A 532,884-nucleotide genomic window follows, 5' to 3' on the forward strand; every position below is an offset into this window, starting at 1 on the left:
GTTTACCTACGTACGTGAAAGAAATGTTAAAACGTATCGATCATAACAATTTTTATATACAAACTTCCTTTAAATAAATCGATTAGCAATTTTTAGGTTCGAAAGAATTAAAATTAAACCAACTAAAATTCTTGTTCCCTTCATCACAATTACATATTATAATAATAGATAATTCGAAATAATCGAAATTTCGAAATTAAGAAATCACACCTGAAATTCTTCCTCCCCCTTTCGATCGAAAAGAATTCCACCTGTCCCTCCAAAATGATATTGGAAAATGAAAAAGAAGAAAAATGTTAAACACTCACCCAAGGATGGTCCCATAGCGACGCACCACCAAGCGTTCGAAGAGCCAACCGATCAACCACCTTTTCTTCCTCGCCCCTTTTCTTCAATTCTCCCCGAACATTGTGGTACACGAATTGTGGTACACCAAAAAGAGAAAAAAGTGGCGTTTCTTTTCGTCCACGCACGTTGATCCGCGGAAGAGGATCGCGACGGAAGTTGGCGGCGTTGAACAAAATTGCTGCCGTTTTCCGGTACCCACTGCTCTTCTGGCGCTCCCGCGGCGCGGACGATCGACTCCTCCGCCGTACGAGCGAGCGGATTCTCGAAATCGCGCGCGCGAGAACGAGCGACGACGAGCGAGGGTCGTCGCCGTTTGGCCGGGAACAGGCGGCCACCCCGCCGTATATCTTCCCTTTGAAGCCACGTGCTGGATTCAACGGGCGAAACACGGGCGGGGAGGAGGAGAGGGCGAGAGGAGCACGTCGGCGCGAGGCGTCGCGACGCCTACACCGACGCGCGCAGTGTGTAAACGTTCGAGCGTGGAGGATGAAGCCGAGGGAAGGTTTTGATCGCGCGCGGATCGAGGATCGATTTTTCTTGAGGTCACGTTTTCTTGGGGATATTCTTATTTCTTACTGGAAGGGTTCGAGTGGATATTTTGGGATAACGCTCGTCTTTTTGTGTGTGTGTGTGTATCTTATTGCTCTTTTTCGTTTCTTATTTTTCCTGCAATATTTATGTTGTTATGAGATGGAAATAATTAATAATTGTAGTTTTTGGAAATTTATTCATTGAAGAGCGTTGAAAGTGACGTGATCGATGTTTACTTTTTTAATGTGAAAGAAAAAGGTGTTAATGCGAATTAAGTGTTTTTTTTTTTTTTATGGAACAGTTTGGAACGATTTGTTATTGAGTAGATCAATTATATTAGATGAGTTTCGTTAGTTTTTGGTATATGGTTTAATTATGAACGTTGGGGATACGTGATTTACGAATTTCGTCGATGGGGCGACGATAAGCTTGAAAAATATGGAAGTAAACGAAAAAACAGTGGCATCGAGATCGTGATAACTGAATTTAGCTTTGCTAAATTCTTCTATTGTAAAGAAACATTTTCCAATATAAAATTATCATTTTTTTTTTTATAATGTCGAATATTGATATAAAAATAAAAATTAAAAATCATGCGTTTATAATGATAATGGTGCAGCAAGTTATTCGAAGAAATCTTCATTTATAACGAATTGTATATAATATATTATTCGTTGACTCGAATTCTAGATTCGCTGAAAATTTATGAAATACTTTTTCACTTTTCCATATTCCATATAAAAAGCCATTCTTTCATTCATTTTCATTATGCATATACACGTTTCTTCCAATGAACTTTGCGATAAACCCTATCGCATTATCTGTAAACGCAAGTTGATCATTCTATTTAACGTATGAAGTATAGTAATATATTACTTTTAATATATTATAATAAAATATTGTAATTTAATATATTTTAAATAGAGAAAATACGTATACAGAACTGTAGTTATGTCGTGTGATTGAAATATAAATGAAATCGTTCCAATAAAATTTATGTGTATGTAACTTTCAATGAAATTTATCACGTCAGAATATATAAATTAATAAATTTCATGAGATATTTATATTGCATACCGATATGCATTTATTCAATCAAGATTTCCACTTTTATATAGAAAAAATTGTAAAATTTAAAAATCGGTATTTTTTAAAAAAAAAATCCAAAAACCAGTAAAATGATGACTTAAACCACCCCTAATTTCACGCATACCGCGTCATTTTATATTTTCGACCTTTATCCCGCGTTTCTTTTATTAATAACAAATTTTTTTAGATCCGAGAAAAATTTAAAATTTCTCCGTTTGTTAAAATCCAGACATCACCAAGAAATGAAACATCTTCCGGAAGCATTGTTTGCATACTTCAAGAAAAATATACGTTTAAGCTTCTAAATTGAAATTGAAATTTCTAGATCAAACAAAAAAGAATTTATCTCTTTTGAAAGAATTTTTGTTTATCTCGTTTAGAACAAAACTCTACTCGATTCGTTCGGCAAATTGAATTCCGACTTGGAAGGCGGATGGTTACGAGCGTAACAGGGCCGATTAATTCGAACAATAGTTTGGAGGCACAATAGGCCTCCGATATCCAGCCATCGCAACATGGAAGTTTAAAATGCTTTGACTCCATTAAAGTGTAACTCGATCGTGGCGTAAACTTTGTCCGTCTACCATTAACTAATTGTTTTCGCAATGGTTTCCAAGGCGGGGGAAAGTTATAGAAATGAACCTGGGTCGTGTATCAAATATCCGAGCGATTCGATTTTCTGCGTCTTCGAATTCCCTCGTCCTTGTCCCCTGCCAACGACGAATGCAAGAAAGAACCAGGAGGGGAGGATCTGCATTTCTAATGCGGACCACCCGTCGACGGTACAATTTGAAATTTACGGTTTCAGAATGGAGAAGGAATTACCAACCACTTCCTGCACTTTTTTTTCTTTTTTTCGGAAAATTCACGAAGCGTTTTTGACGAAGACGAAGAGATTAAAATTGCAATAGAGGGGAAAAAAGAAAAAAAAAAAAAAAAAAAAAGAATTGAAAAATGTTAAGATATTGTTAAAAGTGTTGACTAACTTATTTTTTGTTTACTTTAGTTAACTAATTTACTTTAGATGTCGGATGAGTTAAGTATATTTAAAAAGATAAAAATGCATAAAAAGCAATATGTATGTAAATTATCGGTACAATGCTTGTGCTTATATGTGTATTAGGGCGTTTTTATCGATCTATTTATTGATCATTAGAACGCACTCCCTTTACTATTGATGTTTGTTTTATTTCAGAAATTCTTTTAATTGTTACTGTATTCGAATAGATTTAATATTGAAAATATTTCTATTGTAAAAAAGTTATTATTATTGAATGTTGCAACAATAATTATTATTGCTTTTTAAGATGCTAAAAAAAAAAAATTTATTTAAATTAAATTTAAATTAAAAACACTTTTTATACGTTTTATATGTTGTCTGTTTAGAAAATTTATATTGAATTCATTAGTATTTAAAATATATCTAATAAAAGTCTAAAAACACTGATTCTCTGCGTGAAAGATATAAATTTCGTATTCACTACATTATACACCATTATACATCAATAAGACACGCCGATAAACATTGAAAAATATAGCTCTTCGAAGAATGTTTAAAAAAGAAAAACTTAGAAAACTCGTGTTGACACTATTATAAATCGATTGAGGATAAATAAAAAATTCACTAATATCTTTCTCTCTCGATACCGCAGGCCGTATTAAAAACGAGAAAATGACAGTTTTAACGGAAACCCAATATTCTTGTCAGCTGTTTTAACTACGCAGATCCTTTTACCGTTTCCATTTATATTTCGCTGAAAGAAAGGATCGTTTCGTGGATAATTAATTTTGGAAGAAATCGACTCTGGATATTTGTAAAATCACTATTAAATAACACTGAACGAAATCCAAACGAGAAATGAAAAAGGAAATTGTCCATGGTCTAACGAAGTAATTGCAGCCTGATCTAGGATATATATATCGCGAAAAGATAATGCTAAATGAAAATGCAAATGAAAATGTTCAATATGTAGATATTGAAAATGTTATTGAGGTCTTCTTTTTCATATTTCTAAGTATCAATTTTTTGGTATTGTTTTAAAATAAAAATTCTGTAAAAAAAACAAAAATGTTACGTTTCACAAAAAATAATAACAAATTGACGTTAAATCGTTTTAAAAGAAAAATAATGTTCTCCCGTCGTCGGTACAAAAAGAAATGCTCGATAAGTATTATCAAAAGTATGATGGATAAAATTCAACATAAAAAAAAATCAATAAAATAAAATGAATTTATAAGACGCGAAAGAAATATTGATGAATTTCTTATCGTATAAACAACCACGTATAAACAATTATAAAAATGAAATTTCAAACATACAGCAACATGACTAATATATGTTTAAAAATTTCGAAAAATATCGATGTATGAAATTCCGATATCATCCACAGTCACAGTATATATGCATATAAACGTTGCATATCATTTGTTTAATAATTCAATGATAGCGCAAGTTTGGAATTTAATAATCACATTATCGTGCAGTTGAAAATAAATCATTGTGTTCAATCAATAAGCATTTCATTATTAATTACTGTGTATATATTATTAATTTTATGTAAATTTTATGTGTTATTAATTTTAAACAGGAACAGACATTTGTCGTTTTTAGTTATGAATCTAATTTTTCATAAGTAATTATTCAATAATACCATAGTAAATGAAGCTCCAACGTATAATTATGATGTACAAAATAATGAATGGAAAATTGGCCAATCAATTGCTGAATATAAATAATTATGATGAATTTTTTCAGTAATATCGAGTATTTAATATGACTGATGAGAGCATTTCGATATCATAGATGTCTTAATTGAGTTAAATTGTGCACAAAATGCTAGTTGTAAAATCTTCTAACGATTTAGTATTTCCAAGTAATATTGATTTGCCTTCTGAGCTTATCGAATACGTAATCTCTAGATTAAATCGTTTGCAAAATCATGACTCTTTTTCAAGATCAAAATCAAATTCTTTCAATAAGCTCTATTATATTATTTTATCAAGAATTCGATTGTAATTTATTATTTTTAATTTCATTTAATTTTTTCTAAAAAATTTATCGAATTTTGCAACTATCTTGAAATTTAAACAGACGATAAGAGATGTTTTTCTATATATTTCTTTTTTTCTTCAATTATTAGAAATTTACCATTTGAAAAATTGTAAATTTCATCAATTGAAAAATAAAAATCCAATCATTGTTTTAGATTGAAAATTATTATCGATAAAAACCAGCTGAAAACAAAAAGATTTAAAATCAAATCGTAATTAAAACTGCCTTTGGCATTAATTATTAAAATATTATAGATCATTTTGTACGCGAATTTCGATCGTCTTTATAAAAAATATTTGTATAGTAAATTTATTTTGTATTTCAAGGTGGTCGTACGTGAGAGTAATAATCAAATAACATTGGAGTATGATAGTTGCATGATAGTAAAAGTGAATTATTTTTTGCATGTATAAGTAGGCAGAAGGGAGAGAAGAGGGTAAGTAATGGCATAACAGAAAAAGATGCAACGACAACAGAGTTGTCGTCATTATTATTATATGAATAAACATCACGACGATGTCTTTGATGTTGTGGTTGAAATGTGTAACAATGCTTCGAATGTGGGTCCTTATAAGTGTTCTCGTGGCGAACGCTCGCACTGGAAGTACGACATGCAGCCAGACATACTTGAAAGCGATCTAAATTACGAAGACGCTTTTTCACCACATCTTGGTCTCTATGAGATTTATGATTGTCTCTAAGTAAACCTAACAGTACATCCTTTCTTCCTTTTATTTGCTGCTAATAATAAGTTCTCATTAATATTTTTGTTATATGATTTAAAACGAAAGAAAATAAAAAAAATAAAAAACCACCTTGCCAGGATGTAGACAGCAGGAAACACAATATTCATAGATAGCACAACATCCTTGAGCGTTACATGTTTTACAACTATATCTCTCTCTCCTAGGTATAGTTGATGTATCCTCATTTTTTATAGGACCCTTTTGTTCCATACTACAACAGCCATTTGGCAAAATTTCTTGTCTAGAGCATACAATACCACGCTCATCTACTATTAGAACTTTACCCTATTAAAATAACAAGAAGTTAACAAAGTCATTTTCATTCAATTTAATATCTTTTACCATCATCTTAGAATTTGATATACCTGAATAGAATTACGACAAGGACGAACAATATCAGTATCATTTAAATTTGATATTGCTTCTATATTTAATGCATTCTCATTTGCTCCTTGATCAACAATTGCCATCTGCCACAGTGGTGGTTTACCAGATGCTCTCAATTGTTCCGATATTGTATCATCATCAGAGATTAAGTCATCATTGTTGTCATTAATTATCATAGAATCCATATCATCAAGATCATTATCCAAAGCTAATGTCTTTCTCTAGGGATCAGATAATATTCTGTTCTAAATTTCAAATTAAAATTCACGTGTTTGATCATGCAAACTTTCCTTTATTTATATGTAATATATAATTTTTTCAACATTATTTTTATTTATTTACCTCGTTACGAAAGAGCGAAAAGGCACAATAAGTAAGTGACAAAGCAAAGATGAGTCCAAGTACAAGACGCCGTCTAATGATTCTGAATAGACTGCCACAACTCGGCATTCTTCTCACTTTTTGCAATTTATCCTTATGCTTTCATTTGACATTAAATTTCCAGTTTCTTATTCCAGTTCATGATCGCAACACGACTGAGAGCACAAAATTATTTTATTAAACTATTTACTTTTTTAAAAATTCTACAGATGATTAAAAATACATTTAGTAGTTGCATGAAAAATATTAAATTTTAATATAAATTAAAATTTGATGTGAAAAACAGAAAAAGAAAAAGAATGAAAGACAGAGAGAGAGAGAGAGAGAGAGAGAGAAGAGAGAGAGAGAGAGAGGTTATGTTGTTTTTCTTACAATCTTGAAAACGTTTTTTGAAGCGCTTACCAATCTTCGAGCGCGAATAGTTTAATTGTTATGACATGAATTCCTTATCGGTCAATTATATAATCAATAAGACAGACCGATATTTCGTTATAAAATTTATCAGATTTTTCTCACCGAATTTAAAACAATGCTACAAGTGCATTGGCCTGTTCAATATGGTTGAACAGCAATAAAGTTTATCACATATCACATTAGATGTCACTACTTATTGAATTAACAATTTAATATCGACATATATTTCATAATTTATAAATATTAAAAAAAAACTATTTTATTAAAATATTATAAAAAAATATTTATCTATCTATAAAAATTTATATATTTATCTATTTATATAAAAATATTTCATTATATTATAATTTTTTTATTATATAATAGATAGTATAAAAATATAATGAATATATGTATATAAATAGTTACAAAAAATAAAAGAATCAAATGAAGTAATATTTAAAAACAAAAATATTAATTAGATTTAATTTTAAGATTTTTCTTTTTTTTTTTGAGATTAATTTTATGAAAAGAATGTTATCATGATAAAAAGATAACTCATATAATTCGTAATAAAATTTATTTGTATTAAATGGGTTTAATATACAATATTGTAAAAATTAGTACAATTTGAAAAATAGAGTTATAAAGAAATATTATCTTGACTTACATATAATATATTCTAAAAAATACAGATTTTTATATGTATGAGGATAATTTTTGGATATAAGGATTTGTTAATCCTTAGAATTTATAAAAACAGATTTATAATGAAAATATTCCTTCTATAAAACTTTTCATAATTATTTTCAATATAAATTAATAAGCATTCCCTATATATATATATATATGAATCAATAACTAATGATTTCTTATCTAAGGATGGCATAGTTCGATCAACAAAAAAGAGCAGTATTATTCCGTTGCAGCAAAATCAGGCAGGCTGGTTAACATGTAATCCTTAAAACAATTGAAATATTTTATATAATAAATGTTTTCATATATAATATATGTAATAACAAAAATAATATATATATCGCAAATAAAAATTATATATAATGAATTTTGGTGTGTTACAGTGGATAGCATCATTAACAATTTTATGCATAGTTTTAAGCGTTATTATTTTTTCTGTTATTCAAATTGGTAAGCGAGATCATGAATTAATAAAAACTACTACTACAACAACGACACGTAGACCACGACCAACTAGACCACGTAGAACTACTAATGTATGTTAAATGACTTTTTATTTCACATTTAAATATAATTGATAATATTAAAAGTTAATTAGAATGAAAATATAAATAATGTATTAAATAAAAATTACTGCACTACAATGCTACAATATTATATATATATATATATATATAATTTGAAATTTAAATATACAAGTAATATTTATAAAAGTAATTAGATTTTAGAAATATTTCATTCTTTGTCAATTTAATAACAATATTTAATAATATTATTTATTTTTCAGATTTCATCTATCAATGAAAATATTTTGATTAACGTAATTGACTAACAATAATTGACTAATAAGTTTATTTATGAAATTAAATTATGAAGATTTCATCCTTACTAGTATTATGTTCGAACAAGTAATTACATTATTTATTGTAGTATTATTAGTATATCATCTTATAAAGATGCAAATTAATCAAGTAAACAACGATGATTAATTTTGTGATATAAATAATAAAAATGTTTAAACTATATGATTAATTCTTCTTTTTTTAATGATTTTTACACTTTTAAATTTTCGAAAATTTAAATTGATTATTTATACTTTTATTATTTTATTAACATTATTGATTAAAGAGATGTGACAAACTTGCAAAAAAAAACAACTTATTAAATTATAAAAATTTACACAGATAAATATTGAATCTTTTCGAATTTTTCAAAACTTTTAGCATGTAATGTTTCCAGACATAAGTGAATCCTTTTAGATATAACTCATTTTAGATATAAATAGAATTGTTATTTTTCATTTTCTAACATACAGTTATTTTTATATATAAAATTTAAATATTTTAACAAAAATATATAAAAATGTTATAAAATATTTAAAAAATTTCAATTTCAATAATTTAATTATCCATTTATTCCAAAAATTTATATTTACACAATACTATACAAAATAACATCAATTCTTATTTATTATATATCAATTCTAATTAAAATCACTAAAAAAAAATTTATACAAATAAAATATTTAAATTAGTAAATATTAAAAGATGATTTTAATGTGATAATGTTTTGACATGTTATTACATATAATCTTTCATATTTTTTAATTTTCAATTTTTAAGAAGAAAATTTCTTTTAATTTTTAAAGGAAAAAAATCTTAGAATTTAGGAAAAATCTTCTAATATGAAACAAATAAATAAAATTTTCAAAACTTACTTTTTCTACAATTTTCGAAAAGAATTGTTATTAAAGGTTAGATATCCATTTTCCAGACAGTGTGAGAAAGATTTTAATATAACATATTAAATTTATAATATTTTGAAGAATTCATAAATGAATATATAATAAATATAATTAAATATTATTATTAAACAGAAATACGAGATATTTATTTAGTAAGCAATTTTAGATAAATGATTACATGTAAAAAATGCACGGATATTTATTTCTTTAAATTTCAGTTTGAGATTTTAGGTTGTGACTAACGTGACCAATTAGAAGCTAGAATTCAAGTAATACCCCGCATCCCCACCAAATATAAGGACATAAGGACTAAACAAACTAGTCAGTATACAACAAGACTCGAGAATAGTATGTCAGGTACTTTTTGTAACACGTCTGAGAATATAGTTCAACGTAATAAAATATATCATAACGTGAACATAAGGATAAGAAAGGCATGCCTCGATTGCAAGTTCAGTAATTCAAGACAGGCATGCTTTGGTTGCAATTTAAGTAATCCGAATAAAAGAATCATAGTGTGGTTGAAATACAATTTATCATGGATTCAGAGAAAAATTCCACTACAAACATTATACTGTAGAAGATGCAAATATGTGCTATGCAAGGTATTCCTTTTAATTGAGAAATCAAAATTTTTTAAAATTTGATTAATTTAAAATCTCAATTCTTTAAATACATTAAATGTATTTTTGTGTGCTGTATATACAGTGAAATATATTTGACAGAATAATGTGAATAATTTGTGTCGATAAAAAATTCGAAATATTTCAGAAGATTTGTTAAAGAAAAATTATTTTATTTTTATAATGTAATAATATTACAATAATAGAAAAATCAGTAGAGATTTTTAAGAAATATGTTTTAAGAAATGTTTTTAAGAAATATAATTAATATAGTGATAGTGATATTTGTGATCGGTATTTATTTTTTCTATGAATCTATCGTAATCATCCGTGATCGATCATTAAATTTTTTAAATTAATTACGTGAATAGTTGATTTATTTAAAAAAAGAATAGAACTTGTAACCAGTACATTCGTTACTTTGTTTTGTGATTGTTTTGTGTTATGTTTTAAAATTCAATTTATTTAATTTTTATATTAGATATGAATAATGTAATATTGCTATAAACTTTAATGACAATTCAACATCTTTTTAGTATTTATAGCAAAATTGCATGATCGTGTGCACTGCATCATTAAAAACATGAACCTATCATCACCGCAACGGGATTATAATGATAAAAAAACGCTTGTCTGCATTATTTGAGTAACGTATTTGGTTAAAAAAGTTGATAGTTGAGTCAAATATTTTCATTTCTAAAATAAAATATTTCAATATATTATAATATATTAATATACTAATATATTATAGAAATACAAATAATAATGTGACAATTGTAAATTATTAATTGCACAATAGCAAAAAAAAAAATTGGAAAATATATATGCGAATTTTTGTTATTTTTCTTATTTAATCAATTTTTATATATAAATTTATATATAAAATTCTTATACAATTTATGTAACAAACATTTTGTTTTTGTATATTATACAATTTATGTAACATTAATTTTGTTAATATTATTATTTAAGAAAAGACAAATTGAGAAAGTAAATAGTAAGTAAATAGTGCCACAAATGTCGAACAAATATTTACATATTGAAATAATATTATTTCGCTTACTATAAATATGATTCTATTTTAAATATGATTATTATATATTAAAATATTATATATTAAAAATTTTTGTTTTTCAAGATACAGTTCTCTTCAGCAAATAATGATTATATCTGAACAATTGATATTTTTTATGTAGATTTTTTCTTATTATTCTATTATTTCTACTATCTTAAATATTTAATATTTCAAAATTAGATTAATATAATTTTTTAATTATATATTACAAATTAAAAATACATAGAAATTTGCAATTATTTATTTAAGTGCTTTATTTAGAATACATTAATTTATCTTTCATTGCTGATGAAATACTTATATTTTTTGTTACAAACTAAACAAAAATTATTTAAATTTCTTAATTTAATTATTTATAATGATAAGTACAATAATTATTTAAATTTCTTAATTTAATTATTTATAATGATAAGTACAATAATTTTTAATTTAAACTTGAAAAAATTCATTTTGTTTTTGCAAAAGAATCACTTTTAACTTATTTAATATAATATAATAAAAATTATTATATAAATTGTTATATAAATAGTATTATTTATAATCATATTTTAATCGAATTTCATGTTTATATTTAAACTTTAATTATACTTTTGCTAATTGTCTATTAGAAAATACTTTGTCAATTTTAATGATCTTAAAATATGTTTATCAAAATTAACATTCTATATAATTTTTTTTATATATGTAACTCGATTTCAATTTTTGAGATATAAAAATTTTTAGATATTGTATTAAATTCTGTCTGCATTTGCGCAGATGTATTAAATTACGCAATCATCTTTTATTGTACTGTAAATGCATTCTTTTACGTTGTTATATTAAAAATGAAACAGAATCTTAAATTAGATCATCTCTTAATAAATTAATGTTGATTGTTGTTAGATAAGAATGCAATTATCGTGAGATTACTATCTATATTAGTCAGAATCGAATAAAAAAACTTGATAATTTATTGTACATACATTCATTTTATATTCTTAATATTAATATAATTTCTATAACATATAAAAATGATATATATATTATACATTATACATTATTATGAAATGTATAGACAAAATTCAATAGTATAGAACCAAAAGTTTTTTTGTAAATATATCAGAAACTAAAACTGATTACATAGAGTATAATAAATAATTATTCATAATACTAATCTTGACAACAAGTTTAAATGTTATCAAAATTAGTGATATATTAATGACATAAATATTTTATATTTATATATCTATTTTAGATAATTATCCAATTTTTTTTTTATACATGTTATTTAATAATTTTGATTGCAAAATTTTCTTCGATATTTTAAACTGCAGTTACATTCATATCTCAATATATCTTTAAATGATATCTCTAGTTTTAGATATTTGTATTGATACTTAAAAATTTGGCATGTTATATTTATCCTAATCATGGCGTGAAATATTTTAAATGTTTGCAATTTAATGATGTTTTCATTGAAAATAATTGTAAGTAAGAATTTTACAATAAAAAATTATTATTTTTTGTTAAAGAAGTTGTAAATTTTCCAAAATAAACATTAATTTAAAAATATAACGACACAAATATATATTTCTATATACATGAATTTATGATAATTTTTTATGATAAAATAAAATTTCACAAATAAAATATTTTAATAATATATTATAAACTATATTGTTAAGATTTTAATTTTATATGTTTTCAATTAAAAGATATTTTTTTAGTTTATTTCTATGAATTACATACATCAAACTTCGAAATCATCTATCTTCAAGCGTAATGTGATACTCGTGATGATGGATTATCCTTTCAAAACAAACATTATATTTTGTCACTATTGCTTTTCAAAGTTGGTTTTCTAAAAAATATGAACTATAATTATTCTAAAATATTTTTACACAACTACCTATCGTGAATTTATTTTTTTTTGATAAAAATGTGTAAAGAAATATTTTTTTGCATATTTCATTGATTTTATTACAAAGAATTATTACTCAACAAAACTTTTTTTTTTAAATAATTTAAAAATAATGCACAAAGGAAACAAAGTTATTGATTAAAATTATTGCATTAAAATTCAAATTAAAATTGATAGTACATTGGTTGTAACAATAACTTAAATAATTGTAGTTGATCTCGAATGAATATCAAGATTTTAAAGATTAAAAAAGTAGAAGAGATAAATAAAGTTAAATTTGAGAAGTATTATGCTATTGTTAGTAAAGATGATGTGATACTGAATAGTTGGATATAACGCATGTACTATGTTTCTTGCTATTTGCCTATATATGAATATATATGTGTATATGATGATATATAATTTATTCAAATTATTATTATGAAATATTATTATAGAATATTGGAAAATCGATCAAACATTTATAATCAACATCTATAATATATCTATATATTTGAATAAGAGATAAAAGATAAACTTAAAACTTCAATTTGTACTTTGTTTAATACTTATTTACGTATTCCTTGTTATTCAAGTTCTATAGATTAGATATAATTAATTTAATTTTTTTAATTAATCCTTCAAGTTATTTTATATGATTTTCTTTATTTCATTTTTACAAATTTCTGATACAAGTTCGATATGTTAAAAGATAACTGATTATATCAGACTAATTCATATCTTTTTTAACAGTTATGTTTATATTGGAAAATATGGGTGAGATATGTGTCTTGGGTCCTGATATCGGAAGAAAGAAAAAACGATTGATAAGGAAACTTCGATAAGAACTTCAGAAAAGTTTTCGGTAAGCATTCAGAAAGAAATTAAATTTTGAAATTTGATTTTGGAAATGATTTTTTTAGCGAGCAATCTTTCATAATCAGCAAATATATATAAAAAAAAAAAATAAATTAAAATAGAAAAAAAAATAAAGTTCCGAAGATCATGAGACCAAAACATTTTAGATAAATTTAATTGTTATTAAGAAATATGATTCTAATGGAACTAGAATTTTAATTTCATGAAAAGTATATAATATTTTAATAATTTATCATTTAATGAATCAATATTGTTCTCTTCCTGTGAAGATTAAAAATAAGAAATTAATTGATAATAATTAAGTTGATAATTATGATTATTAAAAAGTATCAATTATAATATTAATCGAAATAATTAGTAATAATTAAGAATTAAGAATTAATCACTTGCTTGTTAAAAAATCGTTCAATAATCACATGATATCTACATATCAAATCTTGTAAGAAGCAAAATCATACTGTACATTTTGCTATATCAACTGTTTTTCTTAGATTACTGAATCAGTTTCGTATTATGCATGATAAACAGTTGGCATTAATTTTAAGTACTCTAATATACTAATTTTATCGTACGCTTAAAAACTTGACTAAATAATTTAAAATTGCTTCTTTTTTTGCTTTTATATTTTGCTTTATTATTTTGTCTAACAATAATTATTATCCCTTGCATAATATTATTTCCATAATTTATACGTTTGTATAGTTTTCTGAAGATAAAAAAACAATATCTCAAAATAGAATCTCTTGTAAAAATTATTATTTTTGTGTAATAAATTTTTATTTTTCTTTTTTGACAAAAGTTTAGAAAGTCTTGATGATAATATTAAGTTACCCGTTTTAAATTTCTTGTAATTCCTATTATTTTTAAAAATTTTTTCAAAAGATTAATTTCCAAAAATTTTCTTTATTTTTACTTTTAAGAATTATTCGTATTATAACGTATCTACTATATTGTTTTCATTGTTTGCGTTCACATGATATAGTGAATATATAGAACTATTTTGCTTATACATTTAATTATAGTGTTTATTAACTCTATATTTCGATGCAATGTCACAGTCTTTGACATAAAATTGTGCATTACCTTATATATTATCTTATTTATTACCAATCATCAAGTACAGTCAAATGATTTACGTTGTGATATTACGTTATCTTTTATAAATGACCAAAGTTCGAGAAGTACTTGCACAGAGAAGCACGAAAGAAGTCTATTGGTGTAAAGTAGATAAAATTTCTGTTCGGTTAAGTTCGTCATAATGATTACGTAGTATCTTCGTATAAATAAATAGAAGAGAGAGCTCGTAGAATTCAGTTTAAACTTCTGGATGAATGTGGTGAAAGTTTATTTAATATTTATTTATCATCGAGAAGTTTCTTATTAATTGTTTATAATTATTATTATTAATTATTATTAAGTGATATCTTTTTATTAAATAAAAGTCGCTATTTTGACAATATAAAGAAATATTTTTGTGAAATATTCTTAATAAAAATGTTACATGCAGTGCAATCTTTATGTGTATTTTGAATTAAAATACAAATACTTAAATGTTATTGTACATTACAAAAAGAAAAAAAGAAATACAAAAGAAATTTATAATTTTATATACATAATATACAGAATGTATGAAGATAAAAAAATAAATTATATATTTATAGTTCAAAATAAGAAATTAGAAAAGTTTATCAACTGCACAATGAACATAATCTTCAAAAGTGTCCTAATTGAAGCAGTTCCTTACGATAATATTATTTATCAAATCTCATTTTCTTATAGAACATATATGTATATACACATATATGATTGAAATAAATACTATTTTTATGATTATATATGCTTCAAAATTTTAAAAAATATATTTTCCATTCAACAATTATTTAAGAAATAATTCGCACATCTTGTAAGTAAAATATTTCATTCAAATAAAGGCATTCTTTATCTCATTGAATATTTTCTCTTCTCAACTGTAAATTTCAAACAAAAGACGATTAGTGAAGAGGGGGTTGATGAGTTTATATCAAAACCAATCATCTTCGCCGTAACGTACAGATAGGCATGGTGATCGTGAAACAAACATTGATATTTTCTTTGGCTGGTTGATTATGTTGAATTTGTCAAATCGTGTTGAATTTTTGGCCAAGACATAATAAGCATAATATACATGTGTATTAAACAATATTCTCTGACCAGCCAAGATAGCCGATATATTTAATGCACAGGAGAACAACAAAGACGTGTCTGCTGCGGTGATGCCAGAAAACGCGCAAACGGAATCCGTTGTGCCAATGATGTTCGACAACTTCGTGTTGAAACGGTGGCTTCGTTCCATCGGACCAGTTCGCCGTTCTGAAGTGCTAAAAAAGGTGCGATTCATTTTCATGATCGAGCTTTCTGGCAAATTAGAAACGGATTTTTGCGTTGTTTAATAAATGGCATTGCCTTGTATTATCATAGTATCGTATTACGCCTAGGGGTATGGCGTCGTCCAAATGAAACAAATAAACGCGATGTAAACATCAATATGAGACGTTTGTCTTCTTTTTTTATATCCTTCAAATTTTTTTTCTACATGTTTTCAAAATAGAATTCCGTTGACGATGTTACGAGAATCTAACCATAAAAATCGGTGGCGATTGTTTCAGTTGAAAACGGATCTGGAAAATCTAGGCTTATCACGTAAACAGGTACATCAAGGATTGATGCAATTAGCAACAAAACCACATGTGGTCCTTACACGCCAATCACTCTACAGGAAATGTGGGTAAGTTTACAACTATTGACTAATAAGAATTGGTAATAAGAATATTACTGTCTGTTGATTTTTTCTCAAGAATCGAAATATATTTTCATAAATTTTCTTCTAATTTTTTAAATAATTATTACGAATTGAATTATTCTTATATTGATATGATACATACTAGATTTTTTATTAAAAGACTGTTTAATTGTCTAAATGTGTTCATTTATTCATCTTGTTTGCATTGATATAAGACATATGAATCATATACATTCATTATTTAACTAATTATTGAGAAATAATTTACATGCAATTTCAATGAAAACAAAATTATAACAAAATTATAATTAGTTAATTCTTACATTATGCAAATTCTATTACACATTCATTTTTTTATTTATAGTATATTTTCGTCTTTTATTGATTATTTATATGTATTGTGTATTTCGTAAAGAATACAATTGTTATCTTCTTTATTTTATATTTTATTGAAATATATGAACTACATTCATCAAACGAGAAATAAAAATATATTAGACATTTTTTATGGAATATAACAAAAAATAATGAAAATTAAAAAAATATATATGTATGTGTATATTTCTAAATTATATTTATATTTTATAAATTATATATTTTTTATAATATTTATAATTTATAAATGATATTTATTAAGGTTATAAAGATGTTTTCTTAGTCCATTTATAGAATCATAAATCAAAATACAGTTTTTCTAAATAGTCTTTATTTTTTGGTATATATTCATATACTTGTTTATATATGTATGAATAGTAAAAGAAATATAATGAATTGTAAAATGAATAGTTACATATGTGCATAATAAAGTCAACTATTATGCGATAAATAGCATATTTAATTTATTAGATATCTTTGGAATATTGAAGGCATATAAAAAGCCTGCTTTACTATGCAATATTAATAATTAACAAAAAACAACATTAGTTAGGAAAAACATGATTGAACGAAATGAAAAATATTCAAAACGAAATGTTATCGAATTTATATAGAACTTATATAGAAATAATATCGTCTCACATGCAATATTTCATTAAACTTTTTTACTCTATTATAATTATAAACATTTAATGTACAAAATTGATATTTCATAGAAACATAAAACAAATTTTAATTAAGGAATAAAATTTTATAAAATGAGACAAAATGATTCATTTTTTTGATATATTGAGATTGAGTCTTTCTGTTATGTATGAGTTCCGAATATTTTTGATCTTGAAATTATAAAATTTAAAAAAGAAAAAATAAAAATAAGTAATTAACAATTTAAATGTAATATATATATGTAAAGTAATAATGTAAAGAATAATTGAAAAAAATTATTTTCAGAATTCGATAACAATACCGATCATTATATATAATTTTTTAAATTCAAATCAATTTTATAATAAATTTTTATTTTGACATAATAATATTAAATATTATATAAAACCTTTATAAAACATGTTGATTTAATTCTAAATCAATACTTTTGTTATTTTTGTTCCAGGTTAAAAAATTTAGAAAATGAGAGAGAAAACAAAATTGTTGACAATTGTAGAATGATCGATGTACAAAAATTAAACAATATCGAATGGATTGTTGAAGGAAGGAATAAACATATCAAAAAAACGAATAGCGTAAAAGTATATGAAGATTCATTAATAAAAAATAATCGAGAATTCTTCATACATGGTTGTAAGGTAGAAATTCCACTAACAGCATTCCATTCCTTTGATAAAGCTTTAGAACAATTTGACAAACTTGTTTCTTCAAAAATGAACATGCACGAAAAGTTGTCTAATAGACGAGCTTCTGTTATTGTATCGACGGATTCTATAATTAAGTCACAAAACAACACATTTTCGAGTAAAAAATATAATAAAAATGAAAATCACCTTACATATATTGAAGATAAAAATTCTCGAATACAAAAAATTTCTAATTTAATATCTGATAAAATAGATAGAGTATCTGCTACTAAAAAAATTGATATAAAATTAAATTTAAAATCTTCTTCTGATAAAAAAGAAAATAATTGTGTAAAATCAGAATCATATAAAGTATTAAACACTTATTATATAAAATCGCATATTAATAAAAAATTATGTAATGATAAGAAGATTATGGATGTTAAATTAAATAATACATCAAGCAAAAATAATTATTCGAAAAAAGAAACGATAGATTATAAAATCGAAGAAAATGCAAAAAAAAGAACAGTTTATGAACCAGTAACCTCAGATTTTACACAACGGAAAAAAATTCGTACATCAATTGATGAACATAAAGAAATCAATAGAAAAAAGAGAAAAAAATTAAAAAAGTTTCGAGCATATTTCGGAGATTGTATAACTATTAGTGAAGATGAACAGGAACAAATTATTTTACAAAACAGATTTGAAAGAAAAAGAAAAAAAGATTCTGCTGATTCTAGTGATTCTGGTGTGTATATTACTGATAAAAGTATGCCTCTACAAATTATAAAAGATATTCAGAAAACTATATCTAATTCAATAATTTGTGGAAAATTTAACGAAAATCTATCTGGAGAAACTATTGTAAATGCCAATATAGACTATGAATCAAAAGTTATTAATAATGAAGATATTAAAACAATTGATTCAATTGAAAATAAAAAAGTATCAAAGATCAAACAAGATATATATGGAAAAATCATTGCAAATGTTAATACAAGTAATGAATCAAAAGAAATTATTGACAAAGAAAATACTAAAATTATTGATTCATTCGAAGATAGAATATCAAAGGTCAAGCAAGATGTATCTGGAAAAACCATTGCAAATGTCAATATAGATGAATTAAAAAAAATTATTGATAATGAAAGTATTAAAATTGTTGACTTAGTTGAAGACAAAAAAGAATTGAAAGGGAGGCAAGTCATATTTGCAGAAACCATTGCAAATGCCAATACAAATAATAAATCAAAAGAAATTATTGATAATGACAAAAATATTAAAACTATTGATTTAATTGAAGATAGAAAAGGATTAAAGTTCAGACAAAATGTATTTACAGAAACTATTGCAAATATCAATACAGATAATGAATCAAAAGAACTTATTAATAATGAAAGTATCAAAATTATTGATTCAATTGAAGATAAAAACGGATTGAAATTCGGACAAAATGTATTTGAAGAAACTATTAGAAATGTCAATACAAATAATGAATCAAAAGAAATTATTGACAATAAAAGTACTAAAACTATTGATTCAGTATTGAAGATCAAGCAAGATGTATCTGAATCAATACATCTTGCCATTGCAAATGTCAATATAAATAATGAATTAAAAGAAGTTTCTGGCAATGAAACTATTGATTCAATTGAAAGTCTAATAAATATGGAAATTGAAAACAATGAATTACAAATTATTCAAACAAAGAAAAACAATATATCTCAAGAAAAATTAATTAATACTGATAAGGACAATGTTATACTAAACAAACATAGACTAAGTGTTATACAAAGCAAAGATAGATCAAACAAAGATATACCTCAAATAACTAAAGAAATAGAAGGTAGTGCTTCTTTAAAAAAAGTAGAAATAAAAACTGGTAATACAACATTATCTTCTGATATTTTTTGTTCCACAAATGATACAATAAATGTAACTGAAGATTTTTCAGAACTTCAAAATTATAATTTAGATATAAAAGATTTTAATGATCTTCTTTATATGGATATTACTGAAACTTGTCAAATCACATCAAATGGAAATGTTCTTAGCATTCAAGAAACTATTGAAGAAGTTATAAATAAAAATATTGATGAAAATTCAAATTTAAAAAATTTATCCGAAACACAAATAGATTGTAACCAAGATATTAAAAAAACAAAATCAAATTGTATTGAAGAAAATAATAAAGATTTAAATAAAATGCAATCTTCTGATACAATGATAGAGACAAATACAAATGATAGAATTATTTCTATAAATAATATGAATAATGTATCAAAGAAGGAAAATGAATTACCAGTGGCAGAATTCAAATTAAATATTTTAGAAAAGAAAAACATTCAATCCAATAATCTATCTCAGAGTAGATTAAGAGTTTTATCAAGTGCAGAATTAGGTTCTAGATGGTGTCCTACACCTATAAACACTGTTATGTCTAGTGTTCCTCAATTTTCACATTCTACTCCTCATTTCACAAATACAGCAACTTTATCAAATGTTAATTTGGATAATACTATTGTTGTTTCGACATCAATGGCTCAAATAGTACCTACAACAATATCTTTAATTACTACATCAGCACCTACAGCAATTAATGAAACAACAATTTCTGAAAATATGAGAAAAAATAATATAGATCACAAATTTTCAAAATCTGTTTATATTATTTTCGTGAACATACGTGACTTAATTCAAAAAAGACGAAATACTAATTTGAATATTAATTATGATAAGTTATTATTTACAGAATTCGAAAATCTAAGAAAAATATTGAATATAGAAGATTATATTGATTTAATTGATGGAGTTTTAAGTATACTTAACAAAGAGATGTTAGTTATGCCATTATTATCTTTAGGAGAATTGTTTCATTATACGCCACTAATCGAATCTTTTTATATTTGTTCGTCAAATAAACGTAAGACTGTAGTAAATAATTCTAATGAATGTCAAATTATAACACCTGTAATTGTTTCAAGTCAAATAACATCAAATCAAAATAGATATTCTAATCCACAAGTATCACAGAATGTATGTGTTACATCTATGCATTCTACATTACAACATGTAGTTCCTGTTAATCAAAATCAAACATCTACAAATGTTACTTTAAAACAATCTTATCAGAATTCTCAAGGAAAAGTCATTTTGCAATCACAAAACAATTCATTTCAAAATAATATGCCAATAAATTCTACTGCTATTAATAATCATAACATACATCAACATAATTATAACATGCAAATGCACAAAATTGTTACTCAACAAAAAGTTCCAAATTCTTATTTTGTTCAACAGAAACCAGCTACAAATATATATACTATGCAAAATCTTCCTGTACAACATTCCTCATTTTCTTTTAATATTAATCAATTAGGAGACCGACAAATTTCTTTATCAAATCCACAGTTTATAAATCAAAAATATGTTCCACAAAATGTTTTTACATCACAAAAAAATACATTTTATAATGTAAATCCAAGTTATCCTATACAACAAAATATAAATTCAACACATTTACAGAATATAGTTATGCCTCCTGTAACTCAGCAATATCAAAATCCAACACATCAACAAAATGTTTATAGTATATCACAAGATATTCAGTTACAAACTATTCCACAACATATACCATTAAATTATAATATACGACAATCTGTACAGCCTATATTTGCAATGAATGTATCATATAATGAACTTAAACATCGAAAAATACCACAAAAAATATCAATGGAAGCTTTACAAAATCATGTATCTGAACAAGTATCGTCATCTCAGAAACAGCACAAGAAAACGAAATCTATTTCAAAGAAGAAAAATCTGCAAATTTCATTAGAATCGACAACAAAATTATTCAATGTATTAAAATATATTTCTGATATTCAAAAAATTGTATTATTGAAACAAATAGATTTCTGCTTTAGTTGTACTACATGGTTACAACAACAATTTACGTCAGAACAATGGCAAAAAATTAATTCACAAAGATCTTTATTACTTAATTTTCGAACACGTTTAAAACATCTGATAGAAAAAACTGTAAAAGATTTTCTACCAGATAAATCTCAAGGAAATATGTTCGAAAAAAATATACTCAAAAATATTAAAATTGATGTTCCAAAAATGGTGCAAATTGTAGTAAACGAAAATGAAGGAATGTATTGTCAGGAAGTAACTAAAGCTTACCAAGAACAGAATAAAATAATGAATGTTAAACAAAATTGTGTGACACATCAAGAAAATTTAACACAAAATCAATATGAAAAAGAACACGAAGCAACTAATAATTCACAAAATAAGGAAGTTTCAAATGAAAAACAAAAATTAGAAATATCAAATAAAGAAGTACAAAACAAAACATTTGGAAAAAGAATTCTGATACAGAAAGATAATTCTCCAGTTAAGTCAAGTTTACAAATATGTGAAACATCAGAAATTGTTGTTCATCAAGAGAATAAAATCGAAGAAGAATCAAATAATTCCAAAGATACATACAATTTAAATATTAAGGAACAAAATTTAGGAGTACCAGGAAAAATAATCGAAAATATTTCTCAAATAATTGAAGAAAAAACATCAGTATTATCAAATATGAAACTGCCTAACAATGATATTCTGCAATTAAATCAACATTTAGTTACTGTTGAAATATCTTCTAATAATGATCAAGTAACTGTTATTGATACTAATGCTAGTAATGAAACTAAATCAAAGAATGAAGAATCTACAGAAGAACTTCAAAAAAAACTTCAAAAAGAACTTCATATTTCATCATCATCTTTAGAAAATACAAGTTACAATATATTAACAATATCTTCACCAAAAATTGCAAATAATGTGAAAGATTTTGATAATGAAGATTTGAATAACTCTTCATTGGAAGAAACTATTACATCTCACATTGAAGATATTAGAAGTATTTCATTAGAAACATTTGAAAAGATGGAAGAAACTAATAATATTATAAGTACAACAGATGGAAATATTGAAGAGGAAGAAATTAAAATATGCTTATTTTGTGGAAAACCTAGTACTGTAGCATGTTCTATTTGTTTAGAAGCTAAGTATTGTTCTAAAGAATGTTTTGAACGACATTGGCAAGATCATTATAAAGAGTGTACACCTGTAAAAAAAAGAGTATATAATTAAAATTTAAAATAATTATTTTTTTTTGTTATTTTATTCATCTTTTATAACAAAAAATATTTAAACTATAACTTTGTTATAGTTGAAACAAAATATAACATATAAATATAAAACAAATATAAAACAAAATATATTGTTAATGTTTTATATTAGACAATAAATATATTAATATATTTTCTTTTTTATCAAATAATGTGATAAATTGTTATTGTAAGAAAAAAAAACTAATTTTGTATTTAAAATAAATATATAAAATAAATATGTATTTCAAATGATATGTGAATCATTTTTAATACGTAATTATATATGACTACGATATATGATCTTTTGATGTAAATATAAAAAAAAATTCTATTTATTTATTTATTTTATTGCCAAGCATTACAAATTAAATACATGTAGATACTAAATATTAATTCTTCTAATGTTGTTCTTCATAACCAATTCCAGGTATGTAATTTATTCTAGGATTATGAAAGAGTGAATGTTTACCATCTCCCCATGGAAAAGGCTATACAAAAAATATTAAATTATAACTAAACTGATTTTTATTAGAATTTTATTTTAATGCTTCTAGTTAAAATTTATTTATTTTACCTTATTCATGATTTTTAAATAAGGATAATGAATAAATTCTGGGGGCGGTTTTGAATGTTCTTCTTGATGTTTCAAATAACAATTAACCATCGCAAGTCCAATTAGAGGAAAAGCAACAAAGAAAGTAACACCTTTCCATAATTTTATAGTACCTAAAATTATGTGGGATAATAAGTTTCGCTTACATAACATATATTTCTATCTTTTATTAATATTATACATGTTTGTATTTATATTAATAAAAATACATGATCGAAAGATATTTTTTTTAACAATTATAGTTATAGTGAAATGCTTTAGAAACGACAAAATAAAGTAATAAATAAAAATTGTAGAAAGTATAAGCAAGTACATATTAGATTTTTTGTATATTAAGATTCAATATGAATAAAATTTTTTATAATTTACCTTCTGAAACGCGATGAGTACGTTGTTCTACTGTCTTTACATATTCTTCCATACCTCGCGTGAAAGTATGACCAAATTGGCCTACCTTTAATATCTTCGCCATTTTATGAGTATAACAGTTACTGCACTACTGACTTTTGTTCATTCGATACTCGCATTACTTTGTACGATTATATAATCGCAATTGTCAAATGTAAATATTTTATGTTTCTAAAGAGAGATGTCGTTCAATGTTACTATGTGAATAAGATCAATCTTATTTATAGTTGATAAGTCAATATTGTTATGTACAGAATAGATTAAATTTCAATATAAAAATATAAATAAAAAAATTAGAACAAATATTGGTTACAGAATATCTTATTATTAATAATATGAAATATGCATTTTATAGAAAAATCATAAATTCCAGAATTGAATATTTATATTTTTAATATTAAAGATTAAAATATATAGATAAAAAGAACAAATAATATAAAAATAATATAAGAAAAAAATAAAGTAAGAATTGACTCCTAGTGTCATCTCTTGAATAAATTTTTTAATTTTCAAAATAGAATAGAATAAGAATTAAGAATTAATACCATCTTTTAAGTATCTTTAAAAAATAATTTTTTAAAAAGATGTTTTTGAAATTCAAAAGGTGGCATTGAAGATCAATTCTTAACCTATGTTTATCTTTCTTCTATTATTTGTTGTTTTTTCTACATATATTTCATTTGTATCATTCTGAAGATGGCGCTGATTTTTATACTTTATCTTTTTCTTATTATTTGCTTTCTTTGTTTACTGATCTATAGAACATTTATATGCTCGAGAAATGACACCGATATCTTATTAACTTTATTGTCTTCTTTGCTTAATCTATTAATTAAAAATCTTAACAGAATCTGATCCAATTTTTATATATTATATATATGATTTAAATATTAATTTAATATATTAAAATACTTTTCATGAATATAGATTGTTTACATTATATGCTATAGTTTTATATACAAAAGATATATATAATAGATATATAATAGATCCATTGTGTCATCCATTAAGTCACGTGATATTTTATCCGTTATTTTAATTTCTAATAATTTTAACCGTATATTACTACCGAATAGAATGATATTTCCTTTATCTTTTTTTTTTATCTTTTTTCTTATGTAAATAAAAAAATTAATTTGTCATTACGATATGTTTTATTAATAATACAAGTATTATTATGTAAAATTATGATAAAATAAATTAAATTATTTATAACTAAATTCTTTTAATATTTTTTCTGCTTTAATGAAATTTATAGTTTAAAAATAATTAATATATATTTTAATATGGATAATAATTTAATATAGATAATAATAATTAGTAAATAATGCAATATAATATTATTTCATTAAAATATTGTTAAAACATTATTTATTTTTGGATTAAACTAATCATTTATATGCCGAGTACATATATACATATATATAATAATTTATCTTAATTATTTTCCGAAGTAATAATATATAATTCTAAATTATATTAATATAATTAAATATCAAACTTATTCTACACGCTAAATGAGATGTGATGCGTTTTATAACACATTTTATTGTAAATAAATGAACGCGGAAAAAATTATTATTTATTATGTACTCATTTAATTAATTAAACAAAATATTAAATGTAATTTAATATCTTTCAGTTCGAATGGGTAATTCTACCTCAAAAAATAATTATCACAATAATCAAAAGTATACTAGTCAGGTATATATCATTTAAAATTGTTATAACCTATGTAATTTAAATAATGTATTTAATAAGATAAGTTATTATTAATATGCCATTGTATTTTAATTGATAAAAATCAATAAATATTATTATAATATATATATATATTATTTCTACAGTACAGTCTTAGTGATATAATTGGTGGAAGTTGCATTGGATCAACACAGTCTTCACAGAAAGAAATTAAATCATGGTCTCGTGCTTCTTGCAGAAGGTAACTTTATTATTTTATCATATATGTAGGTTTAATAAAATTTATGTGTATCTTTTTAATTTTAGCTGGAGCGAAGGCACATTAACTGACCCATTGGGTAGTTCAAAGACATCATGGCCTGTATCACGTACTCAAGCTATGTTTCTTCCAGAATTTCAAATAAAACAAATACCTTTACAACATGCTTATACATTTGTAAGCATAATAGCCAAAGGAGCTTATGGAAAAGTATATAAAATTCAAAAACAAGATACTGGACAATTTTTTGCTTTAAAAATAATTAATAAAGCAAAAGTAGTTGCCGAAAATGGTATAACACAAGCTAAACAAGAAGTATATATATTTTAATTCAAGAAATATTTTCTTATTTTGAGCAATGATTAAATTTAAATTTATATTTAATGTTATAGGTATCTATACAGAGATTGGTTGGTCACCATCCATTTATATTAGATTGTTCTCATAGATGGCAAGGAAGAAAAACACTGTATATATGTAAGTCTATTGTCATATATATTATTAAATATATATTAATAATATAAAAATATAATTATTATTAAATTTTTTAATATTTAATGTTTATTTATTTCAGTAACTAATTATATTGGAGGAGGAGAATTATTTTCATTAGTCGAACAATGTGGCTCTTTGCCAGAAAATATAGTTAGAATATATGTAGCAGAAATTGCTTTGGCAATTGGTAAATAAACATTGTTTTTAATGGTAATTAAATCTAGAATAAAATGTGTAATTTTCTTTTTTATTATTTTGTTAAAGATTTTTTGCACAATGCTGGTGTAGTACATAGAGATATAAAAGCTACAAATGTTTTATTAGATGAAGAAGGTCATGCTGTAATTATTGACTTTGGTCTTGCAAAATGGTTAAATCACACAGAAAGAACACATACGCTTTGTGGAACACCAGAATATATGGGTAAGTATTAAAATATATGTAGTATTATAAATATTAAATTATCAATATTTTTTCATTTTGTGTATTTAATTATAGCACCAGAAATATTCAATAGACAATATTATGGTCAAGAAGTTGATTGGTGGTCATTGGGAGTATTGACTTGTTTTATGTTTACATATCAGGTATGAATAACATATATATATATTTTTAAATTAAAACAATTTTTATATTATATACTTATATACTTATATACTATAGATATACTTTGGAATTAATGCGAATACAAAAAATAATAGAAAGAGTTATGAAACATAACAATATATATTTACGAATTTAAGTTTAAGTTTTTTAATCTTTTTTTTTTTTTCTATCTTTCAAAGCAATAATTTTTAATATAATATATATATTGTATTTAAAAGTATTAGTATTTGCTATTTATAACTATTCGAAAGAAAGAGCCAATCAGTGGACTCCGTGGCGCAACGGTAGCGCGTCTGACTCCAGATCAGAAGGTTGCGTGTTCAAATCACGTCGGGGTCAAGAAAATTTTCTTTAGTTTTTTTTTTCAATGTTTAAATAAAATAGAAAAAATTTTTATAGATTTATCAGTCTAATAAATATACAATTTTTTTTTATTTTGTTATATATTTTATTTTTAATTTTTCAATATATTATAAAGAAATAATTATTAATATTATTAATAATTTTTACGTAATTTAAACAGAAATTTTAATAATGAATATTTTTAAATAGAAATCAAATAGATCTTTTATTTGAGAGACATATTTAAAAAATTTGAGTAAATTTTTAAAAAATTAATTTTTTTTAAATTTTTAGCAATTTTTTTTATTTAAAATAAATCTTTTAATTATTTAAATTATTTAAAACATATTAATATATATCTATTTTTGTTTTTAATAATATCTTTTAAAAAAAATTACAATATAAATAATATTTTAAGAATTATCTTTATGGATATAATAATAATAAATATTTAATTATATTAACAATAACATGAATAAAAATTTAATTTTTATTTGAAGTGAAAAAATAATTCCGCCCCCGGGTGGGCTCGAACCACCAACCTTTCGGTTAACAGCCGAACGCGCTAGCCGATTGCGCCACGGAGGCATTTGTTGATTCATTTCTTTTCGATTCCTTTTTAGCCATTTTATATTTTTTTTTTTTACATATGATTTTGTTACATGATTTTATTTTGTAATTTTTATCTTTTTGATATTTTTGTCTCGTTATCGTACATTTTGCAAGAAAAATTATTTTTAATTTTTCGCATATCAGAGTATATATTTAAAAGTTATTTTTTCTTATTTCTTTTTGAGTTGAAAACTGTTTTATAATATTCAAAATTATTTTCCTACAAATATTTGAAAGACAATGAAAATTTATTATTCATATATTAGAAAATGTTTTAGAAATTATTTAGCAGATTTTTTTTTGTCATTTTGAAATTTCTTTATTTCTTAATTTCTTTATATTAATATCAATTATTAAAAACAACATGCATACCCGCTATATGAGATATTTATACTTATAATTTCATCGAATTAAAATATTATCCGCAACATCGTCGTACAATAATTCCATATGGAAGCTATTTAAATATGATAATAATTGTTATTATATGTATATTTATAATTTTTACGTTACATATTTTAAGTATATTATCTTTATTTTATTGTATTATCTAGAATAGATCTCAAGAAAATGAACGATTTAAAATAGAGATACAATTACTTTCCTATGAACGGTGTCCTGCACGCTTTTCATCGATGCTTCTTGCGTAAAAGTATGCAACTGGGACTCGGAAAGAAGAAAGCAAACGAGCGTGTCTCTCGTTGCAAAATCTTTCGTGCCTTGACATTTTCATCGGGTCCACTCACCTCGCGTATCCTCACTGTTTACAAAGCTTATTCTCGGACAAGATAAAATAACTTTTCATACGGCCTTTTGATGAATCGACATCCACTGTGTCACAGAGAAATGTCGATGTGTTTAGCGCGGTCGTAAGATCATTCGTTAGCCATGACACGGTCAATCACGTGAATGCCTGGTTTTTGTGCATTCATATTCTTAAAGATTTTTTTTTTTTAAAATCAACAATAACATTATCGTTTAACGTAATAACGAAGATTTTATTTCAAAAGATGATTTATTTTTATCAAACAATTTGATTCGAGATTTTTATTTTATTGAATCGAGGGATAAGATCTTATTCTATTGGGTTTCAACTGAATGGAATGTGGAAGTTTATGTTTCAGAGTAGTATGTCGATTTCAGTAGGCGTTTTAATAACGTGTGTTATTACTCGAGTTATATATAACACGTTTTAAAAATGGTGGACAATACCTTGAAGCGAAGTCGACGCGATAATCTATTTTGGAATAGTTATACGAAAGATTTAAAAAAACGTGCTCGTAATAATTATAATTCCTAAGCGCATTTGTAATAAAATATTTCGAACGATGGAATCGAAGTATATTTCTTCGACAAAAAAAAGTTTAAAAAGTTTTCTTCATTTTCTAGATTTTTGATTTTTCTAACAAAGGAGGGAAAAGATAATTTATCGATGAGATGCATGCAAGGATCAATCAATTGTCAAAAACTCATTGTCCACAGTAATAATAATAATTATTATTATAACGATGATAGCAATAATACAAATAATAATATTAATAATAATAGCGGTACTGGTACTAAATCGTAATAATAATAATAATATTAATAATAATAATGACACGTATCTCTAAAAAAAAAAAAAAAGAAGACAGAGTCGAGCTACACACTAGTTTTATTGGGATGAGGTTGTGGTTGTGGTTCGTGTGTCGTTTTTTTGAGGGGGAGGGGAAGGGGGGAGGGAATAAAGAAAAAGAGATTCTGGTGGAGAAGGGAGGGGTGGAGGGGGAATTTGGGATAAGGATATACTAAAATATTAGGGGGCCGATTTCGTCCCCGCGGACAGATCGCGGTGTCCACCGGGACGAAGGAGAGGATGATCCCTGGCGTGCACCAAGTCAGATCCCAAAGGGTGACCACGTGTTCCTGAGATGTAGATGTTTTCGTTTTTCCGTTCCGTATTCGATCCAAGTTTCCATTTTCATCGTGATCATCATCATCATCGTCGTTATCGTTGTTTTCAGAGTCTTGTTCCAACCTGATCTCCTCTAAGTTTCATCCCTCACAGCCAGGTGGCCACGTGGTCATCCTGCCCCGAGTCGATGTGAATCTTCTCTCGGAATCGTAGCGCGCCGGGGGAAGTTTTGGACCCTGCCACAGAATTTGATCGCGCAATCTCTCTCTCCCATTCACACCGATATACACTCTCACTCCGTCTCGTTCTCTCTCTCTCTCTCCCGCTCGCTGCTTTTCTCTACCCGGGGCCGAACAATTCGCGCATTCTTGTTCATCTTTTTTTTTTTTACGTTTATTAATTTTTTTTTTTTGTCTTTTTAAATGTTTTTTTTTTTTCGTTTTCCCATTTTCGTCTGGTGATTCTGAACGCAGTGGTCTGGACGAGTGGCGAGTCAGTGTCCGCTGCTCCGTTCGAGATGTTTTGCTTGAGAATTTTTCAATCGAGGTTATCGTTCTCTCTTCTCCTTCTCCCGCCTCTCGCTGCGACCGTTACCCTCGCTCCTATCGTTCACTTACACTTTCAGTTCTTGAGGTTTGGGCAGAAGTTCGGGCTTGGATTCCTCGCCAGCCTTGGACTCCTGCTTGGACTCCTCGGAGGACGAGGACTTCTCCTCCTCGCTGCCCTTGCTCTCCTTCTTCTCGTCTGATTTCTCCTCGGAGGAATCATCCGAGCGCTCCTTCGCTTCCTTCGCGGCGGCTTCCTGCAGTTTCTGCCCTTCCTCCTTCTTTTCCTCGGCCTGCTCGGATTTCGCCTCGGGCTGAGCCTCCGCGGTCTCGCGTTTAGCTTGGCTGGCTTCAGCGGGTTTGGCCGCCGATTGCTCCGAGGATTCTTGAGCGGAACCGGCACCTACCTCGGCGCTCTTCGCTTCCTTTTCCAGTTGAGGAGCAGCGGCAGCGGCTGCAGCGGCGGCAGCGGCAGCGGCCTCGGTCTTCTCCTCACTCTTGGACGACGATTCCTCGGAACTGAGAGCTGGCTGCTCGACGCCCGGTTGCTGACCCTTCTCGCTCTCCACAGCCGGCTTGTTCTCCTCCGCTGCCTTGGCCTGATCCTGTTGCACGGCTGGCTGCTGTTCCGCTTTCTTCTCCTCGGGGGCAGCTTCCTCGGCGTCGCGGGTCACACGGTCGGGCTTCTCCTCGGCCTTCTTCTCCTGTTGCTCCTCCTGTGCCTTCTCGGCCTTCTTCTCCTCGGCGGCCGGCTGAGCCTTCTCCTCCGACTCTGAGCTCGACTTGGCTTCGTCCTCCTTCCTCACGCTCGGTTTCGCTTCTTCCTTACTCTCCTCCTTCGCTTCCTCTTTGCCAACCTCCGCGCTCTTCTCGACGGAGTCTACCTGCTCGGAGCTCTTTCCCTCCGCCACGGCTGCTTTCTGTAACACGAACACGAACGCTTACGAGAAATCGAACTTACGAGCAATTATTAATAAGTTGACGAAAAATTTCGAAAACGTACACCAACGGGTTGTTCCGCCGGTACCTCTGGGACGGGTGCCGCCTGAGGAACGGCTTGCACCACGGTCTCGTGGGACTCGGAGGCGGCTTGCTTCAAACTCTCCTCTTCCTTCTTCTCTTCCTGAGAGGAGGCCTGCTCCTGCGGCTTCTGCTCTTGCGCGGCCTGCTGTTCACCCTCCTGCTGCGGTTGCTGCTCTTGTTGTTGCGGCTGTTGTTGCTGCTGCTCGCCCGCCTTCTCCTGGCCGCCTTCCTCCTTCTTCTCCTCGGGCTTCGCTTGTTGCTCAACCTCCTCCTTCTTCTCCTCCAGGGCCTTCTCGCCCTGTTGAGGGTTCTCGGCGGCCTCGCTCCTCACGCTCGGTTTCTCGGCCTCGGCCGATTTCGCCTCGGCCGGCGCCGCCTCCGCCGCCTCCTGGCTCGCTGCTGGCGCGGCCTCGGGGCTGATCGGGGCATCGGGCTTGCTCGCCGATTTCTCGAGCGGAACCACTTGGAGGGGCTCCTGGTTCTCGGCCACCGGCATCGAGAGCACCGCCTTCTGGCTCAACAGGCACACCATCGCCAATACGAGTAGCTTCGTCATCTTGATATCTGCGAGAGAAAGCAGGAGGGGAAATACGTGTAATAATACCGATGATAAGATATAAGAACGATGTCGAGACGAATCTTATCGCGTCGTGTCTCACGAGAAACAGTGAGGAAGAGGCGCGTAGAGGAGAGGAAACGTTTCTCGTAATCTTCCAGTTAGAGGAGCGGACGTGAGTGAGCAGCTTCATGAATGGAGAACGTGAATGGGCCACCGATGGACGAAAAGCAGGAGCTTTTAGAATGGAAGCGGAGAGAGAGACGAGCGGAATTGGAGGATGGAGGAACCGGCAGGAAGGAGAGGGACGGAGGTGACATTGAACCGAATGCATTGAACAAGGCGAGCGTTATGGAACTAATGACAGGATGCGTGCCCCTCGTTACGCGTACGCGCCAACCACGGACGCGCGTCTCGTTCTTCGTTCCTCGTCACGTTTTCCTCGCGAATCCGTGACGACAATCGGTGGACGCGTGTCGCGTTCATCGCCTTGCTGCCACCGGATGCTGACAATACCCGACAGATTTAATCGTGGCCAGCAGCAGGTGGAGATCGTCGTTGCATCTTTTTCACAGATCGCTCAATGCGATCTATCGTATCCATATTCTTTCCTTATACGTTGATTAATTTTTGAAACAAAAGTGAAATTAGGTTAGGCGTCAATCGAACGAACGTAACGTGCTGCGCGCGCAACGGAAAGTGAAACATGGGTGGAACTTCCGCAATAGGCGGAAACGGATGAAGAGAGGACATTGTTCGGAAATTGGATGGAAATCGGAGTCGTTGCGACGATCAAGATATTATTAGGGAAAAAAAAAAAAAAAAAAAGGAAGAAAAATAATTAATCGCGACGAGAACAATAAATGGAAGGCGGCAAAAATCTATGACGATCGAACTTGTTGATTTTTTGGCGCAGCTACTTTTTTGTTTTATCCCTGAAAACAAGGGGACGTGCGATGGGCGAGCACGAATAACGGAACCGATTCTATTCTAATTATAAAACGTCGCGTCCATTATTACGAAGCTTGGTCGTCGCGTAAATCGATTCCGCTGCGCACATCGGTATCGTATGCGCGTTACGTTCCCTCTTGGCATCGAGGTAATACACGTGAGAGCGGGCAAAGTCTTGAAACCGGAGACAATCGTCGCGGTGTCGCATGCGACGATTTTCTTTGCGACAGAGCAGAGCGTTAATCCACGCATGTTATGGCGTGGTGCAAAAATATTCAACGACGATGCAACGATACTTTTCGTTCGGATCAATAAATCCACACTCTCGTCCCTCTTTCTCGCACCGAATTTCAACTGTCATTTCAACCTTCTTTTCTTTTTTTTTTTTCTCTCCCGATCGAGCGAAACGAGCTGACGAAATTGACACACGCGTGCGTATACCGGTCTGAAACTGGTTCGTGAAAGAGAGAGAGAGAGAGAGAGAGAAAAAAGAAAAAGAAAAGAAAAATAAAAATCACAGTATATCGACATTCTTTCGATTTCACGCGGCACCGTCGCACGACCTTCCGTTCGGAGCTTGCGGCCAATCAAGCGGGTAATTTATACAGAGAGGAAGCTGTTCCCGTTGCGCGTACGTCGAAGAGAGAGACGAACGCGGTTCGCGAACGTTCCATCGTAAAAATCGAAACTGGTTGAAAGGATGGAAGATGGGCCAAAGAGAATCGGGTTCCTTCTGGAGGAGCGTCGAAGAGGGAGGGGGAGGGAGGATTTTAACGAGGAGGAAAAAGTGGAATGGGCCGCGAACGGATATCTGGAAACGACACGCCTTCTGGAGGAGAGCGTGGAATGCACATCGAGAAGGTGAACGGTTCGGAGAGGGAAAATGGCGAGGGATAAAGAGGGAAAAACTGGGCGACAGCCTGGTGATCGGGCGAGGAAAGAGGAAAGAGGTTGAAACGGTCCAGTTTTTACGATGGAATGGGCTCGCGTTCGCCAATTGGACGAACGGGAGGTGAACCGTTCCTCGTTACGCTTGCCTCCGTGTAACTTTGTATACATCGACCGATCTTTGCCCGAATTCTCGAAGTTAACGAAATTTCCTGTATGCGTAAATGACACGCGATCGAATAAATAATCAATCTTCGTAAACGATTTTAAAGAGATATTAAAAAAAGAAGAAGAAAAAACACGTTTTGGAACTCGTAAATAATAAAGATAATGATAAATTTTTACTGGAGAAAGATGCGAGATTGGAGGAGGAGGACGACACGAGGTGAACGTTCGACGGGTTCCCCTGTTGAAGACTGAGAAGAAACGAAATTAAGGGACAAGTATACATTAGCGAGTCGTATAATCGACATTAATAACAATCGTCCAGGCCTGATCGTGTTGCAAGCGGACGTAATGGGCCGCAATAAAGTTAATTGCAAATTACTTTGCGAGTCACGAGCGTGTAGGTAACCGTCCCCGCGTATACACGCGTGTGTATACGTAGCGCACGCGTATATATAACCTCTGGAATCGCGTTGTTGCGCGTTTTGGTTAATTGCAACGTTGGTCAACCTCGAAACCCTGCACGGCAAGACGTGTAATACGGGGAGGAGGATGATTGCAGAGGGAAGGGAGGATCCGCGGAAGGGCCGTAAGAAAATTAAAACGACGATATATCCCTCTGTTTGCGAGGGATAGGAACGAACACCGGAGGAGAGGAAATGCCTGTGAAAGATGGATGATGGACACCCATTACCTTATCAAGATCATCAGAGATGTAATAATGGTACACCACCGCTTACAAAAGAAGACGCTGCCACCGTCCATTCAAGTGGTTCACCGCTTCAATGCTTTCTGCTCCCTTCTCTCTTTCTCTCGCTCTCTCCCCCGTTCTTTCTCTCTCTCTCTCTCTCTTCCTCTCTCTCTCTCTCTCTCTCTCAAGCGTCCACTCTGCGTCCACTCAGACATTTATTATTATTATCGGCTCTATCCTTTTCGCGCATCTAATCTGCGCGCATTGAATCTCAACTCGGGGAACATATAGAATGCTTCGCAGTTAACGCGATCGACCAGGAATGCCGATTGTTGCCGCTAATCGGCTTTGAAAAGAGGGGTCCCGCTGCCATTTCTCGTCTGTCGTTCCAATTATCATTTTATTTTATCGTTCTAATCTCGTTAACTCGTCCACCGACTCTCCGCACCATCGTCGCGGCTTCTTCTTATGAAAACAACCTCGCGATTCAACGAGAGGAAAATGCTTCGATCGATGGATAATCCCGCGACTTTTTCATGCAATCGTACAAAAAAAAAAAAAAAAAATGAAAAATTTAACATTTCGCGAAAATCCAGAGTGGGTCGGAAAGAATTGGAATTTTTTTTCTCGAAAGAAGATTTAGAATCCGAGATTGCGAAAGATCGACACTTTTTCTTTTACTACTACGCGTTTTTCCAACGATTCTAAAAAAAAAAAAGAAAGAAAATAAAAGGAAGAACAACAAACTCGAAAAAAATTAAATTATATAAACGTTGACTGGTTACTGGGAACGTTCCTTTCTATGTACTTTCGACATACGCGGCACGAAAGGATATCTACATATGTATATATGTATACAAATATATACATATATATATATATTTATATATATATATATATATACACATATATACGAGGCTGTAAAAAAATTTTCACACGGTTGAATCGATTAGAGACGGGCGAAAGAGGGGGAGAGGAGACGAGACGGGACGGGATGCTCGATCGAAAAAGAAAGAAGATCCGTATGAAAACGAGGAGGATACTCGAGGTTGGCTCGAGGTTGTGTCGCAGTCTCTGTCCGCTTAGATTGAAGCGGATTAGCGACGAGTTAATTAACGGCGAGGAAATGTTGGCGTTGTGTTAAGGGGGAATGGAAAAATAAAAAAGGATACACGGTTGCGAGAGGAGGAGAAGAAAGAGAAATTACGCAAACCCGCGGTCATTGCGAAATATACGCAAATTGTACGTTCCGACGATTATTCCATTTAACGTTTTCCTCGGTTTAATCACCGACGACGCGGGTTCGAAGACAGCCATTTCGCGATCCACGTAATCGAGCTCGGCTACCTGTGCGTGCACCACGATCGTTGACATTCCGAATCTCTCGAGCATCTCTCTCGAAATCTCACCGATTGAAAAGGGTGAAAAAAAAACAAAAAAAAAAAAAAAAGAAAATTGAAAAATTTCCCTTCCAATCGTTTTTCCCGTCTCGTTTATTTGAAATTTCGAATTTCTTTCAAAGCTTCGGGATATTTGTTCGTTCGCCTGGAGTTCTATGGGATAAGAGGAGGAAAGGAAAATAAATAAAAGAATACACACGCGACTACGGCCCATTTACCGACCTATTTACCGAAAAATTTCGAGAAAAAGGATGGCGAAAATCGGGGGGAGAGGAGGGGGGGGGGGGGAGGGAAATTGTACGCCGGACGAGAGACAGAGTTACAACTACGGATATTGCGTATTACGATTCTACTCACGTCTTTTTCTCTCCTCCGTGGAACTGGTCGGAACGGCTTCCGTCTCTTGGTCGTCGTCGACTTGGCTCGTCCTGTTTAGACTCTTCCTCGATGCTTCTTCTCCGTGGAGGCGGGGCAGGAATTTACTCTCTCACCGATCAAACTGTCGCTCGGAGATTATTGATAAAAAAAAAAAAAAGGAGACCGGTTTTCGCCGTTCAGAGAACTCTTGAACTCGCACCTCTTGTAGCTTCGCGTAGCCGAAATGGATTGGATTCAAAGCTAAAACGCTCTGAACAGGGCAGATTGAAAAGAGGATGCTCGTGTGTATCGAGACAAACGAGAGATGCCGCGAGAAGTAAGTTGCCCTCCTCTCTCTCTCTCTCTCTCTCTCTCTCTCTCTCTTTCTCTCTCTCTCTCTCTCTCTCTCTCTCTTTCTCTTCTTTTTTCGCGCGCGTGCGATTACGCTCGTTCGCTCGAGAGGAAACCGTTCGGTGATATCGGGATGAAGGTTGGGTCGTGTGTCGAGATGGAATCGTCGGGGCCCCGCTTATATACCCATTTACCCACCAGCGGCACCACGGCCAGGATCGTATAAGGGGGCCCCCGACCCTCTTCACCCGCCCTCCTACCACGGGCCCCTCTTTTACTCTTCTCTTCTCTTCCCTCTTCCGTCGTTTCTTCTTTCCTCCACACACCTCCCCCGTCCACCTCCCTTCCTCTTCTCTCCTCTCCACCACCTCGCCCCTTCTCCATCCTTAGCCACCTTGGTCTCTCTCTCTCTCTCTCTCTCTCTCTCTCTCTCTCTCTCTCTCTCTCTCTCTCTCTCTCTCTCTCTCTCTCTCTCTCTCTCTCTCTTTCCCTCCGCTCCATCGGACGTGATTCGAGACGCGTGCTCTCGATCCTTGTCCCTCGACCTGGGCCACGATCAACCGGGACGCTGCGCGCCGATATATTCTCTCTCTGCACAACCCGCAGAGTCCCGGGCTCCACGAGCAAAACGAAGGAGGGGGAGGAGAAGGAGGCCGCGATTCTCGCCGACAGATTTTCAAGTATCGAATCGGTTAGGTGGCTCGCGGTGGCTCTCTCGAGACCCGCGGCTGATGACAACGCCTCGAACAAGAGAAGAATCCGCGCATCGATCATTCGATCGCTTTTCGGCGATCATTCGGACGTTCTTTTTTCCTTTTCTCTCTTTCTTTCTTTTTTCTTTTCTCTTTTTATTTTCATCACGTTTCGATATCTCGTCGAGGTTCGCGAGCGAGCTCTGCGTGTACGGGAATTTGTGATACGAGGATACGAGAAGGAGTGGATAAAATGATTATTCGAGGGAGTGTATGTTTGATTTTTTAGGGGATGGACGATGGAGGGTGGACGATGATCGTGTTTGGAAATTGGAAAGGAAAAAAAAAAATAAATAAACGAAAAAAAGGAAAAGGTTTCGAGGAAAAAACGTCTCGAGGCGAGATTGTATTATAACGTGTGCATGTTGGAACTCTGGCGAGTGGGCGAAACGTGTTAACTCGTCTTTTGTGAGATACGTTCGCGGAGTGAACGTTCGTTCGTTCGTTCGTATGTACCTTTGTCGGGCCACGACACGTTTTCGTTTCGCGAGGCCGTTCGTGTTTCTCGCTCGAGTATATTGGTGGTATATTGCTCCTCGTTTCGAGTTTCGTTTCTTTCAACGGGCTCTTCAATTGGTTGGTTCGGGGAAAAAAAGAAGGAAAAAAAAAAAAAAAAAAGAAAAAGAAAAGGATCCTTTAAAAAAAAAAGAAGTAATAATTTGTCATTTAAGAATCATTCCAACTCGTCGTATATTTTTTTTTTATTGGCTAGTCCGAAGAAAATAATTGTCATTTACAATGATCGTTTTGTCTTTTTTTCTCCTTTATACGATTATATTGGTTAAAAGAGAAGAAGAAGAAACGTTTACGACACTTACTACATACGAGAATTTCATTATAAATGATAATTCGAAAAATGATAGCAATTTTGATTCGCTCACACGTTTCATTAGAAATTAATTAAATTCCACGGTTTATCTTTTCCATGTATCTTCTTTTCCATCGATCGAAAAATATTAATTTCGCAATTTAACATCGGGGAGGGGAGAACAATTTATATCTTTTATCTCGAAAATATAAAAAATTATAATATCGTATAATGATTTTCGTATAATTTTCATATAATAATAATTTTAATTCCCGATCAATTATCCACGAATCTTGTTTTGCGATAACGGCGATTAATCTTCCTTCCCTTCCTCTTTCATCGCGCGCGCTATCAATCTCTGTCCAACCGTTTACGTCGAATCTCGACCGATTTGAATTTCTGCGTTGACATTCGTCGCAGTGTTCCGTGACGCACCTGAACGTTTCGTCGCGGCTCATTTTTCCGTTGTCGCGCGACAGGACGATGTTTTAAAAGCAATTCGTTCGGCGTGATTCAGTATCGGGCGGAAGTGCAGCGGTGGAACGGTGGCTGCCTCTTGATAAACGTGAAAAGGACCTTGATGTTTGACCGCGATAGAAATATTAGGACGCGTTGATTAGCTCGTGGAACGATCTTTTTCACTTCCTCTTTCGTCGCCACTGTGTTTCAATATATATATATATATATATGTGTACTTATAATTTGTATTTTCAATAATTTTCTCTGTACATTTTTCATTTATCGATTTATTAATCGTTTTTGTTACATATTGTGAGAATAGAATAATAATGAGGAATTGTGATTAATTGGTTAACTTGATGGATAATGGATTAATCGTGTCAACGATCTCTTTTTTACGCAATTAATCGATAAATATAATTTATCTCGCGGATACTTCTTTCGAAATGAAATTCGAAAGTCGATTTAAATTTCTGTTCGCACGTATGATATAAATACTGTTTAAAGAATGTCGGAAGTTTCTTAATCCTTCGTTTAAATTTGATCAATTATTGTTTCGATTCTCGATCGTGGAGGATAAGAAGAAGAAAAGGACGAAGAGAAAGATATAAAATAGGTGGGCAGAAACGTCCGGTGTCAAAATGAATAATGCTTCGTTGGGCAAAAACAAGATCTTTTGTAGTTCTCGATCAGCCTTTACGTTACTCCGTTACGTAAAATCCTTTTATCGTATTATCTCTGAACGAAGAATTATCGTTGACCCGACACCTAAGAGCGCGCCCATTGAATCCACGAAATTTCCGAGGGGGGGGAAACGAGTTTCGCGTGTTTTTCACTCGCACACGAGAATCCTCTCATCTCTCAATGAGCGCAAACGAATTCGAGTGGACGAGAAGCACAACTTTCTTGGAGCTTGTTTGCTCGAAGGAAGTACGTGCGGAATTTGTAACAGACCTTAACTAATCCTAATTTGTCCGGGTTGGCGTCGAGTTATGGACGCAAGAAGTGTTAAAAAATGTAGCTGTAGCTGATTCATCCCTATGACGAAGAGAAACAAGCTCTATAATATATATTAAAAGAAAAATTATGGAAAATTATGGAACAATTTTAACCTTTTGCCCAAACAGTTGAATCTGTTTCCAATTTTGATACAAAGTATGAATTCCAAGAGATATATCACGCGTGTACATTTACAATGTCTCGGATAAAAGTGGTATTCAGTTTCGTAATTCTTAATTTGTTTTGCAATTTTTAATAGTTTGTTATCAGGATGGACGGGAGAGATTAACTGGAAGCGTTCAGGATTGACTTGGAAATGTAGATAGATTTCAGTGATAATGTCTAACGAGTCGTTTACAGAGCGTAAGCGTGAGAATTTCTATTCGTATCCTCATTGTTTGTTCCTCGAAACAATTTTGCTCGATGAAAATTGTCGTCGCATTCTCGATTCATTCTTCAAAAATCCACTATCCTTAAAACGAAATACCTTCTCACTTAAAATTTGAAGGATGCATAAAACTTGGAAAATTCTTGTAATCAACGTTTCATCCATCAATTCGCCTCGATCTTTCGCTTCCTTCTCTCGAAGATTGGGGGCTGCCGCCCCCATTATGCAAAGGACGCGGGGAAAAGTCGGCGCTGCGACCAATCCATCGCGATTTTCCATCGCGAATCGGATTGGACACGCGCGGGCCTCATCTCGGACAATGTATCGTTTGCGGAGGCCAAAGAGCGACGCATCAGACCGGTTCTTCGTTCAGGGCGAAGGTCGCCAGCTGATGTGAGGTCGTCGATACGAACGAACGCCTCGAGATTTTTGCCTTGCCTTTGCGCGTGCCACGCCTGATCGATGACACGATCGATGCGCGAGATTTCGGATCGATCGAGGATGCTTTCTTCGTTCTTTTTTCTTTCCCTCCCCCCCCGCTTACCTTTCGATTAATCGTTGCTGTTGGTATCATTGGTCGTGTTGTTAGTTTTAGGTGAAGATAGATAAGATAAAGTGATTTTGAAATTAAAATTTGCGAGGAATTTAGAATATTTGTTTGCTTCGATTGGTTTCGAGGTGATAAGATGATAAGAATCGAAGTTAATAAGCGGATTGAATCGTGGAGAATGGATTAACAGATTTCCTCGCGGCGACGCAATGATTAAGATCTTGTGCCATTCCCATAAATATCCGTGCTGATCACCGCGCAAATTTATTCCGTAGAAGTTTGCATTATTCGATGATAAAGGAAAAATGCTGGAATGAACTTGTTATTAGTAATACTTGCTCGCAACAGGAGCCAGAAACTCGATTATTCATCTGGCGCCTTTAGCCAACGGCGTCGTCATAGTTGTTTTCTTGCAATAAAAAAACTGTCGAGAGATGTTCTCAACTTGTTCTCCCGATAAGAAAGTTAACCGCGTTTCTTCTTCTTCTTTTTTCTTTTAATTTTTCAGAATTAAAAGAAACAATAAAATTGCATTTGCGAATCAATCGTAGTATAAAACATAATCTAATTTATTATCGGTCAAAAAGTTCGTGCAATTTTATTAACCATCGACGTCATCATCAATCTTTGATCTTACTAATTTTTAACACCAATTACAAATTTGACGCAACTTTGGAAGACAGATAATTCTAAAATATATTATACGATCGTTCTAAACTGCACAGATTTGAATTAAAAAAAAAAAAAAGAAAAAAAAAGAAAAAAAAGGAAAGAGAGGCGTAAAAAATACGAAGCATCGTATACACAGATATGAATTTAAGAAACACCTACCTACACAACAGAAATAGATTTTAATGAATACAAATTTTGCATATAAAACACAGATAAAATATATTGTCAACTATAAAAGTTGCATACGATCGTTGCGCAGGGGCAATAAAAACGACGTAAGTAAGAGGACACGACGCGAGTCACGAGACGCAAGTCGTGCGTATTATTTATTTCTCGAGTTCAAATATTATCGAAAAGAGAGGAAAAAAAAAAAAAAAAAAAAAAAAGAAAAAAATCATTTTCCCTACACTTCGATCTTCGTAAAAATATCCGTTTATACGCGTTATCCTCGGCGAGGGTGAAAAATCAGGCAGAAGGCTGAGAAGTATCGGGAATAAAAGCTCGAAGCAAAATGCGTAACGACGTTTCAAACGCGTTATAAACGGGGCCGTTCTTGCTTCGTATCGTGGAGCATCCACGCTCTTCCTGGATCCTCGTGCTAGTTGCCGAGGAAACGAGCACCTTACAACCGGCGATTCCCAACCGTTACGTACCGTTAGGAGCGATCGTCTATGTCGCCGCTCCTGAAAAATCGGCTTTTTTGCCGAGCCGCCTGAAACGGTCCGATAATTTTACTTATTCGCGCTCTTAAAATAGACGACGCAATTCCTATGCGCCGCCACGAACAGAGTCCATCATTTTCCTGTCAAAAGAGATGGATACTTTTGGTACGCGTGGCTTCCTCGAGGTTTATTCGAGTTTAATCGGTGGTTCATCATTTTCTTGTCAAATGCACTTAGATGTTTGGTTTCTTTATTCAAACTCGGATGGATATTTGTGGTCGATATGTCGGCCCTCGAAGAATTATAGGATATATAATTTTTTTTGTCGAACGCGAACAGATTCGCAAGGTTGAGTTTATTCAAGCTCTTGGGTTTATTCTTATTTACAACCGTGTGTAATTAATTATTCTTGCGCGGTAATCGTGGAGTAAAAAATTGGATATCGAATCGAGTTTATTTTTGATAATATTTGAATTAAATATTATTATTGGTCGATCAGAGATAATGGGTCAAAAGCGAGATATCGCTTGGGTGAGCAAGGATTAATATAGTTTTGATTATACTATATAGAATTTATTATATACACGCGAAGCGAAATAATAATCGGTTTTTAATAATGGAGTGGAATACTCGAAGTAATTTCGTTTCTAATGATGTTCCGCGATCCTTGTAAAGGTTGTTGCTCTATTATTAGGAAACGTTAAGATAATTTATTTAAAGTCAGACTCTTATGTATAGGAGATAAGAAGAAGTATCGAATCGCATGCGATTAATATAGGAATTTGTGAGAAAGAAAAATTTTAAATTAAGCTTAAATCTCTTCGAATTTATCGAGGTCGGAGAAGGATTATTTTTTTTATTTATTCGAAGAAATGAATAAATTGCTTCTTTTTTTTTTTTATCATCCCATCGTTAAATATTTATGATATGATTTCAGGTATTTATTTGTACCTGGTTTGGAATTAAATTAAAACTAGGTAGGAAAAATTAATAGGTTTCACGATAATTTGATCGATATTGTAATAAGATGACATGACGATGTGATGAAACTCGAGACGATATGAATATTCGAACAGCTTTCGATGTTCGGAATGCTTAATGGATCGTTTCCGTAATGAGAATTTTTTTTCTTCGACGCGTGAAAATGAACAAGAATTCCTCGGTCGATTCATCGATAACAATGGGCTGTTATTTGATATGCAGGATAACATGTGCAGAAATTTTCAATTTTATTACGATCCCAAGTGATATTTCTCCTCCGTGGGAATATCCTTCGTTTCAGAGGTAACGAAGGACGATGCTTAGTTTCTTCACGAGGTTACGAGTTATTTCGTTTTTTCAGAAAGCGTGGAAGGACGATATTATCATTCGTCATATACGATCAAAAACTTTAACAAGAGTACAATTGTATTCAACTTGAAGCAAATAAGTTTCCCAACAATCTCTTGACAACGGTAAATATAACATTTTTAATAGAAAATTCTCAAATTGAAAGAGAAAAAATTGAAATTCGTTAAAGATCTCGAAACTTTGAAAAAAAAAAAAAAATTTCTTTCCTCGTCCATAACATAAGTTCGTCCTTTCAACTCTTCGTAATACGCGTAATACTTCAAATCCCGTATTTCACGCTCTGCACTTCAAATTCTGGCGAGTTTCTGAGAAATAACGATGCTCGATGTTTCCTCGAGGAATTCAAATCGCGTCCGAAATTCCAGATTCGACGCTCGTACGCCGAAATTATAAATTATCGCATTTGGAGGAACGCACAACCTTTTGCTTCGCCCATTTTCGAGGCTTCTTCCTGGTGATGATACTGAAACGTGAGTCACGAATTGACGGGCCTCGAAAGTAATGCTCGCTTCGTTTTCCTCTAACTAACGTTGCGCAACGTTAGGAATGGCGTCGGGATTTTATTTTGTAACGGGTTTTAGAATCGCCGATTTCCGAGTTTTTTTTTTACGCTCGTTCTGCGTTTGCTTGCAGGAATATCTATGCTTCTTTCGTTTCTTTTTTGCTTTCTTTCTTTTTTATCCTCCCCTCCCCCCCCCCGTTTAATCGTTAATCGAATTTGGAGAAGAAATCGCAGTTGCGAAATTGGTGGCAGGATCGAAAGAAATCTAGAGAGATGATTCATCTTACTTTACGTTCGGGGAGACAGAGAGTAATGTATTTCCGGTTTTTCATAGTTTTTTGCCATCTTCGCAATGATGATTAGTTGGCACTTTTTTGTCTGTTTGCTCGTTAAGTCTTGGTATTTTTTTTATAAAGTTCCTCGTAAGAAGAATTTACGAAATATTCCCTTATATCCTTTTCGCTTATAAATACCTTTAAATGTAAAAATGTTCGAGTTGGAACAGAAATGTTGTGCATCTCGGTTACGGTGGCTATCACAATGGCGATTTTTCACAGCCGACGTGTACGCGTACCAAGGACACGTCGCGGAGACATCATTAGGAAGAATGAGAGAGAGAGAGAAAAAAAAAGTAGATGGAAGGAGTTATTTGCAGTTATTCGCAAATTCTTAGGGAATTGTTGGCGATTGTAAAATTTTTCTTTTATCGGGACAAAAATAAACGCAAGGTTTATTCGCAAAAATTTGTAACGATAATTATATTTACGCACAATTCGACTCCCCGTATTAATTCGTGAAACGATGTAACGATGTAACTCTTAATTACAAATTTTTCGAAATTTTATACACGTCGAACTGTCATCGCTCTTTATATACGAGTGAAAAAAATCCAGTCAACGAAGGCAGGAGTCTCGCGCAGGAAGACTCTTACGTACGTACGTAAGAAGAATATTGTTACGAAAAATGACGTATCAACTCGTAACCGTAATCGTGGAACGGGACCCACCATCCAAAATCAATCATCGGCCGGTCGTAAATCAAGCTAAAGGAAACAACGCCTATCAAAACGCCTGCAGCGCGTACTTTCGCAACACGAGGTGTATAAACGTTGCGGTGTACCCTTTGGCGAATGGGTTAAACGGCGCTGGAGACGAAACGAAAAGTGGTGGCGCGAGTTGCGAGAGAGCGGCGATTCCGCAACGAAAAAAATAGCGTGACATTTGAAATGAGATATCGTGGAACTTGGCTTGGAACCACGATCTGTCGCGGGATCATCGAAGAAGGATGAGTAAACGTATGACATATCCTCGTTTTCCTCTTGATGGTAAAAAAGAAAATAAAAAAAAAAAAATAAAAAAATAAAAAGAGAAAAAAATAAACGATACTTTATATAGTCGCGCATAGTCGACGTCTCATTGTGCGACGTCGAGTGGGTGATTACGTTCCATTGCGATTTGGATGACGAGGGGGATTCGAATGGAAGGACGAATCGTTTCGCCATTGTGCCTCGCCAATGTAGCGATATCGAATAGCGTGGCCATTAAATTGTCGCGTGCCTTCCGATTTCTTGCGATTCAATCGAGATATTTTGGTGATTTTGGTACTTTCACGATAATCGTGTCTTCTTAATGGAAACGGATTTATCGTTTAAGAAGAGAAAGATAATTGTCTTTTGTTTTTTTTTTTTTTTTTTTTTAATGTGATTGTTAATTTTTCGTGAAAGGATTTCGTGTCAAGAATATTTGTCAATAAGTTTGATTCACTTCTTTATGCTCTTTTGAAGAATATTTAATTCTCGAGAATAATGCATATCGATTCTTCTGTTCGATCTTTCAACGTAATTCGTTGTAACAGTATAATATAACCAACTGCATGGTTATTACCGCTCATTAACACCAGTATCATTGATCTCGAACGACCTTCGCGCACGCAACAACGTAATCTTGCTTGATTAATGCGTGATTTACACTCATCTCATGAGAAATGCCTGGCTCCTTTCTTTCTTGCGTATGCAAGAAAGCTGTTACCCTTGCTTCTCTCGCAAGAGTTGCGTCGAACAAAGATGTAATTAACTCTAACAGAAAAAAGAAAGAAAGAAAGAAAGAAAGAAAAAAGGACTCGATGATATTAAACCGCGATTATCTCGATTGCTTTATAATAAATTGATTATAAACAATATAAGTAATAACATTATCTCTCTTCTCGATCGATCAAGATGAGAATAATTAATTTCATACAAAAGTAATTCGATCTCGAAAATTTATCGAATCGAATATATATTTTCGATCGATTCATAGATGCAGCAGTTGATCTCTTCTCGAGAAAATATTACATTCACAGGATATATTGAAAAGTATCGATTTAAAAAAAAATACGATTAAAATTCAATCGGAGTTATGTATTCCGATGACTGAAAATTTTTACAGACATCTATGCAGTACAGAGATAGTAATATCACATGTATTATAATAATAGCTATGAAAAATTCGCTTCAACGCGAGGTGCACACTTTCAGTGACGAGCCATAGCGTTTAAGGGGTTAACCGGCCATCCTCGACCTTGACTCTGCTTGACTTCTAATTTTATCCCAAACTCGAGCCGGTTTCGGACACCGGTCGTGCACGTTTCTCGTATCTCACAATAGGGTTGCGGTCGAATCAACCGATTATTAATTGGACCATTAAAAATCTTATTTGAATTTTATTTCAAAACTAGTTTGGAATATGATTGCTACGATCTTATTATACTCTTTCTTTTTCAATAATATACGAAATACATAGAATTTTTCAAACGATCCTTTTTTTCTCTAAAAAAATATCACTTATTTCTCGAGCGATTCTTTATTTATTCATGAACAAGGATTTTTCCTTCGAACGAGGGAGAATTTAAGATGAGAATAATTTTACGATAAATTGTCTTTAGATAGATTAACGTATGGAAATTTATGTTCCATTGGTTAACCATTAATGTAAACGATAGTGATAGAACGTTTGATATTCATGAAATGATATTTTATCGCGATTATCGAGCCATTAACTCATTAAATATTTCATCTTATATTACAGTCTTCGCGTCACGTGAAATAAGAATCAGTTGATTCCACCTCGTTTTGTTGCTGCACACTGATTTCCACTTCCTCGCGCTTACCTACTTATCGCAAAATTTCATATTCCTCTTGATCGAAACCACGTTATTTATATACACGAACGAAACGAACGATTAAACGGAAAGGAGATTCAATTAAGCGTGATCGCATTTTTCCGCTTCGTTTTATTTCCCTCCCCGAAATAGAATAGCGGGAAACCTGTTATGAAATCGTGGCTAACGTGTCCAACTCTGGCATTATCAAGGTTAGATTACAATGCAAAAAAAAAAGAAGAAGAAGAAGAAGAAGAGGAGGAAAAAAAAAAGCAGAATATTTTAAGAAGAACCTGTATTAGCTCGTTGACTTCGATTTCAAGAAGCCAAACAACGCAGTATCGTGCGTTGCGGAAGTATTAATATTCCCGGTCGATTTTTTCAACGTTATATATAATTACATAGTCGAACATATTAATTGTACGTTAAATTAAAAATAAAAATAAATAGATAAATAAATTTATCTAATACATAATGTTATAGAGAATATTAAAAATTAGAGATAACATTAAATTGCAATAAATTTGATTATTTGGCCGCGTTTTTAAACCGCACGATATATAATTTATAGGACGCGCCACGATGGAAATGTTTCACATCGCAATATCGTTCGTGTCTCACAACACGAATGATATCTCGCGAGTTTGTTTATTAAACGTAGTGTCGAGGTTTACTGTTGGCCCGATAAATCGACATTCAGTTTCGCAAGATATCTTGTTCGTATCGTATCTCTTTCGATTAATCAATCCTTTTTTAAATATAAATTGATACACGCAAATTTTAATATTCCACCTTCGATATTCTTATATTTTATGTGTTCATACAGTTTATAGTAAATACGGCAAAAAGGAAGCGAAAAAAAAAAAGAAAAAATAATCGATCCCTTTCCGATCCAAAAACCGTGGGCTTTCGAATATAATTACGAAATGACGAGTCCGCGGTGCAAATGACAGGTCTCTGATCACATCCTGACGGCTCCTTTTTCTTTCGTTTCCTCTTCTCAAGATGGCCCCCTTTTCGTATCCACGTCAAAGCATCCTTTTCCGCGACAGGCAATTACGCTTTTGCCACGGAGGTGTCGCTCTAATTTCGGTCTATCGGTCGGTCATGATGAAGAAGAAATGAGAGAGAAGGAGAGAGAGAGGGAATAAGAGAATAAGAATAAAGAAAAAATTGGAGAGAGAGAGAGAGAGATGGGGTTCTCGCGAACGTCTGGGGTCCTAGTTTTAGACGAAACCGCGTAAATGGTTTGTCGAGCTCGTGCAATGCGCGTCGTGTGGTAGACATTATACGATATTATGGCGCGGATCGTGTAACATTATGATTATCTCGCAAGGAGCCCAAGGTCTGTCCTCTTCTTGTCCTCTCCCGCCATAATGTAATTGTTCTTTCGTTTAACACTGGTGCACTCTTCGCGTTGTTTTCTTTTTTCCTCGTTTCTCTCTTCTCTTTCTTTATTTTTGCCAGATTTCATTAGCACGGTTAAAGGATTTCTCGCGTTATTGGGAGGAAGCGAGGGGATACAAGGAAAGTATCGCGAAGGGGAATACGATACGTCTATAAATACGGTTTACTTCGATTCTTGTACGAATTTAAAAGTGATATCTCTTTTTTATTTTTTTATTTTTTTTGGGAATTTTCGATTTAATCGAAAAAGAGAGGTCAGTAGTGATGTAAATTTAAAATAACGTAGGCGTGGAAAGTACTTCTTATGACGTTTCAAAGATACGCAAGATACGGGGAAATGAATTTGATGGTTGGTCGATATCTCTCTTTTTATTATTATTATTTTTACTTTCTTTCGGAATTCTTCGGAATAAATAAATAAATAAATAATCGAGAGATCGGGAGTGGAGAGAAGTGGTACAAGTCAAAAATAAGATAAACACAGGAAGATCCTTATTTACTCGAGGAGGATTTTTTTTCTTACGAATATCAAAGTTTCTTTGTATGAAATGTCACGAAGATTATTGAAATAATTAATCAAGATTGCAGTAAGAACGAAGGAGCACGCGAAGAGAAGTTTCACGAGAGGATGTGATTAATTTAAGAGTAGTTTGTAAATTTGCAATTCTTATTCGCGGTTACAGGGATTTTTCATTTTTTTCGAATATCTCGAATAACTTGAATATACATTAAGATTTTTCCTTATCCGAGCGAAGAAAAAAAGAGAGAGAGAGAGAGAGAGAGAGAGAGAGAAAGATACATGAATGAGTATCCTCCTCAAATACAGTGTTGCCACTGTTGTGAATTCCTTCTCTCATTTTCCATGGTACAAATCAGAAAAGGCAATACAGAGACATAAATTACCATACGGATTCTCGTATCTCTATCGGGCTTGCTGTCTATCGTTAACTCGCTTTTATGCTTATCTCGCCATTTAAATCACATTTCTACAATTTTGTCATTTCAATTTACAACTTCGACAATAACCATAAACGCAACTTACTTTATCAATACGAAACCTTTATTTATTCCTTCCCCAAAAAAGAAAATGCTACTATTGCGATAAAAATAATAACAAATTCCGGATAAATGATCGAAATATCATTTCGAAATCGATTCAATCGATCGATCAAAATAATAATAACAACCGTCGAAAATCCGTCGAATCCTCAATCCTCGACCGTGTCCCCCTCCTCCCGCCCAATTAGCATTCGAAATCCCCCTTGCATCCACGATACCGTACAACGTTCCTTCTTCTCGTGGTGGAAACGGGGAGGAAAGGGAGGGGGAGGGGGCAAGCGAGAAAACGTTAAAGCCGCGGTGGAAGGAGAACGAAGGAGCGAGCGAGTAGGAGAGAATCGAGCGAGGGGGTGGGCAGCAGGGGTGGAAGGAAGGGAGGGAGAAGGAGGAGGAGGATTGGAGCGGAGCGGAGTCGAAGATACATCGGCTAAGGCTAAGTTAGGATGAGGATAGCGGCGATTATCTTAACGATCCCTTGCAGCAAAACCTGAACGGCAACTCCTCTCCACTCCACTCGTGGCTGGAGATGCACCGCGTGCACCGGTCCCACCACCGATCGGTCCGCCTTTCCTGTTGCGCTCGGCTGCGGCCGCTCCATCCTGCCTTCTTCCATCGCGCGCCCCCTCGTTGCTGCTCCTCCGGCTACCAAAGAAATACCCCGCCGCCGAGGTTAAAAAAAGAAACGAAACCGTCGTTGGACGTCAGCTGAAAATAGCACGGCGTTGTTGCCCACGGCGAAAGAAGCGGTGCCCCTCGACAGCCGCAAGAATCCGCGGTCACCATTTTCTTCCCTTCCTTCCTATTTTCTCTATCCTTCTTTTTTTTTCCCCTTTCCACCATTTCGATCATCTCCCTCCGTCGTGCGGATAGGACTGGTTTTTTTTAGGATAGGCGCACGCAGGACAGTTGCCGTAATCACGATGCTATAGTAATATTGTCGCAACACAGTAAGGCGATTCTCAACATGAGAAAGCGAGGATACCACGAGGATCTTGATTCTTTCTTTCTCGTGATTCACGAAGAAGAAGGGAGTGCAAGTTTCTTTGTTTCTTTATTAAAATTTAGGGAGGATGAGATGGATGTGGTATAATTTAAAAATTGGCCAAGAACGAAAATCGTAATTAAATTGGAATTGGAAATCTCGCCTGGCACTTGAACGATAATTCGACAACTCGGAAGCCAAGGCGAGGCTGGCCAGCTGGCGCGTTGCGGCAGGAGTAGCCTTCGATTCGTTCAGTGACTCCGAATCTCCAGCGAGCTCGAGATACATCCACGAACGGCGCACACAAGCGTTGTATCAGCTCGGCCTTTCTGCTCTTTCAACAGGGGATCGCGGGATAGAAGCGTTCTCAACGTAGCACATATACCGTTGTAACACTGCCGATTCTAAAATCCTGACCTCCTCGAAACCTGCGCCTTCCCAAGCGGTACACTAGCACCACCGTATCTTTGAAATATTCATGGTCGATCTCGAATGTCGTCATTGGCACACTTAGCCCGAGCAAGGTTCTGGGACCTCTCTCTCTCTCTTTTTCTCTCTCTTTCCTGAATTCTGCATAGAAGCCACACGCGTGTCGCACAGCGAGGACATCGTACGGTTGGCCAGGAATCCAGGAGGAGGGTATAAATGAGCCCGCGCATCGGCGTAGAACTCGAGGAAAGAAAGTTGGTGTCTCGAGGTAGACTCGAGCGGGTAATCGATTAACAATGATAAACGACTTGAGCAGCATCGTTGCTCGTCACATTTAAAGGGGAATAGCAAAACGACGAAGACGCGAAAGACCCTTTCTCTCTTTCTTTCCCCTCCTCTCCCTCCCTCCCTCCCTCCTTCCTATCTCACTTCCACGAACAGAAGCCGCACGCGTGTCACGCAACAAGGACATCGCGCATACAGGGACCCATTAATCCTGAGGAGGGCATAAATCAGCCCGTGCATCGGCGTAGAACACGAGGGAAGAATCTCGGCGTGGTTGGAATGGCATCGGCCTAATCGGCGCGAAGCTGGCAGCACGCTGTCATGGCTGTCGTGTTCGTAAGAAAGTCGCGGAACGGCAAGGACGAGGAGGTGGCGACCGGTTGACGGGCTGTTGGAAGCCGGTCTACGCTGGTGTGTAATGCGTTACACAGGTATTACAGGTATTATCCGTATTACACGTATTACGAGTATTATACGGACGTACGTGCGACCTCGAGAGAGCAGGGGCCCGGTGAAGAACGGCTTCTTCTTCTTCTTCTTTTTCTTCTTCTTCTTCTTCTACTTCTTCTTCTACTTCTTCTTCTTCTTCTTCTTCTTCTTCTTCTTCTTCTTCTTCTACTTCTTCTTTCTCCAAGAAGTCCCCTCTCTTTCGTTGCTGCGCTCCCCTCCGTTCTCTGCATCCCTCGTGTCTGCTCCCTTCTCCTCCTTTCTCTCTCCTCTACATCTTCTCTTTTTCTTCTCTGGCCACGATACACCGAAGCTCCTCTACATCGTCGTCCTCGTTTCTCGTATTCTCTTCTCCTCTCCGCATCGCGATTCTGCCTCTCCTCTCTTTACCTATTCTCTCCTTCTTCTCGTCGTTTTACCCTGCGGTCCCACGAGCGGGCGGTTTAACGTCCGCGACTTTTTCCTCCTCCTCACCACACCACGTCCCCCTGTTCTCCACACTCTGGCTCGCCTCCACCCCCTCTCTCGCCTTCTGCCGCGTGTCCTCTGCTCGGCCTCTGTCCGGCTTCGGCCTCCTCTTCGACGCTCGCTCTAGGCCTCTCTCTTTCTCTCTCTTTCTCTCGCGCGCATATCCATCTTCTCGGCCGCTCTACTTGCTTTATTTCGTTTCTTTTTCTTTTTTTTTTTTTGATTTCGAAGCAGAAGCAGAGCCTCGAAGGATTATCTCGAACTCGCTACTACCCTCTTCTGTACGCGCGTGATTCGGCGTGCCGCTCCTCTTTGGAATTTTGGAGGGGGGGTTCAACGTCGTTGTACGCGTTGGGGACGTGATTGCCGGGTGTACTGCTGGACCGATTATCTTTTATTTTGGAAGAGTCGATATCCTTTTTTTTCTTTTTTTCTTTTTGGCGAATTATTTTGTTGCAGTTTTGACACAGCGAAGACGCGTGGTTCTGTTTGACAAGTTGATTGCCCCTCCCTTGTAGAGCGACATTAGATTTAATGCCGGTGTTGCAGGTGATTGACGATGCTGGAATTAGATTCATAATAATTCCTCCGTAAATATGTGACGGAATAAATTTGTTTTTAACTAACCAATTAACTGTGGCTATAAATAATGCGTCCGCGTATATTTTCACGGATGAAGTGATCGTAAAGTATGGAAAATCACGCAAAGCGTGCAAAATTCATGCGGAAGTGAACGCGTTAAAATGTATTCGAACAATACGAGATAGAATATTCTCACGTGTATTTTCGTCGATATGCAAATTACCGCCTCGAAAATGATCGCGGAACGTTGTATACGCGTAAGTACGTGTGCTAATGGTTTCTCATGGACATGAGAAAGGAAGAAGAAAAGAGAAAAAAAATAGTTATTTCTTATTTACCATGAATTCTCCTCCAATATCTCGCGGATATTAAAGTTTCATTACATCTATCGTATTATTGATCTTAATTGGATGAAAGGTAATTAATCTCTTATAGAGATTATATATTGTATCTTAGATTAGCTTTCTCAACACAGCATTTTAAACGACTTATCGAAGCCCTAATATTCTATTAATCATTTCCCTCCCTTTTTTTTTTTTTAAAAAAGGATTATTATTTCGTTCGTTTTATGATAGAAATGAAATTCATGTTTTTTTTTTTCAAAATTTTAAACGTAAGCGCCATTATAAATCTAGTATTTCCCTTCTCCCGTATACGAACAATTTTCAAATGTTGCGCGCGTCGAAATCCATCAATGATTCAACGTATCCAACCAATCTCCTTGAAAATCTTCGCCTGCAAAGTCCCAAGAAACTTCTCTTCCTCTTCAATCGTTCAACCGGTAAACCTCGAGAAATTACCAATCTCAAACTTCCAGCATGCGTAATGATACCTTTCAACGCGCTTCTAATCGCGTCTAAACGTAGAAACCGAGAGATCCGCGAAACTTTCTTGCCCTCTGACCTCCTCGTTGTATTCCTCTCGGTCGCCAGAGAGCACGAGTCGTCAAGAGTGTAGAGAAAGAATGCGAGAAAATGATTGAAAATTGTTAAATCGTGTGATCGGAGGCAGAGTTCTAAATTGTTCAATTTTTTAATAATCAATTTGAGCGAATAGAATACGGAGAGTCAGTCGTATTCTGTAATATTTATATCGACCTTTCATTAAAATAATTATTTTATTACTCAATTAAGTGTATTGCGTTAATTAAGCTAAAGTTCACGTTGATCGAATATCGGTAGAAATTTCGTTCCAATAAGTGGATTTCATGCATACAGCTTTTATTCTTCGGCATAAATGCGTTACATCAGTTCATTTATTTATTACGTACATACCGTCATCCATTAGTGTCATCAAATCTCGGAGATGCGATGCAACAATACTCAATCATCTTCATATAATGAGAGTCTATCCATCCATTATCCTCATTATTTTTACACTCCTCGTTCAGATAAGTGAATTTAATACATGCGTATTTATACATTGCTATATATTATACATTATTTCAGTTCACCTTTACAAATTAACGCAATAATATCCCATAAGAGTCCATTACACTCTTCAACTTATTCGATCTCCAAACTCTTTCAATCTCCAAACCTCTTCAACCTGTTCAACATTCACGTTATCAAATCTCAAAGAGTCTCAACAGTGCAACGATACTCATCGTTTCAACAATTGTAGAGACGCAATATCATATTACACTCTTCAACTCATCCAACTTACTATTACATCAATCTACCTAAAATTTATTCGATCGACATACATGTTTCCATTACGTTATCAAATCTCGAAGAATCTCAATGGTGCAACTCATCATTCCAACAATTATACATGCGTTGGATATAATATTTTTACAAATTATAGACGCAATATCATATAAGAGTTCTATTTCCAAATCTATTCAACATTCACCTTATCAAATCTCAAAGATACTCGCAACGATACTCATCTTTCCAACAATTGTACGTTACATGTCTATGCACTGGATGCAATGTTTTTACAGAGATGCAATAATATCATATAAGAGTCTATTACACTCTTCAACTTACTCAACTTTCTATATCAATCTATCTAAAATTTATTCGATCGACATACGCGTTCCCATTACGTTATCAAATCTCAAAGAGTTTCAATGGTGCAACGATACTCATCATTCCAACAATTGTACATTATACATGCATTGGATATAATGTTTTTACAAATTTACATAGACGCAATACTATCATATAAGAGTCCATTACATTCTTCAACTTATTCAACTTTCTATATCAATCTACCTAAAATTTATTCGATCGTCTACTTCCAACCTCCAAATCTCTTATCCATTCAACATTCACGTTATCAAATCTCAAAGATACTCGCAACGATACTCATCATTCCAACAATTGTACATTATACATGCATTGGATATAATGTTTTTGCAAATTTACATAGACGCAATACTATCATATAAGAGTCCATTACATTCTTCAACTTACATATCAATCTACCTAAAATTTACCTTTTTTTCGATTGTTTCCAACCTCCAAATCTCTTATCTATTCAACATTACGTTATCAAACCTCAAAGATACTCGCAACGATACTCATCTTTCCAACAATTATACGTGTCTATGCACTGGATAGGCTCTCTCTTTCTCGAGAGAAGCGAGGCAAAGATCGCGGAGAAGAAAACGACCTCGGTGTAATGTTCGACCTTTCCGAACCGGTCCCTCACCACGAATGCATTTGCACGCGGGTGCACAGGTGCATCGCGCCTCGCTCGCTCCGCGATTCCGCGATGCGCATCCACGCCAGCTGACTGGCCTCGCAGAAGGGATTTCGCGGGGAGAGGGGAGGTCCCTCCGCGTTGCAGATGATTCTTCGCGAAGACACGTCGGCGGCGTGAATTGTGTCCGATCGCAGGTTCATTGAGTGTGGAGTATAACGGAGGAGAGCGTTTGAGACGGCGGCCAAGGGAAGCCGTCTATTATGCGTGCCTATTATAAATGCAAAGTCCAGTGGTACCAGGGTACACGGAGCGGTCTCGTTACATAGTGCACGACCTTAGAGAACCGGTCGCGGAGAATCGATTTGCATGGCCGGCGATCAATTACGTAGCGCTCACTTCTAAGCCTTCTTACGTGGACGATGGAATCACTAGGAAACACTGGTGTCCTACAGGGTGTCTTTGGAACGTAGTATTTAATTTTGAGGATTTTTTTTAATGAAATGGAATCTTTAATAGAGAAAGTAGATTTTTTTTTTTTTCGAAATCGAGAAAAAATTTTGGAATAGAAGGATTTAGAATTTTTATTTTGGTAAGAGAAGATGTATGATGGAATCGTGGAAACGCCATATGGTATCTTATTGGATATCTAATATTCAATTTTGAGGATGTGGAAATAATGGATTTTTAATAGAGAAAGTAGATGATTCTCTAGACGATTTCATTTTTCGTTGAAATCGAGAAAAAAACAGAAAGATTTATTTTTAATATACGTTGAGTTTTGGTAAGAATGTATCATGGAATTGTGAAAACACCGTATAGTGTCGTATAGTCGAGGGAAAATTTTGGGATAGAAAGATGGAGGAAAGATTTAGAATTTTTATTTTGAATAATTGTTAAGTTTTGACAAGAGACGATCCTCTGAATCATTTTATTTTTTCCTTATACCGTTGAATGAATCTTATTTAAATTTTTCGAAGTTTGGAAGATTGAGAAAGAGGTTGAAATATATACTCGTAACAATTATTCTTCTTAATTTCATGATGATTGTTCTCCATTCGGGTGGTTGAAAATGGAGTTAGTACGCGTTCTGCAAACTTGTTTTCCTTCGTCCACGAGGAATTTGCCCTATCGAATCGTTAGTCACGCGAATAATTACAAAATAATCCGCAATAAGCATAATTTATTTTGCTAAGAAGCATCATAGCCATGCGTCGTTAATACATGGATATTAGGCATGGGACAGATAAAGACTCGGAAAATAAAGAGAAATGCGATCCGCACACACGGATGAAATTTGAATCTGACATTAGACGAATGAATCGGTGAATGAAAGGAACAATATGCTGTACGTTAGCTTCTTCAGAATTCATACTCCTTTCACTCATTCTTAACACAATATTGCCCTTTCCTCAGCAACAGCCACTTTCCCATTCCCTCCTCTCATCGCATCTTTTCTTCTTGTACTCGTATGACGTTTTACTCGTTGAAATTTCCGAAACGTGTCTAAAAGCCATTCGCGTTTGGATGTCCGGATTACCGCTTCCACATTGTGCGCCTCGAGTCTTCTAACTACGTAACTTGTTTCTCTGCTCGATCATGCATCCTTGATTTCTCAATTGACAGATTAGAATCTTGGATTCGAAATTGCAGGAACAATTGTTCGGGAATGACGTTCGTTAAAAGTGATACGTAAACAAATTTTAAAAATAATTATTGTGAACGGCATAATTTTTAAAATTATACTCGAGATTCGAAGGAACACGCGATAGTTCTACTATAATAACAAGTTGATAAAATAAAAAATAATTCGTGTACATAACCAATATATATGTCGCGAATTAAATTAGTGTTGCGTTAGCCTATATTAAAAAAAACATATCCAAGTAAATATGTACGTTGCAGTAATAATACGCACTTAACTTTCTCTATGTGTGTATTGTCCACGTATACATAGAACAGGGTTAAATTATAGAAAAGTTGCCTTATCAAAATAATCAATTTTACATCTTGTACCAATTCTCAAAAATTATAATTCGAAACAATAAAAATACTCTTCGCATCTCTCCCTCCCTCTTCCTCGATCCCTAATCTTCAAACGCACCATTCCTAATCTTCGAGATCCAGCGCCTCGTTGAGAGAAAAGGAACGAGAAGAAAAAGAGAGAGAGAGATAGAGAGAGAAAGGAAAACTCGAGGGAAAAGATGGAAAAAAACGGCAAATGCTCGTCACGCGCTCGACGAGGTGCACGCGGCCGTGGCGAGGATGGAGCCTCGATATGCTCATTCATACCTCGCCGTCAGCTGACGTCCACCGATCGCCGATGAATTACAATGCGTGAGTTGGCGCGACGCATGTGCGCCCCCAATCTCTCTCTCTCTCTCTCTCTCTCGTCTCTTTCTCTCCTCTTGCGTTTCCACGCGATCCTTCCTCTATCCTTCTCCCTTCAACCTCTTCCTTTCCGTGTTTCGCGAGGAAATGGAAATCCGAGCGACACCGGCTCTCATCGATCCACGTTCGAGGCGCGCCCGTGTCGTAATCGGCGTCGTTTTGTTGCGCGATCACGAAATCCGAGCCGACCGCGAACTTGCCTTCCTCCTCCTCGTTTGCATTCAGGGTCATCGCGGATTCAATGACGTAGCTTAATACGCGATCGTTGCCACGGTTGCATTTTGATTTTTGCCGCGGCGTGGGATGCGTTTCTTTGCGGGGCGGGAGGAGGGGCTTGGCAGGCTTTTGTTGCCGGCCGCGCTCGAATCGAATTTCGGTATTTGGTTTGAGGAGGTTGGTTGAGAGAAAATGTGATTTTTCTTTTTTTTTTCTTTTTTTTTTTCTCTCGAAGTCGGCGGTTGATGGCGGTTCGAGGAGATTTGCCGTGAGTTCGACGTGGTTTGGAAAGGTTTGAGGAGGGGGAAAGTGATTTTTCTTTTTCTAGATTATTGTTGTATCTTGATGGAATTCGTTTGACGGTGGTTCGAGGAAGCTTGTAGGGGAAGGGAAGCTTTTTCTTTTTGTAGATTGTTGTTGTATCTGCATGGAGTTCGTTTGATAGTGGTTTGAGAAAGTTTGGAGAGGAAAAAAGTTAACTTTTCTCTTTGCGAATGAAGTTGTATTTAATTTTTACAATATTGTGAATGTAAGCTCAATTTCAAGTAGAATTATTAATATTAGGATATATTATTGATTGGAAGCAGAATTATTGTATTCTTCGCGATATAACACAGTCACAGCAATTTGTTCGTTGTTAATTGAGAACTCAAACAATTTCGTGGACAATATTAATATTTAACGAATTTTCATGTATAGTTGTTTTTTTCGAGCTGTCTGAGCTCTTCGGTGTGAGACAATCGGCTGGATCGGTAAAATCAATTGGCTATTTCGTCTAAATAGAACGATTTACGATTTCCTTATTCTTCGTCGTATTTTACGTTTCCTGTACCACTTTCGATTTCATTAAGGGAATGGCCATCTTGTTTCACACGTGGTGAACCGTTGCGAAATTATATTTACACGATTGTATCCTTGAAATTAATTAGAATTATCTAGAAAAAAACTTCAATTAATTGCTTTCAATTTTAATAATAAAATTTTCCTTTATTATTTGCTCTTTCTTTTTTTTTTTTTTTCCATCGTCTAGAATTATAGACGAACACGTATCACTTTTTTCTTCGTCCCTTTCACCGTTACTTGATCTTCCACAAGGAAACAAATATCATTATCGTGAAAAGAAAATCTCCAATTACTACAAAGGAACGGTTAATTGATCGTGAAACGAAGATCGTCGGTCAAAGATCTTGGTATTCTTCCATCCTCCGTGTCGTTTTAGCTCATTCTTTCGGTAATTCTCCTCTGCTTTTCTGCCAGGCCTTGATATCCGGCCGATATTATTCCATTGACGGTTATGGAACCTTACCAACGAAGTTAAGACCTCGACGATAATCTTCGCTGGCGTTCATAATCAGCCGTGACACTCTCGAGAGGCTGTCGAGGCTGGTGACGAGGCAAAAGGGCCCCTTATCTTTCGAAGGACGGCGTCGATTAGGGTCATATTAAACGGCAGGCCTTCGTGTTCAATTCACAATTGGAATTGCGATGAAAGCTTGCCTGGGCTGATTGCTGCTCAAGTACTTATTATTATTGCCGGTGAAACCGATACAGCAAAGTTGTGGAGCGTGATTCAGAAACCGAAGCTCCAAACTTTCGAGATAGATAAGAGATTCTGAGAAATTTTCAAGAAACCTTGCTCCTGGTCTTCGCAATATCGATTAGAACTCGTTTCTTAAAATCGTAGAGTAAATGTTTTGCTTGAGAGAGTCAAAGTGTTGAAAGGGAACATCGATGAACGACGTACAAGTGAAAATTTGCAGAATTGTTTATTAGACCAGAATCTAAGAATTTTTCTTAAGAAACTATCCGTTTCACATGCGATGAATATATATATGCAACCGATGATGAGATCCATTGGAAAATAGTGACGAAAAGACGATCAGCACCTGCGTACACACACTGCTTGGATGTTTAATTCATACGCGTTTCTCGAAAATACCGGGAAGCGTGATTCATGCGATGGCCCAAGGACCCTGATATTTCTCATAAATACCCAGGTCGCGATATTTACACTTCCTCTCTGGTTTATTCCTTTCTCTGCGGACATCAATGAGATTTTATTCTCGTCATAAAATCAGAAGACAGGAATTCCTCCGATTACTTTTCGTTCCCTCGACAAGTTCATTTCTTTCTTCGACAAGTTCGTTTCTTTTTCTTTCTATTTCGAAGCGAAAGCTCGGCACAAACTCGATGATATCGAATGAAAAAAAATGGCTCGTCCGAGTTTCAAGTTTCAACGCAATTGAATTCATTCCATTCCATCTTCTTCTCCACGGCTCGAGTTCAGGTCGATGGTGTGCAAAGACCCGCCCTTCCCAGAACCAAATCATTTTCGCGATACTTATCGATCTAAACGACATTCAGGGCGCGATTTCACGTCGCGACACTGCCAACAGAATCCAGGGAATTCTAATCGTGGATGAAATCCGTCACGTTGCCGCTTCTCAAATTTTTTGCTGCGCTGCATTCGATTAGCAGCACCGCCTTGGAGAACTGTCGTGCTATTTGCTACGAGCTGATTGTATTCTTTTCTTTTCTTTTTTTTTTTTATTATGTTACTCTTTATTTTATTATGCAGTCGTTTCGAATATAGAGATAAATTAGCAAATTACGAAACCTTCGATGATCGCGTGTCACGGGCAATCGGAAAAGCGAAATGCAAAGAAGATGGAAAAACAAAATGTCAAACTGAGTCGCATCGTCCACGTAACCGGTGACTTCAGCCGGTGAGTTTAATATTTGCAAAATAAACAACGCAGGAAAATGAATCACAAGGCCGGTGCTGGGCAGTGGTGCTCATCCGATTTCCATCCCAAATTTCGTATCCTTTATTTTTCGGAAATTTATCAATTTGCAATTGATGACTTTTTGATCCTTCGCGGACGAGTATTCTCTCGAATATTTGATTCTACGTGATAGATCGAGGATATTTTCTGAAAACTAGATTACATAAATCTGAATGATCTGAATTTCAGTCAGGCTGGTGAAGTAATTAAAATTTCTGATAAAATTACTTCAAATAATAGTTTCATTTAAAATGCTCGAGGAATGCTGCACAATTATCTGCAATTATTCGATGCAATTTGAACAATAAGTTGTTGAAATAACTTGTTGAACTTGAATATTATAGGGATAAGAAAAAATACATATTGTTTCGATATATTGAATATAAAACAATGCAGATTTAATTTACATATTCCGCAAATTTTCTAATAATAATTTACAACGTAAAAAGGAAAATTCTTATTCAACAATTTAGAGACGTCTTCGTTTCTGTTCCTGCGACTCGTCATTGATTCGTCACTTGTGAAAAAAAAAAGAGAAAAAAAATAAAACGCCTACTTCCGATCTTCACGTTAAAACGCCCAACTTTCTTGGAACTCTTAAGCGCCGAGACGATACGTGATCCGCGTGAAAATAAACACTAAAACGGTATCCGATTTTTCGCATTAAAAAACGGTATACCCCGTTCCCTTTACCGATCATCCGAGGAAGAATCGAATCGGTTTACGAATCGAATACGAAACGAACGAGGATCCTCGAACTCCACGTTGCTCGATGGAACGAACTCGGTAAATCGATAGATGAAAACTCGAGTGTTCCCTATATCCCCCTTTCGTTCAACCTTGGACGATGTCAATTAGGAGATGCACACTAATTGCATAACGCGTGTTCGAAACGTCGAAGAAGAAGCTCGAAAGATGAAAGATTGAAAATAGCCAGGCGTTAATTTCGCTCCAAGGAAAGGGCAAAGACGGTGAACACGTTGCCTTTCCACGATATCTAAGATAATATTGATCTTTTTGCAACGTTGGAGAACTCGGTTGGGCAACACGGTTTGTTTAGAGAATAATGTTGGCTAACATCGATCGTCCAATATTTACCGTGTCTTTGGTAGACAGTTGGATATTAGTAGTTGCTTTTAAAGGTTTATTATGCAAATTGATTTGTTGGAAAATATTGAGACAGACGCCTTTTATCTATTGTGATTGGCCTGATCTGATCGATTTAGATTTAATCATTATAAAACAACTATTATTTTAACGAGCAGTCGATTCTGTCTATAGACACGAAATAGAAGATATCCTTGGCCATTACTAATACAAGTATCGTACGCTTTAATTCACACTTCATCCCCGCTTGTACGTGTAAATAAATGTTCAAGTAAATGACAAACTTTTCACGCTCATGATTCACGTACCATTGTTAAGATGTAATATAATTGATATGGAACTATCAAACGAAGTCGAATTGACTGGTTGTAGATGATTTTCTTGTTCGTGATTATACGAAAAGGACAAATACTTTTGATAACATTGATACTTCGTTTAGACAGAAGCATGATTACATCAATCTTCGTCTATATATAATTCCTTTCACAATTTTCAAAATATGCTTCTCGAAACGCAATTATAACATTACATTGAATTTGGAAAATTAGTCAGTTAATCTTCGTTATTGAAAAGAATAATAATAATAATCAATTTCGATGGTACGCTTGATTTCTCGCATTATTAATCGATTCATTGAATAACGAATCGAACGGTATCTATTTTTTCCTCTTCCTTTCGAATCACACTTATCCCGTGTTATCTTCTCCCGTTATCCCCTCGCGATAACTGTAAATCCGATCTCTTGTCCCGTCCATCACTTCGGTTTTGCACGTCCTTTTCTCCATTTCTACTCAATCGACTCCCTCTGTCCGTCAACTCTCTTCCCGACTCTCTTCTTTTTAACTCGATCCCAAGTCGCTCGCCGATCCATCATTCCGGTGCAGCAGGATGTTAACCATCACCATGTTGCCTCCTTCCTTCTCCTCCCTCTCTCTTTCTCACTTCGAGACATCGTGATAGAGTCGATTTTTCTCGTGCGATTTTCGAGGTTGGGCGAAACGATGTATCGTTTTTAGAAGGAAACGATGATCGATGGGAAATTAATCGAGAGAAGGATGCTTTTATTCAGCGTTTATATTTCGCGTGGGGATATAAATTGGATGAGGTCTCGATCGGAATTTCTTCTTCGACGGGATTAATAATGGCGTAGGTGCAGTTAAAATTCCCTATTATATTCGTTTGAATGGACGAGTAACAGAATCGATTCGTTCGATATTTTTCGAAAGATAAGAAATTGAGATTAATTGGAGTGAACGAATAAAAGTTTAAGATTCAGAAATTTAAGTTTTTTTATTCATTTAAAAGAACGAATCGTGAAATAGGAAACTTTTGAACAACGAATACGATTGAATCTTTGAAATATCTGAATTTTTTATATATATATACATATAAATAAATAAAATTTAAGATTTAGAAAGTTAAATTTTTCATTCAGAAAAAGAATGAATCGTGCAATAAGAAATTTTTGAACGAGATATCGATTTTCTCTCTTACAAAAAGAGTTATTAGATCTTTTAAATTCGTATCTTTATAAATGCAATTACAGAAACTTTTATAAAAATTTCTTACCAAATATTGTTACCAAATGTAATTTTCTACGAAATATTCAAGTCTAATTTTCACCTATATACATATAATAGATAAATAAGGATTCTTCTCTTTTCCTTGTTCTTCATCTAGAATACTTCTCGACCTGCTGTTAATTCCATTAAGGCGACAGCAATAACGAACCCCACGCATCGATCGCGGTTAAAATAAAAACGCGTTATTAAAAAGATGGTTTCGTTCACAATTCGACTCGATGCTACTCCGATTATTATTATTCGAGAACGTGTTTATTATTATTCTCTGAATATGCGGAGATAACGAACGATTAGCTGGAATTTAAGGAAATTAACGTATTATGATTTATCCGTGATGTAACGTGTTTTCAATTTTTCACGTGTTATTAAAGAAACATATATTCTGATGCAATCGCAGATGCAACGCGGCGCCTCTTTCCTCCCCTCGAACGACATTGAGCCCGAATATCTTAAGCGTCAAGACTCTCGGCGGCGAGTCGCCATTGTAAATGAGATTGATCGACGAATAAGTTTGCGCGGTTGAGGAAACGAGAATATTGATGCCCGTCCGATGATTAATTTGAAACGTGATCAAGCGGAAAAATCGCGGATTTTATGCATAATTTTTTTTGAGAAATTTGAATTCCTCGCAGACGATTCTCCCGACGATTTAATCTATCGTCGTAGAGAAATTTCTCGCGATCTCTCGAAATTTCGCAAGAGAGGATTTTTTTGAAGCGTGCAAAAATTTTTAAATTTTAATTTTACAGAAATATTAATTCTGATCGTTGAAAAATTTCGATCGTCACAGAAAGTTCATTCAGTTAAGACGAAATATTTATTTACGTTTTTTAAAAAAAAAATTTTTTTCAAAAATTCACGATTTTCTCGTTTTCCAAAGAAACAAAAAAAAAAAAAATAAATAAAATCGAAGGCAATAAAAAATTTTCGCAAAAAATGTTCGTAAAGGGGGCTAAAGGTTCGCGGTGTCAACGATCTCCGAGTTATCGCCAGTTTCCAGGATCGATGTTGGCCGTCATAGAAGTCGAGTGACGTTAATCAGAAGAGGATCGTTTCGAAAATGTTTCACGTAAAGCGGTTCGATTCGAACGCATTGACTCACGGCGCAGTTACGAGTGATGCAAGTTGAAAGACCATTTGCTCGTTCGAATAACATTGTCGGAAGAGAACGAAGAAACTTGTAAAAAAAAAAAAAAAAAAAAGGAAAAGAAAAAATTGCGATAATTGGTTAATTATCACAAACATTTATTGATATTACCGAGAAGAATTCGTTTTATTTTCTAATGTAATTATGTAATTAGGTTTCGCATCATTTAATTCTTAACTGGAAAAATGTTTCCTTCGAAAATAATTGATATCGATAAAATCGAGTGGAAATTTAAAATTTTTCCAATCGTTTTTTTTTTTAATTCTAAATTCTGCGAATTTTTGTCTATTTTTTTTTTCTTGCATATTTTCTCTTTGTTTCTCGATGCGCTCGTCTCTCTCTCTCTCTCTTTTTTTTCTTTACCTTTTTTTAATCGGCGAGAAGATTATACGCGATTGAAAATCAAATTACCATTTTATTGGATTCGTATTGTTCGAAATCTTGGTAACCTGTTCGTATAATTGCACATATAATAACCATTCATTCAAATCAGATTTATGAATGAATGACTGCGAATCGACAATGAGGATGGTAATTGGCAATCAATCGCGTTATATCTTTCCAAGGAATCAATTTTTCTCGAGGTGAACATAATTGCTCGGCTATCGTTTCTGTCATTTTTCTTATGCCAATCGGTATTGGCGTTAATTTTATTCAAAAACATTCAACCGTTCAATGAAATTGTCAAACGAAAACCGATTATTAATTAAAAACTGACTTCGACAATGGAACAAATTAAATTTCAGATGAAAACTTCATTCAATCGGCATAAGATTCCTTTCCAATTTGTGAAATTCGAAGTGATAAACGGTCGAGCATATAACTCGATTGTCTCAACTTCACTTTCGTAATTTTACACAAACAATAAACCTCAGCAATCGAGTGAAACTTTAAATAAAAATCCTACATTTAATTACTCATTTCGTATCGCAACTACTTTTCTAATATTATTTATATTTCCCACGTTTTCTCATACGTTATTCACATATTTTCATTAATAACGCGTAATAATAATACTGTTACGGATACGATTCTCATATCGCATCCATTCCACATCGTTCGTCGTCCAAAACAAATAAATCGAACGAAAAGAAAAAAATTTTCATCCAGAAAATCTGATCCACATTTTTTATTAACATTCCTTAACAACACGCGAAGAATGGGAAGGAAAAGAGGCGACAAAAATTATTACTCAAAATATAACGAGTAGATGGCATCGTCAAATACCAAATCTCTCGTACAGAAATATCCTTTGCCCCACTGAAACTCTGAAAAATTCGCTCCTCCAAATATAGGCTCCCTATAAAGGGATAGGAGAAGAAGCCCACGTATTTCGTGTTTAGCAGTCCGGGTGCGAAGTGCCAGGCACAATGGACGTTTCTTGACGATCTCAATGTCAGTAGTCGGTGCGAGCTAACACACACACACACACACACGCACACATGCATGTACACGCGTGCACACACCGGCCGGAAAAGGGAAAAAAAAGGAGAAGAATCGACGGAGGAATACACGCCTCTCCTCCCTCCTTGTACCGATGCTACGTGACGGGACTACGCCGCTTGGAATTAACGACGATTCCTCCTCCTTTGTCGCGGCGCGGGAGCGTGAATTCAACGAAATTAACGCGGCGGACGGGCGACGACGAAGCCGACAGCACAGGGCTCGATCGCGAATACAACACCAGATGCGCGCGTATTCGATCGATCGCGATCGCGGGGAGTCCTCCCCTTATTTCGATCGACAGCGGAATATTTTCGTTTCCGGATGACGTCGATCGATATCGAGGCGAGTATCGGCCTCGAAAGGAGTCGGATGATGATAACGATTTAGCAACCTCCTCGGCTCGAGGGATTTTATCAGGGCAGCAGAGGGAGGGAATGATTGTTGGAGTATTGGAAACGAAGGAGGATAGATTTTGAATGTGAAGAGAACGTAGGATATGGATTAGAATCGTATGTGGATTGGGATTGTGAAATATCGGAGGAAAGATAAAAAATTTTTGGGAATAAAAGTTGAGTAGGTTCTTTAGTTATATGTACGATTTGTGTACGGCACACATAACAGTTGACGATGTATCGTTTCTTCGCGTGTCTCTTTCTCGCTTGATTTATTTCCCCATTTAAAATTGCAAGTGTCTATCACTCACGAATCCATTTAGAAATCCATTTAGAAATATTGAGTGTTACCGGTAAATATGATAAATGTTCGTCGGGCACAAAAGCGATTGAATATAAAAAAGATCAAGGAGACGAATATCGCATATACTTTGAATAATTTATTGCCGCTTTTTTCATTTCTCTTATATTATATATTCTCTTATATTCCACCCATCGAAAACTTTTCGACGTGTTGGTCCACAAATAACCTTGATTTATTTTACGCACGACACCTTAATGGCCGGTTGGTGAATACAGAAGTTTCTTGCCCGCAGATAGTTACAACGGGGAAGAGTTTTATTTATGAGTTTCAAAAGGGATATATAATCTTCGGCCACAAGCCCTAACCTGCAAACTGAAATTTGATTACTCCATTTGTTTGCAACCCGAACTTTTAAGGCTGGGACGTGTATAATTTTCTACCTCGAAAATTCTTTTAAAATATCGAACTTCGATGAATAGTTTAATCTTTAAATAAATAAAAAAAAAAATGGAATATTTTATGAAGAATGTAAATTCAAAATGATACTTTTCGAATTAATCACATACATACGTTTCCAGTGTTTTCATCGAAATTTATAACGAATCGAAATTTCTTTCGAGTAAAGATTAGAGCTGTAATTTCAACAATTTTCGTAAAGTTCTATCGAATCTAATTTCTAAACTTACACGGATCGATCGACGAAGATTTATCTTTGTTTGTGCAAATATGTTTATCGTACCTTTTTATTAATTGTGATACACATTTATCGTCGCTGAAATACGTGTCATTGAAACAATAGATCCAATCTTTCCTGTTACGAATGTTTCTGCAATTTAAAAAAAAAAAAAAAAAAATGATTCATCGTTGTACGTTATAATTGTTCTCTCTGATTCATACGACCGTCAGAGTCTAGTCAGTTTTTTTTTTTTCGGTAAGTTTGCTTTACCTAGTTCTCGTGGATCAATTAATTTTTTTATTTGCGTTTCTTATTCCAGTAATTGCCGCGTTTCCTTGAGAGATTCAGAATTAGCGTTACGAATATTTCTATATTCGTATGAATATTCGATTAATTATCCATTAATTGCTCTCGATATTCGAAAGAATTAATCATGGAGAATAATTCTTAAACGGTATTACAACTTGTTTTGAAATGTATCTCTGAAGCATTAACTCAATGCAACAATTAATCATTTTTTCGATTTGCATTTAAGAGTAATTTACAATCCTTCTTATCTAAATCTTAACCTTAATCTTGATCTTGAATTGAATTAAATTAATCAAAGGCGTTTTTACTGATTTCATACGAATTCCTTAATATTCCATTACTATTGTCAAATAACAAAAAAAATTTTCCCTTCTTCTTGAGATGCTTCTAAAATTCCTAAACATTTTCCATTTCCAGTCAAAAAAAAAAAAAAAGACACAACATCAAAGAAGATCAAAGAAGGATCTTGCAAATTACTCGATTAATCAAAGCTACTTTACGCTACATAATTTCAGATTCCTTAAATTCCTTCATCCGCAACAACATTATTAAATTCTTCCTGAAAATTACCCCCAATTCTTCCTCGATCCAATTCAATCTCAACTCCGTAACGAAAGAAATTTAGATTTTTGACGAATCTCCGAGTAATCTCCGACACACGGACAACAAGAAAATATTTAACGCGCATCCATCAAAGTGGAAGAAGAAGAAGAAGAAGAAGAAGAAGAAGAAGAATCACGCACGTATCGAGCGGAAATAATGGGATCGGGGGAGGGGTGGAGGAGGTTGATCGTCTCGAAACTTCTTTCACGCTCGTATCACTCTCTCGACACTCTGGAGCGACGCGTTGAATAACGGCGATAAAGGCGAATGCCGCGGGAATATCACGATAATCGCTCGAATGATGGATAATGATCGGGGCGGCTGCCTTTCGCGCCCCTTCCCTTCGCCGTTCACCAACGACCATTATTCAATTGAATTCAATGCTACGCCGACCATTACGGAATTGACTTCGAGAACTTTCTTTCGGGGCATCCGTCTCGTCGGACAGACGCCACTTCCGCCGAGAGACCTTACGAGAAACGGGCTGTAAACCAATGGATTTCCAATTCGATTTCCAATCGATTCCCCCTCCTTTTTTTTTTCTTCCCTCCTCTTCCTTTCGAAATCAGATTCATCTTCCTTCCGTTCAAACATCGAATATTTCGCGTGTTCGTTCCCTTGTTTCGATGTGTTTTGGGTCAAGGAATTGTGGTACTCGATAAAATTTATCCATTATCCAAACGTTAAAGCGATCAGAATCGGAGAACACTCTTAACTCGATCGAACTTGGATCGGCGAACGAAAAGATATCCAAGCTGGTTGCCGCGCGATCGAGAGGGTTGCGACTCGAGCGAAGGCAAAATTCGATCGAGCTCGATCTCTCCCGCGGTCGAAATCTACCGTTAAAGATCGCCACGCTCCATTAAATCCTTCCCTCGGCTAATTACCGATTCCTCGGCGGCCGTTCCTCGGTATGGGCTGCGCGTTTGCGCTCGATCGCGACGCATATGGTATCGGGACGGCTCCGCCCGTGTCCGATTCCACGGCCATTCTTCGCCATTCTTCGTCTCTTCTCCTGTATGCGTGTGTCCAATCGCCCGTTCCAATCGATCCCCCGCCAATCTAAATATAACCGGTGCGACATCAGTGGCCTGAATCCGATCGAAAGCAAACACGGAAGATTCAGCAGCGAGTTGCACGGGGGCCCCTTCCCTTCGGGGTAATTGCACGGTTCCGTGCGTTGACTCGAGTCAACCTGCTCGAGGCTGGCTGCCCGTACACGTACACCCATCCAGAACTTATTTCACCTCTCGTCCTGCGTTTCCAATGTCTCGTCTCCTTTCTCTTCTCTTTCTTTCTTTCTTTCTTTCTTTCTTTCTTCGAAGAGATTTATTTCCCTGGATGAAATCGTCGAAAAAGGAAATTGGAAATCGTGACGGCGATTTTTTTTAATCTTGGTACATACTTTTTCGCGTTTGATAAATTCTTGGAAGAAAATTTGGAATACGAGTGATAAGGCGTGATTTAATGAGTTTATTTTGACGGAGGCGATTTAGTTTATTGCAGTTTTCTACGAGATTCAAATTAATTGATTTAAGAATAATCGACTCCTTTCCGTTGCTCTTCTTTATTAAGGATAATTCATTTCATTCTCGGGGGAAAAAAAAAAATATTATTCCGGATTTTTGTTGATGATTATCGTTTACGTCATCGCATCGTTCATCATCGTATTTACTCGGAATCGATCGATCTCTGAGCGAATAGCAATTATTAGATCTCTTAATAACTATTATCTTTATTCAAAGCGGAACATTATTCGCGATTATTAAATTGTTTCTTGACGTTTCATCGCCAGGATTAAGCGAATACAACATTTCACAAGATCTCGCGAAAAATTACTCGTAATTATTAAAACACGTTCCAAGATCCACATCTCGAACTCACCTCACTTCTAATATTATCTATCGTTTCTTCGATTTACCAGAATCCTTAACGATATATCAACAACGTGACAATAAAACAACGAAGAGAAAAAAATATATACAAATATAAAAAATATAGACGAACATAATTCCAAAGTCGTATCATTTTACAAGATCTCGTAAAAAATTACTCCTATTATAATTATTAAAACACGTTCCAAGATCCATATCTCGAACGATCTCACTTCTAATATTAATCGCTTCTTCGCCTTACCAGAATCCTTAATCAACAACGTGACAATAAAATAACGAGAAAAAAAAAATATAGACGAAATTAATAATTGCAAAGTCGCATACATGGGGGTTGAATCGAGAGACGGTTGGAGGGACGAAGAAAACTCGTCAGTCTGTCGTAGAAATTGCGAGCAACACGAGGTGGGAACTGGGTGTGCCGGCGCGTAGCTCGATCGAAAGAGACACGGGAATAAAAATAAGCGGCCGTAGGATTAACGGGTGTTCTCTCGGACGAGGAACCTGGCGCCAGCCACTAAATTAGCTACTTGGTCGACGTGCCGGGACGGCTCACCGTGATATCCCATTCCCGCCTCGTTGCTCGTCACTCCTCCTTTTCCTTCTTCCACGTCTTCTACTTTCCGCGTGCCGATTCTAAACCGCGATTTCAATCGATCTCACCCGAACGTTCACGCTCTCTCTCTCCGAAAGGAAACTCTCGATTCGTGATAAAGTTCGAAAGATTTTTTTTAACGTGCGACCAGAATTTTGAGATGTTTCTGAGATGTCCGATTTCTTTGTTCGCTCGAATTTTTTCCTTTTTCTTTTTTTTTTTTTCAATTTATCGAGATTTGGATGGTGTACCATTCAGAGATGATTATTCAGACTATTGTCGAGACTTTCCCTGTTCCTTTCGAATAAAAATTCTAACGTTTCGCAAGCATTGCGTTTGATTCTTGATGATGAAGTGATCAACCGAGAAAGAGAAAAAGAAAGAAGAAACCTTTTCTGCATTCTCCTAAATCAAATTCTCCATTAGATTTTTAAAAAAAAACCTCTTTCGAATAACCGTATATAATCTACATGTACACGATCTACACAAGGAAAAAGCTTAAAGTCGCCAAAGAGAAGGAATCTATCCGCAAAGAAAGAAGAAAAGAGCCTTCGCGATCGAAAAAAAAATCACAATCTACAAAAAAAAACAAACAGAGAGATACTCCACGAGAGTTTATAAAGAGAGGTGAAAATCGTCATCGTGAAAGATCACGATTCAAATCAAAAACTGTCCACGATCCAAAAAAAAAAAAAAAAAAGAAAAGAAAAGAGAATCGCAAAATCGGCACGATCGAAAAGGAGAATCGGTTTAGCATCGCATCAAGAGCATCTCGTCTGAAATAATCGGTCCCTGTCCCAACCCAAGGAGGAGAAAGAAGGGCGTCGATCGTCTTTGGTAGGAGGCGGAGGGTTGCAAGAGAGGAGGAGGAGGGACAGGATGGAAAAAAGAGGAGGAGGATGCACGCACACACGGTGGGGGAGCAGGTTTAGCTTTTTGCCGCGGCGGTTTCAGCGAGCGGATCCCCGTATACGGGTACGATGGACGGTGGACGAGTAAAAGGGGGGAGAGGATCGGTGGAGGAAGGTGGGCGAAGGGCACACAGGGATACACCGACAGGAGTAAAAAGAGACGGAGACCTGAGAAGGGAGAGGAAGAAAAAGAGTCACCCTCCGTGGCGCCTGAAGGCGATGGAGCAACCAACGACCGGTCGCTAAGGGACGCTCAACGTTGGATCACCGGCTTCGACGAGACTTCGGCCTTCGAGGTTTTGCCGCGTTCGCCATAGGTTCACCAACCTTTTCACGGATCATTCTGTTCATTATTGAATAACGCCGCGCCTCTTATTGCAGCGCGGGATCGAACCATTTCGATTCCTCCGCAACCCAAGTCCACGCGAATCTCATCCGGATCGTTCCCTCTTGCGTTTCCACGGAGCGGTTACACGCGGGCTTTTTCGAACGATTTTTTTTTTTCCCCATTTCCTTTTTATTTTTTCTGGACTCGTTCGTTTCGCCACTAGGTGTGACGATGTGTAATAGCTTGAGTTCTCGAGGGAAGTTGATCCTTTCCCTTTTTTTTTTTTTTTCCAAATCGTGGAGCGGACTGATTATTTCGTTTTGCCGTTCGCGAAGTTGGATTCGAGAAGTGAAGTTATAGGATTTTTGAAAAAAATTTTTTTTCCTCGACTCGTGATTATTTTGCGATTTGGCGATTAAAAATCGATTGGTATAATTTTCATTCTTCGAGGAGTTAAGTTTGGGGGATGGGTTAATTATTTTTTAAAAATTTATTAAAAATTTCAATGTTTCATTTAAAATGCATAATACAAAGAATGATCGATTACATTTTTGTTGTTTTATTTTATTTATTTCATATTGCTCATTTTTCAATTCACCACGAGTCTAAGAGATTTATTATCTACCCATGTTATTTTTATCTTCCATTCTTTCACCCCACGATTTTTAACACTTTAATCGTTCGGAATCTACCCTCCTCTCCCTCCTCGCCTCTGACGAGCTCAACAACTCTCACCTTCAACGTTAAAAAACCATTTTTCGTCCCCCCATCCCCATCTCCTTCGCCTTCACTCCTGCTCCTCTTTTATTTTTATCTCTCACCTCTATACAAAAGTCGGTCTGCGAGCTTAACGAGTTTTTTCGGGGCCCGCACACCCATGCCCTGCAAGATTCATCCGCGCAGGACGAATTCTTAAAGCGGCAATAATTTCCAGCTGTCCGATGGGTCATGATATACAACTGGCCAAGGGTATACCGCGTTATTGCCGGGCCCACGAAAAATACGATGCTGCACCCCGCGAGATCCTCTATGCAGATTAACCGTCCACCTCGAGGCCCGGCCGGCCTGTGCATCTTAGATCTCGATCTTCGATACTTTCAATCGAGAGAGATGAATTCGAGAAGAAGGGGGTGTAATAACCGTGAATCGAACATCCTTTGCTCTTCCATTTAACATCGTGTTTCTCGTGTTTTTTTCGTATATTTTAGATTTATTTTAGATTTAGCCGAATATTCAATATGCTTTAGAAAGAACAAATTTTTGAAATATTTTTTTTTTTCGAATCGATATATTATTTTTTCCATTCGGAAGAAGTTAAGTACTACTGAAATTCTAAATAATTAAATAATACTGAAATTTTCTAAAATATTTTTCTTTCAGATTGCGGATGTCACGTATAATCTGTTCTCAGATTTGAAAAAAGTTAAAATTTTTAGGTACTTAATTAATCAGTATTTGGTACTTTTAAATTTACCTCATCGTTCATTTCACTTTTTCTCGCGGATATTTTGATATGCCGCGAATAAAATTAAGGTTTAATTTAAACGTGGAATGATTATTCGCTCGCTCGCTCGGTGGTCTTGAAATTCGACGATAAAATTTCAAGGCACGTTGAATCGTTTCGCTCCAACTCCTAATTATCTCGTCCGTTAATCCACAAAGTACTCGTTTAGACACTTTGAACAAGGCATGGGACAAGTTAACCAACAACGACGGCCGGGATTCAATTGACGCCAATCCAACCACCCAAGTCCCCTCCGTATCTGTTCATCTCCGTTTCCACGAATCGTTGATGGCTGCGATGATGCATCGATCGAAGACGACCGATTCTTCGTTCTTCTTCCTTTTTTTTATAATTTTTTTACACCGTATTTTTACGGTCCATGCGTGTCTTTCATGGTAATACGGTAGCGAGAAGGACACGAGGGGGAATGAAGCGAGTGTGATCATATATGATCAACGCAAAAGTATAGCTTCAAGGTAGTATAGCTTTAAGAAACATATCGTAACTAACAGTATAATTTTTTTCCACTCTCGATCAAAATGGCCAGTCGAAACGAGAAAGGAAAAAAAGTTACGATGCTCTGTGTTTTTTCTTTTGTAGATTTGTATTGCATTATAAAATTTGTTCATTTCAACTTTAATTTTTCGAATTATTGACAAATGGGGAATAAAAGATCGAACTCGTTCGATTCGATCAAATTCTTGTAGTTGATTTTTTGAAATTTTTCGAACAATCTTTTCCAAGTATCGCATTCCCCTTTATTTTTATATTATATGCACTCCAAAGGGACCATTTAGAGTACCATATTCACGGTCTTGTCCATACCGTACATTAAACTTGGCGTGGATTGTATTTGCGGAGTTAAAGACGGTCCTTTTATTGCCACTCTATGCCCTCTTTACGATCCTACCTGTCGACAATCTCATTCTCGTTTTGATCACGCTCTCGCTTTGTTATTTTATCATCGTCCGGCAAAGAAGTCTCATCTGTCTCGTTAAATATTACGAAGAAAATGATAAAGTTTCGCGATATTTTTTCCCCTCTTCTTCTCTGGTAAAAGATCACAATTCTATCGATTCTTGTCGAAACCTTTCGACAATTTTTAATTTAATTAAAACCTCGATTAACAATTAATACGAATTATCCCTAACTCTATCTCGATTCTCGATTCAAATCGCATAGTCGATCGCATCTCCCCATCCACATCCATCGACTTGGTTGGAAATCAGGTTCCATGGAAGCCGAGCAAGCTTCTTGCCATCTCCAAATCGTTTCTCTCATCCGAGAATCTCGCGTTTGTCGCTATGTTTAGCTCGTTGGATACGGACAAAAAGCTGTCACGAATGGCAGCTTCTGCGCGATCGCTCGACAGGGCGGCCGCCGAGGACTAGCCTCTAACGTAGTCTCGAGGACCGTAAGAAAACCTTCGCAAGGTAAACCGGCTTCCACGTTCCCTTATTCTCTGCCTTTCGTTCGCTCCGCGGGAGGCAAAAGTGTTGGGCGGGGAAAAAATATCGTCAAAGATCGGTGGCGCCCGAGGAACTTGCATCGAAAACAATGCGCGCTTTCTGCTCCTTTTCTGCGACTGACTACCGCGTGGAATGGAAAACAGACACTTTTTCCACCACTTGGAAAGGAAATAATAATCTTTGGCAATAATTTCGCACGCATGGAAATTAGCCTTGACGCGGGCTTAATTATATATATTTAGGCCACTAGATGGTGATACCATCGACTTTGTTGTGATGGAGACTCGCTCTTGACAAAATGATCCAACGAAACCATTTTTTTTCCTGAACTATATTCAACTATACTTTGGATATTTCGCCCTTTTTTCCATATTATACTTGTTCTTCGAATTTTACGTAAACATTATCGATTTATTAATCGAATCATTCCAACGTGCAGAAATATATGGAATATACAATATATCGTTGAGCAATCTTGACGAAATTTACCTCACGTCCAATCATCCGTCGTATTTCACAAATCCTAACCAATTCATTCAAATTTACATTTTCAATCTTTGCCCAATTAACTTCGTGAAAAAGATCGAACCAATCTTGCCAACCATCGATATTCGCAAATGAAAATCAACGTGTCATCGCGAGAGGTTATCTTCCATAACGCGATCCAATATGGCAGAGGCCGCTAGGCGTAAATCAGCCTTAACGTTCCTCCACGACACTGCCATCGTAAACTATATTCACCATCTCTCGTTTCGAGCGGTACACAGGCTTTGAAACGCTCGTAACAAGCTTCGCTGGCCGTGTAAACACAATCGTAGCACGATCGTCGATGGGACCATCATTCGCCCTTGAATCGATCGCCCACCTTTCATAGAAACTGTGACGAAATAGAAGAACGGTAATTTGGATATCAAAATTTTCTACTTTTGTTGGAAATGTTGTTTGAGAATTTTCTAGATTCTTAGACCTATTGGCTGCATTTTTTGAACAATTTTTTTTTTGTAGAAGTTTTGTATTTTGTAGGAAGCTTTAATTTTTTTTTTTTCAGGGGAAAAAGAGGATAATTCTTTAACAAGAGGATATTTTCTAGAGGTAAAGATTTATTAGATCTCCATAGATTGATCCATTGTAAAATACGTATGCATTGACTATTATCTCTTGCTTCAAGGCTAAATATATTAGTAGAAGACCGGCCACCGTTCAGACTTTAACAATCTAACAATCTTCGCTCTTATTAACTTTTAGTAATGGTGTACAGCTTCTCAAGTATCAAATGATCACTTGCTAAAATTGTTTACTATCATTTATATACAATGCACTACAATTAATCAATTATTTGAATGTACGAATGTACAATCGAAAACTCTCGGTTGTAGAACCAAAGAAGATTTGAATTTTAGTTAGGTTAGGTTGAATCTACTAACTTTTTCTAATTTTTTGATACACATACATAATAATAATACTTTTCTGAGTAATAATTTTCTACATTATTTGCCATCATATTCGAATACATACAGATCACGATCGAAAATTTGATGACAAAAGAAAATTTGGATTTTGATCAAGTTCGGATTAACTCGAACAGGTGGCGTTACGATTTGATCCAAGCGTGCAACTTTTACACGCGAAAAGTGCCTAGAATCGCGAATGGGCAAGTCGTAGGACGCAAGAAAACCTTCGCAAGGCAAACCAGATTTGTCCCGCTCTGTCCTCTTCGCTCCCCCTTTCGCGGATAAAAATCTGCCTGCGGTTTCCAGTGCTGCGACACCGGACTGCATCAAAGATGCACCGCACAAAAGTGCATCTTTCCGAGATCGTCGGGGACGCCATCTCGTTACGCTACTTCTTTTCTCGAGACGAACAGAAGCTAGCCTACCTGCATCCAATGCAGAGACCTTTTGATACAGTAGCGTAGAATAAACCGTTCTTAAGCGAAGATTTCTTAGCCTGTTAAACGGTCTTTTAAATAATTATTTTGTCAACGATTAGATACTGATCGATATAATAATCAATCTATGATACTATGGAAATATTTAATCAAAAGATTAAATAAGGCATTCAGATTGATCTGATTAAAATTAATTTTTCATTGTTGTTTTTTTTATTCTATTGAAAATATGCTTGGATTATCGATGTATTTTCTCGTAAGTAAAAAACGCTGTTGAAACAAGGATAAAACGAAGTGCAAGTTTTAGATCTTGCAAGAGGATTGTTATATAAAATCGATACAGATACAAGTAGACTATTGCCGTTACATAATGTATTACTGTTGCAAGTAATGCAATCAAGTATAAAACAACGAATGGTTTATATTTTATATCTCGACATACTTTTTATTCGCGCAATGCGAAGAAAAACCGAGCGATTGTGTTAAAATTACAACATAAATATCATGCCTAGTATTTGGAAAAATATATAGATCTTAGAATATAATAATCCTAACATCAACTACTCCGTGCGTATAAATAAAAATTAAGATCAAATTACCTTGATTTCTTTTTCCAACATCTGCAACATCAAATAAATCCTTTCGATCGAGAACAAAGTTTTCATAAACTCTGCTCCGACTCAATTTCCATAAATTGAGCCAGCCAATCTCAAATAATATCATTTCACTTCCAACCGATTTCCCTCGAACACGTTCTCCGCTCCGCAGATTCCTCGAAACAAACGTGTCTCGTTCATCCCCAATAATTACGTGGAATTAAGTTGTTCAACGTTAAAACCCTGGCGGGTATCGGAGAGTACGTTGGTCCCGCGAAAAAAGCATGCTCCTTAGGTTTACGATGCTCTGGCGCCTATGCCGAAGAAGGCATCCGAGCCGAACCAGTCGATCCTTCCTTTCTTCTCCTCCTCCTTTTTTTTTTCTTTTCCTTTTTTTTCCTCCTCCTCCTCCCCCGCTCCCTCTTTATTCTTTTCTATCCACAGGAGGAAAAGACAGCTCGCGTGCAGCGCGTGCACCTCCCCTTTCGAGATGCCTACTGCACCCTCGACGACGCTATTTATAGATCTTGGGCATTACCTGGGCCCAAGATGCGCGTTGCGCTCGCGTGCGTGCCTCCACCAACGAATGCGATGCACGTCTCATTTCACGCGATCCCGTGTTACGGATTTTCGAAACGAACGGTGGTCTCGTTCGTTTCATCCTCGCGCGGATCAAGGCTGATAGGATGCTCAACTTTCCTCTCTTTTGAACATTTCCGGAGGAGGACCGTATTTTTATCGAATATTTTATATCAAATTTGACTTAACGGAGGAATTTGGATTTTTTTTTTTTTTTTTTAGGATTAGTGGAAGAACATTGGTCATTATTGTTTTGGGACGAATTGAAATTCAGAGAGTTCGGTAAGAAGGAAAGATTACGTTTCGGTCGATCGAAATTTTTATTCTTAACGATCCACGCCAAGCCACCAACTTTCGAACGTTTCTCTCTCCTCGCCGCCCATTTTCCCTCGATAGCGTCACGTAGAAGGAAGATTGATTGAAATAATTGCATAATTCATCCACGAGGAGGAGGCAAACAGAACCTGCTACAGTACACCTCTTCCAGTGGAATACCAGTCGAGCAAGGACGGGTCGTGCGTATCTCTTCTCTTCTTCATCCCCAGATCGCTATTTATAGATCCTAAATATCAGCTAGAATCAAGGTTGCGTCGCTCTCTCGAACTGGTACTCGTTACGTTTCTTCGGCATATACACGTTGGAACGCGAATACGCCTCTATCATTCAGCTTCTTCCCTCGATAATTATCAGGTCCGGTTGGCAATTCCCTCGTCATCTCTTCTTTCTCTCTCTCTCTCTCTCTCCTCCTTCCTCCTCCTCCTCCTCCTCTGCCCACGAAATCGCGCCTCGTCCACGGCTATTTATAAATCCTAGATCGGTTGGATCGGCGCGCGCGATCGTACGTGAGGAAATGTTGGCCACCGACCAGTCCAACCAGGACGAGGAGGAGGAGGAATATTACGGTTCTCTTCTTTCCCTCTTCCCTCTTCTCCTATATCTCTCTCTCTCTCTCTCTCTCTATCTTCATCTCTTCATCCACCTCGTTGACTAATCGATTTTCAACGAAAATTACCTATTACTCCGGCCAAAAGGAAGGCACTCGTGCGCCTTTTCCCCATCCCCTTTGCAGAGGAATGAATCGCGATTAGGCGAGTCGAGGTGTCACGCAACGAGTCGAGGTGCCTCGATTCAAGCCTTCCGGCGGCACTTTGTCAGAACGCCCCCTGTGGAATTGCCTCGAACGTAATGAATTCGATCCTCTCCTTTTTGCCGCAACTTCTTTCTTTCTTTCTTTCTTTTTTTTTTTTTTTTTGCGTCTTCAATCATTCCCTCTTTTTTGCGGCGCGCGAGTTACGGTCGGATGGCGGTGGTCTCTTCGAGTCCCCGTCGTTTTGTTAAATAACTTAACTGGCATTAAGTTACAGGGGATTATTCCTTTTTTTTTTTTTTTTTTTTTGGAATATCGTTGGATTTGGTGTTTTTGTTATTTCGTTTTTTTTTCATACAATGTTATTCAATCTTCCGTGGATCGCTCCAAATTTCCTTGCCTTTATTTTTATTATTATTTACACCAAAGTTTCCAACCAATTTCCTTCTTATTAATTTTCCCTTCGAAATGCACAACTTTTATCACGCTATCCCAACACTCGTTCAAGTTTACCACCTTTTTCATCGATTTAAAAATACAGACGCCATATTTCCAATCAAGCTTGCAAACCGTCGTGGAAATCGAAACGAGGGATGGAAAAACTATAATATTTCAATTTTTACTTCCTCCACTTAAAAAATAGAATTCCTCTCCGCCCCCTCCCCCCCCGCCCATTCTAAGCGAGCGCGCGTCCAAGGACGAGGAATCGTGGAAATGGGGAGGGGGGAAACGCGCAATCCTATCTCGAATAGCCGCCGAAAGGGGATTTTATCGCGGGTTTATTCACGAGGAGTCCGGCCGCGGTACCGGGGCAGGTTTATAAATAGCCTTGAAGAGAGTCGTATGCTGCACGGATTGCACGGGGCGCCTAGTGCCTGATGCCGATTACTCCTGGCGCCAGCGCCGCGTCCTGCCTCCTCCTTGCTCCTTTAATGGCCGACAGTTAATGGCAAGTTAATGTCCGACGCCGTGTTAAGTACGCGACCGGTCCTTCTTCCCCTTACCACGCTTTCCTCCTTTCTTTTCTCCTATCCCTCCCTCTCCCTCTCCTTCCACGCTTTTTCCTCGCGAGAAATGAAATTTTCCTTTTCCTTTGTCCTCCTTTGTTTCCATTTAGCGGTGGTCCACAGATTTTATGTAGTCGAGTTATTTCAAGCGAGGATGAACAGGAATGAAGCTGTTGCGGTCGTTAGAGCGGTCTGGTATTCGGCGTATAATGCGTACTGTCGGGTTTAAGAGAGGCGATACTTGAGGTTATATCGAGTATATATGTATATATATTTTACCACTGTGAAGCTGTTTCTTTAGCGGGAAAAGATCGTTTCTGATGCGTATATATTCAATGATGATTCGATCGCTCGAGGATCAATGAGGAGTTAAATATTCGAGAGTTTAGATTGGATCGATTTGACGTAGAATCGTTTCAATTCTGGTTAAGTTGCTTCGATAAGATAACAATCGCAAATAATGGTTGTGCGGATCGACTAGCTGATAGCTACGAATAAATATTATTCAATTTTAATAAGTAATCATTTTGAAGCAACTTTGTTCGAAATTTTTAATTATTTTACTTTTCCAACTGGTTAACGCCCTATTCTGCGTAATACAAATATCGAAATGTCAGTAAAATATATTCGAAGAGGAATTTGACGATTTAATTGCAGATTTTCAGAAAGAGAAAAATTTATCCAACAATCTTATATCTTATACGGGTATAATAAATATATAAATGGACAATAATATACGTAGAAATTTCTACTTCATAAAAATTTCCTATCATTTTCTCCAGTGCAATAACCTCTCTCCCTTGAACTATTCCCTGAAATCTCGGCACCCTCCCCTCTCCGTATCGTGGAAGGATTTCTATTTTCTCTATTATCCGTTTGACCGACAAGAAATGCCGCGGCACAGGAATTCCTGACAAGGACTCCACCTCAGGCGGCCGACGCCGATGATGGATTCGTAATCACCAGTTTCTATTTGCAGTTTCTGTCGTGAGAACACCGTCATCGTGCCTGGAATAGAACCGGCCCCGTGGTCGATGCACCTTCGCGGGAAACGAGCTCGTTGCACCTCGTAATGTCGATCGAATCCACTCTGTCTGGATCTCTCTCTCTCTCTCTCTCTCTTCGAACGAATCATCGACGGTTCTTCTCGTTTCGTTCAAAGGTGGAAAATCGGCGATTTCACGATCGGCTCGATCATCGATAAAACGACGTGAATTCTCGATGAGCGCATCGGGTTTCTCGCGTTGCTTATTTTTATTCTCTTCCCCTCTCCTTTTTTCTTCTCGGATCTTCTCGGAGTTGATGTTTCATTATCGATCGTGGAGAATAATCGTACGTGTTCTTGACATCGTTCTTGACCAACCGGTTGTTGATATTCATTCGCGAAGAAGTTTTCGTTCGCGCGGCGGAATAATCTTCCCGATAATTGTTTCCATGAAACCGATACTTCTATCACTCCCTCAGCGAGATTTTCTGCCGATTTTTTTTCCTTTTTTTTTTCTTTTTATAGAAATAACTTGCTTAGCTCCATCTTGTTTAAAAGTCTAAAGAGAAGGATCGTTAGGAGATCTATGGATCGCGTATTCTCGATTTCTGTTTTCGTTGTCAAGTTTCACTTGGAATCACTTTTGGGAATTCATATTTGTCTGTGTGATATTCATCAGATATAAAGTCAGAAATCGATTTGGCACTTTTAGAAGAAATAAGGAGAGAAATTTTTTCAATCGTTATTTCGTATTATTGATTTATGATAATAATAATAATTCGATAATCAGCTTCTATAATGAATTAAGATTGGATCGACTTGAGAGTTAATGTCTCGTACACACGATCGATCCTCGTTCGTACAGCAGAGGTATATTCACGGATAGCTAAGGGCAATGTGGAAGAAAGCATACGAGCGCGAAAATACGAGAACATTGCGATTGCAGACATAAGACACGTGCTCGGAGTCTATCCTCGGGTTTCCTCTTCGTTTCGTGACATCCGCTCGTCGCATATTCGATGCATCGTTACGCATCCCGCCGATGCGCGTGCAGCTTCGAGACAAATGTCTGCTGTTAATCGAGACTTAATGATCAGATTCTTAAATCCAATCTTCCATATTCTCGAGCGTCATGAAGGGAGAAATCATTTTTCATACGGATATGCACGAGGCAAGAAGCGCTCTCTCACTTTTTCAATTTGACGAACTCGTCTGAATTTTCGTTTCTTTCTTTCAATTTTTCAAGCCTATTTTAACCTTAGAGGATCCTAAAGATGCATCTAATGGCAACTCGTAAAAACGTGTTTTACGAGTTGTGCCACATTTATAACGAGGGTGCCTTCTCATTTTTCACGATCTTTTCGTTTCGAGTTGTTCAGAAATGTGACCAAAAATATCAACGTTCCCTTTTTTTTTTTTTTATAATTTCTTTTGACAAAAGAAGAACATACCATCGCCATAAAAATTTAGGAATCACGATCGTGTTCAAAGAATCAAAAAAAAAAAAAAAAAAAAGCAATATTAGCGAAGGAAAATAATTTCTCTCTGAGTCCTATCAATCAATCCTATCAATCGATTACTTTCACACGAGATCGAATAATATGTGAAAATGTCTTTTAAATGCCTTGTAACGAGTCCATAAAATAATTCTCTTCCAAATATTCTAAATTTTAACAAACAATTCTTACTAAAGGCGGGATCGCGTCAGTGAAAATGTCCATTCCTTCGACCAGTTTAAAAAAACAGGTCGAGTGGAAGAGCTTGGGAGGGTTTCATTAAGGAGTAACCATCCCTCTACTACACGCGTGTTTGCACCAAGTTAATCATAAAACATGCGTGATCCCACAGGAAACGCTGTCCCTTCAAACGTTGCGATTATGGCAAACGTTAACGAACTGAACGTCAACTCGCGTGCCGCAGGAAATGGCGTATTAGTTTTGTATGTGCAGTCCAGAAATCACGCGTTTCCTCTTTCCGCGCGAAAATCTTCCCACGATTGTTCGCTAATGGTTACCGCGTATATATTCTCCGGGGATCTTCTCGTTCCTCCACTTCTTTTCGTTATGGTGTTCCATTGTTCGCGTAAGAATTCCTTCTTCCTTTTTTTTTCTTTCTTTTCTTTCTTTGCGATTTAATTATCGTGCGATGAGCGATGGCGATTGGGATTGTAATTAGGAATGATAAATTGTTAGAAATTGTAGTTGTTCTTTCTTGCTCTTTTTCATCGTTCGAAGATGATTATTTCATATGGTTTAATTGGTGTCTGTTATAATCTTCTTAATTGGATTATATCTTTTAATTGGAGTATAATTTTTTTTTATAATTTATTAATTTTCTTTACATTTGAAGAGATGTTACATATATGTATTACATGTTACATGTATTTTATACGTTTTTATTGGTTTTTATAAATGGACAAAGAACAAATATAAAAATCAATTTTCTCTCTTAAATAGAATCATCTAATCTAATCTAATTCAATTCAACTTGTTCACTATCTCTATAAGAATATATTAAATTATCATAATTAAACAAAAGACAACGAAATATCTCGTAATATTTACTCTTCTATAAAACGATTCACTATTTTTCACCTAACAACTAGAATATCAACTATATAACAACTAGAATATCAAACATAACCTAACTCGATCTAATTTGTTCACGTTCTAATCTCCACGAGAATATATCAAACTATGAAAATTAAACGAAGGCAATGAAATATACCTCGCAATATTTCCTCTTCTGTAAAAACGACCCACCACTTACTTTTCACTTCATCATATAACAGATTATGAACAACTAAAATATGTACCCGCTAAAAAGCGAAGGAATCGAAGCTGTGGAGAAGAAAGAGAGAGAGGAGAGGCTTCATTTACCACGCACCTGAGAAGCACTGCCCTCTACCTACCCGCAACTTCAACTCTGCGCAAACAAACTTCCTTCTCAATGAACAACGTTTCCTGCAATCCCGATGAATCCTTCGCGCAGACGAAAGAACTAGTAACTTGAACACGGGTCTCGAGGAGTGCTAACGAACGTATCCACGTCGGCGAATCCCAGCCGAGGTTTGCTCAGCAATTAGCTAAGCCTCTATCCGGTTGGAATTCAAACGGTGAAACGTATGGCGTAGCTCACGTATATAGTTGCACGGGCTTGGCAACTTTGCTCTTTTTTGCGGCGGGGAAAGAAATAGGAAAAAAGAAAAGGGGGGAAAAAAGAGTTGAAAGTCGTTTCGAGTGAGAAGCGCCGCCAGGTTCAACGTCCCCGGATTTTTCGATGTCTCGAGATGACTTCTCTTCGACGAAAGAGAGAGAGAGATGATGGCTGCCGATACCACGGAGGTGGCCGCGAACACGCGGAAGTCGAGAACAGATTCTGTTTGTTGACACTGCGTTCGACCGCGGAGAAGATTGAGCCCTGCCCCGGTGTATATTCAATTGGTGAAGGCGATTTAGGAAGTTTCGCGTTACAGCGGATGGAGCAAGATTTGATAATGGTGGATCGGTATTTTAAATGCCTTCGAGGACGATCCGTGAATGGATGCTTGATCGTGTTTGGGACTAAAGGTTGGCGACTTGGAGAGACTCGATATGTTTTAACTCTTCCTTTCCTGTACCGTGTAAGGTAAACGCATGTATTATAATTGTTGTTTTTGAAATTCGAAAGAAATATCTAAGCCTTATTTTTATTTTTCGAAATTTGAAAGTAAAAGTTAGGCAAGCATCGAAAACCCGTTTTCCAAATTTTCCCTTACCCCATAAATTCGAACGTAGATTTTGTCCTTATTTGATTTTCTTCGATTTAAAAATAAAAATCTTCTCTCATGATATTGCAAATAAGTTCGAGCCTATATTTTATTCGAATTTGTTTATTTCTCGCCTTTCTACCACGCGTATATTCGTACGCGAAAAGAAGAAAAAAGAAAACTCCATTTCGCAACTTCGTATTACCTCTTCTACCATCGATCCTTCATATCTGGATCGAGCTAATCGGTAATCAATAATCGCCTTTCATCGCGTGTTTACCGACGTGCTGTTACGCATCAAGAATCATCGAGCCGAAGATCACGGTACTCGGTGCTTGTTATATCCGTCCGAATCAAACGGAGCGGAACCGTTGGATCGTTTCGCCGATCTATGCATAAACGAGCAGGAACGTTTAAAAGCGCCTCATCTATCTACGATCTCAGTAATGATCGTTACTGTACCGTTACTCTCGGTCAAGGTTCCTGTCGAGATCGAATTGGAATATCACGTCCGCTCACGGTCACCGATCTTGCGCCTCTTTCCACCACCCCTCTCTTTCTCTCTTGCTTCCCCATGCTTGTAAACAACAATTTGGAAACACCAATTACGAAATACGCACTCTTCTGCCTCGGTGATTTATTTCACGAATAAGCAAATTAATAAATCGATAAATTTTTTCATTTGGATTTGGATTCAGAGGATACATACAGAGGATTTTACTTTTTTGGAAGTTTTTCGTAGATTTATCGTAACTGGTGCGAGAAGTGGCAATGCCATATTTATGCCAGGAATCAATTGAATGTATTGGATTTGTAAAAAAATTATATATTTTAAATAAAAAGAAAAGAAACGACAATTCCTAATTCTATTTGGAAATGGATTGAGTATGTTGATAATGAAGCTTTTGGAGATTATTTGAATTTTTTAATATATCTTTAAGCGTGAATATCTCGACTTTTTAAATATTCATATACGGATATTGATATTTCTTGGGCAAACCACAGAGATATAACGTTGTACGATTATTATAGTATGAGAGGATCGTAGGAATTTATGTTACGATTGGGTAATATAAATGTAACAACTTTTTAATTACTTATCATATTTTTATTTTTCAATTAAATGGATTCTATTGTATTACTCGTAATGGCAAATTAATTACGGATGAATATAGTTATCGAACGATGTAATGATATATTATTAAATTAAAATAGATGGTTATTGATCGTTTTATACGAAGGATTTCATGTTGAAAAGTAGATTTGTGGGATGAATTATTTTTCGTGTCACAGTTTATTGGTTTTATTCGGTCGGAATTATGTGCGAGAACCTCGGTACTTGAAGAGGTTCTCGTGTAACCACGGTGTGTAAAATAGTATAATAAGACCGATTCCTGTTCTGTCTGACGCAATATCTTGATAAATTGCAGCGCAAGGAGTCGATTAAGATCTTGTCGATAATAAAGTGCCACGTTTAAATATATAATTAACAAACAAACTCGTTCTTTTAACTTTGGATCTTTCCTTTTTCATCTCTCGTGTGAAAGTACCGTTCACCAACTTCACATTGTACCACTTTGAAGAATACCGAAATATCAATGTTTTATGCAATAGTCTGTTAAGAAAAATATTTGCATAATCGATATTTTTAATTATATATAATTATAATATAATTAATTATAATATATGATAAATATATCTAAATCCAAAATTCGAACCTTCAAAATCCTGATTATCAACGTCCTCTCCAGCAATATCGTATTTTATGTTATCTCAAATCTTCAATAAAATCACCTATCCTTTCCCAAATCAATTCCTCTTCTCTCATCTATCTCATTATCTTCAAATTAAAGAAAACCATCGTTCCCATTGATCCATCGATTCACGTTCCTCTATTCTATATCGGGTGTCTTAAGTTTATCACCAAGAAAATCTTGTTTGTTTTTGAAAATATTAAAAATTTTTTGGATAAAAATTGAATGATTTCGAGTGGGGGTATAAGATGATGTGAATAATTTCATAGACGATACAAAGATCTTGAAATATAACTTTTATCCGAAACATTTTTTAATATTATTAAAAACAAGCGACATATTGCAAATAATAAAGTATATGAGACATATTCTATATCCTTTAGAATTAAGAAAAATGTTTGAAAATGATAAAAAAATACCTTGACAACAGGTAAGTACATAACAGGTAAGTATATAAAAGATAAGTAAAAAAAATAGGTAAGTACATTAAATTTCATAAAAATTCCACGTGCCACTTCTTCTTAAATTATATCCTCCTGATACAAAATCGAAAAATTTGCCAAAATACTATCAAAAATTTCGATTTTGTATTAGGAGAATATAATTCGCCAGGAGGTGCCACGTGAAATTTTTCTAAAAATCTCAAATTCTTTAAATTTTTGCCAAAATTTCGACTTTGTATTAGGAGAATATAATTCGCCAGGAGGTGGCACGTGAAATTTTTCTAAAAATCTCAAATTTTTTAAATTTTTTCCAAAATTTCGATTTTGTATTAGGAGAATATAATTCGAAAGGAGGTGGCACGTGAAATTTTTCTAAAAATCTTAAATTTTAAAAATTTTTGCCAAAATTACGACTTTGTATTAGGAGAATATAATTCGACAGGAGGTGGCACGTGAAATTTTTCTAAAAATCTCAAATTTTAAAAATTTTTGCCAAAATTTCGACTTTGTATTAGGAGAATATAATTCGACAGGAGGTGGCACGTGCAATTTTTCTAAAGATCTCAAATTTTAACTATTTTTGCCAAAATTTCGACTTTGTATTAGGAGAATATAATTCGAAAGGAGGTGGCACGTGAAATTTTTCTAGAAATCTCAAATTTTAAAAATTTTTGCCAAAATTTCGACTTTGTATTAGGAGAATATAATTCGACAGGAGGTGGCACGTGAAATTTTTCTAAAGATCTCAAATTTTAACAATTTTTGCCAAAATTTCGACTTTGTATTAGGAGAATATAATTCGACAGGAGGTGGCACGTGAAATTTTTCTAAAAATCTCAAATTTTAGAAATTTTTGCCAAAATTTCGACTTTGTATTAGGAGAATATAATTCGACAGGAGGTGGCACGTGAAATTTTTCTAAAGATCTCAAATTTTAACAATTTTTGCCAAAATTTCGACTTTGTATTAGGAGAATATAATTCGACAGGAGGTGGCACGTGAAATTTTTCTAAAGATCTCAAATTTTAACAATTTTTGCCAAAATTTCGACTTTGTATTAGGAGAATATAATTCGACAGGAGGTGGCACGTGCAATTTTTGTAAAAATCTCAAATTTTTTAAATTTTTGCCAAAATTTCGACTTTGTATTAGGAAAATATAATTCGACAGGAGGTGGCACGTGAAATTTTTCTAAAGATCTCAAATTTTAACAATTTTTGCCAAAATTACGACTTTGTATTAGGAGAATATAATTCGACAGGAGGTGGCACGTGAAATTTTTCTAAAAATCTCAAATTTTAAAAATTTTTGCCAAAATTACGACTTTGTATTAGGAGAATATAATTCGACAGGAGGTGGCACGTGCAATTTTTCTAAAGATCTCAAATTTTAACTATTTTTGCCAAAATTTCGACTTTGTATTAGGAGAATATAATTCGAAAGGAGGTGGCACGTGAAATTTTTCTAGAAATCTCAAATTTTAAAAATTTTTGCCAAAATTTCGACTTTGTATTAGGAGAATATAATTCGACAGGAGGTGGCACGTGAAATTTTTCTAAAGATCTCAAATTTTAACAATTTTTGCCAAAATTTCGACTTTGTATTAGGAGAATATAATTCGACAGGAGGTGGCACGTGAAATTTTTCTAAAAATCTCAAATTTTAGAAATTTTTGCCAAAATTTCGACTTTGTATTAGGAGAATATAATTCGACAGGAGGTGGCACGTGCAATTTTTCTAAAGATCTCAAATTTTAACAATTTTTGCCAAAATTTCGACTTTGTATTAGGAGAATATAATTCGACAGGAGGTGGCACGTGAAATTTTTCTAAAGATCTCAAATTTTAACAATTTTTGCCAAAATTTCGACTTTGTATTAGGAGAATATAATTCGACAGGAGGTGGCACGTGCAATTTTTGTAAAAATCTCAAATTTTTTAAATTTTTGCCAAAATTTCGACTTTGTATTAGGAAAATATAATTCGACAGGAGGTGGCACGTGAAATTTTTCTAAAGATCTCAAATTTTAACAATTTTTGCCAAAATTACGACTTTGTATTAGGAGAATATAATTCGACAGGAGGTGGCACGTGAAATTTTTCTAAAAATCTCAAATTTTAAAAATTTTTGCCAAAATTACGACTTTGTATTAGGAGAATATAATTCGACAGGAGGTGGCACGTGAAATTTTTCTAAAGATCTCAAATTTTAACAATTTTTGCCAAAATTTCGACTCTGTATTAGGAGAATATAATTCGACAAGAGGTGGCACGTGAAATTTTTCTAAAGATCTCAAATTTTAACAATTTTTGCCAAAATTTCGACTTTGTATTAGGAGAATATAATTCGACAGGAGGTGGCACGTGAAATTTTTCTAAAGATCTCAAATTTTAACAATTTTTGCCAAAATTTCGACTTTGTATTAGGAGAATATAATTCGACAGGAGGTGGCACGTGAAATTTTTCTAAAGATCTCAAATTTTAACAATTTTTGCCAAAATTTCGACTTTGTATTAGGAGAATATAATTCGACAGGAGGTGGCACGTGAAATTTTTCTAAAAATCTCAAATTTTTAAAATTTTTGCCAAAATTTCGTCTTTGTATTAGGAGAATATAATTCGAAAGGAGGTGGCACGTGAAATTTTTCTAAAAATCTCAAATTTTAAATATTTTTGCCAAAATTACGACTTTGTATTAGGAGAATATAATTCGACAGGAGGTGGCACGTGAAATTTTTCTAAAGATCTTAAATTTTAACAATTTTTGCCAAAATTACGACTTTGTATTAGGAGAATATAATTCGACAGGAGGTGGCACGTGAAATTTTTCTAAAAATCTCAAATTTTAAAAATTTTTGCCAAAATTACGACTTTGTATTAGGAGAATATAATTCGACAGGAGGTGGCACGTGAAATTTTTCTAAAGATCTCAAATTTTAACAATTTTTGCCAAAATTTCGACTTTGTATTAGGAGAATATAATTCGACAGGAGGTGGCACGTGAAATTTTTCTAAAAATCTCAAATTTTAACAATTTTTGCTAGAATTTCGACTTTGTATTAGGAGAATATAATTCGACAGGAGGTGGCACGTGAAATTTTTCTAAAAATCTCAAATTTTAACAATTTTTGCCAAAATTTCGACTTTGTATTAGGAGAATATAATTCGACAGGAGGTGGCACGTGAAATTTTTCTAAAAATCTCAAATTTTAAAAATTTTTGCCAAAATTACGACTTTTTATTAGGAGAATATAATTCGACAGGAGGTGGCACGTGAAATTTTTCTAAAGATCTCAAATTTTAACAATTTTTGCCAAAATTTCGACTTTGTATTAGGAGAATATAATTCGACAGGAGGTGGCACGTGAAATTTTTCTAAAAATCTCAAATTTTAACAATTTTTGCTAGAATTTCGACTTTGTATTAGGAGAATATAATTCGACAGGAGGTGGCACGTGCAATTTTTCTAAAAATCTCAAATTTTGAAACTTTTTGCCAAAATTTCGACTTTGTATTAGGAGAATATAATTCGACAGGAGGTGGCACGTGAAATTTTTCTAAAGATGTCAAATTTTAACAATTTTTGCCAAAATTTCGACTTTGTATTAGGAGAATATAATTCGACAGGAGGTGGCACGTGAAATTTTTCTAAAGATCTCAAATTTTAACAATTTTTGCCAAAATTTCGACTTTGTATTAGGAGAATATAATTCGACAGGAGGTGGCACGTGAAATTTTTCTAAAGATTTCAAATTTTAACAATTTTTGCCAAAATTTCGACTTTGTATTAGGAGAATATAATTCGACAGGAGGTGGCACGTGCAATTTTTCTAAAAATCTCAAATTTTAAAAATTTTTGCCAAAATTTCGACTTTGTATTAGGAGAATATAATTCGACAGGAGGTGGCACGTGAAATTTTTCTAAAGATCTCAAATTTTAACAATTCTTGCCAAAATTTCGACTTTGTATTAGGAGAATATAATTCGACAGGAGGTGGCACGTGAAATTTTTCTAAAAATCTCAAATTTTAAAAATTTTTGCCAAAATTACGACTTTGTATTAGGAGAATATAATTCGACAGGAGGTGGCACGTGAAATTTTCCTAAAAATCTCAAATTTTTAAAATTTTTGCCAAAATTACGACTTTGTATTAGGAGAATATAATTCGACAGGAGGTGGCACGTGAAATTTTTCTAAAAATCTCAAATTTTAACAATTTTTGCCAAAATTTCGACTTTGTATTAGGAGAATATAATTCGACAGGAGGTGGCACGTGCAATTTTTGTAAAAATCTCAAATTTTTTAAATTTTTGCCAAAATTTCGACTTTGTATTAGGAAAATATAATTCGACAAGAGGTGGCACGTGAAATTTTTCTAAAGATCTCAAATTTTAACAATTTTTGCCAAAATTACGACTTTGTATTAGCAGAATATAATTCGACAGGAGGTGGCACGTGAAATTTTTCTAAAAATCTCAAATTTTAGAAATTTTTGCCAAAATTTCGACTTTGTATTAGGAGAATATAATTCGACAGGAGGTGGCACGTGAAATTTTTCTAAAGATCTCAAATTTTAAAAATTTTTGCCAAAATTTCGACTTTGTATTAGGAGAATATAATTCAACAGGAGGTGGCACGTGAAATTTTTCTAAAAATCTCAAATTTTAAAAATTTTTGCCAAAATTTCGATTTTATATTAGGAGAATATAATTCGAAAGGAGGTGGCACGTGAAATTTTTCTAAAAATCTCAAATTTTAAAAATTTTTGCCAAAATTACGACTTTGTATTAGGAGAATATAATTCGACAGGAGGTGGTACGTGAAATTTTTCTAAAAATCTCAAATTTTAACAATTTTTGCCAAAATTTCGACTTTGTATTAGGAGAATATAATTCGACAGGAGGTGGCACGTGCAATTTTTCTAAAGATCTCAAATTTTAACTATTTTTGCCAAAATTTCGACTTTGTATTAGGAGAATATAATTCGAAAGGAGGTGGCACGTGAAATTTTTCTAGAAATCTCAAATTTTAAAAATTTTTGCCAAAATTTCGACTTTGTATTAGGAGAATATAATTCGAAAGGAGGTGGCACGTGAAATTTTTCTAGAAATCTCAAATTTTAAAAATTTTTGCCAAAATTTCGACTTTGTATTAGGAGAATATAATTCGACAGGAGGTGGCACGTGAAATTTTTCTAAAGATCTCAAATTTTAACAATTTTTTCCAAAATTTCGACTTTGTATTAGGAGAATATAATTCGACAGGAGGTGGCACGTGAAATTTTTCTAAAGATCTCAAATTTTAACAATTTTTGCCAAAATTTCGACTTTGTATTAGGAGAATATAATTCGACAGGAGGTGGCACGTGCAATTTTTCTAAAGATCTCAAATTTTAACTATTTTTGCCAAAATTTCGACTTTGTATTAGGAGAATATAATTCGAAAGGAGGTGGCACGTGAAATTTTTCTAGAAATCTCAAATTTTAAAAATTTTTGCCAAAATTTCGACTTTGTATTAGGAGAATATAATTCGACAGGAGGTGGCACGTGAAATTTTTCTAAAGATCTCAAATTTTAACAATTTTTGCCAAAATTTCGACTTTGTATTAGGAGAATATAATTCGACAGGAGGTGGCACGTGAAATTTTTCTAAAAATCTCAAATTTTAGAAATTTTTGCCAAAATTTCGACTTTGTATTAGGAGAATATAATTCGACAGGAGGTGGCACGTGCAATTTTTCTAAAGATCTCAAATTTTAACAATTTTTGCCAAAATTTTGACTTTGTATTAGGAGAATATAATTCGACAGGAGGTGGCACGTGAAATTTTTCTAAAGATCTCAAATTTTAACAATTTTTGCCAAAATTTCGACTTTGTATTAGGAGAATATAATTCGACAGGAGGTGGCACGTGAAATTTTTCAAAAGATCTCAAATTTTAACAATTTTTGCCAAAATTTCGTCTTTGTATTAGGAGAATATAATTCGACAGGAGGTGGCACGTGAAATTTTTCTAAAGATCTCAAATTTTAACAATTTTTGCCAAAATTTCGACTTTGTATTAGGAGAATATAATTCGACAGGAGGTGGCACGTGAAATTTTTCTAAAGATCTTAAATTTTAACAATTTTTGCCAAAATTTCGACTTTGTATTAGGAGAATATAATTCGACAGGAGGTGGCACGTGAAATTTTTCTAAAAATCTCAAATTTTAAAAATTTTTGCCAAAATTACGACTTTGTATTAGGAGAATATAATTCGACAGGAGGTGGCACGTGAAATTTTTCTAAAAATCTCAAATTTTAAAAATTTTTGCCAAAATTACGACTTTGTATTAGGAGAATATAATTCGACAGGAGGTGGCACGTGAAATTTTCCTAAAAATCTCAAATTTTAAAAATTTTTGCCAAAATTACGACTTTGTATTAGGAGAATATAATTCGACAGGAGGTGGCACGTGAAATTTTTCTAGAAATCTCAAATTTTAAAAATTTTTGCCAAAATTTCGACTTTGTATTAGGAGAATTTAATTCGACAGGAGGTGGCACGTGAAATTTTTCTAAAGATCTCAAATTTTAACAATTTTTGCCAAAATTTCGACTTTGTATTAGGAGAATATAATTCGACAGGAGGTGGCACGTGCAATTTTTGTAAAAATCTCAAATTTTTTAAATTTTTGCCAAAATTTCGACTTTGTATTAGGAAAATATAATTCGACAGGAGGTGGCACGTGAAATTTTTCTAAAAATCTCAAATTTTAAAAATTTTTGCCAAAATTTCGACTTTGTATTAGGAGAATATAATTCGACAGGAGGTGGCACGTGAAATTTTTCTAAAAATCTCAAATTTTAAAAATTTTTGCCAAAATTACGACTTTGTATTAGGAGAATTTAATTCGACAGGAGGTGGCACGTGAAATTTTCCTAAAAATCTCAAATTTTAAAAATTTTTGCCAAAATTACGACTTTCTATTAGGAGAATATAATTCGACAGGAGGTGGCACGTGAAATTTTTCTAAAAATCTCAAATTTTAAAAATTTTTGCCAAAATTACGACTTTGTATTAGGAGAATATAATTCGACAGGAGGTGGCACGTGAAATTTTTCTAAAGATCTCAAATTTTAACAATTTTTGCCAAAATTTCGACTTTGTATTAGGAGAATATAATTCGACAGGAGGTGGCACGTGAAATTTTTCTAAAGATCTCAAATTTTAACAATTTTTGCCAAAATTTCGACTTTGTATTAGGAGAATATAATTCGACAGGAGGTGGCACGTGCAATTTTTCTAAAGATCTCAAATTTTAACTATTTTTGCCAAAATTTCGACTTTGTATTAGGAGAATATAATTCGAAAGGAGGTGGCACGTGAAATTTTTCTAGAAATCTCAAATTTTAAAAATTTTTGCCAAAATTTCGACTTTGTATTAGGAGAATATAATTCGACAGGAGGTGGCACGTGAAATTTTTCTAAAGATCTCAAATTTTAACAATTTTTGCCAAAATTTCGACTTTGTATTAGGAGAATATAATTCGACAGGAGGTGGCACGTGAAATTTTTCTAAAAATCTCAAATTTTAGAAATTTTTGCCAAAATTTCGACTTTGTATTAGGATAATATAATTCGACAGGAGGTGGCACGTGCAATTTTTCTAAAGATCTCAAATTTTAACAATTTTTGCCAAAATTTCGACTTTGTATTAGGAGAATATAATTCGACAGGAGGTGGCACGTGAAATTTTTCTAAAGATCTCAAATTTTAACAATTTTTGCCAAAATTTCGACTTTGTATTAGGAGAATATAATTCGACAGGAGGTGGCACGTGAAATTTTTCTAAAAATCTCAAATTTTAGAAATTTTTGCCAAAATTTCGACTTTGTATTAGGATAATATAATTCGACAGGAGGTGGCACGTGAAATTTTTCTAAAGATCTCAAATTTTAACAATTTTTGCCAAAATTTCGACTTTGTATTAGGAGAATATAATTCGACAGGAGGTGGCACGTGAAATTTTTCTAAGGATCTCAAATTTTAACAATTTTTGCCAAAATTTCGACTTTGTATTAGGAGAATATAATTCGACAGGAGGTGGCACGTGCAATTTTTGTAAAAATCTCAAATTTTTTAAATTTTTGCCAAAATTTCGACTTTGTATTAGGAGAATATAATTCGACAGGAGGTGGCACGTGAAATTTTCCTAAAAATCTCAAATTTTAAAAATTTTTGTCAAAATTACGACTTTGTATTAGGAGAATATAATTCGACAGGAGGTGGCACGTGAAATTTTTCTAAAAATCTCAAATTTTAAAAATTTTTGCCAAAATTACGACTTTGTATTAGGAGAATATAATTCGACAGGAGGTGGCACGTGAAATTTTTCTAAAGATCTCAAATTTTAACAATTTTTGCCAAAATTTCGACTCTGTATTAGGAGAATATAATTCGACAGGAGGTGGCACATGAAATTTTTCTAAAGATCTCAAATTTTAACAATTTTTTCCAAAATTTCGACTTTGTATTAGGAGAATATAATTCGACAGGAGGTGGCACGTGCAATTTTTCTAAAGATCTCAAATTTTAACTATTTTTGCCAAAATTTCGACTTTGTATTAGGAGAATATAATTCGAAAGGAGGTGGCACGTGAAATTTTTCTAAAAATCTCAAATTTTAAAAATTTTTGCCAAAATTACGACTTTGTATTAGGAGAATATAATTCGACAGGAGGTGGCACGGAAATTTTTCTAAAGATCTCAAATTTTAACAATTTTTGCCAAAATTTCGACTTTGTATTAGGAGAATATAATTCGACAGGAGGTGGCACGTGCAATTTTTCTAAAGATCTCAAATTTTAACTATTTTTGCCAAAATTTCGACTTTGTATTAGGAGAATATAATTCGAAAGGAGGTGGCACGTGAAATTTTTCTAGAAATCTCAAATTTTAAAAATTTTTGCGAAAATTTCGTCTTTGTATTAGGAGAATATAATTCGACAGGAGGTGGCACGTGCAATTTTTCTAAAAATCTCAAATTTTAAAAATTTTTGCCAAAATTTCGACTTTGTATTAGGAAAATATAATTCGACAGGAGGTGGCACGTGAAATTTTTCTAAAAATCTCAAATTTTAAAAATTTTTGCCAAAATTTCGACTTTGTATTAGGAGAATATAATTCGAAAGGAGGTGGCACGTGAAATTTTTCTAAAAATCTCAAATTTTAAAAATTTTTGCCAAAATTTCGATTTTATATTTGGAGAATATAATTCGAAAGGAGGTGGCACGTGAAATTTTTCTAAAAATCTCAAATTTTAAAAATTTTTGCCAAAATTACGACTTTGTATTAGCAGAATATAATTCGACAGGAGGTGGCACGTGAAATTTTTCTAAAAATCTCAAATTTTAGAAATTTTTGCCAAAATTTCGACTTTGTATTAGGAGAATATAATTCGACAGGAGGTGGCACGTGAAATTTTTCTAAAGATCTCAAATTTTAACAATTTTTGCCAAAATTTCGACTTTGTATTAGGAGAATATAATTCGACAGGAGGTGGCACGTGCAACTTTTGTAAAAATCTCAAATTTTTTAAATTTTTGCCAAAATTTCGACTTTGTATTAGGAAAATATAATTCGACAGGAGGTGGCACGTGAAATTTTTCTAAAAATCTCAAATTTTAAAAATTTTTGCCAAAATTTCGATTTTATATTAGAAGAATATAATTCGAAAGGAGGTGGCACGTGAAATTTTTCTAAAAATCTCAAATTTTAAAAATTTTTGCCAAAATTACGACTTTGTATTAGGAGAATATAATTCGACAGGAGGTGGCACGTGAAATTTTTCTAAAAATCTCAAATTTTAAAAATTTTTGCCAAAATTACGACTTTGTATTAGGAGAATATAATTCGACAGGAGGTGGCACGTGAAATTTTTCTAAAAATCTCAAATTTTAAAAATTTTTGCCAAAATTACGACTTTGTATTAGGAGAATATAATTCGACAGGAGGTGGCACGTGAAATTTTCCTAAAAATCTCAAATTTTAAAAATTTTTGCCAAAATTACGACTTTGTATTAGGAGAATATAATTCGACAGGAGGTGGCACGTGAAATTTTTCTAAAAATCTCAAATTTTAAAAATTTTTGCCAAAATTACGACTTTGTATTAGCAGAATATAATTCGACAGGAGGTGGCACGTGAAATTTTTCTAAAGATCTCAAATTTTAACAATTTTTGCCAAAATTTCGACTTTGTATTAGGAGAATATAATTCGACAGGAGGTGGCACGTGCAATTTTTCTAAAAATCTCAAATTTTAAAAATTTTTGCCAAAATTTCGACTTTGTATTAGGAAAATATAATTCGACAGGAGGTGGCACGTGAAATTTTTCTAAAAATCTCAAATTTTAAAAATTTTTGCCAAAATTTCGACTTTGTATTAGGAGAATATAATTCGAAAGGAGGTGGCACGTGAAATTTTTCTAAAAATCTCAAATTTTAAAAATTTTTGCCAAAATTTCGATTTTATATTTGGAGAATATAATTCGAAAGGAGGTGGCACGTGAAATTTTTCTAAAAATCTCAAATTTTAAAAATTTTTGCCAAAATTACGACTTTGTATTAGCAGAATATAATTCGACAGGAGGTGGCACGTGAAATTTTTCTAAAAATCTCAAATTTTAGAAATTTTTGCCAAAATTTCGACTTTGTATTAGGAGAATATAATTCGACAGGAGGTGGCACGTGAAATTTTTCTAAAGATCTCAAATTTTAAAAATTTTTGCCAAAATTTCGACTTTGTATTAGGAGAATATAATTCAACAGGAGGTGGCACGTGAAATTTTTCTAAAGATTTCAAATTTTAACAATTTTTGCCAAAATTTCGACTTTGTATTAGGAGAATATAATTCGACAGGAGGTGGCACGTGAAATTTTCCTAAAAATCTCAAATTTTAAAAATTTTTGCCAAAATTTCGACTTTGTATTAGGAGAATATAATTCAACAGGAGGTGGCACGTGAAATTTTTCTAAAAATCTCAAATTTTAACAATTTTTGCCAAAATTTCGACTTTGTATTAGGAGAATATAATTCGACAGGAGGTGGCACGTGAAATTTTTCTAAAAATCTCAAATTTTAAAAATTTTTGCCAAAATTACGACTTTGTATTAGGAGAATATAATTCGACAGGAGGTGGCATGTGAAATTTTTCTAAAGATCTCAAATTTTAACAATTCTTGCCAAAATTTCGACTTTGTATTAGGAGAATATAATTCGACAGGAGGTGGCACGTGAAATTTTTCTAAAAATCTCAAATTTTAAAAATTTTTGCCAAAATTACGACTTTGTATTAGGAGAATATAATTCGACAGGAGGTGGCACGTGAAATTTTCCTAAAAATCTCAAATTTTAAAAATTTTTGCCAAAATTACGACTTTGTATTAGGAGAATATAATTCGACAGGAGGTGGCACGTGAAATTTTTCTAAAAATCTCAGATTTTAAAAATTTTTGCCAAAATTACGACTTTGTATTAGGAGAATATAATTCGACAGGAGGTGGCACGTGAAATTTTTCTAAAGATCTCAAATTTTAACAATTTTTGCCAAAATTTCGACTTTGTATTAGGAGAATATAATTCGACAGGAGGTGGCACGTGAAATTTTTCTAAAGATTTCAAATTTTAACAATTTTTGCCAAAATTTCGACTTTGTATTAGGAGAATATAATTCGACAGGAGGTGGCACGTGAAATTTTCCTAAAAATCTCAAATTTTAAAAATTTTTGCCAAAATTTCGACTTTGTATTAGGAGAATATAATTCAACAGGAGGTGGCACGTGAAATTTTTCTAAAAATCTCAAATTTTAACAATTTTTGCCAAAATTTCGACTTTGTATTAGGAGAATATAATTCGACAGGAGGTGGCACGTGAAATTTTTCTAAAAATCTCAAATTTTAAAAATTTTTGCCAAAATTACGACTTTGTATTAGGAGAATATAATTCGACAGGAGGTGGCATGTGAAATTTTTCTAAAGATCTCAAATTTTAACAATTTTTGCCAAAATTTCGACTTTGTATTAGGAGAATATAATTCGACAGGTGGTGGCACGTGAAATTTTCCTAAAAATCTCAAATTTTTTAAATTTTTGCCAAAATTTCGACTTTGTATTAGGAGAATATAATTCGACAGGAGGTGGCACGTGAAATTTTTCTAAAGATTTCAAATTTTAACAATTTTTGCCAAAATTTCGACTTTGTATTAGGAGAATATAATTCGACAGGAGCTGGCACGTGCAGTTTTTCTAAAAATCTCAAATTTTAAAAATTTTTGCCAAAATTTCGGCTTTGTATTAGGAGAATATAATTCGACAGGAGGTGGCACGTGAAATTTTTCTAAAGATTTCAAATTATAACAATTTTTGCCAAAATTTCGACTTTGTATTAGGAGAATATAATTCGACAGGAGGTGGCACGTGAAATTTTTCTAAAGATCTCAAATTTTAACAATTTTTGCCAAAATTTCGACTTTGTATTAGGGAATATAATTCGACAGGAGGTGGCACGTGAAATTTTTCTAAAGATCTCAAATTTTAACAATTTTTGCCAAAATTTCGACTTTGTATTAGGAGAATATAATTCGACAGGAGGTGGCACGTGAAATTTTTCTAAAGATCTCAAATTTTAACAATTTTTGCCAAAATTTCGACTTTGTATTAGGAGAATATAATTCGACAGGAGGTGGCACGTGCAATTTTTGTAAAAATCTCAAATTTTTTAAATTTTTGCCAAAATTTCGACTTTGTATTAGGAAAATATAATTCGACAGGAGGTGGCACGTGAAATTTTTCTAAAAATCTCAAATTTTAAAAATTTTTGCCAAAATTTCGACTTTGTATTAGTAGAATATAATTCGAAAGGAGGTGGCACGTGAAATTTTTCTAAAAATCTCAAATTTTAAAAATTTTTGCCAAAATTTCGATTTTATATTAGGAGAATATAATTCGACAGGAGGTGGCACGTGAAATTTTTCTAAAAATCTCAAATTTTAAAAATTTTTGCCAAAATTTCGACTTTGTATTAGGAGAATATAATTCGACAGGAGGTGGCACGTGAAATTTTTCTAAAAATTCAAATTTTTTAAATTTTTTCCAAAATTTCGACTTTGTGTTAGGAGAATATAATTCGACAGGAGGTGGCACGTGCAATTTTTCTAAAAATCTCAAATTTTTTAAATTTTTTCCAAAATTTCGACTTTGTGTTAGGAGAATATAATTCGACAGGAGGTGGCACGTGAAATTTTTCTAAAGATCTCAAATTTTAAAAATTTTTGCCAAAATTTCGACTTTGTATTAGGAGAATATAATTCGACAGGAGGTGGCACGTGAAATTTTTCTAAAGATCTCAAATTTTAACAATTTTTGCCAAAATTTCGACTTTGTATTAGGAGAATATAATTCGAAAGGAGGTGGCACGTGAAATTTTTCTAAAAATCTCAAATTTTAAAAATTTTTGCCAAAATTTCGACTTTGTATTAGGAGAATATAATTCGACAGGAGGTGGCACGTGAAATTTTTCTAAAAATTCAAATTTTTTAAATTTTTTCCAAAATTTCGACTTTGTGTTAGGAGAATATAATTCGACAGGAGGTGGCACATGCAATTTTTCTAAAAATCTCAAATTTTTTAAATTTTTTCCAAAATTTCGACTTTGTGTTAGGAGAATATAATTCGACAGGAGGTGGCACGTGAAATTTTTCTAAAGATCTCAAATTTTAAAAATTTTTGCCAAAATTTCGACTTTGTATTAGGAGAATATAATTCGACAGGAGGTGGCACGTGAAATTTTTCTAAAGATCTCAAATTTTAACAATTTTTGCCAAAATTTCGACTTTGTATTAGGAGAATATAATTCGACAGGAGGTGGCACGTGCAATTTTTGTAAAAATCTCAAATTTTTTAAATTTTTGCCAAAATTTCGACTTTGTATTAGGAAAATATAATTCGACAGGAGGTGGCACGTGAAATTTTTCTAAATATCTCAAATTTTAACAATTTTTGCCAAAATTTCGACTTTGTATTAGGAGAATATAATTCGACAGGAGGTGGCACGTGCAATTTTTCTAAAGATCTCAAATTTTAACAATTTTTGCCAAAATTTCGACTTTGTATTAGGAGAATATAATTCGAAAGGAGGTGGCACGTGAAATTTTTCTAAAAATCTCAAATTTTAAAAATTTTTGCCAAAATTTCGACTTTGTATTAGGAGAATATAATTCGATAGGAGGTGGCACGTGCAAGTTTTGTAAAAATCTCAAATTTTTTAAATTTTTGCCAAAATTTCGACTTTGTATTAGGAGAATATAATTCGACAGGAGGTGGCACGTGCAATTTTTCTAAAGATCTCAAATTTTAACAATTTTTGCCAAAATTTCGACTTTGTATTAGGAGAATATAATTCGAAAGGAGGTGGCACGTGAAATTTTTCTAGAAATCTCAAATTTTAAAAATTTTTGCCAAAATTTCGACTTTGTATTAGGAGAATATAATTCGAAAGGAGGTGGCACGTGAAATTTTTCTAAAAATCTCAAATTTTAAAAATTTTTGCCAAAATTACGACTTTGTATTAGGAGAATATAATTCGACAGGAGGTGGCACGGAAATTTTTCTAAAGATCTCAAATTTTAACAATTTTTGCCAAAATTTCGACTTTGTATTAGGAGAATATAATTCGACAGGAGGTGGCACGTGCAATTTTTCTAAAAATCTCAAATTTTAAAAATTTTTGCCAAAATTTCGACTTTGTATTAGGAGAATATAATTCGAAAGGAGGTGGCACGTGAAATTTTTCTAATATCTCAAATTTTAACAATTTTTGCCAAAATTTCGACCTTGTATTAGGAGAATATAATTCGACAGGAGGTGGCACGTGAAATTTTTCTAAATATCTCAAATTTTAACAATTTTTGCCAAAATTTCGACCTTGTATTAGGAGAATATAATTCGACAGGAGGTGGCACGTGAAATTTTTCTAAAAATCTCAAATTTTAAAAATTTTTGCCAAAATTTCGATTTTGTATTAGAAGAATATAATTTGAAGGTGGCACGTGAAATTTTTCTAAAAATTACAAGTCAAAATTTTTTGGCGAATTTTCTAACTTTGTATCAGGAGAATATAATCTTGGAAAAAGTGGCACATGAAAATTTTCTAATATTATTGAAAAAAAGAATTTTTATGAAATTTTATATACTTACCTGGATACTTACCTTTATACTGTTGTAGCTGCTATTTTTTTTCTTAGGTGTTTGTCTCATTTTTTAAACAGTTTACTTAATTCTAAAGATATTTATCTTTTGTGATAAAAATTCAATTTTATATCTGGAATATTTCATTTATTTTTCATAAAAAATGATAAATAATTTAGATAAAAATTGTATGGTTTCAAACTATAGTAATAACTTTGATAGTAATAAGTTTTTTATAGGTAATCGCATAAAGAATTAATGAAAATTAACTTTATTTTTAAATGGAATTATATGTTTTTTAATTCATGAAATGAGTTTTGACATTTTTTACAAAAAAATATTGGCGATATATGTTGAGAAATAATTAGTTTACGAAATATTTATTAATAATTAAATTTCTATGACTAATTACTCTTTGTTATAAATGGTTAAGTATCTGCATCTGCTTATGCATTAAAAAAACAAAATTAATCTTCATATGATTTTTATATATCCGTCTATAAAATTAATCATCTTATACACCATTCGAAACCATCCAATTTTTATCTGAAAAATTTTTTAATATTTCCAAAAATAAGCGAAACATTTGAGAAGATAAAGTTACGTGGAACACCCAGTATACAATACAGTTTAATATTTCCAATCCAAAAGCTAAATCTAACCCAAATCGAAACTCAATTTCGCGAGTGTCAATCAAACTTCGATACTTATGCAACACAAAATGGAGAACGATCAATCTAATTCGATTCGTAAAAAAAAAAAAAAAAAGAAAAAGAAAGAGAAAGATTGCGAGCAAAAGATGGCGAATAAAAGACAAAGAAATCCGCGTGGAGAGACGATCGTGGCGCGAGGTCGTGGCACACGCTCGAGGGATATGAACGAGCGAATAGGTTGAGGGTCGTGAGTGGCCGTTGACCCTGCGTGTGTACCTGCGCGAAGCGGAGTGGCGAGTGTTCGTACCGACCACCTAGACAGGCTAGAGTCCACATTGGTAATAGCTTCTCTAGACTACCGACCTTCCACTCGTAAAAACAAATATTTATGGACACCGCACCGGCCGGTGAAGAACGTCGCCCGAGCCCTTGAGCGCTCGAACGTTTCATGCGGTCGGGACAGGTGTGGATTGTTAATTGGTCGCTAAACCAAAGTTTATTTTGGGACATTGCCAAACTGTGGTTAGTGGAGAAAAATAATATTTAAGAAGAAACATAGTGGATTAGAGAAGCTAATTTTAGGAGATTAGTAGTTCTAAAAGAAGATTTGACATATGAAGTTTATAGGTTATGTCTTAGAATATCTCTTAATCTTTCCAATATTATTTTTCGATATTTCGACGCGAAAGAGATTATATCGTAAATCAAAATTGATTACCAATGATCAATCCGTGATCACAAATTTCCTAGAACATGTAATTCATGCTATCCAATCAAACGATCGGTGTTTAATGAGCCTCTATGTACCGATCGAGGCAAACTTAATCGCATGTTTATGTCTCGATAAAACTACCACGATTTTTGAAGCCTTGAATTAATCCTTGATTATCTACGATTATTTCTTTCTGATCGACCATCGACACTCTTCTACACGGATCTCTAGCGTCTATGATCTATTGTTGTATCTCGAAGCAACGATCTTTCGCTAATTATATCACTTGTCCGTATTTTTGTTGCAGTACCCGGCCAGTGCATCCAGTGAACTTTTGCCAGAGAACAGAACTAATACTAGTTTCGAACCACCTGGTACTCTACCAGCGAATGCGGAAAATATTTCACCAGCTGCGAAGGATCTATTGAAACGACTGCTACAACCGGATCCTTGCTTGAGGTTGAGGTCTCTGTTAAGTCTGCAGAGGATTGCTTTCTACATGGGTTACAATTTGCACAGTTATATGCAAAAGAAGGTATGAAAATTGGATTTTATTGAATCTTGTGTAATTTAATGAAATTTGAACCTATGTTTTCTTAGTTCTAAAAAGCTTTTCAAATTTTTGATTAACGTGACGTATTGTAATGAACAATGATTTTGTTTTATGTTTCAACAAATTAATTTGCATAATTTTTGACGCAAAATGAAAGAGGTTAAAAAATTTTTCGAATAATTTATTTTTCATATTTTTATACAGGAATCTCCGTTCCGTCTGCTAGGACGAAAAGTCGAAATTGAGCAGGAAAGAAGGATCAAAGAATTTTCCACGTTCAATTCCTCTTTGGCAGACAGTATATCTCGTGGCGAAGATCGATAATCTCGTCAATGTGATTGTTATTAGCAACATTGTGTTTAGTCACTTAGCTAATGCCATATTGATTTTGGACAAAAAGATGTTCCCTAGTTATTTTTTTATTTTATTTTTTTTTTTATTACGTTAGCTTGTTGCTCGTCGTAGACTTATTATATAGAGCAACGTCGTCGATGCCATCCATTACTTTTTAAGCGAATCAATTTAACATGGATTTTTAAACTCTATTTTATATAACTCGTTGTAAAATATGAATCTCTTTATCCTCTGGTGCTATTTTTTGATGAAAATTGTCGCGAAGAATTCAGAGGTTTTTTTTATCGTATATTTTTAAGAATAAATTGCGAAGCTTTTGTACCGTGAAAGAAAAATGTTTAATACGTCAATGTGCGATTGTAGCTTCTGTGTGCAGGTTGTACTGCTTTATACCCCATTGGTGGTGATAACGCATCGTGTGAAAATAAAAATAAACATATGAAAGTAAAATGTATCCAATTATGATATAAAAATAAAATGTCTTTATGAATGTGCAATTTCTCGAGTTTTTATCTTTTATATCCCTACCTTTTACACCAGAAAGCTGCTCGACAACTTAATGAATCCTTGTTGGAATTATGTTTCAGGAGTATATCGTGAGAAATTCGCGGTTGGTCTCAGTTTACAAAAGTTTTAATTTTTTTAAGAATAGTTAACAGTATTTTTGTTACAGTATTTCATCGATAATACAATAAATTGCGATAAATCGTAGTGCGTACAAACTAACAACAAAAAACAAAACGAATCTGGATCGAAAAACGCAGCGTCTTTTTCTTTTTTTCTCATCTTCTTCATCTTATTCGTTTCTTCATTTTGAAATCAATCATTTTGAGAACAGTTTCTTTTTCTTTTTCTTTTTTTTTTTTTTAAATCTTTCTTTTTGAAGATTTGTTGCTTCGTCTTCGTTCATTTTCGTGCGTTTCAATTTTTCAATTTTTTCGCTTTTTGTTCCTTCTTCATAGACGTTGGGGGCGGGAGACAGTTCCTTTTCCCCGGAGTGCAATCAATCGAAGTTTTTATGGTATAATAATAATTATATATACATTATTATTCTTACACTTAGAGGGTTTCTCGATATATAATACAACGCATTCCTTCATATTACGTCCCGAATGACGCGTCGGCAAGCGATCACTGGTCGAATGTTTCTTTCTCACGCTTGAATAAAACACAAATAAAAAAAAAAAGGTTATTAAAAACGTTATTAAAAAAAAAAATAATAAATCATCGACAAAAACATCCCTCAAAAATAATACAATTCATTGTAATTCGAAGGATCACAAGAAATCTCTGTTCAAATAACACTTTTAAAAGAAACAATTTAAAAAAAAAAATAAGACTCGTCTCTTAAAATATAAAATTTAAAGAAAATGTACCACGCTTTTTATCATTCATCCGATTCACACGATGAACTTGTTTTAAACAATAATAAATATAGGTAATTTTATCAACAGCCAATACACGTATATAAATATATAGACAAGTCGATTAAAAGAAGCTCAATGTTCGATGAATTAAAAGGAGATAAGATATATATAAAATTAAAATGTTTCGTGCTTAAAATCAACGAGATCGTAGAAATTTTTCGACGTGCCAGAGATCGTTCGCGGGACGCGTCCGCGTTTTACAAAATTCGTCACCCACCCGCGAAAAGCCGACGAAAACACACGTTTCTCGCCATATTATTTATTTTCCTCGACATAAAACCGAGCCCTCGAGGAGGCCACGGTTAATCGCCGGCTGGGCGCGCATTCGACTTCGTTTACAAAATCGAAACGAAATTCAATAATTACGTCTATTTTTTTTTTCTTTTTTTTTTTATATAACTGCTTCCACTCCGCGAATCGCGGAGTCGTTTTGGTAAAAATCCTTTGGGCTAGCCGCAGACACTGGTCTCGCGCCATTTTGTTCTCTTTTGTTTCGCCTCTTCGCTATGTTTCTTCTCCTCTAACTCTATTTTCCACTACAAAAGTGGGAGGAGACCATTTCAGGTTCTCCTCGTTTTTTGCTATTTTTTTTTTTTCTTTTTTAAATCGTTCGAAAATCCGTCCGGTGAATATTGTTGTTTCGTTGGAGAGATCAAGCAGATTGAGCAGAAGTAAGGAAAATCGCGAGACCAGCGACTGAAAGCCGTGAAAAGCCCGTTCGTAGCTACGAGGGTGCTTCTCTTAGCGATCACAATCGATCACTAAATCGGTTTGCTCGTCGCACGAGATTAATTGGCATACATACGTTCTTCCGCTCGCATTCTCTCTCGCTCTTTCATTCCGCTTCACGCTCCCTTAAATTACGAGTTATCTTATTGTTGTTACTGTTTTCTTCGTTATTGTTTAATTATAGCGCACTATCGTAAGAGATTATGATACAAGTAGAATCGGCCGTGTTTGGCACGGCCACCGCGACAATTTCTTTTTACAGCCTCACTTCATTTCCCCCTCTTTTAGTTCCACCTTCTCTCTCGCTGTGTAGATGGCGCCCTCGAGTTAACACGCTCCGCGCAGATTCTCTTAAGTTTTTGTATTCTTTTGGCAAACAACGCTTTTGGATAGTTGTCGATTCGAAATTAATATTTAATTTAGATACTTATTTTTTTATTCCTTCTCAATCGGGATATAATTGTCAAATGAGAAATTTAAAGCGACATAGTTAAAGATTTGCTCTTTAAAATTCTTTGAAAAGATTGACGAATAATTTATAAATTTATAAATTTTAAAATAGACACCAATACTATCTCTTATAATTCTTCCTCTTTTCCAATATTTTTTTTTTATCGTACATTTATTTTTTAAAATAAAAGAAATAGAATCGTCAAATAGTTTTTCACAAATACAAATACTTTCACTGGCAAATCGATGGCAAAGCTTAAACGTTCAAAGCGTTAATTGCCAATTATTAATTTACACACACACGCACACATACACACACACGCACGCATACACAAACGTACATACGTTGTTACACGTATTATTATTAGAACAGATTATCGCAAATATTCGCGGAGCGTGTAGAAATCGAGGACACTTGTAAAAGAGCAAATCGAAATTGCACAAATGGCAAAGATGGCGGAGAGCAAAAAAGTTAATGGCGAATTTCGATGGATTCGATCGATCGATCGATCGATCGTGGCAGAGACATTCGTTAATATGAGAAGAGGATATTCGTTGCGAGAGGGGAATAATCTGCATTTTCGGTTTGCTCTGAAAACGTCTGGGAAACGTCCTCTGGTTCGATCATCGTGAACGATCGACACGAAAAGTGACGCTTGTCAGCGCTGACAAATTATCTTTTCATCGCGCCTCTCCTACGCAAATCATGCTACATAATAATAATAATAATAATATTAATAATGATAGAATAATAATTAGAGAATCATAATAATTCGAATATAATAATGATATAATAATAAAAAATAATAATAATAATCACGCAGACTGGACAGGGCGCGGCGAAAATATCCAACAATTGTTCATCCGGTTCGCTTTTAACGCAAAAAATTTTTTCTCCCTTCTTCTTTTTCTTCTTCTTCTCGTTTCTTGTTTCTTTCTTATTTTTTCTTTTTTTTTTGTACACAAAATACCAACTATCTGTGCTGGAAAACGCACATACTGCTTGTACGCCTCGATATAATAATATATATATATGTATATATATATATATCTATGTATATATGTATAATATTTATATATGTATATGGTGTGTATCGCTCGCGTTTAGGGCGTCATTTTTCTTCATCATCTTTTTTTTTCTTATCCTCGTTTATCTAATATCAAATATTTATAATTATATTCACTCGTTCTGCCATGCGTAATATCGTTTAGCGTGTAGCGTGGATCACTACTGCGATGTGTTTTACAATGCGCTCTCTTTTTTATCTTTGAATCTTTTTTCCTTTTTTTTTTTTTTTCCTAATCATTCGTCACGCCTAAAAAATCGCCTCGTCTCTTCTCTCCGTTCAATTATTTACAATCGTTTATATTTATTTAAATCGTTATATGTTTCGCTTTTCGTGTTTTGTACACGTCGCTCCTAAAATCATCCGTCCTCGAGAGTGGCTCCTCTATGACGAAAATGGTGGAAAAATTATTCGGGGAAAGAAAGAAAAAAATACATATATATATAAAAAAATAAAAAACAAAAAAAAAAGAAGAAATAGAAGAAAAAAGTAAAGAAAGGAAAATGAGAAAACGTCGTCGAGTAGAATTTCACATTTGTTCCATGCTCTCTCCTCGACTTTTTTCCCCATTTTCACTCTCATCCTCCTTCTCCTCCTCCTCCTCCTCCTCAAAAAAAAAAAGAAATTTCGTTTTCAATTCTTCTCTAAAATACTATCGATCTTCAACGACCTGCTCTCTCGCTCGTTCTTTACCCTCGTGCATTTTCTCTACTCTCTCGAATATAATTAAAACACTCTCACGCATACGGTGTCAACACATGCATACAACACGCATCAGGCAACCCGGAAATTAATGGATATATTTGTTCGACTACACGGTAGCCACAGCGCTCGACCAATGGAACGAGAGAGACGCTTCATCTCCCTACCTTACATTGTTCCTTTAATCACCTGCGTCTCCGTGGTTCTAGCTTAAAGAAAGTTTTCGTATTTCACCCTATTTCCCTCCTACTTTCTCCTGAACCGTCGTCCTCTCCATTCTGCCCGACACCTTCTCGATCGCGAAGTTGAAAAATTCTTTTTTATTTTTTTACTCCATTTTTCTTTTTTTTTCTTGTTTTTTTTTCTTTTTTTTCTTTTTCTCTTTTAAATTTTCTTTGCTTCTTTGCTTATAGTATCGAACAACTGAGTTCACCTACGGGTTTACGAGAGAGATCGACCATCCGATCCTCTCACCCCATTGGACGATCGTTAAAACTAAGTTACTATTTTAGAAGGAAAATCGACACGCCGTCACGACTTACGTCCGCAGCGGAAAACTCGCACAATTAAATTATCCTGATATCGATGGAGATTCGTAGGATCGAGTTCCAAACGTTAAATTAAAATTCTTGAAAATTTTCTTGACCGGAAAAATTGGATATAACTATTTTACTGATATTTTCTTTTATTAATTCTTTTGTCGCATCGCGACTTTAATATCTTCTTATCTTCAAATTATTTTAAAAGAAAAGTATAAAATAGAAATGATACGAGTATAAAATAGAATAGATACGAGTTTCAATATATTTTACCAATAAATTACAATTAAAAAATCGTTATCTTAGTAATTTCGCTTTCGATATATCTCAGCTCAGACTTCGATTCTTTCTTTTTGTCATTTCTCGATCACACGAAGTTCATCGAAACAGAGGATAGGTTCGACGAGTTCCCCCAAAATTTTCGATTTGGTTTCGACGCGAATTCACGCGAGCTTTATATCGATCACATGCTGCAAAGACAGGAAGCTTCGAGGGGAGGGGCATTAAGCGTGCAAGACATCGAAACACGTTTCGATTCTCTCGATTTTTTCCTTTTTTTTTTTTTTTTTCTCTCCTCTTTCGTAAGAAAACGCTTTTCTCTTTTGATCTAATCCGATTAAATTACAATGTCTACGTGTTTAACTAATCAAATCACCGATTCTCTCTCTACTCTACTCGATCAATTTTTAGAAGAACTATCTGATATTCGTAGACAAATATTTATATTTATATATATATATATATATTTATATATATATTTTTTTTTCTTTTTTGTTTCAAGATCGATGCTTCCACGATCGAAACGCGTGATCGAAAATCAACGAGGATCGCAGTGATGATAATAACAATAATAATAACTACTAAAATACGCGCTATGTATATTATTTCTGTACAAAGTATGTGTACGTGTATGTGTAAAATTGCACAATTGCATTTTTCTTCCTTTCTCCAATACTTTTTCTTTTTCTCTCTCTCTCATCGTGTCGTCGAGAACAGAGAGAGGGAGAGAGAAGAGAGAGAAGAGAGAGAGAGAGAGAGAAAATGAGGTTTTATATTTTATTATCTCTCCACGTCACTTCTTTTTCTCTTTCTTCTTCTTTTCTTCGCTGTTTCTATCTGTGTGTCTGTGTCTGTGTATGTGTGTGTGTGTGTATTATAGTATATGTCAATAAGCGTTTGCTCCTCAAGGCAGCTCCGCAAATAGAAATAGTGATACCTGGCAGTAAAAAGGAAAAATAGTTTGTCTTGTCAATTCGAACAAGATTGTCATAGATATTATTCGCACACTGTTTCGATTTCAATATTAACACGCCTCTGTCCGCGCATAAAAATGGAACAATGCTTAATTATAATTAAACTACGTAACGGGTTAGCGATTTAAAAATGTCGATTAAAATCACGGTCCGTGGAATTATATATCGATAAATCACATAATAGCCGCCATTATACCGCACAAGCTTGCGTTATATTCTCTAATGTCTGTGTATTATTTTCTCTTAAGTATTTTTTCCCTTAATTTTTGTTCGTAAATATATTTTTCGTCGATAAAAAAAGAAGACAACGAAGTGTTTCTCGCTTATATTTCGTTGAAAAAACTCTTCCCTTCATGATAATAATAATTCTCTATTTTTTCCCCCCTCTTTCTTTCTTTCTTTTTTTTTTTTTTTTTTTTTTTTTTTTTACTTTAAACGTCAACATATAAAAATATCTCAAACACTAACGCATTTTTAAACAACTAAATCGAAAGCTAAATCAATCTTCCTTATCGACGACGTTCTTCCTCGTTTTTCTTTCTTTTCCTTTTTCTTCTTTTTTCTTTAATCCATTTATCGTGATACACACATATGTCACGTTTCTCACGTCGAATTTGAGTATTTTGCAAACTATCCGCAAAGATATTATCACACACGAGCGCTAAAGTGAGGGTGACTAAAACATTTCTTCTTAGGAATCGTTTTTTTTCTTTTTTTTTTCTTTTTTTCACGTATACGCGTTTCATGCCAGGTGACACTGACGAGCTAGCTTGATGGCAAAAAGAGAATTTTTTTATGGTGTTTTACAATCTATGGAAAGATTCGTTCACACGAGAGCTCACGCCATAATGTTATTTATTCCTTTTTTTTCTTCTTCTTCTTTTTTTTTGTTTTTCGCCAAAGAAATTTTCTCGACGAAGAAGAATCATTTAAAGAATTCTCCTCATAGATCATCGCTACCTTTCTATCGTTTGTCATCGATCTAGCTACATCCAATGTGTTACATATGTTTAATTCGCATATTATCTTAAAATTTATCCGAAAGTTTTACATACTCAAACATACTTCTCTCTCTCTCTCTTTGTCTCTTTCTTTTTTTTCTCGATTAAATATATCTCGATAAAAGTGTAATTAACGATAAACTATTGAGAGAGTTGACTTCGGCAAAGTTTCGCTGACGAGAAGGAGCGTCAACGTCGAGTGTAACGAGAGCGATCAACCCCTCTCCCTCCCACCCTTTTGTTCTTGAACGAAGCGAACTTCGCTCGTACAAAATACGTGTCTTATTCATTATACAAGTAGAACAACGCTTTTTTTGATTCTCTATAAATTGCGAAATATCTAACCTTTTTTTCTATATTTTTCAAATAATACTATTCCACTCTTTTCCCCCTTTTTATCCTTATTATTTTTTTTTTTTATCTCTATTTTTACTTTTGGCATCGAAAGAATGCAAAATTGCTCGAAAAGATATTCATGCTGGACAATGTACGGTTCTCCGATATACGATAAAAGGACGAACTTTTATTATTTATGGAATAAGCTCAGGTGTGAACGAGCCTTTTTTTAAGAAATCAGCGAGTGACCCGACGCGACTTCCCTCGTTCGTTCATTTTTATTCATTCATTCGTCTATTTTTTCCTTCCTTTCCTCTCCCTTATACTTTTCCCCCTTTCGTTTTAATTAAACTCGATGGGACGGGCCACCCTATATCACAAATCTTCGTCGACGTCGTGGAGAAGACGTTCGTCGTCAGGGCGGATGGCGGATGACCCGAATGATGGTGGAGGATGATGAGAAGACGCGATGCATGGGCACGATGACGACGAGAGGAGGGCAACGACGACGAACGACGACGACGACGACGACGACGACGACGACGACGAATGAAAACACGACGTCGACAGCAACTTTTTCATAAAAAAGAAACCACCGTCGCCCGATTTATCGTAAAACGGGTAGTATAAGTGTTGTAACCGAACCCCTCCCCCCCCCCCTCCCCGGGCACGTGAAACTACCCCTCGGTAGCCACGATCAACCGAGGGGGCGGTTTTTTCTTTTTTTTTTAAATTTTTCTTTTTTATCCAGCCTCGACGCGAGGCCACCACACTGCACCTTCACCTATACCCGCACCACACTGTAGCACCTCAACACATTGCAATTGTCATGGCCTATGGAACCTGAAACCGAGGAGAATACAGATATTCTAAGGGATGTCGAGTATATATCCTATAGTTGGTGTTGGAATTTCGTTGGCGTGTGGTCGATCGTGATTGAAAAGATTTGTGAAATAAATTTCCATCCCCATCATGGAATGAAAATGAAAATCTTTTTCATTTATTTCGTTTCACAACACTTGGTTCATCCTTTTCATAGTTTATTTTATTTTAAAAGTTTCATTCGTCGAAGTTCTCACTCCAAGAGGTGAATAAATTTATTTCGAGGTTGGAAAGTAAACGAGGGAAAGGTAGAAATCGAATCACGATCTCGCAGGCATACCTGGTGAGGTGTCGGCTGTCCTCATGAACGGCCATCTCCGAACTCTTAAACTCGTTCAACTCCTTCCTAATGGCTGCCTTGTCCTTAGGAGTTAACCGCGTCCAAGGCTTGTCGGCCCTTCTGTCGTAGTCGTGAGCCTGCGTCACTTCGATGTAGTCGTTGAACCTGATAATCTGATTCGGGGAAAGAAAAATCCAAGTTTTCGTTCTGTGTTTCCTTCAAATATTTTTATTCCTTAAAAAAAAAAAAAAAATAAAAAGCAAAAGATATACCTTCTTCTCCTTGAGCTCCTCAACCGTCGGTCGAAAGCTGAGCTTTCGAAGCAGATACCGCTTCTTCTCCTCTTTTTGCTTCTTCTCCTCTGCAGGACTTTGCTCTGCAAATAGATTTACCTTACATCGTATTTTATATCCCCGGTATTTTTATCGCGCGCTCGAGAAAATTGAAAATTTCCAAAAACATCGGAGAAATCTCATGTGTATCGCGCTTATGTGTAGACACGTCGATATTCGATTTCAGTCGATCGAGAAGGAAAGATTGTTTTTCGAAGAATAACTCGTTGGAGAGCTTACTTTTCAAAATGTTTCGTTCCTCCAGTTCCTCCTGGGTCGGTCGCATGCTCAGCCGCCTGAAACAAGAACGCCACGCGAAATCAGTTCAACTCTATAATACGCTCGTAAGCCGATTTTCTCTCGATATCGGTTCAAAGGGGAAGGGAGGGTCGAGGGGGAGTGTAAAATCCACGCGAACGATTCGCAAATATGCGAATGGTCAACTGTCTGCCCGTGATCCGATGTAATCTCCTCCTGGTGACAGCTGTCTCTCCACGGATTCTACGAGTATTACTTGCTTCTCAGACGTCAACATAACATTGAACAGATGCTTTTGTTAGAGAAAGAATTTGAAGAGGAAGCCAGCTTAGAGAAGCTTAGAGAAGGCTTAAGGAAATTATTATTATTATTATACGTAAAAACTTTTTTTCAAGAGTATTAAAAACCTATTGGATAGGAAAGAAATTTATTTCTCAAATAGATTATACATCTAATTTTTCTTTCTTTCTTTTCTTTGATCCCTTAAAAAAGATAAATTCCCCTAAATAAAATGATGATATCCAAGATATCCAAAAATGAGATTTTTTAAATAGAAATCGTGAAAGATTCGCGCGATCCAAAAAGCACAACAACAAACACGTGTACGCGAAAAATCCGCCAATCTTCCAAACAAATTCTCCAGACAAAATATATAGCGCGTGATCTAAATTTATCTCCACTTCTAATAACACAGACGGAAGGCCTTCGATAACAACAACTATTGCGTCAAGCACTGGCTATGCTGTGCCACTTCCTCGCGCATATAATAAAGTGAAAACGCGAATAATTGCAATTTCGTTTTACATCTTTCTCTCTCTCTTTGATCGGTTCAACAAACAAATCGAACACTCGTGTTACGTGTTCTTCCATCAACATCGGGCCGCCAACGTAGAACCCATTTTAATCCACCCGTATGAATGATTAAACCCCCCTCTTCGAAGGAAAATCAATAGGATGGACGTGTGTGCGTTCAAGGACGTTCGAAATTACGCGCACACGCGTTGTTTGATATCCTCCATTCAGAGAACCGTGAGTCACGATCGGTGGAATTCACGACCTCTTCGACCTGGTCGCACGCACAACGCGATCGAGGAAACAAATCCTCCCGCGTTCCTGGTTAATTTCTAAATTTAGGAAAGCAAGACAGTTCAGGCTTTGGCTTTTCTACGCGTGGAGACGTCGATTATTCCACGAGGTAGATGATCAGAATTCCAGGATCGCGTTTGTTCCGCATTATTGTCTTTTTATTTATTTTAAACGATTTAACGATGTCTAATCTTTGATTAAGTTTTCTTTCGAAAAAAAAAATAATAATCTGGAAATAATGCGGATGATCGCTCTTCGTTATCTTTCAATTATCTTTTTTTTTTTTTTATTTATCTTAGACAAAGCGAAGAGATAGGGTTTATCGAAGGTTTCAACGATCTTCGATGGAAGATTTCATGATTTATTTCAACGTGTGATTTTTTAATAATCAAAGAAGGTTTCTTCTTTTGAAATTTCCAAGAAAGTAAAATCTCCAAGTATGATCGATAAATCGTATTCGAATAATCGTGCTTTTTCTTCGTCACCTTTTAATCATCCTTTTTTTATTCATTTTAAACGAAACAAAAACAAATTACGATTTAACGAGATATTTTTAAGGTATATCATGATATCTAATTTTTTAATAATTATTCAAGTTACAAAGTTCAAGTTAATTTAATTCATTTCTAAAAAATAATTCCCTTGTCAAGACAATTTAATTAACTTACGAACTTACCCTTTTATTTAACCAGACTTTATAGAGCTTCCTCCTTTTTCTTACAACCAAACTTTCGAACGCCCTTTAATTTTTTAACGAAACCTTTTACCTCGCCTACACGTCCCTCCTATTTAACCTTGCTTATATCCTATTAAGATCTTTAAATTTCAGATGAAGATACGAACACCACGATTCTCTACTTTCTTTCCATTTTCCCATTGGTGTCATATTCAGATATGATTTCGATCAATATTTTTAACGATTCGTATATTTCAAATAAAAAAGAAAAGAAAGAAAGAAAGAGAGAAAGAATATTTCTTCACCTGATGAGCTTGGCACCAATTGCCTCCTTCGTTTCCTGCCTCTCATTGTCCGTCTGCAGCTGAAGGATGTTCCTGTTGATGAGCTCCTGCCTGTCTGGCCTGAGGGCGAGTTTCAGGGACAGCGACTCCTTGCGCGCAATCTTTGCTGCCAACCGGCCTGCAATTAAACAAACGATTAGTCTTTTAATTCAAACATTATTTTATATATATATATATATATAAGACGCACGCTATTCTCGAGGCGGTATTCACGTTATAATCATATTAGAACAATCATCATAAAAATTAACATTGGATATTTTTAACCACCGTCAAATGACTTCTTAATAAGAGTTCTTCTTCCTTTCTAATTAACCAACCGAAAGGATCGATATTTTCATAACGATATACGATACAAATACAATTCTGGTAAAATAAATAATCGTAAGAGTAACAAGAGACAAAAATATTTGTTGGGAAATCGGCAAATTCTCTTATTGAAAATCGTTTCAATCTTTTATTTTTAACAATCACTTTTCCCTAAAATCGTTTAGGGATCCTCGAAAGGCAACCACTGTTCCTGGCGTAATCGAAATTCGATCACAATTATCGTGAATAAATAAATAATCGCAAATAAAAGATCGTAAGAGTAACAAGAGACAAGAATATTTCAATCATTCTTGTTGGGAAATCGGCAAATTGTCTTATTGAAAATCGTTTCAATCTTTTATTTTTAACAATCACTTTTCCCTAAAATCGTTTAGGGATTCTCGAAAGGTTGGCAACCACTGTTCCTGGTGTAATCGAAATTCGATCACAATTTACCGTCGACGAGGGAAGAACAGCTAAGACAGCGTCGCATAGAAGGCTTGAACTTGAAGGGCTCGCCGCAGGCAATCGACAGTGTCGACGCGGTCCAGATCGACAGCATCGTGTCATCGCTCCGCTCGCTTCTTGATCCACTTCCTAATTCCTCCTCCGATCCTCCACCCGACAACTACGATTCCCCTCCAAGTTAATCTTCCTCCACAACCAATCTCGACCCGATCCGACAAGCCTTATATAAATCAATCGAGACACTGATCCTTCCCGAACTGCTGCTTCCACTTTTATTCAATTTCTGAATCTGGATTCTCCGATCGAATCAATCACCGATTCTTCTTCAAAATTTCCTCAGAGATGAAGATCTTGAAGATGGAGACTTGATTGCAAATTTTTCTCCAGGAATAATTGTTTTGAGAAAGAATTCGAATGCGAATTCGAATTCCTCCTTGCTGAGAGCAAGATGGTGGCGGGCAAACTTAAGACAAAACAACGGCCAGAAACACACTGAACCGCTTGCCAGCGATGTTCGGGGATTAATATAACCCTCGAGGCGTTTGCGTGATCACGCGTTCGTCTATGTGAATAAACGTATCGCGCCGGGGGTATAATTAGTACGGACCACGAATGCTGATTTCGTGTGTTTGGCAATCGAGCTATCGTCTTTTTACAGCCCTTTTACAGCGTCTCGTATTTTTTCATTGTCGAGAAAGAAGAAAAAAAGAAATCATCTTTGTCATCGTTCCATCGTTAATTCTCCATTTTTCACGATGTTTATCAAGGGAGAGGATTATTTTTTTTTTTTAGAAGTTTTAACGGATCGTTGTTACAAAATTTATATATATATATATATTTATATATATATTTATATATATATTTTATATATATATATATATATATATATATGTATAAAGGAACGATAAATAAGGTAGATAAGATGATTTTGCAGAAAGTGACTCGAGCAAACGAACTTAACGAACTCGATCTTGCGAGCGCTTAACGCTTGAGAGGCGCGAGTGGTTTGGTTGTTGAGTTGTTGAACGAAGCACCGGTGTCTAATTGGATACACGAAGTGGAATTAGTCCAAGATCGAAAGCGATGTTTGTTACGCGACGCTTTTATAGAAAATATTTTCTCCTATATCTCGCGTAATTCTCGTTCTATTCTGTGACGTTGCCAATATTTATTTATTTATTTATTTTTTTTGATTTTTTTCATTTTCAGGCTAGGCAGAAAGGTGTTTCGTTGAATGACGAGTCGAATTCGTTACTTGATCAATTTAGATTCATTCATTTTCATCATTCACCGTAATAACAAGCAACGTAAATTGATATAATGATAATTTTCGTAGCTTGAAATGTTGGAAAAAATTTCTCTTTCCACGCAAGAAAAAAAAAGTTTTATTGTCTCGCTAAAAAATGCATTGAAAGCTCCAACAAGCTTGGTAGAAAATGGGGGTAACGAGAGGGGGTGGAAAAGTGGAAAGATCGTTAACGAGTCGTTTAATTGTCTTGGATTAATTGCCAAACGATCCACGTTTCTGGCGAAGGTAGAAATGGAAGAAATTTCAATTAGGAACGATGACCGTTGCAGCTGTATCGTTTATGTAATTCGTTCCTTCGAATAAGAAGAAAAGAAAGAAAGGAAAAAGAGAGGGAGGGGGAGAAAAAAGGAATCAGAAGCAGAAAGGGTTGTATCGTGTATCATTTTCTCGTTGAAATCGAACGATTTCTTCTTTTTGAGAAAACAACCTTTCACCCTTTTCTCATCTTTTCTCACCCTAAGAAATTATTAAAAAATAGTATATGGTCCCTTAAAAGAAATTTGTATTGGAAGTCTTGTTAACTGCCAAGATGAATCGTCGTCGTTTCAAATCTCGTTGAACGACTTATCGAAGCCATTGGCCGCACACATTATTCCGTATTTTTAATAACGTCGAGGGGAGGAAAAAAAATTGGAAGAGAAGTTGTTAATGAAAGGTAACGGGAGCCTCGAGGATATTAAAAATTTACGATGAAACTTTTTCGCGTGGAGGATAATGAAATTTAGCCCTAGTTCGATAATCCATTAATTAATTTCCAATTGAAAAATCGATGGTTCTGTGTGCTTGTTTAATAAAAAAAAAAAAAAAGAAGAAAAAAGACGAGGATTAATTTCTATTAAATTCGCGTCCCTTTTTGGCACGTTCGAACTTCTTCTTCTGATATTTTGTATTTAATAGGGATGATTTGGTTTTCGAGATTTTTTTATCAATTATATTATCTAACTTTCGTAGTTTAATGTTGAATGAAGTTTAGATATAGTTAAGTTTTAACAATCGATTGGTCGATTATATAAAGTTCTCTATGTTTTTGTGACTAAAAATAGTATGTTATTAATGGTACGCATTGTGCTAAATATAGAATGAAATTTTACTATAGAAATTTCACAATTTCGATATTAGATATGATTACGTATTTATTTATTCATTGATCGATTCTTTCCTCTTATATAACAGTTTTATTTAATTTAAATATCTCTTGAAATCATGCTAAAAATATTTCTCTAACTCTTTTAAACTTTCAACTCTGAACCTCTACATCTTATTCTCTCTAAACTTTTCACTATACCCATTTTTAAACGTTTCCTCTAATTTCTTTTCAACTCTTTCGTTTCTTCCACCACTTTCAAACTTTCAACGTTCAACTTTCTCCACCACTCGCCAATTTTTTCTTTAGATTTATTCATAAAGTTTCGTTCAACCTCCTGAACTTTACATTATCCCTTCTCCTTTGTAATCTCCTTTCACTGTTTAGTCCGGCATTCAGTTTATTACGCTTTACGTTCAACCTGGCTCAACTTGCTCGCTTCATTTGTCTTCAAATTTATGAAAAATAATAAATCTATCTTCTCTCTCGAAATCAATTTAATAAAATCAATTTTCCAACTAAAACCAAATTCTCCTTTCTCCACGCTATTTAAACCAACCGAGAAACAGAAGAGGATGACCTCGACTGTTCGACTTCGATCTTTTTTTAACAATCATCAGACAATAAAGAATACGATAAGTATAAGAGAACGATCACGTCTCGAATATCAAGTAATTGAATCGTCAAGTAAAATGTAAATAATTTTTAAATTTCAATATACACTCGCTAACTATCATCGCAGAAACGAAGTGACGAGAACAACCAAGTTAAAGTCTCAAAAATGAAAAATTCACTTTACTCACTTTTCTCATCGTCGTACTCGTCCCTGTAGAGCACCTGGCCGTCCCCTGAATCACCATCCGCGTCCTCCCTTATCACGTACGGCCTCGCGTTCTCCTTGTTCTCGAGGGTGCATGGAAGAGCAAGGCCGAATCTAACCGGTCGACTGCTGGAATAATCGGCAAGAAACACACGATCAACCGGTTATTATCGCCCTTCATTTCGTGTAAAAAAGTAACGCTGAAGTTGACGCTACTCGAACCAATGTTCTACTCTACCACGCTTCCAAATTTACGAATATATGCGGAATATATGGGATGAAAACAACGATATACGGGTTGGAGGGAAGTGTATATATGCACATTATATATATACATACATATATATATATATTATATGTATATACATATACATATGTGACACGTCGATGAAGATAACAGAAGCAAGTTGCGGATTTTTTACGTGACTCGATTCTTGCCCGTCACGAAATAGGTTATCAACGACGTCGACGCAGATAACGCCGTTTCCTTCCCGACACGGATGCAATATTTTTCTTTTTTCTTTCTTTTTTTTATCTTGAAGAGCGTTCGAAATAGTCGCGCGAACGAGGAAACGAGGTAAGATAGTCGAGTTTCCTTCTTCGTCTCTATTCTTTTCTCTGTTGTTATTTTTAATCAGAAGAGAATTCGATTCGAGAATTTGTTTCTATTACCATTTTTGGTTTAGGGGAAAGGTTCGGTTTTTTTTTCTTTGCTACAAAAATACAATACAAGGTACTGTTATTATGGAAAAGAAAAAAATCAGAGCAGGTAGATATACATATATACGAAATTTGGACTTTGTACATTTGGAGAAATTTTGAAAGGGGGGAAATTCAAGAAGCAGAGTATAATTTCTTTGAATCACGCATCTTAATCCTTCGCGCTTTTTTTGTTTGAAGCGTTGATATTTCGAAAATATTTCAAGAATCGTGTTACGATCTTCTCTTGAAAGAAGAATTAAAAATTGCGCGAGGGATTGAGACGACACGGGGGTAAACAGTAACAAAATATAGTAACAGAAACGAACATTTAAAAAAGATTTCGGATCAGATACAAACTTCAATTGTTTAAACAGCTGTTTATCATCGAGAGAGAGTGAGAGAGAGAGAGAGAGAGAGAGAGGGGCTTGATAACCTCGAGGTTATTAACCTGTGTCAGCTGTGCAAACATTGAAACGTCAAATGATCCAATTAACCCTTCCGTGATTACGAATCGCACTTTCATTGTACAACCAAATATTCCAAGATATTACGTTATTTATCCAATACTAATATCACACAAACGTGCCGGATGTTCTGTAACGTTTCAAAAGATTTCAACATCTCACGGAAGGATTAAAACTCTTCGAAAACGAATTCGTGCACTCGAGAAAAGCAATCGACCTGTCATCATTCCTCGTCGAAAAAAGCGCAAAAGGGTCGAGACAAACGCGATCCATCTTCGATACTCTCGGTCGTGAAAGCGAACGAGCGTAAAAAGCGTCGAAGCCGCTCGGAGCGCAAAAGGACAAGAAACACGCGCGAAGCGAAGAAACGTCACCAGGAAAAGCGCCAGGTGACGTTTCTTAATCCATTATCAGCCGACAGACGAATCGAGCGCTTTTTAAAAAGAAAAAAAAAAAAAAAAGGAAAGAAAGGAAAGAAAAGAAAGAGAAGGAGAAACAGAAAAAGAAAGCAAGCTCGACTCGTCCTGGACGCAACGCAATAAAATATATCTCGAGATCCTCGTTCTCGTCGATCGATGGTTTCGAGGTTCTCTTCGAGCCGCATGAGACGCAAAGATAATGGAACGTGTGAAGCGTGGGCGACAGTTTTCATGGGTTTTCCCTAGGGTTTTCTCATGCTTAAGGTCGTACGTTTACCATGCTCACGGCGCTCCTGATGCTGACACAGAGAGAAAGATGAAAGAAAAATAGAGAAGAAGATACAGAAAGACAGAGAGAGAGAGAAAGATAAAGATAAAGAGTGAGTATGGCGACCGGATATTGTTATAGATCTGTCCGAGAAAATGTACGGTTGAAAAGAAATTGTGGAAAAAATTTCTTCACCGTATCACTCTATAGTAGTATCGTTGAATTTATTCATTTCTCTTTTTCGTTGAAAAAGCTTACTTCTGACTTTTCTTTGGATAAGTTTATTAAAATCAAGAGGTAGAGTTGCATTGCAAAAGAGCAAGATGCAACATTTACGGGAAAAGTAACAGTACAATAAAGACTGTTACTTATTCAGGAAAATTTTTCTCTACAATTCGCATCTACTTTCACCTGGAACAGAGTTGTACTATTCTAACGCGGTTATCATACTCACCCCTGTTCAAATATTTAAACAAGAGAATAAAAATTAGAAGAGAAACGAAGGAATACGGGGAATAATAGGAAAAGTTTAAATACAAAAGGAATGAAAGATGATAAAAATAGAAAAATAGAGAGAGATAGAAAGAGAGAGAGAGAGAGACTAGAACATTGTTTGATTCTCTGCGATCAACCGCCGTGGATAATATAATATACAAATATTTATATACATATATATTTAGATATATATATACCATATCGGTTCGCGCATGCTTAGTTAGACCAATGCCCAATTACCATATTCTCATCCTAGGCCTCAACGGTGGCCTTCTGGTTAAGCATAAGAAAAATACCACACTTTTAACTAGTGACTGACATATAATGTTGAGATTTTTTTGTTTTTTTTTTTTTTTTTTTTTTTTTTTAAATGGATGAATGCGCGAAGCTACCCCCTTCGTGGGATTCGCCTCACACAGGAGCATCGTTCTCGATCCCTTCGATTCAACTTTCGAATCGAACGATTGCTTTACAGAATGATCGAAAGGGAACACTCTTCTCTTATTTATGGATTTAGTGGCTTCGACTTGTTATCGAGCGATACGTTGCCTCGTAAAGGGATTTGTGTTTACGAATGAATATCTATTTACAGTGTTCTTTTATTGATACGCTATATATAAGAATATAAGTTAGAGATTTTTAGTTCAAATGTTTGAGATAATGAATTATTTTGATTATCTTAATTTGTAGAAATATTTGTAGACAACGTAAAATAGTTTTTTTTTTCTTGGTTTAAATGCAGTGTATTTAAACAAATTCATCGAGATAAGTTTCCTATTATTTCGCACTTTTGAAAACGATACGATATATCGAATTTACTGATAATTTGGAAAAAAAAAATTATATAAAACCATAAACAATTTAAGAAAGTATCTGTTCCTTCTGAATAATTTTATATAGAATAGTTCTCTTCTAAAGTAAAGATTTAAATTTCTCAAAAAAGGGACGAACGAAAGAAAAATGAGAGATCGAATGCGAAACGCCAAAAATCGAATCGAAATTACGAGAAACGTGGTAATTTGATAAATTAAAAGGAGCACGTGCGTCCATCTTTGGACGACGAATGAAAAGGATGGGAGAAAGAGGGAGAAGAATATGCAGGGTGCGCGTGAGAGAGATGACAAGGGTGGAAGAACGGTGAAGAACGATGTTCCAAGACGAGCTTTCTCCACCGGTCTCAAGGCGCTTTTTCATTAAAATCCACCTCGTTCTAATTAACAATCCTCGAACAATCCTCCAATTCCAGTCGAACCTTTCATCCCCTCGAAGAGACCGTCCCCTTGAATACCTTTCGAGGTATCCGCCCCCAACGAGATATCACAATTGAAAGGAAGACATTTTATTATCGACGCCTTGCAACCTCTACGAAGAAGGCTCGTTTCTCTTCGCGACGAAGAGACTCTTCTCGCGCTTGAACGAGAGAAAGACTCGTGGACTCGTCGAATCGTTTCAACAAATTACAATTTTTTTCTTACAGTCTTTCGATTTCGATTGAAATTAAGATTTCTTTTTCTTTTATTCCCCCCTCCTTCCCCCCTTCCCCCCCTCCAACGAGTCTTTCGAGAAGAAAAGACGCGATGCGCGAAAGAAAGTTGGTCGTGGCTCGTCGAAGAAATCGGTTGTTTGATCGCGAACTAACTTGAAGGAGGCGTGCAGCTCCTGACGAAGGGTCAACGGCCTGTTCTCCTGCGTGGGCGTGTTCTGGGGCGTGCCAGGCCCACTTCCGGAACCCCTCTTCTTCAGAACGCTCTTCAAAGGGACCGCGTGAAACTTAGGCTCCTTCGCGGGGATCTCCTCCACCCTGGACGTGTCGATGCTCGGATCAGGCTGCGACATCCTCGGCACGTACATGTTGTCCTCCTCCTCCACGTCGAAGTCCTCTTCGTCTTCTGAGAGGCAGAGAGGAGAAAGAATAGGAAAATTGAAATATTTTAACGAGACGAGAAATGAATTGTAAAATATTCGAAGTATAATTTTTCAATAATAATCGATAAGAAAATTTCGAATCGATCAAATCTCCAAATCCTTTTCTCTCTTCTATGAAAGAAGGAATAATCGCGAGAAATTATTTTTATTTTGACCAACGGAACAAAGTGTATTTAAAAAAAATATTTACAATTTTGATCAAAACCTCGAAATTCTATAAGATATAGATTAAAAAAAAAAGATTGTAGAAAAATTTGAAAAAAAGATACCATAAAGAGATAAGCAAACTTCGAATCGGCATCGTAAATTAAACGTTTCAAATTGCTGGTAGTTTCGACTCTCGAAATACTACAAATAGACCTCGGTACACGATCGATTTTACGACATCCGAGTATTGCTTTTACATGTGCGTTTATAGGTGGTCGAATCGGGTCGATTTTTCAGAATCGTTGCAGGAACAGGCAAGATTTAATTTAATTTAAAGTTTCTCCATATCGAAGTTTTGAGCGTTTATTACAAAAAGATTAGAAGGATCGAAACGATGGATCGAATAGATTCAACAGAAGTATTCGACGAATTGACGCACCTTCGTCCTCGTAGTCGGACGACAAAGGGTTTCTTATTTGCCGTTGCTTGGCCAACAAGAGGGTTGGACTCGAGGAGCTGAACATCGGAGGGGGTGGAATCGGGCCGATCTCGCTGAGCGGAATCGGCGGTTCCGGAAGTTCCGACAGCATCAACGTGTTCTGAGGCGGAAGAGGGTAACACCTCTCGATCACCTGCTGGTTCTCGCTGCTTTGGTCTAGGACCCCCTTCTCCACTGGAAAAGAAAAGAAAAAGAAAAGAGAAATGTATTTGTCGGTTATATAAATCGGTTATAAATATTGCGAAATAGTTACTTTAAAGTGGATTTATTAATAAGAAAGTATGGAATCTAACCATTCTCTCGCATATTCTATACGACTGAATTTCAATGCTTCTGATTGAATTCGTATATATAGAACGCCCTAGTTCTCAAAGATGGATCGAGACGAACATCCTGTGATATCAGAATCATTCGGATCGTTCCATTTTTCTTTATAGGAGTTCTTTATAGGAGAAATGTAAAAATTATTTAAATTTTGTATTACAATGATTATTTAATTAATAAATAATGTATCCATGGTGTATTTAAAAAAAAAAAAATAATAAAATTTCAAACGTGCAATGAAATGTATTCTATCAAAAAGCGAGTTTATTTATTTGACACTTTTTTTGAAATTATTTAACAATTGCAAAAAGAAAATCGAGAAAAAAATTGTCATTGGACGACCTAATAATCCAGTTTCCCGATAAAACATCCCTGTGAACAAGTTATCCAATGACAGGGGCAAATGGAAATCGATTATATCGTAGCGCGGTTCACGGTCATCTGAACGTTGATACAAGAAAATTGAAATTATATCATCTATCCAAAATAATTTAAAATCCGAGGATAGTTGATCTGTCCAAGTTCAAGATTATTTGGAGGATCGTCACATAAATTAAAGTCATAAATTAAAGTCACATAAATCACATCGTTATTAGATTTCAGTCTAAAATTTACATTGGCTATACGTAATGGTATGATTACGTATCATTCGAGATATATTATTACGAATTTCAAAGACCAAGAATAATTATCAAGGATCAAGATAGAGAATCGTAATCATTCGAAGATTAAAAGTCGTTATTGAAGTTGGATATCGTTATTAGAAAATCATGTCAACATTCATGATTTGATCCATAAAGACACATCATGGAAACATATTTCAAGTTTACATTGGCCACAGAATAATTACCATTCAGGATTATTTAAAGAATCATACAAGAGATCACGAAATAGAAATCATTGAACTTTAATTGAACTTATCGATAAAACTATGTCAACATTCATGATTTGATCCACAAAGACGTATTATAGAATAATTCTCAAATTTAACCACCAGAGTGATTACCATTCAAGATCATTCGAAGACAAAGAATCATTCAATAAAACTACGTCAACATTCATGATTTGATCCACAAAGACATGTATCATAGAATAATTTTCAAATTTACAATGGCCTCAGAATAATTACCATTCAAGATCATTCAAAGATTCATCCTCGAGATCACGAAATAGAAATCATTGGAAGATCTAATTGAACTTATTAATATGAAATTATCAACTATGTCAACATTCATGATTTGATCCACAAAGACAACGTATCATAGAATAATTTTCAAATTTACAGTAACCACAGAGTGATTACCATTCAAGATCATTCAAAGATCATCATTCAATAAGACTATGTCAACATTCATGATTTGATCCACAAAGACAACGTATCATAGAATAATTTTCAAATTTACAATGGCCTCAGAATAATTACCATTCGAGATCATTCAAAGACAAAGAATCATCCACGAGATAGAAATCATTGGAAGATCAAAGATTCTAATCGAACTTGTATCATCACTATGAAACAACATCAATATTAGTAGTAACTTGATCCTTACATATACGCACACCCACAATCCCGTCAAAGATACATCATTACTCGTCAAATTTACTCGCCAAACTTCCAATCCCGTGTAACAGCCCTTTCAATAATTCCTCAACGATCCGTCTACCAATCTATCTATACACCAATCGACCTAATCAATCCCGACAATCTGGCCCCGATCAATCAGGACGACAATTTTACTTCCCTCCCCCCTCCATTACACGCCGTCGTCGTGCAACGCCTCGCCTCGATCGAAATGGGAAATAGGTTGGAAACGAGGATGTGTGTGTACGTCACAATCGCGTGGACCAACGATTATTCACAGCTCCGCTTGCCTCCACGACGAAGGAGAAGAGGGCGGAACACGTGGCAATCCTTTCGGGAGCGTACGATTCATCCGGGGGGAGGAGGAGGGGTATAGATCCGGCGGAAAGGTTGGCAAGTATGCATTGCTCTTTCGAATGACAAATGGCGAAATTCCGCCCTCCAGAGTTCTTCTTCTCGCCGATTCCCTCGCGACGTTGCATATTTTTCCCTTCTTTATTTCCCTCGCCTTCATCTTTCCTCCTCGTCTTCGGTCGCGCTCGTTTCCTTTTCTTTCTTTTTTTTTTCTTTTTTAATAACATTCCGCCTGTATCGTTGGCGGAATCATTCGATTCATTTGTCACGGGAAATTCTCTCCGTGATAAATGAACGGAGGGAAAAATCTTTTGCCGGGATTGAAATTCTTTTCTTCTTCTGTCGCCGTATTTGCAATTTTTCGTTTAACTCTTCCTCTTTCTTCTTCTTTTTCTTTTTGAAAGAGGGATTCGTTTTGGCGATTAAGGGTTATTAATCGAAACGATCGAGTTATTGTTATCTTCTACATCGAATTAAAAGTTACATCATACACTGTGTTTCTTTGTAGTAATTTTGAATTATCCGTGTTAATTATTTTCTTTTTCGAAAAAAAAAAGACGGTCGTCGGGTGAACTAAATTCCAACGTTCGCTGGTTACCGGGACATTTTATAAAAGAAACTCGGGTAACATTCATTAAGACTTTATTAAAAAACTTTTCTTTGGCGCGTTAGACATGTCTCGTTAGACTCGTTAAAAAAGAAAATTTACGTTTCAAATAGAGAGAGAGAAAAAAAAATATTTGAAACATAAAATATAGCCGAGACTCCGATCAAATTTATTTCGAACAGAATTTGTGAGAGACGACGACGTGAAACGAATGACAAATACAATTTTTTTTTTTTTAAATTGTGAAAGCGTAAGGAGACAGTGATAAAATCCGAATCGCTAGAATTTTAAAAAGACACTTTTCGCTTAAAGCAGAGTAAAATAATTCAATCTTTTCACAAAAAAAATGTATACATAATTTCATAAAAATTCTCTGAGAATTCGAAAGACGCGAGAAGAATAAAATTAATAAAAATTCCAGTCACTCAGAATTACCTAAAAGACACTTTCCTCTCCATCCATCGAGCCAGAGATAAAACAAGTCCAAAAAGAAAATTCCAAAGAAATTAAATTCTCTCGCTTTCGAACCTCTCTTTCTCTTTTTGTCAACATCGAACAAATATGAACACGAGAGCGCGTAAATAACTTTCTTGACCCGTTCTTGACTCGATGTAAATTTCCAAGTTTACAAGCTGTTTCTGAAAGAAAATACCAGGCAACGGGTAGGGCGGTGAGCTATAAATTTCCCATGCGTTCGTAGCAAAAATATTAAATAACTTTGTAGTCATCCAGCCGCAAGCCAGCGACCGAAATTTCGGCGGGATCCAACTTCGGCCCATAGTTTCGTCGGATCGTTCGAATTCCCCGGATTCCCCATCCGGAAGTCGATGGACGAGCAATGGCGGGCTCAACCAACTCCTTCGATTCGTTATATGAAAAAACGATGTTTAATCTTGCTCCTCGATCGTTCGGTTTTAACGTCTATAAATAACAGTTTATGTTTCGCGGAGAATTTAGAGATACTTGGGTTGAATTTATTAGGTAATAATAATGGCGGGCCGTGGAATTTTAATGCCAAGAGTTTTGGAGGAAATCGCGTGCCGTGGATTTAACTCGACTTTGATGAAGAGAGTGGAAAGGTTAATACAGTTCTTTTTTTTTTTTTTTTATGTTTGAATTTGTAAATAAATCCGCGAATTCGTTCTTTTGAGTCGTAAATTTGAGCGTTATAAAGCATCGAGCGCTCTTCATTATAGATCAATAAATTCTACTGCTCTTGCGAATATAAATGATTTCAGATATACGTGGAAAATACGTATCTATTTTTCCTTCCTTATTTTTATCATACAACGAAAATACTATTGTTCCAGAAATAAAGTACTTCGTTGAAACTTCTTCTTGAACGAAATTTCTCATAATACGAATGAAAATTTCCTTTAAAGATCTACCTTTCTTCGATTTTTATCACGTAACGAAAGCTTAAATTTTATAAAAATATCCCAAGAATTAAATTCTTCACGAGACACTGAGGAAATTTACTCTTAAACGAAATAAAAAAAAAAAAAAAAAAAATTGAAACGCACGGCTTCCCTTTAAAATTTGCGGAGGAACGCTTTCCAAGATCGCATTTCTCGATAACTGTGTACCAATGGAAGATTTCGTCGTAAAGTGAATTCGACAAGGGAACGGGGATAAAGGTGGCGGGGACGAGTCGAAGATAAAAGCGAACTTTGAAGTTTCGAAGGTAAACGAGAGTTTTAAAGACGATTTGCGGGGCGGAAGCCGACGGCACACGAAAGTTTATCGTTTCGCCGGCAGCTTGACAGGGAAAATTCGAACCGACGAAAACTTCCGTATCCGTTCGAAAATCTAGATTTCCGTCTTTTTATTTATTTATTTATTTTTTTTTGATTTTTATTTTACTAAAAAGTTCGTCCAAAATCTCGTCGAGGATTTCTTTGCTTTGTTTCGATATTTTGCTTTTCTCATCATATAAAAAAAAAAAAATACAAGGTTGATATTTTAATCCTTGGTGTGGATCATTAGAGACGAAATTTTTATTGCAAGAACATTTGACTTAAATTGTCATTTGTTTATTAAATTAGGGATTATAATAAGTATTTTAGAATTTGTTCAAATTTTTATAAAATTGAAAATAATAAGAAATTAAACTAGGAAATGAGAAATCGTGTTAAATATGAAAGTATATTTCTATAAAAATTAAATTAAAAAAAATTGTTGTTTAAGAGAATATTAATGGTAAATATTTACTTACATTTGTCTTATTTGAGTATACAGAAAAATCTTTTGTAAGAGAAAAGTTTTTAAAATATCTTCCCTCTTAGGTACTTAGAAAAAATAATATTATTACAACGAGATGATCCCATAAGTGGTATAGTTTCTTTGAGAGTAGCGTTTAAATCAATGAAAATTTTCTATACTAGTAGGTAAATTTTATAAAAGGAAAGCAAGGAACTTAATAAAAACGCATAAATAATTAAAAAGAATAAAATTAAAAAATTATTGCAATAAATTTTTTTAATAAATAATTTCTTTATCACAAATTATTTATTAAAAAAAAAAAAAACAAATATTATTTATGAAACGATCTGTGATGGAATTTACAAGCGAATTCATGTACATATTTCTCATAATCTTGCGAGTCAAGTCTGACTATAAACATATTACTTCTACTTGCACCCTGTTTCCCTCGTTTCAATGTTTTACTACTTGTTCCTGGCTTATGTAAATTCGCGTACACGTGCTATCTCGGATTTTGGATTTATCCATTGTTTTATATTATCTCATTTATTTATTCTTATTTATCATCTGTTTTATTATATCTGTTCAAATCAGTAAAGTAGAAGATTTCTTAAAAAAAGAAATAAATAAGTAAATAAATTATTATTGGAAATATTAAATCACGATCGATAATTAATTTCGCATCGTTCTACAAAAATAAATCTCGGAAAAAATAGGAAAAATATAAAAAGAGGAACGACAGGGGATTAAACCGGAAAAAATTCTATTTTTCTTCATTTTTATCGCGACATACGATCCACTGGCGACAGTGTTTAAATATTCAACGAATGTAGTCGAAATTAAACATCACGACGAAGAAATATTTTGAGAATAAATTGTACGGATCCTCCTCCATCCGAACTGGCTATAAATAGTTAGAAACTGTGATTATAAATATTTGAAATAATAGTTAGCTTTAGAGGCTTTATAAATATTTCGAAGAAAAAATTCTTTTTTCCCGAAAATTCATTATTATCTGCGATGACACATAGACGATGACGAAAGTTAATAAGCATGCAATGGATTTTCGATCGTATAATATTATTGAAATTTAATAGCTCATCGTAGAAAAAAAAAGAAAAAAAAAAAGAGCATCACGATATTAAATTGACCGGAAGTTTGCTGATAGCACTAAAAAATTTTCATCCCTCTATCATTCAACTTTTCTCTCTACTCCTTCTTTGTTTTAATCGTGGGATGATTAACTACGTGTGATTATAATAGTATGAAAGTTGATTATATTTCTTTTTGTCGTATTTTCCATATTTATTCGAGAGATTATAAATTAATCGTGGACGAATAAATAAAAGTGATGAATTTTTTATTTAAGAAAATTATAAGTATTTTTATATTTTACGAGATTTTTTTCTAAAAATGCTTTGACGTAAATTTGAATTTTTATTCCAAATTTTGTTAAACGTTTTCAAAATTAAAAAAAATTGAAAAAAATATTTCAATTTGCTTCATATCGAAAACAAACAAAATTAATTACATCGACTACGATTCCTATTAATTATTTCGCTTCGTTTTTAAGGGGTTGATTTTTCAGTATTTTCCAGTATTTCCTATTTTCCTATTTTAGATCAACTTTTTCAACTCGATATTCACACCACTTCCTGTTAACGTGGCTGTCATACATAACTCGCCAGTATTATTAAAATTATCTTGTTTTATGTTTCGCAAGGCACGTGTGATCACGTACTCGATTCTCTGAAGTTTCCCATTTTATCGTCGGCCGATTACGTAATGGAAAAAGTTTCTTCTCGGCCATTTCACGGGTGAAATTAATGAAAAATGCACGCCCCAAGTAGAAATGCGCGCTGGAGTGTTGGCACGATGGTAGGATGGAACGTTCTCGAAACGCGTATAAAGCACGTTGGGAATAATTAACGAATGTAACACAATTTGACGTAGGCGTGCAATCAAGCGATGAACAGAGAATAATTAATAACACTGTTAAAAATTCAGGGATCAGAATTTTTCTTTTTTCTTTTTTTTTTTTTAAATGAAAATTAAAAACTTTTTAATCATAATAAAATGAATATTAATACGAAACTAAATTAATCCTCGCTGTTTACATTTTGTTCCTCTTGAAAGTTTTAAATTATCATTGTTCCTAAATTTTAGGAAATTAAAATTATGCATTCGAAAAGAATTCTTTCACGGTGCAATCACAAAATTTCTATCAAAATATGTTTCTTTTATTCTTTAATTCAAAATTCATTCAAAGTTATCGAAAGTGAAGTAGATGCAATTTTTGTATCCAAGATATAACGTGAAGTTTCTCACCCTCAACATTAATGTAATAATGTGCCATTTTGCATTTCCACTCCGTCGATAACTAACTAATAATCGTCTCAAAGTATCCCTACTCCAGTCTATTCATGAATATTCGCTGTGAGAAGGTGATGGAAACTTCCCTTACTCGACTTGTGACTATTAGTATAACTTCTTGGTTCCTTGTTAATGCCATTACACGCTAAATACGCGAACGCAACGTAGCACGTTAAACGTACAGCAATGTTGTAAATTACCTTATCACGGACCATCCTCATTAATCCCTGTTAATATCATAATTTTCTTCGAATTCTTAAATAAAATTAACCCTTTGCGCTCGGAAACCAACAACTCACAGATTGAATTTTGTTACAGCTAATATAAAATAATTTCACAACGCACAAATTAAAACGCATAAAACTTTCAACGCATATAAAATATGATTCCATGTAACAAGAATTCCTTTGATAGTTTCAAAATATTCTTAACCATCCATCCAACGAAGCATATCAAGGCGATACAATTTTTAATTCTTATTTATATATAAAACCTTAAGAATTTATTCACAAAGCGATACTCCAATAACTAACCTAAATCCTAAAGAAATCACAAATGAATATCGTCACCGCATCAATCCAAGTGATGATCACCTCTCGAGTGCAAATGATTAAAAAACCTCTCTTTCTCTTTTAAATTAAAATATTTTCAATTCTAACGAATTCTTAATCATTTCCTCCCCTCGTTAAACAATAAAATAGTACAGTGTTAAGAAAGAGCTCAACTACCTAGAGAGAGCAATCGAACAAAGATGAAATCAGGTTGATGGTTATTATCAGACACGATATTCTGGTGTACTCACTGTCGAACAAGATCAGTCTCCTGGCCACCACCCTGGCTTCCAGGGTGTTCGGCCTGCTCGGCTTTTGCTGGTCCCCTGAATTGGGGGGCGCGGCCGAGATCGGCAAGCTACCGGTCGTAGCCGTGCCCTGATTCGGTTGCGGCTCACCGCTCGGCGATACCGCGCCATTTGCACTCTGTTCAGTCTTTTCCTTCTTCGGCTCTGCAACAGAAAAAAAAAATTCCAGACCGGTCAGAGCGGGACAGAGACAGTAGACGGGGATCGCGCGAGCGGTTGCCCTTTTTTTTTTTATTTTATTCTTTCGTGCGTCTTCGCGCCCTCCTCCTCCGATCTTCACAGCCAGAGGATTCGCAATAGTGTTCCATTCCTTTCTGTGCTTACTTCTTTTTCCTTCTTTTGGGTCGCACAGCATTCTTTTTATTCTTTGTGAGCCAAGAATGAAACGAGGAAGAGAAATGGCACGCACGAGCGGTTGCCCTTCGTTCCTTCGTATCTTCGCATCCCCCTTCAGTCAGAGGATTCACAGTATTTCTCTCTCTTTTTTATTTGAATTTTAAGCTTCTATACATTTCTGGAGGATTACAGCAGGAGACCTTCACATTTTTTGAAAGCCAAAATCCTGAAATCGGTGTAGAATTATGCGGCGAAGAAGAATGATTCTTTAATGTAATCGAGAGAAGAAAACGATTCCAAAGAAAGCGAACACATTATAACAACAGGGAAGGCTTGTACACATCCATGGAATACTCTAATTATTCGAATTACGCGATAAAAAGCGCGCTTTGTCATCGTTAAATCTATCATCGAGAACTGCGTTGGGAAGATTGAATTAAAAATCGCAGTGTTCTCTTCAATGTTCTACCATTGGAAACGGGTCTGTTTTATCGGACGAAAGATGAAGGTGGTGGAGACAGGTAGGCATTAAATCGTCGAAACTCGATCCCGCCGTTTCCTGGCGTCTTTTCATTATTTCGTTCGTTGCTCCGTTTCACCACCTCCAAGAGTCACGTTCGGCCAACTCGGGAAATATTGCCGCGAGCTGTGCCGCCAAATTGCATGATCCTCCTCCACCAACCCCCTCTGTATCCACACCCGTGATAATAAGCTCGTGCGTTTAAAAATTTTCTCCTCCAAAATGCACATCCCTTTTTTTTTCTTTTTCGTTTTTGAAAGTGAAAATAAGAACAATTTTTCTTTTACAGTTATTCTTTGTACTTTCATGGCATTGCTCGTGGAGAGGAAACGAGAGATATAGAAGACAAATTTTTGTTAGTTAGATCGTATTAGCTAATACTTTAGAAATAATGAGAGTGAATGAAAAATATATAAACTTAATTTTAAATTTAATTAACAGAGGGTAAATGTTTAGAGAAGCGAGAAACGTTCTAATCGATTTACTTAATCATTTTAATCCTTGAGTCCGAGATGAATGAAATTTCGTCGTCGTCAATGAAATCGATTTTCAATTCTCTCTCAAATTTATTTGAAATCGTAGGTAACGATAATAAACGTTTGACGATCATTTCTCGCAAAGAGATTAATTAACCGGCAGCCTGTTTTCTAATGAATTAATCCTTCCATGTAATTGTTATTATCTAATTGATAACACCGCAGCATGATGCATCAATATTTATTAATTTATCACGTCAATATTGTATTAAATATAATCCAGTGCATTCGAAGATAAACAAAAAAGTAAATGGCAAGGCGAAATTAATGTCGAATTTCGATAATAAAATTTTAAACAGATCAAGAAACTTTCTTCGGATCAGGAATAAACCGAGATGCAGATCTCTCCATCAAATCGAAACCAATTTCCCTCTTTTTTATTCCAATACCTAGCTTGATGTTCGAAAATGATAAATAAACTCTCTAAATTATCCCTAATCTCCCTCCATTCTCTCGTTCTATAAGACCTCGATCGAGAAATAAAACAATCGTATTCTCGAATAAATTAAATTAAAATCATTTTTAATCTAAATCAGAAAAATCTACGATCCCTAATTCTCCTGGTCCAAGATTCCCTTGTGTCAAAATCACAAAAGTTCATTGTTCTAAAACTACTCGTCAATCCTTTCCTCATAAATCTAATTGCTCTCCAAAAATCCTCCAAAAATCCACAAAATCTCTCGCTTTTAAAATTTCCAATATTTTAGCATAAATTCCACGCCTAAAGCTTCTCGAAATATGAAAAAAGAAAAAAAAAAAAGGAAAAAATCGAGCAATATCGGCGATTACTCGACCCGGAAATCGCGTGCAACTGGCGGAAACAGCGTGGGCGTCGTAATTAAAGGCCGCGAACTACGCGCGCGTGAATCGCGAGAGGATGAAATCATTCGAAACCAGATTTTCGTCGCGACCCTCCTCTCCCTCCTCGGGATTTTCCGCAAAGCATTTTGGCGCCTGGCCAATGGAACTTCGAAAGGGAAGATCTTGCTCGACGACTGACGTCGCTAATAACGTCAACATCAACGTGTAACGCGAATCAGCGTGGGACGAAGGTCGGCGGATGTGACGAGGAAATGGAGTGTTGTTCTAACCGTGCTATGCGGAAGAATATTTGGATCTTCTGGTTTTAGAGTTGTTGCTTTTCTTCCATCTCTTGGAAAGATAAATATTTTGGAATTCGTATCTCTTGGATCTTTTTCTTTCCCTTTCCTCTGTCTGCCTAAGCAAGATGTGGCGTTGGAGAGAAATTGTGATCGATCGAAGAATATTCCATATTCTTTTTTTTTTTTTTTCGTTTGAGAAGAAATTTCCGAAGTTGATTTTTTAATTGGAAGATATGGAAGATAGAAGATGATTGAATGTTTAAATAGCGGTCTTTCTACAAATACAAATCAGGTTGTATCGATTGTACAAGTTTAAAACTCACCCCCTTTAAAAGACTGATCTATCTCCAACTTTAAACTATGCTCAGCCTCGCGCAAACATTTGCGATCCTACCATCGACTTGTTTCAGCACGTGCTGAAAATATGCTGAAAGGCCAAATTACGGGATTTTAACCCGTTAATCACAATTATTGCTCTTCGATCGTGAGGTAAAATTTGCAAACGAGAGATCACGAAGCAAATGATTTTTTCGCACGTGATCGAGCGTCGTTCCGCATAGTGTGCACGCCCGAGAAAGACTGTTAGTAACTAGAAACCTACCTACGGCTCGAAATAGATTAGAAACGTCGAGCGGATTGCGCGACGAAACGCGCGCGACCTTCTCGACGAGCGTGCCTCGTCGTTACCCCAGATTCCTTATGGTTGGGGGAGACAATCGAGAAATTATAGCGAAACACATGTGTTAACATCTTTCGTATATCAACACCAATGTATCTATTGATTTTCGAAACGAGAAAAATTTTGCTCGAATTACACTTTCGATATTAATTTTAATGTTATTATTTCGTTACGTTATTTCTACACCTATAAATTCTGTACGTTTAAATGAGGGGATGTGAATGTAGACATTCGTAAAGGATAAAAGCGAAATTTGTCAGTGGAATATGAGAGGAATAAGAGTTTATTTAATTTTTATTTTTATGCATAGGTGCATGTACGACGTTGCGCCATTTAGAGATTATGTAAGTAATCGTGGTTAAAATATACAATAAATAAACAAGTGATAATAAGTAAGAAATGTTATAATAGTAAAGAGTTATAAAGATTCGATATTTTCTTTACACTTCTGTCATATTCAATTTTCATAATATTCTTCACAACATTGAATAATGCTTGACATCATCGTTCAAAATAAAATCTTCGCGTTGTTTGACAATGCGATACAATAATTTTCAAGGAAGCATTCAGAGAAGTTAAAATATCTCCAAGCTTTATTCCTCGAAGTTTTATTGCTGTTAATTTATTTCCTCTTAATTATTTAAATATTCTATTCAAATTGTTATTTGTTTTTTTTTTTTAATTATTTTACACTTTTAATCGCAACGAATATTTTTCTCTTGAAAATTTTTTCTTATTCGTTATCTCGTACTTTTATAATTAAAACAAATTTCTTTTTTCGCATTTAAAATTTTTTATCGTCAATCTCAAATATTTTCGATTTCTCCTCGTTCACAACTTTTCTTCGATATTTCTCGATAATTTTACCCGAATTCTACCACTTGTTATGTAAACAGTTGCCTCGAAAACAGGGGAAGATTTATCGATTCGAGTTCAATGTCTCGAAGGAACGAGATTGGAATCAGAACGACACGAGCGATTTACCCGCTGCCAATTACATCTGTAAATCTGTCCTGCACTCTGAGGAGAGCCACGACCAAAATAATTCACGAACCGTGGCAAAACGGGCTCGACAACTTTCTTGCTCGACAACTTTAAATCGAGCCAACTTTGACTCATGCAGTTGTCCCTCGAAATTCCATCTGTGTTTTCTATGCCAAGTGCAGGAATCCGCGCGAATCATCGAGCGGGCATCTTCTTAGCTGCACGAAAATTACGTAAATACGGTTCTGGTAAAATTGTAAATGTTTATTAAACGAACAATCGCGATCGATTTTTTTTTACATATTTTATATACTTTATAATATCGAAGTGATCGTTTCGTTGTGCAAGAGAAAATGATAACGAGCAAAAAAGTCGGTTAAAGACTTATCTCTAATCACCGATTTATTTCTCAATTCAATTATAATCATTTACTTTACCGATAAATTTATCGAGAATCTTGTCAAAGATAAAACCGAACGGTTTAGCGTGAAACGTACGATTCGTTATTGAAAACAGGAGAGTGGAGAACAGGAGCGCGGATCATCCACCGTAATTTATTTCTCAATTTATGATTTTTATTTTATTTAATTAGTCTTTATTACGAGTAAAATTGAAAATGTTATCGAATGATAAAGTGGAAATTACATTGATTGCGGGAGGGAGGGTAAATCGATACGAGACGGCCCATTTTATACTTCATTAAAGATGCAAATGAAAAAAATTAACAATATAAATCGGAGAATCTCCATAAAATACATCCAACATTCGATAATTTATTTCACTTTGAATTTCATTGCTTCACCAATAACTTTATCTATATAACAAAATTAAGAGTATCGCGTGTACGAATAACGATGATATTGAATTCTATTTAGTCAAGTGTGAAAGCGAAATAAACCCACTTTCGACGACTTATTCATCCCATCGTCCATCGTTGATTTTATCGTTTACGTTTACAAAGATCAAGAATATTTACAACAGAATATTCACAAATTGCGCTACTTCCGCTCATCTAAGTGGAAATCAGTATCATAAATCGGACACTCGACGGAAAAATTTCAACAACCGTTTTCACTGATTTCTCGAACCATCGACGAAAGAGAGAGAGAGAGAAAACACCGCTACACAAATCACAAAAGAGCACTTCGTTCGTCGGAAAGGTAAAACGTTTTAAAAACTTCTCCGAAAGAAGAAATACGTACCACCACGACATGCAACCTTCACGTTTTCTTTCCGTCCACGTAGAATCGATATAACGAACGTGTTTACCGCATAAACCAACTCTGTCCAACACGTCTCTTTTGCCATCCTTTTTCTCTTTTTACGAGGGAAATCGTCGCGGAGCAGGATTACACGACGGGCACAATAGACGGAAGGAAACGGCGTAATAATAAGCGAGGCCGTTTAACACTGTTTACAACGCGCGAATACACGACACGAATTATCTGTGAATTATTTCTAGTGACAACAGAAGGAAGAGAGAGAGAGAGAGAGAGGAAAAACACGGGAGTAAAACCGAGTGTGGAAATTATGGATAGGACGCGGAAACTCTCGCGGCCGCGAATTTCTATAAATAATTTCGCACGCGTCTTCGCGCCGCGAAAATCCCCCTTAATATTTCATCGTCTCTGTGGTGTGGACCGTGCTCCTCGAAACGTATTAAGCGCCCTGTTTCCAGAAAAAAAAAACGAGAGTTTGAATTTCGTTCGTCGTTCGTTCCGTGGTTATGCGGTGCGGTTGGAGAGGATTTGCGCCGGATGGAAAAATGATATTTTAAGGATTGTGGAATATGAATTTAAACGTTTGGAAACGGCTGATATTTTTCTGGACGAATTTTGATGCAACATAAGTGAAAATTGATCGATTCGATATACGTCAGACATTCTGTAAAGATCTTAATTGAGAATTTCAGTGAATTGGAAATTCTAGGGATGGAATATGAATTCAAGTTTTTGGAAACGCGATATTTTTCTGGTTGAATTTTAAAATATAAGTGAAAATTAATTGATTATATGTCAGATATTCTGTAAAGAAGTCTTAATTCGGGGAAGCTTTGGTGAATTGAAAATTTTAGGAATGGAATACGAACTTAAGCGTTGATATTGAATTCTGATTGAATTTTAAAATGTAAGTGAAAATTAATTGATTACATGTCAGACACTCTGTAAAGATATTAATTCGAAGAAGTTATTGAGAGTTTCGATGAATTGGAAATTTTAATAACGATGTATTATTTTGTTTTAGCAGGTTTTATATAATGGTGTATCTTGCAAATTGTTTTTCAATTTCGTCGAAGTTTAAAGAAATTTCGAGAAATATATCGAGATTTCGAGTAATACGAGAAAGTTAATAAGCTTCCAAGAATTGATATATTTACTCAGTTCTATCTCATCACTTGTAGCATCTATTCCACTTCTTCTTAAGAACGGATTTTAAAACGAAGCAAATAAAATTGAAGCGAGTTAAAGAGAACATATAATAAGAAGTAATTAATAATTTATTCTAAAGATTATGCTTTAACCTTTTTTTTTTTATTCTATTTTATGTAATACCATTTACTTAATTAATCTTGTAATTTTATAATACATGAAGTATCTTTCATGTATTATTCATTGCGAGTATATCGAAAAATATGTATTATTTCATTGTTGGTAATTAAAAATTTTTAATTTTCTCGAGGAAACGAGAGATTTTCGTTGCGTTTCCTTGAGAATTTTCATTTAATTTTTCTAGGACAGTATGACACGAGCGAGCAGATCACGTCAGCTTCGCCTCCTTTTTCCTGGATAAAGTTAAAATGATGGCGCAACACAGCTGACGTAATTGAAGAAAAGTGATGCGTGAAGATGTGTTTCAGTACATCAAGAAAGATTGTATTATCGGTGAACTGGAAGAATGTGAGACAGGAAATTACTTTTATATAAAAGTAGAACAAGCTATCTTTAAGCGTAAAATATTTTACTTCTTCGAATTTTCTTTTATACTTCGCCTTTAAAGAACCCAGATAAAATTCTCATTCGTTTCACTCCTTTTTCTTTCTTCCTTTTTTTCTTTTTTTTTTTCTCTTAAAGTTTCACATTCGAAATAAAACCACCCCTTACACAAAATTTCCATTTCTACCGAATTCACATCCATTCTTTCCTCATCGAATTATCGAATCCTAATTTCACAAAATTTTCACACTCACTTTACTCGTCTCGATCATTCCTTTCCTTTTCAAAGCTCGAAAATCTAATCGTCAAACAAAATCTCCAGAAAATCTTTTTCCGTAACAAGTCCTTCAAAATTAATTTCAAATCGTCGAGTCGACAAAACCACCCCCCATACAGATCACTGCATCCCACAAAATTCCAATTTTCTCTTCATCTATATTCGATCGACTTCTTTTACCGACCCTCTCGGATTAATTTCAAATCGGCCATTAACAAAACCACCCCTTCGCAATATTCCAATTTCCACTCGGAAAAAAACCACATCTCGCGAAAAACGTGTTCTCCGCACGAAAACACGGCGACGGTTCGAGTATCGCGCGTGTATCGATCGTCGACGAGGAAAAAGAGAGAAAGAGTGAGAGAGAGTTCCATGAGGAACCATAATGCTAAACTGCAGATTCGCGTCGTTGGACCGCGTGCAATAAAGGGAAACGTTATCTGAGAGTAGCATTGTTTACGGTTCGCTCGAGTTTCGAGGGTGCTTCCACCATCTCGCCCCTTTCTCTTCCCCCTCCGTTGCTCCAACGTTGCAGCAACTTCGGGGGGCCGTTTATCGGGCGGTCCACTCGAAAAAAAAATAAAACGGCAACTCGACGGGATAATTGCGTTCAGAGAAAGAAACGGGACCTCTATTTCGATCTCTTCCGCCCGATCTTATCTCGTTCGTGATGATATTCCACCTTTTGTTATTAAACAGATATATATATTTATTACTTGAACGAGGAGATTCAATTCTTCAGGCAAAGGGGTAGGTTGGAAATCGAGCCTCGTTATTTGATTAAATCCTCCTGACGGGATTCCGATTGATTAAATTGAGAGACAAATCGAGAAGAAATATTTGACAATGGCGATAGAGATGTATTTTTTAAACAACTATAAAATTAGCACGTGTCCTTTACAATAATCGTGAATTTATTATAAAGTGTTTATAAATTATAACGTTTTAAAATATAACGAGTGATATTTGTTGACCGATCAATAATTATTTCATCGAAACAATTAAGGGATATTTAATTCATATTGAAACGTATCGACACAATCGATATTGATTCGTTAATTTCACAAATGATTCCAACCTCGATCCTTTTTCCCTTCCAAAAAAAAAAAAAAAAAAAAAAAAGAATTCAAGCTGATGAAATTCTATTTCACGACCGAGCTACGTCCAATTGTTTCTGACAAATAACTAAACAGTTGTTGGTGAAACGAAATTTTTTGAAAATCTCTCTCTTTCTCTCTCTATCTTTCGAAATCCGCTCATGATCCTTTTTCAAGAATGAACCACGAAACAATGGAATCGGTTAATAGCGGGTCGAGAGAAAATTTTCATTCTTGCTCTCAAGGAAGAAGGAGGTGAGATTCATTACGAATCCATTTACGAGCGAAATAACGCGGGGAGAAGCGTCACGAGTTCTCGATGTGCTCGATGAAGAAACATGTTTCTCGTTCGATTCTCGCCGATTTATGACAGCAGCGCTCGTCCGTTTCTCCGATACATCGTTCATTGTGTCGTGCATCATCGAAAATCGATGGGCCATTTGCGGATTTCTTGTGTGTGTGTCGGGGGGGAGAAATGATAAACACGAGAGGGATTTTCTAAGATTTCTTCTTTTCGAAGAAAATTTTTATGCGGAAGAGATAGGAGGAATGATGGAATTTCATTATGATCTGAAGAACGATTAACGATTTTCGAAGTTAAAGAGAGAAGGTAAGTAAGAAATTTATGAAAATTTTTGAAGGAAAAAAAAAGAGAAACGAAAATGTGGTTATTCAGTAGATTTCTCAAGCGGAGGAAAAGAGAAGAAATTTTGAGAAAACATTTTCTTCGAAGAAAACTTTCAAATTTTCAAAGCAAAGTTTTTAAAGGTTGAAGAGTAATAATATTCTTTAATCTTAGAAAACCATCGATATTCCACTTTTTAGTAAGTTAAAATGATTCTAAGAAAAATTCAGAAAATTTTCTTTATGAAAATTTTCGAAAGAAAAAAAAGAAATAAAAGTGTAACACTCTTACCTTAAAATGTCGCGCAAATACCTTTTTAAAGAACGTTCAGTACGATGAATTTTTTATAAAATTGAACCTTGATTCGCTGTTCCAAATGCATAAAAGCATTTTTCACGAGAGTTATTCGTGAAAAATTAACTATGATTTAATGCCTCGAAAATTACACGAATCGGTGCAATAAGATGCAAATGTAAAAGTGCAGAGAAAAGTGCAATGGTCCAAATTGGTAAATAAATTGAATTGTTCGATGGAACTTTAGTTAGAATTTCGCACTCCATTAATTCGCGCAATAATCTAAACGTAAAACACGAACGACAGCTTATCAAGAACTCAACGTCGCAACGAGTTCTTAAAGTTCAGACCGAATTTCTACATCGAACTTGAAGAAAAATATCTTTTCACCGTGAATTTCCATGAATATTATAATTCAATTATGAAATTTAAACAACAATGTAACGTTGTAAGCAAATAAGACTTGAATAACATTTTCATTCGTCACACATCTTAGTAATATCTTCTCAAAGTTCAAAATTTCGTGATTTCCTTCACGAAAATGATATATCTTACAATTTCATTTAATTCTAAAAACATCGCGCTTTTAAAATTAAAATTCGTTAGATATTTCAAACCTTTTTGCCGATGAAATCATAAAACACTGCATGGAGAGTCAATTACTAAGTCACATTTTCTAAAAATGACACAGTTTAAAAACTTCTTTATCGTTGAAATTCCCAATTGACTCAATATCATACTATTGAAATAGTCACTTAATTGATTTGAAGAATAAAGAGAGATTACACATCTCCTAATTTCTTATTAAAAGAAAATTTGTCGAAGATATATATGTATCTTTTCACTGTATCGAAACGTAATAAAACCCATAAGATCGTGCGCGAAACCATAATCAATCAAGCGGATCGGAAAACCTCGAGCACGGATCATTTGCCTGGAATCGCATCAGAGTTGATCGCTGCTCGGTTGGAGGAAAGTCGAAGCAGAAAAGGAGTGGATAAGGAGTGGAAAAGCCCAGGGGGAGGAAACATCGAAGAATAATCAAGGATGGCGAGATAACCGCGTGATCCACGCGGAATGATTCCAAGCTTTCATCTTGGCTCCTGGTAATCTTCGAGGCGCGAGAGAAGAGGAGGCGAAGGTGTTTAACGTTCCGTTAAACGTCGGAACACCCGGGAATAAGAATGGATCGATAAAAATTTGTGACCCATCTCCTTCTCTTTCTTTATCTCCCCCTCTTTTTTTTTTTCAAAGTTTCTTAGTTTTAAAGGAGATAAGGGAAAGGATCGTTTCGAACTTTGAAATTACTTGGAATCGATCGAATTAACGAGGATCGAAATCGAAGTTGCGAGATTTTGAAATGACGTTGTGGACAAAGTGGTGATAAAAATTAGATGGAAGGAATCCATTTCTATTTAAATCGAGAGACTGACTATCTAAGTGTAAGATAATTCACTTCTTTATTTAGAGGAATATGTCTGATCCAATGATGGGGAAAATTTAATAGTTGAAGTTACGAATAAAGTTGTTTCAATAATTATAATGTCAAACGGCCGAGGTTATATACGAAAAACGGATCAATTGTAACAATTACGAACAAATGTTATTCAAGCATTTTAATATAATTACTTAGGGTAACTTTATTCGAAATTTTTAAACTTTAGCTACTTGTTCGAGTAACGAGTCAATGTCCAACTCTGGTCTGATCACAGACGATCCATTTCTATTTAAACTTCGATGTTTATTAACCGTTTGCGCTCGAAGCCTTTTTCCTTACAGCTAACTCGAAATGATTTCTTGACGCACAAACTAACACGAGTATAAAACCTTTCGTATCTTAATATTTTATATACGTATATTTTTACGTATATAAAGAAAGAAAATTTGTTAAATATCGAACCGTATATTGTTGTTTCGCGTGATATTTTATGAAAGCAATCGTCAAGATGCATCCTCGATCTGTCAGGGCAAGTAAAATGTCTTTCTTATTTCATCGAGAGCAAACATTATAATCCTTCTTAACTCCTGTTAACATAACAACGTGCTTTTTCACATTCACCGTCTATTATTCTTATTTTTCGCTATTTTATTTCATCTCTGCCTTTCATCACTCGCTTTCCCTCTCTCTATCGTCAATTTCTTTACGAATAAAAGTTCGTTTTCAATAACTCATTTTCGTTCGAACTAATCATTATCACATTCTACCCTCGAAAACTTTGAAAATAATATTTCTATTGCCACGATCTAGTCACGACGAGATGCAGTGTGATCACGATCTAATTTAAGAAAATAAGAAAATCTATTCGGCAATATATCATTCTTCGTAAGCGATATTTTAAAAAATCAATCATAAATAAATATTGTCATTCCAAGTGGTAGGTGAGAGTCAGCATTGAGAGTTAATATTTCTTTTCGATCGAAAATTTATTTCACGCGCGAAGAAAGAAGCCAAAGAAAAAAAAAAGGAAAATAAATAGAAGCGTAATCAGGCGATTACTTCAGATTTCGTCTATTCAGCAAAGGATGACGCACAACATTGAGTCGACGAATTACTTAAATCGGACGAAACCTCGCAAAAATGTGGTATCAGCATGATCGATGGAACTATGGATGGAATTATCGCGTGACGCGTTTAATGCAACTGCAACGTTACCATTTGGCGCACGCAGCGAGCCGCATCTTGTTTGCACTTTGATCGGTTTTACGTAATAAGGAACTCGTCGCACGTTCCGAGGTATCGATGAGCAAGTGGAGGAACACGGAGGAACGTGGCTGGAATTGCTCGCCAATATCGTGGAAAGAGGTGATAACTACGTTGTAATTTGGAAACAGCAAAATTGACTTCTGGTGATTGTTGAATTACGAATTACAATTCTGACGAATCTTTTCATCCTTTTAAAATTCGTTAGGAATCGATAATTTGAAATTTTGGAATTAATTATGAAAATTACTGGACGGATTTTCTATTATAAAAAAACTTTCGACTTGTTCAATTTTTTTCTAAATTTCCGTAAAGTTACGTTAAAAATGGAAGAAATTTAAGTTATCGAAAAGTAGTTTCAACTCGAAGCGAAGAAGTATCTCGATACTTCTTTATCAATTGTTCGATATATATATATATATAATAGAAACGAAAAAGAAACGGTTTCTGACATGTAATTACAAACACGAATTTCTTTTCTTGGCTGCAAGTTTCATGACGGCATAGCCATTACCCACCTTCTTAAACCGCGTTTCTCGTTATCGATTATCGATTCAATTACGGTTATATCTCGCGGTTGAATTGCATCCGCACGTTGCTCGCAACTATATATATATATATATCTTCTTACGAAAAATATCTCACATCTTACGTAAAAATATTACGAACCGAATGAAAAATAATCCAAAGTGCTTTCCAAAAAAGAAAAAAAAAAATCTACGATCTATATTTTTGATCCATCGCCTTTAAAATATCCAATCTCATCTCCCTCGAAGTTTAGAAAATCTTGTATTCCAAAATATTCCATTTTCCTCGATTTCCAGACAAAAGTACGCGATAACAAAAAACCAGCCCACCTTAATTAGCGCGCTAATTACCGGTTTAAATATTAACATTTTTCCAGCCAACACCCGGCCCGAATTTTCCCCACCAATTAACGCTCGAACGGGTCGACGAAAACACGGAACCGCCCTCGGTTATAATCGTCCCCAATTTCCATCGGTTTTCGAATCTTCACGAATCCGCCAGATATACACATATATCGGACTGTTTGACTCGACAGTGGTGCAGGTCGGTCTGAGGTCAGACGTGTCGCGATGCGGCTTCCACCGAGCTCCCCGTGATTAAATCAGACACCTCCGTTTCCCGCTCCAGACGAGGTGAAACATTCACCGAAATTCTGATCCACCGCCTCACCAATTAACGAAATTGCGCTTCGTTCCGCGACGTTGCTTCATTATCTCGTTCGAACGGCTTTGGAATTTTGAAGGATCGTTAATCGCGCGTTTTAATTTTGATCGATCGAAAGAGATTTTGAATAACGATTAATATAGTTTTTAGTTGGATAGATATTAAATAGATTGTAAAAATAGAATTGTGGAAATAGGTTTTATTTAATATCTTTATTTGGACGAAAGATCGAATTTAACGAGGTAAAACATATCGAAATGAGCGTCAAAGTTAATCTTAGTAAAAGTAATAATAAAATTCTTGTTGTTCTCGATGCATCGAAAAGATCTTAACGATAATAAACGTGAGTCGAATTGCGTCGAATAACGAACGGAAGATTATATAAGTTAAAAATAAGAAAAAAAAAAAAAAAGAAAAGGGGAAAAAAGAATTTGCATTCGCGATAAATCTTTTTCCACCGACGTGGAGGAAAACAGAAAATCCGCAGTTCACCCTTGGAAACTATACGGTTCGCGAGCCAATAAATCGAACCACCGACTCGAATCTTTTAATAGCTGTGCAAGCTACCCGCCTACGAGATCTATTTTATCACTCGTCAACGAAACAAAGGGTTCGAGTTAAACTGTGAGCCTTTCCATTTTACCACCGGCTTTTATCGATATAAATAGTTAACCCTGTCACCAGCGTTGCGCTGAAATCTCTTTCAGATTGTCGTATAAAACCGATACCATTGAAAATTTTAACTTTAAAACGTTTTTACGGTTTTTAGTTAGTTTCATCTTCTCCGATTCAGTCACTCTTTCACTCTGGTAAACTTTATTACTCCCTAAGATTCGTAATCTTCTAAATAATACTTCAACAATCAAATTTCACGATTTCGCAAATTCTTTATAAATTTTATAATCATCCTATCGTATTTCGAAGATCTCCTGCATCTCTATCATCTTCAACTTTTCCAATTTCATAATTATCAAATTTATAATCTTCTTCAACCTCCTTTGCGCTATATTTCGTTATCTCCGATTAATAAAGTTGTTTGTTAATAACTTGTTTCTTTATCACGAAGTGTATAAAAAATCATTTTAAAACACTCGTCACACATCGAAGCAAAACCACCTCGAGTTTCGCTACCTTTTCGAAATCTTTCAAATTCAATAACAATTCTTTCCATCATCCAGCCTCGATCGATCTCACGTAAGATTACGATAATCCATCGCGAACGAACGAATTAGCGTAATCGTCTCGATTCCAAATCCTCCCAGATCAACTCGACGAATTCCACCTGAAATTACTCTCGCTGCAAGAAGAGGGACGCGAGCCGACAAAACAAGCCCGGTTCAATTACCGGCCAGGCCACTGCAAAACCCTTCCCCTCGTCGAACCTCGGCTCAAAGGAAGAAAAACTCGACGAACCCTTCCGAATCTCGACAACAAAACGAACGAGACACGATTCGGGGGAATCGGTGTGCGCCTCGTGGGGGTTGTGTGCGTGGAGGTCGTCGACACCGGCGCGTTTTCCTCCTCCTGGCATCGATCCGCGCTTCCTTTTCGCGGAAGGGGATGAGAAAGTAACCCGGCCACCAGCCAGGCAGCGTAACGCGCCCCGCCACGCTAATCTTTCACAGGCGAATCTTTCCACCCTCCGTCGTTCGTTCTAATTAATTATCCTTGTCCCCCGTTTCGGCCGATATTAGTGATGAACAAGGGGGATGCATATACTGGGTGTGTATTTTCGCTGTAGGAAATCTGTAGGCATTTTGATGGATTTCTTGGCTTTCTTCAGGATTTGGAGGCTAAGTTCTTTTCTTTGTACGATCGTACTTTTGACCGAATTCGAATCACTTTGCATTTGTATTTTCTTTAGAGAAGTATTAAAAGTATTGGAATATTGGAAAGGTGGTCTTAAAAATAGGTAGTCAAAAGGCTTTGTCGATGACGGTAAAAAAGTTGTGGGATCGTAAAAAATAATTCGATAGATTCTTCTCCTTTTTTTCTATGATCGTAATTCGAATCGCTTCGATGTATTTTCTCTTCTAGAAAAGTATTAAAAATATTCTGAAATATTGAGAAATTTACAAGACAGTTGCATATTTGAAAATCAATGTGTAACGTGACCATTATATCGTGTATACAATCAGATGATACCGGAGAAATTGAATTTAGTTCATGTGCATGAATCGATCAGAGTAATGAGGATTAACGATGAGGTTCAACAACGATATCGAATTAACGAGCGGATGAATATCATTACAGATGCAAATTGGTGTGTTCAACATGTGATACAAATTTTTCCGTGAAACGTTCGTTAAAAGACACGATGTATCTTAATCTGGAGAGTAACGCGATAAAGTGAACAAAATTGACGACAAAAGTGTCAGAGAGAGATCGTGCATTGGAAATTAGAGGGTTGGCTCTCGTTCGTTAAATCAGAGAAACAGAAACGGTGCATTTAACTTCGTTTAAATCCCGTGATGCTGTTTCCTTGAAATCCGACGTTAAATTAAATAGAATTTATCTTTGTCCACGGAGCTTGACGCGTTAATTATGCGTGGAATCCTTATGTTTTGAATGATGCAAGAGACCAACTCGAGTTTAATTGATTGTATTTACATTTTCTCGTTTATCCTTCTCGTTGAATCAAATAATTACGTAAACGTGATTATCGTGTATCTCTCGTTCTAATTGCGTTAATATCCTTAATATCCCCGAAAAATGATTTTAAAAATAAAATATCATCTCACTCTGAATCGAATTACTTATCAAAAATAATTGTAAAGAATATTCTCCAAAACAAATTCTAAAAAATCATTAATCACGTTCTCAAAATCTCATTAAAATACACAATAATCCCCATAATTCGATTATTATATCGACTCGAGCTTTACTTTTTGCAGCGAGGCGAGAGAGATCGAACGTGTCCCCCTGTTTCTGAGAATATCACCATCCCTCCCTTAAACAAAATAATAAAAATAATACTATTCTCCAAAACAAAGTCTAAAATCAATCATCAAACAATTAATTTTAGCTTTACTTTTGCAGCAAATTTCAGCGAGGCGAGAGAGATCGAACGTGTCCCCCTATTTCTGGAAATATCCCTCCATCATCCCTCCCTTCGTTGGGATTTCGGTGTATTTATTTATCATTCATCGACGATTCCATAAACGAGCTGTGGGACGAGGTGGTGGAATGCAATTTGTTCGCGACCTTGCATTACCGCGATCACCGCGGGTATGATCGTTGGAACAGGTTCGTACCACCGTTGGAACCAACTCTCGTTCGAAAATCGGGACACCGTGAAATTACGTGGACCGGCAGGATCCATTATTTGCGGATAGATGGAAACCGGCCACGATGAAAGAAGAAATAGATTTCTAGATAGATTATTTCTATCCGGTGGTAAACAATTGGATTGGCCGCTTATCGCGACTGCATTGCGCATTTTCCTTCGATTGGCCTTCGAGTGCCCCGATTCGAGGTATCGATGAAATATTGCAACACGTGGCAAGAATATTGGGAGTATTTCGACATTCTGTTCCTTCGAGCTTTTAAATTTCTTGTAATTTTATTGTTAAGGGTAATAGTTAAGGGTTGGATTGGAACGTTCACGATGCTAAAAACGTCTAATTTCGTGGATGAAACGTGGATAGGTGTATCTCTCGTCTTGGCGAGTTCGGGGAAGAAAGTAACGTTTCGGATAGATTGTTGCAAGATGAGATGAGAAATGGATCGTGTTAGGGGATGTTAGTGTGTCGTCGACGGTTGTCGAGTCTTGGACGGTAATAAAATTCCCTTCGGTGGTAGAACGAGCTGGAGTAAGCTCATAAATCACCTTCCAAATTGTCAAGTCTGCCTTGCCATCCGTGAGGGTATCCACCTATAGTTCATCTTTGGTGGAGTGGGTGCAGTAGCTTCGGAACCAATCACGATATTACGTTCTCGCTTCTAGCAAATAACGAAACTTCTATGATAATGATAAATGAAGAAGAAATAAAATAAGAGTAAATATAGAATCTTGTTCAAAGATCGACACTCTCTGTAATCGAATAGATTTAAAACAGTCTTAATCGATCGAATGAAACTGTGTTCTCAACTTTTACGAGTAGATACGAACATTTTCACAAAAATTTTTCCTTCTTTCTTCTTCTTCCTCTCAGTCCTTCCTGTATTTTCTTTCTTTCCTTGTTTAAATTTTAAAGTATCGTATCGGTTCGTTGAACAATAACGTTCCACTTTCACGAGGGAACGACACTGCATTTATGAATTTCATAAGAAGAACCTATTACGAAACGTCCATCGAATGGCATACTTCGCGGTTCAATTAAGATCGCTGAACGCTGTTCTTTTGTTGGCAGCTTGTTCACCTCAAAAAGCTCGGCTGGGAAACGAGCTGAATGGCATTTTCCCAGGTCGAGAAGGTTCGTTGATAAGTCGTCGTGAAGAAACGAGACTACGTAAATCGACTGATGTGAACGTCGATACTGCCGATATTACGCAGAGAACCTGTTTCGATACTTTCAGACAGAATTTCAAATTTTATTTTCGCCTCTGTCGCAAGTTTAATCTCACCGGTATTGGAAATATAATTCAAAACGAATTTTATCAAGATTGCGAACGTAACGCGGCTAAAAATACGACCCTTGGCAAAATATTCGATCCTTCGAAATGGAATAACTTTCTTAAAATTGGACCAAAACCATCTTGATTTTTCTTTTTCTTTTTTTTTTTTGAAAAATTTTAAAAGAATTAGTTCACTATTTTGTAAATTAATCGGAAATGTCGAGCAACACGTTTTACGAGCGAAATCGTGTCTAAAAATCCACAGATTTTAAACAATAAACAACATCCTTGCAACCTTGCAAAGCGGAGAAGAATCGAGCCGAAAATACGATGTACACGTGCTTCGCTTTACTTCTCGTTACTCGAGAAAGAAAGAAAAGAGAGGGAACGAAATCGAACAACGGATACATCATCCGTGTCCCTGTTTTTTCACTCCAGCAATGAAAACCCGATCTCGACCGACACGAAAAAGTGGATAAAACTAAGAGAGAGAGAGAGAGAGAGAGAGAGTGTGGCACGATTGCAACAACACAGGGAAAATTGGGTCAATACTGGGCCCTCGCAAAATCTGCAGGATCGTAAAAAAAAAAGAAAAAAACCCACACAAGCCGATCAAACCGAGACTTTTCGCCTCCTCCTTGTCTTTGCTCGAAAGCTTAACCTCTGATTAATGGCCAGTGGGCTTTTTCCCCTCCCCCTGGTGATCCCCTCCCCCGAGATTACAGAGCAACCGTGTGAAAGGGACACGTTTGTATCGCGTTTTACGAGCGGATCGTGCGATTTTCGGCGACTCTCTCGAAATACGGTGTGGTCGGACACACGGGCTCGAGCGTGTCAACGGATCGCTGACTCAGCTTTATCCTTAATCTCTCCGTCGATTTCGAAGCGTCGAGATAGGCAGAAGTTTTTGCCACACAGCTCGTGGATTCGTGTTTTTTTTCCCAATTCGGGCTGTTAAACGCTTTGAGAAGTGGCGTTAATCCGAATTTGGAAGGGAGTTGGGAATGCGATTAAAGTTAATCAAAGTTCTTTCCTCGGGTATCTGGTAAGTTTGAACGGGAACGAGTGAAAGAACTAATTTTCTCTCTCTTCTGTTAAGAGATATAAATTGGATTCGATTTTAGATGCTTGTAGCATTTAAATAATAGTTTTCTAAGCACGCTTAGTAGAGCTTCAGGGCATTTCGATTCATCCTGACGAAAAGGGGAAGAATTGAGAATATTTATGTTGTATTTTTTAAGGATTTTTTCAATTGTTAAAACTAAAAATCTTTGAAGCGTGGAATTGTCGGGAAAAGATTTTATTAGAGATTTAGTACAAAATTTATTAAACGATTCAATTAAATGTTGGAATATTACGGTACTCGCGTTAATATTTCGTAAAAAAAGAACGTTTTCCTTTTCGATAAATTCTACGACCCGAGCATTGAAATTATAATTAGTTTCAAGTTATAACTAAAATACGCCGGAGCACAGCTGCCAAAATTACAAAATATATATCGTCCCCCGATAATCGTTTTACCGCTCGCATTAGTCTCAAATGGATTCAGCACAGTTGAAAATTCATAGTTTATGGCCGACTGTTTATTATGTTAATAGTTGAGTTTCCCTTAAGTTATCGTTGTTATAATATATTCCTTCCAAAAAAAAAGCTCGATGACAGTAAGCGCTACGTACACACGTTATTTATCGTTTTATTCGGGAATCGTTCGTTCGCTACAAAAACTGCAACCGATCTAAACTTTCCCCGTAATAATATAATACTTGGCGATATTCACCTCGATCGATCCGCCGTGCCCTATCATCATCGAACAAACTTGGCAATCCTTTGAAAAACCCAAACTCAAATTTAACGTCGAACCGAAATTTAATTAACTTGTTGTTGAATAACAACGCAACAACGAAAACAGCGAGTATAATTTATTCGATAATTTCCTGTCGAATCAAATCCCTGTTTTGACACTCTTTCCAGACACTTGTCGGTCAGATGGCTCAATTAACAGTTCCTCGAACGAAAGAAACCACAGAGAGGACAACGAACTTTGCCCGAGTTTTATTGTTCTGTTTTAAAAATATAAGCTGTATCGACTTTACAGAAAAATTTTCTTTTCTTAATTGAAATCTTTACTTTATTATTTTTAAATGACGTATAATTTTTATAAAAAAACATTCACTCCACGTCAAATCGATGTTCTCTCCAGCCAATAATCGAGATAATGGTCGTCGTTGTCGAGCCGCAGATGGTCAGTTTCGTCGTACAATAGTTTCACAATTAATAATTAATAATTACCCGTATTTTCGGTGTTATCGTGCACCGTGTTTAATTATCCAGTAATAGACGGCCATTTTACTCCAGGTAAACTATAATCGAGATATCACGTTCGACGTATTGCGGTCTTTTATGATCGAAAATGTCGCAGGCAGTGTACGCGTGCAGACTCGATCCTTCTCTACTGTTTGAAGAACACGAATTCTCCACGCGTGGGCTTTAAAAATTATTTTCCAACCTATACGCGTTCCGTATATCGAATTCAATTAGCCAGTTTAATTAATTTTACCTGTGCGTTTGATTAATTGCGATGGAAATATCTTTGTATACGAGTAATCAAATACGAGTCTGTGGAGGATAGAAGAAGAAATTTTTGAGAAATAATTTTAAGAGACGTTTGTTGCGAGTTTTGTATTTTCTAAATTTTAGTCTAATTTTTCTTTTTTATATTTTATATTTATATAGGAGGAAAGATATTTTTGAGATCTCTATGGTCGATCAGACAAAATGACAATAAAATCGTAAAAATATGATCACGTGGAATATTTAATATCTGACGAAATTTTTCTCGAATCGAGATCACGAACACGATCGAATCGAATGATTGGCCCGCAATTCTGTTAATGCGGCAAAAGACGATACTTTTTATCAGTTCGGTGGAAACAGCTGGGAGTCACAGGTGCAGCTGCAGATCGGCAAAACATTTAATACGATTTGTGACCGCGAGATTTCGGTGGAAAAAGAGCAAATGAACGATATATAACCGTTCCATCATCGATTTTCCCGGCGAAATTATGTTTCTCTTGACTTCTATCTGTTTCATATTTCATATTACATTACGCGATTAATACGACAATTTGAATCAAATTGTTCAATATTTCGAATTTAGGTTACCTAAAGTGTACAACAGAAGAATTTTTTTTTTAAACATATTAAATTCTAACAAATACAAAGTTGAAAATTTTAAAAATACCGCGTGATTATAAGGCGCGAATTTTAAACGAGTCGTTTCCATTCGACCGAGTATTCCGCGTTTTATCATGGAAGTTAGCATCATACGCGACAGTAATTGGCTGTCAATAGGAATGATCCCGGTTGGCTGTCGTTAACTGACTGATAATTGACCACAATTTCAATTTCGTGAAATGATTCCGTGCTGGGAAATATCGGTGGTGCTTGCATCATTGATAACATCGGATAATGATTTGGAAACTTGATAATTTTAATGTCGATGGATACGATGAATATTAATATTTCAATCATTTAAGAAGATATTATTATATGATAATGATAATTTAATATTGAAGGTGAATCGATATACATTTATTTTATTTTATTATTAACTGATTACGTTTATATATAGACGCCTATAAATAATTACTTGTTTTATCGTTGGTATTAATATATATATATATATATATTATATTTATAATATTCGAATATTTTATTATTAACGCGTTTAATGTACGAATTAATATATCACCAGAATATATCGATAATCAAACACCGCAACTATCCAATAGTTCAAATACCTTAAGAGATACTCCTCCGTTGCTTTAATAATTAGATACCGTGAAATCCTAATATTTTGGTATTCCAAATTTCCAATACCGAATTTCTTAGAACCCTTAGAACCTTAGACTTTACAAACTTTAAAATATCAATACTACTTTAATATCCATAATAATATCATTCAAATAATTCAAACATTTACAATTTCAACATATCTTATATATAACTCAACTTCCTAATTATCCAAATATTCCCAATACACCGATCTTTCCCCGCTCTTAAACTTTTAACCAATTAACCCATTAACCAAACAAATCCAAATATTCCCAATGTACACTTGCGAATCTACAAAAACGAAAGGAATGAGAGTATTACATTCGTCCACATTCGATAATCGAAACGTCACGAAGAATAATGGCCCCCAATATCTTCGCCTAGAAATTCTCCATTCCGTTCATTACACCCGGAAGACACAGAACATCGAACACGAGCACTCGACGATACACTTCTCTTCTCTTTCTTCCACCCTTCGTCTCGTTTTCACTCGTTGGGAATCGGATGTTTCGCATAATGCACAACAATGCAACGACACTGTGACGAGTGTCGCCTGTTGACGACTGAAAGCATCCCTTTCCTCCCCTTTCGATGAAGGGGTCGGTCGCGCCTCGATCTTTTACGCCAGCATTCCGTCAAATTGCAAACTCGCTTTGCGAGACACGCGAAATCTCGTAGCATGGCTCCCGCTCGACAGACAATTTTCCATCCAGCGGATGCGCCGACCACCACTTGTGTAATTGTAGTAAATGGAGGGAAAGAATGTGGAGGGGAGGAAGGAAATGATTTGGTGGATGGGTGTGTCGATGGAATATAAACGATTTGGGAAAAAGATATTGGGATATTGGAGTGTAATTAGCGGGGAAATTAAAGGATTAGGAAAATAATGAGAGGAAAAATTGGGATATTTGATTCAACTCTTTCGCTATGGGCGAATATTTCGCTTGCTTTGACGGTGTTTATTGGAAAAAAAAAATTGATGATAAGAACAAAATATCGATGCTACATTTCTAGAAGAGAAAGATACTCGAATCGCTCGTTATATCGTATACGCGACATCTTATGCAAAGCGACTAGTAGCGAAAGGGTTAATAAGGAGAATAATTTGGGATGGAGGATGTTAGGTAGGCGTAAAAGTAGAGTAGAGAAAGATTGGTTTAATAAGAATAGGAAAATCAAGTCAAGTGGAGGAGCATTGAAAAGGAGGACAAAAAGGATATTGAAATGTTGGAGTTTGATTAATGTAATAGGAAATTTTTGTTTTTAATAATAAAATTTGCAATGATTCTGAAATAAATAAAATAAATATCGAATAAGAATTATTCTTTTCTGTAAGATTTCTATTATTGATTTAAATTTACGTTCGGTTGAAGTGAAGAAGTGAGATGTGTTGGAAACATATTTTTAACAAAAGTTTAACAATAATTCTTTTTCAATATCGATTAAGCAATCATTCTTTTCTAACAATAAGAAAATTGCAGCAACGTTCCTTCAATTTTTGTGGGTTTTCCATCTCATCGGCAATGTACACGTTGAATTGTTTCTGCAACGTCGATTAGCAATGTGATCGATAGGGCACATAAAGGGAGCGAGATCACCTGTGCAACAAAAGCCAAATGCAAAAACGAGTTGAATCGACGAATGATGTATGGTACCAATATTTTTTCACGCGGTTATTGTTTTACCAGGTGATTAATAAGAACAGATTAGATAATTTTTATCAACGAGCTTCTCATTTTATCAAGTGATAAAGTAAATTCTTTATGTTAATTTTTGATTCTTGTTAAAATATTTCTTGACACGTTATATTCATTTATTTCTTTTAGATAAATGTGGTATTTGTGATTTTAATATCGTTTTTTCTTTTCGTTTAATCCTTGTTTACAATAGTTCTTTCTTTTTTTTATACACGAGTATCTTACATTTGTATCATAATCACACTGATACAAGGTAACACACGAACCATCCGTTTCCTAGAACTAAGCTCATATTTTCCTTTATCGTTGCTCATTTAACTTCTTGCAATGCTATATTTTGCAGAAATGGCACTATATTTCTTCGTTCATTTTCATTCAGGCCATTTCCCTGGCCGTGACGTAGAAAAATCCTGAAAAATTTAATGAAAATCCTCCACGCCGATTCGCAGCGATTCATCGAGTTAAATATAAAAAGCTTCGAAGAACCTTTTCCTTCGAGTGATTCCAGTCCTAAGTTAAGTTAAACTCTCATTTTTACACAGTTACAGCGCCGTCAAGATTCTCTCTTTAAACTTGTGATTTGTTAAAAATGTTATATATTCACGGAAAAATATTTATTTTTAATATTTGAAACATTTATATTTATACATAAATAATATCAAATTGAAACTTCGTATTAAATTACCGTATTAAATAATCATATAATTCGATTTTGTTACATTCTATAACCTCCCACGTATCACGAAACATTTTATCAACAATACGATGCTACGCAAATAATTCGTAACTACGAAACAATGAAACAAAATCAACAAATGATTTTCGGCGCAAAATTATTTATCATCAAATTTATAACGCATGTAATAAAATATCGCGAATTTTTATCAATTATAAAAGTTAAAAAATATAAAAAGAAATTTTGGCAACGTTGCTCTAACGAACGCCATCTTGCCAAAACCAAATTATTTCCAAACTAAATAATCATCACTGTCTAAAAATTATCCTTTCAAATCTTCAAAAACAAATTCCTAAAAAAAAAAAAAAAATCGATAAATCTCAAATCTTCTTCTCAAATTGAAAACTTTGCTGTCATGGAAGCGTGCAACGCTTCGATCGATCCTGCGTTGAATCATTCCCAAGCGTTGTTTCGCGAGTTTTTCCGCTCGACGGATAGCCGTACGTTCGGTTAAAGACGCCGTGAAAGACCGTAATAAAATGGCAAATGGCCACGGCGGTGAAGATTATTATAAAACGGCGAGAGCGGAAAAGAAAGAACGCCTACGCGATTTTGCGATCCACGTCACACCATCGTGTCGAGTGCTTTCGCACGCTCCCTTGGGTTTCATTAACGTGCGTCATAACTCTGCGATGTATATATATATATATATATATACTTTTTTTTTCTCTTCGTGCGCTATAAATCGCCGTGGAAGAATATTTTTCCATTATTCTCCTCTTCTTGCATTCCAGAGGATTGTTATTGCTAATCGGTTGATCATTGCCCCCTCACAGGGGCGAACACGTGTATGCATGCAAGACTCTTTATCATATTTTCTCTTTCACATTGTTATTTTGTTTTCTTATTTTCTTTTTCTTTTTTGTTTTCGTTTCGAAATGGATGGAATATTAAATTTAGTATTCGCAGTCAGCGAAGTTTTCCTTTTTCTTTTTTTTCTTTTTTTTTTAAATAGAAGTTACGAAGCTTTTAAATTAAAAGAACATTTGGATTACGCTTTTTTTTGGCAATTTTGTCGGGAGAGGTTTTTTTCAAGAGAAACATCTGTTCTCAATAGCAATGCGAAACTAAGCGTTGGGAAACTAAATTGGAAAATTATTAATCTCCTTCCTCGTTAACAATAATATACAGAATTCAAAAAACTTTTATCAATCTTATCAATTAGAGAAAAAGGATTATCTTAAATTACAAAAATAACCAATTCTCTTTCTTTAAGAAAAATACAAAATACTCGAAACGAACTCTCGAAATTTCTCAAAAAAAAAATTCCCCCCAAATTCTATCTCTTTTATTCACCAGCCCGTAGAAGAAGGGCCCAGTATTCCACCTCATCGCGATCACCAATTACCGGAAATCCAGCATATAAACGTTCTCGAATACCGGAAACGACGATCGCGCGGAAGGAAACACGATCTTCGAAGTCAGAAATTAATAATAAGATAACGCCCTGTTATTCGTAATTACGGGTATTCGCGATCGATACCATCCGTATCCGTATCCCTCGTGTGCCTCGGGATAATTGGAGCTTTAATTACGGGGGGGGAGGAGGAGGAGGAGGAGGGGAGGTAACACTTCCACCTCGGGCGCGTAATCGTTCAGGCGCGATTGAAACAGAGACGCGAAATTCCACCCACGCGCGAAACCGTCCAATGCAACACGTATAATATTTTCCTCGAGACGCCAGCCCGCGCTCTTGGATATCGAGCAATTATCTTCCAACGCGCGACCCAGACAGGGTCTTTAATTATCCCGTCGAGCGTTTCGTTAATTTTCACGTTTGGATGAGAGGAACGAGGGGAGGAGGAAATTTCCTTCTCGTTCTCGTTCTCGTCTAATTGTGATTGTTGGATCAAGGATTAATGGCTCGTGTATTCCTCGAATGGATAAAATATTTATTATGGAGGAGGAAGGGAGGAGGAGGATTATGGGATGAGAAGGGATTAAGGGGTTGATTTTTCTTAATTTATTTAAGGACTGGTGGTGAGAATTGGTGGGGTGAGGAGGGTTCCCTTCTCCTCTCTTCTCTCTCTTTCTGAGAGTGTTTTATTTTATCTTTTTTTTTTTTTGAAGATATTTTTAATTTTGTTTCAAGGACAGAGACAGATATCGAGCTAAAAATCTGAGGTCTTCTCTTCTTTAATGGTTAATTGTAATTCTGTTAATCTGTGAAGGAATTTTTACAATCTCATCTCTTATTTAAAAGTAAAAGTAAAAAGTATTTCTTTTTATGAAATATTTGAAAGGAGAATCTTTGACTCCCTAACATGACGATATAAAATTCTCATATACGATACGAGAAGTAGCTTCTCGAGTCCCAAATGATTCAAGAAAACTTCAATTCGTAATGCCGTGAGAGAGAATGTCATAGTGGCATTACATTTATCATATTTATTTTAACTTAGAGGGAGAAGAGTTGTTTCTTTCTATTCTTTTTTTATACTTTGTAAATTGTGAATAGGGAAGAAGAAAAAAGTGTATATACATTCGAATATTATGAAGAAATAATCTTCTCTTTAATGCTTGGAAATATCCACTATTAATTTTTAAAATATAATGTTTTTAAATAATCGATTCGAATAATTGGAATTATTTTCCTGCAATTCAATTAAAACATTTTATACAATAAAAGGATACATAGATTGTCACCGAAAAAACTAAAAGGACAAAGTTCACGTGAAATTGTTTAATTAAAATGCCGTACATGATGGAAAAATATTTTCCAAAATAACAAAATCGAGCCAAACTTTGAATTTCTCATTGAGTTGTAATAATCGATCGCAGAATAAATGCGATCAAGTTATTTCTTCAAAAATAACATTCACGAAGATTGTTCGCAAAATAATGATTGGAACAATGGTTAAAAAAAAAAAAAAAATCATCGTACCATCGATTCATCCATTTTTCGAATGCTATACACTCCTCGTTTGGCTAATTCGATTTTTCGTGCAACTCAATAATTGCACTTTACAAGCGTTCTTTCATCCCCATGTACACGAGGGATGAAACGCGAGCGTAATAAAATTCGAAATCGTATCATTTTCAATCTGAAATTTTTGAACCGATATAAATTTTTCGCGAATATTTGTCATCTATTCGTTTATTTTTCACAGCGGCGAGAAAACTTCTCTTTTTTTCACATAGTACAATGTGATATACAAAGACGTAAAGAATACGATGAATTTTAATATGAACATGATGTGGAAAAATACATACGTATTTTATTTTATTTTTAATCCAAGCTTTTTAATATTTAAAATTATTTTACTCGAAACGAATATTATTCGAAATTTTTTGGTTTTTGATACGCATGTATCTCGGCCGGTTTAGCGCAAACAAAGTCATTCCTTTTTCGCGTGAATTTTATTTTTAGCGATTCTTTCGCCACGCGCTTCGTGGCTGACAGAAATCTGTGAAAAATTTCTTCTCTCGAAAACGCGAATCTACGCGTCATCGCTTACACAGTCGTAGCTTTTAAACGAGAAATATGTACTGCGGACAGTGGCGGTACGTGTTAACAAAGTGAATTATCGTAGAATGAAACTCGTGAAACTTAGAGCATAATCATAATAATATCAGAGATTCCAATAATAAAATTTTCGACTTGAAAACAAGATAATAATTGCAATTACTTATTTCTCAATCCTATCATTCAATATATAGCAACGATGTTTAATTAATCGTTATATATACATCCAGAACGATTACGATAAAAGTTAATAAATGTAACGAGCATATGTTACATATTCTCTCAATTCCATCTAAATCAATCTCTGAAATATTCCACAAACATGGAACACACGTCTATCGTAATTAACAAAATTTCAGAAATGAAATACAAAACGTTCCGAATTTCGTCTTAATTATAATAAGCGATACAATACTATCAATCATTACCAATTATTGTTCCACCATATTTTGCAATCTAAAAAATACTCGTTTGCTCGTCTCTTACTTACAACAGCTCAACCGTTTCTCATCAGAAAAGCAAACAATTGGTAAAAATATTTCATAATCTAAAAATATCCGAACAAAGGCCGAGCGAAAATCAAGAAATACAATGGAAAAAAAAAAAAAAATCAAGAAATGGAGCACGCTCGAAAATTTTTCGAAAAAAAAAAAAAAGCTTCATGAATGGAATGACGCATCGACTCGAACTTCGAAGCTAGCAGCACGTATCTTCGTGGATAATATTAATACACTGCGAAAAGTTTAAATTCGTTTGAGAATCGAGGTTCACGGATCTGGAACGTTGCCAGTCACGATGCCTTCTAACGATTTTTCCACGGCCTTCGTAATTGCCCCCGGAACGCGCGGGGGTGGTACACGCTTTCGCGTCCGGAACACGGAAGTTTAAATATCATTTAAACGTAAACTCGAAGATAGATGTACATACAAAAGAGTTATCGATCAAATGAATCCGCATATCGATGGATAGAGTGTCTTGTAACAACAGTTGATGGCCAAATGAGGAGCGGATCGACGCGATAGCGTGATGACACGATACAAAAAAATGGCTGAATTGTTACGAGGTGTTAATATATTCGTGGAAGGAGGTTTGATGAATCGATTCTAAAGGTTAAAATAAAATGGAAAAGTTGGTATAAAATTGATCGAAGTTTTCACAGCGATGGAGATAGAGCTAGTAAGCTCTTTAATGAACTTTGAACGATAATTTTTGTACGCCAATTTCTGTGTTTATTTTCACCTTCTTTAAAGGTGTTTCGAACGTATTAGTAGCCTGGTGATAAAAATTTTATCCAAGAATAAATTGTGAGAATACATTGATGTGATATTCGATGTCTACGTGAATGGAGGAAAATGAAAATTAGAAATGACAAAATTTATAATGTAATAAATGTCTCGATATTGTCCTGAATTTTATGTTTCTCTTTTATCTCAAATCGATTAGAGAAATTTTTACTCGTTTCTCTCTCGCCGATAGAAAATTCACTGTTTTCACGAAATAAATAAATTCGAGATTATTATTATTAAAAAAAAAAAAAAAAAGAAGAAGAAGAAGCCATTTCTGGCTTACGCATATTCTAAGCAACATTCGATGTAACAAATTCGAAAATTCGGGATATTATCCGTTGAAAAATATGGAATAAAAATAGAGAGAGGGGAAAAAAGGGGGGGAGAGGATGATTCCTTCTCGCGGGAAGAAGACACACAACAGATGGCGGATTTATCATCGGCAATGCAGATGTTGTATCTCTGGTAGAAAATATCAAGCGAAGAAGAGAACTGGGACGAACGAGCAGCGGGTCTCGAAAATTCGTGGACGGCGCCTCGTGATTCATCAATGAAAAATTCGACCCAGTTGTCACAGAGCGGCCGGCATTAATAAGCTCCGAAAATCCGGCGAGGAACTCGAAGAACTCGAACTCGACCTCGACCCGATCGCGAAAACTGCCAAACACCCATCCTCGTCACCCATCCGCCTCGTTTTCGCCTCCCATCATTCCTACACCTATTATTCCAAAAAGAAAAGTCCCTCCTTTGTTTTTCGACTTCGACGAAAGGAAAGCGACGAGAAATTTTATTAAAATCCTCGACGAATCTCGAGGAATTTCGCTCTAAGCGCTACTACCATCGATCCTCGCCAATCACGTGCCAATATTACGAAACCATTTTCAACGCGGTGTGAAATTTTCTCAGAATCGTAAATTTGTTACACCGAATTATAATTAGTGATCGCTGCAGTGTTTCGAAAATTTATCAGAATTTTGGCAGAAATGTCCCGGCTGATTAATTTTACCTGCTGCATCCTTAAAACGAGGCGAGAAGACGAATATTATTATTCACTTTATTATATGGAAACGATACAATTCTTCGTCTGAAAAATCGATTCTAAAAGCCGCACGATAATTCTTCTTCCCTAATCAATTCGACAACGATCAAAGGATTTTTAGAGTTCAGTAGTATTTCCATCATCCACGAATGGAAATTAATCCGCTCGAAACAGAGGAATAATTTTTTAGAGAGATATAATTTTTTAGCTTATTTATCATCATCGCGATTTTAATAATCGGCAATTTATTACGCTTTCGGACGGAACTTTATCACTGGACGGAGGAAATTTTTACGAGACTAGTCTCGAGAAGGAACTTTTTTACACGAGATTCGCACGATCTTTCGAAAGAGAGACGGAATTAATTCAACTCCCCTTTAACAAAAAGACGGAGCCGCGCCCTTCGAAGTTTCTTCGAACACCTTTTTCTTCCCTCCGGGAAGACGAGCGCGCAACGATGAATTGTCGTTTCTTAAATCGATGCCCGATAAATTAAAGCCAACCAACGATCAGAAATCCCCTTCCCAGAGGATTCCTCCGGTTAAATGTTACGATTTCTTCCCCGAATAACGGACCAGAAATTCACTTCCCTTCTATTTTTATTTGAAATTTTATTTGATCTATTACGACGGAGGTGAAGTTGGAGAATGGAAATTTCGTCGAATCAAATTATTCTATATTTAACTTCCTTTCTATCGCGAATTAAAATATTCTCGAGAAAATGTTTTTTTTTTTCTCTTCGATATTGAAATTATCACCTACTTTAGATTCTTTGTAGCCATTGAAAATATACTAATGTTTCTATTTTCAACTAAAATAATTAATATTGAAATAAATTTACACAGATCTGAACAATTATCAAAATTTTTATCAAGCTTTCGATCGAAGAGAGCGAATAAGAAAAGTAGGATATTCGAAAAGAAGAAAATGCAATTCCTTATGAAACATGATAAATTAATCGTGGCGAGAAGATAAAAAAAAAAAGGAAAACAAAATTTGTCAACATCGCTTTAAATAAAAAAAAAAAAAATTCACACCGGTAAAAAGTTACTCGAATAAACAAAAGGTATCGAGTTGAACAAAACACGAACAAGCAACTTGTTTTAAAAAAAAAAAAAAACAAAATCATTTTTTTTTTTTTTTTAAATAGCAATCGCACGGCCCACGGGTCAAAAGGTGAACACGTCAAACGGTTCATCTCCCAACATTTGAGCGGGGAATGGGATCGAGGGTGTGGAGAAAGATTCGATTTTCAATTGCATTCCTCAATTTCGCGATGAAATTCGATTGGAAATTTTACGGGCGGACGAACCGATGACTCGTTCGAAGAGGGGGAGAAACACGAGTTTGACGTGACAACAAGCTGTTCGTTCCCTTTAACGAAGCTTGATGGAAGGTTCAAGTTCACGAGGCCACGAATTTTCCGTGCCAGCATTTCGATCATCCTTGTTTGATCGATAATGAAACTGCTCGGCCATCCTTTGCAACGAGAGAAATTTCGGACGGGATGGAACGAATCTCTGTGTCTCGCATGTAACGAGAGAAAGCGAAACCGGATTTGAATCGTTCGGGATTTACCACGTTTGCTTTTCGATTAATGGAAATGGAAATGGGACAGTAAGGAGAATAATTTGGGGACGTGTTAATTCAATACGAAACACATTGTTTGATGGGGAATAATTTTGAAATAGGAAAGAATTTAGAGTCGAAAGATTATTCGAAAATTTTACAATTCTTGGAAATTTGGAAAAATTTTGTTTCCACATTTTAAATAATTTTTTTTTATACATATAAAAGTAAAAATTAAATTAAAAATGAATACGAGTACAAAATAATTCTGAATAAATTCGTGTATTCTTGTCAGGTTTTTTTCTTTTTATTTTAATTTTCCATTAATAGTTCGTCTACGCGCATTGATAATTCAACATTGTCATTTGAAACGAAAAAAATTGATTAATTTTCAATTTCGCATTCGTAACACGATTTGGATTCGTGAATCCATTCGATTCCAACGATAATTGAACCGGCAATTATCAAATAAAACGGTTTTCGAAAAACGAGAAAATCCGTTTAAAAGAACGGGATATTTAAATCCAACGCCAATCACGTTTCACTTAATTCATATTCCGCGAGGATCGAATCCGTCTTCACCGATTCTTTTTCTTTGGAAAAGAAATCCATCGGACAATTTTCTTGAGAAAAACAGAAGGAAATTGGCATGTCGATTATAAGGAGGGAAAGCTTGATCAATTGCATAAATAAATTTCTTTTCCGGTGAAATAATGAAAAAACATCCGTTTTGAGAAGATATCAATATTTGTTTCGCGATTTCAAAACGATTTTATTCTCTTTCATCGATCACGGTCTCGTTATAAATATACAATACAGCGTATACGATACAGCAAATTGAACGCTTTCTTTTTTTCATTTTTCCTCTTTTTCCTTTTCGTTTTGAAATTTTTGCTTTTGAATTTTTCTTCCTCTCTTTCGTTTCATCGCATCAATTTTATTTTATTTTTTTTTCTTTCTTTTGAAAAAAAAAAAAAAAGAAACGAGAAATAAAGAAGTGAGAATAGAGAGTAAGTAATGAACTACGAAAGAGTTGTATACGGGGATAAAAATGCAGTTGGCGCACGCAAAAGCGCAGTAGTTGTTTTAATGGAGATAAACGATCAGGGTCAGTGATATTGTTCAAGGAAATTGAAAGACACCGCGCGAGCACGAGAGATATTCAAGCGAGGGAAGGGAAAAACAGGAGCAAAACGTACGATTAACTGTTTGTCGAGTGTTACCTGGGGGATCGTTAAATTTGCTCGCAATAACGTTCGTTTGTTTAACATTTTCTCGAAAGTTGGAACGCATAAATTAAACGGAACTTGATTGCTCGAGTAAGTATTCCATTCGAACATGGAATTATCTTGATGAAATTACAATGTTTTGAAATTTCTTTAATTCATTTCCACTTTTTTTTAAAGATTTCGAATCGAAGATATCGAATGAATATTGTAGATAATTAAATTTTAAATAAGACGTTCAAATCATTTTATACAACATCCGTCAACGACAAAATCTTCTTAATCGCTCTTCGTTGAAATTCTAAAAAAACTCTTAATTTCCAACATCTTCAACCGAGAAATTTAATTCTCATGGAATTTTTTTCTATTTCTTTTCAAAATGATTGTCTGTAACTTTCAATTCTATAATAAAAATTTAAACCAAGACATCTAAATCTTCTCACAACATCGCTAACCAAATATAAAAATCTCTTATTTTTAGAAACCTTTTCTTCAAACGAGATACCTTCATTGTTAATCACCTATCTCGTCCAAATCTTTCCACAACACGAATCAAATTCAAAAATTCCTTCTACCTATAACAATATCTAGAATACATTTATAACTTTCAATTCCACTATGAAAGGACTCAACCAAAGCATCCAAATCTTCTCATAATATATATATATCAATCTAAAGATCAGTTCACCTGGAAATTCTCCATTATGGAAGAGCCAAATCTTGCTCCGCTACCACTTCTCATCAAGCAAAGGCAAAGATCAGCTCACCTGGAAACCCTTTCTTGTATCCAGGTGGAAGGAAAGCAGCCGGTGGCGTGATAGGCGGCGCAGCGTCCCAGCAAGGCACCACATCCGGTTGCATCGCGTATCCCGGCGGAAGTTCCAGCACCTTCTGCTGCTTCTCGCATCGTCTACGTCGGCGGCCACCCGGCGTGAACGTTTTCACGGCCGCCAGGAAACCGACTCCGCTCATCTCCTCCTTTTGGGATTTCGTGTTTGCACGCTCCACTCGTCGCTCCGATATTATATCTATTCGCTCGATTATCTCGTCGTCGATTCCGTTTCACGATCGATCGTGGCGGTCAACGTAGAGAGAAGATTCGGACAGGAAACGTCGAGTCCTCGTCTCGAAACTTGGACTCTCCACGAGATCGATGGGCAACCGGAGAGATCGGTCGATGGGCGACGAGCAGATTTCTGAAACTTGGGCTCTGATGACTTGTGTTCACGATTCACTGCCGGATTTGATGATTTCGATGATGTCTGTGCGGTTCATGGCGGATGATTCAGCGTGCCGACTGTTGAGAACGATCACGAAGGTCGTGTTACGAAGAACCACCACTGCGCGGCCTCTCCTTTGCTCTCGATTTTTCTTTTACTCTTTCGAGTCGATACACAATCGATTTGTAGATTAATTCGTGGAATCGCGAATTTTATTGGATTAATTCGATATTTTTGCTCAGAGGAATTTCTTTGGATTAATTGGATTCACGTGCTCTGCCTTTGGACTTTCTTTTCCTCTCGCTTTGGTCGAGTGCAAAGGATTTTGATAGAGGCTCGGTATGAAGAGGAGAAGAGAGACACTGCGATGAGGTGATTTTTTTTTTTTGCGAAGGCATGCTATTACGCGTGGAAATATTCGATTATTGATTCATCTTCTGGTCGTTCAATGCTGGACTTTGGTAGTAATTCGTATTATACGTCATGAATAAAATTATACAAATATATATATAAATGTCTTTTTTCATCCGTTCTATAATTTTGACAAATTTCCAACATCAAACCCATGTTTAACCCATTCGCAAGAAGCAACATCGAGAATGAATTCGTGGATCGAGATAAATTACATCATGTAGCTGACCAGTGAAAGTAAAAGTGAACCAATACGAATTTTTCTATTTGTCAAAAACGGTTTTTTGCTAAATTTTTTGAAAGTTAAAACTAACACGGAAGATTTATTAAAGTTTGTGTATAAAAAGCAAAGGGATCAAAAATAAAAGATATCCTTTTTAAACCAATATTTTACAACTTCATCGCTTCATAAACAAACCGCAATTCATTTTTATCTCTTTTGAATATCGCGATAAAAGAGTTCTTCAATCCCAATAATTTAAAAAAAAAATTCACTCGCTTCTCTATATTTACTTTTTATCAAGAGATCAGATTTTTATTATACGCAAATTAATACCTCGCCTCGTTTAAACAACTAAAGCCAGTATCGTAAAATATGAAATATATATATATTAAAAGAAGAAGAAAAAGAAAAAGAAAACTTTCCAAAATAAAAAAGAGAATTCCTTTTCAGTCATCAAAGTTATAAAAAAGGTTCACTTTTACCTTCTCTCTCTCTCTCTCTCTCTCTCTCTCTCTCTCTCTCTCTCTCTCTCTCTCTCGAGCTTTCCTCAACGGATCAAAGCGACGACATGCGAACAGATTGACAAGCCATCGTTTCGTTCAAACAAGAATCATCAAAAATCGAAAACCACGAGAAACATTTTTCGACAATAATGTTTTCGTCGTGCAACGACTGGGTGTCCCTCGTGTGACACTACGAATCGACGGTATCCACCACGTTCAATTCATTCGAGAATATCTCTCGACCATCGAAATTTCACGATTTCGACACCAGTTGCGCCCGTATTGAAACCTTTTTAATTTTTTCCTTTTTTTTTTTTTTTTTCTTTTTTTTGTTATCGATAAATCGCTCCTTCCTCGGGATAAACTTGATAAAAGATTTCTACGATAAACGAAACGACGTGGATCGATTGAAAACGAGATCGAAAATAAAGAATTTCCTCGAGGGAACGATATTTTATGTTTGAATCGTTGATTTCTTTTTTTTTTTTTTTTTTTTCTTTTTTTTAGATATTATTTGTGCTTCTTGTAATCGGATTATGCATTTCTTTTTATTCATTTTAACTTGAATTTTGACTCGAAGATTTGATATTTGAAGGTTGAAGGTTAAAGGTTGAACGTTGAATTGTTAAAGATGAACGAAATTGTTCGCTGCATTTTAGAATAATATTGTTATTCTGAATAATTATGATTTCTCTAATTCTGTAATTATTTGGAGGAGAATTTTCGCTTGGGGAATATTCATGAAGAATTGGAAATTTTATTTGGCATTATAATTTAATGTATACAAAGTAATTACTTCATTCGGTAAAGAAACAAAGAATGAAAAAGGAAGGAAAACTATTATTAAATCGTGACTTAATAGACAGACTTTCGTTCGGTATGTTTAGTGACGTTAAAGTTAAATCCGTTGGTCGAATATTATGAAAGTTTGGGCAATGAAATCTCGAACGACTCTGACGTTTCACTTTCGGTTTCATTGTTGTCTATTAACAAGTTAGAAAATCTAATATTTTTGAAATTTTCAAACGATGAAAATAAAAATATTTATTCACATTTAATTCTCCTATTTTTACAAGTAATTCAATATTTTTCACCAAATATTCAATGTTCGTTTATAAATTTGACGTTTCAATATACCATAAATATTTCCTATTTATGATTTTTTTTGATTTTTCATAGAATTTGTAAATACGATTTGTACGGTTTCCGATACAAACCTGAACGAAATATTAGTACTCTGAATAGATTTCTCATGTACATCAACGTACTACGTTCATCGATGATAAAAAAAAAAAAAATGGAATATTACGGGTAAAGCTCGACAAAAGGTGTCAATATTTTCATGTTTGATAAATAAGTTTCGATGTAAAATGTTCATACCACAAAGATGTTTAAAAAAAAAAAAAAAATGATACGCGTATAACAAGAAACATGTTGTATGTATACCAATTTTTCAAATATGGAAAACAGCTACAGCTACACGAATTAAATAAATGTGAAATTCGCGATTTCAGTGTACACTTCGTCGTGCATTTCTATCGAAATTAAATTAACAATACGCCAAAATTCATACAACTGTTACATTGATTGCAAAAAACTTAACAACGATTTAATCTCGAAATTCAATTAAAAAAATCTTTGTCTCGATGAAAAATTCTCTCGAAAAACGAAATAAAAAAAAAATCCTTTCCAATTCAAAACAAAAATCACTTAAAAACCTACAACAAAACTATTCATTCCTCGCCTCAAACAATGCACGGACTATCTACGACAAATCCATCTCGATCTACGACCGACCATTAAACCTCTTAAATTCCCTTAAATTGCGCGAAAATTCGTATATGAATAAAAATAAAGAGTAGGGTGAAAAGAAAAAAAAAAAAACCTCTTTTTACCGCCGAGACGAACACGCGGACACCCAATCGCCGTAGGCAACATGCACCTACACGATATTTTCGCTATCACCGTATGACCTTGACAGATCTCGCAGAGTTCGGAGGAGGCCGACCGGTGGCGGAAGTGCGAATCGATCACCAGTTGCGCGCGTGCACGACGGAAGCGAGTACAATCCACACTCCACTCAAGGTGCGCTCCGCGTAAGAGCGTCCACCGTACTGAGCGGTCTGCCGCTCTTCGTCTTTCTTTGCCGCGGGCCGGCCGAGCGCGGCCGAAGATCGCCGAACGCGCAGCCGAGGAGCGGCGGGCCGATCGCCGCGAAGGCTGCGCACGCAGCCCGAGGGAGATCACAACGAGGCCGCGATCGTGCCTCGAAGACGCGTGGGCGTCCGGCTGCTTGTGGAAGCTGCAAAGAGGATGCGGGGGCTTCATCGAGGGTTGAATTGCAGGGGCGGATATCTCGATGGACGATTAAGGGCACTTGTAAAAGTTGTGAGATCGAAGTTTTTTTTTTTTTTTTTTTTTTTTTTTTAATCAGATTCGTAATTTTCATGTCGCGAATTTTTTGTTTTAGAAAATTTCATCCCGTAGTGGATGATTTCCATAGTGGGATTTATAACGAAATGTGAAATGAAATGAGTTTGAGATTTTCTTGAACATGATTGAAGAAAATATAAATATAAGGAAGATTGTTCTGTATTCTGTATTATTTGGATATTGAAATATACAAGAAGGATAAAATTTAAAATAATTTCACACTTTGATATATATCAAAGGAAGATTTTCTGTTGAAATTCTCTCGTTTTTATATACATCGTAATATTTTCGTAACACGATGCGTGAAAACGTTTTTTATTACCTTCTTCGCTATATTGAGTACTAAGGTATACGAGATGTTTTTTCCAAAGGATGACAAGGGTATTGCTGAAGGCGTCAGAATTGAATTTATCGAATAAAGAAATTCTTAAGAAAATGATTTATTCTCGAAAGCTATGTAAAAACATGCAATTTAAATTAGGAAATTCGAAACTACCTCATTATTTAGTCTCAGTTGAATTTAACTTTTGTTTTAATTTAAGTATTGAAAAACGAACATAACAATATACATATTTATAAAAATATTCAATTAATATTTGTATATATAAATTCCAAATACTCTTTCATTTCCATCATGAACATCTGTATCATAAATATCTCATACTTCTACCGACAACAAAAAAATTAATTTCATCAAATCTTTTCGATATACTTGAGAAAAAATACCAATACCTCCTCTGATTAAATCCAACAAAGCCAACATATCGAACCAGAACTCCTCGCCTCATATAAAAGGTTAAACTAACAAAAGCTATCCTTGAAACCATTCCTCGATAATTCCCTCATAAAACATTCTAGAATAAAGCAAAGAAGAAAGAGAGAGAAAAAAAGGAAAAAAAAAAAAAAATAAACGAGAATAAAAAAATTCGCTCTCCATCTTCCATCGAATTTCCATCGAATCACCGTTAATCCACTCGAAATCCCAAGCTCCAAAAACCAAAAGAGAGAGAGAGAGAGAGAGAGAGAAAGAAAAAATACACTGGAAAAAAAAATCAAATCCTCCTCCTCAACCCCTTACGATCCTCCCCGAATTTCCGAAAATTCCGCGCGATTACTTTCACCGCGACCGCAACCGCGAAAAATCAGCCCGCGCCAGCCACCCCCCTCCTCTCCACCGACCAACTTTCTCCTCGCGAAACCACCTCGCACGGGCCTCCTCCCCGACGCGGTCGAATCGAGCGCGCGTTTCCGCGGGGGTGCCGCGCCACGCCGATCCGAGCCTGAGGAACGAAAAGGTAGGGTTGGTTGGGCAGGGAGGAGGGCCAGGAGACGAGGGCAGAGGGGCGACGCGTTATCCGTACCCCGGGCAAGGGAACCGATCGTTACTCGGAAAACTCGGCGCGGCGGTGGAGGAGGGGCCTTTTCATTTTCCAAAGGGGGCGCGCACAGTTTGCTGCCTCTCTCTCGCCAACGCACGTACGTCGGAGAGAGGCCGGTGGCGGCACAGCAGCTGGCTGGATGGGAGGAAGGAGAGAGCGGAAGACACGAAATTCGCCCTTCTACGGGGCGTCGAGACACGCGCGACGTTAACACGACCCGGCTACGGAGGAGGAGAAAAGAGGAGAGAAGAGACGAGAGCGCAGCCGTCTCCGATCGGGAGAGATCCGTTGTATCAGCAGTATCGATCATTACTCCATGGACTGTCTTTCCGGTCTGAACGGTTTTAAGCTGCGTATGAAGTTACGGATACGATTGTACCCGACTGCCGTTTCGACGACTTTCGTTTCGGGCCGCGTCTCGAATAATAATAGGACGGTATGCACCTCTGTTTCTCCAATAAAGTAGAATTATTTATGGAGAAGTTATTTTTTGCTTCGTTATTATTTGGAGATTCAACGAGAAGAATTTTAATTTTTATGGGTGATTCTTTTTTCTTTTTATTTTTTTTTTATCGATGATTTCAGTGAAATATTTTATTGGATTTTATATATATATATATTTTTTTATTACTTTATGAATTGCATTGCTATCGTTTTGCATCGACGAAGTTGCAACATGTTTTGTAAGCCAACCCATTATTCTAAAAATATAGAAATCGACGATTGTCAATCGAGGCACCTTCTTCTGCATCCGACAGTAGAATTATAGTTCATCGTTTTTTGTTAATTTTGTTAAAGAAAATAATTTTAAGCTTTATGCTTTATTCATCAGTTCGAATATCATTTATTATAAGGCGACGAAGAATAATTTTGGAATCATCGTTTTTTTAATAAAATATCGTAAATCACATCAGACAAAATATGTTTTATTCAATTTATTACAAATATTTAAGCACGTAATTTCAACGTTTTATGCAAAAATATACAAAACTCCATCCGAGAAGCGAGAAAAAATTCTCAGCCGCAAAGAATTAATACAAAAGCATATACATTGAAATATCCATGGTATATTACTCTATATATATGTGTGTGTGTTAACCAACACAAACCAGCCGACTTTCAGAATTATGCCTGGAAAGTCGTCGGTGATATTTGCAACTCATGCCTCAGAGTCAGCGTCGACGCCGGCTCTAGCCAGTCGGTGCACCCTCTCTGCCTATATCGGTGTGTTTGGCTCTGGAATCGAGGCCTGTCGACCTTGGGATCCGTCGCGGAAAAGGAAGGCGAGACGCTGACGAGACGAGTTGCGAGAGAGGGAGGGTCGTTGCAGAGGAGGGGGGGGGGGGTGTAGAGTGTACCGGTGTGGGGTGGCTAATGGATATTGTTTGAAACGGTGGAGGATGGACCATGGTTGCGTTGGTTTCCCGAGAAAAATGGCTCCTTTTCCCCCCTCCCCCTTCTTTTCCAACTTTTTGCGGTGAAATTAAGGGGATGAGATGGATGGTCTCTGTGGCGGTACTTTTTCGGGTTAAGTTGGTGGAAATGTTTCCTTTGAAACACGTGTTTCATATCTGTTTGGATGTTATTCATCATTTAAATATCGGATAAATAATAGCAAGTAATAGAAGTTGAACGAAATTTTTAAATTTCTCTTCGATTTTATACATTTAGATTGTATATTGTAATTTATTATATATGTTTCTTTTTTTTCAATTAAGTTTGTTCAATGGAATTTTAATTATAATATCTTGATTAATAGAAAGAACGAAGAGAACTATATTTTTTATTAATTAATCTTTCGTTTTGAAAAAGAGGATGAAACAAATGGTTTGAACTTGGTTTCTCTCTCTATTTTCCCCTCCTCTTTTTCCTTTTTTTTTTTACGTTTTATTATATCGTTATAAAATAATTGATGGATAAAGATGACAGGAAATGGTTATGGAGATTGCAGTCGATATAACTGTCAATATTTTTTGGAACGCTCATTCTTGGAACGAGAATGATTTTACATATTTTGTTGACTGTTCGTTGTTTTACAGAATGTTTTTGCGGGTGAGTATGAAATTTTTCCAGACAACATCTGTCGATCGCAGAGAACTGCGAGCGTTTGACGCAACAAAGAACGATACGTTTGCAACGAAAAAAAATTTTGACACGAAAAAGATCCGACATTGCTCTTTTCCCATGGAGAAGGATCCACCAATTCTCTATCGAGGAAATTTTAAAAATATCTATATCGAGTTTGTATTTCGAAAACACGCGCGATTGCCTTATCAAAAAATGTTGAAAATATATAAAATGTTTTAAATATATTTCTGGCGCGAAGAAGAAGATTGGGATAAAATTGGAAAATTTCATTTATAGAATATAGGATACTTTTACTTTGTTTAATTTGTACATATTTGTAATGATATTGGATTTCTGTTTATATTGAAACGAACGTTTTCAATAAAATCACATGTATTAATATCACAGATCACAGAGGGTATAACGCAGGATGACATTTTCACTTCATGGTTCAGTTCGTGTTTCGTTCGTGCAACATCCCATGAGTTTCATTGCTTCTCTCCGAGTTTATAAGGTATTTCCATGCAAACGAATCACTTAAGTGTATTCCAACATCCGAGAATTCGCTATGCGAGCATTCGATTTTTCGATATATTCCCTGGCGACATCGATGAAATGCAAATTCTCGACAATATCGTCCTACTATAGGAGATCCTCCATTCTTTGTATCTTTCCATCTAACTTCTCAATCGTTACAGAAGGAATGCAATAAATTTTTGTATCGTAGAACGAAAAATTGCAGATACTTTCTCTTTGGATAAAAAAAAAAAAAAAAAAGAAGATCAAAATTCATTTCCGAGAATAGAAGAAGAATCGTTCGATTCAAATCACGTAATTAAGTTACGAAAAAGAGATGTTCGTAATAGAAGAATTAAATATACTTTTTAAAATTATTTAATCGTTGCACAACAATGCATTATCAATAATTTTTATTAATAATCAAGAGACTCTAGAATATTCATCGAAAAATTCCGTGTTTCGGGATATCGCAATATTTTGCAACGAGAAGAAATATATCCGTGGCGACACGATACCCGTAATCATCCTGTACGGTCACGTACACACGTGTACACACATACGAGTAAACGACGCATATACGTGTGTACAAACACGATACATCCACGGAATCTCAATTGCTATGATTTCACGGAAACAGGGCCGAATAAAGGAGTAATAGGTGACGCGTTGTACTTCAATCTCGGGGAAACATTTCGGAAAGCCTTGCGGAAAGATAAAACTCACCATTCCCTCAAACGTTTGGGGTTCAGAGTTCGAGCATTTTGTGGCCTCGCCCGTTTCATTTCCCATTTTATGACCAAGATAAACCTGATTTCTTTACGCCTACTTTCACCAGCAACTTTTCCTCTCCATCCCCCTTTTTTGGGAAGGGAAAAAAGCTAAGCACGTACACCGACGTACATCGTTCGTCCGTCAATGATAGAAAAAACGTTCATTTATTAATTTACCCGTGGAAATTGAAATTGAAATCTCTCGAATTTGCCTCTTTCTCATCTTTTCTTCCCTTTTTTTTTTTTTTTTTTTTTTTATATTTTTAACTCTTTGCGCGACGCGTACATCGAAAAGCGAATGAAATGCGTGTTAAAGAACGTTTCATATTGTTTCGATGATTGTACATGAATATTAAAATAATTACGAAAGTCGATTATTAATAATAATATTTCCAGTGAAAATTGAACGCTAAAAATACAACGGAAACTCCCTCTTACTCTACATTAAAAACAGATGATTATATTTGCTGCAATTAATATTATCTTTTACACGTGTATAATTTAACTATTAAATATTCCCAGTGAAATTTAATAGGAGCTAGATACACCAGAAATGCACAAGATACGACAATTCTGTACGATGGAGTAAGTAATTGAACGAGTCGACAGACGAGGATCAAAAGGGAAGAAAAGCGGAAAGGATGGGAAAATGGGAGGAGAGCAAACGAAAATTCGCTCGTACGGAGAAATTCGAGCCGCGTCGCGTAAGCTTTTCGTGAATGGGTCATTCAGAGAGGCACCCCCGTCTGGGGCCAGGCATTCTAATTGAAGGGTGCTTCCGTGCAAGCCTCCTTGGCCTCGCTTTTTCGTCGATCCATCCTCTTCCTCGCGATCTCTTTTTCTCTCTCTCCCCTCTCCCTATTTTCATTGTGAGATAACTTGTCGATGAAAATTCGTTCGACGAAAACGCGTTATTTTACATCCGCTAATCCATGAGAGAAGAATTCGTTGCCTGGCTACTTCGAGATCCTTTGAGTTGTTGGAAGGGGATGATTTACACGAATGATTATTTAACGTGTGAAGGCAAATTTTATTAGGTTATTTAAAAAATTTATTTTAATATTGGATTCATAAAATTTTATATATTTTAAAAAGAATATTGAGTATTTATGATACGATCGTTCCTGGAAATTATTTATCATCGTGGTAAAATTTCCATCGTTTCTTGTCATTTTAAAATGGTCGCTTTATTCCTCGTATAAAAATTTGAATCGAAAGAATCTGTAGATACGCTCGTTCGACGACGAAACACGATTCGAATCAGCTCGTCCGAGCTCGAACTCGATACCATCCTTCCAGAATCGATTCTTCGATCCTCGACGAGCAATAAAGACGAGGGCGTCGAGTTTGTTACAAATCGTAATACGTTGCCAGACGTGGCTCGATCAATCAACAGTGCTGTATCAAGCTTGCTTCGAATCGAACCATCGTGAAGAAGAAGAAGAAGAAGAAGAAGTCGGTTCTTCAGAGTGAAACGGGGATGAAAAGTGATCGCGGCAGGGAAGTATTTTCGATTGAAACGATAGTTTCGAACAACGAATAACGATCGCTTAGCGGAGAAATAATCGTAGAAATTATTTCGTTTCCGCGATATCGTTTTCGAAGAAAACGACGATAGAAGTACTTAATTTCGATTTTAAAAATAAATAGAATAGAGATAATAAGCATTTGGCATTCTTCAATTTAAATTTTTGCAAGATTTGTATTTTTTTTCTTGTTAACTTTATAAAAGATAAAAATGCGATACAAAGCGGTGGTTATTAACGAGATTTTTCGTGTAAAATTTGTGTAGAGCGATGAAAACGTGATAAAAAAGAAAATATACGAAAAAAGGGGAAACGTAAGCATTTTATATGAAATACGTGAGAATTAAATTTTTGTGTATTATTTGGTGATAAAAACATCTCGTTTCAACGCATGTAACATCATTTTTATGCCCGGATTTAAATTAATCAAATTTCTTTTTTTTTTTTTTTATTTCGAAGCAAAAATTCGTTACACAATAAAAGATTATTAAAACAGAGTTCCTTTTAAAACAAACTAATCCATAACCTTTTGCACATCGAGGCTCTCCTTGATTTTCAAGGATTGAAATTCCCTGAATGTCGAAATAGGATTTCGACGCCGTTCGTTAACGACGTTCCCGATATTTTCCAGGCTTTTAGCGGTGGAAACGCGGCCAACCCCTCGAATCGACCGCACCCTCTAGGCGGGCCGTAATTTTTCAATCATGTAAATTAACACACCGCCGACGTGGATTCGCGTGTCACACGGAACCACGACGGCTCGTCGCCGACTCGTGACTTCGTTCATGAATGTCACTCACGTCAGACAATAAACCGGCGCGCCCGGTTACCAGTTTTAAAATGAATTTTCTGCACGACAGTTGACGAACGTCGCGTAAGCGCAATGAACCGATGATAGCCGGGAGAATTGAATATTATTCGTGATGTGAAAAAAATATGACGATTCGTCGAAAAGAAAAATTTTGGATTAATTTCATCAGCATTAAATAATATTGTTATTGATCAATCTTATTAAAATTACAAAATGTTTATATTTGACGTTTATATTTGATTTTTTTTTTTTTGCTATGTGTATTACATGGTTTCTTTTTTAAATTAACTTTGTACAAGTTTGATACCGAAGGAGTTAGTCCGTTAATTGCAAGTCGAGTTAAAAAAGTTAAAAATGAAATTGCTCTTCGATTTTTTGAAAAGAAAGTAAAGTATCGTAAGATTGTGGTTCGGTCGAGAGAGATTCTTAATACGATGAGCAAAGAGGATTACCAAAGGAGACGTTATCCTTTTTATGATCTTTCGAAGAGAATAATATTTATTTTTCGAAAGCTTAATTTTTAATCTTACTATCCGAAAGGAAGTAACTTCCCGATAAGGAATTTTATTTATGAAAATCGAGAATCGAGATTCAAAAATCTAAAAAAACCATTTAAAATTTTTTAATCGCGTATTACTTTTCTGCAGAAAATAAATGCAAAATTTCCAAAATATGGAAGAGAAAATGGTGAGAAATCGAGATTTCTCAACCGCAACTCGCACGTGAAAATTCGTCAAAACACGAGTACAAAAGACTTTCCCATTTTCCATTTAAAAGGAGCCCTCGACGACACAACGTTCAGAGAATTTTGATTCTCTGGATGAAGAGAGTCAAAGAATTTCACGCTTCTCGAACCACTCGTCGCGCTTTCTGGTGACAATGAGACAAAGGTGGAGGGTAAAAGACAAAGAAAAATAATCGAGTTAGGTGGAAAAATGGTGGAGAAAATTGCTCGCTTGTTTATGATATTTTATATTACGATATTCACGAGCCCACGTTTTTGCCGAACGTCTCGCTTAAGAATGAATGAAATGGTGAGGATCGTAGGCATGATCCAATCCAATATCGTTTTCCACGTTCTCTTCCATACCAATCTGATCCTTTAGATTGATCCAGAGAACGGCCAGCCGAATTTTCTTCGTCTAACCAATGTCGAGACCGATGCCACTATTTTTACTTAATCGTGTGGCGTTTGCTGTCAAATTTATATACAACGAGAAAAAAAAAAAAAAAAAAGGAAAAAAATCAAAAGAAGAGAGAGTAATTTTCAATGTTACAAAATTTAAAAATAGAATGGAACAACACGATACATTTTACACCGTAATCCTATTGTATATTCCATTTCGCATCCTCAAAAATTCTTCTTCGTAACACCTTCACCTTCAACCTCCATGCATATCTCATGAAGAAAAATTATCCTTTAAATTTTCCCACCTACAATGAGAAAGATTCACGAAAATTCTCATCTTCCACGACACGCTTTCATCCACCACGAACGCTTATCGTCCAAACCTTCGAATCAAGAATCTTCGAACTCTTTCGAGTTTAATTTTAAAATTTTATCAACCTTGTTTCCTTCCTTTTGCTTCTCGAAAAAGCTTAAATTTCTCGTGTTTTATTCCACACATTCCGATCACGTAAATTCCCAACCCAAACGTTTCAACAATCGACAAACTCTGTACTGCTTTATTACAACAGAATTCCTCTTTCTCGTTCCAAAGATTGTCCCTCTAAGGCGTTAGGCCACTTAGATCGCCGCTTGAAAAGAAGAAAAAAAAAAAAAAGCATCATGGCGTCACCCGAACCAAGGGTGAAAATCTGGTCAGGGTCAATATGCTTCGCATCGCCATATTTATAAGCTTTGATGCCCGGCCACGTTGTGCTCGTTCGTTCGCTTCACTAACTGTCTTTTAACACCTCCCCCCCTCCCCCTTCTCCCACCCCTCTTGAGTCGAAACTCGGTCAGGGTTGTTTCCTGGTTTCGTCGTTCTTTTTTTTTTTTTTTTTTGAAAGTGTCTATCGGCTTCCACGAAATTTAACGAAATTTTATCCATCACTCACTCCTCTTTTTACTTCCTTTTTCGAGTTTTCGAGTTCGTTGGACGTCATTCGTCGATACGATAGTTTCTCAGTTGTGGTGGAGATCAAACGTTCGATCGAGTTTTGATTTTTCCAGAGATATTTTTTTCGCGATTCGTTTCGTAGCAAAAATGATTATTTAAATTTAAAAAAAATTCTTTTTTCTCGAAGTTTCAATTGGAATTAATTAGAATTTGTATATCGATTATTACTCTTAATGTAACTCTTAATTTATCCTTTTTTTTTTTTTAACGATACGATTCATGCAAATTCGTATCGTTTCGACAAACAAAGATCGATTTAAAAAAAATTTAAAAAAGGAAAAAAAAAAGAAGTTTCTAAATCTTCCATTAATCAAGATAAAATCTATCGAGCGACCTCACCCGCTGCTACTTTTACCACCTTCTCTAGCTCTTCATCCAAGAAACCCACACATCATTATGGCGGTATCTCGGTTCTTTTCAAGACCTTGACCGACTCTCCAACATCCATCGAACATCGGTGCAAAATCCGTCGAGATTCTCGACGAGAACATTTTTATCCATGTCCATTCGTTCCGTTTCACCGCGCGATATTTCCAAATCTTTTCTTTTCGCGTGTTGGACGACAACGCAAGTTATCGCGGTTGAAAAGAATCCAATCCCATCCAATTCTTTGCGAAATTCTATAGGAAAGGAAACATTTAAGAAAGAAAGAAAGAAAGAGAGAAAAAAAGAGTACACGCGAACTTTAGCAAGAAAATTTGTTCTTTCTTCGACTCGACCCGCTTGTCCTTGACACGTTGCATTGTGAATCGCGTGGAAAGGGGATCAAAGGAGAAATTTATAAAAATGGTCGTTGGAAGAAGCACTCTTGCGAGGAGGGGGAAAGAAGAAGAAGAAGGAATACAAGAAATTCTAGGGGAAGAAAATTTGTGAATTGTTTATAGATTTCGCGTAGTTGAAAAATTTGTATCAAAGATTTTCTAACGATTTACGTTAGATATTCTGTAATTAATTTAGAGTAGATTAATTTATAATTGTAATTAATGTAATCACTTTATGGAAAGCGTTGTTATTAACTTGTTCGCGATTGTTGATGTTAATCTAAAATTTCATCCAGAATAATTGGAAAAAAATTTTTATTGTATAGAGACCGTTTCATTGAAAATGAATATCGGATAACGAAAGTCAGATAATGTGAAAAACTCCAGGATTTTGATTTTTCCATCCTTCTCGTAATTCGATTAATTTAATTTCCTAGGCGCGCATAAAATTGAAATATTAATTAATGCGCCATTTTATACGCAGAAGTGTTATCAACGTTTTATCCGAAAAATTTTATCTGGAACAAGTATGTCCTAGATATTGAACAAAAGAATCCAATAACACAAGAAAAAATCAAATTTGGTTGGTATATTACGTTCGAGCAGTTAGAAATGGCCATTTATATTTATAGTTTGAAATTACGAGCATACAAATTGATTGCTTTTGGTCCCATATCGATACGTTTTCTCTTCATATCGCGAACAATATTGCGACATTTGATTTGTTTTTCCCGGGTACACATAAACTATTAACAAACTGCGCGATGACTCGACGATTGACATTTGTTTATCGTGATTTCCACATCCGCGTCCACTATATTTTTCGGTGTAATGGCTTCCTGTTATAAATAACCTGTTTCGATCAGTCTGTTTACGCGTGGCACACGTATCGCACACGTAATCTCTGATCGAAAATCTCCACCAATCCTTCTATTTTCATTCTTTCCTCATTTTTATCACGTCTTGTTTCCCAATCGAAAAAGAAATTTCGTTCGTTGGTAAAAATAACGACGACGAAGGGCAAACACGTAATTTCACATAATATTTCTTCCTCCTTCCCTGATTAAACACACGATGAGAGAATTCCTCTCACGATCGTATTAAATTCTACTAAATTAACGCGATTAAAATTCTTCCTGTGCCGCGTATTACAAATGCGTAATAGAATCACTTTGTACGATAATATATGCAAAAAGTGAGAAAGTACTTTTCGAAAGTACTATCATTGAGACGATAAGGAAGAAAAGCTTTTGAAAAAAAAGAAGAAGAAGAAGAAGAAAAGAACTCTACGCCAGTTTTTAATTTTAAATTAAACGGAACAATTTGAATAATAATAAAATCGCGATGCATCCTTTCATAAAACGTATGTATAAATCCGCCGTGGGCGGTCAACACCCGATCATTCCTTACACGTCGAATTAAAAACCACCCACACACACACAAACACACACACACTCCGCGATTAAATTAACAAGCAGACAAACATAATTTACACGATGCGGAACTTGGTACTAAAACTTGCATACTGGAAACTGGAACGTCAATAGACTCCCACTCAGGCTAAACCGAATAAAGTTTGGTAAACTTGTCAAATGATGACGTTTTCGTTTTTCGTCCTAGCGTGAACAATTTTTAATTTAAAATTTTCAATGCTAAATTTAATTTTTTCATCCTTTCTCCTTCGAGGTTCACGGGTTGAAGATAAATAAATAATCGTATTTAAATGGAATAGAGAGGAGGAATGGAGAAAAAAGCAAAAATCATAAATATTTAATAAACTTGCCACCAACTTTCGTTTCATGAAAAATTTCTATTGACTTTCTGTTAGTTTTGTAGTAAAAATAAAACGTGTTTATAAAGCGAGCGATTAAATAGACTGTGGATGATGTTTATGCATTTGGAAAAAATTTGTAAAAAATGTATATGATATAAATATGATATGCAAAAGAAAGCAAAAAATATTCATAGCACATTGTGTGTGTATTTGAAAAATAAGACGTATCTTTATTTAAACTTCACTCTCTTCTTTGCTCACCATTCATAAAAATTTTATTTTATTTTATATACATTCGCAGTTTAATAATAAATAATTAATAGTATTACTTGTCGTCTCGAATTTATTATTAAATTTCTACCGATATTCGTTTTTACTCTTCGTTTCATAAAAATAATTGTATTGGGAATAATGAAGACAAGAAAAGAAAAAGAAATAATAAACGAGCAACAAGAGAGTACGTACGTGAAAAGAGGGAAGAAGGGGGGAAAGAAAAAAGAAAAAAAAAAAAGGAAAAAAATATGAAAGGAACGTTATTGGGCTCGAAATTCTACCGATATAAAATAGGCTAAGGTGGATGCAAACATTCCTCGAGGGAGGATCGTGGGTCCTGAAGGTTCCCATCAAGCCTTGACCCCGTTTTTGGACTCGACACGTTTTGCTTTTGGGGCGTTCTCGCGGATGGCCCCTGCATCGATCTTTGTGGATAGAACCGCACCCTTATTCGTGTCTGTTGGAGACCAAATGACGAAAGGAAACAGGATCTCTCTCTCCGGTTGCCAGCCAACGTTTCGTAGGTATATCGAATGTTCGTTAATTATCCATTGTAATCTATTGTTACTTTGGGAATAGCTATTGTTCAATGTTATTTCTATTACAATGAGATAATTACTTGTGGAATTCTTTTGCAAGATTTCATATTCGTTTAAAAATATTCAGGTAATAAGATGAAATATAAATAAATGATATTTTATCCAATATACAAGAGATATCATGCCAATTATCGATGTATCAGGTTGAACTATTCCCCATTTATGCCCCAATTCACGCTCTCTATATCCTTGTTTCAAGACAGAGAATCTAATAGCGAATTCTCTTTAACGAGGCTCTCCGCGACATCAATCGAAAGTGAAATTCATCTCGTAAGAAATAAAATTTGTCAAACCGAATCTTGATCTCTTTGACATTGAAATAATATCGATATTCCATTCTCTTTCGGAAATGGAAGATATTTTTACTGTTCGAAAATTTAGAATTTTCATCTAAAAGTTCTTTTATATTCGCAACGATCGTAAATACAAGTTTTTTTATTTGCTAAGCAAAATTTATGAAATGATTCATAAAAGGAAATTTTCCAAATTTATAGATTGGTACGCTTCTATCAATGTCTCTATCGTAACAGTTTATCGTAAAATTGTCTGATAACTGTTGTATCCTGATGTGAAATTTTCTATATTTTCGCGTAAAACAATTCTGAAGTAGGAAGAATGGAAAGAAGAATACGAGTCATTAAAAATCCTTACAACTGCAAAAAAGAGTAGGATTTAATACTACAACACGTAAAATAATAAAATTTACAAGATTTGTTGGAATATCGGTATCAGAGTTCAGTGGAATGGTCAAGAAACATGATATTATCTTTTTAGGAGAGTGGTTGGTTTCCAGAATTTTTTTAAGATACATATATTATGCAAATTTAATGTAATCAACAATTAATATATTAATATTTATATTTTATTATTTATAAAATTATATGTATTATTATATAACGACTTTAATTAGTTTAAAAGTTTAATAACAGTTAAAATTAATTTTTCAAATTCTAAAACTACCTGTTGCATGTTTTTAACAATAATAATTTTATTATTTAATTAATATGTAAGAAATTTGAAATTTTATCTCTCGAAGAAACAAGGGCTATGTATTTTATATATCAGTCCTTGATTTTTCTTTGTATGTATCTCTTTCGAAGTACGAGCAGTATTTTATATTTCCAAGATTTTTTTCAATGTCGAATATTAATTAAACTCTTCAACAATGATTTATCCATAATTGAAGATTTCTGTTCGAAAATCCTTAATAGGAAAATTACGATCGACTCGCATCATTTCTTGGGAGACCTCGTTGGCAATTATTTTTCTGATATTTTTACCATCAGAGAAAAATTCGATTTTGTTGAAAACTTTTTTTGTTAAAATATCAATTTCTTCTTTGAATTTCTTTTACCTTCGAATATTATCTAATTAAAAATAATTTTTAAATTTCGAATCAATCGTGTTTAGAAAGTATCTAAAGATATTATTAAATATGAATATTACATAATGAACATAAAAATAAAAAATTGGTTCTCTTTCTTGTGAAGAAAATTATGATATATACTCTTATATATATTTACTATATATTTACTCTTTTCTCTTTCTTCCCCTTTCTCAAAGAAAATTCTTCGACTGCATATTTTTCAACAAATCTTTGTGTTTGAATACACAAAGTGATCACAAAGTGTAACTACGGCATTCTATGAAAAGAAAAAAAATTCATCTAAGGCACAAGTGGTTGCGTGGGCAGCACGTTCAGCTTATTAAACTTGGGAAACCAAGTGTTATCTCACGAGCAAAATGGCCACTATAAATGGGGGATGTTTATTCTGCGGCCGGTTGACCCGCAAACTTCTTCAGATATGCCTAATTCAACCTGTTTTTTCGAGTTTTAACGTTCTCGAAGATGTTTTAAACGGATTAGGCGATTAAATTAATTACAACAATCGTTCGATATCTTGATTCCTTACATACCACTTTAGATCAAACTACTGTAAAACTACTTTTCAAAGATTGAAAATTCCTCTTCGAAGATTTTAATATGTTAAACAAAAAAAAATTTAATCGAAAATTTAAAAATTCAAATCGACAGGCTAATAAAAATTACGAAAATTCACATTGAAATTAATTTCAATCGAGTGAGAAGTAAATCTTGGAAAAATTTGATGAAATCAAAACTCAGATCGAAAGATCGTAATAAATTATGAAAATCCATTAAAATTAATATCGATTAACAGGCAAGGAAAGATTTTCGAAAATATAGCATTAGAAAAAAAGAGGATGATATCCACGATTTTTATTCCGAATCACTTCGTTTCACCGGTTGTTCGCGAAAATTATTCATATTTATGGCCAGAATATCCATGAAAAGCTCCGCTATGAAAATGGCCCGCGTTCTCTTTTGCATATACGAAAAGCTTTCGCCGATGTTCGCGCGCGGAATTTGCATACGTCCATCGATTTATTCCTGCTCATCTGGCCTAATCTTGGCCAAATCTTCTCGAAATTTGAATCTCGGAAGCGAAGTAAGTAACAAAGTTGTGTCGTAAAGAAACGAGGAGAAATTTTCAAAGTTCCAACGATTTTCTATTTTATATCGAACATGATCGCGATTGAAGTATATATCACATACTGTTAATCGCGACCGATAAATCGATTCTTCGATTAAATCATTAATTTATTAATTCAAAATTTTTCATTGCAAATTTCGTAATCGAAATTAATTTACAAGGTCAAAAAGAATTCTTAAACTACTCCTCTCTTACTTCCTCGGATCTGTCAACACCCTTACAACCTCCGCCGCATTCAAATTCCAATTAATCTCGCAATAAAATCGTCGTCCATCTGAACCCTGTTGACCCTTGTAGCCAGACGTCTGAACTTATAAATAGCACCGGTCTCCATTGATTCGGGACGAGCTCGTGTGTGTTTTCCATTGATCGGAATTTTTCAAACCAGAGAAACGGATCGAGGAGATCCGGAACTGGGGGGGTTTCCGACGAGGAACGATTTTCGAGGGCAGGAATTCGTGGGGATACAAGGGGGTAAAAGACACGAGGCTGAGGTCGATTCGTAGGAGGGTTCAAGGCACTCGTAAAACGCTTGGGTAGCCATGGCAACCCTGTTTTACGGTTGAAACCACCGACATCTCCCGAGGGCGCATCCACGAATCAAGAAATAAATTTCAGACGTGTACGCGGATACACGCCGGTTCATGGACCAACGTTTACGATCACCCAGACGGAATATTTTTCCACGCGTCGACTGATTCACGAGACGTCTCTGGAACGCGATAAACAGTATCGATTCGACGAACGGGTGCAAAAGAGTTTGAAAGTAAACCCGGATCCATCTTTCCCATCTTTTTTTCCTACTTTTATTACTTCTACTTTCTACTTTCTTTTTCTTTCTTTTTTTTTTTCTTTTTCGTGCATTTTGAGAAGATTTTGAAGTTTGTAGAAGTTTTATCTCGTTATTGATCGTTATCGGATTGATTGTTACACGCTTAATACGTTTTTTAATTTTTGACGCATCTTGCACGGTTGTTGTATAATTTCTGTGATTACAGAATTTCTAGAGAGTTACGTTACAATTACATACATCTTAACTTACACAGTTTCGTCGAATATTCTTACAAATTTGTCGACTCTTACCTGAAACAAAAAGAATATACGAATATATTAGAAAAAATATTCTAATTTTTTGAAAATTGAATATTGAATATTGAGTATTGAAGAGTATTCAATAATAATTTCAAGCACAGAGACAAAATCATAAACCAACAGAACGACATTACTCTTCCATTTATTTCCCTACATTCATCACTGTTCGTTACAGGGCCATCGATCAATACGATATTTCCATTTCTCGAGCCTATTTCTCGTAACGTTCCTGTTCCAAAACCAGCGAAAAGGACAAGTGGACGCCTGTATATCGAATTAACCCTTGGACAGGAGAGCGAAAGAACAAAGGCATCCGACTTCCGGAAACGTGATCGAACGCGTCGCGCACTAGCTCGATCGTCGAGAGGAAAAACTCGCTTCCACTCCATCGTCCTCGAAGGAAACATCGGCCTCGACATTCACGAGCGTACGCTTTCAGAGCGCTGCACGTGACGTTGAGGGAACAACTTTTCCTTCTCCGTAGGTGGAGAAAGATTGTCCGAGATACAACGCATGGAAAAATGTTTGGTCTTATATATCAGATTTCCAATGTGGAATTTATCGTGGAATTTCTCGTGTATTTTAAAGAAAATTTATTTTACATTTTATAGTGCTATCTGTCTTTCGAAACATGATTTTTCTATACTGTTTCTGTTCAATGTAACGATATCTTGCTTCAAATCTTTTTGTTCCATTTAAAAATGTATTTAAAAATTCAATTTGCAGAAAATGTTTCAGATGTTATTATATAGAAAACGTATTGCGAAATTACGTATATTTTAATTCTACGTAACAATAGACCATTACGTTCGCTCAAAATTACAATGAAATTTTTGATTTTTCGTATAAAAAATACAAACGAAAAAACTGAAAATTTTATCGTCAAAATCCACTCGATATATAGAGGAAGTTATACCATTGAAGTCACTTTTTGTTTTATCTCAATATCTCAATCCGTTACCGAGATATAAATACTTAAAGTTTCCATGGTGCTTAAGACGGCGTAAAAATTATGAATGGCCCGCGACCCACTGACCCACATATTTTTCCTCGAAATGCGTACTATATCTTTTTCCAGGAATCGCGTCTGTCACTTGTCTGAAGTTTGGCATAGGTTAGTGAGACGAGGTGCGAGCGAGAGATCCGAATGAGTAACAAGGACGAAGATAATAAACGATTAAAAATTACCTTTTTCTTTACACGACGATATCTCGGCAACCGGAAGTCGTATCGAGATAAACGAAAAAGCGTTTTAAAGAGCAAGCTTCCGCGCTTCTAACGATCGGTCATCGATTAACCGGAAGTCAATATCTTCGGAGTTATAGCGGTTCAAAGTTTTTCTAATTTTAATAGGGTTAAGATAATTGATTAAAAATTACGTTTTCTTTATACAATGATATCTCGGCAACCGGAAGTCGTATCGAGATGAACGAAAAAGCGTTTTAAAGAGCAAGCTTCCGCGCTTCTAACGATCGGTCATCGATTAACCGGAAGTCAATATCTTCGGAGTTATAGCGGTTCAAAGTTTTACTAATTTTAATAGGGTTAAGGTAATTGATTAAAAATTACGTTTTCTTTACACAGTGATATTTTGGGAACCGGAAATCATATTTGAATAAATGAAAAAGCATTTGAAAGAGCAAAGTTCCGCGTTTTTAACAATCTGTTGACCGAGAATTATTATCTTCGGATTTATAAAAGTTCGAAGTTTTCCTAATTTTAAAATAGTTTGATCGAATTTTAGAACAAATTACGTGATAAATATATTTATTGTTCTGGAAGAATAATTCTTGTAACAATCTTATTAATAATATACCATGGTTGTTACATTGATTTAAAAAATCCTGTGGACGAAGTAAATTGGATCTTTTTATTCAATCGATTGATTTCGATTTAATTGCATTGATTAATCGAACGAATTTAATGGAATATTCTGTAATTTTTTTATAGACACATATCTTCTTTTTACGTTTTTTTTTTTTTTTTTTACCGAAATTATCGAATTATACCATTTTATATCGAGATCCAACGAATACTTTATAAAATTTAACGAACGAAGATAATTACGAATATATTAAAATATTAAAAACGAGTGAAAAACAGAAAAACGAAAAAAAAAGAAAGGATCGTAATATTATATAAAATTCACACGCGTGAAATCGAACAAAGTATCGGACAAAGCAGTTATTTTTTCTTTAATACCGATACACGATGAAATCGTTTGCCGACACGGTCGGACATGCGGGCATGTTTCGATTTACTAATCGTTTCGAAAGCAAACAGACCGATAAATGCGACGTATATGCGGGCGATCCCCGCAACGGTTAGCGGGGACACCGATTTTCCATCGCTTTTCCAAAGATAACTTTCAACACGAATCGGCGAGCCTTTTTTTTACGCGATCCCTTGATTTATGACTTCGAATGCGGTGAAAATGGAGGTGTATTGTGTATTATACGTTATTCCTTCGCAATCGAGAGCAAAGAAAATCACTTATCCTTTCTTTTTTTATTTTTAAACGCTTTTCTCGGTTCAGAATAAATATACTGAAATGCACATCTCTCCGTGAAATCTATTCTAAATTATCCACATCTCGTCAAATTCTAGAATTTAATAGGATATTACAAATCATCGAAAGATTCAGAGATTTCCTCGTTCCAATTTATAATTTCGAAACACCGAGAGAAAAGGAAGGAAGAGAAAGAAAGGCCTCGTTTGGAAAAATCATTAGCTGTAACGGTGCCCTCTGTAATTGGACGAATACCGACCGACCTATATTATTGAAACTATGTTGCCTCGCGACGAGGGACCAAATTAAGCGCCATCCAGCCGCGGGATAGCCGCAATTTCGTTCAAATTTAAGGGGGACGAATGTAAATGTTTCGCGTGAGGAATCAGCCGAGCACAGGCGGCAGTTACGTAAATCACTGTACCCCGACCGCAGCATCTCCTCCCCTCTGTGCAATTAATTGGCACCGATCCACTTGCTCGAGTTTGCGCCCAGATGCGTGCCGACCATGGACAATCTCCGTTTCGATCCGATGAATGCGAGCAATGATTGATTTCTCTTATCCCTCTCCCGCTATCGAAATCATCTTTCGTTCAACACGGAACGAGCACGATTTAGTTTTATAAAGATCCCGGTATAAGCGATCCGAATCGATTTACCCTCTTTTCGGTCTCTGATGATGAATTATTTCTCTTTCACTTTTTTTCCTCTTCTTTTTTCTGCAGTTCCTGGAGAATGGAGCGGTTGTTGAATATATTTTTTTGAAGATTGCGTCGAGTTAGTTCGAAATGATTCGTTAAGACTTTTTGTAGGCGTGGTAAAAGTTAGTTTATTACATTCGATTTGGATCGATTTTAGAAATTTCTACGAGGGAGATTCAGAAATTTTTCCACAAAGTAAAGTATTTTTATTTGTTAACATATAATCGTTTCGTCATTTGTGGCTGAATTAAAATGATAAAAATTGGGAAGCATTGTGGGAAAGAAGATTGTGGGACAGCATTAGCGTTTATAATATTCGCCGCACGGTGAATGGATGTCAACGTGAATCAAACACGAGAACAGCGCGAATGGAGGAATTTTTAGAGGTGCAACGAATAACGGTGCAACCGTCGAAATAACGCAATTTCAACGTTGAAATAATTGTATACAATAAATCAAAGCTAGCTCAGTCACGCGGTAAAATTCTCAAAAGTGTGTTCGGTTTCCTAGCGAATTTTTCTGTTACTGTTTCCGCGATCAGTAAACTCGATCAGTTTGCAAGAAAATTGAAAGTCTGTTCAGTCGAAAAATTGATCTCGTCTAAACTTCTAACCGAAAGAAAAAAAAAATTTAACGAAATAAAAACATCGAAACAATTTTTTTTCTACGTAAAAGTAATATTTAAAGAAATTTTTACAGATTGAAAATATTCTGAAACCGATTTGCTGCAATCTTGCAAAAACTATCGAAAATTTACGCAATGATTCTACAATAAATTGATAGATTTTATAAATAAATATGTATGTATCGATTACGTATCGATCAATTATTCATACTTCACATATTTTCGATCCAAGATTCGCCAGAAAGCTATCCTTCAATCGAAAGAAGAAATCAAGGATGAAAAGAACGTTCTCCATTCCGCCTAGAGTCTCATTTAACTTCGACCAAGTTGTAATAGAGCTAAGTAGGTTTAGTCCCGCCATCTAACTCTCTAATTAACTCCGTTAATCATGGCGTCGCCACCGCTTGGAAAACTTTTCTCCAAATATTCCATCTTCTTCGCGACAAATTAATTCGAATGATCTAATATGTAGTTTCAGCGAGTGGCAAGATTAAAATGCTTAACCGACTAATTCGATTAATGTAAAATGGATTTGGCCTGTAAGACAGTTTGGTGGTGAACTTTGAGGTTAGATCTTGGCTCGGTGGGGATACTTGAGATTTGGATCGAGTTGGTGATAGATTGGCGTTTAATTTGGTAGTTTAACTGAGAGCTATGCTAATTGCTTTACCGGAACTTGAATTATAACGCATATGGCAAGATGTAAATTTAAAATGTAGAAAAATAAAAAAAATTTAAATATGCACAGAATTAAATTGCAATAAATATTCAAGAATTCATCTAAATTTCATTCATAATTCATTATAACGTGTTATTATCATAACATATCACAAAAAAACTAAACTTGGTGGTTTATTCATGCGTGTCTGTATAGTATAAATCATCATTGAAACGATAATACAATTATTACGAATGGAAAAAATTTATATTGATTTAGTCCAAACTTCAAATTTCATATTCTCAAGTATCTTCCATTTACCGATACAATTCACTTTTTTCCCTACGAAGATATCTTACTCAACCAATCATCGAAAATTCTCCAAAAAAAACATTTTCTCAAAAGAATCTTTTTTTATGGAAAACTCTCAATAAATATCCCGACAAGAGGGATTATCCGATCAAGGGAACAATCGAGCGTATCTTCCATTCTCGATCAGAGGACTCCTTAAAAAGGATCGCGAAAAAAGTTGTCTCAACCCTCTTCCCTCGATATTATTCCCTGAACGAACGATTCGAGAACGTTACAGAAGAATTAAAAAAAAAAAAAGAAAAAAAAAAACGAGGCGTTACATCTTTGGAATGGAAATCTCTGGTATGCATCGAGAAAACTGATGCTGACATCGGCTGCAACGACGCAGAAAAGCTCCGTTGCAACAACCCCTTTGCGATCGTTCTTCCCTCTTTCGATCACCCTTTGCAGTCATGGCGCGCGTTTCGTGAAATCATCCCTACTTTCAGAGATAAAATAATTCTTTCGAAGGGAGGAAAAGACTCGAAACATTCCTTCGACTCTGCTCTCCTCTTTCTCCCTTTTAACGGATACCCGTTTGACCTTTCGAGCGATGCCATAGCTTTCTTGTTAGTCGAATCTTTGGTAAGTAGATTTAAGGGAAAAAAGTGCTTTAAAAGAAACAGGGTATACTTTCGACGAGTATACTTTCTACTAAGATACTTTTTTACTACGAGGAGACTTTTGTTTCCGATCTCTGTACTTTTCTTTTTTTCTTTTTTTTTTTTTTTTTTTACTTCGGTAAATGGAATGGATTAAAGTGAATGCGTTTGGGATACGATTCAGGGATGAATGTGAAAAGGATGGCAAGGGAAATTTTCGAGAGTGTTTTAAGGAAACATTAATAACGAAGTACCCGATTTTCTATCGCAAGTGTATTTTTAGTTTCACCAAGACCAATTTCGTCGGATTAACTTTTGCTTATCGAATAATATTTTATTATAAAAATAAATATAATTTAGGGGCGATTGTAGGACAATGCAGAGAAGAAATTACATTATCTTCCTCGTTAGAAATTAAACGAGTCCTCTGAGAGAGATACGGATTAATGCTTCGAAAATAAATTGCATTTTTTCTTCTTCTACACATAATTTTCCTTAAAAAGATCGTAATCTTTTCTGCAACTTAAACTTCGTCATAAAAAAAAAAAACGAGGTACGAGTTATTGATCAAATTATTGAAACAAAGGAATAAAATAAAATAGTAACAAGAGTTCACACCGGTTAACGAGGGCAGAATTAAAATCCTTGCTTATTCATTAAAATTTCCCACAACTCTCTTTCATCATCGAACATTTGTAATCACATTGGACGAGTTTCAAATTAAAAATCCGTCCACACCGAAACACACCTAGATAACACTCGTCTCGCTTGATTAATAATCGTGGAAAATCACCCTTCCTCCCCCAATACCAATTTTTAAATATTCATTCGATGGAGCACAATCGAAAGGAGCCCTTCGCCGCGGTTCGTCGAAAATGGGTTATGCGACGGCCCAGACCTTGACCTTGCTCCGTCGGGAGCTAAATTTGCATCGCGTCTAAAATTATCGACATCGAAGCTATCGATACGTATATATATATATATCCTCCCCCTCACCTACATCGTCACCACCAGTTTCCCCTTCAATGAAAAATTTTTCAATGCTCGCGTACTCGGTGACGCGACGCGACGACACGTTTCGAGGCGAGTGAATAAAAACACAAATAAAAAAAGAAAAGAAATCCCTAAGAATTAACGAGAAAAAGAAAAACCGGGGAGCGAATTAATCGAGGAATTAAAAAGCGAGTGACCCTGCTGCGCCCGAATTTTCCAACGTCCCTGGACGCAGCTTGGATATGAATACAACGTCACAGTGACCGCCATGTTCCACGGAATGATGGCCGTTTTCCAACCGTTTCCTTTCCAGGTTTAACCGCGTTAACGAGCTCCACGAATGCGTTTCGCGAGAATGCACACGAATGGCGGGCGCGAACATCGTTTATTATAAGGCTGACAGATGAGGTCGCGCGGCATCCCTTCGATTCCCCGAATATGGGGGATCTGTGACGTTTTTCGTTAAATGTCCATTGGATCGCGTGTGCACAGGGCTCGCGTGTATTTTATAAGGGCTACGAGAGGGGATACGAGGGAGGATAGGGGAATCTCTTTAATTCGGGGTTAATCGGGAGTTACGGGGGACAGGTTGGTTAAATATCCATTTGGACGGCCTCGATCGCATGCGGCCAGGGGATTTACGTAGGTGAGGAGAGGCCGTGGCACGTGGTGTCGCGTGCACGCGCCTCGAAAAAGGACGCGGAAGCTGCGTCCTTGGACCCGGCTCGGCCCTGACACCCCTGGGTTCCAAACGAGCCCATCGAGGAAGGGAAAGAGAGAAAGGGAAGGAGTTATAATGAGAGCGGTTCGAAGCGAGAAAGAGGAGGAATTAACTTTCTTTGACGAGAGGGATTGCGTTGGGGAGAAAATTGCGTTGCCAGGGGAAGAGGTTCGTATTGACTCGCCAGACAATTTTTTTGGTTTTTTTTTTTTTCCTCTTTGTCTCTTTCTTTCTTTTTTTTCGATCTGATGGAACGAAAGGGGAAATGAGAAAGGGTTGATATTATTTGGAAAGAGATATTGGAATTTTGTTCGGTTTGTAGATTTTTGATCGAGGAGATATATGTAAATATATCCGATTTTTTTTTTGTACTTTGTCGTTTGAGAACGGAGACGGGGATGATTTGGAACGATTTGTGGTGAGAAAGGAGAGCAAGGGATCGATATTATCGTTCCATTTGTCCAAGTTGAAAACGAAATATAATTTGATCCCGGGCAATATGGATTTATATGGAGAAGTTGGAATTTAATCGTGCGTTTAAAACTTAATAATATACATTTTTTTGGCGTTGCAATTAACCAAGTTGTGGAAGAATGAAAAGTTTCATTATTAATCACTTTTTCGAAGAGTAATTAAGCCCGAAACTTTATGAATTTTACATTAAGTATAATAAAAGTAGTTTTCCAATAACGAGCTTAATTTGCAATTAAATTAATTTTAAGAAGACGATCATCGTCGTCATTCCTCTTCTCGATCAAATTTCTTCCAAAACAATATCCAAATATTCGAATATTTCGTTCTAAATCAAAAATTTTCTTCGGACATTTTCAACAATATGTTTATCTCAATTTTCCATCCTTAAAAAAAAAAAAAAAAAAAAACAAGGCACGAGAAGTGCTCGTTTTCATTTCCAAACGATCGAAATCAATTCTATCGATCAATTACAGATGTCGAGCAGTGGTTCGGATAAATTCAACTTTCACTTCTCGTTTTTTTCTTCCTCGCGCCGCCAGATTTCGAGACTTTCTCGGCTTTCGTTCCTCGTTCACATTCAATCATTTCGAGCAGCAGTCTGCTCACCCTTGTAGAGATTTTTATTCGGCCAGGAAATTAAAGATCCGGCTTCCTACTTCTCTCGACGATCTCTTTGCGCGAAAGAGTGTTATTGTAAAACCTGCGCCCCTCAACTTCTTATTTGCTTTCATCCCTTGCTAGAAAACCCTTACTTACTTCACGCGGATTCTTCTTTCTACACGACATTTATCCTCTCTCCTTTAAAATTTATCCCTTCTTTTTTTTACATTTGTAATTTTACATTTGTTAATTTATTAAATGGAAACGAGTTGTAGTTCTTCAAATTCTATAATAATAAATATGATAAAAAAAGCGAAGGAATGATAAAACTGAAGGATAAAGAGAGAGATAAAAGATAATTGTAATGTTAGAAACAAAAGGGTTTAAGCAAGGGAGAGAAAGGTAAAAACGGAGGACGAAAATTCGCTTCGAAAAAATTTGGTATGCGAAAAATTCCACCAGATGGTTGAATATTCCAAGGGAAATTTCCCTCTCTCGCATACTTCTCCGTACCACGTCATGAAAATATAACAAGAAAAGTAACTTCCATCATCAGCCGACCTTTCATCCAGGACGAGCAACGACACCGCCGCCCTAGCTTCCGCTTCCGAAACTCAAAAATTCTAACTTAAACCCGCGGAAAGTCAATTTTCTCTTCTCGATGGCAGGCAAAGAGAGAAAGAGAGAGAAAAAAAGAAAATTCTCTCTCTCTCTCTCTCTCTCTCTCGCTCGTGAAATGAGAAATTCCCGAGTGTCGGCTCGTGTTCTCTCTCCCCCGCAACTTTCGAAAAAAAAAACCTCTTGTTCAACTTCCATCCCCCCTCAACCTTCACTCCCCTTCTTTCAACGAAGCTGAAGAACGGTTTAAAATTAAAAGCGAGCCCAACGGCGCTATTATGGAACTTCGTGGATAAACGAAGCGATTTTGGCCCCGATGATAATAAGAAGTTTTTTTGCAGGAAGAGCGATTTCTTTCTTCTTTTTTCGATGTACAGTGGACGATACGAGATTGTTACGCAACGTGAATTCGAACGTGGTCTGGCTTCTGGGTCGGATTTCTGTTAATCGAATCGAACAGCGGGGGATGTTTATTCGTGCTTCGCCTGATAAATTCGCGCCATCGAGCTCAATTTCGTTATCTACTCGGCTCCAAGTGAAAATATAAGGTTCGTTTCTCCCGTGTTTCCCGGGGGATTCAGCGTCGCCGACATTACGCTGTTATCTGTGCTGAGAGGCATGCATCTGGCCACGGAGAGATCCCTGCATACAGGGTGGTGATTTGCATAAATTCGTTTAACTTGGAATATTAGATTATTATTTACGGCGCGTTTATGAAAATTATAATAAATACACGCGCCGTTGTAAAATTGTTGTTGTCGAAGGATCTGTATATGTATGTACGAATGTAGAGATATTACGGATGGGTTTATTAAATTTTAAAAAACCGAGGAGTAGAACGTTTGTAAATTTTACGTTTGAATAAGAATCATGTATTTAAATATTGATATTTATTAGCGTAAATTGTCGAATCGTTTTCGACCAACAGAGGATATTTGATCGAATTTTAATGGAGCACCCTGTACTCACGAATACTCTCCCTGGTGGCAGACTGTTACTTCGATTAACACAGCAGAGATCACGCTGGGGATTCAATATCTCCGATTTCACAATGAAATCTCGTCGCCTAGATCATGTATTTCATTTCCGATATTTATTCGCGCGACAACAAAATTAGTTCTTCGAAATCCGTGAAAAAACCTAAAAAGTTTACCAACAAATTTTTCCAATTCAATTAGAAATAATTCGCAAATCGAAATCTTGACCGAAAATTTATAAAATCAATTGAAATCGCGCATGTTTCTACAAAATCGAATCGTTTATCGATTCAAAAAAAAAAAAAAAAAAAAAAATAGATTCTTACAAAACGAAAGAAAGAAAGAAAAAAAAGCAGAGGACTCGAAGTAAAATTGTTCGAATCGGTACAAGTTTCGAGCGCAGAGTGTCAAAGAGAAAGTTCGTAGGAGCCGCGAATATAATCGAAAGTGTGGAAACGCTTTCGAGAAACTCCGCTCTCCGGTTGCGGAAAGTCAGACGAAACTCGTATATTAAGCGAGGTCTATAGAGATAACCTGGAATCCACATATTCCTGCCGGCCGTGCCGCATCCTTTGCCCTGGTGAACTCGACTTTTGGAGGCGCGGATATAATGAAAGGCACCCCGAAAGCGTTTCGAATTCGGGCCAACGATTTCTTTCTCAGCCGCCCTTAATAGACGCTCGCCGGAAACAAACGCGAGACAAAGCCAGATTTTTTTCTCTTCTCGAAGCGTGTTTAAATTGATTACAAAAGAAGCGTGGAGAAGATCCAACCCTTTCCTTTCTTTTTACGGATGGAGGATGACTATGGGAAATTTTTGAATATACAGCTTTGGATTTTGAAAAATTTTGATCGAAACGAACGATAGTTTCGAATCGATAATATTGAAGTTAGAATAAGGGGTTGGTCTGGATTACGGTATTTAAATATTCTAAATATGCGAAACGAATAATGATTGCACGAAGGGATTGGATACTTGAAACGTTTAACTTTTGAAGAATAGTTACAGAAACGAACGTGTAATTATTCCTTTGTTGTTATCCCTATAACGTTAACACGTTAGACACGTTAAACATTTAAACATTCCAAATACGTAACGTACGAATTTCATATCAATAGCCACCGCCGATTTCGATGTCACGCAATTATCCATGTCCCTCTGTTAGCATTGAATACCTAAACACCGTCACGTTTCAAATTTGTAACACACAAATTTCGCGAAATTAACGCGAGTCATTATTACTACCTACGATTAAATCTCTTTCACTATGCAAGCGACGATAATAATTTCTGATTTTAATTAATCGAAGAACAAAATTTCAAACACTTTTTTTTTTCTTTTTTCGAATCAATTCTTTTTACATCAGAATCAAATAGATTCGATTTCTCGAAAAATATTAACGAGAATAATTAATAATTTCTTCCGAGTCGACAAAAGTGAATAATAATTTTTCTATTTAATTAAGTGAGAAAAAGAATTTTCAAAATTCGTCCAATCTTCTTCATATTTTCACATGTTTCTATCGTGAAAATTCATCCATCTTCGCTCAACCCTTTAGCTGCATCCACATGCGCGTCATCGAGTACTAAGTTAAACACGGTTATACTATCCATGTTCTGCAACGTCGTAATTCAGTCAAGTCTAACGATATCCTCCTTGTCTCGGTTCTCATTGGACCAAATAACGTGTCTTGGACAATGTGCTTAATTTGACACTGGCGTCTTAACGAGCCATTTAACCAATTTATGCATAAATTTCTTCTTCTATCAATTTCTAACCTATTAAGTTAAGAAAAGTTTGACTGAAGAACATTTTTCTTTTCCTTCTTTATGTACGTGGAATCGATGTTTAAAAGAGTAATAATTAATTACGTAAGCGATATGAAAATTCTTAACTGGTTAGCGAAATCGAGATATCATTATCTTTATATTTAAAATTGTCTCACGATTATTAATATTATAATTTCCTCGCGAGATTAATGTCGATGTGATATTTCGATATAAACGATAAGAATCGAGTAGAAAGTCGTAATCGAAGTTAAAAGAATTCGCTTCAATTTTCTTCCAACGTTCGATCCTTTCTCTCGAAACGATTCATCCCTCTTTAATCAAGAACGGGCAACAATCTTCACGATGAAATTTCCACGACGCTCTTTGTAGTCCACAGTTACAGCTTGGAAAGTTGTAATCAGATTTTTAACACGAGATTAACCGTTTCACCGTGACCTGTGCACATGTTTCACAGGGGTTGTGCGAGAACCGGATTAAGCGCGAATTTCCATTGCATTAAAATTCGCGCAAGTGGGTTAATAATCGCCCTTCGCTTCGTAAATCGAACCGGGTTGCACCGGGTGGAACTTGGCCGAATTCTCTTCAGTGTGTGTATCGCGACAGGAAATTGCTACCACGGCTCTTCAACACTCTGACTTAACGGGATTCGTGTCGATTAACAATTAACCTTGGCATAAATCCTTTCCACGATGGCTGGTTACACGTCCATTGATGCTATTGGCGTGTCTCACGTTCGATGCAGGATAGGATGTAGAAAATAGATAATAATTTTAACGAATTTTTTTAGATTTGGGGGAAGGGAGGAGGAGAAGAAGTTTGAGTTTTATTGGAAAATGGAAGGAAGAAATAAAGAATATATATATATTTTTTTTTTTATGTTTAGATATTTGTTGATTTTTGAGAAAAAGGCTTGAATGTCGAGAACGAGTGAGGAAATTTAAATTTAAATTTAGATGCTTCTATTATCTGTATTTCGAGCCAAACGTTTGAATACCTTGAATCGAGACATGAAACGAAGAATCTTAAAATCTGAATTTAACTTATTGCTATATATATTCTTATATATTTTTTATTTTTCAAGGGATATATTCATTATGGGTGTAATTTTTTTTTTTCATGGTCAGATAAAAGAAGAAGAAATATGCGGAAGATTAAGAGAAATCCAAGATACGAGCGAAATAATAACAATAATATTGGAAATCGAAGGGAATGAAATTCTGGTCTATAAAGGGTTACAGAAGGTGAAAGGGCGAGCATAGATCAAACATTGGTATAATATTGAAGATTGGAGAAGAGCATGAGCATAATAAAAACTTTAATCGAAAGCTTCACAAAGAGAAAATTAAATTGGCAGCTGGATATTGAAAAACGATATGAAAGAGAATATAGAATCAACGGGCAACTTCTACAAATATTTTAAAACAAGGGATAAAAAAAAAAATTAATAATTTAACGAGAAATAAAGAAGAATTCGAAAAACTTGACATGAAAATTAAAGAAGAAAAAAAAGAACAGAAAGAAACGAACGTAACACGATATTTCATGCAAAAAAATATCAATCAACAAAAGACTTTCAAACTTTCAAATGATATTAAAATAGACAATAAAATAACAGTAGAACTTGGTTTATTTTAAATCTCTCTGAAAACAATTTAGTTCTTATAACCAAATCGTTCCTATAATAAAAATCCATCTTCTGTTCATCATCAATGATCGATACAAAAGTCAATTGGGTATAAGTTACGTTCTCTGAAAATAACTTACGTAATATACAAATTTTCTTCGTTGTTTTAATTTTCAATCAATCAACTGCTTCAATAATTAATATCGACTCGACCAGTTTGTCGAATGATTTTCTATCGGTTGAAAATTTAAACGTCAAACGTATTTTAAATACATAAATCGTTTCCAAAGAGCGTGAACTTGGAAATTTCACAAAATTGTACAACATTTACAATTCTGATACAAATCTTATACGTTCATATAATAAATAGGAGCAACATTCACGAAACAAAATCTCCTATTTCTAAAGTTTTCAATGATACAAATGAACTTTTACCTCTTATTTTACTTCTTATAATACACGCGCAAAAACGAGCATTAAGACGCGCAACAAGAAATGATCAAGGCGCGAATAAAAGCCGACGACAAGCAACAAAAGGAAGAGTTCCACGAGAAGCCACGAGTAAAAAAAAGAAACGACAAAAACGAAAAATGGAAAACAAGAACCTCTACTTACACTCCCTATTCACAAGAGAAAGAGAGAGAGAGAGAGAGAGGGAACAAAGGGAAAAAGAGGGACATCCGATTTTCCAGGATCACGAGTCGCGGTTACAAGGACACTCCTGAGCTACGGTTAGATTACAATTTTCGTTGATTGCGCGGATCCTGGGGGATTGTTAAAGTTCTCGAGACAAAGGGAAGAAAACGGGAATCGCAAGGACAACGTGGAAAGAGAGAGGCGAAATTTCGGAGACATTTCGCGAGGGGAAAAATGAGGAGGAAGAAGGATCGTTCATCGTCGAATTTCTCTCTCCCTTCTTTAAATGGTCCAAGAAAGGCGGTGAAAAGAGAGGCGCGGTGTCTTTGTGCATGGAGGAGGTGAGAATGGAGGAAGGGAAGCTTCGAGCGACTCATGGCCGCGAGAGAATCGAATTAACGAGAAATTCTGTCTTAAGGCCGATCTGTCTAACCAGTTCGTTCTAACCGATGTCGATTAAATCGAAGGATTTCCATTGGAAACTTCCTCCCCATCCATGGATTCGATTATCGATGGCGCGTTGGGTGTGATTCGATTTTGAACAGTTCATTTCGAAAGTTTGAATCGATCTATAATCGTTCGGTTATATATCTGAAAATTGTGCATACTACGATTAGAATTAATTTAGTGGGATATAGAATGTATTTCTATGGAGATATTTAGTTTATTACTGTCCGAGTTGGGAGAAATGGTATTAATTTCTTTTATTGTTGATACATCGGATAATTATATTGCGTGAAAATGAACGAATGGCGAGAGAGATTTTTAAGTTTAGAATTTTAATTGGAGTTTTAACCATCAGATTATTCTTATCTTAGATTTAGGTACAATTTAAAGTCTGTTCATTCTATCTTGGAGCTTGGAATCTTATGAGAATGAATATTAAATGTGCGAAAGATAAAGTCTGAGTATGCATATAGGTTCGTACGAATGGATTGTATTTCAAGTGGATTCAACGTACGAAAGAAGAGATTTTGATTAGAAGACTTTGATTTATTACACGCTCTTACAGATTCTTGCAACTGTCGATTCTATTAAGATGAATAGCGAGTTGAAAGATTGACACGTGGGACACGTCTTCAACAAAGGATTTAATTTCGATTTCATTCTGATTCGATAGAGCTTTGGAAATAAGTGTCGATTAAGATGACGAAGGTATTAGTTAAAAAAGAATAGATTAGAATAAAATTTTTATCTATTTTGGTTAAATATTTTTTATATTTTATAATTAAGCTTCTGCGTAGTAAATTTTTTCTGGCCACCAATTTTCCACGAAAACAGTATCAAAGAAACCTTCGAGTTTCCATATCGCGAAAATATTGTTTATCAAGATTGAATATTCATTTTTCTTCTGCTTACATAACAAAATATAATAGCTTCTAGCAACATTGTAAAACTTGCCTGCTCAACGTAAATGGAAAGTTTTCAAGAGAAAGATCACTTTAAATTTTTTCCAAATATAATGTGTTCACACGATGTAATGTCTTGCGCGAAAAAACGCTATAAATTAAATTCAATGAACGTATTTGCTTTGTCATATTTGCAAATTATAATTGAATTACTTTTTGTCAAACCGAAATTCTATCGCACAATAATAGACTTCCGAGACTCGAGCAACTCGGTATTATGTAAATATCGAGAGAGCAAGTTCTTTGTGCAAATATTTCCTTCTATCTATATTACGTACTATAAAAATAAAGGATAAACAAAACCAAATATCCGCTGATTGCTGACTAATTTTCGTCCTCGAATCAAAACCTAATTTTCTAACCTAAATCTCTATTCATCCCTGTTTTCCTTACAAACACTCTCTTATCATTTGTATCTTTCATTCCGTCATAAATCCAATTTCAATTTCTCTACATAAAAATTTCATAGACAACAAATCATATTGTTAAACTTAATTCGTAATCACAATTTTCTTATCCCTATCTCATATAGATAAACACTAAGTCCTATCATCAATCCTTGTTCTTAAATAGACAGAGAGATTATAATTAATTTGTATCACAATTTTATCTACCTCTTATCATCATTATCAACAAAATAAACAACAAATTATTAAATCACAATTTCAATAAGTCTAAAAACTACTTTATAATTACGTTCCATCACAATTTTCTCATCTGAACGATGAAAATCGCAATGGACATGTCTCTATCGCATTTTATTCATTAATAAAGACAAAATTGATATTGACAATGTGAAAAATAAAAGAAAGAGACAGAGAGAAAGATCCAATTATGAAGCGAAATAAAGTTTAATCGAAATGAGCAAAGAGGAAATGACGCTCATGACGCCCATTTACGAGTCCAAATTAATTAGTCGTACCATTTAGTCCGAATCGAAGAAGGTCTTTAGCAGAGATACGGCTCGTTAAACTCGTAGACGTGCAATGAACATCGAAACGGTATCTTGCGCTGACACTTTCCACCGTATTCGAAAATCAATGCTATCGTCATCGAATCGACGACACGATTAATGTTAATATTTCTTATTTTACGTTTTCTGAATATGAACAAAGGTTGAACGAAATTTACATATATATTTTTGAAATTGACATAGTTTGATTAGTGCCTTGAGATAGTTAAAGATGCAAGTAGTGAAAATTTTACGTGCCGGAACGTAGAATTTATGGGATCATTGGAGATGCATAACTCGGGAAACGAGTTTCCATTTTACCACGAATTTCTTGCGAGCTAATACCTCGCAATGTAATAAACTGGGATGATATACTTGTAGTTTTATTGTGAAGGAAACTTCGTACTTTGTAGAGATGTACTAGATTTTATTGCGCGATACAGTTGTGCACACTTCTGACAAGTTTCACAGCATTTTTAAACGAGACTGTACAATCTCTGGCTCTGTTTAAAATTTTTTAACAATCAATAGAGAAACAATTCATTTTGTATAAATTCTTAAATAAGACTTGCGATACTTTAATTTACTTAAGAATTAAATCAAAGATCCAAGTAACGCGATCCAATACCTATCCAATAGCTATAATAACATAATTGATTGAATATTTGAAATGGAAAAAAAAAAAAGAAAAAAAAAGCAAAAGAAATTTCTCAAACATTTGCGAATAAATATTGATTACAAATTTTCCGGAAATTCGTAAAGTAAAGCAAAGTTCGCTTTTCAATTTGAAATAAAATCCTTCGATTCGAAGATCGAGTCGAGTTCGATTCGCAGGAAGAGGCAAACTATTTCACTTTTCTCGTTATTTAACAAGATCGTTCGATTTGCTCGGGCGAAACTGGATGCTCGATTTAAACAAGAGGTAGCAGGGATTCCATCAATATCTTTCCGCTGCGAGGCGCGAGGAACGTGCAGTCGTACAATATCTCGTCCTGGAATTCTCACCAACTCAACTCCGCGACCTCGATACTCCATTTTCCCGCGGAAATTGCGAAAAAAGCGGAGAAGGTTCTTCCCTACTTGTAACCAGAAAATATTACGTTAGATTGAACGTGGCGCGCGATGGATCGACGTTTGAAAAATTCTCGATGGCGAAACGAAGCCTGAGAAAATAGTCACTTAGTCTTTTTCCTCCTAGTCTATCAACTTGTGGCTCTGAATTTCAATGAAGATTGAAGTGAAGAAAGAGAGAGAAAGAAAGAGAGAGAGAGAGAAAAGATTTTAATATAACTAAATTTTTTAATATAACGTGTAATAATAATATTGTATTGTATCCTTAAAAATTTCTCTTTCGTTTTTTTCACTTGAAAAAAAGTTTCGTTTGAAGAAATTGAAATTATTCGTTATTTTTTTTTTTTTTTTATATTATTTTTCTTACGTATAATTTCCATTTCACGTTTAATTATTATGAACCAAGACCGTCCAAGTTTTTGGAAACGAAAATCTATAAAGTTCTCAAGTGATGATGAAAAAATATCCAAAATAATTTATGAAAGGATGAGAATCATATATGCATACAAATAATTTCACGTTATTTTAAATTAATCGAATACAAATTGAAAATAAATAGAAGAAAGTTATTTTTAAAATAATGTTAATTTCTCAAAATAATTTCCATATGCCACCTCACTCTCATATTTCTTCCATATTTAAAGGATGAAGAAGGATCTCCATTTCACTTCCATTTCTGTATTCATAAAAATTTCAATTTGCATAAACATCCACACAATCCATATTTTACAAATGTAAGCTATATAAAGATATGCTCATCAAATAATCTTTCTCTACCGGTAATTCTTCCATTTTCCCCATTTCTCTAAGATTTAAAGGCGAAAGGATCTTCCATCAATGATAATATTAGACTAACTCATATATCTAATAACGAATAAACGAAAAATATAGGTTCATCAATCCAATTCAAAATTCTCCACCATCTTTATTTACGAAACCGATAAAGAAACACTTAGGCAAAGGAACGTGAATTATGAGTCTCGACTTTACGACATCTATTTCGCATTTACATTCGACCGTGAAGGCCGTCTACGAGACTCCTGGAAATTATCTTCGACGAGCAAGGTCGCAAGTACAATATTTCTCCGCCCCTTCACGCGCGTAAAACCGCGGTTGCACGTGTATTTCCTTTTGTTTCTTTCCTTTCTCCCCTCCCCAGATTCCTTCCCTTTGAGAAACCAAGTCCCTGAACGAGAGAAGAACCGAATGGAGAACCAGTGCAATGAGGCGAAATCTTTTGAACGAAGCATCTGTGGAAAAAACGCCGTCCATTCTTTCTCTCGTGGCGAGAAATAATTTCTTACGAAATCGCAGAAAGTTTGGGTTCGAGATAGAAGTTTCTTTTTTTTTTTTTTTTTCTTTCTTCGTTTATCGAAACGAGGATGTGGATGCGTATATAGCGATAAAAAAAAAAAAAGAAGGGAAAAATATGATCACATATACGATCCGCAATTTCATTACGCCATTGATCGATGAATTGGCTTGGAGTGCAAGGATAAAGTGCTTCTATTCGCCTACTCGGACTCTCGTGTCTGCCAATTTTTCATCTCCAAATTTCTATGCTTCAAAGGATTGAACGACTCTCTTCCCTCTAATTAACTGGATTTTACAGTGTTCTCGGTACGAAGGTACGATATTTTTAACGGTCGGATTGATATATATATATATATATGTTCGAATGGAATTAAAAATTGTAAAAGAAATTGGGATTGAATCGAGAAGAAATGGAAATAATTCGTGTTCGAAACAAAAATGTTTAGTGAACGTTATTAGAAGGGGAAATTATAGTGTAATTTATCCGCACGTATCAAGCGGAATTATTATTATTATTATTATTATTATTATTATTATTATTATTATTATTATTATTATTATTATTCATGCCTCGTATCACCCTCATACGTTATGGTAATTCGAACTATTTTCGATTGAATTCATTAGCGAAGCCGTGTCAGATCGTTCGAAGCATTGCCAGCTTTAATGACGATGAATTATTCCTAGGCTAGCAAAATCTCGTTCGAAATTACATTTCCGATAATCGTAAAAATTAACACGCTCGTAACGCTTGTAACGCAAAGAATAGGTTCAAATTGACGAAGTCGTTGGAAAGATTCAGTGAATTATCGTTCATATTCGTATGCACAACGATATTCGAATACGAAATTATAATTTAAATAATCGAACAGAAAAATGGGACAACGTCCAACAACACTTTCGAGCGAAACTCTTAACCGCAACTCCCCTCCTTATCACGATTTCGCGACGAAATATCTCTCGTGGAATACACGGTATCGTTTATTATGCATCCGTAATAAGTATCGTTACCTCATCAGCTGTTGACGTAATTCTATTGCATCCTCTCGTATGCACGACATAATGTGCACAGCGATAGCCGCTCAACGGCCGCCATAATGGGCATCGGTGCTCGAAGATAAGGCCGCCATTATGGTTCCAACGCGGCGGAAACCGACGTTTCCACCCATTTTTCCTTTAAACGCAATATTTTACACCCGCGACGAATCGAAACCTGCTAGCTTTTCAATTTCTACCATCGCGGCGGTAAAAAATTTCTGAAAGGGGGGTCAAGGACAGCTCGATGAAGGAAGAGGAGGAGGAGAAGGAAGAAAAAAAAAGGAATGGAAAAGGAAGAAAAGGGACGTCGTCGAACAATTTGCGAGCAAGCATCCGCCGCTCTCCTTTTCCTTCTTCTTTCTTTCCCCTTTCTCGTTTCCTTCTTTCCCTTCACCCCTTTCTTTCCACGCTTCCATTCACTTTCCCCCGCTTTGTCCGCAGCGTGTTCTTCGAAACGACATTTCTCTTACGGGCGAAATTCAATTTGCCTTTTCCACCCCCGTGAAATAGAGAATCGAAACACCCGTGAACAATGCAAAAACGAGGATACCTCTGCCCCTCCTCGATGATTATCTGTGTTCGATCTGCCTTATTTCGCACCGCCTAATTTCACATCTTGGCCGATCTTCGTTCGTCCAAATTTTGACTTTTCTCTAGGAGGAATGATTTGGAAACTCGTTGATTTAAAAATTTCATCTAAGAAGAAGAAAATTCGTTCGAACAGGTGTAAACTCATCGTCGATGCTCGTTTAATTAGGAAAGCGACGGCAAAGGCTTCGTTCCTTGGATTTTCTTTGGAAATACCGATTTCTTCGGTTGTAACGCGGTTATTATTATTATTTCAAAGAAAAACAATATTGTTAGGAGAGCAAATTTTCGTTTGATGTTCTGCTGGATTTCCTTTGAAAATAGCGATTTCTTCGGTTTAACGCGGTTATTGTTAATATTTATATTGAAGAACAATTTGTTAGGAGAGCGAATCTTCGTTTGATGTTCTTTGAAAATAGTTCTCTTTTCTTTGAAAATTCAGCCATTTCCTCGCGAACAATTTGTGTTAAACAAGTAAACGTATCATAGATATTTATAGCGTTATAACGGGAAAAATGATTTCAAACTTTTCAATCTACTCGATATTCCTTGGATTTAACTTGATTTCTTCCGATTGTTTTTTTTGAACGCGATTCATGGACTCTTTTTGTGCGCCTTGTTTCGATGTATAACGTACAAAAATACTACACTTCTTTGCTCTCTTTAAAACGGGAATTTTGATTCTTCGTTCGATCTTGTTATTTGTTGCCATCACGTTATATTTCATCACGTTTCTATATATTTCGTTTGAACGGGCCGATTTCTCGAAATTATTTATCATTGAAACGGTTGATATTTTACTTGCATTGCTGGTGCGGTCGCTTCTCGTGCAATTTGAACGAAATCAACGTTACTTAATCAGCTAAATGTTTCCAAATGACCCGGCCGACAACGAGCGAACGCAAGTCCATTTAAATTATTCCCAGGCTTTAAGCAACGCGAAAGCAATGCTTCTGGCGAGCGAAATCATCTGATTATTTCACCAGTTTTCCATTATATCGCGCGGAGCCTCGATCAACGATCCGCGGTTTCATCATTGGCAAACGATGCGAAAACTTTCTGTTTAATTTACGTCCCAATTTTCGTTTCGAAATCGAACCTTTAATTTCATTGTCGATCGCCACGCCACCAACAAACCCTTCTTTTTCCATTCACGCCCCAATTTGCGCGAGCGGAAAAATTTAATAAACATACAAAATACTTCTCCCGTGGCGAGAGATAATTAAAAGGATAACGTTTACAATGTAACGTGAATAAAGGGATGGAAATAAATATCGAGGCGAGATGTGTTTTGAATTTACATTCGGGTGACGATTTCTCAAATGTTTATATTGTTTATCGATTTCCACTTTTTCAAATCCTTCATGCCGATGTCAATTACAACGATAAAAGATACTTTTGAATTTTCTCAAGGAGAGAAATTTTTCCGAATATTTTTCAAGACAATTTTTCAAGATATTTAAACTATCGATTTTCTTTCTTAATAAGGGATGAAAGAAAAAGTTTCTGAACGATACGGCAATGTAATGGAATTAAGAAACGAAACTTCGTCTTTCGAAATCTTTCGAATATATTCGAAGAAAATTTCCAAATACTTCCAAATCCAATTTCCAACAATCGAATTTAATAATATACTGTAAAAGAGAAAGATTTTGAATAATACACTATCAAGGAGCGAAATTTCGTTCAAAATTGGGAACGTTTCCAAATACTTAATCTACCGAATTCCGATTTTAAAAATCTTTCATCGAATCAATAACTACAAAAATTTCGAGTAACGCAAGCTACAAAAGGAAAAAAAATTACAAGCGAAACTCGATTACTTAAAATTTCAACTTTTTTCACAGAATCGAATCTCGATTTTTTTCGAAAATTAAAAATGTGTTGTGCTCGTTAACGGTAGTTCTCGCATCTGTCCAACTAGAAGAAAATAATTAAACGATACGATATGAAAAGCCGCTGGAAACGAGCCTCGATTTTCCTTCTACTTTTCTCCCGCTGCTAAAAAGCGAGCCTGAATTGTTCGACGAAAACCACTCCAACGATAAACATTTTACTCCCGACGGAGTACAATGACGGAGCGATACGTACGTTTCGAGAGAGTTTAACGAGAGAGATAAAAATACACGGATGTACTGCACTGATTGATGCAACGTTTCTTCCTTTCTTTTTTCTTTTCGTTTCGTATCGATTTGACAATTTAAAAAACTCGGCAAGCTTGGAAAATGGAAGAAATTCTTTGACGCAAAAAAAAAAAACAAAAAAAAAAATCAAAAAGTGAGTGGTTTCGTTGCGATTTAGAATTTGGATGCACAATTTAAGTCGTTTGATGCATAAAGAATTGTGGAATTAAACGTTTATCGAATTATTATTTTTTTGCCCATAAAAGTAAGTGGAAGATTCTTTGATATAGAATAAGATTGTAGAATGTAGATTGAAGACTTTTGTTAATTTTTTTTTTTTCTTGAAAGAGAAAATAGAAAAATAGATTTTTTTCGTTAATTGTTAACGATGAAATGGTTGAAGTACAACGTTACGCAATATTGGATATAAATAAATATCCAATAAGAGTGATAATAAATTTGTATTATTAAACGTAACACGGAAATGAAATATTAATTAGCAATTACGAGAAACAATAACGATAATTTCGTCAACTTTTCATTTTATTATTTTATCCGGACGTTAAAATTATACATGCAGCTTACATTTGCCGTTAAATCCATAATCTTTTAATTATAAATATTATCGAAAATATTGGATATCTGACTCATATAACGGAATATTTTCAGAAACAGAGTGAACATTTTAATCAAGAGAATCTTCACAAAAAGAAAAAAAAAAAAAAGAAATCTCCATTAAGAAATTAATAAAATTCAATCGAATATTCTCATAAAAATTCTTCTTTCTCCTTCTTCGTCATTTCGAAGAATTTAATTTTAAAACTCGAACTTTTTCAAATTCGTACAAAAATCCATAAAAATTCTTCTTTCTTTTAAAATCCTTCCTCCCTTATTCCTTCATCATTGACGAATCATCACTATTAAACGCGAGTTTCCATTATTCAAATTTTTGTCGAAAATCGATGAAGAAAGAAAAGTTAAAAAAAAAAAAAAGAAGAAGAAGAAAAATCACGTTCCAGTGGCAAACTTGATCACATCGGGTTTCATAGAAACCCGTGTACGAGCATCCCGACGTGCTGCGGCGGATTTAATAATGAGCACAAAGGCTGCGGTCGGTTGCAGCAGCATCGCCATATTGATTTCGCGCGGGATACCAGTTTGGGGTTTTAAGCAGAAACGCACGAACAACTCCGCCTCCGCGTCATCCACTCGGACGTTGAATATTAATGTTTGAAATCGTGCAGGAAATTATGTTACCACGGCCTTACCGCTGACCGATTTCAATCTAGTGACGATTCTCGCTCAATTTCTAATTGTTCGATGAATCGATCGAAGGGTATGACCTTCGTACAAATGATCGAACGATGACGACAGTATTAAATGTACAGCGGATAAACGAAGATGTGGAAAATATCTTTGTCAATGAAATAAAGGTGAAGAGAATCTAGTGACGATTCTCACTCAATTTTTAATTATTCTCTGCATCGAAGGATAAACGGATGTGGAAAATATCTTTGTCAATGAAATAAAGGTGAAGAGAATCTAGTGACGATTCTCACTCAATTTTTAATTATTCTCTGCATCGAAGGATAATGACACTATAAAATATACAACGGATAAGATGTAGAAAATATTTTTGTCGATGAAATAAAGATGAAGAATCGTCTAGTGACGATTCTCATTCGATTTTTAATTATTCTTCGCATCAATGATCGAAGGATGACAATATAAAATGGATAAACGAAGATGTGGAAAATAACAATGAAATAAGGATGAAGAGAATGTGTTGGATAAGGGAAAAATATGAAGTCTACGTCCTGTGTGACCTTGTTAATGGCGAGGACGATGAAGAGAATGGATGGATAAATGAATAAATGAAAAGCTCGAGGTGTACGTATACGATCTTGTCAACGACGAAGTATAAGTAAAGAGGTATTTAAAATTATCAATAATTGCATTTAAATCTCCGTATCCATGAAAGAGGGATATTACAACGAATTTAAGGGTTTTTTAAATTTATGCATACGAATTTTAGGATTTTCGAGTATTAATCATCACTACTTCACTTTCAGAAAAATAGGAAGATTTTGTTTGTCATAACGTTTAGATTTCCATGCGATGTTTGATATAATTATGTAGGACAATTAGGAAGGTAAATCCACATGAGCTCGATTCTTAAAGCGATTAACACTTCGACATCGATTCAATACAAATTTGATAAATTAATATGGGATCAACATTTTCGATAAATTTCTCTCTTTATAAAATATATTATATTTTCGTGTTTGATCATTGTTTCGAAGCGAATTGTCATTCATATGCTTTTAGTCTTCTTCTGAAAAGTATGTTTCAATTTAAAAAAAAAAAAAAAATAAAACGAATTTTAAATACAGTTAAATATTTCTACATTTTGACTATCTACAATATACTTGCAAAAATCGTACAAACAATTTCATAATTTTAAAATTTAAAATTGTCCAATCCATAAAAAAAGAGCAATAAATATTCCAAAATTAATAGAAACGATCCTCTCTATTAAATCCATTATAAATCAAAAACAAAATTTTGCCACGGAATCAAGTGGTTCCTATTTTCCATAATTCTAGTAATTTTCAAAGCGTTCCAGCCGAATTATCACTCGTTGTCAAGCGTTTCACCATCCTCAAAGGGGAAACCAATAAAACACCAAATCCCGAACTATAGGCAACGTGCGAGCATCGCAGAAATAAAAAAAAAAAAAAAAAAAAAAACACAATTGCGTACACGAGCACCGTACAAGAGCGACCGAAGTTTTAATCCCTGCATGCTTCTCTCTCGATTCTCTTTTTTCACTCGTGAAATTATTTAATGATTCAACTGCGTTACATCGAGTCCATTTCTCTCTCTGGAACATGATTTCCCTTTTTTTTTTCTATTTTTTTTTTTTTCCATTTCACGGCACGTGATTCGTTCGTTTCGAAAATTCAGAGAGAGAGAGAGAGATTTAAATCGAAATTCGTGATGACAGATGGAAATTTTGAATTGTTAACGAATAATTGGGTGGAAGTTTTTCGTCAGTTTTTGATTTTCATCGGATTTTTAACAATCGAATAAATTTATATATTATTTTGCGCGAAAGAATGTATGAAGATGTTAATGAGAATGATTCGTGGTTGCCTTTAATCTCAGTCTTTTCTGGGCTGGCCGAGGAGATACGTCACGTTTTCGAGGAAAGGCCTTCGGATCCGCCCTTGGAAACCACTGATAGACGGTAACGAAGCGTTGCTTTTGGGTTGCTTTTGGTCACGGTCTTCTGGACCACGATCCTTTAAATTTCGCACCGACTTTGTTAAATAGCGGCGTGAAGTTAAATATGTGTTGGACCGTGTGCGCGCCTCGTCTAATATTTCACCGGGTCCGCGCAAGTTAAACAGAATGCTGAGCAAGAGTGACAAATTTTCTGTAATAATTTGCCTCTGGAATATTTCATCTTTGCAATTGTTATTTTAATTGTGATTTAATTTTAATAAAATTTAATTACGATTATTTAAACAAATTTCCTCCCTCTAATTTAACATCTTTGTTTAGCTGTAAAATTATAACAATCATTTTTAATTTTTTGGTTTTTCAAGCTCTTCAGAATCCCCTCCTCTTGAATTCCTTCTAAGATAAAATTCTTATTTCAAGACTTCGTAAAAGAAAAATATCGAGTAAGATTAAAATTAGATCGATATCTCGTAAAAGGGAATTCGAGTAGAAATATCGTTTTCTTTTTTTATCGGTTATTCTTTCGTTCTCCGTAATTAGCATCATAAAAATAAAACGAAGAAAATAAGAAATGCGAGTATTCGAATCACGATCGTTTAAGGACTCTGGAAGGAAATCGAGGAAAGTTTCGAAAACACAGATAGTAGTGTATTTCAAGAATAAGAAAGAAAAAAAAAAAAAAAATTGCAGAATCGATCGGAACACAAAAATTCGTATATAGAAGAAGGTTGAAATCCTTATGAATAAAGTATGAATTCTCGATTTCTTTCGAACGCAAAGGCTACAGATACGCGGAACAGAACCATATCATTCTACATTTTACATTTCAATTTGAGAGAGAGAGAGAGAGAGAAAAAAAAATCGATCGAAATTGAAATAAATTTCAAACAACTTCTAAACACCTACTTACATTCCTCCGAGTTTAAAATATTCCAAGTGGTCGAAACATTTTCACGACGAAAAATCTATTTTTCAACGGCGGAATAAAGGAGAAATTCCAGAAGTAGCGAGTACAAGTAGTATAAGTGCAGTTTTCATCGGACCTGCTCAACAACTTTCAAACATCGAGCCTTCCCAACTGTTTTACATTAAAAAATCGTTCCAGCTTCAAACTTTACACCGAGGAATGTTGTTGAATTATCAAAGTTCACACTTACTATCGTTTACCAACCATAAATATTACTTTGAAAAACAACAAAAACTTCGGATTCGATATTTATAAAAGGGTAAATTTTTTTCTTTTTTTTTTTTCTTCCTCCTCCTCGTCGAACCTCGAATTACGAACCGATAGCGTAATGAACGGTGAAAAACAAGTTTCGAATCGATCATAACGATACCATCCCTTTAACGAAACTTTCCTGACTCTCGAACCGACAAAACTCGAAACATCGGAGAAAGCTTTCTAGCTTGATTCTCCTTCGTGGCTTTATGAAAGTAAAACGAAAAACATTGATCCAATCATCGATACGATATTTTTCACAAAGAGTCTATGTAAAATGGATATTTTTATCGTTTTTGATCGACGAAATACAATTTAGTCAATTTTTCGATGGAATATTTTAACGATTCTTTTTTTTTTTTATTGGAAATTATTTCTGTTTGGAGGCAATTAAGAATGGTTTTAAGAATTATTTTAAAAATCACTTGGGATTTTCGATTTTTATATGTATTTGTACGATGCGTAATATCGAAGGAACTTTGGGCTAATTTTTTTATAAATTTCAATTTTTTAAAATGGCGAAAAACAGATAGTAAACAGATTTTTGAATCTAGATAATATATTATACATCAATTCCTCGAAATTACAGATATTAATCCTTCTCCTTAATCCTAACTACGACTCTTGATAACTTCTTTGAAAAGAATATGATACTTGAACTTAATCAGGTTAAAGAAGGAAACACATCGTCCCTCTTATATTTATCTTGCCTCTTATCCTCATTTGCATAATATTAATACTCCAACAGTCTACCAAACGTGGATCGTACCGAAAATCCCCCCAATTTATTCTACAAATTATCCATCATCCGTATCCTCTACAGGAATAATTTATCTCTAGGGTCACCCTTTATCCAATTCGAATATTCACTTCATTTAACAAAAATTATATATAAATTATAGCGAGTATACAATCTTAAAGTATCGAAAAAAAAAATTTCATCTTATCAATCAAAAGTTATCTTATCAAAAGGTTTCAAAATTATTCTATAAATTATTCATCATTCGTAAGAATAATTCACTCGACGATTTATTCAAAATTTATTCGACGAGAAATCTCAAATTTCCATCCCCCTCTCCTAACAAATATCCCCTAATTTATTCTATAAATTCGTATCCATTCGTACTGTCTATATAAATAATTCAATTTAAGCAAAATTATCCCTTAATCCAAAATTAAATATTCATTTTATTTAACAATTATTCCATCTCAAAGTGTAGAAGATAATCCAATGAAAAAGAAATTCTCATAATTTCATCCCCGTAACACAAAGACCTTTATAATCATTTCATGAATTATCTGCCCTATCCCACGAAATATAATACAATATAATCTTTGCAAAATCCACCATTAATCCACCATTAAATATTCACTCTATTTAACTCTATTTAATTATCCCATTCCGAAATGTCGAAGAAAACTCACATTGAAAAAGAAATTCTCATAATCTCATAAGCGTTTCACTCCCTTTTCTACGAATCATCCGCCAGAGATAAAAATCCACCACATTATCCATATAATCCAACTCGGAATATTCGCTTTATTTCAACAATTATTGTTAACTAAAAAAATATATTCGAATTCCCATTGAAAAAAAAAAAAAAAAAAAAAAAAGGTAATTCTCACGATCTCAACGAATTTCATCCCTCGTTAAATCACCATCCCCCCTCCCTCCCTCCGTTACACGAAGAAAAATCACGTAACAGATCCAGGGACCATAATCACCCACCTAAAATTCCACCTCGTAACCGTGGATTAATTAAAGAACAAGCACAAGTGTCACCGTGGCCGGGATTACCCCGTTTAATATTCAAACGATCCACCCCCTATCCTCCCTTATAAGAACCGGCTCTAACCTAATTCCACGGCGAGATCCGCGAGGAAGGATTGTAGAAAAAAGGGAATCCAATGTGTTCATCCTCGAATCAACCATCCTCCTTCCACCCCCTCGATCGAGATACAAAAAGTGTACTTTCTCTTCGGTTTGATGACTGCCGGGTGGCAGTCGATCGAATGGAATTGAATTCTCGATTAAAAAAAAAAAAAGGAAGAAACGTAAAAGGATGTTGGGTGCTTCTCGATCGAGATGGGTAGAGAGATCGGGGAGTGGTGAACCGGAAATTGGCGGTCAGCCGGAACGACGGTTTCCAGGAAGCGTAGGGAGCGTTGTTTCATCCGGAATGGTTCTTGTCGTGATTACGTATGGCAAAGGATGATCGGATTCTACGATTTTTTAGGGTTCGACGAAAGATTTCGTTCGGCATTCGATCGAAAATAAACGTATATCATAGTGTTATAGCTTTTGGGTTTTCGATGTGTTTCGAGGAAGGAAAATTTGGATTTTTGATATCGCGTTTTTTGACATTGATCGAAAATATGTATATTATCGTAGCTTTGTTGAACTGACTGAGTTTTTGAGGATGATTCAGGAGGACGATTGTATTCTTTGAAGATTAAAAAATTTCGTTGGATCGAAAATATAATTCTTTTATACTTTTGGTTCTCGTTCTGTTTCAATTGACCTCTTCGATGCGTTTTTCGAAATTTTGAAATTGCTTGGTTCGAAGATATTTTTTATGAATCATTAGATTGTGATTTATTTTAGTATATTTTTGCGGTTTAATGTTTTATTGCAATCAAATATTATATATTTACGAATTTCATTTTAATCAAATATACGGATAAATATATAATAAATATTTGTTTTCATAACGTTGTTTTCTTTATTTAAGAGCGATAAATCCTGGGTTATGGAAATAACTTCTCGTTATTCTGTTCACCTAGAGGTGAATGAGATAATAATTGTATAATTGTATTGAACTTAACAAAGGATTGTTATTGAACATAACAGAATCTTTGATAATATGGTAATACATCAATTATGATCATCGTCGAATTTACTGTTAAAATTAACCTGCTGATAGACGAATGGTGATTAAACCCCAGGATTGAATTCGATCTGCGAATATATACGAATAGTTTCAACACAAGATGCATTCAAAACTCGATACAATCGAGTAAAACGGGGAATTTGAATTTATAAATCTAAAAAGTTCAGAAAAATCAAAAGGATATCTTTTTATTGATAAAAACTGTAACACATTGGTTACAGAATAGAAAACTTGTAAAGTTTTAAAAGATTGAGAAAGAAATCAAAAGAATTGAAAATTTTCCTGTTAACAAAAAACTATATAAGATCGTCGTTGAAATTAGTCGAAGTTTACAGAATAGAAAATTAGAATACAAAGTCGTGATTTCTAATACACCGAGGTTGATCTGCATGCAGAATATCCACGATACCTTTACCCAGCCCAGCATTTTCAGGAATTCACTTAACAGGAATGCCTGAGTTAGCCTTCAAGATAAAAGGATCGATGAATGTTTGCACGCCTCAAAGGATCAAACAGCTGTGCCTTAAGCGACTCGGCTTCAGGTATTAGACGTGCAGGGTCAGGTTGAATGGTAGAGGGATTCTACTGTATAGCACGTTGTATTAGCTGGGCATTATTAGGATTTACGGTGCATTCGAAACGGATCATCCACCGAGACGCGGTTAAGATCGATAACTCGAGATTAGATCGATATATGATTTTGATTTTTTTCTCTTTGTAATATCATCATAGTTGAGTAATGCGACATAATTTATGTAAGATTTACAGCAAATCCATGGAGATAACATATATTTTCTCTGCGTTGAATGTAATTGAAGTCTTTCAGATGATACATATTGTAATATCGGTGTTGAGACATTGAATACAGACATGGTGAGTGCAAGATGATCTTTGCGGGGACAATGCTGTTTTTGAGAGAATTTAATTTGGAAGATCCTTCGCATTGTAAAATTGTTAAAAACGATTCGAAGTAACTGGAATGTCAACGTGACATCTTGGGACTTGAGACGATATTTTCTATGCCAGTCTCAACGGCGATCAACATCACTTTACTTAAGAAGAATTATTGTAAAATACTCCTCAATTTCCTGGGAACATTCTGTGGGTGACGTAGCTCCTCAGTCTTATTCTAGAAATTTTCTTTAGATCTTTTTGAGGGTATCGCTCAAACAGGAGCCTTTAGAGGGTATAAGTGTTTTGAGAAAACTTTTTGATTTCAAAACTGTTTGAATCTTGGAACTCTTTCAATTCCAGAACTGTTTGAACCTTGGAACTTTTTCAAAATCAGAACTGCTTGAACGCTGCAACTTTTTCAAAATCATAACTGTTTGAACCTTGGAACTCTTTCAACTGCAGAATCTTGTTTGAACCTTGAAACTCTTTCAAAATCAGAATTTTAGAATCTTGTGAATTTAGTGATAAACATAAATCTTTATTAGTATATGAATTTTGCTTTTGATCATTTTAGAATAGAATTTGTAAACAACCAACATTACAATGAATCAATTTTATTACCATATATATCTTTAAGAATGAGCTAACAATTGGTACAATGAAAAATTTTAAAGAATAAAAATGTAGTTATCTGTATAAAAGAAACAATGATTTTTAGATATAGAAAGAGTCTGTAAATGCGAAAAAGCTGAAACAAAATAGAAATCTTCACTCTTCTAGAAAATAAATGGTATTATTTATTTAAATTTATTCATATTCCTTCGATTATGATAATCATAACTACTATCGTCGATCCTTGCTTACTCCACTTACTTATTACAAGGACATTTAAAAATTCTATCCAACCATCTCCCCTTCCTTCAAATCTCATAAAAATTCATCACCATAAATTTCCCAATACCGATTCTTATTATTCACCATCCAACCGACGTAAATATTCCACCTTTCTTCCTCAAACTCCACTTCCCCAATCATTTATTCATTCCTTCGAACCACCACCTTTCGCGCTTCGTACACGCTAGATCCTCGAATCGAACGTTCCAATCCGATTAAGCTCTCTTCTTCCCGTAATGATAATCTTTCAACACTGAAAGACTTATTCGATCGGAACAGCGACGCGTTTAAGAACGCGAATAGCGTCTCGAGACGAGGTGTGATAAGCACGTTTGTATCAACCAGAGAGCAACGGGTCATTTGTTCTTGTCATCCAATGCTAATCTATCGACATTATGAATTTTATGGCGGAACACTTTGTTACACTCCTTTCAATTCGATTTGCCTCCTCCTCTTCGTCGATTCTTTGTATTTAGCTCTATCGAGAGACGAGATGATGGAGAGTCGAGTCTTGGTGTCTCTGACTCGAATCGATTGAAAAATTATTCGAACGTAGCTCGTTTAATTTTATCACTCGTTAAATAAAATTATCTCTCTGTAATCGAAACTTTTTGGGTCACTGTTTTTACAGTATTTTAATTGAAATTATATATATATATGTATATACTACGTTTTTACTAATATTTTATAAACGTCGTACGATGAAAATCGAGAGATATAATAACTTGTAAAGATAAATTATTTAATAAACAAGTTCGTATGCGCAATTTGTTGTTTCGCGTTTCCAACAATAAACGCGACATATTGCGATTCCAATAAACCGGCCTCCTCCGCATATACTTTCTCTTCCATTAATTTAAACTTGTTCGGTTCAACTTACAAAATGGGTTGCTGGATTGAACTTACTCAAAACTTTGATAATCAATCTCATCCTATCTTATGCACACTCCCATTCTAAAAATATTCTAAATTTCATAATACCACCATACTCGAATAAAAACTACTTCTAAACGCTCTACTTCTAACAGACTAAAATATTTTACACATAAAATAATAATAATAAAAAAAAAAAAAACCACTTCCAATCTTCTTAAATACTCTCTTCTCAAAAGTTGATAGACCCAAAAATATTTTAAAATGCTCGACGATATAACACACAATTATAAAACGACACAAAAAGAAAGTGTATTAAAACTCACCCAAATTCGCATACGAACAATGCAATCTCATTCAACCAGGGCTGATTAGAAGCGGGGAAATCCACTGTTTGAAGCCCAGTTCGTTTCACGTCGATCGGATCGCGCGTTCCCGAGATATCGTCGTTTAAACCGGATCGTAATTTTTAATGCTCCTCTCTGTCTCGCTTCCGCGCTCGGACAGTCTCTCGCTCTCACTCATCGTCACTGACCCATCTCAAATATGCGCTGACACTCGTCGTTTTTTTTTTTTTTTTTTTTTCACTATTACTACGCGCCACATACTCGTTTCAAGAGAAAGGAAATAGGCCAAACCGCTTGGTGGTAGAATTCGTGGAATATGCGAAGTTATAAATTTTTATAAATATTGGAGAGTGATCGAGGCATTGAGACGAAACGAAGTAGTTGCATTGAATTATTTTGGTAAATGATGATTAGAATTTGAGTGTCATTGATGCGGATTTTTATATGAATTTATATATGAAGTTTTGCGAATTGGGAATTGCAATTGAAATAATATAAAGTGGACATTGTTTCTGATATCTTTGGAGAGTGTTTGAATTGTATTGGACTTTTTGCGTGGTTTTTATTGTTTCGTGATTAAGATGGATGAGGTTTTAGAATGATTTTGATTGATAAGGGCATTTAGTTGGAATCTGTGTGTACAGCAAGTTGTAACTCGATGGAAAATATTTTGGTTGTGCTCGTGAAGGATGTCCGAGGAATTGGGTTATTTCGTGCGGAATTTGGAATTCTGGATCAAGTTGTTTCGCAATGAAATCTAAGCAAATTAGATTCTTGTCAAATTATTTTTCAAAAAAGATTCATTTTTATTTTTTTTTGCTCGCAATCTTATTTTTATTTCCAACACTAATCACAAGATGTCCAAGGCATAACAGCGACTTTTTGCCTCGTTCCAACATTTCTCTAAGCTAAATTATTGCGCGATCCCACGTGTTCCAAAAGAAACTTCATAAATCGCGGACGATTTCTCTCGACTCCCTGAGCCATTCGTTTCATCGAGCCGAGGAAAAACGAGGGAAACAAACGCACGAAAGAGGATACGAAAGAGGAACGAGATAATGCTTTGGGTTGAGAAAGGAATGGTAAACGAAATCCATAGTGGTTAATAATTTCCAACCATCAACTCTCATCTACGATTCGAGGTAAAAGAAACGTTCAGAATAATATAGCTACGATGGAATAGAGCTGCTACGAAAAAATAAGGGATAATAAAGAGGGAGAGAAAAAGTGAATAGATACGCAATAAGGGAAATGGCCAAGGAGAGAAAAAAGGATATAATCACGCATAAAAACCGTGTCTCTGTTGCGTGTACGCACGTTTTCCCCAACTTTTATGACCGTTTTCACTTTTCTTCGTATTGTCGGGCGAACAAACCGTGAAAATAAAGTTCACGAACGCGTGGCGACAACAAGATGCAAAAATTAAAGGAGAAAATATCTTTTCGAAACACCGGTGATTTCATTCGTTTTGGGTTGTAAACGATTGTTTACTTATTGTTGTTATTCCCTTACATCCTCGAACGGAGAAAGGGGGAAAATTCAAAAGTTGAGAAATGCTTTTGATCAATCGTGGTTATTTTACGTAAAGGGAAATAGGATTATCGTGGAACGATATTTCCAAGTCGTAATGGCAATGAAATTCAATTTCGTTTGGGAATGGTGAAGTAACTTTCGTCTAAGGTATCCCTTCCTTTCACGATTTAAAGAATTTTGAAATTGTTGTCGTAAGAGGAGGAAACTTTTTAAGTTAATTTCCCTTCCTGTGTATAGGAGTACGCTTGTTCAGCGTCCAATATGAACCAACTTAGTTCATTTAATAAATTCAAATTTCAAAGTCCTTGAAAAAGATGAAGGTTTAACTAACGAAGAAAGAATTCTTTCTTATGATATTGTAAAAAAAATTGTCAATTAATTATTAACGACGAAATTATGTCGTATTAAAATCAGTCTAATGAATTTCTCAAGTTCGTAAAAAAGTGTTTACACGGTGAATCGAGAATCACAGAGGATCACGAATCATGGAAATTTTGAGAAATTAATTTCAGATATAACTTAAAATAACATAAAATTATACGATAATTCCATTTTTTATCGATTAAACTTACACTATTATGATTCTCAAGCATTTGTGTGTAAAAACAATGACAAAGCGACTTTGAATTTCGAAAATGAGAATTTCTCATATAAAAAAAAAAAAAAAAAAGAAAGAAAAATAGAAACCAAAAACTTTGCATTAAAAACAACTTATTCAAACAATTTGTTATTGTTAAGGAAGGAGCGCGACAAAGATTTTTTGCAAAATTCAACGATTTGGAAACCGAATTTCGCAATATTTCGTAAGCCAATCTCCCTCGAACAAACATCGATGGTCAACAGACGATGAAACGAGTTCCTCAAATATCCCCACAGGGATGTCCTTCTTTCTTCTCGTTTCGAAACGATCTTCCAGCCGTGATCTCTTTCTTTCGTCACGTACGTAGCCTCGAATCGAGGGAAGGTCCAGAGGATCAGAGGAGCCGAATATGAGGATATTTTAATTTCGAAACGACCTTGCCACTTCTTTCTTCGAGAGGACGATAATCTCGGCGTGAAAACTCGAGATACGATCGACAGTCGAGTCTTTCATCGTTCTCGGCTTATCACGAGCCCCTGTCCGGCCGAGTGTCCGCACTCGAGGGACGTTTTTTCGATAGGATGGAAGCAGATCGGTCGTGAAATCATATTATTTGAGTTATGATATATCGAAGAGGCCAAGACCAAATTTCCTCCGCTCGTGGCTCGTGGCACACAGCTCGCCGGGCTGACAAATGATAATGTGTGGCTTGTCGACTTCACTCTTGCCGGCCAATAGCCGGGTAAATTGTCCGGCTGAATTTGACGTTCCATTAAATTTTGTCCTCTTCGAATCTTTTTTTTTTTTTTTTTTTTCCCACAAATCGGAAATTTATCTTACAAACGAAGATTTCTATTCTTTGGTATCGTTTGTTAGAATACCGATTATTAAGAAAATTTTGAACAATATCATTATGCTTGCGTGGAATGTGTTTCTTAGAATTCGTATCGAGTGCACCAGAAACTTGAATTACAGATTTTCATCATTCCTTAACTCAATTTACATTAGTAAACGTAATTACATATAATATAATATAATATTCTAGAAGGCTCTTCTTACTTGATTGATAACCTTCTTAAATATAAATACAAGTGTAAAATCTTATTTTTCTTGAACAAGAGAGCGTCATCTATATATGGGTGTCGTGGCGACGAACGTGTTAAATTGTAAGTGACAGAATATAGATTGTAACTTTTGAATCTTATCCTCGTGAAGACACTACGATGATTATCCAAAACGTTCTCTTCCATCGTTGCAAAAAGTACTCGCGAAATCTCTCAAATGCTTCTACCCGTATCATCCACCTAATCTCCTCACATTACTCACCATTAAGTAACACCACACCCTTTTCCTCAACCCTTCAACGATTATCCACGTGAAACCAAAAATTCTAGGACTTCCTAAGTTTGAATACACGGAATTACTTTAATCCATTCCATGACCCTCCTTCCCTTCGAGGGGAATGTGATTATAAACCCGGCTTCCCTGTTTCGGCGCGAATCCCGAACGATTCCCTCCACCGACCATAATCCCCCTATTATTTGCCTCTCGTGCGAAAACGTGTCGGCCTTGCCCTGATAAAATTACACACAGAGACAGGGAAAAAAGGAAAAATATACAGAAACGGCAGAGCTAACCAATTGTTTCGAGATACGAGAGTAAAGGTCGAACGAAATCGATTTCAATTTTGCGCCACGGTCCACGGTACACCCTCTCTCTTTTCCATCTCGCAATTATGAGAAAATGGACGATTTCGCTTTCGATTCTCTCTCGTGTTGCGTGTACATCGATCGGGGAGTAGATTGATGGATATCGATTTGGTGAAAAGGAATGACACGGGGGATTGGAGAATGGAAACTGGTTTGTATCGCGATTGTTATATACGGTTTGTATCGCGTTATTGTTTCGCGAGCAGATGAATTTAGTCGCGATTCGAGGCTTGGCGGTAACAGGATTTGTAACAGGGAATTGGAGATTTTGAGAGCAATCGTGGGTGAAGTATTTATGCTGCGGGATTTGATTCGATTTAATTTTATGTATCGAGTGAATTAAATTGCGCGAGTGAATTATAGAATTTGTTAAAATATTTCTGCCGGTCAGAATTTGTTACAATTAATATAGTGATTTGAAAACTTTTCGATTAGAAAAAGTCATGATAGATACAATTTTTTCTCGTTACTTGAAAAAAAGGGACGTCTATGGGGTTAAAAATGAAAAATTTTTTAAGTACAACGCAATTTAACAATTGTGCATATTTCTTATCAAAAACGTTCGATGAAAATTTATCACTCGAACGAGCAAGTACGAGGATTAAGCGGTGCAGAGAAATTTTTTTACAGGCGACAGAACTAGCTGGCAAAAGTTTTCCATGGGCGAAGTTGCGGCCTGGCGAGATAGCCGAGTCAATTGCATGCAAGCCACTTGGTGAAATAGTGAATTCGAGAGATGAGTCATAGAAAAAGTTCATCGTTCAACGTCAACGGGATATAGTGCCATTCTTTACCACGCACCAGAGATCTCGACAAAAGTTCCAATAGAAATTCGTGATCTCGTTTTCGATTGATAAGTTGCCATCGCGATACGAGACAACGATAAGAGACGTTGACGCGAGATTATCGTGTAAATGTGTTGATAACGTGACATTTTGGAATATATTTTTGAAATTATTTGTTTTCGAAACATTTTATACACTTTAATTAAACTAAAAGTATTTCAATAAATTTATAAAGAAGGAAATGAAATTTGAAAAAAATAAAAATAATCCGTGATACTTTGAATAATAAAATTGGTTTCTCTGGGACCGATGAAAGAAACAGATGAATCGAACAAAAGCAGAGAACCGTAATCCATGTACAACGAAATTAAAATATATTTGTACAACGCGTGCAACTTTTATATGATTTCATATAACACGGTTAGACTCATTCGTTCGTGCTTCAATTTTTTGAAAAAGGCCAAGCCACTTTCCACTTTTCTACATTGCAAATTTCTACGTATCTGATTTAGTTGAACAAAATGGAACCGTTTTCCATATAGATTAAAGAATATACTCAAAAAAATACCTTTTTTTTTTTTTTAACGTCACAGAACTCTTCTTTTCCTTGAAAATAATTTGAAACAAAAAATTACATCATGAAAAATTGCAATTAAAACAATTGATTGGAGAGAAATTTAATGATTATTATATATATATAGAAACGAAATTTGCGCCAAGCGTGTAATATTTTCTCCGATTTATATCAAGTTTAGATACAACGAGGATGAAGCAATCCGACCCAAAAGAATATTCCCATTCCCAGCAACTTTTCATTCCATCTTATATCCCTTGGCTGGCCAAAGGATCGTTCGAATTTTCATTTTAAAATTTTCAATCAGCTGTAAACAAGTCGAGAGAAGAAATGTATTAGTACCGCTTCGATTCCGCCCGAATTAGCTATACAGGTAATAGAAACACGGTAATAGATACGAAAGAAATCGAAAGAGGGAGGGAAACATCGATATCGGAAAAATGGCGACCACCATACGCGCGTCTCGAGCGCAATAATCGTTTGGTGGAAGAAATAAGGACACGCCACCAACGACGTGTTATTAAATTGGAAAACAATTAAACGGCTGATGTAAAACGGTACCCAACACCGGAAACCGGTCAATGGTAATAAACGCTTCCGCCGAAGTCAATAAATTCACTTGTAACTGTAAGAGTTTCTATTTCTCTCTCCTTTTTTTGTCTATGCGCGTGTGTTTAATTGCACCGTGCAAAACTCTTCCATGTATCCTTGAACTTGTTCATTTATCGTTATTTTTTTTTTTTTTCGTGATAAATAATCTTCATTTTTTTTATTTTAGAAAATTCTTCAAATTCGAAAATATTTAAGTAAGTTTCCGTGAGTTTTGGATTAAGGGAAATACGTGTACGTATGATAATATTTTTACGTGTCGATTAAACAGATGGATTCTTGATGGAAGATTTTAGGGCATTTTATGTACAATCTACGCGAATATTTTTTTTATATATAGGTCCTCGATCGAGAGTTTTGGAATATTTATATTTTGTGGAAAATTATGGGTAATAATTTTATTAAAAACTACGCACTTTATTAAAAATTTATATTGAAAATATAGAACGTGTTCCTATATTTTTGAACGAATAACGAAGAGACAATACGAGAAAAAAAAAAAACGAGTGCTCTTCGTTATTTTTCGATGATCATTCAAAGTAAGGATTAAAACAGTAGTGGAAGTAAACTTGTTAACGAGAGAATTTCTATTAATTTGTTTAATTGAAGGATAACTCGATGAGATCACGAAAGATGTTTTTAAATGGGCATGTTCGTTTGTTGTTATTCGTGTTTAACCAAGCCTGGAATTTACACACAGTGAAAGTTCCATTTTTCCGGGATTTCAGTTTAAAAATGGTAACAAGTAGTTAATTTTCGACTTTTCTCGTGCTTGACGTTTAATTTTAGAGGTACGGATGAAATACAGATGTTTTATAAAGGTATAACAGAACGACCTAATTAGAATAAAAACCTGGTTATACGAAGCAGATATTCCCTAATAAAAACTTCTCGTGCCATTTAAATCCTCTAGTATCTTTTATCAGGAAAATTATACAAATTATTATTACGTTCAACAGATTCTATTTCATTTGAAAAAATTAATTACCATTTTACAGAAGTTAATCATTGATAATAACTTATTATTAACTTCAAGTGTTAACGCGATTTCATATAATTTTTCAAAAATTAATAAATTTACCGATGAAAAGAAATTTCAAATTTTTCTTTTTTTACCAGTCTTCCATTAATCATTACTTGAAATTGTTCAAAAATATACATAATACATTTCTCTCTCACATTCATCCAATATTGTGCTCAGAGATAGATTAGACGAAACCTTATCTCAAAAATCTTATCTCAAAAATTTCGCAATTTCAATTCACGCTCTTCGAACCCCTTTAAATTTTTAAAACTATCCCTTCCCCGAACAAAAAAATAACGAAAAACAGCTCTCTCCACCGAAAACAAGATACGCAATCTCATCGATCATTATCCCTTCCTTAGCCATTATCTGCCCAGTTATCTCCTGTTTCCAGCCACCCTTCCAACCGTATCCTCGGCGTCCAGCGGCCCGGTTGATGGCGGGCGAACGTAAAACCCTCGAAAAATCCGGAATCGCATAGAGGGCGAATGGCAAGGGGCCAGGGTCGCGTTGGAACGTGGCAACGATACGGCCAACTATCGCGTTTCTTGCCTCTCGCCACGTGCCAATCCGACATCGAGCTATCGATCCGCCGACGCGGCACCTTCGCTCCACTTTCCCAAGTCTGCGTGTTTCGCGCTTTTCCGCTCGTTCAGCCATCAACAGAGTCGGCCGCTAAAAAATTACTTTAAGCGACAATTCGAAACCTATCGAACAACAATTCGTTGTTGAACTTTGTTGAATAATAAATTATTGAAATAACTTTATCGTTATTAACTTTTTGAATTTTCTCCATCTTTTGAGTGGCAATCGAGGGATTACGTAGCAGTGACTTTAACGGTGCGTTAAGAATATTAGAGGCATAGAAGAGAGGATGGATTAATTAGGAAAAGGAATCTAGTTTTTAATAAGGATGTGTAATGATATTGGATTTGATTCATTCTTGTTATTGATAAATCGATTAAAATTTTGAACGTTATAAGAATGAAAAATTATAATTGTTTGAAGAAGTTGAGGATGAGTTTGAGAAGGAAATCTCTTGATTAATCCTGAATCAACCCAATAATTTAATGTTAAATGATTTTTTTATGCTTTTTTAAAAATTTTAATACAAAAAAAAAAGTTGTAGGTAACGAGTTTTTCCTGGGAAATTTTCATCAATTTTTCAAAGAATATTTTCTTCCCTTTGAAAAATATCTTGACCAACAGTGTACACCGATGACCTACGTAACATGTTAACAAGATGAAGCCTTTGAAATTGTAAATGAACGTTGGCGCTTTTAATTTGTGGCTTAAGTTCTGCTGATTAAATGAACGTTCTCGAGAGTCGGATATTAGAAGAGTATACTTCGTGTTATCCTTGCTGGGCAAAGTTCAAGGTCAAAGGGTACCTTTTCAAGCGAGAATTTTTTTTTTTTTTTTTTCAAATAAAATTCTTGGTTTTTTTACGAATTTTGTGAACAATGTGACCACGTTGATTCAACAGTTTAATAAATGCATGTTCCCAGGACGAACATCGGTAAAATGATATTCCGTTCGTAAATCGCGCGTGTCACTTCCAAAAAAAAGTTCAAGGATGAAAGAACGACATGAAATTTTATTTCGTATCTCTTTACAAAAAAAAAAAAAAAAAAAAAAACAACAAAATATTCTTAAAGTGTAAAATTTAATAACAAAGATAAGTGAAATTAACACATGGAAAAAATTAGATATGTATTTTTTAATTTATAGTTTACACGTATTATAATTTGGAAATATCACCAAATATAAAAAAAAAATAACACAGAATAGTCGCAAAATTTGAGATACATTTTATACAAGTAAATATAAATTTCCCTCGAATGTTCTCGAAATAACGTCAAGTCAAGAGATACCTCTCTTCAAAATCTACCAAGGAAATCAATTTATCTCGATCAAACCGAATCCTCGAACAAAGGATACCATAAATTAGAAATCGCGGTGTACAGCCACGAAATTCCGCCGTTTGATCGAGATATTCACCACGGGATCTCGCCACGTGCCCACCGTTCAGATTAAACCGCCCCACGAAATTATGAATCGATAAACCGTTCTAAAATTCGCCGCACGCCTCGCGAAACTTCGTTTCGGGAATCATAACACCTCGATACACCTTGCGATGGTATTAATTTAGTATTGATTCAACAACTCAACGAGGATCGTTGTTGCGAACAAAAGATGACGTTTGAAACTTGAAAATTTCACGGTTACACTACTCCCCCTCCGATTGGGAGGAGTAGGATCTACGAACGTCCATTTTCTTCGCAAATACGAACCGACAAAAGGTGGAAACTCGTAATAAACTGCAAATATTTAGAGACAGCCTTGGGCGTGAAGAGTGGACGCGACGGCACTTCTTCTTCTTCTTTTCTCTCTCTTTTTTTAAGTGCCATTTCCTCGCGAACCTGTATCCGGAAATTGTATCCGTGGATGGACAGGAAAATGGATGGAAGAAGAGAAACGTTGGAGCGCGAGAAACTTTTTTATCGAGAAACGAGCGTTGAGGAGAGATGAGGGACAAGGAGAGCGATGAGATGAAAATTATAAGTAGGATAGCATTTTGGAAAGCGTTGCAAGTTCAAGGTTTCTGTGCGAGTATCATCTTGAAACAAAAATTAGGGTATCTTTGGAGATTTTTGGAATAGAAACAAATGTTATAAATGAAATGAAATCATCCAAAATTATTTCAACGAGTTCCAAACTCAAAATCGAATCCTCGATAATTCATGCAGCAATGAAATTATCTAGCTGTAGCTAGAGAAAAGAGAAAGAGAGAGAGAGAGAGAGAGAGAGAGAAAAAGAGCGAGAAAATTTCATCAAGTCCGGCAAAACTAATTCTTTTCTCCAGCGACAAACGAATGGGAAGAGCAGGTTATTGTCAGAAACTATTTGTAACGGTGAACGGGCCTTTTGTTCCTCGTTCGATGGCGCAAAATGAATACGAAATAAGGGACTCGTCTCTGCTCCCAGGAACAGTGGTACGTGGATCTAAATTAAATTTCGCCCGTCTACAAAGCCTTCCCCACCGGAAAAACATTCGTTTGGCCGAGCTCCGGGAGATCCGGAAGTGCTGGACGACCTTGACATTTTGCGCGCAACGCTTCCTCGAGCGCGCATCGATTCCACCCTAACCATTCCTTCGCACCCCTTTTTCTTTGCTATTTATCTTTCCGTCACGTGCCCCAACAACTTTTCTCCACTTTTCTTTTTTTCTTCCTTCCTTCTTCCTTTCTTCTTCTTCTTCTTCTCCTTCTTTTTTTTTCTTCCTTTTTCTTTTTTTTTTTTTTTTGGTAAGAAAAAAGTAGGGTGGATACGATAATCTAACGCCCCTCTGAATTTATGGATACAGGTAGGTTTTTGTGAATTTTGTACACGAATGTTATCGTATATAGGTATACTGTTTAGACTAGTATTTTTGGAAATTTGAATGTAGAAGTTTGAACATAGAATATAAATTTTTTATCATCTCTCAGGTGGGTGTATTTTTCAGGTGATATTTTTAAAAATTTAGATGAATATAAATTATGAATTACGTATCGTTTATCGTGGCCGTTCTTTCAAAGGATATTTCTGATTTGAATATGACACACATATGTATTTGCATTTGTTTATATAAATTTTTAAGCACAAGTGCGCCCATCAAATTCAATAACTCTTCAAAAAGCGATCATCGAATGTTTAAACAATATTGCTCACGCCTTCGTATTTCGTTCGCAAGTTCGTAAAAAAAATATCACAATAAAAATCCATCTGCTCTTCTCTCCCATTTAAAAGATAAAATTAAAAACACAGCTATTAAAATGAACTATAGAGTTGTAAAAACGAGCGATCATTTCTTCCTTAACACGCACCTATTGAACTATTGAAACAACGTTAACATTTCATAATTCGTTCGTTATAATACGCGTACTGCAATAATATTTAAAATTAAAAAAAAAAAAAAAAAAAAAAAGGGATTATAATCAAAAAAATCAATAAAAGACACACACATATACGCGAAAGAGGATTACAAAGTTGCAAGGAAGAAGGATTTTGAAAAAAAAAACCTTTCTTTTTTAACGCGATAATACCATGCTAGAATTTCCATCGTCGACAGACGCAAGCTCGTTCGACAATATCGATGATGGCAGAAGGGTGGCACGCGAGTTGCGCGAGGGTGCATTCTACTAGCTGCATCCCTTGCAATTGGTTCCCGGGGATGCTGCGCGACTTCGCTGTAGCAGGACAAATTGCATCGTCGTTACAACTAACAACCCCCTTTCCACCCCCACATTTTTTTTTTTCGAACGAGAGAAAATTCGTTCGACCGAATCTTCGTCGCGGATCGATCGCAGTGGTTGAAGAGAGTTGGATGAAGAAAGGGGGGAGGAAGGAAAGAGAAAACGTACTAATTAACGAGAGAAAATAATCTTTCGCGTTTTATTGCTGTTAATAGAAGTGATGGATGGTCGATATAAAGTCGGATTTTCTTTTAATCGAGAAGGGAATTCTGATGAATTCCTGATGAATCGTGGAAATTATTTGTGTGCATTTTGATTACAACTCGAAGTAACTTAATTTTGAAATTTTCTACGATAAATTCGATAAGATCGATAAATCGAGGTGGAAAATATCAATTAATTATCTTTATACAAGGAATTTAATTTATAGAGTAAAATCGATGAAGCTTTCCTCTTTGATCAGTAATTTTCGAAAATAGCTCGATAAATCTTTTAAACCTTCCTTTTACGCGCAAAAAGCAAGAGGTGGGATCCCACTTCTAACCTATCGATAAAATTGCACGATCGGAATTTGAATTCTCCGGCCCTCCTCGAATCTCCATCCCATCCAATCGAGCCAATTCAACCCATTGACAAATTCCTCCTCTTTTCGAGTCTAATCTTCGGAAATGGCCACTGCTTATTTTCCTTTCCGGTAAAATCGAGATTCCGCGTGATACAGGAACTATTGCTAGGCTCAATTGCTAGATTCGAAAGCGATCCGGCTTGTGAGAATTTAACCGATTCTATCTGAATCGTTTTTCTAAATCAATATAATATTTTATGTTTCGCATTGGCTTGTGCAAATCTTCATCTCATTCTCTTTCGTTCAAATACAAATATCCTTTCGCTCGTTACAAAAAATATTACGCTTGACAAATTTATAAACAAATATAATACTCTTCTCCCTCCCCCTTGTTATTAATATTTTTATGAAAATAAAAAATAAAATGACCCTCAAATTTAACATCAATTATAATAATCGAATCATCGAATTTTGAAAAAAAATGTAATCAATAATCCTTACAAATTTTTTCTCGAAGCGATTCGAGAGAAATTCCAATTACAATACAAGAATCATAGAACAATCAATTCTCTCGGAGAGATTTATCAAAGATCATTGTTTTTTTTTTTTTTTTTTTTCGATGAAGGATAGTTTTCTATCGATATCCAATTCAACCTCGCGGTTTCATTAAGGCCGATTTATCCCGTTACGATCTTAATTGAATCTTTTTGAAAGCATCTCTCTCGCGTGAATTTTCACCCCTTCGCGAGATTATCGCCTCCTATCGATCCTTGCAAGCGTCTATAGTCGTGCAGAAAAATCGACAACCGGATAAAATCGCGGATTACAGAGTTCGTTGATCGGTTGGATGGAATCGAAGAAAGGAAATTGTAGATTACCAATTTTCAATTTGTATCGTGGTATTTTCTCGGGGTTGAAATACGATCGAGATAAAAATCTCTCGGTTAAAGTAGATATTCGAGGGTGTCTCTTTAGCCGAGCAAATTTTATGGAAATATTAATACGCATGGTTGAGAAACTCGATTTCGGGCAAGTGGATATATTCGAGGTGATGATTAATCGAAGACTTGTTACGAATAAATTTAATATTGATAATGTAAACGAGGGAGAAACGTTGTTAACATTGGTCCACGAGCAGCCTGAATATTTTTTACGAAATAAAAATTAAAATGTAAAATTTTTAATCAAATGAAAAGTATGGTAGAGAAATCGAATGATCGAATAATCAGATAAATTCGTTTCATTAATAGACATTTATTTCGTGAAGTTAATTTTTCACGTGGAAAATTAAATTTTCAGATGAAATTTTTTTTATTCCATTCGGGATAATAATGTTTGTAACGTGTATATAATTTTTCAATGAATCGTTGCTTGCTCGAAAACAATAAGGGTAATAAAATTTTAAAAATGTCAGGAAACAGGAGGAATTACGTTTCAATATTTATATCAATATAGCGGAGGCTCACAAGTTGTCCGTTCTTGCGAGCATTATTTACAACGATAATTCTGGTTTAGCTTGAAAACGGATATCCGGGATTATCGAAGAGATTTCACTGTATCAAAAATTAAAGATTCATAAATCGAATGTAGATATAATAATGAAACTATTAAAGGATTCAGAGAATTCAGAGAATTCAACGAAATCAATCGAATCGTTTAATTAGCGTGAAAAAGCATAAGATTTGTATAATAAATTGTTCGTTAGATCAGATATAAAATTATAAAAAAATAAAGGAAGAATAAAAATACAAAAGTTCATTGGAAAAATTGTTAACTGAAATTGCGATATTTTTATTAGCACGTTGAACAATTAACCGGATTGAAATATTTCAACGATAACCAAATATTCTAAATAAAATTATTACATCGTTGAAAAATTATTATTGTCTATATAAAGCAATAATTTCACTTTGCAGAAATCAAATACGTAGAATTTTTTTTGGACTGCTCGAATCGAAAAATCCATCGAACCGATCATAAATTACTCAACCGAGCGGATACTTCGTACATCGAAGCAAGATCATATATCAAATGATGACAAATCTATTTCGCCCATCCCCGAGTACCTAAAAAAATCTACTCATCCAATCATTTTATAATTTCAAAAAGTGAAAAGAAAAAAAAATCTCCAAAATGCAATTAACAATTACAACATGAATAAAACTAAATTACAAAAATTGTGTATTTAAAACTAATTAAAATTATATTAATCATCGAAAAATTTTCCATCCAAATAGGAGCAATCAATCGTCGAAGAAAACAAGTTACTCGAAATCCGATTTAATAATTTCAAGTTTACGAAAAGAAACAAGATATAATTTACAATCAAATAATTATAAATTTTGCGTTATTAAAAACTTGTCGAGATACGTGACTAGGAATTAACTAGAATCGAAATTTTCTCCAAAAGAAAGGAAATAAAAAACCAAGGAAAACAACAATACCGGATCCGAGAATATCGGATTCGATTTACGGTGAATTCGCGCGGTTTCAATTGGCAATTGAAACGTTGGCCGTTTAATAAGCTTGCCGTGATGAGAAGCTAATTATTTTCTATCCCCGCATGGCAATTTTCAGCCAGCTTCGAATACGTATACATCGAAACGCTCGACACAACTAATCCAAAAGCTATCCTATGCTCATCTTTGTATCCCATCGGATATCGAGCGGTGATACAACGCTCTTTATCGATTATCGCGCGATCTCGAGAACAGAATGCAAATTGGAAGATTATGGGATTATCGATAAGATGCGATCGTTTTTTTTTTTAAACGCGAATTGGCGTTTAATTCTTTGATCGTGATTGAAGTTGGTTCGAATGCGTAAGCATCGTATTTTTAACGAGATTAAAGATAGTACAGTAGGAATTTATCGTGTTTAATTTTTTTGATTTAGATGATATTAAGTTGTATAGGAATATACGATTTGTATTTTCAACAAATTAGATGGAAAGTAAGAATTTTTTACTAGGTAGTATTAGGGTTGGATAACGTTCGTTGTAGTTGGACAAAAAGAAAAAAAGAGAGAAGGATATTCTACTTCGTAACAGAGAATTATTCATCCCTTTACGTGAAAAACTAGATACACCGTGACTACTGCACGCGACACGAATTTCTATTCTACATGTTTTACGGCCGTTTTTATGCTTATTCTCGACGAGATACTACAAATCTTTACCATCTCTCTACGTGATATAAAAAAATGTATTATAAATTTTAGAAGATATCAAGAATTTATACACGGTTAACTATCATAAGTTAGTATAAAGAAAAAAATAAATTACGAACGAATGATATACAGCTTGCTTAAAATATTAAAGAGTATAAGGAAGAGTAATAAGGGATGAATGTATATCGATAAATCATCGATCTAATTTTTTCTTTTTTTTTTTTTGATATAAATTCAGGGAAAAATCGTCTGTTCTTCAGCTGAAATTACGATAGTAAAATTTCGATGCGCATGATTCGAATCGAAATGGAAACTTTATGAATCCAGGCAAGTTACTCTAATTTAAGTTACTCTCATCATAAAATTCGATTGCAAAGATCTATTAAATATTCTTGAATTTAATTCTTTTTTGTTCTTTCAATATATGTTATTGGAACTCATCGTTCAAGGTCTCATCGATCGTTCGTCAATCGATAACTCCGCTATTGATTTCACACCCGGAGACAAGAAGAATTTTGCTTGCATCGGGGCGACCCGGTTGCTTTATTCAAAGAAAAATAGCAAAGAAAGCCGTTGCAAAGAGAAATCGAATCATCCTGTATCATTTAACCTTATACGGGACTTGAAAGTTATATGCTTGTATTCTCGAAATTCCATTTTATTTCTCTTGTTACGTTCCTTCTCTCTTGTTGTAAACTATACGTTTCTTTCTCTTATTACCAATAATACCATCGAATAGAAAAAGAAGAAAAAAAAAAAATTATTCGATCGAACAAAATCTTCTTTTAATTGATAGATCGTTTTCAGTGATAAAGCATAATGCTTCTCCAAATATTACGCACACAATATTTAAATATTTTACAAACAACTATAAAGTTTCCTCGAATTCTTTGAAACGACTTTTATCTCTGCAAAATTTTCACGCAACTTTCAAAATCCTCTTTACAAAAATATATATTTCCGAAAAAGATCGAAAGAAATTTCATTGGAGAAAAGCTTCCTCGAAATAACATCCAACGATTCTATTTTCCAAAACAAAACAAAAAAAGAAGAAGAAGAATTACTCGAATTTTCAATCCCAGACGAAACGAGCAAAGACCTCACAAAAGGGTCAATACCGACCCTCTTTCCATCCACCACTATATACATACATATATACACCCCAAGGATTAAATCGTATCCATTACGAGCGATTTTTTAGCTTAACAATATGACCGGTGGCCAGACAAATGGAGAGAAAGAGGGCGAGCGGAGTCCATAGGGTTGAGAGGTGGAAACAAAGAGTGACGGGGGTTGAAATGCGCGCGGCAGGATCCCTGCGTGAGATCCGTGGCGATGAATGGATCGGGGTCACGAATACACGGACCCTGTCCAGCGCAGATGTCGTACCAACTGAATCGTATTCGGGCCGAGAACTCGCCCGCGGCGAGAGAAGCAAGCAAAAAGCCGTGGAGCAGTCACGCTGCTGCTTTTTACGCTTTGCCACCGCATTTCTCTCTCCCCTATCTTTTATTCCCTTCTTTTCGCCTTTCGCTTCCTCCACGAGCGTGGTGAATTTTGATTCGATCTTGAGATTGATCCGTGCTTCGGATTTTTTATGCGAAGGAAATATTTGGAACCGAGCTTGAATTAATTTTTGATACGTCGTATATGTTGACTAGGATGTGTGTCGAATATATGTGGGTGTGAATATATATTTGGAAAAAATTTTAATTAATTTTGAGAGTGGGACGAGGAGAACGATTGAATTTCGATTTGATTTTGATTCGTTCCTTGAACATATCGTGAAATGTGTTATTTGGAAGAAAATGTGAAAGAGAGATCTTGATTTTATATTGTGAATAATTGAATAGTATAGAAGATTGATCGAATTATAAAAATGTGCTTAGCTCAACTTAATTCTAAAGTGTGATGTATTTTTTTTTAGAAATGTAATAAAAGATCTTAGATCACGGGTAGAAAGGAAATTACATTTTATAAAATTTCTGATAACGTTTCCATTTATCAATTAGCATTACACCGAATCGTTCGACGATATATTTATAACAATCTTGCCTTTTCTTTCTCATCGCCCGATGAATAAATGGACAACGTACTCCGATACCGAACTCAACACCCTATACTTGGCCTGTCATCGTGAAAAATCGCCTCAACGTATCCCCCAAAGTTCCATATCACATCTTTTCACGTCACGTTGCGTTAGAAGGTAACCAAGATAAATCGGTCTTGCGTATAAATAAATAAATATATATATATATATATAGTCGGACAGTGGCTCCTTCTAATTTTTCTTATTCCTAGAAATCGTTGAGACGTTTCGTGTTCCTTCCATTCCCCCGTTGAACCCACAATTCGATAATTATTTCGATGCGAATATGCAAATATGTGGCAATTTTTCAACGGAAAACTGCGCAATGAAAGATTCACGTTAATTCATATCTGTTTTTAATTTACTTCGAGACAAGTGAGATGGAGATGGCTCTCCTGAGATTTACGAAAGGGAATATTTGTTATATTGCTCGTTACAAGCTGCGTGAATTTTTAATTCGATTATTCACGCATGTTTAGGTTAAAGGGAGGAAGGAAAATTTATTTTTTCGAGAATTGAAGAAATAATATAAGAATAATAAGAAAAATTAAAATTGCGATATAGGAAAAATTAAGTTCCAACAAATTTATTATTCAGGATTATCGTGGATTTTGATCTCGTGAGAAATAAATTTTATTGCATTTGCCACGAACCATCCGTCGTAATTACGAATTTTTATTCGAAACCAAATTTTCATCAACACGACAACCGAGATTTGCTTTATTCCTCAAATAATCGTACCCATGCGTACCATTTGGATATTTTACGTGTGTATTTTTGCATACCATATAATACGGTTTGTAGATTTTTTGTACATTCCTGCATAAACATTCGCAGTTTAATAAATAAAAAAAAAAAAAAAATAAGAATTCCACAAACCTCAAATAAAAATTAAAATCGCAAAAATTAATCTCTGACTGACGATCATCGATATTTGTCACGAACGAAAATTTACAAACACGAAAAATTTTTAAGGAGAAAATTTTTAAAAATTTCTATCAAGAACAACGAGGATATAAAATTCTCGAGGTTTATCGTATCTCGTTATGCTCGGAAGATTTGCTTTGTCATTTCGTTCGGGTCGATACGACTGCCCGAGCGAAAACGAATTATTTCATCTTTTTTCACTCCCTCTTCGCGAGTTCTCTCACGAAGAAAAAAAAAAGAAGAAGAAAATAAGAAAGAAGACTGAGATGGAAATAGACGAATTCGATTAAAGTGAAAAATTATCCACCTTAACGAGTGATGATGCTGTCATTTGTGAAATTCGTCCGCTGAATCTAGCGGTTGTAGTAACTAACGAGATAGAAGAGGAGGACGAGTTTCGTGGAAGATATCGTGGATACTCGTTAAAGAGAATTTATTATGACCGTGGTCTCGTTCTATTAGCGAGAACGACACGGGGATGAAATTAGAAACGCGTTGAAACGGGTTGTTTCTGCGTGTTGGATCCAGTTATATTGGAAAAGAGCGATTATCTGGCAAATGGAGCGTTTATTTGTGGAAACGAGTGGTGTTTTTAATCTAAATTTTACACTCTCGTCTCATCTCTCGCGAATATGTGAACGATAATAAAGGAGTCGTGTGAAAGAAAATGTGTAAAACGAAGAATGAGATTGTCGAAGAGATTCTTTTAAGCTCTAAGTCTTGTAATTATTACGTGATTTGTTAATTATAATATGTGTATATGTGTGTGTGTAAAGGAGAGTAGAAAAGAAAATTCTACTAGATGGTTAGTCACAAATTGTGTACGAATGATAGAAAGAAAAGTGTAACAGTGGAAAGAATCGTCGAAGGTATATATTCTTCGAGCCGAACAATTAAAGAAGAGGAAAAATTACTCGAGAAACGCATAATTACGAAGGAACAAAGACAGAGCAACTATATTCTTCCACCTTGAACAATTCTCGTCTCAGAGGGGGCAGAGCGATTCTCGTTTCGAAACACAATGGCCTAAGCGTTTCCAATCGCTTCCAGCTAAAATACAAAGCAGTAGCAGTAACCATCAACACCCACCCATTTCTGCGAAACCTTGAAAAATCTAAATCAAAGCCGCGCGAAAAGGAATAAGGGGGAAAAGGAGATACACAGGTTAAAAAGTTATACGAGAAATCATATAAATAGAAAAAATTCGCTTCGAGAAATCTAGGAAGAATTTTCATCGACTTAAAATTCGAGGGATTCACGCGCGAGAATTCAATCGTAAAAAAAAAAGAAAAAACAAACTGGAGCGTCGACGATTGATTCAATGCTTGAATCGAATTAAAAAAAAAAAAAAAAAACGAAGATGGCTAAAATAGCGGCAAACGATTGACGGGGCCGAGTATCTTGCGCGCACTTCCGCCAGCCAGAGACACAAAGCAACGCGGAGGCCTATTATTATTGCGGCCACAATTCAGAGGTTAGACATGCCTGATTCATACGTCATCCGTCGATGTGGGTTAAGGACAAATCCCGGCAGGATATCTCGGTGACCGCGAGGCATTTCAGAAAATTACGATATAACGGAGTGCGGAAGCCTGCTTTTGACGCGAGCCGTCTGCACGAGGATTGAAGAGATGCGAGAGAGAGAGAAAGAGAGAGAGAGAGAGTTTGTAAAAGCCCTGGGCCCTGATCGCCTCGTAACCGGAACGAGGTTGAGGAATACTTGCGAAACTTCGAATTGCTCCCTTCGAGAGAAAATCTGGACCGAGGATTAGATTCGGATTTATAATTGTAATTGTCATCACCACACCTTGACACTGTTAATTTTTATTGCGATTCATTGAAATTCTACATCAAAATTGATATCCATTCGTAACGAGGTTATATTTATTTATCTCGAAAGAAAATTTTGGTCACTAGAAAACATCGAGATATATATCTATTAAAATCTATCTAGAAATTATCCTTTGCGTTATCCATCCTTTATATTTCTATGCATCAGAGCCTTAAAATCGTTATCAAAAGTGGTGGCAAGAAGGGATTATTCCAAGCCGCAGCGGACACATTACCAAACCAATATCGATTCTGGGATAAAAATTCCCGAATCGAAGCTATTTTTGATTCGATTCATGGAAAGAGAGGAGGAGATCGTGGCCACGTTCAGTCAGAGGGAAACGAGCCGAGGGAGGATCGAGTTCTCGAGAGGGAGAGTATCAGACCGGCACAGTTAAACCGATTGTACCGGATGTGCTGATAAATAATTCGAAACCGAAGGAAGCGATGGGTGAATCTGCAGGGAATTAGGTCATCGGTTTCGCTTCTGGGAAGTCAATACAGTCAATAGAGAGAGAAAGAGAGAGGGAGAGAGAGAGAGAGAGAAGCGGAGTCGTCTGCAGAATCCGTGCAGACGGTTCAAGAAGAGGCGAAACTGGATTCCCTCTTACGTTACCTCTTGCGTTCGTTGAAATTGCTGAAGGGGTGAGGGGTGGATCGTGATAGCGAAAGAGATCATACAAGGGCGGAAACGTGTGCATTTTCAACGAATTCGCGCGGAAATGAATCTATGGGAAGGGAGGAAACACGGTTTCCGTGTCGAACTTATGGATTTTTTTTTCTTCTCCCTCCTTTGCGGTTTCCGGGGGGGAAAAGGAAAGCGAGAACGTGTCGGAGGAATTTTGCAATTGATGCTTCAACTGTTAGTATCTTGGACTGTTCTTGCTTTTCTCTCTTCGTTATTCAAAATTCGTTTTTCTTTCTTTCTTTTCTTCTTTTATCGCGTTGTATCATTAAAAAGCGAAATGTATAAATAAATTTTTTCAAAGCTGAAAAAAACTGGCGGTTAAATTCGACACATTCGTCTCTTTTAATATTTTGAAAGAGATAAAAGGACGAGTTGAATGAAAGAGCATCGGGACGAAAAATTATACGAATCCTGAACTTTTATTACGACGTTAAAATGATAATTCGAAATTTTACACGTGATTTTAAACGCGATAAAAGATTAGTTTCATTTATCGAATAAAACGAAGTTTTAAAAATCTACGGTAATTTAATTATATAAGGTAAATTTATAAAATGTGATTCGTTCTTTCAACTTTGCAATAATAAAATTACAAGCTTGAAATCCTTTCATTAAACGAACTATATTTGATACGTTTGATTCTTTAATCAAAATACGTCCCATGTTTTAAACAAATCGTTATATCAAGTTAGTAATTTAGCGCGAAAAAAGCAGTTTCAACACTATAATGACAACAAAAGAAGAATAATGATCCTATGTTACAAACTAAGGATGACATCTACGTAGAAAAATGATAGATTAATAAACTGTCAGGTAATCTAATATCATTGAAAGTTTAAAAGAATCGATTATTCCATTTGAAAGACGTAGCAAAAAGTAACTTGAAAAAAAAACTCTTGTAATTTTTTAAAGAATTTTAATGATAATTAAAACATTTCTATTTTTTTTTTTTTTTTTTGCTGATTAATCTAATCTTCATTAACAGCAAGAAATAAAATTTGAAACTCGATAAACATTGATCACATACTTTAAATTTAAAGTTTAAATTGACATAATTCGTCGAAAAATATTATTATCACGATATTAACTTTTTCACAAACCATATATACACGATAACTCTTTCTACCCTTTTCTAGGAATATTTTCAACTCGACAAAATCTATTTTATCGCAATATGGTAACAGAGTTTTCCCTAAATTTCTGTAGAACCATCCAAGAACACAATGCATTTATACTGAATCATTTATATTGACTTACAACAATACTACAAGCATATTTGCCATCATGAGATGGCGCTACTTTCCAACCACGAAATTCACCAACATCACCAGTTAGGGGAAAATGCTTTACCGACCATCGGTAAGGATTTATCAACTGTTCTACTTTTGGCGGAAAGTTCAAAATATATGCTTTATTACCATATTTTCTCACTCGGTACACACCATTCAAATGAAAAATAAAAATTGTAAAATGATCTTAACTAAAAACATCTATTCCATTGAAACAATATAACATTATCGAACGATAAAACTTCATCGATCGTGTGACCGTCGAGTACACGACAAACTTTCCACCAGATGGCAACGAGCTGCAATGTGCATCGGTCAGGAGGGAAAAAAAGAAAACAGACCGGATCGATATCATCGAGATCTTGCTCTATAAGCTTTACGATTCCTCGCGTAAATGGCTGCGTGATTTTTATGCCTGTCATAAAAACTATTCAACGTCTACTTATATCATATTCGCGTGTTGTTGGAAAATTTATAAAATAAAAATCAGTTAAATCAACTGTAAAATATAAGGCGGGATCTATATCTGTCGTAAAATTGTGAAATAACATCTAATAAAAATATCAGATCTAATCTTTTCGATTATTTTCCATCTTGATTTCTTTGTCTATTTTTACGTGTTTTTTTTTTCTTATTATAAAAGAAATAAAATAAATTTTGCACGAGTTCCAGTAGGAGGAGGAAAACGAGACAAGATGGCAATTAGCAAAGATTAAACGAGCAATTAAGAATTGTTAAGACGATGAAGATAATCGTCCGCGTTTGGATCTCGCGTCTCGCGTAAAATGGCGAATCACGAACAGTTTTACTTTTGTGAAGAACGCATAGGAATCTTATCGCGATAATTAATTGCAACATTGTTCATCACTGTCATTGATACGGATAACAGTCATAGATCACATAGATCACATAGATCACAGTCTAACATAGTTAAATCGATGAATAAAAACATAATGAATCTAATGACATAAAAGTTAAATGTATTAATAATCATTGATGTACGAGATTGCTCTGGTAATATTTTAATGATATTAACTTAACGATTGTAACTTAAATATTAATTAATTAATTAATTCTTATGACATTCGTATCAAAAGACTTCTGATAGATTTAAGAAAAAGAGGAAATTCAGACTTACGATTAACGATTAATGATTTTACTCAAAGATTAAGTCATATCGCCAACACCAATTAACTTGATTCATACGTTGATACATACCTGAAACAAAAAGATTACGTAAACGTTAGAATTGAGTATTAAAAAGTATGCAATAAATCATTATTAATCGACTTTTTAAAAATTCTTTAATAGCTATAAATCAAACATATACGAATCCGATTAATAGACAGAGTTAAAGCATATAACTTTCATGCATTAAAGAATGGAATATTTCACGTCACGGACGTGCCTATCTTTAGAAAGTATTGAACAACAATTTCTTGTAGGTATATCCATCGTTGTGGAAAACAACACGGACGAAAGTCGATAAAGAAGAGAGAGAGAGAAAGAGAAAAGACAAGGAAAGAGGAGAAGGAAAGGGAGAATCACACGAACACATTCGTTCGATTAAGATGTAGGGCGTTGATTAGTCGTTTCCACGAAAGCCTACGCGTTACCCGGTTAATGAAGAAGAGAAAGAAAGGGGAAGAATTCGACGTGAGAATTGCGCTTAAACGATATATAATATATACACGATATAAATGAGTTTATATTTATTATAAAATAGAGAATGATTTTTAATGGATTTATTTTTATGAATAAAATATAAAATTTCAAAGATAAGATGTTGTAATTAAAATTGTTATATTCAAATGAATTATCGTGACACATGCGATATCTGTGAAATGAAATGCATATAATTCTTATAAATTGAATAAAACGTTGAAATATAAAATATATGATAAATATTAACGAGATATATTCTATTATATTTATATTTCAATCACATTATTAATTTTTCACTCGAGCAAAAAGGAAAGAAAGAAATTAACGACAGAGAAAAGATTTCTTATAACTCGATAATTTCTCTACTATTTACGATTCAAATATATTTATCAAAACGCTTCATATTTAAACTTTTAATCTCCAGATTGAAACTTCATTCTTTCGAAATTAAAAAAATCTTCCTTTCATTCTCAGCTATATATATATAGAAATAAACACAGATTCAAGAAATCCAATTCTATAAACTTTAAATTAATTCCGCTACATCTCTTAATTCATTTTCAACCAATCTCCCATTCCCTGTCGAGAAATTAAATTTCTACAATCTTCTCGTTTCAATCACAAATTTTTTTTCTTTCTATTCTTCGAAATATAAATCAAAATAAATATCATACATTAGAAAAAAAAAATAATTATCTAGAACAGTCAAGAATGCCAATAAAATCTTCACATTAAAAAATCAATGGAAAATTAGAAAATCGTTATACATTTTCACACCACCACACCACACGCTCAATGCACACGCTAATAATTCATTCTCTCCCACTATTCGTGACGCGAATAATTTTCCCTCGAACACCTTCGCTTCATCTCGAGGTCGATTCGATTTTCTCGCGGTATTTTTCGCGGCGTGTGCGTGGCGCATCAAAACATCGCCAGCGCCATCTTTCAACCCCTCCCCTCCCCCAACGAAGAAGGGGTTGCGAGTCGATGTCCTCTTTAAAATTTCAATTAACGAGCGGACTCTATCCGAGCGGCCATTGTTATCGACGATCCGCCAGCGGAATTAATTACCACCGTCGAATATTCCATTAATGAGGCGGGGTATGATGCGAAGCAGAATCTCTTTCGCGCGGTTTTCGAGCGAGTAACGAGGGTACCGATTTCTGTTGAAAAAGAATAAACCTGGATTTATATATATAATATATATATATATATATATATATATATATACAACTGTACCAGCGTCACGATTGTTTCCAGTATATTGTGATTTTTCTTTTTTCGTTCCATGCGGGTAACGTTTGTCGCGGAACGATTGAATTGGGGGCGAGTTTTGGGGATAGGGGTTGCTTACGTCCTTGCTTGTTTCGTGGTGTTAATTAGTGGCGAACGAAACAAAGATTCTTTTTTCTTTCATTTCTTTTTTTCATTGAAAGATATCGAAATGTACTTTTTTTTTGAAGGTGATTTTAAAGTATATGAATATTGTAATATTTCGAGAATTGGGAAAAAAGAAAATTTGACGAATTTTAATTGAAACGTAATAAGTTGAGGATATTTTTTGTTTATAAATCATTTAAATGTTTTTCTAGTCTATACTTTTTAATTGTGATAAGATGGTACTAGATATTTATCTTATTATACAGAATAAATAGAGAAGCTGATATTATTATTTTTAGATCGTATTCCTATCGAGAAACAATCATTGAAACGCTATTGCATCCGCATTTATAAAGATTTCGATACAAATAGATATTGTTTATATTGGAAAGCATCGAATTTACGAATTAATAGTATATAAAAATAACAATATCATATTATATTCTTATCCATTTAATTTATAATATATTGATCATTGTTGATAATAATATCACCATAATACCCTCATTCAAATCGTCACGTTACAAATTTATTTCCATCAAGTTCAAAAAAAAATCCTCCATTTTTCGTATCGATACCTTTATTTCCAATCCATTCCGTGCGAATAAAATCCATTGGTCATGCTGTCGTCGCACGACTGAATGCGCCACAAGCGCATACACGAAAACCCTAGAACAGGTCCAACGTACAATGCAAAAGCACCTTTCGTGACGTATTGTTTGCGGCCATTATTCGTCCAGAAATATTCGATCAATCGTTTTTTCCCCCTCTTTCTTCCCTTCTTTTTTTCCTCGGAAAGAGTGGTAATTCGGGGGAAAGGGGAAGAGAGAGAGAGAGAGAGAGAGAGAGAGAGAGAGAGAGAGAGAGAGAGAGAGGGAGAGAGGGAGAGAGAGGGAGACTCACCTTTGGCCAAATTTTTCGTTTCAGGCGGGGTATATATCTCGATATACGTTTGGAAAATAAAAATATCGCGTTGTATTACTGGTTCCAGGATAAAAAGGAAGAAATGCTCTTTTTAGTACCGGTAATATTTCCAAATGGAACTTTTTTCGTGGTTCAACATCCTAGATTGTATATTTCTCTTTATGCCCGTAGTATTTCTTTTTTTCTTTTTTTTTTTTTTTTTCCATTTTCCAGACGAGGGGATCGATGCAAGGAATAAATAAATATCACGTTGAATAATATTTCCTTCCTCATTTTAAATTGCATTTCGATCATGGAAATGGATACGAGATGAATTTAATATCGGAAATATTGTGAGATTTGAAAAGAACGTATTATTGAATTTTGCAATGATTCTAATCTAGTCGTAATTTTATTCCACGATATAATCTTGTGTAAGATATCTTGTGTAAAGATATATATATATACATACAATCTAATTCTAATACAAATATTTTACAAATTTGACAAAAAATTATAGATAATTTGTCATCTCTTGAATTGATTTTATTCCCAATTTCAAGATCGGATTAAATTTTTATTTCAAAATAAAAAAAAAAAAAAGTCTCGAAAAAGAAAAGAGATCTTTACAACAACAAATCCTACAAGATATAAAATAAAAGAATCGTGAACAAGAAACTTGATTTCTCGTGAAATTGATAAACATTTCATCGTTCTAACGTGCGAAAGAACACTTTTTCACGTGGGCCAATCAGCCACTTCCAGCCACTTATTGTGCGTGCGTTGTGGAGCGCGGTTATCGTGGCGTGCATGGTAAGCAGCCACGGATTAGTTTAGCCTATGGTTTTCTTTGTAAGCAAATTAGGCGTAACCGCGTCGTCTGAATAATGATCTCCGTCAGCTATGCGTGAATACACCCGTGAAACGACCGTGGAGGAGGTTAAATATTAAGACAAGTAGCCGAGACGAACGCATCGTTGTCTCTTGTATAATACAGGGAAGGGGAAAAAAAGACCAGACGCTTTGGAAAAATGATTTTTTTCGTTTAAGAGTAAACGAGTTTCGAATAAATTTAAGTGTGAACATTTAAGCAAAATGAATAATATTTTTATCATATTGATAATTATTTATCTGAACATAACATTCGAGATACAAGTGCAACGAAATCAAAAATGGTTGTGCATAACGGATGACAATATTTATATTGAAACGTGTTTGCGAACTAAAAGCTAGATACATATTGATACAAAACTTATTTTCTAAATTTCATATTTTATTGGAAAAGTTTGTGACATAGAATAGAAAATCCTAGAAAATGACGCATACGTTGCTGAACATATTATTAAATTTTCAATAAATGATAATATAACAATTACTACGACTATAATACATCATCGATAATAAAATAGATTCTTTTACACACTTCGTTACCTTATAATTAGAATCAATTGAAAAATTTCTCAATTTCAAAATCCTATATGAAATACCACAGAAAATAATCACTATACAATCATTCTACGTTTCTCGGCCAATACTCGGAGTCCCAATATTTCTCGAAGTTTTCGATCACAAAAAAAAAAAAAAAAAAAAAAGAAAAACACATTACGACTACAATAAATCGTCGATAATAAAATAGATTCTTTTACACGCTTCGTTACACCCTATAATTAGAATAAATTGAAAAATTTCTCGATTTGAAAACTTTGGTCATCCAAAAATTGTTTAATTTCAAAACCCTATATAAAATACAATCATTCTACGTTTCTCGGCCAATACTCGGAGTCGTGATATTCCTCGAAGTTTTCGATCGCAAAAAAAAAAAAAAAAAAAAAAAAAAACTCACGCAACCATTTCAAGATACATATATCTCGCCATCCGATTAGGTCATCTGAATAAGTAACTAACTACTTATTTCGAGCAGAGATAAAAATTTCCCGAGGGAGATTCCATCGAACAGTTTCGTCCAACAAAGGGAAACGAAGGTACAAACGATACCTCGGGACCTTGCCAGCCCGATTATCCTCCTCCTCCTCCTCCTCCTCCTCCTCGTCGTGCTCCACTCGGCTTTGCATAAATTAACGCGCAACTCTAATTACCTACTCCCGTGACCGGCTACGTGAAGTCGTTGTAAAGATGTTGTTTTTCCAACGGTGGGCTGCGCGTTTCCAGCGCGAAACGGCACGCAACATCGACTTTCCAAACCCGACGAGGATACTCCACTCCACGAAACTCGACGGGGAGGGAGGAATGAATTGTTGAAAGAGGAGTCACGCGAGTCGCATGGGACGATTGTGTTACGCGGAGTGAAATATGTGTCGGTCGCTTTGGAGGTGGATGGTGGTGGCCGAGTCGAAATTCGTTGGTGCTATAAATTTTGAGAAGCGAAGAAATTTTGAAGTGAGAAGGAAGTATTTCCTTCTTAGGGGGGAAGATATTGCGAATTCAGAGGTGACGGTTTTGAATGGCAATTAAATTCAATTTCTTTGGCTTTGGATGAAAATTTGATTCACTAAATCGTTTGATTCGTTGTAATAAGTTAATTTTGAAGTGTGGAATGAATAAAATTGAAACGGATAAAATATAAGTGAAGGAATGATAAAGTTTAGGAAAGGAAATGAAACTGTTTAGGAAAAATCCACGTATACTATCTACATTGAAAGATTAACGCTTAGCACTATTTGTCGGTAATCTTATCAATATCTTATCCAATATCGTTTTCATAATAAAATTCTTTAATCTTCGATCGAGTCTTAAGTATTGAATAAGTGAATTAATTAATTAAATTAATCGGTCGAAAGAATTGAGCAAAAGAGAAGATTAATTGAAAAAAAGGAAGAGAAACCTTCAAAATTCTACATTTTTAAAATTTCAAAGTTTAAAAAATTACATAAAATTTCTGAGGAAAGGAACATTTTACAATTTTTAAAATCTAAAAAAATTTCCAAATACGAGAAAAAGAAGGGAAAGAAATTCCAATATTTCAAATAATTAATCAATAAAGGGAATTTCGAAAGGAAGAAAATTTCGAAATAAAAATTCCCTTGAATGTTTGTATTTTACCAAAGAACGTTCGAGAGCACTCATCAAATTGATATGTTGCGATATCGATCCACCCGCTCGCGAGGAAACAAACTTGCAGTTTCGAGAACGAGAGTAAAGTAGAAGAAAGACAGAATGTATACGAGAAAGTTTCACAAGGGTTGCAGTTTTAGCCTGGGTGGTTACTTTAAAATTTAGATCACCCTCGTAAAATAATGCGCCTGCCCAACTTTTCAAATAAGCCGAAGAAATTAATTTCCTATCGTTATTTATTATTTCTGAACGATCATGGTATAATAAGTGATATGATAAATGTTATCGAGCAGCTTAAACCTTTTCAATTAAAGAAAATAGATATTTCTTCTTCCAATTTTGTGCGTGTCGTTCCTCCCAGATTATGAAGAAAACTCATGCACGAAGAAATATGGAAATGACAAGTCGTACGTATCAAAGAAAAATTTCAAGCTGCTCGATCTATTTCAGATATTTACAAAGGCACTTTATGACAACTTGCGAGCTACTACTTTTTATTGAGAGTTTTATTCAACGGTTAGATACTATTCTCCACGTCTCGAATTTTGACTTTTCTTTTTGGAATTTATTAATAATTAAAATTTTCTGTTTAAACTATTTCACGATTCAGTGGATACGATTATCGAGCCGAATGTATGACTGTATAATTCGAAATGAAAGAATATCACGCGAAATCCTAATCAGAAAACACGGAATTGTAGCTTACAAGTATAGAAGATTAATATAGGAATATATATATATAGACTCTGATATTAAGTTCGAAATTTTTTTCATTGAAAAAAATCTAGATGAAAACATTTTTTAAGTTTTAGATATATAATTTCAATTAAATTAACTTTGAATTTTTCAAGAATTTGTCAATAGGGAAAATAAGAAAATTATATAGAAACGAATAAACCAAAGTTCTTCGAAATTTTCTAAATTTCGAAACGAAAAGCTTCTAAATGGACTTTCTGCCAGTGGCGGCGCGTCAAAATATGGCGTTATTTCGAACTACAATAATTTGCATACGAGCCAAGCATTCGATTAACTTCGATATATCTATAAATCGATGCTCTCGGTATCTAGCACGAAATTGATCAAAATTAGTCTATCATCTAATTCGAGCAATGATAAATCTTAACGCTAGAACAATCGAATTCATCAAAGTGAATTTTATTATATTTTGTTTCATGATCATTGAGAATATGAAAATATTTTTGGCAAATCAATATTGTATTTTATTAAGATAATGCTGTAATTCCATATGTTAAATTTTTTCATAACATCGCTTTAATTACAACTATTTGTATATAAAATACTTAAGTAAATTTTATTACAAGGTTAATAATTCTAGCGTTCAAAAAATTGTATTTGTATTTTTCCTCTTGCAGTATTATTACGATTAAACTCGTGTGATACAATTTAAAGGGAAATACAAATGTTTTGCAAAACTACTCGTGATATTTACACATAGATATGAAGATATAAAAAAGACATAAATGTTAATTTGTCATTTTAAAATTCTATTCTTTTTTGTTAATGACTTGTAATTATGTTATATTTCTTCTTCTTTTAACTCTTAAACTGAAAAGTTTCCTTAAAATTGTGACAAGTTTATCTATAATTTTTGTATGTCTTTTCAAGAATCGATATCTGCGCAATTTTTCCATTCTATCTACTTTTTACGATCTTAAAGATAAAAGTTGAAACATATAAGTTTTTTTTATCTCTCAAACTGAGTGTATTTATCGATTTTTTATAAAAAATGCAAAATGATTTATAGTTTATTTAATCACTTAGGAAGTGAATACGATTCGTAAACGTTCATATAGTTTTTTTTTTCAAAATAAATATTTGAAATATAGTAAAAAGTTGGCGAGGTAAAATTCAGAATAATTTATAATCGATTTAATTACTGCAATAAACTTTATGTAATTTTTTTAACCGTTAAAATATTATACGCGTGTTTTCTTAACTTCGAGTTTATAAAAAAACATGAAATTTATTTCAAAACGTGAAAAATTTAGCAAGATCAAATTTCTTATATAAACAGAATTGTAATAGAATATAAATTAGCCAGACATAGATTATCCAAATATGTATTCATTATCATGAATATCGATAATATGGAAATTGATTCTCTGATTATTAACGATGCTATTATTATATGGAAATTGATGGAAAAGATGATGAATTGGAAATTGTTTTATTAATTGTATTAAAAAATTTTTAACTATGTTAACTAAAAATTTTAGTTAGTTACTTTTTTAATCGAGGAATTCATTACAGTTGAAAGCTTACTTATAGAAGTATGTAAGTATACTTTCAACTAGCATTTGAATTCCTAAACGTTTCCGGTTCTACTTAAGATATAAATGTGATTATCATATTAATTTCATCCGTTATTATATAGTTCTCGTGATAAAATTAATCAACGATTGATAAATTATATTCTTAATAATTATCTTATATCAAATAACATATACATTTTGATTAATATAAATATTTTATATTTAAAAAATAGTTTCAAAATTCGAAACTTTAAAAAATTGTATTTTATATTTAATTTAGAATATGATATATAAGATCTTTCTATATCCTGAAATTAAATCAATCCTTTATTGGCGATATTATTGTAATTCAAGAAATTTTAATTCGAATTTTAATTCGATTTAAAAATATTTCCTCGATACACATTTTCAATTGTATAATATAAACTTGTTTCGACCTATTGATACAAATTTCCTGGAAAACCACTATCGACCGTGTGATGTTTCCAAATCAACAGGTTCCAAGAATGAGTCAGAACCTCGCTTCGTCACAACAAACGCCACTTACTTATTCGTATAAACAAAACATACGAAACGGTTCGATGATCGCTTAAAATCATATTACGCATTTTAGATTTTAATAATTCATAATCTACTCTATAAAGAATTGTTGCAAGGTTTTTCAATTATCGCTAAATATTCGACATTATATTTTTATATCTGATACGCTTTCTAAGTCTGTACTTTTATCAAATGAGTATGTCGTAAATTTTCAACAATATCTTAAATTCGTAAATTATTACCGAATGCAAAATAAATAACCGAATCTTTAAGTGTTAATAATTAAAATAAAAAATTACTATTTCGAATTCACAAATATCTTTATAAATTTTCCATCATTATTGAAAAGCATTAAAAAATCTACCTCCTTAAAAAGAACTTATAATCGAAACAAAGTATATTAATATTTCGTCACAATCGATCTCAAACGTACGAACATTGTTCTAAATTTTTTACAGATCGCTGCTATCAAAACGCTTCATCGAAAATTCCTCTTAAAAGCTACTAAAAAAAAAAAAAAGAAAGAAACAATAAATATACCGATCTCAATCATCATTCGTTCAAAAAAAAAGTAAAAAATCTGCACGCCGAAAGCTCACGAATCGAACCTAACCTAACTTAACGTGACCCACGCCATTGAAAACTCCTCCGAAACGATATACGCGTTTAATAATCATTCAATCACCAACCTTGAAACAGATGCGACAGGATGGCAGCTTTGAAGCACGCGCAGCCCATAATAAATCCCATCATCGGCCGTACGGTGGACAATCACGAGTCGGAGAGAGCACAAGAGGCACACACGTAGAGGCGTCACGACGATTTCCGCGACGGGGCCGTGCAGGTTAGACGGGAACGGAAGTGGCGTAGCTGCATCGCGCGACAACCGCGACACCGTACGTCGACACCGGTGCGTGTCACGCGCGAAACTGGCCGCCTATTTGGCGAACGGTGGTCCTAATGGGGGGAGGAAGGGGGGAAGATCCGCGGCGATCGGCAACGTTCGTCGGGACTCGTCACCGGTCGAGGCGACACGATGAATCGGACACGATTCGTTTCCGTGCCTCGTGCTCGCTCGTAATATTTCGGCCGAGGAGAGGGGGAAGCGTTTATCGCGGCGTGTCAAGGTTCCCCGCCGCGAGAATATGCCCTGTGTGTCGTCGTACGTTAACTGGCTCGGTGTTGAAAGCACCTGGTTAGAGATTTTTTTGTCAATTGTTTAGAGAATAGACGAATGATAAATGGTTGATTTGATTGGATGAAAGGAATAAGAATGTTTGATACTTGAATGTATTTTTTTTTTTTTTTTTTGGGTGATTTTTGTGGATAATTTATTATATATATAGTTGAATCGTTAGATTGTATAGAGAAGAGAGTTGTTTGGTAATGATGAAAAAAAATGTATATTTTGAACGTATTTTTTAGATATTTTGGTTATTCTTTTTTATCATTTAGATGGAGTAAAAATTTGATGATTTGTGGAAAATATACGAATGATTTTTTATGAATATGGTTCATGGAGTAATGGCTAGGAAATTTTTAAAAATAGATAATTTGGGAAGATATTCAATGAGTGATATTGAAAAGAATATGGGAAATAAGATTGAAGAAATATGGTTGAGATGTGTTTGTTAAATAATTACTAGAAAAAAGTTAAAGAAGAGAAAGAAGAGAAGAATAAGAAGAATTGTATTCATTCGACTTTTCCACGGGAAAAATATTTTCACTGCGACATGCTTTCAAGAAGAAACAATTTTCTTGTAATTCAAGACAGTAGAAGAAATATTTCACGTGTAAAATTAATGAATGTCCCTTGAAAAATCCTACATATATAAAAACTAAGAGATTTCAAAGAAGTTTTAACTAAATTCTAACAAAAGCTAAGAATCACAAAAAGATTCCGACACGTGACATTCAAATTTATTGTAACGTAAATTAAATATAAAAATAGTCGTTCTTTTATACGAGACGAAACGTTCCTTTAAAGTTTCGTAAACTTCGACTAAATATTAACAAACTGAAACATAAGTTGGATTAAATGGCTCGTTAATGGTGATTCCCAATCATAAAAACTTCTCGAAAGCTTGATTTAATACGTTTAGCATAATGATGCATAAAATAAAAATCGAGTAGAGAATTTCTGATGTTATTATATTATATTATATTATTCATAAAAATAAGCTTTAATAAGCGCTTTTATTTAATGAATCCACCCTTATTTTCGTTCTGAAACAACTCTGTATTTAATTCGTTCAATCTTTCGTATTTTCTTTTCACCAGAAATTTCGAATTAATTAAACTAATTAATAGAAATACTTTATAAGAAGAAGAAGAAGAAGAAGAAGAAGAAGAAGAAGAAGAAGAAGAAGAAGAAGAAGAAGAAGAAGAAGAAGAAGAAAAATTGATGTAACTTGATCTTATTTCTCTTAATCTCAACATCTACATAAGTAGATCGACACAATTTAATTAAATTTCGTTCGAGACGAATCGTGAAAAATCGATTTATGCTAAAATTTCAATTCAGTTCGAAGTTGAGAAGGAAAAGATTTTTCTTTAGAATATGATCGAATTAAGCTTCGAATACATTTCCTTATTTTAATTCGAGATTTGAATCCTACCGAAATTTCCTCGAAATATCGATATATTGTTATGTATTGTTACGAAACGAAAAAAGTTGGGAAATTTTTATTAAAAATTGGGAGATATTTAAGATTTTACGAAACCTCCTTTCTAAAAACGAAAGAAATTAGAGAATTTTCATTCGCATTAAAAATTCCAACGAATTTCAAATTCCGCTGAATTTTATTTCCAATCTGAGCAAATTAAAACGAGCGAATCCCGGTGCATGTTGAAAGCATTACGAGTCCAATCCAATTAAAGAGAAGGAGGTCGAAAAATGCAGGCAGATATTTATCATCGGTAAACAGAACAGGAAGCAATCAGAAGGAATTTGACGTGATGCAAGCAGGTCGTGGACGTGTTATTGGATTAGCACGTGAAAGTGCAACACACACGATCAATTATTTCGCAGGAGTGGATCGATCGCGATGAAACTGTTACAATATTTAATAGTCGGCTCGCGTTCACCAGAGAACGATCCACAGTTTGCACCGTTACGTTCGCATGGAAATCAAGTTGCAAAATAGTAAACGAACCTGTCGAATCAGAATGGATCGACGCGTTGATCATTCCATTCACATGCATTCTCGTATTATTTATACTGATCGTTAACGCTTGAATCCGCGATGCTTTTTGACGTAATGAGATTAATCGTTAATTCGTGATAACGTGAAAAATGTGATCGAAATATGATGTATATGAAGCATCAATTCTGTAAATTTTATATAAGTTTTATATAAGATTGATTTTATAAGGTAAATACTGCTTCTGATAATTAATATAATAATTATATTATGCTATAATTTCATTATTTTAAGCCAACCAAAGTGAAAGTATAAAAAATATGGAGGAAAAAATTCTTTTCTTAAATATCAATTTTTCAAAATAATTTTTATACGATTTATGCCACATATGATTTTCAATTCCTCTACATTATAATGAAATTCATGCATTGGTTCATCGCATCAACACAATTTCATCGAGATAAAATTCTTCTAAATTTATTACAAAGATCTATCAAATTTAAATGATAATTTCGAAATGATCGAATAATTTCGAATACATTTATTATTATATTATCGAGAACATTAATCACAATATCGAATTAATCACGATAATAAAAATGAATTTTCAAACGAAACGATAATACAGAGTATAAATTTTAATATTATGCAGTTGGTTATTTTGTAATATCGTTTTATAAATAATATAATATCGACTATCAAAATATTGTCGATAAGACAAGATTAAAATAGAAGGGAAAAGAAAGAAAAAATGAAAGAAAGTTGGACTTTTATTCGACAGATTTGATTAATCGCGAAACGAACGTAATCAATATTCGAAGCCGTGTCGATTACGAGCGTGGACCAATCACGCGATACAAAAATTTCATTTCGCGTGAAAGATTACAAGTCGATGGATACTTTCGCGTTTAACGCTCTAATTAACCTCATCGTCTCGTAAATATCGACTGTATTTTAACCCAAATCGCGACCACACCGCTCGAAGAGTATCGCCTTGTGAATTTTCGTTTGGACAAGTTTCGCAATATTTTCGCAAGAAGCGCGATTCACCAATGCAGAAAATTTTCCCCTGCTATTTTATTGAAACGTGATTACAAAATTGAAAAGCGTACCGCTTAATTAATCAGTTAATTAATCTTTTCGGCGGAGCAGTGCAAAACTCGAAATTTAATTAAAAACCATTGAATCGGACGGGTTGATATCCTATTGTAGATTTTGTTCCTGCGGCACGATACGAAATCATCGATTGTAAACACGATGAATACGAGCAAGAGAAATATATTTTTTAGTTGTTTTTAGTTGCAGTCTTTGAATAATCGCAATTCCAGTAAAATTTAATATTGACACGATGCGAAGTTTAACATTTAACACCAAACTACCCCTAAATATCATTTCACTATTACATGCAATTTTCATTCTCATCGTCGAAACATCTTCGAATCCACTACTATCCACTATCGTTTCTACTCGCTATTGTATTTGCTATCGATTCAATTTTATTCTCGATCCAAAATTATTTGCAAAAGGCTTAACATCGAAGCTTCGCAAAAGCGAGGCCATAAATTATTGCTTCGCAGAACGAGAACCAACAACAGCAACAACCCACAACGAGAAGGAGAGAATAAACAGGAGAAAAGGAAACATCGAACCGTGAAACAAAGAGTGTGTACGTGCCAATTCTCTTCACGGAAAAGCAAGGAGGAAAATATATATTCGACCGATTACGCGTGTCACGATCGAGCGAGATATCGGAGCGGGTGAACACGGGCAGAGGATTAAGCGAGCTCTTTCCCACGATTCATGCATCGAACAACGCTAATTATCTCGATTACGGCCAATCGTTTCCGCCTTGGATTATTAGTCCTGGTGTATTAATGGCGGTGGATGGATGGATCAATGGAGGATAACGCCAGGATTCAATGCGGGTTCTATAAATACGTGACGGAACTCGAGCTTTGTGTTTCTGTTAATTAATTAATACTAAACGATTCTGGCTATTTTTTCTAGCAATTTTGAATTCGAGTGGAAAATCGAGAAATCTTGAAATCTAGTTTCAAATCATGGCCTGATGTAGATTTAGATTTCATGCTATATACAGTGTTTGGATAAAGGGCGAAAAGGTGACGATATTGGAGCAGAGAGAGAGAGAGAGAGAGGATTAAAAAGTTTCGCAAAACTTCGTTTAGTTTGATCCTGACATTAATCTTGATACGAGTGAAATATTATTCGAAAGTTAATTATTTATTATCTTTAAAGGGGGGCGTGTCACGATTAATCTGATAACGAAACTTTATTAATCATACGCGAATTAAAGCCGATGAAACGATGGCAACACGATAAAAGCAATACCTCGAAATTTCCGCATATCGTATCAATTCAATGAATTTGTTCAATCAACCGACCGGAAGGATCCTCTTCGTTTTATAGAGTTCAAAAAAACTCGTGCCCCGCACTCGACAATCAATTCGAATACGATTAAAGTGTGGAACAAAAAAAAAAAAGAAGGAAAATAAACGATAGAAGAATCTAATTGACCGAATTTTTATATCATACAATGATACGATGGTAAAATTCTTTGTTCTTCTTCAATAGAATGTTGAATAATTTGCAAATTATAATTATCGTACAAATTTCTTCTCGGCAACAATTTAATTTTTGCAGCCCAAAAATAAATATTTGAAATGTGTTTGAATGAATTTTCTCAAAGTATCGATTTTGTCTTTCTTTTTTTTTTTTGTATATCGATATAAAATACATTACTTCAATATTATTATTATTATTATTAAGAAAAAAATACATCATTCTAATTGCGGATAATTCCATTCTCACGTCCTACTTTATAATATGCGAATTATGACGTCGTCATAATTTACGTCAAAATCACACAACGCGCCGACAAACTTCCCACTTCGTTCGAGTCGCCGAAAAAACACTTCCAAAGCGTGTCCCATTGCACGACAGACATGTCAGAAATCGAGTGTCATTAAACTGTCCACGGTGTTTTCGTCGAAAACATGCATTGAAAACGCGTTCGAACGCGTCTCTGTCCGATATAACGGTGGCTCGTTCCACTGATTCTGGCAGCTCTGAGTTACGCCTCTACTACTGGGACTCCCCCTCGTGCCTGCAGAATTATTGCTACGCCGGAAGTTTCCAGCTATGAATCCTGTTCCTAAGACCAACGGTGGAAAGATATACGGAAGGTTGGATGGAAAATTATTTTTATTCCGGGTAAGGCAAGGAAGTATCGTCGTTGTTCGCACAAGAGCGACTTAAAAATTGAGCGACTCTGGCAAATTTCGCAAGAATCGATAATAAATTTATCGGTTTTTTTTTTTTTTTAGTTTTTTGAAGAATTTTTGAATTATGATATATTTATTTTATAATTTTGTAAGTGGATGGAATTTTATTGCGTTTGTTGGAATATATTTTGGATTCATATAGATATTCAAAAGGAAGATTAATACAAATATATCTATTTATTATGATAGAATGATACGAGAATAGAAAATTTCTATTTTTCGATGATATTTATATAAAGCCAATTTTATCAATTTATTCGTTTAACGAGGCGAAAGTTCTCGATTGAAATAACAATATCTTTAAATATAAATTTAATAACTGAGTTGCGTCTCGAGGGTGAAAAAATTTTTCCATTTGTCTATTAAAAGAAATAAAAGTAATACAAAGTCGATTCGTCGCCAATAAGAGAAGAACTCGTTTAGCCCGATGATATATCTCATAACGCGTTATTGCTTTGATCCAATTAAGAATTATTGGATTCCAACACAGGTATAGAAAAATGCCGCGCAGGAATGGCGGATATTCCGTATTTTTGCCCCGGTGACCCGATTCTCACAAGTGTTAATCAACATCGTAAAACGCTTTTTCGTTTGAGAAAGTTAATAGAGTTATTTTCGCGCCGCTAGAGTGAAATTCATTTACCACGTGCATTTACGAAGCTTCTGTCGATGATATCGTGTTGTAACGAAAATGAATAGGAGCTCCTCGAAAAGAGGGATGCAAAATTGAAGAATAAAATTTTCACTATTAATCGTGCGAAATTTTTACAAAAGCTTTAAAAAGGAAAAAAAGGAAGAGAAAAAGGAAGGATAGATAACGTATTTTTCAAATTTATTTCTACTTTTCGAACATTGCTTAAAAAGAATTTAAAATTTAATTAAAAATTCTTATATAATTAGATTACAAATACTTATGCATCTATACAAATTCGGAATGGAACGAATCACTTGAAGAATGCATGTGACACACTTAAAAGAAAAACACAAAATTATATCCAAAAAATATCATATCACGATATTCGAAGAATAAAGCGAATCTTTATATAAACGTTATTTCTTTATCCACAAAACTTTCACATAAAAATTTACAATCTAATAATAACACAATTGAGATTATAAAAATACTAAATAAAAAAAAAAGAAAGAAAAGAATATTCAAACAAATTTTCGACAAAAGAGATTTCAAGTTGAACATTTCTCTGTATCAATCTCGTCCACGCGTTGATCGAACGAACGAACGAAGGAAGGAACGAGCTCGTGCGAATTTCACAGTCGATTTCCAGCAACGATTCCATTATCTTCTGCGAGAAAAATAGATTTCATTGCGCGTGCCATTACGCTCGTTGCAAATTATTTCAACGTGGATGAGTCGGTGGATGTTTATCCCGGAAACACGCACGAAATTTAAGCGATGGAGAAATTTCTCTCTCTCTCTCTCTGAGATAAGTTTCGCCGATTTATCCCCCGGAACACGTAGTCATTCATCGCTTCCGCGCTTCTCCATTCTCTCATCACTGCCATCGTCAACGTTCGGTCATTGATTATCGATTATCGGTTAAATTACTTTTATCGCTATGCCCGATTGTTATACCTCACGCAAATTCATCAGGAGACCGTTTCTCCTCCGAATCGATGACGCTGGTAACGAGTCTTCCTCACAATTCGAATGTCGAATATCCATCGAAATAATAAATTTCTCTCCTTTGAATCGTGATTCGTGACCGCGTTCAATTTTTCGACGATTAAATATTTTCTACACGTGGATTCGACTCGCGAAGATTTTTTAACAAATGGATGGACAGTGATTATTATCGTTCTTTGCCACTGATGGAACATTCGTTCGATTTGATCGATGATTTCGTATTATATTTTGCAGAATGATGGTAAAAATAAAAAAATCTCACCTGCCACGGGACATTTAAAAAGTGTAAAGTTTAATAATTAAATAAGTTGTAAGCGATTAATCAAGTTTATAAGTTAGCCATCGCGAATAAAAAGAATTACTATCTACTTGTCAATTTATCGATAATTTATCAATTGACGAATAACTCGAACTTCCTTTCAAGTTTATTAAAAAAAAAAAAAAAAAACAAAATTCAATCGACGAAATCGTAACTTTTTAAAAAAAAAGAAAGGATAGAGAATACACGAATAAATCTTTCTCAAACAAATTCATCAATCTAAATCTCAAATGTCGTGCAAAGTTCTTCAGAATTAATCACTTCAGATTTTTTTTTTTTTCCAAAGAAAACACGAACAAGAAAGTCCCTAATCTGTATCTTCGAATAACGAGAAGATAATTAATCAATGAAACTCTTTCTCGCGCAATATCTCTTCCTTTTTCCTCCCCTTCTCTTCTTCGAGTCGAAATTTCACGATGAGACATTCCATGCGAATAAATCGCCTCGACGAGCAAATAAGCAAATCGTGTTCCATGTGTTTTTCCCTTATTCTTCGTACTTTTCGCATCCCCCTTTATCTTCCACGTTTCTTTTTTCTTCCTGTTATCGATAAAGGCGACAGCGTGGAATTAATTTCCAGGAAATTATCGAGTTCGCTCGCGATGCGAAAGACACGAATGCAAAATTTGCCTGCATCGAAGAGAAGAATTATCGCATTGTTTTCGAATTTATTCGTTTGAGCAGAAGTTAATTGTTAACTGCGTCCTTTTGACTCCTTCGTTAGACGTAATTGGCAATTAATTTGCAATGGTTGATTTGAGATGATTAAAATGATTTACAGCGAAGCTTGTACACTCTCGTTTAGAAGTTTCGAATCGTACAGTCGGTTACGAAAATTTTCAGGAAAATTCGTTTATTTAGAAAAATCTAATTTTAATCGTGTCTACGTAAAGTATTACTTTTTTACGAGAGGAATTAATTTATTATTTAAAAAAAAAATGATTTTAATATTTTAAGGGTTGGTTTTACTCCTTAAAAACGATTAATAGAAGAAATTTATCCACGCATAATCCATTACGGTTTATACACTCGTGTTTCACATAAATTATTCCTGTTTTTGATAACACGATTTATCAATTGAACTCTCACAAACTCGAAGTCTTTTTATAACCGACTGTTCATTTTATTCATTGATCTCAAATGGGAGAGAAAATTTATCTCGATTGTTATCCTTTCAAAATAAAACTCCATCACCAAATAAAACCAAAAAGAAAAAAAAAATACTCGACGCGCCACAAAGATTCCTCGAAAAAATCGGCAGAACTTGGCAAACTTTCTTTCCCCCCCAAAGAAACGAACTTCGAGGATCGTTTAACACTTCTGTCAAATTTCCGCTACTTCCAACTATCCGCCAAACTTTTCCCTTCTTTGAATTAACATCTCCCTCCCTCCTCTCTCTCTCTCTCTGTGAGCAGGAGATTGATACATTCTCTTCCCGACTCGACGATTCTTAACCAACCGATCCCGACATTCCTCGCATTCCGGACGAATGCACCGGTTGGAAATCGATCGTGGAGCGCAATTTACGCGAGTGGCGGTGTACGCATCACCCGTGATCACGCAATTTCGTGGCCGTTTCGAAACCTTGGCGTGGTTCGATCGGCTCTGAAACGTAATATCGAAGCCTCGATGCGTTTTATCAACTCGAGATACGAGAGAAAGAGAGAGAGAGACTCGATTCGTACCGGTTACGTAAGCCGCGTGCTATCGTTCTATCAGGGCCGTGGAAAGCCTAGACAGAAAGCCTTTCTTTCTCTCTCTCTCTCTCTCTATGATGCGATATTCGATGCAATCGAGACGGGATATTGGATGGTATAATCGTAGAGACGCGATTCAGAATGGTTAATTGCTTATTTCTTTTTTTTATGATTCTTTTACTCGTGTTCTCGATGATTCCGTGTGTTATTTTCGATTTTATTTTTGATTGCTTGATTGATTCTATCGATCGTCGCGGATTGAGCAATTTAGAGAATTAAGAGATTAATTTTCTGATGATAATTGTAGAAGCGGATAAATTTGGAATCGTTAATATCTCTAATCTTTTCTTCCAGAGAGTAATATTCTAGAAATAAGAAATTTCAATCAAGAGCGATCTGTAGGAAATTCCCGCCTCTATTTCCAAGATAAAATTACGCTATAAAAATCGATAATGCAATGAGCGATCTATAAAAAAATAATTCCCATACATTTTCCATCTATTTCCAGGATAAAGAGTTCCTTTCATCGGTTTTATCTGCCCCGCTATGCTTTCCAAGAATAGCATTTCGGGTTAATTAAGTATCCATAACAGGAAACGTGTATCGATAAAAATCCAAGAAAGAAAGAAAGAAAGAAAGAAAAGAAAAAAAAAAGAAATCGAAAAGAAAGAAGAAATAACGAAGGAGAAACACTTTTACTTTTATCGCGACTGTAACGAGATCCTCGCCCCCCTTTTTTTTGACAGATAAAAGACAAAGAAGCTGAAAGAGCACAGCCCCTGTTAACACGCAGGCACAGAGAGACTATTCCGGCTAATGCATAAACGAGATTAAAACCGCATCGAGATTGCATCTTGACAGAAGGAAGGCGCGGTAGTTGGCTCAAAAGGAAATTTGAAATTTTGACTCCGCTAATGGATAGCCCGAGGAAATTGCATTAGCAAGTAAAGCTAAAAACCCTTATAAACTGCCGTGTCGAATGAAATAGAAGCCCCTTCTTGCCGAGAGGGAAATCTTGATGATAAAAATTACGCAGGATCGGAAGAATTGTTTTCGTTCGAAGAAGGAACGGATTTGAATATCGACGATGTAATTAACGATACTGCTTTCTCTGTAAATTTAGATAACGCGATGAAATAAGAACATACTTTCTATCGGACGTGGCCAGACGAGATTCGAATACTTTGTAAAGAAAGAAAGATTTAACTATTTTTGGATAATGGATAGTATGTGGATGGAATATAAAATTTTTTTCTTTGAGAAAAGGAAGAAGAGAAGTCACTTTATTAATAGCACTTAATCTTGAATCGTTGATCGAATTTGAACTTTTATCTGAATTGTAGATATTAAATAAATCATCGTTGAAAATACGTCTCAGAAATGATCCAGTTTGGGGGACGGTTATTTTTTGTACTTCCACGAACGAAGAAAAGAAAATTATATCTCGAAAAAGAAAGATCTTGTATACATGATTTTGATTGCGCAAACTTTACAACAACTTTGCACAATATAAACAAAACAAAGTAAAATAAAACAAAAGTAATGCCATTCATCACTTTACATGCATTTTCGTTGAATATAAACGACTTACAAACACGACTTGCATCCAATGTGCACAAGCTCAGCCAAAAAGTTTCAAATATATTATTATTTATGAAACTGTATTAAATCATAAAATTTGCATAACAGAACGCAAAAAGAATAAAGATGCAGCGATTAATTCATCATCCTTCACAAGCGTCCTTCCAATCGTCTTTTAACACATGATCGATTCAAATTTCAAATCGATGGAAACTGTCATTCATCAAAATTTGCAAAACGGTAGCCAGGGATTCGATTAAAATCTGTTCCAAGCGAATGGAACAATTTCCTTCCGAATCGGAACCAGGGGTAACTTCGTTTAAGGGACGGCGCCAGTGGTACGAGTCAACGATTTTAGAATTCAGATTCCATTCATTACGGGTAAGAGGAGAGAATTCTCATAAAAATCGAATCGCGACTTCTTCCTCCCGATTCTATTCAGTATGCAACTGCGAAGGCGTCTGGTTTATTCTTGGGCGAAGGACTACTCGAGATAAAGAAGGAAAGGGGGAGGTTGAGGGTTGATTTACATGATGGAAAACGCGACCTTACGATCCTTCCTGATTTATTCGATCTCGGGTTCGAGGTTTTCCTCCATCGTTAAAAAAGAGCGAAGCGATCAATCGTCATTGACAGATCGATGTTTTGAATAGCCAAGCCGATCAAGATATCGTTTCTGCATGTTTCTCGAAGTGTTGGTGCTCTCGTGATCTCGAAGATTTACAGAAGGATGGAAAAGTTGAATTGGAACAGACTACGGAGAATAAAATTTTTGTAAATTATGAATATTTATTTATTTATTTGATTTGAATCGATCGTAATTACGATATCTTCAATTTCTTCTCTAGTTTTACTTTCATTGAAATAGTTTAATTATTTAAATTACGAGAGAATGTTTAAAAGTGTTTTCCACGATGCTCATTCCTATATTTAAGCCATAATTTAACTCCATCGAAGAAAAAGTAAATAAATAAATAAATATAAAATTTTCAGGATCCCTGTACAATTTTGCAAGCACTCGAGAAAACTTTCGCGAAACACTTTTAGAATCGGGAAATATAAGGAACGCAAATATTAACACACGGGCTAAAAGTATACCAAAATATCGACATTTCTCTCAAAGAGAAGAATCTGATACTACTTCCAAAGAGGAAGAGTCAAAGAAAATTCGAAACGAGGAATTTTTCACTTATACATACACGAGATCGAGATCAACGATTCATACAATTTGCTACCCTCTTTAACTTGCATCTCTCTTGCATTTTCAGTTCATCTAAAGATTATTTTTTTTTTTTTTTTATTTCCTCGAATATCTTTCCACGTTCTACTCAAGAAATTTTTAACAATCGTGCGTTTTATAGTATAGGCGGATGATCGTGATGAAACGTGAATACGAAGGGCAGTTGCTCGCTTCTTGTCTTCTGTTTCACGATTAAAACGCCATTGCTGGATTAAACGGAGGCACATAACTCATCAACGCGAGTCAGATTAAATTCCAATGATCTGAACGGCCACTTTGCATCAAAGATTCTGGAAGCAAGATTTATGGGATGCATCATCATCGACTGTTAGGCATCTTGCCAACCTAATAAACCGGAATATGACGTAATATTATAAAGCGAAGATAAAAAATCTGTTTCTCCCATGAAAAGTAGAATGATTTTTAGAATAATTTTCCTTTTCTGGTGAAGAACTTAGAGAAAAAAGTTATGGAATTGAGATAATAATTTTTTCGGTTACCTCATTTAAGTTTTAAGTAAAAGAAATATATTGTTGAAAAAAATTAATTAATCGTATATCTGATTTTCTGAATAAGGTTACGCAGAGAGGATGTTCGGTAAAGTTTTGAAGCTTCACAATTCAAGTACAGTGCATTTAATTCCACTTAAGCTTCTCTAAGGTAAATGCAGTTGAACAGCTACTACAACAAACAATTCAACTTTGAGACAGTTTCTAAGACCGTTGCGTGTTGCTACGAGGAAATGCAATTTTGATAATGACATCACTTCTTAACCGTGAATATTTATCTATCATAATAGGATCTAAATTGAATTAGATCGTTATTTTCATCGAGAACAAACGAGAATACACCGTTTCCTTTTTATCGTAGAATATTTGAAATTTCGCAAAATTTTGCAAGGGTAGCAAAAAAAGGATTTCTTTTTTTTTTTACTCGATTAATATTATTCGAATATTATTCGAAATCAATCTCAAGATTCGAAACTAAACTGCCGGAAACGAAGCACTATTCAAATATTTCTCCTCTCGACTCTCAATAATATCTCAAGAATCTATTTCACCGGAATTTGTAAGATTTTGCAAGGGAACGAACAACTATTCAAATCTTTCTCTCCTCTCGACGATATTCCAGAAATTTCTCAAATCTCTTTTCACCTCGATACACCAAAATTAACCTCGCTAATTTTCCTGTTAAAAATATCTCTCAATATCTCTTATTTCATCTCAACAAAATTAGAAAAAAAATCTATTTTCTATTTTTTCTCCCCAATCTCATTTCTTCTCTCACCAATCCACCAGAATTATCAAGAAATCTTTGTTTATTCTTCTTTTCGCATCGATAAAAATAAAATTCGAACTCTCGAGAAGAAGCAGTGAGCAATGGGGAAAAGAATTTGTGCAATTTCTCTGAATTAAATCAGGAGTGAATCGGTAACTATCCAATCATCGTTCACAAGTTGCTGCTTTCTTACTCGTCCTCATCGGGTCGCATCGAAAATCGGCAAAAATCGGCTGGGAAAAACACGGTGAAACAAAGGAAAATGGTTCGACCGTTTCAAAGGACACGCGTAAAGGGGCAGGAAAACGGATTAAACTGAACCGTGAAAAAGAGGTTGCAGATTCCATCGTGACGGATAAAAGTGAAAACTTTCGTCGAATTTTACCGGTTTCACGGTGGTTGTGTGGGTCCTTTGATGATACCACTCTGATAACGAGGTTACTCTGCCCTTGAAAGAGATTTTTTAAAAGTTTGATTGATGGGGATAGGGGATCGAGAGTTGAGAATATTTTGAAATAAATGCTCTAAGATCTTGAACGAAATGCACGTGCTTGGTGCAACCCTTTGAAATTTTCCGATGGATAGTTGAAATTTAACTAATTATTATTGAAAAAAAAAAAAGAAATGTAAAAATGGACTGATAAAGTTGAGAATATTTTGAAATAAATCTAATTCTAATCTTGAACGAAATGCACGTGCTTGTTGCAGCCCTTTGAAATTTTCTTTCTCGCTAAATTTTCCGATAGATAGTTGAAATTTAACTAATTATTATTGAAAAAGAAGAAAATGTACCGATACTATTATAGCACGTATAGTACGCTTAGGTAAATAGAATTCTTTAAATTTTTCTTTTTTGTAAATTTTTAATTTACAAAATAGATGTATCTTTTATGAGTTTTATACATACAAGATGTAAGATATAAATGGATAGATTGTCATAAACAAGGAAACAGAGAGAAACAAGATTTCATAGAGTGTCATCGTTATTATGAAATTGTCGAGTTGATAAAACACGATTCTACGTAAGTCTCTTTGTGAATTAATGTCACAAAGAAGCTAAGTGAACTGAAACGCGAAACTTCTTCCACTTCCTGTCCGTGCTTCCGTGTTATTACATTTTTAAACACTTTTGAGGCAAATGAAGCGGGAAGACTTTGATAAAAAGTTGCGAATATAATCGAACTTTTACAACGAATTATTTTAATCGGAGAAGAGCGTTTCGTTTATTAATTGCTCGAAGAAAGAGAATAATTAAAAGATCGATTCAATCGGTATTATTTTCTGATCGTCAAATTTCGAATTCGTCAAATTGGAGGTTGCGGTTCATCGATCCGCTCATTGCGCGGCGCAAATCTCGCGACATAAAATTATCAACGGATTCGATAACTAGACTTTTCCTTCATCGTGGAAAATATACCATTTGTGGAATAATCAGATCGCTTGGATATATTATTTCCACGATTCGATCTGATTCTAAAATAATTCGAGTCCAAGGAGCTTTTTTTTAAATTTTGCAAAAGATTGAATTGAGACGAAAAGAGAAGAATATCGTTATTTGCACGATCGGAGGAAATAGAAGATCTTCTCGATTTCGAAACTTCGATTTGGACGGATGCAAGTAGCCTGCAGTCATGAAATAACTGTGCGATTCTCGCGTGGACGTCGTTCAAACGTGTTCTTCGTTTTTTGATAAGCTTGAAAGAAAGGAGGGAAGGGAAAATGTATTCGGGAGCACAAAAGGATACTAAAGGCATTGATGAAATATGCAAGGTGGACTACTAACTATTACCTCTGAAACGCTACACGGCCCGTCTGAATGGGGGGCTCAAAGATTCGGAGACAAAGAATACAATGGAATTTTATTCGAGGGAAAGGCGAATATGACTTTCGTATAATCAAAAGTTTTACATTCGCAAGGAAAAGTCATTTTCACTGCAATACCATGTCCTTTGGGACAAATTCTTTAATGAGGCGGAAAAAGAAGTATTAAAATACTTCAAGTATTATAATACTTTATCGAGAAAATTAATGATAATTTAACCTACCTACGAGAGAGAGAGAGAGAGAGAGAGAGAGAGAGAGAGAGAGAGAGAGAGAGAGACGGAATTTAATTAAATATAACAGGAACGTTATTAACTTTCGATCGAGAAGAAAATAATAAAAATATTCAATCCCCCATCTAACGTTTCAATCCAATATCATAAGGAATACATCCCGATTTTCTAATTATAATAATACTCGATGGAAATCGGATGAAAAGTGACGGGAAACTTTTAATCAAATGAAATTACATCCACCACCACATTGAAATTTAAAATTCCTCCCGAGGAGAAACGCGACGCGTTACGTTCCCCTCGCGCAATTCAAAACTTTCCTACCAAACACACCAATATCTCGCACGCAATATCTCAACAACCAATCACGAAACGCGGCACACTGAAAGTACACATCTCTCCTCAGAATCCCCGTTGGACAAAGCTTCCCTCGAGGCTCGAGCGTGGTCCATTTTCAGGCTGATTCAGCCGCGGAAATCGCGATGCAAACGCAAAACACGAAAAAAAGGGGGAAAGAAAAGAAGAAGAAGAAGAAGAAAAAAAAAATAAAGCAAGGCGAGAAAGAGAGGAAAAGGGTTGGAGAGAAGAGAAGACTCCATTATTCCGGCGCGATACCGCGTCGAAACGCGCGATATTCTTTGATCAGTCCTCTGACGAACCTGCGACCAGCTCTCCCCTTCGATGTGCGCGTGTCTATAACTCACCACCCTTTCCCCCTCCTTCCCTCGCTCGCTCAACGTATTACGTACGTTGAACTCTGACCCGGAAACGCGGCGGGGGCGGCTTTGTGCTTGGCCTTCGACAACAGGTCCGCGCGCCGGCTACGCTATCGAGCCGAAGAATGGAAGGACGCGCGTTTCTGAAACGATGGAAACCGCGAGCAATGCGCAAATGTTAATGACTCCTTCGCTTTCTCTCGAAATGCGGGCTTTCGACCTCGATGGAGACGAGTGAAATATACCTATACACGGTCGAGGATTCCTCTTTTCGAGAATTGTGTATGGGAGTTTTTATCTTTCTTTTCTTTTTTTTTTTTTTTTCCCCTCCTCCTTTCTCTTTTTCGTTCCTTTATGTCGAGGCGGTGATTTCAAAGAATGAAACTGAATCGATCGAATCGTTTTCTTGAAAGGAGACATTTTTACTTTCGTTAAACATCCGCTAATCGCGTGCTTTTAACCCTTTGCGCTCCAAAGGTGACTCTCAGTCACCAGTCAGTGCAATGCGATAACTCCAGAGGTGACTCTCCGCTACTACTTGGATTGATTCGAAGGATAATATTTATTTATGTTTGATTTTTTTTAAACTATCGCTTCATGAATAGATTCCTAAGCTCTTTAAGTATAATCTTACAAAGTGTAGAATACTATTAAATGGTTAGATTTTTATCTGAAATAAGATCGTGATCGAATTATTTTCGGCGTTAGTCCGAGTTTGACATTCGTGGCGATAGAAATATTATTTTCAAAGTTTCTGAGTTTTGTGAGCGTGGAATTGTAATGAAATTAGTTCAAGTGGAGATGAGTTTGATGTTTCGTTATTAAATAACGAAATGATTGATTAAAAAATTGACGATAGGGAGAAATAGTATAAGAAGATGAAAAATAAGAATAAATGAGACAATAAACGAGAGAGCGCGTTATTGGGATTATAAAGCTTGTAACGATATTTTATCGTGATATTTGCCCTGACAAACCGAGGATGCTTTCTAGTAATTACTTTATTATCAAAATATCACGCAACAATATAGATTTTTAATATTCAACAATTTAATACTCAATAAATTATCTTTCTTCATATGTAAAGATAGATAAAATATTAAAATATAAAAGTTTTATACGTTAATTTGTGTATCATCAATCATTTTAAGTCAGTTAAAAAATTCATCGAACGGGTACAGGAAATCGTGTGGAGTTCGCCCGAGCTAAAAAGGCAAAGGATTAATTAAATTAAATTAATCCATTCCGTAAAATGTATCAAAGTTTATCTACACTTTGTCTAACTCATTTTTCACCCAACTCCTCCATTTGCCTCGACATTCGAATTTCTAGAGTGACAGTGCATCTGCCTATATACATCTCGAACGATGATTCTCCTCCCTCGTATATAAACGTTCTGGGTTCCTCTAGAGATTTGGAGAAAAGGTGAATATCAGGGATTGCTTACTTCTCGAACTTTCTCCGCTCGAGAATCTCCGTCTTGTGCTCCAGCGGGGGTTGAAGCAAGGAGCAAGGGTTGAAAAGGGAAGGGTTGAACAACGTTGGCTCGCTCGACGACGCCAGAGATGGATTGGTCGACGGGAAACAAAGGCTCGTCGACGAGGCACCGGAAGAAATGGAAAAATTATGAGGCGGCCGCCCTGATGAACGCGCGTTCCGGGCTCGAGAAATGCTCTTGAGGAACAGCACGTGTTAATATAATTAATTTGTTAGAAGAATGGCAGAGTTCGAGCGTGGATTTTACGCGCAGGTTTTAGTTTCAAGGCTTGGTCGAGGCTTGGAGTGTTTTGGATGCGAATATCATTCGCGTGTGATAATTTCAATTCGGGTTTTTCGTAGTTTGGTTTCAGCCGAGAATTGTTCGGAGGAAGGGTTCCGTAATTAATGAAGTTTTGAGAGATTTGTTGACTAAGGGGTAGAATTTGGTAGAATTTCAATTATTAAACTGGATGCGATTTCACTAGATTTTTCATACGAATTATAGAGCCTTTACTGCATCAAATAAGATATAAATAAATATATTTATTATTTATTTCGAAACTCGGTTATTAAAATTGGAAAAACTTTGAACCACTATAATTCCAAAGATAATGATTCTCAATACGATTTTTGATCGAAAAGAAAAAGGTAATTTTTTATTATTCACTCTCACCTAGTTAGATCTCTCGCTCGCACCACAATCTATCCCAAATTTCGGACAAACGTCGCAATTTCTGGATAAACATAGTAAGCATTTCCAGGAAAAAATCCGTCCTTCGTTCAAATGCAGCACGAATAAATTCTAAGATGAGATAAAGGATAAATTGTATCGCAAGAAATTGGTGCAAAATTCAAGGTGGAAAATACGCAGTCAACGTGCAACAACCATTGGAGAGGAGAGGTTGAGACAGTATGATTGATTAATGGTAGATTGACAATTGGTATTGATGAATATAAGGCACACCTGTGACACGATGTTCGCATCTGTATAATGAGCGATCGAGTGAAATACCACTTCGATTCCATCGACGAACGATATTGAAAAATTACATTGTAAATGTGCAGCGTAAATTGCATAACTGGAGACATTGATAAATTCAGTCACACGAAAAAAGAAAAAATACGAACAATAGTTTCTTCGACAACAAAATTTCCAATCAATCTTCCGAGCTCACACGTGCGACGCCGTAAATTACATTTGTCCTAAATACCGACGTATACAAATATAAGTGTATCTATACAACACACGTACGACAAGAGGACGTGTGTTATTATTAAATCCAGTTTCGATAGAGACGCGGAAACACGGATTCGTCAATTGAATTTTGATCGTCGTCGCCGAACGTTCGTTCCAACTGAGCGATGATTTCGAGTATTAAACAGGCTGGAAATGCAACGGAAGCAAAGAACAATATCCAACGAACAGAAACGAAGGACGAATTCAATCGTCTCGAATCAACGAAACGAAAGTAGCGCAAGTGTTCGCCGCCGTAGATAGAGAATTAGCCGAGGTTTGTTAGCCCGGGTTTGTTAACTTCTAAATTGAATTTCTCGTTCAACAATCTCGAACTTGCCAAATTCGTTTTGCGTCGTGGATGCGGTCGTGGAATAATTCACAGGGCGTAGAATTTCGATTTCGCGATTGTGCGAGCTAATGATCCGCGATGATTGAAAATATATATCGTGCAATTTCGATCTAATAGGAATTCGAAGATGACGACGATTGTTGACTGATTGTTTCTGCAAAATTTTTTAGATTTCTGTTCTCGTTGGAATTGACAAATATTGGAGAAAGTCATCAGGGTGAAAGTGCGAGCAGAAATAAAGGGACGAGGATAAGCGAAAAAGAAGATGGAAAGACGAAGGGAGGAGGAAAAATAAAATATGAATAATGTTCAGGTTTTCCTCGAGGCACGAGTCGACGACAAATATTTTTATCGTCATTGTATCTCGCCGCGGCTCGTTCTTGCGCGTGCCACCCCTCGCGTGCTACTCAAGGGTAATGCGTAGCTTTCGAGAGTGAAGTCTGGAAGCCATGAAAGGACCACCCTATCATCTCAGACCGTCTCGAAAGTCTTCTCTGTCAAGGATCTCGAAGAGCTGTTTCAGGGAAACACGAGCTGTTTCGCTCGTTCCTTTATCTCCTGTTTCGCGATCGCGAGAACTGCCAGACACTTTGAATGATCAAATAAGGTATAGATTTTAATACGTGATAATTTCGCATTTACGTTAATAACAAATAAAATTTCTCTCCTATTTCGATCCTCAAAAGAAAAATAGTTCTAACTAAATTTAACAAATGAAAAAAAAAAAAAAAATAGAGGAAACATGAAAGGATCTTGTAACGTAAATTCAAATTAAAGTTGCTAAAAATCTTCATTGTACTATTGCAGATATAAAAATGAAAAATTTTATATCGAAAAAGAGCCAGAATATCTCAAGGTCCTTCTTGCAATTGTTATTATTACTGTTTGTTAAAAAATATTTCGAGTGTTAAAGATACACAGAGTGATAGAAAACAGGTGTTTCGCGAAAGCGTCAACGACCGAGCGACAGCACAAAACAGAAATCAATTACACCGCGAGGACGGCTCTTCCAAAATGGCGCGCGTTCGTGGATTATTCTCAGCCTGGTATATTTCCGTTCGACGCATTTCACGGCCGTTCACGGCTAATTCCGTCTCTGCTGGTTTATGGAACAGGCGCACACGCTACCTCCGTGTCACGAAAACCGTGTTCAACTCGAGGAAACGATAATCAGAGTGTCTCGTGACTTTCCATTCCAGAGCTGCTATCCCGCAAAATTCGTAACCGATCGATAGAAACGAGCACGAGTTTGTAACTTTGCTGGCCGAATATGTTGTTGCCAGAAATAATAATTCTGGCAAGAGAAATTTTTCTTTTTATATATTTAATATTCGTTTTAGGGCGAAAACTTTTGGCTTTATCGAATTTCTTTTATCGTTGATATGTTTTTTTTTAAGATATTTTGATTGACTTATCTTATTTTTTACCCAAGAAATAAGAAAAACATATCAAAAATATCGTTATCTATAAAATATATCTGTAAATAAAATCTCGTAATTATCCATATGTTTGTTATATTTTTTTAATTTATAATATTATTAGAAAGTGAGGAAGTATAAGAGAATTGAATGAGGAAGAAGGAATATGGAATATGACGGTAAGGAAGGAAACAGGAAGGAAAATCAGTGACCACGAAATTAGGTCGAATGAAGATGCGGCGTAAAAGTTGTCGACGACTCTTCTAATTACTGGAAATTAAGTTAACGAGAAAAAGATGTCGGAGGGGGGGACGTCCTCCACGGGATATCTTTCTCGATCGAGCACGATTTCTTTCCTTCATTTTTATTCGTTTCGTATGCGCATCAAAGAGGAACAAGGTCAAGGAACAATCCTCTGACATTTGCGAATCGAATATTACTTTTTTGATCTTGACGAGATTACCATTCGTCCTTGTGTGTTGCGAGACATTTCACGGAAATGTATAAATTGAATGCAAATAAGGGAGAAAAATCGTGAAATTTAATCGTTAAATTGAAAAATCGAACAACTATATAATAAATGATATTGCGAACGTCGAAAACAAGTTAGAAATTTAACGAATAAAGATTTTTTAAATCTATATTTGTTCGCTTAAACTATTTTACAATTAAATATATAAATGAAGTAAAAATATTCACACCGAAAGATTTAAATCAGCCAATATCAAAAAGATTGAAAACATTGCTAATATAATATCACCAATTTATACGATTCCCATCTAACCCTCGAATCCAATAATCATCTCTCGACGGATTGAAACAGCTCGACTAACTCCTCCAATCAAATCTCAATTCTAATTAATTTCATTTCACCGTTCATCAGTATCCAACTCGGCCGATCGTTCGTCTCGTTCGGGTTAATGCCGATCGTTCGAATCGGCGAGTATCGAGGATGGTCTCGCCATTCTGGAGGGTGACCCATTGGAAACTGAGTGGTCTCGTTCAGGACCATTGGGTGCATCGGTTCCTCGACACCCCACGACACTCGTGTCGACACTCGAGAGGAGATGAAGAACATCCCCCCTTACAAGCTTCCAAGCCAACCTCTCCAGATGGAAAATCGATCGCAACTTTCCTATCCTCGAATCGACCCTACGTCGATTAAACTCTACTTATGGGACGAGGGCAATTAAGGGTCATTGGACGTGTAACAATGCACGAGTGTCGTTAGATTAATAGCGATGTGTTCGTGTCCTTTTACATTTTATTAATTTGTTAGAGGTGATGGTGAATTTAATTTTATTTGCATCGGTTAATCGAGTCCAAAAAACCGTTAACATCGCTATTAAATAATAGGTTGTTAAAAATCGTTCATCTAAATATTTTGAAAAAAAATTTTTCCAAAGCTATTAAATTGTTCGTCGAGTATATAAATTCATATTTCAATTTCAAAAAAAAATCAGATCCTTCAAATTAAATTGGTACCCAAGGTACTAACTGCGCCACTTTAGAATTTTAAACACGCTGATATTGCTCTAATATTCGTTCATACGTCTCAACGTGATCTCAAGCGCATGCAGTGTACCGTCTCGATCGCTTTTCCGAGAATTTGTTTTAATTGGACCTGCCGAGTTGGGAGGAGAAGGATTATCGATCACGAGCTAGCGCCTCGCCGATTTTCGCGAAAAACAGGATGGGGTTGAAAGAAGGAAGGAAGCAGGTGTTCTTTGGACGATGAAAGCAAAGCTGCGCCTCGAACGGGGGTATTAGTTGGAATGAATGAACCTTTTTTTCCTCTTTTTTTCTAAGGGATCGATTCACCCCTCCAGAACGTGATTTACGAGGAGAAAAAGATTGGACGGGAGCATGTGGCCGACGATGAATCGTTTTATGATTGAATTGAATTCGAGCGTGTCAAGTTTATGGGGCGAGTATAAGTATAATTTGATAATGCGATATGGAAATAAGAAATATGGTATTATTGCTATTGCTTCATTTGCACCAGCATGGAAGTAATTAAATTCTTATTACGGTTACGAAATTATACTTGCGAGTGGTGGAGAAGCGTAATAAGCCTGGCTACAAATTAATGAACGCATCTTGTGCGCGACGAGAGTGAGGCGGTGATTGCTTCAAACGCGAAATGCTTCTAATTACGACGTTATTTAACCCCTTGCCTTGTAATAGACGCGAACTCGTGATACGGTTTCTGGATCAAAGGTGGAAGCCGAGAAGGGAATCACACTTGATTGTATTATTTAGATCTTATGGTAACTTTATAATTATAACCAAAAGACTATACGATTTTTTGAACAATATCGAGCAAATATCTCTAAAATAAACCTGGTGTAAACGTGATTTGGGTCGAGAAATGACGTTCGTTCGCGTTCACGAAGAAATTATTTAGAAATCTGGCAAAGGGAATGAATTCGACTGAATAGATCTAGCATCCACGTGCAATGGAATGGAAGCCAAAGAGAAATAGACGGTGCCCGATGTGAAATATATGAAAAAGAGATTCTTTACGATGTTTTATATGATATTATATAGAAAATATGATATCAAACAGTGTTCTTTAAATATAAATTCTAGATCAAAAGCCATAAAGAGTGAAAAAAAAAAAAAATATTCCTATATTAAATTCATGAAGAGAGAAAGTCAAAAAAAAAAAAAAAAAAAAAATGTGAAGATAAAAAGCAATCTTTTTGATCTTTTCATAGCTGTAAAAAAACCTTATTAAAAACTACGTCGTAAAATTTTTATATTAAATTCAGATATATAAAAAAGATTACAATCCTTGGAAAAACAAGTATCAAAAATCTGCAATACCCTCAAGGATAAAAGCTAGAAAATCATTTGGAATCCAAAATAAGGTAAAATAAAATAAAACTACATCCCCAAATAAAACTGCAGGACGAGGCAATTCACAGACCAATTCCTTTCAAAAATCTCGTCCCGATAATCAAACAACAAGTGCCTTTTGTCTCGCGGCCAAAAAATCGTAACATTCTCACCGACGTAAATACAAATCCAAGAGATACAACTACATACATAACCCCCCCTTTCTCCGTCCAACTGTCGAAAACTATCGAATTACACACACACACACACAAACATATATATAAAAAAAAAGGTAAAGAAGTAAAAATAAAATGACGTTAGAGCATCCTACTCTGAATGAAGCTGCAAAACACGAAGGAGGCGGGGTTCATGGACCGGGGGGTGGTTACAGCAGGCTGCGACTGCGACTGCAGTCGGCGATGGCGGAACTGGGTCAGTGGAGCGGATGGAGGCGCGTGGGATGCACACACCTTTTCGACGTCGCCGCATAAAACACCACTGCAGCATCAAACATCACACTCTGGACGGTGATTGGGGGTGAGAGGTCAGTGACTCCGGCCGCTGCTTTCTCGCCCCGGATGCGTCGCTGCTCCAGGCCGCATTCGTCGTACCCGCATGCGGCCACCCTTTCAACCGATTCTCTCTTGAATCCCGAGGGGATTGAATTCGATTCGATTCGATGATTCGGTTCGAGAAATTGATCGGAAGAGATGATTGGTCGAAGATGCGAGACCGATCGATCGATGATGAGGATGACGCCTAGTATCGTACAGGGATGTAGTTTTCTTTTTTTTTTTAAATTGAAGGGATGAAGGAAGATGGATGATGAGATGGTGATGGTCTTATTGCTCCTTTGAGTAACGTTGAAAATTGTAAAAGTTTTTTAGTATAACGCTTTAGCGAGGGTTATATCTTGTTTTACTTTCTTTCTTTCTTTCTTTTTTTTTTCTGTTCTTAGGTTGGATGTTCGAAGGGTTGGAGGATATTGCTTTCCTCTGTTGCGAGATTGTTCTGTGAGAGACCGTGGTGTTATCGAAGATTGATGGAACAAACCGTGTTTTCTCTTTTTCTCTTTCTCTCTTCTTTTTACGATGAAATATTAGATATCGACGTAATGCGATTAGATCACGAAGAAGTTGGTCGAAATCTAATTTTTTTGGAACTCGATTCGTTCGTCGGATAAGGATGTCACTTTCTTTCGTTTAAAGAACGGTGGATGGATGTTAGTTATTTCTTCGTATACGTGGCTTTGGACCATGTGCTTTTTGCCTCGAGTTGAATCGTAACTTTTTCCTTTCTTTTTATCCGATAGTAAAAAAAAATTGCGTTTCATGCAAATGTTAACGAGTATTTAAATTTTTTACGTGTCTTTCTCTTCTTATCTCGCGATTAAATTGCTAGACACGACACGTTTCTCTTACAGTAAATGCAATCGTTTCTTAATCTTTAATCCGTTCCGGATTTTAGTTTCTTTCCACTTCTTTTGAGAATATTAGATCAGATCTCCGCTTTTCTCCACAAATTTCACGACGCAATGCATTTTCATCAAGGGACAATCTCGCGGGATCTCAACCTTCTCGATCTTTATTATTTAAGGTATCTCTCTCTTTTTCAAAAATGTCGCATTTCTACGACAATTCTAATTCTTCTCACTTGTTGGGTTAATCTTCAAGCATCTCTCTTCTATCTCCTCTTTCGAACACAGGTGCAGGCAATATTTATAATCGTATACTATTTATTCTCGAATACGACGTAGCATAAAAATTCTATCCCCTTTGCATAAAAGAAATTTGCACCAGACAGAAATCAGTGAAACTTTTACTTTTTCTCACAAATATATTTTCACACATGCGCGCACACACACGATCACCATATAGTTTTTCACTTTCCACGCTTTTCTCGGTAAGAGAAAGAGAAGAAAATCTTATCTTATCATCGAGCAAATAAAAATCTTTTCTCACAAAGTTCAATTCACTCGTTCCTGCACGGGAGAGCCCGCACGTTCGAAGCGACCACCACGTCGTTTCCCCTTCGTCGCGCGCGGAAAATCGAGTCGCTGAAACATCGATCCGTGACTTTCGATCAAAAGCCGCGTCACGTGTTCCCGTTACATGGCCTCGTTATAATCGACGACACGCGGCGAGGTAAACAATGTGGCTTATCGACGAGTCGCAGCGAGCGACCGACCACTCGATAACGTTGTCGAATCTATATCGAAACACGGCCCGACCCTGCGAATCTCCGATAACCCATTATTGCCGGGGACGTTTAATTGCCGGATTAAACGGCGCCAATTAGCCGGATTTGGCGCAGCCTGCCTCTTTCCACGATTTATCGCTCCGGCGAAATATGAAACGTGTCTTCGAGGAAACCTATACATCACACCTGCCACCTGTCTCTTCCCTCCCTCTCTGATTTCAGTTCTCGATGATCGATGTCGAGAGTTTTAAAGGGTGGATGATACGTACGGTTATATATGTCGTCTCAAAATTTCGAGATAAATTCGGATTTCGATTGAAAGGTATCGCATTCTGTCGTTTTCGTTTTCTTTTTTTTTTTTGGTTTCTTTGGGAATTGAGTGTTTGGGATCATGTGGGGAATCGATATGGAATTTTGGATTTTATGGAATTTGGTTTTTTTTTCACGATATGAGGTGAAAAAGTGTTATCGTATGGAAAAATTAAATCGAGAATCTTGTAGAATTATTTGTTCAATGGCTGTGAATTGAATGTAAATAATTTTATTCAAATTTATTCATCGTTTTTATCGAACTGCGTAAATAGCCCGTGGCAAGTTTATAAGATAACCATCTAGCGATATACAGTGTATTTTTATTACAGAGAATAACGGAGGAAAATACGACGTCAAGTGGAATTCAACTCGAAATCAACAAAAGATTAATCCCTCGACTCGTAATTTTAATCAGAATTTTAGACGTGCGTTAGATTAACTCTTCATCGGGAAACGAATGAGGAGGAAACTCAAATAAACTTGTATGAAATTTTATCAAGTTTATCGACGTATCGAGTATAATTCGACGTTAATGGAATATTATCTAATAACATTCACTTTCAGAGAAACTTAAAATTTAATAAATTTTAAAACAAAGTTTGTACAGAGAATTTAATAAAAATTATATTTAGTAAAACGTATCTCTATTTCTATTTAAAAAAAAAAAAAGAAGAGATTCTCGTATCATCAAAAGAATTATTCTTCGAACTTGGAAAACTAAATTATTTCCAAATTATAAAAGTAAATAGTGAGTTTTTGATGGCGTTGAAAGCATACCCTGTCGCGTGAGACGCGATTCATTCAACGTGCAAGCGCTAAAAAATGCGGAGAGGTGCGAAACCGTGGAAGGTGGGGCGATATTCAAAGCAATGCCGTCGCAATTTTCTCTGAAACGCCGTTAGAACGTTCGTCGCCTAGGTGGAAACGATAATTTGGCGCGGAGGATAACCGATTTATACGGTTTTCCTCGTGGACCTGGCTCGATTAAAGCGAGTTGAAATTTCGCGAGAGAAAAAGTTTGAAGAACTCGGGAAAAAAAAAAAAAAAAAAAAAAAAAAAGAATAATTTCACGTGGAATTATCTGTGAAATGCGACTGGAGACGAAATATTTTATGGAAGTGTACGAAACAATGGGCTTGGATGATAAATAAAAGAGGATTAAGAGCATCAAAGGTCTGATGAATATTAAAAATGCAAATAATAAATGGAGAATAAAGCGAAATTAAGTGACACGTTTTTGAAACGTGATCAATAGAAAATGGGATAAAAACGATGGATTAATTAATTAAGATACCAAAATTAAGTTTGAATAAAATTTCCAATCTTTTTTTTTAATTAATTTCTAGTTCAAAAATTATGAATGTTCTATTTGTTTATTCTATCCATCTAGATTTTACAGTAATATCAAAAATATATGTTGTGTTATACACTGCTCGATCCTTAATGGGTTAATGCAAAAAAAAAAAAAAAAAAAAGATGCAAAAAACTTTTTAAAATTATTAAGCAAATAGTAACATATAATGGAATAGAAGCTTTAAAAGCCATTAACACTTCATAGTTTGTTATGAGAGTGAATTACAAGTTCCCGTACACTTTACAGCAGGATACATGCTACACTTTTGCCATAAAAATTTACATAGAAAATACTGATTTCTTAAAATAAAGATCATTGTAATATTCCACGGTATTAACCTATTAATACTAAGTTCTCGTTAAATATGCATAACGTTTCTTAAGTGGAATAATTAGTCGATGGGGCAGGATGTAAGGCAGGAACTCGCGATTAACCCTCGGGTAAGATTTCACGATTACGTCTTATTACAAAAACACGATAATCTCTCGTTCGAAACCGAGCAAAGAAACGCTCGAAATGTTCATATGTTCAAGAATGAAATAGAGGAACGAAGCTATCAACAACATCTCTGATTAGACAAAAAAATTATCGAACAAGAAAATAATCCGATAATAAAAAAATAAATAACAAAATTGCAATTCTTTGTAGGATCGAATAAACATTCATTTTTCTAGAATTTGTTCGAGAATAAATATTGATTACTAAATTGAAAGTCTAAACTAAAAGAAAAAATGTGAAACAACTAAAGGCATAAATAGAAGCGAGTAGTAGAATCGTTGTAGAATTGATTCGATATGGAGGTGTGAAGTAAACGAAAAAAAAAAAAGTGTAAGAAGAGTCGGTAGTCGTGTCAAAACAGAAAAATCCGATTATGCGATATTGCGTCTCGAAGAAACGAATACTTCGAATTTCGTTGTACGCCGATACATCGTTTACGCGATTTTTCGTTTTTCTATCGTGATAAAAAGGAGATTACAGATAATAATATTATTTCTCAGCCTCCCTTATATCGGTTTAAATTATATTGGATCGTTGCATAATAAATATCGTTTAGAGATAAACGAAATATCAACAAGTATAATTTGTTTTCTACTATCTTAATCCTTTCTGTAATTACGTCGCATTTAGATAAATGGTAGATCAAGAAGCGTATAATTTATTTTCCATCGTTTGAAACTTTTTTTTTTTACTACGCGCAATTATAATTTTAATAAAAAAGTTTTTAATAAAATTCAATCTGAATTATTGACTTCAATTTCTTGTACAAAAAAAATATCAATATTCTTATCATTTCGAAATTACTTTCCCGAAAGAATTTTTTTTAAAATTAAGAATTTTCCCAAGAAAGTGGGATCGATTAATTTAACTTCTCTTGTAAACTCGTTTATTATTACACGCGCAAAATATCTCGATGAGTCATAAATCGAATCATACAGCTGGCACAAAAGTGTGATAAAAAATTATCAGAAATTATACGTAATCTAAACAAAATATAAAATATTTCCACATGCGCATAAAAAAGAAGAATAAAATTACCACGGATTAAAATGAAAAAAAAATTTATTTTTACGACTCTCTCTCTCTCTCTCTCTCTCTCTCTCTCTCTCTCTCTCTCTCTCTCTCTCTCTCTCTCTCTCTCTGATTCAATCGTGCAAACAAATAATCAAATTTAAATTCGTTAAAATTTCAATTTCTCGTTAACGGTGTTTCCTTCCGCGATAAAACTGGAATATCGCTGAAGCAGCGCGATGCTCCATGCTTCATTACCAGGAAGTCTGTATCGTTCGAGGTTATACAGTCTCCCCGGGCCGATTCGACACGTTTAAATGTCGATAAATTGCGGTCAGGCCGTAAAACGCGTCGTAAACCGTATAGATACCCTTGTATCTGCCTAAGTGACCCGGCACGACTCGTTCCAAAGACGGATATATTTTCGAGTTTCATCGAGTGTCGCAAAGTGTGCACCACAGGTTTGAATTATACCTTTGAAAGGAGCGACAATGTTTCGCTTGTGAACTGGCACGAGCGCGACAAAGACACCGGCGGCCATTCAGAAATAACGTTTCTACGAATCGATGCGGATTCAGCCAGCCTTCAATGTTCGATGTTCAATCGTGGCACAAGTGTATCGTGCTGTGCGGCACGGCTAATTCTATTCGACGAGAGAAATTGTGGGTAATAACGAGTTATTTCGTGGCAAAAATCCCGACACCGGTGTACAGTTTTTCATGAAAATGGATCGAAATTGTAGGAAAAAATCTATTATAATACGAGATATAACGTTTTCTGAGAAGATATCGTAGTGATTTTCCTTTTTCTTTTTTTTTTTTTTTTGAGGAAGAATGTATTTTATTTTGTTAAGAAGACAATGAGTAGGGAAAATTCCTAGCCGGGACATCCCGTGTATATCATTCCACTGAAACTGGATCAGAGAGGACCAAGAAATCGTTAAAGCTTGTACAGAAAAATCCATTTTAACTAATAAACAATTATAAAATTCTTGAGAAATTACTGTGAGATTTTGGGGGGGAAAAACTGTAATTTCGCTTCGATGTGAATTTGTATGACGTTTAATTAAGTTTACGTGTTTTGCACAAGCTGCGACAAGTGTAACAAATACACGAGAAGCGGTCAAAGAACAATATTAAATTACCAAACCCTTGGTAATCAATTTCGAAATTCCTCGACCATGTCCAACTACCCCAACTACCCAATTCTCGCCATCAATAATCTAATCCAAACAAACGTCGCTCGAAAAGCAAACTCGATCCTCCGATACATTCGCAACTATCCTGCTACTTGCAGCAATCTATTCATCCTCGTCAACGTGATCCAAAAGCGATTCGAAACTTTCCGCATCTTCAAACGCGTTCGAATCATGTTCAAACAACCCACCAAATTCTCGCGTGTCTCGTCGAAGCTAGAATACCTCGACGCATTCGAAAGACAGAGGCGAGAACGTAAGAAGGTTGAAAGGGGGGTCGCGAGAAAGGAAACGACGACTCGCGGAGGAAAGGATCCGGGCGGGGTAGCCGGTGACCCCAGCTGCACCGTTAACGCGGGTCGCCGGGTCACGCGGATACCCGGGTCGACGCATGCCGATCGGTCAAGGGACTCTCGAAAACATTGCCGAGAAAACGGTATTATCGAGCGGCGGCCGAAATATTCGCGATTGGAGATCGCACGCGGCAGGAAAACCGGATGACCCAATTTCCACGCCCGCAGAGACGACCCCCGTGCACCGGACGCTCTCCTCATCCTCGTCAAAGTCGAGCCGCAATAAACTTTAAATTTCCAATAGAAATTTCGGGATATTTCTCTAGAATTTTTCGCGGCACGCGTTTAAAATCGGAGGGAATACGAACGAGTATAACTTTACTACTATAATATATTCGCAGAGATTCTAGAGAGAATTCTTTTTCGAGCGCGCGTGTTTCTGTTCCGATTGATCAGTGAAAAAGAAACGCGGCAAATCGAACGAAGCTTTCAAGCGCCAAATCTTTTGCCACGAAGGAAAAGGAAACGAAACGAATCATTCCGCACATCCCTCTTTCTCCGAATTTCTATCACCGAAACAAAGAGAAGGGGGAGCAGAAAACTAAAATTACAGAAAACATGGCACAGGGGGATGGACGAGTGAATTGGAAAGATTCGCACCTTTATTTCTCGAGAGAAAAAGAAAAAAAAAAAAAACGAAGAAAGGAAACGAAGAACAATCGCCCCTCTCTCTCTCTCTCTCTCTTTCCCTCTCTTTCTCCTCTCCGTTTTTCCGCGCACGACACGCGAGGGAAACGAGCGGGAGGATTATCCGATATCCGCGAATATTCTATCCCCGTGCACGACACGTCACGACGTGGCAATTTCTTCCCACGTTGAGCCGCGGTTCACAGAGAAGAAGCGGCGCGTTCAGGTTTCTGGGTCGACGAGCGAGGTTACGCGGCGCGTTGAGGTCGGCTGGTGACTGACTCTCTCTCTCCGGGCGTCGCGACGCCGACGCCACCTTTGCGCCACCCCACCCCTTTTCCAGCGACCCCCTCGACACACCGACCCCTACGAGGATCTACACCCCTCCTTCTCTCGCATGTGCTTTGAACCCGCGCCTACCGACAAACTCTCTCCCTCTCCCTCTCTCTCTCTCCCTCTTTCTGTCTCTGTCTCTCTTAAACGTGCACCTGAGCGGAGTCGAACACAAGGTTGGTGACCGGCTGTCACCCACCCTTCCGCCGGATGCCATTCGATATATTCCTTGGAGGATCGTGCACGAGGGCGGAGAGGATGATGGAATAGTGGCCGGATGGGAGCTTTGGGGAAGATGAGAACTGGAGATATCTAGTTTGCCAGACTTTGATGTCGACCGGGTTTCCAGAGCGAGAGAGTTTCAAGTTTGCGCGTCCTTTTTGAACGTGGCTGGTGTCTTTTCACGGTGTAATTTGTAATTTGTCCGAGCCGGGAGTGGAAGTGGAAGTGGCTTTGAATTTTGAATTTCTTTTTTTTTTTTTTTTCGAATCGGAGAATTTTGTTCGGAGAAATATGAATGGAGAAAGGAAAGATTCGGAATTCGATTCGTTTCGAAGATTTATCGTTATCATCGTTCTCGTTGCGGGAGAAAGATGCGATTTGAAAGCGTGAAATTTACGGCGTAGGTTACGTAATAATAAGAGGAGAAAGAAGAAGGATTATATTTATAAAATTGTATCGCTATTAGATTTAACGTGATCAGCGCTAAAAATTTGTACACAATTTAATCTAGATAAACGAGTTAAATAGCGACCGAGTAATACGTTATACTGCTTGTGACGCAAAGAGTTAATGTCGTGTAATAGGAAAATGGATGACACTCGATTACCGTGAATAAGGGATTAATCCAAACTGCATTTAAATTAATGGAAATTTTGCAATTACACGCAAGCTTGCTCAAATAATTTCCTAAATGCATCGGGTGTATCATGCAAAATTTTATGCAACATGAATTATGAATTTGACGAGTTTTAAAGATTTAGTGAGAATAAAATCGAAGATAAATTCAAACGAATTCACGATCGAAATTCCATTATATTTATATCCTATGATCGAAACCTATTTCTTCTCTTTCTCTATTTGCGAATAAAATCCGAATTTTTTAAAACTAAAACTGGACTTGAAAGACACAGAAATGTCCTGTATCTCCACGCTGATCAAGTATCGTACGATCTTCGTAGGATAGAAAGGTCAGAGGTTTCTTTCCTAAATTAAAGAACACGTGCCGGTACCTCGCAGTTTTATAGCGACACATATAAGCGATAATCCTATCCGAAGTATAAACACGAGATAAAAGATGGAAAATTTCGTTCCCCCGAACTTCATCGACTCTTCAATCGACCCAACTTCGATACGAAAATTCCGCTTCGAAACTTCTCCAAACTCTCTCCGATTTTATGCAACCGATATCCTCTCACTAACCCTCCACTTTAACCAAAACTTCGCTCGCAATTTCGTTATTTAATAATACAAAAATTACACGATATTTAAAAGAAAAAAAAAAAATCTCGATTCGTTCTCTCCTTTACCGATTCAATTTCTTAAATCCATCCTATTTTTCCATGTAACAAATTTCTATCTAAAATACTTTCAAAATATTTAAAACATTCGTTATCGTGATGAGGGATGATCCGTCTCCTCGCTAATCATGCATTCGCACAGCGAATTCTCGAGTCTCCCCATTCATACTTCCCATACTTTTAACTTTTAACTTTCTAAACAACACCACTCACTCTCTCTCTCTCTCTCTCTCTCTCTCTCTCTCTCTCTCTCTCTCTCTCTCTCTCTCTCTCTCCAAACGCTCTCCATCCTCCCGATAAAATTTTCACGGTCCACAGCGGCGAAAGAAGAGAAATTCAATTTTTATCTGGTATTCGAAAACTGGCTTCGAAAAGAGAGCATCGTGGTGTACGATGCTACGTGCACGATTCCAAACGATTCAACTCGGAGGAGGATCGATACGACACGCGTGCACTCGCTCGAGAACACCGCTTCTTTCATTGGAAACGGCTCGTAAAACTGGGAGACGTCTCGCTCGCGAAAATAAAAAATAAAAAAGAAAGGGACGGGTTATCAATGGCGGAGGGGGAGAGAGAGAGAGAGAGAGCTCCCCGTGAAACACTTTCGTCGTAGCTGAGGGCCGTTGTGCGTGATCACCAAGACAGAAGGCTGCGCCTACGGCGAGAGTTGGAGAGGGGCAGGAAGGGGTGGCGAGATCAAAGAATTCAGGAGGGGCGACCTCGCGCTCTCGCGTCGCCATTAAACTCTCAATTAGGAAAGGTGCAATTAACGGCGTGACAAAGAACACGTAGAAGGAGGGAGGGGGTTGGAAATCTTGGTGGAGACGTCGAACGTGTCGGAGAGATTAATTTTTGGGGGGAGGGAGAGATTGTCGAGATGATCGAGGGAAAAGTTTTTTGTGACAGATATTTTTTTCATCGGTTCTTTCGTGCATTTAGAGGACACGATATCGGGAAAGTGGTTGAAATAATTTTTAGATTTTTCTTTTTAATGGATGCAATAAATTTTCCAGGTTATAAGTGTGTACACGAATCCTGCGCGTAATATTTTTACCATGCATCGGCGCGTGATGCTTTATTATACTGTAACGAACCTTCACGTGCGCACGATGAAATGCAAAATAAAATTTACGATATCGCGATACATGGAATATATTAAAGATTTACGATACGATGGAATAATAGTTTTAATCACTGCTATTGGTAAATCTTTTCCGATCCATCCACGTGGAAAATTTTATTTTTAGTTTCTCTCGCATCGCGGACTACAATAGAATAAAAAAAAAAAACGTGAAACGTGATTTTCGAATAAATATACTTAAAATATCCGATATTTAAATTGTGATTAAAACACAATTGTTATATATAGACAGTCTTAATCAAATTCGATTAATAACAATTTTATCGAACCATTTAACCACTTTATAATCCCCACTTCATTTAATTAAAAATTATCAGAAACTCTTACTCTCAATTCCCTCCGACCTCTGAACTCTCACCGAACACTCTCTCCCTTTCTCGTTCCTTCGCTCTCTGATGTCATTCTCAGCTACCTCCTACGCATTTCCCACATCCACTTATGCACAAACGCATTCTCTCCACCGTAGCTATATTTAAATAAAAAAAGGCCATTTTTCTTTGCAATTTCCTTCGTTCGGATCGTAATCTCGCATCCATCTAATTTCTCTAATCGTTTCCAACAAAAATCCTATCGTGATGCAATTAAAATTTCACGATCAAAGCATGAACAGTGACGAACGAGCAATGGCTGCTCTTTCAAACGCTCTTTTTCCTCGAACGAGAACGACTCGAAATGGATGGCGCACGAGGGAAAAAAGATCCGGCCACGTGATTATAAAAGCACAACGAATTAATGGCTCTGCCCTGTTTGACACGACGAGGAACCGGATCTGCCCGCTTGAAAACAATTCCATATAAAAAGAAAAAAAAGAAAAAGGAAAAATTCGAACGGCCGTTTCAATTGTCGCGATGCGAGTTATACACCTCGTGGCTTTTTTAACGATCAACCCTCCCCCTGGGGCAAGGAAAAAACTCTCGGACGGACAGCAATTAAAATTCGTTCCGGTATTTACCGGCGAAACAATTAACGGGCGCCATTGTACCCGTCTGTTCTTCGCCACGTGTGTTGTTAGAGGATGATGGTTTTCCAAGTGGCGAGATTGGGCTCGTTTCGTAATTCGGATAACTTTGGATCTATTCCTTTTTTTTTTTTTTTTGCTCTCTGTAATTATTCGAAGCACGCGATGGCGATTTAACGTTTTTGTTTCTCGTTCCCCGACTTTTAGCGCGGGTGTTTTAGCAGGGAAAACTTTGATTTTGAGCGTATACCGATTGGTAGTTGATATCCATGTAACGAGACGCTGATTCAATTTTAGCTTGCATTTACAATCGTAATAATCGTTTCCATATTGTGTTTTATATATATATTGAAACAAAAGTTTATATTTTTTCTTTATATTTGATTACAAATATTTCTTTTTGCTAAAAAATATAGAGAAAGTATGTATGTGTTATACATGTACAGAAGGATTAAGGAACAACCGATGATTTTGATAATTTTCCGTATCGAACTAATTAAAATGTTTCGCAGAGATTTTCCATCGCAATTCTCGCCATAATAATCGTTTCAATATTGTGTTTTATATATATATATTAAAACAAAAGTTTATATTTTTTCTTTATGTTTGATTACAAATATTTCTTTTTGCTAAAAAATATAGAGAAAGTATGTATGTGTTATACATGTATAGAAAGATTAACCGATGATTTTGATAATTTCCCGTATCGAACAAGTTGAAATGTTTCGTGCATCATTCTTGCCTCGTGGAAAACCACGCATCTCTGCGCTGGTTTCGCAGAGTTTTCCATCGCAATTCTCGCCATAAAGAGGAACAATGCGCGGTGCGCACCCACTGCGAATCAACGGGCGCGGATTAATTCCACGCAGTTATTTCCTACTTTAATCGAAGCCAGAGATGCTGCACGTGCGCTGAAATTCTAGTACTACATTCCCTAGTATGTACAACAATGCCTCGTGAAAGAACACCTCGTGAAATCATGCATGCCCCGTGACGTGCATCGCCTGCGGCCACGAGTATTGCACCTCGTGCGAAAACCGCCCTGAGCCTCGCCACGTTGAAAAATAATGCGCCACGGGACGCGCGGTAAAATTTTTACGCGCCACGTCGACAGAATTTATGGAAAATGGCGAGGATTTAGATTGCGCGCGTTTCCAATATTCCGTGGAATTAAAAAAAAAAAAAAGAAAAAGGGAAAAGAATGGAAAGATACAGTAAGATTTTCATATCTCGTATCGATACCATCTGTACACAGGAAATGGCGAATATTCAGATTATGTCCCTGTCTCCATGGAATTTTATTTTATCTTATCTCTTTTTTTTAAGCAAGAACAGAGAGATAATATAATAAGATTATTATACAACAATATACGTAGAAGGAAATGGTAATACAGATCGTACGTGATCGTATTTTCAATATTTCAATATTTTCAATATTTTCAATAGAAGTTTTGTTTTATTTATCTATTTATGAGAGAGAGAGAGAGAGAGAGAGATAGATAGAGAGAGAGAGAGAGAGAGAGAGAGAGAGAGAGAGATAATTCGTTTTCGAAAAAATTTCAATTTGATAAATCTATGGAATTTTGGGGAAAATATTTTCTCAAAATAGGGTGAATTCGAGCGAGTGAAAATGATTGGTTACGTGCAACGAGCACGGACCGGATTCCAACACTTGCCACCCTTACATCGAAACTCCATAAGGCGGCGAGGAACGACTGGATGTACTTCCGGTGGAAAATCACTTTGGCAACACACGTTTGCGGTTTTTCCCGATGTAGAGGCGCGGATATCGATTTCCAATTTGTCGGCGAACGAGAGAATTATCGTCGATGTCGATGTAGACGCGATTAAAAAAGGGAGAGAAAGAAACGGTCGGAAGGTTGATTCGTTTGGATTTGGCTCGAAATTCGAGCGTAAAATCGTTTAAGAATTAAGAATCGATCTTATTGGACTCGGGGAAATTGAACATCCGTCTGGCTTCTGTAATTACATGCTGGATATCTGGGGGAAAAAATGTAGGGAAATTTTTGTTGAAAGGTCAAAGTTGCAAGAGAAATTGCGAGAGAAGGAAATGAATCGAGGAAAAAGAAACATTCTTTGTTTGTTGAAGTTTGTCGATTGTAGCAGTAAGATAGTTCAAATTAAATTTTCATTTGTTCGATAAACGTTTTACAGAAAATAATTTTGATGATAGAATACAGAAGGAAGAAGAAATTTTTGAGAGGGAAATAAATAGGAAGATACAGCTTAATTTTAAAGACTGGAATTAATAATGATACTCTATGAATATCTTGCGTTGCCATCGACACGTTAAATTATTTATTAAAATTCACTGCTCGAACAGAACACGAGTTTTATTTCCTTTCGTAAGTAAAAATAAACTTTATTGCCGATGAAACTGTCTATCAAATGACACATATTTCTTTCTCGAATAAATAAATCAATTGAAGCAATCGTTAATTTCTCATCCAATTCTTCGTATGAAAACGAACTCATAGAGAACATTTATATTTTCAATCAATCGTACACATAAATTATAAAAAATTATATCGTTCCACGCATCCTTCAAAATCTGAAGAAAAATTGAAAATTTCGAAAAGAATTTCAAATTCATAATTAGACAAGTAAAAGATATAGCAAATATACCATTCCATATATACACATAAAATTTTCGGGTCATTAGAGGCGACTAATTCCAGAATACTCGCGAAAATATCCCCATTTGCCGCTCGTTCTCCAGAATGGGAGCCTGGACCGTGAATCCCACCACGATGATATTTGTCGCGGAGCAACACAGAGTGCGGCGGAGCGGGTCGCCTTTAAATTAGACGCAAATATTCCCGCGATAACCTACGTAAATGGTCGGAACGATGCAACTTTTGCGGCGGTAAATTCGCGGACACGAGTGGATATCGCTGTTTCAGAAACTGGAAATTTCCTTTTTTATACCGACTTTACGAGAGTTGTCTCCTGTTTGTCCCCTGGCGAATTCTTTCTAGATTTCTATGAATTTTAAACTTAAGACGGAAAAAAAAAAAATGAATTTTTATTTAAAAATTTTTCTTTGAAATATCGAAAACAATAATCATGGCTCTGTGATGAGTTTCGTGTGTGATAGAAGTGAAAATAAGAAACGAGAACAAGAGCGATCTCAATTAACTTTGTCCAATTTGATTTATCGTTTATCACGATTTGCGAAACAAACTCAATTTTCCAAAATTGAATAAACGAATAAAACCTTCAAATTATCTGCAATCTGCACTAGCGCGTGAAGCATCTCGGAAAAAATAAGTGCAATGTCGGTAATCTCAGGAAAATCGATCCCTCGTCTTCAATTCTCCTCGTCTCGTTCCACTTCGAAGCAAGCATCGAATTAACCAACTATCCGATCCAAACGATCGAAAGCAAGAAAAAAAAAGAGAGTCCTATCCACCCGAATTCCTCCATCTTTTCATCCATCTTCGAAACTCCTCTTCAAACACGATGCATCGAGAACTCGCGCGCCCTCCCTCTTTAAAAAATCGTCCAACTTGGAAACTCGCGTTCCTTTCTCGGGGGTGAAGGAGCGCGTCTTCCCGCGGAGAGGGAGAAAAAGAAAGTAAGCATTCAGGGGAAACTTTCATTGGAAGAAGAACTTTCCAAATAAGCTGTCGAAAGCTTAAACAGACAAGTGCAATTTTCCTCTCCTTTGCATCCAGTTTTCGGTTCCGGATAAATGAGGAAACACGTGTTGTAATTCATAACCTCTGGTTCTTCGTTTGAAATATCTTATTGAATTTTCTTACTTTCATTCGCCAGATTCAAAATTTCCTGTCCAAGATTTTGAAATTCTTGTCATTTCCTTTGCAAGTGAAAATAAATTACCTCGTTGAAATACTCGTCTAGAGTTAATTTTTCTTAAGAAGTGTTTAGAATTTGAGACAAGGATCTTGAAATTTCATCAACCATCTTCGTAGTCACGAATCGTGGTCTCTAAGGTCGTCATTCGAGTCTCGATGCTGAACCTGGATTTCTTAACTCTGAGATGAAATTGTCTTGAAATTCATCGAATCGATCAAGCGTCGAGATGTATCTAAGAATGATTCCAATTGTTTTTTTCTTTTGTGTGCTAATTAATATTAAAGATTATATAGTTACAGTACTTTCGAACGAAGCAGATTCAATTATCCATCTATTATTAAAACTGCGTGATCCACTTTTTACTTTGTGCGGCATTTTAGATTTACTTTCAAACATTTGATTTCTTTCGAGAAGCAAAAGAAATTCTTATTTTTCGTAAATTAATTAATATAAATTTTTTATTCAACATCTTGCAACACTTGTATTTTCAAGCTTGGATAAATAAAGATTCGAATTACGAGGAAGGGAAAATTTGTAATCATATTTAGCGCTCGGTAGTGACAGGTTTGTGACATTAATGGACGGAGTAACGAGGAACTCTCCGGGTTTAAGACGTGGTTTTGGAGCTTCTTTTGCATGATGGATGAACGTCCAAACCGCAAGAGTAGCAGGTTTTAGGAGAGATTAAGAGAGAAAATGATACGTGCATGAAATTTTAGCAGTTGGGGGTGAGAGGGACGGTTGTCGAGCTTCCTTTTCGTCTTGGACGAGCTCAAATATTATTTATATCCAACGTACAAGTGACAAGTATCGAGCTGAGTGTAAATATACGTGATTACATTGAAATATCTCCACTAATTGAATTTTCTGTTCGTTAACTCGACAGAACAAGATAAAAAAGAAAATAGTCCTCCAAAAAGAAGAAGAGAAAAAAATAAAATCTTTATATCTTACTAGAGAGAGAGAGAGAGAGAGAGAGAGAGAGAGAGAGAGAGATGCCACTTCACTTTGTAAAAATTTTGCAATAATTGAACATTTTCACGGAATTATCGCCGAGATTTCTTTTTCACCGAGTTGTCGAGAGGCTCGTGAAAACCGTTATTCCAACGTTGCCAATTAAAAACGATATTTTACAGCTACACCGTTTTTCAAAACGGAATACGAAAATAAAAATTCATTCAATCGTACGATCACTTCTTTCTATTAACGTTATTAGTTCATTTTCAGTTCTTCAAATTCTAAACTCCTAGCCAGAAGAAGAAAACTTTTATTCGTAAAAATTTCTCCTTAAACGAATTCGAATCGAATTTTGATCCGAGAAAAAATTCGAGGAGAAATTTCAACAAATTTTATTCGAGAGATAAATAAATAAATGGGAGAATGAGAGTATCTCGAAACACTCCACTATATATTTAATCAAGAAACCTCGAAAGGGGTTGCGTGTTTAGAAGAGGGAGATTCTAAGTTTGCAATGTCAATGTCCCCTCATCTTTCATTCAGAGTCTGACGAGCACTTTCCCCGGCTGTCGATGGAAGAATATTTACGATTCTCCGATACTGGAGAACCATAAACCAGAGATTTTTAATTCATTCGTCACGAACTGGCTCGCACGAATGGGAAGCCTACAGGGATAGGCTTTGCATGCACGTTAATTCCATTTGCAACGTGATACGAGGCGGTGAGACGTTGCCGCAATTGCGATAATGAGATTGAATTACGAGTGTGTTACGATTGGCATTGGAATTTTCTGGAACAAGAATATTGCTCTCCACGTGGAACGGAATTGGACGATTTTTATTCTATTTCAATCTCCATGTTATGAGCTCGTTGAAAAGGATTTATCGAGACGGTTAGCCAGAGCAATTTTTAATATTGAAATTTCTTTAGTTGAAGAATTTTTCGAGACGAATTCGAGATTTCTTTTGAAAAGGATATTTTGTTTTGAAAATAGAAATTTGGGAAAATATTTGATATAGTGGAAAAAGAATTTGGAACACAACGTTTGGAAGTTTAGATTGCGATTAATTAACGTATATCATTAAAAATTTTTCGAGACAAGAGATTACAATTCTTGAAGATAATGAAGTAATAGGGATTGAAAGTATATATTAGATTCTTCGAAGTAACGAACACAGGAAATGCGAGGTTCAAGAGTTTGTTCAGAGGGTTTGTCAAAAGTCAGTTTGTAAAGGGCAAGTTACGATATAAAAGACACGAGTACAGTATCATTAGGAAGATTGATTTATGGGCTTGGGGAACCTAACACGAGGCGATTTCTGTCTGATGAATTTGCAAATTCCGTGTTTTAATCGCATCACTGATCAAAATGAAAGAGCAAATTTCATAAAGAGATTCTAATTTCCAAAATTATAATGGTTAAGATATTTGAAAATGAAATTGAATTAAAAAAAAAAAGAAAAAAGAAGAAATGTAAGGGGAACAAGTCTATCTATGATCAGAAGTATTCCAATACTAATCCCTCTCCAAACATCAAAATTATAACACTTTAGCAAATTTTAATTCAAAAATCCACGTGAAAGAACGAAAAGAAGAAAATTCCTTTTCCCCGTTTTATTAATTCAATACTCATCATCATCAAATCATTTCACTTTACGAACGATTTGACGAAAAAAAATAAATTTCTTTCTTTTAATTCGACGTCGAATTTCGAGAGGATCACGTTTTATAAGATATTTCAAACAACTCATCATTATCGTTATCGTTATCAAATCATTTCACTTTACGAACGATTTGACGAAAGAAAAAACTTTAATTCGAGAGAAGGAGGATCGAGTTTTATAGGGTATTTTCAGCGAAATATCGCGAGCATATGCAACCGAGACGAGGATCTGGTGTGGTTAAAACGTGGAGGAAATCGAGGGGGACCTCGCCAAGGGGTGGCAAAGTTTCACTTCCTTCGGGCGAACAATCGTTGGAACTTGGAATCGATTCCGCTTTGGTCATCATCAGAAATGCACTTCAGCCACGGCGCGGATCCGAAGCGAGACGAATCTCGAGGCCGAGAACCGCAGATCTCGTGGGTGGCGGTTTTGTCGAGTAATCGGTAATGGCGGTCGACTTTCGTCGAGGGAAATAGATGCGATTAAGTGGCGTGAGTGTTTCGAGAGTGAGGAATGCGAGAGTGAGGATCGATGAAAGTGATAAGATTAATAGACTGTAATAATTTTAGAAGTGTTCGAAAGAGGTTATTATACAAATGGATTAATAAAAATGGATTGTGCGCAAGTAAATCTTTTCTTACGATCTTCCACAATGCTTCGGAAGTGCACGAATGAGTTTAAATGTTAAAGTATAATAAATGATGAAATCGCTTCTTGTGGTGTATAAAAACTCTTCCTGGTAATAATCTATAAATAATCTGGAATGAGTTCAGGTTAAAAAATATGAAATTGATAAAAATTATAATAAATGATAATACGAGTTTTTTTTTTTTTTGAGAAAATGACTGAACAACAAAGTGTTGAATGAAATTAATTCTTGTAAACACTCCTAGTAAACCTAGTGGATGTAGATTTTGCGGAGTAAGATAATTGTATTTATAATGAAACGAAGTTTAGCTCTACAAGGAAAATATATTTCCGCGAAAATGGAGTTCATTTGACGTTTGCTCAACACTTAACGTGCCGGTCACGAGTTTTCCCCTCCCTGTTTAATAATCCAAAGGTAACGGACGAGTTACAACTATTCTTTTGCGTAGTGGTTCCCTCTAACAGATATAGAACATACCCAAGCATCGCTGTGAATAATTCATAAACATGTAGGAATGTTTAAAAGTATCTTAATATATAAAAAAGAAAAAAAAAAAACTTCAACTCAGAAACTCTCTTATCCTTCTTTATGGAAGAGAAATGCTAATAACTAGGGTAGAGAACGGACATTTTTATTAAATATTAATAAATCAAAATTAACGAAAAATTGGAGCACGATATATTTAACGTAAAAATCGATATCGAAACACGATGTACAAATATGCACTGTGTGCTTAAAATATTCCAATTATCAGTGAATCGACTCGTGAGAATAAAATGCCTCTTTTATATTTTCCGCGCACCTAAAATTTTCAAAAAAATTACCGAATCATCACACGCGTAATTCTATCTACTAATTCAACGCAATTACGAAAATTCAAAACGTTCAATTTCATTAAAAAAAGAGCATCAAATTCTCAATTTTAGATCGAGAAAATTTTTTTATTTTTTCCTTCTTGAAACAAAATACAAGAAGACAAAGAGCTCTACCGATTCGATCGCAGTTACGTTCGTTTATTTTTTGTGGCGTTAATTTAGCGAGGTAACGGTATTGTAACGGCAGACTGATAACCTCGATTCTGTTCTGAACGCACTGACAATTTTATCTTTTTATTCTCTTTTTCTCTTTTATATATATATCTCTCCTTTTTTTTTTGCTCGTTCCAATTCGAAGATTGGAGATAAAGATCGAACGAACCGCGAACGATGGTGCTTGTCGATCTCCGCAGCTATATTCACAGATACCCACTCTGGAATGAAGTGGTTCTGTAAATCGAGAGACAACGGGATCGATGTTGTTGCACTACTCGTGGCTCGGAGTTCGATTTGGAGTTGTTTTAAAAGAATCGTTAGTCAATACTTTGGAGAGGAAAAATTAGAAATTTTTCACAATTTAATATTACATATTGAAATTATTAATCGTAAAAATATCCAATCCTTTCAATTAAATATTAAATAATCGATCAAATTTATTATTAGTGTAGCAAACATTTAGTATCGAAAATGATTTTATAATTATTATAGAATTTTTAACAAGTTTCCAGCATTGAACAAATTTCCCCAAAAATTTTCCCAAGAGTTTTTACAATTCATTTTGTAAAAACGATCAATAATAGGAATAGATTGAATATTAAACGACGAAATAACAATCGAAACAAATCCAAAGATAAATCATATCTAGAAATTTAATCTAAATCTACCTCGATCGTATTCGGCTTCTAATCGGTTGAAATTCAACGTTTTCGTTGTCCCTGCACAAGATGCGGTCGTAGAGGGACAATGGAGCGACGTGGCATCAGAAACGACAATTCAGTCGTGGCGACACTGACCACGTCTCTCATCCCACGGAATTACTCCATTAAAATGAATGCGTCGCGACACCACGGGGAACTGGAATTCAACGAGGAAAATCTGGTGGAAATTTAGCGGTGGCTCGTAGGTCATGGCCGTAAGGTGAGATCGCTGAGTCAACTTAATCCGTCCAAACTTCACTTCGTCGCATCGCGTTCATCATCAACGAGACGGATTTGTATTTTAGAGACGAGTGTGATCTCATATAAACAGATGGAATGTAACAATTTAAAGGATAGAATAGCAGATACTTTTTACTATTTATATAAATTTAGACATTTTGTTTCTAGACTTTGAAAATTGGTTTCTTGAAATGCCGAATTATTTTTTCTTCCTTCTTTCAACTCGCGCGAAACTTGAAGAATTATTTTAAATCGATAAAGACTTTGAAAAATTATTAACCGTATAATATTTATCATTCCAAAATGATAACACGAAGGGGCTAAAATTAATCAAAATTTTCCATCCCGTTAAAATAAAATATTAATTTATCGTGTTGTATTTTCATCCCTCGAGATTTTATGTCTGGCATTTGTACGATATATATAATATATATACACTTTATCGACGAGTCTTGGAATATCGATTTCAGTCCAACGAGTCGCTGCTCCATACGTCGAAAATTGAAGTGAAAAATATTTTAGGCCACGGTTTTACGTGGTTGGCAGGATAATTGATATCGCGTCTGGTAACAGGGAAACAGGTATCACGTAAGAGGATTCGCGGACTTAATATCAAAAGTGGATATTTAACTTTTCTTCGAACGTGAACTGAGAATTTTCGGCTGCCTCTGCTCGTTAAAATTTTTACCTTTATTACATGATATTAAATATTATTATACCACGAGAAGTATTAATTAAAAAAGCATTAAACGAAACTTTAAACTCTGTATCTCGTAATTGGAATACGAATTTTTATGTGAAATTAAATTTGTGCGGAAATGGAGATTACACCTTCGATATTTTCGCATAAACATCCAAGCTAATTTATTATTTCTCCACCTCGATTAAAAATCTTTCTACTACGTATTATTTACAATTCATGTATAATTCATTGATCTTTAATCGCAATACAAAAAATCTTTAAGTATCTCCTATGAAAAGTGAACAACGACACGTCAAACGCACGCCCTCCCCGCAAGAGAAAGAAATCAAAATTTCTTTTAAACTTTAAACCTCCCCCGAACAATCAGTTTTCCAAAACCAGCGAGCCACCTTTCTCTTTTCCCGGAGCAAAAATCCTGGCCATTACTCAAGAAACAACATCAACATCCATCCGAGGCAAGGTAAAACACGCGAGCAGCGCGAAATTGCGCTCGTTAATCACCCGTTCCTTTCGAGACAGCTGCGAGCGGTTCAAAGAGGGTTGAACAGCCCCTCGTTCGAGCCGAAAGAAACGGGTATTGATAAACGCTCGCATATATAGGCGAACCGTACTCGTGTTCAATTTCAGGTTCAATTACCCGCCAAGGATGAATTGATCGGGGTTAGCTGCGAGGTAAAGAAAGCTAACCTCCCCCAGGGCTAATTATTTTAATTATTCACGTGTCGCGGGACAGGGTCGACCGATCAAACGAATTCCCGCTTGAATCCCGGTCGTCGATCCGACCACCACGATGCTCCAAGTTTTTAGGGGGCCGCGCCGATATCGACCAGCCACCCCTTTTCGTCCACCACCACCCGAGCCTTTCTCGCGCTGCGAGAGAAAACAACGAGCGCTGAAATATGCAAGCCGAGGCGACGACCTCTTTCGTTGAATTTCTTCTCGCGGATCTCGAGGAGGGGAATGTTACCTCTGACGTGTTAATATATTCGAAGATCTGTCTTTTGAAGAAGATCGAGGAATGGTGGAAATAGGGATAAGTTTATGAGACGATGAACTTTTTTGGTTCATTAAATAGTTTTAAATTAATCTTGTTACGTATGATGAAAATTTTTTCATGATAAATTCTAAGAAGAATCGACATATCTTTGGAACTGCAAAAAAGGGCTACAAGTGTTGGAAAAAGAAAAGAATGTAGATTCATTTTAGACAGATCTCGGATTAAAGATCCGGAAGATAATTGAAACGAGACGGGTATAATTGAATGCAAGGCACGATTGATATTAATAATAACTCGGGGGATTAGGGATTTTCGTAATCGTTCGGCCGAGTTTCAATGAAAATTACGTCAACAGAAGTTTCCTCCATATTTGTGTTTCAATTCCACGCTCTAATAATACGTTCACCGCCCATCGTCAGGAACGTTAATTAAAAAGAAAGCGCAAACAAAAGGGGGATAATCCTTCGAGAAAACATTACTTGCTTCCCTCTGCTACAATTTCAAAATACAACTTCTTAATAAACTTAAGCAAATTTTCCATTAAATTTATAAAAAGAAATAATAACAATACAATCTTGCAAAGATGACCAAATTTGGAATTCAAATGGAAATAAATAAGACGAACGAACGAACGAACTAATTAAGGTATCAGTGTGATCTCTCCATTTCGAGATCCGCATTAATTCATCTTCAACCCCCGAGATTTGCCGTCCTCGAATGCCCTCCCGCCAAAGAACACGAACGCTCGATTGCACGGAATAACAAACATCTTCTTCAAACAACCATCCCTAAACGACGCGATAAACGTTCCACAGATTCACCGGTAAGCGGAATGTCACCCCGTTCTCATCACCTCCTTCGAACGATCTCCTTAACCCAAAGACCCATCGAGTGCACACAATGTGTCCGCACGGAGTCTCGTTAACTGTGTGACCCCGATGATACTTTCCAAAATACTCTCCCTTGTACCAAGGCCCTTGTATTCATCGAGGGAAAGGAGGAAAGGGGCAGGGATGATTCTCTCGACTTTAGGACGAATCCTTTGTGCGACGACTTTGTGTGAACGTTTCTTCCCCGATTCGTTCTCCATTCGTCCGTGAGATTTTCTTACAGATTGAGAGAGATATTGAGGGATCTCGGCAGATTGTAGTTGGATGGCTGGATGGATTTTACACAACCGTATTGAGTTCTCGTAAGAGTTTAAGAGAGGATCGCGGATATAAAAATTGGCTATTTTTGGAAATTTTCTTTAATCCACCGAGCGCATCGATTCAAATGTAATGAACTATTAGAAATGAAGAAATGCGGACTGTTTTGACTAAGATCAAAATCATCTCGAACAAAAAGATAAATTTCAAACAAACGATATAAGATAAAAAAAAAAAAAAGAAAAAATTCTTCTGGATTCCTCGTTCTAAGAGCTGCTCGTCTCGACTCAAGATTCGCATCGAAATCACTCGGAAATCCTCCAAGCGGATTCGCACGGTTCTAAAAATCTCATCTTACAGAGTGAGAGATCCGTATCTATCTAACGAGGTCGCGTTTCAGTTGCATTTTTTCCTTTTTCCTTTTTTTCTTTTCTTTTCGATTCTCTCTGAATATACGCGAACGCACGACGAGGGGAAAAGTGGAGGGAGAGAGAAAGAGAGAAAAAAGAAAAACAGGGAGAGAGGATAAAAATAAACAGAGAGGGGGTAGGAGGCGGTAGTAGGCTGTTCAGCTCGCAATGTACGCAGAGAAGCGTATCGATCGTCGTTGCCTTCCATGGTTCTCTTCCGCCACAGAGACAGCCGAGGAGCATACGGTAACCCAGCCTCCCCCTCCCCGTCTGTACCACGTTTTATCCTCTGTTTGCACCCTTTTCCGCCCCACACCCTCCATCACGACCGCTTAATTCACCTCCCTCCCTTCTTCTTCTTCTTTCTCATCCTTCTTACCTCGTCCACCCCCGGGCGGTTGTGCTTCTTCTTCGTCTTTTCCGTGTTCGAGAAGCGATACGATGATCCGAAATGGGCCTTGCAGAGACGTCTGTTCGACGCGGTGGATCGATGCCGCGGATTTTTGTTCAAATTTCGGGGCAGAGGATGGTATTTTCCTTCAACGAGGCTTTCGTCTGAGAGATTTTTTTCACTCGAGGAGGAATTTCTTTCACTCTTTGGTCGCCTTTGGTTTGAAGGAAAAGAACGGATCGTAGATAAATATTTCACTTTGGAACGATACTTTTACAATTGATATTTGCTGATATTACACGTCGTTATCCATCCACTGCTAGATTTTATTGAATTCGACTGTACGACTGAGTGTATAATAAAGATTCGATTGGATTGAAATTTTCGAACGACGAAGGAAATTTAATAATCTACGGAGATTAACGACGATGCCAAATGTACCGTCATCCATACCCTGCATTAAATATAAAAGGAAAACTCGAACAAAGGTAAAATGCAAACTCGAAAGAGAGGAAAAAGAATTGCTTTATCACGAAAAAAACAGAGAATCTCCAACTTTTGAAGATTCAGCGTACGCAACCGCAAAGAATAAAAAAAAAAAAAAAACGAGAGAGAGAAAAAAGATTTCAGAAGCCAGAGGCGCACGGATTCTCAAAGAGAAAATCCGCTTTCCCGCGACATTAAAGACTCGTTGCGAATGTCTCGTTTCACCCGGAAACGAAGAACGGCTACGCAGCAGGCTAACCAAATCGTCGCGTCACGTGCGCAAATTGGTCGGCTCTCGATCCGGCCGAGTCTCGAGGCGACTTTCTTCGAGCGAGCGTGGACGGATCAAAGGAGTCGAGTGTACACACGCGCGGTGAACCGCGACGGAATAAATTCACGAATCGCAACAGGTTGCGCGCCGACGACGAAAGGGGACGACGCGGAGAAATTTTGGAAATTTTGGAGGAAATTGGGAAATCGGGTGGAATCGTACAGCGGAGATATCGTATTGCCTCGTACGAGCTCTAACGAGGTTTCCCTTTAGACCACAAAGGAAACAGGATAGGATTGTTTGTTGGACGATGATCAGATATGGGGCGAAAGGGGTGGAAGATCGGGGATCCGCCGGATTTGTGAACTCGATACGAGGGATGTCGAAGATGGGGTGTCGCTCGTTTCGACCCTTGTTGGAACAAATTCGGAAATTTAAAATTTCGCGTATCCCTTTTCGAAAGATTTTGAAACGCCGTGAATTATAGGCTAATTTCTTCTTCTTACGAACAAAAGATATAATAAACGTGTTGGGATAAAGGTGTTGTAATAGTTAATTCTTGTGACCAACATAAGACACAATATTTATAATAATTTGTATAAACGTTTGTATACAACAAAAGAAAAAGAAAATTGTCGAAGAGGCAAAGTTAAGTTCTGAAAGTATTCACAGAATTTAAAATCTGGAGAATCGGTTAAGTTGAAATAACGAGCACTGTGAAAATCCAGCTTAATAAGATTAATACTCGGAAATACGAATGGCTTGCTTTTCGAGCAAAATCTAATGTAATTCTTTTGGAGGAATGTTTTCGAGGTATGTTTCTCTTCCTCCTCCTTCTTCTTCTTTTTAATCTCTCCACTTACAAATCGCGGAATATATGCATCCCTTTGCAGAAACACGTAAGACGTTCGTCATTGATCGAACGAGAATCATTTAACGTAGCCAATTATTGCATGATTCGGATATACGAGGCGAAGATACCATTAGATATTTAAGTGGCCGTCATGCAGCAGGACATAGTATCGTACTTGGTATGTCCATTAATGTAGCCTCTAGCACGCGATTCTCCCGGTAATTAGGTCAACGCCTGCGCTCAATCCATTGTGCGTGTTATATACGCTATGGGGACGAGACTATAATTTCCCTCGTCTCTTTTGCAATCACCCTTGTTGCGTCCCCTCGTTAAGAAATTTTAATTTCGAAATTAAAATTGCTCGATATTTAATATTCGTGATTCATGTAATTTATCGCGCAACAAAATAGGATTTATCGTTTTATATACGATATTAATACAAGAAAATTAATTATTTCTTCGATTATTCGCTTATTCATCACCTGTTGAATTAAACCGAAATCGAAATCCACCTGAATTAAACACATCCCTTCAACGAACAATCTCTCCGTCCAATTCTCAAGCGACTCCTAAACAACCCCCTCTGCCGCGCTACCAACTCTCCCCCCTCCTCTCCCTCAATCGCTCAGCCACGTCTCGAACATCATCAACTCCAAACTCGGCTCATAAAACCATCACGAACCTGCTACAGCCAATCGAACCTCTCGTCAAACCAAACATCAAACACTGGGTGGTATCGATCATCGGGCGAGCAAAGCTTGGTATTCGTCAAACGTTTGCCAATGTCCGCCGACTAATGCGCGAATATTTGTGCTGAAACGCGTGTATCCGAGTGTGTGGAAAATAAATGTTTGCGGAATACAAGTGCACGTGAGAATTGACGTCGTCGAAATTGGAAAATAGAATTTTGATTGGGAACGATTAAAAACACTTGATTGGTGATCGATATTTCGTGAACCGAATTCACGAAAATTGCATATTCCTTCTTTTTAGTATCTGCTTCAATACTTATAAATTTCTTTAAAAATTCTTACCGAATAAACTTAATTAAAATGTGCAGAACTCTCTAAAAGCTAAAACTCAAACCTAACTCTTCGTCATCCTCCACATCCCCACCCCTAAATCGAACTACTTCGAGGATCTCCTCGCATCTCCTCTCATTTTAAACCTTAAAAAACCCTAAAAAAAAAACCTTAAGCCAACTTAGAAAAAAAAAAAAAAGAGAGAAAAGAAAAATCTCTAAATCCTCCTCTTCATCCTCCTCGTCGTTATCCTTGAATCGAACCGTCCCTTTTCGCGTACCCGATACTCGAAGCACGTATCCACCCCCATATCCGATCATATCGAAATTAGCATCTTACCTTGCGTGTTGCCGTTGGGCTGGCCAGGCTGCGGTATCCCCGGATAAAGGGGCGAGGGATGAGGCGAGGGTTGATTGCTGGGCGGTCCTGTAGAATGCGGATTGGCAGTCGTGGGGGTCGGCGTGGCCGATGCTACTTGCTGGGATTGTTGGGATTGCTGCACAGTGCCCACGGCCGACGTGGGTGTTGCTGCAGGGGTGCAGCCACCCCCGCCGCCACCGATCCCTCCAATGCTCGGTTGCTGCTGCTGTTGCTGCTGCTGTTGCTGGGGCGTTTGTTGCGGCGTCGGCGGCTTCTGGCTGTCCGGCGAGTCGCCACCCGTCTCTGGAAACGGGTGAACAGTTAGGTGGAATATTAATGAACACGGGCTTGGGTGTCTGGAACAGTTCTACGGATGCGTCTGCTAGTCCACGCGGATGGATTTCGGAGGGGCTGCACCGGGTGTAGACCGTTATATCCGATTTGGAGAGGGTGGGGGAAGAGGGGGAGGTTCGAAGAAGGATGAAGAGTAAGGGGCAGAGAGAGAGAGAGAGAGAGTTCAATTATTTGGGTTGCGTCGCGTTTGGGAGATGGGGCCGGTTTGCTGTTTGCTTTTGGACGAGGAGGATAGTGGTGATGGATTGATGGAGCGAGAGCGTGGTAAGGTGAGGGATGATCGATAGGAAGAATTTAGGTGGAATGTTTATTAGGTGGATGTGGAATTCTTTCGAATTTGTACTTTTGTATCGTTGAAATTTTGAATTATCTTGAAAATCGATTGGTCGACAAGTATTGTGAAAGAATGAAAGGATCATTTTTCACACCCCCAATCACGAGATGTATGTATACATTGATGATTAATATGGAACGTAATCGATAATTCATTAACGTGTCTAGTCTAGTCGTTCTGTTAGCAACTGTTTAGTCGTATAAAAGCTTCTGCCCCTGACATGCTAATTTTATCGGGAACAATTCCTATTCGGGGATGGTAATTAATTAGAGATTTCGGTCTATTCAACTCGTGGAACGCGCGCACAGTGTTTCGAATTCAGAATGCTTTCCAAAGAGGAGGAAATATGAATAATGTTGAAAGCTGTTGAAGAAAATCAATATCTGTCTCAACTTCTCCCACAGAAAACACGAGCGTTCGTCGAGCATTGTGACGACGGGTGGCGAGGATCTATTAATCAGTTGAACGAGAGAGACACGCTCTGGATCGACTTGTACGTTATTCATGAAACAATTGACTGATTGTATTTCTATTTTATACTCTATCATTAACGAGACTTTAATTCTATTATATTTACCGAACAAATATAAATACGATAAAAATAGAGGAAGGAAATTTTGAAACGTTAAATTACGATACGTGAAATATATTGAATTATGAATTCGCATAATCTAATTTCCAAGTTAAATTCTACGTGACCGCATAATAGTGATCTTTATCACATATAATTGGAAGCATATATCGTCTTGCCAAAAATTATATTTTCTTCCTGTTTAACTCTTTAATATTTATCTTATCACTCTCGTCGGTAAGAACGACCGTGTCATTATCATCTCACGGTAAGATTGAATTTTAAAATCGATTAAAAAATTTCAACTCGAAAATCTACGATTCTTCGAAAAGAAACACATTCTTATCGTAAAAACAACAGCAAATGCACAACATCGACGGCATTTTTATTACGCAAAATTAAATTTAAATTTTCCAATATTGATCCGATTGAAAGTAATTCCTACGGATCTATATTATGTTCTTTTTTTTTTCTTCCTTCTTTTTCGAGAAACGAAACACAACACACACGGTCCAACGATTCCGGAAATTGAGCCCACGTCTGTGCGATAACGAGGCGCGAAATCTAATTACGTTCTTCGTCTTGTCATTCTCGCGTCTCGTTTCCACCCGCAGACCATGGTCCCTTATTTCCTGATCAGTCGGAGGCTGGACAATTTCCACTGGACCAGACACGATCCCATCGCGGAAATTCGCGAATTCGTCCATGTCGGATAAAACTCCATTCAATTCCCCTCCCCGAAATTGGAAACTTTCGCGATTATTCTCCACGGTTATTTCGATTTTATGGAACCGATTTATGCTCCCGTCGAAAGTAGATAAGGGAAACGTAGAAATGTTGAGGTTGAAGAGGAGTTTAAGATAATTGCGAGGTCGAGTTTTAAAAGTTGAGTTTTTAGCACGAGTCTTAGGAGACATTCATATTGCAGAAAGTTTTCCATAAAGAGTGATACGAGGGAACTCACCATTTTCCGGAAACGACGTGGACCTTATGACGGGCAACAGGATTCCTTTCTGTACCAGCTCGTCTCTGCTTGCTCGTACAGAGATTTTCCTCTCGAGCGCTGCAATCGCGAAAAACAATCTGGTTTATCGATAAGCCATTTGATTTATTAATCATCACGAACACATTCTTTAGCTTCTTATTTTTTTTTAAAAAATCTATTCGGATCGATAGCGAAAAGAAAAAGGTAAGATCACTTACACAATGAGGCAGCCTCGAATTTATCCGATTTCTTTTTCCGTTTCCATTTCCAGGGTTTGAAGAGTCTACCGAGGGCTGAAAACTTGCTTTTCCTCTCGAGGGGTGGTGTCCGCGCCCCAGAGCCCAAACTGTTCGTTCGCAATGCCGCCCCATTTTGTTTTTTCGCTGCAACAAGAGAGACAGAGTAACGAGGTTAATTATTCTCTCGATGTAAAAAAGCGGTTGTTGGTAAAAAAGAAAAAAAAAAAAAACAAAGGGATGCAACTTCATCAACGGTCGCACACCACCGTGTTATCGACTTGGGATACGATATTCTATTCCGTTTCCAAGAATTTCCAGGAAAACGAGGAATTTCTACTTTACCGACGAGGGATGAAACATCCCCTTCGAAAACGCGTTACCACCTTCGTACCGGCGAGTCAACGAAACACAATTACTGAAGGGAAACTTTGTTACCACTGGTCGAAATAAATTCTTGTTGAAAACAAGAATGAAACGAAATTTATCATTTCATAATCAAATATTGAATTACGAATAAAAAAAATGTAAATATAATTAATTCATTCTCACGTTACGCGAATGGGATTGTTTCGCAGAACGAAGAGGAATTCTTTTCTCCCCGGGACGAAAATGTTTTAAAAATTCAGAATAGGATGAATATAACATATCTAGTAAATGAAGTAACGAAGAAAATGAAGAACAGCTTTGTTTCACGAGATTAAAAAATTAATTTCGAAAAAAGGGGAAGAAAAAGAAATGAAGAAGAAGAAGAAGAAAAAGAAGAAGAATCGATCCATTTTCCTGCTCGAAAATCTCGTGAAAAATTGTTTCATCAAAGTTCTATTTAATATTTAATATCTTTTCTTATTATTTTCAAGAAGAAGAAAGGTTTCTACTTCTGATACACTCAATACTCAGAAGATAAGCCAACGATAATGGAACGAAGGACGACTTCCTCCGGAAGTGAAACTTATTTTCCGGGGTTATTGTACCTCTTTCGAGATAGAACGCTGTTCTGGAATGAATATTGGCGGAGAATTGTATTGAACGTGGCCACATCTCTCTCTCTTTCTCTCCTTTTACTCGGTTCTACTCCTCTTAACTCATTGTTAGACGGCCATGTCGATGTCACCATAAAATCAATATCCGACACTGTGGCCCCCCCATAGATATTTAATGGCTCTTGCGTTTCGACGAAAAGAAAAAAGGAAGAAAAGAAAAAAAATAAAATTTCACTTGGAAATTGGAGATACGTTTGGACAAATTTTATAATTGTGTGCACGAGAAACGGAACGAACGATTGAAAGTTGTAAAGAATTGTTATATATAATCATCGATTTATACGCGTTTTGATTGAACAGACACTTCGAATGGATAATATTTGGAATTAACTTGGAATATACCGCCGTGCGGTTAATAAGCTTTCGTTATATACGATATATCGGATTGAGAATTGTTAACCGCGCGCTATTATTAGAATACCAAAATTTTAGACGCATTCCGCTCTAGTAACCGCTAATTAGTGCGCGTAATAACACCCCTTGTTAATTAATTTACGTGGCAATCAAAATTGACCTGTGAATTCTGTGCACGTCAACTAAAAAATCTTTGAGCGTAGAGTACAGAAATTACTTATAAATTATTCGTTTTCAATGTCGTTGTCACGAACGAATCTGAATTTCATGAACAATTATCATAGAAATAGCTTTAGAGGAAAAGAAGCAGAAGAAAAAAAAGAAACAATCTTGAAAATTATAGTAATATTTTTTGACATCAAAATTGAGGAATTTGTGTCAAATTAAAATACTATTGGATACCCTTCCTTCCCCAAATATTAACATAAAAGTCGAGTCTTTTCACAACCATTCTCAACCATAATGGAATAGAACTTTACTTTTCTCGAAGAAAAATTCTCTTCAATCTTCAAACTGAACATCAAACACACCATTATATCGTATTTGTCACAAACATCTCTCGACAAAAATTGGTGGATTTCGATCTTTTCGATGATGGCCAAAGACGCGACGACAGGAAAGAACGAAAATAGGGGTGAAAGTAAATTTCTGGGAATCTCCAGAGGGAGGAATAATGGATGATAACGTGTGGTAGGGCAGTTTCGTCGAGGACAACGATTACCAACCTTGAACGTCCCCCCCAGGGACACTTGTGAACGATCTTCCAGCCAGAATTCTTGCCACAAGAGGGCGAATCTAGCTTACCTACCGCATACTATTCACTCCCTAAGCGTCTAATTTGGGGCTAATTAAACAGAGTGACGAAGGTCGATCGGTTTTCGTGTTTGGCGATACCAGTTTGGGATAAATTTGGATGCGGTTGGTGTTCCAAGAGGATCATCGTTTCAACCATTTTCCCCTCGAGTTTCTGGTAAACGAATCGCAAATTTGACAATTGAAATTAATCGATAACTATTACAAGACGATGATTGATACAAGACGAAATTAATGACAAAGCAATTTTTTATACCGCCATGAATATCTTTTCAAGTGATAAAAAGACTTCGATCGTGCAAGAGGATATTAATAAAAGTGGAACGAAGTTAAATTTATCGTCTCTCGAACGATCGATATTAATTTTTTTGTTTTATATGAATAATGCATATATAGAATGCTTATACATGTATTTTAAACGAGACTAGAGTTTGTTATATATATAAATGAATGAAAATTGCATTTTCCTGACGTCAGAGCCGCACGAGCATAACGAACATCAAAAAAAGAAGTTCATAATCATCATTATTATTCATACCCGATATTTCTTCTAAAATAACGAACATACACAATGTTAATTTTCTCAAAATTCTAAATTCTCGTTATTTACATTATTCGAATTATATCCAAAAATGAATTTTATTCCAATTATTCCACGGACGACGAAAGAAAGAAGGACGAAATCTCGTTTCTTCTCTTCTTTCTTTCTTTGAGAAACAGCGGAAACTCGAGGCGGAAGTGAGAAGAAATTCTAAAGAGGAAAATGTTTCGATAGATTCCGCTGATGTTCGAAAAATAATCGAGCGAGTTTTTCCTGTCGGAGCGGAACTCAATGCCATCAGAAATGGCTTAGCGACAATTGGCACGGGAGGGAAGGAATTCCTTGGCAAGCGTCGTCTTCGTATCCCTGCTGAAAATTGCTCAAATGTTCGATCGATCGGGTATGCGATATTCGATCGCGTTGATCGAATCTCAGAAGAGCTCGATCGAGTTTTTTCAGAGCACGAGTTCAAAGATTAAGAGTAATTAATATTAAGACTGGAATCGAGAAAGATATTGATCGTTTATAGCTGATGAGGAAAATTTAATTAAAAGTTGGGAATAAAGTTACTTCGATAAGTTAAGTTAGTTCGATAATTTATTGTATCAAAACATCATAATAATCGCGAATAATTATAATACTCGACATTTTTAACTAGTTACTCTTTCAACGGATTAATTCTCAACTCTGATAGCTAAGTATTTGACCAATGTATAACTTGTTTCATCTCATTTGATTGCTTTTGTTAAGAAATTTGAATTAAAAAATATTTGTGTATATAAAAAGCTATTAATATTATATTTATACATAACAAAAATTGATCGAGATTGCAAAATTGGAGAATTGGTTCTTCTGGAAATATATTAATATTTTATACACGAGACTGAATTTGAACAATATACAAGAGTCAATCATCGATGATTCTCAAAATAAAAGTCACGTACACACCAAATTCAAATTAATGTATTCAAATTATCCATAATCGGATATAAAAATAGAACCGAGATAAAAATCTTACAATCTTCACCCTTTCAATATGAACTTTACTTTGGATATTTTACGTCTCTTCACATAAAATCTCTACACTTTTCAAAAATATCACATACATCATTCACCAATCTTATCTATCCATAATTCCTAGACCAACGCATGACGAAACTCGTCGACGAATCAATCTTGATCGTCGATTTCGATTAAATCGCGAACGAGGTCTCCGCGAATATCCGCGGATATCGTCCCCGAGCGATTCCCCGTGGAATATATCAGCGTCTCGGCGCGGAATAATTGAGACGACAAAGCGGTTCCTGTACCTGGGAGGCCTATTCACGCGCGTCAAAGGCCGTCGAGGACCGATGTGCATCGTCTACCGTTCGCGGACAATGGCAATATTAACGCGAGATGGAGTGCGATTCCCTATTGTTCCAGAATCGCGATGCATCTTAAAGCTCCATTATCGCGCGTTTAAAAAAAAAAAAAAAGGAGAGGAGAGAAAGACGAATCGGCGCCATGTCGTTCTCGTGATGCGCGTTATAAAAATGAATTCGCACAAGTATGTACCCTTCTTCTCCTCCTAGTTTTTCGTTTTTTTTCTTTTTTTTTTTTTTTTGTTGTCATCTCGAACAGTTTTATTCGTTCGATACGGTTTCGCAGATATCGATATTTATTGAAGAGCGATGCTTTTCGGTGAGATAAGAAGAAGAATGAATGAGATATCGATGAGGATGATTCAATGGATGGTTCTTTCTTTCCTTTTTTTCATTATGAATTTAATTCGTTCGGGATTTGTGCGTAATAAGTGTCGAATGATCGAACGTTATCGGGAGATAACGTTGTATTTTAGGATCGGCAAGCGTGTTTTGTTATTAAGTCGGATTACGTTGCACGCATATGACGTAAAAACGTATCGCCATTTTGAAATACTGTCTGATTAAATTATTATTTAGATATAGACATAGTACTTATTTGAAAATATAAATAAGTACTATTGTAATAAATGAAAAATATATCAAATTATATCAAATTATTTCAGAGAACCAAATCTAATTAAGCAACTGAATAAAAAGACAATTAATCAAGTCCTTTATCCTCCAACTTTAACTCACGCCTTCAAAAAATTTTATAGTCCTTTATAGTTCGAATTCTTTACTCATATCATTAAATATCCAACTTCACACGAAACCTTTTCCAAATTTTTCTCTATTTCTAATTCTCATCGCCGACAAGTGATTCACAAGTCTCCCGAATCCACGCCACACGACGAAATCATCACTTACTCGCCATTCGTCGAAATACCATAACTCACGTTCATTAACCCTTTCGCTACTATGGGCGACTATAGTCGCTCTGCATAAGATGCCACTGAAGAATTATGGACGATTATAGTCACTCTGCATAAGATACCACTGAGATACTATAGGCGATTAGTCATATATAGTCATTTTGTATAAGATGCTACTGAAGAATTATGGCCGACTATAGTCGCTCTGCATGAGATGCCACTATTATGGGCGACTATAGTCGCTCTGCATAAGAAGTTCTATGGGTGACTATAATCACTCTGCATAACATGCCACTGAAAGACTACGGTCGACTATAGTCGCTCTGCATAAGATGTCATTGAAATACTACAGGCGACTATAATAGCTCTGCATAAGATACCATTGAAATACTACGGGTGACTATAATCGTTCTACATAAGATGCCAATGAAATACTACGAGCGACTATAGTCGCTCTGCATAAGATGCTGCATATCGTACAATACGACGAGCGATCAGAGTTATCGCGCATCGAGTATCTTTCTCGTAGCATCGATAACTTGTTTTTCAATAAACACCGTCAAAGCAATTCGAATTAATGCGACCATTGACAATCTTTCTCGAGCATTTCTCGTTTTTTTGCACATTTTTGATGCGCCCATAGCGAAAGGGTTAAAAGTTGGGTAACTGGCTATTCTCGAACGAAAACATCCATTGTCCAAATACTTCTAAAAAGAAATTTTCGAGCGCGTTATCGAATCGCACGGCAATTTGATCCACGACAGTGATCGCGAGATGGTCGGTATCGATCGATAACGAACTTTGTCCACTCGACACATGGGCAAGTTCCACGATGAAAACCGCAGAGGTCCACGTCGCTTCGTAATTCGCGACTAGGAGCGGTTAATATGCAAATGAACGCGCGTGGACCGATGTGGATACCCTCGCGGTCGCTTAATCCGATGAATCCACTTTCATAAACGCGTTTCCTCAATTCCTGAATTCCGGTTCCACGTGTAAACAAGCCGAATCCTCACCGGTATACGGATAGAGGGTGACGAATAATTTTGGATTCGATCGAGATAATTTTTGAGCGAAATTGAAGCGAAGATTGCAAGATTTGGGATATTATTTACGAGAGGAATCGAGTTATGTCGTGATAATTATGGGAGAATTTAGGATTTTATTTGTATTATTGAGCGGCTCGTGTCGTTAATTCGTAGATCAAGACGCGATTAAACAAAGAAAAGAATTGAATCGCCTGTGGTAATTACTGCGTGAGAATTATAAATATCCGTTTACACAATCTTCTCATTCTGTATGTTAAAATAGAGCGATAGGTTAAACAAGTAAATTGGCGAATTTGATGAAGATATAGATCGAGATATATTAAATTTCAAATTTACCGCATCCGTATCCATATCTTCCTCTCGAAACAAAAATATTTTTGCGTAATTTATTGCGTAAAAAAACCGTCATTTAACTCGCGACAAATACATAAATATCCAAAAATCATGGAGAAATTGTTCCCGCTTACAATCCGTGGACCAATTTCGTTCGTTCCACAATTTAAACCCGATAGATAACACAAAAATGCTTTTAAACATTTCAAACTTGAAAATAGAACGAAGATATCGTACTTTTAACTTCATCCTTCCAAATTACACCCACTCGAATTTCCAAAACGTAGAACGGAGCGTGTTTCGCGACACGAGAGCCCCACGAGGAGCCCTTTTGGCAGAAAATTAATTACGTAGGGGATAGGCAGGGAGGGTGAAGATCAAGACGAGTGGACAGGGGTGGCGAATTCGATATTGGACAAATGGAGTCGAACCGACAACATTGTCGTAAGGGCCTTTGGCGCAACAGGCATCGGTCGATGCAACAATGGACAAGCTTTATTGTTCGAGGGATCTTGAACCGCGCCCCTCCCCCCTCCGTAATCGGCCGACAACCTGACATCATCGCTCGCTAAATGGATGTGTACACGCAACGGGACACGGCGATGGCCACTGACGCGCGAAGGAAAGATTAACAGGGATGGTTTCGAGATGATTAGGTCGTGTATTTTGAAATAAGAAGCTAAATATTTAGTAAAGAAAAATAGAGAGGATGCAAATATGTTTGAAAATTGTTTGGACGCGGTTTGTTCGAAGCAATGCGTGAAAGATAAAGATACGAACGAATATGGTGTAAAATTTTTGGATATTATAAAGTTTCTGATTTTATATGTCATTTCCTTGAATTTTCTCTGAATCTATTAACGAAAGATCAGAGTGTGAATACGTTCGAGAGTAAGATTAACGAGAGCCACTCGTCGAGAGAACGTCTTAAAGATTAGAAAGATTTCGAATTTCAAAAAGAAGAGATAAAGGTTTTGAAATTCCTAGGTTTCCTTTTGAATTTTTAAACGTTCATGGAAGAATTTGGATCCCCTTCCGCTTCGAATTACCTTCAATCTTGCCGAGTTAATAATCCGTCGACAACTTAATGCCACTCTTTATTCGATCCACTAAACGGATGTAGGAATCAGCGGAACATGGTGAAGATTATGGGTACACAAAGGGTGAATTTGAAGGGAGATTCGAGGGGATCCATTCGAGGGAAAAGTGACGGGAGATAACATCGTTACGAGGACAGGACAGTGGAAGCCAGTTATTACAACGGATATATCTCAACCCCTTGACATTGCAATTAGCTTCATCAGCAATTAAATAATCCACGTATTAATATTTAAATCAATATTAATTACCGCATCTACACGATCGAGATAACACAAATGTTGTTACAAAATATTTAATAGGTAAACACAAGCAAAAACGTGTAATCTCCAAACATCTCATTACCTAATATTTAACGCGAACCAATATTTAATCCGTGTATATCTACTCTGAAATAAAATATATAATTCTCCAAATAAATAACTGGGAATCGCACCAAATACCTTTCACGATCACAAAATTAAATTAAATAATCCGTTCCAAACATCTTTCGACTCGCGAGCAAGAACTTCGACCAAGCCAAACCAAACGAATTCCGTTCGAACATACGAAACAAGACGAAAGAAAATGCCTAACGCCTAATCGAAACAAACTACAATCCCGTCTAACATAATCCAAATACAGATCCTACTCGCCTTTCACCACCTTCCATCTGCTTTCAATCACACGCTCCATTCTTCCATCCTCTACTATCCTCAACCCTACCAACGCTCTCCTCCAACTCGAAATCCAAGTCGCCCCCGACTCTAATCGATAAAATCTTCCTTCCACGCTCTCTCTAAATCCCCCAAAATGACCTTGCCTCCGCGATTAAACAATCGGTCGGAAGGAGTACGTTTCTAATGGAATAACGAGCTCCAGACAGTTTTCGACACCATCACAGGTTGGAGAAAGAGAAAGAGCGGATATAAAAAGAAAGGAAGAGGAGAGGCGAGGGTGCAGCAGCGGTTAGGGCACGTTGCCCTGGGCACGGCTCTCCTGCTACGCGCTCGCCGGCTAAGGGATGGCGGGGTGTTGCCATGGAGACGCTACACTGTTTTCCGTTCCCCAATTACATGGCCGCTGGTTGTCAACTTGAGCCCCTAAAACGCATTCCTGCGGTGGATGGAAGGTGAGGCGGCGGGCGCACAGGTGCGCGCCGCCTTCTTTCCTCGAGGCCTCGCGTCTCGAGTGGCGAGACGTGGTGTCCCGGAGACAAAGCCGTCGTCAAACGAATATGATCGTTTACATTGCGGCGGGGAGGGCGCATTCTTCGTTGTGCGTTGTTTGTTTCGCTTTTCTTTTTTCTTCGCGAGATCGGGACGAGATCTTCTGATCGATCTGGGATTTCGAGTTGTAATATTTGGGGTCCACTCGTGTTTGTGGAAATTTTAATTTGCATAAATATTCGGAGTCTAGTAAAGGAGAGTGTTGCGAGTTTGGAATACAGTCTGTGAAGTGAGTTGTTAGAGTTGTTTAGGTGGAATTTGATTTGAATTCGAACGGTTAAATTGTTTTGCACTCGCGAGGATGAATATCGATTCGAAGGAAAATTGAAATTTCAGAAAAACCTTTCTCCTCTCTTCAGAAACACGCGTGTATTAATCTTTCCTTTAATTTAATTCCAAATCCTAATTAATCTCGAAACATTTCCAAATAATCCAATTGGATCGTCATTCTCATTATTCGTCAAATTCTTACAAATTTATTTAAAACAAAAAAAAAAAGAAGAAAAAAAGAAAATAAATCGAAAATTCGATTGCAAAAAATCCATTCAATTCATTCGCGACGTTGGTTCGTCATTCTCATTATTCCTCAAATTTCTTACTTAATTTTACTTAAAAAAAAGAAAAAAAGAAAATAAATCAAAAATTCGACGTTGCAAAAAAAATCCATTCAATTCATTCGCGACGTGTCGACGATTAATCGATTAGAATCCTTGAACTCCTTGAACTCTGCATCCACGCGTGCAAGTATCATTGCGCGGTGTTAGAAGGCGGCAGGGGCGGCCATCGATCTATCTTCTCTGTATAATTTCCTACGTACGGGTGGAAACAAACAGGCGGATGGTAAACAGAAGTGACAGACAGAGGGTGGAGAGGGTGGGAGCAACTGGAACGCGCCCAGCAGCAGACAGTATTTCGCGGGCACAAAGCACGAGGAACCATAAAGCCACCCCTTGGTTTGCCGTCCGGCGCACCTTTCGCCCTCGTGCAGGGGGGATCGAATCTCCATTATTCGCGTATCCCAGCCGGGCTAAATGCTCGTTAATCCCTAATTGCATCCCCCCCCCCTCTCCCCGTACACAAGGATGTCCACGTGGGTTACCCTTCCCCGTTTTCTACTTTTCTTTTCTCTTCTCGCGCCACCCTTCCGCCACCGCCACCTTTTATGCCAGTTACGCTTTGTCGAGATAGCGGTAATAATTCGCGGAAAAAGTGGAAACACCTGCTTATTTTCAGAATTTTATTCGTCTAATGATACGAATTTCTCTCTTTTTTTTCTTCTTCTTCTTCTTCTTCTCTTTGTTTCCCTTTTAGAGAACGCTCGATATTTTTTTAATTAAACTAACTTTTGCACTTTTTGCACGTCCCCTCGTGGAAAGAGGCAATTCTCGTGGAGTGGAAAGAAGGAAAAGAGTCTGTTTGTTTTCAGTATTTTATTCGTATGATAATAATTTCAGGATTGTTTGATATTTTTTTTTGTCATTTTTTAATCATGCTCTTTATACGAGGAGGAAGGTAGAAATATCGCATAATAATAATTTGAAGATTTTTTTTTGGGAAGGGGAGGAGGGATAATTTCTGTGATGTGTCCTTTGATCAAAGTGGTAATAATAAATATTCGTGTAAATAGATAGTTTCGAATAATGCGCATCGGATAATCTTTCTTTGATTCTTTAAAAAAAAAAAAAAAAAAAAGAAGAAAAACATTGGAAGAGTTCTTTTTCTACGATATTTCATTATTCCAAGAGGCATTTTAAAATGTTGAATAATTCACAAAGAGAAACTTTTCTGGAAGGAAAAACAATCGTGATCGTTAAAAGATTATTTAGAGAATGGATCGTTCTTTCAACGCTGAGCCGCATTCATTGAGGCAATATTCATTGTACGCATTACGTACGATTAAACAGAAGGAGAAATATCCAATTATATGCAATTAGAGTGCAATTACAATCCGCAACTAAATATAATAAATGTCTTCGCGAGTCGAGGCTTTGTACGTACAGTTTACACAAACATCTACAACGTTCACAAAAGTATATAATCCGCACAATAAATTCAAGGATTAAAAAGCCGCTACTTTCGTGCGAAAGGTTAGATCAACTTTAAAACTCGAAAAGAGTTTGTAACAAACTTTGTTATTACTTCCGATACCATATCCCGCATACTTCTCCACTAAAACTTGCTCCAAAACTAAATATAAACTTTCCGTTTTATACCCAAAATTGCGTGGAAAATTAAAAAAGAAATTTATTAATCGCCAAATAAATACCATTTGCACCATTTTAAAAATTTTCTAAAAAAAAAAAAAAAGAAAGAAAAGAATATTAAAAAAAAATATCGACATAACAACGAACGTACGAAAAATCTACGATGCCGCGATTTTACATTCAATTCAATTATTAAATTTAAATTCTGCGTACACCATTTTTAATAAATCTCCTTCCTTTCTCAAAAAAAAAAAAAACAGAATATCAAAAAGGAAACGCGACGAGATCTGAGATCCCGTGTCACAACGCAATACATACGTGGGTCAAATATGATCGCAAGGATCACAAGTCGCACGATGATCGTGTTCGAGGTCGTATTAGAAGGAGACGAAGCGAGTGACTCCGCGAGTCCTTGAGAACTCGACGACTTTCGATGCGGCGGGCAAAAACGCACGGTATAATCGCGATTCCTCGAGGATCGCGATTGCCATCATCGTCTCGGTATATCGTGGCTCGTCTCGATGAAACGCGAGTCGACAGTCGTGGAACTTAATGAAACGCCACGCTCGAGTGGCCGTCAAAAAGAGCGAAAAAGTCGAGACCGCGTTTTCATTCGCGCGGCTACCGTCGAGAAACGGGGAGAATGACTCACAGTGTCGCTCAACTCGGTCAACTTTTACTCCGTGACGAGCTTCGGAGAGAAAAGGAAATGGCCGTCCGAGTTGCTTTTCAGATCGAAAGTCCAAAAGTTGAAGCGAGAAGAGGAAGTTTTCTTTAATTGAGTGAGAAGATTAAAAATTTCTAGATTTATAATGTTATGTGTGATTTTTGAAATATTGATAATGTAATAGATTTCATACATTGCTGTGAATATAATAAACATAGTTATGATAAATGTAATGAAAATTCGAAAGTATATATATATGTGTGTGTAAATGTATAAAAGGTATCGAACTTTGCAGGAAAAGGTTGATTCAAAGATTCTTTTCGTTGGAAAATATTAACAATTGAAAGATATTTTCATGATAAAGTCCAGATAAAAGGGATAAGAAGATTAAAATGCCTCGAGATCTTATTTTACGATAGGAAACGAATAACACAATGCAACTTCAATTTATTATTCCTGCTCTGTAAATCAATCTGTATACGATCGTGTGAAATATCTTCCATACATCTCTATTGTGAAATAGAACGATTTTTTCTAACTCGCATTAACATTCTACCACAGATAACACGAAAGTGATCAAATATCACAACTCCTTCAAGATAACGAAATTTATCGAATTAAATTCTCACAAGGAAGTAAAGGAATAACTCAAAGAATAACTGAAAATCAGAATTATTTCCTTTTACAACAGATACAATTCTTCATCCCTTAAAAAAAAAAAAAAAAAAAAAGGAAATAAATTTCTTTCAATACCAAACATCGTTCTACCCGATATACTAACTCAATAGAAGTCGAAAAAAAAAAAAAAAAAAAGAGTTCCAAACAAAAATCAATCGAAGCAAAAAGTGAACGACAGTGGGAACGCCGATAAAATTCGGAACAAACGAGCGCAACGGCCCATCCCTCGCGAGAAAATCGCGTCCACGTGTATATACCCTAGAATCGATCGAAACTTTTCCTCTGTGGATTTTCGCGACGAAACGCTCTTCAATATCGCCGCTTTTATCGTTGCCCGTCCACGAATAAATATGCAAATAATTTGCGTTCAACCGAAACTCCGCGCTTGCTTTCCAAGTCATCGATCGCGGCGCCACGCTTCTCACTTTTCACCGACCGATTCGGGGCGAGGAGTAGAGAGGATTGTTCGTGTGTCGAAAGCACAAACGAGCATTATGAGAGAGAGAGAGAGAGAGAGAGAGAGTCAAAGATAGTTATTAAATTGGATGGTGGATGTTGACACTGCACAGCGATAGAAGCCTGGTCTGCTTTCTTTCCACCGAGCTTCTTCACGATCTGCTTCCTCGACCGGTTTTTGCTTGGAGATCGACCGATCTTCTGGATTTCAGCGAAGGGGTGAGTGCATTTTAGGATCGAGCGGCTGGGATTAACGCGGATTTTTTTTTGCGAGACTGATGTTCGTTAATAATTATTTTAATTATTTAATCAGCCTCGTTTGAAATCTTGGGGAAAATTCAAAGTTACTTTGAAAGTGAGTGAAATTATTGGTTATTTTAAATGTTTTGTATTAAAATTGCGTAAGAATAATAAGAGGGGAGAAAATGAAAAATTTCTTAATTAGTCGGGGAGAGTTTAATTAAAATTTTAATAATACGTCGAGTTCTTTATATTCTTTATATTTATATAAATTTTCTTTTTTTTTTTTTTTAAATATTTCCATTGGAAACGTTAATTTGGTCGCTACGAAATTGTATACACGTCACGGTTATGTAAAATGTTTTACATAATGTTAACAATTAGCATAGGTGTGTCACCAGACGAAGAAACCATTTCATTTCATCTCCCATTAACGAAACAACGTTGTGCCAGTCACAATATTCTACTATTCCACATTTGCATGGTTTTCACACGATATCATTTTGCACTGTCCCCCAAAATAAAGCGGGAACATTTCTACGTCGTGAAATGTCCAACACGATGTAGAATACGTAAATGCGGTAAGCATATATAGATATATAATTTAATAATATAATTGTTGTAAATTTCCAAAAGGAAGACATCTTCAAAACTAAATTTTTCTTAAAATCCCCACATCATTTTGGAGACGAATCTACACGAATCATATCATCCCTAAATAATTTTCAAAATTTTATACAAAAATTGTAATTCCAATACAATACCAATACCAAAATTATTCCGAATCAAAGTTTAATAATTGTAATTTCAAATACGTCATTCTTCAAAAAAATCCGAATCAAATTTATAAAATATATATATATATATAAAATCATATATAAAATCAAATATGAATCAAATCGAGATAACGTTTGAGGGCACGTTGTGAACGCAGCCATACAACGAGCACCGTTATTCCCCTGGCCGTGGTGTAAACGTACTGGAACGCGCGCGTACTACGCTAAGCGTGTTACGCAGCGAGCAATGCGTTTGCAAAGGGGGATATATACCTGCGTGTACCCTACCAGTCACGCAACCATCGAGAACACGTGATTCGATGCAATAGTTCGACGGCCATTCCTCCTCATCCGGATCACCACTCCCGCTCAACTCTTCAACACCTTCGATACCTTTTGCGGCGTGCATCGACTGACTTCTAATAAAAATATCATCCCTCGACGGTTGCAAAGTTTTATCGCGAGAAATTACCTCGCTTCGCTTCGTTGGCCGAGGGAAAATTTCTCGAGTGATGTGTTAACACGGTTTTATTTCTAGTTTTTATGGCTTTCGTCGCGCGGTTTTATCGCAACCCTCGAGAAAATCTTACCCCCTGGCTGCTATTCATTATTATTATATGAAGGAAATAACGTTTGGTAACGTTTATTATTCGGCGAATTCTTCTCGTCATTTTGTCTTTTCTACTCTGCGCCAGTTTATTCGTATTTTACGGAATTTTTGTGGATTATTATTGTTATTATTATTATTATTATTGGAGGTTTGTAAAATGTCAGCTCTTCGAATCGAAAGTTGTCGGATTTGTGTTCGACTGGCAAGGAAACCTGCGATCAACGGGGGAAAACGAAATAGGTCTATAACCACGAGAGACCCTGGAATTCTGTATTCCTTTATATATTTTTCGCCTTTTATATGGGCCGATCCCTCTTTTATTGCGCTGTTTCGTTCGCCGTACGAAACTTCGCGGACCGTTTGTTCACAATCGCGACCAATTGGATCGCGAAATAGAAATGGAAAATCCGATCGTCCAAATCCTTTCTCCTTGTACACTTCACACCGCTCTACGTTGAGACGAGCAAACCGGTAATTGCGCAATTCTCAAAAAAAGGAAGACGGACCTACAACAAGATCTTAAGAATCACTCTAATTGTATAATTTTTGTATCTATTAAAGTATCGCAAATTTACATTTTTCTTTTCACGAGAAATTCGAAAATAGGAGAAGAAAATGGAATACAAAATAATTTCGAAATTCGTTTCTTCAACAAATATCTTCTGATAAGTATATCCTCCATTTACCTTCTGACAAATCTTATTATAACTACCATGTATATCTTTCAATACAAAATAATACAATGTAATCGACGAACGAGAAAACACAATCCAATTTTTCTACGAAACGAAATGGCCAGCCACATTATCCACATCGATTGCTCGAATCGATCAGAGTGGACGAAATGTTGGGAATAAAAATTAAAAAACGGGGCGTTTCGTATTTGCAAGTGTAATTCGAATGGCGGCGGGGATAACGGTGGCAATTTTGCAATACACGTTGCAGTAGCGTTAAACTCGCTACTTACTGGCGCATTAAAATTAAAAGATCGAGGCGGTAAACTACCGGCTGTTTCCTGTTTCAACGTGGATACGCAACAGTGAAACCAACTCTTTTTCCCTCCTCTAATTTATACGCACAAAAATAGAAAAGGCTGAAACTCATCTCGTGTCGCGCGCTGTGAGAAGAAGTATGCACAGTTTAACTTTGTACAATTTTCATTCATCTGTCTTGTATAAGATACTCTTTGAAAAGTAAGGAAATAAAACTCTTCGTCAATTATGCGTCGTGTAAGCTTTCTTTTCCTTTTTTTTTTTAAATAAGATACGTAGAAAGAAATTCGTAAGAAAATACAATTATCGTCAATTTTTGATCGTAATAACTTCTGAAGTTATTAAATAAATAAAATTAAATAGTCATTAGAATTAACGTTTGAAAGATATTCATAATTATAATATAAACAAAGATTAATTCGAGAAATGAATTTCCAATGTCGAAAAGTTTCTTGTTGAGCAAAAACCGATCATCGAACAGAGTCGAATTATTGCGTTTGTTCTTCGAGTTGTTCATCCACCTTACAATGTTATTTCATGGAAAAGATCATTCGAGAATGTAACGTATAACAAAATCGATATCATTAAATTCATTACGAGCGACCTACAAAACCAAAATCTTTACAAAAATCAACAAAAAGATCTTGGCCCATATTTTTATCCATTCCAAGTTACTATTGAACTTATTATCGACCGAGAAAATCAAATCACGACTGATTTAAGTCCAAACAGCAGTGCGAGATCGAAATCCAGGCCCGAAAGAGGCGCGCACGTGCGAGATGTTTGTCGATTTCACGGTGAAACCGAGCAAATAAAGATTAATTTCCAATGTTGACGGAAGACGTGACCCGTAATCTTCGAGATAAAACGTTGCAACGCGTGCCATATATTGATCGAAGGTGAAACGTGTCAAGCGTTTACCTGTCCCCGTTTACCCGCGATAAAACGCGTCCTGATTTTTCCTCCTGCGTTGCGTAACGCACAGTTAAACGGATTCGCGACTCTTTTTCGAAATGATCGCGGATATGCGAGCGTTTCTCCAAAATGAAGTTATTTACGAGAGAGAAGATTTTTCAATCGGGATGATGGCTCTATCCTGTCGTTCACGGCATGAAAATTTGGGTTAATCGTTGCGTCGATAAAAATAAAATTCTCCACACAAATTCTTTTTCCAACAATGAGAAACGCGAACGAAATGTAATAAAATTTGATTTCGAACAATTGTATAGAGAAGAGAAGATTTTTCAATCGATGGCTCTATCGTGTCGTCAAAGTTCACATGAAAATTTGGGTTAATCGTTGCGTCGAAATAAAAATGAAATTCTCCACACAAATTCTGTGTGTCTTCTAAGAATGAGAAACGAATAGGAACGAATAGGAAATGTAAGAGAAGGGTTGGAGAATAAATGAGGATTGGGAATGGAAGGTAGATATTTTTGATATTACTTGGAAAATTATTCTCGAGCAATTTCTAATTTATAGTATTTACGATCCAGCTTTTCATAGATATACTTTATCGGATGAGGCAAGTTTGAAAGATTTGATATTTACGACACAATAGGAAATTGAACAAGGAAGGAAAGAGCTGCTCGTACGGAGAAGAGACAGGAGAAGGGGTTGACCGTGATAGTCAGAGTGGCTGTTCAATGGCGCACGAACAATTTTTCACTCTTCCACAATGGGCACAATCGATAGAATCGATATAGGGAGCTCGTAAATTAAAACATTAACTCACGACACCGATTGATGTTGCTATGGATCCATAGATTATCCACACGCGTATCTTACAGAAGCGTCTTACAACACTTTTTCGAAACTGAATATACAACTGTTTCATCGGGATTGATCAATTTTATTAATCTCCTTCCATTGCAACAACGTGTTCCAGACATTATCAATATAATAATTTTCATACTTTAAAAATTATCGCGAATTTCATCGTGTTTTGAAAATATTCGACAATATTTTGCACATTTTCATCCCTTTACGATTTCGATCGATCCATGAAGTTTTAAAAACCTAACTTTTTAACTTTATTTCAACGATTTATTGTTCGGAAGATAATAATAAATTGCAAACAATTGTAATGAGAAGCAGATCGACTATAATAATTAAAAATAAATATTATTTCAGTAATAATTAATTACTTAAAGACTGGCTTTATTCGAAATTTTTAACTTGGTTGCTTTCTTCAACGGGTTAATGTCTCAAAAAAGTATCCAAGAGGAAGGAAATTCCGAGCAAGTATAAATCTCTGTTTCCCGACTACAAAAGCAAAGACAATTTCGAAAAACAAGGTGGGAAAATGAAGTTTTTTAATCGAATGGAATTCCTGGTTGCAAGGACGGAGGAACGCGGGGAAAATGAATTCAAAGCGACCTAAGTTGCCGCTTAAAGTCGCCATCGTCCTGCGTGGAAACCGCGTCTCTCTTTCGAACCGAATTAATCATTCTACGAGAGATGAGAGTTTTCTTCCGGGACTTTGCTTCCTCTTCGATTCCTCTTCTTCGAGAAACCTATCTTCCCTCGGGAAATTTCGTCTTTTGAACCTTCGAGATGGATGAGAAAGTAGCGAAGTTTCTCCCGGCTTGGACAATGATTTGTTACAAATAGGTGAATCTTGAACGGAGACAAATGGAATTAAGTTTTAAATTATAGAATAGTGTATTGTTTGATCGATTCGAAAATTTGAAGATTACAAGATTGAAAAATTTAAAAATTGGAAAAGTTTCGTGATTTTCGAACACGTTCGAAGATCTCGAACACGGTTCGAAAAAAGATTTTTCAAGATTTTTCAAACTTAATAGTTCGAGATCAAAAATTCGAATACTAAAATTTCAATTTTCAGCAAAGAAATTTCCAATCAAAAAATACCACGTTCCAATAAGTTTTAAGTTTGAAATAGTTCAAAAATTTCCCGATTTCCTAAAAATAAATAGTTGAAAATATATTGTAAGATACCAAAAATTCAAAAAAAGAATAAAAAAGCAGGCAAGAAAGATCATCACTAGTTATACAACCTCGAGCAAGAGGATATCCCGAATTTCGGACGAACATCGTCAAATAATTGGCGCACACGAAACTTTCGGCAAACGAGACAAGAATATTAATCACACGGAAGAAAGGAAGCATCCTGTGCGGAATCACGAGGGTTCCCCCGCGAATACTGGCTGAGTTAATTCATCTTGCCATCTTAAGAGATTAATTGGCGACAGGTTGTTTCGCGTAACGGTCGAATAAATCAACAGGGATGCCCGATCGAGTCGTGGAATCCTGTTTTCCACGGGAATTACGAACTTATAACGACGACGACGACGACGACGAGTCGCGCCCGCCATATCGAATTTGTACACCGGTTTATTTCCTCCCGACCAACCTTCTCGGAATCTTTGTTTCTTTTTTTTTTTCCCCTCCCCCCGTTCTCGTTAAATTTATTCCCTCGTGCGTCTCTTCGATAATCCTCACCACCGCTCCTCCGTCGTTTTTGTCGTTTGTCAACGTTTGCGGGACAAAGGAATGTTGAAAGAGATGGAGATGTGGATCGGTCGAAGGAAATAAACAAATATTTTCGAGATGAGAAACGAAGATCCCTCCTCCTCCTCCTCCTTCTCTTTTTCTTCTTCTTCTTCTTCTAGTAGGAATATTTATTATCGAAGAATTAGAGAAAGATGTATTTTCGGTCTGGTTAAAATAAGAATTGAGAAATGTACGATGGCGATTATATAGGTTGGAGCGTTTTTGAAAATTGTCGTGTATTTTGGACACATCGTTGAAGAATGATAACATTCTGATAATATTCTGATAGCGTCAAAATTATATAAAATTACAATATTATTCGAAGAGGAAATAATTGCACGGGATGGAATAAAGATAATAAATTATTCAGAATTATTTCAGCTTTCGATGTCTTTCGATCTTAAACGAGAAATTTTATTCGAAATGCGTTTAAATTTATTTACAACACTCACTTGTGTCATTCGCGAAATATACATCCTCAAGATTTCGAATACCTTCGTATCGAAGAAGATAATTTTCATTCGCACAAAATCGATACACCAATTCACAGAATATTATTCGGTAAGAAACAGCAGCTATCCACCGCTCAGCAAAGTAGCGTGAATTGCTACTTTCGTCGTCGTGTCTCGACCGCTATCGGATCTATCCGTAAACGGTATATTTACCACGACTTTCCACGGCCTGTTTCTGAAGCACGGTAGCAAGTTTGCGTCGAACTTGGGCATCGCGCGTAAAATACGCCTCGGTCGACAGTTGCACGTCCCTCGAGCGGAATACCAGTGGTTAGTGGTTTACACCGGCGTTTAAAGCACGGCTCACATGAGAAAGATTGCCCGTAGACCGCAAAAAAAATTCCACCGCACACGAAGGGAAACTTTCTTGTTCCGTCAACGAGCTCCGCGCCGTTTAATCCTCCCTCGAATTTATATAAATCGAACGTATAAACGGGGATTCGCACGATGCGAATATATGAATCTCGTATTTCGATGAATATATTTCGATCGTTCGACTTTGTAATGCAGATTTCAGAACAGATTGAAAATACGATTGGAGATTAATTGGGGATCAATTTGTCGATGTTTTTACTTGCAAAGGGATGTATCGTGACAAACGACGATTGGATCAGAGAGTTGTTTTAACGTGAAAGAATAAGTCGAATAAGTATGGAATTAAATTTTGTATAGCTTTTTATTCCTTTTATGCTTCCAAAAATATGAAAAATACTCGTAAGAAAAATTAAATCAAACGCAAGACCGTTGATCTCACCAATGATTCGAGTCGTATTTCCTAGAATTACGAATCCTCGAGCAGGATGCCGAATTTCATTCCGAAATCGCGGTTGGAATAACGAATGCCAGGCGTAAAACTGAAGAAGGACCCTAAAATCCCGTCAAATACCCTAACCTTTTCAAGCGTTCTGAATTTCAACGAGGCAAAGAGTCGAAAGATTCGAATTCCAATCTCGAGGCTGGAAATTTCACGAGTCGTCCGTTCTCTCGGTATCTAAAAAAAAAAAAAAAAAGAAAAAAAAAATGTGCATAAAATACAGTCATATTCCGTTCGATCGACAGAGGAGTCTCGTTGCCATTGTCCCAGTTACCTCGAACGATGATTACATAAAAAGTGACGATAAACGCGTATCGGGCATTCGCCGATCTGGCGATTTGCCATTGCCATCCACGTTTCTGCCCGACTCGTATTTACCGATGCGCCACGTCCAACAATTACCGCGAACCGGTTTAATCGGTTCAACACAAAAGAAGAATTGCGAAAAGGAGAGAAAAAGGGAGAGAAGACTTTATGATCGCAGGCACGAGTTTAATCGAATCGAATGATCGAATGGGAAATCAAACCGTTCCATGATAATCTTCAACATTCGAATGTTTCATATATATTCATAATCGAAACGAAAATTTGTTTCCTCGAATAATATAACGTTTAGTTACTGTCCTACAAATTTACTGCACTCTAGCAATCAGAAAAGAAACTAAAACGTTCTTCACGTTCAGTGCGACAAATCCGGGTCTAAGCGAGTCGCAAGTGTGAATCGAGCTTAAGCTATCCCTCGCATAGCTTCACGATCCACGCGCATGGAGGCGGAGATAGAAAAGCGTGCCCTTACGTGCATAATGTAGCAACTGCAATTGTGAATCGGCAAACTCGATGTGGACACATCAGCAAGGGATTGATCCTGCGATGGTCGAGTATGATTTGTGCTATACATACATCGAAATTAAATGTCGAATGTAATGCAAAAAATTATGAATACATATACGATAATTAAGGTAGTTAAAATGTAATTATATAAGAAAAATTGAGAAAATTGAGAATACACAGATGCGAAAATATAATGAATGAGAGTTTGAGAATTTAAAATGTGGATATTGGAAATTATTTAATTTATGGAAAAGAATAATTTTAGTCAGAGAAGTATATATATTTGATTCCAGATTTAATTTCTAAACTCAAATATTCACCCTTCAATTTCACCACTTAATGGCACCCTTGTGATTTAATAATGCACCCGCGTGTTCAGACATGAAGACGAAGTCGATCAAATTACCCATCGACGATGCATTTCCCTTAATGTCTTAATCGTTGAAGCGACAGATCGATAGCTCGCAGACATTGGGGATTCGTCAAACAGAAGGGAAGGGTTCTAGAGGAGAGGAAAATGTAGAATGCATTCAATTGAACGAGATCTGTAAACACTTGGAGAAATCTTTCCAACGATCCGAATCGGAATCGAAAGAGATTTTTCTCGTGAAACGTTTTACAAATTCATTATAAATTGAATTATAAATTTTCTATAAATTGATTCTTCGTTATTTCGATTCTTTAGCCAGGAATAATTCAACTCGATGGTATATCGAATAGAGAGAATTATATTTATTATCCTTTGAAAAAGGAAAAAAGAACTTATCAATAACGGTACACATACAGGTTTACGATTATATACTTCAAGTTCCAGCTTCCATAGAGCAGTATTTTTTCTCGTTACATCCCAGTTTCTTTTTTTAGAAACGACTAATTAGAGCAGTCATCAAGCTATTTCCTCTCTCGAAAGAGCAGCAAAACTTAAAATTACTTCATGCATCAGTACACAACGCGATACTGAACATTTTGCGATCCAATGATCGTCCACTGATCAACCGTTTACGTATAAATATTCTTAGTAAAAAAAAAAAAAAAAAAAAAAAAGAAAATTAAATTATCTTCTTCAGATACATGTATATTCTTCGTTCCACTTATTGGAAAATAAATCCACGAAATAAAACACGATACCGGAACACGAGATATAATTACGTCATTAAAAACTTGCAAAACACCTTTCGAATATCAATTATCGACAACTACATACAATCACAAAAACAGTATGTTAGAAGTATGCAATTAGAATTTCTGAAACCATTCCACTTTAATATAGTTTGAAAATAATAAAAATTTGTGAAAAATGTCACGATTTCCAGAAACGAATTCCACCTATTATACGTGTTAAACAGTAAAAATTTCGCGATCAGATTCAAAAAAAAAAAAAAAAAAACGAATTCTAAAATTCATTCGAAAACTTCGTATATTTGATCGAAATATATATATATCTATACTGGTTTCTCGCCAAAGCGATTAATCGAAGAGAAAAAAGAGCGTGAGTTCCGACTTCCGGTGAAGCTTCTTTCTCGAAGCTTCTGTCACTTCTTCGTCTCGCTTCCTCCCCTCTCGAGAAGCGATGCTTTTTCTTTTTTAACCCTGAAAACGTGCCAAGACGAGGGAAAGAGTAGAGTGGCGGTCGGAGGAGGAGCGAGGGGCCTGAGTGAGAAAGCGTTAGTGGGAAAAAGACGAGAAACGAGGAGACCTTGGCACTGGTGTGGAGGACGAATGGCGAACAGTGGGATCGTTAAAGGGAATTTTTGGGCCGGTGTTTCTTGCCTCTTCCAATCATCGAGGATTGAAAAAAAAAAAAAAAGAAAAAAAAAATGTGCGAAAGAGGAGAGGAAAATTTTATATTTCGATCATATATTTTTTCTTTTTTTTTTGCTTAATTATGGCGCGAAAATATGGAAAAGATTACATTTATTTCGTTTGATCTTTAATTTGGAAAAAATTCTTACGATAAAATTTCAATTTTCTTACTTTCTTTTAATTGCAATTCGATCTCGAAAATTTTTTCCATAACGTAGATCAGAAACGTCAGATCCTAGAATTCGCAAGTGCAATTGAAAGGATAGATATTCTTGCATCGCGTATCCGAGGGATTACACGGCAAAGCGAGTTTAAATTTCAAATTCGAGACGCAAGGATGCCGTTCGTCTTAAATTTTGAGAACGCGCGAAAGGGAGACGAGGCATGCTCGCATCCCAGAGATCTGGTCTTAGATTTCGAGCCGAGTTATCGGAATGGGATATCAAAGAATTTTTGACTCAGCTGTTCCATTCCCATCCCACACCGAGTTACGAGGAAGTTACTTATCGACGTTACAGCGGTTCCGAGTTGCCGCTCAGAAATGCTTAACGTCACTGCCTCCAGAACCGAATGCAACTCGAATAATGGAGAGATGCAAGCTCGAAGATTCAGCAGCACGAAAGATTGGATTGGATCTTGGATAAAAATAACGTTCCAGCATCTTTATTTTCTACATATATTGCATTCCTAATTTTGTGATCACCGATATTCTATGATAATTTTTTTTTTTTTTTAATTTTTTCTAATATTTCCCTATATTAATGAAATTCATCTCATTAAGGTAGAAAAATTATTAATTAGATAAGATTTTTCAGCTTCTTTTTATTCGTAATTTAAATTTGTACAAAAAAATAAAATTCCATTTTAAACTATCATTCCAAAATAGATATTTCGTTAGCTATAACTTTCGAATTTCCTAATCTTTCTTCCGAATTTTTAAACTTCCTCTTAGAGAGGACCCTCTCTCTCTTTCACAATTCTCGATTGAATTAAAATATTCTTTACTTTTCTTTCATGTTTATTCAAAAATAAAATTCCACTTCCAAAAAGAATTTCAACCATCTGTACCATACATTTCACAATAGACGCTTAATTTCTTAATTTTTTCCCTAATTCTTAAACCCTTCTTCGCCGCAATTATCGTTTAAATTGAATTTTATCTACTCTCTTCTCGCAATTGATCCAAACGTTTATCGAAAAATAAAAAATTCGAGTGGCAAGAAGAGCACTTTCGATCATCTTAAACTATCGTTTCACAATAGATGCCTAATTCTTAAACCGTTCTTCCCACAATTATCAAATCAAGTTCTCTCGCAATCGATCCAAACGGAAAGAATAAAAAATTCGAGTGGCAAGAAGGGAATTTTCTAAAATAAATTGGAAAAGATATTATGCGCTTGAGGCGAGCGATATCGATTCGCATGCGCGTGTTGCGTAACACGCAATCGGGACAATGCGGACCGAGTTGCATGAACCGGTGTGTGCACGGGGAATTTCGCGGAAGCACGACTGACACGGTCGCGTTGAATAACGAGGTCTGCCAGTTCTCGTTGTAAATGCTTCATTGTCTAAATGGAACGGCGCAATACACCCGGTTTCCCATCTGAGAAGGGAAGAAAGCCCTCTCCTCGCCTCGTCTCGCCTCGGCGACGACGGCCATGGGAATGGATATCGCGCGCCCTTATCGAATTCGTTTCATCGAGCTGTGCGTTAAAGGGTAAGATTGGATAAGACCAGGATAACCGGCAATCATTTTCCATGGATGATTATTTTAGCTAGCTCGAGTTTTCGTGTGATTTGAATGTAGTCAGCAAAGGTTCCAGGGATTAAGGGGAAAAAATTGGACAGTGGAAAGTATCGAGTTGTCGAGTTTTAGCAAAGTCAAAATAGAAAACGTAACGAAAATTGGAAAATTGGAATTAGAATAGAGAGAGTCGAATTTTTGTGTAGTGAATATATTCGAGTCAGAGATTGGGGAAATATTATAGTATTGCAGAATATAAAATTGTTGATTTATTGCAAAATATCGTTCGGGAAAAAATATGATAGGAAGATCGATTGGAATTAGAATTTATAGACGTGTTGAATTTTCGCGTTATAATTTGAATATGTTCTGGCGTGCTTGAGCTAGAGATTGGAAAAAAACGAAATTCTCAATCTTCGTTCAATTTAAAATGCGATAAAAAAAAAAAAAGATCGATTGGAATTGATAGGTGCATCGAGATTTTCTTGTGATTTAAATATACTTCGAGTTGGAGATTGGAAACTATCAATTTTTAGCATCGTAAATTGGAATTAAAATTGATAGATGCATCGTCAATTTTCATCTTCTTAAAAGAAAAAAAAAAAAAAATATTGTAGCATTGAAAATTACTCGATAAAAAAAAAAGGCAATCCAAGTTAATGGAATTAAACTGGAATTAGAAGAAACTCTTGTTTCCAGAAATTTCACCCAATTTAAAATTAATACGCCTCCACGCTCCAGAATATTTTCTATTTCGTTCGAAACACTTTCTTAATTATCGAACAACCGCTCCGTTATACAACAGCTACGTGTATAATTGCGCTGAAAGGAAATTGCTGTTTACCCTTTAGCAGGCGGAGTTGGTGAATTTGCACTTAAGGAAGCTGTTAGGGGCTCGTTCTCGCGGAGAAAAACCGAATTGCCGCATCGAATTGAAATATCGAGACAAAGGGACAAAGCGTATATATCCAAAGCGATGAGGGGAGGGCAGATGGGTCCAGATCAATAGAACATTCTACTGCTAAAATAAATTCTTACTCGAGCGTCAACTTGAGCGCCAAGAATAGAAAATAAATTTAGAAGAATCGGAGGAATCCTCCGCCATTTAAAGAACGTTCACTCCTTTCCATAAGTAACGGCTGCTAATTTTAAAAATAAAGTTTATTAACCCCCCTCTTGGTCTTGTAACGTCGAGTCACGCTCGAGATACGGATCGCAATTTCTCTTCAACAAAAGTCAAAACTTTACTGTTTAGTTGTTAAAAAAGAAAAAATTCAAAAGATTTAAAAGATTAAAAATTATCCATCCGTCCATTTTCCGTGATATTATTCCAAAAAAATTCATCCTTCTCCCTGAATTCATCGATTCTTTTCTAATTTTTTTCGAGGCATGGATCACAATTTCACATTCGATTTTAAAAGATAAACTGTTTATTTTCACGAAAAAATTCCCACAATACTTCGATACTCTCTTCGGCGACAAAGGTAAGAATCGGGCTCGCGTATCGAGCGATGCTCGATAACAGCGAAAGAAAGGAAAGGGGCGAGGAAAATAATTGCAGGGACAAGGAAGGTTGATAATAATGGAGGAAAAGTCACGTCGCAGGCCTCCTCGGGAATATGGAGCAGAAACGGTTCGTTTCGAGTGCGGTTGCATTCAGAGGCGATGCGAACGCAAACACAAAGGGTCTGTTGCGCCGCGGGAAGAACGAAAAAACGCTTCTCGGTTTCGCGCTTGTTCAACGACGCCTCTCCAGAGTATTTTGCGCTCGAAAGTAGGTGCGAAGAGGTGGCTTGTGCCACCGAGTCGATTCCCCCCACCGTATCGATTTTTACCTCGTTCGTCATTTGTAAACCGATTATTCAAATTTCCAACTTGTCGAAGAAAGTTTCTGGTCGAATCGAAAAAATATTTAGTGGGAAAGATCGAGTGATATTCTACTTTCGAGTTTCGTTAGTTGATAGCGATAATATCGATTAAAAAGTGATTGCACAAAATTGAAAGTAGGAACGAAATTCTTTGACTCCAGAATGCTTCGTGTTTCTAACCCTTTAATAAATGTTCTCGCTTAAGGTTAACAAATTTTTGCTAATGTATGATCTGTTTCTTTGTACGAGTCATATAGTTATTTTCGAATGAGAAGAAAGAAAACAATTTTTTTTTAATCTCTTTACGATCGAAAAATATTTCACATGTATAATCGATGATTATATATATCGCGCTTACTAATCTCCATTGCAAAATTGTATACAAAGGATAAAATAATATTTTGCATATTCGTAGAGGGGAAACGTAGCTAGATTTTAATAACATAAAATGCTGTTTACGTTTTAAAAGTTAGCCCATATTGCTTTTCAACGAGCTGACCCTCGTCATTTGCAAATGATTCTCTGCTAACGAGAACGAATAAGAAACAGTCCATGAAGCCGATATTTCGTCGACATTCAGATCTAGATAATGATTTGGCTCATTGTCTGCCACTCAAACTGGATCGATCAAGGGTAGATACTGTATAACTCCTTTACTTCCTCCTCGTTCTCGCTATTATTTCGTCGTTCTTCGCGTCACGTATTATCTTCTGACGAGATGGAATGAATTTAGAAAAAGAGAGAGAGAGAGAGAGAGAGAGAGAGAAAGACCGCAAAAAAAACTCGAGCACGTGGAAAAGCGTGGAATTTCTGCGAAGGCCGCGTCGAGACACGCTTTCTTGAATCAACAACGTAATTCAGTGGATAAGACGGTAATGTTGAAGGTGCGGCGACTGTTCAAAGCACAAAGCAAGGGTTCTCTCGCTCCGAGTTGTTTACCAATTACTTTCACCTAAAAGAGTTGCAATTATTTCGTGGTATTTTTTCTTTTTTTATAATTCTATAATTTCGCCCTTCTGGAATATATAAATTTTTGCTACAATTGTTGCGAATGATACAATTTTTAAGATATTTGAAAAATTTTAATTACCTCTTTTTAATAGTGAAATTTGGATTCGAAAAAACCAATCTTCTCGATTTAAAAAAAAAAAGAAAAGAAAAGAAACATTTTTTTATTCTCATAACATAATATTTTTCCTTCCTTCAATTTCCTTTTTTTCATTACCACGATAAATGCACGAATGAAATGGTTTCCATAAATGAAAAAAATTGCAACTCGTTTGAAAAAAAAAAGAAAAACTCATCTCCGTGATCTCAGAGACACGGTTCGAGAAAAAGAAGAAAGACAACGTAACGAACTTATCTCCACCTTCGTAATTTCCTTCATAAATCCTCCATTTTCGCGGGAATGGAAATATTGGGAGCGCGAGCGAGCATAGGCGAAAATGTGTGTCATCAAAAATTTATACAACGGAAGACCACTTGACTTTGGAGCGGTCTCGTTGACCTTCTTACCGTTTCGAGCTCGCTCGCCGCTATGCAGGGTGGCTGTGATTTGACAACGACGTGATCGTCTTTTAAGACGATCGAGCCCATTGTTCAAGAATTTTAAACCACCATTTCAAAGGTTCTTCGATTTTTAGATGGGATGTTCGTGCGGGGACGAAGAATGAAGTTTTCGTTATAGAGTCAGACGTCGTTATTATAATCTGTAAAATTCGAAACTTGAAAAAGAAGAAAAAAGAAGAAGAGGAAGATAAATTCCACGTAGAACGAGCTGAAAAGTTTAAAGTTCACCAGAGTTATAATTGTTATTAGTAACTTTCGATTTTCATTAAAGTTTCGTTAACGCAAATATATATCCAGTTTCCTGCAATCATCGAATCATCGAGGCATCCTCGTCTCGATTTTCGCTCGATTACGATGTCGAAGAACAGATTTAATGGAGGACGATTAAATTTTCATAAGAAGAAACATCAACTCAGAATTGTATCGCGTAAAAAAATTCAAACACTATTTTTCTCTTCACATTCGAGAAGAAGACAAATATCTTTCGCGCGAGGATCGAGGTAAAATCATAATTGGAAAAACAACTTTCATCAACGTAACATACACTTGTCTACATTGTTGTAGAATATCGAGGCACGACTCTCCAAACCGATATCAATTTCCCTCAATTCCATTTCATTCGAGGACGATGGAGACCAACGTAAGATGGAAGAAATCGTCAAGTTGGGAATGAGAAGAGAATAAGACAAATTTCACTCGACTCCCTAAAAGTTCCCTAATCAATCATAATTGAGATGGCAACTTCTTCACTTTCCGTCAACAATGCAAATACATCAGATGAGTTGCCCGTGATCGAATGATCGAGCCTTCGATTCTTCGATGCCAACTTTCCTCCTCGATTTTCCCTCAATTTTGATCGAGAAGAGTCCTCGATGGTAGCGGATACCGACTAATTACCGATCCGCTGACCTGATTTCCGTGGCCTTCGTTACGTGACGAGTCTGATAAAACCTTTCTTCTCCTCCTCCTCCTCCTCCTCCTCCTCCTCCTCGAGGAATCGTCGCTTCTTCGTCGATGACGCATCCGGTGGCCTGGATCGCCACCGGAAATCAAGAGGGAAGAGAAAGAAAACTCGGTCCGCGGGAATGAATAACCGTTGTCAGCTGTTTACTCGTACACGAGGAGGAGAAAAACAATGTGGAACGATCTCGAGCCGGTGTTCCCGATAATCCGCGACCGGATAATCGAACCGGCGGAGACCGGTTTCGAGGAGAACTGACCTAGTGTCAACCGCGTTTCCTTGAACGATGGAATTTGATCGATGACTGGGGCGGTGGGGGAGGGGGATTGACGTCCGTCTCGTTTCTTCTTTTTTCTTCTTTTCTTCTCCTCCACGCGTAGCGGAGGATCGTTGATTGGACGAGTTGTTATCGCGGAACGCGTGTTCCTTTAAACGAGTCGGTGTCACGAGTTTCAAATAGTTGAAATAACTCGGTAATTTCTCTCAGAATTACATCTCTATGATTATTCGTCCGACATTTCCCTCGCAATCTTGAAGAACTTCCGGAGTGAAAAAGAAACTTGCTTGTGAAATTAAGATGCTGTTTTAACAAAATGTTTCGCACAATATTTTTGTTACAATGTGCAATACTTTTTTATTTATTCTCTCGACCATCGGTAAATAAAAAGTACGATTGTCTTGTGAAAAAAGAAACAAAATATGTAAAAAATTGTTATTATTTTATATTATTGTAATATAAAAATTGGATTGAAGAGAAGGATAGGTAACCTGATAATGCGAACTACCGTTTTATCCCTGATTGTACAAATGTTGTCTGTCATCCAGAAAGGAAAGAAATACCGTTTCATTCTAATCCCCTTTCGATTAATTTGTTTATTCGAGTCGAAGAAATTCGATTTTTCTTCGAATTGGGACTGCTCGCCCCGCGCGATCATTGTCATAAATCTTACAAAACAAAATGAGTCCAATCTCCGCGCGGAGATACCGCTATTCACTTTGCCAGGCACGAACTACCACTTTACCTATCGTCTAATCGAATCTTCCTTTGACCCAAAATCAGCTCCTAATTCAAACCGAAACCGCTTACCGCGAAACTGGCCGAGTAGTCCAATTCGAGCCACTTGCTGATCGTGCTCAAACCTATTCACAATTAAATTCCAATTAAACACGAGTGAAGAGATTCGAATTATAAGAGGAAATTCCATCGTTGCGCAAGAGGGAAAGATTTATCTAGAAATTCTGCAAACATCGATACGAAACGAGATATTGCATTTCTTCCACTCTCTTTCTCTCTTCTCTCGTGCACGTGATCATCGTGGAAGTCGCGTGGTTACTCGAAACGAGAACGAAGCTGGCTTCGAGACGGCGTATTACGACCGCGAGGAATTGTTGGCTATCCATCATCGAGCGAGATACTTCCATTCGAGGCGAAAAGATACGGAAAAGGGGAACGATTTATCAAGTTATCAACTCGTCACTTCGACGAGTTCCAGTGAGAAGACGAGTGAAAGGGAGAATGAAGAGGGTGAGAAGATGGAGCACGGTTTGCTTTTTAGAAAGAAATTGTGGATAGAACGAGAGAGAGAGAGAGAGAAATGAAGAGAACTATACTCGAAGAAAATTATTACAAATGGCTTTATGATAGTCGAGTCTGTTACGACAACGACACATATTTTTACACGCATTTCTTCGACATATATATATTCATAAAAAATTCTCCATCATTTGGTAAGCCAGCGTAACTTTGTAATTATTCCGATAATCTTACTTTCCTTATCATAAAATATATAAGTTTTAAATGTATTCAATTGCGTGTATAATTTCTTTTCTACGAGTATGAGATAAAATTGGAATAGATCCGCAATCTTATTAAATTTTCCACCGCTTTTATTACCAAAGAGATAGACAGGATAAACTTCTGGCACCTTTGTCGAGGTCGGTTAACCGGGGGAAAAGAGTGAACGACATCGACGAGCAAATAGATACTTTTGGAATCCTCGAGGGACTTGTTTAATATCAGTTGGAGAAGTTCGCCCACTTGGACGGGGCCCAGCTACCTCGTTTCCCTAATTCGCCGACAATTCACCGGCCTTTCGAACGGAAACCAAGGATCTTTTCCACGAGGCGAAACAGCCCAGGCTTCGAATGGTAATTTAACTGCCGAATGGGACGATATAAGCCGCTGGCAAATGATTTCGGGGGCGCCCCGTGCTTATTTTCTCTGTGGAAGAACGCCAAAAAAGTAACACACGATCGGTCCGCCATTCGTTTGCACGTTGGAATTCGCGCAATGAGAACATTTGGATTGGATTGGAAAAAGGAAGGTGAAGAAAGAAGGTCATCATCGTTGCCTACCTATGATTCTAATCTTACTGTTTCATACTCATACGATATATTTCGAATTTGAAACTCTTCGATTACACATGTGTCTCGCAGAACACATTTATTTTCTATCGGTATTCGTTATTTCTTCTAAATTGAACTATGAATCATGTTTCGATGTGAAAGGAGCAACTCGTTAATTTTCTTTGGTGGTGGAAGAAACGTAAGTAGAAACGTAAGTGTAAAAATTGAAACTCGATATAGGAAGATTAATTGCTAAAATGGAATCGAGGAGCTTCTTCGAACAAAGAACCAATCATTAATTACAAATCTAAAATCAATCACGAGACCTGATCGAAATACAATTAGACATCGGATTCAAAAGCCAATAATAAAAAACCAAAAATAGAATCGTTTCTTCGTATCAATCTAATTTACATAGCCACCAAAAGATCTTCTGGTTTTTTCCCTAATAACGACATCGATTAACAACGAATAGAAGAATTTCGAAGAAACAAATTTATTCATCGTTAATAATCAAATACAATTAGACAATCTCTGTTCAAAGTCAAAAAAATTAAAAAGGCAAAAATGGAACGTTTCGATCGAACCATGTGCTATCTCTTTTCCAACGAGCAAAATTTGACATGAATTAAAAAAAAAAAAAAAAAAAAATAGAATTTAAAGAAGAAATTTATCCACAAAGTCGAAAAAATTAAAAAATGGAACGTTTCGATCGTATCACGTGCTATCTCTTTCCCAACGACGACATCGACGAGCAAAATTTGACACGAATTCTAAGAATCGATTGATCGAGGAAGCGAAGCAGAGAGAACTGTCAGGAAAGTTTCACACCAGATTCGTATTCGCAGAATTCGGTTCCATTGAAAGGGCGGCTGCCAAAATTCCTGATCTATTTGCAGCGATTGCATTCCACCGATGTGTTTTGCCCGTCCCTTGTATCGAGCCGATAATCGCGTTTCTAAAATTACTTGCCAGTCAGCTTGTTCGTTTCGTTCCACTCACCGATCTTGTGAATGGAAAAATTTTCTGGGTTAAGAGATCGGAGAAAATTCGATTATCGTGGAAGAATTGGCAGCCGATCTCGAATCGAGAATTCTATATGTTTTTCTCATCGTTGAATCTTTTAGAGGAGGAATTATTTTCGAGATGAGTAAAAAATTTTCGACGAGGCGAAGTGTAAATACATCTTTGGATGGAGATTTGGATCGTTAAAAAACGATAAACGACATATCATTATTTTTCTTTTAAAGATAAAGCTTCTTGAAAATAATTGGGAGTGGAAGTGTTCTATTTGTACGTACGAAAAAAACCATTCATCAAGAGTATCGTGTTACGTTATATTTTGACAGTTATGTACCACTGACGGTACCACTGTCCAAACGAGCGAAACGAATATAACAATTATTAATATGCGACAGTTGAATATTAGAAACGCGATGTGTAATCCGAGACGTGTATAAAAGACGGTGTTACTGCAAACAAATAGAAAGAATAAACATGGTCGCGTGGATGATCGAATATGTATCTCAATGTTTAACGTTTAACGAATATGACACTGTTTATGTCAGCTAATTGCTCCGTCTATAAGTCTACAGATACACTTCTTAGAGTACACTATGTACTCTAGCTTGCTCACCTTGCAAATACAAACGTGATTGGAGAAAAAAAAAGTAGCACGATTAACAAGTTGTACTTCTTCGATCAACTTGAATCTTTGGCAAATCTTTTTTTTTTTTTCTTCTTAATTTTCGATCACGACGACGCTTTAACAACAAATTATCTCTAAACGCCACAACGTACGACAGAAACAATTCTTTGACAAATTTGACAAATTTAAAGAATCACACGTTTGAAAAAAATTCCAAAAATCGATCGAATCCCCTCTCTTTGCAAATGATTCGTTTGCAAGGAACGACACTTTCACCGGAAAATTGAAAAGAAAATTCGAGGAATCCGTTTCCAACAATGCTCATTCAATCGAACGTTGGGAACAATAGAAGCTTGAAAACTCGAATCTACCGCGAAACGTTAGTTGACACCCCGTGCAATAATTATTCGACGTTCGCCCAACATTTTCCCCTCCTCGATCGATTCGAAAGCGGTTGTAATCCTCGGATCTCCATTGATCGGTCGTAACAACAGATACTGTTTAACCGAGCGACAATGGGCAAACAACAGCAGCGACGAGAACGACGCGTCTCTGATATGGTAACGCTGTCTTTGGCAACGATAAATATCTTCTCGAATATTGGAAGCAGGGCCTAAGGCAAGCCAACTTCCTGAAACTGGGTCGGATACGCGTATTGGCTGCGATATAACGAGGAACTAATCTCGGCAGCTGATTAAAGGAGAGAGTCGTCCTTTCGACAGGGGTGAATCTTCGTGAATCATTACGTGGAGAGTAGCTGGATGGGAATTTTGGATAATCGAAAGTTGAATTAAAATTTTCTGTAAATAAAATAAAATAATATTCGAATTTTTGAATAACAAATAATTGAATAATTATCGTGGAAAATTGTGATGAAAATAATTTGAAGTAATACTCGGATACATTATGTATTACTTTTTCGAATGAAATTTTGTTTTCCTGAAAAGTATTGAGTATTTATATTTCATTAGGTATTATGTTGTACTGCTTTGAAAATATCCCTGAAAATCGCGTAACAAAATTTTAATCGTGGATTCCACGTGATTGTTGCATTTTTCTCTGTTTACTTTGTAATTAATGGAATTCAATCGAACTTGTTGGAAATATTTTATACGTCGGTTATTGAGATACATAACGGTTATCGATGTATATAAATTTTAAATTAAAAAGAGTAATAGATCAGATTATATTATTTACATCTTTAACAATCGTTTACTCGTTTACACTCGTTTTCTATTAGACACATTTCTGACTTTCACTTGATCAACCAAGTAGATGAGACTTACACTCGAGAAAGAATAATTCCAGGAAAACGTGAAACGTGTTTGATAAAAATCTTTTAATTAAGCTTTTATTAGACTAATTTTTCGAAGAACCTTATGCCGTGTAGAATGAAAATAAACTTTCGACGATAATATATTCTAAAATAACGTAACGTTTTTTGTAAACCAAATAGACGAATAAAATTGAAAAAATTATATAACATATCACGCGATAATTAACGCGAAAATGTAGACAATACAATATTCGAGGCTTTTTATATTACGTTTCAAATTTTCCATGCTGGAAAAACGAAACTTCTACTAATTCTATTCGTTCTTTTAACGCAATATATTTCATAAAAATTCGATTTAATCCAGGAACTGGATCGCAAAATAAATTGAAATTAAAACGAAAGTATTAAAAAATGTAATAAAATTGTAATGAAATAAATTAAAATTTATACATATTCGATATCCGTGTGTAAAAAAGGTGTAATATCGTTCATTAACTCTAAAAGAGATACTTCGTTGCGACTGAAAATGCTCCAAAAATATAATTATCGAATTTCGAAATACTTTCACACAAATGGACTCAAACCTAATTAAATTAAGTTCCTCGAAGTTTCGTCACAAAATCTTCCATTCCTTTCACAAACCCGACCTAACAATTTAAACGAAAAAGAAAAGAAACTACATTTCTCTCCAACGTTATAAAATTCTTCTATCATAAACCTACCAACATTATCCACTTCTACAAAACGAAATTCGATCAATGAGCACGAAATCATTGAAACTCAAACAGATTCAAACTTAACCCAACTCCGATTAATCTAACACTTTCAAGTCCTATCGCAAAGATAATTAAATCGACACGATATACATAATTCCTAAAAAAAGGAAAAAACAAAAACGTTCGTTTTCCCTCAAGTTACAAAATTCTCGTTAGAGCTACCAACTTTTATCCACACGATTTCATGGGTAAAATGACTTAAAATCCGATCAAGGAGGAGAGAAGGGGATTCTTGGTCTGCGAAATGCATCGCGTAAAAATGAAAGCGGGGGGGAGGGGAGTGAGATGGCATTGGGTCGGTTCCACCCCTCGCAGGACAGGGAGTAACAGGCCGCGCATAATAAAAGGCGTTAAACACAGGAATCGAAAGGTTCCTCGACCGCGAGATTGCATCCAGTTCGCTGACCCTTTGCAACCGGCGTGTATCGATCACGCTCCGGGGGCCACTCCTTGCGCGTGTTTATCTCCCGAACCAATGCCGCCAACCAATCACACTTCGATCGTATCTCTGCGACGATATCGACACCGAGAGTTCTTCTAATCGAACGACCCCTTTCGCCTAGAATTTTTCTTCCCACTCGAACTAGAATGCGGAGATTTGTGGATTCTTGGATGTTGTTGGGAAGACACGACGAGTGGTATAATTTGGATAAGAGTCGTAGAAGAGTAGATTCTGATGACAACGAATTTGAATGGAACATGAAGTTGTATCGCGATTGAATTGTGTTGAGAATTTAAGAGATCAATGAAATGGAATCTGAATAGGCATGGAATTGTATCGAGGCTCTGTGATTTAAAATGTTTCTTGTGATTTGAATTCAAGAATTCTATAATTCGGAAAGAGTCGTGTGATGAATAGATTCTGATGTAATGAATTTGAATAGATATGAAATAGAACTTTTGCAATTTGAACTTTTATGAAGGTTGAGAAAAATATAATTTGGAAAAAGTTGTGTGAAGAATTCTAGATATAGTAGATTAATGGATGAACGTATGGAATCGTATAAAAGTGAGAATTCTTAAATGAGTGAAAATTTGAAAGAATAATAATGAAATATAAACGCGAAGTTGTATTGATCTTCTTCGATTTCGAATTCGTGATTTGATTTCTGTCATGGAGATTAAGAATTTTCCAAGTAAAAAATAAGTGAAATCGTATTCCTATATATAAGGTGATAAAAGTAATATAAAATTGTTTGAATGTTGTAAAAAGAGTTCAAAACTGGATCGGTGAATGCAATTTTTAATTGATCCCAAAAGTGTGGAACTGCATTCCAATAAGCGATAAAAGTGATTTCGAATGCGCTGTTTCAATGTAATGACGATGTAAACAAGAAAAAATGGCTCATAAAATTGGGAATGGATCAGTGAATGCAACGAATGTCTAATTTACTGTAGAAGCGTGGTAGACAAATTTAATTCTGTACCAAATACAAAGGAATTTATAACGATCGAATATATACATCATTACTCTTTGTTAACTGCATTTTCGAGTGTCGAACGAATCTGCACACGAGCTTGTAAAATACACGACAACTGTTCTCTATATAACGGCCAACAACGAGATAATTATGTTTCGTATTACGAAAATCGATGATCGCCAAATAAATGAACGAATTACTTTTTAATTCTTCTCTCAACTTTTCCCAACTTTTCGTTTCTTACTTATATATACACACGCTTCAATTCACAATCAACCTAACAACAACGATTAACTTAAAGAGAAAGAATATATCTGCACGACAACAAAACCACCTTGCCGCCTTATTCCGAATTTAGAATCGCAAGGGTCTGGTACTCGCCACTCAGAAAGAAACACGTTTCATCGTCCGCGATATAATTAACTCTTCCACGCCTCAACCTCAATTCCATCAAGTGACACGATATATTTCCATTCTTTCTCCAAACTTTCAAACCGGGCTCACTTAATATTCTGTCTATCTATACAAAAAAAAAAAAAAAAAAAAAGTATTATCCACGAAGAGGAGGAAAAAAGAAGAAGAAGAAGACGAAGAAGGGGGAGGGAGAGAAAAAAGGAGGCGAAATTATCATCAACGAGAGTGGCATCCACTCCTGCCTTTCGTTAACAAAGCGCCAAGGCGTGGCCTTGGAACGGATAGATAAGGGGTTGATTCGCGCCTCGACACCTGGAAAACAGGCCACTTGGCCTGGCCTCTGAACAGAGGAAGACCTCGTCGAGGATCGAGGGATGTCGGCTCGGATGCATCCCACGCGTGGTTTATCGTTGGGCCGTGCCCACGATCGCCGATACACGAGGAGGATTCAATGGAGGATTCTTTTGTTAATACATCGTGCAACGAACGAAAGCTTGGAATGCGCGGGATCGACCTTCCACGGACACGCGACCAACTCGTGACACGACGAAGTATCGGTGTGTGGGCGTCCAATACGATTACAATGCTCTCGTGCGTGAAACAACGATGGATTCGAAGTTGGGACGAAGGTGGATTGCCGCAGTATTTTTGGAAATGTATTAGGGTGAAGTCTGGTGACTGGATTTTCGAGATTGATTCGAGGATTGGAAGGATTTTTGTGGGATTTGTAATGATATTGGCAATATAGGGTTTGTAGAGTTTGAGGAATTTAGACAAGAAATTTTCCTTCCCCCCCCCTTTTTTTTTTTTTTTTTTTGGTAGATTGTTTCCTTTCGAAAAAATGGATTTAATTATTGGTAGTTTAAATTTTAAATCGAATCAATATACATTATTTACATAGCATTTAAATATTTGAATATCCGAAACTTAATCGATTATTAAATTATTCGTTTCGAAAATTAACATTTAAAAAAACGACCTTTAAATTCCTAATTAAAGTTGAATAAATTAGAGATACAGATCCGATTTTATAAATGGAATCTACAGATAGACCAAGTACTACTTTAACATCATCATCTCTACGCGCCAATCGCGATAAATATAATAATAATAATAAGCGTAAGGAACAGCTGAATTCCTTGGACACGAGTGTGGCCGAGTATGTGCACACACGGGACGCGTGTGCTGACGCGTGTGCTTACGCATTGTGTTGGTGGCTCCTCGGCAACAAGACCTCTCTCAGTAATCGAGACTGGCCTGCTTCTATTCTGGTGCCGGCTGACAGGGTAAACACTCGCGGTACCAACGACCCTGTCGCAACATGGCGCGGTCAAGGTTTGCCCAGACCTTCCCAAGGCTCCTTCGTTTCGAGCGCCCGACCACCACGATGGAACCGAATTGTCAAATTTATCGATAAGATAAATGATCGAACAAATGTTTCCAATCTTAAATTTTCATCAATTTTTTTTAATTATTGCGGACAATTCTCGACGATTCTCGATGAAAAGCCAAAGTCACGAGTCAAATTTTATCTTTTCAAATTTGAGCGAAGCAGAAGATAATTGAAAAGAAAAAAAAAAAAAATGTTTCGAGACGAATTTTTTCATAACTTTTTCAATTCACCGTATCATTAGACCGTGAATTTCGTATTTTTCGTGAACTTTTTTCTTAAATTTTTCGGGACGAAATATCGTAGAACGATGGAAGATAGAAAGTGGAACGATTCAAAGTGTTCGAGGATTTATAATTCGCAGTTCCATCTGTCGAATTCGATTTCGACTTATTACGAGAATCGACTGTGTTACTTTCACATTAAAAGGATTTATCATCTATACGCGTTGGATACGTATGAATAAATAAATATATTAGACTCGTGAAACGCAACTTTCTACCAGTCGGGTCTACCAGTTGAGATTCTCGAAAGAAAACTGCACAGCTGCTTCGAGCAAGTGATTCACACCGGTGTGTGGAGAGAGACCCGAACGAGACGGTAAAATAGAATTTTATCTGAATGATTCGGCGGAATAAAATCAGATTATTCGCTCGCGATAAAAAGGATCGATTCAACTTGCTGATAAAAAAAAAATCGAATCGTCTTTCTTTAAAAATAAAGAATCTCTCTCTTTCCAATAATATCGATTATTCAGAAAGAAAAATATTTCGCTCGTACACGGATCAAAAAGAAAAAGAAAAATTATCTATCGTGATATCATTTTTCGAAAACTTTATAAATATAATTCAACGATATCGATTATCCAACGAAAATAAAAAAAATATATACATATATATTTCTCTCTCAGAAGACAAAGAGCAAGGGATTATATTAATACCGTTATTCAAAAACAAGAAAGAAAAATTCCATAAATCTCGATGCAACTCTTTTCACCGACGCTGACTATACAAAAAGAAAAAAAAAAAAAAAAATTCATTTCCCACACAAACAAAAGAACAAAGATTTAAATTTTTCACAGAAGATCCTCAGAAGAAGAGGAAAAAAAATTAGAATAATCCTGCCACAAAAAAATCTCGAGTCTTTCAACGACAATTTCAAAAATCCTTCCATACACGCTGGAAAGAAAAAGAAGAAGAAGAAAAAAACAAAGAATCACCACACCATCCGAACCATTTAAAGAAACGAACGATTAAAATCCTATTGGACACGTCCTGCTGTCCAATCTCCACGCAGAGATTCCACGGGGATCGTGTGCTTTGTCGCCTTGGTATATAATGCAGAATCGCGAGGCGTGCAGTTGATGGAATGCGGAATACACATTCCTCGTTGTTACGTAACCGTGGACAGGTACAAGAGGCCGCCCATCGATCTTCCTACGGTGTTCTTTTCTTCACGCCGTGATCGTCATCACGACGACCCGTGTCCCTGAACACGATCTCGGTAAATTAGTTTAGGTAGCCTTTAACTAGAAACGCAAAGCTTCTATACGTGAAACCGAGACCTCTCTGTGATCTCTCTCCACTCTGATCCAATTTCCGCTCCTCGTGCATTAAGAGAGAGCTTCGTCGTCTCGTTCTTCGCGAGTGGAATTTTTCAATTGTGAGAAATGTGAATTTTTTTGTCGGAGAATAAAAATCGAACGGTTGAAATTGCGTTCGTTAAGCGTGAAAACACAACTCGAAAGCTTACTCGAAAAGCGTCATCGAGAGTCATCTGGTTGGAATCGTTAAGCTACACGTTCAGTGGATGTACTTTAAAAGTTTCTCTTTTTCGAAGAGAGAATTTGGAAAATTTTCAAAGCGTAGAAAGTGAAAAAAGTACGTTTTTAAAATTTTTTTTGAAATATTTATATTCACGTGCTGAAATTAAATGGAAGAAAATGAATATTGGAGAGAATTTGGATAATTTTGAAATATTTATACAAAGAATGGAAAGGAACTGAAAGAGTCTTGTTTAAGAGAAATAAGACACAAGACATCCCCGAGTCCATAATTTCTTAGGGCAGAATTTTAAATAAATCCAATTTTTAGATGTCTCGCTTCACGGATTCCAATTGTTGTCCGGTTATTCCCACTTACGTAAAAACATCAAGGATCATGCAACACTCGCGAGACTATTTACATAAATCACTGAGTCACTTCGAGTCACAATGAGCAGATGAAACACAAATACTGATTAACGCATCCGTGTACAACGTATAATGATATATTATACACGTACTTACGAAACTGTCCATCCTATATAATTTTCATCGAAACCTTCCCACACACCACCCTCGCCAATTCGTTTCTCAACTCAGCTAACCCACTTTTCTCTCAACAATCACAAACTTTCCAACTTCTCCAAAACTTCTTCCTCCAAAATACAACAGAGAGAGAAAAGGAAAAGCCAAAACGTGAATCATGAAAACACGAAACGCTCGAAAAAAATAACAAGAAATTTAAAAAAAATAATCAGAATTCCAGGAAACTCTTAAAATCGCAAAAAAAGCAAAATGATTCGCGAAGAAATCCAATTCCAAAAAAGTCTCAAAAAATGATCTCAAAGAATTCGAAGAGAGATCCGAAAAAAGATCTCGAGGAATCTCGCTCAAGAATAATCGCAGAGAGAGAGAGAGATCCGGAAAACCGCAAAAGAAAGAAAAAAAAAGAAAAAGAATCACAAAAAATCTAGAAAGAACATAGAAAGAATCGTTTTAGGACGTGAGTCGAAGATGGCAGAAGAAGCTAACGGATAAATTGACCGCTATTAAAGCTGTGATACAATGGATCCGAAAAGGGTGGAACGTCTATTACCGAGAAAAAGAAGAAGAAGAAGAAGAAGAAGAAGGAAGCGTGGCGGTGAACAGGAAGAGGAACAGCGGCGGCGGAACACCGACGACCGTTCTAAATTACCCCGTGACTCGTTCGAGAAACAATGCCGTGGAATGCAGCGTGGTACTTGTCTTCCGGCTACGGGAGAAACGATCCAAGGGGCCCGAATCGCGTGTATATATATATATATACGGGGCCGTATGAGAAATTGCAACGGTGCAACAATGCCTGTTGCCGCGGGATCGACGCGTAAACACGGAGGGAAAGGTTGCCGTAATCTTTTCTTCAAAGAGTTAGGCACTGATTCTTTTCGCGTGCACTGAGTCATACCTATTGTGTACGCACGGCCCATTGTACTTTCCTTCTCTCTTCTCGATCTTTCTCTAATTTATTGAAATGATCGAAACGAAGATTCGGTTGAAATTTGACTTTTTTTCTTTTCTTTCGAGATGGCGATTTTCTTTTTAAATTGTGAACACTTACGGTTTTGTCGAAACGCGTGAGTGGAAGGGATCGAGAGTTTGTTTTTTTGAGAGAAAATTTTTAGAAAGAAATAAGCGTTCTTCTCTCTCTTTTTTTTTTTTTAAGTGCAATTGAAAATAACAAAGATCGAAGGAAAGAATCACGTTTCGAGAATCGTACATGAATCATCTTTTTGCTTTTTGAGTTTCTTTCGAACAGATCTTCCTCGGAGAACAGTTATCGCGACGACAAATATGAATACGTCGCATCGTTCGAGGGAAAACTGAGTTGTCGAGAGTTAACGGAAATTGAGGCACAAGTTTAGTTGGATTGTATAGAAAAAGAAGTATCATCGTAAGAGTTTTCAAAGCTTCCTAAAATGTAAAATGTTTTTTATAGATATTTCTAAGGATGAATAAACGAAGATCCACAACTATGAATCAAGCTTCAAGTTTCTAAGATGATTTTTCTCAGAATGATAGAAAGTTCGTAACGCCTTATCACAAACAACATAAAAGTGAAACGATCCTTTAACGGCTCTTAGAGTCTCGTCGTTTCAATTAGTTTGTTGAAACTTTCACGATAATAAAATCACGAATTTAAACTTTAAAAAAAAAAAAAAAAAAAACTTCGAAGAACGCGAGTAATCTTCCACTCGTTAAATCGTATTACACACAAAACCGTCTCTAACCGGCCGATCGATTCAATTCGAATCGAAAGAAACGTGGACAAATGAATCGATGGCAAGAAACGAATTCCGTCTTCTGCGTCGACCGGACGAAAAAGTGGAAAGAACGAAAGTACGTACAATGAATGGATAAAGTTATCAGGGCTGGGCATCATTTCGGTCAGTCTTTTTATTGCGATTTTTCTCACTGGTGGAGATGGAAAAATGGCAAAAATGCGAACAGTTACGCGGACGAAGCGAGATAACGGCGTCACGGCCGACCGAATAACGCCGTTATTTTTGCAACGAGTGGCAAGGAAGAACAGTAAAATCGAGCTACGATTTCGAAAGTTCGTGGAAACTGAAAAGGACGCCACGTGAGCAACGTGGGCGATGACATTGGCGCGACATCGATGACACCAGCTCCAAGAATGCTTATCTCCATATTCCGTGGAGAATAACCATTATGTCAAATCGTTACGCGACACGGAATGGAGATTAACGATTCCATACATCATTTTACTTTTACTAATCCCCCCGATAAAATTAGTGTTTTAATATGTTTGCTTCGAGAGTAATTTTAAAATACCACGAATCCGATGATTTAACTCGAGTCGTGGAAATGGAATTATTGCCAGTTAAGAGAGATATTAAATGGCAATTGAACGCTTTGGATGACGATAAAGCATCTTTATCGATACCGATTTCCTTAAGATTCGAGTCAGATGCTGTGATCGTAAGAAATTCGGTCGGATTGGAAATATTGATTGTCATCGAGGGAATAAAATTAACGCAACGATGACTCGTAGAATGGAATAGCTCTAAAGCAGAAACTTGGTTAATCGAAACGATTCACCATTATGAAACTTGGCGTATGATCGCGCACAACAATTTCGATCGCAATTAAGATTTCAGAATGGGGGATGAAACCGATTGGAATATTGAGATAAAATCAATACAAATGGTTCCAAATATATAATGGTAGATTATTCGCTTTGACGGGATTTCTAAATATTTGTGCATTCGGATAATGACGGATCGATAAATTTGTCTGGGAGAATTGGAATTATGCGTGTTTGAAACGGAAACCATCAAGATTAATCTATGCATTTATGCATTTTTATCTCTGATTTCTTGAAATTTGCAAGAATTTTCAGAAAAAATAACTAATAAATTGAAAAAATATATTAATTATCTAATATATATATTCGATAGTATATTCGAAGCAGTTTGTCACAAAATCAAATGCCAAATCAGATACCAAACTGCGTTTTCCTATAACGATCGTGCTGTAAAAGCCTAGCCACGTACCATCGAAAGAAGAGAAATGTATCGACAGAATTTCCCATGGAAATCCAGAGAGGAAATGTCTTTCCCAAATGCTGCAGTTGACGAGACGAATCTCACGATCGATCCATGGATTGGAAGGTCTAATACCTTTACGTTGGAACGTTTTCTATTCGAAACTCGTACAAAAGATACGCTTATATAGCAATATACAAGTTTAATTCTTTATCGAAATATTATGAAAATTTATGCTAAATTTCTATGCGAAATCATCTTCCTTTCGATTCATCAATTCTACTTTAATGCTAATGATAAATTGAGAGAATAGCACTCGATTCTACTTTTAAATCTGTCATGCATCTCACGTATTAAAAGCTCTGATTCTACGCTCGAAACCTATTCAAGCGTAGATCTCACTCGTTCGAAAGGCTACTCGATATTTTTCCCTCGCACAATCCTAAACGCCCATTATTCGTGTACCCTGGAGTGTAGAGTTCGTTCGTAGTATTTGAAAAGTTCATTCATATCTGATATTCAAGTTCGTTCAACCGTGCGATCCGTCGCTTTATATTTAACATCCCTTCTGTGAACTATGCACACGTACGAAAAACATTGTTTTCAAGATTAAAAAATATAAATTACAAGTCTGCTTCGACGATAATTTGCTTCGACTCTTAACTTTCACTTTAATTTAAAATTTGTTCAGCAGACGTAGATTCAACATTCAAATCTTGATATAATAGATTTCAAATATAAAATTCAATCTTAATACATCACAAGATAGAACACAATGATGGGTTTAACAAAATTTAACAGTTGGAATTACTTCGATAATTTATCGTCCAAAACATATAATAATAATAATTCCAAATAATTTTTTATGTCGAGATTATATGAAAAGCGGATCGACTATAATAACTACGTAATTATTAAAAGCAACATTAATCGAACTTTTTAACTAATTACATCGTACTGTAACAATTTTTTCGAAATTAATAAAAAAAAAAGAAGAAAAAAGAATACCAAAAGAAAATCAAGCGAAAATCAGGAACGTTCAAACGGCCTCTAGGACGCCTGGCGTCGAGCAACCCGCCAAGCACACTCCTATTTCACAGCCACTCGCCTGTACAACGAGTAATCAGCTGAGACGTTATTCACAGAGCGTGTCTTAACGACGAATTAGCGAGCGATGCAGCCCGTTCAGCGGACCGTCAGCAACCAGATTCCTTGCGAAATTACAAGAAACGAGAAGGGGTTCGGGGAGGAGTTGTTGAGCAAATATTTATGCGGCCCGTTCGCACTTTCTCGCGCTCGTGGCCGTCCCCCTCCCCGTGATTCTTCGCGTCCGGGATTATTTATGACTCGCGTTGAAATTCCGGAAGAGGAAGCGGGCCGGAATCTTCGAGGAGGGGTGGGTCGGCTAATCTTCGAGGAGGGGCGAGTATCTCGGCCGACTTATGCTCGCGGATCGCATGCAAATAGTTTTCCCTCGGCGAGAAAGAAATTCGCCATCTCGTGTTTCCGCCAGATGGCTATTTTTCTCATACGTGGATGGAAAATTTTCTTATGAAATATTTTGACGAGGGAAATGATGAGAGAATAGTAAATGAAACGGACACGATTAAGAAGGATGGATTTAAATTATCTTCTTCGAATATGTGCGAATTATTTGTTGAATCTTTTGTTATTTCTCTATATTATTGGATTTTTATATATTTTTGCGTAAATGCATGAACAAAGTGTACGTGATGAGTTAAGGGTCGAGGACGAGACACGAGTTTCGTCGATGGAAAATTTTCTGGGGATATTTTGATGGTCATCGACGTGTTGAAATTATTTTACGTTTGAAATTAATTAATCATCCGAGGCGGATGGATGGTACAACAAATCGAGCGTGAAGCGATGAAATTATTTATAATTCTATCTATAGTGATTCTAGAACGATATTATTGACAAAAATAATATGAAAGCAAAACTTTGATCAACAGAATAACATTTCAATTACTCGACCAAACGATTGCAAATCATAACAGAAAATATCTGTACTTTTATTAAAACAAACGTTCTAAAGATTTCAAAACAAATACGAACAATTAACAATCAGCAAATAATCGAAGATTATTATCAGCAGATTAGATATCAGTTCTTTCTCGATAACAACGCGCAAATCTCTTTGGAGAAATGTAAAATTCATCGGTCGAAAGAAAAGAATCTTGCGATTGTAAAGCATTTATATCGTGCGAACGAACAAGAAGAGAGGACAAAAAATGAAAAGAGAGAAATTTTACTGGGAGCGCGTTGAACTCTCGAAAAATATGTTAACCGGTAATTAGAGAAGCTTTATTAGCGTTAATAGCCGCGTGGGCGGACCATGCGTTCCTCGGCGTGGTGTAACACTTCAACCAGTGTCTTCCTTTCCAAACCATTCGTTCTTATTCAATCGTCGAGCTAGCTATTCATTATTACGCTGCTCTTTATTCAACCTTTATTGCGTTTTATTTGACTTTTATTCAACGGATTTCAAGGAATTTTCATAAGATAATTCGAAAGAATAAAATTTCTGGTCGTAAAGCTGAGAGAAGAATATGAATAAATTCGTTCGTGCTGTTGTACTTTTTTTCGAAATTTAAAAAGAAAAAAAATTTGACACTGCGATTTTACAAGTACGTTCATTTCTAATATTTTTCCTCCAAAGTTGGCCAATTATTGACAAATGCTAATCTAATCTATTGTTCGCATAACAGAGATTTCGTTTATCTGTTTCCGATGTTCGCGAGTTTTTCTTTTCTTTTTTTCATACCATTTCATTGCTGTCTGAATCGAGTTTGCTGTCTCGACGCTTCGTGTAAAAATAATATTCGAAATGTTACATTCGAATTAAATTTAAATCGGATTTTTTTTTTTTTTTCCCTCCCTCGACAGAAATAAAATTATCCTAATGCCGTTCTACTCTTTACTTTGAATTTTCTTTCCAGGCGTCATTCTATTTATCAAGATTGGCCGAGCTGTAGGCGACGGCTATTTCAGATATTAAGCTCGGGGCAGAAAGAATTCATGGCCGTCTTGGATAACTTAACTACTTAAGGCGACTACTTGGCCAACGATCTAGCTGACCGCATGCAACCTCAATTTATTTCGCAAACACAAGGGACAAAATAAAAATATAAAATTGGAACGAATTAAGAAACACAAAAATTTCAATCAACGAGATTAATTTCAACGTGAGATGAGTATTTCTTTATTCGTAAGTTTGACGAAGAAATTTCCAGATATATAAAATTCCGATCAATAAACAAGTATCCCGATCATTAATAATAAAATAAATAATGTATTTCGATTTCAATCTATATTCTCGATTAAATAGACTCAATTGAATTTGAAGTTACAAATAATTTGTTAAATTCGAATCTTCGTATTCAATTTGACCTATAATTGAATCCTACTCGAAAGCAAACCTTTTCGCTTCGATTCGTCTCCTGGACTTGATTCACAGAAAAGCATTGAAAAATAGAAGAAATTAAAAAATCATCCTTGTAAAAAACCAAATTTTCCTCATCTAAGTAAATTAAAGAGAGAACGTCGCCGACTAAAATCCGAAACGTTCCATGATCCGTTCCATCATATCGCTATGTAATCGAGAAGGACGCTTTTAGTTTTACTTTCGCAAAATTCTACCCCTTTTAAGGAGGTAGTATCATCCCCTTCGTAACATCCGAAATAAGTTCCCTACGAGACATTGGTATCCTATTTACGATATCGAAGGAATTCTAAACTTCATTTCGCAAGTACGATAGGAATCCCGTGACGCTCGACCGGATCGAGAGATATCGAATGGCGGAATATTGAATTTCCGGGGGAAGGGAGAGAGAGAGAGAGAGACAATCCGAGGCGGTCGCTTCGTTCCTCTTCCACTCCAACGTTTCCCGCGCAAATTCTCGAATTTTATCGAACGTTGTTCCGTCTCTCTTTTTTTTTTTGAAAATTAAATCAAATCGAACTCTTGCTTTCCTCAAAGGATTCTTACTGGTGAAAATGTTGGACAGTCACTTCGAAAGTTGGGTAAGCACGTTTTTTAAGAGAACGTAACAATGAGACTGGGTTTCTTTTTTCTGTCATTATTTTTCAATATTTTTTCAAGGATAGGATAATTTCTTCCAACGAGTTTATCGAAATGATCTCGCAATCGGTTATTCGAAATTTCATTATCCTTTTCACTTTATCGCCCGTAATAAAATCACCGCTCTTTAAAATCCTTGCCGAAATGTGAAAGAAATTACGCGGCACTGAATTAGACGAGTACAGAACTGGTTACAATTTAATAATATACTCTCCACGTTCTTTCCTCTCGCATGCAAATGCGCATTACTTTTTAGCCTATCCTCGTACTTTGCAAAAAATAAAAAAAAACGGAGATATATTAAAAAAAATTGTTAATACCTTCTCTTATATTCCGGAGCACACACAAGTCGAAGCAAATGTGCGAAAGTGTAAAAGAAAGTTTCGAAAATTAACTTAGAATTAATTAATTTAATAGAAACGAAAAGAAAGAAAAAAAAAAGTCATTTTTCCAACGATACACAATAGATTCGATGATGAACTCGAGCACGAAAAGAATCTTGTTTCGCCGCAAATTATCCAAAGATGGAAGATATTCCATTTCGTAATATTCCGGCCTCGCAGGGAAGCGAGCAAGGATCTGTATCTGTATGTTAATTAAGCGAGCGTCTCGTTGCGTCTCGACTTTCTCGATACGCGTTACGTGGTTGAGTAACATAATCGCATAATTGTCACGCGTCGTACTTGGCGACCGTGTCCGCGAAAGTCGAGCATCGAGAGAAAATCCTGTGGAATCTCGTCGGAAACAATGCGAGATATCAACGTGCAAGCGATACATCACCGAATGGAATTGCGAGAAACCGAGAAATTTCCGTTTTTCTTCCCCCTTTTCTTGGTTGGAAATCTCAATTTCTTCGAAAAGAGAGAGAGAGAGAGAGAGAGAGAGAGAGAGAGAGAGATGCAAATTAAAATTTTTCTTTCGTTTATCTTTCATTTCAGGTAGATTTTCAGGTAATCATCTTGGTGCAAATTTTAAAATGATGAAGATTAAAAGAGATCTCTTTGGTTGATTGATTCGATTTCGAGTGAGATCTGAATACGAATTCTAATTGGAAGGGAGAGTAAATTATTATAGAATTTAATGGGTTCTAAGAAACGCTTCTTTCTATTTTTCCACAGTTTATTGTTATACTTTTAATTGCATCGATTTTATACGATAACGATATAAGATGTTGCGAAATCAATTGTTTTAAGTGACGCGGTGTTGACTTATTACAGGGAGGAATTTATTACGAAAGAAAAATGGATCGAAAAGATGGTTAATCGAATGAGTTTCCGAGAGACCGGAAATTTAATTTTCCAGAAAATTTTTCTCCTTCGTGAAGAAAAAGCAAAAGCAGATTAAAATTAAAACCGTTGGTTCGTTGTATATAAATAATTTTTTCTTTTGCGTTTCACATTCGTAAGAGACCTCGTTTTCAACACTGATAAAAATCAACAAGTTTCAAGAAAGATTATTATAAAAATTATCTTATCCATTTATATATAAATAACTTTACAGCTCAAAAAAATAAAATAAAATTCGCGAGATCGTTCAGAGACGTTTATTCAAAAATCTCATTCGAGTCAGACTTACTGCTTATCAATCAGTTTTTAGAGAAAAAAGAAAAACGAAGATAGCCAGGCTAATCCTGCAATTAGAGGCAACCTCGAGGAACAAAGACGATAAATGGACGAGGTCGGTTAGGTGAAGCCGGGCAAAGATTGGTGGGCGGCAAGAAACGAGGAGAAAAGCTGTGGAAGAGGGTGGAAAAGAAACTCGGCACAATTAGGACGCTCCTATCCGCCATCTCTCGAGGGATCCTCGCCGCGAACGATCGCACGGAAGAATTCACGCCGATTCCCTTGTAATTGCGCCACCAGAATAAATAATACTTAGCCAGATTCTGGGCTAACTTTTCTTCGAGTGATCACGAGTGAAAATTCGAAATTCATTTATTTGAAAAGTATTTGTTCAAAAAATTTAGAGGAAATTTACCTTTGGAAAAATTTATTTTAATAAATATTGCAAGTTTGCGTTAAAAATTCGATTCAATTTCTGATTTCGATAATTTCTTGTTGCGATAAAATTCTGAGAGGAAATAATAAATTTCTAATTTTACGTCAAGTCAAAAAACGATGCGAGGAATATTTTCTTATGGATAAAAAATATATCGAATCGGAAAATAATTCTACAGGATGGATGCCTACGATTTTATTTTTAGTACAAGGAAAGACAAAAGATTTCGTGACGTGATAATTTATTTCAATCGTTTTATCTTTTTTTTTTTTTTTTTTCCCTAGTGAGAAATACGTATAAGACGTATTTGGAGGATAAAACGAGCACGTTTTAAATTACGAAAGAAACTCTTTAAATCGTGAAACTTCCCTCCATAATAATAATTCTTCTTTTATCAAGCACAATCGAGTTACAACTTTCGAACCACAATTTCTAATATTTCCACGGGGATTTAGAAAAATTACTGTCTTACATTTTTCGTCGAGAAAAAAAAAAGCGCATTCTCGCTCGACCTGAAAGTTGGAAGAAAGCTTTCGTTCCGAGCGAGTGGAACATTAATGTATATTTAACGAGCGTAATTAGAGATAGGGTGGAACATAGCAGCGATATGCTTTCATGTTTCCAAAATCGAGACAATTTTAATCTGTTTTAAAATTTTATTCGTTTACTCCACTCTCATCTCGGCTAAATTTTCCTATTTTTTTCGCCGAAAAATTCAAAATTTAAGAATTAAAAAAAAAAAAATAAGCTTGTGTAGTATTTTATTTTGCAACTATTAAAACTATTGCAAAAGATTAAAAAAGAGACGTTAAAAATTTTGGAAACGTTAATAATTTTTACAATAAGACGATACTTAAAAAAATATCAAAAAAGACATAGATAAATCGCATTCGCATTAACATTGAAAATCATATATAAGATACGAGAATGTTTATTCTCTTATCTTCATCGATCAGAAAAATAAATAATCGATTTATAAGACAAAGAGATCCGTCGACTCGATCGCACTCAAACTCGAGGATTGTTAGTCGAGCGGAACCTGTTTTTAGAAATTTATTTGCTTGGAAACGTGGTCGAGACACCTTGCACGTAATCGTGATACGTTCCCCGATTGTGTCGAGACGGATGACGCAAACGATGACTGACTCCTCTTCGAGCGTGAAAAAGCTTGAACACGGCGTCGTCAAAGGATGACTAACATCATCAACGAGGCATTAATAGACAGAGTTAGTCGAGATAGCCTTTCCTCCGGGGAATTATTGTGCACGAGCGTGCACGCCGATACCGAGAACCCTTCTTCTATCTTCCATCCATCCAACGAAACGAAAACCGAATGCTAAATTGAATAATGGAAGCTTAGGATCTTTGATCGCTCCGTGGATGGATCAGGCCTTGGATGTTTACTTATCGCGTGCGATAGTTTCAATTTGATCTTTGTCGAGAGTTTTCCACGTATTTATCGATATAATTTGCAAGATAATTTTGGAATTCGAACTATTCCTCTTTTTAATTAAGCAACAAAGTATCGAGCCGAAAATAAATTAAATCGTCCGATCGTAACTTCATCCGAATGTAATGCATGCATTCAGTTCATGAATTATTTAAACGCACTCCTAGAGAATTGTCCAACGGTACATCCGCGGTTTCCTAATTTCACGATTAACTTATTTATTCCAATTCCTGAAAATTCCTTTCCACAAATTTTCCAAAATCCAAATTTCTCCAATAATAATTCTACATTTACAAAGTTACAAAATAAACAATTACCTTTTATTTTAACAAAACAAGAACGTCCAACCCTTCGATTCTCTGAACCCTCATATTTCCGAGAAGAAGCCACCTTTTCATTTTCTCCGAATTTTTAACAATCTCCACTCGGATCGAAATTCGCGCAAAAACCTTGGCCAGCCTCCGCCAACCCTCTTCGTCCATCCACACCGTATTACATAACGCAAGAGAGACGGACGAGTGATCGTCGTAAACGTCCCCTCGTCGCGAGAGCAGGCAGGCAGAGCCGCCGCCGCTGCTCTATTCAGCGTGGCATCGATCAGAATTACGCGCTCGCGCCCGACTCACCCCTTTTCCCGACCCCGGTTCAATAACCGGCGAGTAGTATCACAACTAAAATTAACTCTCCCCTCGCCTCGGTGGACGCGCTCTGCTCCTGGGATGCGGCAACATTCACCTGGCCGTCCGCCCCGGAAACTCTCGCCCACTCTCGAACGTGGATCCGCAAAGAGATGGGGAAGGCGGCCGACATGCTCGAGCCACCGTGTTAACAAATGTCGGCGGAGGAAAGGAGGCGTCCCGCCCAACTTTCCTGCGGATCGCTTTGATCGTTCGTTCGTGGATGCTCGATTAAATTCACTGTGGCGGAATTTTCGCTTGTGATAATTTGACGGAGAGGGAGAGAAAGTAAGGGGAGGAGAAGGATGATGATGATGACGAGTTTTGGGATAAGGGGGTTGCTCGTCGTGGAAAGAGAGAAAATGTTCTCTTCGTTCTATGAAATTTTTCGTGGAAATTTTAATTTCACTTCAACTCTCGATTCCTTATGTGAATTATTCGATGATGGGATAATTAACACTAAACCCTACCGACATTTCATGTATACCTATTCCAAGCATGAGCGGTCAAATGACCGGTGCAAAGAAACATTTGTATCTTAATACAGAAAGAGATTTTAGTAGTAATTGGATTCGTAAAGTAAACGATACAGAAAGTTGTGAATATTGAAAAATGGATTGTATCTACATTATAGAAAAAGTCAATAAATCATATGGCGATACGATAACTTTATATATACAAGAAATTCCAAACGAAATTTCAAAAACGGTCATTTGACCGCCCCGTGGTAGGTTTAGCGTTAAGAATTCTCTCAATGAAATAATTTGAAAAATAAAAATAGAAGAGAAGATATTGATTCGAGTTTGGAAAGATGACTATGGAAGAAACGAAATTTCCTGCCAAGGGGGACTAATTTTAAAGTACAAGCGTTACGAGCGTGCCGTTTTAAACTGTCTCTAATTCACGATTAAGAATCACCATCTGCAGAAAACGAAGAAAATTATCTCCGCATCTCCGTTAGAACGTCGACATATTTTATTTCGAGAAAACAGTTTTCCTCGAAATAATAAAACCGAACGACACACGGTCGTCCCGATGCCAAGATACAAAGAGGAGTCGATCCGTGAAATTATTCCTCGTGTCTCCCTTCGAAGCAGAAAAGTCGGTTACTCGGAGTCACCTGTCGGGGACAGCTTGCCACCGTGTGACACCTACGTATGGGGTGCATGGAAAATTACGGATGCCTTTGCGAACATCGATATCGAACACCGAAATCAAAATAGAAAGATGTTCACCCTCGCCAAACGCCCCCGCAAATATCTTCGCGTTGCTTCACTTACCGATCCTAAATAAATTTCCCGCTCAACCATTGTTTTCGAATGTTGCAACGCGAGGAGGAAAATCTCCGTTGACGATCGATTATTTCGTGGAAGTGGAAAATTATCGCGAGGAGAAGGAGAGAAGAAGAGTCGTTTCGAGATGTTTCAAGATTACGCGAAAAATATTTGTTTATTACTACTCGTGACTCGAATGGAAGACAATTGTTTTCGTTTCGTGGAACTTATTATTTAATCGCTTATATTAATTATTCTTAATTCTTAATCTCAGCAGAGAACTCATCTTCGCGTGTATCTATAATTAACACTCGACGAACATCGCGATGAATACCAATCCTACATCCTAAATATTCATTAGGCGAAGTCTCAAACGCTACATTTACGTCGTAAAAAAAAAAAAAAAAAAGAAAAAAATACCTGTAAGCGTAGAATCTCGAAATACAGTCGTGAAAAATCCAACAAGTCGGGAATAATAAATAATCGATCGACGATGAATTCTATATCCGTAGATGTGTTATCGATCATACTGATAACGTGAATCACGCGCGACAATTGACGAAACGGAAAGATGAGGCGAAAAAGAGAGAGAGAGAGAGAGAAAGGATTGACAAACATGCGAGGCAAACAATAGCGTTCGCGTTTCAAATACGATCTGAAAATTGATGATCTCATCCGGCCGTGAAACGTGTCTCCATTGATGCCGCGATAGCAACCGCGTGTGTTTATCGTTTCACATCGTATACGAATTTATGCTCGCCTCTAGAGGAAGCCGGGACCTTGACATTCCTCCAGCGAGACGTGGCCGGCCGATCTGTTCGAGCCGCGAAGATTAATCGATCCACGGTGTGCAAACTTTCGAGGAGACGAGTTGCCACCCTTAACCATCCCCTTCTTCCCGAACCGTATGAATGAAATTATTAGCCCTCGAGAGAGAGGGATCGCTTCGCTTTTTCGGCCCTGGGAGGTGAATCAGAGAGGAGGGAAAAATTCTAATATTAAACCGGGCGGACTGGTTCCACTCGGCCAATTCTTGCCGACGATTCTTGGCAAAAAAATTTCGGGATATCGAGTGTGACACGGTTCTCAATGAAGTATCGGCGAATGATGAACGAAGGAAACTATTTCTATTCTTTTATTCGATAGAATTTGTCTCGTTCGATATTTATTTGGCGAGGGGAAAGCAGAATTTTCTCGAGCGCGTTCTATAAATAGAATATTCAAATTCGATTTTCTTCGGAGGGAGAAAGAAGCGCGATGGTGGGAAAGCATGGGTGAGAATTGGCGCGTTGCGTAACGAAGAAATTTCGTTCGCGGGGAAAGAAAGGAAGTGGTATTACGGGTAAATGGAATTTCACTGCTAAGCGAAATGCAGCTTCGAAAATAGAACATCGCTAAAATGGAATACGATCAATGACCGACTTACAACTCTGCTGCGTCTCAAAGTGCTGTGAATGAACTTTCTCCTTCAAGAGACGTGCAAATACACAAGTTGAATCGTTCCACGGAAGCTTCAAGAGTCAGACTCGATCCACTGAAAGATTCACGAGACTCGTCTACGTCGAACGAGGCAACAAATTCTCTAATAAGCCTGTACACCCGAATAAATATTCAACGAGGCAAAGGAAACGAATCGAGCATCGATTCCCCGTCTCCATCGATCTCACGAGCTCGTAAAAAAAATCGCAAATAAAAAGATTCTCAAGATTCTGAAAATTCCCAACAAATGTTCGACTCGTCAACATTATCCATCCAAACTTTATCCTTATTCGTTTCAACGTTTATTTCTCTCAAAATTATGCATTTGCAAACGAGAAATTCTCGAAAAATCATCGCACGATAACATCGTGTCGACAACCTTTCGAAAAAAACATGGAGATTCTTCTTTCGACGAAAAGAAAATCCCCCAGAAGAAAGTTACGTTGCGTCGTTGTCAGGTTCTTTCGTTCGTTGAACGTGGATGATGGCTAAGACTAAACGAAGCCCTCGGCTAGGTGGTTGCAAAAAGCAACCACGATCGCGGATCTCGACGCGTTTTCGAATAGGAGACGACGCTTTTCCACGGGGAAGCCGCCTTTTCCGGGGACACAAGCCCGCGAAATTAGACGATGAATCTTCTATGAGCCGGTTCTCGCGTCTTTCCATCCTCTGCTTACCTTTCACCCACGAACGAGAGGAAAAGGAGAGGAGAAAGTGGAAGAAGGGCGGGCGATTATGATGCGAGGGAAGGGGAGCGATGCTGGATGAGTTGGTTGGGCAAAGGGATAGCGTATTTCCACGTGAACGGGGAATTATGGTGACCTTTAAATGTTGCAGTTATTAATACGAGGTGTTAATGGTTATTGACAACTTGGTGGAAAGCGTTAGCTGAGAAAAAAGGAAAAAAGAGGCAATCGAGAAACGTGGCAAGATTCTCTTGCCTGATAATTTATTAATAATATTGGTGGATTGATAGAGAATTATATTAATCAGTATCTTTAAATGACAGATCGATAGTTCAGTAGAGTCGTAGTTTATTTATAATTATTTACTAGATTATTAAGATTGGTCAAAATCAATAGATATTACGTGATTTTTTTTTCGTCCTCGAGGAGCTTTGGTACAAAAAAATGTTTAAACGAATTCTATTCTACGATGAAAAAGATTGGTCGATCCAAAAAACCCGATTATTTAAGCATTATTTCACGCATTCGTATTACGCGAGCGCTTCAATTAGCCTCCGATAACAGGCACGAAGCAATGACGAAGCGTTTTTCCCAGACAAAAGTGTTACGAAGACCTGAAGAACAATGCACCCTCCTCGATTGTTACGGTACAGAGTGTCAGGAAGTAGCACGAAACGAAAGTGAATATTTCCCGTGAAATTCCTCCTGCTCGCGCACCGAGTGTAAAAAATTCATATTTTTGCGAACACGCGGATCAAATTCTTCCACTGTATCGTTCTTTCGATCGATAATACAGACTCGATCTCGATAATTTTCGAATTTTAAATGGCAATTATGGATGAAAAAAGAAGAAGAAGAAAAAAAAAATTAATCCTAGATCGGTTAGAATCAGAGCATTTTTCTCGATCCCGATCGTGAGGCGAGTAATTACACGAGTATTCTCATTACGCATTCATACACGTCTCGGCCGGAAAATTAAGTTTCTCCCGGTTTCCCCGCTCTTATCTTTCCTCCGGGGAAATTATACACCGTTCGAGAAAGAAAGTTTTTGCTTCTTTCATTTCGAAGCAAGTACCTCTTAATGTTGCGTTTAAACGTCTACCCGTGAATCTTTGAATACCACTTGTACAATTCGTTTTCGATCGTTGTTGTCGTGTCCATTATTAAGCATAAAGGAAACGTGTCAACGAATATATTTTTAAGATTATCATTTCACGAGGAGAAAGTTGATAAAAATTATGTTGATAACCGATTGTTCTTTGGGATTGGAAATCTCTCACGATTAACTCTTTCATATAAATAGTGGCGTGTATTTTTAATTCAGCCATTCAAATCTTAGGATGAAGATTACTTGGTTGAATCGTATTTCCGTTTTCCATTTTCTACCACCGATTGCCTCGATTATTACTGATTCTTAGAAACGTATAGATAATTCCATGCATCATCTATATATTTCATTTGTAATTTGCATTAGATTGAAGATTAACCGCGTCTCAGTGTAAACATAAACATAAATTCGGAAATTACAATTCTGCATACGAGTCGATTGTAAATTGAACAATTTAACAATCGTACAAACAAAACATGCAATATATACCTTTGACATTAAAGTATAAAATCGCAACAATGATAAATGCGCAATAATCTCTATTCGTATATATATATATATATATGGTGATATTAAATTGTTTGCACCAGGTATGACCTCGCCAATGGTTGACGTCAGAAAGCGGTTGCGAAGCGTGACGTTTCCTTCTCGACCGTCTCGACCGAGGACAATAAAATCCAGGTAGGTATAGGTATCAAGTTCAAGATCGTGCGGCGAAAGATAGAAACAGGGCTTAACGATCAATTCGTGAGATTTACGGGGCTGGTAATGGGCTAAACAACCCCTTACTTACACCAGCCCCTTCGCAATATCTCGGCGAAATAGGAAGGAACAATGTTCTGCCATAATTTCGATGACCCACTTTCCTGTTTACCCGAGAATAAACTAGCCAAGAATGCATAATATGCACGTTATGCTTCTTGTGCTTCGCGAATCGTTGTTGTATTAATGCAACACGACATTTACATCTCTCGATTCTTATCCAATTGAATTCTTGTGAACATGGCGATTGTGGGAGAGAATTTGATTAATATCTTTCTGTTTCGATGGAGGAGGGAGGGGGAAAAAAAGAGAAAAAATCCAATCTTTTCTTACGAAGAATAGATTTATCCATCCGTACGTAAAATAGAATTCTCGGGGAAAAAATTCTCTTCCCGAAAATTCTTCTCTGTTTATTGTATAATTTTTTGGGGACCATTTCCACGGAGGGGATTAAGCGTAAGTAATTTTTATCGATCTTTTTATCGATGAAACGAGACCGATCGAGACGATTAAAATCTCGAGATTTATTTATTCTCGCTAACTCGTTTCCCTCTACCTCAACACACAATGAAATACCTTGAAGCTTACCAAGCCGAGAGAAATATACATCACGGCCGATATACTGCGCTCTAGCTCGCGAATACTACATATCACGCACGAATCTCGGCAACGCGATAGCGTATCATTTAACGTATTCTGTTCGAGATGTACACACATGCGAGGCTTAATGTGATTAATGCACACCCAACTCCCTACACTTATCTCGAATATTCGTCGATCAAAGTTTCAACAATAATTGTCCGACGTGGAGCATCCATCTTGCGGCTCCAGGAAAAAGGAATCGTAGAGGTGGTGATATTGCGGAAAACGAAATTATCGCTCCGCGAAATTTCAATGTTTGTTCACGCAATGGATTGCTCGGAATTTTTCGCCTCGAAAATCGATGCTAAAGAAGTTTTGAGCCAGTGAATATGAAAATTATTAAAAGTTTCATAAACGAAGTGAAATTCCGCCATATACCTTTCAGAATTCGGAAATAGATATTCTTTCTGAATAATATTTTTATAAATTTCATGATAAATTCCACGATATCCTCCAATATTTCGCTTACTCTAAATTCCCTAATAAAAATTTTCCAAATTTTCCAGTAAGAAAGAATTCTTACTTCCTCGCTGCTTACTTTCCCTTTTAATACAAATCCCTCCTATTTCTTACTTTTCCAAATCTTCTTCCTCGTGAAAGACCTTTCGATAAAAAGCTCGACATCGATACATAAATTTTCGTGGAAAAACAATATCCCTTCTCGACGTTGTTAATCTCAAATTCGTTATATCCCATCGAGCGAGAACGATCGAAGAACGGGCGTCTACGAAACGGCGGACGGATCTCATTAAAGTGTGGGACTGGAGATCGCGGCTCGAGGACCCGAAGAAGCATCGCAGACGTCGAATTACACCGTCCTCTCCCTCCCACCGTCCCCCTCGAGCCAAAGACCGTGCACGTTGCGTTATCGAGAGCAGTCCAAGCGGACCGGGAGCATCCAACGACGAGCTGTGCGCCGGCTCTCCGGCTCAATGAATGATTTCCGCGCGGCGTTGCCACGTTACGTCTGCATTCTGCACCCATTACTCCTACTGGCGTCGCGCGTTTTATCGTTTCCTGCAGTTTACTATTAAACATTGCGCAATTATGCCTCCAACGCTGACCTAACTGCCCGGACCCCGCCTGCGTCATCGTTTTAAGCCAGGAGGAATGTTGGAACGCTGTTGCACAGCGCGAGGGAGAACGCAGAGGGAGGACGGACGACGCGTCGTGTCGTGGATCTGTGTCGTTTGGAGATGGAGAATTGGGCTGGGCAGGAGGGAGGGGGGAAGAGAAAATTTGAGAGAGGAGTGTTTCGAGTTCGATTTAGAATTCTGAATGAATTCTTTGAAAATATCCGATTTCAGGTACTTTGATTGTACTTTGAATAAATGATTTAGTTGGATACTGACGTAGGATGTGTTAGGATAGAAAATTAGTAGGAAAGAGATAAGAAGGATCGTGAAAATTGTAGATAATCGAAAATTTTGAGTCTGGCACGAGAATTCTGATTTTAGTACATTGGATATTAATATTGAGACAATTAGAGGAGAATTATTAGAGAGATGAAGAGAAGAGTACGTGTGAAAATTATAGGTATTTGGAAAATACCGAATTTCATATGATATGCGATTTTCGTATTGACGTAGATAAATAATCACTAGAAAGATGTAATATATATTTAAGAGTTAAAGCGGTTTCGATAAAACGAATATCATATCGTAAATAAGAGAAATGAATTTAATAAAAATATAATAGAAAAATAAATTAATTTCACCAACAGCCTGTCAATATAACTGAATATAAGTTCAAACAATTTTACAAACACGAATCAATCAATCGGCGTTTAAATAGAATTATCAATTGTTTGAAATTACATATCACCAGAATGATTCACGATTCTAACAACAACAAATTAGCACACGATTGTTTTTCAATTTCAAGTTTTTAGCGGTTTTTATAGATTGTCTAACAAGCTTCAAATAAAGCAAATAATTCTAGGAATCCACAACTACGAGAGATAACAAGAAAACTTGGCGTAAACTCGATAATCTCTTTTATCTTGCTACAACAAAGATTTGAACAACTCGCTTAACATACATTATTCTCGAAGAATCGTTACCTGTATTATTCCATTCTCTTATACATCTATCGGCACAGCTATAATCATAATCTGGAAACTGTTATTTTATCCCAGAAACTTAAACTTTCGTATTTAAATTCATCGTGCAACTCGAAGTCACGTCTCGTAGAGACCCAAATTTTCTTAATCTAAATTTCTTGAAATCCATTCCGCTTGGGTTGGATCAACTTACGCGAATTTCATATCTAATTCTTCTAAATATCGTTATGCGCAACACGATTGTTCTAAGATTCTAAAATTTTAAAACTTTCTAAAATTTTCACGATAGAAAAGATCTATCAACTATCTTATTTTCTTATCATTCTTTCTTTCGCATCCCTTGGAATTTTTTCATTGTGACAAAGTGAAGAAAGATCGAAGAAAGGGAGAGAGCTTGGCTCGTAATGTAAGACACGCCTTCGCAGCGTTGCCGTTTAATCATTCCCTCTCCCTTAGGCCGACGATCAATCATCCATCGCGCGCCTAATACGCGATTCGTCATTAGCACTTAACCGTGGTTAAGCCGAGAATTATGCAACAGATGCGCGCGAAAATTACCTGCAAAATAAATTTCGGTACCTTCTATGATGGTCCAATCCAATTTAAATTTTCCATAAGAAAAAAAAAAAACCTCAATTCTGGATCTAAGTCTAAATGGATAACAACGAATGGTATCTGACTGGCTTAAAGGCAGGTCGATCTTCGTATTTTCTTATAGAAAAAATAGAAGATGGAAAAAGGGGGGAGATCGTCGTCTGTTCGTGGAAAGAGACTCGGATGAAATTGATTGGCCACGACGGAAGAGCAATTCCCAGAGAGGAAATAACCACGGCACACTGCGAACGGATAGCCCGAAATATCGATGAAGTCGATATCGCGCGAGTCGATCGCCGACCATCGATTATCCGCGCTAATGAATGCGCAAACACGGATGTACGAAAGGTTAACGTTTCCTGTTCAGCGGTGGAAGTCGAGAGCGACTGTTGTTGCGGCTATCGATCATCCACACACCTTGTCGATCCAAGTATGATGTTTGCGGTTTTCATATATATCGCGATTTTTGATTAACTTTAGCCAGTTTTAGAAATACAATATCTTTTCCCTTTAATCCGTATCGTATGGCGAATAGCACGCGTTCAAAATATATAATATAACTCCTTGTTTTCGTCCTCTATTTTTTCGAGAGAAGGAATTGCAAGAAACGCAAGAAACTTTGTGCGAGAAAAATAGGACAGAGATCTTGGCGAGTGGATCGAGGCGCCTCATTGTCTCCCCCTAATGAAAGTTTTACATCTCTCTACTGCTACTGTATTGCTTAAACTATCGATAATAGAAACGTGAGAATCGATAAACTCTATTTTATTCGAAAAGTGCACAGCAATGATTCGAACGATTCACAATTTCACGAACGCGAAACACGAGCGAATGCAATTACACGCGCATTAAGAGAGCATTCCAATATCCTTGGCAATATCCTAATCCTTGCGCGTAGACATTCAACGCGTTATTCGAAGGAAATTCAATACGGGCAGAATTAATGAATTGCCCTTTCGTTCGAAATTCAAACAAAGCCGCGTATATTTTCGACGTTTGGAAACACGCGTACGGCGGACACGAGTCACGGTCGGATATAAAAGGGGGCTCAGTCGCGAGGAAGACACCGAGGAGGAACGTATTAAAATCCGTGGCCGTTCCGCATGCAAATTGCTCTGTGCGCGTCCACGATGCACGTGCAAGTAAACCGCTTAGATTTACGCGTTCCTGCAACAACGCACCGCCGTATAATATACGTGCCTCGAACACGATCCACAGCCGCGCTGGGGCTGGTTACTTTCCAAGTAACACGTGTTGCATGATCAAATAGTAACATGAAAAGTGGTCACACGTAGCGGAAGGCGGATAACAAGATTCCTGATCAATATTCCCCGGCCGAGAAAATTTGAGAGCGGGCTCGAACAGGGGATTACTTGTTCGAAACTACCCACCACTCCTCCACACCAGCAGTGTTCCTGGGAATTAGAGCGGAAGCTTCTAATACTCGTATTTTTCGAATAAATAAATTCGAAAGATGTTCGTTGGCGAGAAAAGTAATTCACTTTTCGATGATGATCGTTTAAGGGATGCCTCGTTTGTTAGAAATATCCTTGAGAAGTTCTGTCTGAGCGTAGAAAATGTCGCGATCGGTTTATCTTTAAATTACCGTACCGATCCTAACAGAGAGTTATTATATTAAGTAATGAGATCTCTCCCGCTAATATTCCCCCTCGTTATCTCTGTCGTCGTTCGGTCTATCTTTATTTTCCCGCCGCGTATCTGTACATATCTTAATCCAAAGTGTATAACGCCCGCAATGGAGAGAAGCGAATAATCAAACGAGTATTGGTAAAAAAGAAAAACAATCAAATTACCTATATACAAACCTAAAAAACCAATCTACGATCGATATCAAAAGAAAAAGCAAGCGTATAATTCGTTCGTCATACAAAAAATAATTTCGCCTCTGTAAAAAAAACCCAGCAAAGAAAAAAAAGCATAAAACCAACGCGTTTCTCCATTACTCTGTCTACAATCTCGATCAAAAAAAAGAGAGAGAGAGAGAGACGAAGTGAGTCGGTAAATCTAAAACAATTCAATAAACCGGTGACATTCTGCACGCATCCAACGGAAGAATACTAATTCTCCAGGCGAGTGGAGACAAAGGCTTAAGCAACCACGAGCGATCAGAAGACAAGGAAGAGAGGGCTAACGATCTATCAGGGCCGCGGGCGCTGAAACAAAAAGGCGGCCACGACAATGGAGAAGGCTTTTCGTGGGAGCGCGATAACAAAGCTCCCTTCGCGCGAGCGTTAAAAAAAAAAGGAAAGAGAGGGAGAACGTGAGGCCCACCAACCCTACGCTTTCCTCTCTTTCTCTCCCTGTCCCCGCCTACCTTTGTCCCTTCCTCGAGCAACGACCGACGATCCGACCAGATAGCTGTGGAAGAACTATCCCGGAAGAGGACACGAAAAAAGAGAGAGAGAAAGAAGAAGAAGAAAAAAAAAGGGGAGAAAAGCACCGTGTAGGTAGTCACGGAGGAAAGAACGCGGGGTTTGTTTACAGGCCGTGGAACTCGAGTTCTGTCTCTCTTCCACTCTTCGGCTTGGATAATATAGGCGCCGCCGGTACGATGAGGTTGTAAAATTAATAGGCAGTCGAAGTAATTCGTGTTTCGAGGATTGAAAGAGTTGAGCGAAGAGGGGCGAGTAAAAGTGAAGGAATAAGAAAGTAATCGAGAAGAATTTTGAATATAAAAGTATGGTTCGACTGAAACGACGTCCTCTTTTTTTAAAAAAAGGAAATTATACGCGAATATAGTTAGTGGAAAAAAATTAACTTGTTCGAAGATTTTTAACAATTTTTGACAGATTTGAAATAATAAAGAACAAAAAAACATCTTCTCGATATACAATGAAATTAAGCTCGGATAGAAGATTCTCGATTCTCCTGTCTACGAATGATTAATAATTTATAATCATCCCTCTGTATCGTACTATACGTATAATCGATCCTTTCCTTTCCTTCGGCCCTTTTTTCCTCGCCATTCTTCTTTCCTCCTACTTTTTTCCCCCGCCTCTGTAATTCTACTACTACGAGAGTAGTATGCTCGTTCGCGTGGAGTTCCACGATTCACGTGGAGAACGGTAATCGCGTGCAGCTGCGCTGCCTTCCCCGATAAAAAGCCTCGTTCACGAGGGCCACGATGCGCGACGACAATGGAGGACGATCGTCGCCGCGGTGTAATCGAAAGTACGAGGCGGGGAATCGTGGCGATCGAGTCACCTGATCGCGATCGAGAGATACTCGAGAGCGGGTGGGCAGGTAGAAGGCTAGGCAGAACTTAGGAGCACCCCGGGTGCCGGCTATTGTTCCTTTGTTGGGGGTCTTGAAAAGTGGGTATCCGGGTAATGACCGATTGAACGAGCTAATGGAACGAATAGATAGGACAATGTGGCTTCGAGAAATTCTACCTGCCAATCGATTTCCTATTTTGAAGAAAAATTTGAAATTTCCAGCAAATTGTATTTCGAGATATCGATTCACCGAAAGATTTGCTAGCGAGATGTATATACAGATGATACTTGCGTAATTTCGAATAGTGTAGATAATATCTACTTTATTGCTCTAAACATATATGGCAACTAGCGTTTCTACTAAATTCCTAATAACTCTTCGCCTATCTTATTTAGCCTTGGAGTAAGTGTCGGACGCAAAGTCAAAAAAGTTTCTCTAATTCAAATTGTTCCCGCCATTTTGAACTAGCAAAATTGTTGCAAAACTCACCAATAACGGTGTTGGCAGCGACCTCTTTCGCAGCGGCGGCAGCAGCTGCCGGTCCATGAGCCAAAAAATCGCTCAACGATAACGACGACGCGATGATCTGCCTTTTTTCCTCGAAATTTAAATAATCCAGGCTGTTGCTCCTCTGTGGTCCGGCGACGATCGTCACGGTCTTCGCCGCGTGATGATGATGATGATGATGATGCTGTTGGTGAAGATTGTTCTCCACCGACAGGTTACTCGGTTTTTCATTGGCCGGCTCGTTGTTGGCCGCCGGGCTTGGCACCAAATAGACGCCGCTCACGCGTATGGACATCGTCGAGGGCCGATCCTTGAAACGGCCCCGCTTTTTCCGCCTCCAAGGACTGAGGATCGCAACCAGGCCCGGCAACGAAGCTACCGGCTGCTGGCCAGTTGAAACATCCTGACGACTGCCCGGTCGAGAGGTCGGCTCGCGTCGCTTGTTACTTCGAGGCAGCTCCACGGCTCGGCGTTTAGTGCGTTCACGATCGCCGAGGAAAATTTATGGGATCCACTGTGCGCTTCTGGCAGCGGCTACCGTGCTCGCTGCGCCCGATTATTCGTTGATTTTACACGATTTCAGTGGACTTCGATAGATAGATAACGATAGAAATATTATTTGATTGTCACTTGCACTTTTTGTAAAAAAATTTCCTCCTTTCCCCTTAATTATTGCTAGATAAAAAAGGTATAACAGATACTCAAGATGGCAGGATTTCCTTATCACTTGATCGTTTGAAAATTTCAATGGTGTCGATGATTTGGCAAAAAATTTTCTTATTAAACGTTTTGGACGATTATATGGCACTCTGTGTATGAAAAATGGCCGGCACGAAGAGGATGACTGTTGAAAGTCGGCTCGATCGTCTTTATTTATAACGGAAGGAAGCGAACGCGAGCCTTCCGCGCTTTTTTTTTCTCTCTCCCTCTCGCGATGGCCACGAGACACTCTGTGGCTCGGTCGACGCTCCACGAAATTGTCCTGCGCAATAGGAACGGGGTAAAACGTTAACTCTCTCGCTAATGGCACTGGCTGTCATGAATGGCGTGCATTGTATCGTTCGGGTGAGGCCACACGAACGATTGTTGCGTGCTATCGTCCAACGAAATGTCTCATCGCGGTCCACCGATCTCTCTTCCGATTTCGATTATCGACTATTTGGTAAACGAGGATAGAATCGATACGATATTTCGATCGTGACTTTCGAGTTTTATATTAAGATCGATTGCGATGATTGCGTTAATAAATTGACAATCGATAGACGTGTCAATTTGCACATATAAATGCACGATATACGGATGAATATATTCCATGCGAAAATATATTTTGGTCGTGAAGAAAGAGAGATTATCTTACGCGTTGAAATAACGTTTCTCGGAACGGAGCGACCTAACCTAACTTCCCATCCCATTTAAAAACGCGGCGAGACACCGAAGGTCGAGATACGACAGTATTGGCGCGGAAGAAAAATATCTTACGATTATGGTGCAAACAAAACGACATTCATGGTTACGTAAAATACAATAAACGAGGCTAGTATATATACGTTATATACGAAGCTCGAGGCACACGAAGCCGGCTTACACGAGTAACCTCAAACATCCGGCACGTATATCGACTGCCAAACGTAATCATACATACGGAACGGGTTACAGCGCACGCAGAAAGCATTCGGTTTTATCGGTGAAACGGAGTATAATGTCAGCGCGCAGCATGGTGGTCAAAAGTGGAGCCGGTAGAGACGTATTATTTCGTGGACGCAACACAGAGCACACATATTTCGACGTGGCGTAGGACACACGTACTTGACAATTCCAGGGCAGTGTGGATGGCTGTTTTCGGATGGCAGGATTCGATGGAGGAGTCACGAGAGCTCCTCTCGACGTAATATCACAGCGGTGACGATTCACGGCAGGCGTCGCCACTCCTTCACGGGACACCTGTGTGCCTTCTAGCTGCAGGTGAGAGGAGAGCGAGACGGAGAGAAAGGACGCAACTATTATAAACACAGAAGCACATACTACGCGCGTACGCACAGAGGCACGTAGAAGAGAGACAGAGCGATGCAGGCACAATTGTGGAGAGGCACGATGCCACGAACTGCGGACTTAGCACGAGAGAAGACGACGACAAGGACGACGAGCACGATCACGACTACGACGACGAGGAAAATAACGGCGACATCGACGTCGACGGGGAAGTACGCACACGAAAGTTGACACACACGCTCTCTCGCTGTCGCGCACAAGAGAGAGAGACACAAACGCGAGAAACGTCTCGCGTTGAGATGTTCGTGAAAAACAGACGAATTCGCGAGGACGCGGTATACACGAGAGATTGGTTGATTCGCGTGGGGACGGATTCGCGACGGAATTAATTACCACTGCACCGATGTAACATGTAAAAACAAACGGAGACCAGATGAACGGGCAACAACGACGACGACAACCGCGCCACGAAACACACACCGAGCGAGGCTCGCGAACACTGAGGGCGGCCATGCGATCATGGCGCCGCCACACGACGCCGATAGGTATCACCGACCACGAGACAACGCTGCGCCAGTCGAGAATGGGGGAAAGTGAAGCTACTATACTGCCTTCGTCGTAATTTTTCATTAATGAATTTACGAAGGGCCTCGAACCGGCTGTTGCAACAGGATGGTCCATGGTTGCACAACCATGGTAGGGTGGAATAAATTGTTCCTCCGCTACAGGAATATTCGATTTAATTTATTTTATCAACTTCCTGGTTGCAAACTATTAGGCGTGAAATAAAATGGGTAAAATAAAATAATTACGGGTATTTAATTATACCTTTTAGATTTTATAATAGGTATAGTATAGTAGTAGGAAGGCGAACTTTATAACTCGAACATTTTATGAAATGATTTAGAAAATTTATTATAGGAAATAAAAATCAGTTGAAAACTTCATTAAACAGATTGCATCTAGATTACACTTCTTTATTTACAAACTTTTCTTTACAAACTTCCGGCGAAATCAAATTCATTTTCACGCGATCTTAAAAGCTGGAGATTTATTTAGACGCATCCAGTTATTCCAGTTGTTAATGGAATTTCGATGCAAGGATTAATTAAGAGTCCCTGCAAATAATTAGAGAAACAACGACGTCCCGGTTCCCAGTTTTAATCCAACGCGGGATAAACTGATGGCAAAAAGTTTTCGCTACGCTCAACCTTCCTTTAACTTTAAACTTTCGAGAATATTAAAATTCCCCATTCTTCGGCAAACAGACGGAGAAACAAGAAACGAAACTAAAAACTTAAACGAGTAGAGGAAAATTTTTACACCGGTTAGATCGAAAACACAGATACAATCGACGGAGGCGCGAACGTTCGAATTGGAAGTCGGTGGATGTAGCATGACGCGGTCCACGTGGTATTTCCGAGGCGTCTAGACTCCCTAATTTAAACCGACTCGCGAATCTACCGTCGTTTCGGCCCAGTCTAGCCGCTGTCACAACGGAAGACTGAAATATGAGAAACGCACAACCCTCTCCACGGTATATGGTTAAGCGAATTTCTTTTCTCTGCTCGCGTGCAAATCGTCGGGGAAACAAAGGGGCCAGCTGTTGGCACGTTTCGAGAGAAATCCCCGCCCTCCGTGCGACGGAACGGCTGCCACGGGTGAAATTCGAATTTAATTCGGAAAATAGAACGGTTTGCTAAACACCACCGCTCATCTTTTACGCTCGATCGCGGCTTAACCGAGCTCAAACTACAGGATGATTCAGCGGACTCGAAAGAATTATCGCTGCAGTATTAATACACAATTATCTATCGATGCGAAAAGATTTACATTGCTTGCTTCGTCACCCATTGAATCGATAACAAATTAGGTTGTATTCGTGTTTCGCAGATGTTACAAACTGTAACGTGAACCGATCGCCGAGGTATTCGACGTTGCTTTCGAGTCGACAGGCCAGTCGAGAGAATCACCCTGTATAGTCGAAACTACGGCCAAGAGATGCGATTATTGGCACTCGCCCAGTGTCCCTCGCCTGTTCTCCAGCCGTTCGTTCCTCTCGCCAAATGTGGCCTCGACACGGGCGTAATTGTGCCCGTATAAACGTACGGACAACTGTTTTAAACCCTCTTCACCGACGTGCATATATTCACATATATGCGCCTCGTAATCTCGAGTAAGTCGCGGAAAGGCTGCGTTACGACTCAGTTCAATGGTCAAAGTAACCACTTCCGTTGATCGGTCAGTCGGTAATATTGAAGTCAGGTATAGACCTGAGCCGATCCATCCGATCGATGCGAATTAAGGTCAATCCGTTGAGAAGAGGCAGGAGGCTGAGTTTCTTATTTAGACATTATTATTATATATATATATAATTTCACCAGCGTGTAAGAGTCAGTCAAAGTTTGATGATATAATTAGACATAAATTAAATTAAAACGTGTATTAGTTGTATCAAACTTGAAGGTTAAGGTTGTTCTATTATAAAATGACGATCGATGAATTGACATTCGCGCCGATCATCGATATCGTTATTTCGATAATTCCTCTTATCAGAGAATTATCAAAACGAACACTAGTCGTAACTACGAAAACAAATTTAACTCATTTACGAAATAAGAAGATAAAAGATAAAGATATACGATCGATATACGTATTGATTAAAAATCAATCGCCAAAAAAAGGTGAATTTTATTACAGACGTTGTGTGGATGAATATACTTTCGTTCTCGAATTGGTACGAAGCCTGTTCTCACTGGCGGATCTATAATTATTCAGTATGTTACGAACGATTCCAGGAACAGTTCTCGGCCGTTGGTCGAATGCCGCCCACTTAACAGTATTATTAATTGCAATAAGGAACGAGGATCCTCGAATTACCAGACAATTCACAATTAAGAGGCGGAGACGTATAATTAAGGCAAAGTGACGGCGCATCTACGATAAACCGCAAGCGGCCGCCAGCGGCCAGCTAGCGTTGAACTTGCGTTTCGTAGCTCGTGGCTTCCTAAATGCAACGTAATAACCGAAAGCAAGCGGCCGAGCGAAACGCGAATAAATTTTCCGCAAATGGCGAGGGAAAAATCGTTTTCCGTGAATCGCATTCGAGAAACAACGCTCCCCACGGCTCGTGTGCGAACACCTTCCACGCGTTGTTGTGCACCGGCCAGAATGACACATTGGAATTTGTTCGACGATCGTGCGCGCCACAGACGTAACTCTGACCGACTCTGCATTCCCATTCCGCTACGTTTCGATGCGACGCGTCGTGTGCATCACGCGTATCCAGTGACACGCGAACTCCGACGCTCTCCATCATCGGTTATTTATAGCCAGCTGTTAATCGTAAGTGGAATATGTGACGATCTGACGTTCTATACATCGTGTGTGACGATAATTATGAGAAAAAATTGGACTAAAAAATTTTACGAAAATGGTGGGTTGCGATACAAATTAAATATTACAAATTTCATTGAACGTGAAGTTTTGAATATCTTTCGAAAGGAATTGATTTTTGCAATGAAAAAAAAAAAAAAAAATGTACGGCACTCTTAGATTGGTAAATTCTAGAGAGATCGAATACCAAGTGGATGGTGCCATTGATATCCCTTTGCGTTGAACCACTTATTTCTTGGAACGTAGAAAAAGTGGTGTGTGTATAAACAAAGGGTATGATAAATATATTAAAACCAAACTCGAGATGATAGAATTTATAATAATTTTACTACGTATATACAAGAGAAATGAGAGAAAAGGATTTAAAGAAAAACACAAAAACAGAGAGGAAATTTTAAGTTCGTAAACGAGGAAGATAGGAGAGAGAGTAGTATATAGTAGTGGAGAGATATGGTCGGTCACCCATCCTTCTCGGTGTACGCCGCAATAGGCACTGCACACGAGAAAGCGAAGAAGCGAGAACCTAGCGCCACGACCAACCAGTGCTAATACATATAAGATTTCAATTTCTCGTTACATTCAATTACATATATAATTTATAAAATATATTTTAAGAATAATTTATTATGCCATAAGAATTATAAAGTTATCAGGTTTCACTTTTTCATTCCTGCAAATTTCTTTCTAAGCATTTCTATTCCGAGATTCTATAATTAAATCTTTGTTTGCTAATGTGAGAAAAAAATTATGTTCAACTCGTATTTCTCTTATTTCAATTTGAAAATTTAATAATCGTTATGTAGTTTAACGTAAGCGCATAAACATAACTTTTAAATTATACAATTTTAATTTTAATGCCTTGTAGAAGATTTATATCTACGGAATTTCAGGAAATTACGTTTATCACCTATTAAAAAAGGTACTTCGTTTCAAAGATTTCACTCATTAAATCTGATTTACGATTTTTATTCAAACAAGCTAAAAATTGAACGTCCACGCTATTATTTTTTTTTCCCCCCCTCCCCGATAAATATCTGATAAACTTTAAACCGCTTACAAAATTCGTACCCCATAATTTAGCGTCGATTCCAAAAATGTATAACAATAACCTTTGAACAAATTGGTTGGAAAGTTGAAGGTGCATTGAAACGTAACTGTTCACCGTGAAACTACAAAGCCTGTGTAACGGGCCGATATAATTGATCTAGACGCATTATAACATGAGCACGTAGTATCGACATAAGGATCTGCGATCAAGGTGAACTGAAACACGGTTATCGCGAGATCGAACGATAACAAAAGGCTGCGTGACTGTGTCCGTCGGATCGTTGGCCAACCGACTGGATAAGACGTTGTTCGACGAGATAATGGCAGGAAATTAATGGCAGCTAAGGGGGATGGGAACAACGGACGGTGTAATGAAGAGATTGCTTTCCTTATTACCGTGTAAATTCATCCTACTTTGCCGCTTTAACGGGGACGCGGGAGAAAGAAAAGGAAAGTAAAGCTTCTCGTGAAATTTTATATCAATTAAAATTGATCTCTTCGTTTCCAGAATTTCCTAAATATTTCTCACCTCGCCTCGTCTTCGTGTCCAACGTGAAAATTTTAAAATGTAACTAGATTAGAATTATCGAGAACAATTTTCAACGCGAAGTTCATCTTATTCACGTTACAGATGTTTCATTCGATGTAATACTTTATTAGTAACACTTTAATAAAAATCGGATAAATTCTCTCTGTATAAAAGAACTGTTCTTCGTTTCGAAGAATTTCTCATATTCCTAAATATCCTCTCATTCGTGAAAATTTCTACTTTAAAATTTAACTAGATAATTATCGAGAACAATTTTTAGCGCGAAGCAGCATCTAATCTTACGTTCGTATTCACATTACAAATGTTTTATTCGATATAATATATCATCGATATTTCAGATAGATACAGGAAGTAAACAATCTTGATACAAATCGGATAAATTCCCTCTATAAAAGGATCGTACAAAATTATTTCAACAATTAAAAACGGAACGACCAGAGCCACGACAAATACCAGCATTTAAAACGCATACGGAAAATGGAAGATTTAGAGGATCACGCGTATTTAATAAGCTCGTATCTGAAAATTAAATTTCCTTCTTTTTCGCTCGTTCGGGGACGACAATGAGGGAGGAGGGGGTGGGAAAAATTTAATCCCTTTATCGTGCTGATACAATACGAGCGAGCCGGTAATCTCGATACAATACCCCGCGCAATTGTATATAATCTCGAGGAGGGAAAGACGGTGGAACATTAACAAGGAATAAAAGTATTCGAAACCGTCTGATAACCGCAGACGATAACTTCATAATCGAAAATGGCGATCTCCCTTTGGATTAACCTAATGGAATAAATTACTCCAAGTACGAGAAACGCGCCTCTTTCCCTCCTTTCGTCTGAAGAAACCCTCGAATCTCATTACCCTCTGCTTTCTCGCAACTTCGTTAACGAACAACTCGTTGAACTTGAATTCTTCCTTTTCTTCTTTGCGTATTTTCGTTTTTTTTTTTCTTTTGTTTTCTTCTCTCTTTCGAAACTTCATTTCGTCAACGAATCGTTGATTCGAAGGATCAAAGAGAGAATTTTAAATTTCGAGTTCGGCAATCGTCTGAAGCTGTTTTTCCGCAGATAACGCACGATCGTGCCCTTGATAGCTCTTTAAAGCATATTTTTCAGATAGATTACCGGGTAAAAGCTCGTCCTGCAAAAAAGCGTAAAGGCGGATTTACGAGGGAGATGTGTCCTCGAGAAACAAAGCCACACACACTCTCTCTCTCTCTCTTTTTCTCTCTTGATAGACTCTCGACAGATTATTACGAGGGACGATGTTAATATCGCAAAGACTTCAGGTTTCTCACGTACAACGTAAACGTAAACGTTTTGATGACACGAACACTTTTTGCGATCCATCATATTGAGGTGATATTTGAGAGAGAGAGAGAGATGTGTTACGATCATAATTGATTATTTTTATTCTTTTTTTTTTTGATCTATGAAAGAAAATATATCCGTAGTAACGTTTGTACGATGCTTTGACGATGCTTGATTTCGTTGTATGCGAAAGATTACATGGAAATGGATCAAAGTATAAACATATACAATTGGTGTAGGGAATCTTGACTTAGATATTTTAAAATAGTTATATCTTAGGATTATCCTACGAGATGTTAATAACAATTGGAACAATTTAACGATGATCGTTTGTAATATCTGTTTGTATTCATGGTGGCAAGAAGCGTTCACCGATCTCTCTTGGCAATAAATCAATGTCATGATAAATTTCTACAATAGGTGTCACCCCTAAGTTCCCCTTAATTCTCAATAACGTGGAGAAGTTGTGACACATTCCAGAGAGAAAGATCATAACGTCCTGTTCAGACGGATGTCAAAACGATGTGACTAAAAGCGCATTCCATTGTCTTGTAGATCGAGGATTTATGATTAAACTACTCTGATTTATAATGGTTTTATAAAAGATTACTTTATATACACGATTGGCAGAAGAAAGGCGATGTGAAATAAAATTAAAAGGTATTTATACAAATATCTCATCTCACAAATCCTTCTCACAAATCGAATCGCAATTTTAACAATATCTTTGCGATAAAATTTTTATACACTTAATATAAACATTTCACGTACTCTTCCCTTCGAAATTCCAAAATAACCATAATTGTCCCCGTAACGGACACTTCGAAACTTTCCACAAATCAAATATCGCACAATATCGTAATACGTTTCTCCCCGAGAAATCGTTATACAACCGTCCATATCCACCGAATAATTACTCATCATCGCAGCCTCTTCCAATTATCCCATCGAAACGATCGTGCTTCTAAACACACCTCGATGAAAGAGCCATCCTCCAGCAATTTCATCTCGCGAGCGTTTGCAATTAGAAAGCGAGGAGAGGCGGCCGTTTCGTCGACACGCTTTTGTCTCTCGATTTATACCTCTCAGGCTCCCTTTCGCGGGAAAGGATCGAGGAAATGGATCCTCGAATGGCATCGGTTCGCCGCCTGTGTTTTCTATCGCGCCGCAAGGACGGCCGCAAGGAAATTCCTCGAATGACAGCCCTGCCACCCTCGGAATTCCGCGATTCCTTCTCGTCCCTCCTTCGAGAGTAATATAACGGCGAAATCGGGGCACTGGGTCTCGAGGTGACTTCGATTCGTTCGTTAGCTCGACGAGGGATTGAAATTGGACTGCGTTTCGTTTCGCGGGCAAGGTCGCCTCTGCTCTTTCGCGATCGGTATCTCTACGAGATTTTTCGAACGTCTCGAGCAATGGACGAACACGACTCGTGATACTTTTTTGAGAATACTCGTCTATCAGACGTTCTTCGTGTTCGTTGTTTAATTTTGAAGTATCGTGTTCGAAGATAATTATATATATATATTAAAAAAAGTGACTGGTCGTGTTATGTAAAATTGGTTGCAATCAAAGTGATTCTTTTTAAGAGGCGTGTTAAACTTTTTCTTCTCGAAGAAAGAATCGAAGATGGAGAAGAAAGTTGTGGAAAAAGCCGAAGGAATTTTTTTAAATATTTTAAGTTCATACACAAAGTAACAAGAAATTCTACCATTCCCTTTAATCCTTCGATAAACACGCAAACAATTATCGAATCCCCATCGAAGATGAATTCAATTTGATTCGATCAGATGTAGGAATTACTTGAACGAATTCTGTCGAGAAATATCAACAAATCCGAGAGATTGCACGCATACCAATCATGGTACACGAACGAAAAATCTAAAAAAGAAACAAGACTCGAGATTTCCTTTTACAATTTTCCTAACAGCGAAGAGATAGACATAGAGAGAGAGAGAGAGAGAGAGAGACGATCTTATTTCCCTCGAAACACCGAAATATTCCTGGACTTCGCAATCCCAGCGAGCACAACACGAATGCAAAGCGAACGTCTTGACGCGGAAATCTGGAAGTTTGCGAGGAAGCAAGCGGCCGTCTGTCGAGTAAATTGCGTGAAAGGATCGGTTTGCCAAACCGCCACCGACCATCGAGATAGTTTCGAGAGGAGGCGTTGAGGTGGAGAAGCCGTCGCGAGAATTTCTCCTCCGTTTCCCTTCCCGATTATCGCGCGATTAAACGCGAAATATTATTTTTCCTTTTCCATTTTTTCCCAACAAAAGGAAAAAGTTCCTCGAAGCTGAATTTCTCCATTTCCTTTTCACGAGGAATGGCGGTAGGAAAAGCGTAAGAAATGGCATTTCTTGTCTCCATTTCGAATGAAATCGATAGCGATCGAGAAGCGCAGTTGCATCCTTGATAACGAAATAAAGTAGCTTAAAAAGAAAAAAAATGTCGATTCGATCGACATGTAAACGTTTCTTTCTGTCGTTTGAAAATTTCTCCTCGAAACGGCTTTTTTACCGATTTTCATAAATTTCGAAAAAGGGAATTTTATCGATATTCTATTAAGATAGATCGATTCCTTGTCGATTCTATGTACGATTTTGATGGATCGAAAAAAATAAAATTTATCTCACATTTCACAGGATATCGCAACATACAGGAGAACGTCGAAAGAAACGCAACGATCTCTTATTTTTCTCAAAAATTTTTTCACAAGACACGCGACCCACCAAATTTCCATAACGATTGTCGTTTTTGCGAGCGAATGAAATACAAATTGAACGGTTGTGAGATGGTTGAAATTATAAGCGATCCGCGGACACGGGGTTTCGCAATGATTCGCAATATCAGGCAGGAAACGTGCACTCGAATGTTTTTACCAGGCATCACTCGACCGTAGGGGCAACGAACGCCGAGTAGTTTCTATTAGAACGTATATACACCTTCTCCCGATGCCGAGATACCCGTTTCGCGAGGTCGTGCCTGAATAATTAAAGAACGAAATGTGAACCTGCTCACAGCCCTCAACCACGACTCCTCTTACTCTTCTTCTTCTTCTCCTCTCGCGATGAAGGTAACGGCTTGGCGTTGAGAAGACGTAGGAAAAAGACGTAGGAAGCTATATCGATAGCTATAATTGATCCTCGCTTCGAAGATCAAAGCGATCGAGCGTATTAAAAAATTCTAATTATAATATACCTCTTATCCGTTCGATTAAGTAAATTTGACGCTTTGGCTGCTAGATTTTCGGGGGAAGCATCAAGCACGCTCGATGAGATGTTCTATCGGCGTGAAGGGAAATTGTGATAGACGGAGGCGTTCATAGGAATCGATTTAGATGAAATTTTATGGAAAGATCAAAGTTGATGTAAAGGGAATACTCGAGGGAAATATCGAGAAAAGTATTTCGTTATTTCGAAATTATAATTAAAAAATAAAAAATAAAAGAGAGAAAAAAATGAAGAAGAATGATCATCGAAAATTAACATATGGACGAACTCTATCGGCGTGAAGAGAAATTATGGTACACAGAGGCGTTATAGGAATCGATTTAAATGAAATTTTAAAGAAAGATCGAAGTTAACGTAAGGGAATACTCGAATATCGAGGAAAGTATTTCGTTATTTCGAAATCATAATTAAAAAATAAAAGATAAAAGAGATCACAAAGAAAAAAAGAAGAACGATGAGAAAGATTATGATAGACAGAGACGTTATAGGAATCGATTTAGATAAAATTTTAAAGAAAGATCGAAATTGATGTAGAGAATACTTGAATATCGAGAAAATCATAATTAAAAAATAAAAGATAAAAGATAAAAGAGATCACGAAGAAAAAAAGAAGAATGATGAGAAAGATTATGATAGACAGAGACGTTATAGGAATCGATTTAAATGAAATTTTAAAGAAAGATCGAAGTTAATGTAAGGGAATACTCGAATATCGAGGAAAGTATTTCGTTATTTCGAAATCATAATTAAAAAATAAAAGATAAAAGAGATCACAAAGAAAAAAAGAAGAACGATGAGAAAGATTATGATAGACAGAGACGTTATAGAAATCGATTTAGATAAAATTTTAAAGAAAGATCGAAGTTGATGCAGAGAATACTTGAATATCGAGAAAATCATAATTAAAAAATAAAAGATAAAAGATAAAAGAGATCACGAAGAAAAAAAGAAGAATGATGAGAAAAATTATGATAGACAGAGACGTTATAGGAATCGATTTAGATGAAATTTTAAAGAAAGATCGAGGTTGATGTAAGAGAATATTCGAATATCGAGAAAATCATAATTAAAAAATAAAACGTAAAAGAGGGAAAAAAAAAAAAAAAAAGAAAAATGATCGTGAAATATGGACGAACCGCAAGAGAGAGGGAGGGAGGGAGGGAGGAAAAAGCGAATGACAACAGAGCGTGACGACAATTTGCGTATAACAGTAATCGCGAAATTTCTCTGGCTGGTGCAACTGGATTGCGACAGAGTGACCATAGAGAAGGTTACGAGTGCATAACGATCGAGTGGAATGCGACACAAGAAGCGCGCGCGGCACCGCGCGTTATGTGGCAACCGGTTTGAAATAACTCGCGCAACTCTAGGTCGGTCTAAAATAAAGAAAGCACGAGGTTTCGCTTTGCATGTCAATGAAACGGCGCGGTTGTTCCCGCGGAACGAGATAAATTACATCGTTGCGAGAGAACATCAAACCTGATACGGGGGAGGATGAACAGGAGGATTATAATAAAAGATAAGCCGCTAGAGTTGGGGAGGAATATTACGCGACCCCTTCCGTAATCATTCCGTTTCTCCGCTCGTCTATTCACCAACCAACTTCCCCGAAACGGATTAATCAATTAACAACGTGTCGATCCGTTACCGAACCACCTTGTTTCGCGATTCTTCAAAATGGAATTTGGAAACGAAAGTTCGAAATTTGAACGAACGATCGAACAATGTATGTTTAGAGAAGAATCTAAGCAGATGTATTTTTATAATTTTATATTGCAATTTTCTTTTTATTTCCGTACGTTTAAATTTTGCGTGATAATCACCTGGATCGATATCGAGCACTGTACATGCTTCGAATTGCCCGTATCGAATTGTACACGCATCGAACTACGCCAATCCCTTTCACGCGCGATAAAAATATTCAATTGAAATAAAAACTGGAAAACGTCCAATTATCCTCACCTCCTCACTTTGGATCGATCAAGGTTTTTGCTTACCAGGGGGGAAAACGCGAGCAATTTTCAAACATTTTCCAAACACCACCTCGAACACACCACCCTCCTCCTCGTTATATACGATAAATGCCCCGTAATTAATAGTTTCGCTTGCAGCTGAGTTGAAAGGAGGAGACGAAGGAAAACGCGATTTCGAGGATATGTATGGTATGGAGGTGCGTAGGTAAGAAGAAAGGACGTTGCACGATCGATATTCGTATCGTTGGATAATCTCGTGGATAATTAATGGTCGCGTCCCGTAACGTTGCCTAACTGCACCCCTGCGCCCATGATGGATGCACCATTCGTCCCGAAAACAACGATTTTCTTGCTCGCGTGATTTTATTTAGCACGTGTCTGGGGACGCGAATACAATCAAGAGTATCTTTCAATGGCCGATCATAATGAATTTTGCTCTCGACGCCGGTACTCGATAATTCGCACTCTTGCACTATCAAAATGCAGAAAATATCCGCCATATCTACCTTTATTCCTCGTCTTAGAGAGGAAAGATATTCGCGATGATGCCAAAAAGAATTTCAATACTCGAATTTCGACTCGCGATCTCGATAATTTCCCGATAAATTCAAACGAAAGTTCGATATCGACAACGAGCGGCAAAATCGATTATCGAAGGTGTGCCATGATGAGTGCGATTCCGATAGCCTATTTACGGCAGAGGGATGGATTTTTCTTTTTTTAAATTGCCCCTCCCTTCTCCTCGCTCGCTCTTATTTTAGCGCGAAAGAAAGGCAGCAGGAGAAAGAGAGGAGAAAGAAAAGGAAAGAGAAGTTGCTCTCGAAAGGAGAGCGAAATACAAGCGCGTAATCGGTGGATGGAAAGCGAGGATCGTTTACGCGCGATTTCACGGTAATGCCGGCGTTCGATGAGCGATAACATTGGATAAATCGGAGAGAATGGCGCTAGCTTTAAGTCATCGGCATCGATAATCGGTTCAACGAGGAGGCCGATAATAAATTTCATGGTTCTTAGAGGCTAGGCGGGGGACGACACGCTCGTGGTTACACGCTCTGTTTTTCATCACGGTGAAACCGGTCGCGGTTCTCGAGCCGAGACATGGAAACGAGCGTCCAACGAATTCTAGAATTATATACGTTGTATAAAATATTGTATTCTTCGTGGGAAAAAAGATCGAATTAGAAATAAATATCTCTGGAGAGCCGTCGATCGAACGGTATTTTCGTCGACGGAACCAAACCAACCAACGTTCGTCCCTCCCTTCTTTCGTCAACTTTTGCGGAAAAAGAGAGAGGCACCTTTCGCCGGTCGTAATACAAGGGAACAAAAATGATAGAGAATAAAGAGGAACAGGCGAAGGCAATCCTGCCATTTCCGGCGGGGATGAGAGCCGACCTGTTATTGAAATAGTTTCGTCGACAGAACCAATTTTTCTTCTCTCGTAAATAAATATTGCCGACCCAGCAACAACGTCCACATTGCGAGGCCATCGAACGTAATCTCCTCTTCTTCCTCCCTGCTTTTCAAACTTTTTCAAAATCGACGTTTAACTAACTATCCGCAGTACCGTTCTTTAATCGTTATTTGACCGATTTTCCAACGCGTTTCATTGGATCACCATGATCCTGGCGGGGATTGTACGATATATCGGCGGGCAAATTTAAATTTCAAAAGAGGGAGGATCAGGGGGATCAAAGGGAGAGGAGATTTTAAAACGGAGATCGAACGTTAATATAGAAGCGTAGATACGGTGGCGATGATTTTCTTTCGGTGGCGAGATCGATGCAATATCGTAATTAACCGTGGCATGAGATATATATATATATGTGTGTGTATATAGGGAGATTCGATTATGCGCGTGTATAAACCCCGTGGCTGACAGCTAATGTCAATGATAAACGATTCCGCCCTTGGCCGCGGATATCGACAGGCTCTAAAAATATATCTAGAGATCGATCTCGCGCGTTTATCAGCCAAGGAGGGGGAGGGGGAAAGTATGATGATCCGTTGAAACTTGGTAAAAATAAAGATGCCTCGAGATCGAAAACGGTGGAGGGTATTTTTCTCCCTTTCGTATAAATATAATAGCACGAGGATCGTTTTACCTGTTCGAAACGAAGCTTATTATTTAAAGTGCCACATCTCGTATTCTTCGTTTACAGATCGCGCGGAAAGAAATTGTCGAACGAATTGTCGACGTATCTCGTCGTTGATCTTGAAAATTGTTAGAAAAAAATTTAGATGGATCGTTTCTTGGCATTGGCGCGAAAAATAATTTCGCCATGAAAAATGTATAATTTAAGAAAAGAAATGATAGAGGAGGAAAGTAGAGAGGCAAAAAAAAAAAAAAATCCATCCACGCCCCTTCCTTTCCTTTCGACGACTTTCAACTTTTCCATCGCCGCGATACTTGTACACCTCCCCTCCCCCTTTGTATAACCCGCTCCTGAATCTTGGCAAACACTTTGCCGTATTTTTCACCACCTTCCTCCCTATTTCCCGTTCAATATGCGAGCGACAATATACGCGCGTAACGCGATCAAACTTTCACGATCGGGCGCGAATACGAGAAGCGTAGGTGAATCCATCCGCCGGGATGAAAGGGCGGAAGTTCTTCCATGCGAAATTCGCCACGCGACCGGAAACCGGCAGCTGAGAGGCTTTACAACAGGGCACAATAGAATGAAAAATGGGATTCGTTTCGAACTTATTTAATTGCAAATTAAATTCCTCTCGCGAACAGGATTCGGATTAAACAATTGATGAACAAAGGTCTCGTTTGGCCAAAATTATATTTTCATAATGCGTAATTCTAAAAATTCGAGAAATCTGTGATCGATATTGATCGTATAAAAAAAATAAAGGCGATAAATTGTGGAAATGAATCTCGTTTGCTCGAATAAATGGGCGAAAATAGAGAAAGATCCGATGACAAAAGATAGAGAATTTTTCTCCTCGATATATATATATAAATGTGGCACTTTACCGCGAACTCAATCTCCGTCGAATAACAAAACAGTTTCTTTGCACAACACTCTAACCCACTTTAACCTACTTCCATGCCCGAAATATCCACCATCCTTGCCTCCAGACGCTTCCTTTAAAATTCACCCTCGTGTAACCAACATTACGAGCAAGCATCCAAGCGTGCGCCCATCCGCCGGAAGGGAAGGGGGAAAATCTTCCGGTCTGCTAAACGATATATACACCAAGAGACGTTTGCTGCTCTTACGCAAGACGTTAGAATCGAATCAGATTACAAAAGAAACTCCCAATAAAACGCAATTCTTTAATCCTCGTTAAGATAATTTGAAAAAATTCCAAATCAAGAAAATTTATCTGATATTTGAATTCGACGATGTTCGTCGTTCTTTGATGTTAAAGTTAAGAGAAAAATAGAAGAATAAAACTTCGATCTTTTCTAATCTTCTAATAATTAATAATAACAACCAACAATTTCAAGATATTGATATTTACAATTTGAGCACAGAAGAAAAAAAGGAAGAAAGAGAGAGACGTGTCTGGAATGGTCTCGCGGCGCCTCATTGTTACGTAACGACTGTCACCCTCCACGAGGAAGAAAATCGTTCCACCCTCGCCCCCGCCCGTCTCTCTTCTCGCCGTGTCCGCCGCGGAACATGCTGCCATCTCTTCGCCCTCGAGTGAAAAACGAAAGTCGGCGCGAGGCGACGACTAAGAAGAAGAAATTTTGGCGGAAGCGTGAGAACGTTTGTCCTTTAAAATGCCGGAAGTTAGTCTCGCGCTACGCGGATGTAACGGAGATTCGGTGTGATCCTTTTTGAATCTCTATTTCCGCGATCCTTGTGAGTGGATGATCGTGGATAAGGCGAGAATTTTATCTCGGATTAATTAAAAGTGAAATGTCTTGAATTTTAGATAAGAGAGATGATTCTCGAAAGAGAAATTTTCAAAAACGAGAATCGTATTAGTAGAAGTATTTTGAAATATAAAAGTCAAATTAATCTTAATGTCCGGAAAACTTCTCTGTTGAATAAAAAAAGTAGCAAATTTTTGATAGAAAAGATTCTAGAAACAATTAAATATTCGTTATTAAATATTCATTCTTAATTCCGAATCTTCGTTTCCAGAAATAGAAATAGATATCGAGGAGAAGCCTCGAGGAGAAAGAGGAAAAGAATCGAGCAAGAGTGTATAAGTGGAAAGTTTCGCGAGGGGGGGAGGGAAAGCGTGGCATATTGAAAAGTTTTACGATCTATTAAAAGTTTTTCGCGAATGATAATTACGCGGCATTCATTCGAGGCGATTTCTCCGGACGATTCGTCTTCCTCCGAATTTTTGAAGGTTGCACGAAGCGTTATCCCTCCCACTTATCTGTTCAATCGATGACCCAAATGCTTTGCGTGTGGGTCGCCGCCAACTCGATGCACGAGAGAATGCTCCTCGTCGTCGAGAGAAGCATCGTCTCTTCTCAACCCTTATCTGTCTTGCACGCCCCGTAATTCCTGCTTTACGATCTTATTTGTATCAACAATATCAATTTTTGTATTTTATCTATCTCGAATCGATACGAATATGGAAGATTAACGAAATTTTCTAAAAATTTTCTTACTCGAAAAAACCAATATATATTCAAATATATTCTCGACAATATCAGTTTCGGATACAACGTGAAAATTAAATATTTTCGGATACGCATACACGCGCAGACGACCGACAGTGCACGCACGCATCGCTCGTACATGATCAGCAAGCAAAGATTGAATCGTTTCATTTTTCCACCGTAATCGCGATTCTCGAGATAACAGCGTAATGGATATTTACATCAGCAATTTCGCAAATGCGATACTTTGTGTAGTATTGTATACATTTCGCGATAACTAGCTTCCCCGTTTTTATTCGATCCTTTATGCGCGTCACGTATTTTTGCATTGGCAAGCGGAACACCCTATTAACGAGGCGGTTCAGTTTTATGGTTTCTCGATCATCCGACCTTCCGTTTATTCCACGTATTAAGAATTTATATGTATACGTATATATATGTATATGACGATGAAACAATCGTTACGACAATACTCGATCGTTTTATATCCATTACTGTATTTGTAAGTGGCTGTAATAAGCATCGAGAGCGCACACCGTGAATATCTGTACGTTTGCTCGAAAAGGAAGCGCAATAGTATAATTTCACGAATAAATATTATTTCTATGCAATTTTTCAAACGATGCACGTTGACGATGCGACTAATAAACTACCGTTTGAATTTCTAATAACATAAATAAATAATAATATAAACTTGTTATAAAGTCTAATTTTCAAAAAATTCAAAGTTTCAAAAAATACTTCGAAATTATCGATGCTCTTATCACATTACACGGTTTGTGCAAACGATGTACGTTAATCGAGTAATTCTAAACGAATATAATTGCGTGTAATTGCGTATAAATAAGTTTGTTAAAGTCTAATTTCCAAAGTTTCACGAATCGAAGTTATTACATTAGATAAAATATTTAAAAAAACATTATTCAATGGGGAAAGAAGAAGAAAAATTTCCAGACGAAGCATTATTGTTCGAAAAAGTTCATTATCGAAAAAACGAAATAACCGGCATTCTCAAACGCGAAATATCTCGCTTTTAATCTCGTCGCATTCCAACGCGACGCGCAAACGTACACAACCGATTCCAGGTAGTCAAGGCATCGATAAATCGCGCGTGCCTACTTCAACGATTCGTTCGCCCGACGAATTAATTCGCGACACGCGTATCCCTCCGCGGCACGTGGTCAATGCAATCAGACTAATGGATTTCCACGGCGATCCAAATAATTCTAATGTTTGTCAACGATGAATGAAACGGGCAGAAAATAGGATTCGGGACCCACAAAGGGTTACTCTTTTGAGAGGTGCTTTGTCACGAATTAAAAAAAGAGAAGAGGAAGAAAAAGAGAAAGAGATATCTTGGACGAATCGGCATTTCTGACAATGCGACGCGGGATAATCGAGTTGTCTGTTATTATCTGTTTTTCCATCGACGGCGCCGTATGACGTTACGTAAAAAAAATCCTTTGTATTCATTCTGTTGCACGATGGACAATCGTTTATCGATAAATCGGGATGAGCTCGTGTTATCGCGAAGAAAGGAGATAGAATTTTTTCTTTTTACAAAAATGGTTGATACGAATAAACGATCCTCGTGAAAATGAGAGCAGAAAAATGACTAAACTCTCATCGATCTATAAACTATATAACTAATATATACATTTAACTTTCGTGCCATTGAATTCTATCTTCGCGAGAGATCAAATTTACCCAAAGACGCAATATTTTATCAGTCAAATTACATAAATCTATCGAACAATTAAAAGAAGAAGAAATAGATTAACAGGAACAGGAAAGAAATTATTTATTGATCTGTCGCGTGTGAACAAAATAGAGAAACAAATGAAAATGGACACATACCATCCTTGAAAGGGCCGAATCGCAACAAGCTCATCTCACCAAGCACCGGGAACCGTTGCACGATATCGAGGGTATATCGGCAAAAACGGTATCATCGGCCGCTATCCCGACCGATATTCGCTCGAGCAGGAAAACACAGCAGGGTCCACGATGTCCGGAATGGAACGGTGTCCGTCCAGGAACGGTGTCACGCGAAATAGCAAGGCCGACCCTGAACGTTCTCCGATGAACCGTTCCTCATCGTACGCGATACCGTTCGCTCGCTTTCAACAAGGAAGCGCACCCAAGTCTCTCCTCCGATCGATTCGATCGTGCGCCCCGTTCAATATTCACGAAACGATCTCGATCGAAGCGGATTTGCATCGAGCACCACCGATTTTATCTCGCTCGACAGACACCGAGCGTCTCGTTGTAAACAAGAAATTCTTTTTTTTCTTTTTTTCTTTTTCCTTCCCTTTCAACCTCCTCTTATCCCGTATTCCAAGTATTCGAGACGAGGCTCCGACTAAATTGAGCTCGTCGGGAAGAGAAACTCTTTTCGCCAACGTGCAATCGTCCACGCGGCCTCTCGGTTCGCCGAAATGGAACGAAAGTTTCGAGGGCGAGGTATAATCGATCTCTCTTCTTCAACCGAGTCTCTTGAGAAATTTCATTAAACGGTAGTTAATCACCATTCGCGAAACACGCGCGTATGCATTCGTTAGCACAGTGCAGGTAGAATCGATGGACGAGCGATTTGTGCAAGCTTCCTTAAACAATGACGAACGTTTCTTCGGTTTCGTTTAAGAATAATCGATCCCTTTCACGATTGATTAACCGATAATTCATTGATTCACAAACGTTGTCGAAGTTGTTCTTATTCTCGATGTTGGAGGAAAGTATCGTTTGTTTGTTTGCACTTGCTCGACGACGATGCACTTGAACCGTGTCGCGTGACAGTGGATACGCCTCGTTGCGAGGCTTCCATCGATCCACCCGACTAATCCGATGTTATATTCTCACTAACGCGAGTTGATATCGCAAACTGTTCGTAATCACACCTTCGAAACCGTTAGTCGTTACGACTATTTAATCTACGTTTAATCGCTCCACGTTGAACAGCCCATTCGTTCCTCGCTTTCGATCGCAACCATATTCAAACGGGGAGAAATCTCCTCTTTCGATTACACCTCTCGTAGGAGAAACGATCAAAATTTTCAGGATAAAAATGGCGAAGTGGAAGTGGAAGGCGAAGGCGTAAGGCGCCTTCTCTTTGACTCGTGGAAAAATTCTCGAGAAACCGCGCACGGCCCGCCTTCGTCAACGGTATCCGATATACTGGAGAGCTGTTTACATGGTTGAAGAACGTGGCCACCGCACCTTGCCGGGCTTCCGTCACCTCAATTATACCGACACACGCCGATCCACCCGTCAGCCTATCCTCCCCTTGGCGGGAAAGGAAAGGCAGGCAGAGAAGCTTTGTGACCAACCGAGCGGCGCTTGATTGGCAGCGAGCGAGCCAGCCATGGTGTGTCGTGGTAGTACGTGGCCGAGAATAGACTGGTATCGATGGCACTACCTATAGGGACCGAACCGACGCAAATAGGCCGCGGGACTTGCAGACGCGGGGAGGAAGAAGGTCATGGGATCTCGATCGATCCGACCGCGAGACATCGTCGCGTGTCCGTCCAATTTTATTTCCTCGAGGATTGACGAGTCGATTTCTGGAGACGAGCACGTTTGTTACGTACACGTTTCGACTAACGTGTATATTTACGCACAACGATGGGATTTCGTCGCAGGATTTTCGTGGAACGATTGGATTGCCTTCGTTTCGGCTGAAATTGGAAAATTTTTCTCAGTTTCGAATTGTTATGGAGTTATATAAGATCGACGTAGAGAAGGTTCTTCGAACGAATTTTTCAAGTAATTAATCCTTTTGATTTTTGGAATTCTCATTTTTATGGAATTGTTACGGAACTGCCATAAGAGGATACGCTTTTCGAACGAGTTTTTCAACTAATTGATCCCTTTGACGAAACTTTTGGAATTTTCAATTGGAGAATTTTTCTGGGTTTGGAATTGTTGTACAGAGTTGGTGAGGACGAACGAAGATACGCTCTTCGAATAAATTTTTCAAGTAATTAATCCCTTTGATTTTTAGAATTCTCATTTGGAGAATTTTTCTGGGTTTGGAATTGTTACGGAGCTGCCATAAGAGGATACGCTCTTCAAATAAATTTTTCAAGTAATTAATCCGTTTGACGAAACTTTTCGAATTCTCATTTGGAGAATTTTTCTGGGTTTCGAATTGTTGTACAGAGTTGGTATAAAAGGACGAACGAAGATAGGCTCTTCGAACAAATTTTTCAAGTAATTAATCCCCCTTTGACGAAATTTTTGGAATTTTCATTTGGAGAATTTTTGTGGGTTTGGAATTGTTACGGAGCTGCCATAAGATCGATGTATAAAGGACGAACGAAGATACGCTCCTCGAACGAATTTTTCAACATCTTTGTGATGAAATTTTTGGAATTCTCGTCAATCGATGGCACACGCAACTTCTCGAACGAGAAGTTGAACACAGTTTTCATGATAATTACTTATCACCGATATAGGCTACCTTGAGATTAACGATCCTTTCACCGAGATTATGCATTTGCCTACGCTTCGAAATCACCTTATTCATCGATATTCTTCTCGTCGACGTCCAAGTCAGTCGACGTCACGTGACCCGGCTCCGCGTGGACCGATATCGAATCAAGCTCGATGCATACCACGACGCAAAGAATTGCACGCCGTGCTCGGCATATCGAATCGATGGAACGTGTTTAATAATAACTCTGGCTGCGATAATGTGGAAAAAAGAAAATAGCGGCCTGTTGCGAGAACTTTTTTTTTTTTTTTTAAATGAATCACTCATCGATCGACAACGAGGAACGACGATTTACAACGATGAAGGTCGAAATTATCCAGGATTTAAACTAATTCATCGTAAAATTATTCGTGTTTGTTTGTTTCCAACGAGACGATTACCGCGTATGCGCATCGATGACATGAATTTCACCGTCACGCGACAGACATTCCTCGTAATTGTCATTCCGTGTCACAAAAACCGGTTTCGTGGGCTCGAATTACAGCTTTTTTTTTTTTTTTTTTACTTCTCTTCTTTTTCTTCTTTTCGAAATTCAAATTCGTTTTTACCCGCGAACGTATATGGAAATTCCACGCGTGTTCGTAGTTACTTTACTTTCGTGGAACGGCAATAATTGCACATCTTGGCGGTTATTAATTGCGACACGGCGTAGGCAGTGGTGCGGGGTGCGCAGCACTTTCGAAATTAATTCATAATCTGATCGTGTCGAGCTTTTCCTTTCATACCAATCGTGTCGCATAGCTGAACACGTTTGTAATTCATAATTGCTAATATATTCTAATACAACCTTCGCCTTCATTCATAATTCTTACCGATATTAGAAAGGAATCTACGCTTGGATAAATACTCGAATATTGCCAACGATATCTCTGAATAACCTCGTAGGTTGTATGCATCGGTTAATTTCAAATTTATTTATATTATTGAAAGGTATAAAGTTAAAATCGATCAAGAGAATCAAGAGAAATATTTACAAGAAATGTATCGAAAATTAACACGAACGTCGTCAAGAAATAAATAGCTATAAATAGAAGAAGGAGCGTTTCAATTAGAGCATCGTGATCTGTTTTGCACTCGCTCACAAAGTCCAATAGTCAAATACATCGGCAATAACCTCATTTTAACCACGTTCGATAAATCTCGTCCTTGAGCGTGGAAACGACAACGAGAGAACGGTAAATAGAACTCCTTTCGAAAGTTGGGAATGTTCTTAAATAATAATTCAAACAAGGAAGTTAAATAGGGAAGGGAGAGAAGGAAGAAAATATAAAACGGAGAAATAAATATACGTTTATTCGGGGATCTTGTTGATTAAAATTGATTAAATTTTATTTATCGTCGATAAAATAAAAAAGAAAAATGAAATCAAGTACAACAGAAGAAGAGAAAAGTGAGGAACGCGTAGATACGCGCCACCTCGAAGCTAACAACGTTTCCACTATCTCCACGTTGCTTCCACATTTGCGTTATGCAAAATCAAGGGAACCGACCAGAAAATCCACCTTGGCAAATATCTCGCAACAGACAAATTAGAATAATTCGTCCAACTTCTAAGATCGCTGTGTTAAACCACGACATTACGAGTCATCCTTCGAACCATCACGGTCGAAAAATTAATCAAACAAAATTTATCAACTTTCTACTTTGAAGTCTTTATAATAAAAGAATCTTTATACAAAGAGTTACAATTACACGTAAAAACTCCTCTACACTTCGTACAATCCTTTCACTGGATTCGCATTCTATTAAACCAATAGCAAAGAAGTTAAAGAGACCGGTGAACCGTCAAACGCTCTTTCCAAGTGTGTACACACACACACACACAGCAACAACTTCCGCGCCACTCCTAAATCAATTGACCACATCGAAGAGTACACCTTCCAATCGACCTCCTTCATTCGAATCATCGTTCGAGACGTTCCAGCTCCAACGATTCGATTCCCGTTCCTTTATTGCGTAGCGCCAAAGCGGGACAGTTCCAATCCAAGGTTCCAAAGGGATCTCGATCGAGAAAAATCCGCGACATCGACGGAAAGAGTATTAGTCTCTCCGTCGATCGAATCCCAAAAGCGGCCGTTGAAAGTCGAAAAGCAGCCCGAAACGTGATCGGACTGGAACACGTACGAGGCGTAAAGAGGATCCTTTTTCTCGTTGCGAGGAAATTGTTGTACGAGGAATTACCCAGCACGACAATGGGCCAGTGGCTGAATGGGATCGATGGCTGGCCGACACGCGAGTAGATTTATCATGGGACGCAACCCCTTTCGTACCTTCTTTCTTTCTTTTTTTCCTTCTCTCGATAGCAGAGAGGAGCTAAGTATGGATGCTCTAAGAATACCTAGACCTTTGTGCAAGTACGCGTAAGTGTATCGATCTTCTCGAGATTAATTTTCAGATTGGAGGAATAATACAATTTTTTTTTTCTCTTTTCGAAATTAAATAAATACTTAGGGAAAATTTAGATTTAATCCAAAGTGTTCGTTCAACAATTCCTAATCTTCTTTGATAATTCTTAAATTTCCTCTCTTCGCGTTAATGAGAAGAAACGAACGTGTAAAACGAATTTCAAGTAGGCCAAGTTTTTTTCCTTAACGAAAGATCGAATGGCATCGTCACGTGCGCCATTTTCTTCGAGCAGCTCACATTTCTCGTCTATAGTCGGACGGATACGGATGATAAAAGACGATGGTTGAACGAGGGGCGAGGTTGAATTCGTGTTGAACGAGACACGAATGTGTGCCAAGGGCAATAATCTTTGCAACGGTATCGGCCGTCCAACTATCCTGGACAATGGCGGCTCTCACGACGATTACGGTGGCCAGGCTACGAGCCGTCATTGGATCGAATAACAAGCGTGTTCAGCACGACAGAAACGGGCCGGTCGCGCAATTTCTGATGGCGACGTGGATCAACTGAAACTAAACACGCCACGTAATTCGGGATAATTACCGCGTATAACACGGGGCCGATGTTTCTCCACGGGGAGATGGCCAATGGATTTTGTTGTTTCCGCGCCACGATTATTACGGCAATTCGGTTAATTGGATCGTCGCCCGCTTCCGGCGGTTTTTCAGGGATTGAATGGAACGAGCGTATTGTTCTTCCGCCGGAGAATCACGGTGTTGTGATGTAACGCGATAAAATATTTTCGAGACTTTTATCGTATCAGTGGGCTTTTCGCAACCTTTCCTCGTAGGCAAAAAGTTTTATTTCCAAGCATTCAAATTTTTTCTCCCCTGCTTTTTATTCCTTTCTTCCTTTCCTTCTACGTCGCGCTTTTTGGAGTGGCTTCATATCTCTTTACAATTAGAGTCGGTAAAAAGTTGTTCTTTTGATTTATTTTTTTCTCTTCTTTTTTTGATACTTGTTTTCCATCGTAGAATCTTTCAATGTCGTTACATATCTTACGATGACATAAGTACTTGTCACGCGTTTTGAATAGGAAAAATGAATTTACATGTAGGAAATGATGATCAGATAAGAACATTTTAATTAAGATAAGTGTCTTTTAATTAAATTCCATTAACGTTATCTTCGATGAAGCTAAATATTTGTTGACAATGTTCCACATGATATTCCATCAAATTGTTCACATAATTAGTTTTAATAATAATTACGCGTTAACTCGACATCTTTTAAAAAAAAAAACCCCATTTATTCTATTTAAAAAATAAAAAAAAAAAATGCTCAACGTCGTTTCAAAATACGACGAAATCCAATTTTCTATCAACAGAGAAAAAATCGTTTAAAAAAAAATGCCATCACTTTGAAGTTGGTACTTTCAATTTTTCAAATTTTTTTCCATCCCTCCCCCCAAAAAAAAAACTTCTCGTTAATCCAGCATTCCGTAATAACATCGGATAAACGTGAACACGAAATTGATAGTCGATTTTTCCGAAGAGGGCTATCAACGCAGCTTTGTTGAAAATACGACTCGACTTCGATTTTTCCACGCAGGAAAAACGAGAGAGAGGACTAGCTCGACGAAAGGAACAAAGGCCCCCTCGTCGTCAGCGGAAGCGCGCCACCACCAGATCTTAACTATTCAATGAACGTTCGTGTCCATTCACTATGCCGCACGTGACACCGTGTGTTTTCCGTTTCTGTGTACGAAGAGACAATACAGAAGCGCGAAAAACCGGAGAAACCAGTGGACAGGTTTTCCGCGGGAACAAAGATTGGTCGTCGACCGTTTCTTCTTCGCTTGCTCGTTTCCAACCTAAATAATCGACCAGAGAATCGTCTCCTCGCCGAGCGTACGCCTGCAATTCGATGCAATTTCTTCTTTTAATGGAATTACGATGGAATATAGAAGATATATCGAGGGTTCATTTAATGGACAAATACATGGATAAGATACTTATAGAATAATCGTTGTTGACGTGGTGCAACTGATTTTCAAGACAGAAATTTTAAACTCTAACGATTTTTGCTAGAAAGTCATAGAAATTTCATCGAAGATGAATTCAATTCGAGGGTATATATGAATTAAATCCACGAAAGCAAAGCGTCAAATGGCAAGAATCCGTCGCTTTCTCGGGGGAGTAGGCGATGCATCATCGACGAAGCTAACTCTCCAATTAGCTCGAGTTCAATCGGATAGCCCGAACTTTCCGCTGTTGATCCTATTGTTCATTGTACCGCGAAATTGCATTAGCAGTTTAAAGTAGCGGCGGTATCATAAAGCCATAAGACCTTGGCAACAATCGTAATCGGATAGGGGGCTCTTAACAACCAACCGTGGCGATAGCCTTTATGAAACAAGTATCTCGCAAGTTTCCACGGAGGGGAGGGTTATTGGTGGCAAAACGCGACATTGTTCGACAGTCGGCAAAGTTTCCTTTTCCCGGGCGATATTATTGCGAGAAATCGATACGATCCTCGCGAATCGTTGGATTTGAAACAATCCGTTCGAAAGATTTTGCGAGTCGATCGAATAAATCGAGATAATCGAATATCGTGGATTAAAAATATTTCTTTAATTTTAATCCCTAAACAGAGTTCTCCACAGTTTCATCTTATTCTCAGATGTATGTATTTTTCCTCTTATCTCGAGAGTGTTATGCAAATACTAGCGTTACTCCATGAATAATGCGGTAATATGGATTCGTTATTCGAGGCCCCTTAGACTCGTTGATAATTACCGAAACTAATTACGTATTCTCGTTATCATGCAGCCACATCGAGAAAGAGGAGGAGGAGGAGGAATTTGGTTATCGGAGGAGCGTAGACGATAATAGAGCGCGTGCGCCTAAGTAGGAAATTACATTAATTCGGTAACGATAATGATAACGAAAGTGGGATTTAAACGATGGTAAACACGGAGCCGAGATAAGAAGGCATTTTAACAATTTCAACCGGGATGATTGTGCTAACTCGCGGTAACAATTTGCGGTATAATCGTCAACGAATTGAAAACGATGATCGAGACGATGATGTATGGTAAACACGATTCACTTGACATAAGCTGTGTCAACTTATAGACCCGTCATAATTTTCCGTATTTTCTGTTTCACATGTCGTTCCTGGTATTCATTGTTTCTCGCGAAAATTATATTGGAACGCAGATTTCCATGTATTCTGGGTTTGGCGATGGTGTTTTTCGTTCTTGGAAATGGACACGATGCGTCGTAACATGTTTGGGATCTTATCGCGATGAATTAATTAGATTGAAGAAATATATCATGCGAATGAAAAATTGTAAGAATTGAATATTAACCCTTTGCACTCGTATGTCGTTATATTTTATTATTATATATGTATATTTACATTCTTTGTGTTGTATTCTAAGGACTCTTGTTACAATTTTAGCTTAAAGATTTTTTCCTCTTTTCTTCTGGCTAATTGATTTTGTTCCATTTATTTATAAAAAAATCTTCGAAGAAAAATAAAAAGACAACGTAAATTTCTTTAAACTTATTGTCAAGGATAAGGCTTGTGAAGCCCTAGCTTTTATTTTCAATAGTCTAACGATAATTTATCTATTTTTCATATTTTTTTTTACTAAAATGGCAAGTTAACTTGTAATATACTCTCAGAAAAATGTCTTCATTTTGATCGATAACCTTCTTAAAGCCTGAAACGATCATTTTTAACTAATTAACGATGATGAAAAATAATAATATTAAAAGATCTCGCAAATCGTTAAATCATTCGTATATTCGAACATTCAAAGTTAATAATTTTAAATAAACAAAATTTTTACCAGAAATATAATGTTTTTTCCGTTCAACGAAACACAATACCCTATAAAACGTAAAAAAGCAGAGAATAAACATATGAGATATTGTTTAAACGTATTAACGGATAAAACTAAACTGTTTTCATGCGAAACGAACTAAAGATTTACACGCAATCTATCCAAGATTGCGGTTCTCATTAGCAAGATTCGTCATTCTCGATGCGTTTTGCGAACGAGATTAACAGGTTATTTGTTGCAGCACAAACAGATCAGTGTGTCATGGTGCGTATCGCGTTTGTATATAAGAGAGGATCAAGGTATGAGGGATCGTCAGACTGGACTTCGGTTTCGTTCGAGCTTCGAAACAGCGAAAACATGGCGAAAAGCGTGGCGTCCCTTTGCATCGTCTGCTTAATTTTCACTATCGTCGTCGCGAAACCCGTTCCTCAGCAAAACAGTAAGTTTTTTAACCGATCGATAATCATATTGTTGAAAACGATTCGAAAATGGATCTAAGAAATGCGACGATAAATATTAAAGTTAATGAAGAAAATTAAACTAACTCGTGGAAATGATTAATAAATTTGGATTCGATGGATGCAGATGATAGCGAGGTGTTTGCACCAACAAGTATTCAGTACTATCCATACGCGTTTTGGTTCATCAGACCGTATTACGACCAAGATGACATCGATGTTGGCAGTTTCCAGTTAGAACGAAGATCATCTACCATATCGTACGCCAACGTTGGGTAAAGAAAATTTATCGTTTATTAATAATTATCGGTGTACAACGTTTAGATTGAAACACGCAGAAATTCGCAGTGCATGAAATTAAATCTAATAAGAAGGTTAATTGACTAATTGTTCGCCGGTTAATTATATTCTATTAATAATCGAGTTTCTTCGGCCAAACTGCATGATATATTAAGCACGTAAAATAAAATTATACGCGGACACGATGACGTGTATATATATATATGTGTGTGTGTATGTATGTAGATAGAATAATTTTCAATTAAAATTTTCCTTGTTACAGGGCCGGATGGGGTCGTTAAATTCGACGCTTCTTCGATTTATAACCACCGGTTTCGATGACCATCATAAATTTATATTTAATCGCGTTAAATTAATTGTTATAATTGATAGCTTATCAGATTGCCGACGAGGAACTGACATCGTAAATTAATAATTAACTTACTAAATAGGTACAAAATAGTTTTACATATATTTTCATATTGTTGTAACTACGATCGTTTAATCAACGCCAATCGTCATCGCGCGAATTCTTAATTGAAAAACGATTGAACAAACGAATTTCAATCGAAACTGCCGTGCGTGTCGATTAAAAAAAAGATCGAAAAGACAATTAAAAAACGTTAAGTGTATCAACAAATTGGAATCGTGGAACATCTTCGATGCGGAAAGCTTGTCAATTTGGTGAATCAATCGAAGAAATTAAGAATTTGTATCTGTAATTGTATACCGAGATGGAAATATCCATAGATTTATTTGAAAATGACAACGAGAAAATCCAATTTTAATCCCACCGATGTTAATTGTCGTCGATTCTATTTACTAGTAAATTGTATTCGAAATCCTCGGAGATTTTATTTTAGGAACATGTTATTCGTTTTGCATCGACAAGTATTTAAGCTGAAACAATTATTGCATTTGCAGGACGATTTGACAAATTTCTTCTATTATTAAACGAATTATATTATATAGTTTAAGAATCAAATGTATATTATTTTTTTATTAGCTTTATCTGGCATATTTTGTATATATTTTTCTACCGGATACGAATAAATTAACCACACAAGTGTAACAAGCAAGTTGTCCAAATATATTCGATTAAATCCAAATTCCACGAAACCACGACACGAGCCAAGAACTTCTCTGTAAACCGAGAACGCAAAAAAAAAAAAAAGTAGCTTTAGAGTCTCGGCATCCTTAAAATTCATCTCGAGAGAGGAGAGACGATAAAAAGGTTAAGGTCCATCGAAGAGTTTACAAGTCGAACTCGAAGATAGTGGTTGAAATTTAAAACTGAATAATTTAAGATCGCATCGAATCTCGGTGCATTGATGTAACGCATAGTTTTAACAATTGGTATAAAGGAAATGGCGATTATGGGAAAGTTACTCGAGATTCTTTGGCCGATTCATTGAATCTTTCGAGATTTCGATTTTCCAAGCTCGAGGGGAATCTGGATCGAGTGGCTCGAAGTATATTGCGACAAGTTTCCACCGGTTGGATCTAGAATAGGAATAGAAAGCCTCTGGGAATTTGTAGAGAAGCTCGATGATCCCGAATGGAAACGATCGCGTGGTGATACTCGATAAAAAGAATTGAAATCTTTGGAATTCGAAAGAGAGATAATGGATGTTCGATTTTTATCAGCGTGAAAAAAAAACCTTGCTTAAATTGCGATATTTATGAGTGAATATCTAAGAATCTTTTTTTTTTTTTAAATGATTCAGATTTGACGATTTGTTTCCGATTTATTGGAACGTGATATTTGTTCGAGTTAAACGTATAACATAATATAGTTCGTATAAACGGATTATAAACTCCATTTAGCGAACAATTCCTATCATTATCGACGACTCTCCTGCAATATTCACGGATTTGCCTCGAGTAACTTAATTAGTGATCAACGTCGTTTGAGAGAGTGGAATATTGAATTTGTCTTATCACGACGCACGTTCCATTATACCTCCGCAATTTTAGTTTGCGGGGATTAGTCTCTCTGTAAGCTTTCGCAAGTTTGTTTTAAAACATAATTATGATAAACACAATTGTTATATTCGATAATTTTTCGAGAAACATAATTCTCTTAACTCGTGTAATAATTTTCCCGTGCAGACGCGATGAAAACTTAACAATACACATTCCATCGCAACATCCAACATCTATTGTTCCACTCACAATACATATCGATCACGTTCTAAATCCGGTAAAAAAATTATCCGCCAACTTTCCTCCTGATATCAACCAATACCAACCAACTCGTCTAAAATCACACGTGAATCCCCGCGTGAATCTTTCTCCACCATCCAATACTCATTGCTTCGATCATTCGTCAAAGTGTATATCAAACGTGCATTTCTTCCATTTTCACGATTTCTCTCTACGAATCAAATCCGTGCAACAATATCGGAACAAAGTCCACACATTCATCCGAGAAACCTCGGAGAATATCTCGGGCGACAGTTGCGCGAAACGCGAGGGAGGAGGAGACGCATAAACAAGCGAAGAACGGTTCAAGGTTTAATGAAACCGAGCACCCCTTTTAATCGGGCGCGCAGTAATTTTCAAGGTGGAAATCTTAACGAGGCTTTTGTCTGGTAGGCAGCCAAGATGGGTTTAGAAGGAAGGAAGAAAGGAAGGAAGGAGCAGGAAAAGCAGCATGCCGGTTCTCGAGGGCCTCGTAGCTCGACGCCAGGTGAACCACTCCCCCCTTCCTGGATCTGTCCCGCAACTCGTCGACTCGGTAACGCACGCTCAAACGGCCGCTTCTCGTGAATATTTAACAGGCTGCTAAGAGGATGAGCTTTCTTCAAGGGGCTCGTCCACGAGCGTGGAAACGGGACACCGCGGAAACGAACGGCCGCGCCCTTTTTTCTCTCTTTTTTTTTCAATCCTCCCTCCCCCTCTCGCGCTGCGAAATTATAACTCTCCACCTTTGCACGAGCGACTTAGTTTCTCTCTCTCTCTCTCTCTCTCTCTGTTTTGAGCGGAGAGTGTCACACTTTTCACCGTGGCGCACTCTCGTTCTCGTTTCGAACAACGCGCGCCATTCGGAAACATGGTTGTGTAAATTTTTTCCATTCGTTTTTCACTTCGATAAATGGAAAGTTGCACTTTTGTACTCTCGTTTAGAAAGCTTCGTGGCGCTTTAAACGATTCTTTTTTTTTAATAACCTCCTCGTGGAAGGAATTGTTTCCTATGCATATTTTTGAGGGGATGATGAAAGTTGAGATCATCTTTGGAAGGAATTTCTGTCTCGATAAATGATGTATTGGGAGGGAGGAAAAGAATTTCAAGCGATAAAATCTTTGATTCGAAACCTGTTCTCCACGAATTATCACTTTATTCGATTATATTTTACAATTAGATCCGTGCTTAATTAATTTTATGACACCGTCCGTATTTGTTTCTTCGACAAATCGGTTGTTCGGATCTGTTTATAGTTGGTTCGAAGCAAACGAACTGCGTTTTGGCGAAAGGAAACGCGCCTCTTCACGCTTCCAACGATTTTGCTGGAACCGTAATTCGCGCGGCAAAGAGAAAAAGGGAGTGGAAATTAATAATAAAAGAGCCGGTTGCGGTAAAGCCATTTTCGCGTCGTTTTAATGGAACCTCATGTTTTATAATGCTTCCACGGTTAACATGGACAATTTCTCAAATTTGCATTTCAAGGATGCACGCGCATCTGCTTTTTGCTCCGATTCTCGCTTCAACCATCACGAAATTCTATATCTTCGAGTGAAAATCCTTCTTACAGAGAGATCTCTGAATTTTCCATTTTCCAAGTGGCCTCGTTAAAAAGTTAAAAAAGTGTCGCACGCTTGTGAAGATTCGATCCAAATTTTTATCAGAAATTCCAATTTTTTAGAAACTTTTTATAAATTTGATTAATATTTGAATTCCATTTTCAATTTGTAATTTTTTAATTCAATTTTTCAAGAGAAATTAGATGATTATCTTCGATAATTTTCACATATTTATAAAGTTTATTTTATACAAGGAAATAAAATTGCAAATCAATAAACGTACAAAAAAGTAATCGTGTATGTACTTCGACACGTCAAAGAAAGGGCTTTAATTTGAATATCGAGAAGCTCTTAACCATTGTCAAATATCATCAAGGCGGGATGATTAAGCAAGGCAAATTTGCTTAAAAATTGAGTTGTTGCTCGATAATAATGAATATTCATCGGTGATAAAGCACGAGATATCTCGTGATCCATTTGTGCAAGCAATAACGTACACGGGATATCTTGTGATTTCGAGTGTTAACCATTCGACAAACGAAAAATTCATTTGTTTACACATTGTTCTTTCACCACTTCCAAATATTCTCGATACTTTCCACAATTTATTTCCATCGTTACAATTACTTTTCATTTTCGCCTTCGAGAAGAAGCAAAACTTAGACTTATTCGACAATTGATCGAGTCAGGTATAATTGACTTACAATTATCCTCAACAAGAAGAAGAAGAAAAATTTAGATGTGGAGAGTCATTCGATTATCGATCGGTTCAGATACAATTTATTTCTATTATTATGTTATTCATTAAGAAGATTTGAATAATCATTCAAAGAATAGATTAGAATAATCATTCGATAATTATTATTGGTCGAGATGATTACAATTTGTCCTTCCTCGTTCAGACGCAAGTTGAACAAAAAGTTTACGATAGATGAGCAATAAAGAAGAAAGATAAACGCGCAACAATGAGGTGTCTGATGCAACACCTCGACGAGAAAGCAAAACGCTTCGATGTGTATTTTGAATATTCATCGCACGTTTCGTGAACTGATTAAATGCAAATCGGATTAACCCTCCTTCCCCATCTCAGTCTGCCTCAGTTCTAGCTTCGAACCTGCTAATTTGAGACCTGCAATCCCATATTGAGGAATCTTTAGATCGAGGAGCCTTAAGATTCATTTTCCTCGTTATAATAATTTCGTTTTTTGTTATGAATGATAAAAAAATCTGTGAACATTTAACACCAATTCTTGATAATTCTGATTATTTTTGTAAACTGTTTTATATATTATAAGAAAAAATGTCAAATAAGAATTTGATTTCATTTCAATATCAAAGAAATTTAGAATAAAGTAATATTATATAATAAAATACTTTGAATGAAATTTAATTTTTGATATGAGAAAATTAATTTTTTTTTTTAATTATTTAAATCATTTAAGAATTTCCTTTTTCCAGTATATTTACTGCTGAGAGAAATTACAACCAAGGAATTTTAAACGTAGAATATAAAATATAAAGCTTAAAATATTTATTAAATATGTTAAAAAAAGGGCTATCTTAATCCATCTTAATTTCGAAAGAAATAATCCATATGCACGATCTTTCAATCTTCTTCCTCCTCGTTAATTTACATTCGAGTAAGTCGACGTACTTTCGAGTGTCGATCGAGTGCACCACCTGTCGTAACGCAATCCACCTACGGAACCAACAAACACGAATCATCCTACAATCGCGCAACGTAGACTTCCTTTAACAAATCAACCCTGTTAAAAGGTTAACAGGAATATAAAATTAAAATAAAATCGATTCCTAAGCAAGTTTAATAAATTTCTAGAAACACGAGAAATCTGTCAAGCCTTCTAACTACTTCAAAAAAAAGAAAATGGAAAATAATAATTTCCTGTGTCAAAATAAACTCAGATACAACTATTTGAAAAACTTTCAAACCATATATTATTTGGCAGCAAAAACAAAAATCGAAATAATTTTCGTCAGAAGAAATTCATCGACAGTCGAGGAAAACACTTCTTCTCCTCCAACTCTTCTCCTAACGAAGAAAAAATGGCGACCGTTTGCGGAAGAGCATCGCGGCAAAGAAGCGCGAAAAACCTGTAAATCAACTCGTTTCACGATCTCCGATCCCTCTAATGAAATTCCCCGGAGGACACGTTTCCCATAATGTTGAACGCGTGTCACGTGCCGAGGACGCGAGCTAAATTCCGCGGCGGAAGGAAGACGAATCCCCTCGCGAAATAACGCGGTGGCCCGTCATGAAAATTAAGTCGTCGAACCGATGAGAGTGTTCGCCGCCCCTCCCGGTTGGAAGACCAGACGAGGACGAACGAGAGCTCAATTGGACGAGTTTGGAAGGAAAAATTGCGCGTCGAACGATCGATTGGCTTTTTGATCGGAGCTGGAGATAACTGGTCTGGCTTTAGGATTTAATTGGAGGTAATTGGAAAATTGGGCGATTTCGAAATGATTTAATCGTCGTTGGAACATCGAAGGTTCGCACGAGGTGTGATTTTTGGGATTTTTCGATCAGATTGCGATCAAGTGTGGATACGAGATATCTTGCGGATTCGGAACACGTGCGAGAGATACGTGTTTTGGTGGCCTTGATCGGGTGTGATTATGATTTAGGTAATTGGTAACTTTGAATCATTGCGACATTGATTTTGTGTAAATTTCGTACGCAAATCTTTTTTCGATCATTTTTATTCGTACTTTTCCAAGTAATTTTCCATCCAGATGTTTTTCAAGTGAAAGAAAAAGTGACTTATCGTTTAAAATTCTAGATTAACCTTAGAAAAATCAGGGGGAAAAGTTTAGGAAACTCGAACGAAAACATTATTTTTCTTCTAAAATTTCCAAAAAATTATGTATCCTTTCAAATTAATTCGCGCGACAAAATCGAATATATTTCCTCCTATTTTCTTTTTCCTTTTACTTACTGCAACAACTCGATCTTTTCAGAATTAAATTTCAATACCTTCGAGATAATAATTTAATTCAATAATAACGATCCACATGCTACAAAGAATACGACAATAAACCCACTTCAACTTCGTTCAACATCATCACACAATTTTCGAACTTTCCCTCGCACTTTTTTCAACACTCCTTTCTAGAAACCGTTTCATCAGTTTTAGGGGAACACGATGAACTCGAGCTTCCATTAGTTATACACGGAGAAAAGTGGATTCTCGTTCGGTTGCCAAATCGTTCTCACGCTTCTTTCCCATTTCTCGTGAAATAAAATAGAAATAAAAGAAGAGAAAGAGAGAGAAAGAGAGAGAAAGAAGATCAGTCGGACGGACGTCGATCAGAAACGAGGGGGTGGATCGATAAGGGTGGACGGAAGGGTGGGTGGAAGAGAGCACGCAAAGCTACGACGTTCACTCGTTCGTTCGTTGAAAACGCGCGAAACGCTGCGCGCACAATTAAACTTGGAATCCCGTTTGCGGCAATCCGACGCGTTTAACCAGTCACTCCGATTCGAAATTACGACGGGGAATTGGACGGTAGATTTGCCGCGGCCGATGGAATACTAATCGGGCAACGAGTGACGCGCCATCGTAATTTCTAACCTCGCTTCCTCCCTTTGACAATTTGTCGTTACGACCTCTGACCTGCGCTTGCCAGCATTTCGCGAAATTGCCACCACGGCAGCCGTTCCATTGCTTTATTGGATATTTATTGGATTTCAGCCGGTTTCAAATCTCGTTTTGTTCCAATATCGAATCGTTTGCAGACGAATTAGTCATAATTCGCCGCTTCGTTAAGATCGTTATCGCGTATGCAGGACACATTTCATTCAATGGACGTTACAGTATTCCTGAAATTTTTTGAAAAAATATGCGTAGCGAGTAGTGCAAAGTGTGATTCCAATTGTAGATAACTCCAGAGCACCACTTGGTTTGATGCAGCAATTCGAAGGATAATATTTATTTATGTTTGACTTTTTTTAAAATATCGCTTCATAAATTCCTAAGCTCTTTAAATATAATCTTATAAAGTGTAGAATAATATACTATCAAATAATTAAGTTTTTATCTGAAATAAGACCGTGATCGAACTATTCTCGGCGTTAGTCCGAGTTTGACATTCGTGGCGATAGAAATATTATTTTCAAAGTTTCTGAGTAAGCGTGGAACTGTAATGAAATTAGTTCAAGTGGAGATGAGTTTGATTTTTCGTTATTAAATAACGAAATGATTCATTAAGAAATTGACGATAGAGAGAAAGAAAATAGTAATGAAAATTGAGATGCTGTAAGAGAAGGTGAAAAAATAAGAATAATAGACTGTGAATGTGAGAACAAATTATTGGGATATTAGTTCAAGATGAATTTTTTGTTATTAAATAATGAAATTCTATTCATTAAGAAATTGACAATAGAGAGAAGGAAAAATATGTGACAAAAATAGAGATGTAGTATAAGAAGATGAAAAATAAGAATAAATGACAATAAATGAGAATATGTTATTGGGATTGTAAGATTTGTAACGATATTTTATCACGATATTTGCCCTGACAAACCGAAAATGCTTCTTACTAATTACTTTATTATTAAAATCGTCACATAACAATATAGATTTTTAATATTCAATTTAATATTCAATAAATTATCTTTCTTTATATATAAAGATAAATAAAATATTAAAATATAAAAGTTTTATGCGTTAATTTGTGCGTGAAATCATTTTAAAAAAAGGTTAATACGCTCTCTCCCGAATTCTAAAATCGTAATCCTTCTAAAAAAAAAAAAGAAAAAATCTAAGAAAAGAATCATGTTTGTTCTACAATCATTGACACCGATCGACTAATGGGATAATTAACAAACGGGTGTTGTCCATTCCATCGACGCTAGCCAGAATCGCGTGAAAACGATGATCGACGCGCGTCGGATAAACGATAAACCGGCAATATTGCCGATCGATTTGCCGGGAAGGGAAGGAAATTCGTCTCGCGTGGCTGCCAACAACGAAACGACGCGGAAAACAAAATGTAAATTGCTTTCCTTTTCGACCTGGCCGGCGTTTGACGCGCGATTTATCGACCGTGTACGCGGAACATCGGTGGATCTGCAACTTTTCTCATACTATCCACGCGTCTATCCCATCCACGATAAATCAAGCTTCTTCCACGGGACTACACCGCGTCATTCAATGTCGACGAGCAATAAGTAACGTCATACAGAAAGGTTGCCACGCTTCGATAAGGGCTCGGCTGAGAAAGGCAAAGGCGATCATGATGTATCGTCGTGTGTCGAATATTTTTCACGCGGTGCTGGAAAAAAATTCCCTCGAGGTCTGCGTTGGATTTTCTCTCTTTCTTTCTTCTTTTTATTCGAATTTCTGAACGGAGTTAATAAAATGTCACTTCAAATTTTGACGACACGTGGAAATCTAATTAATCGTAAACGACGTAAGTTTAAGGAAAGAATTTTTTCCCGTTGAAAATTAAATATTTAATTCTTTTTTTTTTTTCTTTTTTTTTTTAGATAGGTGGTCTCTATATTTCATTGTTGCGTCTTCGAAAAAAGTTTGCAAGTCAATGAAACAACGTATTTTTCTAAAGATGTATAAAAATCGGCGATTGTCAACGCCGAGGATCAACGCTACAATTTCCAAAGTGTTTTCCAGGGAAGAGAGTATTTTTGACATAACGTCTATCGATAAAAAAATTTAATATTTCCTGGCAATTAAACCTTCGTTAATTAATAAATTTATTACGTCGTTTAATGTACATTAAATTTAATTGATCTATTTTCGATATATACATCATAGCTTAATACCGCATACGTCATTCGATCTTGTGACTCATTTATCATCGATATTCAGGTCACTAGGAAGGACCAATTAAAAGTACTTATACGTTGCAACGTGAGTGAACAGCAAAAATAGGATCGTTACGCTCGACGAGCATCGACGAGGATAAATTAAAAATTGAAACGAGGGAAGGGGAAGGAAAACTTAACTTTTATCTCATCGAGTTTCTCCGTCTGTCGGTCGAATTTTCACATCAAATATTCAAATTTACCAGAAGGGAAATTGAATTTCAAACGCGAGCGCTTCTCCCTTCTTCGTTATTTTTAAAATCTTTGCGCCACTTTTCCACGTTTGCCTAGATCTGTGTAGGTTCTTTTGGTTGGACAGTTGGAATCCCGAAATTTTAATTAAAAAGCCGAGTGTTCGAGCGTCTTTTCGACTCTGGATAAAAAGTGACGCGTCGTAAACTCACGGGAACGCTAGATTTCAAAAGATTGAAAAATCCTGTGTTCCCTTTCGTCTGGATTTTCTAAATTTAATCGTCGTTTGTAGACAAAGTAAATTTTCGTTCGAGAACAACAATGCAAAAGTATCGAAAAAAAAACTTTGATTATTTCGTAATAAATATCGAACAAATTCTTGATAAATAAGAAAATTTTTACTTTTGCCAAGTTTGTAGAATTAACGACTATCTCGATTATCTTTGCTTCTCAAACACAATTCTCACAGACAGAGATTACTCGATTGTTTTGCACGCGAAACTTGCCATAAACCAATGAAACACGTGTCTCGTTCAAACTCCAACACTCTTTCAACTTTCCTAAACACCCCATCCATCCATTCTCCCCTAACTCCTCAAAAATTCATTTGCACTGAATCTCTGCGAAAAAAAAAGTTTGCTAGGTTAGCCACGAGAAAAACATTGAACATTTCTTTTTTTTTTTTCTTTATATATTTACAACTTCTATCTTCTATATGCACAAATAACGCGTTGTATCGAATTTCTTTTATTAGAAATACCAATATATATCTAACGTTCAAAATTCATTCATAAACTTATATTTGAAAAGATAGAAATTTTGATTCTCAACGAAATCGCAACACTTGTTCGAAGAACAAAAATCAATCATCGCCTCTACGTATATCTCGCGATTACTCGCCGCGTAACTCGATTGCGGCCGAGTGGGAGGCGATCAGTCGACGATGAATTTTCCATTGCGCAAAGACCCGGTGCAATTAAAAGTCGGCGCGAAAATTGATTACGCAGCCACATCCTCTCCCAACGGGACGTAAGACGAGAGGTAGAAGGAAACAGTGTTGCGGCAACAGCATCGGCGCGCACGTTCGCCTATCCCGGCATGACGCAAATTTTCGTTGCGGCGGAAACCTCGATTTTTCCGCGAAACTCGCACGCATCGAAGAGAATTTGGCACCGTTTCACTCCCTTGGCGCAATGAAACTGTACCATGCGACGTTGGAGAACACCCTCTGCGCCACGTACGGCTGGCGACGATCGTTGAAGACGATTGGACCAAGATTCGAGTCTCGATAATTACTCGAAAGATATATATCTTCTTAATTATTTGAGCACGGTGGATTAGTAATTTTCCATTTTCTCTGTCGAGTGCCTTGTGCGTTAATATTCGATAATTTTAACGTTGGAGAAATGAATGAAACTTGAGGTTTGGTAATTTTTGAAAGATACATATTTTTTTTAACTAGAGCATGGATTATTAATTGCAGATTTTTCATTTGTCGAGCTTTGTGTGCTTTTTGATAATATTAGGGATTCGTCCGTGTGATTTCTGATTTTATATTTATGACATTTACTCGAATTTGTAATAAAGTTTGGAAATGATAATTTGTATAAATAACGTGGCACGCGTCTAATGTAATGCGACAAATTTAGAAGTAGCGTAGCATTCGAATATTAATGCGTTAATGTATTTCACATTATCTCCGATCTATTTCGAAATTTATTTGTATAAACGTGTTTCAGTTTCCTGTATTACAGCATACAAACTTTCTCTACAAGCGTGCGAGTAAAAAATGATGAATTTAAAATTACACTTTTATTCCAACTTGCAACGTTCCTGATATTACGTAAACAGTTAATTTACAGATATTTTCTTTCTAAAATATAAATTGATCGTTTCGTTCAATGACTCGAGGAATCACTGTTTCGATCTGGATTAGAATTAGGCCAGTCGATGACCCATAAACACCTACGGCATTAATACCGATAAACTCATTAGGATCGGTGCGACTGGATGTCCGGTTCGACTAATGATGGAGATTCAAGGCATGCTTCACGGTTGCGGTTGCACACTTCGGATATCGAGTCGAATCAGCGTGAAGAGCGAGACGCAGAGATTAATTGAAGCCAGAAAGGAAAAAAGGGGATAGGGAGATAAAGCAATCTTTAAAAGAAAAGTTCTACAGAGAAAGTTGAATAGAATATAGAGTTATCGATAGGATTGAATTGTCGATAACGAAGGTTGAAGAAATATTTAAATAATTTTCTTTTTCTCGACGAAAAAAAAAGAACGTCTAACTTTTACTTGATACGATCTAATAAATTACAATAAGCTTTCCTTCCTTCTTACGTGTAACGCCCTGGACACTTTCACTTCCTAAGTTATGATATTACGTGCAACGAAATTACGAGAAATTGTAAGTATATCAAGTACGAAAATGAAATACTTTTCTGAAACGTTTAAAAAGATTTACGACAAGATTTACAACATCGAGATGTATTAAAATATTCGAAAGGGGTGCTTCAGATATATCACTCTGAATATTCTTCTATTTGTATGCCCTAAACTAAAATCAGAGAAAACGATCCAAAGCACTCCGATGAAATATAGATTTTTGAAACATGTTTAAAATATTCATTAGAGATGCTTCAGATGAAATATTCTTTTCTTTGTGTTTTAAATTAAATTCAACCAATCCTTACCTCTCTAAATCAAAATCTGAGAAAACGATCTCGACGAAACAAATATTTTTTGACACATTTACAACATCGAGATGTATTGAAATATTCGAAAGATTTTAGATATATGCACTCTGAATATTTTTCTCTTTTTGTGCCGCCTAAATTAAAAACGATCCAAAGCACCCCGATGAAATAAATATTTTTTGACACATTTAAAGGGATGCTTCAGATATATGCACTCTGAATATTCGTCTGTTTATATGCCCCCTAAACTAAAATCAGAGGAAACGATCCAAAGCACCCCGAAGAAATAAATATTTTTCGACACGTTTAAAAAGATTTACAACAAGATTTACAACATCGAGATGTATTAAAATATTCGAAAGGGATGCTTCAGATATATCACTCTGAATATTTTTACTCTTTGTGTGCCTAAAGTAAAATCAGAGAAAAGGATCCAAAGCACCCCCAACATGAAACGCACATCCACAACATCCACATTGATTCGCGAGGGAACTCACCCTGGGAATAAATCGGGAACTCGCCGTCGCTGTGGCTGTGGGTGAGCATCCCCGTGGAGTAGAACTGCCACAGGGCCCTCTTCCGGCTCTCCTCGGACGTGCCAGCGAGGACCTCGTCGTCGTCGGCGTGGTCCAGGAGGCTCAACACCTCGGACAGCGACAGGTTGATTTCGTCGGCGCGGCGTGCGGCACGGCGGGCAAAACCGTATCGTTCGTAGGCGCGGCACCCGATCTCGTCCCCGGCCTCCACTTTTCCCGCGATCACGCTCGCCTCACCGATGCTACCCCGGCATCGCGTGAAACTCGCGTGTCCACCGAGCACTGGTATCCGATTCACCTCGAACGAGAGTCGAACGCACCACCTGACGATACAACTTTCGCCGGCCCGATCATCCACTTTCCCTTTCCGCGCACCAACGATCTCTTCTTCCCTTCTTTCCTTCCCCCCTTTTCTTCCCTCTCCTTTCTATCCTTGTCGACTGGAGGTAAAACAGGGATCGATTAAGGAACGTGGGGGAGATGCTCTTCTCCACTTCCCACCGGTTGGGAAGAGAGGTCGAGACATCGATTTTTGCCACGATCTCAGCGGCTTTCGATGGTGCTGAGTCGATTCTTTTTTTTTTTTTCTTCTTCTTCTTTTTCTTTGGAGGAAAAACACACGTTTATGCGTTTACGTACGCTTGGACCGTGGATTCTGGTGGTTGGTGAACGAGCGAGCGTTTAGTTTTATGATTGTTAAGTGTAATTGTATGCGTGTGTAATTAATTTCGAGTAATTTAATTAGTAATGAAAGGTTGAATAGAATGGAAATGATTATTATACCGGTTATCGTGGCAATGGAATTAGAAATAAAAAATGAGGAAGTAGAATTCCAGTGTCAATCGTGGTATAATAATCATCGGGACGAGCGAGAGTTATCCGAAGAGCGAAACCCAGGGAAATGTTTTCGCAAAGAGAAATATAGGATCTCGATATCGTCGCTCGTTTCCAATTCGTTTGGTCGTTGGCGATAGAGCAGAGCGGCGTTAATAAAACGTTTATACGTGGAATGTCGGTATCTGCAATCTCTGTAATTCGATAAGCAGTTACTTTATGTAAGCCGTTTTAATCGGTCGTGAAACAAGGTATATATACGCGTATACGCGATTCCACCGTTAAAAATTGCCAGGGAAGCAATTTCGTGTACACACAGTCGAATTTTGTTGGCACGAGCGCGGCCAAAGTTTCCGCGAAAAGTTTCCGCCAACGGAACGAACAATCTGTACTCCTCCTAGGGGTCATAGTTCCTATTCCATTAGGACGTTCGAAAATTGAAATTAATCCCGCAAAAAAATTACGAATTTATTCAAATTATCATTTTTATTTATACATTTATTTATTTCGTTATTAGAGTTATACATTTCGCGACAAAATTATTGTATTTGACGCGCTCGCATTCGGGACGAAAGTGCAACTGTTTTTTATCGTATCGCGATCTAAAAAAGAAGCAAGGAGTAATTATCTCCCTAATTATCTCTCTTGCTTGTCGGAGAAACGGGAGAGATGTCGAGCAGAGTAGAAAAATTAAAGCGTGAAAATGTTTTGTTTCAAAATTTGCTTAACCTCGATGCAATGTTAAAAATACACGATACCGAAAGTTTTATACGCATAATTGAATAATGGGCAACACGCAGACGCGAGAAAAATAAATTAATATAACGCGATATCGCTACTTTTGCGATCCTGTTTCATTCGAATTATCCGAGGATAATTACGTTTCAGATCGTAGCCGATTACTTCTTCCGTTAGACGTCGGAAAATAAATTATATCAATTTATAATTTATTCGGTGTCAAGCTCTTCTTTTCGAATTTACTTAAAAGCGAGCTCGCTATCAAATTGAAATTAGTATTACCGAAGAATATTTTTATCGAGACCTCGTTAAAAAACCACGTTAATAATTTAATCAATTTTCTATATCATGCGCTGTAACCTGGTTTATATATACTTTCGTATTATTTTACTATTCTATATAATAGAATAAATCTCTTTGTTCTAACAAAAACAAAAAGGTCACAGTTTGAATCCAACCCACGCTATCTACACCAATCCATTTCTACCAATTTTTATCTCTTCGCTTACAAATTAATTGTATTTCATATTTTTCCGAATCGAATCGAATAACACTACGTCCAATTCTTTTTTCATTTTACTAAAATTCGTCGAAACTGCAGCCACGAGTTCTCCCAATTCCCCGCAAAGAGAACAAGATCCCCTAAAATAAACTGAAAACTGGCGTCAGCCAGTTTCGGCTGATCGTCGCGAACAATGAGCCATTTGAAAAACACACAGAGAGGAGAGGTGGACGAGGAAGAAAGAGAGGGTGGATATTTCCCCCATCAAGCGTCGTCGTCATCGAAACGTTCGAAACGACGTGTCTGTCGGAAAGGCGAGAATAGAACGAAACGACAAGGGAGGAAAAAAAGGGAGGAAACGAAAAGAGACAGCGTCTCGATGCGTCGCGACGCTTGGTTCCGCGCACGTAAATTTATACCACGGCTATTAATACGTCGGACCTCGCGGGTTGATCGATCGCTCGGAGGGAAAAAGGACTGGAGCGGAGATTGAAGAGAAACGTGACTTTAAACGGTCAGGAGCATCCCTTGGATCAGCGGTTCTTAACTAAAAATTTATTTAATTTGAGGAAAAGATTGAAAAAAATAGATCGTGTCCAGTCACTTATTAATCGATTTTGTAATATCTTTTGTAATTATTTTGTTCGATAAATCATCAAGCAATTCAAATTAGACGGATAATTAGAAACAATAATTATTTCAGTGATATCCTTCAAAATCGAAATGCAACAGTACGATTAACTCTTTCGATCGCTCCATATCTTTACGTCTCTCCATATTTTCATACTAGCTTCACTTCTACGTATAGTAATTTGATAAATTTTTCTTGTAATTAAAAAAAAAAAAAAAATGAAGCACGATTGGAAGAAAAGAAGGATCGGTTTGGATAAATCGAAAGTACGGTCCGCTAATAACAAAGCTGTCGAGCCACCCTTATCCTCGATCCCGCGATCTGGCGCCCCCTCGTTCGTTACCGAGATTTATTTTCCGATCCCGATTGGAATCTGGCCGCGCTATCGTTGCGTGTCCACGAGAAATTGAAATTGACACGAGAACGTTCGCCGCGGGCAATAAATCGATATTACTATTTCTGCTTCCATCTAATGAAAAACAGGCGAGAGACGCCTGTGTTTTCTTTCTGCTCCTGTTCGAACGCGAAACGTGGTCGTCGCGTACATTTAAACGCGTACAAACGCATGCACACGTTGGTGGTGGATGGAGGTTGATTTATTATCACGTTGAGGAAGAAAATTGCGAATAAAATTGAGATGTTTAATCAAAACCCTCCCTGATTTATGATAATACATTTCAGAGCAAAACTTTCGAGAGTTATTTTTCGAGAATGGACACTGACTTTTGATAGTGAACGAATATAATAACTTTCACTCTCAAGGCAGTTGGTTCACACTAAAGCGAATAATAATTCTCGAGAGTTTTATTTTTTAAATTCAAGCAAGTTATAAAATATAAATTGTAAATTACTTTTTTTTTGACAATTTATCAAGCGCAAAGAACTAACCTCTATTCTTCATTAACTGTACGAATCGGTGAGAAATAAATATAATCAAATTTCGTATCATTTGTTTCATTAGAACTGCGTCGATATAATTTTTCCTGGCCGAATAAAGTTGCAAATTTATTTCAATATTGTCAACGATGCAAAGAACGCGATGATGCGCCACGAGTTTGCGATGTATGCGTTCGTTTGTATATAAACGTATCGAATATGATATAAAGAGAGAATATGAATATTCTCGCCAGGAGACACATTTAAATATTTGCTGGATAAAAAGCACGTGATTTAATAGATTCTGCAACGTTATAAATCGTGAAAGGAAAAAGCAAAATAATGCCCCTTCAGAGACGTTATATTAACTGTATGCTCGGATAAAGATTGATTCGTAGTTCGAGAGCGGTTGGATTTATACGAGAGCAGGGAATTGTCGTCGATGTGATTCTTTTATTGGCTTTCGTCCTCCTTCGTGCGCTTCGCGAATGAAAGGTAACAGTTACTTTTAATTAATATCGAATCTTTTATCGTTAATCTTTCAAAATTTCACGACTGTTGTGAAAAATATTCTTTGAACAATCTTTCCTATTCGATTCGTCAAACCATATCCATAGAATATTTTCGAAAAAATATCGCCTCCCAAACGCTCATTCAACCAACCAAAAAGCTTCCACTACCGCTCTAATCGAAATCGAAATCTAAAAATCAAGATCGAAAGACCACGTGAAACACCGCGTGCTCGATCAACTCGATCATAAAATCTCTCGAAAAATTCCAAAAAAAAAAAAAAGAAAATCCTCCATCCTAAAGGAACCACTATCGTCGTCTCGATGCCTCGACTCATCGCTTCCATCCAATCCCTTACTCAAACACGCGATCCGGCACACTTTCGACGAATTTTTATTTACCACGCACTACTCTCGATCTCTCCACCCTTTCGATCCGACGATCTTCCACTTTCGACCTTCTCTTCACCTTCGATCGATCGAGATCACCGTCGATCGCACCACACTCGATCCACCCGCGTTTCCGAGGGAAAGCGAGAGACAGAGAACTTACTTACATCTCCCGCTACGACGAGAGAGAACGATCGAACGATCTATGCGCGATCCATAGATCCGTGCGTGGACGAGGCGTGGACGCGATGCGAAACGTACGCGTGGTACGCGCGACACGGAGCGGGAAGGACTTTCGTCCAGGACGGGTTCGATGCGCGCACTGGGGATGAGAGAGAGCCAGGGAGCAACCCGGAGAACAGAGAGCGCGGGCACCCGACGGAAAGGGTGGACGAGCGAGCGAGAGGGCAAGGAGGCGGCGCGAACGGGAGAGAGAGAGGAAGAGGAAGGCGAAACGGCGCAAGCTTAAGCCCGCTACCGGGCTACGAAATACGCATACGACATAGTAGCGCACACCAGTTAACCAGTGAACGAGTATCCCGATTCCGGAATACGAATACTTCCCCCCGACATAGTAGTCGCGTCGTTGTCCCGTTTCGGATGTTATACGCGTATACATACGGGTCGGTTTTAGCTCGCTTTCCTTCACGAAAAATGAATATTTTCTTTTAATTTTCTTTTATAGATTAGGATTATCTTAGACCAGTCAGTGTATTTCCTGAAAATTGTATCATTCGAGGATCTGTTTATTATTTAAACTTTCGATCGATAAGTCAAGTAACTATCAATTAATTGATTTGATAACTCGTTTCCAGGGAATCTTTACATTGAACCTAGTTTTTCTCTTGTGTATGGTTCTATTTCAAGATTAATGTTTTCCCCCAAATATATTCACATTTCGCGTTAATCACAGTGTGAAAGATGCGAATGATGTGAGCAGGAAGATGAAAGGGGAAGGAAGGAGAAAACACGTCAAACACGGAGGATGGAGGATAAATGGGCGAAACGAGGCGACGACGTAAGGAAGGAAGGAAGACAAGAAGGGGGTGCATCTTCCGCGAGCGCATGGAACGTTTAGCGGTCGATTTTGAAAAGTGCACTCTTCCACCAGACCCCGTTTCTCTCTCTCTCTCTCTCTATTCCGCGAGTCGCCACCTGCTGTGACCCAGTTCCCCTAGGCGACCTTAGAGCGCGATTCCTGTCCTAAATTCCTGCGTTAACGACCCCTTCTCGCCGTTATTAATTATTATCGCGCTCGCAGCTGAATCTCTAATTGAAGAAAAATAGTCGAGTGCATGGCAAACGTTTCAATCGTGCGGCGACCGTTTTAGGAAACGGCGATAATTGAAGCTCGCACGCGAGCCCAACCCGGGCTTAATTGCCGGCTAATTATTCGAAAACGTTCGGCGAACGTGATGGATCGTGGTACGATTGAACAACGATTTTCTTCCTTTCTTTCTTTTTCGTTAATTGCCCGAGGAGCAAGGGAACGAGAGAATTCCGGGAAATTCGAAAGTGTCGCGAAATTGGAGGCGTTGAGGTGGTGAGTGTCGTTGCTTATCACGCTCAGTGGAGGTTTATTCCAAGGGTTTCGTGCCGAAACTTCGTTAAGCTGGGTCGAGGCAGGGAAAGAGTATTAGAAGTCACAAAGAAGTCGCGGAAAAGAAGGGATAAGTTGAGTTCGCACGTCACGATTGAATCGTGTGAATATTGAAATACGTATAAGTATATATATGTATTTTTTTTCTGCTTTTTATTTTCTTATCGGATAGAGAAATATTTTTAATTAAAAAGGAAAGAGGTTGAAATCATTATTGGCGAACTATCTTTAATCTGAAAATATGCAGAGTTTCTTCTATTGCGTTAATTCTCAACCGTTTATGAAATGTTTATCAAAAGAAAATTAATAATCATCTAAAGAAGAGACTCAAGTATTATTGAAAATATAAAAGAAATTGAGATTATTTATGTGAAAATAAATATTTTTATTGTAGAAATTGAAATATATGAAAATTTATATGTATATATAATTTGTATAATTTTATAAATGTATTTAATTCTGTATCTAAACGATGTATTGCTTATTCTATACAAATCATTTTTTATTCGTAATAATTTTTAATTAATTTCAATCTGAAAAATCGTATAGCTCGTTGGAATAAGGATTCTGTATTATAGAATAATTATTGACATGTTATATGTACAAACATTTTATAATATTAACTCAATTAGTAATGCAATATATTGTTTTATTATATCACTAATAAATATACGTGAAAATTATTCCGACATATAAATCATTCTATAGAGAATTACTGCGATAAATACGAATATTTGAGATTTCATTGTCATTTAATACAATCAAAATACATTATTTTACCAACAGCAGTATTCAATTCCACGTATTTTAAATATTTATTAGAAAATTTATAATAAGTCTTAGAATTTGAATAAAAATAAAATAAAATTTTGATAGTTCCAGTAGAATTTATTATTCAAAAAATATCTTCTGGCAAACGAATCCCTGAATTATGATTTTTGAACGTTTTAAAAAAAATGTGTATTATTGAGGCTATAAAATAAAATTGATTAAAATAAGAAAAATGCAATTATTTCTGTCTGCTGGAATAAAAGAACTTTGGAAAGAATACACGAATTTGTTATTAGATCGAATTAATGAAGATTATCGAGAGAAAATATATTCAGATCGAAGTTAACAAAAGCCAAATAAATCAAAGCAATAAAGATACATTTATATATTCATACCAATTATCCGCTTTCTCGATTTTGCAAAATGGATGGATGCAAATCGAGTGAAACATCGAGATACACTCGTTATAGCTGATAAATCCAATTTAAACAAATATTTTTCTACTGTATTTTCAACAATGATCATCAGAAGCGTAACAACAATTATCAACAAATTTCCAGGAACGCGTAAAACATACGAATTCAATTACATTTCACGTATCTACATGGATAGTAAATTACCATAAGGTTAAAACTTTTTTTTTTTCGAGAATTCTCTTAATTCTAAATAATTCTACCTAATATAATTCAACAACAAAATATATTTCATATTTAAATAACAATTCTAACAATTGATAAATGTTCCCATCCTCTTCGACGTCTGTCTGAAAAATGTTGCGGGAAAAAATGACGCGTATCGAAACGGAAGAAGGGAAGAGAGATAATCAATGTTTCATGCATCGAAGTACCAATCTACCCAACTTTGCAACTATGGTTTTCGACAACAGACAATCGCGGCGCATGAAACTTTGATACGCATGGCAATTTATTTATTCGTGTTACGTATTGAGAAATCGATTGGAGTATCGAGGATTGTGTTAACAAATGCTCACGATCATGTCGTGTAATTAAATTGATCGCGAACGCGATAATATTTCGGAACACGAGTCGAGGCGATCGTTTTCATTCGAGGTAAGCCACGGTGGATTTTCGTTTCCGATACGAAAAACGAGATCGATAAGAGCAACCAAGTGTGCTTCCATCTAACGTACTCACGAGAAGTGAAACGCAGCAGAGCGAGAAGCAAAGTTGCTGCCTTGGTTATCACTCACCGGTATCACCATTGCTCTGAGTCGTGGTTTCCTCTTGTTGAGGGCTCTCGTCGCTCGTCTGTGACTTCGTTGCCTCCTCCGCTGAAAAATGAAAAATTTGCAATTCGTTTACGAATTTTGATAGATCAATCAACAATGAGAATGGTCCAGAAAAGAGAAAAAAGTAAAAAAAGATACAGATAATTTGACGATTAAAGACTGTTAAGACGATTTTTACATTTTTACAACGCGTAAAGTTATTTTATAGACGTTGGAAACGTCATCTCGAACAGATTAATTCCATTTTGATTGATCGATATGAAATTATTTAATGGAAAATTCAAATAGAGTCTGTCGAGTGTAATTACGCCGTACGGAATAGCTTTACAAATGTTCCGGAAATTAGTTCGTTGCAATAATAGTTTAATGACAGTCCATAAATTCCACTTATTAAAATTATATCTGTGCAACGATGCATTCACGGACAATCGAGGCGTGAAGTTAAAAGTATAAATAATAGTATGTAATAATAATCGAAGGTTTGATTTTTAAATCGTTATTAAAACACATTAAAGATTAATTTTATACAAATCTTATAAAATACAATAATCAAAAGGCAACAAATTAATAAAAAATAAATAAATAAAATTGTATGTATTGGAATTAGAGCTAAAGTTTCGATATAGATTCATGACAAAACTGTGGCAATATTCATACTACAATATAATTTGATTAGATTCATTTCAATTATTGTATTCTACGCTTCTACATGTATTTTATCAATCAAAATTACAAAATTAAAATATGCATATTTTAATTAAAGAAATATTATCAAATGATGTTAGATGATTTATTTGTCAACAGTTATTGTCATCAGTAGTATAAAATGAGAGTGTGAGGATTAAATGAATATGAACTCGGTTAACGAGCAAAAAAAAAGAGGATGAGAAAAAATACATTAAAACAGTTGTATAAACAACTGTTTAGTTTATTTTAAATCAAAATTAAAGACATTACAATTTTAATTAATTTGTTAATTCTTTTATATTATTATTATAAGCTATAAAATACATTAAAAACCAATATATTCATATATATTTAAAAAAATATATCTTCTAAATCTGTACTTTCGAAATTTTTGTGTTTCGACGCAAAAGAAGAATATCGGCGTGCTACTATATAGTCCTGATAACAATAGTCTTTATCTTTTTTGTGACTTGTTTTTATGAAATTTGGAAAGTCTCTTTGTATCAAGGATTTCCACAATTGTGGATCTGAACAGAGTTCACAAAATTGTTTACAACACTGTGCCATTTTTGTTAAAGTACAGGCATCTAACAACTTTAAGATTCTGTACTTTAATTCGATTGGAATAGCTTGAAGACTAGGACCCATCACTCCAGCTTTGATTAATATATCTGAACGTGCTGGTGTAGATATTGTATTTTTAAAACTATCAAACAGTATCATAAAAATAAACATAATAATTTTTAGATTACTAACATCATTGTAAAATTATTATACCTGTGAGATAATACTTTGAGATTAAAATATCGTCCAGAAAGATCACTTGAATAAGGATTAACGTATCTTAAAGTTTGTACCACCATACTGTAACCTTTTCTCGCAACTCCTTCTTCCAATAAAGGATAAAAACTTACAATTAATTCATCTCCTAAAGGTAGTACAAATAATTTGCATTTTATATTTGGTACAGTTTCTAATTGAAAATATATGTTATACATCCCTGTACTTTCTATTTTCCAATTTTTTGGTATACGGAGAGACCTCAAGTTTGAACTAAGAAAAATATATTTTAAAAAATACAAAAATATAATTAACGATTAGAAAAATACACACGTTATCGAGTGATAATGCCTACCATTGCGAACGATCACTATCTCTCGATAATGGATAAAAACCAGCCTCTGCTAATAAAATTATTATCAAAGCAACAATATAATCGTGATGAATAGAGTTTTTATTTAAATCTTTTAATATTCCTTCTAACGATGGCACTATTTTTGCGAAAGTAATATCTTCAACTAAAATTGGTTCTAACATTTTTATTATTTTTGAATAATCTTAACCTCCAAAAAGAATGAAAGACATATCAAAACTCATGTAAATAAATATTTCGTTTAGGTTAGTATGATATACATTAATTTACAGTAGCGCCATCTTCATCATCATTTTATAAGATTCTATAGCGCCATCTGTTTCAATTTGAAGAAATAAGCTTTTACAACAGATGACAATCAAATGAATGAAGAAATATATCACACAGGTTTAATTAACAAAACTAATAATATAGATTAAAACTAACATTATGTTATGTAATAGAACTTTAATTTTTAATGCACATGAACATACTTGCCAAGAATTTTACTTTTAAAGATGTCAGAATATACCGATGCATGGTAAAGGAAATGATAAATGTTTAATACGTTTGTCAATTGTGATACAAATGAAACTTGTTCGAATAATGAAAACAGGTAATATAAGAGAAATCTCGCATATCTAAAGTAATTTAAAGCTTATCGCGGATAAGTTATCATGGTATCATTTTTTGTCGATAAGGGAGTTTACGTAAAATTTTCTCGATAATTAATCTACTCTTATTTATAAACACATTACTAAAGATTTTTAAACATTTAAAGTAAAATGAGGAACATAACATATGAAAGTTGATATAAAAAACAATGTTTTCGGTAAATTGAACTCTATCAGTTTTCTTGTTTGATAGCGCCACCACGAAAATTAAAAATTCGAAGTCAGTTAAAGATGAAATAAATAAAATAAAACCGGTATAGAAACTTGTTGTATTTTTTCGTGGGTATATTTCCATGAACTGTCGCTAACGGTGAATAAAATCAATTATAATTGTCATTAATTTTGCATAGTTTTATATAGATTAAATTTAAAAATACGTTTTATTTAAGAAAATACATTCATATATTTATGATCAAGTTTCAATATCTGTATAATTATTCTGATTCAGAATGTTGTTTCACAATCTCTTATCTATCTCTATCTATCTCTTGTCTGACTATAAATAATCTTTCCATTAGTAATGTAATATTTAAACCGTAATTGTGACGATTTTCAATAAAATATATATACATATAATTAAAACAATATTAAAATCTAATCCGAATAAATCGAAATGGAATTTCATCGAATATAAATGGAATGAAACATTAGAATTAAACATTAGAATCAAATTCGTCATCATGATGGGAAAAAAAAAATGACAAAAATATAATATTTCAATGCTTATAACATCATCCAGAAACTTAAATTTTTGGAATACGATATAATTCCAAATGTTTGAATATACTTTTTATGAATTCGAATTTATGAAAAATGTTATCAGTGATTTGCCGACATTTTTGACACTTCATACGCGCGAAAATTAAGTTGCATAGGTCAACGATGAGTCACGTGATCGACGGCGACATGTTAGCTACAAAATACCGGGATACTGAACAGGTCTAAACGGGCCCATAAATATCCCCATACGCTCCTGTTAGGCATGCGAGAGCGCTCCGTGCCACTTGTTGCATGATCGCGCTCGACAGTCGCGTTTGGATAAACTGCTTTCAAATTATCATGGGATATTCTAGCAGAGCTTACATACCGGGGGAACCGGATGTCTTCGCGTCCTCCTGGCATGGTGTTTCAGGCACTTTTATTTGTCCATGGGACACAACACTAGTCACTATACTTGACACCACTGACTCACACGATTCGGCCATTTTCAGGTTAACTCGCGTTTATCCGCACGGCGGCTAGTTACCTCGCCGCATTCGAATCCGAATCCTTTTTCGAAACTTCCACACACGCTTTGCAGTTCATAACACGCGACTCCCTTGACAGATGGCGGCTCCCGAATGGGGAGAATGCTACTGCCATCTGGTGGCCAATCTAGAAAGTAATAGTGCTGCTTGGAAGAAGTACAAATTTTTAACCTTTATTAAATAGTGTTTCAATATTTACGAGTGTTTAGTGTTTCAAGAATTTTATTTTATCATTTACTTCGTTCAGATGAAATTTTTATACATCTAAAATAGATAGGAAAAATATTGTTTGATTTGCAATATTACATTGCACGGTTAATAGGCTCGTAAAAAAATGTGTAAATCGTAAAAGTGATACGATATATAATTAGAAATAATGAAATACAAATGGTAATGATATAATAAATACTCAAATACATCGATTATCAAACGCAACAAACATATAAAGAAACATGTTAATTTTTATTTCACAGTTATCAGCGATTTATTAAAAGATTTGCCGGTGGTAAAGACACGGTTCCGTGACCGGAAACCGGATGCGGCAGCGCGGATACACCTTTCATCCATTTCCCCATATCGCAACAATAACATTCAACGCTATTCAAGGTTTTCATAAACACCGTAGTTACTCCGCCAATTATCAACAATTGATCACCTAAATAAGAAATATTCCAATTAAGCAGTCTTCGGTGAGTGCAATTAAAATCATGATTTATACTTTAATTATTTAATTATTAAATTTTATATATATATATATAATTCTCAATTTAAATTTTAAAAATTTTACTATTTAATATTATTATTACGTAAATGTATATATTTATATTTTACATTATTATATATTGCTATATATATAAAACCGTTAGAAGAAAAATTGTTCACGATATATCATGTCTGTAATGTAAAACTAACCTATAGAGCCAGTGGAATGTCCGTGTCTCGCGATCGACATATTCGTGTGCTCTCTCCAAACGTAATCGTTTCCATCCCACACATCGATGCTGTCGATACTCTGAGTGGCGTTTTCCGTGGTCGATGCTCCGCCGATCACGTAAAGACAGTCGGATATCACGTAGAAGGAGGCAAAGCACCTCGGTGACCTCAAAGGTATCGCTTTCAGCCATCTGAAAAGAGCGCATCGATAACAGCTTTTACCGACGGCATTTACCGTTGTATACTCGATATATCGAGCGTTTAATCCAGGTAATGGGAAATAGGGAACGCATGAGGGGAACTTTAAAGGATGGAATCGAGCTAACAAATTTTTGATCGGATCGTAGCACTCCACTTCCTTTGAGAATAGCTCCTTCTTCGATTTTGTCATTCCGCCAGCGACCCAGATAAGATCTCGATATTTCACCGTGGCAGGTCCCACCCTGGCGATCTGCATCGATTGCACTTCTCTCCACGTGGAGTCCGATGGATCGAAAACCTCTACCGTTTTCAAAGCTCTGCAATAGAGAGTAAACAAGTTTCATTTTCTTTTTTCTTTTTTTTTTTTCCTCCTTTTTTTCTTTTATTTATCGTTGAGTATTAAGATAGGAGGATGTGAAACGACTTGTCCGACTTCTTCTTCGTTCTTACGTAAATGTAAATTGAACCGTTCGGTTTAAACCGTGACACCGGTGACAATTATGAAGGCTTGGATTAGTCGTTAATTATCGTCACGTAGCATAGAAATAAGCAGCGAGATAAAACGAGTAGAAGGAGCAACATAATTATGCTCTCCCCGTCTGTGTAACAACTCACATCCCGTTCCTTCCTTGCCCTCCTATCGCGTACATTTTCCCATGGCTGACCACCAATCCGAAATCCTTCCTAGCTGTCAGCATACCAGGTTCATTGAACCAAGTCCTGGTAGTTGGATCGTAACTCCAAACGCTTCCAACCGCGAAGCTTTTCCTATGAAGTTTGTCTTCTAAGGGATCGGCTCCACCTGGTGAAAAATGTTTCTCTCTTCTTTTTTGATCTTTTCTCTTTACGTTTTCAACATCTTTAAATCTTTCTTGACAAAAAATATTGTACAACAGGATGAACGACAAATCTCTTTTCGCGGTTTCGAAAACAAAGCCGTAAAGAAGATTATATACGGTACGAATCTTCTTTAGTTTAAATGTTACCTACGTAAATGGAACGAGAATCCTTGTTGTTCTGCTTTTTTTTTCTTTTCTTTTTTTTTTTTTTTTTTACAACATTGCAAACTCCGCTGTTTCGTCACCATTCGACTCACCTACTAAATAAATGCGGCCTCTTAAGTAAGCGACCGAATGATGATGCCTCGCTCGTGGAATTTCCCCCACGAATTCCCAAATGTTCTGGTCAGGTTTAAACCTGTATATGTCCTTGCCTGTATTCCCGGGTCGGCCATATTCCTCGTGAGGATCGACGCCACCGAACACGAGGACCGACTCTCTGTCAGGAAAGAACAAAGAGTTGTCGAAGAAGTAACCGGCATCGTTGGTAGCTATCATGCTATCGCTGATTTTTTGCGGGCTGCAATTAATCACAATACAGGTTAAAAATGTTATGAATATAACTATTATATTTTGGAAATTAAGTTAAGTTTAAAAATTGATTAATTGTAGATTGTAATATTTTGCGAAAAATTTATAATAATATTTACAGAGGTCGTTTATAGTTCGTCGTCGTAGCTCGTATCTGAACATTTCTGACGGTGGGTTTGAGCCGTTGAATACTATCGCCATCAGGATAATTCATTTCGTTGTTTTTCTCGGCAGCAACATTCTCCTGGATATTCGTTGCCGTCGATTTCATTTCTATTCGCGGAGAGGAAAGATCGTCAGTATCCGTGTTCGACAAGGAACTGGTTCTTTCGTCGAATTTCGAGAAAAACATCGGTGATTTTATCATCTTGATAGACTTTAATGTCTCTCGTTGAGTCGTTAAATTTTGAGGAATTTGTTGTTTTCGTTGTTCCTCGATCGTATAAACGGAATCACGCATTTCGTACTACAATTTGAGATTTCCATAATAAAGTAAGATTCTTCTCGAAGGAAAAAAAAAGAAAAAAAGAAATCTCAAAGAAAAATTTCCACATTTTCCTCACTTGATTCACTTGATCCTCGACGCAACGTTTACTTTGATTTTGAAGGATCGACTGTCCTCTGTTTTTATTTCTCGGGCTCAACGAGTGCAGTATCTCGTCCTTCTCGCCCCTCATTTGATTCACCGGACTGCTTGAAATTCGGATCGGCTCCATCGAGGGATTGCGTAGCGTATCGTCCATCGGAATAGACAAAAGTTCCGCTACCTTCTTGACATTTCGTTTCTCCTCTGACGTTGATTTTCTTATCTATAGCCGTTTAGAAGAAACAAAACGAATCCAATGTCGAATAAAAATGTGTCATTACAACCGTTCAAAAATTCCTGTGGTGAACATTTCAAGCTTCAACGTAACTCGAGTGATTTTTCGCCTCACGTTTTCGAATATGAAAAATTTTCGTTCGAAACTTTCGTTAGAAAAAAAAAAGATGGACAATAATATCAAGAACATCTATTTTGCATTTCTTCGAATAATTATCCAAATGAAAAGATCAACAGAGGAACGTTGTAAGATATATAAATATATATCCACCAACTTCATCGATCTTCCTCCGTGTCTTGTAACCCCTATAAACTGCCTGTATCGTGGTTGCGGCCTCCACCTCGGATTTGCCGGAGTCCGTTTGCCGCTCTTCCGCTTCCATCGAGAACTTACGTCTCGTCGGGTGCTGCTTCTTCGCGGAAAATATGAAATTCGACTCGCGCTGCTGCTGGCACCGGCAAACATCCGCCGCGTTCTTCTCGCGCCGGCTCTCGTAATCCAATTTATCGACGTTCTGGAAGGAGGAAAAAGACAGGAAATATGTCTGGAAAAAATTTCTCTCCCTTACGAGAAGGGAGATCTCTCGTGTTACCGGTGAATTCACGCCGCGCTGTTCCTGCGTATATTTCTCAACTGTGGCCGATCTGTACAGCTTCTGAGAGAGTGATTCTCCTCCACCGGTGAATCTCGCGTCGAAGGCGACGCTCCTCTCGTCGTTCTGTCAAATTCCAATACGAAATTTAAATTTGATAAAGATTTAACACAGTGATTTCGCGGAAGGAATAGAATTTCGGGAGAGAAAATTTCGATTAGTAGAAATATAGGTTTTTAAAACGATTTATAAGAACGATTTATTCGTCGAACACGTAATTTTTTGGGATCTATTTTATTCTCTAATCTCGTCGAAAATTGACCAGAGTATCGGTGTATGTTTGTTACGTGGTAAATTAATAGCGAAGATGGCGCTAATTTTTCATTGTTACGAACTGAAGCGAGTTCGCCGAGTCAGATGTAGGTCAGGGATGTTTTAACCGGACTAGTACGCGACTCATGTATAATTTATAGATCGGTTCAATTAGCTGCCTCTAATTGAATAAACACGTAACTTTTAATTAAACGGAGAATGAAAAGAAATAAAAATGGTTCGAATATAAGGGGATCGACGCGATTAAATTAATGGAAATGCGATCATCATTTTGACGGGGCAATTAACGGGGGGTTAAATTGTTACGGGGTCTGTGTAATCTCAAGGTAAGAGCTTATACGCTGTAAGTGCTGTTTCCACGAGCAGCGCGGTGCATAATGGGTCCCCGAAAGGGTTTCAGAATTAAAGCACGGATTTTCGAGCAACATAAACTCTGACCTTTGACTACAGCTCCGTGACTTTCACGCTACGTGACTTCACATTGGTGAAATTTATCATTTACCACTTACAAGCACGTAAGCTTACCTCGAGATTTCTTACGACGATAACCGCGTAACAATCCCTGAAAACAAGCAGAGCAAATTTTGAAATGGGGCAAATCCGATCTCTCCTCATCGTCTCGGGATTCGATTGCAAAACGACTCACCGTTCAACCGCTTTCCATCCAAGAGCACGCTTTTCCTCGATCGTTTTTCGCCTCAAAATCGCGGGGACACGAAAAAATATCGTACACACGTGTTATCAAATCTCACGCATACACGTATATTTTCTTATAAAAATTGAATAAATGATAAATAAATGTACGATACACGATAAATATATATATATATATGTATAAACTAAATATTTGACACACATACGCACACAATATCTAGATATGACGCAACAGTTTTGTTACGCAAAATCACGACACGAAGAATCATCGATACTCGATTGATAAAAAAAAAAGAAAAGAAAAGAAATAATATTAAAATTGTATAAAAAGATGTGTGATCACGATTTTGCATCGTTCAATGAATCGGTCCATCTTGAGGTTGCTGCGTCGATCTTCGATTAGCCCCAGGGTTACTCACCCCTTTGCTTTTTTCTACGCTGTTTACATATTCGTTCGTGAATTTCGGCGGTATCATCATGCTCTCTGGCACCTCCATTTGTAAATAATTCGATGGTATTTGTTTCGAATGTCTAGAGTGCATCGTTGTCCCGTGAATAACAGTAGTATCGCCTAAAGAATTTCCGCCTTCGATTACAACGATTTATTTTCGTTATTCGATTCCTCGACTTAGTGAAATTATAAACGTATACCTGAATTCTGGACAAAGCTGTTCGATCCTTTAGATATCGTAAATGTGTAATCGTTGTGAGGGGAATTGATAGATTTCTGGTAATTTTTTCGCCTCTTCAACTCGGAAAGTTTTGTTTTTTGATACTCCTCGAGATAAAGTAAAAATTCTCGATACGTCACGTAGTTCTTAAAACGAAAAAAGAAGAAAAAAAAACGACAAATTTCATTCAAAAACGTTTCTTATATAATAATACGAAACGAAAGTTTTAGAAATTCAATTTCGATACCTTGTCCTCTCCGGCCCAGTTTCGATTGGTCGGCTCCGTGAGCCCTAGCAGATCAATCCAGTGATAGTAATCCTCCGTTTGATTGCCGTACCAATATTTTATAATGACGAAACTGGAAGAATTTTCAGAATTTTTAAAAATCGCGATTTAAGAACATTTCGTCGTTTCGTGAAAGCGCGTGTGAAGGGAAGAGAAGAAAGGAAAGAAAGTACGATCCCTACGCTAGGCCGTCGTCGACCATTTTTTGCACATCGGGCGAAGACATCAGTTCCATAAATTCAGGATTCTCCGGGTTTCTCTTCACGTCGACCAGCTGCCACGGCGCGATCAATCCGAAGCGAACGCATTTCAGAACTTCCAACATGTTCTCCTTCCTGTTCGCCCAGTCGTGCATCAGCCATCGTACGGCGGACATGAGAACTTCCATCTCGCTGGTCGTGTTCCAAAATTCAAACGAAACAAAAATCGGTATCGATCGATTCGATACTAGAGTCATCGTTATTTCATCGAAATACCTATTGACCGAAATGTAGTTGGACCTCAACAAAAGGCAAAGTTCGTCCACGGCCAGGTCGAGGAAGTCTTTGGTACTGACCAACATCAAGAAGAATTTCATAATTCTCGGCACCATCAGTTCCATAACAGCTGTGTTACGAACTTTCTTCGCCTCCAAATATAATAGAAACGCTGTGTCCTCGCTGAATAATTCGTCGTTGTCGATGAAAGCCCAGCATTGCTCTTCCAATTCTATCGAACACCAAAGAGAGAGAAAAAATATATATATATATGTATTCGTTCGAGATATATCTTGCGATCTCTACTTCTCGTTTCCGCGATATACGAAAAATATGAGAAATGTGCAACCGAGTTTCGAGAGTGGGAGAAAAGGGCTCGAGAATTTCGCTCGAAGACACCGTTGCAACACCGTTTCACCCCGGATCTCATACGGTTTATTGAAGTTTCGAGTTGGACAGTGACGTATTCAACGAAACTCGAGGCCGCCAGACTTTCCCTATCGCGACTCGAAACTTTTCATTCTTCCTCCTGTGCCGGGGCAAGATCGAAGTTTTAAAGCATCGACATATATGTATATATGTATGTGTTACTCGGTGCACTCGCGATTTAGAAGATTGATGGCGAACGATGTAAACAGAATGATTGTTCGTAGAGCACAGGGAGGAAAAATTTATAATCGGTGTAAAATCTTCGTTCTGTTATCTTCTTATTATCATTCGCTTATGACAGAGTTTCTATTCATTTTTTGATATCGATCGATTAAAAATTGTGTTCGATCTTTTTTGTCTTAACGTTTGTGAACGCGAGATACGTTTACCTTTAATTCCGAGATATTGAGAGGCGGTGAACATTTCCAGAATATTGTCCCTTTGCAGAAGGCGGTAACTTTCGATCTGTGGGCTGATCATCCAATCGTAGATGAGCGAGAACGCTCTCGAGGACACGTCGCTCTAATCAACACATCAGAATTTAAATTATCATGTTTCGAGAGATATCGATTACATTGTTATCTCAAATTGAATATAATTTCAAAAAGTACCATAATTAATAAATATTTCTGTAAAAAAATTTTCAATTCATACACATACATTTGTTTGACATTGTTATTCTTCTCGCGATTCTCTCCTCAAAAAATATATCAATGGGATTGAAACGATTAGTGAAAATCATTAAAGCGTAATTCTACATTCGAGTTCTAATCAAATTCCATCGTTCTATCCTTATATATCGTTTTGTCATCTAAATAAAGAACTCGAGGACAATTAATGCAAGTGCAAGAAGCATAAAAGGAAAAGAATCGCGAAAATCATCTATTTTGTCGCGAGGAAGGCGTCATTCCATTTTTAATTACGTGTCTCCTTGACACGTGACGCGAGGAAGAAAGAAGACACGTGGTAGAACAAGAATGACTGGTAGAAACTCCTCCTCGCAGCATCATTAAAGGTTGGTTGTTCAAGAGTCGCTATTCACTTTTAAGTAAAAAAGAAAAAAAAAAAAAAGAAAAAAGGAAGTCAAATATAGCGAGGAAAGACGAAAAAGGAGTTCAAGGTCGCTTGGCTTCGAGCCCACCGAGTCACACCGGTGAGTAAAGAAGTGGGCAGGATGCTGACACAAGAGATTGGGGTCGCGAGCAACCCCTTGTTGGCCTCCGGTTGGCCGATTTCGAAAATTCCACGCTGGAAGATTTATCGAATCTACTTCGATCCATTAAGAGAGAAAGAGAGAGAGAGAGAGAGAGAGAGAGAGAGAGAGAGAGAGAGAGAGAGAGAGAGTCTCGACTCCTACGATCGTATATTTATTCGACAGTTGTCATTATCGAACGAACGAACGAAAATAATTTATGGATGGCCAAAGGTGGATATGGAATACGCGAGTTGCTTAAATCTTCATGATTTATGAAATTTATTCTTTCTGAACGTGGAGAATAAATTACGCGACCCGACGAGGATATTTATCGACTGTTTAAAACAATTAACTTTATAATAACAAAAGTGAGATATTGAAAATATTGAATTTTTAAATTTTGCTGGAAAGCTTCTGCTCGAAATCGGTATAAATCGTCCTCGACTCCTCAACTTTATCGACCTCGACATCGCGATCTACGAATTTTTCGTCAAACGGAGTGTATTCCACGGCCTATAAAGTTTTATGGGATCGGTCACTTTATCGAAAAAATCGTTCTAGAAAAAGAACGGGAGGAAGAGGAGGAGGAGGAACGAGAGAGGAGAAAAGGTCTGCGAAGATGAACGCCCACTGGATTCGATCGAACCGATACATCGCATCCGCGAGAAGAGAAGAAGGCGGAAAATCGGATCGCGCGAACAAAGGGACTTTATTTCAATCCGTAATCTGCGTATCGACGAATCCGTAATACATCTTCTCTCACTTCTACCGTTGGTGTAACGTTGCATCTCGTTCTTTTTTTTTTTTTTTTCCTCTTCCTCTCAGGCAAACTCTGTCGCGTCGTAATAAATAAAGGACACCCCGATACGACATCCTTAACTCGCTATCGTATTGCGCGTGGGACGATACGACAGCTTGGAAGATAACACCGAAACGGTCGGCAGTGGTTACGACTCGTTTAACGCTGCTCGTTAAACGATGAAGATCGATGACGGTGGTGAAAGCTGGACTGGAGAAATTTTCATACTCTTTGAATAAATGGTAACAAGGAAGGGAAAAATCGCGTCTGATCGTTCTGTCGCTCGCAGGATTCCTTCGACCAAGGAATGGAAGGAATTGGGTTTGAAGAAATTAAATGGGATAAAAGTTGAATTGTCACGAGTGATTAATTGATCGAATAACAAGAGAGTTTCTCTCTCTTTCTCTCTCTTTCGTTCGATCGAAGAAATTCAAAGATATATATATATATATACTTAAACGCGTGGTGATATCTTTAGAGGATAAAATCTTTGCGTCGATATCATCTATTCAGGTGTAATGGAACAACGAGCTTCTTAAATCGAACCTTTCGAACGAGAAGACACACACACGTTGGATCTTTTTGTTCCCTCGACACGGGTAATGCACAGGTGTCCGCGATTCCCAGCGGGAAAAGGGGGATGAAAGAAAAATTCCGATAACTTACCCCGGTGAGATCGATCTCCTTGTAATTCCTCTCGTCGAAAAAGGTGCTGTAGCTCTGAAGCACGAGCAAGTGGCAATGGAACTCGTCCTGATCGATTCGCACGATACAGTCGGCGTTCCTCGAAAGATCGATCGGATGAAATTTAAGCCCGTAATCCCTCCCCTCCGCCTCGTCGATGCCCGACTTGGTTACATCGATCGGGCACAACTATAAGCTTACTTGTAATTTGTGATACGCCTTGCCAACTCCTGATACAGGTCAGTCTTCTCCGGGAGAATTATGTTACTCCAATCGATTGGTTGCTCGCCCGTAAATCCGAGTCTGTTCGAAATTACACCCGCGATCAACCGTTTATTGAGAAACAGATCGACAGCCAAAAGAAATCGACACCCCTTCCCTTAACTCGTCGAAACAGCTCGACGTAATTTCATATATACGAAAGTCTCTTAGAACGAGACTTATAAATCGTTTTTCCTTTCTTTCTTTCTTTCCTTTTCTCGCGAAAATTACGTCGACTGGTTCCTTTTCGAAAGGGGTTCGACTCGGTCGGAGGAGGAATCGATTCTGGACTCGACTTTAAAAACTCACGCGGAGAGTGGCACTTCCTGCAACACCGACGGTTCACGGGACGTCGACTGCTTCTGCTCCGTGGTCTCCGCTTGGCCGATCTTCGCTTTGAACGGGTGCATCGTGGATTTATACTCGTCCTCGGGTGTTGGTAACCTTTTGTGGCTCTGTTTCGAAGATATGCAAACAATGATAACTTTAAAAGTTAAAACGCTTTTCTTTTTAAAAGTCGAGGCAAGCTACCTTGTTGCTCGTTAGAAATTAAATTTGAATATCTACCTCGCGTCTAATCTCTGTTACGAAGATCCGTTTCGTAAAGAGATTGAAACTATTCGCGCACAATTGTTTCGATACACTTTTAATAAAAACCGGATGCGTGACGTGAAATTTACTTGCAACTGATTGATCATCGACGACGATACACTTAACGGAAGATCGATCGGTTTCGGATGCGTGGAACAATCGGACACGCATCCACCAAGCTCGTTCCCCGATTTACTCAGCTCGGCCTTCACGTTGATCTTGGTGTGCTTTGGGTCGGCGACCAGCACGCTCACCTTCTTCGATTCGAACACCACCTAAAACGACTATGCGTCTGCCTTGAGGCCAACATTCCTAAGGGTTCCACGGATGTAGCGACGATCGATCGGGACATTTACCTGATTCGGAAGGATCTTCAGGTTACCGCTTGGAGTCGATTGGAACGGGAAAACTCGCTTCGAATTCTCGCCGTCGTTTATGCTGATGAATGCGCGATCGTCACCCCGTTCCCTCGGTCGTGACTGTATCTGCTGCATTAGATAGGCCAAGTTCGGACACACAGATTCTCTCTTGCACTGGCTGCAATCACCGTCTCGTCCTGGACTGTACAACGTATTTTTCGAAACGTTCTTCGTCGTCAATTACGTATTTCTTGCGTTTCTTTTTTATCATCGATATCGAATTCGATACAGGCACGGTTTCAATATATACGCTACATTAACGTCGAATACAATTTATAGCGTGATCTATAATAGTGAACGTAGTAAATGCTACGATTACGAATCGTATACGAATCGTGTGTTGTGCTCGTGGTGGATAGTAATTTGGCCGAGGCTAATGGAAAGGGATATCGAATATTACGTCTGATGATTATAAACGTTGCAATTTATACGGACATTTGACATTATTATCGAGGATTATCGCGGTGTAAATTCGATACGTTCGTTCGATAAATTATATTCCGTACTCAATCTCAAATTTCTCGAGTTATCGTTCGACTTTGTCAAACTTTGTTGCTCCGCTTAACAACGTTCGCAATTTGACGACGTTTCGGAAAAGAAGACCGATCTTTATAAAAAGCGTAACGCCGTAATCTCGTTACCTGGAATGAGCCATTAGTTTCGAAACAGGATTATCAGAGGGACGACATCGTTCCCCGAAGAAGCTTCTATCGTGTTTCCACTGTTCGCCCGTTCTTATGTCTCGTTCGGGATCATCCGAATCGTCGTCCTGTCGAGTGGACGTATCGTCTTCCGATCTGATCAAATTTTTCCCGCAGTTGATCGTGTATCTAGCCAAATCGGATCTCTGATCTTGGAGATGCAACCCCTTGGACGCGAAACGATGATTCTCCGACAAAGAGCCGACCTGGACCACGCGGCTGTCCTGATAAATGTGCACGTTCACCGGTCTTTGCCGCTTCGATAAACGCCGACGTCGTCTCAAAGTAGCTTTTCTCCGCTCCGCTGGATATACAGGAGATCGATCCTCCGATGTTTCGTCCTGATTCAATCTGTCCGTAGGAAAGAGAGAGAAGAAATTTCACGGGATTCCTTCGAAAATTTCGTTTCGAAGAGTCGAACTTTCTCGTCCATCAGATCGTTTTTGCGCGCTTCCAAATAATTGGAAATTTAATCGGCTTTTTCCTTCGCAAAAACTTTCAAATTTCCCTTCCAAAAATTCCGCGTCATCGCCTCGCTTCCAATTACGGAATATTAAGCAAAAGTTAGTTTCGCGGCCTCGATCGGTAGAATCGACCAAAGTTTATTCCGCGATCACGATCGAATTGTCGAATTGGCGATTAGTAGGAATTCCCGTTATTGCTCGAGTCAGTGATTCGGAGTCATTAAGCGCGATAATTACCTTTCCTGGCGCTGGGATCGCGCGGTGTGGATCACCGATGGACTCGGCTCGCGCGGAACCGCCACTTCCGAGTGGGTGATTCTGAGGGGCGGCGGCTCGGGGGATGTTGCGGCCGGAACCACCGATCTCTCGTGGTAGAGGACGACAACGCTGCTCTTGCTGTTTCCGGGCCGCGGCGATTCCGATCGATCCTCGTCCGCCACGGCTGTGAACCGGACCCCCCCGATCCAAACGGACGATTAAAACCTCGATCACGACGGCGACGGTGACCGCGCTCGAGCCGCCTCCTTTCTCCTCGCCCGCTTTTGCCGAGGAAGAGCAAAGAGGAACAAGTACGGGGGGAGGGGGTGGGAGGCAGACCAGCGGATCGAGCCACGCGAACGAGTTTCAGGGCTGAGGAGGTGACCAGAATCATGGGGCCGCTATAAACAACGAGGAAAAGAATGTTTTGAAAAATTTCTATACGCGAGTCGAATTGCTACGTTATTCGATGTGGATATTATTATTATCGGATGGGATTGATGAAATCGGCCCCGAAACTCGAACGCGCGATTTTGATCTTGTTCTTCTAATTTTTAATTATTTAATTATTCGCAATATATTGGCAGTGGATATCATATCGGATGGAATTGATTTCGTTGTTCAGGTATTCTAATTTTTAATTATTTAATTATTCGCAATATATTGGCAGTGGATATCATATTAGATGGAATTGATTTCGTAGTTTAAATATTTCAATTTTTAATTATTTAATTATTCGCAATATATTGGGGGCAGATATCATATTGGAATTGATTTCATTGTTCAGGTATTCTAATTTTTAATTATTTAATTATTCGCAATATATTGGGAGTAGATATCATATCGGATGGAATTGATAAAATCGGCCCCGAAACTTGAACGCGCGGAAATTGGAAATGAATTTTGATCTTACGGCAACTTACATTTTTTGCTGCGTTGGCGGATCGCTCGTATTATTCGCGGCGTGCTTCTTTCCCTCCTGTTGTTAAGGGTGTACATTAGGTGTCGATTATACCGATTGGCATTGGGCGTGATTTAAAAGCATGCACGCCCAACTTTTACTCCGATAATTACCCAAGTTTCGCCGAAGACTTCCCGCTAAGATCCTCGCATCCGCTTGAAGACCTCTCCGTGGCAAAAGTTACCTGGAGTATATAGCGATAGTAATAATAACAGGATAGAAATACGCGACGACCTTTATTTACTCGTATTCGATTATTTTTATCGATATTTTCATTGTCGTAGCTTCGTTCACGATCCTTTTTCACCCTTCTTCGCGAAACGAATTGATTTTTCAAAAGTGAAAAGGGAGAACTCCTCACGAATCGTTCGTGGAAATGGAATTTTTTTTTTTTTCTTTTAATCCAAGTATCGTTGTTATTTATAACGAAGCAAGTAAAAATAAAACTCCTTTATACATTCGTTCGAAATCAATTTTTATATTTCTATTAATTCGTTTCCTTCCGTTCAAATTATCTGTGTTGCTCGTTGCTCGTTTCGATCCGTGACAAAAATCCTTTTGAAAAAAACTGCTATACGATCATCGATACAACAACAAAAAAAAAAAAAGAGAAAAATGGTTTAAAGTTCAAAGCCCGAAATGTACCTCGAAGCATTTTTCGATTCTAGATATTTTTACCCCGGAAAAACCCGATACGTACGTGACGGGGAGTGACGTAAATGGACGCTTGTAAACACGGTTACGATTCTGTCACGGTGACAGTTATTTCTAACGAACTCGCGTCGCGAGTTTTCGACAAAGGGCCGTTCGATATTTTTTCTTTTTTTTTTTTTTTTTTTTTTAGGAAACAGGCATCGTCTATTACCTCATGCTTCTTTCGATTGTAATCTGGAAAATATTGAAGACTCGACGCACGATATTTTCTACCTACTTTCTTGGTTACTGAAACATATTTGGAATAGACTAACGTTTAAGTTAACGTCTGAGGGAATTACATACCTGGCTTCCAGTTACACTTACATCACTTACGTAATTTTGTCTCGACGTGATCGCTGCGCGTGAAACAACAACAGTAATCAGAATCCCTCGAGGATGTTTTCAAAAGATTCGGCGAATTAACCTTCGTTCCTTTGATATCGCGACACTTGGGCACCGATTTTTGGGAAGAATATCTGAAAAAAATATCTCTCGTACGTCCCCCTCTTTCTTACGCGCGTTCCTTGAATTTCTTGGAAACAAATCTGACCGATACCTTGGATTTAAGAGATCGAGTTCCGAGTAGAGGCAAGAATCGTCTTCACTGGATATAGGAGTTCTAGATTCCTCCTGGAAATATCACCCATCATCTTTCCATTAAAAACCTTGAATCCTTACGAGCGAATAATCATCGATCACGGATCAATGCAAATCTTTCGAAGAAGATCCGATCGATTATCCCAACGAAAGTTAGGAGAACAACGAACATAACCAATTCCACGAATAAATCGATAAAATTTAACCAAAGAAGGCTCTCTTTTTTTCTCGATTTCCATATATCCATCCTCGCAAAAGGTTAAAGGGATACTCTTCAAAGACACGACGCCTCTCTCGTTCGCGAAATCGATCGTCTCGACGCATCCAAGAGCGTGGTACTCACGTCATAACGCGTTAAACCTGTTCGCATGGTACGAGTCGCATGGCACGGTCACGCAGAAAGCACTCGGAGAGCGGCCGACATCGCAGAACGTTGATCTTTGGAGGGGTTAAGATCGTTGAGAGTGCGAAAGGCGGACAAACGATCGGTTCGATGCTCAAAACGACCGGGGCATTTACGAGGAGAACAAAGGAACGGAAGGAAAGGGGGATCGTCGCGAGAGAGAGAGAGAGAGAGAGGAGACCCTTGGAAACCAAACAGCGAGCGAGCGTGGCGTCTGTCTCCACGACCCTCGTCTGTTCTCCTCCTCCTCCTCCTCCTCCCTCCCCTCCTCGGATGAAAATTATTCTCGCCAAGAATTCGAATGGAGACGCGGGTTCAGGATTGGTAATCGGCCGTGACGGATCCATTTCCACGGTTCTTGGTGGGGAGGTTATCGGGAGAGAGGGGAGGAGTGGCTTCTCTATCCCCCGTGAGTTTACGAGCTCGTCGAAATTACGAGCACCGGTGAGTGGCTTCGAGTCGTTTCTTTTGCCCGCTGATTTTATGTTATTTAACCTCCCTTTCTCTCTCTCTCTCTCTCATACGAATATTTATAATCTTTTACGAAATATGCTCGATCGACGCTTTCGGATAAACGGATAAATAAGCTTTTTTTTTTTTTTAAGAAGGTTCTGTTCTCATTTCGCGGGTCTATAAAGGTGCGAGAATTTTATTTAACTTCTTTCCTTCTATTTACGCGTTTCAACTCGTTTCGACTCGAAAAGGTGATCGAAACGGTGATTGGAAACTGTTTGAAAAGCATCTGTACAACTTCGAAACACTTCTCGAAATATTCCTCTTAAGAAATCAAGGCCGATTCACGACGACCGCCGATACGTTTCTTCTTCTTCAAAAAATCGATCGATCCATCCCTCTCGATGTAAATTCGAAACTCGTTCCGTACCAATTTTCCCCTCCCTCGATCTTAATCACTCTCCCACGTACCGCTCGAAATACCGTCGAAGCTCGTATTCATCTCGACCGTGGAAGCGTAACGTAATATCCAGAAGCCCCGGGGAAAACAGCTGATCCCGAATGTGGAGCATCCACGTGTTGAACAAGCTTGCGAGTTTTTTCCACGCCGTCTTTTGCTTAAATGCATCCAGACGTAAATAGAGACATAATGAGCTCGGTTGGAGGAAGGGGAGGAGGGGAGAGAGAGATGTAGAATCGGAGATAACGGTCTCGAGAGGAGATAGATAGAGAGAGAGAGAGATCTGGAGGAAGGGAGAAAGCGGAGAGGGTTGCGGAGAGCGTGGGTGGTGGTGGTGGTGGTGCCTGGCGGGCTGCATCGATCGCTTCGGCGTCCTGGTGACCTCGACCTAATGCCACCCTCTTCTGCTCTTGAGCACAACCCTCCTCCACGCCGCCTCCACGGGGTCAGTTAACACCCCCGTCAAAACACACAAAGCCCCGGGAATCGTGAAGAGGAGGAGGAGGGAGTAAGAGGGAACATCACGAGCGAGTTCCAAGTGTCGATTCCCCTGCTTGTTCGATATATCGAACGAGACCGGATGATGGATCCTTCGAACGATTTCCACGATCGAGAAGTTGTATCCGATTTTCCAGGCAATTTCTCTCTCTCTCTCTCTCTCTCTCTTTCACTCTTCGAGTTCGTAATTTAGATAGAAGTTCGCACGTGGTAGGTGGATGAAGTGGAATGGAAATGAGAAATTCGTAGGGGAGGATTATTGGAGTGGCTCGTTCTTGATCGTGGATTGGATTTAGGTTAGCGTATTGTATAGATATTAGTTTCGATATTAGTTACAATACAACCGTATAACTTATCCAGTTCCCCTATCCTAATCGAAACTGAAAACTCAAAATTCTCCCCAACATCGCGCATCCATTGTGCGCGATTAGTACTACTGATTTGAAAAAAAAAAAAAAAAAATTGTCAAGATCCATCCGACGTACGATTCCTTGGGCCGAACCCGACCGCATCATAGACCGAAAACGGACAAAAATAGTCTCTCCATCAAGTGGAAAACGAAACTCGTGCCGCGTATCGACAGCTTCCAATTTCCCCGCGCGTATTAACAAGGACGTGTGTGGGCTCGCGTATCGATCGATCGTCACGAATTCGTGCACGCGATTCCCGCCGTGTCAGCGCGGATCGCCGCCGCGGAAACGAAACAACGAGGCGAGGACGAGACGAGGATATGCGGCACGAGATATTGCGGCCGTGCATTACACCCGACGATATTAAGTCTCCTCTCGTGGCCGCCCTATACGCAATAAACCCGACATACGAAACTCACGACATTATTGCCACACGCACACTCTCGCGGTCGTCTCACCGCCCGCCCCCCTCTTTATGCAGATCGAGGGGCGCCGGATGTTTTCGTCGACGTCGTTAAGCAATCAGAGGTGTTGTTCCGCCGTTGTACATCTGGCCGAGGACAAATGTGTGTTTAGGGTAATGGTGGGATGGCATCGGTCCCGTTTAGCTTGTTGCATATGAAACAGTTGATTTAAACAGGTGTATAAAGTATCGAGTGAGAATGGTTAAATGATTGTGTATATATATATATTTTCTTTTTTATTTTAATTATGTATGTATGTTGGATACGCGTTTTGTTGAGATAGAAACGAAATTGATTGTCGATGATATTAGGATGATATTTGCGTATAAAGTAATCGATTCTGTTGAAATTATTGTTTGTTTTAAAGAGTATCGTGTATTGTAATGAATTATACTTCATTGTTAAAAAATGTTATTATGTTATTTTTCAATGAAATTGAAATGTAAGTGTAAGAAGTTTTTATATTATTCACTTCGATAATAATCCGATATTAGATCGACCGATTCTAACTCGTCGTATATAATTTGTATCTCGCTTTATTTCAAGGGGAATATTCGAGGAATTCGAGAGTAGGTGATCGAGATTTTGGAACGTGTGCGAATAATCGGGATTCGCGGGTGAAGAATGGCGGAGGTTGGAAATTTTTGGATGGCTTAAATTCATCGCGTGTTCGAACCGTCGAAACTATGGAGTTTAGGTTACGATGCGTACGAATTGTTGAAATTTTTTTAACGATTTTATCATCCGTTTCTTCTTCCCAAAAATTCTCGAATTCCAAAACATTTTCCACTTCCGCAACGATAATTTCAATCTTTTCTCCAGATCAAGCTTTCGTCAACTTCGTTTCGATCCAATTTTTCGTCTCCACCATTTCCCGATATTCCAGATTCGTTTCATGAATACGCATCCCAGGATAAACACACGTAACCGCATCCCCTGATCAGCCGTGGGGGACGTGATTGACGCTAAAACGAACGATCTTCGTTGCGATGATGGCCCTCTTTCGCTCTCTCTCGTTTAGATCCACCGTTATCGGGCCGCCATGAATATGAATGCCGATCAGTCTGTCGATAATGATACCTTGGTAATAATGGTAATAATGGTATCTATGAACAATGGACTATCATAATTTCGACGAGGCGCGCGTTACCATGACGCCGTTGGAATATGGAAAGTGTCCGTCTCGTTGCAATAATTCGTTCGTGATCGATACAACGCCCTGCCGTTCTTTCTCCTTTCTTTCTTTCTTTCTTTCTTTTCTTCTTTCGTCTTTTCTTTTTCTTTTCTTTTTACACGAACATAGCGGTAAACGCTATGTGGACGAAGTTCGGTGGAACGGCGAGGCGAGACTCACGATCCCTGTCGGGGACGATGCGCGTATCACGATGACGGCTTTGATGCCGGTAATGAGCGACAACTAGTTCCACCAGCGAGCGGAATTAGCGGCCGTGTAACTGTTGACTCCCGATGAAAGGTAATCATGGCCGGGGCAGCAGAATGCAGTGGCGACCGTTAGTTTGAACTATAGGCGGGATTAAAGGTGCGTTAGGGCGAGGGGAGAGGATGCTTAACGATTGAACAGAACACGTTTTATGTGAAAGAGATGAGCAAGGAGTGTAACGTTTCATGTTATGTTGAAAAGATCGTATTTTTTCTCTCTCACTTTTTTTTTTTTTTTTTTTTTTAGAAAAGATAGGATTCAAAAAGGGGGAATTGTAAGGGTAATTAAAAGGACGGAGAGGGATATTTCGTTTGTCAGTTTTTAGTTGCTATTATATTAGTTAGTCGCAGAAATTATTAGTGAATCGATGGAAATGGATTCACATTACGTAAACATCTGTTGGAATTAATCTGAAATTGCAGGTCGAGAATATCGATTCGATCGCATTGACATTTTGTAGGCAAGATCTGTTCTCGTTGTTTCTCGCATGTATCAATCCAATCATTTTAGCATATCGATTAACTTAATATTATACAAATATATTATTGACTCAAAGGAATTTAATTTTGTATATAAATAAAAGATCGATCGATTTTACATAACAAATTTTACTTGTTATTCTGATTAAAAGTAAAAAAATCCAATTCAAAAACCGCCTGATTTCGTACAATCCTACCAATAATAAATAATAAATTTTATCATCGGGGATAACCATTTACCATAGGAAAAAAAATAAAATAAACGAGAGAATCCTTGAAAATCCTACAACCCCCAATAAAAACAGCCCCAAAACGGCTAAACGTGGACGGAGAACATGGAGAAAGCTTTTTCCAGCAATAAACAATTGGAGAAACATCGGAGTAACGATAACATAGGGCAGATATCCGTCGGAAATAAAGCTTCTTTTTCCATCCGATCGAAAGGGCGGTTGATCGGCGGCCATGGCGAGAAGTTGCGGTCGCTTAAGGGCGATTTACATTTCTACGAGATTAAGAGCGCAGCCGTGTTTCTCGGCGAATGGTAGATTCGCCTTTTTCCTCCCCTTTTCTCGCCCCTTCCCTCTCGCTCCCCCTCCAAACAGGTGCTGGAAATTCATCTCGATACAATTCGATACGCCACGATTGCTCGAGGCGACGAATTGTTAGAAAAAAAGGAGGAAACGGAGGAGAAGGAGGGGAGGGAGAAGGAGAGATTGATGATGAAAGAAGACGAAAGAAGGGATAGGAGGAGGATAGAAGAGTTATCTACGAATAAGCAGAGAGATGAATCGTGGTAAGGGGATGGAGAGCTACTAGTACTAGTGGAAGGGGTGCGGCACGAAAGGGTTGTGGCACGAAACGAGCATGCATTCGAACAAGAACACGCTCCACTTTTGCTCCATTTACGTAGGTGGGCGGGAGGGGAGCGCATAAATGTGCGTGTCCTTTGTCGATGTGTCCGCGTTGCATTCGGAGGAGGGATGAAGTTCTGAAATTTCTAGCGGGGAGGGTAGATGGGATAGAGTTAAAGGGGAAGCGAGGAAATGATCTACGAAGAAGGAAGGGGAGAGGAGAGGGAAGAAGGAAACGGAAGGGAGGGAAGGAAAAATAGGGGAACCAAGTGGATGGAAGAGGGAAAGAAGAGAGAAAAACGGGCGAAAGGGGGATGTGGAGGGAGCGCAAAGGACGGGGGAAGGGTGAAAAAGAGAGGGAAAGGGCGTCGAGAGGATGATGTCGGCTACGAGAAAGGGGAATGCAGAGTTGCCAAGGTTACACCCGCGTTATAACCACCCTACGGCCGCTCCAGTAACCAACCTCCCCTCCTGGACCATTTTCCATCTCTCTCTCGAGCATGATCCCCACTGACGTACCTTCGATACTCACCAACCTATCGTTGGATCGTCCTTGTTATCCACGTGCGTCTACTAAGCTTTCTTTGAAAGTTTCACGATAAATCCACCCTCCCTCCCCTCCACTTCATTAACCGCCATTCCGATTTATGGCGGATCGGCCTCGTTAAAAAGAGCGCTCTTGCTGCCCTCTTTGTCTTCGCGTTGTCGAAAAGAAGCATCGTTCGTCTATTTCGCTTTGGCCTTCTTTACGGGCCAGAAATTGTACGCGCAGTTTCTCATAAACGAGTTTCGAGGATTAATTATTGCCATTGGATCGAAGTTTTCATCACGTCCGCGCGATTTTTTCTTTTTCTTTTTTTTTTTTTTCGAAATGTAATTTTCAACCTTCTTTGTTTTTTTCCCCGTGAGTAAAAGTAAGTCACGATACTAAAATTCAAATCACGGAATAAATTTTTCCCGAAGGTATATATCTATCTCGCGAAGAATTATTTTTTTTTTTTCGACGTTTCCTCCTTTTGTTTTTTATATGAATTTATAAGATTTCTGGAATACACGGTGGCACGAATGTAATTGGGGAAATTAAATTTAAGGGTAAACACTGGTAAATGGCGATTTGATCCTTAAGGCTTTCGAATATCGATGACAGTCTTAAAAATAATTAATCTTATCTCGAGGGAGAGCCTATTGTTTCCGAAAGAAATCCCTTTGTAATTAAAAGTATTCGTCTTCTTTTCCCAAGAAGGTCCTCCCTTAACGTCAAAGCGTTATCTCTGATAAGTCTGCGATTAATTAGAGGACACCGTGAAATTATAAACGTTCCGTATAAAGTTAAACAGTGTCCACACAACGGTGGAGAGGAAAGTAAAGATTCTTCGATAACGATCAAACATCACTTGGTTTCTAAAAACCTTCCTTTTACATTTTCTCTCTTCTCGTTTTTAATTTTCGAAAGGGAACACATCCTACACATCTTTCTATAGTTTTTCGAATATTTTTATTCTTAAACGTTTAACGATCAAAAGCTTCTTTGTCCATAAAGTACGATTTGAAAAAAAATTGAGAGATAAATTTTACTTCATATTTATAACCTCGTGGAGATATGTCGCGTCTCGAGCAACACCATTTTTGTACGTGAACCATAGGTGGAATTTTCTTTCTCATTTACGTGTGACTGGTTTACGAACCGCACGGCTGCACGAGATATAAGTCAAGCAAGACGTTTGATCTAACTTGCAGCTGTCGAGAGACAGTCTCTTAAAGGAATATTCAAGACTCAATTCCCGACAGCTGTGGAGCAATTTTTAAGGAAACTTTTTCTGCATATAAATAACTTGTCCTTGCAAAATCCATAGTTTTTAGGATGACTGGTTTGTAGAGCATAATTTTGTGAATTGTTAATGATGCCGATTGAGATAGCCATTGTAAATTTTTCACGGTGGAGTCATAACGATCGAAATAGTTCGTATCGGATTCGACCGAGGTCAGATAATATTCAACTGCGATTTGGCTTAACTTTTATTAACTTTCCTATATCAAAATTCCAAATTTGACAATCGAACTCGACTCGAAGAAGAAGAATTATCCCTCTGCATTCATCGAGGAACGAATTCAATTTAAAAAAACTAGATTAGATTTGAATTAAATTATTTCCAACTTATTTGTATCGATCTTCCTAATTCCCAAATAGGCAAAATTTCAAATTCGTCGATCCAATTTGATTAAAAGCCGCGGAATCTTCCATGATATCCATCGAAGAACGAAATTCGTCAAGAACTATCCCTTCTCCTATCAACGTTTCCAACTTTAATCGGATCAATTTATACTAGATTTGGATCATTAAATTCCAACTTACTTAAATTAATCTTTTAACGCTCGCCGAATGTTTAAAATTTCAAACTCGTCGACGAATGTCGTCGAAAAACGAACGTCGTCGCATCCTTCTTCCCCCTCACCCTCGCCCCGATTCCGAGTTTAATTGCGGACGCCACAAGGCTGAATCGGCAATTAATTAAGCTGCTGTTCGACAGACGGAAGGGAAAGGGCGGTTTAATTAATTGATAATCGGAAGAGATCGGTCTACCAGAGATAGGGTAATCCGGGATTAGCCGCTCGCCCTGTCTCAATCCTCCTCCTGGCCGAGGATGCTGTATTCCTTGCAAGACTCGATCCGCAAATATTTGCTTTAATTGGCAGGATAGCGACGAGCGGATCGCGTTAAAACGCAGAAAATTAAAGGACGAGCACTCCCTCCTTACATTCTCGTTGGCGGGCAATTTGCATGGGCTTCACGCGCTCTTTTCAACCGTTGCACACACACACACACACACACACACACACACACAGAGGGAGTTGAAACTGCAACTCTCCAGCTGGAAAAATTTAACTTTTTAGCCGGGCGTTCGCGGCTAAAATTTAAATTATGCACCCTTCGCGCTTGTCAAGTTTCAAAAGGAACATCGGGGGGAGAGAGGGAATGTGCGCTTCGAGCGACGCGTAGCGCGCGAACGACACTCGTGTTTCCGGAGGGGGATAAAAGCGGCGATGACTTTTTCGAAATTATCGCCGACACGGTCACCGATTTGCGAAAAAAAAAAAAAAGAAAAAAGAGAGAAATAATTTCGAAAATTGTGGGGACGACGATTGTGCCGAGGAGCGGAATTTCCTTTTTTTTTTTTTTTTCACGTTTTTCATCGTATTGTTCGAATTTCGAAAATGGAAATGACGCACGAGAAACGACGGCCTGGAAGATAAAAATTTTGTACATCTTCTTTTTTCTCTTTTTTTCGTTCCAATTTCGAAATTCAATGTGCGACGAGAACAGAGAAGGAAAATTTTGGGGATGAATTATCGTGGAGAATTTTTGGATGCTTGTTGTGGGAAAAATTTTAAACGAGAAGATGAGAAGATAGAGAAAAGGGAGTAGGGAGAGACATTGATGGAAAATTGGAGACGATGATGATGGAAGGTAACGGAGGAATGGTAATTTCGGTACGTTTTTATTACTTTTATATAGGAATTTTGAAATTTAAGACGACACGGTTGAGAAAGAAAATTTTATGGTGATTAAAGGCATGATGATTTGCAACGTATACGGTTTAAAAATATACAGGTACACGAGGAGCCTCGAGCCCCGCTGCAAATTAACTTCTTTACGACTTCTGTTGAAAGAAGCGTTTCGTAAGCAGCTTAAAAAGACAGCTTTGAGAGTTTCTTGAAAAAAAAAATCGAGTCCCTCTTCCCCCTCCCTCTTTTTTTTTTAATCTTTCAGAACGTTAACGCTCTCAGAGACTAACAAACTGACTACACAAAATTTTCTTGTCCATCTATATCTATCGACGCCAATCCAAATAATCGTGTCACACACGATTTATCAATTTTCCATGAATCCCGTTCGATCGACGCGCCAAGAAAAGCGATCGTCCCAATAATAAAATTCGAATCGGTTAAGAGATATCCGCAGAATGTATCTATTAACTCGAATTTCACGGTGGATGAAAGTTTGGAGGCGCGTAACAGAGAAGTTTCGCGAAACAGGTTGTTTTTCATCGAGGCTGACGGACGAGCGGTGGAATGCGATGCATTTATCATGGCGGCGCTGCTTCCCCGGAAACTTGAGGCAAACATTTATCGTTCGCAGGTCGCGCTTGCTCCCCTTGCTAAAGCTGGAAAAGAGGCGGAGGGGTGGGCAAGTGAACCGAAAAGGTTCACGCGGGGGAGGAGGAGGATCGAGGGTTCGAACGAAGAGAAAGGATGGCATTCATATTTTGCCTCCGACAAAGCAAACAACCGCTTTCCGGGAATCCTTCGGCGTTGCCGCATTGTTCGTCATTGTGGGCCGCCACAAAAGGAGGGAATGCGGGAAAACGAGGAGGAAAACGAGAGTGAGCCGAACAGACGAATTTCGTCGGTTCCTCGAGTTGTGCGGCGCTCTCTCCGCTCTCCCCCTTCGTTGAGGAAGGTCTTGGCCTAGTTTCTCGCCGAGTGTACGAGAGTAGTAGCTCGATCCTCGAACGGAGAGCTTCTGTTTCGCATGAGAAAAAAAGGAAAATGGAGAATCTTTTCAATGATCCTTTTCGAGTCGTCATTCGTTCACGATTTCGTTTTCTCAAACGGATGTCGAGAAATCCTTGAAAAGAAAAATTGCGAGATCGTTGTTGAATAAAAGGGAGAGAAAAATACGTGGAATTATACACGTGGAGCATTTATAAACGAACATTAAGAAATCTGTGTTAAAATTAAAACTGATGATTTAGACGATGGAAAGAGATTCTTTTTCCAATATTCTTTCTTTTTTTCTTTCTCTCCCCCTCTCCCAGACTTTTGTATCGTATTACGAAAGAGAGCGAGGCAATGCGAAAGGAAAAAAGGTAGCAGTGGCGCGCGGTCGAGTTTTGTAAGAGAGGAGCGGATCATTGAAGGGTAGAGAAAAAAGGTCCACTTTGGCAAATGGCACAAAAATATCGCGCTCGTCGAGAGCTAAATCGTCCATCCTCATATGGAGAATTTTGCCTGTGATGGGGCAGAGCGGTGACGAATTACGCACGAGGGCGGAGGAAGAGAGCAATATCTCCTAAAGTGGTCTAAGAATGTCGCTTAAATGACGTGTCTCCACTTCGTATATATATATATATAGATTCCACGAGCGATGTTTCTTTCGACCCTCTTTCGAAACGTAATATCCCCCCCGATGTGGTGGACGATGGACTTATTGCATTTCTGCCTATGGAATCGTTCCATCGTCTTCTTTCTATCTCTGAAAAACTGTCTCTGAAATTTGTCTGACGGAATGAAGAAGAAAATTGATTGGTAATGAAATAATTGGAAGATAAATAAGTTGAAAGAATTAACGAGGAAAAAGGATAATCGCGCAAAATTGCCCCTTTCGCTCTTCACGCTCAGTCGAAGCTTATGATCGTTGAACCGAGAATAACGCAATTTCCTAATCGACCCGAACAAAGTGTCTTAAGAACCCGTTTGTTATCAAACTTTTCTTACGTAATTCTTCGATACAACTTTCTCGCCTCCGTTCTTCTTACCTCGAACTTCTGACGCATCCGTTAAAGGAAGAAAGGGAAAAAAAAAGAAAACGATGTGTACATGATAAATTAAGTTGGCCAAATTTCTGAGCGTTATCTGCTTCGGATGAGAGCCGATCACGCGACAAAATCCGTATAAATTATCCTGCAAGAGGGATTCTCGTATTTCGAAAATAAAACCGTCGCCTCTGTTTACCAAAATTTCCCGATAAATCAGAAAACTTCTTCCTCGATATCGTTGAACTTCTCGTTCAACGCTGCCCTGGACAACTTTTGAACTCGATATCGGCGAATTTCCTGGGAAAGGAAAGAGAAGGGGCGAGGGTGAAAAAGAGGAGCGCGTAAGAGGGAAATTTGTTGGGAGGGCGACCCACTTTTCCTCGGAAACCTAGCCGGGGTTTCAGGTTAAATCGCGTTTCTTCGTGATGATCCTGGTCGGAACACGAGCTCCGCGGGACGACTTATGAAGATGGATCACTCGCAGAGATAACGCGTTATGAGATAACATTGGAGAGAGAGAGAAGAGAGAAAAAAAAAAGAACGACGTCGCCTTGTTACGCTCCGTAATCCCGCCTACTCGAAATTGAATAAAAACACCGAGAGTTTCGAAGCGCGCGTGTAAATTTTCCTTCAAACTGTTACGCGAAATCGAGTTTGATCGTGGAAAATTTCAAGGGGGGAATTTATTGATTTCGAGGAGCAGTGCGTGTTAATTTATGAATAGGCGTATAATTTTAAGAAGAAAACTGTGAACACCGTGTTTAAAAATTAGAGAATGCATGTTGAGAGAGTACATTTCGTAAAAAAAGAAGAGTGTCTGTTTTTTGAATGACGTGTAACCGCGAAAAATCTTCATAATGTTTTCTCAACGCAGTGAAATTTTCTAACATTTTATCCTGTAGTTTGTTTCTTCAAGGATGTAATAATTAAGAGGTTTATTTTATTCGAATTTTCGTTCCGTAAACACGACGATCGGGTTAAGAACACGCATCTTAATCTCTCCACCTGAACGGATATACAAAACGGTATTTCTCGCAGATGGGCATAAATTTCGCGATGCTGAATTCCTTCTTCTCTCTCCAACCACAAGTATAATTTCCACCCACCGCGAAACATTTGGCAAGAAAAATATACAAGACGGCGATGTAATATTCCTCGAAGACAATCCTCGAATCGCAATCGTTGAGAGTGGAAAAGGAGAAGGGCGAGAGGAAGGAAACAAGGAAAGAAAAATTAACGAGCATCGAGTAACGGAGATTGGTCGGCGAGAACATTTCTACTTACGACTTATCTCTGTTTCGGTTATTTTCATTTTCAGAGGGCGCCCTCGTGCGTTTACGAGCAATAATGGCGGCCTCGAGTTTCACAACTCGTTTCCGTTGATGTTTCGCACGGCGAAAACGTCGAACAACGATGAAATTTGTGGGCGGAGAACAGACGAGAGAGGATGACTGCTGAACACGTGCAATCCCGATATGAGGAGCGGGGCCGTAAAGCGAGATGATAAGAAGAGCCAGCGGCGGGGTGGCTGGACTCTTGGACCCCCCGCAATATTCGAAGAACGTCGGCTGTCAAAAGAGGCCAGCTATAGAAATACACGAGAACAGAAGGTTGGCGGAGGAAATTGCATATTCTGTCTGATGCGTTGTATAACGCCTCCATTTTGTCGTTGCTTCCCAAAGGATTTCTCATCGGCCTCCCTGGGGGACCTCTCGCCACCCCACGATAAACGTGGTATCGTCCTCCATTTACGGAAATTGTATTCCGGGATTACGAATCCGTGGGAATTATTCTTCGTCAAATTATTGCGTTAACGATTTTATATAACGTATACAGTTCATTCGTATCGAATTTTGATTTTGGGAATTTCGCTCGGTCGTGGATTGGATTTTGAATTTATAATTATAATATAAATTTATATTCAACGAGATAATTTTTCTTCTTTCCAACAGGGATTTTATTTCCTTTCGATTAGATTTACAGAAAGACAGACAATTTTTCTTTCGAATTGTCGTCAATTCCTTGATCGAAGAATGCCAATATGTATTTTCTTCTCGGCGATCAAGTCTCTCGACAGTGTGCATAGTTGCACGGCAAACACGGCGCAACCGTGTCGAGAATTTGCGTAGCACGCGAAACAGGGCCGATCGAATATGGAAAATACAAGTGACGGGAAATCAAACTGATTTCGCATGCGTGAAAATGTTTGTCACCGTTCTCGGCCGAGCGGCGTTTAGCTAACGGCGAACAATATTTGCAAGTACAACAAGAACGAGGCCGGTGTTATTAGTCAAACAGCGTGCATAGTTGGAAGATCGTCGTTGGAAAGTGTCGTCGGGGTTGAGTATAATGAAAAATGTGGCGAGCGTAGCCATCCTCCGACCTCGAGACTAAATATTTAACGCTGTCCACGCGTTATTTCTTTGATCTCGGAACAAATTTCTTCTTTTTTTTTTTTTTTTCGGGAACAGTAAAAAATACAGGGGAAAGAATGTCGTCGACGTTTTCTCAATGTGTATTTTGAGAGAGAGAAAATTATTTGAATATATATATTCGAATAAAATTGACTTCAAAATGCTTCTTCTTCTTCTTCTTCTTCTTTAAAATAAATAAACTCTTGCCTTTGAAACTTTGGTAACTTTTATTTTTAGAATCGATAGAATTATTCTCTCTCTCTCTCTCTCTGTGCGTGTATTTTTAACAAAAATTGAGAACACTGGTAATTATAATTAGATATCAACGTAATAATTACATTACTTTTTATTAAAATACCATTCGAAATTTCCAAGTAACGTGACAAAATTGAAAATTTATCGCATCAATTTATTTTCGTAAATCGATTAATTTCCTCTTCCAATTTTTCGCGTTCCAAATATACGTATAACAGGGAATCATCGTCTGTCTGGGAGGGATTAATAATTTCGCGGGGCTCGCTAATTATCCGAATAATAATTATACCCGGTGTTTCCCTAATCATCGAACGTCTCGTCAACGAGAAGCGGCGGCGCGTTAATTAATACATTGGCGTCTCTCGAATTTTTTTCCTCCGCGTGGGAAAAACTATTTTCGGGTGGAAAAAATCGCGGGAACGTAATGTAGAGAAGATGCTTTTAAATGGAATGAAATCCGCGGAGGTGCGCATCGAGACAAAGCGTGTGTGCCATGGAGGGTTACGCTCTCCGCGCCGTGCGTAATAAATTAAAAAGAATGTAAAACAGACCCGAGGGATTATTATTCCTCCCCGTGGGCCAAGATTTATACGTTATTCCCTTTTTCATTTCCACTTTCTTGCCCGGGGGCCGTAATTGCCGCCGCGGATAATTTTTATCTCCCGTCCCACGATCGCGGGAGTCATTAATAAAACCGATTCGCACTCTTCGGGCAAAATACATATATATTTCGCCAGCGTATCATCCGTCCGATGAAATTTTGATCCGTCGAGATTCCGTCGACGCCTGTTTGAAAAAAAAAAAAGTCCAATCCGCGAGACACGAATTATCGCAGGAGCAGGAGGAGCAGAGTTGTAATTTGTGATTTTCCTTTTAATTCTGCCCTTTAATTTTCCACAGCCGTGATATCTGAGATCGGGGAAAGTTTAATTTAAAATTGAATTTTCATCTTGTTACACGCTTGTATCGTCCCCCTGTATAACTATAGAAATCTGGAGAATGATCTCCTCTCTCGAAGGTCGCTTCATCCGTGTCATCCTCCTGCTTGAATACATCATCCGGAAAAAAGGAAGTGGTTCCCTATCCCCTCAAAACAAGATAGGATAGAGAAAGAAAAAAAAAGAAGACACTCAGGTAAGTCTTAAAGCCCTCGTTCACGTTCATCCACGGTGAGGAAAACTTCCCTGCCAAGAAACTTTCGTCGTTGTTCAATCACGAAGGATCTGCCGCGAAGAGACTCGGCCTCTTCTCCCAACATTTTTCCACGAGAGGTGAACGAGAGAGCTCTCTTAACTTCCGAGACACGTATTCCACGCCCCTCCTCGTTCGCAACTCATCGCTCGTTCGCAACCTTCCCTCCCTCTGAATTATTAATTCCGCGGATCGACAATTTCCACTGACCTTCGCTGATTTTTCGCCCCTGCAAATTTCCTATCTCACGCCTCTCGCGACTGGCGTCGAATGCGCCCAGATCTCCCCTCCCCTCAGCGCCGAGTTTCGACCTTTCGACGTGTTCAAACGGCGGGGAGGGACCTTTTTTACCGATGTAAATTAACGTTACGCGGAAGAGTTTCCATACGACGAGCGACCGTTTCCCGGGGATTTCAGTAGCCGACCCACTTCCGCAGGTATTCTCGAATGGATGTCAAGAGGATCGATCAACGACCACCGCGGCCATATGTTTTTCCATCCCCCTGCGAACACGCTCTCCCGGGGAGAGAGGCGTTTGTTGGAATCATTTTTGAAATTTTTATCAAAAGAAGAAGTTGTTGTCGTCGAAACATCGTCAAAAGTAAAGAAGAAGTATACGAGTTATTGTTTATAAGTTATTCGTTGAAAAAAATTCGGAAAGATCCTCCTGGCTATCTTCGAGCGTTTTACAAGAAATTTCACAAGAAACGGAGCAAATTCATCTTTTTTTGCAAAAGAATTTTATCCGATACGCGCTCTATGATTTATGAAGGGAAAAAAAAAAAAAAAAAATAAGGCGAGCATGAAGGAAACGGCGTAATCGGCGCAAATATCGACGGGGCGATTCGAACGGCAATATTCCGCTCGATATTGCGGCCGGTGAATTTTCCTAGATTTATCGGGTCGAGTTAAACTAGTAATAGGGCGGTGTCGTGCGCCTTTATGGAAATTCGTTACATCGATTACGGGGAGGGGGTTGGGGCGCTTAAGCTCCTGTCGCGACCTCCCCCTCCCTCCCTCGAGCGGATCAAACTCCCTGCTCCTGGTATTTGCACGGCGGAAAGTCAACGCGGAGGCACGCGAGCGAATATATAGACGCGCGCGCGCGCGCGTGTGTGTCGTGATCGTGCTATACTGCGTGTATAGGATGTGTATAGGGAGTGGGGTGTGTAGTCGCGCTCTAGTTTGGCAATTTGTTCGGTATTAAATTCGAGGTGTACCGAAGTTTGGGATTCTTTGCGCCCCCGGAATGCGATTGTAAAAGTTTCGAGAGCGTGATCATCGAATTCGGATGGTAATAAAATAGGGTAAGGGGGGGTAGGGGAGTGCATAAAGTTCGGCGTAATTGTTCGACGAGTTGTTGGATTTAAGATCCAAGATGAGGAAGGGAATCGGATAACGGCTCGAGGAATGGCTTCCCGTGTCGATCGATAAACTTGTGTTGAGAAGATCGTTAAATATTTAAATCCATTTTCAACAAATTCGAGACGATGATAATATTAAATTTTCTTTGTCCACACGTTTCGCGTCACGTCCCTGTCTCCATCGTCTAATTCCATCAGAAAGTAACGATCCAAAAAAACGAAAAAAAAAAAAAGAAAAAAAGAAAGAAAAGAAGAAGGAAAGGGAAGATAAAAATTTCAATTGGAAAGGAACGAGATCGTAGGGAAATGGGATAGAATAACAGTGGCGGAGGGAAGGGGATACGTTTAATTCCGCAGTCAGTTTGCAAACTTGATGAACAGGTTTAAAGGGGGCGGGGTAGCGACACGCAACGAGCTCGTGCATCCTATTTATCGGGCTGGAATAGAAGTAGTAGAGAGCGACGGGTTCCGTAAATGGATGAACGTGTAGCGGGGGCCCTAACCGCGGCTTAACCCGATTTATGCTTCGCAGCTTCCGCGTTCGCGCGCTATTAGCATACAGTTACTACAGCGGGAATACGTAAAGTCCCCGGCACACAAGTCGATGAATTTAGGTATGAAATTGCATTTTAAACCGGGCCGACACGGCCGTTTCCCCATTCGATTATCATTGATTCCCTCGAGCGTGTGAGCCACCGGAAACCGACCGGTACCGTGCCGCTATATCATTTTCCGTTTCGCGTGCGACAAATTGCAACAACTGCTCTCCTCATTTTTCTCCTCCTCATCTCCCCTCCTTCGTTTCTGTCCTCGCGTGTTCCTCTCTCCTTTTCTTCTTCTTCTTCTTCTTCTTCTTCCTTTTTTTTTTATCGTTTCATCGTTCCAATCGTTTGTTGGAACTCGTCCTTTTTTCGATTATTCTTTTCTTTTTGTTTATTTATTTATTTCTACCCTTTTCTTCTGTTAGCGTTTCTGTTTCTTTCTCGTTTCAATCGCAATTCATTCGAATAATCTCGACTCGGTTTTCGATTCGATGCGCGGATTAAATTTACTTTTCGATCGTCCGTTCATTTCATCCTGTCCTCCGCTTTGAACGCGACGAGATTGTAGGCACCTGTAGATTCTTTATCTAAAATGCATTAGGTAGCGGTCACGGGTTGTATCAAGGTCTCAAGCGGAGATAATTTACCGGTAGAGAAGGAACGATCTCGGTCTGTAAAGTAATTTTCCGATATGAATCTTCCCCCTTCTCCCCTCTCTCCCCATTGTTTCATTCTTTGTTCGTTTCCTTGCATTACCTTTCTATATTCGACGCAATTTTTCTTGTTTCGAACTTTAATTTTTTTTTTTTCCTTTAAATTATTGTATTAGAAAAGAAAAAAAAAAAAAAAGAACGAAAGAAAGAAAGAAGGGAAACGAAAAAGCAAAAATAACGCGAGAAAATACTTTTCGATGAATTATCGGGGAGGGGGGAGGGGCGGAGGAGGGTGAAAAACAAGGAAATAACAATCGATGCTCGATACTAGTTAGCGGGATCGTTTCAAACTGTTATATCGAGGCTGCGGAGAAATTTCTCGTTAAAAGTTTGCCCAAGAGTTAAGTCGACACCCATTGTCACTTATCGCTTTTCCCCAGTTTTCCTTTCTTTTTTCTTTTCTTCTTCGAAAAAAAAAGGGCGAAGAAAAGAAAACAAAAGGGAAAAAAAAAAGGGAAATAATAATAATAGCCGGCGATACTTTGGCGGAAACGAGGAGTTCTAACGAGTTCTTAATTTTAGATTTCTTTTACGCCCCTGGTCAGAGGGGCCGGCGGACACAATGAGTCGCTTCAATTATCGCAATTAAAATATTCATTACGTCCTTCCTCATTACAGATTTCCTCCTCGAGTAGCAGTATGAAAACCCTTTAGCTTCTTAATCGTGGCGAAATGAATTTAAAAAATTACCGCACGCCAATGAGTTTGGAAGGGACTGCGACCCTTCTTTCGTTTCTTCTTTTTCTTCTTCTTCTTCTTCTTCTTCTTCTTCTTTTTTTTCCGTCTGGGGAATCGCGAAGCCACTCGAATTAGAATAATCTCGCGAAACATTGCATTTTCCGATTTGCGATTGAAATTATTTTTACTTTGCGGATAATCGATTTTTCAAGCAGAGTGGACAATGTTATATCGAAACAACAAACGTGTTTATAACGTCTATTAGGATCTTTCTCTTTGTTTTTGCTCGATATTTCGAGTAATTATTTTTTTCAACCGTGGATCACTCACAGAAAGGGAAGATATTTGCTGGGAGGAGAATATAGAAAACGAATGACAATGAACTATTGTATCGAAACGAATGTTATTTCGATGAATAATTTGTGACATATTCAACGAACGAGCATTATATTCCTTGGGATTGGTTCGGTAAACTCTGTAATAATTGGATGCGAAATGCATTCAGTTATTCTGAGTTACACACGTGCATACGTGTATTCAAAGTGCACGTGTAAGCGCTAACTTTGTAACTGGCGAACAGTTCCAGCAGGGACATAGAACGCAAGAAATGTATGCTCAAATATGATTTAAACGTTTATATCTGTGGCTTTAACTTTGTTCCAAACAACTTGTAAATATCGAAAAGATGCGCTTAAAAGTTTGTACGGAGAAGAACAACGAGAAGAAAATAAAGTATTTCGAAGAACAGAAGAAGAAAGTTCTTTGAAAATTAAAAAATAGGATTCTGCGAGAAAAAAATTTCTTAAATATATAGGCCGAACTAAATCTTCAGCGGATATAGAGAAGCTTTTTACTTTTCCATATTTTGTAACTTTAAAGAATTCAAAATTGCAACACGACATTTGCATCGTTCACGATCGAATCAATTTGTAAAAGCATCGATTTGAAAAATACGATGGTAACAACGATCAACAAGTAGCATTTGTCAAAAATACCATCTGTTCGCGTTTTTTCTCAACATCACTCTCAACTTTTTCATATCATCTAACAAATCTCGAATCTAAAAAATCGAAAAAAACAACCCGATGATAGATGAATTAATTACTTTTCATAAAATAATTTCGTAAATCTAACAAAATCCGAAATTACGAAAAATAAAATCCAGGCTCAACCTTCGTCATTAATTACACCTTTTGAAAAAAAGGTATTCACGACCGTGCACGTCGTCATCCATCGTCCACAGAATGGAAAGGCCGCGTGCATTCGCGTCACCTCCCTCCCCTCAACCTATTACCATTTTCAAATTAACGGCTTATTTGCCAGTTTTTAAATTTATATCCCAAAATCCTGTCCCCCACCCCGAGGATGATCCAATATAATATAACGGGGAGATCAAAAGGGCGGTGAAAGAGGGAGAGACTGCGCGTTCCACTGTCGGAGGTATCGGTATCGCGAGGTCGATCCATAGCAACGACATACCCGTCGACTGATTGAGGTTTTGCGCCGGTTAATTAACGGCTCGCTAATGAAGATAATTACCATTAGCATAGCTAACCGGGTAGATCGACCTCCGGGGAAGGGGCGAGATACGGGGGCAAATCAGCCTTGATCCGGTGGAGGTTGGGCCGCAGAGACTGGAGGGACGAACGAATCGGTCCAGAAGCGAAACGCGTCCTCGTCCAATCCAATTTGCGCGCGGCTGGGCTGGGCATGGCGGCGCGCGGCAAGGAGCACCACCAGCACCCCCGACGGTGAACACGGAAAATCGAGGATCGACGAAGGGGTGGTTACGGCCGATGAAACGAAGGGAGGCGAACAGAACACAGCGCTGGATAGAGAATTATTGCAGCCACGGATTGCACGCGAATTGGATAATTAAATTTTCAGCCTCCGTCGTTTCGCCCTCTGCTTACCCCCGCCCTTTGTCACCCTACTTCGCCCACGGATCTTTTTTGCGGCCGACCGATGATCCACCGAATCGCCTCTCGATGTTGCGTGCTAGGATAGGTGGATGCGCTCTCTAAAAGTGTCGTTCTAATTTTGTTTTAATTATTTATTTATACGATAATTTGTATCGTTATAGTTCGTAACGTAATCGGTGAGAGGAGAATGGTTTTCTGAAGCGGGGCACGCGTCGTTGGAAAGGCGAAACTCGTGACGATCGGAGGAACAGCCGTCACGGTACGTTTTCATCGACCGAGTATTCATTTTATTAGCGACGTGAGAGGAAGTCGTATATGAGCTGTATAGGAGTGCAGCGTTAATGGCATGGCACGGACGTCGTTCGCGTTAATTCACTTGTCGCATGCGCGAGCGTATCATTGGTATGATAAAAAGGGAGGAAGGATAATTACGAGATGCTCGTGTCTCTACCTTGAACGTTTTCAAGTAAGATCAAGAATGGTGAAGAGGATTAAAAGCAAGGTGAATTTTGAATAATTAATTTTGTTTTGGAAAATTTTATCTATTTATTTTTCTTTATCTTTGTCGAATTATATCGTATATATAGATATTGTTGTTTCGACTTGTTTTTCAATTACAAAAACTTTGCTTTTGAAATTATAGGAGATAAGCAATGCGTTTCACAAATATTGAATAGAGGATTTCGCAGGATTGATCTGGTAAATGGAAATAACAAAGAAAGCTCTTGTAAAATGTGTTTTTTCTGTCGTAATCCGCGTGTGGCCATATGGAGCACGAAGCTTTTACAAATATTGCATTCTTTCAATATTAATTTCACACGTAGCAAAACATGAAAAACCGTACCGTTTTAAAATATCTGCGCGCATATTCTCCTGATTCACAGAAAAATTGCAAATTTCCATCTTTCTGATCATTCTGACTTTCAACATTATTACAATAAAATCCGCAAACTATCTTCCTTTCTATCCATTCTTTCTCTCTATCTAAAAATTCTCAAAATTTATACTACAACACATCGTAAACTGGCTCTTTTCACACCCGCTCTTAACACATCACTTGCGAGAATCACGCTCGACGTGTCCCTCTAGCGGCGAGAACAAGAAACAATCCCTTAACCTACGAATACATACACCAACCTGTACTCTCAGTTTTCATTCCACGTCACGAAATACGTATCCTTAATACAACGAGCAACACGTTGATCGAGAAACAAGATCATCGATACGTCGTAAATAGTCTTCGCCAAACGCGTTCACTCGTTTTCACGCGTGAAACGAAACTCGAGCCACCGTTTCCTTTTCACCCCTCTCGAACGTAAATCCCGTGGCGTTAAACAGGCGCGTGCACGCGATTAGCTAAGCGGAGGGGGAGGGAAATCGCGAAGCGTCTCGATCCGCGAGCGTGGCGTTCCACGTGGATCGTTAATCCGGCTAATTAGTCGTCGCGGCGGCGTGACAACGGCGAGCGGAGCCGATCCGTCGCGAGCGTGCACGCGCGCCGATTAATTTAGTGGCGGCCATTATCGCAGTTGCACATTCGCCGGCGTTGCAACACCGCTAGTCAACAAGCAAGATGAACGACGCAACTAGCGCCGTTATTACGCCACATCCATCCCGCTCGTATTTCCGCCCATGCGCGATTCCCTAACTGCAACTTGGATGCCGCCGGATCACGCCTCTCGCCGATGATTGCTTTCTTGGGATGAATGTAATTGAACGAGGAATGGATTGGTTTTGAACATTGTGTTGATCGGAATTGGTGGAGTTTCTTCTCGTATTGTTTCAGCGAATAGTTCGAATAGCAGTTTGATTCCTGGTCGTCCATAAATTTATTATTTTTCATTGAAAGTTTGAAGATTTGCTTAGATTCTCTTAAATATGACAGAGAAACGTCTTACGATAAGTTGCTTTTGTTTAAAAAGTCTATTTGATGATGGAATGGAGATTATGACGAAAAATAAAGTAGGTAACTTGGATGGCTAGTACTTGGTACAATTTTATTTAGTTTGAAGATTTCGTAATTACTTTTCTCGGATTATTCTTATTATAATGTACACAAATCTGAATTGCTTAGATTCTGTATGACAGAGAGACGTGTTATGAGTGGATAATAATATGTAATAATTGCCAGTTTATTGCAATTATTGATTTTGTTTAAAAAGTTGGATAATTGGATAATGAAGTGGAGATTACGACGAAAAGAAGAATAAGTAACATTATTTAATGTTTTTATGAAAAAATGTAACGGATTGTAATTACTTTTCTCGGCTGTTCTTACTATAATGTACACGTAACTGAATTATACGTAATTATTAAAAGCTTGAAAGTTGTAGTCTACGAAACGAGGCAAATGAGGATCGTGTGCGATGAAATATTTTCATCGTTTCGCGTGGGGATAGGGAATTACAATTTTAAATTTCAATTACTAGAATCCGATTTGCTTGACGATTTTCATTTGTCAACCGACCGTTCATTATAGAATTTCGATAACTCGTCACGAAAAAAATTTCGTATTTTCATACCTGACGATCTATCTCTTCCATCGAATTATACACATATTTTCACGTTGAAACACGTTTTAATTCTACACCGTTAAAAACCACTATGTCGATTCGATATTAAACATTAAAATTGTCGTTTTTGTCGAAAAATGAAACCGGGACGAAAAATTAAATCTTTCCAAAGGTTTTGAATTGTGCTGATCCTCTGATTTTTAGATATCGAAATATCGGAATTATTATTAATCTCAATACTGCGTTAAAAATTCCATAAAAGCTCTATTTTCCACGAATTTTCGTATAATTACGGCAATTATATTAATTCCAACGAAAATATTTCACGCTCGCGAATATAAACTGGCACTGAAAAATTCACGAATACGAAACAACAAAATTATCATCTCTCGTATAACGGAATCGAAACTCGTTAATCGATCATAAAGTGTACCACGCGATCGATCGCAACAAAAAAAAAAGAAAAACACTTGTTAAACTGCGCAAAGATACACAATCCCCTTCCCCCCCTCCCCCCGCCCCCGCCCCTCCACCCTCGATCGATAAAAACCGGTTTCGCAGAAAAATTAACCCGGTGAGAGAGCGAACGGTTAACAAAGAAATTAATGCTCGTATCCCGTTCCAATTTCAACCGAAAGAAGGGAGCAAGGGGGGTGAAACGGTGGCCAGCAGGGTGTAACCCAATTAACCCCGGGCTAATTTGCCCTACGTGTTCTAGACGATGCTCTTTCGTACACAGGCAGGGTCATCTTGATTATCCCGGAGCGCCTTTTTTCCTCCCCCCTCGCGGGGCGGTCGGGGAAAACAGTGGAAACAGGAATTAAAAGAGAGCCAGATCCAGGGTACGGCAATTTGCGCGGGCTTATCTCGTAGGAGCAGGAATGGCGAGTGTCCAACGATTCGGGTTATCGGCTAGTATCGTTCGCGCCACGGATTTATTCCTCGTGCACCGTTTGCGCTTGTTCAACCATTGGAACGCGGTTAACGGGGTGTTTTTCTTTGATGAGGTAACTCGTGAATCTCGTTGGGTAGAAACGATGATTTAATTGATAGTTAATTGATAGTTAATTTTTTGGGAATTGGAAAGGAATTTTTCTCCTTTCTCTTTTTGAAATTGTTTGCGATAAATTTGTTGCGAGAATTTTGATTATTGAGTTACAACGTTAGAATGTTGAAATATTAGGCTTGTATTGATGTTTCAAATATCGCTGTTAGGCTATGCATGGTAATGATTAATTTTTTGAGAATTTATCGGAAAGGAATTTTTTCTCTTTCCTTTTTTTCTTTCTGGAATTTCGGAAATTGCGTTAGTTACAGTTAGATTTATATAGTTGAAATATTAGACTTGAAAATTTTTACTTTGACGTTTCAAATAAAAATATCGCGTCTTCTTAAAAGATGTGTTATTCAGGCTGTGCGATAGAAACAGTTTTTTCAGAGGAAGGCGATAAATATTTACTTGTTTCTGTTGTTTGTTACTTTTTTATCGCCGAGTCGAATCCAAAAAATCGTGCTCGAATGTGTTACGCTTCCATCGGATTGGATCTCGTCCAGTTGGCAATCCAATATTCGCTTAGAGGCTAACATTGTTTTCCTCCCCTAAAGTTCCACAAACATTATCGACCACTTCACATTTTCTTATTGCGGACGATTGGAGATTGAAGAGCGATATTGATCAACAACAAGCGTCTCAGGGCAATAAGAAATACATTAATTCCTATTAATTTCCAATCGATTTTCGAACAATCTCGTTCGAACGAAAATTAAAATTCCATCAGACCTTCCCGTTTTATAATTATCATTATACATCCCATTCACAATTCATCCCCTCTTCTTATCGCTTCCAATATTCGTCCTGTGCACAATCGACGAGCCACATCTTCCGATCGAAAAAACATTCAGGTCGGTCATAAATTTCGACGAAACTAGCTCTCTCTCGAAACAGCGGCGAGGATCTTTCTTCTGTTCCATTTCCCATTCACGCGATTCGCATGCAAAGACGTCGGTTAGCGATAACAAGGGAACAACCAGGGCTGCCTCGATATCGTTCCACGGTGTCGCTTAACAGGAGCCGAGACCAAGGAATACGAGACGGGAATAATTTTCTCGGGGAAGCGTTCTCCGATGGAGGATCGTTTGCGGATCAACCAGCCATCCAACGAAACTGTTAACATTCCTAAACAAAAATTACTTGCTTAACCTTCCATCTTCGTTTAACTGTTCTTTAATTAGAATTTCGCTCGAGAACGAAATCTATCTTTCATTTCTTTAACGACAAGAGAAAAGAAAATTACAATAAATATTTTACAAGTGCGATGATTTTTCTATATACACAAATAATTTTAACTTTTCTATTTCCAAGAGAATAAAATTTCTCGGGAAAATGTGTTGAAAAGGAGAAAGTTTTTTTTTCGCTCGGAGAAGAATGAGATGTTAAAAATTTATCGTCAACCGCTACTTTTCAATTAATCGATAATTTCGAACGTTCTTTCTCATTTGGTCCCTGGTTTCCACGGGGAGGGGGGGGAGGGGGCGGATATCGCCGCTGGATCTCGACCTCTTTCATATGCAAATTCGAGTGATCAACGTAGCGACCGGGCGGGACAATTGAACGGGCCAAATTTACTGCCGTTTACCGTAATTTACTTTCAGCCGGGCCGACGACGCGATTTAAACGTTCCAACTGGTCGCATTAAATCGCCATAAAATTGTCGTCCCCGTTCTTCGCTGCTCCGCGATCCCTATCGCGTGCATCGCGTGATACGTGGCAACGCGTTTTTCACGAAAATTTACTGGCCTCGCTACTCGATGCGTCACTCATGCTCAAGGATTCGAGACACACCGTTGAAGTAGATTCAAGAATCAAAGAATCTTGATTTCTCCTCTTATTATTATTCTACGGATGTTCGACACTTGGCGTTTCTTACCCGAGAAATCTCGTATCGGATTTCGTTATTCCATTATTTGCGATATTCGAGAGATAGAAATTTGATAATATTAGATAATAACGATAATAAATTGATGAATTTTATTTGCAATTGTACAAACTGTGCTAGATTAAAGTATTAACAAGTTGCGTTTACACGGTTTTCTATATTATGCAAGTGAATCGAGGTCAGTTTAATATTAATAATAATTTCACGAAATCAATTTTCATAATTATCCCCGCGTGCAAAATTCGAAATCGATCCGAGAGAGAGAGAGAAAAAAACCCACGGAAATTCTGTTGAGATTGGTTGAGCGCGCGTTGACGCGACGTTTTTTTTTTTCTTTTTTTTCTTTCTTCTACATAATTTTATTTAGTTTGCGGAACGAACGAAATAACGAGAACGGTTGCAATTTCGTCCCAATTCCGGGAAATAAATTTTCATAATTATTCCCACTTTATTATCCTCCATTTTATATATATATATATACACGCGTTTTATTATACGTGCAAAAATTTAAAGAAGACGTTTAATCAACGAGAGATAAACGAGAGATAAAAAGAAGGTATACACGACGACCAAGTCCGTCTTAACTCCCGAGAATGGCCTAGATTCGGGCCGAGGAGCGAAAAGACACCTGTGCAAAGGTGTCCCTTTAATTCACACGTTCGTAAAAGTCCAACGTCACCTCGAGATTACGAGGAGGGCTACGTTAATTGAAATTCACTGTTTGACAACGACTTAGAAGCCGGTTGATAATGGAACGCTTCCTCCCCTCGCCCGTGAATATCGCCGGTTCTTTGCACAAGAGATTTAACATTTTCTTTCACCGTTTTGTAAATTCGCCGAAACGAGCGTATCAACTAGCCCCGGTCTCCAGAGACGGCTTTTCCTCGAAAATTTCACCTTGGAATATGGAACGCAGTTTTCGAAATTAAACGTAATTCAACAGTTCCTTGGAAGGTGTCGCTCCTTTGGTAAACAAGTGGCGCTTTAAATCGCCCAGGAATGAAAATTCTCCCTGAACCTGGTTGCCATATATAATTTTTGAAAATTTAATCTAACCTTTCATAATCATTAACTGCAATTTTTTCCCTTTCGTTTCTTACTTTTGCTCGAACGAAAACGTTTTATAAATTTCTCGTATATTTCTCCGAGTATGGTACTTTTAACTGGGGGAGAAAAAACGAAAAACGAAAAAAAAAAAAAGGCAAGAGAGATCGTTTTATTAAATTTAAATATTCCGGTGATTTTTTGTTTTTTTGTTGTTTTTTTTTTTTTTTTGTTTTTTTTTCGAAACGGCGAGAAGGAGATTACGCCGAGCCTCTCCGAGTTCTCGGAAATGCAATTTTCTTGACGGGGACAAAGGGCGCGCGGTGCGGCGACTTGTTACTTCAAAATTGCTGCCACTTCATCGTGACGCGAGCAAAAGTCATCCCAGGCCGCGGGAAACTCGAGAAAATAAAATGGCGCCGGGATCCCCGTGCAAATTGTTATTTGAAAAGTGTACGGGCTTCTCGAGCGATGATTACCAGCTTGCCGCGCTTCTCTCCGATGTCTGCTCCAACGATGGCCCGGAATATTTACACTGCATTCGTGTAATTGCGCCAGAAAGATCCTCTCCTTCCCGCACCCCTCGAGATATTTCGTTACAAACTCTTCTGTATAAATGCAAATTTATACGGCCAAGTGAAACATTTGATTCTCAACTCTCTCTCCCATTTCTTGTCTTTTGTTTGACAGTTGAGTTTATACACTTTTTTTTCCCCTTGTTATTTGAGTATTTTTAGATCCATTCGATTATTTTTCGCGTGTTAAATTAAAGTTAATAAAGTGGATTTCTCATCCTTCATTTTTGAACTTTTTTTTCTTAAATAAACAAAGGTCAAACATTTATCATCCTTTTCAGATTCTACCGTAATATCTACAATAATGAAAGATTATTAATCTCGAAAGAAGAGTGATTATATAACACGTAATAAGCACATGATCCCACTGACCTAATTTAATCCAATGTAAAATTAATATCACTATTATTAAAAATCACTTATACGCAGGAAACGTATATTCGCTCGATATTGGATTAAGGAAAAAAAAAAAATAATTAAGAAAAAAAGGAGAGATGGAAGAGTAGAATTATTCAATTTTCTCCATCCGTTCATCTCTATCCGGCGCAAAAGCTCGGCCAAACTTGGACTCGTTAATCGCCAATCGTTAAAAAAATCGATCGATTTCAGCCGACGATATCAGCCGTGGAAATAAATTAATCTTCCAGGGAACGGTCGATTATCGAGGGATTCCTTCGAATGCGCGCACGCGCGACAGGGAAGATATATATAAATCCCTTTTCGAATCTTTTCGATTCCTCTATTTCCTGCCCCGACTTTGATTAATTAAACGGCGCCCGATGGACACTGCGCGACACTTTTCCACAAGCGAGTTAATCTCGATCGGTCCACCTCGTACACAGACCTTCTCGCCCTCTGTGGGTGGCACAATAGACCCCTCTTCCTCCCATTTCTTATTCTTCCACGGTTGATTAACGAGCGGATACGCGTGGCAGAGGACGGGTGATCGATGGATGATCGATGACGATTTTAATAACCAGGATCGATTAGTTGGAGGCGGTGGCGCTTTGGATATCGGTCGCTGTTGTTCGAGGAATGAATGATGGCCGGCCAAAATTGTCCGATATTTTCGTTCGCTTCTTTAATCGAATCGTTGACTGTACAACCCTTAAATACAGCACTCAAAGAGACCTGTTCGTTCTAATTTCGAACGGAAACCGTCGAATCGGATCGGTTTCGACATCCCGCCGATCCAAGGTTTCACCGACCGACCTTCCTCCATTCATCCATCGTTTCGTCGCGAAGAAGAGAAAGAGAAGGAATGGGTGTCCGCGCGAGAGTGAAACGAAGTGGCGAGCGAAACAGCGTGAAGAGAGAAGGGGAGAGACAAAGAGGGGGAGAAGCCGGCAGCTCTATCGACCGACTTCTCTCATCCAGCGTCCCAGCTACGGAGCCAGTAGGTAGTAGTTGCAGCTGAAATCTCCTACTCCTCCCTTTCTCCTATGTTCCTCTTCCTCTCTCTCTCTCTCTCTCTCCCTGCACGTCGCTGCACGTCCTCCCCTGCTCGTTACGCGTCTCTTCTCTCGCTCTCCGCCTGGCCATGGTGAACTCTTGACATTTCGCCGTGGTGCTGCGCCAGTTCCAGCGAAAAGCCCGGATGTCCTTCGATGCTTGTTAATGCCTGCCCGATTGCCAACGATGTTTGATCCCCCAGAAGGGGAGGATGCCGAAAAAGAAATGGGGATGCAAAAAAGGAAGGACAGAACGATGGACGGAGTAAAGGAGAAAGTGCACCAATGTGGAATCGATGGAGGGACGAGACAGGGTGTGAAACGGATCGAAACTGGACGAGTCAAGGACGCGAAAGGAACATTATTTTACGTAGGCAATGCAGAGGATTTTTTTAAGCTGAAAGAAAGATTGGGTCTTTCGTTTCTGTTATTCCTTCATAATTCTTACGTTCTTCGTGTTTCAATCAGCGATTGGCGAATGCCAATTCGAAAAAAAAAAAAAAAGGAAGACGGGAGAAATTGTACGTTAGGATATTGGTAACTGAGGGTAGTTTGAAAAAAAAAAAAAAGAGAAAAATTGTCCTCGACAGAGGGGATGGCAGCAGGAAGGAGGAGGAGGAAGGATAGGCTCGGATAGGTCACCTTGCTCGGCCTTGATGAGATTCTATGCGGCGTTGATTGCTTCTCTCCTCTCGAATCATCGCGGCGTCGTCGTGATTGGCGCTGGTGACGTTTTGTCGGCGGAGCGCAGGTATGGAACGACGAAGGGAGAGCAGAGAGAGAGAGAGAGAGGGAAAGGGAGAAAAAAAAAGAGAAAAATCTGGAACGAATATTCGGTGGCGAACGCGTACACGCGCGGTGTTCGACCTTCGGAAATGAAAGACTGCCGGACGAATCGGACACGCGGGGGACGGAAGCTGGATTGAAATATGCCGGGGGTTGCGCGAAGGGGAATAAAAAAAAAGAAGAAAGAAAAAAAAAATTGCTCGCTCGTCGATGGGACTTAACGGCTTAATCTTCTTACGCTCGTTTAATTCTGATTATACCTTGTCGGAGGTCGTGATTGATCGCGTTTTAAAAGCTGCGAGCTTGCGTTGCAAAAAATGTCCCCAGAGAGAGAGAGAGAAAGGGAGAGGGAGGGAACGTGGGGGAGGAGGACAACGAGACTGGTTGTAAATGTTTGGAGAGAGATGCTCCTCGACCATTTCCACTTGGGATTTCACGGTATCGTTTCGAAATAGCTTCCATATTCCCGTCCTTACTTTTATCTTCTCAGATTCCGAACGAATACTTGGTAAATGAATTTTCGAGGCAGAGATTATCGAGTTGCGAATTTTTATTAAATTCGTTTAATAACGAATTCTATTACGCGTCACAATATCGCGCACAACTCGGATAAAATGAAACTTTGAAATTGTTTCGTTTAAAAAAATGTGGGAGAAGAAGCAACAATTTTTTTCTTCGCCAAAAATTTACTCGGCAAGTAGAGGAAGCCCATTCCATTGAAGTCCCTTTTTGTTTCGTCCGGACTTAAGATTGTGAAGTGAATGGGCCGGTAATCCAGTGACCTATTTTTCTTCTCTCCTTTTTTTTTTTTTAGAAATGCGTTCTTCCGGAAATTGCGTGTGTTACTTTTCTGGAATTTGGAATGGATCAATGACGAGAGTCTTTGCCCAACGACATATCTAAAAATTCTTAATAATCTTTATTTAATACGAGTCGGATATAATTAAACGAAAAGGTTTTCATCCCCAATCCAATCTTCGCAATTTATTTTATTTATTAACGAACGATATTCTTCTCTCCGCAATTTCATATCGATATCGATGACACTTCGAGAGTGTGGCATTTAACGCGATCGTCGAGCGATGATAAAAGTTCAAAGGATTTCAGACACCATTTGGAATATCATAAAGAGGACGACACCGCGAATGTTAAAAGGTTCAGTGTCGCGCTCCATGAATGAGGAGACACGCTATTCGTCGAGCTTTGGACGAAGGGTTTCGCGAGACGGGCAAATACAATAAATAAAAGAATCTGTGAAGCAATTTTGAATATTTTATATCGTACAATGCTCGCTGCCCGAGTATTATTCAACCACACTTGGTCGTGTTTTAAAACGCTCCTCGAATTTCTTTCTACGTTACGCGTATTTTGTCCGGCTCTGGCGAAGAATGAAAATCCTTGGCGCGCTATATATATACACTCTCTTGAAATAATAAGATAATGCGTGCAGGAACGAAACTGGCTAAAAAGCTACTACCAGTGCGTCAACAGTATTCTTTTGAATTGAGAAAAACTTTATATCTTCCTATATTTCGTAGACAAATTACATCTTACTTCTTCTCTTTCTCAGAATGCTATCGACATTATCTTCCTCGACTTCCAATAAAAAAAATCCTCCCTCAAATAAAATATCAATGCGAAGAATCCTCGGAAAGTGAGAAACATCCCCTCGACGTGTCACCACGAAAAATCGGGATGGAGCAAAAGTTGGGAGGCCAGCCTCCAACCCTCCCTCCCTTTTGGGATCGTAAAAGCGAGGAATGCGCCGCCGGATACTTTTAAGCGGCCGCTCGAAAGTTAACTTTTTCACGCGGCCGGTTAACTCTGGCCCCCGTGGAAACGTGCACGACTCGGCAAACACGGATCAACGACGAAAGTTGCGATGTTTTCCCGCCGGAAGTTACATTATTTTATTCATGGCTGGTCGCGGTGGGTGAGATCAATTTCCATATGCAAAACGGGATGTCGAAGCGCGGTTTCCGGCACGTCGATGCCATCGAGCCAGGTGGACACCAGAGTTGGAAAGCTTGGAAATCTTGGGGGGCAAGTTTGGGCGAGAGAGAGAGAGAGAGAGAGGGGCGGTTGTAATTATCATTTAAATTGCGGTATGGACTCGGTGTGAACTCTGGCGGGCCGGTAAATTCGAGACGAGTTTCTCAGGTGTCTGTTAGGGGGCGCAATTAGGCGAGAGAATCGTGTGTTTAAATTATTGTTGCGGGGCCGTTTTCTCCCGAGACGATGGAGAGACGCGGAGTTGTGGCCGTTTAACCGTGGATTTTAACGAGGCTCTGAATTTGCCACGGATGGAAGGTGATCCTCCTCGAAGTAACGATTCTCTTCCTTCTCGAAACGAAACGATATATGGACGGATTATTTCGTTCGTGATGTGTCACGTCGAAGCGAGAAATTGATGATAGGAGATGAGCTGATGAGGGGAATAATTAATTCTGTGCTATTCGAAAAAAATGAAATATATATCGAGTCGAAAAATTGAAAATGAAATACCTAGGTGAATAATTAATTCTTCTTAAAGAAGCGAAAGATAGAATGCATCGTGTTCGAAAAAATGAAGAATGAGACGGTAAAGAGAATAATTAATAATTGCTATTTGAGAAATGGAATAGGAGAGTATGAAGTTTAGAAGCGAAAAGGTAAACAACGCGACTGAAACAATTTTTTTTTTTTCCATGGAATTTCTCGTAATTTTCATTGCATATTCAACGGCCTTCGAATGTTCTGTCGTTGCCAGCAGTCGCGAAGTGATTATATAGCGACATTTCGCCGAGGAACGCCGAGACGGCGACGGGGATGAAGGAGGAGAAAAAAAAAAAGGAAAAAAAAGAAAAAAAGGAGGGGAAAGGGGGGAGCAAAGGAAGGCTGGCCCGAAGGATTAATTTTCTCTCACTTTTCCACTGGCGTCGTGAGATTTTACGGAACTGGATCAATTATTCCTAGTAATATAACGCGAAATTGTATTCTGGAGTAAGAGCTAGTTAAGTGGTATAATTGCGTTTCGAATTGCAATCAACGCGGGACGGTTGATTTAACTCGAAGCGAAATTTTTACTCTCGTTGCGTGCTACACAGTTGTACGAGTGAAATGTTCGTTTTTTTTTTTTTTTTTTTTTTTTTTTTTTTTTTTTACATGGAATACAGAAATTTTACCAATATTTTACCATTATCGTTATTATACGAATAACGATATGTACATGTATTTTTTTCTGTAAAAAAAAAAAAAAAAAACTAAACGTTGCAAGCGAATTAGAAAGATACGGAATACAAAGTTGAAACTAGTTATTCCCCCTCTAGCAATAGTAATTCCGCCTCTAACAATGCAGTTCGTTCGAAATTCCCCCCCCCCCCCCCGTCGCATGGGGATAAAAGCATAATTCCAATTACACCGTAGGGATTCTTGTTTCGGTGTTGGACAGCCGTCAGCAACACCTGGCCGGGTGTGTAAGCGTAAATTCCTCTCAGGAATGGTGGAGGGGTGGAAATTGAACGAAACGCGATGACAGAATAGAAATATTCCACCGATTTCGTAATTCCCCATTCACCGACGTGCTCGGATTAATGACGAACGCCGACGCGCAATTGAAATCTCGCGTATTTCCCGTAACCTCGTTTTTAACTCTCGAAATTCGAGAATAGCGACGATATATGTACGATAAAATAACGATCTTGGTCCTTTCTTCGAATAAAACGCCATTTACCTTCGCGTAACATTTTATCGATTTCGTTTCATTCTTAGTTTTAAATAGCCAAGAGAAAATATCGAAGAAGATCCCTATTCGTTTTTCGTGCACGAAATATTTCTTAGCTTAGGTTCGATCGAACCCCGATTCCCGATTTGTTTCAAAAAATGCACAAAGCGTCTTTCTTTCGAGCAGCAAAGTTCTGGCAAAGACAAAAGGGGTAGAATCGAACTAGCCGAGCGGTGAATTTATTCCAGCCCCGCCCTGGTTAAGCATCGTTGGGAATGCTAACGAGTTGTCGCCGGCTCGCTGGATTCGCCCGAAAAACTAACGCAGCTACGTGTTTTTACGCGTCGCGAGCGAACCGTGCCGCTCCAACCGTTCCTCTCCACATCTTTGAGGAGATTTTTCCCTCGAAAAAATTACGCGAAAATACATATATAATCCCTTGTAAAAAAAATTTGTCCAACGCGATCTCACTTCACGATCGTCAGATCATTCCTTCAACGACAAATTTTCCTCCTCCTCCTCCTCCTCTCTTCTTTCCATCCGAGGATTGAACAGGAGGACGACGGCGAATATGTGTGCCAACGATAATTGAAAACAGTTCCGCGGAAGTTGCGCGTTCGAGCAAAGTGGCGGCCCTCGACAAAGGATCCCCTGATGAGGGCGCGGGTGCACGAGTTTCGCGCTCTTGAAAGTTTCGCGGCAAACTATAATTGTCGTGTCTCCACGATTTCAATGCTGCTCAACAATGGAATATTTTCACCCACCGGCTCGACACGACTTTCCTATTATCAAAATGGCCGCTAATTCTATCCCCGATTACGTACTTTATCCCCTATTTTTTTTTTTTTTTTTTTTTATTTCCTCTTAAACGAAACTTTGTCCGTTTCGTAACGAGCACTCGCACATATATATATTTATTATTCCATCGAAGCGGTAAATCCTCTTAAATCGTTGCAGCAAATTAGATCGAATTTTTTCCTCGTCTCGCCTCGTCGAAAACAATGGCGTCGATCGATGTTATTACGTAACGAGGCGACGTTTCGGATTTCCGCGATCGGCATTGCACCGCTCCTGAAACCAGCCCCTCGCATTTTTCAATTCGAGCAAATTAAATTCCTTTGTCGCGAGCGCCGGCCTTGATCGATCCGAGCCTCGCTTATTATCGAGGCGAAACGCCACCCCCGTTTCGATCCATCCACAATTCGCCTCGATTCGAATTGCAGATCCCGCGATCGAGGGACGGAGAAATCTCGGGTATCGCGCTTTTGTCCCGCGATTCGAGGGTTCTCGATTATTAAAGCGCGCTCCTTCCCCGCGTTTTCGAGTACGTGGCCGAGGTGAGAAATTTGGTTTCGTTTTCGAGAGTACGTTTCTCGGTTTGCGGATCGAGAATATATATTTTTCTCTCTCTTTCTAGATATGTAACGTAATAAATTTCCAGATTTATGAAGTAATAAAAGATCGGAATATCGGTAATCGGTATGTAATATATTTTGAATTTAATTAATTAATTAAAAGTACTATACTGTAAATTTTTGTGGAATAGAATTGATGTTACAATGAAACGTGGTTCCTGGAATTCGCAGCTGGTCGATTCGAGAAGAAGGAAGCGGTGGCGTTTTCACGAGCGGGTTGAAAAATCCCCGCCATTATAAATTTTCGAGGGCGGGTCGAGCGTTACGTTAGGGACTCGAAAATTCGAGCTGGCCGGTCAGTCTCAAAAGCCACCCTCCCCGGTGAAATCACGAGAGCGGAACCCGCCGCCTCGATTACCCTTAACATTGCAAGAACGAATCTCCTCTTCCCTGGAAAGAACGATGGCCACGTGGTAGCGAAAAGCTTTTACGTCGTAAATTTTACAAGACACACTTCACGTTATACTCGAGATTAGAAACTGTGTTTCAATTTTATCATTCGAATGATCGTACATTTCCGATCCTTAATTTCACAGAGAACAGAAAGGAGCAAAACATTATTCGACCAATCTTTCCAATTTATCCTGCCTTATTTTTAAAAATATTTCAACCATTCCAAACTTCCTCACCTCTTCGTTTCGTCGAGTAACGCTCCTTACTTTTTTCTTCCATCCCACCCTCCACATCGAAGATGCACGCTCGAGCATCTCAATCCTCGAAAATCGATCCATTCCACGCACTCGGTCCTCGTCCATCACCCATTTATCAATCCTCGCAATTATCGCAACCTTGCTGTATGCGCTCCTTGGCTGGCAGCGCGAGATAGGGCGCGACGAGAGGCAGGCAGCCGACGCTCGGGGGTTGGAAAAAGGGGTTGGAGACGGCGCGAGTACTACGCGGAGCATCCCCCTCGGTGGGGATGAAAGCCAGCCGAGCTGCTACCTTCCGGTTCGGAATGGGGACCTAGCAGAGAGCTAGGTCAGGGCAAAACAACGTTAAACCCGCGCTACCAACCCCCAGGCGCAATTTCCGCTCGCCGCTCCTCTCTCCTTCCTCGTCTCGTCCTTATCCCTCCCTCTCCTCCTCCTCCTCGTCCGACAACACCGTTATCCGACGATTTCTTTGAAGTATCTATCTTCGCCCGGCGGACTAACGCGAGTTAAATGATATCGAGATACGTGGACCGGGATTATTGATTTTCCGATCGAAGCCGCTCGAGAATTCGCCCTCGTCGCGATTAAAATACCGGTCTAAGTAGAATCCTCCAGGTAAATATCGGTTTTTTTTTTTTTTGAAGGAATAGCTCTATTTGTAGAAAGCGATGATTCGAAGAGCGATGGTTTCTCATTTCTTTTGTAAGATTTGCGTTTTTTTGTAAAACGTGAAAATGCGTAGAAATAATTGTTGAAATTATCGAATGCTGGAATTTGATCAATTATGGAAATGTAGTTTTGATTCGTCGATTGAATTCCAATTGAAATTGTAGTAAATGTATTTCAATTATCGTCTGAATTTATTTTTGGAAAGGAAAATCGTTTGGAAAGGAAAATAGTCGCTGGGAATATTTTTGTAACGAGAGTTGTAAAGAGAGGGAGAGAAAGAAAAGAAGAGGCAAGAGAAATTTAAGAAAGAGGGTATGATAACGTAGAGTGTTGTAATGAGTGTATCAAAGGGTAAGCCTCTCGTGTAACGTTAAGAGCATCCTTGTTTTAATTACAGTAGCCTTCCAAGCACCGCTATCAAGGCTTAGAAGTTAGCAGGGATTGAAAAACTAAAGTGTAGCAGCCAGCTTAGGGGGTTTGTGTACCGTAACAAGAGGTCGTTTCTTCCTAAATGGTTCTCGTTTACTATCAACTTTGTGAAAAAGATGTACGAGCTCAAAAAGTATATATTTCATTCGAAAGAAATAATAATAATAAAATTATACGAATAATTATTATTATACATAGAGTGTATAATTGTTCGAAGAATTTTTATCAGGGATATCTTGAACGAAAATTCCACGAATTTTCTTTCTTACTTTCGTTCTTCTACTTATGTATCTCTCCAACTCTATTCAATCGACGCGTTATTTTCACAATGTGAATGAATTCAAATAAGAACTTTCATTGTTAATACCGACGTCTTCCATTGTCAACCGGCTATGAAAATTGGAATTTTATTCGCGAAGGAAGCGGGCAACCCAGTTTTGCCCTTATGAATGTAATTCAGTCGTGCGCCAGAACAACTCCATCCCTTTATCTCTACTGTTTCGTTATCGATCGTTATATCGTTCTTTTGAAAATTCTAATATCATTTAACGTGCATATCATCTTTTCAATTACTCACGCTGTATTTACCCCGAATACAGTTTTATACAGTTTTACAGTTAAATAGAATCAAGGATGCATTCATCCCATTGAGCAATCAACAAAGAATAAAAGATCACGCGCATTCCTCTAAAAAAAAAGAAAGAAAAACAAAAGAAAAAAGTTTAATCCCAAAACTTACCACCGATTGTACAACCGAAAAGGTTTCCGGTCGACGAGTCAAAAGCTTGTTCCAACTCCTCTCCAAAGACAACGAATGAAAAAAATCGAAAAACTCCCTCTCCACAAAAATCGGCAAAGGACGAATTAAAGAAAAAAAAAAAAAAGAAGGAACCCATCCCCTTCGAACATTTAAACTCTACGTGTTTCCTTTCAAAAAGTTCGAAACTCGTGGAAAGTAATATTGCCACCCTTTTTCCGCGCAACTTGACACTCGGAATCGAAGAGTATCTGGGCCAAAAGAACACAATGCGCGAAACTTCTCGCTTATCGAGCCCACAGCTCGTTTCAGTTCTCACCGTCTTCCCTCCCCTCAATCCCCAGACCTTCAATCCTCCATCTCCTGTCGAATCCATTTCCAACGTTCCTCCTTTCCTCCTCCTCTTCGACTCCTCTCCTCCTTTTCTTCAGCCAACGCGCGATATCGATCTGTCGGGTGATATTCGGTCGCCGCGTCGCGATTTCATGCAAATCCCCCGAACGAACGGGGCCGAGCGAACGCGTTGTCAATTACGCGCACGCGAGACAGCTCGAGCCGGGTTGAACGGGGGTCAATTCTCTCGCGGGTGGACGGACGTGCACACGCCGCTATTTCCTGGGATTGAATGCCTCTAATGAGAGGCATGGCCGTGGGATACGTTAAATAAGACAGAAAGGAGAGTGGCGATCGAGTCGATAATTTTGAATTTCAATTTTGAGAAAGAACCAAGCAGGGTAAAATAACGAAATATCTATTTAAAATTCTACACTTTTTTCTTCTTTCCAAACTCAAACAACAATAAAGTACTCCCAAACAGTCGAAAGAAAAAAACCGTTGATTATCGAATGATCACTCTCCGTAAAAAAAGAAAAAATTCTATAAACTTTTCCAAAAACTTGAAAAAAGAAGAAAACAAACGCGTTGAATCCCCCCCCCCCTTTTTTTTTATTTCCAGCGTCGAGTTTCCATTATCGCGCGAACGTTTACCCCGGGAACAGGGGGTGAATTCGATCAGACGCGAGGCGGAAAAACATCAGCGCGGAGATCGGGCGGGCCGTCACCTGGCCGGGTTCCCTCCGCAACAATTGCTGACGCGGATCGGTAATCGAGAGCATCGGCATAATTGCATTTATGCCAGCGTGGTGTCGGGCACGTAGCAACTGTTCCGCGCCCGTGGAATACCAACGAACGTGTCCTCGTTATCGCGGTGAGGGAAAGGGAGGGGAGGGCAAAGGTAAGTAAAGGGCGGAAGAAGAAGAAGAAGAAGAAGGGAAGTGGGTGAACGTATTACGCGACGCAGCACTTTTATCCTTGCGTAAATGGCATTACGGAAATCTTCTCTCCAAGGCAAGGGAATAAAATTCTAGCGGCACCGGAAACCTGTGAATTTCATTTTGAACCGGTATGAATATCTAACTGCCTCGTCGCACCGATGAATGTTAGACCTTGTGCAAGCCCTTTGTTCTTCTCCGAAACTTTCTTCTTCTTCTTCTTTCTTCTTCTTCTTCTTCGTCTCGTTCCTTTCCGTGGATTCGTTTTAATCCGTGGAGAGAGGTGGGTACTTTTACCAGGATGAGTTGATCTTTCGTTAATCGGTGATCGATTGGGATTCCGAGGTGAGATATATTTGCATGAATTTGCAAAAATAATGAGAGAAATAAGGGAATTCTTTGGAAGGGGTTTGATGGAAATTTAATTATACTAGGGAAACTAATGATTACTGGATAACTTGGTTTTTAACTTGGAATAGAATTAACGTTCTATTCAAATTTCCATCGAGGATTTCTTTTCTTGCCGATATTATTTGATACGTTTCTTTGAAACGATTCGTGATCCCCCCCCAAAAAAATATAACTATCCCCATCCAATTCATCCTCATACTTATCCTCAGACTTGTCGACTTGGCGCGATCTACATCCCATCCCTTGAAACGCGTTCCCCAGCGCATCGAGTATCGCCATCCATCGAAAAAAAAAAAAAAAGAAATCTGTCCGAAAAAGCGGAATTATCGCATCAAAAAACGCTTTTCCGAAAAAAAAAAAGAGAATGCCTCGTCAAAGAGTTGCGGAATCAAAGTGGTAAACTCGTCGATCGCGCGAAAATAATATTCCACGGCGACACTCTCCTCTCCCTCCGTAAACGGTGCACGCTTGTTTGAACACACGTATTCAACCGACTCGACATTTTTTCCCGTGGAAACTCAGCGAAATATTTTTAAATGAAACACCATGTGCACGGGCATGAAATGCCGAACGCGCGCGTTCAAAGGGTTGGAAAGGGGGAGATCGAACCCGCCTGGAGACCAATTAAAATTCCTCTCGACCCTTTCCTCGTCAACCGATTTTATTCCTCCCTCCCCTCCCCCTTTTTCTCGCGGGTAAACTTCGTTAATTATTTCCGACAACGAAGATCCGCGCGTCCTTTTAATCGTCCTTCGTTTCGTTGCTTGGATGAAATTCTTACTGAATGCGACAATTCGATTTGCAAGAATATTATCGTTACTTCCGGATGAAGATTTTGGTTTGCGAGATAATAAGAGAGAAAAATCAAGGTTTGAATTGAAAAAAAGTTTGAATCGAGAGGTTATATATATATTTTTCGTCTCTTATATTAACCCTTTCTGCATAAGATGCCGCGTATCGTACGATACGACGAGCGATTCGAGTTATTGCGCATCTTTCTCTAGAAATGTAGCATCGATATTTCGTTTTTATCGTCAATTTTTCTTTCCAGTAAACACCGCCGAAGCGACACCTTCGATAATTTCGTTTTGCGAAATTGTGTAGAATTTTGAATGAATTCGAACGAGGACAGTGTTAGAGTTGAACAATTTTTGAATCGATAATACGTTCTCAACTTCGAAACAGTCTATCCGCCAGCAAAAACTTGCTGCACATTTCCGAGGCGAAGAAACAGAAGCCCCAGTTTACTATATTTTCTTGGCGAAGGGAAGGAAGGTTCGAATCAACCTGACGCGTGACGGGAGTGGCAAAAAGTCCCGGGATACGCTACTCTCCGATAATTATATTTTCCGCTCGAAACAACTCCTCCCTGCCCCGCCTTCCAGATTTATCGCCTTCCATTTCTCATAATCAGCCTGAACGTCGTTACGTCCCACCTTGTTGCGGATGTTTCACCTGTTCCGCCAAGTTTCGACCCCAAACCTTCCACCTTTCCCTTTGTGCTTCGTTCGGCGGGGAAGAACGAAACGAAAGAGGGGCGGCGAGGCCTCCTCTCTTCGAGGCCATTGGCCGAAACTTCGTGCACCGTTCAGGCTCAGGTGCACCGTGGTTGGTTAATAAGATTGGCGAGAAGTTCGCGAGAAGAAGAATCGATGCAACGAAGGGAGGGTTGGGATTAAGAGCGAGGGGAAGAAAGGCCGAAGTGAAAGGGCCCCGCCACTCGTTAGACGAGTTATCCTTAACACTTGTGAATTAAGTTGCTAACGTGCCATAATTATGTATCTACGCCGTGGGAAGGGAAAAAGTAAATAAATAAACACCGCGATGTCGAATAAGTTTTGGATGATCCACGGGGTGGAAGAGAGTGGAGAGAATTTCCTTCTAATTTGAAAAACGTGTAAGCGAGAACGTTACGCTCGTCTTATTATACGTTTATTCGCGACACGAACGATAAATTTTCATCCTCGAGTTGTCAAAAGAGGTAATTACTTTCCATATTTACCCAAATTTTCCAAATCCAATTATTATTGTTATCAACGGTTATTCGACACGCGTATATAAAATCTCGTCAATCAAACGTCAATTTGTTACCCGGAATTTTACCCCATCACCGGTATTCCTAAATCCTCCACGAAACGATCGTCCACACCCACATCGTCGAACCGTTTCCTCATCTCCTGCGATATTACTTTCTCCCAGGTCGCGACTAATCGATCCTTCTCCTCTCTCTCTCTCTCTCTCTCTCCACCGACCAGTCAATCTTCTTTTTCTTCTCTTCCTCTCTCTCTCTCTCTTCGAAGAAGGAACGGATCCTCGAGATATACGTCGAGATCGATCCTCTTCCAGAAGTTTAATCGAGACGCGACTGCTCGAAACTCGGTCCCTCGGCCATTTCTTGTATTTGTCAAATAACTCCCCAGATCAAACACGGGGCTGCCTCGCGGCTGGCTCGAGGCAGCGGTTGTTATTCCACCGGTGACAAGCCACTTCATCTCGAGCGGGGATCGAGCATCGTCTGCGATTAATGGAGAATGGAAATTTCAGCCGCGGTGTAATTCCGGGAGTCATCGTCGGGGAGTATTTATCGGATGCAAATCAGGCGATACGCCGCCTCTCAGGGACGCTGACGCCTGTTAACACGGATCTCGGTGTTGCTCGCCGCGGCTGTTCCTCGAGGTTAACATATGGACCGTTCAACGAGACTTTGATGAGTTTCGAAAGTCCGGAGGAGGAGGATCGATCGACCTGCGATTGGATTCGAACGTTCGTAAGGAAACGAGTTCGTGAGTTTTATCGTGAATTTAATATCGCGTGGAACGTTCGTATGATAGAGCGTTTCCAGATTTTTCGACAGTCTCTTCCGGATTGCCTTCTATTTTTAAAACGAGAAGAGAAGGATGGTTAGGAAAAATTCGACGAATTTTTTTTAATAAAGTTTAACAAGAGATAAAAAAGTGTGAAATTCTTAGATGTTCTCCAATTTTTTTTTAACCTATGAATCGTAGAGAAGAACGTGAAACGATAACGAGACGAAGAGAGATGCAACTCGATGAAACTTTAATATCTATATATAATGGCGGGAGATAGAAATATCGCGATAAAAATATTAATTGCCGTTATAAAACGCGACGTAAGAAATAAAGAAGTAAGAATTCCTATCAAGGCCAGAGATCTGCAAACTCACTCGTACACGTCTTATTCGAGACGTGAGAAAGTGACGAAGAAGAGTGGATGGAAAGCGGAGAGCGATGGATTGCCACCGACTCGAATTCGTCCAACGGCGAACACAGTTGGCCAATAATAAATAAACGTCGCCATAAACGCGAAGGTAATTGAATTTTCACCCAGAGGCGAGGATTCCGTTTCGCAACGATTATTACGATGACCCTTGGGGCTCGCGCGAAAGGCGAACCGCTCGTTTTTTCGACAAAATTCTTATCCTTTGCGCTTTTTTCTTTTTTAGAATAATCAGCAGTTTCACGATAAATTCAATTTCGACGTCCGCTTGAGGAAGAATTAATTTATGGCCGATCCGTGGCAAAATATCGAAATGACGAAACACGTCGAGTACGGGAAGAATAATTTATAGTCGAGATTTGAAAAATTTTTCATTTTTGTGTCGTTTAAAAACGCTTCGTTAAAAGTATGTAATTTGTTCTTTTTTTTTTTAGAAAACGAATCTTTCCGTTTCCTTTGATTTTTTCACTTCGGTTCGGATCAATTGCGAAATTTATATTGTATAAGAGGGATATAAAAATGTATCTAAAATAAGGTTTTTTTTTTTTTTTTTTTTTTTGGAAGAATTCCTATTGCGTTGATTGTATTCCTTTTTCGTAAATCGACTGTAAAGTTTAAGTTATTAACGAAATTCGCGTTATTACTGTTTGTAAAGTTTTTATTATCTCATTATTACTACTATAAAAGTCGTAAAAGTCGTACAATGTAATAAAACGGAATTAATTTCTCAGTGAGAAACCTGTCAGAGGTCTTATAATTTATTACAATATAATTTCAATAGAAAAATTACGTTATTCATATCGAAATTGAATATTTCTACATTTCTTTTTACAAAAATATAAAAACATCAAAGACAACATTCGATATTTCACCAAGCTCCTTTATTTAAATTTTTCCAATTGATCGAAATTTTTAATCTTCGTCACTGCCCACACACACACACACACATACACACATCACGCAACTTATACTCTTTGCGTAACATTCTCATCCATCTTAATTGCAACTGACGCTATTCTAGGAGCTTTCACCCGAAGTATCGCGACGAAAGATCTTGCCATCGATTGTTATCGAATCGTTAAGAGTCGCATAAAATTCCTCAATCGAGGACGCGTGCACGCGGCAAATTGCACGATTACTGATCCGTCGCGCGGATCACATTTTATACACCGCTTTTCAAACTCGTTTAGAAGATGCGTGTTTGGATTTTCGAGATGTCGGTGATGAATACGCAATGTGCGAGGGTTCGATGGTCGTTATGGTGGAACTCGGCAAACAATTGTTTTGCGTGGAGAATTATGAGATCATCGCTCGACGATAGACGGAGAAGAATTTTCTAATCGTTTGTTTTATTAAGATTGAGCAACGAGAAGCGGGGGAAGAGGAGGTATGTTCTCTAGAATTTTTCTAGCTTCCCTAGAAATCGAGACATCGAAGTGTAAAAGTAACAAATGAATGCAAGGATCAACGTACAACGAGATAAGAAAGGAACGTTTCCTTTCGTTCTACGATATAAATAAAAATTATTGAAATCGTTAGGCTATTGTTGTAGCTTAAGAATTATTTGAGACAAGTTATATAACGCATTTCGACGATTATTAAAAATCTTCAGTTTCTCGCAGACAAAAGTTCCGGTAAAAAGTTGGAGGAGAAGCAAACAACCGGACAAAAGGAGACGAAGGGAACACAGAGTTGAAGCGAGAAGTAAGTTCGTCGTGGCTTTCTCCTCGGATTCAATTTATTTGTTTACTCCGACGTCTCGTTAGCGGCCATCCAGATCCGACTGCAGATCTCGCTATACCCCTGCCTCTTTCGTCCGTAAACATTGTTACTTTCCGACGAAACGCGATTATTATGAACGCGCCTCTTCGATAAATGCTCTTCCTCCCCTCGTGTAACACGACCGGAAATAATTATTTTGAGCAACGATCTCCGGCCTCCCGCGTTCGCCATCGACTTCGATAATAATGAAATTCGAGTCGGATGGAAGGAATGTTCAACTTTTATTTTTCACGAATCCCGACTACCTCTAATTCGTAATTGTAATACCAACTTGAAACAATTAATCCTTCGCGCTTCAACAATGACTCTCAGTCACCATTCGATTTGATGCGATAATTCGAGAGATGATTCTCGAGTGATTTTTTTTTAAAATATCGTTTCATTAATTATTTGTTCCTAAACTCTTAATAAAGTGCAGAATAATATACTGTCGAATGGTTAGATTTTTTTTATCTCAAATTAGATCACGATCGAACTACATTTTCGGCGTTTAGTTCGAGTTTGACAGTCGATAGAAATATTATTTTCAAAGTTTTTGAGTTTTGTAAGCTTGGAATGCGGTAATGAAATTAGCTCGAGCGAAGATTCATTAAGAAATTGACGATAGATAGAGAGAAGGAAAATAGAAATCACACGAAGCAACAACAAAATAGACTTTAATATCCAACAAATTTTCTTTCTTTATATGTAACGATACGTAAAACATTAAAATATAAAAATTTAATTTACGCGTGAAATCATTTTAAATTAGCTAACAAATTCATCGAATTCATGGATGCATCTGAAATTGTTGGTTCGCTCGAACGAAAAAGACCTCGAACGCAAAGAATCATAGAATCCACAGTTTCGTTTTCCGTCGACAAAACTTACTTCACGATACTCCAAAAATCTCTCCAAAAATACCAAATTAATTTCGTCTAAAAAAAAGGCCTCCAAGGTATCCTCGAACGTCCTCCCCAAAACACGATGTCTACGATCCAATCCTACGATCTTTCCCGCGCGAAACGTCTTCGCCCCGCCGAACTCTCCAATTCCTCCAACCCTCCCTGTCCACCTTCCCTTTCCTTCCCCTTCGAACGAAGTAAGGAACGAGCGGGCAAACTCGGTTAGCGGGCGAGAGACATCGGTAGAATGTTCAAAAGAGATGTCTTGTGCAAAAGTGTACGTGAGCCGCATTGCGACAATTCGACACGCTCGATAAACAATCGTCTGCGGCCGCTTAAACGCCCGTTTCATTCCTCTCCCGCCGCCCGTCCCCCTTTAATTGGCCGCTCGTAATTACCGGTGAAGGGAGAGGGTGAGAGGGAGGGAGCCTCTTCCCTCCAGCGTCTCGTTAGCGCACATCGGTAAACGGTGTGCCGTCTCGCGACGATTAACGAGACAATGCGGCCCCTCGAGGCGCGTCTTGATCCGCGCGCGTCTTCCCTTTGCTCGTGCACGCCCGCCATCCACCGCCGAGACAATCTTTGGATCGATCTTCTTCCCGCCGATTGAGACTCGGAAATGCCGAGAAATTGGCGAGAATAATCGTGGAAAGATTGTTTCGAAAGAGGAGATCGGGCTTGTTTCGATTGAAAGGGATCCTCGTTTGATTAAGAAATCGAGAAGAGAGATCGAGATTCTAACGTAGAGGAAATTTGAATTCGAATGGTAATGGCACGTGTGGATGATGAAGATGCGATATTTTTTTAAACGATGTCTCTTTCGCAGTTTGCCAAATATTAAAATTTTGTCTGCAATGAATATATTGACCGGCCAGTGATAGAAAGAATAAAAATATCTGTAATGTCTAGGAAATTTGAACGTAACGATACGAGTGGATATCAAGATATATTTTTAAACGATGTTTCATAATTTGTCAGATATTAAAGTTTTATGTGTGATGAATACAATGAATCGGCCAACGATAGAAAAAATAAATATTTCGATTTATTTTTGCCTCGCAACGAGGAAAATATTACAAAATATTACAAAAATATTCGCAAAAATTTGTAATGTTTGGGAAACTATTAGCTTTTTAATTCGATTTCTGAGCGAAACTGTTAGAAAAGTAGGAACGGAAAAACGATTCGTCGAGGTCATTCAACTTTGATAATTCTGTCCAAAGAAAACCCAGTTTTACCCAGTTCGCTATTCGTTACGAGGACGCCATAATTTGACGTCTTAAACCTTCCTCTTTACCAACGAATAAACGGACCAGTTCACCGATACAAGCACAATAATGATGTAACGACGCGGCAAGTGGCCGAGTAGCCCAATAATTTGCCGTTCTCAGCCACTCGGAATTGTGCCGTCGACACTTGGCCCCATTGCGGGAGCTGACGACGATCGATCGCATTCTCCTTGGATCACGAGCTTCTCTCAACCGTCTCTTTCGTATGCTGAATTTTGAACGAACGTCTTTTAAAGATATTTCGATAATTTTCTGGTGAATTGCGAAGCTTGAAATGTAAATCGATATATGCAAATATGTCGAATAATGGCGATAATCGAAGATTCACAGATGATGACGACGAAAAACGTATTCGAAAATTGTTTTTTATCTCTTAAATTTTCATCTCTGTTTAACACTTTTAGAAATACTCCAAATAACTCCAAATATTTCTATTGGATTTAAAAATCATTTAAAGAAAACGTAACAAATTATATTGCGTAAAAATTAATCACTCGACGATGTGCTTCTATATAAAAATCGATTTTTAACTACCGAATCATTGATGAGAAATCAATTAAATCTTCTTATTCAAACACGGTTCCGAACGAGAAAATGGAAGAGGAAAACAAGAAGAAGTGGAAAGTTGTGGCCTGTTCTATTAACCAGCCGAGTCGGATTGCTTACGGATCGACGTGCGCTTAAATTTCAAACGACTGCAATCGGCAGCTCGAAGACGCTAACTTTCTTCGCGAAGTAGACGAAACGCAGTTAACTCGGGAAACGCAAGCACCAGGCTAACTGAATTAAGCTCACTCTCATCCATCCCTTCGACCCCGTGCACCCTTCATCCCTGATATACATCTCTCTCTCTCGCGGACGTTGGAAGCGGACCGTGATGTCGCCGTGGAAAATAAAAGTAAGATCACTCGGTCGAATCATCGGCCAGAAACTTTCCATTCCATCCCCCGTAAATCAATTTCAGCGGAAAGTTCATCCCCTTCTTCTCTTCCGTTGTTTGGTCCACGGAAATGGGTAAATAACCGTGGCGTGTTGTTCGTCCATTTTCTGGGCTGGAAAACACTTTCGAGGCTTTCGTTGAAATATAAGATTTATAACTTTTTTTAATTTTTACAGGTGTTAATCTAAATTTAGCATTTATCATCCCCTTTGAAATAGATTTTTTATTGCGTTCATATATATATTTCGAATATATTTTAAATGTTGCTCTCTCTTGAAATATCCGAACTTGAATTCAGAATTAATTCGCAGAGATGAAATTAGTTTGTTAATAAAACTTGTGCGAAAACTTTTAAACGAATTACTTAATTCCAAAGATAATTTAACGATAAGAGCAAACACGAGAATTATCTCAATACAAACTTTCACAATTTTCAATTAAACAGACGCCTCGCGAGCTATTTCCACAAACTAGTAGTCCCTTCTAACTAACAACCTTCCAATAACAACGATTCTTCGACTTCTTCCCGTTCCGCCCTACTTCCACCAACATTTTTAACATTTGAAACACACGTGAAATTATTTACACGCGATCTCGAGATGGTGGTCGTTTCATGGTTGGTGGTTAACTAAGAAAGCCTCTCGCTCGGTTCCCCTCCCCCCCTTTTTCTTTTTTTTTTTTTTCCTTTTTTGCCCGTGTTCGACGAGAGTTCCTCCTCGAAAGACGGAGTTTCGTGGCTTTTCCGGCCGCGGAAAGCCGGTCGTAATGAGGGACACGAAGTCGCCGCCTAACGTCCCCTGCTAATTACGGATTCGCGATGCGCCGCCAACTTCGAGATCTTCATTAAGGGAGAGCTCACGCGAGCTGTTCAAGCCACCGTGAAAACGTACCTCCACTCCAGCCAACAAGGATATTTCTCCTTCTGTTTTTGTATTTTCTCGTTCCTCGAAAACGAGGCATCGTTTCGCCTTGTTTCCGCCACTTGAGTCTTTCGAACGAATCGTATGGAACAATGGGTGACTGGTACACGGATATTGCTCGCGTGATATTGATTTTGCTCGAGCAAGATGTGGATGCGAGCGATAAGAAGGATAGCGAGACGTGACGGGCCGGATCGATTCGAAATGGAAAAGTGGAGGGAAGGAACGATAAATTTGTCGGGATAAACTGTGATGATTCTTGCGATTGGTAAGAAATATGGATGACGAGAGCGTGTGTTTTGGCGCGGAGTTTTACGTTGAGGATAATAATTTTTATTCAACTCATTGCGTTTAACAATGGTCTTTTTCTAAATTTTTCCAGAGAAAAATGGAATATTTTTTCGTGATAGGGGTTAATTTCGATATCCGTTTCAAAGTTTTATGAATTTTCAGATGGGAGGATAGGATTCATTGAGAAATGTTTAACGTATGCAGGCGATAAATCAGGCAATAGAATTTCTGCTCTATCTTCATCATCCCTAAAAGCATTCCAACGCTTACGTATATCCAGCAATATCTCTTACATTCATGAGACGTTGCCACTAACTAAATTACCTCTTGCTTGGAGCCCGGGATGCAAACGGAACATCTATTTCTAATGCCGTCTAAACCACAGATACCTTGCGCTTCTGGTTTACAACCGAACAGTCAACAGATACAAATCGATCGAATTTATTTTCGCTCGCTCGAATTGAAATATGAGAGTGAACGTTTCTGAAACAAATTGCGCAATAGGACAAAAGTGAATGACAAAGCGTTGTAAAATATTATCAGACAGTTTCGAATTTCGTAGGTATCGTTACGTAGGTTAAACAATTCTTAATTTCGGCCGAGAGGAATTGACCTGAATCGAGTCTCGATGCATGTAACGTTAGACCGTCCAGCAAATCATTTCGATTTGGAATTTAGAGCGTACGATATACCGGTTATTGCATCGATGCTTCATCCGAAAACTTCTCAAGAAATTTACAAGATGGCTCGAGCGACCTAGAAAATATCTTGCAACGAAATCTGGATTCATATACCGTGAATAACATTTTTGAACTCGATCCAATCCCTGATCACTTTCGACATCTTGCCTCGCGTATTTCACGTTTAATCATTGAATTTAAATTCTTTTTCAATTTGCATTAATTCAGAAAATTCCCATTTAAAAAATCATTTCAAAGTAAACGAAAAAAAATAAACTTAAAATTAATATAAAATTCTTTCGCCAATAAAAAGTGGACAATAAAATTATTTATCCAATCGAATTAACGCAACGTGATTTTAGGATATCTCGTCAAGGACGAGATTTCGGTATCGAGGATTGGGGCACAAAGGCGTGGCAAACATTCGTGTTGACAAGCCTCATGAATTAGGCCTACAATTACACCTGTAATTCCTCTTTGGTGGTTGCGCCATGTTGACTCGTCTTCAGAGATTCCGTTTAACGGTATTCCTATTACAAACTACTCCCGATATTCGAACTAGAGAACCAGAGGAGAAAGAATTTTAAACTCGAATCGTAAGAAAATAGATAAAATATAAGAAGATAGATATCGCAATAGCATAGCAAGAACTTTTATAATTAGAGAAAATACTCGTGAGCGAAAACAATCGCGAACTCGCTGCAATTGCAACGAAACACGCAAACAATCGTTTAGAGATCTACCATTGTTCCAACGTCATCGTTTCCATTTGCAGCGACAAGAAAGCTGCCAGCACCTTCCAGGAAAAGTGTCGATCGAACAACCTACGCGTGATGAAAGCAGGAACTGCGAGAAATCTACGAGAAACTATGCGAAGCCATAATGGAGATGAGTTGTTCGAAGCAAACTTCTTTATTCCATAACATTTCTTTCAATTTAACGTTGCACGATTTTATTCTCTTCCGAGAGTTCTATTCTGTTCCTATCCTGTCCCCTCCTTCAAATATAATATAATTATCCCGATATTAGACACATAGAAAGAAAAAAACAAAAATATTATCATCGTCTCGCACAAATTCATTCGTCTCGAAGAAAGAAAAGAATCGCAATCCCATTCCATCAACGTTAAAAATCTTCAAATTCCTTCGAACGCCCCCTTTAATCCCAAAATTATCTTCAATCACCCAATATCCTGTAAAACATCAAAGCGATTCGTTCTAGACTCGAACGTTCTCGAAACAGGACCATGACCATCTCTCTTTCCTGGTCCGTGACGTCATAACTCCGATCCCGGGAGTTTCCTCTCAGAGCGAGGCGAAAGAGCGGATCGGAGAGCAAGCAAAGGATTAGGGGGACAGAGATGGGAGTGTTGCAAACTGGGCCGCGGTTGGAGCGACGAGGAGGCGAGTACGAGAACGGGGTCGAGAGGGAGGAGGAGAGAGAGTCAATCTGCGCGCGCGAGTTAGGGAAAGTAGGGGTAGTTTAGCTGGAACGGCCCGGGCGTGCATCTCTTCGCGCCCCGTCACCCCGTTATACGGCACACGCACAGAGCCCGGTGGCTTTTCATCGGTGTTCGTGCTGGGATTTGCACCGCCGTTGCCAGGCGACCGCGCAATGACGTCACCCGCGACGTCATCGCTGCGCCCCACCACCGACCGTCGTGTCGCGCGGTGGAGGGGATGGTATATAAACAGCGGACGCTCCTCTCTTGCTCGCAGTCCGCGTTTCGACGCGATTGGATCGTTTTGGCTCGAGGAGGGAGGGAGGAGGGGGAAGCATTGGAGGGAATTGTTCACGAATAATGGGATTATGATGAGGATTGGTTATAGAGGTTGGACAATACGGGTCATTCGAAATGGATTAATGATAACACGGTGATTGATGAAAACGATCGATGGTGTAGGGAAAATTATTTACACGCAATTTTATTCTCTTCGTTTCGATTATGATATTTTATTAAGCTTAGAAATGGAGCGCACCACTCCAGTCGTGAATTAGATGCCGGATTGTAAATATTAACCTATTTATATTTCATATCATAATTTAGATACGTAGGCAGCAATTTCATATTATATTCTATATAAAGGGGAAAAACATTTCGTGACGAGGTTCATCGTTGATCACAGTTTCGAGATAAAAGATCAATAAACAAGGGCCATAAATAAAGCGGCCATCTCGTCAATTTATCGATCTCCTCCCTCAAACCTCTCCATCATCGTCCTTCGTTCGATATCGCTATTTTTATTCGAAAATCGCCGCCGTTAGCACTCGTAAAGCGTGCGAGAAGCGCGATACTTTTAATAGAAAAGTGGAGCATCCATTTCACAGCTTCTTACCTGTTCCTCTTCCCCTCTTGAGGAAATTGCATTGAAATTTATATTCGGCCTTCGCGCGAAACGCGCGATATCAGCGTTATCGGATTAACCGAGCCGATGTAAACAACGAGTAAGCACTCTTGCGTTTTTAATGTATTTCGCTAGAAAACGACGCTAAAGTAACCTCGCGACCCCTGACCTTTGTTCAAAGACGGTGGCCCATCCAAGCCTCGAGCAGCAGCGTTAAACCAGACATCGATCATTAATTCTTACTCGATTCCTTTTTGCTCCCTATCGTCGTCGCACGATTGAAACAATGCCTGTATCGGGCTCGATTCAATAATGGAACGCTTAAATTCATCCCCGAAAGGGACCAAGGTTGAACCTCTTTTGTCGTCCTTTGTCGTGGCAAGAATGGATCCCTTCTTTTCGAGGATTGTTTGATCGGCTATTGTAATAATTGAGGAGAAAATTGAAGAAGCGGTACATTGCTTTCGTAACATTTAATTGATTCGAGATCGAAAGGGAAAGCGTGTGTTATTAACTGATTAGGGTGATCAAATATAGCCCCTCGTTTTGGGACTTTGATGAAGTTAGTTGTTTGAAGTTTGCTGTGCAAATTTAATTCTTTGGTAGAAATAATATAATAACAATTGTTCGAATACTTTGCGAGTAAGATAAGAATAAGTATTCGAATATTGGTAATGAATTCAAATCAACTCATATCCAATTTACTTTCAAACACACACGTTTAAAATTCTACGAGATCAATCAATATCGTATCGCCACTTTCGCCGAAATATCCATAAAGATTCTCGACAACCGATATTACAAGTGCAAACACCCTTATCCACGCCTGCTTCTGTCGATAGTGTCAAAACGTTATACGATGCGGTTTGGTTGAGAATTTCGTGCAAATACCACGAGTCCATTCTCCGGGATAAATCCCAAACCAAGCCCCTTAATCGACAGATCAAGTCATTCAAAAGATCGACTCGACGCTTTGGGGAGGCGAAAACGTTTACGAGGCATCTCGTTGAATGATTATCGCGGTTAATTTCTCTTTGTGGCGTTGCCCACCCGGATTCTCCGACCCTCTTCCCAAGTATTCCAACCCCTTCGAGTCGAGTCTTTTCACAGCCGCATCCGTGTACAGGCTGTGTGTAATCCATTCAAAAGGATGATTCGACGAACAGGGGATGGCTCGAAAAGACAGATTGCCAGACAATCGTTTCAAATAGGGATGTTTGATCTGGCAAGAATGTTGTGATATCGCTTTGGAAACTGATTCTTCTAGGGCTAATTAGGGCTAATAGATTGTGAAATGATTAAAATGAAGAATATACATCAATAAGAAAGAATGTATTTGGTAAAGGAAATAGGAGTGAATTGTGTCATATAGATATGGATCGTGCCGACAGTGGTTCAAAAAGCAGCGATCGTCCAGTGATACATGAATATACAAAGTATAAAATCAACACTTGGAATTATCACTTTGCAAACGATACTCCTTTCTATCCTTAAGAAATTGTATTAATAATTAACGTACTATAATCATACGTTTTCTTTTTTATTAAACCAATAACACATTCCAGGATCAAACATTCGTTGAACAAAATACAACTTGCTTTAAACATTTCTCCAATATTCGTGCAATGAAGATACAGCATAACATCCTATCTTCTTCGAACCAAACGTACAGAATATCAATTTTTACGAATCTTCCATTCGCTGAATCCGATAATTTATATCCAGAAAAAGCGAGAAAAATCTTTATCGACACCAGGAGACCGCATCGCCGAGCGAAAATATCGAGCTACGCTTCTAAATCAGACCCGGTGCATGTGGGTTAGCTCGTCACAACGATTCCCAATCTAGGTTATTGCCGTTGCAATCGGCGCGACTATTGCGGCTCACCAATTATCGGCTCTCTACAATTCGCGTCTCTGTGTAACCGGCTGCGAATTTTCTCCTCGTTGGCCCCGTCGCTTTGAAACCGAGCCGCGAAGTTGGCCCGGCCACCCTTCGTCCAGAAACGAAACCGCGAGCCAGGCTCGCAATTACGATTCCCTCTCGTTGTGTTCTGGTTAATGCCCTTCCCTCGAATCCTCGTCGATTCTCGTTTCTTCTTTTCCACTGAATTGTTCTTCTACTCGTTGATTTTAAAGATTTTTATCAAAAATTTTATGATAAATCTTCAGAATACGAGTTGTCTGTTCTGTCGATCGTTCCAAGATTTCTACATTTTTCTAGAACAGTGGATAGAATTTCAGTTGAATTTCAGGCGAAGCTTTGTTTTCCATTTTATCGATTATTTGACTTTGTTCGAAAATTTGAAAATATGATAAAATTGTTGAAACTTTAATAACTCCGTTTACAATACTCTGTCAATCGAGTAAAAATTTTAATAAAAAAAGGTTCGTACATGTTTCTGGAGGAGGGTGAGAATAATTTTCAATTATTTCGAGTTTCATTCTATCTATTTTGTCGACTGTTTAAAGATTTCGATCGAAAATTCGCGTATCTTTGGAATATAGATAGAATTTCAATGGAATTATTGGAGTTTCGTTGTCCCATTTATTCGATTGATCGAAAATTTATGTATTAATTACATATAGGTGAATGGAAAATGGGAATAATTTCAATCGAATCATTTGAAATTTTGTTCCATCTATTCCGCGGATTATTTTAAAATATTTCAAGCTATCGGATTAAAATTTTGCGTTTTTTTGCGAAAAGCGAAAGATTAGAAAAGAAGAAAAAAAAAATATATATCAAACATATTTAGAATGACGTTTCGTTTCTCGATCGATACTTTTCAAGATTTTTCAAAGTATAAAAAGTAAGAGAAATTATGGCTCGTAACGTTAAAAATTGAGAAGAAAAATGGTGTGTAAAACACTGCTTTATAACACCATAACTTTTCTGCCCAAGTACTCCAACGATAAAATTTCAACAATAAAATTCATTCTTACCATTGCGCAGTTATACTCCATAATTACTCGCAGCAAAGTGCAAGAATGATTAAACTCACTTGTATATTCGCAATTGAATGCGAGTGCATTGCAACATAAGCGCCTACCTCGTATAATTGACCGCCCCGCGAAAACTTGCCTCGAGGACGGCATCGTTTAGGTTTGCCAAGCGCACTCGGCGATATTTTAACTTAAATCCAGTTTCCACGGGAGCGTGGAGTGAAAATGGGGATGAGAGCCGTGGATACATCCCCGTCCCACCGTTGTTTAAGTTACACAGTGCTTCCCGTAGGTTCGTGTAATTGGATCCTGGAGCACCTTACCTGGTGAGACACCTGCCGGCATTAATCTCCGAGACCCTTACTCTTGCCAAGCCTCGCGCTAAACTGGTGGCAAAATAATCACCTTAAGAGCTTATAAAGTATTTCGACTTAATTACACGTATTTTTCAACGAATCCCGCGCCAAGTTTCCACCGAAATTGGCTAATTCAAAGCGTACGAAAATTCGTCCAAACTTATATATACCCTTGCGTTATTAATTCAATCGAAATCTTTTATTTTCGCTTGATAAAATTCTGGTTTTTCAAAATATTTGCATATACAATTTTAAATTTCGTTTATTATTAAGTTTTTATAGCTGCATCGAAACTGTAAAAAAATAGCCAAGTTTCGACCGAAATTGACTAATTCGTACGAAAATTCGTCCAAACTTATATATACCCTTGCGTTATTAATTCAATCAAAATCTTTTATTTTCGCTTGATAAAATTCTGGTTTTTCAAAATATTTGCATATACAATTTTGAATTTCGTTTATTTTTAAATTTTCATAGTTGCATCGAAAAAAAATAGCCAAGTTTCGACCAAAATTGACTAATTCAGGGCGTACGAAAATCCGTTCAAACTTATGCTCCTACATTATTATTCCACGATCAAAATTCTAGTTTTACAAAATATTTGCATACAATTTTTTCTCCGTATAATTTTAAATATCGGGTTTATTATCGAGTTTTTATAGCTTGCATCGAAAGCGTGAAAAAAAAAAAAAAATAATAAAACGAAATATAATATCGATTGATATCGATTAATATTTAAACGCTATAAAAAGTAGCAACGATGTATCTTCTGATGTTGAACATACTTCCAGCCACTTGATTGATTTGACACATACACACACACACTTTGGTTGGATAAAAAAAATTAATTTTACGCCTGTAAGAAAGACACGCGCAATTAAACGCAATTAAAACGATTCATAGGAGATAAGGTATCTCATAATAATAAATAAACTTTAAAAACGTATATAAAATATGGTCGAATACATCTATAAAATATTAATTATCCATCAAACGCAGGCGACTTCATTATCAATTAATAATTCGCGGAGGCATAAATCGTTTGAAGGCACGGAGGATCGATCGACGAGGAAGTTGGCCGAGCTAATCGATGGGAAACGGGAATCATAAATTCATCAACCACGTGTCGCGATAAATAAGGCTGTTGTGTACGCGAAATAAATCATTTCCTCCGTGGCACTCGTCGGACGGATGCGTCCGATGCAGACGCGGCTGCGACTGAACCCGCGCCTCCCGAGTTTTCCATCTAATTTCCATGTTCCAGACGGTTTGGATCGTTCTGGAAACGCGAAACGGTCCATTTTCCGCGACATTGAAGAAACATTGAATAGCCCGATTCCCCCTTTGATTGACGTTTCTTTAATTTATTCTCTGAAAAATTTATTTATCGTCGGTTAAGAATTAAATGGCCTTTAATTTTCCAAGACCTCGAAGACCCGATTTTACGACAGAAAATGTCGTAAAATTACGAATAAACTGTATAAATAAATGTTTAGAAATTTCGTATAACGCGTGAAGCCGTAATTATTGTCGAGTCGTACTACTGAAAACTGTTTAACGATACTTTTACGTCTCTGAAGATCGTGGCCTATTTAAGAGCATCGGCATATTATTATACGTTACGTGTTTGAATAGAATATACACATCTTCTAGGAAAGTAAATATTTTATTGATCACGCAACGATCGCATATTGTTTTTATAGTTCTACGTTGACAAATATACGTTCGTTGCTGAACAGGATGGATCACGAAAATTTAATAGAATTAGAATCATCTTACCGATGTATGGATAATTTTGTGCTGTTGACGAATCGAAATGAATTTTCTTTTACAAAAACATTCTGTCATTCGAAATATCCTAAAAAAAAAAAAAAAAAAAAAAAAAAGAAAAAAGTTTGTAGTTTGCACGATTTAGGAAAAATCGGAAAGTCGAAGTTGAAATCGTTGATTTATACTACTGAAAAATCAATCGTCCGCCTCGAAAAAAATATTCTTTTAATAAAAATATATCGCGCCAGTTCTCGTAAAAAGTTCAGAGCTTAGAGAAGTATCCTTATCGGTGTTAATGCATTCAACACCGAACTGAATGGAGCTTGAAGAGCTTCAGAGTTCACGGTGGTTTGCAAACGGTGTTTCGAGTGTTTCGCGCGGCGCACTTATGTAAACATGAAGAAATCGTTTCTTCCATCTAACAAACGTCCATTTGCATTGACGGTGGATCCAACGGTGGCTGAGTGCATCGCGCGGCAAGGCTTGGATTTCATTTGCATATCCTCCGTGGGAAGACGTGGCTCGAGTCACTTCTGGTTGCGCGAGCTCTGGAAACGCGGCTGCGGATGTTTATTATGTTAAACACCCTCATCGCCCCTTGAACCGTGAAACAATGTTCTCCCCCTTTCACGCATTCTCAAGAGTAATATTTTTGATATATCGCAGAATAGAAAAATATGGCGACGATGTTGTACAATAAACGGCACTTACTTTAAAGAATCATTTATCAAGTATAATTTAAATTTTAAAAATTTTTTTCGAGTAATAGTTATGATATATAAATAATGTATTATACATGTATCTTGGCAATTGAGAAAATCTTGGCAATTGATATTGTACAATAAACTACATTTATGTTAAAGAACCATTTATTAACTATAATTGCAAAATTTTTTTCAAAGCAGTAATAGTTGTAATGTGATTATGAATAAAGATAAAAATCATTGAAAGAGATAGGATTATAGTTTTTGCACTGGTTGATACTTGCACGAGGGAGTGAAGCACGAATCGAGCCGCGAGTGTTGTAATCATCGTGCACCATTGTCAAGATATGCATCCTAATCCGTAGTTAGAAATGCATTCGAAATCAAATCTTTAGCGCATTTCCATTCGCGGCATAAATGCAACCTGCTCGGTCTGAGCGCGTTTAATCTAATTTGCATGTTTTAGATGTCGTGCAGAATGGAAATTGCGACGTGTACACGCGGTTGTAGGAATAGACGCGTGCTCGAATTATTAATTAAAGTTGAACCAAATGCGTGCCGGTTTAAAATATACGCGCGTAAACAGCCGACATCCGAGATATTCGAGATGTTTCTGCGCGAATAAGAAACGGCGACGAGAGGCCGAGATAAACTTTCGACTCCCTTGCAAACTTTCGTCCAAGTTGTTGAACAACTAAAATATTCGACTTTTAATAAATATTAACTCGATCGATAACTAAATATGTATATTTGCGGAAAACAATCTTGGAATAAAATTAGAATTTTTTAATAATTTAAATGATCATCAAGATTGAATTGAATAATACTTAGCCTATCTTTTATTTTATTTTGTTTTATGATACGTGTAATAATTGGTATCGAAACGAGCCTCTACTAGAAAATTAACAGACTTATTCGAACGATCTCAAACATTTTCCATGATATATAGATTTACCATACCCGATAGATTCAAACAAATCAAAAATTTGTCGTTTTAAAATAGAGAATTTATCGAACAATAGACGATTCTTGTGACATTTTTACTCGCTGTGAAAGTGAATAGAACAAACGTTGTGTTTTAATCGTGGAGGTGAAGTTTTCAGGGGTGAAACGAGATAACGTTTCGGCCGAAACAAGATTATCACGCAAAATGCGGCCACGTGCAAGCCTGGTTGGCAACGGTGGTTTATCGATGCCCAGGACTTCTTCGTTCGCCACTTTTCTGCACTTTAACCTTTTAACCGTAAACGGTCGCCTCGTACTGTCTATTTTTGCTCGTTATATTTAGGCGGCCGGCAAAGTGGATGATAATATCGTTTGGTGCACGAGGAACGTGCATACGCGCGATCTATCTTGATGTGTTAAAACGTTTCTTGCGGAATGAAAGAGAGTGGATTAAATACCGGTGAATTCTGTTCAGAGCTCGATGGATATTTCCATTCGTTCCAATTATCATTCATTCAACATTAATGAAATTAAACGAGACATTAAACTGTTTAAAAATTTCAAAGAACCAGTCCAGATTGGAGTCGTCTGCTTCTTAATATTACGATTTATTATTATTTGAAAATGACCGTTGGTCGCGGAGCACGTGGCCAAACTTCTTGAATTCATTATTCGCATTCGCAGGATTCGATTCGATCCGATACACCACCGTTGTAACTGACATATTTCACGAGCATCGAAACGAGGGTTGACGGTTTTGCAATAACGCTTCGAAGGCTGGGAAGAAAAGGATGATTTCCACGGCTATCAGGAGATAGAGGTGTTCCTCCCCTATTCTGAGACTGTCACTCGCAGATGGAATTGCTTCATATTAATATACCACCAGGCCTACCGAATGATCGATGAGGACAAGTATGGAACCGTTTCTTCCTCGAAAGTTTATTCGAAAGTTCATTTCCTCCTCAGTTTTTTCTCCCTTCTCGTGAAAAAATTACACGAGTTGGATAAATTATCGTGGAATTTAATAATTGAGCGAGAAATAAGAAAGAATTGGAATAAATTTGAAAAGTTTCCTTTTATATTTTATATTTTATGCTTCGTTCCATAATGCATCGTATAATATCTGTTTTATCAAAGAATGGAAAAATCGAGGAAGAAAGTTTCCTCGAAAGATTCGTACGGTCGAGTAAAGTTTCAAGAATATCTTGCTGTGCCAGTGTCTTTGAAAAGGATATCCTGCCTCCGTGCAAACTTCTCTCCATCTGTATCATATAATAACGCGATATTTTCCAAATTTTATTCCCCCAAGGGTGGATAGACAAATTCTGAGCCGCGTTTCGAGCTTTTTTTCATCTTCCACAACATTCATGAACACAATGATTTTCTGACTCGGGCGAATAGTATTTGAATATCATTCGAATTGTAAATTGAATCGATTCCTTTTTCCCCTTTATGGCCGATGCAAACCACTGTGTTTAGCAAGTATTATTGAACGTGTAACCAAATTCCTCATACTTTCTAATATTCTTCGAATATTTTCTCCTATATTTTTTTCAGCAATTTCAATTGACGTTATACAAATTTTACGATACGAGACAAATTCATGCCACTTTTTGAAAAATATAAGAATTAATATAAGAAGCACAAGTTCATTCAAGAATCTCTTTATCGTTTAAACTTTCAATTGTCAAACCAATTAAATTGCTAAATTATAGAAATAGTTATTTAATTGATCAGTTGAAAGTTTAATTAATAGACTTGTGTTATTTTTGACTTTCGAATCTTTCAAATGTACATTTCATTTAATAGATTTGTTAAAAATTACGATATACCCAAATTCTTTTCTGATTATAATATATATATATACAATATTCCAAAGAGCATCTCTTTGAAACGGCAACAATTTAATAACGCAATTCGATATCTCGATAAAGAGAATCGAGAACCGCTCCAACCAACCCTTATCCACGAAAATTTCAAAATTCCCCTCCCCGATGAATTAACTTCGATCTTGATAAAAAGAAATCGACGACCTTCCTAATTCACATTCCACCGACCCTTATCCACAGGAGGATTTCAAAATTTCCCCTAGAAATTAGCCGGAAAGAAGCAGACGCCACTTTTCCCCAACACAATTTCCAATATTTTCACACCGACGAATTCCTCCAAGATCCAACCGCCACCTCTCCACATATTTCCAGCGCGATCCCACCCCAGACCTGCCTCCATTTTCCACGCGCTTCCGCAAAAATTCGAGGGTTGACTTATCGTGGATGGATCGCGAGGGAGAATCTCTTCTTTTTTTTCTCCCGATGGAATCGGCCGAATCCACGGCGTTTATCGCGTGCGCCGCACGTGCTTTTATCATCCGCGTGATGACTTCGTGCCGTCTAAGTCTCGGCGATTCGAGGGGATCTGCGGCCATCGTATAAATCCGGGCCTCGAATGATGTCGTAAATGTGTCAGTGGCCAGGACGCGGTGCACCGCAACTATTTATCGCGAATGTTTCTCAACGTTAAGAAGATCGCCTCGTCCTTCCTTCCTTCCACGAGGGTGCTTTTAGCATTAGGCTTAGACGTCGTTTCGGGGAGGGCGGTGATCGGTATCACGATCGGTTCGCGTGGATGACGTTGTCGAAAATAAGATAATTTTGGGGAGAATCTTTTTTTCCTTTTTGTTAGATCGTTTTTATTATTAAGATTCCCAACTCTAATTCGTATTTTAGTTTGATTCGTTCAATTTGAATAATTTAATATAACATAATTTCATGAAAGTATTTAATTCTACTTGAAATCCTAAGGAAACAAATTTAATTAACTCTCTATAAATAATTCTTATAGGAGGAAAAGATTTAGCAGTCTTAAAGGAAACTGTACTCAATAAAAGATACAGAAAAGGCGCATCAAATTTCAACGAAAAGAATCGAACGTAAAATATTCGTAAAAATATTAATCCCATCCGTTTAAAGAGAAATCAACCCCTCGAGAAAAAAATCCCACGTCGCAAGCACATTGTTCGAAGGATTAACAAAGACGTGGTAGACGAAAATTGGGCCGTTCGAGCAAAGCTAACGATATTCTTATTCTCGAATCTCGTTTGAATATCCCGGAGCAGAATCGGGGAGCGAGATCTCCCCGCACAATCGAACACAACGGGGTGGAAAAACGGGGGCGTGTAAAAGCGTGAACGTCGTCGTCGAGGTTGTCGCCTCGTTTTTTTTTGTTAATTCGTAGCCAACCAGGGAGCGCGGCTCGTCTCATTATCGTGGACGGTTTCGCGTTAAGTGGCAAAAAAGGTTGGACACGCGCGAGAGATTTGATCGATGAACGCTCTCCAAGTTACGTTCCATTATCTCGATGCAGAAAAGGGGGACAAACTCTGGCAAGGAGACCGTGATCGTTTGCCTCGCCATATTATTTCCATTGTTTCCTGCGTGCTTTCTTCCCCCTCCCCCCCTCCTTCTCTTCTCTTCAACAATCGTGATCATCTCGCCTATCTACGTTATTATTCGCGAGTAATAATATGATTTCAGAGGGGAAACATTGAAAAGCTTCGATTGAAAAGATCTTTGTCAAACAGGCCTTTTCAATTATTCGTAAGGATACAACTTTTTTCTGGCAATAAAGTCTCTTTGGAAGAGTGTTTTGACATATTAGAGGGAAAAAGAAATTTGTTAGTTTCCGTTTCGTTGAAATGTTAATCGTTCTTGGTACTTGGAGTTTTTCATATATCAACTTTTTCGAATTTTACGCGCGTCTCGATTAAAATTTAAATACGAGCTTTAAAATTCGTTTTAAAGTTGATCGTGGAATATGAAAATTAAACTAAACTCAAAAATTAATTTAGAAGATTATTTGTAATGGTAATTAATAAGAAAAAGCGGATGGGATAAGAGTATAGTTTTGGAAAAATAGGGGCGGTTTCGATATTCGATGTACTCGATTTAAGCAGCAACAGCTGAACCTGATTTCCGGCTGCAACATCGCCGGTAATTTTCGAGAGGATCGATTAATTGACGGCGTATTAATGAATTTCGATTATCGATAGTCGCAAATATGGTACATCGAGGAGAGGAGAGGTTCAATGGAGGTGATTTGTTTCATGGGGCAATCATTTTCCATGCGTCGATGAAAATTGTTCCAGGCTTCCGATTATTATTTAACGTACGAAATTTTTATTTTTCATTCGTTTAAAATCGTAACGATTTGCATAATTGTCTAACAGAGATATCATACGGTGGATTCGAATATTTTTCATTTCGAAATTCTGAATCATAGAGAAACGCACAATTTCAAATAATTAAAATTATCGATAAATTATTATACTGTTTACAATTAAAGTCCACAATTAAAGAAGAATAAATGTGAATATCGTGTTTTAATCTTAATGCAAACTCACGGTAAGAAAGCTTATTAGAAGTCGTATAACGAAATTCATCGTGGCAATGATATTTCATTCAACCTTTGCGTGTCAGGAGTCAAACGTTATCGTGATCCAGCGACCTTCGTTCGCCTTTTCCATCATGTTGTACGAAAATAAAATATCAGAACGCGTGACGAGGAAACTAGATCGCATCGGGTAATTGTAGCAAAGTATCACATGTTACGATTGCCTTTCAACCTTTGTACCTCCCTTTTACCTCCGCCCATTCCGTCCATTCGTAATTGCATAATTTAGAAACTTTGTTCGTAAAAATTTCCCTTTGATGCTTGCTAATTTCAAAATTCAAACTTTCGCGTTAAGTTATCATTCTTTCTTTGTTAAATTTTGTATATATCATATTATTCCATTCACTCGTTACAACATAATCGAACAAAATTTTCTGTCGTCCTTGATAAATATTCTCGACACTTTTGTGAATCGTCACTTACGGAATCTACACATCGTAATAAATCATATTTTCAAACAACATTCTTAGAAAACTTTTTCTCCAGCTCAAAGAATCCTTGAATGAAATTAATCATTTAACAAATGCAAAAATAAATTCTCAAAGGATTCATCCGTCTGGCACGTCTCCTATTTCACTTTCGAAACGCACGCACCTTCTATATTAAAACTTCAATTTCCATTCAACTCGAGCACACCAAGAGAGATCCGCGTTATGAATCCTGCCTGGGGGCAAGTTCTAACAAGATCCAACCCCATCTTCCGATTCCTCCGCCGCTCGTATCGAGCTCGGCCTTGTATCGAGGCAAGAAACTTCCTCAGGCTTCTTCGGAGGCTTTCGCACTTTCCGGAAGAAACAGGCCGAGACAGATGGCCGAGGCGTGCCGTCTGCCAGGACAAGCCTGCCAATATCCAACTCTCCAGGGCTGTGGATCCTCGATTCCAATTTTTCCCTCGCGACACGATTTCTCACGTTTTATTTGTCATTTTTCCACGGATATTGTAATTGGATTTCCTCGCGATCAACTGGTGAACGGAAAGTTTAATTTATTAACGTCATCTGTATTCATTCTCCATTTTCTATTTTCCAGTCAAATTTTCTTTTAGAGATTAATCTTGGAATTATTGGACAGAAAGTCGAAAATTTTATGTTCATTCTTGAGAATCGTAGTTTCATTTTCCATTCTCGAACGTGACCAAATTTTCATTCGACGATTAATCTTGATTAATCTTAAAATTGGTGGACAGAAAGTTGAAAATTTATTATTCAAAATTCTATATTTCAATCATCGACTGAAATTTTATTCGAGCTTGCGATTTAGATTAATTTTTCATCTTTGAGATTCTTGAGGATTAATTTCACCATTGTTTCGAATTTCGAAAAGAACGCTTAAGACTTTCATTATACGTGGTGATTAATAAGTCGAAGTTTGTAGGTGAAAGAAAAGAAAAAGGAGAACGAGAATATTCTCTCAGGATAGATAGACCGATGTCAATAACCAATTGTTAAATTTATATTATATTTTATTTTTTCGTAATAGATATTTCACGATATATGGAAAAATTGCTTTCCTTTCATTCCCCTCCCCTCCAGTTGTTCTCTAATGCGTTTAACGAAACGAGTTAACGGTGCACGAACATCGAAAATTGAACGAACGAGGAATTTCACAGTTGATCCGCGGCTATTTTGTTGGAAATCGAGCCGCGAGAAAAGTTTCGAGCACTCGTAAAAGTTTGCGGATTTTTTACTTTTTTTTTTTTTCGAAGAGGTTTTGTGTTCTTTTTGTGTGTGTGTGTGTGTGTGTGTGTGCGCGCGTGCCTCTGTTTTATTATACGGGATCAGTTGCACGGGATATCAATTGCCGGTTAACTAAATCGCGAGAAATTGGAGATTGTGAAAATTCAATTTTTCTGACACAGATTTTTCGACAAGTGAACCAAACGTGAACGATAGGATGGAAACGAAATTTCGTTAAATCGTTATTTTTCGTACGTATTTTCAGTAATTCGAAGTTTCGAGCGTGCAATTCGAAAATCGACAATCGATCGATTTATTAATGTCCAAAAGAACAGTAATCAATAATTAATAATTAAATATCAAACTGAAATACGCTAACTAAAACAATCATCGTATCGAACTATGCAATCGAGTTATACTTACAAAGCAATAGTTTGCAAAAATTAAATTTAACAATTGCAAAATATCCTTTCGAATTAACGAAAAAAAGAGGAAAAAATCCAATTACATTATATAAATCCACGAATAAAGATGATCGAGTTTAAATCCAATTTAAATTGGACTCGACACAAGTGAACTGAAATTCATTTCGAAACGATGTTCAAAAATAAAAAAAGAAAAAAAGAAAGAAAGAAAATAACAGGTTCGAAGAAGAAGGGGGAAACCGCGATCGATAATCGAATCTTTGGACGATCCGTAAAACGGAACAAAAGAGAGTTGGCGCATCGGTGTTACGTCTCTCCACGTTCTGGTTATGCAATGGCGGCTCTGAATCGAGGCCCTATGTCTTGTTACCTATGTATGCGGAGCTTGTGCACGGCACAACGTGAATATTTACATTGCTAATTCCGACCCTACACCGCCGGTGATTCGCGGTCGTTGACATCCTCAAAAATCGACTAACTCGACACACCGACGTGTCCCTCCTCCGTTTCCAGGTGAAACGAACGAAAACGCTCCCTGGCTTTTTTTTTCCACCACCGCGTATTATTCTATCTTCGATACACAGGTATCGTCGATTCCCCATATTTCGTTCGGGCTTCGTTAAGGAATATAATTGCGAATATTAATGAGGCGCAAAACGTTGCGCGTTTGGAATTGATACGAGCTCGGTTTTTCAAATAAATCGAGTTAACGAGTTGCTCCCCCGTGTTAATATTTGCGTGATACACAGTGTTTTCGATCTTCAGTGTTGATTATTCGATTTTAATTTTAATGATTAAGGGAAAGGGTCGAATTACCAATGATTATATTTTGCAACTAAACTAAGGAATATGTGGAGCGTTTACTTTTTATTTGAAATTCTCCCTTTCTGAAAATGTATCAATCGATTTATCATAAAAGTAATTTCATAAGAATCTTTATAGTATGTTTAAATCGAATCACTGTGGTATTCTACGATTCTAGGGAGAATGTTTTCGAAAAATACGAAGTTTGGAACAAGTGAACAATGATCGAGACACGCGCCTCTAATGATGGAACAAGTCAAGTCCCAGATTCGCGAAATTAAACGTCAAAGGGTGAAACGGGAAAGGGTGAAATGGAAAAGAGCGTAACAAGGAGACTAACACGGCCGGGGGAATCGAATCGAAATCTCGTTTCCCTCCATTGTCGAGGTGAACGTTCGCCGGGAAATTCTGCAGCCAGTGTAAAGTGCGAACTAGGAAAAGTCCATTGAAGTTTTAAAACGATTGCGCCTGGCGCGAAGTTGCAGCGAAACAGCTCTTGTTATTTCATCGATAACTCGTGGTTGTGCTTCACTTTGTCTGCTTACTTTCCACCTGCTTCTTCTTCTCTTTTTTCTTTTTTTTTTTTTTTTTCAAAAAGAATACCGCGTATTCGTGCGCATCTCGTTCTTGCATATATTTTGAAAATCGAAATGGTAATAAAAGTGAATGCGTGTTTTGAAATTTCGAGAAGAGGTGTCAAAATGGTCGAAGATAAACATGACCTAACACGTTGTGAAATAATTCAGTGATACGATTTGAAGAGGCGAAAAATTCAACACTGAATATCGATCTCTTCCCGTTCCACGATTATGTTCCACCAAATGTCCGCGCCAAAAGGCTGCTGCTCATTGCTGAAACAACACATTTTCATGTATGTGGCCGTCGTTTCGTGGAAAGATTGGTCTGGCTTATGTGCTCGCCAGGGGGAAGTCGGGTTTCGCCGGGTCGAAAATTGAGAAATCCTCGAGATACTAGGTTCCAGAACTAGCCAGGTCAAGGTTGTACTCGAGAAATTGCGTTTAACATTGACTTTGATATTTCGAGAGAAGAACGTGTAACGCTAATAAAAATGTAAATTTTTATTCGAAATCGCATTACTATCCTTTCATAAATTTTAACTTAAATTCCACTCCAAATTTAATTTTTTCTCTTCTTTCTGTTTTTACAATGGCTTCCTCGTTACATTACATTTTCAAACGAAAAACTTGATCTGTTTGTCTTCCGTTAAAAATAATCCATCTACAATTTGCTTCAATTAATAACAAAGGATTAACTTAAATAAACAACAGGATAAAATAAAATAAAATAAAAGGATAAATTGAACTGAGCTCAATTTACCTTTCTCGAAACGAGTGTCCTCCATTACGTTAGTTTAATTAAATTCAATTTATAATCTATCTCACAATTTACTCTAATTAAAATAATAAAGACTCGACTCAACTCAATTCAGTCTCCTTGAAATATGTTCTATATTAATTCTCTTATAATCATCTACAACTTCAATCTATAATTTGTCTATCTTTATTAAAAATAATCCTTCATCTACAAATTAACGAAAAAGGTTTAATCAAACGTTTGGTTCAATTTATCTTTCTTCAAGACGAATTCCTCGTAACCACCTTGATCAAAAAATTAATCGATCCACGATTTAACCCTTAACTTGCTTTTGGCCAGAATTATCCAAATCTCAATACCTATTTATTCCATCCCCAATTTATTTCACCTAACCTACATTCTCATACATCTCCTCCTCGTCCTATTACAATGTATCAAAGTGAATTATTCTTATCCAGCGATCGTAAGAGAAGGATACAAGTGGCGGGTAATAGGCAGTAAACAGCGCGCTGGGAACTTTGGAAAGAAGCGGCGGCGCATTGAATCATTTTTACGCCGGAAAGTTGGAAAAAGTCGCGAGTTCCGCCCGGCTTTTTCGAGCGGCTCGCGACGCCATCCACCCAACTTCCCAACAACTTTAATTTCCATGCGAAATTCGCGGCCCAATCGTCGCTGTGTATCGAACGTGTCGCGTGGGGAAAATGGCCGAGGATTTCGTGGAAGGAAAAAAGAGAAGATCGGGAAAAAAGTGAACTTTTTGAAAAATTTCGTTGATTCGAATTTCGTAATTTTTCATACCACACACGTGGTATTTCTGTATTCAAATTCATTTCATTTCGTGATTTTATCCCTCCCCTTTAAATGTTTGAACGAGGATTTTGTGGAAAGGGCGAGTTTACGGCGAATGAATTTTTTGAGGATTTTTGAAATAATCAAGTGTTAGTTTCGAGTGTATTTTTAATGATTCGACAAGTTCTTAACTTTCCTTTTTGAATTTTTAAAAGATTTTTAAGGAAAGGGACGGACAGGATTGATCCTGAGAAGGTGATTAACGAAAGGTAACAAAAGACCGAGCGATTATTAATAAAATGAGTCTCTGTTAAGCTCTGTCGGCGATTAATCATGATTTATCCGTGGAAGGGAGAAAGAAATTTGCGAGGGAAGAAGCCGTTATTTATCACTTGCGACCGCGATTAAACGATTATCGCGAAACCATTCAATAAAGAGACTAGCGTCGTGTACGCCAGGAAGACAATTGAAACTAAACGCATAAATCTTTCTCGATCGATTTCCTCATCGCTCGCCAAAACTAATAAAGAAGCCGCGCGTGTAAACAATGTGAAAATTCAAAACCGAAAAACTTGATCGAAACTTGGCCAATCACGTTATTCGAACAAAAAAATACCAGAATAAAATATTCACTGAATATCAGCAACGAGGGCAACATTCGCGCCAGTTTCTCCTCCCCAAAAAGTATATGATATACGCGGAAAGTTGGCCAAACTGCAGAGAATTACAATCCCCGCGTATTATGCAAATCGCGCTATAACGCGTTATCATCGTGGACGAAAATCGTCGCTCGAGGCTCTCGAATTTTGGCGTAAATCGGCGTAACCGCAAAGAAACACGGAAACACTGTGAGTTGAAAATAAAAAGGGAGAAAGAGAAAGGGAGGGGAAGGGGTGGAAGAAGAAAAAATAATAACGGCCCTCGAACAAACGGGACCGCGGCTCGTCGAAACTCAAGAGCCCCATTGTTCTTCTCAACCGGCGTTTTGCCTCCTCCTTGCGGAAAGCGGAGGAGAAGTGGAGCAGAGCGCGCGTTTCTTTCATTCGAACGACCTTGCTCGAAGGCGACCACGATCGAGCGATTCCTGTTTTAGGCAGAGTAGAATGTCGCGAGAATCTTCTTCACAAAAGAAGATCCTTCTTCGCTATTTTCAATCTGATCGATGGATAATTTAAGGAGAATATTCATTAGATTTATCGTTAATTCGCCGTTAAAGTGAATATTTCATACCAATGTTCTTTTTTCTCGAAAGGAAACGTCAATTTTCGTTGTAAAAATTGAAAAACGAAAAATGGATTTCGAGAGAGTCGAGCGTGGGTCGAAGAAAATTTCTTGGATTCGACGAATCATATTTTATTGGCATCTGTTTGCCAGGGGAGAAAAAAGAAAAGAAAGAAGTTGTGTCACATTAGTGTTGACGTTTGGGGGACACGTGCGCGCCGCTGATAACGCTTGATCTCGAGCGGCCTGTTCCGGTTCAGGTCGGTTTCCTAAATCCGCTTAGGAGCCAGGCGACGCTAATACGTCAATTACCGGGAAGCCCATTTCGAGTTTACTCGCTAATGTCGGCCGATAACAGCGCTAACGATCGCTGCGTCTAACAGATCGTTGCTATTTGAACGTATCTGTTAACGAGGACGATTGTTTTTAAAGATCTTCACAGGTAATTGGTCTAACGTTATTTCTTTCTTTCTTTCGTAGTAGCAGTTGGACTACAAACAACGATTTCATACCATTGATGTAACAATTAGAATCCAAACTTGAAATTTAAATTCGATAAATTCGTTAAATATTACTGGAGCTCATTTCAGCACGAACTACGTACAACGCGCACATCGACACTGCGTAAAATTATCGCACAATTCTCGGTGGCACGTCTCCAAGGAGGGCAGAGGCGAACCGAGTTTGCCTCAAATTTCATTTTCAAATTTGCAACCGCGCCTCGTCATCCTCCGCCATCCATCCTATCTCTTCTTCAATTTCACTCAACGGCCTTAAAAACCAACAGGATAAGAAACTAGCCTGGAATCTCGTCAAAATTCTCGCTTCCAACGAGAAAATTCTCCCTTCCAAGAAGATTTCTCTTCTTCCAAGAGTACACGTACATCCCCCCCCCCCCCCGGTGAATCGGTGCCCCGAGACTCGTACCACACCGCTCGATTTCCTTTCGAGAGGGGAGACGTGATGGCCGCGAGAAGAAGAAAACTGTGCGTGCTCTGATATCGTTGCTCGTATCTTATCGCGAAGGAGGGAGCGATTCTTCTTGAAATTGCTTCTCCTCGAAACGAAACAACGTCACGGGGATATAAAAGCCCCTCGGTAAGTGGCTCGGGGTCTTATCGGCCGCGCTAACCCGCTCGAGATCGTAGACGAGAGGAAGAATAATTCCGCGCCGATAAGATTTGCGGTGGATCACGAGAACACTCCTCCTTCGATATCCCCTGAATATTCAGCGAGCGGAGTCGCATTGAATCCTGACCCTGTTATCGTCGTGAACATTCGTGCGAAGATCAAAATTTACAGAATTTTTCTAAAGCGGATTTCTAATATTTCCGACGACGCTCTAATTTCTTCAAGCGGCGCGATAATTCAAATTGGGATTCGAACTTGCCGCCACTAAACAAAGTACAATCCGATGAAGTCGGCGATGAAACTGAACTGGCTCGAAGCCACCCCCGTGGATAACAATCGATCCGTCGCCAATTTTCTCCCCGATCGATCCTATTCCGCGTCTTCCTGCGGGACGTCTTAAGGGGATTCCTGGCCGATCCATTAACCATTAGAGAGAGAGTGTCACGAGAGAGCATTCGTGGCCACCGATGGACGAGCCCTCCGGACAAGAACACGAAAATCCGGATATGTGTGTGTGTGACGGATCATCGCCGGTGGCGCGACCAACTTTCTCGACTCGAAGAAACCGACCACCTCGCCCCGAAACCACTTTCTCCCTATCCGAGGGAGTGGATTCAATTCGACACGATCGTTTGCATCAGAAGCATGGATGTTCCTCGATCCACCCGAAGCTACTCGAGGGAATGGAAGTACACGACACACATGACGGATCCGTCAAGCGAGGATCGTCCCCTCCAGGGACGTGTTCGTGAAAATAAAGAGGAGGGAAACTGGTGTTTTCCAGTGGTAACGGTGCACCGGCTCCCTCGAGACGGAAGGAACACGGCCGTGATCCATTCGCGGAAAACGATTTCTCGAATTCGCTCTCCTCTCTCTCTCTTTCTAAACTCAATAGGGAGTTTCTCGTTCATGACCGGTAATGAACTGTTAACCCTTCGTGAAATGGGATTCCATGGGATTTTCAAGAGAGAGAGAGAGTCAGGTGGATCGGATCGTTTCAGATTTTGCGGAGAATTTGTTTCGTCGTTTGTGACTGGCTTGTGATCGACACAGTGAGACGAGAAATTAAGATGATCTTTTTCTCTTAATTGTGCAAACACACGATGAGAAATTCGTGAATGAATTTCGTCTTTCGAAATTCTTCCAAAGGCGGTTCGATCTCGAATGAAAAAATCGGAAAACGGAGCTCGATAAAGATCCCGTTGCCACAACAATCGTTCCGCCACGGACGACGAGTCACGAATTCCATCGCGGCGGTACGATTTAATTATAATCGCGGAAGTTGGCAGGAGCGTTCATCAGCTCCCTTTTATCTCCCCCGCGGAAGAACTCGTGCCAGCCTGTTAGGAAACGAAGGAAGAATATTCCAACTTTCCAATGCCTTCCAACCAACCAAACTTCCGCCCCACCTTCCTTCCTTCCTTCCTTCCTTCCTTCCCGCCACTCCTCCGCACACCTACCTCGTTCAAATCGACAAAAGGATCCCTCCCTTCCTGCGAGAGGTGACGGAGGAATCTCAAAGGTCGCGAGGTGACTTCGAAAGTGGGTAATAAAAGTTGCAGAGGAGAAAGAAGAAGTGTGGAAGGGCGATAAATCATACATGACGCGCAACCTTGTTTTTTTCGATGGCTGGAAGGGGAGGAAATTTTTCTTCCAGGATCCTTCTCCTCGTATCGACGGCCGGATATCGGGGGAGGGGGAGGGAAGTTGGGATCGCGAACACGTATGTGCCGCGGAGAGGAATATTTTATGGAGGCGCGTGACGGTGTTAAAAGATCGCCGATTTCGAGAGGGTGAGATGGGCCCCCTTTGCCGATAAATCTTCGGTTTCGCGCCCGGTTATTGACTATAAAATTGGTAGCAACGAGACGAGATTTGAAGTTGGCTGTCGAAGAATTTGCAGAATCCTTTAACATGTTTGGTTGTTTAATTAAATGTAACGTTGAAGAACTATCTTCTTTTCTTTTGTGTGTGTGTGTGTGAGAGAGATTTCACGATTAGATAATAGACTGGAGATGTTTGGTAGTAGAATTCAAATTTTTATACATCGATTGTAATGCTTTGCACAATGTTCTGTATACGAAATTTTGTAAGAAACAATTTTATAAGACTTATATGCATCCACTTTTCCACCATTTCACCGTGGAATGTGCACGACGCGACGGTTCGAGCAGCCTCCTCCCCCGACTTGGAGAGAAATTGGCTGTTTCGAAGTTGAGCGGAACGTGGCTCCGTGATTGCATCGAAATTCCGGTGGAACGCGTCGCGATTATCGTTCGATATCGCAATCGCATCGACGTGGATGGCATACGGTACACCGATACGAATTTCCAGTTGCTCGGCCATTTCGATTTCCCCCTAAGATTATCGCCACTCCAGCTGCACGAAAATACTGGATGGTGATCGCGGAACAGCCAAGATTCGTTGGCTGTCGTAAGCTGTTGCGCTTCTATTGCAGGATCCGTCGAAAATCGATGGATACGACCGGTTCCCTCCGAGCTTAAAATTTCTCTTTACGGTACTGTAACTGCGTTAATATCACGGTGAGATTGCATTTTATGAATTTTACCGAGATAAAGGCGAGCCCTCGTGTATCGAGGAATCGAAGTTAATACTTTGAAAATGGTCGAATAAAAATAGTTAAATATGGATTTTTATAATTGCGAATCATCTGGTTACATGATATAACTGTATGCATTCTTGAATTCTTTAAATGTACGAATATTCATAGTAAATAATGCGCGCGATATATAAAAGCATACAAATATTCAGAATAAATATTTAGAAGACGTTCATTAAACTTTATATAATCTATAAGATTTTTAAATCGAAATAGTTTGATCGAGAATTATTAAGGTTTCACTCTATCAATTCATATACATTTTGTGACAATTGCAAAATATTTGATCGATATTTATTTGTTCATACTTTTGACAAATTCCGAATTTATACATTTCTGAAATTGAACATATGCAACAAACTTATATCCTATTTCTTAGTTTTCTTATATTTAGATACGACATATTTTCCATTATATCAGCATGTACACGGATAATTAATATAATCCCGATTCTTTTTTTTCCAAAATTACTCGAATGTTTCCGTATGTACTGCGAGGGATGGCCGCGTTTTCGAAAATCCAAACCCAAATAACGGCAATACGTCGGAGGAACGCGGAGCATTCGTTCACGGTATTTTTCCCCGAGGTTGGGAATGCAAAGCGCTCTTTGTCCCGCGTTCTTCTGTGACGAAATCAACTCGTAATCGCGACGCCACGTAAACGAACCGCGATAAAAATGAACATCGTCCCCGTTGAATGCCAATCCCCCTTGATTCGAGTCCCCCCTCTTCCGGATTTTTGCGCGATGGATGCAGTGGATCCAATTAAAAGTTTAATAACAGGGGCGATGGTTTCCTCGAATCGTTTGACGGCCTAATTACCGTGATCGACGTTCCAGGGAAATAATGTTGTTCGACAACGGAAATTGCGTTTTCGAATTTGAAATTTTTGATTTGCAGAAAGGAAAAACAAAAAAAGGAAACGAGGGACGAAATGTTGGGTGATATTTTTGAACAAGCAAGTTGTGTTAAGATAGAAGAGAAGTTAACTCTTTGCATTCCTTAACTTTTTTACCTGGCAACAACTCCTTAATTCAGTCTTTATTTACGTATTACAAAGTATTCGAAAGAAAAGAAAAATAAGATTTAAACATTTTAAATTATTTTAGAAATTACAATTTAAAAATCGAGCCTAGCTCGACGTTGGAGTTGGTGTAAGAAATATGATGTCGAGTCACACTGGAAATCTTAAAGGTTGAAGAAATATTGGAAACGATTTTTAGAAGAGTCGAAGAGTTTGCGGAAAATTCTATCTCCATGTTGTGAATTGTTAATAGGGCGGGTTTAATTACGCGAGAATCAGTGGTGAACTGTGCGTCGTACACTTAGTAAACTATTACGAACTACTGTAAATTTAGTTAATTACAATGGTGGACACGTGAAATGCAGTTTAACCGGCGCGCCTCGACCTACAATGCTGACTGAAAATTAACCTTCACAAACTACTGCATAAATTAAAATATAATTCCTCGTTCCCGGAAGGGGCGGGGCGGAACAATTAATCCTCCCTCATCCTGCATTTTTCCTTTAACGAGCAAACTTTCCCATATTTTAATCTAAACTTTCGATACTCTATCGCCCCCGATCAACTCTACATTATAATATATATATACCTTAATTTTAAGATAAATTTATTCGGATTAAATTCATTAACTCGTAAATCGATCCATCTCGAATATTTCTGTTTCCATTTCGTTACATCGCCAGATTACTTTCTCCCCCAATTTTTCTCGCCACCTCTTCCTTCCTCTTCCTTCTTCTCACTACTTCTTCTTCTAACCCTTCCAAAAACCTTTTCCTTCCGGTTTCGTTGCAAACTTTCCTCCTCCTAGTTTCTCGCAGCTTCTCGCTACGAGCACTTGTATTAATCGATTTGGATTTGTACTTATCTTCCTTTTATTACAACAAACGCTCCAATTCTCCTAGCTTTTCCTCTTCCCAACTTTCTTCGCGATCTTCGTCATCAACACTCGAACGATATTGGCTCGAATTATTTCCCTTCTCCTTGTTTCCCTCGCTTACATCATTCGCATCGATCGATTCAAATCGATCAATTTCAGCATTTTTCCTCCCTTAATCCGGGAGGGGGCAAGGTGAGCGCAGATTTTCATAAGGAATCGTAAAGACGGGAGAGATAAATTGGCGCGGCTCGCCCCGGGCTCCTCTGGGAGCCCGGGCCTGTCTTCCTTCATGCGTCACGGCAAATCGAGCGAGCCTCTCAAAGGAGGTTTACGAGTCTCTGGTGAAAAATCTCTGGGAAAGCCAGAGGGGGAGGGAGGAGGAGGGGGAGCGGCGTAAAGGGATCGGTTTTTCCGAGTCGCGCGCATCGATTCGCCGGAAGCACAAGCTATTAAAATATTGCGCGTCGGGGAGAAGCGAGAGATATTGGAAAAATATGTATTTTCCAGAGAGATGGATGCACAAACGTTTCGAGGATAAGTGTAAACGTGGATGTTGCGAATTTAATAAATGGTTTCGGGGACGAGTAGTTGGTGGATCCAGTATTTTGTACTTGACAGGTAAGTGTTAAAACGTTGGCATTGAGAGGTTTAATAGTTTCTTCTTTTCTTTCATTTTTTTCATTGTTTTTTAGATAAGGCTTCTGGAAAAATTTCTCAAGTCGATTATTCTTGCACGAAGAAAGAAGGATCGTGTGATTTATAATTTTATTTTTTTCCTTTCGAATTATTAATTAGTTTTGAATATTTTTCTGTTTACAAAACGATTCTTTTGATAGTTCTTTATTACCATTAAACCTGTTTATTTATTGTTTCCTTTAATCGTGTATTCAGAATCTTTAAACGAGTACAATCCTTATGCTCTCAAATTACTTTTAATCACAATTTTATTTTCGAATGAAATTAATCTTTTAGCAATCCCTTTAAATTTCCACGCGATAATCCTTCGAGCGAATAAAATCTCACAATCTCGGATCCCAAACCCGAAACATGATTCGTTTATCCTAGAATCCTCTGATCGAATCAATCTATTCTTCTCGAAGAGATGGAAACGGAGGAAGAGGACACTTCCGGTGTTCTCGAGGACGTTTCGAGGGCCAGGAAACCGCGTGCAGGGAACAGGGCGGAGTCCCGGTCGATATGAACACGGCCTCTGGCCCGTTTACTCCCGTGGGAACGGGACAAAATTATATCGTCGTCTGCCGCTTATGAAAAGAGACCCGTAAAGCACCGCCATAACCGCCGTGTTACCGTGTCGCTCGTTTCGTAAGTCACGATACTGTGCCTGTTTTACTCTCCTAGACCAAGTAATTATAGTTGGTGTTTCATGGTTTAATTAGGAATAGCGCAAACAAGGATTTTATCGATTTGAGAGAAAATTGATAGAATCTCGATTCAAGTTTAATTCTCTCCTCTGAAACTAAAGATTACATTTTTATAATGCAAGAATTGTCAAAATTGCTTACTCCTTAAATAATTATCTTGCGATTCTATAATTGGCGTTTCATGATCTAATCAAGAATAATGCAAACAAAGATTTGAGTGAAAAATTGATAGAATCTCACATTTAATTCTTTTCTCTGAAACTAAAGATTACATTTTTATAATGCAAGAATTGTCAAAATTGCTTACTTCTTAAATAATTATCTTGCGATTCTATAATTGGCGTTTCATGATCTAATCAAGAATAATGCAAACAAAGATTTGAGTGAAAAATTGATAGAATCTCAAATTTAATTCTTTTCTCTGAAACTAAAGATTACATTTTTATAATGCAAGAATTGTCAAAATTGCTTACTCCTTAAATAATTATCTTGCGATCCTATAATTGGCGTTTCATGATCTAATTAGGAATAATGCAAACAAGGATTTTGTCGATTTGAGTGAAAATTCAATGGAATAATTCGAATTGTTTTTTCTCATTTTTAAAGTAATACAAAGAAAGAGGAATTTTTCGAATTTGGAATAATTCTACTTTATTATAATTCTCTGTAATAATTCTAATATATAATTTAATATTTGAGCGAGTACTTTTGAGAATTTCAAACGAATTAAATAGGAATAGAACGATCGTATAATTATTTTCTTAAAAATTTTCAGCTAATAGTGAGAAAGGGTTTGCTGACGGGGACGACAATTCTGATAGGAAAAAGCCAAGGAATATTCTCGTTTTCCGAAAGAGAGAAGGTTCGAGGGGGAGGTTATATACGTTGAAACTCGATCTTAGGCGGGATACGACGAAGCGGGAAAGCGTATTTTTAAGTTTCTCGCAGGAATGTAATTATCAAACACAGCTGTTTGTTTTCTGCCGTGACGTCTGGGCTAACGATAGGAATAACTTTGACGTGTGGTCAACGGCTTAACGACACTTACATACCACAGACGTTTAATTTATTCTTAATTAATGTCACGATCAAAAGAATCCTTGAAGAGTAGTCGAGAATATTAATTTCTATACTTTATTAAATGCTATACTAATAAAAAAGAATAATAGGAGAAGAAAAAAAAAACAAGAAAAATATTTATAATGACCATTTTGAATAATTTACAACGCAATAGCATTAAATATGACTCGAGATAACACGAAAATGTAAATTCAATAATAAATCCTTCTTCTTATGAAGATGATTCGTAATTCCCCGTAATTTATTGAAAAATATTTATCATCAACCCGTCGAAAAATCATCTAAGAGTTGTGCTCTTCTCTTTCGAGGGGACACGCGCCCCGCAATGATATTTTCAATCTCTTCGCATCTCTCGAACGGGACACGATAATAATAAAACTTAACACGTATCCTGCTCCCGCTCTCCAGAGTATTTCTCGCGTGTAACCCTTGACTCGTGAGCGGCGTCGTGCCTCGCATTTGTTTACGCAATTTCGAGGATTTTCTCGCGGAAATCATGTCATCGCCGTGTTGAACTCTGGGAGCCGCAGGGACTCCGGGGAAATCGCGACTCTGGCGGAACAAAATTGAAAGGCACGGCTCGCGTTTTCCTACTATAAAATGGCCTTAGATTGAATCGAGAAATGGGAAGTTCGCGAAAAAACCGGGAGTGTTATCGCTGAAAGAAGCCGATATTGATTGGCGCGAGGAGAGTTCTCGATAAAATTATCTGTGATCTCAAATTTACTAAAAAAAAAAAATTGTACAATACTCTCTCTCAGGATTTAATCCTTTTACGGACAAGTGTTCCTTCAACTCTCATTCTCGACGGATGAAAGATATTTTTTTACACGAGATTACAAATTAAAGAGGTGGGTATTAGGAAGAGAATACGTATTGTTATTTTGTGAGTAATTGTATTTTGTTTAATTAATAAGATTGTATTAAAATTGAACTTAATCCAATCTTGTTTAATTAACTTCGATATCGTTGTATTGCGTTCGTTCGTAAAGGATTGAAGTATGGAGATTAAGGGATGAAAAATAATTAGCTAGCTTTCAATTTTTAATTATGAATCTCGAAAAAACAAGAAAAGAATTGACTTCCATTTATCACCATTCGTGTTTTCCATCTTAGAAAATTTCGAATTTATCATTTTCATAAACAGACTCAAATTCACGAAGAAATATCTTTGTAAAACTTTCATATTTTTTAGTTCGATTTCGAGAAAATTCCCATCAGTCCTCTCCGCCCTTTGTTCTCTCGGACAACGTGAGCATCGAGATATAAATAACATTGATATTTCTCGCAAACTCGATTTAACTCGAGTCAGTCGGTGGAAGGTGAATAGGCGATCCATCATCGAGGAAGGATGCAGGCAAAGTGGCGTGAGAAATGCAATTCCGCGACGTAAAGGAAGGATCAACAGGCTTCGACGCGAATCATCCCTTAAATGACGCCGCCCTCCAACAATTCGCGATAAAAAATTCAATCGGCCAAATTATCTCGGCTCAATTCCCTCGAATAATTCCAAGAAGGGATCGAATCGTTGAATAATTTTAGCGGCTCTTCTTTTCGATCGAGAGGCAAGCTCTTTAAAATGGAAACCGAGTCGATCGATTTACGGGTAAGTTTTATTCGAATCAGTTTTATTTCATCTCGCCTCGTCTTTCTTCCTAAATCTTTCAATCCTGTCCTATTTTCTTCTTTTTTTTTTAGAAATAATTTTTTGATTTCGTTTCGTTCGATGAAGTAAATGGGGTCGTATAAACGTATTCGTAAAGGTAAATATTTGGTAAGTATTCAATATGTTTTTGTTACGATGCAATTTAATCGCGAAATTATGAACGAAGAAATTATCGAGAAGATGTTTGCAAAAAGTGTGTGTTTGATTTATTACTCGCAGTAATAACGAGTTTCAAGTTAAGTATAAATAAACCAATATTATAAACGGATGATGAATATTCAATCGTGATCTCCATAATTCTCGAGATGAATAATTATTGTGATATACCTCCGAGGGATACGTATAATCTCTTTACGCGATACAATTCTGGTTCTTTAACTATTTATTATGAATTATTTCACGATTGGATTCCTAAGACAGGAGGAAAAGTTTTTTTCAAACGTATAACCCGAATGATAAAAAGTTGGTGGTGTATATATTTTAAGCAACGTATATATGCACATTTATAAGATAATTTTGTTCCTTTGGATATTAAAAAAATTCCATTTAAAAAATGCAAATAACAGTTACGTTGGTAGCATCGAACAATCCCTTGCTCCACTTTCTTTATTCCTCTCCGAGAGGAATAAATTACACCGCGGTGTTATTCTAATATTGCGTTTCCCCTCCTTTAAAAATACGATCATTTTTTAGCGATACAAATAGCGTCCTAGAATTTCTTTCTCTCCATCCGTGGTCGAAGAAAGAATTGCAAATTCAAATTGTCGACAGTGAGAAAGCAAAAGATATGGTATATATTATAAAAATAAAAGGTGAAATAGATATAATCCATCCAATTAATTAATATCCTAAACTAACTTACCCTCGATCAACGATATCCACTTACCACCACCACCACCACCATCGAAACCTCCCTTCCTTATAAATATCCAAACAAAGGGTGCATAGAGAACATCAGGATCGTAAAATTCACCGCATCGTTCAATTCCCTAATGTCATATCCTAATTTCCCTCCAGCCAGGGTATTACGTCCAAATATTCCTACGTAACATAAATATTCGAGGGAAGGGTGCATAGGGAACGATCGAAGGAGACGTTTAGAAGGGGCGAAGTGGAAAAGTACTCGCTTCCACCACGGCGAAAGGGAAAGGAGGAACAACTAGCTCGTGGAATAATGGATCACAGGGATGATTAGAGAAAGAGAAAATCGTTGATCGTGAACTAGAACAACACGATTCATCAGTGACAGTCGTCGGTCTGCTTCATCGATACATCCCCTTGTACGTATTATAGATTCATCCATGATGACTTTCACGCGATATAAATATTCGAACAAAAGGGTGCGCACAGGGAGAATCGAGGAAACGGAGATCAAAGGCATTGATAATACTCATGCTCGCTTCGATTCCACGGGAAAATTCCGCGAAGAGAGGGTTGCGCAGGATTCTGGGTCAAAGGAACGATCATCTTCGCGTTAAATTGTAAATTGAAATCAGCAGCGATCCGACCGAGCGAGCATCCATCCAGCATAATTCCATCTCTTAACCGGAAACGGAAGGAGAAAATTCGGTGGAATTTGTATCGATACATCCTCTTATTAAATTAATCCCATCCGGAATACAAGAACAACCGGCGCAACATAAATATTGGAACAAAGGGTGGAGGAGAGAATCGAGGGGACGATCGAAGAAGGAGGAGGAGGGATCGAGAAGAATAGAATAGCGGTGGTTGGAGGGAGAGGAACGCTCGCCCTTTCATGGTCGGGCAAAGGGAAAGGTGGAGCTGCGTAGGGACGCTGGGTCAAAGAGGCGGTCGGAGGAAGGGGTGAGCCGTGGGCCAGCCGGTGTGGGTCGGCTCGAATCGAGAGGGGGTCTGTGTGTTGTCGGTTGTCTGGCTGATCGATAACCTAACCTATTAACCCAGTGGGGCGGCGCGCGTGCGCCGCCGCCTCGTAGGCGTCACGGCTACTCCCGTGACGTCACGGGACCCGTCGCAATATCGATTGAAAAATCCGGGAAATGTCCCAGGACGGCGGGACGCGTTGTGTTCTGGGATTCTGGGCCGGGCCAGCGGAGGATTCAGCCCGAGCCACGGCCTCGATACGCCTTTTTTCGCGCCTCTGCCCCCTTTTCCGTCTCGCCTCCCCTCTGCTCCAGACCGATCCTTCCAGATTAAAGCGGATGTCGCGCGGGAGAAAGTGAAGCCTGGCTGGCGAAGGTTCGGCAGCCAGAAAACGGGTTAAAAGGTGGAAAGTTAATCCTCGTCGATTGGACGCTTTGCTTTTTTTCGGGGATCAGATTTCGAGGAACGGGATGGAAAGAAATTGGTGATTGAGGAGTTCGTTCCCAAGATTTCTTGTTCCAAGATCGATTAATTGCGGTTAATTTTTATTTTTATATCGATTAGACATTCTATTCCAGAATCGCATATGGAGTTTCTGTTCCTTCGATCTTTAGCTACGGCTACTTTACTAGCATAGCTGGTAAATGCAAAAAAGAAAATATATATATATATATATATTTTACTAAAATCAAATCGTAATACTAGACGATATAATTCTAATTATATTATAAATTACAAAAAGTATACAAAGTATCGTATAATAAAGCGTAAACGTACAATTTGTTATTACAGAAACCTAAAATCTCAAAATTTATACTAAAACTTCATCGCTAGAGTTCGTCAACATTTTGTTCAACGCGCCTTTTTCTCGAGGAACTGGAAGAAGTAGAAAGCTTTTCCATATTAGGGAAAGTTCGTAAAAATATACTTTGAAAGAGACTCGATCAAAATGAAACTAAACTCTCGTACTTTTATCTTGTATCAACGATAAGAAGAATAAAATGAAAATATACATTCTAATTTTAAATTATATTATCGAACTGATATTTTATTTTGAAAGATTTTTTTCTTACTGTATTTATTTTATTTTTATTCTAGCGATATATATAAGCCACAACCGCTGTTAAAGTGTTGACAAACGATCAACTTTCTTATTCTTCTCCGAGTATTGAAAAGAGAAATCTCGCAAAATCATCCGTGTGTAAAATAGCATTTGGCTGATATCTGTGTGATCTCTCATTAAAAATGGGACGAAAGGGAGGGAAGTAAATTCGTCGAATAATTCCACCGATATATCCTCTTTACATCTGACGCGTAAAATTAACCCCGATTGCCCCTTTCGTTTCGTGCCGATCATATCTCGATTCTTGGCCGAGCTTGCGATTTCTATCGGCGATTCCCTCCGAATTCCGTCACGAGATCCTCGATACAATCTTGTTTATCCCTGTTTGGGGGTGAAACGCGTGTCGGTGCACGAGCCACCACGATCGCAATTCACGTAACCGAGATGCACGCGCATCCTTTTCACGTTCCTTTTCCATGCATCGCGTGACCCCGCCCGGCTCGCTGATTATTCGCGGCACAATCGTACCATGAATTATGGATCGATCCTCTCCCCTCCCCTTATTCGCATTTCCACGAGTCTCGAACATTCAGAATCCTCCGGAGCTCGCTCGTTTCATCCACCATTCCCACCCTCCTCCTCCGCGTAACCCATTTTTCACCCGCTCTTTGATTTCTTAGATCTTCCTTAATAGATTCTTCCTTATTTTATTTTACTTTCTTGTCTGTGAACGGTTTGTTTTTGTTTTTGTCCAGCCTCTTCTTTCTCTCTGAGTTTCGTTCTGATGGATTCTTTTTACTTTTACTTTTCTTAGTTGGCTGTATTTTCTTGTATTGTTTATATATATATATATATGTTCAACGTTCTTCTTTTTCGGCTTTTTCTTAATTTTCCTTTGTTTCCTGATAACTTTTTAAAATTTTGTTTTACTGTTCTCCTACAATTTCCTCCTTTTTACTTTTCTTTTCATATTTTTCCTAATTCTATATATATATATATATTCTCTTCAAGTTTTCTCTCTTGCTTGCCTTCTTTATATTTCTTCTCCTCTATTTTCAACTCTCTCTTTTAATTTTCTTCCTCGTGTACTTTTCCCACAATCGCAAAATTTCATCTTACCTCCATCAAGTTTCTCATCCGCCATTTTTCCCATTCTCCCGCTTTCAATCACTTTGCTCTCTTCTCCTCTATTTTCTCTCCTCCGACGATCCTCGCTGCCAGGACACGCGTCGCGTAATTCAATCAATCCACATCCGTAGACGTCGAAAGCCGAGTATCCGCGGGTTGATTTTATTAGCAGCGAGTGCGTGCCTCGCCATAACTCGAACGCGGCGGATCGATTTTCATACTCCATTAAGTAATTGCATCGTTGGACGAGCGGTGATCGCTTTCTGAACGCGCCTCCACGCTGATTTCCGCTCGTCCACGATGACACTCGTCCCTCTAATTAATCGTAAACCTGGATTAATCGATGCCAGAACGAATTAAACCGTGATTAAACGGGGTGATGTCCAAAAGGTATCGACTTGGACCAAAATTAGCAACACGTACGTGTTTGTGACCAGTACACGGTCACAAACGTGCAACGAATCCATACTTTGATCGGCCTTATTAAATTTGTCTCCGTTTTATTCCGCTAAGTTTCTCGTGAAAGAAAAAAAATTTCTTTCTTCTTTTTTCATGAAATTAGATTAGTGCAAGAAAATTAGATAATTCAGATTGTTTCGATTGTTCGAATTTGCTATTTTGTATTATAATTTTTCTCTGTTGATGATGAAGAAAAAAAAAAAAATCTTTCCACCCACGAGAAACCCAAATCGCCCCATTTCCCTCCCCAATTCTAACAATAACCGCGAACAAGAGCGTCTGATTATAATCTTTCATCAAATACCCGATTTCCACGTAAACAAAATCAAGCCCTCGTACGATGTTTAATACGACGTAATCGTTCGAGCCATAATGAAAGTTCTTTATGTGGAAGCGACGTGCCTTTCATCCGGCTCCGTCGTATCAGGGATGGAGGCCATCGAATCAAATTGCATTATCGATCGTCGAGGATCCGCAATCGGTCACTTTTATTGGAGGAGGTCGCAAAGCTCCGCGCGATATGAAACCGTGCCAGCCGGACGAGGACCAAGTTAATCGTCCAATCGTTACAGCCTGACACGCGAATAAGCATTTGCCAACGATATTAATGAACACGCTTCGCTCTCTTCTTCCTCGATCGTTTATCTTCTTGCTGCGTAGTTGTTAATTAAAAAGAACTCCCCACGGTTTCGATATTTCTCTTACCGAATATAATTAATAAACGGCCCATACTGATGAATTCCGATCAATTAAATAAATCGAGAATAATTATTCTTCAGATTCACAAGATGGGTAGCGTAGTCCGTTTGATTCCGAATTAAATGAGATATATAAGAAAAAAAAAATTAATAATCCGAAAACTTTTCTCTTACCTTTCTCGAATTAAAATTTTTACATTCTCTTTTTTTTACGTCCTATCGAATAAATTTCTCGAATAAATTTCAGCTTATTTATTCCTTTCGAAAAAGAGTATTCCAATTGAAGGTTTAAAAAAAAGGAAAGAAAAGTCTGTAATCGATCGATTATCTTTGGAACGGGTTGTATTCTCGGTGTAATTCTCAGACGGTGTTTACCCTGAACTTAAAGCGCGATTTACAGTTGCTGTCTCGGGGGCGAATCGATACGAAGCGACTTCGGTAATTGTGCCGATCGATTTCTCAACGTTATCCCGCATGCCTCACCTAAGGAGCTTAGCCGTCGTAATATTATCAAATTAATCCTTTCGGTAAGCAAGAGGGATAGCAGCCGCCACGCAACTTCCGGTCCCGCTCGAACCGCCGGGTTGAACACAAACGTACGAGGCCAACAATCCTGGCCCCCGGCCAGTCGTGCATTGCCAAGGACTGCATTTTGTGGACTCGCTTTAAACATTTCTCGATGGTACGGGGACGACGGAAATCGGTACACGATGCATTCGAAAGTTTTGTTTGTTCGAACGTTGAATTTCTGGTGGGATATAGTGTCGAGAGAGATTGGATACCTTTTGTTTAAGTTAAAGGAAATGATTGCGGAACTTAACTAAATATATTTGTCGCGTAGTCGATTAAAGGTCGGTTAAACTCTATTAAAATTAGTAAAAATTCAAATCGCTATAACTTGGAAGATAATGATTCTTGGCGAATGGACGAAACACCATTAGAAACGCGGAAGCTTGTTCTTTAAAACGCTTTTTGATTTATCTCGATACGACTTACGGTTCCTGAAATATCATCGTGTAAAGAAAAGATAATTTTTAATCTATTTACCTTAAACCCGATTAAACCCGATTAAAATCGGGAAAACTTTGAAGCTCTGTAACTTCGAAAATAGCCACTTCCGGTTAACGAATGAACGATCGTTAGAAGCGGGAAATCTTGCTCTTTAAAACGCTCTTTCGTTTATCTCGATACGACTTCCGGTTCCCGAGATATCGTAGTGTAAAGAAAAGGGTAATTTTTAATTATTTATTATCCCCGTCCCTGTTCCTTACTCGGAATTCTCGCTCGCACCTTCTCTCACCGACCTATCCCAAACTCCAGACAAGCGATAGACGCGATTCCTAGAAAAACGTATTGCTCGATTCTTGGAAGAACGTGGTACGCATTTCCAAGAAAAAATATAGGTCAGTGAGTCGCGGTTCCATTCATAATATTCGCACTGTATTACGTACTTTGAATCCTTATATCTCCGCAACCAATCGAGATATCGATATGGAACAAAAAGGGATTTCAATGGCATGATTTTCTCTATTTCTCCAGTAAGTTTCGATGACAAAATTTCCACTCTTTTTTCACATTTTTTTCACGTGAAAAGTGCCAAGATCGCAATGATCTTTGTCTTATACGTGTTACAAAGTACATTGAAACATAATTTATCATTTGTTTCGCACGCACACATTTTACAAATAATAATTAAACGTTCGTTTCATCTGTTTATGAAAATTTTACCGTTTGTGATATATTCAACTAATATTAATTATTACAAATTCCACGATCCATTAATCTCTAAAAAATTTCTCCAGCATTACTGAAAATTACTATACTGTTCTCGCGTGGCGGCATTATCATTTTTTTTCACTATCGAGGGCAAGCAAGCAGACCCCAAACGATAAGATAACGAGCTCGTTCGAAGACAATGACGACGTTACGTTGGCTGACTGTGCCCTCGCTCGCCCCGTCCCAAGAAACTCGTCTCCATTATACCGGTCCAGATAAAGACCAACAACGGTCTGAACAATGAGCGTTGTTTCCGGTCGAAAGTCGCCATCCAACTGGCTTCAACATTATCGACGATCCTCGTCCCTGCCCCCCCCCGTTTACTCATGAATCTCCTCTTCGAGTGTGGCCCGAAGAATGAAGGGAGGGAAGGAAAGCAGCCTCAGAGGAGAGAGGGATACCTTCGAAACGATAGAAAATACTACGAGTTAACCACGATTCTCGTCTTGTCGTGGAATTGCATCACGGAATGGGCGATCTTTTGAATATTGTGATCTCGTCAATGGCGGCATGATGTACGATCTCTGTTTCTCAATGGCTCGATTGTTGAAACTCGACATCGGGAGGGGCATCGTTTCGAAAAGTCTTTAAATGTTAAATGGACGTGGTGATAATCTCGAGAGGGACGCTCTTGTAAGTTGTCTCGTGCGTCGTATAAGAAATTAGTTTATCAGAAAATTAATATAACATCGGTCGATAATGATAAACGGTTGAGATATTCTTGAAAGCAGGTTTCGGTATTTAACCCTTTGGCCAATCAACGCATAAAACTTTTATATTTTAATATTTTATCTTCACATATAAAGAAAGAAAATTTGTTGGATATTAAAGTCTATTTTGTTGTTGCTTCCTGTGAGACATTCACTGTCTATTTTTCATCTTCATATACATATACATTTCTATTCTTCTTCTCTCTATCAATTTCTTAATGAACCTTCTCTCGAACTAATTTCATTACCGTATTCCCTGCTTACAAAAGTCAGCAACTTTAAAAATAATATTTCTATCGCAACGACTGTCAAACTCGAACTAACGAAAATTATAATTCGATCCACGATCATAGTCTAATTTCTAAGATAAAAAAAAATCTAACCACTCGATAGTATATTATATTGTGCACTTTATTAAGAGTTTAGGAACAAGTTAATTAATGAAACGATATTTTAAAGAAATCAAACAAATAAATAAATATTGTATTGAAAATAAAAAAACGACAACGAAGGAGTTCGATTAATTCGTTAAGGTTAAAGATTTGTTGAAAGATGGCGTTGCTGCGTTCATGGTGGCCAAGATTGGGGAAGAAGAGGCACTGCACAAGCCATGTTCCACATATTTCGCTCCCTCGGAGGATTAATTCAATTAAACTGTAACGTAGTAGATGCATGCACCCCGAAGGGAAGGGGGTGACCACAGCGCGGCCGTGGAACGGCGATTTTGCACGCTCGAACGTGGCCGCGAGAATGCACGCGTTCGCTAATAATTACGGCCAGAGATTCGACGATTGTGCCCGCTTAATGGCGTCTGGACGGTTCTTGCTCTCGTCCCCGCGTGTTTTATCGCGGGTTTCGTATCGCCTCTGCCACGGGGGAATCTGACAAGGGAGGAATTATTTCTTGCGCATCGTATGAAGGGAATGGTCGCGCAAACTGTCTGCACAGATATATAATAATTGAAACGAGGGGAGAGGAGATCTTTTTATCGTTTTTAGACGGGTTCAGGGAGTTGAAGAATTTTTTAACCGATGTGAACGTAAATGATACGAAGAGAATGGTAATGAATGAAGAAAATCTTTTCACAAAGCGATGTATGATAATAAGACTAAGTCGTACAAGACGAATTCGTGTAAATTCTTCGATTTGACGCGAGGTGAGTGAAACGATTTGTCATGCTGGCGTACACAACGTGTACGATCTTTGTTAAATAAATCGCGTCCATTTCAAATAAATTTCTCTTTTTGATAAAAAAAAGACTTGTGTTGTTCTCATGCATCAACTTGATGACAACTTGGCAGACGTTCTAAATGTTTATCGATCATCTCTCCACCGTTTCATTATCGCATTTCGTTTTGATTCGCCACCCTACGTTACTCTAAATTACGTTGATCGTGAATCGATATTTATAACGTATAACAATCTATCTCTTTTGTTCCACAAATTTTCGAGAAATATTCGGAATAGCGTTTAATCGCTCGAGGGAATTGCACGATTTCGTGCTCGCGTGGCGTGAGATAAAAGTGTTTGTTTCGATGATCGAATGGTCGGCGAATCGAATGCGGTAATTCGGGCAAAAAGCTGTTACACGAGCGATACTTAGCTCGAAACAGTGGGAATGGTGCGGTTGCATCGGAACGAGGCGAGCGAAAATTGTTTCCAAAAGGTTCATTAATTCTCAACGCGTCCATTAACCGGGCAATTAATCATTTCGAATCCCATCAACATCCCGCCCGTCACGTTAAAACACGTTCGACGTCGCATTCCATCGAGGCGATCCTTTCGCTTGTCTTCGAGCTAAATGGAAGACGTCTTCTTTCCTCGTCGCGTTTCAACACGTTCGAGCGTGGTCGTCAATCACACAGCAATATATAAATATTTTCTTAAACAAGCTATCCAACGTCTTTAAACTGACACAAAGATTTTCTTTCGAAGATAAATCGTATTTAGAAATCATTGATTCCTAAAGTCGAGAGTATTTTCGCAAAATAATAATATTATTATTATTCTTATCCGAAATTTTAAATCTGAATCCATATCTTTTCGTTCGAGAAATAATCCTCAACGATAGAACATTTCCAACTCGTTCTCCCTAAATTAAATATCTGTATTTCGAAACCTGAGATGTTTAAACGAGCCACCTTCGTCGATCTCTTAAAAAAAAAAAAAATCTAAAAATACTTGAAAAATAAAGAAAAGAAATTGTTTGAAAAGCGAGGGTACGTATAAGCAGTGAGGCAATATCGTGGCTCGATGCCCTAACGAGCCTAACGGCATGTGTCGAGGAGGGCCCCAGCCGATTCCAAATTTACACGGCCGGTGACAAATGGCCGGATCGTAGCACGCTCCCCGCCGCATCTCCGCCACTATTTTTGGCGGCGAAAAAGGCAAGGGCGCGTCGTCGAACGTCCTTGCCAAAAACTCTGCTACGATCGACTTAAGAGGAATTGTCGCCGCGTGGCTGGCGAACGTCCACTATTAGAAGCCCGATATTCCGGAACGAGGCCTCGCGACGATCTGCCCGCTTGGCAGAGGATCGTGAACACCCGTGACCGACTCTTTCGCCTTCACGGATCGGGCCGCGATTCGCTGGGCCCGCTTTCCCATTTTCGGCCAACCCAATTGTGTCGAGCAGAAAACACGCAAATTTTTCAAATTTTCATCCTTCCTTTCCTCGTCAGTTCGATTCAGATCGATTTCGAATTACGTTGAAAATAATTAATTCCTCGAATAACTCTTGTTTCAAATGAAAATGTTTCGGGCAGAGAAGAACGGAGGAGAACGCCTCTTTCATCTTTGCTTCGAACTCTTTCCTAAACTTAATCCAATATATCTGGCAAATTGCAATCTCAATTTTTTTTAATCGAATTCATCGCGTCTTAGAAAATCTCTCGATGCCTATCCGTCGTACTAACGATCGTTTCGAATCGAATCGGGGTCGTATAATTCGTATATCGATCGTATCGAGTTGGTATCTTAAATGTGGCCAGGCAAAACGAGAACGCGCGCGGTGTAATTGGCGTGAAGCGCATCTGGTGTCGCGAATACTCGTGATGCGGAATATTAATGAGCGGAGGGGGTGGAGGGGGCGCGGATCCATCGTTCCGTGCGCGAATTATAATGCGAGCGATGCGGGCCCGGTGTTTGCGCGTGCATTTCACCGGGTGAATAGCAAGCAGCCACAAGGATTGCGAAAAGTTGGAGCGACGTTTCGGCCTCGCCGACCGATTTTGACCGGGTTGCGCAACTTTTCGTTCGCGAAAAACTCGGCGGCCAGGCCACGCCGTCCCTCCGGCGGTTGAGCAACTTTGTCTCGATGATACCGTGACGCTCGATGCCACGTCGAATTTGTCCCCGTTCGATTTTAATCTTCGATCGATCTTTAACCCCTTTTTCGCTCGACTCAACAATTCTACCCGTTTAGTGAATTTCTTAGAATTTCTAAGTTAAAACGATTTCACAGATAAATGTTCTTTCTTTACGTATGAAGAAAGAAAATTTGTTGAATATTAAAGTTTATTTTGTGTGGTATTTTAATAATAGTGTAATTATGCATCTTCGAGACAAGCGTCACGATAAAATTTCGTTACAATCCCAATCGCAATCCTAATTGCAACCTCGTATTCACTATATATTAGTTTTATTTTTCACTTTCTCTTACTACATCTCTCATTTCCTTCTCTCTACCGCCAATTTCTTAACGAATAGAAGTAATTTCGTTATTTGACGACGAATCGTCAAACTCGTCTTCGCTCGAACTAATTTCATCATCTAACGCCGAAAATCTAGTTCCATCCGACAATTATTCCACGCTTTTCAAAATTATACGTGAAGAGCTTAGGAATCTATTCGCGATATTTTAAGAAAATCAAACAATAAATAAATATTGTCGAGTTATAATATCTCTCGAGCGAAACCGAGTGGTGACCGAGAATCACCGTTGAATCTCTGGGGTTAATCTCTGATTCTCCTCTCCAAATTCGATTCTTGATCTTTTCACATATCGATCGAATAGCAGCAGCGATTCTTCTTCTTTCCTCGATTCAACCCGTCTTCGCTTAGCTTCCGATCAATTTTCAAATCGATCGACGTCGGTCAACATTTGTACACACTTTTCCGAGCAAATAGGGAATCGGTATCTGCGATAAACGGATAAACGGCGCGAATCACTCAAAAACATTAGCAAACCGATCCTGCAGGGCTAATAAGGGAGGAGGAGGGAGGGGGGGTGGTAGGAGTTTGACGGTATTTGCAGCAACAACGATGATAGCCGATATCCGCGTATTTGTAGACTTAGCACGATATTATTGATAGCGACCAACGTTCGCAAACAATGCTGGTATTAACATGCAGCCGGGTGAAACGTTATTAATGCCGGATCGAGTTTGCGAATAATATCCCGATCCACTTCGATTTACTCTCAAAATTGACTCTCTCTCTCTCTTTTTTTTAATCGCGCAGTTTTAATTCCGGAGCGAATATAACACCAAGGGATCACCTTTGCAATTTTTCAATCGTCCTCGTTCTCCTCCACGTCACGATCTCTCCACGTTAAACTTATACTTCGATAATCGAGAGAAATCACGTGAGAATCGACACGTTAACGCGAATAATAATAGTAATAATTCCAATTAAAAATCGGTGGAAAATATTCGATTCGCAACGTTCGAAGTGAAGTATCGCGGACAATGTCCACCAAAAAATTATAATTCGGAGACTTTGAAAGAGACTCGATTCTCCACTCGAAGAGGAAAATTGCGAAAATTGACAAATTAACGAGCGTGTAACTCGGCGGGGAATTAAGTTAAATTATCCGTTAATGAAGATGTCGACATCGCATTCCGAAGCTGATGGCACCTTCGACTTTGCTTTCGTTTGACACGATTCGAGGCGAGCCTCGCGAAAAGGTCAAATTATTTTACGATTTTTCGCTGTAACGTGCTCGGCCGACGATTATGCAAACCGCGTCACATCCATGCACCGAAAAACACACCGAAATCGCAAATTTCGCGCGTTGTAATAACTTTATCGCCTCGCGGCAGAGAATCGTTATCCAGTCGACGAATTTCCTCGGTGGAACGGGATGGTTTGCGATCAGACGTCGCTTAATCGCTTTATGGCTGCTCCGCCATTTTGGATTTGCGTGGAAACGAATATCGGTCGTACGATTCTTAATATTGTTCCATACGTTGCGCACAACAGGATTTTACGACCGTCCAATCGCGATCCTTGGGTAAATTCGACTCGTGTCCGGCTGTGTTGATTTTGTGAACAATATATCGATTAAAACGGAAAGGTATATCGATACGATTTGGTAAAAGACGATACGAGGCCATAGTAATTTTTCATAAAAGGAAACGTTCTGATATCGAAAATTCTGCTTCGTTGCATTCTCTCTCGAAGCGAATTCAATCAATTCGGAAAAAGAAACTTTCTGCAATATCAATTTTAAGACTATCGGCTTAATCACGATCGTTTATTTTGACCGCAAAATCTATTATCGTCCGCGAATCGGATTTTCTTTTAATTTATTCCATCGTTATTACGAATTACAGTAATCTGTGTTGCCGACCGAGCAGATTTCCTCGATCGACGAGCGTGGTGGTTGAAAAAGAGAAGAAAAAAGGAAGGAGTTGAAAACGCGAGTCAAATCGAATAGCTTAGCAATCATCCAGAGATTGTTAACACGACGGATAACTGTAATTCTTCGCGAATCACGATCGGCAGAAGCGTTCCGATCCGGAAGAAAGCGGTCGGCCATTCGATTCCACCGTCGCGTTTCTTTCTGCGCTCCTCGTCGCGAATTATCAATGTCACGTAGTGCTTCACCCTCACCAAATCCATTTACCACGCATCGCTCGTTACACGACCATGCTCTTATGCATTCCACCCCTCCTGAGAAGAATCTATAAAATAAATGCTTCCGGGTTGGAAACCATCCATAGAATTTAGATTTTTAGCTAGATTCGAACAATCTAGGATGTTCGAGCTGCTTTATTTGAATAAATAATAATTTAATGCTAAACCTATCGACAGTTTTTGTATACTTATTCCCACGTCGGTAGGCAAGACAAATATTTTTTGGAAAGAAAAAAAAAAATTGATAGTAAATACTAAAAAATATATTGTATGCATATTTTTGGGAAAGATAAGTCATATGACAACTTTAAATATGTTTAAATATATAAGAAAGTTAATTTGATGTTAATGTTAATCATAGCGAGATAAAATATAGGTGAATAACGAAAGAACAGTGGTTTGAATTGTTATTAATATTATAAAAAAGATATCAATTTTTTTCTATTATCAATTATATTCCAATGGATAGAAAATAGAATTGTACTTATTTCTTATTTTCCAGAATCAATCAGCCCAGAAGTTTCAACAACGATGAACGCGTGAAGAAGCATCATCGAGGAACGACCTTTTTCGCTCGAGATGCGAAAGATGGATGAGACTTCGCTCGATGGCTCGCAGACCCGTTTCTCGCCAACGTTACCACACCCGGCGCATTATCGCCGCCATTGCGAGCAACAATCATTGTTGTCGGCGTACACCTCGTTGGCTTCTCTCCGCTTCGACGATGACAACACCTAGCTGTGTCAGTTTTATCCATTCCGCTGAGTTACAAAACTACGTTCGAAGAATCCGCTTGTAATCCGCGGCGAAAGTCGGCGAATGCTCGACGACGACAGACGCGACGCGCTCGATCGTCGACCGATCTTGACCATTTTTGGATGCCACGAGAGAGATGTTCCTCTCTTTTTTCTTTCTTTCTTTTTTCTTTTTCTTCACGATGATTTTATCGTGGAAAGTGAGTCCATGCTCTTAATTGGGCACCAATCGCCGTGCCCTTTTGCGTATATGGGAAATAATTCGTTGATACATCTTGCGAAAGCTTCTGTTTATCTTCTCCTTCTTCGAGGATATATATATATATTTATGCCGAATGTTTGAAATTTGTCGATGGATTTGTAATTCGTTCTTTTTCCCTCGGAGATATACACGGTTTCATTTTTCATTTCCATTGAAAGTACGTAACATTTCCGAATCGGGCAACAATCTTTCTCACGTGTATGGAAATTGGAAATGAATTAAATGTAAATTATAGTTTAGAAGGATGTTCTGTTTATTCGTTTCTCCTGGTTTGAGAATTGATTGAAATTTACTTTTTAATTTTTACACATCGACAAACTAATCAAATTTGACGAAAAGAGATTATTAAACGATGATGAGAACTTGAAGAATATTTTCAAGAAAAGAAAAAAAAAAGGACGAATAAAAATATTTAATTCTATTCGCTCCCTCCGTGTGCATAGCACAAGTTTTAATTAAAACAAAAATATAGCGGAGCAAAAAGGGCGGCCATCGAGTCAATCTATGAAAAAAGAATAAATAAAAAAAAGTTGTAACTGGGACGGTGGATTCAATCAGCCGTTTTTTTTTTTTTTTTTTTTTTCGTGCAACGAAAACGAGCTTCGTTTAATCTGGATGGACCGGTTCCCTTCAGAGACAATTAACGTAACCTCGCAGCCGGAAATTGGAGGCAAAAAATTGAATTCTCAAGACCTGTTGTAAGGTTTTGAAGGGATACCGCTCGTTGCGAACATCGATAATTCTCTCTCGGTTCTTTCCTTCCTCTTTTTTCCTTCCTTTTCTTTCTCTCCCGAACTTCTTCCGTGCAAAAATGCAAAAATGTCGCTGTAATTATACGAAGTGCCACGAAGATGGTAGCGAATCGTGAAAGTTTTTGCTGATGCGGGCGAGAATAAAACGCAAATTACGAGGGAATATTGTTTAAATTTCTCTTTCTTTCCTTTCCTCCGTGGAAAATTGAACGATATATCACGGTTTTCCATTTATCTTAAATAACTCGATTCGTTCGAATATCACGAATATCAAACATGGCTTACGATTTAAATATATATATATCGTTGATTGGAAGATTGAGCAACGGTTTTTCAATAGTTAACGAAATATGAAAGTCAGAAGGCGTAGAAGAGAAGTGGGACGAGGAATACTGTTTGTCGTTTTGTATTTATTATTGGTAGGTTGTCACGTTGAAATGAGTTCTGTCAACGCGGTGTCAAGGTTTCGCGTTCCGTTTCAAAGACAGGAACGCGAGAAACGGGAACGTGACGTTCCGATCAATTTGCATGACCTCGCGTCGTGCTGCGTGATTCACCTGTTATCGATTGCCTACGATCCTCTTTCTCGATCGATAACACACGATCGCGCATCATGTTTCAACAAACATTCCTGCAAAAGTATTTTCCAGAGAATTTATATTTTCCCTTCTTAACAATAATCCATTTAATTCCTTTCGATCGATCGACACAATTTTTCCACGATCATTCTCTTCCTTTCTTATTCAAAATAATGCATCGAAGCGGTAGCGTATTGCGAGTATTATAAGAGAAGAAATAAGTTTAAATAATTTTCTCGCATCTGCGTTATATACCTGTTTTCGATAATATTCGATATTAAATATATAATA

The 532,884-nt window shown here is 37.0% G+C and overlaps 9 protein-coding genes, 4 long non-coding RNA genes and 2 other non-coding genes across 34 annotated transcripts; 6 read left to right on the plus strand and 9 right to left on the minus strand.

Annotated features, from left to right (window-relative positions):
- Positions 1 to 5,313: 5,313 nt before the first annotated feature.
- Positions 5,314 to 7,388, minus strand: LOC100871485 (SREBP regulating gene protein). Of its 6 annotated transcripts, none has more exons than XM_003691002.4 (5): positions 6,937 to 7,388; positions 6,496 to 6,689; positions 6,132 to 6,374; positions 5,836 to 6,051; positions 5,314 to 5,758 (listed from the first exon to the last, which is right to left on the minus strand). In XM_003691002.4, the coding sequence occupies exons 2-5, from the start codon at positions 6,601 to 6,603 to the stop codon at positions 5,342 to 5,344; spliced, it is 984 nt and encodes a 327-aa protein (XP_003691050.2). In that variant the 5' UTR covers positions 6,604 to 6,689; positions 6,937 to 7,388; the 3' UTR covers positions 5,314 to 5,341. The 6 variants fall into 6 exon arrangements, with proteins under 6 accessions (XP_003691050.2, XP_086765717.1, XP_086765714.1 ...); XM_086909591.1 differs by having other exon boundaries at positions 6,132 to 6,398; XM_086909588.1 differs by having other exon boundaries at positions 5,314 to 5,761; positions 6,937 to 7,384.
- A 102-nt stretch (positions 7,389 to 7,490) lies between these two features.
- LOC147657424 (uncharacterized) lies at positions 7,491 to 9,638 on the minus strand. The gene is made up of 2 exons (XR_015292413.1): positions 9,341 to 9,638; positions 7,491 to 7,887 (listed from the first exon to the last, which is right to left on the minus strand). It is a non-coding gene; the product is annotated as an uncharacterized LOC147657424 (long non-coding RNA).
- Positions 7,942 to 8,648, plus strand: LOC147657425 (uncharacterized). Its single transcript, XR_015292416.1, has 2 exons — positions 7,942 to 8,159; positions 8,411 to 8,648. It is a non-coding gene; the product is annotated as an uncharacterized LOC147657425 (long non-coding RNA).
- LOC147657426 (uncharacterized) lies at positions 9,179 to 10,140 on the plus strand. The gene is made up of 3 exons (XR_015292415.1): positions 9,179 to 9,519; positions 9,586 to 9,724; positions 9,792 to 10,140. It is a non-coding gene; the product is annotated as an uncharacterized LOC147657426 (long non-coding RNA).
- A 5,001-nt stretch (positions 10,141 to 15,141) lies between these two features.
- On the plus strand, positions 15,142 to 23,701 carry LOC100871637 (uncharacterized). 3 transcript variants are annotated; one of them, XM_086909567.1, is made up of 4 exons: positions 15,142 to 15,555; positions 16,046 to 16,189; positions 16,469 to 16,587; positions 18,089 to 23,701. In XM_086909567.1, the coding sequence occupies exons 1-4, from the start codon at positions 15,325 to 15,327 to the stop codon at positions 23,427 to 23,429; spliced, it is 5,835 nt and encodes a 1,944-aa protein (XP_086765693.1). In that variant the 5' UTR covers positions 15,142 to 15,324; the 3' UTR covers positions 23,430 to 23,701. The 3 variants fall into 3 exon arrangements, with proteins under 3 accessions (XP_086765693.1, XP_086765692.1, XP_086765691.1); XM_086909566.1 differs by lacking the exon at positions 15,142 to 15,555 and having other exon boundaries at positions 15,875 to 16,189; positions 18,089 to 20,157; positions 20,230 to 23,701; XM_086909565.1 differs by lacking the exon at positions 15,142 to 15,555 and having other exon boundaries at positions 15,875 to 16,189.
- On the minus strand, positions 15,659 to 16,337 carry LOC147657427 (uncharacterized). The gene is made up of 2 exons (XR_015292414.1): positions 15,874 to 16,337; positions 15,659 to 15,790 (listed from the first exon to the last, which is right to left on the minus strand). It is a non-coding gene; the product is annotated as an uncharacterized LOC147657427 (long non-coding RNA).
- Positions 23,702 to 23,775: 74 nt separating the features above from the next.
- Positions 23,776 to 24,550, minus strand: LOC100870374 (cytochrome c oxidase subunit 6A1, mitochondrial). Its single transcript, XM_003690994.4, has 3 exons — positions 24,432 to 24,550; positions 24,024 to 24,175; positions 23,776 to 23,937 (listed from the first exon to the last, which is right to left on the minus strand). The coding sequence occupies exons 1-3, from the start codon at positions 24,532 to 24,534 to the stop codon at positions 23,848 to 23,850; spliced, it is 345 nt and encodes a 114-aa protein (XP_003691042.1). The 5' UTR covers positions 24,535 to 24,550; the 3' UTR covers positions 23,776 to 23,847.
- A 563-nt stretch (positions 24,551 to 25,113) lies between these two features.
- On the plus strand, positions 25,114 to 105,641 carry S6KL (ribosomal protein S6 kinase like). 3 transcript variants are annotated; one of them, XM_086909585.1, is made up of 10 exons: positions 25,114 to 25,876; positions 26,113 to 26,174; positions 26,318 to 26,412; positions 26,478 to 26,745; positions 26,823 to 26,907; positions 27,005 to 27,112; positions 27,190 to 27,348; positions 27,424 to 27,512; positions 104,545 to 104,772; positions 104,995 to 105,641. In XM_086909585.1, exons 1-10 carry the CDS (start codon positions 25,870 to 25,872, stop codon positions 105,112 to 105,114), a joined length of 1,221 nt encoding a protein of 406 aa, XP_086765711.1. In that variant the 5' UTR covers positions 25,114 to 25,869; the 3' UTR covers positions 105,115 to 105,641. The 3 variants fall into 3 exon arrangements, with proteins under 3 accessions (XP_086765711.1, XP_086765712.1, XP_086765710.1); XM_086909586.1 differs by having other exon boundaries at positions 25,438 to 25,588; XM_086909584.1 differs by having other exon boundaries at positions 25,860 to 26,021.
- Positions 27,799 to 27,870, plus strand: TRNAW-CCA (transfer RNA tryptophan (anticodon CCA)). The gene has a single exon. It is a non-coding gene; the product is annotated as a tRNA-Trp (tRNA).
- TRNAN-GUU (transfer RNA asparagine (anticodon GUU)) lies at positions 28,388 to 28,461 on the minus strand. Its single transcript has one exon. It is a non-coding gene; the product is annotated as a tRNA-Asn (tRNA).
- bnb (bangles and beads) lies at positions 29,961 to 37,466 on the minus strand. The gene is made up of 3 exons (XM_086909583.1): positions 36,956 to 37,466; positions 31,928 to 32,511; positions 29,961 to 31,844 (listed from the first exon to the last, which is right to left on the minus strand). Exons 2-3 carry the CDS (start codon positions 32,501 to 32,503, stop codon positions 30,993 to 30,995), a joined length of 1,428 nt encoding a protein of 475 aa, XP_086765709.1. The 5' UTR covers positions 32,504 to 32,511; positions 36,956 to 37,466; the 3' UTR covers positions 29,961 to 30,992.
- A 7,672-nt stretch (positions 105,642 to 113,313) lies between the features above and the next one.
- Positions 113,314 to 424,103, minus strand: LOC100871677 (phosphatase and actin regulator 2). 8 transcript variants are annotated; one of them, XM_086909575.1, is made up of 15 exons: positions 423,906 to 424,103; positions 420,287 to 420,367; positions 305,567 to 305,731; positions 305,328 to 305,426; positions 303,084 to 303,407; positions 133,661 to 133,861; positions 125,357 to 125,590; positions 124,484 to 124,733; positions 123,085 to 123,117; positions 120,480 to 120,625; positions 116,468 to 116,624; positions 114,383 to 114,438; positions 114,083 to 114,186; positions 113,811 to 113,983; positions 113,320 to 113,491 (listed from the first exon to the last, which is right to left on the minus strand). In XM_086909575.1, the coding sequence occupies exons 1-15, from the start codon at positions 424,021 to 424,023 to the stop codon at positions 113,476 to 113,478; spliced, it is 2,157 nt and encodes a 718-aa protein (XP_086765701.1). In that variant the 5' UTR covers positions 424,024 to 424,103; the 3' UTR covers positions 113,320 to 113,475. The 8 variants fall into 8 exon arrangements, with proteins under 8 accessions (XP_086765699.1, XP_086765701.1, XP_086765697.1 ...); XM_086909571.1 differs by lacking the exons at positions 420,287 to 420,367; positions 423,906 to 424,103 and adding exons at positions 369,681 to 370,680; positions 371,505 to 372,227; XM_086909573.1 differs by lacking the exons at positions 123,085 to 123,117; positions 420,287 to 420,367; positions 423,906 to 424,103 and adding exons at positions 369,681 to 370,680; positions 371,505 to 372,227 and having other exon boundaries at positions 113,314 to 113,491.
- Positions 398,671 to 400,285, plus strand: LOC105736963 (uncharacterized). Its single transcript, XM_012493889.3, has 3 exons — positions 398,671 to 398,908; positions 399,055 to 399,202; positions 399,490 to 400,285. Exons 1-3 carry the CDS (start codon positions 398,671 to 398,673, stop codon positions 399,506 to 399,508), a joined length of 405 nt encoding a protein of 134 aa, XP_012349343.1. The 3' UTR covers positions 399,509 to 400,285.
- On the minus strand, positions 421,220 to 422,945 carry LOC100871797 (F-box only protein 7). Its single transcript, XM_003698839.3, has 4 exons — positions 422,639 to 422,945; positions 422,148 to 422,481; positions 421,790 to 422,065; positions 421,220 to 421,718 (listed from the first exon to the last, which is right to left on the minus strand). The coding sequence occupies exons 2-4, from the start codon at positions 422,327 to 422,329 to the stop codon at positions 421,364 to 421,366; spliced, it is 813 nt and encodes a 270-aa protein (XP_003698887.1). The 5' UTR covers positions 422,330 to 422,481; positions 422,639 to 422,945; the 3' UTR covers positions 421,220 to 421,363.
- A 308-nt stretch (positions 424,104 to 424,411) lies between the features above and the next one.
- LOC100866089 (uncharacterized) lies at positions 424,412 to 439,030 on the minus strand. 4 transcript variants are annotated; one of them, XM_086909600.1, is made up of 28 exons: positions 438,801 to 439,030; positions 438,417 to 438,490; positions 438,194 to 438,336; positions 438,030 to 438,106; positions 437,278 to 437,348; positions 437,127 to 437,182; positions 436,183 to 436,387; positions 435,422 to 435,832; positions 434,718 to 434,922; positions 434,451 to 434,636; positions 434,080 to 434,225; positions 433,711 to 433,812; positions 433,492 to 433,609; positions 431,221 to 431,353; positions 430,403 to 430,634; positions 430,109 to 430,318; positions 429,888 to 429,999; positions 429,621 to 429,786; positions 429,389 to 429,540; positions 427,983 to 428,108; positions 427,665 to 427,904; positions 427,133 to 427,378; positions 426,689 to 427,035; positions 426,296 to 426,558; positions 425,815 to 426,001; positions 425,325 to 425,516; positions 424,978 to 425,189; positions 424,412 to 424,720 (listed from the first exon to the last, which is right to left on the minus strand). In XM_086909600.1, the coding sequence occupies exons 1-28, from the start codon at positions 438,825 to 438,827 to the stop codon at positions 424,542 to 424,544; spliced, it is 4,818 nt and encodes a 1,605-aa protein (XP_086765726.1). In that variant the 5' UTR covers positions 438,828 to 439,030; the 3' UTR covers positions 424,412 to 424,541. The 4 variants fall into 4 exon arrangements, with proteins under 4 accessions (XP_086765726.1, XP_086765725.1, XP_086765724.1 ...); XM_086909599.1 differs by having other exon boundaries at positions 429,389 to 429,555; XM_086909598.1 differs by having other exon boundaries at positions 424,978 to 425,516.
- Between the last annotated feature and the right edge of the window lie 93,854 nt (positions 439,031 to 532,884).

The sequence above is a fragment of the Apis florea genome, unplaced genomic scaffold (genome assembly GCF_048593485.1).
Source record: "Apis florea isolate Af1SG1 unplaced genomic scaffold, ASM4859348v1 contig_3158_pilon, whole genome shotgun sequence".
Lineage (NCBI taxonomy): Eukaryota > Metazoa > Arthropoda > Insecta > Hymenoptera > Apidae > Apis > Apis florea.

Bases quoted from the DNA above. Each gene is read 5' to 3' on its own strand.
- LOC100871677 (XM_086909571.1), bottom strand. From the start codon at position 369,993: ATGTCCATACGCGTGAGCGGCGTCTATTTGGTGCCAAGCCCGGCGGCC. The intron at 303,408-305,327 runs GTGAGTTCCCTC...ACCCGTTTCCAG, and splicing joins CACGTCGTTTCCGGAAAATG to AGACGGGTGGCGACTCGCCG. The intron at 124,734-125,356 runs GTGCGTCAATTC...TCTGCCTCTCAG, and splicing joins GTCCGACTACGAGGACGAAG to AAGACGAAGAGGACTTCGAC.
- LOC100871637 (XM_086909567.1), top strand. From the start codon at position 15,325: ATGCAGTGCAATCTTTATGTGTATTTTGAATTAAAATACAAATACTTA. The intron at 15,556-16,045 runs GCAGTTCCTTAC...TTTAATGCACAG, and splicing joins TCAAAAGTGTCCTAATTGAA to GAGAACAACAAAGACGTGTC. The intron at 16,190-16,468 runs GTGCGATTCATT...CGATTGTTTCAG, and splicing joins GTTCTGAAGTGCTAAAAAAG to TTGAAAACGGATCTGGAAAA.
- LOC100866089 (XM_086909597.1), bottom strand. From the start codon at position 438,827: ATGCGAACAGGTTTAACGCGTTATGAC. The intron at 434,923-435,421 runs GTAACGAGATTA...TACGTTGTACAG, and splicing joins AAACTAATGGCTCATTCCAG to TCCAGGACGAGACGGTGATT. The intron at 427,905-427,982 runs GTAACACGAGAG...TCCTCCTTCCAG, and splicing joins AGCGCGGCGTGAATTCACCG to AACGTCGATAAATTGGATTA.
- bnb (XM_086909583.1), bottom strand. From the start codon at position 32,503: ATGACGAAGCTACTCGTATTGGCGATGGTGTGCCTGTTGAGCCAGAAG. The intron at 31,845-31,927 runs GTACGTTTTCGA...TTCGTGTTACAG, and splicing joins CGGCGGAACAACCCGTTGGT to AAAGCAGCCGTGGCGGAGGG.
- LOC105736963 (XM_012493889.3), top strand. From the start codon at position 398,671: ATGCGTTTTGCGAACGAGATTAACAGGTTATTTGTTGCAGCACAAACA. The intron at 398,909-399,054 runs GTAAGTTTTTTA...CGATGGATGCAG, and splicing joins ACCCGTTCCTCAGCAAAACA to ATGATAGCGAGGTGTTTGCA.
- LOC100871485 (XM_086909588.1), bottom strand. From the start codon at position 6,603: ATGCCGAGTTGTGGCAGTCTATTCAGAATCATTAGACGGCGTCTTGTA. The intron at 6,375-6,495 runs GTAAATAAATAA...TCTGATCCCTAG, and splicing joins TTTCGCTCTTTCGTAACGAG to AGAAAGACATTAGCTTTGGA. The intron at 6,052-6,131 runs GTATATCAAATT...TTATTTTAATAG, and splicing joins CTTGTCGTAATTCTATTCAG to GGTAAAGTTCTAATAGTAGA.
- LOC100870374 (XM_003690994.4), bottom strand. From the start codon at position 24,534: ATGGCGAAGATATTAAAGGTAGGCCAATTTGGTCATACTTTCACGCGA. The intron at 24,176-24,431 runs GTAAATTATAAA...ACATAATTTTAG, and splicing joins TACTCATCGCGTTTCAGAAG to GTACTATAAAATTATGGAAA. The intron at 23,938-24,023 runs GTAAAATAAATA...TTTTTTGTATAG, and splicing joins ATTTAAAAATCATGAATAAG to CCTTTTCCATGGGGAGATGG.
- LOC100871797 (XM_003698839.3), bottom strand. From the start codon at position 422,329: ATGTTAGAACCAATTTTAGTTGAAGATATTACTTTCGCAAAAATAGTG. The intron at 422,066-422,147 runs GTAGGCATTATC...TATTTTTCTTAG, and splicing joins GATAGTGATCGTTCGCAATG to TTCAAACTTGAGGTCTCTCC. The intron at 421,719-421,789 runs GTATAATAATTT...ACTGTTTGATAG, and splicing joins CTCAAAGTATTATCTCACAG to TTTTAAAAATACAATATCTA.
- S6KL (XM_086909584.1), top strand. From the start codon at position 25,988: ATGAGATGTGATGCGTTTTATAACACATTTTATT. The intron at 26,413-26,477 runs GTAACTTTATTA...TTTTAATTTTAG, and splicing joins TCTCGTGCTTCTTGCAGAAG to CTGGAGCGAAGGCACATTAA. The intron at 26,908-27,004 runs GTAAGTCTATTG...TATTTATTTCAG, and splicing joins AAGAAAAACACTGTATATAT to TAACTAATTATATTGGAGGA.